Here is a 499,444-nt window from a genome sequence, read left to right on the forward strand (position 1 = left end):
ACATCTTATTAGTAATTAAGTAATGTTTCACTATAGTTGTGTCTTTATACAAAGTCTTCAGCTTGGTAAAAATGTGTTGCTTTATGATAACATCAGAACAATTTTCTCTTAATGTGGCTAAGGATGGATCCATGGGAAAGATGAGCTGAGAAAGACTTTCCTAGTGTATATACACATTTATGTCAGCACATCAGTCACATTACATTGAAACACAGTTGTAATGTGTAAGAGGTATTCATAACAAATGTGGTAAATTAATAGACATTTACAACAAACACTTGTATTAAATATCATCAGAGCTCTTTTTAGAGGAGGACTTGAAAGTAAAGTAAGTAAAGAAAAGCACATCAGTTGTATAAAGTTAACAGTGACAAACTGTAAAAAAAAAAAAAAAAAAAAACGTACCTCTTCTTACACGCTTTGCATGAACTCGGACATAAAAAAACGGTCGGTGCAACTTTCATTCAATTACTTTTCTTTGTATACTTTTGGCCACGTAGAAACTTGTATCTATAACACTGCTGAAGTGAATATCCACTTGCAGGACTGAATGAGTAACTATCCATTTATCTCCCCAAAAGTTCTCCAAACTGCGCAGGACAACAGAGATAAAAAGGTTCCTCTCTTCTTAAAGAATGCTGTCAGTAGTTTTGTTGACACTCAAGCATCCAGGAAAAGAACCAAAATCACAATGCTATCCTTTCAGTTTAATTAAAAAAAAAACAATTTAAATCTATTTCAGAGACATAGTTTAACATACAAAAAAGTGCTAATTAGCAATCTACAAAGTTCAAAGAAAGCCAGGTAGAGTCGTCCTGCCTCGTGACTTGGTGGATCTTCTCTGATATCTGTTTTCACGACCCTGATTCCTTCAAACCACGAAAACAAACCACACTGGCAAAAAGTCACGAGGCAACTTTGAAAATCTCTCTTTGTACCAACGGATAATCCCAGAACTGGTGCGAATGAGCATTCCTCTACTGGTTTCCTCTGAGCCTGTGAAGGTATGGCAGTTGTACAGCAGGTAACCCAAAATAAGCGCTCACCTGGATGTTGTCGGTTGGCGTTGTTTGGAGGGGAGGACAGGTGGGAACTACAGTGATTTTCCTAAACAAACAGACAAAGCAGAGCACCTGCAATTCAAATACACGCTGGCATGTAAAGGAACCTCGGTCCAGTCTCCAAACCATCCATTTGCCTGTATTTGTTTATGAAGAAGGGACTTCTAAATGTTCTGTGTAGGTCAGTGCGGTCTCTAAATCTCATGAACAATGGTGGAAACAAAGTGACTTTGTTCATCAACGAGTGACTCAGTGGATTTGGTTTCACGGGCAGCACATGCCGTCAATTCCCCTTTCAAACATTTACAGTAAACAAGAGCTCGCTCAACTAGTTTCATTTTTACCAAAGCTCTCATTGTAGAAGAAAGTGTCCCTCGTGTGGACAGAGGAGCAACATGCAGCACCGAGGGGCTGGAGAGAAGTGGAAGTACTTTGGTTTGTGTGGGTTTGTGCTTTGTAATAACAAGGAGAAGTACTTAAAGCACAACCGTGCTGGTTCACACATTCATTCATGAATGGATTTATTTCCTAAACTTACCGGATTAGCCTGGTGGATATCTGTATTTCTCCAATCAATGTAATAAGGAGTTACATTTCTCTTTAAGGGAAACTTTTTTGCCCCCTCCAGTAAGGTTAGTGGGAGAAGAGGAGGGTCAGGTGTCATAATGAAAATGTCTCACCTGTCCAATTCGATGAGGACCATTAAATCCTCAAATGAGCTATTGTAAATATATTCATGCTCAAAGTTAACATGTTTTACAAAGTAATCAAATCCTAGAGGACTACAACTTAATTATTATAAAAGTAAGTGTGTAGCTGTCATTCTTAGTCAAATAAGACTCATCTAGTTTTGTGGACAAGATCAATTAGTTGATTTAATACATAGATTTCTCCACTAAGACACCCATAAAAGCAACACCATGGATCGTGTGTTCACCAGAGATGTGCTTGTAAGTCTCTTGTACCTTAGAGTTCCTTTTACAGTGTTGGACAAAAGTGTTGAAGTGCAGAGTTGGTCAGATTGACTGTTTTGGCCATTTGTAGCTTAATGCGTTTTTATTATCCATATTAAGTATTGTCACGGTTTGGGTCTGCTCTATGTCTTATTTTGTAGTTTTCATGTCTCTTGTGTTCCTGGGTGACTTCACTTCCTGCCTTGTCCTGTTTTCCCTTGTGATTGTCTGCCGTGCCTGATCGTTTCCACCTGTGTCCAATCACCTGCACCTCCCTTGTGTATTTAAGCCCTGTGAGTCTCTTGTCTTGTGTGGCGTCATTACATGTCGACCCGTCCATGTGTAAGTCAAGTCTGTGTTTTCAAGTCCAGGTCCTTGTTTGTGTTTCTTGGTTTTTGTTTTCGCCTCCTTCCTGTTTTTTTGGTTGGAGTGATTTTGAGTTAGAGTTCTTTGACTATTAAAGTCCTTTTATTTTGTTCATTAACCCTGCGTCTGAGTCCTCCCTCCTTTCCCTCGCATTCCACCTCGTGACAAGTATTAAGTATGATATTAGCCTCTCCCCTGTTTGGTGACCTGTGTGTTGTGCTGCGCCTGCAGGGAGGTGGATGCCGCACCCTCCTTTGTGGACCCCTGAACTCCCACAGACCAACCAGGTGGCGCCCCACAGCTCATTCGCTGTAACCCTGTTTTGTACACAGCTTGTGCCCCACTTTCATGTCACTTTCCTCCTCCTGTAGTAAACATCTGTGCACCCTGATCTACAAACCAGCTGGGAGCACACCTTGTGTTCCTGGGCCTTTTTCTTAGTCCTTTCTTTTCTAACTCTTTGTCAAACGCAGACACTCCAAAAACAAAAATGCCGCCTTTATTTATTTTGTGTATATTTTTATTCCATGTCCTGTTACTCTGCTGTTATTAAACTATAGTCATGCACTTGTGTTTTTATGTGAAATTCACTCTACGTATGGAAGATAATGATGTCCATAACACACCTAAAGTTATGTTAGCTGCCTCTGGATCCTTTGTGACCTTTCACTATATAATGGACCAAAATAATAGAGCACTGTTTAGCTTGTGAAGGACCAGGAGACGCATGACGCGGGGAGAGCGGGTAGATGGAGAATATAGGTACTTTATTCATCCTCAATCAACAACAGCCTTAACCCACCACACAAATGGAACATAATTCCCCAGTTTAGTTCACATATGGTGCGTCCAAACAACAACAAAAAAACCTGATTCATCACCCAACTGCAGGTTCCTAGCAGGCTGGCCAGTCAACAGGTGCACCTGTTTGCTGGGATAGTTGCCGCCCTTCCTCCTCTGTAGGTTAGATTTGCCTGCATCCAACAACGCCCCTGTTCCAGCTGCCGAGTGGACCAGTCCAAGCACCCAATGAACCTGTCGGCTGGAACGCCATCATCCCCACACGCCGCCACAGCTCTCTATGGAAGCACTTTTTGTTGTGGGGGTGTCACGGTTTGGGTCCTCTTCCTGTCTTATTTTGTAGTTTTCTTGTCTCTCGTGTATCTGGGTGAACTTCACTTCCTGCCTTGTCTTGTGATTGCCTGATTGTTTCCACCTATGTCAAATCACCTGCACCTCCCTAGTGTATTTAAGCCCTGTGTGCCTGTTGTCCCATTGTCTACGTCAGTCATCATTGGTGCACGTTCTTCGGTTTTGTTGGTAAATAAAGAGCACCTTCTGGAAATCCTGCTTTTTGAGTCCTGCCTTCCGCCTACACCAGCACCCAGCCTGACAGGGGGTTTAAACATATTTCATCCCATATTTGGGGAGCTTGGGCCTCCCTGGTACAAAATCGATCAAATGTTTGCCCCCCCAATTGATTTTGTTGGTAGCCTCAGGGCAGCAGTATGCTAAAATGCTTATGCTTATAAAAGTATAATAAAAGACTGAAACATTTTTCAGGTTCTCTCTTGTAAATATAATTATACTTAAAGGGAATTAAGTCAAACAAGCAATGTGAGCATTTAGAAAGAGTTCATTTTGACAACATTAACCAGAAATGGACTAAACAATGACAATTAGGAAAAGTCAAACCAAGAAATGAAAAGACCAGCACTTGATGTACCAAATCCACATTGATAACATGCACATTGGATGGCATATGAGTTAGACCTCCCTACAATAACCTGAATGTCTTCAGAGACAAAGTGCTTTAAATACTGAAGTCATTAGGATTTATATCAATAGAAATGTTCCAGCTGGGAGCATAGAACGCATTGTGGGGGGTTCTCCACTGGGGTAGGGTGATTTACTATAATCTTCATCCTCATTCTGAGCCACAGACTCACTGTCATCAGACATTAATTCTCCTAAAGGAACCCATATTCAAAATGAATGATCGACACGCATTGTTCTTGACCCCTGATCTCCTGACTTTCTGGTATCTGATTCCTTCATCAGCATAAACATTCACTATGGGCACCGGCCTACCTGCACAGTGCTGCCCTCTGGCTTTTATCCCTCGTAAAGATGTTCAAACGACATAAGACGTTTAAAAGAGAAAGTCTTTTATGTTTCTCAGCCTCTGAATCTCCACACACATAATGTATGTTTTACACACAAGACGCATCAGGGCTACTCCAATATCTGCGTCTAGCTGAGGGAACACCAGTTACACGTCCAGACGTCTCTGCTGGGACGTCACACACTTCCCAACAGCTGTAAAACAGGAAGTGATCCCATTGTTAAACTGGTGGAACGTGCTCTGGTCCTTTCATGTGCTGGTTAAGCTTGTTGACACGTGGAAGAGGAGCGGAGCGGATGCTGGTGAAGCCACTTCTCCATAAACACTTTGGAAGTGTTGGAATCCAGGTTCACAGGTTCCAGCAGTTGGGTGTTGCTTCAAGGCCCTTCCATGTCTTCATTAGAGCCGTGTTCATGGTTTTCATGGACAGGATACGGTTTATTACTTAGACTACCAGTCCAGGTAGTCTAAGTAAGTACATAATTCAGATCATGCTAGATCATATATATATTTTTTTTTTAAACACCTTCTCTCACTTCATCCGCACACCTGCTTCCATCCTGAATAAATTCCTAGTCGGCCCGCACTGCATGATGGGATATGCTGGGCCGCATAAGATAGCTCTGATGGAGCCGACGGGACAAAAAAAGTTGCAGCCGAAGTGACGTGTGTGTATGGAGGACCAACGTGCTCTAAAGGATGCAGCTGATGAATTGTCCCACACCCACAGCTATAAATATATATAATATTTAAGCCTGTATATTATGTCAATAGTAGTGAACGCACAATACAAAAGGTGGTTTTATACATTTAATACAACACAATTTTACACAACATAGTGGACTCCTACCTTCGGCGCGGGCAGAAACCTGTATATACCATCTTGCTGTAAATGTATTTTTAAATAAAAAGGAATAGAAAATACTTCTTGTATGGTCTCAGGCCAACCAGTCTTTCACACTTTCCTTTGGCTATTGGGTATTGTATGGTATTTTCGGAGGCTTTAATTTTGGACTGGTACATCAGAATGTCTTGTTATCTCCAAGTGTCACCCTGGGGATGTGTACTACCTGAAATGGAATTACTGTGTAACTCTTTACAGCCGCAGAGCCACCTACTGGTAACAGAAAGCCACATATTCTAGTTATTTAGCTCTTTCATTGAACATGGCCAATATAAAAAGTGAAATGGTGCCAGCACCTCAATAGCACCCCATGTTGGGATCATGTGCTCAATGGGGGTTCTCAAGATGATGGGCAGTTTTGGGTTCAGGGTCCATTTTGGTCTCTGACCATAGCACCTTCTTCCACATGTTTGCAGTGTCTCCCACATGACTGGTGTTAAACGCCAAACCATTTCTTATGCAGCTCATCCAGAGTTACATTGGCCCCTTGATTGCTGCTCTTAAGGACATCACAATTGACGATGTTCATGATAGACTAAATGAACTTAAATCGTGCCAAAGAAGAAGAACAAATTGAACAGTGGTTTCAACTCGAGACACTTAATCTAAAGTGCTCCATATTTCACAATTCTCATTATATCCTTACCCTCTGTACATCCATATTACAATCCAAGACTGGTGGAAACACAAACACCACTGACTTGCGAACGCCGCAGGCGTCCTCGACCGCATTTCTAACAATCTGGCCAGTGTCCCAACGTGCAAGGACCCGTCCAATCTTAATTTTAACTTTATTTTCACAAGCGGTCAGAAGTTGGGCGGGTGTGGGACAGTGAGAGGGACCTCACTCTTCTTCACAGTCACAGGCTTGTAGCGCCTGATGGGCTGAGCAGTGTGGACCTAGTGAAACAAAGGGGGGGGGGGGGTTACTTACTGTCGGGAGGAGCATGAACCGTCAACGTTATAATCAATCACCAGCACTAAGAGGACTGAACTGACTAAGAGGACTAAGGACTGACCCGTTTCTGCCGCATCCTTGTGATCTCCTCCTTCTCCTTCTCCTCCCACTCTTGTCTCTGCGCCTCCTCCATTTTAATCCTTAGCGCCTCCTTCTCCTTGAGCCGCTGGGCAAACTCCTGACGCTCTAAAGCCCGACGCTCTGTCGAGAGCTCAAAGGGCTGCACCACTGTGGAAGAGATGATCCCTTAGTGACCAACAGGTGGAGGGGAAGCTCCAGCAGTACAGCAGGTGGATGCTTGGGCGTGGTGGCAGAGAGCTGCATACTCACCCAGTGGGGTGCGCGCCTCCTTCTTGGGCTGGAAAGGCTCTTTGTGGGTGACAGTGTTGGGCCTGGCTTTGAACACTGCCTCCTCTCCTTTCCCCTGCAGAAAGGACACAGCCATGGATCAACTTCAGCCTCGTTGGTTATTGACTCCAAACAGCGCCCCCTACGCGCGCCTCTCCTACCATCTGCTCCAGACGAGTGGCCCTCACTATTTATACACAGTATAAATAAGCCCTTACTTCCTCGACCTTCTCCAAACGAATCCTCTTTGGGGCAAAAGCTGGGGACTCTGGCACCGTGAGATCCCAGACCTTCTTCTCAGGGAGCCCCTGTAGACAGGAAGGGATCCCTTATGAGTACATTCATGGTGAAGAAGAACCGGTGTAAATGGGATTTAAACTCACCACCACCCCTTCCAGGATCCTTTTAGGCAGCGGCCGGGCTTTGAAGGTGCGAACCTTCTCCAGCTTGTCACCCTCCCTATAGAGAGAAACCCATCATGTGCTGCATTCCACACAACTTTAAAACACTTTTGAATGACTTTTTTTTACCGTAAGTAAGCCAAACTCTTTTTGATGGACCCCAACAACCAGGACCAATCTAGGTCTGTTTACAGCTTATGGGGAGGCGGGGGATGATCAGTGGATACTTGTAAATGTGGAAAAACTTCTACAATTATTGGGGTGCGCCCCATAGCCCCCCCCCCTAATGAAAAGTAGGGGAAACACTGGAAGTGACTGTGTGCTATTGTGTGGACATAGCTGTGTTCTCTACTACATTCAAGTTCCTTGTTATGTCCTCTTGTAAAAAAAAAAACTGGGTCAAAACTCCCCAAATTCCTGAGCTTAACTTCCTGTGGAAGCTTTCCGCCCCATTGCAACCTTATGCAAGTCTTCCACTTCCACCCTGCAGTTAAGAGGAGCAATGAGAAGGACTTCACCTGCGTGCTTTTGCAGGAGGTTGGACAGCCGCGCTCCTCTTTGGCCGTGCACCAGTCCAAGCAGGAGATCCAGCACCCCAGGATGGGACTATGTTTGGAGGAGGCAATGTGGATGTACTAGGACCTGAAAAATTAAGGTCACGTCATGAATCTAGTCACTGAGAAACAACATTATGGACTCCACTTTAAATAGTCTTTGTTTACACACAGGTTGCTTTCAGGCCCCAGACCTGTCAGAGGGTGCACGCTCCCAAAAAAAAATACCAGCACCCAGACACTTGTAGAGGCCAATATCACAAATCTGCCTCAGAGGGCTTTAGACCCTCTCTGCACAAGACATCCTCGGTCACCTGATGGAGTGACAACAATAAGAAGCAGTGCGCCATCCGTAATTAGCAATGATGAAAAACAACCAACCAGAGTCCTCTTCAGTCATGACAGTCATCTGCTGCTCCAGCCTGTTGCTCTGCACAGAAGATACAGTCACTGGTCAGATTCTTTGATCGATCAGGGGACATCTACTTTATATCAGTGGTTCTCAACTGGTCGGGCTCCGGGACCCACCATCACCCCTTAATGACAAGCCGCACCCCAAATCGATCGGTCAACGGGGGGGGGGGGGGGTGCTAGCGGTTTTCTTTGCGGCGCCAGTCTTATCTTTTCCCGTTCTAATTGCCGCGCTTGACTGAAAACATGGACGGACCCGGTTGAAAAGACGTTGAAATGAGGTCTAAGACGTTCAGACCTCATTTCAACCCGATTTCAACCATATTTCAACGTTGAAATAACGTCTTGTGCTCACTGGAATGAGGCTGCAGGATTAATCTGAGCCTGGCTTTTAGCCTGGTCTGGAGCAGGCTAGCTTCAAACAATAAATCGCCATGGTTACTTGGCCGGGTTTAATTCAACCTGCTTTCGTGCAACCAAATCGGAGCTAAATTCCTCCAGGATAACCTGGATAGCCCGACTTAATCCCTTATCCGGGTTTCATGCAATACCCCTCTCAGCACTTTGCCCTGAGGCTGAAGGGACCCATCATGAACTAAACAGAGGTTCGCTGGGATGGTTAAAGCGGAGACTTACCAAACCACACGTCTTCGCCTTCATCATTCTCCAGACTTTCGAAGTCGACGACATGAGATGGGGCATCGAATTCGTATCTCACATCTTCTCCGCCAGCAGCACATCGTGATAACGTTGACATGGCCGAGGGGAAACGAACGAAAGCTACCGTTGAACTTTGCTAATGCATTTATCAAACTTCTGTCAGCTATTGCGAATTCCCATATTAGTAGTACTGCTACAGTCATGTGTCTGTATGAATTTGGACCTGTATGAAGTTGGACCTTGAACACAGTTAAAACAATAAATCGATTCATTCAAACAGACTTACCGAAACCATCCATTCTTAGAGGAAAACAACTAAAAAATGCAGCGAGCCGTTCTATTTGAACATTAACGTCATGATCACAAGCTCGCTGCCCATTGGCTCATTGTTACGACCCCCGGTCTTGTCTGTGAGTGTGTGTGTGTGTGTGTCAGTGTGTGTGTGTGTGTGTCAACCATTCTCAGGTGGAGGTAATTGTCTTCATTACTCATCAGAGACGCCGCCCTCCCGTTATCTCCTACAGCTGGTTCTTGTTTTCCCATCCTCCAATCGCATCGTCCCATCAGCTGTATTTATGTGTTCCTGGTTGTTCAGTCGAGGTCTCTCTGGCAGTGTGTGAGGTTGTGTTCTGGTGAGATTGGTAAACTCGGTGGTATTGGAGTTTTGTTAGAGAGCATTAAACAGATTCTCTTGTTGGCTGTACATGGTGAATTGTTATTGAAAGTGTTAATCATTTGTATTTCTTTTGTCCTTCCCAGGGAGAACGGAAAGCATTTGGGAGTGTTAGGAAAGACTCCCTGGGCATACAGTACATCACCTGTAGGGAAATCTCCTGTTAAACACACCAGGTTAGAGCTGAGCGATCCACCCCCTGTACTTTTGGTTAGGGCGCCTTGCTCGAGCAACAGTTTAGATAAGTATTTTGTGTAGGACGTTAGGACAGGTCAGGTTCCACTAAGTTCATCAAGTGTTTCACCCTCACGTTGCTGTCAATAACTGAATCTTATGGCACACTTAGTACTCCAAATAAACATGTAATGCAGATGATTTGAAACAGTTCTTGCAGTTGGACTGACAAAGTTAATACATTTTTTGTGGTTTAAACCGTGGCTGTGACTGCGAGTCAGTTGACCGAAAAAGTACTTAACCCACTGTTCTTTTAAAAACGTTCATTCTCTGTCACTGCCCTGGTTGTTGAACAATTCTTTTATAAAGACAATGTGTTATTAGACACATCAATGACTTTGTTAATATATTTGTGCAATATTTGAAACAGTGTAAATAAAATGATTACGTGCAGGGGATCTCTGGTGACTTTTTATATTTAATATACAGTAAATGTCTTTCTGGGGCATTTGTATTTCTTTCAGATGTTTATTTATGTATACATTTAATATTTAAAGCCATTGCAGCAATTACAACGCAGTTAGCGGTAACTCGTACTGTGATTGTTTTACAAAAATTGTTGGTTGTTTTTTATAAAACCTCTTGAATTACTTTTCTTCACAGTACACAACTTTATTCTGTGCTTTCTACATATTTATTGTGTTTAAATACAGGCTTGTTACTGTGATTTTCTACAGCAAATTAAGTTACTCTGTTCATAATACGCTTTTAATCACTGTTTTTATACAGTATACGCACAACTTGTTGTGGGAAGGGTGAACTACTATAATCTTTGGGTGAATACACAGTATATTTCTGTGAAATAGTTATACACACCAAAATCCTTAGAGTTAATTTTAAAGTGTTGGGCAAAAGTGTTGAAGTGCAGAGTTGAAATCACACTGTAAACTCTTACAGAGTCAATTGTAGCAAAGAGCTGGAGTCATTATCCAGAGTCAAGATCAGATTCATTTGCAACACTTCGTTAAATTACCTTTTTGATAGGATTGAAATGTAACTGTACAGTGTCACACTTGGTAGCAGGTTTAACTCTTCGTGCTGTGGTGCACCGATGGAGAGGGTGAGCTGGCAACCATTAAGGTTGTTGGTTTGAACCCTGGCTGCTCCCTGAGCAGTGCTCCTATGCCCAAATTGCTCCCTGGGCTAAAATGTAAACACCATGTGTTAAAAATGCAATGTAATTAACTTTAGTTAAATGACGTTGTATTTAACAATGAGCAAATTTATTTTGACACTTATTCAGAGTTAAATTGTTAACACTTCATTGAGTGTTGATTGGGATTGGGACAATATAAACACCAGCTCAGAGTTCAAATTGAATCTCAGAGTCAATTTAACTCTCTGAAATTTGCTGTGTAAGTAAGTAGTCATGGAATAAAAAATATTTTACCTTAGTGTCTAAAACAACTAGCAGCTTATGAGGAGAAAGTCTTGAACAAAAGTTTCCAAAGCTTATGAAAAAGGAGACTTATTTTTTACTGTCAAAATATGACACAAAATGACGTCATACTTATTTAGAATTCCTCACACAGTAAAATAATTTCCGTCTCACCCCCAACCAGACAACTACTAAGCTCACTTTAGGATCTAAAGTGTGTTCTTACACCTTGTGACCTCATAGTATGGGGTTAAAATTCGTGGCGCAGGTGTCCACCTGTCCTCACGACAGTTCCTCTGAACTTCTACAGACAGACAACAACAGCTGTCCTCACCGGCGTGAGGGCTTGAACCCTCCTCCTCCACAGGCAAGCCCACGTGACCGTCACTCCAACTCCTCATCCTATTGGCCCCTCCCACTGCACCTGCTCGACTCATCCGCCAATCACGTGCTTCCGTCGGTGTGATGCAAGATGGCGGCTTCCAGCGCTCCGTACGAGACACCGTCGCGCAGAGAGGCCGAATATCTCCGTCTACCGGTCGGTTGAACTTCCGAGGGCCGAAACAGGAGAAGTCGAGCGGGGTCGGGTATAGAAGCGGTGTGCCGATGGTTTGTTCCGGCGAGAGCTCGGTCTCCGTGGCGGTCTGAAGGGCTTCTCTTATCCGAGGATGGCAACCGAGAACAGGATACATTTCTGGAGGAGAAACGCAAAGGTTCCCGGAAGGTGGGTTGTTGTTTCCTTTTCCATGATTAAACGAACCGGGACTAACGTTACATTCCTTCAGGGCAGATTCACATGGATGCTTTAATTGAATGTTGAATATAATTACTGATGCGATGTGTTAGCCGGAATCCACGGCGCATCGAATAAAACCGCAGCTGTCTTTAAGGTCCAAGCTGTCCCTGTCAGGGAGGACGGGTCCTCTTCTTTAAGGACTTCTCGGCCGCCCACATACACACACGGACTGTCTGGAGCCTCCGCTGGGAGAGCCCACCTGCTACTGGTGTCCCTTCTTTGATATCGCTCAGTTGCTTCTGTTTGATTCATAATGTGAAAAAGTTAATAAAAATGCTTCCTCATCTAAGCTAATGCTCAGTCTTTGTGTGACGGGGGTCTGCTACCATTTATACAAGATATCATGACAACATGTCAACCATCTCTTTAATTCAGGTCAGATCACTGGTCCTAGCAAACAGCTGCTTGTTAGAGCGAACCCAATAAACATCATGGTGAGGAGGTACCGAGGACCTGCAGGTACCTCCTCACCCTGCACCCCCGTTAGAAAGGACATCACACTCCATAGAGCTATTCAAACGTACAGGCTTATTTATTTGCTGTATGTGTGTGTGTGTTGGGGTGGGGGGGGTATTGTGCAGTGTGTTTGGGTAATCATAAAAGAGTGTCACTTACAAACACACACTTTTAGCTGTGGTGGAACAGCAGGTTTGGACAGGAAAGCAGGCTGCTACAGCGCTTCCACTAGGTTTACATACTTTGTGTGTGTGTGTGTGTGTGGGGGGGGGGTGTTTCAGCCTGCCTGCCTGCCCTTGAACCTCTCCTGATAAAAACCGGTCTGAGACCAGTAAACAAGAGGCCGTGTCCCTGTGAGATGATCAGCAGGCCCAGTTCTCAGCCACCAGGCGTCAGTTTGTTCATGCAATCAGCCACAAACGGCTGAACGCAGGTTCCCCAGGTTTGACAGTGCATATACCAACATAAGATCACACAAAGCTGTTTAACTTATCTCTGATTTGTGCTGATACCCAGACGTCCATTGGAGTAACCTAATGCAAGTAGTATAAGTAAGTAGAAGTTTGACGGTAGATTACTTAGCAGTTTAAAATAATTTCAATAAAAAAGCTTAAATCTTAAATCAGGGGTGGAGCCTGCTGCCTTTGTATAAAGTGAAAGATCTAAGCAAAGGCATGTATTGGTCCTGTGGCTCTTGACTGAGTCTACTTTGGGTTGCCACAAAGTTGAGGAAGAGGATTTTCACATTCAATTGTTTTTATTTTGTAAAGGAAAACTAACATGCCTCAGAGGGCTTTACAATGTGTACACATGCAACATCGGCACAGGAAAACCACCATAGCGAGAACGTCAGAGTAAGATTCCTTCTGGGATGGGCACCATAGATGTGCAGAATGAACAGTGTAAAAGATGTCAAATGAGTTCATATATCAGAGCAATTCCATCCAGAGAAATCGGATGAGGCCCTCAATTTAACCTGTGTATTGTATGAGTTTAACCTCAGGAAGTTGCTTGATCAATAGATGCAATTGAGTGTTGTTTGCAGACAAATACAAGCTCGTGCAGTGTTGTTTAATAAAACTACGGTATTTGAATACAGTGCGTCAGGAAAGTATTCAGAGCCTCACTTTTCCCACTTTTACAGCCTTATTCCAAAATTGATTTAAATTATTTTTTTTCTGTCAAGTTTCTACATACAACACTCCCTAATGACAGAGGGAAGATAAGTTGATCAAAAGAATTTGATCAGTATTCCCAGCCTTTGCTCAACAAGTTGCTGAAGCACCTTTGGCAGTAGTTACAGCCTCAAGACGCTACAAGCTTAGAACACTTTCTATTTCTGGGCAGTTTCTTCATTCTCCTTCTTCAAACCTCTCAGGTTCCATCAGGTTGGATGGGGAGCGTCAGTGACATTCTTACATTCTCACATCTCTCCAGAGATGTTTAATCGGGTCCCAGTCAGGGCTCTGGCCGGGCCACTCTGGGACATTCACAGTTACTTGTGGTTCTTAGAGTCTGTAGTGCCTTCCAGTAAGTCACTTCGGGCGCCTCAGGGGTTTCAATATGCTGTTCATTTTATTCCAGTATGTCATTCAAATTTCTGGATTGATAACTCCCACGTATAATAACCAAAAATAAACTGTCACTAAACTGATAAATAAACCAACAAATAAACAAGCTAAATCGAAAAACCATATGCCTGGTGGCGTCCACGTATTTCCAACATTAATTCCAAAAACAACTTCCAAACTCTCTCAAGGATCCTTCCTCTGACCCACTAATTGGCACAGGTGTGCAATTTTAACTCTTTTTCAAGGTGTGTGTGTGTGTGTGTGTGTGCTCTATGAACCAAGAGGAGAGCATGTGCGTTTGTTAACTTTCCTTTAAACAGTAACTGATGGGTAGCTTTGCAGCCTGAAGAAGCACTGCGAGGCTACATGTGTTTGGTAAAGAGGTGACACTTGTCATCTCCTACAGTGTACAACCAGTATATGGAGCGCAGCATCCTCCTCTCGACCCACGGTTGCGACGCACGTAAGTGCTAAACCCAACCAGACTGCATGGCGTCATGTTACCCACACGGATGCATTTTATTTGTCGCCCATTTCCAACCTTGTTTTGCACCACTTAATTCCCTGCTTAAAGTACTTGAACATGTGTTGAATGCATGAACCAGTTTGCTGTTCACCTGTTTTTGCGAGATATTTTTATTTTTATTTGTTCCTTTTGAGTGACATCATCTCCTCAGTTTCTGCATACATATCGCACCAGCTGTGCTGGAAATGGACCATTTTCCATCTGTCTGTCTCTTTTTCTTTGTTTGATCTCTCAATCTGTCCCGCTGCAGGTATCCCAAAGACACAAAGCCCAAGTTCAACAATCTCAAGTCTAAAAAGGCGTCCAGCTTCCACGAGTTTGCCCGCAGCACCAATGATGCTTGGGACATTGACGAAGAGGAGGATGAGAACTTCCTTGGGACCCCATCCCAAACTTCCTCCCTCCCATCAGGCCTCCCCTCTTCGTCAATTCAGAACCAGGTAGCTACAGAATGTGCTGTTTATCCCTGAGCCACCATGGGCATGGAGTGTGTGACATGACCGGAGACCTTCTCGTGTTTATCTGCAGAATCCAGTCGGGGACTCGGAAACCGGAGTGTCCCACATTCCAAGGACCAGGGACCAAGACCTCCACCATGTGTGGGAGGAGGACGTCAACGGCAGGGTTGTCAGGTCTACGAGTGACATCCACCTCAACACGTCCACTGGTACGTAGAGCATCTCGGGGAATAGTATCTCCTTCCGCTCTCGAAATAGAAAAAACACCTGGTCTTACTCAGGTGACATTTAAATAGCCGACGCCCCCTGACGTCATTATTACATCATCACAAATAAATCAACAGAAAAGGCAGTTTCATTATGCACAATACAAATGTAGTGGAATGGCTTCTACACAACCGTTTGTCAAGTCTCTCTCCATCATTAGATTTTTTTGTGCGTCACTCCACAGTTCGCTCCACACTCCAGAAGCAGCCGTCCCTCCCAGTGCGCCCCATCATCCCACTAGTGGCCCGCATGTCAGACCAGAACGCGTCGGGCGCCCCGCCCATGACGGTGAGGGAGAAGAACCGGCTGGACAAATTCAAGCAGCTACTGGCTAGTCCCAACACGGACCTAGGTAGGAGAGCAACACCTCACAGGACCAGAGGGAATCTCTGCTGTCATTGGTCTATGTGCATATCTTACTTTGTGCTCTTCTAGAGGAACTCCGGAAGCACAGCTGGTCGGGCATCCCAAGAGAAGTCCGGCCCATCACATGGAGGCTTCTCTCTGTGAGTTGTGCCACCTTCCTGTATTTTGTGTTTTGTTAATTGTTGTTAATTTTTGGAATATTAAAAGTCCTATCTCCTTTGTTCTCTGCTATCTGAAACGTGGAGGTGGTCCCTGTAACTGTGTGTCCTGTGCTCTCTCTGTGACAGGGCTACCTGCCGGCCAACAAGGAGCGCAGGGAGCTGGTGCTAAGAAGGAAGCGAGAAGAATACTTTGGCTTCATAGAGCAGTATTACCATTCTAGAACAGACGAGCACTATAAAGACACATACAGACAGGTAAAACCGCAGCTCAAGTCAAAGCCATCTTCAATGTGGATTGCACTTCATTGACCCCAAAGGGCTTCTGCTGCCAAAACAGCTGCGCCATTGGCTGTGGCAGGGACGTAGTTCAAGGTTGGACGAGCTGCAGGCTTTCCGTCTCCGAGTTCAGAACACAACTCCCATGCTCTTTTTTTTTCCTATATCGCAAACCGTGAAACTGGCATGCCCCCGTATGAGTGGCAAGGATGTGCTGTATGAGGGCGAGTTGTTCCCCCGGATGAATTAAGGGATTCATTGTATTTACCATTGACTGATTGGATGTCCACATTCATAAAGCGTGAAAAAGTTCTGCTTTGATTATATTGAGTAACATCTCAATCATGTCTCTCCCTGTCAGATCCACATCGACATTCCAAGAACCAACCCTCTGATTCCCTTGTTCCAGCAGCCCGTAGTACAAGAGGTGAGAGCGTACTTCTTCAGAATCATGAGTGATTCATGAAGCGAGATCAAAGGTTGAGCCAGCTGGCTCCCTCTATTGCCATGGCAACCCATGCTGCATGGGCACCATTAACTTTAAACAACAAAGAGAAGTAAAGCCGGATCCATGAATGATAGGGGTTTAAAATTGTCTTCTATAGTGACCATACTAACAACATAAATGGCTGTGATTTCTTCACGCTTATTCTTTGAGGCTCTGAGAGGTCTTAGAGTGTTAAATCTGCTGAGTGGACACACAATGTGTCATCTGTGCAAAGATGAAAGCTCCAAGTTCATTTCCTTTAGGGCTTCCTGCTCCGTGTTGTGTGGTTTTCGAGCCTTGATTTTAGGTGTTAAGTTGGTGTTAGGTGTTAAGTCTAGTCACAAGCGCAAACTAAACAGACACTCAATGAACTCTGCTTAAACTTAAAGAGCCCCCCCCCTATATAAAGGTAGAGGAAACGCTGCAGTTTGATGCTATCTGCTGTAGATAAGTCATGAATCTGTACTGTGACTGTGCCACTCAATGAGGAAGGAGCATCTCATAAAAAGGAACCTGGCTTGTTCCTCTAATGTGGTGATAGCGTGTGGTTTTGCAAAGACTTGTGTTCACACTGAGAGAAACTGTAACTGGGTTTAATCACAGCAGGCCAGCATCATTCTTAATCATGTTCAGCTCCATCAACTTCCAGTCAGGTCATTCTAATATTCTGACATCATCAAGTTCTGTTTAATGCATCAGAAGATGATACTGATATACTGGACCTGAGAGTTGAGAATGTGCTGTTTGCTTTTTAATCTCATAACACATCTGCTGTAAATGGTCGATGGATCTACTTGTATTTCTCTTTTCTTGTTTTCCAATCACTCAAATCTCCTTGACACTACATGTCATCATCCACTGATGATGTAAGACCATCAGAACTCTGACTAATGGTTTCTATTTCCCCACTCATACACAGAAGAAAGAGCCTCCAAGGCCTGGCAGAGCCAGGGATCAGAGGCCACAGTAACCGTTTGGTGGTTGTCTTCCTGTCCCCAGGTGTTTGAGCGCATCCTCTTTATCTGGGCCATCCGTCATCCAGCCAGCGGTTATGTCCAGGGAATCAATGATCTGGTTACGCCCTTCTTTGTTGTCTTCCTCTCAGAGTTTGTCAGTAAGTGGTGAAAATATCCTGCATAGAGCCCCTTTATATACCGAAGAGGCCCATGTGAGACTTTGTGTCGGGTTTCCCTCTTTTTTTTGTCAGTTTCATGTACCTGTACAATGTTGTTACTAGTGCTGATGCCGCATTGCATCCAAGATCCAAAACCTCCCACCAATCTGAATACGAGTCATCTGTCAAAGGCTTTCATTCGGTGTTGTTTGTTGTACCAACAGAAGATGTGGAGAACTTTGAGGTGGCAGCGCTGCCTCTGGACACGCAGAGAAACATTGAGGCGGACAGCTTCTGGTGCATGAGCAAGCTTCTGGATGGAATCCAGGTCCGTTCACACACACACACACACACACTGTTTAATGCTGAGCCTGTTTACTGAACAAGCTATACTTTTAGGACAACTACACATTTGCACAGCCTGGAATCCAGAACAAAGTGAAAGCTTTGGAGGAGCTGGTCAGCAGGATAGATGGTAAGTGGACTCTCACAGTGAAGTATCGCACAGTTGACTCCAGATGTTAGCTATTAGTCACATCTTTAACATCTCTGTCTGTGTCGTCTCCCTCCCCCCAGAGGACATTCACAATCATTTTAAGAGGTATGATGTGGAGTACCTGCAGTTTGCTTTCCGCTGGATGAACAACCTGCTGATGAGGGAGCTGCCGCTGCGTTGCACTATTCGTCTCTGGGACACCTACCAGGTAGAGAGGAGAAAGTGTGAATTCCCATTCAAATGTAAACCAGTATAACAATGGCACAAAAGGCAGTAGATGAGATCACTCAATTCCACAGTGTGTCATAATGTCCGACTCTTGTTCTCTTTCTGCAGGCTGAAGCGGAGGGTTTCTCCCACTTCCATCTGTACGTCTGTTCTGCTTTCCTCATTGAGTGGCGCAAAGAAATCCTCTCCATGGTTGACTTTCAGGTACCAGTCTGTCCCCCTTCCAGTCCTTCATTCTGACTGAAATAACAAGACTTACTGTAAAGACAAGCTTATGGAAGCAAAGAAATATTGATCTTGAAGGTAGTTGTATTGAAGAAGACTTGAAACGAGATCGGACCATAAACTCATGTTTACAATATGAGCTTCTCATCTTCTATACAAGCAGAGGATTGAAGGAATTGTTTTTAACTTGTGCATTCCAAAATAGTGTTGTTGTAAATGTGGATTTCTGTTTCCCTTCAGGGCCTTCTCATGCTCCTGCAGAACCTTCCCACAATCCACTGGGGCAATGAGGAAGTGGGTCTCCTCCTGGCTGAAGCTTATAGACTGAAATACATGTTTGCAGATGCGCCCAGCCACTACAAGAGATAGGCTGGGGGCCGCCTCCCAGTCCCCCCCCCCCCTGAGACCAGACTGTGACTCGAGGGATGCCCAGTACTTGAGACACTCCAGACCTCCATGTGTGTTCTGTGAGGTAACCTGGACGTGAACGTGGCTTCCTGGAGCCCCAACAGTGCTCCATGAACATACGTTTATTGATAGTGGATGGATGCACTGTGTCATGGGACCGTTACCCTGGTAACGTTTACTGGCGAGGTCATGCAATGTCCATCACCTCTCATGTGAAACGGACACTCAGAAGAACATGCTTGGTTTTAGTGAAAGACTCTTTCCGTGGATTCCCTTATCTTGTTTTAAACATATGTTTTGGTATTTGCCTTAAAAGTACTATACCTAAACAAGGCAAATACTTTATTAAGACACTGTCTAAGGTTGACATCTTATGTGCACAGGACAATGAAAAGGTCATAATTTGTCAGTTTAATTGGTAGCCATTACAAATATTCTCAATTGTATTCAACCTAAGCGTAGCAAATATTAGGTACTGTGGTTATTTCAAGTTGGGTTTGGTTTTACAAATGGAGCGACTGATTGGGTACCAGTTGGCCTTTATTATCACAAATCAGCATTTTGAACCACTATTAGGCCCTGGTGTAGTACATAGTACATCAGCAGGGGTACATTACAGTTGTGTTGCCTCTGAATGGTCAAACAGTGCTAGAGACCCTCTGGTTAATGTAGCTTTAAATTCCTTTCTCAATTGTTTTTGGAACCGACTGAGATAATTCTAACTTTTACTATATTTTTGCTGGAATACAATTTTAGTTCTAGATCGTGGCACACAAAGTCACTGACACAGATCAGTAATGGTCTGGTCTCTGCAGAGTGATGTAAATGATCCTCTATTAGATACCTGTGGTTATTGTAAAAACGGCATGGATAGAGGTAGTCAACAATGTTTGAGATCCTCAGTGGAGGAAAATCATCGTAATTGTTCTTTTAAAGGAGGAGAGGCCCTGTTGATGCTCGATAAAGGACATTTAGACACCCCATCCCACCTGAGACAGTCCTGTGGACAAAGCGCAGCTCACAATGTATGACCATGCCTTTGTGATGAGCATTTGTCATGTTCTGTTGTCTTTCAGAGTGTACAGTAATATGGATAAATACTTGGGTAACTTTAATGCTAATGTTTTATATTTGTCAAAGTTTCAGGTTAGGCTGCACTTCTGTGACCGTTCTGGGATGGGGGAGAAAGAGAGATATTTTTGCTTCTATCTACCTTCATTACCAGTGATAATTATAACAAAACGTATGTTGAGAGATATGACAATCATCTTTTTTTTATTTATAATCTGGATTTCCTATGCACTAGATTCCTGGAGATTTTAATCATTTAATTGCTGGAAAACCTAACACTGTTGTACTTATTTATGGTTTATTCATTGCCAGTTTTTGCTTTTAAAAACGCTATATTGTTGTGTTCATCGACTTTGTTTTACCCTTCTAAAACACGTTGAATGTTTTTGTGAGTGATGTTGTTGAATGTATGCCTTTTGCCTTAAAATAGTACTTGTTTTCATTCAGGTGGGTCACACTGATTGTTCACTCCATGCTGGTTTTATCTACAGTCGTAATGTCCTCACAATGTGATGTAACAAATAAAACCTTTGTTTCAGCGCCGCTTCAATATTAATATGCCCAAACCGTATTGCACAGATTATATTGTCACCTTCCTAAAATAATGGCCTATGAAATTATTTTAATTTTTTACATTATTTTTCAGAAAACAAAACAAAAAGTTGATTGTATGTTATTTAATAATGTCACTGAAAAAGTGTATGACAATAGATGACTACTGATCGAGGTGGCCACCATCATGAGGAGAGGATTTAGGCAAAAAAACGTAACCAACTTAATATGAAAACAAATTGGCAGCTAATTCCATACAACGTCAGCTCGAAAGGTGCGGGACAGGTGACGCGACGGAAGTAACGTTTCTCCAGCGCAAAAGGTGTTTTAAGTAAAGCAGTCGACGCGACGGAAGTGACGTCGATTCAGAGAAGTAACGTGACATAAACTTCGGTTTCACTTTTGCAGACATGTCAGTGTGGTTTACGGCCACGAAACCTGAAGATAACGCGACAAACCGTATAAATCCAACCAGTTGCCAAGAACCGCGTCGAGCCGCAGCACCCCGAGAGTCGGCCGCGGATGTTCAGGAGGACGAAAGCGCGTTTATGAGCTGCTAGTGCAGCCTGCAACAAGCTAACGTTAGCCAGCAGCGAGCTAGCCTGTGGTCACGCAGTACGGTGAGTAACCTCAGCACTTTTCTCCTAACCTATCTCTGGCTATTATTCATCCGAGTTTCTGTGTGCTTGTTTTCATTTCATTTGAATGTACGCTTAATTATCCCTGTCGTTAGCCACACATTAGTCGGTTAACTTCAGCCCCTGTTTGCCTCTAATGACTCAAACTTCTGCTGTCTCCTGCAAAGCAGCACAGGAGCTCGGTGAAGGACGATGGATGGCGTCAGCTGGAGCACCTCAAGGGCCCAGGAGTCGTTCAGCCGCTCCAAGACGGCAGCAGACACACTGTCGAGGCTCGCCAGCTTCATTGCCCGGGCCGAACCAAAACCGCACACACGGAACCAGAGGCAGCAGCCACCTCACCTGGCCACATATGATTGTCAAGAATGTGGTAAGGGCGTCTCTACTGCAACAGATTTGTTGCATCAACAAGGACTGAAAAACGCATTACCTAAGCCTCACCGTTGTCCGTCCTGTGGGCAGGAGTTCTCCCTGAAGTCGTCCTTACAACTACACAAGTGCAATCAGGACGCTTGCCAGTGTGAACGGTGTCCTGGAGAGTCCCAGCTGAGTTCTACGGGCCCCTGGTGCACAACCTCGCATCCCAGCAGTCGAAGGGGCGAAGCGCCTCACTGCCAGCCTCGCCTCCTGGACGGTAGCCCTTACGGGTGCGCCCCCTGTGGGAGAGGCTTCAGCCAGAAGCAGGCTCTGCTGCACCATCAGCAAGCTGGTTGTAGTGAATCTCTGTCAGATATACTTAATGCAAATGCCCTTCCAGATGACTGTTCACCTGTTTCTGAGGGAGACTCGGCCCACTCGGATCCCTCGGACATGGCAGGGCCTGGCTGCAGAGCTGTCAGTGTGTGCCAATTCTGTTCCACAACGTTCCGCACTGAGTCTGGGCTGCAACGCCACAATCTGACCTACCATGCCCAAAAGGGGCTAAAGACCAAGGGGGGATGTTCTGGCAGAGAGGAACGGAATACCAAGGTGAAGGGAGATGTGATTAAAATGCATAAATCCAAAACCAAGCTTCTGGACTGCCGCTCTTGCGACATGGTTTTCAGGAGCACTGCTAAGCTGTACATGCACAGAAAAGAAAAGCACAGCCGTGAAAAAAACATAATAGAACCACGGCCGGTCATAATAAAGCGCAGGAAAGTAGGCACATATCCATGTCAGATCTGCAGCAAGGTCTTCCTGCATCATTTGTCACTTAGGGCCCATTACAGGCAGCACACAGCCTCAAGCTTCTCCACAATCAAAAGTCAGCCTTTAGGACAAACCAAAGACTCAGAGTTATCAGAAAATGCATCAAATAATGTAAAATCCAGCATAGCAGTAGGCAAGCCTGTGAAGGCCGGTCCACGGAGGCCCAGGAAAGGAACCAAAGTAGAGAACAAACTTGCTGACCGAAGGGGACGCAGAGAAGTGCCTGATGAGGATGAAGAACGGGAGAGAGAGTTCCCTTGCCCCTCCTGTGCCGAGGTTTTCTCTGTGCAATCGCGGCTCCAGGAGCACGTGGAGCTCCACCAGTCGTCCGTGAAGCAGCGACAGTGCAGCGTGTGCACGAGTGAGATGGACGCCTGTAAATGGCCCAGCTCCAAGAGGCAGAGGCTGTACCACTGCGTGCCTTGCCACCAGGGTTTCTCAGCGCTTGACTCTTTCCTAGAACACTGTCAGGAGCACCTGCGACTCCGAGTGGAGGAGGACAGCATCACAGAGGGCTACGCCTGAGATCCAGTTTGAATGTTATCGGATTGCCTTTTTGCCTTGAGGGGTTAGAGGGCACAGTGGTGAAATCTTTGATATTCTCGTTGAGCTTACTGTGCTGTCTGATGTTTTCCATGCCAACACATCAGGGGTTCAATAGACTGACTTGCTAAAGGACTATACTTGGCTTTTTGCATGTTTTGTTTAGGGTTTTCACTGTGAAACACATCCATCACTGTCATTGATAATCCAAATCATAAAGTAGTACTTTTTAGAACGTTAAATTTGCTCCACGTCTCAGTCAGCCACTGGTTTCTTGTACGGTATGTCAATCCTTAGTGGTTCCAGTGGAGGCCTTTGTTGTGAAATAAAACAAAACAAGAAGCGAATGTGTTGGCATTGCTTAAAGGACTATGCGTAAGAAGTACCAGTGACCACTACACGTTGTAATAAATAGAAAACTCATCATACAATATACTTAATAATGTCTTTAACAAAGCAACAGGTGCACTGTGTTGGATGCCTTCTTCTGGTGCTGGTTGATGGTTGCACATTGAAACCGTTGGCAACATTAAAAGTATTCTAAAAAACATGCAAAACCCCTACTACAGTTTTTTAATAGAAATGGATCATTGACTCTACACCACTTGTTTGTACACATCAGGACCTAGTTTCTTTGACCCATTGCATAGCTAGGATGTCTCTACGCTGCGTTTAATGAACAGGGCCATCCTTTAGTCATGGTACTCTCCAGTCACAGATGTCGCTTGTCAGAGTCCATTTTACACCCGATATCTGTGCTGCTTTTGCTAAGTAAGCTCATGTGTTTTGCCGTTTGAGTGCTGTGTCTGTGCTCCAACAGGTGGTTATTGGTTATCGTCATAGAAAAGGCTGTTGTGGATAATTGCATCCAGTACAAGGCCTCTCTTTTAAGCTGCCGTGTAGCGGGCCGTGAAGCTATGCAAGCAGATGCTGCTGGCCACTCTTCAGCTCACCTCTGATGCTTTGGTGGATGAGCAACGAACAACCTGGGGAGGTTGATTTTCTTCAGGATTTTCAGTCACTATTTAAAAAGTTGTACTGTGAAGATGTATTCGACGATTTAAGTTTGATGCTTCCTATTTTCCTTTTTTTGAGGACTTTGTTACTCAACAAATAAAACAATTTTAACCCGTCTTGTCTGGATTCTTTACACTGGTGTTCATTCCACAACATCAAGTATTTAATATAAAGGTATTTGCATCAATATTGAATCAGAGAGAATCCCCCAAAAACAATTGCACAGGCTACTTATTTCAAAACGTATTTCAGTATTACGTTTTTAAAACGCTGTCCCTGCTTGCCTCATATCTACTGAAGAACATTTTTAAACTTTTAGACAATGCTTGTCTTGATAATATACCGTAATTACGAATTCCTTGATGTCATCTCTTCTCGGTCCCCGTTAATGCCCCGTAGTACGTGAGTTGTGTCCGCTGAAGGTCAGAGGCAGACCAGTAGTGCCTCCTCGCGGCCTTGCGGCGGCGCTGTGATGAAATAGAACAATAAATCTCCACTTTGGACAGCTTCCGGTGAACTTCCGTTCCCCCACTGCACGTTTCCCTCCCGTTGTATAGAGAAGCGGTAAACGTCTCCGTGTCGTTTTAAAGTATTTTGAAGACAAAATGAGCAAAGCGCACCCCCCCGAGTTGAAGAAGTAAGTTGTGCAGACACTTTAAACCAACACGGACTTTGTATTCAGAATGCGCTTTGTCTGCTAGAAAACGCCGATACATTGTTAGCATGAGAAGCTAGGTAACATTAGCTAACGTTGTGTCTGTAATGGTAGCTATGTGACTACGATGTGTAAGCCTGATTAACGAAAGTCAATGCCCTGTGTTTTATTTAGGTTCATGGACAAGAAGCTTTCACGTAAGTAACTTGAAGTTGTTCAGTCCATTACACGTATAAACTGAGCCCACTTCAAATGGACTGATCTTCCTAGTGTTAGATCAATCGTGAAGAAAGCACCATTCATTCGTGAGATGAACTCGAAGCCTAGCATCAAACTGCATATTAAACAAAGAACGTAAATAAGTCTGCTTCCAGTCTTAATGCCTGTGGGATTCTTTCAAATCCACAACATTTTCATAAAAGCAAATTGTGTCCAATTGAGGGAAATAATGTCTTTTACTACAAATGTTATTCTACAGACTTGAGGAGACCTGCTTAAACCACATCGTAAATATGTATTTACATAGAACAGTATCATAGTTATATCAGTCACACTAATTGTTCTAGTAATAGTTTAAACGGGATCAGTTGAACCTTGTTTGGAAAGCAGACAGAGGGGGAAAGTGGCTCAATCAGTGTTTCCTTTCAGTGAAGCTGAATGGAGGCAGACACGTGCAGGGCATCCTGCGCGGGTTCGACCCCTTCATGAACCTGGTGGTGGACGAGTCTCTGGAGATGGGCCCAGGAGGACAGCAGAACACCATCGGCATGGTGGTCAGTACTGTTTTTTTTGTTTATCCTCCCGACTGGGCGAGAGATTTACAGCCGGTCTCGGGGAGAACAATGATTTATCTGTCATCTAGATGGTGCAAAAGGTGTAATTAGGTCAGACTCGCCAAGTTACAATAAACTTTGCTTAAGACTATGTGCACGCAGTTAGCAACCAGCCCCAGGAGGGTTATAATCCCAGTATTTCAGTTCCTTCAGGTGAGATGGAAGGCTGAAACACCTACGATGTGACAGCTTGTGTGGCGAAAGGTGTTCTAAACCTGCAGGAAGTCTAAAGTGCCGTGTATTTGCTCTGGTCTTCTCTCTTAAAGGTGATTCGAGGAAACAGCATCATCATGTTGGAGGCCTTGGAGAGAGTATGAGGAGAGTCATCCACACCTTTTCACTTTGTTTTGTAACCAGCCCATCCGATCATAGACCGTTCTGTTTGGATATATTTTGAAATGCGTTATCCTGTGAATAAATGCCTTTTTCTTTGTGCTTTTGATTGCCTGTGTTCAATGTATTAACATGAGTGTGTATGTAGTACATGGCTTTTTATCTGTAAAATCGGGCAGATTAGCGACTACATGAACATGTTGATTATATCTTACATCAATTCCTCATTTTATGCAACGTCAACATGGGTAAAGTTGACTTTTAAATGTGTGATATGTTGTGCAACTGCAGTAAGAAAATATTATTTATTTAGTTTACTTCTGTTATGTAATACAGTTCCATCAGGTTAAATTAGGCAATAGTTGATATTACAAACCAACACACAGCTCCATAGAATTTTTTGAGGCATAAATGTCATTGTGACTACATACCTTAATCAGTTCTTTTCATTGGCTGGTTAGTAACCCGTTCTTTGTTTAATTTCTAAGCAGCCAATCACATGGCGGCAACTCAGTGCATTTAGGCATGTAGACATTGTCAAGACAATCTCCTGCAGTTCAAACCGAGCATCAGTATGGGGAAGAAAGGTGATTTGAGTGACTTTGAACGTGGCTTGATTGTTGGTGCCAGAAGGGCTGGTCTGAGTATTTCAGAAACTGCTAATCTACTGGGATTTTCACACACAACCATCTCTAGGGTTTACAGAGAATGGTCCGAAAAAGAAAAAACATCCAGTGAGCGGCAGTTCTGTGGGCGGAAATGCCTTGTTGATGCCAGAGGTCAGAGGAGAATGGCCAGACTGGTTCGAGCTGATAGAAGGGCAACAGTGACTCAAATAACCACCCGTTACAACCAAGGTGGGCATAAGAGCATCTCTGAACGCACAGTACGTCGAACTTTGAGGCAGATGGGCTACAGCAGCAGAAGACCACACCGGGTGCCACTCCTTTCAGCTAAGAACAGGAAACTGAGGCTACAATTTGCACAAGCTCATCGAAATTGGACAATAGAAGATTGGAAAAACGTTGCCTGGTCTGATGAGTCTCGATTTCTGCTGCGACATTCGGATGGTAGGGTCAGAATTTGGCGTCTACAACATGAAAGCATGGATCCATCCTGCTTTGTATCAACGGTTCAGGCTGGTGGTGGTGGTGTCATGGTGTGGGGAATATTTTCTTGGCACTCTTTGGGCCCCTTGGTACCAATTGAGCATCGTTGCAACGCCACAGCCTACCTGAGTATTGTTGCTGACCATGTCCATCCCTTTATGACCACAATGTACCCAACTTCTGATGGCTACTTTCAGCAGGATAATGCGCCATGTCATAAAGCTGGAATCATCTCAGACTGGTTTCTTGAACATGACAATGAGTTCGCTGTACTCAAATGGCCTCCACAATCACCAGATCTCAATCCAATAGAGCATCTTTGGGATGTGGTGGAACGGGAGATTCGCATCATGGATGTGCAGCCGACAAATCTGCAGCAACTGTGTGATGCCATCATGTCAATATGGACCAAACTCCCTGAGGAATGCTTCCAGCACCTTGTTGAATCTATGCCACGAAGAATTGAGGCAGTTCTGAAGGCAAAAGGGGGTCCAACCCGTTACTAGCATGGGGTACCTAATAAAGTGGCCGGTGAGTGTATATGTGTGTGGGTATATATACATGTGTGAATGTGTATATATACACCTAAAGGATTATTAGGAACACCATACTAATACTGTGTTTGACCCCCATTCGTGCTTCATGCTTTGCTGCATACCTCGGTTGTAACGAGAGGTTATTTCAGTCAAAGTTGCTCTTCTATCAGAATAGCAACTTTGACTGATTCAAGCTATCAGCTTGAATCAGTCGGCCCATTCTCCTCTGACCTCTAGCATTAACAAGGCATTTTCGCCCACAGGACTGCCGCATACTGGATGTTTTTCCCTTTTCACACCATTCTTTGTAAACCCTAGAAATGGTTGTGCGTGAAAATCCCAGTAACTGAGCAGATTGTGAAATACTCAGACCGGCCTGTCTGGCACCAACAAAATTGTTTAAATCACCTTTCTTTCCCATTCTGACATTCAGTTTGGAGTTCAGGACATTGTTTTGACCACGACCACACCCCTAAATGCATTGAAGCAACTTCCATGTGATTGGTTGATTAGATAATTGCATTAATGAGAAATTGAACAGGTGTTCCTAATAATCCTTTAGGTGAGTGTGTATGTATATATATATATATATATATACACTCACACACACCCAAAGTGGTAAACCTTGGGGAAACACGTGATAATCGGTATGGTAGGCCCCGTCCAGTGGAATGCACAAACATCAGCATAAACACAATGTAAAATGTACCTGAACCTCATCTGTGTCTACATTAATAGTGATTAACCTCATAGTATTCTATGTATATAATATAGTGATCAATGAGGCTACAGTTAGATCGCTGACGTCATTAGTGAATAACAATATCTATGATAGAGTGATCATTGACGCTGTAGCTGAACACTGTCACGGTCCATAAAAAGGACTGAAATGTTGAAGAAGCGTCCCATCACCATATTTACTCTGCATCCAGGAACTGTAGTGCTCTCACTGAGAAACCTCTTGTGTGTCCACAGCATTTGGTGAGACAGACGTCTGTCAGCGTGTCATTAACAATGGACCGTTGGGCCCCTTTTAAATACATCAAACACAACACAAATTGCCTGAAGGGAAGTTGCTTTTCCCATGAGTAACAGGAAGTGCTCAGTCCTCAGCTTGTCCTCACTGGAGACGCTTCTCAGCCTTCCCTATCATGGAAGACACCTCCCTCTGTAAAACCCCAGAAAAACACACACACACAACAAGTTGGATCACAGAGGAATGTGTCCGGTTTCTGCTCAAAGATGTGCTCGGAGTATCTGTCTTATTCGTACAGTTACAAGAGAAGAAAGGATGTGTGAAGTTTGGAATGGAGTTTGAACCAGTTCTTCAACTTCTATTCAAACAAGTGTCTTTTGTGCAACTAAATGAGAGTAGCCTGTATGCAAGTTAGCACATTGTCACATTGTTATTCTTTTGCAAGGTTACAGATCTATTGGGACATTTGTACAGAACTGTCTTTAACTTTCCAACATCTACTGATTCACAATCCTCAGCAAGGGTAATAAAAAAATGCCTTTACATGCACACCATTCAGAATCTGCTTTCCACCCCCCACTGACCTATTACCAAGGTGAAAAGTCCCCCTGACCTCTTTGCACCTTGCAGGTTTCGAATAAACAGACATCACAGTCACTCGGTTCACTGTTGTGAAATGCTGTGCCAGTTGCCAACAGACCGTCAGACGGTCAGACTGGATGTGCCGTTTTCTGTTCATTAAATTATGATGCAAACATCGAGACAGTTGTTTGACAGACGTTACATTTCTAAGATTGAGTGCCCGCAATCAAATAATATTAAGTTATGGTTGATAGATGCCAATGTTTTGCGGCAGATCCTCCTGGGAACAGACTTAGTAGCAGCATCACAGCTCCCTAAGGTTCATGTTCCATTCTGCAACAGCAGGAGGGGTGTTGTCAAGAGCTTTGACATCTGCACCACGAAGAAGATTACATTACATGTCATTTAACTGACGCTTTATCCAAAGTATCCATTTTAACCCACTTTGTCTGGGGAGCAATGGGTGTCTTGCTCAGGGACACTTCGACATGGCACATGGAGCAGCTGGGATCCAAACCACCAACCTTGCGGTTCCAAGCACACCACAATACTCTATGTGCCACCATCGCCTCCCCCATCCACTTGCAATTAACTATGGACCGGCCAGCATGGTATAGAAGTGCATCTCTTACAGGAGGGATCACATGTGAACGATCTGTCGGTTGCGACAGCCGAGTCGCAACCGACCAATCAGTCGATGAATAATGAGCAGCCTTACGAGGATGCGCCCCCCTCTCCCGGATTTTAGCCACAGCTAAAGTGTCTTTGGTATTATGCAAATTATGGGCTATTAAACGCACATTCACTTAGTGAGGGGGACGAAACCTTGCCCAATCCCTGAGGCGCGCTGCGGCTAACTCAGTGTGGGTTTAGTTTGGTCCCATTGTCCAATCATTGAGTGTTTGGGGGCTCTCAGGCGGACATCTGGAGCCCATTGTCAAAGTCAAAGTAAGTCAAAGTAGCTTTATTTGTCAATTGCTGCATGTCAGACATACAAGTAATCGAAAAAAAACGTTTCCCACACTCCCACGGTGAAACATATAAAGTGCACAGGCACAACAACAGATAAGATAAGACAAGACATTTTTATACAAAAAGATATAGCAGCAATTGATAAAAAGTGCAGAGTCCCAAGTGATTTAAGGGGATGTAGGGGGGGATTTCAGCCCCGGGTCAGACTGACGGATATGGGGGGGAGTGAGGGGAGAGAATTTAGCTGTCTGACAGCTTGGTGTATGAAGCTGCCTCTGAGTCTGGTGGTACGGCAGCGGAGGCTCCTATACCTTCTACCAGAGGGTAGGAGGCTGAACAGACTGTGTGCGGGGTGGGTGGGTGGTGTCACTCGCAATCGAGGTAGCTTTCCGGATGAGGCGGGTGGTGTATGTGTCTTTCAGGGAAGGGAGTGGGTCGCCAATGGTCTTACCAGCTGTGTTCACTATGCGTTGCAGTGCTTTCATGCTGTGTTCAGTACAGCTACTGCCCCACACAGTGATGCAGCTGGTCAGGATGCTTTCAATGGTGCCCCGGTAGAAAGTGTTCAGGATTGGTGTGGGAGCTTTCACTCGCTTGAGTTTGCGGAGGAAGTAAAGGCGCCGCTGGGCTTTCTTCGCCAGTGATGCAGAGTTGGTGGCCCACGTGAACCCTTTACTGTTTTTCCAGTCCAGTTCAGCATTGGATGCTGACTTAGCCCAAGGAAATTATGTTATCATGTTAAAACAATGGTTTTAGATGGGAAAAAAACATGAAATCTGATATTTATTTATCTAATCATCAAATATAATATTTTGTCATTGAAGCAATCTAATTCAATGAGGAAAGAGCCTGAAAGACTTCAAATCGGAGAGTTTACTGAACTGTAAACATGTGGTGGCAAAAGGCTGTCCCATTCATATTTACACCATTTAAAACATCGCAGACTCTGACCACGTGACGTCAGTTCATTCCCCGACGTTGGGGTTTAGGGGGAAATTTGGGGCACTCAAATTGGACGAAATGCGACATCGTGGATGTCAACTTCCGTTAACCCTTCAAAATAAAAAAAGAACTGACGAAGGAACAGTAGACGGCGCTGTTTTTGAACGACGCACTTCCTTTTCATATCGACTTTTATTTCGAAAGGCATATGTCGTCATCACCGACGTGTTTCTCTACGTCTGCTTTCGTAGCAGCCCCTATGTGGAAAGTCGCAATGTCGGAGGAGGTTGGGAAGGCGCTACAGTCGGTAGTGGATCGGGTGAACCAGGCGGCGGCACGGCGGCCCAAGGTAACTTCCCCCCGGCAGGCTGCGCCGCGGAGCACCGCCCCCGTGAGGTGGTGCTGCGGCAGCACGACTCGTTATGTAAGGCTGCCAAACACCTCCAGCACCATAACACCGTTCGTGGTTGTTGGTGGCGGTGTGTCACGCGTGAGGGGAGGATGTGACTTCACGCGCGTCGCACACACATGCATGCCCGTAAACACGAGCAGGCTGGTGGAAGCAGAAGTTCTCGTGAAGGCTCCTCCATTAGAGCTGCATCAAGGTTGGTATCTAGGTCAAAGCATGAAGGAGAGTGCGCGGCGGCCCCTGCGCGTCTCTGCGTGGGTAACAGAGATAAAGCAATGATCCGAATGACTGCATCTTCCAAGCACGGAACGTGAGCGTGTGCTGTCCCCCCACAGACCCTGCCCGCCGTGCCGCCGCGCCTCGTCGCTGTCAGCAAGACCAAACCCCCGGAGATGGTGGTGGAGGCCTACAGACAAGGACAGCGCCACTTCGGGGAGAACTACGTGAGTGTGGCACAAACACACTGGTCCCTCAGGACAAACAGAGGGGTCAGAGGTCAGGGATTGACATTTACATGTTTGGTTTCCCAGAGTGAGTTTAATTTGATTAAAGTTGACTACTATTTGTTACAAATGTACTTGATGAACTAGATTTACAATTTACAACAAACTCATTTTGTATGAAAACATGTGCAAGTGATTCAGACAAAGACATAAAGAGTCGCTCATTGAATATGTGCAGAAGCACTGTTGTCTTCGTCCATTTAGTCGCAATGCTTTGGACATGGTGTCATGGTATTGTTTCTACTGTCAAGCTGCTTGACCTTTAACCTCAGCAGGTCTCCCTTTCCACCTGAGTCTATGTTGCTTAGTAACGAGCATCCGGTGGCCGAGAGGCCTGAGAACCCTGCAGTGAGTTTTATTATTTTAGAAAACGGAGCCGGCAGGTCTGCATGAAGTGGATTCAGCCTGCAAGCTAAACTGACACAGCTATGCTAAGCGCACTCAAGTCGGCCCGTAGTCTGTTTACATGAACCACCGTTTGTGGATGATGCGCTCGTGACACATTAATAACTGTCCTTCACCCCTCAACCACGCATACTATCTTAAACGCAAAACCACCAAGCCAAATTGCACCGTCCAAAGTGGCTGATGCCAAGCCCTGGTCCAGGTTGACCTCGTCCTTTGTGTCCGCTGCAGGTCAACGAGCTGGTGGACAAAGCTTCGGATCCTCTGGTAGGTTGTCACATTTCTTAAAGCACAATCGACCCCCCCCCCCAAGCAGTCTGTGACCAATCAATACCTCGTTCATTTGTCCCTCTAAAAGATTCTAGGATCGTGTCCAGAAATCAAGTGGCACTTCATAGGCCATCTACAGAAGAAAAATGTCAACAAACTTTTGGGTGAGTGGCGGCCTGATTCCCTGCTCGCGCCGCATGTCCAACCAACACTGAGTCTGGTCTCCGTGTTCCACAGGCGTGCCCAACCTGTCCCTCGTGGAGACGGTCGACTCGGCGTCCCTGGCTGACAAGGTCAACAGCTCGTGGCAGCGAGTCCGCGGGGGCGGCGCCCAGAGGTTAAAGGTCATGGTGCAGCTCAACACCAGCGGAGAACAGAGTGCGTGTGGACTCCCGTTGGGTGAGGAGGGGGGGGGGCCCAGGCGATTGCTCACAGGGGCCATGTGTGGTGTGTTGCAGGTAAACATGGCCTCCCGCCAGAGGAAACGGTGGACACGGTGAAGCACATCGTGTCCAAGTGCTCCGCGCTGCACTTTTTAGGACTCATGACCATCGGACGCTACGGCTACGACCTCAGCCTGGGCCCCAACCCCGACTTCCAGGTACGAGGACCTACATCCATCTGGCATGGGAGCAATGCTACAGAGGCTTAGACAGCGGTTTGCTGTCAAATCTGTGAAACATTTTTGTGGCAATTTTCTGAAGCTGACATTTTGTCCCAGAAGGACATCAGAGAAGACAACCACAAATAAAACATGTTAAATTGCCAAATGAAGATGATCGGCTGCACAACTCGTTTACTCAACCCTTCCTGATATTAACATTTAAATTTAACCGGATATGTGCTCTGTTAACTGACAGTGAAAAAACGTCACTAAAAATGAATCGCACAAACTGTTTAACTCAATCTAAACAATATGGATTTATAACAAGAACAAAAGCTCTGAAATATTTGGATCCGTACTCGATGACTTGCCGATATTTCTATTGGTCAGAAAAGAGGACTAAACGTCCGTTTGAGATCATTAAGGAAGCGTGTTGGTTTTCTGATGTGGACTGGTGCTCCTCAGATGCTGCTGGCTCGCAGGCAGGAGGTGTGCGACGGCCTCAAGCTGCCTCTGGAGGACGTGGAGCTCAGCATGGGCATGTCTACAGACTTTGAACACGCGGTGAGGACACGCCTCGTCACACAGATATGGAGGACGGGAGGGAGCTTCTGTCATCAGTGTTTTCATGTGCTCTACAGATTAGATGAACCATCTCAGACACCTGGGAGTTGGGTTAAGAAGAAGTTTGAGTTAAAGTGGGAGGGAATATCTCAATGTACACAGATTAATATTATTAGCCATTAACCAAAAGGCTCCCTTCCTCTGGAGGCACTGAGAGGTGAGGAAAAGAATAGAGGAGGCGTAACATGCCACCATGCGGATGCTTGTTGGCCTGTATGACACCTGATAGCAGTGTGATGTGTGTCAGTCAGAACCTGGTGCTCCATCAGCATGCACATTGTGTGAACTGCCGTCTTTCCGTGTGTTGAAGATCGAGGTGGGCTCCACCAACGTGCGGGTGGGCAGCGTCATATTCGGCAACAGGGAGTATCCCAACAGCGCTGGCAACACTCCCAACCCCAGCCCGGCCCCCAGCCCCGAGAAAAGCAGCAAGAAGGTGTCCGAAGACGCCGCCAAAAAGATGCAGCACCTCACTGTCTGAACCCCAAGAAGAGCCCCCCCCCCCCCCCCCCGAAGTAGCCTAAAGAAACAACATGCAAACTGAAGCAGATCATCCCCACTGAGCTGTGAGAGCTACGATAAAAATGTTAAAGGCCTAAAAAAACTGCCCTTCTTGCTCTTTTAAGCATTAACAAGTGGCGTCCGGTACAGCCGTAGTTTGACCTTTTTTAAAAGTAGTGTCACTAACCTCTAGTGCTCCCACTTGCTCCCCATGGAACTGGTATCCTACGAGCCTACGGCCCGAGGCGAGGTACCGCCGCTGGAAACGCGCTGGAGGTCATTTCACGAGGTGGTTGGTTTGCTGGCGTGAGATTTTCTACCTTTCCAGCTCCGATGAGCTTGTTGTGTGCAGCGTTCCACAGATCAGGAATTCCTGAAGACTTATTGAATAAACCCGTTGTCCCTTTATAATGACATAGTATCGTGCGTTTGATATTGTTTCTTACGTCGTGTGAGATCTCTATTCTTGATATTAACGCGAGTAAGCGGGAGGGGGGGGAATCTATGCAAAGTGGATATGTTAGTTTATACACTGCAGCTAGTGTTGCGTGGCAGATTTCTTCCAAAATGTTCCGATGTTGGTGTGTTATCTGTCTCGTGTCCGTGGGTTCAGAAGGAGGCGCTTCAGCATCGTTGGGTTCTGGCTCTTGAGGGGAAGCCAAAGCCGAGCAATAAATGGTTTGGTGAAAGTTTCTGCCACTGGCTGCGTATTTCTTGCAATAGATGAAAGTGACAGAGTCTTTGTCCTAAATGTCTTTATTAACAAGGAGACCTCTGAACCACAATGCAAACAAGAGACGTTGAGGGATAATTTAACAACTTCAAAAAACTCACTGACTCCGTACATTCCCTTCCAATGACTCATGAATCGGCATCCAAATGCAACCCAAAAAAGCTCACAGTTAACTTGTGTACGTAAGCTCTGCAATAAGAGTGCCCAAAAAATACCTGGATAAAACATTCAATCTGCAAAAGGCATTAGAAAACAGTCCATACGCTGTTATTTACAACATAGTTATTAAGAGGCATATCAACCGTACAGAAAACCCAATATACAGGATGGATGCACACTTCATTTAGAACCAACCCTCCATTGTGAGGACAATGACTTCATGTCAACAGCGTCTCCTTTGAGCATTCATGACTGATGTGTGGACCATGAGGTATTGTTACGATTGCATGCGCTCGGTCTTGAATTAAATCTTCTTTTAGAGTGAGCTGGTTCTGTTATCTGCTGAAGCCGACTGTCAGGAACAAGATCCAGTGGTCCAATAAGTTCAGTGGTGTCAAACCGCTTGTTGAGGAAATGATGAATGGAGGTTAATCCAGGTTTAATGCCACACTGAGGACTATTTATGTTATGCATGCTCCTTACCAGGTGCTATCATATCTATGTGTAAGGAATCTCCTATGAAACAGATCAGATCTATTAGTGTGCCTGGAGTTAAGATGATTTGATGAATTAGGATTTCCAGAATCATTCTATAACTATGGGCTCTACCGGGTATTCCGAACAGATGTTTATGCATTTTGTCATATGGCAGAAGCCCCCAGCCCCCCTCAGGTCGCTTCTTTGGGTGTGATCTGGTCAGCTTGGAGCCAAAGGCCATGATGTCTTCATAGCGGCCACTGGATAAATGTGTATATCCTGTTGCTGAGTTGTGCCTCTCAGTGTCTGTATATTGTTTCTAATCTTCTGTAAATAGGGAAAATAAAAATGGCCTGGTCATAAACTATGTGCACCATGATCAATGAGAAAAAGTTCCCTTCATAAACGCATGTATCACTACGTGTAACTGCACCACTTACATTCACACCGTTTGAACAGGTAAACCACCCCCGATCACCAAGTGTCTGGTTCTACTGGACCAGCGAGTAAACATGTCCCGTAAACAACAACAGAAAAGGGATTAGGAATGTGCTACTGTGTAGTGTCCTAACAAAAGCCTAAACATTTAGGAGGAAAGTCACCACCCTGCAGTGCTGGTACCATGAAGGTGCAGATACCAGGTGCGTCTCATCCAGTCCTGCAAGTCTGTCATGTGGACACACTCAGACAAGCTTCACACCAGCTTCTTGGCCTCGAAGAAGCTTTTGAGGTGCTTCATCTGCCAAACGCCAGTGGCCAGGAGGATCAGCGTCTGAGCTATGGACCACCAGAGCACACGCTGGTTGGTGCTCTCGCTCGTCATGCGGAACCGCTCCTCACGATACTGCAGAGGACACCAATAAAGTCACAAGAGGTCGTCAGACAGCAGAAGTCTCCAACCACACAGAACCTTAAAACTATCTTAGAATGAGGAAGAATTCACTTGAAAGTCAGTTTACACTTTTCTCCTTTAGAAACAACCAAACCACAGACTGCCATCAATAACCCTCTCAGAGGAACATCCGGTGTGGAGGCACTGTAATGGTGGCCACATCATTTAATGAACCAGGAGAATTAAACATTCCTTTTCACTCAGTTGAACTGTGGATTCAAGCTTTAAACTTGGATTCACGAAACAAACAATCTTTTTCAATCTGGATTCTGTCATTTTAAAAGGAGGTTTTGCTAAACTGTGGTTAGAACTAAATCTTAAACCTTCAATCCCTCCTTGGTGGCTTTGTACTGACCCTCTGGTAGTTCTGCTCCTTCTGGATCTGCTCCACTTGGTCCAGAAGCTGTCGCACTCGCAGCTGCAGCTCTGTGAGTTTGTCCTTTGCGGCAATTTCAGGGTAGTTGTTGGTGTGTTCTCCGACCTGAATATCCAGATGTACTCTCTGCAACATTGGGGAACGTGCAGTTGGCGTGGAGATCATGAAAATGAAAAGATTATTACACAATCTGGACTAATGAATGCTTTTCAGGAAACCCAAAGGGCACTCTTTTATTGGTCAATTAAACCCAATGACCTCATAAAATAGCTCTGCCTTTCACACTCAGCAGATTTGATCTAATTGAAAACATCTGGATCATAATGAAAAATGCTACTTACTATCTTACTACTACATGAAAGCAGTGACTACATTCATACCAGTTTTCCTCCAGCAAACAGAGCCATCTTGGAGGAGTTGGAGTGTAAACAGATCTGATGTTCTCCAGGCGTGTGGGAGGTGAAGGTGAACCGTCCATCTGACCCATACTGACGAGAGAGGATAATCTGGGAGGGTCGGGAAAAGGATGTTTTTTAGATTGGATTGAAACGTAATTGCATAGGTTTCATAATAGCAGCTCTGCTTTCCTTACCTTTGTCTCTGGATCTTTGATCTCCACATGCATTCCAAGGCCAGGTGTGGCTGGGAGGAAGGAACTGGTCTGCTTGTCCCATAGCTGAGTCCTGTACTTTCCTGTCACACATATGCAATCAGATGTTACAGAAATGCTTCAAATGGGGATAACTCTGCAAAACTATAAAAGAGAAGAATAGATTTGCGGTATCGCACATAATGAAGCAACATAACTTGCAGTGGAAGAAAATATGGCAATCGGAAATCTCATCTCATTTTGCTGTGCGTGCTACCTTAATCGTATGCGATATTTAGATACATTGCAGGTTTTACTTAGTAAAACCGTATTTATATTTAAATGAATGCGCCTCCAGGCTGAGGAGTCTGCCCGTGCTGCTCTACATGAAGGAGCTAGGTGTGATTCACTGCAGAGGTTTAGCAGTAGAAGCCACAAAAGCACGTCAGTGAACTGGCCGGTTCTTTAAACTGACGGGTGTTTTTTTGCCGCTAGCATCGACATCTTTGCTGCAAACAGCTGTTAGCTTCTGCTAGTTAGCCCCATCACGCTGACGACCGAACAGCAGCTTACCGATAACCATAGTCTCATCCGGAATCTCTTCAATGAAGCACTTCTTCTCCGTCTCTCCTATGTGGAAGTAGAGAGCGTGACATGGATGCATCCACGCCAGTATGAGAAACACTCGAGCAGCAGAAGCAGAGAGCATCGTCTAACCGCGCGCACATCAGCGAAAGAAGCTGTGACGCTGCATCTGTCTGACGTCATCAACCACTGCGGAACAAGGAAGGGGATTTCCTGAGAGGTGGGTCAGTTTACCCTGAGTGTGGTCTGCCAGGCAGTACTCGCTTCACAACTGTAAAACGAAGGGACTAGCGTGTATTTTTGTAAAGATCATTTGAACAAACGATCATTTAGAACATTTAGTTTTATTCAGTGTCAAGATATGGTCACATTTTTAGATCATCACTAGAAAGGAAGAGATGAAACGCAACAAAAAGTAATACGACCATTCCATGGTCGGATATGCGTGCTTTTTAATTTTTAACGCCAAATGCTACAACATTAATTAAACCATTGGTTTAGACAGTTGGGATTAAACCGAAAGTGGAACGGAAGTGTTACCTGAAAGACTTGACTGAGGGAAATCAGTTTACGTATTCCTGAGCTAACAACAGTCGCCTCGGTCTTGACAGATTCGCTCAAACCACCTTAAAGACCCGTATTGTATCAGGATAACGTTACGAAACAGGTCACAATGACTTTCGGAAGACACTGTGTTCGTTGACGTAGGTTGTGGTTTGTGTCAGTCTACAAGTACCTTGGATAACCCAACTACTGGTTGCTAAATTATCCTAGCTAGCTAAAAGCTACGTAGCTATCGATCTAGTAGCGGCCAGCCATCTGACGTTGACGTTGAGTTGGTGGTGGCTGAGTAGAAACGCTCAGTAACAGGCCGCTGGCTCGCCTGTTATTTCGGACGACAGAACTGGAGAAGAAGAGAAGGTAAGAGGACTTTCCGACTGCAATGTAGCTGTCACGTATGTTAGCAGCGTGACGTCACGACGATTGGTGCGCTGAAGAAAACAACATCGTTGTAAGCTCATCTGTAAAAAGATAACACCCGGGATGAACGGCATGCTCAACAGTAACAACCCGAGCTGCGTGTAACGGCGTGGGATTGTGCCTCTGTTCACTCGGTAACTTACGAAATGACCGCGCAAGCGCTTTGCCTCATAGTAATGGGAATGACGTCATGTTTTCCTCCCGTCCACCGGGACGAGTGTGTAGCTTATGCGGCACATAGAAGAGCATTGACACCCCACGAGCGAGTCTTTAGACCCCGTCAGCAGAACACGGAATCCTAAGAGGTTCTTCTGATCTTCAAAATGCATCACATCCTCTGAAGCAATTACGATTGTATGAGTGAGCATTACATCACAGCCTCGTATAAATAAATACATTTAATAATATTTGTATTGGTTGAAAAACAACCTGCATTCAAACTTTATCAGAGCAAAGCTTTAGAAGATCAAAAGCAGGTGGTGCTACACAGTCCCCCAGTTGGCTCATTGGTGTGATGGATATTCTGTTATCTATTGGTTAAGTTGCAGCGAGTCAGTGTCAAAGAAACATTTTGGATCAGGGTGAGTGAGAAAACTGGTTTACTTCGGGCGTGTTGTTAGAAACTTCCAAACATGTGTAGCGATACTTTTCATGTGCACAAGCATGACGATGTCTGTGAGAAATGATTTCCACTTGTTTAATTTGTCTACAAGCTATTGTAGGGCTGCTACAACTGAGTATTAATCGCTGCAGTGGATATATGATGCATTTTGATGTTTGTTGTTATGTAGGGTTAGGGTTTTGAGTCATGATGCTGATGATGTCTCTGTTGGTCTGCAGGGATGGTGCAGCCCCAACCTGATGGGCCGATGCAGTGGGAGATGTCAGGGGAAGAGAGCGGCGGGACTCTCAGGGTCCCTCCGGAACTGGCATCTAATGAAGTGGTCACCAGGTTGCTGGGTGACAACCAGCAGCTTAGAGGTAGGATGCATTCCCATAATCAATTTAATGTAATCACAATTAACAGAAATAAAGGAAATACTGTAAAGCTCTCTGAGACACATTTGTTATTTTGAGCTATACAAAAATGAATTTGTTATTATTAGGTGTGACATCCCTCTGTAGGACGGATTAATCCCCTATCTGTTCTTTTGCCTTCATCCTTGTGTCCTCCAGAGGCCTTGCGGCGGAGCAACGTAGCCTTACGTCAGCGCTGTGAGGAGATGGAGGGATGGCAGCAGAGGACAAGAGATGAAAGGGAGTTTCTGAGCTGTCGTTTCCAGGAGGCCAGGGCCCTGGTGGAGAGGCTGGCTCAAGAGAACCACTCCCTGCAGAGCCTGGTGAACGGGCCGACCTCTGACCTCTCCTCTAACCACTGCTGCAGCTCCAGCCAGACTGAAGACCTGCAGGACCCCCCAGCGAGGAGCAGAGCACTGGAGGGACCACAGGTTGGATTCACATTCACATTCCATCTGTTGCCTGACATTCACAAACTGTCGGGTGATTTTATAATCTTCTGCTAGTATGTGTATGCAGAGTCCCCTTATTTCTGTACACATTTACATTAGCTAGATGCTCATATTCCATAAAGGAATTCATTGATGATTAACCATGCTTTTCATGTGTAATGTTTCATGTCTCTTTTCTTCACACCGCAAAGGTGTTTTTGTTGTTGTTTGGGATTCATGGCGTCTCACTGGCTGCAGTTGAGAGGGAAAGAGTAAAGGGGAAAGCCATGCGTATCCCTTCTTCCTTTTAAACGTTTGCTGTTGTTAATGGGACCCCTTGTTTCAGACTCTACATCTGCGGGAGAAGACCAGGGTTGAAGAGACGGACCGGCACACACAGACCACACCACCTCGCAGCCTGGTAAGACTAGTTGTGTTTTCCCTTTTGACACCTAACTGGTATGTCCGTGTGTCTAGGGGCACGCAAGTGTGCGTAGCTCCTTGAGTAGTGCCCTTCACCTCACTATCAGAGATACATACATATGTATATGTACATATATACATACAGAAATCCCTTTATATAGAGCACAGCAGCATCACACCACTCCAACACACCATTTTATCCCTGCTTCAAATTCCTCTCTGTCTCCTTTTGTAAGTTTCCCGTTGTCTTCTCCCACATCTCTGTGTATTTCTACCTCTGTCTCGGTCTCAGTCGGCCGGTCCAGGGTGGACGGGGTCTGTCTCTGTCAAATGTCCTGCATCCATGGTTCTTTTATTCATCCCGACAGCCTGTGGAAGGTGCAAATGACTTCCTCCAGGTGCTGAAGAGCCACAAAGAAAAACTGGAGGAAGGCATGAGAGAGCTGAGGAGGAAAAACGAAGAGATGGAGAGGGAAAGAGATGAGGCAGCGAAGGAGAGAGATCGAATGCTGCGCTGCATTGACCAGCTCCGGGCCAAACTGACACAGGTAACGCCCTGATGCAAGAGTGCATTAGTTCTACCTGAAGAAGCAGTGCGCTATTCCAGGATAGACGTAATGAGATGAGACAATACAATCACAGTGCATTAACCCTGATGTCTCCATGTACAGTAGAGGTGACGTCACAACAATCCGCTGCCTTATCTGATCTGGGATCTCATTGACTTGTATGAATGTTTTGTCAGACAAGCAGCGCTACCGAGGAGGTTGCTCAGCATCGCTCTGAGGCGCAGCACTCCTCCGACTGGTGAGACACATTCCCCTCCTGCTGCCAAACACTTGAGTGCATTGTTTGACACTAACAGCGCTGAATGGGCTTTCTGTGTTTAACTGGTGGTCAGTGAGCTTTTGGGCTAAATCCTGTTAGAATATATAACGCTACTGTATACTATGAGGGGCCGTTTAGGACTTAACTACTGAGACACTCTCACACACACTACTGAGACACTCTCACACACACTACTGAGACACTCTCACACACACTACTGAGACACTCTCACACACACTATTGAGACACTCTCAAACACACTACTGAGACACTCTCATACACACTATTGAGACACTCTCACACACACTACTGAGACACTCTCATACACACTATTGAGACACTCTCACACACACTACTGAGACACTCTCATACACACTACTGAGACACTCAGACAGCATCTCACTATACAACATGAGAGCATCTCACTATACAATGTGAGAGAATCTCAGTATACAATGTGAGAGAATCTCAGTATACAGTGTGAGAGCATCTCAGTATACAGTGTGAGAGAATCTCAGTTACACCGGAAGGCATCTCAGTTACACCGGAAGGCGGAAGCAAAGAGCGCTGATTTTGAACAGCGCAATGCGCCAATCATACGCCCTTCCTTCATATGCCTTGAAGTCCGAGCTTGCCCGTCCAAGTTTATAAATACTACCATAATCAAGGGACGGAATGTCATTCTAGGACGTTTTCAGGCGAGAAATTAGGTGTTTAAGCAACATTTCTGCGGTCGGTTTGTTAACATTCAGCCATCGTAAAAAATTCCATGGAGGATGTCGGAGACTTGAGGCGTAGTTAACGGGACCATCTGATGCCCCCAGCACCGGGCGGTCAGCCTCATCTCACGCCGCAGACAGCAGCCTGTTCTCGGCCAGACTTCTGTGAAATTGACTACTTGTATTAGGGGGATGTTGGACCGTCCTGATTTACAATGCCCTGACGCGTATTTGTCCTCCTTTTTTTGGAGTTGCGCTGGGAAAACTGTCGCCCCCCCCCCCCCCCCCCCCCTCTCTGGCCGTAACGTCCGCGCCACCCCCGCTAACCTGAAACGACTTTGACACCCCTGATTTAGAGCCTCACGAAATATTGTCCTTTTTTATGGTGTTATGGATATGGTCACCCTACATTGTATCTACTTTTCCGTAGCGGAGACACGAGTGGATCATACAATAGAAATATTCATTAATTAATATTTGGATTTTAATGTATTATTTAATCGATTATTATCCTTCGCTTTGAAGCTGATGCCCTGCTGCCGGTTTCCATGACGGTCTCCCCACAAGACCTTTAATAAAGACACGATTAGTTTTATTCCACAATGATAGACAGTACAATAAGCCCGCACACTATGGATACAGTATAGTTTACGTATAGTTTATTAGGGTTATGAATTTAAACTCTGCTCGCAAAATAGCCATTAAACAAACACCAGTCTCAGATTAGAGGTTATGAACACTCATCCTAGTATCACTATCGTATATATAACCGCTACGGAAAAGTGGATCGAAGCGGAGCATTTCACGGAAGTCTGGCCGAGAACAGGCTGCTGTCTGCGGCGTGAGATGAGGCTGACCGCCCAGTGCTGGGGGCATCAGATGGTCCCGTTAACTACGCCTCACGTCTCCGACATCCTCCATGGAATTTTTTACGATGGCTGAATGCTAACAAACCGACCGCAGAAATGTTGCTTAAACACCTAATTTCTCGCCTGAAAACGTCCTAGAATGACATTCCGTCCCTTGATTATGGTAGTATTTATAAACTTGGACGGGCAAGCTCGGACTTCAAGGCATATGAAGGAAGGGCGTATGATTGGCGCATTGCGCTGTTCAAAATCAGCGCTCTTTGCTTCCGCCTTCCGGTGTAACTGAGATTCTCTCACACTGTATACTGAGATGCTCTCACACTGTTATACTGAGATTCTCTCACACTGTATACTGAGATTCTCTCACACTGTATACTGAGATGCTCTCACACTGTATACTGAGATTCTCTCACATTGTATAGTGAGATGCTCTCATTTTGTATAGTGAGATGCTTTCTGAGTGTCTCAATAGTGTGTATGAGAGTGTCTCAATAGTGTGTATGAGAGTGTCTCAATAGTGTGTATGAGAGTGTCTCAATAGTGTGTGTGAGAGTGTCTCAGTAGTGTGTGTGAGAGTGTCTCAGTAGTTAAGTCCTAAACGGCCCCTCATAGTATACCTGCAGAAAAGAAAGAATGGCATAAGGAAACATGCTGTTTTTATTCTTGCATTTCTTAATGAATCTGAGACGTCTTCCTCCTCCTCCTTCTCCCTCTCTCTTTGTTCCTTTCTCCAGCTCTAGCCTGGCTAAACTCACAGAGCAGCTTCAGGCCACACAGGGCAGGTGAGCCCACAGCTCTGTGTGGCTTTCTTTTTCTCTCTCTGTGTGGATGTTACCTGTTCTATGTTTATTCCTCATTGCTTTACTGTTTCTGCAATTTGTCGTATTATATATTACTAATGAACCATGATGTCTCTGTGTAAAGTAGAGGTAATTACTCATTTATTAGTAATTACCTCTACTAACAATTAATTATCTGTAGTCTGTGCTTATTAAATAAAATACTTTGAAAAGAAAATGCATCCAAACCAATGTTCATCAAATCCGTGCTTTGAAGTGAGACACAAGGATTAATATTACAATTTAGATATTAGAAGAATCCCTTGTTCAGTCCCACTTTGTCAGATCACTGCTATATTGTGTGGTTATGGATCTGTTGTGTCCACAGGTATCATGAGTTGGAGGAGAAGCTTGATTACCTGCAGAAGAGCTCGGCTCAGCGGGACAAAACTGAAGCTCTGCTCAAACAGAAGGACAAGGACTGCGCCCAGGTATGAGCTGTGACCCGTTCTTACTCCTCATTACACAAGGTTTAGCCAGCTACGATAAAATACCACCTGCAACCCCAATAACTCCCAGCTTTTGCTATTTTTACAGCTGGCCAAGGACTGCGAGGCTCTGAAAGCTCAAGCAACGTCCCTATTAGGAGAGCTGAACGAGAGGCAGAGCTGCCTGGATATGAGCGAGCATGAACGTAAAGTGTCAGAGGAAAAGTAAGCTGTCATGTCAGCATAAGTGAATACATGAGGCCTCTGTGAGTGTGCTGACATGTTTTGCCCTTTTCTCTGTCTAAGGCTATGCAGTAAGATGAAGGCCCTGCAGGTGGCTGAGCAGGAGCTGGAGCAGCAGAGGAAGCAGCATCATGTGGCCATGGACAAGCTGCTGCTGCAGACACAGAGCCTGGAGCAGGCCCTGAAGACAGAGAGGCACGTGGTCACGGAGGAGAGGTGGGTCCAACACACACCATTCGGTTCTTTTTCTCAGGCCCTCGTGGTATTTGTAACAATGTGACAGTTGTGATGTTGAATGCTTCACTGTGCTAATTATTACTTTGGGTTCAAGATCAGGTATTTGATAACAATACTGTATGTTTTTATTTTTTTCCTGTCAGGAAAAAGCTGAGCCAGTTGCAACACGCCTACACGTGTCTCTTTAGAGACTATGATAATAAAGTGAAGAGTGAGGTAACAGCCCATCCAAACATCTATTAACTCTGATTAGCAATGCCATTTTCCATCTGCATTCATGTGGTAGCACTTGCTTTAGTTCCAGGGAGAAGATCTGTGCAGCCGACTAGAGGAAGCGGAGCGAGCGCTGGCCCTGAAGCAGGACCTGATTGATAAACTGAAGGAGGAGGTGGAGCAACAGAAAGGCTCCTTGGAGACTGTTCCAGTCCTCACTGCACAGGTACAGTCACACAGCCGCTGAGCACATCTGCACACAAAGCCCGTCTTTCATTGAGCCTTCACTTCGTGGTAAGAGATTGGTCCATCTTGTTTCTCAAAATATGTCTTCTCTCACTGTAGTGAAAGGAAACCTGAGAGTGTGTCTATCTCCCTTACATCCCTTTGCACTCCGTACTTCATCTCCTCTGAGGCAGTTAAGAGCTTTCAATGTGGAGATGTATGTTAAAAGCTCGTCTCTTTACTTTCTCTCACATATACAGTATGTATGGGCAGCCAATGCATTCAAAGACCTTGTCCACATTGTGCAAACCAGGGGAATATTCAGCCATTTTTAGTTTGAAAAATATCAACCTGAATATCATGGCCGTCCCTTTTAGCCTGTCCAATAAGCCCACATTTTAACAAGCTTGTATAGCTCAGGTACACTAAAATGAAACTAAATAGCTATGTCTCCCGCCCTGTCTCACTGTCCCCTGGTTTGCTCAGGCTGAGATCTACAAGGCAGATTTCCTGGCCGAGCGAGAAGCCAGAGAGAAGCTGAACCAGAAGAAGGAGGACCTGCAGGATCAGCTGACTCAGGCCTTGGCTGAGATTGACAAACTCAAACTGGAAGCCACATCACGGTAAAAAAAAACTACAGCAAAGAACAGCCCAGTGCAAGCCCTTTAGCATTGTGATAACTCTGTGTGTCCTGCATGTGGATCACAGCTCAGTCTCTCGTGCCATCATTTCTGATCCATAGTCCTCGCTTGACTTTAGCTTTGCTGCCACTTTGATGGAAGGCAGGGCTGTTGACACGTCATCCAGATTGTAGCTCAACTGTGTATCAACAAACATTGACATTTCTGAACATGATGAACATTGGTCCCTTTCTGTTTCAGTGTTCGTATGGAGCAAATGAAGCTGAGACACCTGGAAGACTTCCCAACACGGGCCCCACACATTCCCCCTCCACAAGGTACATTACAAACAAGACATCCCAAATGTAGATAGATGCAAAGTAAGTATTTCATGGAGGCTTAAAACACGTCAAAAAGTTTATATTTTTAACATATTTTGATAATAGATTTATTTAGTTCAAAATCATTATAACCAAGACGCTACTCTCACTTCTACAATAGGGCCTTTATTAAGGCCCTTAATGAAAGTGTTTATTAAGATATGGAAGTAAATCTGTGTCATCGGGGGTTGAAATAAAAAGGTGATTGAATTTCTAGCACTGAATATTTCTGCATTGAAATAATGTATCTGAATGTTTTTCAACATTAAAATACTGCAAACAATTCAACCTAAAAAAATCACTGTTAAAATATTCCGCCGCAAAAGAAATCATGGTTACAATATTCAACCCAAAAAATTCAGCCATGAGAACACCAACATCCGTGACACTAAGGAAGAGCAATCGATTCAAGATCAGGAGCGTGCGTCAAGCAAAAGGAGCGAGCACCCAATACACCTTGGGCTTCGGATTGTAGCCATGTCCAATAATAACATGGCTTTAACTCTTCTTTATGCCATCAGTGTGGTTTGTGTCTAAGATTCCATAATAGACAGCTGACATTTGTACATTAACAGACTGTATTGGACATGAACTAAGTAGTAAGGGGACAAGGAATCATAAGTTAGTCAGGCCTGATCTCTCTTATTGGGTTAATTATTTACCTTGTATAATTTTGTAGGCCTGTACTAAAGCTGCACCTGTGCTCATTAGCAGTCACCGACTAAAATGCATTTCCATGGAAATATGTCACCCTGTGGTCAAATACAGGAACTGCATGTTCCAATTCGCCCAGTGTTTCCCTCAAAATGAACAAAAGCCCCAAAACCTGCATTATGGCTCCAACAGTACTAATACTTCTAAACTCCACTATTGTGCAGCTTACCTATGAAACCCATGGCTACTCAAGAACGTGGCTGTTTCCAGGCATCTGTAGAAAAAAAAAGGGAAATGGAATTTCTGAAGGTGTTCATTTCTGATACATGGTTTTAACACGCTTTCTTTTCCAATGCAGCTTTCAACACGGTGCCCCCTGCCCCCTCCTTCCGAAACCCTGGGTTGGTAGCAGGGGGGGCAGCCGGAGCTGAGGAGCTGCCCGATTTATGTTGTCCTAAGTGCCACTACCAGGCTCCAGATATGGACACGCTGCAAATACATGTCATGGACTGTATACAGTAATTTGAGCACAGTTCATTTACAACATATATATACATATATCTATAGAGGTAAATGTGTATAGGTAACACAGTATATTGACGTTCCTTGTGTCTTCTCTTGTCATCCTGGAAAAACATGTTGGTGGTTGCACCTTATCTCTCTGCCTTGTCACCTAATAACCTTGTAATCTAGATACATACTGTGGATGCTACCATTTAACAAATCAAATATGTCTGAATTTAGACAACAATCATCACCAACAACAACTATATGAACCGGTGAATGCAAAGATTGACTAGATAATCAGCATGGTATGTTCCCATAGAGAATCCTGCAGGGATTCAACATTTGATGTAGCTTTTCCACTTCTGTCACTGCCCTTTTCTCTTCTTTTGTATTTCTCTTTACCCCCTTGCCCCTTAGCTGGCACACTGATGCACATCTGTATATGTTTATGATCCCTGATGCATCGTCCCTCCTTAAATGAGGAGGTATCTAGATACTGTGGAGTGTTGGACTGAATCATCCACATTATTCACTTTGATCATCAAGCTGGGAAATAAGTGAGAAGGAGAAACACATGATAATGTGAAGAACCTGGTGAGCTTAAATAGTATTGAATGTTCAAAGATGTTTTGGTCATATATGTTGCTGTCTACATTGCCTAAAAACATGTATTATGTGTTTGAGATGGATTTTGTCTTATTGTAAAAAAGCAGCCGTTCTCCGTATTCTACGGCTGTGTAGACCTCTGCTTTAGATCTGATGCTAGACCCGACCTTCAACCCGACATGGCTCATTTTGTGCCCCTTATTCTGTATTATCCATAACTGTCAAGCACATTGAGGGTCTTTCACTTGTGAGTGAATATTATCAGCAATTACAGATCATTTGGTTCAAAAATTCTTGTTTTCAAACTGTCGAAGATTTACAAAATAAAGTCAAAAGAAATCAGATGTTTATTTGTGCTTCTGTAAAATGTGTTTAAGAGCGTCCGTGTAGGTCCACAAAAAGCAGGCTTTTGGTTTTTGAGACCACTCAAAATCTGCAGTCCAATGAAGGGTTGGGACCCGAGAGAAACCCTTTAACTGCCTGCTCTACAATTTGTTAGAGTGCATTTTGATCACCATATCTTATTGAAAAATGTGTTTACCTCAACTTAACTCTCTAACTTGGCCTAACTATTGGAAAAATAAACCTCTACATGTCACTCTTCCCCTGAGAAGTGTTCCTTCTTAACTTGCATGTTCACGGGAAGTTAGCAAGACAACTTTCTCTCGAGACATGTGGACCATATTTGTTGACAATTTCAAGGGGAAGCAAATTTATGTTATATTACAGCACATGAGATTTTACCGAACAGAATTATCTTACACAATACATAAAAATGTTTTTTAACGTTAATATCTTATTGTATGATAAAAGTAGTAATTCTAAGAGAATATAATTGGGAAGAGTTTATAACATTATGCTACTATAACTTCATTAATGTAGCATTTCATTGGACTCATTTGACTGTTTTGTAAATTTGATGTATTTCGGTACTATAAATAAATCATTTTCCATTGCTTTTTTCCCCTATTGGAGACATTAAAGGATTAGACGACTCGTGTCACATGTGGGGTTCACAGCAGTGCTGCATCAAGTTGAGAGGCGACACACCGAAAGGGACCGGAAGTAGCTCAACAAATAAATCTACCTTCAAAGTAAGACCTGTCCCCCCCATATTTGATGCCAACTGTGCCGTCTCTGAGGCTTTAAATTGCATATTTTAGTACATTTTTACTAATTCTAGTAATGTAACTCCAAAGGCGTTTTGTATAAAGTTTATACGTTGATCTTAAATAGACATGCACTATATGAATCTACACAGCGACGGGTCTGACAGGAAGTTGCATTGGTCCGGTATGAGTTAACCCGGGTCTCTTGTCAGAGCCCGCGCGCAGCCGGACACGCGCTCCACTCTTTATTAGTCGGTGTCCGCGACAGGCGCCCTGTGTTTTGAAGTGGTCCCCAGCAGGCATGTCTGGCTCAACTACCCCCCCTCCGTCGGCGGAGGTCGTAGGAGCCGATGGGTGTTTCCCCCCCGGATACAAGCCTTTCAAACCCGAGGAACACGGCCTGGAGCGCGGGTTCCGTCTCACGGCGTTTTCGGACCTGAAAGGATGAGGCTGCAAGGTCCCGCAGGAGGCTCTGCTCAAACTCCTGGCGGGACTGGAGGTGGACCGGGCCGACGGGACAGGGAAGGCCGGAGACCAAGCGTTAGAGTTCGGCCCTCGACTCGGTACGAAATACATTTCAGCTTTCACACCAGAAACTCTGCATCTAACGTCAGCTAGCTTAACTGTTGCTAACAGCGTTAGCTCGTGTTCGGTCATATGACGGATGGGCAGCTATGGAAGATTCGTTTAAAGATAGTTTGTTTTAAAAGGCCTTAATCGATTGAATCTGTTAACATTTAACCTAAATACAGTCGCACGTTATCGATGAGCTGCATCGAGTCCAATGCAAATCCGTTAATCGATAACTGACGTTAGCTAACCAACGTTAGCCGAGAGGAGACAAGATCCGAGAGTTGTCAAATTACCAAAGGTATGATTCAGCACAAATGAGCTGATTCGTTGAGTGCAAAGTTCATGCTTCAGGTCACACATTTCCCCCAGTAAAAGTGTCACAATCTGGAGGGGAGGGGCTGCTATTCAGTTCAGTGAAGCTTTATAGCAGTAAAGCTTTCTATGTAGTTACAGAGTAACCACAAACAGAAAGCCCTGCATTCACATGCTATTTCATATATCAGCCATGTAGAAAGCGCTGCCTCTAGTAAACACACACACACTTCACTTGCTACTAATAGTGATTGTATGTAACTTTCTTTGCCTCCAGGCGTGGGGATGGACTGCTGTGTGATTCCACTGAGGCATGGGGGGCTCTCCCTGGTCCAGACCACAGACTTCTTCTACCCTCTGGTGGAGGATCCCTACATGATGGCGAGTGTCTGGAACCTTTCTTCTTGAAATTCAGGTCAAGTCCATCCTGTGGGGCTATCTTTGTGACACTTGGCATGTTTTGATTTGTTTTTGCTGTCTCGTGTTCTGTCTCAGGGTAGGATAGCGTGTGCTAACGTCCTCAGTGATCTCTACGCCATGGGCATCACAGAGTGTGACAACATGCTGATGCTCCTGAGTGTCAGCCAGAAGATGAATGACAAGGTAGTGTAATGCTTTTTTTCATTGATCTTGCGTGTCATTGATTTAGTTTGTATACAATGAGTGCATTATATGTTTGAAGTAGGTGTCCTATCATTTTTCACGGCTGTCTGCATGTAGGACCGGGAGCGGGTGATGCCGCTGATGATTCAAGGGTTCCGTGATGCAGCAGAGGAGGGGGGGACTTCTGTGACAGGTGGCCAGACAGTGATCAACCCCTGGATCATCGTAGGAGGAGTAGCATCCGTGGTCTGCCAGCCGAACGAGTTCATCATGTGAGTCAACGGTTCATCTTCGGTAATGCATGACATGGAAAGGGTTTCATTCTTTGATACCTTATTCAGTGATGAGGCCTTTCAAATCCCCTTATATATTTGTGTGAGTGTGTGTGAGGGTGAGTGTGTGAGAGACACACACAGAGACACGACTTTGGGTTCAAAAAGTACAACGCTTTACATTTACCACCAAGGAACCAAATGGCTTCACTTTCGTTTCATTATAGAACCCCCCCTCCCACCCTGCATTTCCTTTTATGTTTATTATCCCTGTCTAATGAAAACAACATGTTAAAGAGCATGAAGGAGCGCTTTGAAGGACTGCACCTATTCATTGATCAGGGCTCACATGTAACATGCTCCATCCTGTCTCTCAGGCCCGATGGGGCTGTACCTGGGGATGTCTTGGTTCTAACCAAACCTCTGGGGACGCAGGTGGCTGTGAATGCTCACCAGTGGCTGGATCAGGTCAGCTCACATCAACAGGGTTGTGTGCTAGGTTGTTTATACTTGTAGTTATGTTTTTGTTATATTGTCCTCACCCTCCTGTCTCCTCAGACTGAAAGGTGGAACAAGATCAAGCTAGTCGTCACAAAAGAGGAAGTCAAAGAGGCCTATCAGGAAGCCATGTTTTCTATGTCAACGCTCAACCGCACAGGTAGACCACACCTGTGCTGCTCTGCAGTGTCACAGTGACTCCTCCCACTGGAGATCGAGAAATGCTTTAATGGCTGTGTGCTTCTGCTCCACTTATCAAAGTTTACTCTCAGCCTTGCCTGTTTTAATTAAGTTGCGAGTGGTTTGGGTCAGCGTCAACATTTTCCAGCCTTGGGGCTGGACCAAATTCTACAACTCGGTTTTTCACTGTACAGCTGCTCCTGGGTGGACCATAATGAGACCTGACCCAACGCGTCAGAGCAATCCTTCAAAGTAATACCATGCCAGGTGACTAGAGCAACCTGAGAGAAGCCCGAATGTCCACCTGGTGGCAGTAATGCAGCACTAAGCTGCTTGGACAAGGATCCACAAACATGACTCGGCATGTGTGGGCCTGGTTGTTGGTCCACTTGAAGGTGGAATCTTTCTGTGACATTTTGTTGTGGGGGATCAATTTGCTGAAGTGAATTTGTGTCTCCAGCTGCAGGCCTAATGCACAAGTTCCAGGCCCATGCTGCGACAGACGTGACCGGTTTCGGGTTGCTGGGACACGCAAACAACCTGGCAGCACAGCAGCGAGACGAGGTGGCCTTCGTTATCCACAACCTGCCAATCATAGCCAAGATGGCTGCCATCAGTAAAGCCTGTGGGAACCGGTTCAACCTGTTGCAGGGCACGTCAGCGGAGACTTCTGGTATGAAAAGTGACCTCCACACACAGTGGATGTTGTTTCTTACAGTAGAGCATAACCCCCCCCCCCCCCCCCCCCCCCCCGCAGGCGGGCTGCTGGTGTGTCTTCCCAGAGAGCAGGCGGCCAAGTTCTGCTCTGAGATGAAGAGCCAGAGCTCAGCAGCTGGAGGTCAGGGGGCGGCGGGTGGAGCGTGGATAATCGGCATCGTAGAGAAAGGGGACCGCCACGCTCGCATCATTGACAAGCCCCGCATCATCGAGGTTCCTCCGCGAGGAAGCCAGACAGCCAATCAGGAAAACAACTCGGCCAGCCCTAGCCCCAACCTCTCGTAGTGTGTGTGTGTGTGTGTGTCTCAGTGTGTGTGTGTGTGTGTGTCATTCTCATCCTGTCAAAACACTGAAAGCACACCGACTACATTCCCTGCCATCTTTTCCGGCAGGAGTGCAGCTCCATCTTAGCTGGGCCGACCTGTCACCAGTTTTCTATACATCAGCTTTTACTAGACCAACCTTTTCTTTTGTTAAGAGTACATTCCGTTCTTGCCAGTCAATAATGAATAATTGGGTGTAAATGTTCTGGTATGTCATCATTGAACTGGGCTGCTTTGCGGTAGCGACGTGGAACAGAGGTGTTTTTCTTCAAGTGGATGATGATGATGATGACGATGGTTGTTCATGTCCGTGAATGTAACACATAGAACTGGCACCTGGCTACGCCCACACGGCCCAGAGGATGGCCTGAGCAGCTTCCTTTGGGCTAGCTGGGTGTTTCAGGATGCCTGTCTGTGTCAGCTGATTGGCTGACCAGCACCAAGCCCCTCCCACCCTTTTTATGAAGCTCTGCCTCTAAACCCCAGCCAATGGGGGCGGTGGAGTGGATGTTTGCCTTTTGGATTGGGGTCGGGCTCAGGCTGCTGGAGGTCTGAAGCTCTGTGTTGGTATATTTCCTGTCTTTCACAATCAATAAAACCCTCATCAACTCAGACACATATATGTGTGTGGACTCCTATATTTCATGTTTGGGCGCTGTGGAAAGTGAAACGGTTGTATCCTTCCACATGGAGTTTACACTGATAACTGCAGTGTAACTGGAGGGAAAAGAACCGCAGAAGGATGATTTTAAAATGAAAACCTTGTCAGTGCGGTTCATAGCCGCAAGTAAATAAGACTTTACAAATAAGGAGGCATTAAACAGACAAAGTGGGATCAGGAGTTAAAATGATTTTGTATTGAGATCTGACACAGTCCAGGCAGTTAGCAAAAGATCAACAGGCAGCGTGCGATTCTTACTCCAACCAGCAGAGAGCAGCGCACTGTGGAACTGAGCGTAGAAGAAGAAATGCGGAAGTGCGGCGTGTGTAAACAATCGAGTCGTCGAGTCACGACACGAACGCGCTCCTCCATCTAAAGGTTTGACCGTTCACGTTTTAAAGGTTTGCGGTACGTGTGAACAAGGTGTCGACGTAGCCGGTGAGACGTGACGAGGTGTCCGCCATGCCGTATCTGGGCAGCGAGGATACGGTGAGGGAGCTGAGGAGAGCTCTGTCGAACCCTAACATCCAGTCCGACCCGCTGCGCTACCGGAACTCCATCCTCAAGGTGATCAGGTACGGTGTCTGCTGTAGAGCGGTGGTCCCCCCATTCTTCTGCCGAGCCCCCCCTTTGTCCACATGCCTGGCTGATGGACCGACGTGTGCGCGTGATGCTGAGAGGATGAACCTGCGGGAGACAAGGACAACCGGTCGGTCCTCCAGGTCCCTCCTCCTGCCCACCGGGGTGTCATTGGTGATGGAGAGCCAGCCGTCCATTTCTAGTTCCTCCAATGCACCCTGCACTAAGGACAGTCCCACCATTCTCCGCTCTACTTTAGATTTTGAGTATTAATTAGTGAGTTTTTACACACCAAAAAGTTCAGCTGAGATGTGTTGCTGTAGCTCTCTGCTGTGGAGAAGTGAGGCCTAACAGAGCCAATACAATGTCCTGTAGTCTACCTTGGTGACACCTCATTTGTCCCTTTCACTCCTTTTAATTATTATTTATATTATAGTATCTGATGCCCTGATGCCGGCTTTCACATTCTAATGAACCCCCCCCCCCCCCCCCCCCCCCCCCACAGGGCCATGTCCCAGGGTGTGGATGTATCAGGCCTGTTCAGTGAGATGGTGAAAGCCTGTGCCACAGTGGACATAGTCCAGAAGAAGCTGGTCTATGTCTTCCTGTGTTCCTATGCCTCTTTGAACCCTGAGTTGTCTCTGCTGGTCATCAACACGTTGATGAAAGACTGTCAGGACCCAAACCCCATGGTGCGCAGCCTGGCCCTGAGGAACATGATCAACCTCAGGTGAAGCGCGACGTGCGGCGACATCAGCACAAGCCCTTACCCTGTGACCAATGGTTGGGGGTCTGACTGTGTCTGCGTGTTTCCTAGGTTACCCAGTCTGGTGGAGTACGTACAGCAGCCTCTGACAGCAGGACTGAGGGACAGAGCCGCTTGTGTACGGCGGGTGGCTGTTCTCGGCTGGGCGAAGCTGCATAATCTCCAGCCCCGCTCTGAGATAGGTAGGATGGGTGGAGTGACGCTGAGATCCAAAAGAGCCCGGTGGCAGGACGCTGTGTCTCCTGGTATCAAGTGGACAAGTTTGTCTCATTATCAGGAATCAGGAATCAGGAAACGTTTATTGCCATAATATGTTGGACATACATTGTCTTGGCGGTTGGTGCATGACAGAAGACAGTATAATAATGACGACATAGTGCAGCAGTAAGATAAAAGTATAATAAAATATATGCTATGGGTAAGTACGCTAAAGCTAATGCTATGGGTTAGTAAGTTAGAGGAGATAAGATACAATTATAAATAAAGATAAAGTGCACCAGCTTAACAAAGTGATGAGTGACAAGTGAAAGTGACAAAGTGAATGGATGAACATGGGAGTCAGTCAGGGGGGGCCCTGGGCTCTGTTGATGAGCCCGACTGCCGAAGGGAAGAAACTGTTCATGTGGCGGGAGGTCTTAGTCCTGATGGACCTCAACCTCCTCCCGGATGGGAGGGGCACAAACAAAAATATCAAGCTTATAATCTTACTGTGTTGACTGTATCGTAGGAATTAATTAATGCTAACAACTATTTTATTGCGCAAATAAAATATACATTATCATTTCGATAGTCCTTTGGTCACTGGACATTTTTATTTTGAATCTCCTCCAGACGATGGAGTTGATAGAAAGTTATTTTAAACTTTTTTTTAACTGAGATTGTCCAAAGAAAATCTGGTACAAACTGTGAGATATACTCTGCACAGTATATCCCAGTATCACAGTATATCCCAGTACTGGACCACTTCACTTAAACTGGGACATGCTACTCAACATATAAGAATGATAAATAGATTCATTATGCAGCTCCCTGATCAATGAGACATGTCTCTTCTTGTACCTACACATTTATAATTTCTTATTTGTTATAATGTTATAATCTCGGAGGGTAAATTGTTTTTCTATAACGACAAATTTAGCTTTAGCTTTAGTTTTATATTTGATTTGATTACATTGATATTATTAATCGTTATTAATCACAACATTTTTAAATAGCATATACAGATAGGGGAGGTGTGCCCCTCCACTGCTAACGGCAGATGCCACTAGAATTTATATGGGTGTATTTCCCCTCATGATCTACTTTCAGATATTATGAAATGGAAAGGTATGTTTTGAATAAACCTAATATGTTCCATCATGTCTAGAGTCTTCAGTGGCAGAATGCAACACTTGCCAGGTGGGGGATCTAGGGCAATGGACCGGCACCGGTCTGTGGGCCATTTGGTACCACGCCTCATAGAAAGAATAAATAATTTAACTTTAATTTAAAACAAATGACTGGATTTTCTCCCAATTACATTAACCAACATACTTGTCCCTCATGACACATTTCCCAAGCGCCCTTTTTCACGGTGACAATTGTCATTCCTCGCTCCGTGCCGACCTTATGGTGTTAGGAAGTAGTACCTCCCATTGGGCGCCTATGAGGAGATGTGGAGTTGTGTTTGTACATTCAACTGTCCATGTTGCATGAAGTACATACTTGAATTTCTGTTGCCGGTCTAATTGCATTGTGGTTCAATTTGGTGCCCGGAAGAAAAACCTTTAGATTAAGAAAGAAATGATATCTCTGGTTTTGTTACTAATATGGTTGCAGTGTCCATCGCTACATGTTATGTTCTTGCTCTTTGGGTACCTTCCTTAGATGGTGCAGTGGTGAACGAGCTGTACGGCCTGCTGAGGGACCCGGACCCGGTCGTGATGGTGAACTGCCTTCGAGCGCTGGACGAGATCCTGAAAGAGGAGGGAGGAGTGGCTATCAATAAGCCAATCACCCATCACCTGCTTAACAGGTGAGAAGATTGGAGAACCATGTCAAGTCAAAGGGGCTGAAATATGGGAGTCATGTTACAGTCATGTACATTTGTGATCATGTTTTGTTGTATGACATGGTGATGTTTATGTGGCGGATGGAGACCGCTAAAGCCCCTTTCTTCAGTCATGCCTCAGCAGTTCCAGTCTAGTAACTTCTACGTAGTTTAGTTTTATTCCCCTGAGTAATCTGAGCTATGAGACAGCCTGCTCTGAGTAAATATGGTGGTATAACTTCTCACTCCGCAGATATTTAATAAATGTTAAACTCATGTGAGCAGGAACTAGTGCTCAAAGACACTTGTCTACATCGTTATTTGTCCTCCTAGGTTGGAGGAGTTGGATGTTTGGGGTCAGTGCGAGGTGTTAAGGGTCCTCCAGCGGTACCGTCCCCAGGCAGAGAACGAGCTGTTTGACATCCTGTCCCTGCTGGACGCCTCTCTGGTCAGCCCCCACCCCTCGGTCATGGCGGCTACCCTCAGCCTCTTCCTCGTCCTTTGCCCCGACCTGCCTGCCGTGAGCATTGCGGCGCTGGAGCGAGTTTGTGGACCCCTGCTGGCGGCCTGCGGCAGTGTGTCCAGGGAGACGAGGTTCGCTGCTCTGTGCCACATCCAGGTACGTGCTAATAGACAGATATAATAGATAATTAACAGATAATATAATAGATAATATAATAGATAATACTAGAGTCCTTTCCAGAGTAACAAACAGGAAGCGTAATGCATGACACTATCTGAGTTGTTCATGGGACATGAGGCAAAGCCTTGGCGACAATCCGGTCACACACATGCAATTATTGCACCAACATTAATAGCGATAATCAAAATGATTGCAATTTTCAGACCATTTTCTGCCATTTACACAATGATGATATGACAATATAATAGCATAATAATCCAAGTAGTCTTGTAAAACGAACATAACGTTTTATTCGTCAGAATATTCATACATTAGAATTGAAATGTGAAAAATATATCCTAAATAAATAAAACAAATAAATAATAAGTGCATGGAGCGGGCCGAAGCATCGGGCTTGGTGCGATCCACCGGGGCGTGTAGACCCCTTCGCCCGGCGGCAGGGCCACGCGCTCCGCGGCTGCAGGGAGAGGCGGAGCAGGCGGTGCGGGGACGTCGCCCCGCGCATGGCCCAAAGAGGTGGACGAGCAGTCCGGAGGGACCGACAGTAGTTCAGCGTGAGACCGGGCGATGGTTGTTGTTTCAGGGGAGACTTTATCTTAGTTGTATTGCCTGTTTCCGTTGCCACAAAGTCGACGCACCGGCGCGTGCACGTGGCTCTCTTCCCTCATTCGGCTTGAAGCCCAAATGTTCCAACACCGGAGCTGAAGAGTGCGGCTTCGGAACATTTTGACTTATTTATCATAATTGTCTGCAGATGTTCCAAAAAAATAACCGCTCATAACACGGCCTTCCTTTCACCTGTTGGTGTCCACTCTGCGCGTGTCTAAGCCCCGCCTCTGACAATGACAGCAGGCAATAGGGCAGCGCGAAAATGTCCAAAATGTTGGTGATGTTCAGTTATATGTATAATGAATATCGCACCACCAAAAATAATTTTGGCACCGCTCAGTATCGTTACAAGCGACAATAATACTGCACTTACATCCTCACACACTCTTAGTACAATGGCTCCCAGGCAGCTGGCAACCACTGGATTATCCCATTGGATACAGGTGCAAAACACTATTTTCATGGAGTCGTTGTCTTTCTTTCTCCAGCTGCTGTTACGTTCTCTCCCCGGCCTGATGGGGGCGCACTACAAGCGTTTCTTCTGCGGTTACGCTGAGCCGGCCTACATCAAGCAAAGGAAGATGCAGGTGATGCCAGTTCGTTTATTTTTCCATTAGATATAAATGCTAAGGAAAGGAGCTTCAATGCTTCCCTACTTGGCTCATTTAGCATAGGAACCACTGGACCTTCCTTTATGAAAGGAAAGGAGATCATTCTGTCCCACAATTCCTTGCGGCGGTAATATTTAGATTTCCTCGCTGCAGACTGACGGCACTAACACTACGTGGCCTAGTGAAGTGGAGTCAGATTCCCTTGTCTTTTCCTAACTACCTTTCCTTGATGCTGACCTTTTCCACAGAGGTCAAGGAATAGTGGTTAGGAATAGACGTTAGGGGGTCATTTTTTGGACTATTTGAATCCAGCCAAAAGCTTGAAAGAGGGACGCTAGATTTTGGCAGAGGGCACCTCACAGATGACTCGACTGTCCTATATCCCCTTCTCTGATTCTTCGGACTCAAAGTGCTGCAACACCACTGTGTCTTTATTGATCTTTTGATGAGTGCAGCTAACACTGTTGTGTTGCAGGTGCTGGTGGAGCTGGTTAATGACGACAACGTGGCCATGTTGCTGGATGAGCTGAAAGGATACTGCACTGATGTCAACACAGACACGGCGCAGGCTGCGATCTCAGCTATAGGTGACAGTCAAAATCAGTTTGCACACTTTTGTCTTTTTAACCATATGAACATTTCCAACCAGCCACTTCTTTTTCACATCCTCTTTTTTCCAGCTCACAATTTCAATTCATTTTATTATTAAAGCCCCAAATCACAAATTTACCTCAGAGGGCTCAACAATCTGTACACATGCGACATCCTCTGGACTGAAACCCTCATCGGCAACCCAGCCTGTGCTCTCCTATCGTCTTGTTTCCACACTAAGAGGACGACAGACAGATGTCTGTTGTGTGCGTTGGTTGCAGGTCGGATCGGACGGAGCTACAGCGACAAGTGTCTGGAGATCCTGACTGGACTGCTGGGGCTCAAACAGGAGCACATCACTTCTGGTAGATACATGCTGCTCTGTGGAATGGGCCGGTGACCTCGGACTCGGGTGCCTGTTAACGTTTTTCCTCTCTCTCCTCAGCGGTGGTGCAGACGATGCGTGACCTGGTGTGGGTTTGTCCTCAGTGCAGCGACACAGTGTGTTCGGCTCTAGAGGGCTGCGAGGAGACGCTGCAGGACAGCCAGGTCAGACAGGAGCTGCTGCCACCCCCTTTTTTAATCATTCTCTGTAACAGGAACACAGATCTTTGGCTTTTATTTGTGCTTGTCTGACTGGTTTGAAGAGTTTAGGCTCAGTAAATAAAAGGGTATCGCACATCATGTTCAAGTTCAATTCTAATTAGAGACAACACCACCCAGTCCATCACTCCTAGAAGTTACTGTAATCATTGTCATTCACCAAAGTTTAAGTTTCCACTTAAACTGGGCAGCTGTGACGTCGCTGGTTTGATCCCCACCCCCTCATGTCAGGGTGTGCTAGCTGTTCCCACTTGGGAACTCCACCATGCTGCTCGTTTAAGTTTCCACTTAAACTTTGTAGCATAACATAATCAATCATTGTCATTCACCAAATTATTTCCCATTCCTTTTCTTTTTTGTCAAAGATAGGCCTGTTACACTGTTTATTTGTGTTATTAACAGTCCCCACTGGTATTCTATTGCTTTGATGGGCTTTGGGTCACAGGCACGTTAGAACCCTTTGTCACTAGGTAAATTCACGCCTGTCAACATTTCAATTGTCATCGGATAAGAGGCTCTTACACTGCTCAAGTATGTGACAAAGTACTGTGTAGGAAGAGAAAACAAAGCCTGCGCCAACATGCCTGGATGACTCACTGACTGATGGGGACACATCTTCAATAGGACCAGTACAGATAAACAAAGTAACATTGACATATGTTCCCTACCGCTTGTTTTTACCACTTTTACCACTAACAAGCTACATCCAGTTGGAATGAGTGGAATTACAACTTCTGGGTTCGTCAAGTATTGCAACACACAGGAGACCTTTCCCCGTAGACTTACATTTTGACTAACACCAAGCTCCGATTGTGTCTCCATGTGACCACACACAAGAACTCCACTGGATTCCTTCAAGTGTCAGCAGACATCTGATCAACCAGAGTAATACTTTGAAAATAAATGCTGTGTTCTTTCTAATCATCCTCGTTTAGGGCAGGCAAGCCTTGCTGTGGCTGCTGGCCGTGTATGGGGAGCGGGTCTCCAGCGCCCCCTACACGTTGGAGGGGTTCATTGATGGAGTGAGGAGCGAGGCCTCTCTGGGAGTCAAGATGGAGCTGCTGACGACCGCCATGAGGCTGTTTGTGTGCCGGCCCGCTGAGACACAGGACATGCTGGGAAGACTGCTGCACTACTGCATTGGTCTTATAGCTAATATTCTCCTTTAACTGCTGTACGAGTGGGGGGGTAGAATTACATTACAGCGCATTATGGATAGGGCATGGTTGCATTGGGTGACAGGTGACACTAGCTGTTCCCACTTGGGAACTCCACCATGCTGCTCGTTTTGGATTACGCTAGGAGTTCGGATGGTCGTCACTACAAAGAAGGGACAGCCAGAGCTTCCCACTTTAACTTCTTACCGGGGTCCCGACCATCAGGCACACCTTCGACGGCTCGTTTGGGGGTTCAGACCTGCTTCCTGTTTGATTAGAGCTAGTTTGGGATAAGTTGTGATGGTTACGGTCAGGGCAAGGGCCTGGAAGGCCTTATGTCAATCAGTGTGCTCACAAATATAGAAGTGTGTATTTGGTGGGTGTGTGTGTGGTGTAAAAGAGGTGACATTGTCCCACTTTGTGTTTTTCAGAGGAGGAGACGGACATGTGTGTGCGCGACCAGGCACTTCTCTACTACCGCCTGTTGCATTGTGGTATGGAAGAGACACGCAAGGTCCTTGGGGGTCGGAGGTCGGAACTGTCTCTGGGCGTTTTGATTGGCCGCCCCGCGGAGCCCATCAGCCAGTGGGCATACAGCTTTAACACTCTGGAGCCTCTGAAGCAGGGAGGTGTGGAGACAGAGCCAACCAGCAGAGGAAGCCCTCAACATGTGACCTTTGACCTTAACAATGACCTCTCGGACACACTGAATGGTTCTCAAATTGAGGAAGTTCATTCAGGTGAGTGAAGACGTTCAGATCTTTCTCCTGAGCATCTTAGAAGGGCAGCTGTGACGTCGCTGGTTTGATCCCCACCCCCTCATGTCAGGGTGTCCTCGGGCAAGAACCTTAAGCCCAAGTTACAACGGATAGACTGGGACGTGAATGTAGATCAGTTCACAGTCCTGATGGGTACGGCCCTAAACCATTCAGGGTTTTATGACCCAGCAGCTGGAAGGTGTAAAATTATCACAATATTTATTGTTTGCAAACAAGAAACAGGATTGACACACACATGCGTTATGAGTCAGGGCTGCTCAAAGGTCTCCTTTTTCCAGCGTCGGCATATACTTGAGATGTGGTATCAGAAACTAGAAGGTTCTGCCAGCGTAGAATTCAATTCATTTTATTTTGTATAGCCCAAAATCGCAAATTACAAATTTGCCTCAGAGGGCTTTACAGTCTGTACACATGGGGAAAAAGGGAAGAAACCTTAGGGAGAACGTCAGAGGAGGGATCCCTCTATCAGGATGGATAGAATGAACTATGTAAAAGATGTATAATACATTCAATTCATATGACACAAATTATTCAAATAATTGCAATTAGCAGGCCAAGTGTATGGCAGGACCACTGCAGAGGCAACCATCATCAGATAGAATCTTCATTCGGTATAACCACCATCCGATAGAAGCTCCATTAGGTAGAACCATCATTAGATAGAAGCTCCATTAGGTAGAACCATCATCAGATAGAACCATCATCAGATGGAACCACAATCCACAGAAGCTTCTGTGGGGAGGGAGAGCACAAAGATGTTGGTTTATGATGTCAGTAATATGAATCATATTTAAAGTAATGATGATGATGATGATGGCAGCAGCAGTATTCAGGACCAGGGTCCAGACAGAACTATGATCTACGAACCCCTGCTAGGCAAGAAAACACGAAAAAACTCCTGTGTCCTAAGAAGTCCTCCAGCAGCTTAACTAAGGGCTGGTCCAGGCTAACCTGAGCCAGCCCTAACTATAAGCAATATCAAAGAGGAACGTTTTAAGCTTTATCTTAAATGAACTGACCGAGTCTGCCCCCCCGGACTGAAAGTGGAAGCTGGTTCCACAAAAGATAACTGAAGGCTCTAGGAACCACAAGTAGCCCAGCATCTACGGAGCGCAGATGCCTTGTAGGGCAATACGGTGTAACAAGCTCTTTAAGATAAGACGGTGACCTCACCAGCAAGTGCTTTGTAGGTGAGATATTCTTGATTTAACAGGAAGCCAGTGCAGAGAAGTTAATACAGGAGTTATATGATCCCATTTCTTAGGTCTTGTTAATACAAGTGCTGCAGCCTTCTGAATCAACTGGAGAGGTTTAAGCGATTTACAAGAGCAGCCTGATAACAAAGAATTACAGTAATCCAGTCTAGAAGTAACAAATGCATGAACTAGTTTTTCTGAATCACTTTGAGACAGACACAGATCTGATTGTTCAGGACCGCCATGTTCTTTATTCTGAGACACGTGTGATCCTCATGAGACACTGAGTGGCCTTCTGGACATCTGACCATCATATCATGAGATATGAGTGGTCTGCTAGACTCACTGCAGAACGTTGATTGGTTAAAAGAGTGTCGGCACGCAAGGGGAAAGACAACACACGAAGCGCCATTTTTAAACTACAACACCGTCGCAACAATGTCGCCACGCAGCATTACTTTAACAGCCACATATCGAGAAGCAAGAACAGGATCGGCTGTATGTCCTCCATTGTTGTTTACGGTTAGCTTTCAGTTTTCGCGCGATTGAATGACGTCAATCTACTTTCCGTTCAATACCGCGCCTATCAAGTGACGTTACCACTACTTTCTGGAATACACCACGCCTATCAAGTAAGGGTACTGTTGGCGGTGGAAACGCTCGCCAAATCACGGTTAACGGACCCGACCCGTACCATACAGCTCGGTGGAAACGCGCCATTAGTCCCCCCTTCTGTTACTTGTTCTTCTGAGTTTGTATCTCTATGTGGAAATGCACTTATTGTACGTCGCTTTGGATAAAAGCGTCAGCTAAATCACATGTAATGTAATGTTCTGATATTTACATGACATTATTGCAGTTTTACAACACTTGTAAACACACTGATACAATAGTCCTTTCTACTGAAGAGTTTCAAAATCTTATTGAGACATAAATCTTCTCCTCCTTGATCTATGGGGTGATTATAGGTGTATTTTGTGACTGCGCTCTGAATCCATAACTCCACCTACATCTCTGGCTTGATTTGTGCTCTTTGACCAGTGGTTGAAGCTGAATTTCAATCGTTCATTCTTGGCCCCAAAACAATGAATTCTGTTTTATTCTGTTTAATTGAAGGTAGCCTCTGTCATCAGTGTGGATGACACTGATGACATGTAGTGCTAACGAGCTTTGAGTGGTCAGAAGACTAGAAAAGAGAAATACAAGTACAGTGCATTTACTATTTTCCTGTATTATTCTTCCAACAAAAGGCCATGACATGGGCCCAGAGAGCTGCCCCCTTAGCACGTAACACGTGGATGTTCTGCTGTGATACCTGGAGCCCCTTTGCTACAGATTGAGTTATACATTTGAGGTAAACAACGTCAGGAGATCGTCTATCCACCTCGCGTCCATGAAATTAGGTTCACTCCCCTTTGTACACGTAGCAAAACACCGCTGGAGAAGGAAGCTGGCCCATGCGCTTCCACCATCACGGATTATGAACACGCTGCTGGGGTGTCTCTCCTACATGCCTTCATGGTGCAGCAAACAGGTCACAAGTAAGAAGGGCTTATTGGAGTTCCTGTTGCCTGTCAATCAGCAATCTGACGTCACCAAGACATTTTCGAAAGAAGAATAGATTAAAAAAAGTAAACGGCAGCAGGGATGTTTGAAAGAGCTGTTGGTTAAATTAGTTTTGTGCCATCCACAGGTACATATTCACAGCAGCACAACAGCAGTTTTACATCTTCATAGATGAGAAAATAATATTTCTTTAAAACAACCACCACATGGTGCTGCCCAGTGACTCAAAGCTGCACCACCAGCTTTAAAAAGGTCATATCTCTGTGGAGATGAAATCCAGCATTCTGATTGGTTGAGAGTGTGTCACAGGGTGTACTTTATTGAGCCATAGTGTACTGTTACCCGCTGTTACGGGTCCATTGACCCGAGCGTTCCATATCACTGCACCCTCAATATAATAGCTTAGATTGTCGTTTCAGCTTTTAGCTCTGTGGCAATCGCCGAAAAAATACCAGAACCCCCTCCAAATGATGGTTTTGAGGCAATGCAAGCTTTCACAAACGGACAATTAAGGTGGACGTCATGAGCGATGTGAGTGAATGAGATGGTGCGACATCTTGCACAGAGACTTGGGGTGGTTTCAGAATGTGGGTCTCCTAACTAATCATCAATGGTGCTAGGCTAACAAACGCGATGTTGTTGTTTGGCTGTTGCTTACCAACAGCCACACGTACAGGACTAATTGTCTCTAAACTACTGAAATGTGATACACACTGTTTAGTGGCTACAACTATTTTGTGCTGAAAGGCAGCTGTATTATAAAAGCAATAAGGTACTTGAGGCTGTACTTTATCATTATGATTAAACTAAAAATATAATTATTAACTTTATTAAAGAAATGAACCCAATATTTTGTGCAATAGATGAATGGGTTGAGATACTTTCTGAAGTCTCTGTAGCTTACGTGTGTCTACTGTGAGACCACAGACAAGCTTAACTATTAACTTGTGTCATTTAGGTCTAAGACAGAGGACTTTTGCCCCATGTCAATGTCCCTTTCTCGGAATGCAGTTTCATTCTCACTCCGTCTACAGTGTTGCTGCTCCCTTGTTCATCTTTTCTTCCCTGTCCTCGTGTGCCTCCTCCAGGGTCGGATGCTTCCTGTGGGTTTTCCTTTTCCTCTCCTGATGTCCTCAGTTTGTCCCTCTCTCCGGCTCTCAGCCCACAGGAGTTTGAGCGTCTGTGGACGCAGCAACTGGATTGGCATGCTGAGAAAGGTGATTAAATGAAAGGGGACCATTTTATGTCCACGTCAACCTCCTCGTTGGACAAGTTTGACGAGAGAAAACGCGCCTTTGGGTTTAAAGTATACTTTAAAACCAGTGTGAGACTGCCACCTGTGATCCTCATTTGATTAACGTTTGAATTTATGTATTTGCGTGCCACTCAACAGTTTCTCTGACTCCTTTTGTTGCGCTAGGGGCTGAGGAGCTGGAGGAGGAGGAGGATTATGTGTGCTTGGAAGAACACATCCGATGCCCTGCCATACCTCACTGCTCACCACAAAGCCTGCAGGCTGCAATGCAGCTGGTTAATATCCAGACCCTGGCCTTCACGTCGGCCCACACCACTCCCTGGAGGGTCTACCTGTACACACACACCCAGCAGGCAGCCCGCAGCACGCTCATAGTGGGCGAGCTGCTGTATGTTGGACAGGAGGATGAGGATGTGGCGGGAGAGGAAGCCGGGCTAAGTGCAGGAGAGTTGGTTAGACCACATGGGCCAGAGGAGGAAGTTAAAGTAACTCTTAAACAGCAACCAAGAGATGACAAAGCTCTGAAGGGGTTTCTCTCCATCCTCACAGCTGTGCTGCACACGCTGTCCTCCGAGAGCAATTCAACACGCACACAAAAACATTGAAAAAGCCACTGAAAATGCTGTGAAATAAAACCCGCTGAAAACCTTCAGCAAAGGCTCAGACTTCAGGGAACCACAGTGAGTTGTAATTCATGTGGGAGTGGTCTTCACAGGTGGAACTATTTAGTGGATCAACTTCAGGTGATAGTTTAGTTTACTGTCCTAAGAAGAGTTGAAATTATAGTGCTGAATCATTGCACAAAACCTAATTCTCACTTTTCTTGTTTGAAGTGAACATAATACTTATCTCCGTAACAGGTTCCCACCACGCCGAGCTAGAAGAGGAATATCATGGTTCACTGTTTTGTATAAACAAATGTGAGCCGCTGTCGGAGGCTCGGGTGTCAGCTCACTGCTCGTTCAAGTGATGAAATTAAAAGAAATACTTTAACTCCTCTTGCATTGTGGTTTTCTGTTTGCTTGAGTCAATACGTCTTTTGTCCAATGTCTCCACTCACTAAATAGCCCCCCTCTCACACACCTGGTGCTTTGTTTACCATGTCAGATGCAGAGCTCGCCACTTTGAAACCTTGGAGTGACATTTAGTCGTGGTGACCGTACGGCCCACGGGGAGCAGGAGGAGGAACCTACGCGGCCCCAAGTCGGCTTGCTTTGAGCGTGATGATAAAACGATGTTTGGCGGCAGGGCGTGACTAAAGAGCCAAATGAGTGACACTGAGCCCCGCAGACCCGGACAGGACGAGGTGCGCTGTCCGTCTCTGTGCCGGCACAGGGACCGCGTGCACACACGTGCTATTTCTCTTATTAGCTTACGATACGGGTGCGTTTTGAGGCTTACTTTTGAAACGACGTTGGATAAATAAAGTGCCTGTTGGAATCGTGCTTAATTTCAACGGAGTTCCTCATGTAAGTATTCTACCAAATTGTCCCTTTTTAATGATTCTCGTATCTACGAACTCCGCAGTCAATACTTAATATAATTTAAATTCTATTAAAGCTGCGTGTCCTTTTAAATCATTGCCGTTCACACGGTGCTGTTGGACTAAAGCTCCACTTTGCTGTGCGCTTTATTGTGTTGTGTCGTCACGAGGCAGTGTGTCGTTAACACAAACATGGACACAGCTGTCCCGTCCATCACGTCCGGCCCGGTAGTCGAACAGCCGCTCTGCGCGCTAACCGTAAACCCAGCCGTGATTTTGGAAGCCTGGAGGAAGGTATTTCGCCTCTGACGCAGGTGTGTGTCCGCTCCGGAGGTTCCGTGTCCCCGGTGAGCAGCCCGACGTGTTCCCGCTCCACAAAGCAGTACGCCGGGAGGAACAGTGGCCAAGGCAGGTTCCGTGGACATGTGGACCGCATTACAGCATGAAATGCACAGTTATTCGGGGCGTTACGGTAAAGGAACCAATCTTTGAACAAGATCCCAAAGCGTACACCCTATCTTCAATGGGTTTTTGTTAAGGGTGACCTCTATACCCATGTTTACTTTCAAGATATATTTCTGTACAGCTTTTGAGAAAACCAAGGCAAAGTCAGTAAAAATGACGTATTAGTGTCCCCTTCAGTGCAGACCACAGATTGTCCGTTGCGGGGGGGCAGGCAGGCCCTATTTCCTCATCGGGTACACCTGTCCCCTCGCGCAGCGGAAATACACGAGGGCAACTTTTTTACTTTTTAATACTCAAACATAATAGTCACGCGACACAACGAATCGATAATGAAATTCGTTGCCAACGCTTTTAATAATCGATTTTAATCGATTTCATCAATTCGTTTTTGCAGCCCTAATACAGTCTATCAGTCCTACATGGCAGCGAGCGCAGTCTCCTGCTGATCAGACTCTTCTGTCGACTGATAGTGCTGTGGAGAGGATGGTTTCCATTGTCCATGATGGTGAGCAGTTTGGTGAGGGTCCTTTTGTCCGCGACTGACAAAGTCAGAAATCAAACTTATTGGGAGATAAAATACAGTCCGGGTGGTAATTCAGTAGTTGATTAGTAATGATTGAAAAGACCTGAAAAAAGTTCTCTCTTTATGGAACCACTGTGACCAATTGCTTAACGAGGAAGACGCTGCAGAATCAGCGGCGGCTTTGCGCATGCGCGCGTGACTGTCAGTCTGGACGTGACGTGTATCTCCTCTGCAAACCTCGATATCACTCCCTCCAGGAAATACACGAGACCACGAATCGTATGGAGCCAAATCCAGGTGAAAAGTTTTGTCCATACGAAAAAAAATGTGAACCTGAAAGTTTAAGTTTAGTTGTTGAACATTGAAAAATACAACACTGTAAAATAAAAATAAGTGGACAAAAAAAACCCTTTCATACCCCCGTGAGGCAAAGGTGCCTCGCAGCTCCAGCCACTTGCATTATATTGCCCTAGTGTGGACCTTGCTGCTTCCGTTGACTAAGTGAGGTGGGATGCCCACCACTGCCTTGTGCACCAGGAACCCGGAAGATGGTGAACCATGCCTGGGCAGGGCGAAACCATAGCAGTCCTGGTGTGCAAATCGGTCGTCTGACCTGAGTATAGTGGTGAAAGACTAATCAAACCATCTAGCTGCTCAGTCCCTCCGAAGACGATGATTAGAGATCTCGGGGCCAAAACAATCACAAGTTATTCTCACACTTTAAATAGGTAAGAATGTGAGTTGCCAAGGTTCCCAGTGTGATTGCCGAGAAGCTGGGGGCAGCCCTGGCAGTTTTCTTAAAGAGAGTAGGGGCCCCGGTATATCATAGCTGCACGGTATAGCCAAGTATAATCCATGGGTTATAATGCAATGTAAGTCGCTTTGGATAAAAGCGTCAGCTAAATGACATGTAGAGTAATTCATTGACCCCAGAAACGACCGGGCTACCCTAACAGCTGTTCGCCGCTCGCTGGCCAACTCGCTCGCAATTGACCTGCGAGTTAGCTTGTTAGCATGTTAGCTTGTTTTGGCTGCTAGTGTTGCCACCAGAGGCTCGACAGACTGCGCAATAAATCATTTTCTGATCTAACATATCTTACGTCGGATTTACCAAAACCAAAACCAGACCAAAACCCTCCAAACAGACACCGCTCATTACTTGAGCACAAGTTGTGTTGGGGCATCTCTGGTTCTCGTTGTTCCTCCTCCAAACCCATTACTGGCATAACAGGTTGGACTGGGGGAGGAGTTTCTCCTTCGCAAATATACATTCTCTGTGATAGCAGCTCACTCGCTCAATTTTTTTTTATTTTAATTTTCCCATGCAACGGCCCGCGACCCACCAGGTGAGAACCACTGACCTATTGGCTTGTGGTCAATCAGTTTTGCCAGCACTGATGTGCTCTCCATTCGGCCTGCTTGACTCACCTTTATGTGGATTTGTCTTGCTCAGTGTTCTTTTTTTCTGCTCTCTGTATTTGTTATGTGCTTCCACTGTAGGTGTGTTTTTTCTGCCTGACTCATCTTGTAGCCTGTTATGGTTGCTCAAGTCTAGGGTGACTGTGGGTTAGTGGGGAGCGCGGTTGTCTTCCAATCAGAGTGTTGGCAGTTTGATCCCAGGCCTGGCTAACCTGCATGTTAATTGTTAGTTCCTCTTTTGAGACCAAAAATGCGTAAAATAATACTTCGTACCTGAAGTATTTCCAGATCTCACTTCTGGCATCTTTTCTTTCAACAAGCCGTGGACTGTCGGCAGCCGCTCCCCTGATGCTGGTAGTCCCGCCCACCCAGCCAATGCGTGCAAGGCAGCCGGACAGGGAGCGGAACACTGAGTGCGCTCTGGTTGCTGCTTTTTTAATAAAGTACCGGTACTACAAATTTCAAAACCGTACAGTTTTCAACGTAAGGGTATCTTTCTAGTACCGGTACACTGGCCAACACTAGCATTAGTGTGTGAACTTGAGAACCAGATGCATTTTGATTGAAACTAATTCAATCAAAATGCATAACTAATTTAACACTAATTTTATTTCCTGTTAAGTTTTGGGCAATTTGTTGCAGCAGCCAAAGGTTTACACTTGAAAAATATATTTTGACAAATGGCTGGATCCCAATATAGTTTAAATAAATAACCATTCATTCCATCTCAGCACTGGCTGTACTATTTATATCCCACAGTACAGTAGCTATAGAATATACCTCGACTAAAACACTAACAAACTGTAGCACTATCAGTTTTGAAACTGCTTATTTGATGAAAATTGTTGAAATGCACTTATTGTAAGTCGCTTTGGATAAAAGCGTCAGCTAAATGACATGTAGAGTAATTCATTGACCCCAGAAACGACCGGGCTACCCTAACAGCTGTTCGCCGCTCGCTGGCCAACTCGCTCGCAATTGACCTGCGAGTTAGCTTGTTAGCATGTTAGCTTGTTTTGGCTGCTAGTGTTGCCACCAGAGGCTCGACAGACTGCGCAATAAATCATTTTCTGATCTAACATATCTTACGTCGGATTTACCAAAACCAAAATCAGACCAAAACCCTCCAAACAGACACCGCTCATCTCTTGAGCACAAGTTGTGTTGGGGCATCTCTGGTTCTCGTTGTTCCTCCTCCAAACCCATTACTGGCATAACAGGTTGGACTGGGGGAGGAGTTTCTCCTTCGCAAATATACATTCTCTGTGATAGCAGCTCACTCGCTCAATTTCTTTTTATTTTAATTTTCCCATGCAACGGCCCGCGACCCACCAGGTGAGAACCACTGACCTATTGGCTTGTGGTCAATCAGTTTTGCCAGCACTGATGTGCTCTCCATTCGGCCTGCTTGACTCACCTTTATGTGGATTTGTCTTGCTCAGTGTTCTTTTTTTCTGCTCTCTGTATTTGTTATGTGCTTCCACTGTAGGTGTGTTTTTTCTGCCTGACTCATCTTGTAGCCTGTTATGGTTGCTCAAGTCTAGGGTGACTGTGGGTTAGTGGGGAGCGCGGTTGTCTTCCAATCAGAGTGTTGGCAGTTTGATCCCAGGCCTGGCTAACCTGCATGTTAATTGTTAGTTCCTCTTTTGAGACCAAAAATGCGTAAAATAATACTTCGTACCTGAAGTATTTCCAGATCTCACTTCTGGCATCTTTTCTTTCAACAAGCCGTGGACTGTCGGCAGCCGCTCCCCTGATGCTGGTAGTCCCGCCCACCCAGCCAATGCGTGCAAGGCAGCCGGACAGGGAGCGGAACACTGAGTGCGCTCTGGTTGCTGCTTTTTTAATAAAGTACCGGTACTACAAATTTCAAAACCGTACAGTTTTCAACGTAAGGGTATCTTTCTAGTACCGGTACACTGGCCAACACTAGCATTAGTGTGTGAACTTGAGAACCAGATGCATTTTGATTGAAACTAATTCAATCAAAATGCATAACTAATTTAACACTAATTTTATTTCCTGTTAAGTTTTGGGCAATTTGTTGCAGCAGCCAAAGGTTTACACTTGAAAAATATATTTTGACAAATGGCTGGATCCCAATATAGTTTAAATAAATAACCATTCATTCCATCTCAGCACTGGCTGTACTATTTATATCCCACAGTACAGTAGCTATAGAATATACCTCGACTAAAACACTAACAAACTGTAGCACTATCAGTTTTGAAACTGCTTATTTGATGAAAATTGTTGAAATGCACTTATTGTAAGTCGCTTTGGATAAAAGCGTCAGCTAAATGACATGTAATGTAAGCAGAGATCTGCCATGAGAACAATTAAACACTGCTTTCCTAATGAAACAAAGTTTAACTCAAGGCTGTATTCTGTTCTGAAGCTTTACCATTATGTGTGTGTGTGTGTGTGTGTGTGTGTGTGTGTGTATATAACAGGAAGATGCTGCGTCATTCAAAGAAGAATGTTTTGGCAGTGGTGATTCTCGTTGGAGTACTTTGCATCCTTAACTTCCTAATTGCTGTAAGTAGACGCAAATACACACACACACACATGCCCACATACACGTGCACACAAACAGAATGCATATGACCATGCCTACATTTATGGCAGTTAGTTGCAGTTGCAGAGTGTGGTGAGGAAGTTTTTCGAGAGGACCCACATCAAGAGGATGATCCCTGCCACAAACTCTCAGTAAAACTGCTCACTCTGGGTCTGAGACGTGCCCTCTGCGACTCAGTGCTGAACGTCCTCTCAAACATACTCCAGTCAGCCAGAGTTAGCAATCGCACCTTCAACACAAGCACTGTGAGCACAGGGCCTCCGAGGGCCACTGTGCGGCCTCCCAGGGAAACACCAGTATCATTGAGTTTGCTGAGGATACCATGTCCATTGGAATGATCAGTGGTGGGGCTGAGGGAGCGTACAGAAGAGAGGTGGAGAAACTTCAAAATAATAATCTCTCCCTGAACAAAGACGAGACTAATCAGATGATTGAGTGAAAGGGTGAAAACCTTTAAATTCCTGGGCACTCTCATCAGCGAGGACCTCAGCTGGTCTCCCAACACACTCCAGATCACCAAGAAGGCCCAGCAGAGGCTGAACTTCAGCATGCAAACCAAACCTCTCACCACATCGATGACTGTGTGGTATGGACCCTCCACTGCAGAACAGGAAGGGCCTCTGTGTGTTAATAACAGCACAGCTCATCTCAGGAGCAGCCTTCCCCTCACTACAGGACATTTCCTCCACCAGGAGAGCCCGAAACCCACCCCAGCACAGACTCTTCCATCTTCCACTCTGCCATCAAGCAGACGACAGGCGTCTGAAGCTCAGGACCAAGAGACAAGACTGTACACATGACTAAATATCTGATCTTGTACTTTACAGTTTATGTTTTTTCTTTTAAAATCACTTGAACACCGGTAACTTAAACATCATCACTAGGCAATAAGACCAACATATTTGTTTATAGGATATGAGTCCATGACCATAATTCCTGTTTTAGTTTGAACCATTTGACGTTAAAAATGTTTAATTGAAATGATTTATCTGAATACATTTTTTAAACCAACTTGCTGTTGTACGATTTATGATAATACGTTCTTGATATACAAAGTTAGGAAAGAACTTTTAAAATAATGGTTGATGTTGCCTTCCATGTAAAACAAAATGATCCCAAGCTCACACATTGAGGCATGCAGCTTCTTAATGAAACCCTGTTGGATCAGTACCTGGTCTCGGCTCATACTCACGTGTCCCTATCGAGCACTTGGAGAGCCATGTTCATCACTTACTCTGTTTGATGCTTCAGTGTATAGAAAACAGTGTTACAACTGTAATGAATTCTAATCGATCGGATTGTATTTGTTTTGCAGGGCCGCTTCATTTCCCACGAAGCGGATCCAGAGGAGTTAACTTTGCGAGCAGAGAGGTTGGTCAGTAAAGAGTCGTGGTTGGAGCAGGGAGATTACCTGCCTCTCAATGTGTCCTACCAGGTGCTTGCTGGAGCACCGCCTGCTCAACAGAGTGAGTCACACACTTTGTCCCCTTTTGGCTGAAATATGAATTTACCTTTGATTATTATTATTACCTTTCATTACCACTAGCTGACAATAAAACGCATGATAAAGTCCTTTGCCATTTGCCCCCTTGTTGTTGAACTCACCATGTAAGTATACACTAGCATTTCAATATTTCCACTATATCACATTTTATTTTTTCATATTAGGTCACTAATGTATCCCCCTGTTCACTAGCACACCCTCTCAACCCAGCGTCTCACTAGGTTGTTTTGGACAGCGGGGGACATACTGCTCTGTTGTTCTGGCTTAGATGAGCCTTGAATCTCTGCCCAGTCGTCCTTCCTAGCTGGTTAGCAACGTGCTAAATCTAGCGGGGTGTCTCTAGCTGGCTGTCACAGTAAGAGGCGGGGTTTGCAGCGTGTGACCAATCACAAACATGGAGATTACAGCAGAGCTGCATATATAAAAGGAAGAACTGTAATATTAGACAAATGTGACAAAGTTAAACAACTGAAAGGGAAACCGTTTGACAACTGCCGGAAGGAAAACTGAAGAGCTCTGAAGTTGATTTGCTACTTATATGTAATAATGATAAAAGTGTAGCCTTATTATTTTCAGCTGCAACCTGAGGTAATAAAGGTTTAAATCCCTCTGGGGAAATGCAATTTAGTCTATTTGTATTATACTATTTGCTTTGTGAGAGTAGGATTGAAGGACTGTTTATTTAAGATAAGTTAGAGAATATAAAGAGTGCCTAACAGATTATTAATGGCCTGACTCACCACTGACCATTTATACTGAAGTGCTCAGTTACAGATTAGTGTGGTTGAATGAGGACTGTTCTCATGTGTTTCAGGGTATCTATCCATTGGATTGTCCTCAGTGAAGAGGAAGAAGGGCAGCTATCTAATCCCCACTTTGAAGTCCCTCTTCTTTCAGTCATCTCCTGAGGAGCGCTCCTCCATGGTGGTGGTAGTGCTGCTAGCAGATTTTGATGTTACCTGGAGAGTGACTACAACAAGGGAGATTAAAACTACATTTGCTTTGGAGCTGGAACAGAGCCAGCTGGTGGTCCTCCATGTCCCTCAGGATCAATACCCTTCTGTTACAGGTGTAGTACTGTTTACACCTTTGGACACAATTTCAGTTTTACTCATTTATTTGTGTAGCCCAACTTCACGAATCACAAATTTGCCTCAGATGGCTTAAAAATCTGTACACGTATGACATCCCCGTCCTAGAACCCTCTCATCAGTACAGGAAAATCTTTAGAGAGAGTACCTCAGTATGGCGGCAAATCAGTGTCAAACTTGGAGAGCGCATATCCGGTTCATGCGCACGCGTGAATCAAACATCCGCGGAACGTGAACCTCGTTGCTCGCGAGGCTGATTTCTGCGCGCTCACTGTTGTTCTTTTTTCAATTCAATTCATTTTATTTTGTATAGCCCAAAATCGCAAATTACAAATTTGCCTCAGAGGGCTTTACAGTCTGGACACATGCAACATCCTCTGTCCCGAAACCCTCACATCGGCACAGGAAAAACTCCCCAAAATATGAAAAAACCCTTCAATGGGGAAAAAAGGGAAGAAACCTTAGGGAGAACGTCAGAGGAGGGATCCCTCTCCTGGGATGGACAGAGTGCAATGGATGTCATGTGTACACAATCAACAATGTAAAAAATGTACAATACATTCAATTTCTCTAACTGAAATGATACAAGTAATTGCAAGTAGCAGAAGAGGTGTACGGCAGGACCACTGCAGGGACAACCACCATCAGATCGAACCACCATCCACAGAGGCTTCTGTGGGGAGGGAGAGCAGAAAGATGTTGGTTTTTGATGACAGTAATATGAATCATATTTAAAGTAATGATGATGGCAGCAGCAGGTGTCAGCAGAGCCATGCCAGGAGTCAGAACCGTGGTCCGCACGAAACTATGATCCACGGAGACCTGCTAGGCGAGAAAGCACAAAAAACTCCCGGAAAGAAGCTTAATTAGTGATGTACATTAATAAAACATGGATGATTGTGGGAGGAGAGAGTGAGAGTGTGAGAGTGAAAGAGGGGCTCGGTATGTCCTAAGAAGTCCCCCGGCAGTCTAAGCCTAAAGCAGCTTAACTAAGGGCTGGTCCAGGCTAACCTGAGCCAGCCCTAACTATAAGCAATATCAAAGAGGAACGTTTTAAGCTTTATCTTAAATGAACTGACCGAGTCTGCCCCCCCGGACTGAAAGTGGAAGCTGGTTCCACAAAAGAGGAGCTTGATAACTGAAGGCTCTGGCCCCCATCCTACTTTTTAAAACTCTAGGAACCACAAGTAGCCCAGCATCTACGGAGCGCAGATGCCTTGTAGGGGAATACGGTGTAACCAGCTCTTTAAGATAAGACGGTGCCTCACCAGCAAGTGCTTTGTAGGTGAGGAGAAGTACCTTAAATTCTATTCTTGATTTAACAGGAAGCCAGTGCAGAGAAGTTAATACAGGAGTTATATGATCCCATTTCTTAGTTCTTGTTAATACACGTGCTGCAGCATTCTGAATCAATTCTGAATCATTTTTGACAGTAAGAGGGCGGAGCCAGTCTCCATGGTATCACTACATCTAATTGGTTACAAACCCCATCTTTGGATTGGCTGAAGTTATGCATTCACAGAACTATAGAAGCCCATTTCCGCACTAAAGAAAGGGGATAGAAGGTCGAAATTATGAAATGCAAACATTGTCAAAACACAAACGAGACCTCTCTGTAACCGTAGATGACAACCAGCTACAACCCTAATTTACCACCATTACCATCACTTTCGGCCGCACATTAGGTCCAATCCGTCCAGCTCGCAGACCGAAGTGAAGTCTGAATATCAACTTTCAAGGCAGATTGATTTTTGAAAGATATTATTATTGCCAATGTTACTGAACTATGAAGGAGCCTACACATATCTTATTATATCTTGAAAGTTAACAAGATATTCACAGATTCAGACACTTTGAAAACACCTTTGAGCGCGAGCAGAAATCAGCCTCGCGCGAGACGTGCTATTGCTCGCAGATGTTTGATTCAGGCGTGCGCATGAACCTGATTTGCGCTCTCGAAGTTTGACTAATTTGCTGCCATACCCCAGGAGGGATCCCTCCATCTGGGGGGACACGCACAATAGATGGCATGTGTACAGAATCAGCTACATACCAGAGTAGTGAGCAGAACAATTACAACTAATAAAAATAACAGGAGCACTGGATCACTGCAGAGTACAAGCGAAACATTTTATGTTAAAAATAACTAAGACAAGCCATCTGATTGACAAGTCGCTACTACATCAGTGAGTTGACAGAGTGTAGGCCCCCCTAACGCATAGCATATATTTCATTATATTTCATTATATTTTTATCCTTGCACTGCGTTTTCTGTTGTCCGTTATTATACTGTCTGCTGTCAGGCACCAACCACCGAGTCAAATTCCATGTATGTCTGATATATTATGGCAATAAACATTTCCTGATTCCTGAAAGGAACATTTGGCTAGCTAGATGCAGTAGTGGACGCCGTATTTTCCTTCCCATGCTTCGCTTTTTAAATCAACAGGGACAGAATCCAGCACGGACAGATACGGACAGAAAGGGACATCAACATGCACTTATATTAAATATTATATTATATTAAACAGAAAACATCAGACACACACGTGTAACTCTGTCAAGCTCGCCGTGTTAGGGAAAGTTAACATTGTATTTATATACATTAATTATTATACTGAATTGTATGAACAAAAAGTCCCTATTATGTTAAACTGTTGGAATAAGTGTTAAATATTGAACTGTAAAGTTATAATACGTGTTTGATACCTTTTTGTTTGCATTGAATCACACTGGGATGTTTGGCTCGTCCTACCAAAAAAAGAACAATGTTAACTGTGGGAATACATTTAGAGTGTAGTAGTCCTCGTAGACTTCTATAGAAACACATACTGATACAAGTCTCTGTGGTTCTCCTGCAGGCCTAAAGAGGAACTACAACGATGCGCCGGAAAGGGTATCCTTCCGCTCCAAGCAGAACCTGGATTACTCATTCCTCATTCACTACAGTGCTAGTCTTGGCAGATACTATCTCCAGCTGGAAGACGACGTCTCCTCTGCAAAATATTTCCTCTCGACCATCAGGAGGCACGTTGAGGAGCACGAGGCGAAGAAGACCACCTGGGCAATGCTGGAATTTTCAGTCCTCGGCTACATTGGAAAACTATACAAATCTGCCCATCTTCCTCTCCTGGCCCGCTTCCTCTTCCTCTTCTACCAGGAGATGCCTTGCGACTGGTTAATGTCTCGCTTCCGAGAGCTGCTCACACAAAAGGAGCAAATTGTTTTCAAACCATCACTGTTCCAACACATTGGGACTTACTCCTCTTTCCAAGGGACATACAACAAGCTAAAGGACAAGGACTTTGAGGAGGGGTTCTACACCAATCCTTTAGCTGAGGTTTATTCTGACATGTCTACCTATAAGAACCACCACCCCCAACTCGCCTGGGAGCCTGGTGAGGGGTTTTTCTGGGGCCGCTCCCCCGAAAATGGATCTTATCTGACCGCAGTGTTCAAAGCCCCCACAGTGGTAACAGGGATATTTGTAGAAACCGGATCAGAGGGCAAAGACGTCCTGGAGTCGGCTGAGGTGGAGATTGGCCGTGACGTGAGGAGCACAAAGAAAGGGGAGAAAAGTTGTGAAGAGTTCTTGTCTGTGGGCACTTTGGAGAATGGGAGGTTTGAGAAGCACGAAGTGGACAAAAAGGATAGTTTTAGCTCCTCTTGTCTGAGGATAAAAGTTTCAGCGGGGCAGAAGGATTGGGTGATTATCAAGAAAATCCGCATCTCAACAAAGCCAAGTTTAATTCCACACCAGCCCTAAAAATGTTTTTTTTCCGGCCAGATGAGTAATTTATTATTTGACCTGCTTGATGATCAATGCAATCTGAACATGTAACTTTTGTGCCTTGTTAAACATTGTCATTGACGTAGCAACAATCAAGTGCCTAATGAAAGCGTGTAAGGCTTCAGTCCATAACATGTTTGGTATGTTGTGTAATAACTTGAGAGTTTCAGTGATAAAAAGTTCCTATCAGCTACAAGCCAGGACCTCCAGGAGCTTGCTGTATTGACAATGTTTACACTGTCTGTGCACATGACTGGTATTGAGTGTGCATAACTCCTGGATACGGTGAGGGAAACTTGATGCTCATGGTAACTTTCCTCCTGATAGGGTTAGGGAGCATTGTGAATCTTGGAAGGATTGCCTAAACCGTGGCCTTGTTGCCCACCTGGATATCGTCAGAAGATGGACGGAGCTGATGAAACCATTTTGGCTTCTGAACAGTGACATGCCCCATGCTAACCAAAAGAAGCAACTGTTGCTATGTCAATGGGATTGCAACATTGACACAATGTTACCACACTGCCAGGTGACAGACATTTCTCATCTTTTTTGGGGGGGCAAATGAGACCCAGGTAACTGATATGGTGCTATAAATAGCCTTAGCTGTGTTTATCGGTCGTGGCATTGTTGAAACCTGCTGTTGCGGCTTTACAATGAGATTGAGTCCTAGTTTGTTCTATTCTTCTAAATAAGCCCTTCAGCGCCAGGGGGCCAAGAGTCCGGCTGCAGAAATCATGTATTTACTTTCCAATCTTCAGGTTTACTAGCGATTACTAACTCTCAGCGTTGTGCTGATGTGTGGTGGTGTTGGGTGGAGCTCAGATGCTCTCAGGTGAGTGCACAGGTGTGGAATATCTCGGTCAACACGAAGCCGTGTCACGCTCGTCGACCCTCCTAGCCATCCTAACTGCTGGAGGTGTCCCTCTCAGTCCAGCCTTGCTCGGTCACGGCCCCAACCATCTCCCTTTGCCCGTCATTGGCACAGCACCAATCCCACGGCTGTCTTCTAGAATTACTGGGAGTAAGAATTCTGGCACCCTCAATCAGGGAAGTGATGCTCCTCATTGAACAGTCCACCCTTGTGCTTTTTTGGAGACTAACTGGGATGCTGTGCACTTAAACACTGTGCTTTCATTTTACTCTACGGTGTAATCAAATAGACACAAGTTTAGGGTACTTGTCTGGGAATAGTTTGTCATTGTGTTTGCATTTTCCTTTGCTTGTGTTGCGATAGATGGGCAGATATAAGTTTTGCTTGTTGTTTTTAATATAAACCTCCGATGACAGGATGGATTGGTTTGGTTACTGTGCCAACCTCTGCGGATTCATCTGTTTTTCCTTTCTCCTGTTTTAGTGGTCCTTAGGAATAAATGAAATAAACACCAACTGGGGCCTAGACAGCTGCCCGGTCCTCTTGACATGAGGAAGAATCCACCCTTAAATGTGTCACAGCCACCGTAGGCCTGCCGCAGTCATCAGTTCACCACTCTGAAAGACCAGGATTTGGTCTGTGGTGTGATCCTAACCATACGGCGTTGAATGGGATGAGAGACCTGGGCTTTGTCCCAAAGGCAGTGGGCGGTGTCAAGGTGCTGGTTAGTCACAATGAACCCATCAATCAGGTCTGCTCTCATGGGCTCATCCCTCTATGCAGACGTGGGGTCTATGGAGTTGACCAATTTTGTTGGTTGTGATTTTCCAGTCAGTCTAACATGTTCATTTGTTCATCAATTTCCTACAAAACATTCATCTCTCCCAAGCAACCTGAGAAAGGTTTGATATGAGACAGCTCCCACTGTCCATCTGGTCTATCAGGTGATTGGCCTCTTGGCTCCTTGTGTTTAGTTTCCTCAGTCCTAACTTTTAGGATTGACGGCCCCTGATGACCACCAGGAGCCAGCCAATGAAATGAAACCCTGTGGTGAGTCATTGGTACAGCAAATAATCTAAAATTGTATTACACACAATAAAGTCCAGGCCATGATGCTTGAATGCTATTCACATTTATGTCATTAGAGTTGTTGTCATGGTTGTTGGAGAAGCTCGTCATCGGTGAATGTACAAATGTACGGTGCAGAGATTACACTTTGTTCTAGAAGGTGTTGTAGTTTCCTTTTCCCAATAAATAAATAAAAGCTCACAAAATGCCAATGGGAGAAAATAAGTGTATCTCATTCAAAATGGACAGAAACAAAACTAAGCCAATGTCTTGGTCATTCAGCAGCATCTGTCTACTAATTTACCAATTTCACAGCAAAAGATTTTCAAATATAGGCTCTACAGACTGTTTGGCCATCGAGGGACAACATAAGATTGCAACCATAAAAGGGGTAGAATCCCCACTTAGAGGAGCGATCAGATGGGTGGATACAGGCAGTGTTCAAAGGGTAAAAACGCACCTCTAACAAAAAGATATTCATGCTTTTTACCGTATTTATCAACAATTGTATAGCCTTTTGGATTTCATTCACTGAGAATGGAGTTCAGTGGTGTGGATGCTCCTCTCGTTGTGTCTGGGTGGAGGGCGACGCTGCGTTCAGTGACAGAGCAGCACCGTCTGACTGTTCATCCCCATCATTCGGACAGGAAAGCTACAGACAAGAACACAAGCCTTTATTGTGGCAGTAGCACAATTAAATACTGATAAGTAAATGGAAATGAGTGGTAAATACAGCTGGTGTAGAACTAGAAATACGAGCACAATTAAAGACCAAATGAAACTGACCTGACTGGTGTGCTCGCCAACATCCTGTAGGCCTGTGGTGTTTTTGCAAACAGAGTGCTGTGGGTCAAAGGCCAAGGACTTCGACCCGCGGAGGCCGTCTGCAGAGCGGCCTGCAGGTAGATCCCAGGTCCCCTTAAAGTCCGGCCATGCAGTTCCCCTCTTCAGCATGTCCCCCACAGACACACACAGGGGACCAGTCAAAAGAGATTCACAGTAGAACACATTTTCCTTTAAAAGTAGGTCTGATATGTTCGAACCTTCTTCACGCCTGGGAGCAGATGACCTCTATTATCAGCAATGAAGGTGGTGGCGCCCCCCCTTGCACAGGGTCTCTACACACACATTTTCACATGCTACTCTTTGCTACGGAGCAAAATAGTTCATCAGCAAAGTACCTGTATGGTGTTTACCTGTTTGCAGTGCTCTGGTTCACACCAGTTCGGGAGCCTCTGTGGCTTGAAGGCACTGTCATACTGGGAATGGAAAAACTACATAAATCACCAGAATTAGTTTATTTGTATAATTCCAAAGACACAAAGGTTACCTGGTTTGCTGAGTACATGGACATGGCTGCAGCCGTCTATCTGCATCTGTGTTTGTTGACCCGTTGCATAGCAACGTCATTGTCCTGGCCCCTCCATTCCTAACTTGTGGTCGAAAGACAATTGAGTTAACTGCAAACAGAGAAAACCCATGCTCAAATAAAAGGGACCTTTTCTTCTCTGGAGCCAGCAGGCCAAACGTTTTGATCATTTGTAAAAGGAAGTGGAACCTGAAAGTTTCAGTTATGGTCTTGAACATTGAAAATTACAGCATTGTATTAAAAATGAAAATGAATTTGGGAGGAATATAATATTCATTCAGTTCTTGAATGGTTTTGAATAAAATATGTATTTCAATCTCTACATTTTTGAGGTCTTGTCAGATTTTATACTTTCTCTCAGACCTTTGGCCCTGATCAGCTTAACAAAGAAGGCTGAAAACCTTCCTCAACCGTGTTGCCTTCAGGAATCGTAGGCACTGTGGGAATTATGAACCAACACACTTAATTCACCATATTCACTTGTTTAGTGGTATCAACCTCCAACTGCTTTCATATTTATATAGATTTAAGCTTTTTCTCTGGGATATTTTAAAAAGGTTTTTCCTAAAACCACTGTCCCCAGCTGTATTGGTGTGGTTGATCAATCATTGCAGGGAAAGCTCTTGTGCTTTGTGCTACCTCCGATTTGCAGTTAAAGCGGCGTCGTTGTGGTGCACCGCTGGAGCGCTGAAGGGTTACGTCCCACCAGTGGCTCACCTGCTGAAGCGGGACCCTCCCACTGTTTTTCTGTGTTGTGATTTAATCATTTGTTTCCTGTGTGTGTGTGTGTGTGTGTGTGTGTGTGCGCGTGTGCGTGTTGTTGTTGAACAGGAGCTGCTGGTGCCACTGGAGTGACTGGCATATCCCGGTGGTGGCGGTTCCATTTTTCTATAGTGCACCTTGGTTTTGGGATGTGGTTTGTTTGTTTCCACGTGTGGTGTAACATTATGTTCCTTCCCCCGGTGAGTTTGTTTGTGGAATCACGTCGTGCCTGTGTTGTCCGGACCTGTGTCCTGTGGTTGACCATAGATTGGGGGCCCCCCGATGATAATTCAGGGGGTGAAATTCCCTGGGTGGCGTTGTTGGTGTATAATAGCAAAACAAACAGATTACCCCCTTAGCGTTGCCACATATGAATCACGTGAATATGGTGGCTAGAAAGTGTTGAGTCTCACAGTGCCTTAGTTTCCTGATGGCAATTTTCTTTTTCAAATGATCAGAACTTTTGGCCAGGATTTGACACTATATATAAAGGCCATCACAGTGTAATCAGGGTAAATGTGATTTGTGGCTTTGGTGATGATAGAGGAAATGAATTACATATAAATAGGATACTAATATTGTATTTCAAATGAAGATGTCTCTCTGTCACCAGATACAACCCTTCCAAACATTCCTTTCTCCTATTAAATGACATCCCAGTACCACTAAACTAGAATCTCATCTACATTTCGAGGGACACCTTTTTTTCTCCAGGATGGGAAAGACATTTTAAGAGACAGTACCATGCAGGTGAGTCGAAGACGCTAAAGAAGGACAGCAACAGGACAGGTAACATGAAACAAATGAATCTCTCTCTATATATAGTATATAGTCAATATGTCTGAATGCCATACAAACTACACATGTTCTTTTCTTTAGACTACAGCATTTGACCGACATTATATCTTCATCTTTGCCCTTTGACCTCTTCGATCCAACAGTTACATTTAGGATCATGACAAATAAACTAAAATGAATGAATCAAACGCTAATTATTAAACTAAGATTTATTTATTGTTTAAAGAACATATGTTAACTCTTCCATGACATAAAAAGAGATTATGTATACAACTATGGTTTCAAATTAACCATCACCATCAAAGTAAATAAAGATAAGAATTGAATGCATCTGTCTCAGTAACCATTAAATCTTTGGTTTTAATACACGTACACTGCCACCTTTTGGTAGAGATGTAAACACATTTATTCTGCGTCTCATTAAACAGCAACAATTTCTAGCAATTGTTGGGATTCCCGATCCCTCCGAGTTGGTTGATGAAAAGAATCCTACACGTCAATTAGCTCCTCTATCATCACCGAAGTCAAAGGTCCCATTAATCTTGAGGACACTGTGATGTCCTTGATAAAGCAGCAACCAGGAGTCCCATGGTAACTCTGGAGGTGGACAGAATCTATGCACAGGAAGTAACCGTGTACTCCATAAATCTGGCCTTATTAGAAGAGTAGCAGGAGAAAAGCTGCTATTGAAAGAACCATAAGAAATCCTGTTTTCCACATGCCACGTGAAAGACACAGCAAACATGTGGAAGAAGGTACGCTGGTCATATGAGACCAAAACTGAACTTTTTGGCCTGAATGCCAAACGCTGTGTGATTGACACCCAACACTGAGAACAACATGCCAACAGGGAACATGGTGGTCTCAGCATAATTTCAAATTCTATATTTGCCCTTTTTACAAGTAGAAGAAAGAGATAAATATAACGAGTGCTGACAATATCTTCTTGTAACACGAATCAGGAATTTGAATCCATAAATTGTGGCAATTTATTGAGAGCACTGTCCAGCAGTACACTAACATCTGGGTAAAGCACATTCTATCTCTGCAGCTTGGTCCTGAGCGCTTTGTTGGTGCAAAAGTGTGACACTCTTGTTAGTGAGTCCACCTCTTGTTGGTACATGCATTCAGCCTCGCTGTAACTGGGGATACTCTTCCTTGAAATAGGAATTTAATGTTTTTCTCTTGGAAATAAAATCTCTCTGTACAATTGAGAAGCTTCCCTAAAACCTGGCTTTGAGGTGGAACTAACATGGGCTCAATCAGTGATAACTTAAGGCTTCGTTTTTTCAAAATAGTAACAAATCTGACGGCAATAAAACGTAAAAAAGTAATATTCTTTGGAACACAGTCCAACATTAGATCTTCTCATCCTTTCACCTCTTCGGCTTAAAACATTCAATTCGGGGTTTAAGTGTGACAAATAAGTATGTAGGTCAATTATTCTTAATGTTTAATATAAAGAAACGAAAAGTCTCTTCATTAAAGGTATGTTTTGTTTTTAAATTAAATAAATAAAACAAGATGTGTACAACAATGGTGGCGAATCAACCCTAAAATCACATGAAACTACATTTGAGTAAGCTCCTCTATCATCACCTAAGCTCCTCTATGAGCTTACTCAAATGTACAACTAAACTAAACAGGCTTCAGCAGACTACTGTTGGCGGGAAATAGATTTTCTGTAACAGTGTTATGCTCGTGTGTCCAACATGCTTAAGAGCAGGTAGTCTGTTGCAATAGTTCCCAACCCAATTTTAGCCTGATGGTGGTATCTGCCCACAGCTCCACAGGTCACATTAAGTGACATGTTGGAAATGAATTAATCTCTTTATTGTTCTTGTCTAGAGAGAAAAAATATTATATAAATATATAAAATATTCTAGAGTCTTAATGCCACATAAGTCATTTTCCTTAGATCACACATTTGACCAACATTATTTCTTATCATCTGGGCCCTTTCACCTCTTGGGCCTAACCGTTCCAATGGAAACAAACCAGAATTGATGATCCAGATTTCTCTAGTCAAACCCTGAATATAACTGTCATTATTTATTGCTTAATAAACAACACATGTTCCCTCTTTCATGATATAAATATAACAACAAAAATTTACAACAAAGGTTGCAAATGAACCCTAAAAATCACATGAAATAAACCTAGCTCAGGGGTGTCAAACTCATTTCAGGTTCGGGCCAGATACAGTTCGACCGAACGCGGGCCACTGACGATCGGAGCGAAAGGCTGACGGAGGCGGGGGCGAACTGTACGGCCGTACGCACTGCGGTGGCGGACCGCACTGGACGTGCAGCCAGACACCTGCGGCGGAGTTCGACATAAGTGACCTAGATAAATCTATGGTTTAAAGAGCAGGGAGTGTAGTCAACTACTGCTGCTAACACATCCCGTCGGACCCGGATTATTTATATCCGTTAATGAACTTTTCTCCTCATGTTAACCTGGTAACCGCTGTCATTGCAGACAGTTGCGTGGATTTTACTGTGAAAATCTACGTGCTTCCGGTTTAGCGGCTACGCTTCGTATATTCGTTTTATGGAAAAACACACAAAAGGGATAAACGGAGTGAAAATTGTCAGTTGGTCTCCTTTTTTGGTTCTAAACGAAAAACGCGAAAACGGCCGCCGACTTCCGTTTTACCGTTTTGGATTAGAAACGAAAAACGAGAAACGAGTGTTTTGGTTTTCTGGTTTTTACGGTAAAAGGGACGATCAAAAGGTACACGGACCGGACTTGCGTTCCCGCGAGAATAGACTCGTGAGTCCCGACTCGCAGGTTCGGGAGAACGGAGAAGCAACATTTCCGCAATTGGAACAGCAGCTGATTTGATGACGTCACCACGTCAGGTGGCTAATACGTTATAATTTAGTTTTTGACTTAAATATTTTACTATTAACAAGCTTTTGTCTCATTTTCATTTAAAATTAGAAATGGTATAAATAATATTGAGCACCATATATATATTAGTATTATTATATTTTATATATATATAATCAGTCATAAAATAATTAGCTTTACCATTTTAGGAGGAGGAGGTTGGAAACAGTAACAAAAAATAAACTATTATACTAAAATATTTGAATGCACACACGTTTGTCTTGTTACTCAAACATCAAGAGGCTGATAATCAGTGTAGTGGTCCTCGTACAGCAAGCTGCTGACCACACATCAAAGATCTTACAGAGAACTATACAATAATTCATAGTATATAGTACAGTTAAACCTCATGTATAACCGCTACGGAGACGTGAAGACCAGCGGAGCATTTCACAGAAGACTCGCCGAAAACAGGATGCTCTGTGCGGGCTCAGATGAGCTGACCGCCCGGTGCTGGAGGGTCTGACGGTCCGATAACTACACCTCACATCTCCATCCACGGAGCAGACTGTTACGAAGGCTGAATGTTGACAAACATTTGCTTTAACCACAAACGTTGCTTTAACAACTAACTTCAGTCATAAAATTACAGTACGTTACTTAAATAAAGTAGTATTTAAAAACTTCGACATAAAGTTGTGTTTATTTCCCTCTGTCGCTGTTGCCTGTTGCTGAGGTGAAATGCATTCTGGGATATTTGGCTCTCACAAGAACAGACGAGCCTGCTCCGATGCATGCCCGGTAAAATGGGCGGGGCGAGTCACTTCCGGGTATTATGACCGCTCTCGGCCAGAATTGGAGCAGTACTCGGGCTGCGACTGATGACGTTTCACGAGTCCACGAGAACAAAAGTCCACACAAGAACGCATATTGAGAAAGGGCCCTGTTGTTGAAACACTGACGGAAGTACAACTGTTTATCTTCCGGTTAAGTAATTGCCTGAGAAGTGTGGTTAAACGCTAGCTACACGTTACCCAGACGCTGGACAAAATGTCTGGTCGACTTTGTATTTTCTAAATAAGAAACAAACACCCAGTCCGTCGTAGCGGTGCCTGCTTATCCAGCGAGTCGAAGTGAAGCTGCTCCATATCTCCTGCTTACCAAGCTAACTCCAATGCTAATGCTAACACTAGCTGCCCGTTGAGCGACACTGTTGGACGTGCTGCTGATGCTACACGAGCCATGGAGGGTCCGTCCTCTGTCCGGCCCGCCTCCCGGGCCTGGCTGAGAGACTCCGGCGGGGATGCAGAGTCAGACCGGGACATAAAAACACACTTTCGCGTCTGTCGCTTCATTATGGAGACCGGTGGGTGGCGAACGGATTGTCCTCTGTCACACAAAAGGGACAGTTCTGCATAATTACAATAGACGAGATAGTAGGGAGCTATTGTTGACGTTTGACATAAATGAGAATTAAGTATCGGCGTATTATGGTTTAGTAATTTCAAATGTGGATTATGAGTATTTCTAAAAAAGTATTGTTGGATGTGGCTATAGAGATACTTTATCAATTGAATACAACTACTTGCTACACTATTAAGTCCTCCCTACTGTATGTGTATGTGTTTTTGGATGGAAGATAGTGATAATTCACGTATGTTAGAAATGGATCCTCAAAGCCATATTCCCACTGGCCTGCTGCTCTGATCTGAAGATGGTGACACTTTGGTGTAGAAATGGGCGCCCTTTCAACGAGTTGCTGCTGCCTGTCCTCCCCCTGCTCAGGAGTGAAGCTGGGGATGCGCTCGGTACCCGTGGCCACGGCCTGCGTGTTGTACCACCGCTTCTTTCAGCGCGTCAGTGTGCATGCCTACGAACCCTACCTGGTGGCCATGAGCTGTGTGTACCTGGCTGGCAAAGTGGAGGAACAGCACACCAGGACCCGTGACATCATCAACGTAAGCCACAGGTAAGATGCCCAATGTCCTACACTAGATCACAATAGATCACACTCCTGGGAGCTAATACACTGCTAACTGTCTCACTGTCTGCTGTGGCGCTGCTGATCCACTGGTGTCCGTGTCCATGTGTGGGCCAGATGCTTGGCCCTAACTAGCTTCTGTAGTCTGGGAATGTTAGGACAAGTGTCTCTGTGAATGGGTTAATCATGACATGACATGACGTGTTAAATAACTTTAATGTTTGAAGACTAGAAAAGAGAAATACAAGTTAAATATGTTAACCAATAAAACTTTACCCACTTCAGATTCCTCTGATCCTCTAATATATGGAAAATTACGTAAGAGCTAAAGATTAAGTCTTTAAATCACATTATTGATTGTCATTATATAGAATGTACTAATGACACTGATGTGTGTGTGTGTGGAATACTTTGATTTTATTAAAATAGTCAACAGGACAAGGGGAACCATAGAAATACATTCTACTTCTGTGGTAGGAACTCAATATGTGAGTGGTCAGTTTGATACGTCTAAAAATATCCATCGTAATTCTCCAAAGGCCTAGACATATTTAAATCAACTCTTATGTCCATCAGTTCAGTCTGAATGTATTCCTTACGACAAAGATAGCAGCAAATAGAAGCGTAGCCAGTAGATTTTTGGCATGTTGATGCAATTTGGCAGCAATATTATTTTGAACGGGAGTTAAATTGGGAGAACAATCTCAACCCGTTTGCTCTGGGGATTTTCTAACCTATTATAACAGTTTTTTAAACATATTACACAGTTCTAATCATCAGCATATGTTCGATCGCTCATGCTAAGTTGAAGTTCGGTCCACTTACTGACCTGTTTTGGAGCTGGATGTCAGCAGGAACATGACCTTGCTTTGATGTCATTTTCAGTGGTATATTTCTTTGGTTTAGGAATGTTGGGTGGACACATTGAGGCATATAAATATGTTTCATTGAACTCTAGTTAACTTTGTGTCAATCAATGTGATTAACTGGTCAATGGTGTGACTCACCTAATTCCTAAATGAACATTAAAAAAAAAACTGCGGTTCTTCTTTTTTCCTTAGTACATTAGACAATGTTTATGTACAGCTGGTCAGTATCTTCATCAGATGTGTTTTTAGTTTGACTGTTAAGGTCAAATGTGTCCCCCATTCCTGCCTCGCAGGTATTTCAACAGTGGCAGTGCTCCTCTAGAGTGTGACAAGGAGTTCTGGGACTTGAGGGACAGCGTGGTGCAGTGTGAGCTCCTCATCCTCCGCCAGCTCAACTTCCAAGTCTCCTTTGAACACCCCCACAAGGTAGGTAGGTGTATGTGTGTGTTGAAATTTGTATCTTTTTCTTTTTTACCTGATCTTCTAAAAATACTGCTGCCCTGTGATTGGCTAAACCCCATTATTTGTGCATAATGCAGTAATGTTTCTTTCACCAGTATTTACTCCACTACTTGTTGTCCGTGAAGTCACTGGTGAACCGCCACGGTTGGTCTCGAACCCCTGTAGCCGAGACATCCTGGGCCTTGCTTAGAGACTGTTACCATGGCGTCATGTGCATCCGCCACATACCACAGCACATTGCCATAGCAACGTTGCACCTGGCTCTAAACAGCTACGGAGTGGAGCTGCCTGTTGGGGAGAAGGAGTGGTGGAAGGTGTGTTTTCCCTGTTATGTCTTTATAATTAGTGTTTGTGTGCCTTAGAGGCTGTTTTTATTAAGATTTTAACATGTGGCATGTTAACCGGTGTGTGTGTGTGTAGGTCATGATAGCTTTAGCTGGGAGATGTGTTTGCGCTAGGTTCCTCTGTAAAAAAACTACCCTAAACCTGAAAGCGAGTTTTTCTCTTACTAAACTAGGACAGGCTTCATTGCCTTCTTAACTCTTTGTAAAGCACATCTAATTCAGAGTGCTTTAAAGAGAAGAAACCTCTCCACGGACACTGTTCCAACATCCACCAGCTGTGGTTTGGAGAGAAAAAAAGCCTCCCAGAGTTTGGATGTGACAACATTCTACCACTGTTCTTTCTACAGTTTCTGCATCAGAGGCAGACTATAAATCAGCCCAATGAAATTGCGAGAGTTCACCCACAAAGTCCCTGATGGACTCAAAGATACTTTACTTACGTTGCAAGAGACACCAATGACGTTTTTTTCGACATGACGCTGTCATGGCCCAGTCTCTGTCAGGGTAGACCAATAACATCCTCCCACTAAATGTTTTTTTAATGGGTCTGACATATCGTTAATATTTATAATATAAGCTTCCCAATATGTAGCAACCAGGCGGTATAATGGATTTGTTCTTGTTTGTTATGTAATAGACAGAAACAAAAAACGGTCAAACCAAAAAAATAAAGCTGCGTGGAGGCTTCATTGAAGTAGCTGGGTTTGTTTACAGGATTGGTTTTGGAACAAAGATGATGGAGCATGTTAAAATAACTCCATTGATCATGGAAGTTGTCTAAGTGCAAACAGACCCTGCACACATAACACGGGTGGCTGTACCTCATTAAAGAATCATCCTCAGCCAAATATCCAAACAGAACATGCTGCGGACATGGCTTGTATCAAGTGAGAATATTGTGGAAAACGAGAGTGCATTTAAAATTTCAACAGTGTCATGCAGTAGTGGGTCTGTAAGGTGTGTGACGTACACTAGCGGTAGCTGTAGCCTTGCACAGCTGTGTCCTGCTTTTGGGGCGATGGCAACAGCAAACCTACAGCTTTAACCAAACTGGCGCCATCACCTGACCTTCCAGCTCCATGTTCAAAGCTCAAGTGCCTCTTCTAATTGTTCATGTAATTAAAGGCTGGTGGCCAATGAGTGGTTTGATCATATAATTCACTAAATGAATTAGGATTTGTTCTGGTTTTCTGTCTAAGCGTGCATGGATCGTTAATTCCTGCTGTTTGTTGCCGAGGTGTGGAACTGAAGCTTGTGTTTTTGTTTTTGTAGGTGCTGTGTGTGGGCGTGACCAAAGCACACATCGACGCCGTAGTGTCCGACCTCCTTCAACTCTACGACATGGAGGCCAGGTGTATCTGAGAGACACGCCAACGCTGGGGACTCCTGAGAGTCGCTGCGCGTGTGTGAGAGAGGAATACTGGATGCTCCAGTTGGTCTGTGAGAACACCCACCGCTCTGCAGCATACACTTGTGCTCTGGAGTTTATCATCAGCACCAGAAATAAATGAGCAAAGTGTCTTCCATAGTCTGCATTGAACATTTGAGCCACGTTACAGAGCCTGAATGTTTGTATTATTTTGAGAATTGTAACATACAACTAACTTTGAATCTGATATGAACCATTGATGTGCAACAGTGTTTGTTTAAATGATGAGAGCAAATTAAAAGTAACGTATTTGGTTCCTTTTTACCTTCAAACATGTGTACGTTTTCAGTATATCCATAAAGCGCAGCCACTCGCAGAGACTTCATAAACGAGTGGAAATGTTGTGTTTAATTTGATGCACCAGACCAAGCAGAAGAAAATATGTGGGCAGAGATTCTACTGGATGAATTTTACTAAAGACTACAGTTAAAAGAGCATTGTTTTTATTTGGCCATTTGAGCAAAATGAACTCTGTTGGAAATATGTTATTTTATGTTTTCTTCTTGTCAATAAATGCCATAAAACTACTGAAAGCAACACTGAATTGATACAAGCGCAGTCTGTGAATAAAATTCTGATGTATCTTATTCCTCACTGTCAGTGCGACATGTTCTTTCATCCCTCAAAAGTTAATCCAATTACAGTTAAATATATTTAAAACATCCTGAACAGCAGTAGTTGTGTCGTCATTGTGTTGTGTCGCCCCCATAGGGGTAGAACCTCCATCAGGTAGAACCACCATCAGATAGAACCTCCATAAGGTAGAACCACCATCAGGTAGAGCCTCCATCAGGTAGAATCACCATCAGGTAGAATCACCATCAGGTAGAGCCTCCATCAGGTAAAGCCACCATCAGATATAACCTCCATCAGGTAGAGCCACCATCAGATTTAACCACCATCAGGTAGAGCCACCAAGCACAAAGACTCCAGGACAGAGGTAAAGTTCTTAATGTATGTCAACAGTAATATCGGAGTGCTAATCTAATTTCTTGTGGATTGACAATAGATAGAACCAAGTATATTTCACATTTAAGCTTGATGATTTCCTGAGCGAAATTTGTTACCTAGCTTCTTAAGGCAAATAGCACTGATTATTTTGAGTAAAGATTACCATCAAAGACTGCGTATATTTCATATTAAAGATTTCTTTCAATTTAAATGTACTTGAATATTTTGGATTTTAAAAAAAATCTTTCTAGTAAGTAAAGTTGACTTAACATTTCTTTCATTTGATCTCATTCCATTTGTGTAGGCAGCCGCTATTATAAAGCGTGCTATTAGACATCCACCAAGCACTTCTACGGAGTACCAAATGCCTTATGCATAGACTCAAGAAAGCGAGTTTATCTCTTAGTATTGTGGGACGCACAGTGATTTAGATGAAATGATGGATCGGTCCAAGCTCTACCAAGACCTTTGAAGATGCACCGTTTCTTTTCAGCAACATTAAAACAAATCTTGCTCGTTAGAGACAAGCCCCTGAAAGGTTGGTATGTAATCTCAAGCATTTTCAAGTTATAATTGATTGCGAGCTTAAAAGGACAGTTTACCACAAAATTAAAAGAAAATCTTTTTCAGCTTATCTACATGTTTTGCTATTCATCAATTTGGTCTGAGCAGCAGAATCTTGAAGATATCTGTATTTTTTGTGTATAATTGGATGTTGTGGAGTAAGTTGTCAAGGCACAAGGAAACAGGTTTTACTGCAAAAAGGTAGCTTTATTTTCCCAAATGTTCTTCAAATTCAAAACCTTTAGCAAAAAATCAATTAACAGAGTGTATAGCCCCAATAAAAGTGGTCAGCAAACCATAACTATTACAACTTCGACTAAAACCAACCGCAGCATACAGGGGACACAACGTAACACATACCCGCCCTACTTCCCCCATGCTGTCAGAGCTGTTCTTATGGTCCTTAGCTCAGGCCTCTTGCATAAGGCCGACTCCATCTTCAGCGCCATCTTCTGTCCAACCAGGAAGGGAACTCAACAACCAGGTCACCACACTGGAACTGGACGGCATTCAACCTGTGGTACTCAAAGCGCCAAAAATAACATTTGAGAAACTCCGCAAACTCAACTAAATTTGCGTAATTAATGAAATTTGTAATGTATTTCATTCACTCCGATCATCAGGACCTACATGTTGAGATTAGGGCTAACTTCTTGTCTGTCCTTTCTCTCTGTAGATTTGGGTTGTGTTACTCCTTTTTACATTCATCTTGGAAAGAGATGTTATTTGCAGGCTCTCTGCCAAGGAAAAAGGAATAGTTGTGGGTTATTTTAAGGTGTGTATGTGAACTAGATGCACGCAGTATTTGTTTGACTTTGACACTGCAAAGGCACATCTCCTATTCTTAGAAGATTCCGCTTCCTTCCAGATCGGGGGTTTGAAAGGAGAAAGCTACATTTACTGTGTATATTTGTGGAAATGATGAAACAGATTAGTACCTAGGCACAAAGTGAGTTTTTTCTTTAAATGTCCCTGTGGAACAGTTAAAGATGAGAGGAGGATGTCAAACCAGCTACAAAGCCTTTCATCAAGCTATGCGCACGTGTGTAAACCGACTGTGGTCCATCTCCCTGCAGTGTAGAGGATATCTATTAATAAGTTCATCTCATTCATCTATAAATACATGCCTCTTCTTTTTCCTCACACCGGCTTACTGCATAACAAGCTATGACAGTAGCCAGTTGGGTAAAGAATGCATGGACGGGATGGCGTGTGAACGTACATGCTTCGTTGTTCTTCAACATCAGGGTGGGCTGCTTCAGCGGGCCTCTGCTTTACAGAGAGAGAGCAGAGGAGGAAAGGTCCACTGCAATGGGTCTCTTCTACCACACCCATGACCCCCCCACACTATAGTAAATTAACTTTTGTTCACTCATCAACCAAATTTTCTTTGAGTTGTATTTGTGGATACTCTGGTGGCACTAGTGACTCATCACCTAATAACTCACATCCAAATGATGAATTTATCTATTTGTCTTCAAACATTTAACTACACATTGAATGGTTGAAACAGCAGATGGAAAAGCTTTCATTAAGTGGATACATTTTGAATTGCAAATGTGGTCAGAATCAAGGATTCAGTAACAAACAATTACATTACGACGCAGTCTACATGCTCAAGTTCTGTGTGTCTTTACACTACTTCATCACATTACACACTGAAATTATTTGACATTTTTATGAAATCAGTTCAATATAGACATTCGATCAACAATTAATCAACAATGCCAATGATTATGGCTCCCAAAATGTGTGAGCAGCAAAAGCAGTGTGTCACGGCGCGTGGTGTTAGACGCAAACACAAAACACAGACCATCTGTGTGAAAAACATAGGTGAAAAGTGGTGACTCAGCAGAGCAGGACGGACAGAGGGAGGATGATCCAGAGCTGCAGGAGAAGAGAAAGCAGGTCAATAGTTGTGACAAACTCCATACATACAGTTTCAGTAAACATCCCAGTATGATTTATGAAAGGTTATCAAACATGCATTATTACTTCTTAATGCAGTTAAATAATTAACATGAATATATACAGTGAGGAAAATAAGTATTTGAACACCCTGCTATTTTGCAAGTTCTCCCACTTAGAAATCATGGAGGGGTCTGAAATTGTCATCGTAGGTGCATGTCCACTGTGAGACATAATCTAAAAAAAAATCCAGAAATCACAATATATTATTTTGTAACTATTTATTTGTATGATACAGCTGAAAATAAGTATTTGAACACCTGAGAAAATCAATGTTAATATTTGGTACAGTAGCCTTTGTTTGCAATTACAGATGTCAAACGCTTCCTGTAGTTTGGCTCGGCCACGCCAGAACCTTGATATGCTTCTTACAGAGACACTCCTTGGTTGTGCTCCTCCTGTGTGCTTCGGGTGATTGTCAAGTTGGAAGACCCAGCCTCGACTCATCTTCCATGCAATGTATTTATTTTTCTTTTAACTGGCCACCAGAAAACAACACCAGATGTCAATGTGGAGTGGGGGGGGGGGGAGGGGGCTAGCGGTCGATGACGGGAGGGGTGCTAGCGTCGTCGACGGTGGGGTGCTCACCGACCGCTGGAGGTTGGCCCTGGCCTGGGCCCAGATGCGCCGACATTGGCGGATGAAGGTCTGTACGGCTGGGCAGGAGATCTTCTTCTCCAAGGCTGGGAACAGGGGTGGTTGGTACCCATAGGCGCACTGGAATGGGGAGAGGCCGGTGGACGAGCTGACCAGTGTATTGTGGGTGTACTCCACCCACATTAGTTGTTTGGACCAGGTCGACGGGTGGCTGGAGACCATGCACCGGAGGGACGTCTCCATCTCCTGGTTCTTCCGCTCCGTCTGGCCATTGGACTGGGTGTGGAACCCTGAGGACAGGCTGGCCGTGGCCCCGATGAGGGTGCAGAACTCCTTCCAAAAGACAGAGGTGAACTGTGGTCCCCGGTCCGAGACCACGTCCACGGGGAGACCATGGAGTCTAAACACGTCGCGAAGGATCACCTCCGCAGTTTTTTTGGCCGACGGCAACTTAGGCAAGGAAATAAAATGCGCCATCTTGCTGAACCGGTCCACCACCGTGAGGATGGCGGTGTGCCCTTAGGATGGTGGTAGGCCGGGGGTACGTGGGACCACGGGCGATGAGGGACGGGAAGCGGGTGCAGGAGTCCAGCCGGAGCCTGGTTGGAGGACTTGTTCTGGTTACAGACGGGGCAGGCTTTCACAAACTCCTGGACGTCCTTGTCCAGGGACTCCCACCAGAACCGGCGCCGGAGAAATTCTCTGGTTCGCTGGATCCCTGGGTGGCAGGTGAGATGGGTACTGTGGCCCCACTGGAGCACCTCAGACCGGAGTTGCCTCGGGACAAAGAGTCGGTTGGGTGGACAGGCGCTGGGACCTGGCTGCTCCTCCAGAGCTGCCTGGACCCTCTCCTCGACTCCCAAGGTGATGGCAGCAGCCAGGCGAGCCGGGGGAAGGATGGTGTCCACCTCTGTAGCACCCTCCTCCTCCCCCTTCAGAAATAGGCGAGACAGGGCGTCGGGCTTGGTGTTGCGGCTACCTGGTCGATAGGAGAGGGTGAAATTGAAACGGGTGAGGAAGAGTGACCAGCGGGCCTGCCTGGAGTTCAGTCTTCTGGCCGTCCTGATGTATTCCAGGTTCTTATGGTCGGTCCACACCAGGAACGGCTGTTTGGCCCCCTCCAGCCAGTGCCGCCACTCCTCCAGAGCAGCCTTCACTGCCAGGAGCTCTCGGTTGCCGATGTCGTAGTTTCTCTCCGCGGGATTCAGACACAGAGAGAAGAAGGCGCAGGGGTGGAGTTTCTGGTCGTCGGCGGCCCGCTGCGATAGGACGACCCCTACGCCAACATCCGAGGCGTCCACCTCCACCCGTAGGACGTCGTTGACCATGGACTGGAAGACGGCAGGGGCGTTGGTGAGGCCAAAGGGCATGACCAGATACTGGTGGGCGTATTGAAAGCCGTCTTCCACTCGTCCCCTTCTCGCATGCGGACCAGGTGATAAGCGTTTCGAAGGTCCAGTTTGGTGAAAACGGTGGCCCCCCCAGGAGTTCAAACGCTGAGGAGATGAGGGGGAGCCGGTATCGGTTCATTACCGTGATGTCATTGAGGCCCCGATAGTCTATGCAGGGTCTCAACATTTTGTCCTTCTTTTGGACGAAAAAGAACCCAGCCCCAGCCGAGGGACGGATGATGCCGGCGGACAGAGAGTCGTTGATGTAATCCTCCATTGCCTTTCTCTCTGGGGCCGAGATGGAGTAGAGGCGGCCCCGGGGAGGGCTAGTACCAGGGAGGAGGTCAATGGCACAGTCATACGGCCGGTGCGGAGGCAGGGAGGTAGCCTTTGACTTGCTGAAGACCTCCTTGAAATCGTTGTACTCAGCCGGGACGCCCGCCAGGTCCGGGGCTGAAGTGGGGCAGGATGGGGGCTGGGGGACGAGGGCTTGTTTCAGGCAGACTTGATGACAGGCTGTGCGCCACCCCAGGATGGACCCTGTCGCCCAGTCGATGTGCGGGTTATGGCGGCGAAGCCAGGGAAATCCAGGTGGAGCGGGATCCGAGTTGAGTCCAGGATGTGAAAAGAAATCGCCTCGTGGTGGTTCCCGGAGAGCAGCATCTGGACAGGGACAGTCTGGTGGGTGACTGTGGTGGCGGGCGTGGTTTCAGCTCGGCTGCAGGGGGGAGATGGGGGGAGTGGCTCGGGGAACGGTGCCAGGTGGAAACAATGACAATCAGCTGGGGATAATTGTGTGTGCTCTCCCCTATTTGAGCAGTGAGGCTGGGGCGAGCGAGAGGAAGGAGATCGAGCGAGCGGGAAGCCGGCGTGTTGTACCGAGCAAAATTAAAACAATAAAAAGCATTGGAACCCACCATCCTGGTGTCGAGTGCCGTTTGTCCGGAGCCGCGCAGTCACACACGTTACAGTGACCATTCCGAGGGCATGACCGTCCAGGGCATTGGCGGGCACGGGCTGAGGCAGAGGCACTCTCTCAATCTCCAACTGCCGGGCTAACTCGCTGTTGATAATGGATACGTCGGCCCCTGAGTCAATGAACACCACCAGGGTGTGGGAACCCCCCGGCAGCAGCAGGCGGCAGTGGCAGATTGGTCTCTTGATGGGGGACAGTTTGGAGGGAGGGCTCACCGGTGCGTCCCTAGTCACTGGTGAGCCTTGGCTTTTCCCGGGTACTTGAAGACAAAGTGTCCCTCTCCCCCACAGTACATGCACAGATTCAGTCTGCGCCGGCGCTGGCGCTCCACGGTTGAGTTGCATGGGTTCCGGGTCCTCCACCAGGGGTCCAGATCGAAGGGATGAAGCCTGGTGTGGCGGACTGCTGCGGCGGGGTTGGAGGCGTCCAGTCCCTCCCTGTCGCCTCTCCTCCTGCCGGGCAAGGATGCGTCGGTCGACTCGCCGTGTTAGCTCTATGAGCTCATCCAGGGAGGTGGGTAGGTCGAAGGACACCAGCTCGTCCTTTCCCTAGTCCTCCAGGCTTCGCAGGTAGGCGTCGCACTGAGCCTCAGTGTTCCACCTGCTCTGGCGGGCTCGGGTGCGAAAATCTATGGCGTAATCTGCGACCGCACGGTCTCCCTGGTGGAGGTTCAGGAGACCGCCGGCGGAATCTGGGCCTAGAGCTGGCGGACCTCGGCGGCGAAGGACTGGAATGACCTGCAGGCGGGGGTCTGGCGTTCCCATTCCGCCGTTCCCCACAGACGGGACCTCCCAGTGAGGTGATTAATGGCGAAGGCCACCCGGGCCTCCTCGGAGGCGAAGGTGTGGGGCTGCAGGGCGAAGAGGATGGAGCAGATAGTCAGGAAGGGAGAGCAGCTCTCTGGGTCTCCGCCGTAGCGCTCTGGAGCTCCTATCGGGGAGGAAATGCCGGGAGACAGCTGGTGCGATCGCTGGGCCGGTCGGGGATCCGGAGCACAGGAGCAGAAGCGCCGGGCAGTCCAAGGAGCAGGCAACAGAAACCCGAGGCGCTCAGGCAGGACTCGTGGTCGGGGACAGAAGGCTGAAGTGCTCACCGGGGCGGAGACAGACGAACGGGTCGGGGACAGGCAGGGTCGAAACTGGGAGATCAGTCCAAGGTAGAGCGCTGGAGAGACTTGCATGACGCGAAGAACAATCTGGCAATGACAGGCTGGGTGTGCAGTGCTTATGTAGCGGGGCTGATTGTGAATGCGAAGCAGGTGTGGAAGGCAGGAGAGTGACTGATTGTGGTTGCGGGGCAGGTGTGGAAGATCGAGCTGGCAGGTGAGTGTGACAATAACACAAGAACAAGCTGTAACTTATTTATTTGCTCTGTGATTTAAGGGCTGTTTAAAGACTATTTGCTCTTGGAGATAAAAGACTTTTTGTTTGTATCAATTAGCTCATCTTCACAGTTCACATATTTTTGACGTTTAAATAGGCAGAGGCAGAGCAAATTGCATACAAATTCCTGACTTGGTGGGTCTGTCATACCCTCTACATTGGGTCAGCACAAATGTAACGATGGTGACAAGGATTCCTTTAGGAGGACAATCTTCTACCCCATTGTGGACACCATACTTAGAGAGTTAGACAGGCGCTTCTCCAAAGACAATTATGAAATAATGAGATGAATACAAGCTTTGGACCCCAAAAGCAGATGTTTCCTTCAAGAGGAAGCAGTCTTTCGCCTGGGAGAAATTTATGAAAGTGACTCTGAAGATCTCAGTCATGAATTCCACCAGACAAGGAGGCTTTTGCAAAGGAAACAGCAAAGTGGAATGCCGAACTTGTCCTGTATTGTTGAACTTGCAGTGTTCCTTGAACCTCATAAGGATGTTTTTCACGAGCTTTTTCGTCTGTGCAAGATAGCCATAGCACTCCCGGTAAGCAGTGCCGCATGTGAGCGCAGCTTCTCAGCTCTTAAACTCATCAAGACCCATTTACGCAATGACAGATGACAGACTGAGCAACCTGGGTGTTCTCAGCATTGAGGCTAGAAGAGCAAAGTCACTTGACATGGACAAATTTATTAAACTTTTTGCTACCAATCACCAAAACAGGCAAATTCATCTGATAAGATGGATGAACCCAGAATTTGTCTAATGGTCTTGTTTTTGTGTTGTTAAGGTTTGCTTGGTTTATGTTACAACTGTTTATGTACAATTTTCACAAGTTACATTATGAAGAACCCTTAAGTTATATTTAGTCTGGTGGCCTTGCATTGGACTTTACGTCTTGTCTTGTGGTCTTGGCCCTATGTGAAAGCATTTTGTAGCAGCAGAATGAGCAAAAGCAAGAACTAGCTACCTCTATTGCACTTTGTTACTATTATTAGAATCCTATATTGTTCATGAGAGTTTAAAGGTTTACATAACATTACTTCATAGTATATACTTTGTTTGGAGTTAAGATTTGTTTGGTTTTTGTTACAATTGTTTATATGAAGCTTAGGCGAAAATTCAGTCAGGAAGACTGGACAGGCGTTGCCATTCCCGGTAGGCTTCCTCTCTCCATGGGGGCACACGGCCAGCTGATTAGGGGCGGGGTCAGGTAGTACCAGCCAACCAGATGTGGGTGATGTTACCGTAAACCAATTGCATCAGTGCTGGCAAACGTTAAAAGACTGTTCTCTCTCTCTGCTGTCAGTTGTCATTTCAGCGCGCACCAGACGTGAACAGGTGTCATTGCAACCCAAAACCAGATGCGATAGGTTGGCTCTGACATTCGCGGAAGAGCATCTATTATCCCTCAGCCGCACGTCCTTGCGCAACTGTGCATGTGACCGGTTGACGTTTAAATCGAATCTCATGGGAGACATGAGACAAACTGGCACAGAACAATTCGTCGGCAAGGGCTAAATACACAGGAGAACGAGACACAGGTGTAAACAATAAGGGTGGGGCTTGTAATCACGGGGGCGGCGGCACACAGGTAGGCGGTGTCTGAAACGAGAGGGAAGGGTGATTGACAGAAGACACACAGAAAATCACTTTGTGGCCAAAATCCCCAGTCTGGGTGTTACAGTGAGTGGGTAAGGCTCACAGCTGGCAGAGAGCGAGTCGATCCCTCCCTGCCAACCGCAACGAATTGAAACAACCCATTATGTTTTTATGTAACGTCATTTAGCATAAGATTTAATCCAAGGGACAAGAAGTGCATTCATCAGAGGGTACAGAACAAGAAGCAAGAGAGTACAGATAAATCAAGTAGCCAAACTATAAGTGCGTTATTAAGAGCCAGGGCATAAACAGCTGTGCTGTTAAGGACTTAATGGTAGCTCGCGCTGAGGGAGCGTAAAGCACACGCTCCCGGTAACGCTTCTAGCCGAGGCATCGCTCCCATAGATCGTGGTAACGCTCCTTTAACTTGAGGCACCGGTCCTTTTAGCTCCCCCGACCGAGGGACCGGTACCTGAACTCATGGCACCGCTTGAGCTACCTCTCTTGACCTAGTAAACACACGAGGCAGTTGCCACGACGCGCCGCGGTAGTTGCCACAGAGCCACAGGCACCGCAACCTGCAACAGGAAGTGCCTCAACGAGTTGCCACTGCCACGAGTTGCGCTAGCTCCTACTGCGGGAGAGCGCTACACCCCGGACCGTCTCTCCAGCTACTGCGGAACATCGAGGACGGAAATCACCTTCATCTCCAACGCCTGGGAGACGCGCAGCGTTCCGTCCAGCAAGCCGCCCCTTGATGGGCTAACACTCTGCAAGTCGACCCTCCGCATCCACGCAGATTGAAGCAGCTCGGCATTCACAGGCACCCGCATTCCCTGATCGTCCACCGGGTAAGCACGCAGATACTGAACTGTTAACGTATTGTGGTAATCCCGTATTTAAAAGATGTAACCACTCGTGATAATAATAGTTATCCTTTTATTTGGTGGAACGTGACAAGACATCTTCATAGCGGGTAAAACTCTTCCACGCTGAATATAACAATGATCTAATATGCCCAATGACCGTGAAGGTCAACTAACCATCTTGTGGTTCGGAGTGGTACTGCAGGAGAATTACAACATGCATATCAGGATACCACATCCCTCCCCCCTTAAGAGAAAAACTACTCCATTAAGTAAACATCACGTATTCCCCCCAACTAATTCCAATCGTACTGTATGGGTGACATTGTACTCAAACCTGTTAACACAAACATTCTGGCAACTCTCACATTACCCCCTTTTTCCTCTTATTATTTACATTTCTTTTCTTTTTTCCTTCTCTTTTTTTTATATATATTTTTTTTAAATGTACACATATATAGTTGAACAGAATTAGAAACAACTAGGAAGGTGGGTAGACTATGTAATGGCAAAATATAATGATGCCATAATGTTTTATTAGATTAATGTCTAAAACCCAGAGGTGTGGACTCGAGTCATGTGACTTGGACTCGAGTCAGACTCGAGTCATGAATTTGATGACTTGAGACTCGACTCGACGAAACGTACAAAGACTTGCAACTCGACTTGGACTTGAACACCGATGACTCGTGACTTGACTTGGACTCGAGCCTTTTGACTCGAGAAGACTTGCTACTTCCCATGAAAACTGGGGATAACATTTTCACACCACCGCACCGCTCTGTTTATCTGCATCTGTCAAAAAAACGTCCGCCACCTGTATGCAGAGAGCGCGCGCTGCCTGCACGACATCCAATCACTGCAGTCCATTTGACCGTATCAACGAGACAGCTCGTTCATGGTTACAAAAAAAGAACCCGGATTCAGACTCCGATGGAAGTCCTCGCCAACATTATGTCAACGTCCGTTTTAAAGTAGTGTAATGAGCAGAGTTAAAGTTATTAGTTAATCAGTTATGCAGATGTTGCATGTGTTCACGTTATGCTCCGTTACCAGCTGTAGTTACGCGAGACAACCCGAGTTTTGGGGGGCCGTGTATGCGGAAGTGTTCGTTCGGCGTGGTGACGGCCAACAGTGACCGAAGTTGAGTTGTTTTATATAAATAATTGCAGCGGAGTTGCAAGCCAGTCATCGCCTCCTTATTTACGCTGCAGCATTGGGGTGAGCGTTACAGTACTATAACACAGTCACAGTCGATCCACCATTACCCTTCCCTTCGTAGTCTAGGTCTGTGAGGCAGCGCACCATCACCCAGGGTTCCCCGTCCCCACTATAATAAAAGGACTCGAAATGACTCGAAACTAAAATGGTACGACTTGTGACTCGACGTGAGACTTGTTGGCTTTGACTTGTGACTCGACTTGGGACTTGCTTCGTCTTTGACTCGACTTGACTCGGGACTCGAGGGCAATGACTTGAGACTTGCTTGTGACTTGCCTAACAGTGACTTGTTCCCACCTCTGCTAAAACCAATCGTGACTTTAATTCTGAGGAAGTTTCCAACACACCAGCTGTGTGGGAACTATCTAAACAGAAGAATCTCAGAGCACCTCTCCTCTTTGATCCCATTTGTCTTTGCATAACACCGCTGCGTGGAGGAAGGAGAAGGTGTGAACTTCTTTGGCTATTGTCCTAGATCTAATCAAACATCTGTTGTAAGCATCTTGAGTTTCCCTTCAAGTCTGGGACCTCCTTGCCTGTCTCAAACTCTTTAGCATAACAAAACCAAGGTGTTAACCCTGTCGATGTATAAATATAGCCATGTTCCTCTCAAACATTAAGAAGAAGCTTGCCACTGCCTGTCCATGTATAGCTGTCGCAGGCCTCTTCTTCCTTGCAAGAAATAAACGGAAAATGCAACTTTGATTCACAAGAGACTTTTCAACTGATTCCCGATTGCACAACAACTACCACCCTTCCAGTGAGTCCCAGAGCGCATTCTTGCTCTTGCTTGAGAGAACTCACTACTATTTCACAAAGTCCTTCAGGTAAGCAGGAGACTGTTTTGTGCGTTTAGAGCGGCGCAGCACAGGTAGTGGAACTACTTCTGCATCTGGCTGTTCAACGGCTGAAGGGTCTGCTTGGGCTGTATCAGGAGCAGCCGTTTTCTCTCGAACGGAAGTAGTGATGGCAGAGTCTGCCGGCAGGGCCTCCAAAACTGGATCTGGAACCTGAAGACTGGTAGGTTCCACAGTCACCTCGGGAATGGGCGTGTCACTGCTCACTGTTGTATGCCAGTTTCTGATTTGGTCAACATGGCGTCTCATGACTCGTCCATCTCCGGTCTGTACTGTAAAGGATACAGGTCCAGTGGTCTCTTCAACGACCGCAGGTATCCAACGGGGCCCACGACTGTAGTTTCTGATGTACACATCATCACCAGGAGAAAAACTCCTCCACTTACTGTGTGTGTCATTTTGTTCTTTCTGTTTGAGTTGTTTCTTACGAATCTTTGACTTCACATCAGGCAGCAGAAGATCCAGCGTGGAGCGCAATCTCCGGGACATATGCATTTCAGCTGGTGACAATCCAGTCGTTGTTTGCGGTGTGATTCGATAATTGAACAAGAATCTAGCCATTCTTGTTTCCAAGGTGTGTCCTGTGATTTTCTTTATTCCTTGTTTGAATGTCTGTACAGCTCTCTCCGCTAGGCCATTTGACGCCGGATGGAATGGTGCAGATGTGATGTGCTGTATGCCATTCTGTTATAGGAATGCTTTAAACTCTTGGCTTGTGAAGCAAGTTCCGTTATCCGATACTAAGGTCTGGGGAAGGCCATGTATGCTAAAGCACTGTCTGAGCTTTTCGATGGTAACTTGACTTGTTGCTGTAGTTGCTGGATACACGTCAATCCATTTGGAATGTGCATCTACAATGACAAGGAACATTTTCCCTAGGAAAGGGCCGGCATAATCAATATGCAGTCTGCTCCAGGGTGTCTCAGGCCACTCCCAAGGGTGTAGCGGTGCTCTTGCTGGAGGATTTCTGTTTTCCTGACACGTATGGCAGGACTGTACTTCCTTCTCAATTTCGGAATCCATCCCTGGCCACCAAACGTACGAACGTGCTAAGCCCTTCATTCTAGATATACCTGGGTGTGTCTGGTGTAACTGTTGTAAAATGGCTTTCCTACCCCTCTGTGGAATGACCACTCCCGCCCCCCAGAGCACACACCCATCCTTCACACTCAGCTCCAGTCTTCTCTGACTGTAGGGTTTGTACCTTGCATCCACCTCTCTTGGCCATCCTTTCAGACACCAGGCTAGCACTTGGGAGAGCGTTTCGTCCCTAGCCTTCCACTGTCCAACCTGTGCTGTCGTGATCGGTGGACCATCCATGACCTCCAACATCAGGACCTGGTCTGTGTCGTCCTCTTCCCCTGTTTGCGGCAGCGGCAACCTGCTCAGTGCGTCTGCATTTGCATGTTCCTTCCCAGGTTTGTATATGATTTTGTACTCCTAAGCCCTCAGGAGTGTTGCCCACCTCTGCACTCGTGGTGACCCCATCTGTGACACCAGCTTCTTTTCGTGAAAAAGTGATATCAGTGGTTTGTGGTCAGTGCTGGTAGTCAATGTCCGTCCGTAGATATATTTGTGAAACCTCTTGATCCCAAAAATGATAGCTAACCCCTCCTTGTCGAGCTGTGAGTAGCGCTTCTCTGCTGGTGTCAGCGTGCGTGACATGAAGCCTATAGGCTTTTCACTACTGTCTTCCATGACATGGGACAGTACGGCGCCTACACCGTATGGCGATGCGTCACACGCCAGCACCAAGTCTTTGTCCGCTGAATAGTGACATAGGACTTTAGCCGACTTCAGCAACCGTTTTGAGTTATGAAAAGCTTCATCCTGCTCGTTGTTCCAGGTCCAAGGAACATCTTTCCTCAGCAGCTTGTGTAACGGGGCTAACCGTGTAGCAAGGCTAGGGAGGAACTTATTATAATAGTTCAACAGACCTAGATATGCCTTTAGCTCAGTCACTGTGGTTGGCGGTGGAGCTTCCTCTATGGCTCTCACCTTACTCTGTACGGGATGCAAGCCTTCAGCATTGACTTCATGACCAAGGTATTCCACCTCATTCTGTAGAAACGCACACTTGCTTCTGTGAAGTCGCAGGCCAGCGTCTTTCAGTCGCCTAAGTACCTCATCCAACGTACTCAGATGTTCGGCTTCATCTCTCCCAGTCAGAATAATGTCGTCCAAGTACACAGCTACTCTTGGAAGGCCTTGTAACAGGTTTTCCATTGTTCTCTGGAAAATGGCGGGTGCTGATGAAACTCCGAACGGGAGCCTATTGTAGGTGAACAGGCCTCGGTGTGTGTTTATTGTCAAGTATTTCTTTGAGGTATCATCCATTACAATCTGTTGATATGCGTGGCTTAAATCAAGCTTGGAGAACTGTTTCTAGGGCTGCAACAACGAATCGATGAAATCGATTAAAATCGATTATTAAAAGCGTTGGCAACAAATTTCATTATCGATTCGTTGTGTCGCGCGACTATTACGTTTGAGTATTAAAAAAAAGTTGCGCGCGCCGCGCAGAGCTGAGAAAAAAAAAGTTGGGCGCTCGCGCAGCAGAACAGGGAAGAAAAAAAGCTCCGCCCAGCAGCGCTGAGGTAGAGGAAATACCATCGGAGAGAGCCGTAATACTGTAACATGCGGAGGCAGAGAAACCAATGCGACCTAAATCCTCCCAGGTATGGGGATATTTCACACTGAAATGGGGGGGGGTTCTTTGCAGCGCCAGTCTCATTTTTTTCCGTTCTAATTGCCGCGCTTGACTTCAAGGTGTAACCTTTATTATTGTTCGGTCTGAAACGGCGCGCCCAGCGACGTATGGTGCAGCAATATTGTTGTCCGGGTGGAAATCGGGAGAAAGGTCGGTCCGGGAGATTTTCGGGAGGGGCTTTGAAATTCGGGAGTCTTGACATGTCTGATTGTAAGATATGCAAAAGCGACATGGCCTGGCACGGGAGCACCACGGCCATGATTCAGCACCTTAAACGGAAACATGTTGGAAAAATCTAATCTAAATATTTTTTGTGCCTAATATATTTAATTCGGCAGCTGTAAAGTATACATGCGATGTGTGTATGTTTTTTGTGTTAGTCCATTTAATTGCTTACTTGTTGTTCTACTACATACATACTACAACATACTTGGGATGTTCAAGGAGCAATCTGTTTGTGCACTTTCTAAATGTTTTGCACTGTCAGTTCTATTTTTCAATAAAGGGTTGGAAATTAATGTTTTTAAATTTTTCATTTTTTTATCCGATTTATCGATTAATCGAACAAATAATCGACAGATGAATCGATTATTAAAATAATCGTTAGTTGCAGCCCTAACTGTTTCCCTCCTGACAGAGTATTAAACAGATCTTCGAGCCGGGGAATAGGGTATTGCTCTAGTGAGGAGGCTCTGTTAACTGTTAATTTGTAATCTCCACATATTCTGACCGAACCATTTGGCTTCAAGACAGGAACTATGGGTGCAGCCCACTCAGCGTATTTAACGGGAGCTATGATGTCCTCCTTCAGCAGCCTGTCGATCTCCTCTTCTACCTTTGCTCTCATGGCGTAAGGAACTGAGCGGGGCCGATAGAATTTAGGATGTGCTTCAGCAGACACTCTAATGGTTGCTTTCATGCCTTTCAACATGCCTAACTCCTGCTTGAAAACATCCTCATTCCTCATGAGTACGTCCTGTAGACTCTGTACCTCTGTTCTCACATTTTTTATTTCTTCCCACTTCAGCTTTAAAGCCTCTAGCCATCCTCTTCCCAACAAGCTAGGTCCTGTACCTTTAACCACCACTAGGGGCAATGTCTTTACCTGCCGCTCATAGTTTACTTCAACTTCGGCTACCCCCACTACTTTGATTTTCTCCCCTGTGTATGACTTAAGTAGAAGTTTAGTTTGTTTTATTTGAGGACGTTGCTTCTCGATCCACATCTCATTGAACTTCATCTCATTGATTATGCTGACACTACAGCCTGTATAAATTTCAAAGGCTTCTTATTCACTTCCATAGTCACTTCAAAAGGTTTTATTCTCTGAATTGATGTCTCTGTTTTCATTCAGGCTAATGTGAATGCTTCCTCTTCAGATCTGCCACCATCCTGCCTTTCACAGTCTACATTATGTGATCGATGTGGACGTGAACGCCGCTCATCTCCATATGCTTTCTTTTCAATAGGTTGTGCGCCTCCTTTATTTTTATTTCGGCAAGCCTTAGCTATGTGCCCTATTTTCCCACAACAGTGACACTTTGCCTCCTTAAATTTGCACTCAGCTGCGCTGTGTTGTTTCCCATGACATCGGTAGCATTCTTTATCTCTCTTTCTCCATTCTCCCTCCTTTTTCGATGTTCCCTCCGTCTTCATGCTGTTGCATGCTAACGGTGCCTTGTGCAGGTCTTGAACATTTTTACTAGCAGCTTCTGCAGCTACTGCAATTTTGAATGCCTTTTCAAATGTCAAGACCGTTTCGGATAGCAATCGTTTTTGAATCCTGTCATCATTTATGCCACACACAAGCCGGTCTCTTAACATCTGTTCCAATGTAGTACCGTAGTTACAATCATGTGCTAAACGTCTCAACTCCGCTACGTATGCACTGACAGTCTCCGTGGATTGGCGGGAGCGCGAGTCAAATTGATATCTCTGCACAATTTCGCTCGGTTTGGGGTTGAAGTGCTCTTTCATTAACGTTTTTAACTCACTGTATGTTTTCGAGCTGGGCTTATCTGGACTCACCAGGTTCCTTATGAGCTTGTACGTGGCTGGTCCCACCACGCTGATGAGGATCGCTCTCTGCTTGTCTCCGTCATCAATTCCGTTAGCTTAAAAAAACTGCTCAAGTATCTCACAATACTCTTCCCATGTCTGCTCTTTCACGTCAAAGGCAGAAAGGGTGCCTATCACCGTAGACATCCTTGCGTTTTTTTCTATGAAACCTCCGGTCCACCGTTCGGTTCACCGTCAGCCCGCGGAATCCATCCAGTAGCATCCGTCTTCAAACCGGCACTCCTTCAATCATCCATTATCCTCGTCGCCAATATGTGGTAATCCCGTATTTAAAAGTAACCACTCGTGATAATAATAGTTATCCTTTTATTTGGTGGAACGTGACTGTGGTGGCGGGCGTGGTTTCAGCCCGGCTGCAGGTGGGAGATAGGGGGAGTGGCTCGGGGAACGGTGCCAGGTGGAAACAATGACAACCAGCTGGGGATAATTGTGTGTGTGTGTGCTCTCCCCTATTTGAGCAGTGAGGCTGGGGCGAGCGAGAGAGAGGAGATCGAGCGAGCGGGAAGCCGGCGTGTCTTACCGAGCCGAATTAAAATAATAAAAAGCATTGGAACCCACCATCCTGGTGTCGAGTGCCGTTTGTCCGGAGCCGCGCAGTCACACGCGTTACAGTGGCGCCCAACTCGGCAAGATGACGAACGAGGGACAGCAGGCGATGCCGGCCCAAACTGTGCTGACACTGGGCCAGATGATTGGAGAGCTGGCGGCGATCCAGCGGGACCAAGCCGAGGCTAACCGGCAGTTCCTGGGGGCGCTCCAGGCCCAGGTGGGGAGGCAGGCCCAGGCGCTGGAGCTATTGGCGGCGCGGTCGGGACCCGCGCTACCACCACCGAGCCCGGCGGCAATGGCGAGCCTGACCCTCCACCGCATGACGGCGGAGTACGACGCCCAGTCCTTCTTGGAGGCCTTCGAGGTGACGGCCGAGGCGTGCGGCTGGCCGGCGGAAGAGTGGCCGGTCAGGCTGGTGCCCCTCCTGACCGGGGAGGCGCAGACGGCGGCCATGGGGCTCCCCCCGGCCTCCCGGAGAGACTACGCGGCCGTACGGAAGGCCGTGGTGGACAGGCTGGGGCTGCTGCCCGAGGACCACCGGCGGCGATTCCGGGGGGCCAGGCTGGGGCCGAAGGACAGGCCGTTCGCCTACGGGCAGCGGCTCCGGGACGCCGCCGCCAGGTGGCTCCGGCCGACGGGGGTGGAAACGGCGGCAGAGGTCCTGGAAGCGGTGACGCTGGAGCAGTTCGTGGAGGGGCTCCCGGCCCGGACGGCGGCGTGGGTCCGGTACCACCGGCCACCGACGCTGGAGGCGGCCACCACCCTGGCCGAGGACCACATGGCGGTGCACCGCAGCGGGCAGGGCGGCCGGGAGGGCGCGCCGCCGGCGACGCAACCAGCAGCAGCGCCAACCGGAGGGAGCCCGCAGCGGACCGCGGGGCGGCCCACACCGGCCCCACGTCGGGCGCCGACAGCCGTACACGGGGACCCCCCGACCGCAGCAAACTCTGGCACCCTTCCTGACCCACCGGGAGATTCTCAGACGCCAGGGCAGGAGTGCTGGAAGTGCGGGCGGCCCGGCCACCTGCGGAGGGAGTGCCCGCTGATGGAGGTGGGGCAGGTGATCCGGGTCGCCGGCGCTCCATCACCCTCCCCCGGCCCGGGAGAGACGTACTGCGTTCCGGTAAGAATCCAGGGGGGTACACGCCAGGCGATGGTGGATTCGGGCTGTTCGCAGTCCATGATACACCAGAGCCTGGTTCGGCCAGGGGCATTGGTAGAAGCATCGCGGGTGAAAATTAGGTGTGTGCACGGGGACATTCACGAGTATCCCATAGTGTCCGTCGAACTTAGGTTCAAGGGAAAAAATATAGAATAAAGGTCGCGGTTAGCTCCCACCTGACGCACCCAGTAATTTTGGGAACGGATTGGGAGGGATTTAACACGCTAATGGGAGAGGCTGCGGGGGTGCGTTCACGGCCGACAGGGACATGCGGTATTTGTGCTGTGCTCAGCGGTGACGCGAGGTCGTCCGACGCCGCCGGGGGAGAGGGGGAACCGGCGGTGCCTCCGCTGGAGACGCCGGCGGTTCCCGAGTTCCGCTCCATGGAAGATTTTCCACTCGAGCAGTCTCGTGACGATACTCTACGCTCAGCCTACGACCAAGTGATAAGAATTGATGGTCATTTGGTGCGCCCTGACGCAGCACAGTCGTACCCGCACTTCTCATTGATTAGGGACAGACTGTATAGAGTGAGTCGTGACACTCGAACGGGGCAGGAAAACACCCAGTTGCTGGTGCCGAAAAGCCGCCGGGAAATGATTTTCCAGGCGGCTCACTATAATCCGATGGCGGGTCACATGGGATACGGGAAAACACTAGACCGGATAATGGCCCGATTTTATTGGCCAGGCATCCGGGCGGATGCGCGCCGCTGGTGTGCGTCCTGCCCGGAGTGTCAATTGGTTAATTCACCAGCCATACCGCGTGCCCCGCTGCGGCCGCTACCGTTGGTGGAGGTCCCGTTCGAGCGCATCGGCATGGACCTCATCGGGCCATTTCACCGGAGCGCACGCGGATACCGCTTGGTGTTAGTCCTCATGGATTACGCAACCCGGTATCCGGAGGCAGTGCCATTGCGCAATATCTCTGCAAAGAGCGTCGCGCAGGCTCCGCGCGACGCTGTCTGTTAGTTGACCGTGAAGGTCAACTAACCATCTTGTGGTTCGGAGTGGTACTGCAGGTGAATCACAACATGCATATCAGGATACCACAGTATGGACACGCTCCGCGATGCGAAGCTATTTCCCGGTTAGCACTGTCCGGCTGTCCTCATGTTATGCTAGCGCAGCGTCGCGAGACGACGCTCTGTGGTGTTTGAAGTAAGCGCTCCACGGCGGAGCACGCAGCGCTGGCGTCTACCGTTGTTTGCGTGTAATGTATACCCTGAGATGTAATGTATACCCTGAGAGAGGGCATGAGCTAGACTCTTACTGAGCTGGGTAGCGATCTCGGCGTGAACTACGGGAGTAATAGGTCGGCAACCAGTACCGTGAAGCTTCTAAGGTACTCAGGCCGGGTCCACCATATTGACTACAAGTAATCAATCACTTACAAGACCAGTATAGCAGAATAACGGCTACAACTGGACATGATTTTCTAGTCAAATAGGCTTAGATATAGCTAATGTATAGCATAAATAAATACAGGACCTTGTGTGACCTCCGAGAGACTATTCATCATCTTTTTACTGAGTGCAAGAGACTTGCGAGTTTCTTCTCTCTTTTAACATTGTTTTTTAATCTTTTTAATGTGGTTTTTACAGAGAAGATTTTTATCATGGCAGCTGCCTACAAGAGTACAAATAATAATAAAAAGTGCAAATTTTAAAGTGCAAATAACCATACATAAGTACAAACTGCACAGTAGAATTTACTTTACCATCTCTATAAAAGAGACCATTCTGCTATCCGATAGAACTATATTACAAACATTTTCACTACCATCAGTTGTCAAAGGCCCGACAGAGGCACATGCCTGCATTTCCTAGCTGCAAAATCAGGTCATCATATGACAGTTTCTGAGCCACGTCTCCATTGATGCTGATGACAACCAGACCACTTAAACGTTCCCTAATCATATCACGTTCAGTCGAAGGGTTTTTCCAAAGTTAACCTTACCAAGAGCCATTTCCCACTCATCATTTCATTACGATGTGAAAGTGTCAGATTGTTTGAACATAATTGATAACAAACGCAAAAAAAGCGTCCTGAAGTGCAAAGCAAACTAGGCTAATAGGCTAACGTTACCTGACTATATCTCTGATGGCTAAAAGAAATAGCAGGCCCAATTTAAGCATAATCAGAAATACCATTAGCTAGCAACCTAAGGAATGATTGCTATTATCATTTTTTGGCACCGCTCAAACACAGGCTCCCTTTTTCCTTTAGGGGTGAAATGGTTCCAAAGAAAAGGGCTGGGGACAACCATAGTTCTGGAGACAGCCTCTGGTTTAAAGCAGCGAACAGTGATCCCTGAAACATTGTCGTCTGAGGTAGTGTCTCCTGCAGACATATGTGCTCCACTGTTTAATGCTACACTTTGGTCCTTCATCCCGCCGGATAGCCTCAATCCATTTTCATTGAACATCTCCATCAGTGTGGCACAGTGGTGTGGTGCTTAGCACTGTTGCCTCACAGCGAGTAGGTCCTGGGTTTGACTCCAGCAGCCTATCTGTGGAGACTCTGCATGTTCTCTTAGTGCCATGTGTTTACCTGCTGTTGCCCTAATCAGACAGGAGGAAGCTTACCATGACGATTGTGGATTTCCGGTAACAAATACAGAAGTTGCGTGAAAGACCTACAGGGCGAGAGTTGGACTTTGTCTTGCTCTTGGGCGGCTGGGGACAATTGTGACAAATCTCCAACGGTCTGATGAAACACAAGTGGTATTGAAAAGTTTAATAGACATTAACAAGCTTATTTTTCTTATCAAGAAATTTTCAATATTTATACGATTAAAAGGTGGTGGGATTTGAACTTTAAGAGGATTTTTAATTGATTGAGAATTAAAAATATATATATTTAGAATATTAATTGATATAATTCAAGCATAAGAGGTAGAACACTGACTAATCACGACTGGAACCCCTTGAATATTGAGCTTTGATAGCTCAATGGTTTTAATAACTGATTTGATGGCGCTGAAATGTGGCACAGAAGAATGTATGAACATACATGAATGCACGTGAACATGAAGAAGTTCAATAAAGATGTGAAGCATTCCCACTATTGTTCTGAACAGAAGAGCACCAAGTGATAAAACTCCAGAGGTGAAGCGTGGCTGCAGTGCGGTGGCTCTGCTGTCGTCATCACGCTGTCAAGTCGGTGGGGGTGACGTATCCGGCATCCCTCCCCCTCCATAATTTCCTCTCTCGGATGCTGCGACCGAGCTCCTGTGAGTGCGGGCTCTCAGTGGCTGAACCCCTCCTCCTCCTCCGAAGATGTTGCATGAGCTTCTCCTCTCAGCGCGGCGTCTTTTTCCGTTTTTTCTTTTCTTTTTCTCCCAGTGCCCTTAACAGTTAACCTAATTCTGTCACATTAGCAGCTAGCCGATCGTCTAGCGTACGGACTACCCCGCCCCCCTCCCATCCCCTCCTGCAACGGAGGTGTTTAAAACCTCAAGCCGGCGCATCCTCTCTCCGTGTTTCTCTGTGTCTGTCAGCCCTCCGCCGGGGGACCGAGCGGAGCATCCAGCAGCACCGTCGTCGTCTTTCATCCCCGCACCTCTCCGAACGCCAGGCGACCGGAACTGCCGCAGCCCGGTCCTGCCCCCCCCCCCCCCCCCTCCCACCCTCCCGCTCCCCGCACAGCCACTCTCATCCGGCTCGGGACGTTCTCCGCTCCACGCACACGCAGATTAAAGGGGATTCTGCCTCCCCGCTCGTGCGCGGATGTCCTTGAGCTCGGCCTGCACGGTGAGTCCGTGCGTGCCCGCGTGCGTCACTGTCCTCTACCCGTGATTCTGTACGTGAAGATACGTTGTGATGCGTCCGTAGCATGTAGCATGAACCCGTGGAAACAGGGCCGAATGTGGCATGTCTCAACACAGGCCTCACTCAGCTGTCATCAGCGGGGACCACCGTCATTCTGCTGGCATGCATTATGAGGGAGAATGTGTGGATGCGTGTGCGCGCGTGTGTGGAGCTACGGACATCCACCCATCCCTGCATCTATCGGCGCGTGTCCGTGCCAGTGGATGGAGGGCGCCGGGCTGCGCTATTGGGGTTCATTCGTGTTGTTTGTCTCGGTTACGGCCGTCGCACCTGCAGCGCTGAGCAGAGGAGGGGGGGGGGGGGGGGGGGTAGCGATCCGCGGCCGGGGGACCCGCTCAGGGTCGGTTGGAGTTGGGCTGGGCCGGTAACCTTGCGGAGGGACACAGAGTAGGCGTGTGGCGCACCATAGGTTCGCTCTCATTCTCTTAGATTTTTTTTAGCAGGCCTCCTGTAGTTCCTCAGCTATAATCAGGACCTCCTCCTGTTGCCATGTTATGAGGATGAGCAGAGGGATGATGCTCCTCGTGCACGCCTGAAGGTGACCAGGAAAGGTCGTTTAGTGCTGAAGCACTATGGGCCATTCCTGCACCTTTAGTGCATGGTATTGTGTGTGTGCGTGTTGTCCCATGTGGAGCCGACATGGGACACTCTGAGTGTGAGCTGTTGCATGTGTGTGAAACAGACACTCAGAGTGGGACTTTCTTTCCTCCTCATGTTCTGTTCCAAGTCCAATTAGCTTCCCCTCCCTCCAAGCTGTCGGCTTGTATGTGCTCCACTGTAAATGCAGATATCCGGCTCCTGTTGGCTGGGCTAAGTGTGTGGCCGGCGCCGATCGGCCCAGATGAAAGTGCCCCCGCCAGAGGTGACCTTTCACATTGGTGTGCCACGGACACAATAAAGTTGACACACATCAAGTATGTGCATATAGAGCTCTGAGAAGAACGCACACTTACTTGTACAGTTACATACTCTCAAGTGTGCAGCCTGGGTCGCCCCCTCCAGCTCAGACAGTCCCGTGCAAGCCTTACAACCACATCCTGTGAGGACTATCTGTCTCTTGCCTCACTGTGTACTCTTCTCAACGTCCCTGCCTCAGCGATAGAGTGGAAATACCCGACGGCCCGGGGCGGCTGCTTTCTCCTGAAATATAAAAATCACTGAAATAGTTGCCCCCCCCCCCCGAGGGGGGTAGTGCAGAGAAGCTGGCTAGCATTCAGGAGAAATGGGCAGGATGCTCAGGATTGTGGTGACCTTTGTCTGACTCTTTTCAAGTTCAAATTCATTTTCAGCAAGTAGCCGCCCCCCCTCCCCCCCCCCCACCTCTTTCATGTATGTGTATGAAACGTGTATGTGTGTGCGCGTACACGTGCATTATAGCAGTGATAATGGAAGTGATGTCTCGGGCTGCTGGTGTCTTTTTGTGTACTTTTCTAATGCTTGTATCTAAACTATAACCAATTGTGTAGCAAAATTTATTTTTGCAATGTACATAATGCGCTGCACACACACGTGCACTGTGCACATCACAGCTCTGAGACCAACAGAGAGACGCAGTCAGAGTTAGTTGCAGTAGTTGGGACACTAAACAGAAGAGGTTTTTGTTTCTTGTTTCTTTCTTGCATGAGCGTTATAAAATCAGACAGAATCAGTGAGTAAGAGGTCGCGTTCAGAAGAAAATGCACGACTGGCTGAGTAAATAAATGATTGCAGTAGCAGGAAGCAGATAGAAGGGGTAGCAACAGAATGAGCAGATCGTAAAATAATAACAAGCATTGACACAAACCAAGGAAGGCATGCAAAAAAAAAATCAACACACTTTAAACCTGTTCTGATAAAGTGAACGGAGAGATACTGAGATGAAGATCAGAAAAGATGGAGCGAGAGGAATCTTCAAAGGAAGAGCCTGGTGACTCAGTCCTAAACTAACACTTTCCGTCAGGATGGAGGCAAAGCAGGGCACAGAGGAAGAGAGAGGGAGGGAGGAGATGCAAGAGACGGGAGAGTGGAGGGAGGAGAAGAAGGAATTACTGAGACAGTCCCTTCTTTTTTTAATGCAAAATACGGCCGTGCATTTGGGCTATGTTGTGCCATGTGTGATGCTGAGGATATTTGGTTACACTCACGGCTAATTGCTCATGTGGGGGGAAGTTGCCATTCTCCCGGAAAGCCAACGGGCCGAGATGTATTTGAATTAAATCAGAGTCAAAGTTGGGTTTTAATGTTAACACAGTGGATTCAACCAGAGCAGTTCTCACTATATACTTTCTCTTCTTTATCTTTCTTGGAAAAAAAAAGCTCTTCCGTAACAGTTAATAAAATCCTCTGCACCAAGTTGATGAGTCAGCTGGAGTCTATATAGTACACACCATAGAGACAGACATTCACTCTCACATTCACACACCTACAGGCTATTTAAGAGTCACCAATTAACCAAATCTGTGTGGAATGAAGCATGAGAGACCAAGGCCAGAACATGCAAACTCCACACAAAAAGCCACTGGGTGGGTTTCAAACCAGGACCTTCTCACTGTGCTGTTCACTAGTGCTAATACCACCGTGACACCCTAAGAAAAAAGTGACTACCGTTTAATTATTGAAATGTTGAGTAGGAACCTACGGGCACCACAGACCGACAGGATGGGGAGGTGAAGGACAGACCACGTTTTATGGGGTTTCTTGTCTCAGATACAGTTGATATTACGTTAAAAAAGTACCTAATTTTTTTACTTCTTAGCAGATTAAAACAAAAGCATTTCATTGGCTGAAATTGTCCTGTGGGCAGTGTTTAGTCAGGAGTTGGAGTGACTATTGTTACTCATTGTCAACCGAATGTGTGAATATGTCACTGTTTGCTAGCATGTTGGCCCTTGTGTGTCAGTATTGTGTTTACAGCGTGTTGTTCTGTCCACCAGGTGGCAAAGCAAATCAATGTATGCCGCTTTAAACATGGCACGAATAAAGCCACAGGTGTTTGTGAATACACCAAGGACAGGTGCAGTGAATGTCTATGAATCCAGCGGCTTGTGTGTGTGTCCCATCCATATCTCCAGAACCGTCCAGTCTACTTAGCAGGTGTATTGCGGGGGACATAAAGACGTGCAGTGTTTTTGGTACACATTCAGCATCACTGCGTTTGAAATGGACCAGCGGTAGTGTTTCTGTGCAGCAGATGGGAGGGGCTTGAGGGCTCTTTGGAATGAGTCAGCTGACCTTTACAGGTCGTGGCTCATTGGAGTTCACTTTTGCTGCTGGATGCTGACTCTACTAAGATTACATCTAAGCTCTTCTTTAGGCAAGCATGACCTGTAATATAATAATAATAACGCATCATGTGTGTCCCTCATGAATGTTTACTTACTGTGTGTCTTTATTTGATTGATGACTGATCATTTTCACATCGGCCCCCAGTCTCAGCTTAATAATGGTTTCTACTTCTCTCTCTTAGGCCCTGCTGGTGCAGCAATAGCTACCTCTGAACTGGATCCACTTCATCAGAAGCCTTTGCCTTGCTTGCCCCTCTCTCCATCCGTCCATCGCCCCTCTGGCCCTTTCTGTAAGTCTGTCGGGCCCGTCCGTCCATCTGTCCATGGACTGGCCGTGACCCCCGAGGGAGGGGTCGCAGAGGAGTCCCAGGAAAAGAAAGCTGGATTCATTCAGACCTGACGCTTCTGAAGAGCCCCTGCTTGCTGTCCTTGATCCCCCTCACCCACGTTTCCTCCTCCTCTTCCTCCAGGTATGGAGATATAAAAGAGCAGTGGGAGGCTAGGCCGAAATAAAGAGGTTAACTAAGAATAATCAACCAGTTCCCCTTCATTGCCCTTAAATGAAATTAAAAAAAGCTTTAATTGTGGCTATGATTACACATTTTTAAATAAGACTGAATCAAGATTCTCAACCCTCCAGCACCTAAACGAACAGGGAACTGAGTTAAGGAGAGACTACAAGGCGAGAGGAGCAACAAAACAGAAGAAATACAACTTACTGACATGTCAACAACTGCCACTATGGGTGAAATGGCAAACAGCGCGGTGGAGTTTTATCCCAAAGGGACGCGAGCTGTGGGCGGAGGAGGAAGGGCTGACGGCAGCCATGCAGGGGGGGAATTCGGGGTCACAGTGACGGAGCTCACGGAGCTAATGGAGCTCCGGGGGACCGATGCCCTGCAGAAGATCCAGGAGAGCTACGGGGACACAGAGGGGCTTTGCCAGAGACTACAGTCCAGCACCACTGATGGTGAGTAGGCACGGTTGGAAGAGTGGTCAAACTGTAAAAACAGCAGATTGTTGATGGATGAGTAATGGAGGAGTAGATGGCTAGCTGAATGAATGGATAACAGCACATTCATGAAAAGAAAGATGGCCCAAGGTTGGATAAGGTGATACCTTCCAGCAGGGCCGGCGCTAGCCATTTCGGTGCCCTGAGCACAAGTGCTTGGTGGTGCCCCCCCCAACCAACCAACCAACCACCACCACCACCAAAGGAATAGCAACCATTCAGAATTTCTTAGTTAGGTTCTAGTAATAATGTGCACATTTCTTCAGTAAATAATATACATTATAATAAACAAATAATAATAATAAAGTGCAAATTTTAAAGTGCAAATAACCATACATAAGTACAAACTGCACAGTAGAACTTTACCATCTCTATAAAAGAGACCATTCTGGTATCCGAACTATATTACAAACATTTTCACTACCATCAGTTGTCAAAGCCCCTACAGAGGCACACGCCTGCATTTCCTAGCTGCAAATCAGGTCATCATATTTCTGAGCCACGTCTCCATTGATGCTGATGACAGCCAGACCACTTAAACGTTCCCTAATCACATCACGTTCAGTCGAAGGGTTTTTCCAAAGTTAACCTTACCAAGAGCCGTTTCCCACTCATCATTTCATTACATTGGGAAAGTGTCACTTGTAGCTAGGCTACTTTTTCACGACACAATAAGATTGTTTGAACATAATTGATAACAAGTGCAAAAAAAGCGCCCTGAAGTGCAAAGCAAACTAGGCTAATGGTCTAACGTTACCTGACTATATCTCTGATGGCTAAAATAAATAGCAGGCCCAATTGAAGCATAATCAAAAATACCATCAGCTAGCAACCTAAGGAATGATTGCTAGTCTTATTGCTAACGGTAACAGAAACGATAACGGTAACATAAATGATAACAAAAACGTAAATGATAACATAAAAAACAAATGATAACAAAAACAGTAACGGTCGAGTACCGAATACGGCCCACCGGCGATCCGTGCGGACATTATGAGCGCGAGTATATGTGGCCAGCAACGGTCCTCACCAGAAAAAGTTCGGGGACCCCTGATTTAAAACATTGTCTTACCTGAGAGCGACGCGCGAGCATCATCCCGCTGTCTCTTCTTTCTTCTTTTTTCCGCCCACGACTCTTGATGCCTTTTTGAAGCCATTTCAAAGCTGTCTGCCACATTTGAGATTTGAGGCATAATCGAACAAACCACTGGGAGGTGGGGGGAGGGGGGGCCGCACAGGAGATTCCCCTTTTTCTCGACTAATTTGGTCTAGGCCTATTACTTTTGTATTGCTTTTGCATATTAACATGCTTTAGACATATTTTATTTGTTATTTATACTAGTACCCTACTGTGATGATTTTTCACGTCCCAGATTTTTTGATGCCCCCCCAGGCACTTGATGCCCTACGCGCAGCGCGTGATGCGTGGGCGGAGCGCCGGCGCTGCCTTCCAGACTGTAATCCTGGCTCCAGGATGAATTGGTTGGCATCTTCTCTGCAGCCAGGAGACTACTTGGTTGGGCAGGGAACCGGCCCAGGCTCCCAGAGGCAGACCACCAGTAAGCGGCTGTAGCGACTCAAACTGAGCCAGGTCCCACCCATCAGGGTCGCAGCAGGCCTTTTGTTGCTGCCATTTTGTGTAGCTACAGCTTCTAACTGAAGGTCTGTCTCCATGGTGCCTAACTGACCCATAGGCACAATGATCACATGTTTGAGGCTGACCGGAATGAAAATGTTGTCCTTTTGTCCTTTGTGGTGTCTTTTCACCATGTCCCTTCCAGGGCTTTGTTATTACGTTTAATTTGATCAATATTGGTTGGATGGTCTACTCACCAATAACGAATAATAGTTGGAGCAGGAATGATTGGTCTGTTAACCAATGGACTGAAAATGAACAAGCAACCATTTAAATAATCTTCATCTGCTTCTTTTTTTCACAATTTGTAGACCATTATAAAAATTCCCAAATATGTTGATCTGCAATGAAAATAATAATATAATAATAATAATAATAATCTGTTAATAATGTAAGATTTGACTTCTGAGGGTACAATTGGGATTTGTGTGTTTATTGTGTGTGTGTGCATGGATGTGCAAACCTACATGTTCTAACAAGGGTGTGTCACCACACTACACCCACTCCTTCAACTAGTTTGTTGCCTAGCAACACAACAGCAGAGAAAAGTTTCCTGGGGAAGTCAACAAGAGAGGGAAAGATGACTGAGGACTGTGAGATGGTGAGGAACAGAGAGGGTGACTAGAGGAAGAAGAGAGAGTGTGTGAGTGTGTGTGTGTGTGTGTCGGCGACACAGATGGAGAAAAGTGAGAGAGTTGGTGGGTGTTAAGTTACAGTATGTCTGTGTTGAGTGTTGCTAATTTGATACTGCAATCTGGTCAGGAGTCCGTGCAGCAGGTCCCAACAAACACAGCATACACATGCACACAGAGGGGCGTGTCTGCAGACACTCAGTGACGCTCCGTACTCTTGGACAGGTTTCGTTTTCACTGCTCTGACTCCCCAGATGACACATGGGCACGATCCAGACGATGTGCACCCACGATGAAGGAGGAAGTTCCCCACAGTGTGGAATCGAACGTCCTTACTCAAAACCGATCATTCAGAAATGCCATATCATACAAACGATTTATAACATAAAGTAAGGAGTTACTTCAGAAGTGTGGAGGGAGAGTGGGGGGCCCAGGTGCTCCAGATGTGACTGATAGATTAATGAAAGATGCTTGACCGCTGTGCTGCCCTTGCTGCCCGGCCTGCATCTTCCAGAATTCAGTGTACAGAGACCCGTGACAACGCACATGCTGTGACATTGTCTTTTCTTTTACAATGATGAATGTCAAAGTCATACGCCTGGAAAAAGGCTCCTCTGACACCTGGAAACCAACTCAGGCGAACCGTAGTTACCTGGTTGGTTGGAGGGGGGTTACAAACCTACTATCAACCCGAGCCAGTAGGCCACTCCATGTTTTGTTTGTCCCAAAACGTGTGTGGTGTAATTATGAAGCTTCCGTAGTGATTCAAACCATCGTGTTTCCCCAAATCCAAGTCGTTTTTTTGCTTAAAAAGTAGCGTTGCCTTACGACTCAAAATGTGATAAAACTTCTGATTCTCTTTCCTCCGACTCCTTCTATATACATGTCTCTCTCAGTCGTTTATATCTCACTCAAGCTGTGGTTGTTATCAGAATACACATATCTGATGTGATGTGATGAACAACGCACGCAAGGGCAGACTGGGGGGGAAAAGTGGCCCAGGAGTTACTGTCAGACCGCTCCACTCAATACATCGCACGTATCGACCAGTCAGGGGCCTATTTACCCATAAAATACGCTAAACTTTATTTCAGACGATTATTCGATGATCATCATGAGTAAAGAAGAAACCGTGAGTGTGAATACAGATCGCGAGGAGGAGTATTAATGTCCGTCAGTGATTATTGAGATGTGTCAGGTAGGGGGTGCTGGAGCAGGTTGCAGGTTGAAGGCAGGCGGAAGGAGGCAGGCCTCAAGCGCAGGAGTTACCAGATATCCAAAAGGTGCTCTTTATTCACCAATCTCAAAAACAAAGGACGTGCACCAACAACAACTGACATAAGACAATGACGCGATGAGGGACAACAGGCACACAGGGCTTAAATACACAAGGGAGGTGCAGGTGATTGGACACAGGTGGGAACACTCAGGCAATCACAGGACAGGACAGGAAGTGAAGCTCACCCAGAGACACGAGAGACAAGAAAACTACAAAATAAGACAGGAAGAGGACCAACAACCGTGACAAGATGTCTTCTGTGAAGAATGAAATAGAGTCGGTCGGGTGATGTCAGAGGGAGGGACAGGTGGTGATGGAGGTGGGCCGGTATTGGACCAGCCCAACACCTCGTCGGCCTACCGGGGGTCCCCCGCTATCCTCTCTGGCCAGATCGTCCCTGAACGCAGGTGATTGGTTGGTGTGTTTTCTGGGCTACCGTGAAGCTGTGCATGTTAAAATAGAAGCACTTCTTAAATATGTAACGGTTGTAAGTCCAAGGTACAGACGGGATGGCGTCTGGGTCCGACACGGACTGCGGCCCGACTATTAGTGACCCATGGCTTTTGGTGCTGTGAGCTTTTTGATGTAAAACCATACAATTCTAAGACAAAACTGAATAGTTCCGTTTTTATTTATCTCAGGCTTCTTTGGACTTTACTTCCTGTTTACTCTGTAACATTATAATGTGTTGATCGAAAGACCGAAGGATTGGTTTATCAGAACTCCTCATCAGGCATTAGTAAACAGCCAGTTGACTGGTAGATGATTCGCTGTTATCAGCCACATTATGTCCTGCCAGACGTGAACACTGTTACAGCCCCCTTCTTCTCCCCCTCCTCCCCCGTAATGTCCTGAGTTTCTCCATGCAGGTTTTACGCAGCATAAAAAACCTGCTGCAATGGCAGAAAAAACCCTCAATTTAGAAGAGCAAACCTCACCAATGTTTGTCAAGCCGTGACAGCAACGACACAGTCAGCAGCACGGAGCTAATGCACAACATATGTGAACACATATTAGAATGATATATATATATATATGTGTATTATGTAAATCGTGTACAGTAACAGGGTGACCCACCCCCCGTCCAACACAAACTCAGAGCCTGAATATGACAGGCAGGGTTTTCAAATGGTACCCAAGGAACCGTTATCTCTGAATGGGTTTAGGTTTTGTCTGGCCAGATCACTGAAGGACACAGTGGCTGTGTGGAACTTCTGATCTCAACTACAGATGCTGCCTCCGCTTAATACATTACATTAGATCACACAGGAGAGACAGGAAGAGAACATCAACAGAACATTGTGCGTGTATACATTAAAGCACTGCTATGCTAAGCTAGCTGCTAGGCTACTTCCATCTCAACATCCAATGTTATCCAGCGCGCTTCAACACTTCTGCGTCCCTAAAAGACAGTGGTGATCCAAGATGATCTACATATAGTGGTCCTGCCGTACACTTGTTCTGTTACTTGCAATTACTTGTATCATTTCTGTTAGAGAAATTGAATGTATTGTACATCTTTTACATTGTTGATTGTGTACACATGACATCCATTGCAGTCCGTCCATCCCGGGAGAGGGATCCCTCCTCTGACTTTCTCCCTAAGGTTTCTTCCCTTTTATTCCCCATTGAAGGTTTTTTTATATTTTGGGGAGTTTTTCCTGTGCCAATGTGAGGGCTTCGGGACAGAGGATGTTGCATGTGTTGCATGTGTCCCTCCCACTGTTTTTCTGTGTTGTGATTTAATCATTCGTTTCCTGTGTGTGTGTGTGTGCGCGTGTGTGTGCGTGCGTCCGTGCGTGTGTGTGTATGCGTGCGTGCGTGTGTGTGTGTGTGAAGGGGGAAGCTAGGACTGCTTGCCGCATTGTCAAGGACACATCAAGGAGAGATTGAGAGAGGGAGAAAAAGAGAGGAGGAGAGCCAACAAGAGAGGCTGTGAAAGAGGATGAGAAGGAAGGGAGGAACAAGGGGATGGTGAGAAATGGAGGGACAGAGGGAGGGACTAATGACAGGAGAATACAGCTCACTACCATTACTCAGCATTCTCTCTTAACCTTAACCCTGTTGAGCATCATGTTGCTACACATTTCTTCAGCATTTCTGGAAGCAACTCCTGACTCCCTGCAGCAAGCAAACCAGGCAAACACACACAGAGATAAGTTACAGTATACAAATACGTCCCCCCTGTCCCCAACAGCCAATCCTAAAATAGATAGATAAAAAGAAAGCTGTGTGCTCAGCTCCAAACATAGCACACTGGAGGAATGACATCACCTGTTGCTGGGCAGAAACCTGTTAGAGACAAGCAGCCTGGACCTGATTTCCTGGTCACCATGGAAACTGAATTACACAGTGGTGAGGTTGAAGGGAAGAGGATAGTGAAGATGAGGATGAGAGAGTTTGGAGGGAATTAAGTGTCAATGTGTCTACTATTGTAGAGAAGGACTGTTTGTATGGAAATTGATCTACAGGTCTCTGAAATTAGAGAAACTGTCTGTAGATAGCTTTGCTTTAAGAGAAATTTCTATATATGTATGTTGATTTTTACAGAAATAAATTTCTCAGGCGTCTGTAATTCCCTCCTCTTTTTTCTTCCTGCCTTTCTGTCTCTGTCCCATCGTCCTCCACCTCTCAGGCCTCAGCGGGGATCCGGCAGACATGGAGCGTCGGTACCAAACGTTCGGCCAAAACTTCATCCCGCCAAAGAAGGCCAAGACCTTCCTGGAACTTGTGTGGGAGGCCTTACAGGATGTCACTCTCATCATCTTGGAGGCCGCAGCCATCATCTCCCTCGGCCTCTCTTTCTACCAGCCTCCCGGAAAGGAAAGCGAAGGTGAGGTTAAGGGCAGAGGTGCTTGTGAGCATGTTCTGGGAGGGTGTGGAGAGAAACTGACATTGAAAAGTAACAAAGACGATGAGCCATCACTGAAAAATACAGTATAAGATACTGAAAAATATCTTCAATGTTCTGATCATCTTTATTAGTGTCATGGCTAGAATATGGAGGAAGGAATGCAAAGTACCAGAGGTGGGACAAAGTCATTGTTATGCAAGTCACAAGTAAGTCTCAAGTTGTTGCCCTCGAGTCCCGAGTCAAGTCGAGTCAAAGATGAGGCAAGTCCCAAGTCGAGTCCAAAGTCTTACCATTTTAGTTTTGAGTCATTTCAAGTCCTCTTATTATAGTGGGGACGGGGAACCCTGGGTGATGGTGCGCTGCCTCACAGACCTAGACTACGAAGGGAAGGGAAGGGTAATGGTGGATCGACTGTGACTGTGTTATAGTACTTTAAAACGGACGTTGACATAATGTTGGCGAGGATTTCCATCGGAGTCTGAATCCGGGTTCAAAAATCCCGATTTTTGTAAGCATGAACGAGCTGTCTCGTTGATACGGTAAAATGGACTGCAGTGATTGGATGACGTGCAGGCAGCGCGCGCTCTCTGCATACAGGTGGCGCACATTTTTTTGACAGATGCAGATAAACAGAGCGGCGCGGCCGTGTGAAAATGTTTTCCCCCAGTTTTCATGGGAAGTAGCAAGTCTTCTCGGGTCAAAAGGCTCGAGTCCAAGTGAAGTCACGAGTCATCGATGTTAAAGTCCAAGTCGAGTTGCAAGTCTTTGTACGTTTTGTTGAGTCGAGTCTGAAGTCATCTAATTCATGACTCGAGTCTGACTCGAGTCCAAGTCACATGACTCGAGTCCACACCTCTGCAAAGTACCATTGTGTCTGGTGGGTACTCACCGTTTGTTATTAAGCTTTTTTTAAATATTTGAATGGCAGTAAATAATATAATGACTAGTCAGATGCATGCTTTGGTTAACATCCACCATATTCTTTGTCAGAATCAGCTTTATTGGCCATGTATTCGTATGCTTTCAAGGACTTGGACTCTGCTTTTTCCTTTGCTCTCATCGTTCATACACCACACGGCAGAGTGCAGTACCAAGGAGGCTATCCGTAGCGCTATCTTGTCTTAGCTCATACTTAAAAGCCTTTTTAATGTTTTGATATCAGTCAGGTTTTACTTTCCCATATATTTACTTTAAAAAATGTCTCAATACAACCAACCCACTGGTGCTCCTCTCCATTCCCCCGTGGCCAGCGTGTGGCGATGTGTCAGGGGCCGCAGAAGATGAAGGCGAGGGTGACACTGGATGGATCGAGGGCGCGGCCATCCTACTGTCCGTCGTGTGTGTCGTCCTGGTGACGGCATTCAACGACTGGTCCAAAGAGAAGCAGTTCCGGGGCCTACAGAGTCGGATTGAACAAGAACAGAAGTTCACTGTGGTGCGCAAAGGAAATGTCATCCAGATTCCCGTGGCTGACATGGTGGTGGGGGACATGGCGCAGGTCAAATACGGTAGGTAAACCGTCTTATTCAATAAAAAAACAAATACAAATATCAGTTTCTTTTGAATTGAATGACTGAATTGAATGTTGAATTGAATAATTAATTGTACACCCTAGATTAAATCTAAAGAAATGAGGCTAAAAGTAGGAAAATTGATCGAAACTTCAATTAAAAAATACTCATTGGAGCACTGTTAAATAAGACAGGGTTCGCCCTGGAGGACAAAATAATATATTTCTCCTTTTTCAACAGGTTACTAATGTTTTCCTACAGTTAAACCAAATATGATATGGCAATTTGTACTAATTGCCTTTGGTCAGAGTTAAGTAAAGTGTTTCCCCCTGCTACCAGCCTGTATGCTAAGCTATGCTAATAGATACAAGAAAGGACATAAAGGGCCAGGTGAACCGGACAGTGACCAGTGGTGGTCTGTGTTCAGGGGACTTGCTGCCGGCTGACGGAGTCTTGGTCCAAGGGAATGATCTGAAGATAGATGAGAGCTCTCTCACAGGAGAGTCTGACCACGTGGCCAAATGTGTGGAGAAGGACCCCATGCTGCTCTCAGGTTGGTTTTCACAGTTTGGATTTAAGGAATACAAAAAAACAGACACTGGGCCCTTTTTATTAAAAAGTCAAAAGTTGACCAAGTGTATCTGGTAAAATATTCTTGTGACTTATGAGAAAACAAAACCCAAAGGAAATACATATAGTACACAGCAAATTTCAGAGTTATATTGACTCTGTGAGATTCAATTTGAACTCTAAGCTGGTGTTTATATTGTCCCAATCTTGCCAGTGTTAAATCATCACTCAACAAAGTGTTAACAATTTAACTAAGTGTCAAAATAAATGTGCTCATTGTTAAATACAACGTCATTTAGCTGATGCTTTTATCAAAAGCTACTTATATTGCATTTTTAACACGTGGTGTTTTAGCCCAGGGTGCAATTCAGGGTTAGGTGTACTGCTCAGGGACACTTTGACATAGAACATGGGTAAGCCAGGGTTCAAACCAACAACCCTGTGGTTTCTGGTGCACCCTCACCAATCCATGCACCATATTACATGGAGTTAAGCCTGCTACCAAGAAGTGTGACACTGTACAGTTACATTTCAATCCTATCAAAGAGGTTATTTAACTAAGTGTTGCAAATGAATCTGATCTTGACATTGGATAATGACTCCAGCTCTTTGCTACAATTGACTCTGTAAGAGTTTACAGTGGGATTTCAACTCTGCACTTCAACAATTTTGCCCAACACTGTAAAATTAACTCTAAGGATTTTGCTGTGTAAGCATATTTGTGTTTCATATTGAATTCATTTGAAAAAATCCTCATAACTTCAGACAAAAGCATTATTTGGCATGTAAGGAACTTGCAGGGCCTCCAATGGGCCGCTGGCCTAAATGATGGTGGATCGATCGTGTTGAGCTAAGCCAGAGGGGCAAGATCAGCTCCAGCACTGTTTCAAATGGTGCGCATGAGCAAAACCCTCACAGCCTCCACCAGTGGGGTTGGCACTTAGCAAACACCACCGATTTCTTAATTGAATGTTAAGCTGTCATCTGTTTGGACTTCAAGGTACCCATGTGATGGAGGGCTCCGGCAGGATGCTGGTCACAGCTGTAGGTGTCAACTCGCAGACGGGCATCATCTTCACCCTGCTGGGTGCTGGAGAAATCGAGGAAGAAGGGAAGGACAAGAAAGGTATTTGAAAGAGATAAGCCAGTACTCAGAGACACAGGGAAGAGTCCTCAGGGCTCTAATGAACAAAGAACATTCTTGTTGTTGATGCTGCAACTTTTGCGTAGTTTTATCTACTCAGATATCGAGATGAACTGACCGTAGTAAGATATCAGACACACAAATGGTTTTGTTCTTGAAATATGAATACTAGAGGAAGTAGACCCATGCTTACCAAACCTAGGAGAGGAGACATTATTTTAAGTGTCTGCCATCTTGATACCAAACACAAACTTGGTTAGCTGTCAGCTTACATGTACTCACACACATGGATGGATTACTGAACGAGCCACCAGGCACAGGCGCAGCGGCCCCTGAATCCATAGGATCCAACAATGAATGATTGTTAGTGGTTCTTGTCAGAAATTCACTAAACTCCAAAGCGACACATGAAATCCACAGAGGCACGCTAAGAAAGGCGTGAAGGACGTCCTGGAGACACCAAACCACCACAAACACACGCAAAGCAACGACAAACAGTTTACAGAGAAGTGGGCTTTTACTGTGTCAGCATCCATCCCTGAGTGTGTGTGCAATGAGCCTAAAGGACTTCTGATAAAAGCTTCAACAGGAAACACACCAGTTTAACCTCATTGATAATTTAGCCCACATCCTCTCCATCACTCTGGCTGTCATGCCTCCTATCTCTGCTTTCACTTGTCTCTCTTTCTTTCACTTGGTGAAGATAAGAAAGAGAAAGGGGGAGCAGTGGCAGGGACACTGCTCCCTCTTTCTCTTTCCTGTCCTGCCGTTGCTCTCTCCTGTTGTTCCTCCCTGAATCTAAGAGAGAGAGAGAGAGAGGCTGCAGATTGAATCAATTATTGAGGGAGCAGGGAGCACGGGGGAGCCACTGAGGTTCAGGGAAGAGCGTTGGTTGGTCAATGAACGGAGCATTAGTCTGTGCTCACGTGTGTTTGAAGGGCCCTGCAGCTGAAGAAAACAACAGACACCACGTATACTTTCAGGAGCACTTAAGGATAATATCATTACCAGTGCACTCACCCATGTCTTTACTGCAGTTCCCACTGATGCATCAGAATGTGTGTAATATTGTTGGCATCCTACAGAGGCAAACATATGTAAAGCATCCTACAACGCAGAACTGAACAACACATCAGCTGATGAAGTTATTTTTCCTTTTAATATTTTGATAGTATATATACGTGTACAGCTTGCTTTCCATGTTCTGGCCTCATGCAGCAGCCCTCGTGGGTTAGATCATTCTGTTATTGAAGCTGCATAATTCACCAGACTTCATAGACGCCTGAACTAATTATTTTGTTTGCTATGTGGCTGTATACTGTTCTCTCTCTCTCTCATGTGAGGTTGAGGTTTCATTTGTTTTATTCTAAATTGACAGTTGTGCCTCCAAACACATTCATTGCTTGAGTTTTTTTTCCTCTTTGCTCTTTTTCGTTGTCCCTTTTTTGCCAAATCCTCTCACGTGTCCCAAAACCTTCCATCCTCACACATTCCCCAAACAGAGGGCAGCACTCAGGTGCTCGTCGCTACAGATGCCAGTTTCAGCACAGTCACCAATGGTATGTGAGCACCAAGTTGTCTGCCCGCCCCGCTCCTTTCCTCAGCCAATGAATGCACCCAGTGCCGTGCCAGTGGCCTGCGATGGACATATGTGTCTCTCAGTGTCCTGACCCAGTGTATGATGATGTGCGAACCTGCATTGTTCTTTCCTTTAGTATTATTCTGATGTGGTTTTCTGTCCTGAAATCAGAAATAGGAACAGTTCTTTCAGCCTATGTGTATGCACTATGTAGCCATGTGTCTAAAGAAGCCTCCCCTTCCCTAAGGAAAACAACCTGACGGAGCTGTGGAGAACAATCAGAACAAAGGTAAAGGCACTTGACGCATGCATGTGTGTGTCTGTGTGTGTGTGTGTGTGTGTGTGTACATCTTGGATTGGATGTTGGATGAGCGTCATCTGCAGGTACGGTGCTAAGAAGAGACAGATGTGGTTTCTTTATGTGTTTCAGCCAAGAAGCAGGATGGGGGTGTTGCCATGGAGATGCAACCCCTGAAAAGTGCAGAGGGGGGGGAGGTAGAGGACCGAGAGAAGAAGAAGACCAGTGTACCAAAGAAAGAGAAGAGCGTGTTACAGGGCAAGCTCACCAAACTAGCGGTTCAGATTGGCAAAGCAGGTAAATAACCACCACTCATCTTTTAATGAAGCCACTGCTCTAAAATGAACATGTGAAGTGAATTCTTCTCCGCAGGGCTAACAGTAAGGCGGAAAGATTCCTTCTTTAAAGGATGTTTTCTGCTTAACACCAGACATGTAAAAAGATCATTTTGTCAAGTTACATTACACTCATTTAGCTGAGGCTTTTATCCAAAGCGACTTACATTGCGTTACATTTTGCCTGGGGTGCAATTAGGGGTTAGGTGACACTTCGACATGGCACATTCGAACCACCAGCAGCTCCCAGCACATCACAGTACTCCATGCGCCACCGTTATATACACATACACTGGTGGAATGTGAAGGCAGAGGTAGAGGAGTGAAGTGAGTGATGAAGCACTTCATTATTCAGGCCTGATCCAAATGTGGACATCATGGTCTCCTCCTTTCAGATTACTTTGATCAATTAGTGATTCAGTTGACTCTGCGGTCTCCTTTGAATAAAGTCTGATCCTTTGAATATCTCCAACAGGTTTGGTGATGTCAGCCATCACTGTCATCATTCTGGTGCTGTTCTTCGTCATAAACACGTTTGTCGTTGAAGGTCTGTGTGTCCAAAAGTCTTACAGTCTTGATACTTAGCACCCAGCTGAGGATCCATTATAGCATGGCGTGTGTTGCAGGTCACACGTGGCTAGCAGAGTGCACTCCGGTCTACGTGCAGTATTTTGTCAAGTTCTTCATCATCGGCGTCACTGTGCTGGTAGTGGCAGTCCCAGAAGGGTTACCTCTCGCTGTCACCATCTCTCTGGCTTACTCGGTCAAGGTAGAGCCTCTCACCCAGTTCACAGAATATGCTTTTTGTGTTTTTTCTTTTTGATTTAAGTACAGCAGTTTCAAGTGAAAATATAGAGGAACAAATGGATACATGTTGAGAGAGAACAAACATTCAACAGTCTTATGTAACTACACTGAAGCACAAACACAATCATCATCACTATACCTTTAAGTCAGTATGTGTTGTTATTTTCAATTTAGCTGAAGCCGTCTTGTATCTTGATCTAATATTTAATCCAATACGACTCAATTCAGGGTTCAATGTTGGACTGTGTAATTACCAGAATCAGACGATATGATATGTGTCATATGAAACATATTGCTTTGTATTCTTGTAGTGCATAACAATATTTGTAGAAGGTTATAGGATAGAGAACACATAGATACTTTTTTATGCAGTGTAATCTCTATTTGCAAACATCACCAACAAAGCAGTACCACCACACACAATCTTTGTGTAAACTAAAATGAGTACTTTTTAGGTTTTTGAGAGTCATAATATTGTGACACTGAATTATGTTTCCCGCCCTGCGTATGTGTGGCCTGTGCTGTGACCTCTGAGCAAGGCGCTCCATTTAGCCCGTTTTGGGATTGGATTGATACGTCTCTCATGTCCATTCAATGACCCTGATAGCTTAGCGTAGTACACCAAGCTTTTTGGGGGGGTCTTGAGTAAAGACTATTACAGTGATGTAATCTGGTGGGAGAGTTAAAATGGGTCATGTGATTGCTGCCATGTTTTAAGATGGTAGAATGCACACTTTATTATTGGTTTGCTATCATTTCATGTCATGGTAGTTTAGCTGTGTTTTGTGACTGGTTTTGGGAGGTCAGAGACGTGCATGCTACCTCTCAGGCCACACCTTTCAAGTGTATGTGGACATATTTGAAAAAAGCTCACGCACATCCAATCAGTTTGGTCTACCGTATTATGATATTATTCTGAAGCTGACCAATGATTGAGCTGCATACATCATGTCGGTCCAACTAAACAGTGTGGAGATAGAAATTAACTCTTTAGGACTGTGGCTGAGAGTCCGATGCAGTTTAAATATAATTTTCCCCCTCTGAGTCAAAGGCTTAAAACTAGAAAGTAATATGTGAAGCTAATTTCAGCAAAGCAACTGTATGTAGTAGCGTATAAATCTTCTTTAAAAATCAGCTTCACGCAAGTCGTCAATCCTTTGTCATTGTGTTATAAATGTAATTTATAACCGTGCCTCCCTCTCTCCTTTACCCCCCAATCTCCTTCTCTCCACTGGTGTCCTTCTGCCCCCCCCCCGCTGTCTGTCACTGTCTCATTGGTAGAAAATGATGAAGGACAACAACCTTGTACGCCACCTGGATGCCTGCGAGACCATGGGCAATGCCACGGCCATCTGCTCCGACAAGACGGGCACGCTGACCACCAACCGCATGACGGTGGTGCAGACTCACATAGGTGAGCACGGCTTCATCTAGCTGCCTGTTCCAATTCCATCCACATTGAATAAATGATACTTGACATAAATCCTGCGTCCTTAGATGAATCCAAAGTCATGTGGTTAGACTTTTACTAACTTTCAGTGGCTCCGTGTTTGGTGACATTGTCAGCTTCTAAAAACACAGGCGCTGAAAGATCCAGAAATGACTTTATTTAAACAAAAAGCGTTAAGATTGAAAGAAACCGTCACTACTCTCATTGAGTCACACAAGTGATCTGATGGATTTCGTGTCCTTGCTTCATCCTTCAGAGAAGAACTTCAATGGTCTTTTGTGGTCAACATACTAACTTCTGAAGAGGAGCTATCTAGAGGAGGATAATGTTGTACCCATTAGGTGCTGAACACTAATAACTGATTGTCAGTTCAACAATATCTTTTTCTGTCACAATTAGTTTGTATTTAATACAACCATTTATTACCTGAGTATATATAGTTGCCCTGATATGTACTTCACTGGTTCTGTTCATAATTCATGTTTAAATAATAACTATTACCCAAAGAAACGTTTCTTTATTAACACAGTTTTTTAAATCATCATTTTCAAAGTCCGTTCCTCACTGGCTCAGAATACACTCACTGACATGGATCACAGTGGGGAGGGTGGGGGGCGGCGTGACAAATGGAGGAAAGTGGATGAAAAGTGACAAAGATGATAGAGCCAGTTATTAATGACGTTATTGATAACATGCATCACTGAAAGTGGGTTTTATTTTGTTTTTGACTGAGATTCTCCAAAGGAAATGCAGCACAAGCATGGACTCCATAGACTAAAAAGTCCCTGCACAGCGAATCCCTGCTGAGTGCTGAGTGCTGGACCGCCAGCTACTGAACATTACAGATTATTAATATATAGATTATTGATTAGAATATGCTGCTCCCTGATATAAGAACTGTGTACATGCTGGTAGCTGTTCAGAAAAACCGAAAACAATGTATTTTGCCTGGCTGGCAAATAGCTTTGGATTTAAATTTGACTTGATTAAATTCACTTGTTTCTTATTTAATCAAGTTTAAATTGAGATATACTATTTTTTTATGTACATTTTCCTTGTAAAGGGAATACTGCTAATTAATTTGATTTTAATCGTTGCCCAGCACTAAATCATGTTAATTATTACTATTAATATGTATCAGAAACCCTTTCATTTTATTCCACCAAGTGTAAGCTAAGGATGGCCCAGAGGTCATCATCATTATTTCTTTTAGACTTATCAAAGCTTAATCCTTAATCCTCAAAGGGCTTTATGCCACTATGAACAGTCTCAGCATTACGCCACGTGACTCATGGTCACCAATGATCTGCATGTTCTACAAGTGTCCCCTGTACCTCCTCCTTGGCCAAAAGTCCGTCGTGCTGCATCCAACAGAACTAACTTCTTATTGTTGGATTCTTTTCAGGTCACACACACACATGTACAGAGCTCATAATTGATGTGTATTAACGTTTGATTGTTGTTGCCCAGGTGATGTGCATCACCGCATGGTCCCGGACCCTGGACAGATAAACCCGCGGACACTGGATCTATTAGTCAATGCTATCGCTATCAACAGCGCCTACACCTCCAAGATCTTAGTGAGACACGCACACACAGAGATAACACTCTTCTGACTCAATCTCTTCAGATTGAACTCTCTCTCATCCATCTCTCGTGTCCTTCTCTGTCTCTCTCCTCATCTTGGCTCAAATGTACTACTCAGCCGCCTGATGTAGAGGGGGGTCTGGCCAAGCAGGTGGGCAACAAGACAGAGTGTGGCCTGCTGGGGTTTGTATTAGACCTGCAGCGGGACTACGCCCCCGTCAGAGAGCAGATCCCTGAGGAGAGACTGTACAAGGTAGGGAACCACCACATCCACCTCCAAAACACGAATGTGGAGATCACCAAACAAATACAAAAATCCACACACAAATTCACACAAAGCAGAAATATAATAATAATAATAATAAGGGGGCACAATAAGCAATAACCCAACCATTAATGGAGTCTCATAACTGAGGTTCCCTGAATAGGTCAATACTTCGGAGCACAGACTATACCATGTATGAATGTATATATAAATGGTATATACATGAATGTATATATACGTGGTATGTATGATGTATATATATGTGGTGCATGATGTATATTTACATAGTATATATATGAATGTTTATATACGTGGTATGTATGATGTATATATACGTGGTATGCATGATGTATATATACGTGGTATGTATGATGTATATACGTGATTTGCATGATGTATATACATGTGGTATGTATGAATGTATATATATACATTAATATGTATAAATGTATATATACATGGTATAGCCCATCTCAGCCCTGTCGAATCTCCCTTTGTTACAAGCCGCATCGTGAGGGGTAGTGACCAGTTAAATCCACATCATTTAAATACTGACATGGTGGTTAAGCATAAGCAACAGAACTGTTTGTATATTACTTATTAGCAATAACACAACAGCACAGTGTGTAAATTGTGTAAATCGTTAACATCTGCCTCTCTAAACAGATCATGAAATGCAATAAAGCAAGAAATAAAGGTAGCAAGATTAGTGAATTAAAATGAAACAGAAAGAATGTTTCTCAACATCTGGGCGTAAAAATGATGCTGCATTCATCTGACGTGTACAATTTACTTTCGAAACAACAAGAGGAGGAATCATTAAAGGCGTCAGGATGTATCCTGTGGGCATCATGAATTAGGAGGAAACAATCTCAGAGGGGGAGAATACCCACCAAGGCAGGAAGTAAAGTTTACCTCCCGACACACGTCAGGAAAATACAAAATAAACACACCCACACTGTGGAAAGCAGGGTCGTGGTTTGATGCCCTCCGTTAGCGTCCATGCCCATGTGTCCGTGGTCCAGACACTTGCTCCCCAAAAGGCTCCATGCCTGTGACTGTGTGAATGATGTGGAGGTCCCTGTGGGTGGGTGTCTCTGTGTATGGTAGCTCCTCCCGTCAGAATGAATGGGTGAATGATGGCATGAAGTGTTCAGAAAAGCTTAAAAGTTAATTTTTTACAATTAAACAATTAGACAAACTAGTGCAGCCTGATGCTTGCAGATAATTGCAAGTGTGCAGATCATCACTCAGAAGTGTGTTTGCATCTGTCTCTACTCTGACCTTTCTGACCAGCGTCTCTCCCTCCCTCTGTCAGGTGTACACATTCAACTCTGTGCGTAAATCCATGTGCACGGTGATCAAGCTGCCTGACGGCTCATTCCGCCTCTACAGCAAAGGAGCCTCTGAGATCCTGCTGAAGAAGTGAGGTTTACAGGTGGATGGGAGGGGGGGGGTGGTTGGTCTGTGGCAAACATGCAATTTCATGAAAGGAAGAAAACCAAAATAGTTCACAAGGGACCGGGTTTGAAATGTTGGACAAAAAGACAAAAGATATTCTATTAATGAATATTTATTCTTTCTCCCCAGGTGTTCTTTCATCCTAGATGCCAATGGAGAAGCACGTACATTCCGTCCACGTGACAGAGATGACATGGTCAAACAGGTGAGGCTGAAACACTCCTGATGTTAAGAACACATAGATACTGTTGTTAACTGATATCTGAGTAAAGGTGAAAGTAAAGGAAAAGTCCCTCTTTCCTCAAACTTGCTTAAAGTCAAAGTTTAAGGTCACTGTCTGTAATGGTAACATGGATTTTAGGTCGACCAATCAGCTCCTTCCCATATAAAAGCATAATTTAAGACGCCTTCATCATATATTATTAAGGTTAATAAACAGGTCAGTTCTACTGCAGTTAATAAACATGTTCTGTTTCATTAAACAACTTTAGAGAACAATGAATATATACATACTCGCCTTTTCTTATTATGAACTTACGATGGAGGAAGTATTTAGATCATGAAAAAATACTCATGCCACTCACAGTGAAAAACCTCCGTTAAAGTAAAAGTTAAAGTAAAAGTCCTGCATGGGTTCGTATTTAGAGATTAAAGTACTCACAAAAAAGTGAAAAGCTCTTCATATTCCTTCTGTGGACATATTTCCTGTGACATATAGTGGGGTGGAAGTAGGAAGTGTCTCCCAGGCATTAAAGATCATTAATCACAACTTAATTATCTGTGGGATATATTCAGGGTGAAAGGCCAGTTAGATAACTGGAAGTGTGTACATGCCCCTAGTGTTAGGGTCAAAGGTTAGATTTAGGTTTGATTGTATTCAAACCTGTAACTAGGTGATTGAGCCAATGGCATGTGAGGGGTTGAGAACCATCTGCATTGCCTACCGAGACCTGCCGTGTAACCCGGAGCCGGATTGGGAAAACGAAGCAGACATCTTGAACGAACTGACCTGCCTCTCTGTGGTGGGGATAGAAGACCCTGTGCGGCCAGAGGTAGGCTGCTAACCGCTACTGTGATTAAAAGCTGGATTCATCCCCCTTTGGGCAGATTATGTGTTCTGTTTTGTGTGTGCGGGTATCTGTCTGTCTGTTGAGTGACAGTCGACTGTTCTTTGCTTGGGAGGGGAGGGCGGGACACAGATTTGTCCTTTGATGATGGAACCTTTGTCGTTGTCCTTCCAAAGGTGCCCGATGCCATCCGTAAGTGTCAGCGTGCGGGCATCACGGTACGGATGGTGACTGGTGACAACATCAACACAGCGAGGGCCATTGCTGTTAAATGTGGCATTATCCACCCTGGAGATGACTTTATCTGTCTGGAGGGCAAAGATTTCAACCGGAGAATCAGGAACGAGAAAGGAGAGGTGAGCGGGTGTTTTAAACAGTTCCTTTTGAATTCACTAGTTCTCTATTGCCGTACTGAGTAAGAATGAACTAAAAATGGATGTTGACTAATGACGTGTGTTTCATTACTACGTTGATACACTGCTTTCATCTAAGCTCTGGTCTGACGGATTCATCTTTATATATATGTGATGTCTGTATACAGTATATGTATATAATTAGTCTATTCAACAATCTATTGCTTTTGTTGAAGATTAATCTAACTTAACTTTTTTTTATCACTAAAAACCCAGGACAGACTCATATGTAAAAAGAACCTACTTGGAAATGAATCTTTGAGAGTGAATATGTGCTTGTGGGAAAATATGTCAGCTAATAGGTCTTCTATTATATTATTCTTTGTCACATCCTCCCTGAAAGATTGAACAGGAACGTATCGACAAAATATGGCCCAAACTTCGCGTGTTGGCTCGATCCTCACCAACCGACAAACACACCCTGGTCAAAGGTCAGTCTCCAGTTTATGAACCCCCCCCACACACACACACACACACACACACACAGAGGATAACGTATCATTCCCCTCTGTTTGTGTGCAGGAATCATCGACAGCACCGTCCTGGAACAAAGACAGGTCGTGGCAGTAACAGGAGATGGAACCAATGACGGTCCAGCTTTGAAGAAGGCTGATGTGGGCTTCGCCATGGTAACCTGATGCATCATTCAACGTTAATTGGTGTTAAAACCCTTCTGTAGCTACAACATTTGGGAACAAATTGCTACTACATGTAATAAGTATATTCAAGATATGATGTGGATGTTTCTAAGTGCTGTTGCATGACAAAGAGGAGAAGAAGCGTCCGTTTAAAAGTGCATTATATTTAGAATCATTCACAGCTTTACCTTGCCGCAGGACGCTTTGACAAAAACATCACTCCATTTTAACAACATGTCGTACCTCGCAGCACAAAGAAGTTTCTGGTCCGTGGCTGCAATATAGCGGCTACTCAAACTGATAGCAATGATTTTCGGTCTCTACAATATGTCCACAGCAGAACATTGATTTACGTATTATGTTTTTGAGTAAAACCTCTTACTTAACATGTCAACCAAAATGTATTCATCCGGAGATGTACACAGCTTTCTAAGCACTGGCACTGAAGTCGGGACGATATTAAGGCGGTAGCACTTTGGATGTTGGAGTGGAGTGGGGGATGGGGCTGGCGGGGCTGGCGGTGGCGATTTTCTTTGCAGCGCCAATCTCATCTTTCTCCGTTCCAATTGCCGCGCTTGACTTCAAGGTGTAACCTTTATTATTGTTCGGTCTGAAACGGCGCGCCCAGTGAAGGATGGTGTAGCAATGGTGTTCGGGAGAAATTCGGGGGAAAGGTCGGTCCGGGAGATTTTCGGGAGGGGCTTTGAAATTCGGGAGTCTCCCGTAAAAATCGGGAGGGTTCACATGTATGGACTTAGCCTCCTCCTCACTCTGTCTCCATCTGTGCCAGGGCATCGCGGGAACAGATGTGGCTAAAGAAGCATCTGACATCATCCTGACTGATGACAACTTCAGCAGCATTGTCAAGGCGGTGATGTGGGGACGAAATGTCTACGATAGCATCTCCAAGTTCCTGCAGTTCCAGCTCACGGTCAACGTAGTGGCTGTCATAGTGGCCTTCACAGGCGCCTGCATCACTCAGGTACACACATTCACACACACTGACACACATGCATTTCCCCCACATACAGTAGAACACACGCAAAGCTGTCACTTCAGTAAATGTCACTCGTGTCTCATACAAAAAAAATGCTGAAATGCTTCTTATGCATTTTTTACACTTATATAAGCACAGATGTCCTGACACACATGGTAACATTGGAATATGATTGATTTGAAATAAATATCAACTTATATATGTATTGTTATTTGTATGTAAAATAATGTTATTTGTAATATATTAATATGGAACGAACAACATTTCCCCTTTTATCTCAATCATTTTTCACCTCTAAGTAATCGTCCACATAACAATATGATTGTAATAATCCAACAAAACAACAACATTTTGACACACTGATATTTAAACTGCAATAACTAAATACAGACACAAATGGACTGTACTAGCATAGCGCTTTTCTAGTCTTTAACGCTGCATGTCATCATTCACACACTGATGACAGCAGCTATGATACACAGTGACACCTGTCCATCAGTAACCTGCATGCACACACAGAAGTCCCAGCTACAGGACACATGGACGCGTGGGTTAGCAGAACCTGGGATTGAACCACCACTCCTCTGATTGGAGGGCACCAGTCCTCTCCTCTCACTAATATGACACTAGACGAGATATTTAAAGCTTACATAAATTTTGAATGTAATGTAAATTTGAATGTAAAAGAAAGATCCAGTCGTGAATATAATGTGAAAGTGCTTGGGTTATTCACAGTTTTGGGGTTTTTGGGGCTACGATTGTGTTAAGGCTTCTTGATCAAAACAGGTGAAAGAATGATATCCTCTTTAACCAACAATAGAAATTTATTTCACAACTCATATTTACAACACAGTTTATTTGGTCTCCTTTTAGTCATGTTGGGTCTTTCTAATTCAATTTTGTAAAACATTCTCTCGATTTTTTGTAACCAGTGTAGCATTCAATCATGGTGGGATTAGCACACAAGCAAACTAGCCAACTGCTAGCTGGCTCGCTTATTCCACACTGGTAATAAAAAAAAAGCCTAAAAAGTATTTGATAGCAATGTGCAATGGCAAGACTGCAGTTAAATGTTACTAATGTACTCTCTGCGCTTCCTAACGTTAACACTCACCACAAAGAGTGAGTGCCGTCAGTTTAGCTTTTAACTTTTAAAGTTATCCCGCTATAACCACACATGTATGAATGGAAGTACACGCGGTGATGTGGGCAGGACCTTGTTCATTCCTATAAAAGTTGCTCAGTGGCGTATGAAACAAGCAAAGTGGGACTTCTGAGTATGGAACTACACACCGAAGGGCCCACTCTGCCCTCACATCCGATCATCCTGCTGCGTTCTTTTGAGCGGTCATGTCTACTCCTATTCTGTTCCTTTGGATTTAACATAGTTCATAAAAGAAGTGGGAAGCCATGTGAACATGGTTTGTGACGCAGCTCTCTGGTTGCAAATCCCTCTGTAGGACTCTCCTCTGAAGGCAGTGCAGATGCTGTGGGTGAATCTCATCATGGACACGTTTGCTTCTCTGGCTCTGGCCACTGAGCCGCCCACTGAGGACCTGTTGCTAAGGAAACCTTATGGTCGGAACAACCCGCTCATCTCACTGACCATGATGAAGAACATCCTGGGCCATGGAGTGTACCAGCTGATCATCATCTTCACCCTGTTGTTCATAGGTACACACACATAGAGACAACCAGGCCTGCGTTTCCTCTACTGTTTTAGCTGGCTTTGATCAGGAGACGTCTCGTGGCATTCGGATGAGTAGGTTTATATTCCAGCATGATTTATTCAAAAAGATATAAAGCAAGAAGAGACAGACGAACACACAGCCCCCGTGTTCATTTGGCCTGTAGGAGATCGAACTACAGCTGATGAATGCTGTTTTATCTCGAATCCTTCCTCCTCCTTTGTAACCCCTGCAGGCGAGCGCATCTTCAACATCGACAGTGGTCGCCACGCACCGCTGCACTCCCCTCCCTCCGAGCACTACACCATCATCTTCAACACCTTCGTCCTCATGCAACTTTTCAACGAGATCAACGCGCGCAAGATCCACGGAGAGAGAAATGTCTTTGACGGCATATTTGCCAACCCGATCTTCTGCAGTATTGTTGTGGGAACCTTTATTGTGCAGGTAGGGTTGACCTTTGATCTAATCTTCTACGGAGAGGGCATCTTGATCTTTGGTATGTTGTATTTATGTTGTTTAGAATCCATAGCCCATAAAATAAATGTTTGATTAAGTGTTTTTTCCAAACATGTAGAGAGTTTCAGAATGACAAATCTTATTAGACACAACGGACACTTGATGGGATACAGCTGAAAATCCATGCATTTTATTTAGATAATTTAATTGAACCGTTAAGGGTACCAGGCCTTTATATGAAGACATTTCTCATTTCTAATTCTCTCTGTATTATGCTGTTAATACAGACTCAACTCAATAGTGTGTAAGTAAGCTGACTGGTCAAGTCAAGCTTGTTCTTCTTCTACAGATGGGTGCAGAGTTTTGGTGATTGTCCATACCATCTAAGTCACCTCTTGCTCTCTAAAAGTAAAGCCTGAATATGAGTATTGAAAGTAGGGTTAGGTCATACAACATGGCATTTCAACACAAAATCATCCACAATAACAATGAGTCATTCACAAGATTTATTTTTTGATTGATCTCGTTTTTGTGCTGCAGATCGTGATCGTGCAGTGGGGAGGGAAGCCCTTCAGTTGTGCCCCTCTCAACATGGAACAGTGGCTCTGGTGTCTGTTCGTAGGAGTTGGCGAGCTCCTCTGGGGACAGGTAAGCAGCTGTGCTGAGCCGCTGTGGGCCTGGCCCCCATCAGGCTTTCACTGAGGCCAGGCTTGAGCCAAGGTAACGCTACCCGACGGTCGCATCTCTGACTGTTGACACTAAACAACTTAGCGTCAGGATTTGGTTTTCCCTCGACGTGATTGGCTTCACAGATGTTCCACCAGGAGGAAGCCGTGATGAGTATGTCCGCGTTTAGTCACAGAGCACACGAGGAGTGATACGGACAAAGTCCTAGTTCATGCCCCACAATTTCCAACACTCTCACTCTGCGGTTAGGAATTGACTTTTAGCACTTGAGGTCACAGGAGGTCTTCTAGACACGACCTATTGAGACATGTGATCATGTAATGACCTGTTTTGACACCTGTTCTTTTTTAAAATCATGCAGTGTGAGTGACATCTAACTCCTAAGGTGTAAATATGATGCACTGGAGAGCCTCTCGGAGTCTCGAAGCAAAGGTTTATTTTTTTATTTTCATTGCACAACCGGGTTAGACACATCATGCAGATTGTCGTCCCATTTGGCAACATAACCAATCCCCAAAAGTATTTCCAATAGAGAGGAGTCACAACCTGAGGAACGCTGCTCTCATCAGCTGATACTTGTGCAGCAGGGTTTGGCTGGGTTTAGTCTCTTTACATGTCGTAGCTCTTCTCAGGCTCCTCTTCTCACCAACATCACTGATGCTCAGTGGAAAGTACCAATGGTGGTCTGGCCCACCTGCTGTAAACAAGAACTGTTGTCTGGTATTTAGCCCTCTTAAGTTTCCTTCAGAAGTGCAGTGTACTGCCGGCCATTGGTCAGTCGTTCTCTGAGCTCCTCACTATAACGGCATGCCAGCATCTTCTGGTCAAATAACAACCCAACACACCTGGCTTCCAGGTAATCGCCACGGTGCCTACAGAGCGGCTGCCGTGCCTGAAGGAGGCGGGGCTGGGCCTGGAGCCCGGGGAAGAGGAAGGGGAGGAGATGGCGGAGGATGAGGAGGAGATTGACTGTGCTGAGAGAGAGCTGCGCCGTGGACAGATCCTCTGGTTCAGAGGACTCAACCGCATCCAGACCCAGGTACTGTGATCCGCCTTCCAAAACCAACTCAACCAAACCTCTTTCACAGGACAGGCTTCCAGAACCAGAAGCTTCCCTGGGTCATTACATACCAGTAGATTCACCTGAATTACAGATAAATAATGAAAACCTAATACGCACTTATGGAATATGTAGAAATCTCAATGGGAATACCTGATGTTTGCGTTTTTTAAGCTGCTCAAATGAAGGATGAGTATCTTTGCAAAGTCCATGAAGAGATAAACTGCATTGTTGACTCTTCTTTTAGTTCAAACACTGTCTTAAGTCTTCTTGCTCTTCAAAAGTCTGCATCTCATCTTGTCTGTGAAGTTCTTCTGACTTGTGCCTCAGATAATGATTCCAGTTCTTTCTCTCCTACACAGCTAGGTTGTCTGTCCTGTGGGTGAATGGCTTTATCTACCTTGGAAGTGGTATTTTAGAGGCTCGTGCACATCATGAGAGAGGATAAATGCTGTGATTGTGTGTGTGAGTGTGTGCACATTGTTTAGCTACTGCTGAGCAGACAGGCTGTTGACTCGCTTGACTCTTTTTTGCATTGATTGATCCTTTGTGTTACACTGCTTTGTGAGAAAGTACATTTAGCCCGCAAAACAGCGTCAACTTCACAACAAGCTGCTACCAACCTCCTCAGAAGTGTCTCCTTGGTGTAGATTGACATGAGGAGGGTCGGAGTGTGCACATAAAGAATATGCATGCAAACCCACACACAGTTTTTCTCTGTGATGCTTGTCAATGATTATCAGAGTGAGAAGAAAGTCTGATCCAAATGTTTCTCTTTGTTTATCCTGTGTTCATGACTTACGGAGTGGAGACATTTCTAAATTCTGTGAAACAGACGGGATTCTTTTAATCAGTGAAAACAGGTGACACACGAGAAGCTGAAGGTCACAACTTCTCCTTGTGCTAATGCTCTAATCAGTGGACAATGTGAACTTAGTAATCCTCATGGGAAGGACCAGCCAAAACTCGTTTCCACCTATTTTAACAGAGGAAGAGAGTAACTTCAGAAATAAACTCTTTTTAGGAATTGATATACTATATAAACTATTTTTGTCCTTAAAGACGGCGTTGGTAATAGATATTGTTGTTACAGGCGTCTAGTTAGACAGGCTTCCGATTCTGTTGGGATGTAATAAGAATTTCAACATCAGAAATTCTGAAATGTTTCTGAAGATCATTACCATCGCTGCCCTTAAGACAGAGGAAAGAAAACCATTAAGATCAGACTTAGAAGAGTTTCTTTTCCCAGCGCTTCTGTAGACAGTCAAACAACACGGATACTCAGTCGCCGTTAAAGGGAATTCGAATGCTGTTTCTAACATTTGGGCTCAGACAGAACACATTTTTAATGGGCCACAACAGGCTCACGTGCACGCGCACACTCTCCTGCCCTCACTGAGTGCTGCTGTTTTGTCTCTGTCCTGCAGATGGAGGTAGTGAGCACGTTCAAGCGAAGCGGTTCGTTTCAGGGAGCGGTGAGGCGGCGCTCCTCCGTGCTCAGTCAGCTCCACGACGTAAACACTATCTCTACCCCCTCTCACGTAGCTCTCTCCGCGGCTACAGCCAATACCAGCCCAGCCCCTGGGAGTGAGTCCGCCGAACGCATGTGCACACACAGACACGCATACCTGCGTGCACACCTGCAGCCACGTTCTCTCTCTCACACGCACGCATTCGTACACACAGATACACACTGCTGCACGGCACGTGGACTGCAGTATTATTACTATCTATGGTTGTGTGCCCCCCCCCCTCCCTCCGCTCGCTGCTCGTGTGTGCAATGTCTCCTCCTTCTCTCGAACAGCACCCAGTCCCGACCGGCTGTGTGGTTCTGGTCTGATCCGGTCAGGTCCGAACCCAGTCTCGGTCCCAGTCCTGTGCGTACCCTGTTGAGTGCTGGTGGGTGCAGGAGGCGGCTTGCTGCTCTCTCAGTCTGAGACGGACATGAAGCCCTGTCCTACAAGGCCAGGACCGGCCTAAAGCTCAGAGCAGATGGCTGCTCCTCCTGCACCGAGTGTGTGTGACCGTGTGGCCCAGCGGGCTGTAAACCTGCTTCATGTGGAGTAGTGGATGTAGTGTCCTGTAACAACTCTGTGGCTGCTACTGTAGGAAACGCTACGATTTGATTCCACTCTACTATTTACCAAAAGGCTTTCGTGTGGGAGGGTAAACCTTCGAGTATAAAAGCCCTGTTTCCAAGACTACAGTCAAGAAAGGGTTCACTGCTGATTTCTTTCTCCTTCTTCTGCTCCTCTCACTTGTGTCCGGTGCTGCTTTTGTGATCAACTGGTTGTTTCTGTAACAGTATTTACAGCTCCAACGCCACAAGTCCCCCCTCCCCCTCCCCCCCCCAACGTCTCCAGGTTTTTCCTATTTGTGCAATCTGTTTTTTTCCTCCCTCTCTCTCTCTCCATCACAGCTGTTTTTTCTTCTATATTTACAAGATAATACAGGTTCCCTGTTTGCAGACCTATTCTGTGAAATGGATTCTTATTGTTCTTCATAAGTAGTTTTTTTATTGTAGAGGTATTTAGATTCGACCAGATCTAAATACGGCCTCTTGTGTAGCACACCGATAAGATTTCTTTAATTGGTTTCTCTTAATTTTTTTTAACTTTGTTTCTTCCTTTATCCTTCCCTCATGCCCTTTATCATCCTTCCTTCCCTAACTAGAGTAGCGTCTACCTCTCATGTTTCCTTTTGATTTCTTTGTATGTCAGTTCTGCGCGTGTCTCGTTTGCAAGTGTATTTAAGCGTGCGCATCTGCTGACACATCTGAGAGCCGCAGTTTGACTTGTGTGTACGTCAGTGTGTGAGCGTGTGCTTATGCGTGCCTGTGTGTGGTTGTGCTGTCCCTTCATTTGATTGTCTTCATCAGTCCTCTCAGTTGCTTCTCCTTTCCTTCTTTGCTCCCTTTTGTCAACCTTCCCTCCTTCCATCCCAAGCTGCCCTCCTCCCCACGCCGCTCCACCGCCTGTTGGCACCGAGAGGCGTGCTGACGCCTCACTGTTGTATGTCTCCGCCACAGACACTAGATGTTACTTTCTAAAAGTGACATATTTAATGAATACTGGCTGCCTGACAGAACACACAGCTAGTGTGATAACGGCGTGGCGTGTGCAGTCAAGGTCAGCTCACAGTCCCCTTCGTTAGCTTGTTGCGTCCACATGTGTTCGCCAACAGAAGTGTGACACTTAGTGGATTTGGTTTGATAAAACCAAATGGATTGACAAGAAGGGAAATGCTGCTTCTCTGAATCACTTCCTGTTGTGCAGATGCTAAATATATGTCAACAATGGCAAAGCTAACATGCATTAGCGGGTTCAATGTTTACCATGTGCGCCATCTTGGTTAGCATGCTAAAGGTTGCTAATCATCACTAAGCAGGAGGTGTGGCCGGGGCTGATGGGAATGCTAGTAGTCATCTAGGTGTTTGGCCATTAAAGAAGCTAACATTGTGACCTGGAAAAGGAGCTGGATGAGAAGTTGGACGCTGTAAAAATGTGCACATTAATATCTGGACCATATTCCATAGAAACCTATTCAATAACTTTTCAGTTTGTTCCACTTGGCAAAAACCCCTCGAGAGGCAGTGACACTGATCCTTCGTAAGCATGAACTCACACGTTGTTTGTTCTGAATCAACCTCACATTCACAGTCCTGAGCCTTTTTCACATCCTGACCCATTTCCCAACAGACCTTAAATCATGAGAGGAGGCAGTTTGCACTTAGATGAACACTCCTGAGCATTTTTAATGTTGTTTGCAATTAAATAATCTTGAAAATATGAGAAAAGAAAAAAGAAAAAATAATAAACAATTTTTTTTAAATAACTAAAACTAAAATGCATTTAGGAGGAGTAAACTCTTTTCTCATGTAAAGAAAGTGTATGCTAGTGTTTCACTTTAGATTCAATATTATAAGCGTATACGAGTATCAGAACAATAAAGACGTTCACGCTTCTTTGTGTGGCTCAAAGGTGAACTGCAAATAGACTGTGGAAGAATTCTTCTCTTTATTTGCCAATCCAATCCAATTAAAATCTTCTGTGACCCACCTGAGGACCATGACCCACAGTTTGGAATTAACTGCTTTAAGGGGTCCTTCAAATTTAAAATGACAATTTGTACTTCAGTCACAGCTTACAAACTCACAAAGACACACTGCAAAAACTTTCCAATGTGTTATCAAGACAGGCTGACCTCCCCCTGCTTCGGGGTCATTAGTTTACTCCATTACCCAGAGGTCTTTGCACAGCAGGCACAGCCCTCCGTTTTGGCACATAGCGTGCTGCAGTATGATGTGCGTGAGTTCTGACGTAGACACAGTCACCTACGTGGCTTTGACAGACAAATATATCATCACTGGGTGAGAGAGGAGTCCAGGGATATGGAATGGAGATATTACAAGGATATTAGATGTTTCATGCTTTCATCCACCTGAGCTGTGCTGGGCCTTGGTGACCCATCTATCTTTAGAACCGATCTCGGGATCTGGTGTGTTTTCATTTCAGACGGAACTAGTTGCATCCGTCTGCAATACACATGTATACGTTATGAAACAAGAAACCCTGAGCAAACAAGATGTTTAGACCAATTCTCAAATCCACCCTCAGCTCCTCAATCCTTTGCTAAACTACTTTTATTAAAAAAGATTTTGGCCTCAGTCGTTCAGTCGAATAAAAACGAGAATGTGCATAGAATTGAGGAAGTTGTTGCTGAGGGGCTGCTGTGGATTAGAGCAGAGTCAATACATCACATCAGAGTCCAGCCTCTTGGTGGGAAACGGGAGCCATTAAGCAGCCATCTTCCTCACAGCTTCTCCCGTCTTTATGTTCTCTTCTCATGAGCAGCCTCTCTACCTTCCTCCTGGTACTTTAATCATCATGGTTTTTCCATCAAGCACTGCTGAAAGAGCCAACAGGGAGAGAGGGGGAGAGAAAGAGACACATAAGTGACACAGCAATGCCCTGACCTCCAGACCGCTGTGGTCACGCTGGGGACGTTATATACTCGAAAGTTTACTCTGTCCTCGGGACACAAATGAAAACAAACATTCTGACACCTTCTCAGTCTGCATGAGGAGTTTTTCTACCGTCTGACAGGCTCTTTGGAAAAACAGATAAGCACTGAACCTACTGCTCTTTGACGGCTCTCTGTCTGTCAGTCTATCATATATGGCAGAGTCATATATAGAGATCGCCATTTGCCTTTCATAATCACAGTTGGGACTCCAACTGGTGACTCAAAGCTTCCTCACTGTTGATCTGGCCTCTGATCCGGTCCCTATATAGGGCTCTGCCTGCCACTGTTACTTGCATTGAACTTTCTTTGTTTGTGTCGAGCTCATGCTGCTTCTTTTCCTCTGCTTGGGCTCGGTGGAAGGTTGCATGGAGCAAAGTGCAATAGCAACGGATGTCTTTCTGCATGCATACACCATACACTGCGTGATGCACCTCCAAGTACGCTCATAGCCCCCACTCTTATGAGTGTATGTGTGTGTGAGTGTGTGAGACAGAAAGAGAGAATAAGAGTGATTCAGCGTGACCCAGCTGCCTCTTTCTTGCCACAGTGCTGATGGCCGAGCTGCACGTGAACCGATCATCTTCTGTTTCTAGAAATCCGACCTATGCCGCCGTTCCGTTTTGTAACACTTGTTTGTTTTGCTTTTTCGATCCTGCAGCAGCTTCACCATCAGCATCAGCATTATTTAGATCACTGGTCTCCTCTGTCGCTCACTGCTGCATGGCTGCAGTGCATTTTGCATGTGTGTGTGTGCGTGTCACTGTGAGGCGGTCAATGTGTTTGAGTGAGTACAGTTTCCTGCCATTACTTTTTTACTGATCATTAAACACACTTACCATTCCTGCTTCTTCTCCATCTGTGCCTAACAACCCCCCTCAAATGTGTGTGTGCATGCATGTTTCCCAGTGTGCTGAGGTATGGGTGTTTTCTCCACACACCACCCACACACACACACAAGGGTGTGTATGTTGTATTGGTGTACACTAAATGCTCTTGTGTGTTTGCTGTGTGAGAACTGACATTAGTCAACTCATTTACATTATTTTTGGTCTGTTGGGGACAGACAGGATCAGGTGGGCACTTGATATCTTTGAGTGGAAGATAAGTGAGGACTAATCCACGGTCACTCTTGGAAGAGGCATTCCTAAAAATTAATAAGAAATCAGTTCCACGCTGAGGTTATAGATACACACAGATGGTTGGAAACCCTTTTCCTAAGGTTCCATTTATGTATTTTTCTTTTGAGCTTTAATCACATGACAAGCTGGAGGACACTCCTTCACTTTCTTTGTATTTCAGATCTCTGCCTCTTTGGCATTTACATTAGCCAGATGTTAGCCGATTAGCTTAGCTAAAGCATAGAGGCTGGCCGTAGCTAGCCCAGCTCTGTCCAATGACAACAAAATGCACCAGGCACTGAGGTGTTGTGTTTCAGGAACTGGCAGAAGCACAGTGGCCATGTGTCGCCAGAGGCTGATGCAGACTATCCAGTTCAGACGTAGTACCCTAGTCCCCCAAAGCTCACTTATTAACATCTGGAGTTGTCGACATGGAGACCTAGCAAAGAAACAGATGTGGACATAAGCGCCTCAATTTGTATGCTTTTTGAATCTTCATAATTGTCTTTTCATGATCTTTGAGAGGTTGGATTTGGTTAGACAACAACAATCTTTATCCTAAGCTAAGCTAACTCGCTAGTGGATGTGCTTTCATAGTCACCACGCACACAATCTGCTAATCTAACTCTCCGGAGTAAAAAAAAGGCCAAATCTTACCAAAATGTTGAAATAGTTTAGAACACTGCTTTGATTTGGTGGAATCCACTCTTATAGAGAATACCAAAACCATTAGGTTAGCATATAGAAGGTATTATCTTCATCAACTTTAGCTGTAGCCACCTGGTCCTGAGTCTCCGCCTGTCTGTCTGTCTATCTGTCTGTCACTGTCTGTCTGCTGGAGGACACAGGTCTGTCTCTGGGCTTCCCTTGTCTCTCTTCTCCCCCATTTGCATGTCTAACTTCTATCTTTCTTGTGGTCTCTCCTTTGCTGTTCCTTAACTTCGGCAGATGCGGGTGGTGAAAGCATTCCGTAGTTCCCTGTACGAGGGCCGGGAGAAACCGGAATCCCGCAACTCCATCCACAACTTCATGGCCCACCCGGAGTTCCTCATCAACGACCTCATCCACAACATCCCGCTGATCGACGACACTGACGTGGACGACGAATCAGAGCTCAGCAGATACCAGCACCTGCACCCGGCCCTCCGCAAGCCTCCGCCCCCTCCTACCCAGCCCCCGGCCCGCTCCCACCCCACCCGGCCCTACCGCCAGTACAGCCTCCCGGTGACCCCGTGCAACCGAAACAACAACAACAACAGCAGCAGCAGCGGCGTCTGTTCAACAGTCACCCACGGCGACAAAAGCAGCCCCGACGCAGCAGCCCCCGGCAACCGGAGCCCACGTCAGCCCCACTGCCACCAACACCACCACACCCATCATGGCAGGGACAGGCCGGTGAAACTCGACGCCCCTCACCTAGCCCACCGCTGCTGCGTGGAGACCTCCTTATGACTGAGCTGAACGGAGGGGGGAGGGAGAACGGGGGGCAGCGCAGGACTCACCATTGACATTTTCATCCAATCGTCCTTTCAGCACACTAACAGGAGGGAGCGAAGGACAGGGGGGTGCTGGAGGGAGTGGACAATGACTGGAGATTTCAGCTCGCAACTCCCTGAGAACATTACGACTGTCCCTCCTCACGTCCTCTCAGTCTGACCCCCTGACAACTACAGCCCCCCGACGCCCTCCACCCTCCCATCTGTCGCCCCCTCACCGGAGAACCCAACCACCCTGCCCCCCTGACCGCACGCACATGTGTCCCACACATGCACAGGTCTGCTCTCGCCACCTTGTCCTGCGTGGCGGTGGGTTTGGGGGGGAGAGGACGGACATTCCAAAAAAACACATCGCCCCTCGCCTCACGTCGAGGTCAGAGGCGGAGCCGCTCTGTTTCTCTTGGTATGCATCATCGCCCCCTACCTACCTGTCACCCCCCCTCACCTCCTCCACTCTCGATCACTGGTGGACGAGTGAAACGCTTTGTCAAAGCTTTAACTACACTTCAACTCCATGCTTTCATTCATTCATTTCTTAACACAATGGTTTGCATTCATATTCACATCGGTTTGTTTATTGATTTTCTAGTTCTGAGGAACTTAAAGTCATTCCTGTCTCTCTTTTAGTGTGTGTTTGTGTATTGTCTTGTCACTTCTGAAAAAAACTAAAACAAAATAATATCAAAAATAGAACTTGCAAAGAAGATATTGTTCATTTAAACGTAATAGTAAATAGTTTGGCTGCGAAAGTTGGGAAATACGTATATATATATGAAATATGTATACATATATATGTATAGTTTGTATGTTTGGGAGGCCAACACACAGAACTCGTCACGTTCATCTCTCATAAGTCGCATAAGTCCAAGTGAGCTGTCCCTGTAGTAACCCCCTCTGCTATGAGATGATCCCGTGTGTGAGACGTTTGTGCAGACCACACTACGCCTCCTGCTGATGAACTGAGGAGTCTGTGTTTGGTCATCTTCTTCCACTTCACTTCTGTTAGCGCTGCATTGCTTTCTCTCTTGCTGTTCCTCAGGCCATTGTGTCGTTTGTCTTGTCTTGTCTCGTCTGGACTTTTACTAGTGTGTGTGTGTGTGTGTGTGTGTGGCAGCTTTATTCTTTGGAAGCATTAACCCTTTAAATGGCATCAAACACACAATGGTGTGACAGGTGGTGGCCCTTTAAGACTCTCACATCAGACCTGCCCTGCTTTGGTGCCCTTGTGCCGTCTCCATCACGGACCAGTGCCCTGGTGGACAAAGAGATGGTTTCAGTTTGATCCAGTCCTTTTTTTACAGAGGTCTTCATCTAGCTGTGTGAGGGAGGTGGGGGTCACTGTTGGATGTTTTGACTCAAGCTGTCATACCCATGTTGTATGTTATTATTCAGCTTTGGTCCCGAAGCCTCTACTAAACCAATGAGAGCACATGCGTGATGTCCATGTGTCAAACATCATTGTGATGAAATAATTAGTTGTTTAAAACACTTTTAAGGGACACTCAGACAATACACATAGTTACTTTCATGCTGGGAGCCATGTGAGGAGTGATACTATTGTCATTTCTGCACCTGTGAAGCTGTATATCTCATTAGGTGAATCGGTTCCTTACACCATATCCGCAGGCCTTAGCATTAGATTAGAACAATTAGCCTGGGTAGCTGTGAAAATGTATGGAATTGAATTTCCAAAAATCCAATATCTCTGGGTTGTCTGGAGACATAGACACAGGTGCTACTATGTTAGATAACAGTAGAAGGATGTTGTTACTTTCAGACTTCTTAACGTAAAACAGGGCACAACATGCTGCATGAGCCCTCTGCAGAAAGAAATCCCATTTGGAACATTGCCTCAACATTCCATGGAACATACATTCCAAACAGCCGCATCACATTCCAGACCTGCCGTGCCAGTCATCTCCTGCATCCCATGTTGCACTAGGTGTGGGTGAACCGCTGACTCCATGTTTCCTCGGACCATGACTCACTCCCCCCCCCCCCCTCCCCCCCCCGGTTAACCCAGTTGACCTCTGAGTCATCAGCCCATCCCCCCACCACAGAAAGGCAATGGCAGACAATATGCAAAGTGACGGCTATGTGGACGGTGATGACGACACGCACACGCGGTGAGAGGGCGGAGCGTCCTGATGGAGGATGCTCTCTGGGAGCCCCGTCTCCTTGACTGCCCATCAGCATCATCTTCTCCACCACCATTTGGGCGTGGGCCCGAGGTGACATCGTATTAGTCTGTCTGTTTTAAAGCATGCATTTGGTATCATTAATGTCACTCTTTATGTGTTGGTAAATGGTTTAGGATACTGTGTGCTATGACCTCTCCACATCTGCTCTCTTCTCCCCCTTCGAACACACACACACACACACAACCTACTCTACTTTAGCCCCTCTTAGCACAGCTCGATCAATGCTTTCTGACACACACACACACACACAGGGAAACAACAGTCTTATCTAGTGGTGTAAATTTGACTGTCCAGTTCCAGCCATCTTTGTCCATCCGTCCGGCCACGTTACATCACGTTAGGCGGCAAAACACAATGTGAAAAATAATATATTATATTTATCAAAATTATAAATTGTACAATTGCTCCACTTCTGTACAGATCGCCCAAATGTGCATCTTTGATTTACAGGTACTATGTTCCTGTTACACTTGATTTTCTTTGTTTATTTTGGGGAATTTTCTGCTTTCTGCTTTCTGTAAAGTGGGGGACAACAAATGGAGGCTCTTGTATATTATGATTATTTTAGAAAAAGACAGTTAATCATTCACCCGAGCATATTCTGAGGGCTGAGTTTTCTGTCCGTTGAACAGCCCCTGAAGTGTGCAGAGGTGGAGAGATGCTTCTCGTCTCTTAAGACCAGAGACACCACTCTGTAAATAGGGAACAGGAAATACAGATGTTCCTCAGTATGATCTAAAGGGCCGGATGATGCAGAGCTAGAGACTGCAGAAGTGCAATGCATCCATGCATTGTTAGGCTGCTCTTTTAGATCTACAAGTATATACTGCCATGTTACGATTGGAGGGAATTGTTTTGCATTATTCATTATACATACTGTTGTAAATATTGTGTGGGATGGTCCCCCTTCTTGCACAACGCGGTGCTGTTCTGCAGACAGAAAATGCAGCCTTAACTGTGCTGAAATGAAAAAAGACCAAAAAAAAGACAACAAAACATAAAGACTATTGACATATTAAAGAGTTACCTGCCTGTTATTTAAGCGAATAAATATCTATATATGAGAAAGAACACACCTGTATACTGTAGACTAAATCTGTATGGGAATCTAAGAGAATTTAAATGGAAATTAAGTCCAACACCTTTTGTCTGTATGAAAGAAAAAATACATCAAAGTATTCTACAATAATAACTTTGACAAAGTCTTTGTGGTCTTGTGTTGTTTGTTCCCAACGATTTAAGACTGTCCGTATGTTTTAAACTTCCAGCCCCCCAGGCAGAGTCCCATTTAGAGCAGTTTCTTAGTCACTGAAAGGGTTAAGAGCACATAGATTGTAATGAATTCATGTAGTCTCGTCCTTCAGGAGCAATATACCCAACAACTTGGCTATCTTTATCTTGAATATCTTCTTCAAAGGTAAGTGCAATTAAAGGGAGAGGCCACCAAACTGGAAGTGATTTGAGGGTCACAAGGATAAATGATTCAAAAGCAAAAACTGATCATATCATGAAGGGTGTTCATGTCTTCAAGGTGAGCATTTAAACAGTGACCAGATACGTGTTCTAATAATCATAAACTAAGAATGATTCTTTCATGACCCTTTAAACAAAGAGATGACCTGCGCCGTCTTTAACTCTGCTTTATATCTATCTATATATATATATATATATCTATATATATATCTATATATAGATATATATATAGATATATATATATATCTATATATAGATATGTAAAGCAGAGTAACTGACTTGTACTGTTCTTGCCTTAACTCGTGATGAGGTGCTATTCATGGTTGTGCGCTCCAGATAGTTAAATGACGCACACGAGTCTGACCAAAGTCCACAGAAGGATAAGGGCGGTGATCGAGACATTTGGAAACACACAAACCTTCCTGAGAATGACTTGTTACTGGAAATCAGCACGCGTGGGATGTGTCTTTGACTTAGAAGGTCAAATGAAAGGAGGCCTCTGAGTGGAACCAATAACTCTGGATGTTCGGGCGGTCTAAAGAAAGACGCCTGTGTTTACAGGCAGCGAGGCCCCACTCGTTTCACCATTCATGCATCACAGACAGATTTGATTTAAAGGTTGTAGATTATTTTTAAAGCACTGGAAGACCTCCAGCACCATGGAAAAACAGGAGGACAATGATCAAACCCCCCAGCAGGTCCACCTGCTAGAAGCAAAATGAAGACCAGAGCGAGTCTCAAATCTGATTGAGGCGCTGTAGCTTGAGACGTTTATGCTCAAACATAATGTGGCTGAACAAAACACTCAGCAAACTGTACAGCGATGTGAGATCTCATGACCGCTGTCCCACCAATAATTTAAAAAATGCATCTTGTCTAATATAAAAAATAGTTAGAGATGACAAACCAAAAACACAAAGAAACCAGGAAGGTGGCAAATACTTTTTCACATGACCCTTTATGATCCAAACCATTTGTTCTCGATTGAGCCAGAGCTCCTCAGACTCCTTTGGATTTTTTTAAGAACAAAGGCCTTTTACTTTTGAACAAAGTGCATCAGGAAATCAGTTTTGGAAAAAGAACTACTTTAAATTCCTTTAGAAAAAACGTTTGATGTAAATCATTTTCTGTGGTCGGTTCTTGTTTCGCCCCTTCGTCTTTGTATCTGGTTCTAACAAGTGAACCAACTCTGTGTACACAACGTTTAGAATCCTTTTACAGCTTTCAGCCCGTGTTCTTGGCTGGCTGACGTTCATCAGGGGGATGGACACACCGTGCGCTTGTTTGACTGCAGGTGGATGTCATCATCTCCTGTATAATATTTGAAGTGAGTTTGTCCAGTCCTTGATTTCACGTGTGCCTTCACAACTAATATGGTTTCCTTTATACAGATATTACCGCAATACTTTATACTGATGCCAGATGTGTAAGTTGATGTATACTCACTGCCCACTTTACTAGGTACACCTGTTCCATTGTTTGTCAACACAAATTACTAATCAGCCAATCACATGGCAGGAACTCAATGCTTTTATGCATGTAGACGTGGTGAAGACAACTTGCTGAAGTTCAAAGTGAGCATCACAACGAGGAAGGAAGGAGATGTGCTGAACGGGAGATTCATCATAAATGTCAGACAGACAAATCTGCGTGATGCTGCCACGTCAATGTGGACCAACATCTGTGAGTTTCGTTGTTGAAAGTACACCACAAATAATTAAGGCCAATCTAAAGCCAACCTTTTACTTGCAAGGTGCATCTAATAAAGTAACATAACGATGGCGGCACATGGAGTAGAGGGTGTGCTGGGAACCGGTGGTTTGAATCCTGGCTGCCCCATGCGTCATGTCAAAGTGTACCTGAGCAAGACACCTAACTGCTCCCTGGGCAAAATGTAGAAAACCATGCATTAAAAACACAATGTAAGTTGCTTTGGATAAAAGCATAAGTTAAATGACATGTAATGTAACATAACGCTGTTCCATGAAGACAGATAATTAAAATAAGTCAAAATCAGGAATCATAATTCTTGACAGGCTGTACATAAATGCCCTTAAAATGTTCGAATGGTTGAAAGTACATTGCAATTTGTTACAACTCCTTGACTTAATAGAAAGAATCTCAAGTCTATGACGATGAATCCAACCCGCCGGATGACAGCTATTGTGAGAATTACAGAACGACATAAATTGCATTTTTGTAAAAGTAGCTGCTATTCCTAAAAGTCCACTGGGGTTTGCACTCTGAGTGAGCGCATGCAGACCAGGGGGACCAGGTCAATCACCAGCGCAGTGCCACTGCGTAATATTAGGATTTATTAATGGAGATTCCACTTAAGGAGCCACAGAGCGGTTGTGCTGGCTGATTATAATAGTTTGCTGGGACATTAAAACAGAACCACCAGTATCTAATTCACCAGCGCATTTCCACTTGGACACGTTCCAATAGAAGCAATGGAAATGGTCCATCATAAAATCTGATTTTAAAGCATTAAAACATGTATATGCTATGGTTTGAAGTTAATGGGCTAAGAATGGGCAGGATGAGTACTCCCTGTGGTCCCCGCATGCTGCATGCTTTGTACTTCCATCAAATGAGGTTGTGGTCATTTGTTTTGAAAACCTTTACCAGACTTGACCCAAATGTTCAGGAAAAGTAAGACCATTATCGGCAGAGAGCTTGCTGTTTAGAAAGAGAAAAAGAGATGCATTAATATCAACAGCACAGAACAAGACACAGTAGATATTGGTTACTCAAACTTAATGAAAATATGATTTATTTGTCCAACATCATTTGCCTCAAACAATATGTATTCAAGTTATATACACAAAGTTACAAAGATGGCTGTTTCACCACTTAAATCAGATAATTTGGGATGTATTTGCTGTACACATTCCAGTGAGTCAATATATACAAGACATAATGAAACTATTAAATCGGATAGCATCACATCAGGAGTAATTGAGCAGCTGTAGTCAAGCCCCCCAAAATGCTCAATTTGCTACGCTGACAAAAGCTACAGACGTTGAGAATGAAATATGATCACGCATACCATTTGTTACCAATACTACCTTTTAAAAAAATACCAGGCAACGTTGGCAGCAGCTTGTCCAGCCTCTTCACCTTCCCCCAGCAGAATCCACTTTAGCATAAAGAAAAATAGGTGGCGCTAAATAAAAACATTCAATGGTACAATGGTGCCGCTTCACAAAGAGATTATTCCTTAGCAAATGAAACATTTGCAGTCCTTTTTTTTAGCATTTCCAATTTGATACCAGATCTCTCTTTGTGGAGCTTCACCCATATTATAACATCTTGGTATTCATTATACTTCAAGTTAGATTTACAACAAACAAAACGTAAGTAAAAGAAATCGACAAAAGTACACAAAATCTACTAACTGGGAAGAAGATCTGTATCAAAACAGAAGTACTGAGGTTGTTGATGACCGCCTCAGGCCTGTAAAAAAAAATTAAAGAAGTCTGTTCTTGTCTGATCCTTACCATGGAGTCAAGGAGGTAAAGGTGTTCAGAAAGCCACTCATCCCGCATGGTGCATCAACCATTACCTAGAAGAAACTGTCAACAAGGTTTAGCAGTAACGTGTACTTAAATCATCATTACACTAAAACACATGCACATTCAGCAGTTCTGAGGTAATCTTAACTAGTTCAACAGTGTTGATCCACCCTCAAGACGTTGGGTAAAGTTCAGCCGCAATATCTGAAAACAGAAAAGTACTTGACCCTACATTTTGAGCGATGTGCTTGCACTCTCTGCACATTTGGTGCAGAACTCCACTGAGACGTGGTTCTTGTCCACGTGCAGACACACGCCACATGCTGTCTCTTTCTCCTCCACTTTTACACGCTTTCTGGGCATGGCGTAGTCGTGGTCGTTTGCGTTGGGTGCCTGGAAAAGCGAGGAAGATAATTTCATCCCATTCACACCGCTCAGTCTGGACAAGAGCTGGGCTAACATGCTCTCATTGGCCAGCACAGCCCTCAGGTACCTGGTCTCATCTTCCAACTCTTCCACTCGCTTTGTCAGTTGAGAATTTTCATGCCGGAGCACGTTGTTTTCTGATGACAGGACGCCCACTTTATTCTCCAAACTGTTGACGTATTCTTTCTTCCTGAGGCGATTTAATCTAGCAGCAACGGCGTTTTTGTTGATCATGTGGCTTGAGTGGCTTTGCCTCTTCTTGATCCTTGAGTCGGACGACGTTCTATCTGGAGATGATGCTGTTGAAGCCTCAATCTCGGAATCTTGGTCTTTGGCACTGAAGCCAAGATTGGCCAACTCAATATCAAAAAGCGAGGAGGCGGTATCTCTTTCAAGTGTCCATTTAAAGTCTTCAATTCCAAACAGGTCATCTAGTTCTAATCCAGCGTTGTCAACATCTTCAGATGGGAAACTGTCAGATGGACTGGAGAAATTTTTGACAGTTTCCACCACTTCAACTTCCAGGGGCTGAACCGCTGTGTGGTTCACAGTGCGTCTCCTCCTTGTTATCATTGTGGTTCGGCAGTCAAACTGCAAGGAAGCTGTCCGGAATACCCTGTGAGATTCCTCACCTGTGGAGACAACAATAATATACCCTCAGTGTGTAATCCAGCAGCAAACCAAATTCATCTGGGAAATGTATTATTTTGACACTAATTTCAGTCACTGAAGCGCTGTTAATTAGTATTTTATTCATTTCATAGCAGGCTAAAAGCAAGCGACAGGTTCAACAGCTTAGTGTGAACGGGATGGTGAAGCTATACTTGCTACTTAATGGACGTCCCATTATTGTAAACGTGTATTTCGTTAATTCGGCTCTGATTAAGTGTGGTAACCCCTTTAGCCTGTGGCCCAGTGTTCCTATAGAAGACGAATAGCGAGGCTGCGCGTGTCTAAACGTTTCACCAACGTAACGTTGGGCGACTTGTAGCCGAGGCCTGCTAGCATTGTTACCCGAGGTTAGCACAGGTCGGCGTTCAACAAGAATGCTCTAAAATAGACCGTGCCGTAAATAACGTACCTATTTGTGCATGACTATCACAATATGTAGCTTACTAGGTCAGTAAACAACCTAACGAATACCTATTGCCATTTTAGGAGTCCTGACATTAGCGTCCTAGCTACCGCTAGGCCTCATTAGTCCCAACGCCAAGTTAGTTGACAGGATGCTCCCATGTTCTTCTACATTAAAAACAACCCCAACACACATTGGACATTGTTATTTCATTCGATTATTTAAAGTTAACATCTTATGCTAGTTGAACGGAAGGTGTTCGCTATCATTTCGGTTAAGCTAAAGCCATGCGCCGTGAACTGACGCTAGGGTACCGAGTGACGCAGCATGTTTTCGCGGGCCTTCTTCTATAAACAACTTACCGTTCCGTTAAAGAAGCTTTGACACAAACAAAATGGTAAACGACTGCAACACAACCCTCTGACGAAACGGCACTGGTAACAGAATGCGCGCCCAGACGCCACCAGCTGAAAAACAGGAGAATGGCGCGTGCCGCGGCTCGAAAAGCAGCTCTGCGAAGAGACTTCCGGTAAAGTTTTCAAAATAAAATTCTTGTAGGCTACTATGTCGCAGTCATATGATCAGTTTTACGAACACTTGTCAGAGAAAAACAAATCAAAGCTTCATAAAAGTTTTCATTACATGGCTGTTGTGTTAAGTCACTTTGCCCCACATTAGACATACTTTCCAAACACGCCATGAATCTTACAGTAAAAAAAACATCACACTCACACTGCTTTGATTAGAAAGTTTTTATTAACTGCAAGTGCACAAAAGAAAATGTATTACACAAAATCACCCTGTGCTTAAAACAATATTTTTCTGGTGGATTTTCAACTGAAATGCATTTTTCCTTTTTATCAGGGCCAGTATACGGACTACTTTTCAGTAACAATGTGATAGAAACAGTTGCTATTCTTCATGGTATGAAAGCTGAAAAGCAACAATTGATCACATTTAAGATGCTGAGCCTGTGACTGTTCAGCTGGTGAATGACAACTAATCAATTTACTTTCCATATTTCTTACCTCAACCTAGTACTAACATTGACCTATTTTAAGTATTTTGTCTCTTCTCTGCAAGTTGCAAAATAACCTAGAAAATAAGTTTATTGCTGTGTTGACAGCTACAGGAGTTGATTTCACAGCTTCATTATGAATCAAAAAAGTTGCAGTCCAGCTTTCAGTTTATTGATGTCACTGGGGTTCCAAAGAAGGCCATCAGCTGTTCTCCCTGCTGCAGAGGATCCTGGGGCATTGTGCATTGTGTTGCTCTCCAACTCCACTGGCTGGTCGAAGACGGTCATTGTGGAGTAGTTTTCCAGCATGAGGCGCGAAGGGTCATCCGACTGTCCGGGGACTTTGCCGAGAGGATAGTTCTTCCACAGCACCTTATCGTTGCACACCTGCCACGGAGAGCCTCTGAGCAATTTGGCCTTTTCAGCATGAACATCGGCCCATTTGTTCTCATGGGAGGACTCTCTTCTCTCTGCTTCAGCCGCAGAGCGCCACTGCGAATGCTGCAGCTTCTCATGCAAGCTCTCCAGCGTGTACACAGGCTGCTTCTTCTGCAGAGGAGTGTCGGGCTCAGAGTCTGCACTCCGTGTGTAGATGGAGCAGAGCTGGAGCAGCCTGTGTCTGGTTTCCAGAGGGAGAGGATGCTCCATATCGTCCAGGATCAGCTGCAGCAAGTGAGGGGTGCTGACACAGGGAGCATCCAGGCATGCAGAGAGCAGCTGCTGCCACCTCAGCTGGATGCGGTTTACAAAGACTCTGTCCTTCATTCTAGCCCTCTTCCGTCCCTCTGATTCATAGTGGTATTCAAATTTGTTGCTGTTGCAGACAATAATTTCAGAAATCCATGCCGAGATGTAGAAAGCCCGGTGAGCATTCTGCTCTTCAGATAGCAGCTTCAGCTCAACAAACAGCTTCTCCAGGAGGAGGTGAATAAAGAGGGGTGCGTTGAGTACCTTCAGGAGCGGAAGCCAAAAGCGGAGGAAAACTTGAGGAAGTCTGGGTTCAGTGGCACCGCCGGCGCCAGAGGGGTCGCAGCCCAACGTTTCCAGTTGTTCTGCAGTCGGAACTAGAAATCCGTCTTCCAGCAACACGTCAATCAGCCAATTACTTGACTGCAAAGCAAACTGCTTGATCTCGCCGAGTAACCAGCTCATGTCTGCAAAGGGGGCCGGCCACAAGTTCTTCTCTTTGTCCTCAGGATGTCCACCGAAGGCCTGGTACTGCTCCTTTTCAAACGATATCAGAAGCTCCCGGGCATTCGTGTAGGCTTCCATCTCCTCCTGCCTTGCGAGGAGCTCGTCCTCCTGGCATTTCAGGTCTGCCTCTTCATTCTCTCCATCCGACTCAGACTCCCAGTCCTCGTTGGGCACCCCTCCCAACTGCCTGGACCAGTATGCCTGCTGGAGCCACTCCAAGACCACCGTGCATCCCTTTCGACACCACTCCAGGGTTGGGAGCTTCCTGTGCGTCACGGCGTGCCTCAGGTCCACCACCCACTCGGGGATGTTCAGGTGCCCAGCCAGCCGCCTCAGGGGACGGGCTGTTTTCCCCTGTTGTCGCTGCGTGATCAAATTGACGAACCTCACCAGGCCCGCCCCGTAAAGCAGGACGAGATCGTCTCCGTCCAGCTTCCCCGACCTGTCCAGCACCTGGCACCTCACCAGGTCCGCTGTGCAGTCCACCGCCACTGGGGTGCTGTTGGCGTACCGGCCCCTCCACGCAGACACCCTCTGCAGGGCGAACCTCTGCAGGGCGCAGTCCTTGGAGTAGAGGTACTCCAGGACCTGGTCCCACTCGGCTTTGTTGGCCCACGCCACCACATGGCGTTTTTTCTCGGAGCTCTTCTTCTTTTTCATTTCGCGGTGGGAGAGGCCCGCGCTCGACTCACGTGATCACCGGATCAACACACCGCACGGCCACGCCGAAAAATGTCTCGATTTAACGTGGAACGCGTAGCTTTGTATCTTCAGTCTTCAGGGAAAACGGTTGTGTAACTTCCCGGAAATTACGTGTTTGCACCTGCTTCTTCTTCTTTGGTGAATTTACAAGCTTAATGTTTCGCTACTGACACCTTGTGGAGGGATTCACCTCCTAATCAGTCCTGTTGTCCATACACAGAACTTCTTCTTCTTCTTCTTTAGGGTTTATCGGCAGCTTGCATCCTTTTATGTTGCACTACCGCCATCTTCCGGATTTATTTCTCTGTTACATCATATTCTTTTCACCAGACCTGTTCTTAATAAAAAAATTAAAATAGTTTCTCTACATTGTTCATTCTCCCCACTCTCTAGTATTTCCTTCACTCCTGTCCCTTTTATTCCAGTCTTTCCTAACTCTTCCATCATCAAAGTAGCTTTATTTGTCAATTCCTGCATGTCAGGCATACAGGTAATCGAGAAAACGTTTCCCACACTCTCACGGTGAAACATATAAAGTGCACAGGCACAACAACAGATAACAGATAAGACAGATTTATTTATTTGTATAAAAAATGTCTTTTTTCCTATGTATTTCATACTGTTTACAATTCATTAACACGTACTCTATTGTTTCTGCAACCGGACAAAAACCACAAAAACCCGTTGGGTGCTTCCTTATAATATGAAGTGTGCTGTTCAAATTACTATGACCTATCCTTAATCTGCTCATAACAATTTATTCTCTTCTATTTCCTCCCCTTTTCTTCACAACCCCAATTTTATTTTGAATAGTGTACAAATGTCTTCCTTTATTTTCCCTATCCCACTGCTGTTGCCAATTTCTAATGGTTTCTTTCCATATTACACTCTTTCCCTCAGATTTTGACAGCTTAATATTTGCTTCAATATACTCTTTTTTAACAGCTTGTTTGGCTAACTTGTCGACTCTCTCATTTCCCACAATACCAATATGAGCAGGAATCCAAGCCATTTGAATTTCGTAACTTTTTCCTTTTATTCTAGTATAGATTGTCAATATAGCATACAATAAATCCTGATGACTCTTAGACACCCCAGTCATGAGACTGTATAGAGCTGACATTGAATCACTGCCAATTAAAGCTTTTTTTATTTTGTTTTCCTCAATCCATTCTAGTGCCATCAATATAGCATATAACTCAACTGCATAAACACTCAGATCATTTGTGGTTCGTCTACTTATCTCACCTCTTTGATTCAAAATGTAAACTGCAGATCCGGTCTTTCCTGTTCCTGGATCCTTTGATCCATCTGTATAGATCTGAACATATTCTTTATATTTAACCTCTATATGTCTATAACATTCCGCTACCAAATCAATATTCTTTCTTTTTTTACTTGATTTAATTTAAAATCAACCGTCATTGTTTCTAACTTCCATACCGGTGTATCAGGCCATATTACAGTTGAGCAGAATTCCTCTTCATATACTCCCAATTCTCTAGCTGCTTGATCCCCTATCCACCCAAAACTGAACTTTTGTGCTCTCTCCCTTTCACAATTATCTTGTAATATTCTTTTAGTTGGATGACTATCTCCATGTCTTTTAAGATTAACCCAATAATTTACCATCAATTGTTTTCGTCTTATGCTCAACGGCATTTCTCCGGCTTCCACCTGTAGAGCACACACTGGCGATGTCTTAACTGCTCCTAAACATAATCTCAATGCTTTTGCCTGTATTACATCAAGCCTCCTAAGTAAAGTTTTGGTCGCTGATCCATACACCATACTTCCATAATCCATTCTTGGTCTTATTAACCTCACATATATGTATTTCAATGAGTTATAATCTGCTCCCCATTCTGTTCCTGTTAAACATCTCATATTTATTACTTTCTTTCACTTATCTTCTACATTTTTAATATGCTCTTTCCATGTTAACCTTGTGTCAAATTGTACTCCTAAAAAACGGAATGTTTTACCTCTCTCTAAATTACTTCCATATAGTTTAACATTTATATTTTCCTTGATTTTCTTCCTTGTAAAAAACTTCACTTTAGTTTTCTCTACAGAAAATGTAACACCCCACTTTGTTCCCCACTTTTCAACCTGTTGGCCATACCACAGTAAAAACAGAAGTGTTAATTTAACTCCTAAAGAGTTGAATTTGACTCAGTTTCAGATAACATTTGGTCCCACTCGAAATCAGTGTAGAATTTACTCTATGGTCAGTGTCAAGTTTTTAGAGTTAATTCTACTCGATATTGTGTAAAAAAATAACAATGAAATGTGTTAAAGTATTTAACACTATAGTTTAATCATACGGTTAAGAGTAATATAATTACAAAGCAGAGTTAATTTATCTACAATTTTACTTAAAAAAAGACACTTTAAGTGTAATAATTTCTCTACAGTGTTTAATATATTAATCATATGCAGTGTTACTGAACTACAATTCAAATAAAAACGAGCACAAAAAACACTAGATCATAGAACTTACAATTTATTGTAAAATAAATAAATAAAGCATTTCAATGTAATTGAGTTTACATTGCAAACACATTGCCTTGTCTCTGACAGAAATGTGTACCATCATTAACATCACAAAATGTTTACCATACATTACTTGTATTGACGGTACTTTGAGGATATGAAAGATCATTTTCTACAGAATCAACTGAACTGCTTCCATGGCATTTATTAAGATGCTTTCTTAAACCTGAAAAACCACCAAAACAACGTGAGCATCCTTCTTGACCACACTTCAGAAAAAGAGTCCTGCCTGTAGATAGCCCATGAATTACCTTAAAGTGCTTAACAAGGTTGCTTGGACTTCCATGGTCACTTTTGCAAAGAAGAAACACTTCATAGTTTTACCTAACGCAGCATTCTTGCCCTCAACTCTGCAACTCTAGGAGTCTCCTTTGTGTTACGCCCCAGTCTAGGGGTGCCTAGGACGCAACATGAACAGGCCCCATCTTCCCCGTCTCCCAAGCAGCCACAAACAAATAACCTTTAAATTATAAACTTATTTATTTTCACAAACATAATTAAGGTGAAATAATAGTTTCCATAAGGTAATTAATATCTGGTGGCACAAAACGGCCTATCCCGTATGAAGAACTAAACCAAAAATAAGTAATCTTGTCTAGAAAGAAAATACTGCATGATGAAGAAAATACAAACCAAGAAAAAGAACAAAAAGGAACAACACAGGGCACATGGCCGTACACAAATGACCATGGTCATAACATTTGTTTCCCCCATGTTGATGTTGTAGATGGTTGTTTGCACAAGTGAAAAAGCTGCTAAGGGAATAACTGTATGAGGTACCAAAGACGTAATGGGCTTTAAAGAGTTCGTCAAAAGCTCTAATTGAACCTGTTGCCTTGCATGGAAGGGCATGCTTGTCAACCACAATGTAGTAGGAGTGAATGGTGCTCTGTGTGGATCCCTGGGCAAGAAGGTAGGACTGACTGCTTATGGTGATGTTGTCTTGATGCTGCTGCACACTGCTTCCAACCTACAACAAAACATATTCAACAGAATTGTTTTGGTGACTAACTTCTGACAATAGATCAGATCACCTCCAACTGTGCATAAGATTGCGGTGATGGAAGACATATTTTAGGATTAGTTCACTTTGAAAACATTTTTTGCTGATAATTTACTCACCCCCATGTCATCCAAGATGTTCATGTCTTTCTTTCTTCAGTCAAAAAGAAATTAAGGTTTTTGAGGAAAACATTCCAGGATTTTTCTCGATATAATGCACATCCATGGTGACCAACGGTTTGACGGTTCAAATGTCTCTCAATGTAGCTTCAAAAACTCAACAATCCCCGCAGAGAAATAAAGGTCTTAAAGAGAAATGATCTGTTTTCAAAATAAAAATAATATACTTTTTAACCATAATTGCACGTCTTGTAAAACCTCAAGATCTGCCACACATTACATCATGATGTTGGAAAGGTCATGCAAAGACATTAAGAAAGTAGGCGGTAAAAACTAATTTAAACACCCTTTACCCCAAAAATACATATATTTATGAATTAATAATAAACAAAGATATCGGATGATTTTGAAAGTTTTTCGCGCTTCCCTACCCCTTTAAATGGGCTTATGTCTATGTTCCGCTTGACCTCCGACGTCATGGAGTAATGTGTGGCGCATCTTGAGATTCTACAACTTGTGCAATTGTGGAATTTCATTTTGGAAACGACCGATCGTTTTGCTAGATAAGACCCTTATTTCTCTGCTGGGATGATATCAAGACTCTGAAGCTACATTGAGACAGAATTTGAACCGTCATTTAAAACCCTCAAACCGTTGGTCACCATGGAAGTGCATTATATGGAGAAAAATCCTGGAATATTTTCCATAAAAACCTTTATTTATTTTCGACCGAAGAAAGAAAGACATGGACCTCTTGGATGACATGGGGGGTAAGTAAATAATCAGCAAAAAAAATAAAGTATTTGTGAACTAACCCTTTAAGCATACCTTTTGAAATCTAATGAGCTGATCTACAGCTTGATATGCTGAAAGCTTTCCCGGCCTCTTTCTTCCTTGGGCAGATGGTGGAAGCAAATGTAGCAGCAGCAAGATGGCAGACATCTCATTGTCCCAGCCTACAAATAAGTAAATAAAAAGCTGGTTAACATTACGCGTAGCATTCAAAATGACAACTTGCACCATTACGAAAATGTACACTACACACCTACATAACCCACAATACCAAGTAAAATTCCTGTAGTGGCTATTTGTCCATAAACGTAAACAAAACAAATAATAACAAACTTCTCAAATGGCCACTTGAGGCTACGTCATGGTTAGGCTTTACGCAGGTTCAGAGGTACCAAAGCAAAGTGATGTCCATAACAAGATTGAGTTTGAGGAGGTTTATTCACACACATAAGCAAGCTCACAGACATTCCTGCTGCCTCTCTCACGCTGGTAAAAAACCATATGCCCTCCTAGCCTGAAGTACCTCCCACCTTGACCTACTTATGCAAATGAACATAACACCATGTGACCAATAAACGACAATACAAGTAAAGCATAAATACAAAATAAACCAAATTAACCTTAACAAGAAAATAAACGAATAAATGAAGCTATAAATTAACTTAAGCCCAAAAATAAACAAAAATAAAATCTATCACAAAGGAGCTATTTTCTAATTGTAGCTTAAGCATTAAACTGAAATCTTCACATCTTTGGATTCTCCACACCTGAAAGAAACAAATAGATGGAAGACAGAGATAGGAGAAAGAATGAGTTGTATAGTCAATTATTTGCCTCCAAGAGAAGACAGAGCTTGGTTATTGGTCTGTCCAGGATGCTGTTCTTCGTTTGGACCTTCACCGAGCGAACCAGTCCTCTGGAGTCAGCTGTGGTGCTTAGAACTCTGCCCATCATCCATGAGCCTCTTGGAGCTGTGGCATCAGCGATTACAACAATATCTCCTGGAATAAAGTTTCTCTTTTGCTTCATCCACTTTTGCCTTTCTTGCATTACAAGCAAATACTCTGCTGTCCACCTTTTCCAGAAAAGCTCCGCAACGTACTGCACTTGCCTCCATCTCCTCTTAATGTACAGATCAGATTTCTCGAACAGACCTAATGGCAGAATAGGCTTGCCTTTTAACAGGAGAATGTGATTTGGAGTAAGCGCTTCTAAATCATTGGGATCTTCTGAAGCCTTAGTTATTGGCCGGTCATTGAGTATCGCTTCCACCTCGCAAAACAGCGTTTGCAGGCCTTCCTCGTCCAGCAGTTGATGTCCAACAACAGAGGTAAGTACACTGCGCACAGAGCGAATCAAACGTTCCCAAACGCCACCTTGGTGAGATGCAGCTGGGGTGTTAAAACTCCACGTCATTCCTTCCTGCACAAAAGTCCTTTCAATTTTAGAATGATTTAAAGCGGCCAATGCCTGCCTCAGTTCCTTCTTCGCACCAACAAAATTTGTGCCGTTATCTGACCTTATACTTGTCACAGGTCCTCTTCTGCAGATAAATCTTCGCACAGCATTGATGCTGGAGTCTGTGTCGAGGGAGTGCGCCACCTCAAGGTGTACTGCGCGGCTACTCATACAAGTAAATATCACTCCATATCGCTTCAGCACAGTTCTACCTCTCCTCACCTCCAATGGTCCAAAATAGTCCACTCCCGCATTTGTAAAGGGTGCGTTATCAGGCACAACTCGTTCCTCCGGTAAGTCGGACATCTTCTGTTCTCCAAGCTTTCCTCTGTACCTTCTGCACACTGTACATTGTGAGAGAATCTTCCTGGCCGCAGAGTTGGCATTTATGATCCAATACTTCTGTCTCAATCTGTGCAGCATGTGATTGCGTCCAGCATGTCCAAGTTGGCAATGGATGTAACGCAATATGAGCTGGGAAACGTGCAAATCCTTTGACAGAATCACAGGATGCTTTACCTCCCACGGCAGTGCAGATTTAAACAGACGTCCACCAACTCTGAGGATGCCATCTTCGATGAAGGGGTCGAGGCGATACAGAGGACTGTCTTTAAAAACAGTCTTTGGGTCACGTTTTAGTGAGGAAATTTCAGTACTGAATCTTTGGTTTTGCGCAAACTGAATTATTGCCTTTTCGGCTTCCTCCAAGCGCTCTGGTGTCAAGCTGGATTTTCCAAGTGCGGCTTTGAATTTTTTAATCTCCTTTTCCACATTCTCATTCTGGTTGACCACATATTCTTTCCTCTTTCAGCTCCATCAGCCAGGCCACTGATGTTTTAAGCTTTCTCCAGGATGAAAAATAGTGAATGAGCTGACTGAGGGGATTGTCACTGTGTATTGTAACAACATTCACCTTGAGTTCCCTTTTCACCTCCGCATCATCAGATGGAATGGAAGAGGAGTCCAAGTCAAGCTTTGGCCACCTGGTGGGGGGCAAGAGCAAAAAGTCCGGTCCTTTTAGCCATTTTCCTTTCCCAAACTCCTGAGCTCTTAGTCCTCGATAAGCTTCATCTGCAGGATTGTCTTTGGTGTTTACATACCTCCACTGATCTTTGTCTGTGGATTCTCTTATGGTGCTGACACGATTGGCAACATATGTGTGAAAGCGCTTTGTTTCATTGAAGATGTACTTGAGAACAGTAGTGCTATCAGTCCAAAAGAATGACCTTTGCAATGACAACTGTAGCTCTTTCAACAGCATTGTGTTCACTCGAACAGCAAGCACAGCTGCAGCAAGCTCAAGGCGTGGAATGGTTAGTTGCTTTAGAGGAGCGACACGAGCCTTGCCTGTGATAAATGAAACATGCACATTGTCAGTGCTCTCCAATCTCAAGTATGAAACAGTGCCATATCCTGTTTGACTGGCATCTGAAAAATGATGCAGTTCTGCTTTCACTTGTGTTCCAAAGGTTTTGGGTTTAATACACCGTTCCACCTTAAATCCACTCATATGCTGAAGTTCAGAGAGCCACTCAGACCAATGTTCGGAGACGTCATGGGGAACTGGCTCATCCCACTTGAAGTTCATTCTGCACAGCTCCTGTAACAGTAACTTGGCAGGTATTATAAAAAGGAGACAGAAAACCCAGCGGGTCGTAAAGAGAGCTCACCACAGAAAGGATGCCCCTCCTAGTGTGTGGACGTTCCTGCACTGCAGTCCTGAAGCTGAACGTATCTCCTTGAACACACCATTGCATCCCCAGAGCTCTTTCCACAGGGAGTTGATCTCTGTCCAAATCCATGTTCCCCAAACCCACTGCTCTGATGTCACTAGGAATAAGTGCAAACACATTTGAGTTATTTGTGACCCACTTTTGGAGATGGAAGCCGCCCTTTTTACAGAGAGATGTTAATCCATGTATGAGCTCCACTGCATATTCCTCTGTCACAGTAGACTTAAGACAGTCATCCACGTAGAAATTTGTCTTGACTGTACGGAGGACATCGGGTGAGTATTGCAGTGCATTATCCTCAGCAGTTCTCCTCAGTGCATAGTTTGAGCAGCTTGGTGAGGATACAGCTCCAAACAAATGCACGCACATCCTGTATTCCTCTGGCTCCGCTGTAGCGTCTCCATTGGGCCACCATAGAAAGCGCAAGAAGTTAACGTGCTTATATGGAACCCGGACATGATGGAACATGGCGTTGATATCAGCCATAACAGCGATGGGCTCTTCTCTAAACCGAAGGAGGACACCAATTAGCGTGTTAGTAAAGTCTGGGCCCTGCAGGAGCTGACTGTTCAATGATGTACCCTTATAAGTACAGCCGCAATCAAACACAACACGCAACTTTCCTTTGGTTGGATGATGTACACCATGGTGGGGAATGTACCACACCTTTCCTTGTTCCAGAGTGGGCTCATTTGTGGGAACCTTTTCTGCATATCCTTGTTTTAACATGTCGTTAAGGAAATCAACGTATTGAGCCTTGAATGAAATATCTCTATTAAATCTCCTCTTCAGGCCTTGGAGTCTTTGTAGTGCGATGCAGCGATTATTTGGCAAAACAGGATTGTCAACTCTGAAAGGTAAGTCAATGTAATAATGTTCATTGTTAAGCACTGTCGTACTCTCCACAATTTTCATGAATTTAATGTCTTCTCTTGACATCTCAAGTTGTTCATCACTTGTTCTTTCAATAAAGTCATGATTATACTGTTGCATCAACATACTTTCCAAGTGTTCCACAGATATGTGATTAGCAGTTACAACAATGCATCCTGATTTGACACCAGTACCTTCAGAGTCTCCAGCACGAAGAGGCCCGTTTATGACCCAGCCAACTCTGGTCCTCACTGCATACGGTCCACCGCATTGACTGTTTATCAGTTCCCATGGCTCCAAAACTTTAGAGGAGTCGGTTCCAATGAGCAAGTCTACATCTGCATCTACTTCATGTAGCCTAATGCTACTCAAAGACGCCCATTTGGCAACATCATCCTGACATGGCACATTGACTTTAGATACAGGCATTTTTGTTTGTGTCAGAACAGATGGTAGCTCAATAAAATCATCGGTGTCGAATCCAGACACCTCCAGACCGGTAACGATAGTAGTGTTAATGGTTTTAGTCTGCCCCATTGTCCTCAACACTACATTACAGTTTTTTCCTGATACTCTCAGCCTTTCAGCCAAACTTGTAGTACAGAAGGTACCAGAGATCCCAGGATCCAGGAAAGCATAAGTATGCACAACTTTATTACTTTTCTGACTTTTCACCTGCACAGCCACAATGGAAAAGACAGCAGTATCCTCATCACCAGCCCCAATATGACCACACGTCTGCTGCTTCCCGGATACAGTGCTTACAGTTTCTTTGGAGGTTATCCTTGTAGTATCCTTCTCCACATGCAGGACAGATGGGTGTTTCCTGTGACACACTTCACAATCCAAACGACTCCTACAGTGTTTGCTCGTGTGTCCATGTTTCAAGCACCCAAAACAAACGCCCTTCTCCTTTAGAAACTGAATCTTGTCCTGTTGTGTCTTTCTTCTAAACTGAAGGCATTTTTCCAGAGTGTGATTGGTAAGATAGCAGAACATACATTTGAGCTGGTTACTGTGAGCTGTCAAGTTTTCCATTTCTTTATGTCCATCCTTTGGTGCATTAATGCTGGTGGCAAATGTACCACTTTTCCTTTTCTGCTTAACTTGCATGGATAGCTTTGTATAGCTGGCTGGAGAAACATCATTAATATTTCCAAACAGAGGATCTGAAACAATTTTGACTTGTTTTTCAATGAAATTCACAAAATCAACAAACACTGCTCTGTTTCCAGTTTGTTCCAGTATGTCACATGCCACATTTCTCCACTTTTCCCTCAGCTTGTATGGGAGTTTCATTAGGATCGTCCTGAGGTTAGCTGGCATGTCCAACTCCTTCATATACTTTATATGATGTACTATATTGGAGCAACCTCGAAGGAACAAAGCAAATGACTGCAAAGCATTAACATCCTCAGGTTTTATTGAGGGCCAGTTGTTGATTTTGTCCATGTAAGCAGAAGAGATCTTATGTTCACTGCCAAAATGTTCAATCAAAAGCGCTTTTGCTCTTTGATAACCTGGTTCAGAGGGCATATGTTGACAACTTCTTACAATGTCTCTTGGTTGCCCCCTAGTATACTGTTCTAGAAAGTACAGACAATCACTGAAATTTTGAGTTTTATCCTCAATGCAATTTTCAAAGGCTCTGAGAAAAGATTTGAAATACAGGGGATCACCATCAAATACAGTTATATTTCTCATAGGCAGGGCAGAGGCTGTGTTTTGTTGGACCAACAGCGTAGTTATTTCATTTTGACGCTGCATGATGTTCAAAATGTCCAGAGAATTGATGGATTGATTATCATCACAAACATCTTGCAAACCCAGTGATTGTGTACCTTGCCTTTGAAACACAGGAATGACATTAGGTATGGGTAGTTGTTTTACAACATGTTTGGGTTGAACACCAACAGGGACAGAATTTAACAAGCGACTGGAGGTAGGTTCAGAGCTTTTATTGGTGGGCACATAGCGTTCAGCATTCGGATTTAGTTCATATGTCCCTTGAGTTTCTGACCTTTTCAAGTAAGAATTCATACCATCTGATGTTTGAGATGCACATCTTGACACGTTACCGCCACACTTTGAGCTTACTTCCAGAACCTCCAATTTTGCATTTGTCACCTTTAATTCTGCCTCCAGAGCAAGTTGTTCCTTTTCTCTCCTTAAATGTTCCTGTTTCTTACGTAAGTCCTCTTGTTCAAGTCGTATTTGTTCCTCCTGATCCTCCAAATATGCCTTTGTTTCAGAGCAGCCATGCGTTCCTGTAACGCTGCTCTTTCTGCTTGCGCTAATATTTTTGCCGATGCACTGGATGAAGTCTTTGAAAGCTTAGAACCAGCCTTTGAACACATTGCAGAACCTTTATTGGATACACTGTCCTCAGGCCCAATATCAGTTGGATTATCAGGTGGTTTAATCGGAAGTTCATATGAATGGCCTGTGTTTGATAACCAACCTTTGACGTCATCAATAAAGCTTGAAAAACACTTTTCCTTTTGTTCAAAATATTTATCTTGTTTCTCCTTCTCATCCTGAGGTATGTCCAGTGACACAAATGACAAATGATGTTGTTTTGCCTCATCAACACATATTATCATTTGATCCAAAAGAGACTTGAATGCATCAACTTATCCATCTGATTCATGCACGATTTGGCTCGTCTGCATTGCATCGATCTCTTTTCCTGACACGTTTGCATAAAAAACATCATTCCTTTAGCAGTAAAACTTGTGCGTCTTCTTGTAGGAAGCGCCGTGTCGCTCGTGGCTTTAGATGCAACGTCAGACATTTTACTCTTTATTGATGTCGGTCATGTACACACACAGAGTTGTTTGCAAAGACTGAATAAAGCACATACCTTGTGGAACTTTGTTTGTTGCGGTGGTTGCCTTTGTACACGGAGTTGAATGCACGCAGTAGCTGTTGTTGTTGCGCGCGGCCGTGGGCATCACCTGTGAAGGCTTTGGGCCTTTGCGAATTCAAATTGCAGCAAATAATGTCCTCCACTCCGTAGTGCAGCTCCAGCGCTCCAGTAGTGTCACCGTTATCCAGTACGGTGTCCAAGGAAACTTTACACTGTCGGATGGGTCGTATTATTCGATGTTTGCACTGTATCCAGCCCACGCCTCCGTCACTCCTAGGCCCTTTCCTTTGTTTGTCTCCTGCATCCAGGTGAGTAATCCACTTTCCAAACGGTAATCCAGCAAACGACAAGTCCAGTATCCACGTAAACCAACGATATATCCAGGGCGGGTTTTTTACTTAATGTAGTGGCTATTTGTCCATAAACTTAAACAAAACAAATAATAACAAACTTCTCAAATGGCCACTTGAGGCTACGTCATGGTTAGGCTTTACGCAGGTTCAGAGGTACCAAAGCAAAGTGATGTCCATAACAAGATTGAGTTTGAGGAGGTTTATTCACACACATAAGCAAGCTCACAGACATTCCTGCTGCCTCTCTCACGCTGGTAAAAAACCATATGCCCTCCTAGCCTGAAGTACCTCCCACCTTGACCTACTTATGCAAATGAACATAACACCATGTGACCAATAAACGACAATACAAGTAAAGCATAAATACAAAATAAACCAAATTAACCTTAACAAGAAAATAAACGAATAAATGAAGCTATAAATTAACTTAAGCCCAAAAATAAACAAAAATAAAAATATAGCTCCAACAATTCCATTCATACCATTTTCAACTTCAGCTGCTGACTCAGCATTGCGCATCAAATCCAAGAGTTCCATAGTGGGTACGAGTCCATGGCTTTCTTTTATTACTTTTGCTTTAAAAGTGGTTGGCCACTTCTCCAATAATTTGTTGGCCGTGGCCTCACCAAACAGAAATCTGAAATCTTGTTCTATCTGTAATGTAACACACAACGACAAAAGTGATTAGTGAAATCTAATGCTACATTGGATATTTTGGTGATGCTATCAATTAAGATGTCATACCAGTCCCTGTCCAGAAACCGTGGAAAAACAGAAGACATCTGATGATTTGGCTTCATCGTTGACCATTGCTTGCCGGTATATGAAGGTCATTTTCATCTTCCCACGGACAGTCTTTTCATCAGCAGAGTGTCTTAAAACAGAAATAGCTGCTTCCACATCCTCATCAGATGGCTCTCTGTCAAAAGGTACAGGGCTGACGACCACGACCTGGCCCACCAACTTAAGACAAAATAAAATGTTAAAAACGTCACAGGTCACCAATGTAATCACATGTCACTGATCCGTAAACATACCTTTAGATTTGCTGATTAAGGCACCTCTTTCCTCCGCTGTTTTTCTTCGTATGAAATGAATGGATGAATTCCCTTTTCACAAGAGTCAAAGTTCATATTTAAGTTTGCCTCATGTATTCACTAAATGATGAAAGACAAGTATATGCAGCCAATATTTTATGTAACTGAAAATATAAAGCACAACAGAATTCTGTTGAATGACAACAGAATAAACTTTAAATGATTATTGACCAGATATCAGATAACATAATAGGTTAAAGCTGGATTATTGTGTGATGTATACACCTTTAACCTAATGTGCCCACCTTTCAAGAAAGCATTGAATGTCAGCTCAGACACCTTGACATATTTCTGCTCTTCCTTGAATTGAACACGCAACAGCATTGTGTATCTGTTAAAGAATATATTGTAACGATCAGAGCGGCAGATTGAGTTAGGCTGTGCTGGTAGGCGCATTGCATGATGGGACAATCTTTAGATGCATTTAAATCTCTATCTGTTGTGTTAATGTTCTAGTGTTTAAGTTTATATGTGTTTTTCTAGGTTCTGTTGTGCTCAAATGTTACTGTTAGTTTAATGTGTAGGAGTGTGGGCACCATGACCCAACTTAGTATGGCTGTGGGTGAAGTTCTTTGTTCAACGCCTTATTAAAGCGTCCATTTCCTGGGGTCTTGCAGTGTAAGAAACATAGGAAGGGCAGTTAAAGTAATTCAAGTCTCCTGTCTCATTCACTGGCCAAGCTCGCCTCAATATACACAGTATATATATATTCAAAATCATAGTTTAGGGCTGGTTCAACTAACGTTAGAGTTATCTTACACATCCATTTAAATGTTATACTGCAATTACAAAGAGTGCCTGTATTAGACACATTTATGCTGGTTGAATATAACTATAACGTTAACTGCAGCAAATTAGTTAAAGTTAGTTAAAGTTAACAGGCATGGTGTCCATTAGCAACTGGGCCAAAGTTAGCTAGCTCATTATTTTAGTTTGAACAGTAACCCGTTAAAATTGTTAACCCATGTTAAACAAACGTCATGCAATCAGTGATCTAAGTGATCTAATCGTTTTATAAGACCAACATTAACTATCAGAAGCATGCTATTGCTAACATTAACTGTTACCAGCATATAAAAAAATGTAACTTAGATTAACGTTGCCGTCGAAGCTAATAATAAGTTAGCTATTAACTGTATTAAATCCTTTATTGTTATAGTGACCGAGTTAACGTTATTTTACACACAAATCATTCTGACCAACTTAATTTGTGAAAATATTAGGCTACAACATAACGTTACATAAAGAAACACACACAGTTAACGTTACCGATACGGATTGATATATATGACCTCAACTTATCAGCACATCTCTAAAAGATGTAAAGTTACAGGTTTGCTGTGGAAAACACAGAATATTACTTACCTAGCAATATCAGTAGCTTTGCATTGCTCTTTTCGCGATCTCCATCCACCGAAATGCGTGCCGTTTGATGACGAGCAGCAAAATGGAGGTTATTCTTTTTTTGTGGCGGGTATTTATCACTGCTGTAGAGTTAAAATTGTCATTGTGTTTCTGCAGATTTTACACTCACTTTTAACTCCACTGATAGAGCAGCTTTTGTGAGGATCTGGTTAGCCGCTTGCTGTGGTATTTTGTCTCTCCACTTCCCCTTGCAGGCACACCTGCAGTCTATTACAATCAACCCCTCTATAAGGATCTGGCCCGCGCAACACACCGGCGCCAGAGTATTCCGTCAATGCTCCCATTGAGCTTGGACAGCTCCAGCTTGCAACGGCCTCCAGACAATAAAATCGTACTTTTATCACAACCTGCTCCTCCGTCTCTGCTTTGGGGTCCAAACACCATCAAAATCCCTAACAGCTTTACTCCCAAAAATGTTAAAAATATTCTATCTGGGTTAAAATAACTTTACTCTGAAATATTAACACACCATTTTTTACTGTGTATTAAGTTAGGATGTTTTTGTAAGTATTTGTTCCATTTATATGGCCTAAACAAAGTTATGAATAACTTTATCCAACTGATGGAAAGATGACTGGTGCATTGTTACTCTACTCCTCGTGTCACAAGGACTAAACAACCGTCTGTTATTCAAATTTTAGCCATTAGAAAAATGTGATGCCAAGGTTTTTGGCAAAAGAGGATATTATTGAAGACTTGGACCAGTGAGAAAACCAGAACTTCTATGTAAGTAAATCTGTGTCAATCGGGTTTTGAATTTCTAGCACTTAATATTTACGCATTGAAATTATGTAGCTGAATGTTTTTCAACGTTAAAATACTGCAAATAATTCAACCACAACATCTGAGACCTCAAGGAAGAGGAAGCGATTCTATATTTATAATCAGGAGCGTGCGTCAAGCAAAAGGAGAGCGCACCCAATACAACTTGGGCTTGTCGGCAGCATGGTGACCAGATTGTAGCCATGTCCAATAATAACTGGGCTTTAACACTTCTTTATGCCATCACGTATGAAGAAATATATAAAAGAACATTTAATGTTCACCATGAACCAAAACGTTTTTTTGCCACTGACGATTTACAATTGTATTACAAGTATGCAAATCAGCAGAGCACACCACAACCTTGGTTGGCTGATGGTGTAGTGCAGCTGCCCTTCAACATAATGTTATTTTGGGCGACACGGTTCGAATTCAGGTTGTGGCGAACTTTTAATAAATGGTCTTTTATGCATTTCTTCATACGTTGCAGTGACGTAGAGCTCACTTATACAATCATAATCGCTGCAATGGATATGGGATGCATTTTGAACATTTTAAGCAATATGTTTGCAAATGTGTGACAACACAAGTGACGGAGGCAGACAACATCTGCCGCTATCGGGGCAAAACAAACACGCACGCGTAGCCAAACCAGTAGGCACGTAACACCGGCAAAGAACTCCCAAAAAGCAACCGAAGCCTCGTTTAGAGCTGCACATTTCCTGATAAAGAAGAAGGCCTTTTCAGACGGATGTGGCAATATGAGTGAACACTCCAGGAAAATAACAATCTCCAACAACACCACTTGGGATAGGCCAAGACCATTCTTGTTAAGGCACATAGAGCTGTTCACCAAAATCAGGGGTCAGAGACCATAAGATAATTATAAAAATAGTTTTATTTTGGTTTAAATTTTTTTTTTAAATGGCAATATGTTCTTTTATAAGGAGTTGAGGAATATAAAGAAAATAATAAACAAACAATTCAAATCAATAAAGAAGATGCAAACAAATTCAAACAAAACAAAAAGGAGAAGACCCACATGCAATATGTCCAACAGTTCACGCAATATAGAGAGCCACATTTGTACCAGTATTCAGAACGGTTTCAGCCGGTGTCTCTTTTCTTGTATTGCTGGACCTCAGTGCTGCATTTGACACCATCGATCACCGTATCCTGCTGCAGAGATTGGAACACTTGATTGGCATCAAAGGAACTGCACTCAGCTGGTTTAAATCTTATTTATCGGATCGATCCCAGTTTGTGTTTGCGAACGGTGAATCATTGAGGACCACCAATGTTGGTCACAGAGTCCCACAAGGCTCTGTGCTTGGACCGATTCTATTTACCCTCTACATGCTTCCTTTGGGCGACGTTATCAGAAAACACCGCATAAACTTCCATTGTTATTGTCATGGTTTGGGTCTGCTCTATGTCTTATTTTGTAGTTTTCATGTCTCGTGTTCCTGGGTGACTTCACTTCCTGTCTTCCCTTGTGATTGTCTGCCGTGCCTGATCGTTTCCACCTGTGTCCAATCACCTGCACCTCCCTTGTGTATTTAAGCCCTGTGAGTCTCTTTGTCTTGTGTGGCGTCATTACATGTCGACCGTGTCATGTCATGTCATGTCAGTCTCTCGTATTTTCAGGTCCTTGTTTTGTTTTCTCCTCCTTCCTCCCCTTTTTGTGATTTTGAGTTTATGACTATTAAAGTCCTTTTGTATTTTCATTAACTCTGAGTCCTCCCTCCTTGCCCTCGCATTCCACCTCGTGACAGTTATGCAGACGATACTCAACTGTATCTATCGATCAAGCCAGAAGACACCAACCAGCTTGTTAGACTTCAGGATTGTCTTGGAGACATCAAAACTTGGATGACCTGCAACTTCCTGATGTTAAACACGGAAAAAACGGAGGTTATCATGATAGGCCCAGAGCGCCTTCGAAGTCAGCTGTCACGTGATACAGTCTCTATGGATGGAATTGCTCTGATATCCAAAAGCACCGTCAGAAATCTTGGAGTTCCCTTCAACTCTCATATAAAGAAGACTTCAAACTGCCTTTTTTATCTACGTAATATATCGAAAATCAGGAACTTCCTGTCTCAAAGTGAAAAACTAGTTCATGCATTTGTTACTTCTAGACTGGATTACTGTAATTCTTTGTTATCAGGCTGCTCTTGTAAATCGCTTAAACCTCTCCAACTGATTCAGAATGCTGCTGCACGTGTATTAACAAGAACTAAGAAATGGGATCATATAACTCCTGTATTAACTTCTCTGCACTGGCTTCCTGTTAAATCAAGAATAGAATTTAAGGTGCTTCTCCTCACCTACAAGGCACTTGCTGGTGAGGCACCGTCTTATCTTAAAGAGCTTGTTACACCGTATTGCCCTACAAGGCATCTGCGCTGCTTGTGGTTCCTAGAGTTTTAAAAAGTAGGATGGGGGCCAGAGCCTTCAGTTATCAAGCTCCTCTTTTGTGGAACCAGCTTCCACTTTCAGTCCAGGGGGCAGACTCGGTCAGTTCATTTAAGATAAAGCTTAAAACGTTCCTCTTTGATATTGCTTATAGTTAAGGCTGGCTCAGGTTAGCCTGGACCAGCCCTTAGTTAAGCTGCTCTAGGCTTAGACTGCCGGGGGTACGGTGGCCGAGAAGGTTCAGACAAAATACAAAAGCCGCAACACGGAAGTAGCTAAGTAAATGCCCACGGGAGCGAGCGTATTTTAGCGTGTCTTAAGTTCCTAAATGTGTATATGGTTCTGATTACTTACTGTTACTTAGGCCAGGGTTGGGGTACCGCTCCTTCCAGGGTAATGTGTGTAGTTTATGGGGAACAGAGGAAGTGGGAATTGCGGGGAGTTGTGGGAAGTTGTTGTTCTTACTGGTGTGTAAAAAACCGTGGTGTTTTTGGGATGGCGTGGCTGTGGCCGACAACAGTCAACAATAAACCGGCTCTTTATTGGCACAGAACGTTACAGTATTTTGGAGGAACGCGCGTATATATGACTAACGGAGCTGGAGGATGCCAGGAGTGTTTAACATGATTCCTTGCGGCTACAGTTAGAATTTAACCAACGTTAGTTTGTTAGTTAAATAGCCGCAAGGAATCATGTTTCACTTACTTCTTAAACGATCTGGCATCCTCCAGCTCCGTTCGTCAAATATACGCTTGCTCCCGTGGACAGTTACTTAGCTACTTCCGTTTTCGCTTTCGTGTTGTGTTGTGGCTTTTGTATTTGTCTGAACCTTCTCGGCCACCGTACGGGGGACTTCTTAGGACACACCGAGCCACTCTCTCCTTCCACAATCATCCATGTTTTATTAATGTACATCACTAATTAAGCTTCTTTCCGGGAGATTTTTGTGCTTTCTCGCCTAGCAGGTGTTAGGATATTCCTTATCCACCCGAGTTGGTTGATAGAAGAATCCACTACAGGAAATTAGTTAAAAAGTTTAACATTTATTTAGAAGAGAAAAAGTTGTACATGAGCAATTCTCCGCAGATATATCTGGAGACAATGAAATACGCATCGCAAGCAAATCCCTTCCAAAGTCCGCCTGCCTTCTGACACTGACCTGTTTTAATCCCTCTGGTGCCCTTGAACGTTGGTTCAACCCAGTTCATCCTTCTGTAACAAATGCCTTCCCCGAACAATGAGTGTCTGGTACTCTCTCTTGCAGCCTTCGGCCTTGCCCTGAAAATGGGTTCAGACTGGCTCTCCCTTCGGTCGCAGGTGTTTTATCTCAGATAATATTTTAACTTCATTTTTCTTGTGTTCCCTCTTCCACCATTCACATTGTCTGCCTTATAAGGACCGATCCGGTCACGCCATCTGTCCTACAAGCGGACATCTATTCTACAAGCTAAAAAGTAAATACAAGAAGACACACACAGAACCCCACATCCCACACAGGGCTCCGTGGATCATAGTTTTGTGCGGACCCCGGTGCTGACTCTTGGCATGGCTCTGCTGACACCTGCTGCTGCCATCATCATTACTTTAAATATGATTCATATTACTGACATCATAAACCAACATCTTTCTGCTCTCCCTCCCCATAGAAGCCTCTTGGTGGATTTTATCGAATACATATCCCCAGAATCATGGTTGTGTTTTGTTGTACACTAAATGCATTTTATTTATAGTTAATTTATGAACCTGGTTGTCAATTCATTTTTTATATCCTACAACCCTTTCAAAACACCAATGAGGTTCTCTCAAGTTCATTAGCAGCCTTTTTGATTGGATTGTCTCTTTTTGGACAACGGGAAAGAGATGAATGGCGCAGCAGATGTTTTGATGTTCAGATGTTGTAGACTGGATCTGAGAAGTATTGATGAGTATACATATACATTATATTTGAAATATTACAGAACTTTCAGTTTAATGTTACCCAGTCTTCATGCATCTTTCTTTGGACTGCCATGCATTTCCACATAGTTCTGTCAGGTTTTCTAGCATATTGCCCAAGTAGGATTACTCTCAAACAAAAAAACTTCACTTTGCAAGGGTTCATCGGTGTTCTTTTTTTCTAAAGCTTGATAAAATATATTTGGTTGGTTGAGCGCTGCGACAGGAGCCAGAGATGCTCTCGAGTCCGAGTCGAGTCGCACTCCTCATCTCTTATCATCGTCCCTTTTACCATAAAAAAAAAAAACATACCAACTTTTTACTCTTCCTTTACTCTTAACTTAGTGTTTTTTCCCATAAAATGAAAATACGAAGCGCAGCGGTTACCAGGGTAACAAGAGGAAAAAAGTTCATTAACGGATATAAATAAATAATCCTGGTCCGACGGGATGTGTTAGCAGCAGTAGGTGACTACACTCGCTGCTCTTGTCCACGTATTGTTTTGCTGCAGTGAGCAGAGCAGAGACAGTTTAAGGAGATCGCAGAGTAAACGGTCCGCCGCTGGAGTGCATAAGTCCCGACGTCAGCAAACCGTCGGTCGGCACCGACCGGCACCCCAAGGCCAAATCGAGTGCCACGGGCAGGCCGGGAGTATGGCAGAAAGTTTACGCAGCGTCTCGTTCCCTTCAGGGAACGAAGGTTACATACGTAACCGAGAGACGTTCCCTATCAGGAAATTCGAGCTGCGTAAAGAGGCTGTGGGAACACTTATACCCACTCACCATACGAGCAGGTGACCGTGGTGTGAAGTTTTTAAAAAACGCACACTCGACGAGAGCACCTGTGCTCTAGGCAGGGGGTCAGTCCCTGACAGGAGGGCTTCTGCAGCCGCCATACCCCGATAGAACGGGCCCGGACAGCCGAGATGTGGGCTGACCGGCCGATTCATAAGCAAGTGTCATGGCACTAACCATTCACTTGCTGCGGCTCTGTTATACGCCTGGTCCGCCGTCAGGAACGGAGGACAGGGTGCCACAAAGGAAGAGAGATGCCCCAGCCAGACGGGAAGACCTGTGGAAAACATAGCAGGACCTCCAGTACTGAACCGACTGGGAAGTTAACTGGGTCAGCAGGTGGTCTCCACGACCTCAGTCGAGAGGGCGGGCCCCCTCAAAGGCCACGCCCATAGCTTCCAAAGCTCCGGGCGGGGGTGAGCCTATGGACCCCGACGCCTGAGACCGCAGGTCCGACCTGATGGGGATCTCCACCGGGGAGCCTGCGAGAAGCGATATTAGGTCCTCTTAACGAGCGGAGCTTCCCCACGGACCACTGATGTGTTGTCTGTCCGGACAAGCACATGCTGGTCCGTCAGGGCGGGGCGGAATTGTTTCAGTGTTTCCTGAAAACCCGCCAGCATCTCCAGCTGGTTTATGTGCCAGGACTGGATACAATGCTGCCACAGCCCCGAGGCTGAGTGACCACTCATGATCGCACCCCAGCCCGTGAGGGTGACCCGACGACAGATCGCCCCTAAAACGGGCCCTTGGGTTAGAAACCCAGGGGGCCTCCATATGACCAAGGCCCTCAGGCAGTGCCGAGTGACTTTGATCAGGCGGTGCTGGTTCCCCCTTGGGGAGAATCCCTTAGTCTTGAGCCACCACTGCAACGGTCTTCGAACTGTTTCACAGTGAGTGGCTGGCCTAGCCTGCTGAACAGCAGAGAGAATCGAAACTACCCAAGCGGGAGACAGGTGTGCCCGCATCATGGTCGAATCCCAAATTACGCCCAGGAAAGTGGTCCTACGTGCTGGGGACAGCGCGCTTTTCCTGGTGTTGAGTCTCAGCCCCAGACGGTTGATATGAGTGAGCACAACATCACGGTGTTGGGCCGCCAGGCGCTCTGAAGGCGCTAAAATCGTCCAAGTAGTTCAAAATACGGATGCCCTGGAGACGCAATGGCGCCAGAGCTGCATCCACGCATTTTGTGAACGTACGGGGCGAGAGGGCTAGGCCAAAAGGAAGGACCTTGTATTGGTAAGCTTTATCCCCAAAAGCGAACCTCAGGAACTTCTCGTGTCGAGGGAGGATGGGAATATGAAATTAAGCGTCCTGGAAATCTACCGTGACAAACCAGTCCTCGGACCTGATTTGTGCCGCGACCTGTTTGAGAGTGAGCATCTTGAAGCTCAACTTCGCAACAGCGCGGTTCAAACGGCGGAGATCCAGAATCGGACGCAAACCATCCTTCTTTGGAACAATGAAGTGCCGGCTATGATAGCCTGACTCTCTGTCTGGGGGGAGAACTCGTTCTACGGCTCCCTTCCGCAGCAGGGTCTGTGGGGGTCTACCACCGTGGGTAGTACGCCCCGAAATTGAGGCGGCTGCCACCTAAACTGATGCATAGCCTAAATCGATTGTGTGCAGGACCCGTTGGGGAGGGCTCGCCCAAAAAGTTTCTCAGGGGCTCCGGCCCTTTGGGGCCGGTCTCTGGAAGTCCCCGGTCTACAGACACCGCGCCCTGCAACAGCGTACTGGCTGGGAAGCGCTGATGTAGTAGAGCCGGAATCCTCCTTAGGAGGGGGCTCACGCTCACTGGACCCGGTCGTGCCCCGAAGCGGTGGCGGGGAAGGGGGCACCCTACCACCCTCGAGCGGCCCCGCGGACGTGGCGTCGTCGGGGAACGAAAGAATCGACCGCCTCCGCCTGCCACCTCTCGGCGCGGAGTTTATCCGCCACAGCCCCAATGGCACCTCCAAAGAGGGTAATGGGGGAGAGAGGGGCACCCAGGAGGAAGGACTTGTCCTTCTCCTGCAATCTGGAGTGGCTCAGCCAAAGGTGCCGCCTCCTTTGTGGCTCTTAACGCGAGGTCAGCCGTGTGCCTCAGCTGACGCACTGCCTCCGGCGTTAGTTCCGTCCCCTCGGCCACGTCGGCCAGCAGCTCTGCCTGGATAAGCGCCATCGTATGGGGTTAGGGTTAGGTTTTGTGGTAAACGCGGCTCTCTTCGGAAAGCCGCGAGGGGTACTGGCACTAAGGGGGCTTATAGTTTAAAAGAAAATGGTTTATTAAAACCTTAAAAGTGTAGAGCGTAGGCAAGAGGTAAAAAGGGCAACAGCACAGTTGAATGGGAAGAGGCAGAGCAAGAGGAAAAATAAAACATCAAAAGTTAAGAAATTAAAATATAAGGACTAAACTGAAATAAAACCATAAAAACCTGAGTGCAAGGGGAGGGCAGGGGGAACCTTAGTGTCCATAAAAGTTGTGAGGGGGACCTGCTAAAATTGGAATGAGTGAGAAAGACCGATTAAAACACAGGTGTTCCCTGACTAAGAAAAAGTGTAAAATTCATAAAAGCCAACCGCATGCAGCACACCACGTCTAGGAAAATATATATATATATATATATATATATATATGCCATCCCCTAAAGGAGGGGAAAAGAAAACATGCAGGTGGAGGGAACACCAGGTAAAATAAGTGCCATAAAATGTGTTAAAATTAGGGCTGTCAAATGATTAAAAATTTTAATCAAATTAATCACACCTGAATCCTAACCATTTTTTCTTTCTGAAATGCATGACACAGATACATAATTATCATTATTTTTTACATAAATGTTATTGATATTTGATTTTTTAATTCATTCCACAAAATAATCAAAGCAATGTTATTTGATAAGTTAGACTGATTTCCCTGCATGGCTCTAGAAGGGTCTCGAGCCTCTGCAGTTTATCCCACTCTGCTGTGAGTTTGTGCTCCTGATGGTCTAGGGCTGCGATGACCAGACATGTCAACCCTCCCGATGTTTCAAAGCCCCTCCCGAAAATCTCCCGGACGGACCTTTCTCCCGATTTCCACCCGAACAACAATATTGCTGCACCACCCGTCACTGGCCGCGCCGTTTCAAACCGAACAATAATAAACGTTACACCTTGAAGTCGAGCGCGGCGATTAGAACGACTGGCGCTGCAAAGAAATCCGCTAGCACCCCCCATTTCAGTGTGAAATATTCCCATACCTGGGAGGATTTAGATCGCATTGGCTTCTCTTCCTCCGCATGTTTCAGAACAGTATTACGGGTCTCTCCAATGGTCTTTCCTCTACCTCGGCGCTGCTCTTTATTTTTTTTTTTAGCAAAGCTCTGCTGGGCGGAGTTTTTTTCTTCTCTGTTCCGCTGCGCGAGAACCGGGTGTCACGGTTTGGTCTCTCTTCCTGTTTTAGTTTGAAGTTTCATGTTCCTTGTGGTCCTGGTTAACTTCACTTCCTGTCTTGTCCTGTGATTACCTGATTGATTCCACCTGTGTCCAATCACCTGCACCTCCCTTGTGTATTTAAGCCCCGTGTGCCTGTTGTCCCTTGTCGCGTCATTGTCCGTGTTACTCTCCGTTGGTGCACGTTGTCCTGGTTTTGGAATAAAGAGCACAGTTTTCTGGAAGAACCTGCGTTTGAGTCCTGCTTCCGCCTGCACCGGCAATCCCCCTGTGACAGAATGACGCGACCATGGAAGGACTCAGCAGGGTTCGATTGGGTACACCCAATATTGGGAGCCCGAGTCACCTTTGTGGGCTTCCGCAGGAATCCAAGGGTGGTTCGGCGCGGCGCTTGCCCCCCTGCCACTCACGAGCCCCAGTTCCCGGACCTTGGGACCCGACTGCGGCGGCGCCGTCCAAAACGTCCGTCTCCGCCCGTCCCAGTTCCAAGACACCCGTCCCAGCCCGAGTGGGCCCCCAGACGCCAGTCTCCGCCCGTCCCCCACGGCCCCTGATCGTGCCCCCTCCCTCCCATCCCTTGGTCCTCTCCCCCCCACCCCTGGGGGCCGTCTGGGATCCGGCCCTTGAGGGGGGGGGGGGGGGTGGAGTCAGGGGTTCCGGCCCTTGTGGGGGCAGGGGCTGGGCCGCCGCCGCTGCAGAGCCCGGCGCCCTCCGAGACCCTGAGGCCCGGTCGCCAACCCGGCAGACCCCCCGAGACCCTGAGGTCCGGCCGGAGAGACCCGACACCGTGCCGTCGACTCTTGAAGTCCCCTGGGCGGCCGGGGGTTGTCGGGTTGCCCGCCCTCCCTCCCTTGTCTGTTTTTCTGGGTTCCACCCTCCTTTAGCAAACGACTTGCTGAACCTGACTGCCTGACATATGCCTGCAGGTGGCAGTAATGTGTTGTATAGGATGAAGTGCATTCCCTAGAGGAAGAGGCACTTTCCTGACCTGAATAATTTGTCACACTGCGAATGCGTCAAAAAAATTGACGTAATTAACAACAAACAGCTAAATTAACACCGTTAACACGCTATTTTTGACAGCCCTAGTTAAAATATGTCAATCGACTCCATTAAAAATAAAAAAATTAAATTAAAGTAAGATAATTACTAAAATATTGGAAAAAAATGAAAGTGAAAATAAGAGGGGGGGGGGGGAAGGTCAAAAGGAATTACAATAAAATCAAGGGAGAAAATAAAAATGTTAAAAACAGACTGGGTCAATATTTCTCATTAAGTCCATAAGGGTCGATGGTACCCAGTCTGTGGATCCACCTTCTCTCTGTTGCTCGCCACTGTGCTGTGCTCCACTGCCTGTTGCCCTGGAGGCCCACACTATGGAGGTTGTGTGAGCCATGGAGTTTAAAATGCTCATAGAGGACGCTGGTACCTTTCCCACTCTTAATAATGTTAAGGTGTTGTTTGATGCGGAGATGGAGTTCGTTCTTGGTCTCCCCCACATACAGTTTGTGGCAAGTCCCGCACCTGATGGCATAGATTACATTGGAGTCAATAGGTTGCAGAACCTGCCCGATGTTAAAACCAATCTTTGATTGTGGGTTAAAAATGTGGGGGAGATAAACGAACCAAATCTCCCATTCTCAAAGCGCTTCCTTCTTGGTATCTTTTTTGTTAAGGTTAGTGTGGACCAGGATGTCTGAGGTTTTTGTTGCGGCGAAAGGCAGAGATCACTCGAGTGTCCCCCCAGGGCGGCACAGTGTTCCCTCGTCCCCTGAAAGTTCTGCTTAATTGTTTTTAAAAAGTTGTGTGTGCAACTGTTGTATGTTAAAATCAAGGGGACGAGAGACTGGGTTGCTGGTCGTGGGTTGCCACTGCCACTCCTGAAGGATTCGGCGACCTCCGCCTTGATCGTCCTGAGGAAGCGCTTCGAGTATCCCCTGAGTCTCAACGCGCCAAAGAGGGTTTTGGTTGCCTCCTCTACATGGATTTTGAGGGTGCAGATCCTGTGAAACCGGATCAACTGGGACTTGATGAGACAGCTGGACTTATGGAGAAGGGCGTGGCGGTCAGTGTCCTTGAAGTAAACCTTTGTGGCCAAGGTTTTGGTCTGGTCGTAGGATGCCTGGAAGAAGACCACCGTATCGAGGAACTCGACTGAAAGATGTTGGAGGTTATGTTTGAGTTTTATTTTGGGGTGATGTTTATTTAAGATGTCCAAAAATGTGTGAAAGTGCTCTTCAGTGTGATCCCAGACACCGAAGATGTCATCCAAGTACCGGAAATAGGAGGGGTTTGTACTGTAGTTTATTGAAGGCTGCCCTCTCCCAATGGGCCAGGTAAATATCAGCATACGCAGGTGAATACTTCTGGCCCATCGCACAACCGCACAGCTGGAGGTAGAATTGGTTATTGAAAGTGAAGTCGTTCCGAGTCAGGGTGATGTGTAAAAGTTGTAGGATTTCTTTATCTGGTCTGGCCGGGTTGGGATGTTGATTGAAAATTTCTTGAATGGCAATGAGGCCTAACAGGGTTTCTATATTGGTGTAAAGTGAGTCTGTCGATGGAGAAAAGAAAACTATGACCGGGTACTCTAACATTGTTGATTTTATGGACAAATTGGTAAGTATCTTTGAGATAACTGGGGTGTAATTTTGAGAGGGGATTAATGTAGTGATCGATATATTCTGTGATATTGTAGGACTCGGGACCGCAGTCGCTGACGATGGGACGGCCGACCGGAACAACAAAAGGGACCGTCCAGGCCGCAGGAGGCTTATGAATCTTGCGGAGGAGGTAGAAGAGGCGGGTCCTGGGTTCATCCGGGCCGTCCAAGTATTGTTTTTGTTTGGAATTGATGTAATGGTTGCTGTGGAGACTGTGTTATGTCCCTGGCTAATTGTAGTGGGTGGGTGAGTGGAACATTGTGTGTTTTTTTAACTGTCTTTCTGCTTCTAATATGTAGTTGTCCTGGAAAATTATCTGGCCCCCTTTATCTGCCGGTTTAATGGCTATGTGCTTGCTATTACCCAATGTGTTAAGAATGTGTTTGTCTTGTTGGCTAATGTTAGGCTGCGTGTGTGCGAGGGGGTGCCATCTTGTCAGTATTGCTACATTTTTCTGGACGAGTTGGTGGATTTCTGTTGAGGTGGTTCCCAGGTGGACGGACCAGGGTACAGGCTCCTCCCTCGGGGCTCCCCAGAAGTGGTCTATGAGCTTAAGCCTCCTGTGGAATGTGTGAAGGTCCCCTCTGAGCTCCGGCCGGGTAGGGGGATGAAGGTGAGTCCTTTTTCCAGGATCTCCAGCTGTGCAGGTGTGAAGGAGAGAGCAGAACAGAGGTGAGAAATTAATAATGGGGATGTAGATGGTGGCGTTGGGAAAGGTGATTTGGGCTGTTCTCCAGTGTTGGGCTAAGGTTTTGAATATGGTCACCGGTGTTTGAAGTTTGAGGCAATTGACTAGGCCTACAGAAAGAATGACCTGAGTGGGGTGTGAGTCTAGACAGAATGGTGTTAATGTGTGAAAAGCATGCGCCCGGGTAACGGTCTACTTGAATGTCAGAAATAAATGGTGTTACTACACGGGAGAGTTGGGGAGTGTGGGGCATCCGTGTGTGAAGGGGGGGGTCGTAGGTGAAGGCGCGGGGGAAAGGGGAGGACGACCCGTGGGCCGAGTGAGTAGGCGCTCAAGTGTTCTCTGGGGGAGGGGGTGTATCATGACCTTCACTTGTCTCTCAGGGTTGCGCCTGGGAGGGGGTGGTCGTCCTACTGGGGTCCCCCGCGTCCTTGGGGGAAGTACAGAGGTCTCCATCAGGGGAAGGGGGGAGAGGGGGAAATACTGAAGGGAAGGAAAGGCACGGGGAAACAGGGTGAGGTGGGTGGGTAATCTGAGGAGGGGAATCCATAGGGCGATGTGGGGAGGATTGTGGTGGAAAGGGGTTGAGTGGGTTAGGTAGTGGGGGATACTCCGAAGAGGAGAGAAAAGGCGAGGAAGCCCCCTCCTCCGCCGTGCGGTTCGAGGTGGTAGTCTCCCGCAGTTGGTTGATGGAAGAGGTGGTGAGCTTCCTACCGTATCTCTATCTCCCCCACTGGATTGCCTTGTCAAAGGCGATTTGGCTGAAGGGGGGGGATGTTCTCTAGTCCCTCAGCGATAACAGACTGGTAGTGTGTGTGAAGAATTTGCATGTTCTTGGCCATCCAGGTGTCTGTTTTCCTTTATTTTAAGTCGAGTTATTTCGTTGGGTGAAGAGGGCTTGATGAAGGAGGAGAGGCGAATAACCTGCCTCATCATGCCCTGTGGGAATGTGTGGGTGTTGCGTGTAGTGTCGAGAATTTCTGTGTGATGAATAGCCTGAATTCTCTTAAAATATGTTTTGGCCAATAAAAAGGTGTCTGTGGGGAGACTATATGAAGATGTGGTGTGTGTAGGCCTCCTTGGGAGGGGGAGGAGGGACAGTAGTGTGTGTAGGCAGAGTATGTCTATGTAACGGCAAGCCCATAAGGGGGAGGGGACGTCGGATGTTATGTGTGTGTGAGTTCGGTCGGGCTTGAAGTAAGGGATAGTGACAGGAAAATGCAAAACAAAGCAAATAAAACCAAACAAGGGGGGGGACTTAGACTACAGGAAAAGCAGGGAAGGCAACCAGACCTAGTTTTTATTAAAACTAGTACGTCGAATAAAAAGGGTGGGGGGGTATTAAAACTAGCCCGGGAAACACAACAAAAGACAATACACAACACAATGGGCAGAAAAAGGATAAAAAAGGCAAACTGTGGATTTCTTAAAAACCAGTATAAACAACCCCAGAATACAGGAGTGCCGTGGGAGATAAAACAAGGAAACTCACAGGTCTTTTATGGCATTGGTCCATTTTCAACAGTTAAAAACATTCTAAAAAAAAGGCATGAAAGCAGGAGGGGGAGGCCCTGCAGGGGAAATCAGCTTATCCCCCTCAAGTATTAAGAATGTTTAAAAAGACAGTCACAACCGTTTCTTAGGGTATCTAAAAAACATCCAGAGTGGCAGGGTACAGGTGAGTCTCTGGTGTGCACACCTTGTAGAAAATTGTTTGTGAGGACTCACCTTTCCGACGTTAAAAACCAGGAGGTTCCAGGGTTAAAAAGAATTTTGAAATCCATTCTTTGTTGGTATAAAAAGGGTAAAATCCCGACGTTTCGCCGTATAGGCTTCTTCAGGAGAGTGTGGGGCCCACCTCGGCCGTAGTGAACTATAAGGAAATGTTAGTGGGTAGGACCTCTCTGTGGATTGGGATTGGTCATGTAATCATTAGCTTGATTAAAAACACCTGTAGTAATATGGGGTTTTAAAAAAACCTGAGGCAGAAAAAACAGGTAGGTAGGCATTGTGTATTGTAAAATAAAAGTGACAATCAAAACAAACTAATTAAAAGAAGAAAAATAAATCTAAATCGATAAAACATAATGTATAAAAAGGTAATAAAACTATGTTTACAAGGAACTCTATGAATAGGGAAATATAGAACCAGCCTGCCAAAGGGGTTCAAACGGTTAAGATTAGGGCCAAAGGTCCGACTGGTTATGTTTAGGTTAAAAGTCAGGGAGTCGGCAGGTGTAAAAAGTAAAAAAAAAGACTACAAAAATGGCGGCAGAGGTCAGGGTTAGGTGCAGGGGAAAATAAGGCTGACTGCTGGTAGCAGTCAGAAGTGCACGGGCTCACAAAATGGAGACTTGCTAGCCGGAGTGAGCTAGCCGGAATTTGCTCAGGAGCTGTAGGAGTCTACCTATTGTAGATGTGAAGGTGAGTGCAAATGATCAGAAAGGATGTCAGATTTGGTTAAGGCCAGATGGATATATGGTTTGTAATTTCTTAATCCACTGTCCCTCTCTGTACATTCTCTGACCCTCTGACCACCAGGACCCCGACTCCACTACCATGATCTGGAGATTTTTTGCCGCGTGGAGATGGAAGTGTTGATACAGGTAAGTAGTTTTTTTCTGTTTTTGAATGTGATAGAGATGTTGTTCAAGTCTAAGGCAGACTGTTTTTGGTTTGTCTATTGTAGAGTCTGCTGCAGGTCCTACATTCAATACAGTCTACTACATTGGTGCAGTCAGGTCTGGTCACATGCCAGATGGGGGCACTCAGGTGAGTATATACATTAACTAAATACTTCATAGTGATGAAACATATGAAGTATTTGTTATTGTTAGTATGTAGTTTGCCTAAGGAAGCATTCACCAGGATGTCTTGAAGGTTTTTGTTCCTTCTGGTGGCTGAGATGATTTTAAAACCAGAAAGCGATGGTACTTGGTCGTGTAACTGTCTGAAGTTCTGTTTGATTCTGATGTTGAGGGCCTGAGACGTCGGAGAAAAGGTGGAGATGAAGGGGACCACAGGGAGATGTGGATTATCCCTCTCCGATCTCATCCCAGGACGATAGTTATCCCTAACATCCACCTTAATTTCCCGGAGGAACGAGCTGGTGTAGCCCCGGCGTCTGAGAGCCGAGAAGAGGGTCCTGGTCGCCACTTCCACCACCCTCGTGCAGATCCTACGGTAGCGGATCAGTTGTGATTTCACTATGCCGCGGTAAGTGTGTCGAGGGTGAAAGCTGGTTTTGTGGAGGAGTGCATGTGTGTGGGTTTAAAATACACTCTGGTACCCAGAGCGCTGTGTCCCCCCTCCTTGGGAATCAAAAAGACTTCAGTGTCTAAGAAATCTATCCTCTCCCGCTGTAGATTGGATTTCACCCGTGTTACGTCCCCCAGCTCTGGTGCTTGTTGCTACATGCTTTTGTGTGCGCACATGTGTGCGTGTTAATTTGCAGATGAGCCACACCTGAGCGGAGCTTGTGACAGGGCTACAAAAGGCTTCCTGGACCATTTGTACGAGAGATCCTCGAGAGTCGCAGTTGGACCGTGCTTAAGATTGCCATTCAGCCGCCAACCCGGCGGTGGAGAACCATCCGAACCTGTTTATTTGTTTTGGGATATCAGGAAATTCCTAAAGATATGCTATATATTTAAATAAAATACCCCTAGATGAATTTGATGCGAGCTGGTGGTGTCCGACCGCCCGTAACAACCCGGATGGAAGAGTGATGGTGATTCAGGACCGAAAGAAAATCGCTGAACTCTGCTTGGGAGTGCGTCCAAATACCAAAAATGTCATCCAGGTAGCGTACGTACAAGATGGGTAATTTGGTGCATTTAGGAAAGAGTGTTCTCCCAGTCCGCCATATAAATGTTGGCATAGGCTGGGGCAAATTTCTTTCCCATCGCCGTACCGTGTATCTGGAGATAAAATTGGTCGTTGAACTCAAAATCGTTCTACTCCAGGCCGAGTTCTAGCAGTTTGAGAAGGGCCTCATCTGGTCTGGCGGGGTCAGGGTGACGCTGGAACGCTCAGTGGACTGCTTTTAGCCCCAAGCGGGTTACTATGTTGGTATAAAGTGAGTCCACGTCCAAGGAAAACAGCATTCCACCATGAGGCACCGAAAGCTGTTGGAGTCGGTGCACAAAGTCATATGGGTCTTTAATATAGCTCTCATGCTTTTGCGACAGGGGGTTCAAATAGAAGTCAATATACTCTGTGGGAGTGAGTCGTACAGAATTGCAATCAGAGACAATAGGTCTCCCAGGAGGAATCTGATGTGGGACCGACCACGTACCAGGATCCTTATGGATTTTCGGAAGTAAATAAAATTTGCGTGGACGTGGTGGGTCCTCTCCAGACAAGTAGTACTTTTGTTTGGCTGTAATGAGGTTTTTCCTATACAGGTCCAAAACAATCTCCCGGATGGTGATCTGAGTCTCCATCTGTATGGAACCGGGGAGCGGTAAGTAATGTTGAGTGTTACTAAGTTGTCTGTGTGCTTCAATGAGATATTGATTTCTATCCATGATGACAATTTTTGACCCCTTGTCTGCTGGTTTGATGACTATATTTCGATTGGATTTGAGAGTCATAAGTGCTTTTCTTTCCCCCTGGGTGTTGTTGTATTTCCAACATCCCAGCAGAGTCTATGGAGAGCTTGATTATCCAATCTAATGTAATTCCTGATAGGCTCCGTGACGGTTTGCCATTCCAGTTCCCAGATGGAAGGGTGGATGAATGGTTCTCTGAAAAAGTGGGTGTGGTCCAGGATTTTGAGTTTCCGATGGTAACTATACGTGTCCCTGTATAACACCTGCCGTTCAACCACAGATGGAGTGGGAATAAAGAAGAGGCCCTTCTCCAGCAGGCTTTCATCCTGGGTTAAAGAAAAGGTAAGAGTGCCTAGGTCCCCCCATCACTAGTTTAATTGTGACATCCAAGAGTGAAACACGAGTTTGGCTGTCAAAGGGGTCCAATGGATATGATCCTTATTAACCTGAAACAAATCTTCTTGTATCCCCACCAGGGTTCGAGTGAGTGGTTTCAGCAGGTGGTTAAAGGCCACCACCAGAGTCTGCTGTCTGGGAGTAAGGCCCGGAGAGCACTGAATCAGCGGGATAAAGACCTCTGCCATCGGGAATGCCTTCTTGGCTCGTGCCAAGAGGTTCTGCAGTTGCTTTTTCATGTAAGTGGGTGTGTTATTGTCCAGGCAATTAACTAAACCTACTGAGAAAACCACTTTTTGTGTCGTATGGCAGGGTTGCAATTTATCCAAAATGCTGTTCAGATGTAAGATTTTTGCTCCAGGGAAACTGTCAATTTGAACGTGAGGGAAATGGTGGGGGGGCATTCTGGATAGATTGGAGTCACCTATGACAAGGACTGGTTCTATCACCCTCAGGTTCCAGTCTGATTTATGCCCCGGGGTATGACGAGTTGGTTTTGGAAGTGTGGAGGCCCCACTAGTGGGACCTCCCTCCTCCTGGACTAGATAGTCCTCCTCTTCCTCCTCCAGCAACCGGGGCTGCAGAATCTGGGCCCCCCCGTTGGACTGTGGGGTCCCGCCCCCCTCAGGAACAGGTAAGTGATCAGGGTTGGTAAGACTTGAAAAAGGTTCTTGGGGAGTGAGGGCCTCCAGTAGGAGACCCTCCCCCCCCGGGATAGAATCATCTTCTGCCTGTTGCTCCTCCAGTGGTTGGAACTCAAGAGGGTCGGCTGCCACGTTGGAATTGGGGCTCCCACTCCCCAGACAGGTAGGTAAGTGGACCCCTTGTTGTAGTGTCTCCTGATTTTCTGAAACCCTAGATAAGTTTAGTTCAAAGTTGGGTCTCAGGCCCAGTAGGTTAATGTTAGCTGGTGTTAGCGGAGTTACAGCTGAATCAACTGGGCCGTTCTCCCTCAGAGCTGGAGGCAGGAAATGAGACGGCTGTTCCACTGCGGCCGTGCGTCTGGAGATGGGCCCCAGTTGAAACCTGTGTCTGGGGACCGGGGTGTCCTGGGACCGACAGACCAGCGTGGAGGTAGGTGTCTTAAGTTTAGGGCTCAGAATGAAATGGTTATGTTTAGGTTTGTGCTTCTGGAGGGGGTAGTGGTGAAGACCCGTACTCAGGTTAACCCTAGGGACCAAGCTAGAGGCCAGAGTGGGATCTCCCCCCTCTATGAGAGGATGTGGTCTGTGGGGTCATGGGGGCCACAGGGCTCCGGAGGTCTCCCCAAAGGATGGCGATGGGTGGAGGTCGCGATCTCGGGGTGTCTGAGGTCTCTACTGGGGTTCAGAGGGTCCCAGCCGTGTCGCCTGCTGTTATACGACGTCCCTCCACCAGGGGGGGCCCACTAGTGTTGAGAGGGTGGAAATGGAGGAACCAGTGAGGCGTCGTCTGTAACGGTTCTTGCCATAGCCTAATGCCTTATTCCGTGCCCCCTCATCAAAAGGGGGGAGATTCACCAGAGTGTGTGCGATCACCGCATCATAATGGTTTTTGAGAATGAAGAGGTTTTTCATCCATTCTTCAGTATTAAGTTTAACTCTGTTGGTAGTCAGTATTGGGAGAGGGTTTTATGAAGGAGGTAAGTTTTGTGACCTGTTTCCTCATTCCCATTGGGAATTCATCAGTGAGATGCGTATGATTGATAATTTCCGCATGATGAATGGCCTGTAACAGTTTGAAATACTGCTTTTCCTATCTGTGAGGGCTGTCTGATGTACTTGCACCGATTAGGTCTCTAGAAGAGTTCTGCACGGTCACTCCCTCCCCTCTTCCTCTCACAGGAAACACTCTTGGATATCCAAAGAAAACCTACTGGTAATTTGATTACTCACCCCAAAGGGTGAGTGAATACATTTTGGAATAGAAATGGAGTTAGGTACTCAGTATACTAAAAGACAGCTGAAAAATCCGGCTGTTATGGTCTAATTATTCATCCTAGCTGCAATTTCATATCCCATAGGTGCCCAACAGACACCTCCACAAGACGGTGGTCCGGAGCTGGCCCCCTGGTGGGCAAACGCTCCAGATAGCACTGGTGCCAGAAATGCACTGTGCGAAAAGGGTCACCGCAAACGTGTGAGTATTGGAACCCTCCTGATATAGGAGATACTCAAGAAACTGGTTTTAAAACCAAAAAACACACGTAGGATTAGTTTTAGTGGAAAACCATCCTCCAACTATGGAGGCACTCTGTGTAGACAAACGTGGAACAAAAGAGCAAGCCCAAAACGGGATATATGGCCCTTTTGTACACTAAAAACACACTTAAGAGAAGGCTGCCAGGCGATAAGGCAAGAGCTCCTACACCAAAGAAGAAGAGTTTGTTTGGCCAGAGATCTTCTGCACTAAAAGAGGATGAATAAATAATTGTTCCCCACTTGGAGAACAAAAAAAATATAAATAAGATGAACTAAGTACGTAACTCTATTCCCATAAAACCCAGTAGGACTAAAAGGTAGTTTGTAGAAAAATTAAAAAGAAGAACACTAGGAGAGTGTATAGTGGAGCTCCTGACGTTTCGGCAGTACTGCCTTCTTCAGAGGAGATTGACAGAATGAAGGAGGTCTTATGCTTCTCCAGGCTAGACAGGAAAGGGGAGTTCCCGGTGGGCGGGATTTCCTGTCATCAGTGGCCAAACGGGATCAGCTGTTGATCACTAAGTGGCACTGGACTCAATCGGGTACCCAATTGATGTAATCAATTACCATTAAAAAAGTATATAGAAATATTCAAGAGATACACCAAAGGTCCTACAACAGGTAAGTAGACATAGACAGGACATAAACAAAGTGAAGAAACAGTTAAATAGTTCCCCAAACTGTATCATGTGAATCAAAACTGGGTCTCTGGAAAAAACAGTTAAAGGAGGCCCCAGAATGATTGTATTCCATTCACTGAGTGTGTTTATATCCGCTCCAAAGAGGTCCAAAGACCGGGTGTCAAAAATTGTGGCTCTGGCCGGTTAGGTGCAGGGGAAAATAAGGCTGACTGCTGGTAGCAGTCAGAAGTGCACGGGCTCACAAAATGGAGACTTGCTAGCCGGAGTGAGCTAGCCGGAATTTGCTCAGGAGCTGTAGGAGTCTACCTATTGTAGATGTGAAGGTGAGTGCAAATTATCAGAAAGGATGTCAGATTTGGTTTAGACCAGATGGATATATGGTTTGTAATTTCTTAATCCACTGTCCCTATCTGTACATCCTCTGACCCTCTGACCATCAGGACCCCGACTCCACTACCATGATCCGGAGATTTTTTGCCCCGTGGAGATGGAAGTGTTGATACAGGTAAGTAGTTTTTTTCTGTTTTTGAATGTGATAGAGATGTTGTTTAAGTCTTGCGAGCAGACTGTTTTTGATTTGTCCAATTTAATAATACTTACCTTATCGGGTGCAAGGGGGAACACATTGGACAAACCGCTCAGCCATTTCTATCTAAGTGGAAAACTTCACACGCACTAGATGAAAGTACAGAGATGAATGGTACTGCCCTTCGGCGTCCCCGCTATGACGTACCAGCTCGCCATTGGTTAATTTTCACACGTGCTTCATGATGCGGTCACGCAGGGGCGTTCCCACAGCGTCTTGACGCAGCTCGAGTTCCCTGATAGGGAACTGTGGATTAGGATGGAGAAACAAAAACGTAAGAACAAGGGGGGTGCGGAGAAATTGCGGGCCAAAACAAAAATCTAGAGGTTGATGCCTCAACATGTTCAAAAATAACCGACATGTTTAGTGCTGTAGCTTCAGTTTCCAAAACTACTACAGAACCTGACGACATGTTGCAGAAACAGCAGGTGAACATAGCACATGGAGGAGGAGAGGTGACTAGCCATGCCTTTGAAGGATCGATGGAAGGAGAGAGAGACAGAGAGAGAGACCGGTGAATTGGATTGGAGCTGCGAAACTAGCTGTTAGGAGAGTTTTTGACGAATACATTTGATTAACGAATAGGGTTGGGTATCGTTTGAATTTGAGCGATTCCGATTCCTGGTTTCGATTCCGGTTCCCAGCGATTCTCGATTCTTTTAAGAGGCAGGGTCAAAAAAGTTTAAGTTTAAGATATTTTAAATGAGCTAGCTAACCAAGAGTCTTTCTGAAGGAAATAGTCTGACCTTCTCCATCAATGTTAATTCTATGAACTTTTTATTAACTTTACTATGAATTTCTAACAGGGCTGTTTTCAACTACAATATAAATATCAAACTATGAATTTGAATATTGTATAAACATTATAAATTATGAATTTATTTTTGAAACCTCACAAAAACAAATTTACACGTGAGTGTATGATACTGCAGGTACTTAAACGTTACCTTGCTCCCACTGATGGACGAACCCTTGGAATTAGAGGAAGAGGCAGCGGAGGACGGGCGGCGCAGCGCGTCAAACACGGCGCAACTCTCCCAACCTCAAATCAGGGACACTTTCGCTGACGGGGGGCTGCTGGCGGTCGACGCGGGGAGTGCTAGCACAATCTTTTTTTTTTCTTTGCAGCGCCAGCCTCACTGCTCATTTTAACAGAGGACAGCTCCGCTCTGGCCACCCGGCACCCGCGCGCGCACTGGTCTGATGCGTCACAAATTCACAACAACCGGGAGTTTTTTGCCGAGTTTTCGGTTTGTTTCGAGAAGTGCAACCACACTTTGGACCGCCGACGCACGCTATACATGTTCGATCGCGCTGTTACGCCAACACTTCCTCGTTGGTGTTCAGCGGTTTCTATTTCCGGTCGGCGCCGGCGGACTGGGAATTGAAACTAGGAATCGAATTTTAAACTTTTGAACGATACCGGGTAAATCGCAAAGCTAATTCCGATTCCAATTGATTCTCGATACCCAACCCTAATAACGAACAGCTTTAAGAAACGGAAACCAGTCTTGGGGACGAGTCGGGAGATGGCGGCGGCATCCGCAGGAGGCGGCCGGGGAATTGCGGATTGGTAGAAAATGCGGCATTTAAATCGAGAAGGAGCAACTTCTTTGGAGGTGGTTCGACTGCTCCGTGAATGGATCAGACATAGGCAGTTGGGCAATGGAGTGTTGTCAGGGGAGTGAAGAAGAGAATGGGGTGGGGGAGATAGAGGGGCAGAGAAGTAAAAATCAACGTGATCCTGTGAAAACTAACAAACGAACAAGACCTAACAATAAACGAGAGCTCGGAAAGTGAGAGAGAAGGAGACGAACGAGGGCAACGAGAAAGACCTGGTGAATGTATGGTCATAGTAAGGTTCCATGAAAAAGCTCAAGAGAATATAAAGAAAATCAGTCCATTTGTGCTGACAATAGCTCTGTCAAACAAATTGGGAGAGATAAGCTATGCAAAGGTCCTAAATGATGGCAACCTACTGGTGAGGTGTGCTAATGAGGAACAACTTGAGAAATCACTCAATCTAAAAGAAATAGGAAAAATGAAGGTGTTGAACACAGGGAGGGTGGGAGCACAAAATGGAGGAAGGAGTTATCACAGGGGTGCCAGTGAGTGTTGGTATGGAGGAGCTAAAGAAGAACGGAGGAAAAGTAGTGAATGCTCAAAGAATGAAAATGACAAGAGATGGAGTTAAAATGGACAGCGAGTCAGTACTTATTGAGTTTGTAGAAAGGAATGTGCCAAAGAAGGTATTCGTTGGTTTTCTGAGTTACACAGTGAGAGAATTTGTGCCAAAGCCACTGAGGTGCTTTAATTGCCAGAGGTTCGGGCACATAGCCAATAACTGCAAAGAGAAGAGGAGATGCTCTTGATGTGGTGGCGACCACGAGTATGGGAAGTGTGAAACAGGGACACTACCAAAATATTGTAACTACGGAGGAGCCCACAGTGTGGCGTATGGAGGGTGTGAAGTGATGAGACGAGAAAATGAAATCCAAAAAGTAAGGGTGGAAAGAAAGATCACTTATGCAGAAGTGGTAAGAGTAGCAAAAGTAAGGAATGAAGTTACCAGGAGTCGAGGAATAAAGGGTGATGAAGAGAAACAAAAAGTAAATGACAGGATATATGTGGATAAAAAGGATTTAGTACCATTCATTGCAGGAGTGATTAACAGCACAGCAGAAGTAAAATCAAAAAATGATAAAATCCAGCTGATTGTAAAAGCAGCAGTGAACCACTTAGGATTAGTGGGGCTGACATGGGAAGAAGTGAGGGAGAACCTCACTAATCAGTCAAGCCAGGAAGCACCATGGGTTGGTTAGCATTATATAATGGTTATACTATTACAATGGAATGCCAGATGTCTTCTTGCCAATGGCCAAGAATTCAAGCATTACATTAAAGAAATAAATGTAAAGCCGGATGTAGTGTGTGTACAGGAGACGTGGTTGAAACCTGCTTTAGATTTTGTTATACATGGATATTCAGTGATAAGGAAAGACAGAGAACAAGGGATAGGAGGAGGGTGTGCTCCATTTATCAAACAGGATATTCCATATAGGGTACTGAAAAAGGGAGACAGTCAAGAGTGTATAGTGGTGGAAGTGTGGGAAAGAGCAGAGAAGGTGGTTATCATCAATTACTACAACCCATGCAAACGGTTGGAGCTGGACACACTACAAGAAATACAAGGACAAGGGGGAAATAAAGTAGTATGGTGTGCAGATTTCAATGCTCACAGTACAATGTGGAGGGGCGTGCAAACAGATTCAAATGGCAGGGTAATTGAAGATTTGATTGATGAGAGGAATTTGATTTGTATGAATGATGGTAGAGGAACAAGGATAAACGTAAATACAGAGAAAGAGTCCGCATTAGATATCACACTAGTATCTAATGCATTGGCTGGAGTAAGTAAACGGGACGTTTTGACAACAACAACAGCAGGCAGTGATCATTATCCAGTATCATGTTTGATAGGAGAACCAGTGGAAGTCAGAACAGGGGGCGGAACCCCAAGATGGATCTTTCAAAAAGCAGACTGGGGTGAGTTTCAACAGCTAAGTGAGAGAACAATATCTAAGATCAGCATTGCTGGAGATATACACTCACCGGCCACTTTATTAGGTACACCTGTCCAACTGCTCGTTAACACTTAATTTCTAAGCAGCCAATCACATGGCGGCAACTCAGTGCATTTAGGCATGTAGACATTGTCAAGACAATCTCCTGCAGTTCAAACCGAGCATCAGTATGGGGAAGAAAGGTGATTTGAGTGACTTTGAACGTGGCATGATTGTTGGTGCCAGAAGGGCTGGTCTGAGTATTTCAGAAACTGCTAATCTACTGGGATTTTCACGCACAACCATCTCTAGGGTTTACAGAGAATGGTCCGAAAAAGAAAAAACATCCAGTGAGCGGCAGTTCTGTGGGCGGAAATGCCTTGTTGATGCCAGAGGTCAGAGGAGAATGGCCAGACTGGTTCGAGCTGATAGAAGGGCAACAGTGACTCAAATAACCACCCGTTACAACCAAGGTGGGCATAAGAGCATCTCTGAACGCACAGTACGTCGAACTTTGAGGCAGATGGGCTACAGCAGCAGAAGACCACACCGGGTGCCACTCCTTTCAGCTAAGAACAGGAAACTGAGGCTACAATTTGCACAAGCTCATCGAAATTGGACAATAGAAGATTGGAAAAACGTTGCCTGGTCTGATGAGTCTCGATTTCTGCTGCGACATTCGGATGGTAGGGTCAGAATTTGGCGTCTACAACATGAAAGCATGGATCCATCCTGCCTTGTATCAACGGTTCAGGCTGGTGGTGGTGGTGTCATGGTGTGGGGAATATTTTCTTGGCACTCTTTGGGCCCCTTGGTACCAATTGAGCATCGTTGCAACGCCACAGCCTACCTGAGTATTGTTGCTGACCATGTCCATCCCTTTATGACCACAATGTACCCAACTTCTGATGGCTACTTTCAGCAGGATAAAGCGCCATGTCATAAAGCTGGAATCATCTCAGACTGGTTTCTTGAACATGACAATGAGTTCGCTGTACTCAAATGGCCTCCACAATCACCAGATCTCAATCCAATAGAGCATCTTTGGGATGTGGTGGAACGGGAGATTCGCATCATGGATGTGCAGCCGACAAATCTGCGGCAACTGTGTGATGCCATCATGTCAATATGGACCAAACTCCCTGAGGAATGCTTCCAGCACCTTGCTGAATCTATGCCACGAAGAATTGAGGCAGTTCTGAAGGCAAAAGGGGGTCCAACCTGTTACTAGCATGGGGTACCTAATAAAGTGGCCGGTGAGTGTAGATTACATAAATAAGGAGTTAACTGCAGCAATAATCATGGCAGCCGAAGGATCCATACCCAGGAGGAAAAATAGGTTAAATAGGAAGCTTGTTCCTTGGTGGACAGAGGAGTGTTGCCAGGCTGTTAAAAATAGAAACAAAGCATTCAAACAAGTCAGACGCTCCCATAACATGCAGCATTTGATACAATATAAGAAAGCACAAGACATAGTGAGATGAACAGTAAGACAAGCTAAGAGAGACAGTTGGAGGAGTTTTTGCAATAAAATGGGAAGAACTACTCCTGTGGGAGATGTATGGGGAATGATAAAGAGGATGGCAGGAGATAGATTTCTGGTATTTCTGGTAAGGAAACAGTGATCTCTAATAGGGAAAAAGCAGAGATAATGGTGAAAGCATTTTTGAAAATTCATGGGTGAAATAAACTGTCTGAAGAAGAAAGGAGGAGGAGGAGGGCACGAAAAATGAGGCAGCACCCTGACCCTTGTCTCCAGGGAACGATCAGGTATGCTACGTCATGCTAAGGCACTTAGGAAAAGGGGCACTCTTGAAGCTGCTGTGTCTTTATACCAGGGTATGGGAGGAAGGAAAGTTACCGAGCACTTGGAAGGAGATAATGGAAAGGATGATAAAAGAAAGACTATCATATATGCTTGAAAAGAAAGGAGTGCTGGCTGGTTTTCAGAGTGGTTTTAGGAAGGGAAGGAACCAGTGATAAGGCTGGAGACGGAAATAAGAAAGGCCCAGGCAAATAAAGAGGCAGTCATTGCAGTGTTTTTACATTTTAACATAGAAAAAGCTTATGACAGGTTGTGGAAGGACGGTCTGCTAATTAAGATGCACCAAATGGGAATTGGTGGGAGAATATATAACTGGATAAAAGATTTTTTGTTTGAAAGGAAAATTCAAGTACGGATTGGATCAGACTTGTCAAACCCCCCTACTCTTCATCATTATGATAAATGACGTGTTCACAAAGGTACCAGTAGATATCGGTAGATCTCTGTTTGCTGATGATGGGGCATTATGGAAAAGTGGAAGGAACATGGAGCATGCAGTCAGAAAGGTACAAGAAGCAATTGATGAGGTGGTAGAGTGGGGGTGTGAGTGGGGGTTGAGGTTCTCAGTAGAGAAAACAAACATTTCTTGTCTTTTTCACAAGGAAAATAATCAAGGATAGCATGAAGCTAACAATGTATGGGAAAGATTTAGTAAGGGTTGGCACATTTAAATTTCTGGGTGTTCTTTTTGATGCACGGTTGACATGGGCAGACCATATCAGGAGAGTCGAGGAAAAATGTAAAAAAATAATTAATGTGATGAGATGTGTGACTGGGAGGGAATGGGGAGCCAGTTATTTGTCATTAAAAACGATGTATGTGGCTTTGATTAGATCAGTGTTGGATTACGGCAGTATAGCATACGGGTCAGCAGCCAAGTCTCTAATCTGTAAATTAGATGTGGTTCAGGCACAAGCATTAAGAGTATGTAGTGGAGCTTTGAAGACATCTCCAATTCCTGCATTGCAGTTAGAAATGGGAGAAATGCCGCTGGATTTACGAAGAAAGCAATTAATGGCAAACTACTGGGCAAACTTACAGGGGCACGATGATTCTCATCCAGCAAAAGGAGTGCTGCAGGTGGTCTGGGAGAGTGGGGGGAGCCAGAAAGGGTACTTTGGTCGGGTGGGCAATGACATTGCTAGGGAACTGAAAGTGTATGTTTTGAGTTTAAGCCCCTCTGTGGTTTTCCCGATGGTGGCCCCGTGGACACTTGCGTGGCCGGATATAGACTGGCATTTATTAGATGTCAAAAGAAAGGGAAAAAATAAGGTTGATTTGGTAGCTGCATTTGAGTGCCATGTAAGGGAAGTATATAGGGATTACACACAGGTATATACGAATGGTGCTAAGAGTGACAGGGTTTGGGGTGGCAGTACCAGATAAAAGAATAGGAATTAACAGGAGAACATCTGATAATCTAGGGGTCTACACAGTGGAGATGGTGGCAGTGCTGGTTGCTCTATGATGGGTGGAAAAGGCAAGACTGGAAAAGGTATTGATTTGCTCAGACGCATCTTCAGTGCTAGCAAGTATAAGGTCCTTTCAGTCGACCAGTCGACAGGACATACTGTTCGAAGTCAGTCAGTCAGTCACAAGAATAACCAGTCAGGGAGGTCAGGTCAAATTCCTGTGGGTTCCAGCACATGTTGGGGTGAGCGGGAATGAGAGGGCAGATGAGCTGGCAAAAAGGGCTTTAAAGAAAGGGGACATAGAGATGAAGGTTAGTATTAGCAAGGCAGAGGTCAAGAGTATTAACTGGGGAAATATCAATAAAATGTGGCAAGATAGGTGGGATAGAGAAGGGAAAGGGAGACATTACAATCACATTCAAAAGAGCATCAAAGTTAATAGGGACGGAGGTGGGAATAGGAGAGAACAAACTGTTCTGACACGGCTGGGTCATTGTGCACTAAATAAAACACTAAAAATGAGAGACCAGACAGGGTTGTGTGACGGGTGTGGAGAAGGAGTCAGTAGAGCACGTAGTGTTGAGGTGTAGGGAGTATGAGACACAAAGAGAAGCGGTCGGCGGCCGGGCTTGCACAACCTCACATGCTCCGCTCTGGCCACCCAGCACTCGCGCACACACTGGTCTGATGAGTCACAACTTCACAACAACCGCAAGTTTTTCATTGACTTAGCAGGCTGTGATTGAAAATCGGGACTGGAGCTGTCCTGGCCGCCGGGACAAATCAAAATTGCCCATAATTCGGGATGTCCCGGGTAATACGGGACGGTTGGCAACCCTACAGAAACAGCAGGTGAACATAGCACATGGAGGAGGAGAGGTGACTAGCCATAGCAATAGCGATGCTTGCGGCTCGCAGGCAGCAGAAGAGAAGGTGCAGCAGGTGTCTGAGTCTGACAGTGAAGTCAAGGAGGGACAGAGTGAGCAGGAGAGTGTCATTGAAACGGTAAGCCAGCAGATAGCTACATGAACAGGGAGGCATTGTTAATCAGGGCGGGTGCATGAGGATAGTGTGTGTGGGCCTGGCTGGGCCACAACCAAGATGATGACGATTTAACAGTTACCTAAATTAATGAATATTATAATAAGGCAACAAACATAATCGTTGTCGGTTGTTGCTATTATAAAGTCTGAGTGTCAGGCTGTCATTTGTCAAATTGTCACTGCAATGGCCACTCGGTTAGCTAAAGTCAAATAATACAGCATAAGCTATTTTGCACTGTTTTTGTAGCTAGCAGAGTTGAGAGTTCACTTATTCAATTGCAACTTGGGATATTTTAATGTAACCATTTAAAACTCATAACGTCGACGGCTCTTCTCTAGAAAAAAACTTGAATGATGCCATTTGATTATTTTAATTATTACTCGCCCACAACGAGTTACACGTTAGAAGAGGTAGCTAACGTATGTTATTTGGGGGTTAAAAACCCGCTTTGCATTTTAAAAGCTGTATATTCAACTAACTAGATATTTTCTAATGTTTCATCTGAATTTCCAATATCATCAATATGCAATATTACAGCAAGTGAATACTCTAAATTGTATATGTATATTATCACGATGTTTTGTGTGAGTAATTTGTTTGTATAGGTTTTTTATGGGAAGTATCTCAACAATTAGAGGTACATTTAGTTTGGTGTCATATTAAAGAGGGGTTTGTGCTCTTTAAAGGGATAGTTCACCCAAAAATGAAAATTGTCTCATCATTTACTCACCCCCAGGTTGTTTCAAACCTGTATGAATTTCTTTATTCTGCTAAACAAAAATATATATTTTGAAGAATGTCGGTAATCAGACAGTTGATGGACCCCATTGACTTCCATAATATTTTTTTTTCCTACTATGGAAGTCAATGGGGTCCATCAACTGTCTGATTACAGACATTACCGTCCATGGCACTTACAGTAGTTCTCAGCTTTAAATGGGTTTTTGAGAACGGAACAGTAGATATGCATATCTACAGGGACAGCAAGGATAGTGTACTGGTTGGTGGTTGTGTCCGACCGATTGTGGTGGACCAGTCTGAGCATAAATGCCAGGGCCCTTTTTTTGTCCCAGTCCAGCCCTGGTGATAGCTTTCCGTTATCAAGCAAACATCTAACATAGATTTCTTGTCCGTGCCCGGTAACATTTCTCAGAAATGTATTTGGAATACCGTTCACTAGCGTGTTATTTAGGGCCGGGACTCGATTAAAAATATTAATGTAATTAATTAGAGGCTTTGTAATTAATTAATCGCATTTTAATTGCATAAATATTTGACCTGAGAACAGTGAGAAGTAATTTTTTTCACATGGATTTTTATTTTTGTTCAACCACGTGGACTTAGTTACCCTGGTCCTTAAACCAGTCATCCGGTGCAGTGTGGGTTGGGTGTGGGTCCTTGTACTCGGGTCGCGCTAACGTCCACGCTAGCTGCTAATTGTTTTGCGTTGAGGTGATACTTGAGGCTCGATGTGAATTCCTTGTTGCACAGCTTGCACACAACCATGCTCTTAAACACACGGATGGAAGCGTCGATATTATAATAAAATTTCCCATTCACGGGGCCAACCGACACGGTCTCGTCAGCTTCTTCGTTCATGTTCACTGTGGTTTGTTGTTGAAGTCATGAACGCTAGTTGGTGCTCCAGTATAATCGGTCCTCCGAAACTCATCCAGTGAGAAACGTTCCGCGGTGCAAAAAATAAGTGTAAAAATGCGTAAATAATGTTTAATGTGTTATTTTTTGTGTAATTAATTAATCTTAATTCACATTGTAATTAATTAATCGTAATTAACGGGCTAAAGTCCCGGCCCTAATTTTAAATTAAACAAACTGTGAATCATCGTGAGTTCTGGTGTCTCTAGTGGAATCAAAGCTGACCTTCCTGATCCACATTTGGGATTTGATTCTCTCTCCTCAAGGTGCCCTGTGTCAAACGTGTTTATTTCTTCCGGGATTTATTTTCCACTCAGCTGAGGAGGACCCTCAGACTGGTTTAGCTCCATAGGGGAGTCGGTATGGATCCTCTCAATTCACACGCGGTGTCACGGTTTGGCTCTGGTTCATGTCTTATTTTGTAGTTTTCATGTCTGTTGTGTCCCTGGGTAACTTCACTTCCTGCCTTGTCCTGTGATTGCCTGATTGTTTCCACCTGTGTCCAATCACCTGCACCTCCCTAGTGTATTTAAGCCCTGAGTGCCTGTTGTCCCTTGTCATTGTCCTTGTCATTGTCCATGTCTACCTGTCGTTGGTGCACGTTACTTTGGCTTCTGTTTGTTTTTGTGGTGAAATAAATAGCACCTTCTGGAAGACCTGCGTTTGAGTCCTGCCTGCCTGCCTCCTTCAATCTGCATCAGCACACATGTCGAAAAAAAGTGAAATAAGTATCACAGCATAAAAGTACTGAAATCAACTAGGGCTTTATTAGAAATGCCATTATATGACTTTACTTGACCTGCAATTCTATTATAACGGTATGGAACGGTTGTGGATTCCAGCCTGAGAATCTATGAGAATTGAGGTTGGATTCAAAAGCATCAACAGGTGTGTGGTGGAACAGTGCAGGGAGATAGCAGGAAGGCTGAAGTGTGGAGGATCCTCAGTTCAAACCTGCTTTCTCAGAAGGAGGGTCTGGTTGCAGTCAGGCCTTCAAACTGTAAACTTTGAAACAGTTTTGAGGTTTAATAAACAATCCCAAGGTCTAATATGAGAAACGGACACAATGAGGCATGTGCTTGAATAGCACAAGGGAACAACTGAAGGGCTGCAGGCTCCAACCTGCTGTCCGAGGTTGTGGGTTCATGCCCCTTCATGCAGACATCACTTCTGCTTTGAAAGAGTTTTGAGGTTTGAGTAGCAGTCTCAAGGTTAAATACGAGAAACAAAAATTTAATTTGTGCATGGTGAGGTAGTGCAGCACAAGAGCTGAGGAGCTACTGTCCTTACCCTGTAGGTTGTGGGTTCAAGCCCAGTATTGGGTTTGAGCCTTTGGCTTTACTTCAGGTTTGAGTAGCAATCTCAAGGTTAAATATAACAAACAAAGGGTTGGTTAGTGTGTGGTGAAGTAGCACAGCAGAAGAGCTGCTGCCACAAGCATGTACTGCATTTGAAGGTTGTGGGTTCAGGCCCAGATGTGGAAATAGCATTTAAAAGAGTTTTAAAGTTTAACTCACATGCTCAAGGTTAAATAGGAGAATCAAAGTTGCCAAAATGTGACCAGGACTGGTGGTGTAGGGGTGAGTGCAGGGGCCAAAAGCCTCTGTAAGCACCAGCGGGTTCAAATCCCACTGCTGCCAAGTCTTGAGCGCACTACCGCGGAGGTAGTTGTGGAGGCATTGTCCCCACTGGTTGTTTCAGAGAAGTGGACCCTGGGGGTTATGCAGAAACACAAGGCGCGTTTACTTGAGTTATTCAATTCATTTTATTTTGTATGAAAAAAGGCAGTCCTTGAAGTCTTCTTTATATGAGAGTTGAAGGACATATCCTGGTCGAAGAGAACTCCAAGATTTCTGACGGTGCTGTTAGATACCAGAGCAATTCCATCCATAGCAATTCCATCCATAAAGACTGTATCACGTGACAGCTGACTTCGAAGGCGCTCTGGGCCTATCATGATAACATCCGTTTTTTCCGAGTTTAACATCAGGAAGTTGCAGGTCATCCAAGTTTTGATGTCTCCAAGACAATCCTGAAGTCTAACAAGTTGGTTGGTTTCTTCTGGCTTGTTGAGTATCGTCTGCATAACAATGGAAGTTTATGCGGCGTTTTCTGATAACGTCGCCCAAAGGAAGCATGTACAGGGTAAATAGAATCGGTCCAAGCACAGAACCTTGTGGGACTCCGTGACCAACATTGGTGGTCCTCGATGATTCACTGTTCAAACACAAACTGGGATCGATCCGATAAATAAGATTTAAACCAGCTGAGTGCAGTTCCTTTGATGCCAATCAAGTCTTTGCAGCAGGATACGGTGATCGATGGTGTCAAATGCAGCACTGAGGTCCAGCAATACAAGAAAAGCTACAAGTCCTTGGTCCGATGCAAGTAGAAGATCAATTTGTAATTTTCACCAGTGCCGTTTCTGTGCTATGATGCACTCGAAATCCTGACTGGAAATCCTCGAACAAAGCATTGTTTTGGAGAAAGTCACATAATTGATTCGTGACAGATTTCTCCAGGATCTTAGCGAGGAAGGGAATATTAGAGATGGGTCTGTAGTTAGCCAACACCTCTGGAGCTAGAGTAGGTTTCTTAAGAAGAGGTTTAATTACAGCTACCTTGAAGGACTGTGGTACATGTCCTGTCAACAAAGACAGATTCATAATATCCAGTAGGGATGTGCTAATTAACGGAAAAACTTCCTTAAGCAGCTTAGTTGGAATCGGATCCAGGAGACAAGTGGAAGAGTTGGATTTCAAAATTGTAGAAGTCAGTTGATCAAGGTTGATGGAAGAGAAACCATTCAAGTAAGTATCAGGGCCCACGGCTGCGTCCAAAGTTCCTACATCCGAGGACGGGTCGGCTCCGGTTGGGGCTAGTAGACCATCAATTTTCTCTTTGATAGTCAGATTCTTATTATTGAAGAATTTCATGAAGTCGTTACTACTGAGGTCCACAGGAATACACGGCTTGACAGCGCTGTGACTCTCTGTCAGTCTGGCTACAGTGCTGAAGAGAAACCTGGAGTTGTTTTTATTTTTCTCGATTAATGATGAGTAATAAGATGCTCTTGCGTTACGGAGAGGCTTCTTATATGTTTTAACGCTGTCTTGCCAAGTTAGCCTAGATCCTTCTGATTTGGTGGAACGCCATAACCGCTCAAGTTTCCGCACTGTTTGCTTTAAGTTCCGGGTTTGAGAGTTATACCAAGGGGCAAACTTCCTTCTTGTTGCCATTCTTCTTTTGAGGGGAGCAATACCGTCCAGTGCCATTCTCAAAGAGCCACGATGGTCGATTTGTGACGGACTGAAGTTTTCACAGGAGTCTTCTGATATCTTGAGATAAGACAATGAACTTAGAGCAGAGGGAATGGCTTCTTTAAATGAGGCTACAGCGGTATCCGATAAACATCGACTGTAGAAATCCTTGGCAGGAGGAGGAGATTCTGGCAGTAGAAATTCAAAGGTTATCAGACAATGGTCCGACAGGAGAGGGTTCTGTGGAAAGATTGTTAAGTGTTCTATCACAATACCATACACAAGAACCAAGTCGAGGGTGTGGTTAAAACAATGAGTTGGTTTATTTACACTCTGACAGAAACCAATTGATTCCAGCAAAGAGAGAAATGAAGTACCAAGGCTGTCGTTATCGACATCCACATGAATGTTAAAGTCACCCACTATAATTACCTTGTCCGTTTTAAGGACCAAACTCGTTAAGAATTGTGAAAATTCACATAAAAATTCAGAATAAGGACCTGGGGCCCTGTACACTATTACAAAGAGAACCGGCTGGATTATTTTCCAGGTTGGTTGTGAAAGACTGAAAGTCAGACTTTCAAATGAGTTATAATCCAGTTTAGGTTTAAGGTTTATTAAAAGGCAGGAGTCATAAATAGCTGCCACTCCACCCCCTGGCCTGTGCCTCGGGGGATATGACTATTAACATGACTTGGAGGAGTCGCTTCGTTCAAGCTAAAGTACTCCCCATCCGAAAGCCATGTTTAAGTAAGACAGAAAATATCAACATGGTTGTCAGATATTAGTTCATTTACTAAAACAGCTTTAGAGCACAGAGATCTAATATTCAAAAGTCCCCCTTTAATTCTCCTAGTTTGTTGCACTGTTGTATTATTAAATATAACTCCTCTGTTGTTTACCTTTAACTTAAATAACGGTGTCCGTGGGGCAGAAACAGTTTCTATAGAGTTAATTACGCTGAGTGACTGCTCGGAAGGAAGCGCAGAGAAGTGTGTAAGACTGCGACTCTGGGTCAGGTTCTTAGAAATGAGTTGAGCTCCATCCAAAGTTGGATGGATGCCGTCCCTCCTAATCAGACCAGGCACTCCCCAAAACGTTTTCCATTGATCAACGAAGCCCACATTATTTACTGGGCACCACCTCGACATCCAGCGGCGGAATGACGACATGCGGCTAAACATGTCGTCACTGATCAAGTTTGGGAGGGGGCCAGAGAAAACTACGGTGTCCGACATTGTTTTAGCGTATGTACACACCGATTCCACGTTAACTTTCGTGACTTCCGAGTGGCGTAACCCGGGAGTCATTATGATGGCATTGTCAAGAATGATGAAGAATCTTTTGAATGATGATGAATTGACTAAATTTGATGTTAATTGCTATTTAAGCTTTTATCACTTATTAGCCATGCTACATAGCCTATAGGGTTCCACCTTTTTGACGGGAGAGAAGGCCGGATGAGTCAGTAAAGATGAGCAGATGTGTCTCATTCAGTGGTCACACTGACATGAAACTTATTACAACCTCTGAGGGCATTTTTCAAGACAATCACATGTTTGTCTACTTCAGGGCATCCTGTGGACAACCTTAAACTGACATTCTGGCACAGGGTGTAGATTTGTTTACCCTTTTTAGTGCATACACCCTCCAATTCTCTGTTACATTCAAATTCAACTCACTTGTGCCTTTACCAATGCAGCAAGGATGAATAGCATGGTTGATCCTCCAAGATACACCAATCCGTCTCTGGGGCAATATCCCATTATGATTTTTTATAAATGTCAGTTACCCAAAACTAAAGGATGTAGGAAGAGCCACCATGTCCCTTGAGGGTTGAACCCAGATAAGGTTTAAAGTACAGAAATTTGGGGCATTTGGCATTAGTGACAGGGACGTGTAGGTTGCTCCAGTCATGTCATGGAAAAAAAAATATTGTGAAAAAAGTCAATATGTAGGGTCAAAAGATTTTTTTTAAATAAAAAAATATATGTAAGGTCAACATATATATATATATAATATATATTATTAAGGCAGGGACTCGATTAAAAATATTAATTAACCTGGGAGGTTCAGCTAGCTAGTTAGCTTCGTGCTAACGCAATATATTCCTCGCATGACGTCACTGTGTTAAACACCGCTACTGAGCTGCGACGCACACAGGGCTTTAGTGAGGACACACAACCAGGACGTGGATGAAAACACGCACATTTTATCCTAAATAATTCATTGTGTGAAGTTTTGTGGGGCTTTTGAGTCTTTCCTCAAATCACTGACCCCAACAAACTAGGTTCATAGATGCATGTCAATATATACATATACATATGTTCTAATAAATTTTATTAGGGCCGGGACTCGATCAAAAATATTAATCTAATTAATTAGAGGCTTTGACCTGAGAACAGTGAGAAGTAATTTTTTTCACATGGATTTTTATTTTTGTTCAACCAATTCCAGCAGACAAGTGTAGCAATAGCATATTTAGAAATATAGTACTTTCAGAAATTCAGGTAGCCTATAGGTAAGTAGACCTTCTGTAAACTAGGTTTTTTTAAGTAGACCAATACTTTCAAGTACATTCAGAACATTGGTTATTTTTTCAGACGTGGACTTAGTTACCCTGGTCCTTAAACCAGTCATCTGGTGCAGTGTGGGTTGGGTGTGGGTCCTTGTACTCGGGTCGCGCTAACGTCCACGCTAGCTGCTAATTGTTTTGCGTTGAGGTGATACTTGAGGCTCGATGTGAATTCCTTGTTGCACAGCTTGCACACAACCATGCTCTTATTGACGCTTCCATCCGTGTGTTTATTATAATAAAATTTCCCATTCACGGAGCCAACCGACACTGTCTCGTCAGCTTCTTCGTTCATGTTCACTGTGGTTTGTTGTCTGAAGTCATGAACGCTAGTTGGTGTCCCAGTATAATCGGTCCTCCGAAACTCATCCAGTGAGAAACGTTCCGCGGTGCAAAAAATAAGTGTAAAAATGCGTAAATAATGTTTAATGTGTTATTTTTTGTGTAATTAATTAATCATAATTAACGCGCTAAAGTCCCGGCCCTAGTGTTATTGCTTCTGTTAAACATGTTGGCTTTTCAATTAATTCTTTTGTCTTTATTACCCTTTTTATCTTCTAGTATTCAAAAGTAAATTATTATTCATTTTAAGTAACTATTTAGCATGAGAACATTTAATAAATCTGTACAGAAATCTGACAGGATTCATTAAAAAAACACACACAAAAGTTACAAATACTTTTACTAAACTATTGGTTTAGGAGTATCCAAAGTGCATATAGTGTGTATTGCAGTGCGTGGTATCTTTCTGTTCTAAAAGTGCCACAATTAAATAAATAAATACACAATCCAATAATTACTTAAATGTGTCATTAATTAAAATTAGAATTAATTACATAAATGTGTAATTTTTCATAGAAGAGAAACACACATTTCAGGACTGACTTCTGTCATCAGGATAGACATGTCCTGTGATTTTTAGCCTCCTGTTTAATATTCTCAGCTGTCTGGATGTGCCCCCGCCCCTGCTGTAAAGGGTATAATCAGAGGTGGAAAGAGTAACAAAATTTTGTACTCAAGTAAAAGTACTGTTACTTAAGTAAAATTTTACTGAAGTACAAGTAGAGTTACCAGTCTAAAAATGTACTCAAGTAAAAGTAAAAAGTAGCTCATTAAAAATCTACTCAGAGTAAAACTTACTGAGTTACTTTTTTAACAGCTGGGTGGGGAGCGGGATTCTAGTGGACAAGGGAAAATAAATCTCAATCTAGTTGTTTTTAATTGAAGGAAGACCTTTACAAATTAAAGTGTAATAGCAAAAATAATAAAATTAAAATAAAAGAGAGATGATTTTAATGCAGATCATCCAATAAAACATTTAAACATGGCATGAACTGTGGATTCAGTAAAGCAGGGGTGTCAAACTCATTTCAGGTTCGGGCCAGATACTGCCGACTTGGACCGAACGCGGGCCACTGACAATCGGCGCGAACGGCTGACGGGGGGGCGCTGGCGTGACGTCGGGACGTATGCACTCCAGTGGCGGACCATTTACTCTGCGATCTCCTTAAACTGTCTCTGCTCTGCTCACGGAAGCAAAACAATACGTGGACAATAAATATCAGAGCCAAGAGCAGCGAGTGTAGCCAACTACTGCTGCTAACACATCCCGTTAGACCAGATTTATTTATTCATATCCGTTAATGTACTTTTCTCCTCTTGTTACCCTGGTAACCGCTGTCATTACAGACGGTGGCGTCGATTCTTACTGTGAAAATCTACGTACTTCCGGTTTAGCGGCTACGCTTCGTATTTTCATTTGATTTCTGATGGGTTTGCATCGGTTTTGTCCGTCTCCATCATTCTTGTTTAGCGCGTTCGTTCTCCCACTCATCACTCAATCAGTGCACTGACGTTAGTTTCCTGGGCGCGATTTTTTTTCCTTGCATTTTTTTTATTCAGTAACGGATATGATTTAAAATGTAGTGAAGTACAATACTTCAAACAAAAAATACTTAAGTAAAATTACAGATTAAAAAAAACTACTCAATTACAGTAACGCGAGTAAATGTAATTCGTTACTTTCCACCTCTGCCGCTATTACAGATCCCACTAATACTACTATTACTAGTATACTACAACTATTGCTATAACAACTACTCCTGTACTATCTATGTTTCTGCTACTGCAATGCTTCCATGACTACTACTGCCTATTCTTTTCATACTACAGTTATTTCAACTGCTACTTTGACGGGTACGGCTATTTCGCAGGATGTATTGCTTAACGCCAGCAGAATACATTTAAAACATCACTCCAGCAGCCTTTGTGTATTCTGACGATGTCATTGTATAAAAATCGGCGCCGCTAGCGCAACCCCCCCCGTCAGCAACACCGCTAGCACCCCCCCCCCCCCCCCCCTTGACCGGACGATTTGGGTCGCGGCTTGTCATTAATCTTCTTAAGGGGTGATGGGTGGGTCCCGGAGCCAGACAAGTTGAGAACCACTGAATTAAATGTTATAAATATTTAATGGTAGAAAGGACAATTTATAGAAATATAAACACAATCAGAAAAAGACTAAATAACTAAGACATTATGAACAGAATCTTCTGGAACAATAAACAGTGAAACATTTATTTAGACATTTAAACTAGGTTTCCACTCATGGAAATGTGAACTTGTAGTGGAGGGTCTACAAGGTGGTCCTCCACTGTCTTCCACAGATCCTCCTGAATAAGGACCATGCAGCCGTTGTCTAGAAGCATATTTAGGGTGCCTGGCTCGCCATCTACATCCATCACCCCGAGCACACCCACCGTGTCATCTAGGTGGAGCTCCTGTCGAGAGAAACACAATAATAAATAAATAACCTAAACATTGATCGTATTCCTTGCCCTTTTTGATTAATCCAAATAAACTCCATAGGCATTGCCTATTAATTTCAATAAATTTGCTGCATTGACAGGATTTGTTTTTACATTTACAACATCACTCCAGCAGGCTTTGTGTACTTTGAAGATGTGATTGTATAACAATTAGGGCTGTCAAAAATAGCGCGTTAATAACGTTAATTAGTTGTTTGTTGTTATTTACGTCAATTTTTTTAACACATTTCACGCATTCGCAGTGTGACAAATTATTCAGGTCAGGAAAGTACCTCTTCCTCTAGGGAATGCACTTCATCCTATACAACACATTACTGCCACCTGTAGGCATATGTCAGGCTGTCAGGTTCAGCAAGTCGTTTGCGCCAGTCCACGCTGAATGTTTGCAGGCCATTAACAAAATCAACCTCTGATCATTTGACCAACACAATAGCAAAATGCTCCAACACGTTGGAATTCGAATGGTCAAGCGCGTGAGCAGAAATAAAGAGGCCGTCATTGCCATACTTGCCAATTCAAAAGGACCGGGGGGGTGCGGGCGATCGACGGCCATGCAGGTAAATCAGTCTAACTTATCAAATAACATTGATTTGATTATTTTCTGGAATGATTTAAACCAAGTCAAATATCAATAACATGTATTTATGTAAAAAAAAATGATAATAATAATGATAATTATGTATCTGTGTCGAAAGAAAGAAAAAATGGTTAGGATTAAGGTGTAATTGCAAATCCTGATTAATCCACTGAAAATTCTGATTAATTTGATTAAAATTCATTTGACAGCCAAAATGTGTCTAAAAATGACTTTTTGGATAATTTAAAGTATGTATAATAGATATAACAGCAACAACCAAGAAGGCCTACCTCAACCGTTGAAAATGTTGTGATTTGTAGAGTGAATCCATAGTTGGAGGTGGAGGCTTTCAGATGGGAGACTTTAATATGTGTCCCAATCTGAAGCTTCACCATAACTGCCACTTCTCTCCAGAAGCACAACGGCACCCGGGTTTCCCCCTGTGAAGTAAAATTGGATTTCAATTATGTTTCCCTGTCTGTCTCTATGTCCCTCTCTGTGTCTCCCTTTCTCCATATTGCTTACCTGCTGCAGTGTAAGGTTGAGCAGTGGAAATACCTCCCTTTACTTGGCTATTTTCTTTATTGTGGACAGCTGGACAAGATGGATTTGTGGGTTAATTCACATTTCATATCATTCACACATTTCTACATTTTTTCCCCTTTTTTACACAGCTCTAATAATAATAGCAAACTTCAATCACTTCCCCCTACACGGTCAGAAATCCCTTGGCATCCCTGCAGGTGCTGAGGGGGGTCAGGGTAGAGAGGGGATGGATGAGGGCCTCCGCCTGCTGCAATTCTTCTTTTAAAGGTTATTGGAGCACTTCTGAAGAACATAGTGTCCTTATTGACAATAAGAGTGTAGGGAGGAGAGTGCCCTCTCAAGGAATGACCCTTTACTACATAATTCCCACCCTCTTTAAATTTTACCCCAAACTCTTCATACGAAGCCATTTTTGCCACAGACGACCCATCTGAAACTGCGGCCAGAATAATTTTTTTTGTCGTAACTGGCCTTTCACCAGTGGAATTGAAGTCCCAGGCCACCACCTTGCTCGGCTCCACCACCCCCACAACACACAAGTGGATCGGTGGGGGTCCACAGCAGGGCTGTAATCTATTTAAAATACATTTTAAAAAGTATTATTTAGTTCACAATTAAATGAACAGTGTGGTAATCATAGAAGGCGAACCCTGTAACAGAAGAGCTGGCTGCAGCAACTCTGTGAAGACGTCTGAACCAGTCTATTTAATGATACATTTAGGACCAGCATTGTTTCTAATATAAATAAGTAAAGTATCACCCGTAGTAGACTGGTTTATATCCTTTTTATTTGAGTGAATTCTGCATTTTTAGCCTTAAAAGTTCCTTAAATTGCTGTCTAAAGTGTGTTTTGTATTGTGTCTTCCAGGTGTCCTGCTGTCCAGCATCTCTCCTCTATCACATTGGCTATCTATCTCTCCTGTACCTTGTATCCACTCTGTCTACACGTTGGCTCTCTGTCTCTCCTCTCACATCTACTTCTCTGTCTTTTGCATTTGGCATCTCACACTTTGTATCCCCCTCTATCTGTCAGGACCGGATTAAAATGCGGACTCAGATGCATAGGGTTGGCGTCTTTATTCGCTTCGTGAACAAAAAACATAAACGGCTAAGAGCTATAAGCGTTTCTGCCGAAAATGAATAAACTAAAAATCTCTCTTGAACGAGGAAAACCAGGGTTCGAAATGAGGGGGTCTGGGGGTGTCCCGGACCCCCTATAAGAATTTATTTTTAGATTTTGGGTGGTCCCCGACAAATATTTTTAACATTAAAAATGATTGTGAAAAGGTCTTTAGTGACGTTTTATATTCATAACAATAATTGATTTATTTCCTAGCGCGATTGGGCAGCAATCAGGGAAGCTAATAGCATCACAGATTGTTGTTGTGGTCTATGGCGCAGACACGTAGGTTATTGTTGAACGCGGCAAAAACGGAGCCTCACAAAGAGTGAAATCCCTAATGCAAATGCTGTAAGTGCTTCGATTATGTTTATATCTCCATAATTAGGGCCTGAGCCGACTGAAAGTCGGGCGAAAGCCCTATTGTTCTGCAAAGAATTCTTCTTATTATTTCACCACTTCAATCGCACTTTTGGGGCCTTTGCCATGTTCAAAAACTCTTGAATTTTTGCATGCGCTTCAGAAGTGCGAAAAATTTATATATTCTTGGGGTTGCGCAATTTGGGGATGAAAAAAAGTGCTCTCTAGCGCCCCCTAAAGTGCTGCCTCTGGGGACATTTTTGTCCACTTTTACGGATTGACTTGAAATTTTGCACACAGGTGCTCTTGGATGTGCTCTACAAAAGTCAATCATGGTATGCAAATGCGCCTACCGTTTTATGTCCGCCATTTTGAATTTTGTGAAAAACACGTTTTTGCGAACTCCTCCCAGACGCTTGGTCCGATTTTGACGAAATCTTCACCAAAATGATCATTGGCTCAATGCCATCAAAAGTTATTAAAAGCTTGTTGATATCTCATTGCGTTTTTAATTGATGGACTAATGAATTTGTAGGGGGTGTGGCCTAAAAAGGAAAGACCAATAACTTTAAAAGTAAAAGGCCTGTCGCCACCAAATCTTTAGGACATGTTCAGATTGGGTCTAGAACTTGCCCTGAGAATTTTAAAAAAATCGAACATTAGGGGGCGCTATAGTGATTTACTGTATTTTGGCCTTTTTTTTGCAATTTCCACCGTATTTTGGTTTTACAAACGAACGAACTCCTCCGAGAGTTTAAATCCGATCGATTTCAAAATCGGGCAAGTTGATCCTGACCCCCTTGGGGTCAAAAGTTATTAAAATCAAGAGTTTTCATAAAACTACCTGGCCGTGAGCTTGCGTGCAGTTTGGACGATTTTTGACGATTTTCCTCAAAAATGTAAAATGGTATAACTCCAAGGAACATTGATATTTCTGGCTAGAAATTTTAATTCATGATGCTTGTGTAGGCCTATAAGTATTGCCATGAAAAGATTTTCGAAAAAGTATAGCGCCACCTATTGGCCTAGCTCAATGCGAAATTTCTACAGTCAGATGTCCATTTCCTAGCCCTTTAGTCTGATCCACTTCAAATCTGGGAATATAAACCATAATACTGTGATGATTGGTCACCGTGAATATTGTGAGTTTTGGACAAACTTTGTTGCCGTGACGACACCATCCTCGCATGAAAGTTCAAGCACATCTTCTGAGCCTTGGCAAACTCCAAAACTCTTGGAAAGCTCATTGAGTGTCCTAGGTGATGACCTTTACAGACCTGATGTAGAGTTTTGGATCAAAAGCTAAAAAATCCCTCCATTGCTCCCCCTGGAAGTTTTCGACGAAGCGGCGCCGGCACCATGTTTGACCTACAATTGTGGTGATTTTTTTAACAATTGTATTAAAGGGAGACTTCAAATAAAGTCTCTGGGGACTATGTTTTAAAACAAACAGGAAGTCAGTTATAGTTTTTTTAGTGTGAACATTCCCCACAGTTTTGCAAGAGGGTCACCAATCCTATTTGAGGGACGTTTCGAATTTAAAAGTGTATCAGAGCAGATAGCTCATCTGCATAGTACTTGGCCCCCTGCGCTGGAGATGTGGGTTTGATTCCCAGCACAGCAGGTCTTTTTTTTCACCTCTATTTCGGTTTTGCACTTTGTACATCGCCACAACTTATTTAATAAAACTCTTGATGTGACTTTTAAACTTTTTGCAGCTCGGCAATAGCCTCGTCTTGGTGGATTCCGTTCATATATTCATCATTCATCCACGTCTGCCGAATCCATGGATAGCTGCCAACGGTAGTGCTACAGCGACTCCTATATCCACCATGCTGCGGTACCTGCCGGACCAACTTCTGGAACTCAACACTCAACTTGTCCCATCAAACATCTCTGCTCTTAAGCACCTGGGCATTCTTCGCCGACCCCGCTACGTCCATAGAGGGTCTCGTCGGCGTCTTGTTTTCTCCGAGAGCACTACCGAGAGCTCTATTCCAAGCATGTGGACAGTTGCTAGCACCGGCGCACATCAACGACGTCATCGGAGCACCTGTGGTTCAGGTCTCAAAAACTATAACCAACTACACCCAGGCCCCCTGCTGGAGGAGCTGCGCACTGCGCGCCCTGAGAAACGCAGAGTTGACTCTACCGTGCTACGCTCTCTGGTAAAGTGGACTCCATCTTCAATGACTAAAATGGAACTGTTAAACTGTCAATCACTTACCAATAAGGCATCCTTTATCCACAACCATATATTTGATCAGAAGCTTGATTTTATGTACCTCACTGAAACCTGGCACAAATCAGAAGTGTACTCTGCACTTAATGAAGCGTGTCCCCCTGGCTACACATATCTGGAAAAAGCTAGGGGCAATGGACGTGGAGGGGGATTGGCAGTTATTCATCGCTGTGATTTCCACCTATCTTCTGTGACCCTGCCAAAGCTGTCATCATTTGAATGCCTGGCTTTCATGTGTGAAAAACCCACCCCAATTACAACCATCCTCATATACCGGCCCCCTAAACCTCACCCATGTTTTATTTCAGAATTAACTGAGCTACTCTTGTCAGTATGCACCACATCAACCAATGTGGAAATTCTTGGAGATTTTAACATCCATGTTGATTCTCCTACAAGTCTATATACTACAGAACTACTTCAACTCTTTGATACACTCAATCTCAGACAACTCGTCACAGTCCCTACCCATACAAAAGGGCATACATTAGACCTCATCATAACAAACTTCCCTGTTGACAACGTTCAAGTACATGATCTTGGCATATCTGATCACAATGCCATATCATTTGACTTCTCATCCCTGACCTCGCTCAATAAGCCTAAACAGAAAATTTGCTTTCGCAAAACAAAAGACATTAACCCTGAACATCTGTCCTATGACCTACAAAACTTGGCCACATCTGCCCATCACTCTGCTACTGACAAGCTTGTCGACCATTACAATACTGGACTGCGAGAGATACTTGACGACCATGCTCCCCTCAAAACACGTACTGTAACATTTACACGCTCTGCTCCGTGGTGCGCTGCGTAGACAGAAGGCGGCTGGGAGGGTCCTTGAGAGGCGCTATGTTGCCTCTGGGCTGACTGTCCATAAAACTGCTTATAGAGATCACCAAAGATCATATTCCAACCTGCTTAGTCTGGCACGGTCACAATACTATTCCAACATCATTAACAATAATCCCGGAAACGCAAAACAGATTTTTAAAACAATAAACTATCTTCTCAGTCCACCTCCCCTGAGGCAACAAAACTGTACCGACGACAAGTGCAACAAATTCCTTGACTCATTCACCACAAAAATAACTACCATCCGCTCTAACCTAATACCTGGCAATGTCATTCCATCCATCCCCCCAACCTCAGTACCAGTGTTCTCTCACTTCATTCCCCCTACAAACAGACAGGTTGAGACTCTCATACATAGTATGAGACCCTCAACCTGCTCATTAGATCCTTTCCCCACTGACCTAATCAAATCAAATATGACTTTCTTAAGCGCGCTCATCACCACCATCATAAACTCTTCCCTGCAATCTGGCCATCTCCCAATCTCTCTTAAAACTGCACTTATCAACCCTCGGCTTAAAAAACCCTCCCTCGACTCCGATATTCTATCAAACTATCGGCCCATCTCTAACCTTCCATTTCTCTCCAAAGTCATCGAAAAAGTAATTGTCACCCAAATCCACAACCACCTTCATTCACACAGTCTCTATGAAAAATTTCAGTCCGGTTTCCGCTCCGGCCATAGTACAGAGACAGCCCTGGTCAGGGTCACAAACGATCTGCTTGTGGCTGCTGACCAGGGCTCATCATCTCTCCTCCTGCTCCTGGACCTCTCAGCCGCCTTTGACACTGTTGACCATGCCATCCTACTTCATCGTCTTCAACACTTCATCGGCATTTCACACACAGCACTTCAGTGGTTCCGGTCCTACCTGACTGATAGAGTTGCGTACGTGGCCCTCGGGGGAGCCAGGTCGAGGCCCCACACTGTTACATGTGGGGTACCTCAGGGTTCGGTTCTCGGCCCTACTCTTTTTTCTATCTATATGCTCCCCTTGGGCCACATCATCAGCAGGCATGGAGTTGCTTTCCACTGCTATGCTGATGATACGCAGCTTTACGTCAGGTTGGACCCCACATCCTCTGCATCATCTCTCTCCACGCTAACTGCCTGCCTGGAGGAGACAAGGGCATGGATGACTGACAACTTTCTCCAGTTAAACAACTCCAAAACCGAAGGTCTCCTCATTGGGACCCCACACCAACTCCGATCTTCCCCCTTGACTGTTTATTCATTCGCTGGCCATGACATCCCACTGACATCCTCTATAACAAACCTGGGGGTTCGATTTGACCCACACCTATCATTTAACACCCACATCCAACATATCTGTAAGACCGCATTCTTTCATCTCCGCAATATTTCAAAACTCCGTCCCTCACTCTCCCTCCCTAATGCAGAGAGGCTGGTTCATGCCTTTGTCTCCTCCAGGCTTGACTACTGTAATTCGCTCCTCATCGGGCTCCCTGGCAGGAGCCTGCAGAGACTGCAGTATATTCAGAACTGTGCTGCCAGGGTCCTGATGAGGGTGCGAAAATCTGAGCACATCACACCCATCCTCCATAAACTTCACTGGCTTCCTGTCAGGTTCAGGATTGACTACAAGATCTGTCTCCTGACCTATCAATGTGTTCACGGCAGCGCACCATTGTACCTTAAAGAACTACTCACTACACATAACCCAACCCGTCATCTCCACTCCTCCGACACCCACAAACTCCAGGTACCCATGTCTAAACTCTGCACCATGGGAGACAGGGCCTTCCAGGTGACTGCGCCCCGACTGTGGAATGCCCTCCCCGACCACCTGAGGGCGCCACAGTCTTTAGAAGTTTTTAAAAACAAATTAAAGACCTATTTATTTTTTATTGCTTTCTCTTAGTATAACTGCTTTTAGCTACTTCTGAATGTGAATATGTACTTTTAATTTTCAATGTCTTTTAATGTTTCTGCTCGTGTAATGCACTTTGAGATGTGTCCTCACATGTAAAGCGCAATATAAATAAAACGTATTATTATTATTATTATGAGACCACAGACTGAGGTTTGAATACCAGCCCTGAGAGTGATTTGTTTTGTCTATTTAGTCTCTTTTTGACCCGCGTGTCCGGCTGAGCGCTGCCCCCCCAACGTGCAAGAAGAGGCGAAGGCCCGTTCATCGCTGCTTGCAGCTTTAATAATTGCTTATTGTAGTAAAAATATTTGGAGTTGGTGTTCCTATATCAAAATTTGCATTAACTAACTTAGATACCCAGTGTAACGTAATGATTAGAAGAGTGTTTAGAAGAGAGTTTTTCAACGTTTCTTATAGCTGTACGTGTATGAAGCCAAACAACCTGCCAGCTAACAGCAGCACATTCACAAACATATTGCTGAAAATCTACAAAACGCATCACAAATCCATTGCAGTGTTCACGATTGCATAAGTGAGCACTACATCACAACCACGTATGGAAACATGTATTCAAGAAAATATATTTAAAAAAAGATCGGAAGAATCGGGATTCGAACCCCGTGGGTCAAAACATCCTAAGGCCAACGAGCACATTGCTCTACGCAGTGAACTATGCATATTTGCAGGTTCTCTTGGGCGGTACGGGTGTGTTAACGGCCGTTATCTACCGGACCGAATAGCAACTCTGGTGTCTTATTGAGATGCCAGGAAAGGTCTTTATAGACACCATTATTATTCAATCTAGTTGTTTTACAAATTATACCATTAACATAAGGGATGAGAAACGCCAGTTGTAATTGATCAAACCCTTTGAAGGTGCATGGTGCTGCCATAATGAGTACACCTGGTGAATTTAGGTAACTTCCTTGCTCAAGGAAAGAATGACCTGTTATCCACTTTGTCATGTCAGGGATTTATATAAGGTGCTGTAACTTTGTTGCTCCATAATTAGAGGGTTACCTGTTTGATTATAGCCAATCCACTCCTCCAGACACCACTACACTACTGGGACTAGCCTAAACCATGAAAAACATCCCAAGACCATTATCCCTCCTTCAAAATATGTCAATATAATATTGCCTGCAGTACAAAGTGTAGCAAGGTAGTCTTCAGTATTTTTTATAGTTACATTTTAGGGGACCCCCCAAGAGTCCTAAGTCATTTCAAACCCTGAGGAAAACAAAGGGGCTTCGAAAGCACGCCAAACTAAATCTAAGAAAACCCAAACAAAAACTCACTTACACAGAGGAAAACCAAAAAAAGGGCTAATCATTCCAAGACAAGGCAAGGCATAAATAAATCCTGTGGCTGTGGCGAGGCTTAGGTGAACATGAGGTGGTACACTCAGGCACAAGACAAAGGGAGACGCAGACTATAAGACACATGAGGGTAATGGGGAACAGGTGGACACAATCAGGGATCAGGGGAGACGATTCGACTGGTGACATGAGGAAGGGCAAGTGACCTGAAACGAGAGGAAGGTTACTACTTTCAAAATAAAACGGAAATGACAAGACCAAAACATGCAGACAAAACCCCAACTTGACCTCACCCTGTGACACTATCCCACTCTGATGTTGGTAATCTTTGGCAAATGAATGGAACAAACTCGAGCCCTTTTTCTGAACTGAATTGTGGACTAAGCTATGGTTACAAGGACCTGTCTGTTGGCTTGACTTGGGTTACTGGTACCTGATCTATCTGATTTGAATAATCTGAGAGGCTCTCTTCTCTCACCCTCACCTCTTACCTCTCCTGTCTACAACTCATACACTTATCTATATAAAACACTTGCTGTTTTTACAACTTGGACTAAGCATTTATGCTATTTCTGAGACCAACACAGTTGATTCAGAAACTGTAAAAGACAACACATAACATACATATTTTGTTGTAACACTAAATTTCCATATATATATATATACATATATATTTATTTAGTGTGAAATTATTGTTACTGTCTGATTACCGACATTCTTCAAAATATATATTTTTGTTTAGCAGAATAAAGAAATTCATACAGGTTTGACACACGGAGAGGGAGGGGTGGAGCCTGCTAAGAGATGATTGGGCCAGCCTAGTGTCAGTATGGAAAAAGAACCAATGGGCCGCTGTCCCTGCTTTATGGGCCGGTCGAAAGCAAAAAAAAATAAAATGTATAGGCCTATTGACCGGCCCCCAAGTTTGCCCAGTATGGCAGATTACAAGTCCAGCCAGGTTCTGAGCTCAGGGGTCAGATGCTGTCCAAATGAAATGCTGAAAGACACATACACCACCCGCCTCATCCGGAAAGCTACCTCGATTGCGAGTGACACCACCCACCCCGCACGTCTGTTCAGCCTCCTACCCTCTGGAAGAAGGTATAGGAGCCTCCGCTGCCGTACCACCAGACTCAGAGGCAGCTTCATACACAAAGCTGTCAGACAGCTAAATTCTCTCCCCTCACTCCCCCCAGCCATATCTGTCACGGGGCTGAAATTCCCCCCACAACCCTGTTAAATCACTCGGGACTCTTGCACTTTTTATCACTGCTGCTATATCTACAGTATTTGTATAAAAATGTCTTATCTGTTGTTGTGCCTGTGCACTTTATATGTTTCACCGTGGGAGTGTGGGAAACGTTTTTTCGATTACTTGTATGTCTGACATGCAGCAATTGACAAATAAAGCTACTTTGACCTCTAAGACTCTTTGGGATGTCAACACAGCACATTTCAAACATGGAAGAAGAGCTTGACCTGCTTGAACTTAACTGAACTCAGATACCAGAGAGACGTTGAAGTAATTGGACCACAGGTTGTTAGACAAATTTGTATGTAATGACTTCTCACATATAAAACTGTCACACCGGTTGCTGGTGCTGGCTGCAGGGAGGACTCAAGCGCAGAGTTTTATAGACCAAGTGCTCTTTATTTAACGCAAAACCGAGACGTGCTCCAACAACGGGTAACATGGACAATGACGCGACAAAGGACAACAGGCACACAGGGCTTAAATACACAAGGGAGGTGCAGGTGATTGGACACAGGTGGAATCAATCATGCAATCACAGGACAAGGCGGGAAGTGAAGTTAACCCAGGACCACAAGAGACATGAAACTTCAAACTAAAACAGGAAGCGAGGCCAAACCGTGACAGAACACCCCCCTTAAGGACCAAATTCCAGACGGTCCTAAAGGAGGGTGGAACCTAGAAAAACAGACAAGGAAGGGAGGGAGGGCGGGGAACCCCCTCCGCCCGGGATGGCGGCCGGACCTCAGGGTCTCGGGGGGCCGGCCGCTACGGCGACCGGGCTTCAGGGTCTCGTGAGGTCTGCCGGGTCGGTGGCCGGGCGTCGTGGCGTGGGGCGCCGAGCGGTGCGGCTCCGGCGTCGTCGTGGCGTGGGGCGCCGAGCGGTGCGGCTCCGGCGTCGGCGTGGCGTGGGGCGCCGAGCGGTGCGGCTCCGGCGTCGTCGTGGCGGGGATCACCGGGCTGAGCCCTGACCCCAATCCCCCTCCAAGGACCGGATTCCAGACGGTCCCCAGAGGGTGGGAAGGGGGGGGTCAAGATTGAACGTCGAGGGGCCGGGACGGGCGGAGACTGAAGTCTGGGGGCCGGGACGGGCGGAGGCGAGACTCTGGGGGCCGGGACTGGGGGGTTCGTGGTCTCCTCCCCCCCCCCCCGGGCTCCCTTTCCTCGGGTTGAGGATGTCTCGTAGCTCGAGGCACATCTCTCTGTAGCCTCTGGGCCCGAGAACAAGGTCCGTCTCGCGCTGCCAAAATGGACTTCCCACGTCCAAATAGTCGGGGCCCCGAACGCTCCAAAACTCCGCTGAGTCCTCCTTTGGTCGCGTCATTCTGTCACACCGGTTGCTGGTGCTGGCTGCAGGGAGGACTCAAGCGCAGAGTTTTATAGACCAAGTGCTCTTTATTTAACGCAAAACTGAGACGTGCTCCAACAACGGGTAACATGGACAATGACGCGACAAAGGACAACAGGCACACAGGGCTTAAATACCAGAGGTGGGAACAAGTCACTGTTATGCAAGTCACAAGCAAGTCTCAAGTCATTGCCCTCGAGTCCCAAGTCAAGTCGAGTCAAAGACGAAGCAAGTCCCAAGTCGAGTCACAAGTCAAAGCCAACAAGTCTCAAGTCGAGTCACAAGTCGTACCATTTTATTTTCGAGTCAATTCAAGTCATTTTATTATAGTGGGGACGGGGAACCCTGGGTGATGGTGCGCTGCCTCACAGACCTAGACTACGAAGGGAAGGGTAATGGTGGATCGACTGTGACTGTGTTATAGTACTGTAACGCTCACCCCAATGCTGCAGCGTAAATAAGGAGGCGATGACTGGCTTGCAACTCCGCTGCATTTATTTATATAAAACAACTCAACTTCGGTCACTGTTGGCCGTCACCACGCCGAACGAACACTTCCGCATACACGGCCCCCCAAAACTCGGGTTGTCTTGCGTAACTACAGCTGGTAACGGAGCATAACGTGAACACATGCAACATCTGCATAACTGATTAACTAATAACTTTAACTCAGCTCATTACACTACTTTAAAACGGACGTTGACATAAAGTTGGCGAGGATTTCCATCGGAGTCTGAATCCGGGTTCAAAAATCCCGATTTTTGTAACCATGAACGAGCTGTCTCGTTGATGCGGTCAAATGGACTGCAGTGAGTGGATGTCGTGCAGGCAGCGCGCGCTCTCTACATACAGGTGGCGCACATTTTTTTGACAGATGCAGATAAACCGAGCGGCGCGGCCGTGTGAAAATGTTTTCCCCCAGTTTTCATGGGAAGTAGCAAGTCTTCTCGAGTCAAAAGGCTCGAGTCCAAGTCAAGTCACGAGTCATCGGTGTTCAAGTCCAAGTCGAGTTGCAAGTCTCAAGTCATCAAATTCATGACTCGAGTCCAAGTCACATGACTCGAGTCCACACCTCTGTTAAATACACAAGGGAGGTGCAGGTGATTGGACACAGGTGGAATCAATCATGCAATCCCAGGACAAGGCGGGAAGTGAAGTTAACCCAGGACCACAAGAGACATGAAACGTCAAACTAAAACAGGAAGCGAGGCCAAACCGTGACAAAAACCTTACTACTTCCTATTTTTGTGTATGTTATTAATACTTGTATTTGTTCATACAGACCAGGGGGGTATTGCACAAAAGTAGGATAAAGAAACCCACAAAAAAAGGAATATGGCAGCTGTAACTAAATCAAGAGAAAAAGCAGACAATCACGGACCGACTGAATGTGGAAGGATTTCAAAATATCTCCTTACTAGGACTCCGTTTTAATTGCTTTAATATGATTGTTTCCAAACTGAGCAGAGGGAATTAAACCTCCTCTAGAAATGTATCCAAAAAAGTAAGTTTTACAACCATATACACAAATCTCTATGCCGTGTCTAATTCTAAATATCTTTCTACAATTAATGTTCATACAGAACAAAAATGACTGGACAACAAAGATCCTGGCAACAAGTCAAGATAAAATATAAAACCATTTTGCAGGCTGGTAAGTGCCTTAACAGAGGATGTTGCATGTGTACGGACTGTGGAAATCCTCTTTGGTGTAACACATTCTTCTGTGGCCAGGGAAGGTAATGAAGATGTGTGCCAAGGACTTCAGGGCCAAAGCACACACTTCGGACGATACGGCAAATAGTGCATTTATTTACAGTTTTGGCATCTCCCACGGCATATAAAACATGCCGCTTGGAGAAAAGCGCAGAGCCACACAGACCATCTGTGGGATGGTGAGAGCAGGCTTCAGACCCAGCAGTCTGCACAAATAACAGATTCCATCTCCACAAAATCTATACCTCTCATGCAGGTCAGGGGCGGTTCTGCATTGAATGGCACCCAGGGCGAGACCCCCTTTGAGCGCCCCCCCCCCCCCCCCCCAAAAAAAGTTCACAAAATTCTGCAGTTATATTTTTTTATTATAACATAAGTGAGAGAAAATTACATTAGAAAAACACACAATCCAGTTATTGTTGCAATTACAACAGGAAACACACATTTTACACATTAGCACAAAATATGTCGTCTAGGCATACTCACACACCACACACACACAAACTCACCTGAAGGCTCATGCTGGGGAGAAGTACAGGCAAAGAGGTCTTCATCTTCAATATCAGATATTTGTAGAGACATACTGTATGTGTAGCTGAGGAGATAGATGGTAGCTCATCCTGAAGGACCATTCCAGCCTGGGGTCAAAACAGGGTTAAATAAACATGCCCTTACGCTAAATGTCTTTCATTACATGCTATATTAATCTAACTTTTATGGAGGAAGCTCCTCGTTTACAGCCCTGAATTCTATGCATGGCACACTTTTAGTTCTGACTGTTTAACTATACTTTGTCACAAAATATAGTTGTAGCAAATAGCAAATGTCTGTCTTTGAAACTACTTAGATTTGAAAATTCCGTTGGTTAATGATAGGGCCGAACGTTAAAGCAAATGATGGAAATAAATAATAACTGAACTTGTAAGTTTTGTTCCAAAGCACATATTATGGTGAAATTACAAACCTTGTGTTTGTTGAGTTAAAAACGAATTATTGTTGTATAAGCATTAAGCAACATAGCAAAAAGGCTAACAGACGAAAGAGTTACCCCACCAATTAATTTTAGCCCTTCATTCATGACACATGTATACCGTAATCATACAGAGAGTGTCAGGTATTGCCCCACCGGAATAGACCCAAACGCAGATCAGTTAATCACCATGTACTTTATTTCTTTTCTTTCGTGAAAAAAGGCACCGGACTAAGAGGTGACTGGGTGGTGACGGCGGTCCCGGATTCCAGATGTGGGGAAAACAAGGTGGCGGGATCCCCGGGGAGGTGCGTAGGCCAAACGGCCCGTTCAGGTGCCTGGGTTGGAAAAGGGAAGACAGGACACTGGTTAGTAAGAACAGCGGCCTCTGACTTTTTGCTGTCGTGGACCAGAGTTGTCGGTCTGACTCACAAAACAAGACTAACAATCCGGCGGGGAAGAGGCTTCGGGGCCGCTCCTAAATACCTCCCCTGATTGGAAGGCAGCACCAGGTGGGTGATTGTAGATGAGACGCAGCTGGGCCCTGCTTTCACCTCCGTGCTGACGTCCGGCCCCCTCGAGTGCTGGTTGGTGCCAACACACCAACGCCTCCTGAGGGTGGCGACCTGACAGAGAGAGAACATAGTTGCATACCTTCATCTTTTGCTTGTTTCTCCTCCTCTTCTTTTCTTTCTATAGTGGGAACCTGATGGCTTTAACCTTTTTCTGTCCATCTCTGTTTTTATTTGCCGCTGACTCAACAAGCAACAGATTTCCCATCCCCCCAACACTGTCAGTCACGACCAGAAGGCAAGACTAAACCAATCAGGGCCGGCGCTAGCCATTTGGGTGCCCTAAGAGACGTTGAAACAACTTTCACCGTTAAACCATTTTGCAACGTCTTTTCAACGTCGGGCCATAGACGTCTATACAACGGATAAATTGCTCGCTAGAAAAATACAAGTTACACAGTCAGTTGTCATGTCAACAGCTCATAACAAGGACAACACAATTTGATTAATTTGTATTTATTCATATCAATATAACACTAAACACTTTTCCCATACAAAACAGAATACAAAAAATATATATATTTTGTTAAAATAAACTATGAAATATTAAGTGCAGCAACAACATGAACCGGTTAGTTTAGAATTTTGTGTTTGTAAACCATTTTTCTAAATCATTGGCACTTCATTTTCAGATTCTGTAACAAGATCTGGCTCTGAGTCACTTGAATCGGGATCGTATACCAGAAATCAGCTCCGTCTCCCCCATCGTCACTCAATGATTCAGAATGCGCAGAACACCCCACAGTTGCAGATGCCTCTAGTCAACATGTTAATTCAATTCAATTCATTTTATTTTGTTCAACCCAAAATGAAAAATAAGCCTGAGGGAGCTTTACAGTCTGTAAACATGCAGCATCCTGTCCCAAAACCATCACATCGGCACACGTAAAACTCCTTTCAACTGGACAAAACCTAAGGGATAATAATATATTATAAATAATATAACAGCAGCAGATGAGAACCCTTATTTATAGTTTTTATTTACTTATTACATTACAAACAATTTATGGCATTTCTGGAGTAACATTTCCAGGTATATTATACAGTACCATACTTTACAATGTTGTTTTAAGCATGTAGTAACTTACAATGTTTTGGCTAGCTTGTATACAGGCCACAACTTGTTGAATTCAGCTGCGATCTGTGTTTAGGCCGCGTTGCTTTAAAAACGTGTATTTTCTACATTAAATGGGAGTGGCAATAATATGATATGGGTACAGCAACAACCTAACGCATTAGCAACACGAAACACACGGAAAACACTCTATGATGTTTACTTTTGGTCCAGTTCATGTTAAACGCTAGAATGCTCCAAGCTAGCGTGCTAACTAGCAAACTATCTGCGCTAACGCTAACTAGCTTACCAAAATAACAGGCTTTCCCGTATCGAGTGGGCAGCACAAGTAAAATAACTGGTTATAGTTCCAGGTGTGCTTCATTCAAACACTCACGTACTTACAGAGTATTGGGGCCGGTAGCCGTGGTTGTATCAGCCCGTTCACGTCGCTCTGGTCCCGGACACACTTACCCTCGCGCTGCACCCGATGGAAGCTCTAGAAGAACTTGCGCATGCGCGTTACAGATGTGATCAGAGTTACGTGTTTTCAACTAATGTTTGAAACGGCCCGCATTATTTTGTCCTTAAAGCATATTGTTACGCCCCACCTCCTCACCCGAGCCGGGGTGGAAGCGTAACAGACACATACTCTGTATTTCCATATTCATGACGTTTTAAGAAAATCACGTCTTTGCGTAGAATTTCGCCGTCCAGTTCATTCATTATTATGATAATCTTAATGATATTATCGTTTCTCTTTCAACCCTACGTTACAACATGACACGTAATCGAGAAATGTACCCCTTTCTAGCACGTTGAGGTTTCTCGCACTTTTTCGCCGGATGAAAAGACGTTGAAATGAGGTCTTAGACGTTCAGACCTCATTTCAACCCGATTTCAACCATATTTCAACCTTGAAATAACGTCTTGTGTTCACTGGGAAAGCTTGGGTTTGTAAACAGGGAGACACTGTTGCACAACCGTGACTGCACCGCGAATGCGAGAGGACCCAGAGCAGCGAAAATGTACCTCCAGCAACAAAGAGTACGAGGTAAAGATGTCAAACCCCCTGCCAGGATGGGGCGCCGTTTGTAAAATGTTGCATGTTCTAAAATCGTGCGCAGTTTTCGTACATTTAGCGTTATCATATGAATAAAAAAAGCAGGACAATATTCACATGTCACTTTTTCAAACATTTAGAGACAAAATCATGTAAATACATGCAACAACTTTTCCAAGTACAATGTTTGGCAGTAACACAAAGTTGTTAAATAATAATAATTGTAAGGATATATTTTTCCTTCTACATTCAGTCCCGCGATTGTCTGCTTTTTCTCTTTTAGTTACAGCTGCCATATTCCTTTTTTTTGCGAATGATATGCTTCACCTCCTCATTTATTTGATCAGTTGCTGATCGGCGGGTGAGAAATATGCTGCGCGCGGCGTCTTCTCCATTTCCGCATCAGTAAATCTGTGATCGATATCGTGATCTAGGCCGTTTCTCAATACCTAAGACGGCGAGAACGGACTCGCGTTCCCGCGAGAATAGACTCGGGAGACAGACTCGGGAGTCCTGACTCGCAGGTTCGGGAGAACGGAGAACGGTCATTTCCGCAGTTGGAACAGCAGCTGACTTGATGACGTCACCACGTCAGCTGGTCTTGCTAATACGTTTTTATTTTAGTTTTTGACTTAAACATTTTACTATTCAGTCAGAAAATTACATTACGTTACTTAAAAAAAGTAGTATTTATAAACTTCGACATAAAGTTGTGTTTATTTTCCTCTGTCGTTGTTGCCTGTTTCTGAGGTGAAATGCATTCTGGGATATATGTCTCTCACAAGAACAGACGAGCCTGCTTCGATGCATGCCCGGTAAAATGGGCGGGGCGAGCCACATCCGGGTATTATGACCGTTCTCGGCCAGATGCGGACTTGAGAATTGGAACAGTACTCGGGCTGCGACTGATGACGTTTCACGAGTCCACGAGAACAAAAGTCCACACAAGAACGCATATTGAGAAACGGCCCTACTTTAGAAAGCCGTGGACGTGCACTTATCCCAGATACGTGCTCCTGGATCGACTTAGCGCCTCCTTCTCAGCGCGACTCCAACGTGCAACCGATTATTAAGCCGCGATGAGCAGGTCACACTAAGTCAAGCGGAGCTTTATCACTTAGCCCGGGTTTCTTTATTCTGCTTTTGTGCAATACCCCCCAGGTTGTGGCGAACTTTTAATAAAAATATGTTCTTTTATGTATTTCTTCATACGCGGCAGTGATGTAGTGCTCACTTATACACACGTTGCTCTAAAAAACAATATCTAGGTGGAAGACATAAGACTGTAACATTACAAGTGTTAAATAAGAGTGTTAAACTAACACAACAACACAACAGTGTGCATGCATGTGCGCCTCCGTGTGTGTGTGTGTGTGTGTGTGTGTGTATAAAAACATTAGAAGGGTTAAAAACACACTGAGGATGACGTGTAGAAACAAGCAAACATCCAATCAGAGGAGACGATACAGACATTTTGGAAACAGACTTTTTTATTGAACCCGACTTATTAAAACATACAAAATATTCCTGCATTCAACAAATAAAGAAACTAAACAGGACGTTCTCACTTCCAATGCAATCAAACCAAATACTGAATTTAAATAAGGTCTTCATGTTTTCCTCATAATCATTCAATAATCATTGTATTATGTGTACACGTTTGTATACACACGCCGTTTGCTTCTGCAGGACTGTGAGCTTCTTTTTGTTGTTCCACAATATTAGCTCTCAGCTTTTGTTTGTGCTCAAATTGAAAGTGAAAAAAAAACAGAACTTCAGAAAAGAAATCTCTTGGCCCCGGACAGAGAATGAGAGAACACTATAATAAATTAAAATAAAAACACAACCTGCATTGAGGAAAAAGTAAACACAACATGTCAAGGTTTGGCTTCTGATTATTTAACATCATTATCCTTCCTTCCCAGAAATGTGGACTAAAAAGAAATGTGCATGAACTCTTTATAAAGCATTTGAATTGTATAGAGAAATCATTTAATAAATGATTAAATCATTTATTCATTTAATCATCAATGTACATTTTTCAGTGCCTCAACTCTTGCTGTTGAGTTCCTCCCTCGCTCCCTGAACACGTTTGGTTAGATATCCATGAGATGTTCCATAGCAGCTGATTAAAATACTACACTGGAGGTTATATAAAGGTAAGCGCCAGCAGTTGTGTGTTTTTCTGCTGTTGATTCTGATTCTGAACCAAACATCTAGTGCTAGTGGTGTATTTAGCATGTTTGAATCCACGAGTTGGAGAGTCATCCGTTTGTGACGAAGGCCTTTCTGAGGGTGTCCTCAGACTCAGATGACCAAAAGCCCCAAAGGTGTATCATTAAACTAGCACATGAGCCTTTGGAAGACAAGGTGGCCGAGGACGTACAGGCACAGAGACAGGAACTTGTAAGTGGCAGCACTGAAGGCTTTGTGTCCGATGTCCCTCAGCAGGACCTCCACTGGGTAATGGTCACTAACCTCCAGTGCCTGAGGGAAAGCATTGGTTTGTTGGGGACATTTTCCAATGGTTTGTAAAAGAAAAGTTACATCACCTGTTCCTCTGTGAGTCGGTATTGCAGCTGGAAATTAAACGGTTTTGCTGAAGAGGGCACAATCGCCCGGGCAAATCTTTCTCCATGCACCACGATCCTGTGGTATCACCCAGACAGGAATCATGTTAAGGGATGCTTCATCAAGCAGGATCCTATCATTGACAAGCCCTCTTCGTCCTGGCATCTACGACTGAGGACAGCATGGACGCCACAGGGACGAGCGGTATTGTCCTACACATGGCTCACCTGTCGTAGGTGCAGGACGTGGTTGATCGCACAGTGGTGTCGGCCTTCTCTGGAATCAGCCAGTAGAGCTCCCTCTGTGTGAGCAGGCGCACGTTCTTCCTGTTCTTCTTAGCCAGGTAGCCGCAGTCAGCGTTGAAGTCCCCGAGCAGCATCACATTCTGCTCACACACAAAGACGCACAGCCCTGATCGCGAGGCTTCAAAATCTCAGTGGTGTTATGGAAAAGAGAAGGTGTCTCATGAGCTTCCACCTCAGTTTGCCACATGGCCTTCACGTGTTCCAACACATCGTAGAGTGCGTCCAGCTCCTTGGTGGTGTTGGTCGGAGTGGTGTGCTGAGGTATGAGGACAAACTCCCGTATGTCTGAGAACATGGAGAGGGAGTGGTGGGGGGGAGTTTCTGTGACTGTACATCACAATGCTTCTCATTATCACAGAGGAGGCCCGTCTGAACTCACCTGTGCTGGGGGCTTTGAAGCGGACCACAAAGGGCTCTCTGGCGAAAGCGTCAACATCTCCTGGCAGATCGTCTGGGTACTGATACTGACCGCTGAGAGTCACTGTGTCGGTCCTGTTCACATGGTTCACATTAAGCATCCCTGCCTCTACTCAACATGTCAACGTTTGACTGAGTTGGACCCACCTGTAAACAAACACATACTGCTCCTGGTACGAGGCGGTCCGGCCCAGTCTCTCACTGGACACTGACGCGTAGTCGTGTTCAGGGTCATAGCTGAATGAGGCAAAAAAAGGTGATGAGTGTGTGTGTGTGTGTGTGTGTGTGTGTGTGTGTGTGTGTGTGTGTTCTAAGGCACCTGTTCAGGCGGCTCAGGAGCTCTGGTACAGCTTTCCCTTGACTGTCTCTCACTTCCTGAAGCAAACACACGTCACAGCGAGCGATGATCTAGAACAAGGATCACAGCAATGGGGGGGGGGGGGGGGGGGTTGTTTGTGTCACACAGGACTGAATGTGGCATTATGGGTATGAGGAAACTGTCACTGCGTGTGGAATCCATGGCCGTCAGCCTCCTCACCATAAATTAACTTGACTTTTACATTTTAAATCCATTTTAAGAATCCAATAGAAATATGTTTTCCTCTTTAGTAGCACTATTGTGTTAATAGAATATTGCCAACAATTATTATTATTCTACAAATTTCAACCAAAAAATACTCTTACCCGAACAAGAGTGTGCATGACATTGGTCTTCTTGGACTTGGAGTCCCCAAAGTGATGGAGGTTGAAGGCACAGATTCTAAAATCTGTGTCGCCTTGAACATCACACACGCTCACGAGGAAGGTGAGGAGGAGGAGGAGGAAAGAGGCCCTCATGGCACAGAGCTGCAGACAGTACGTGTGTGTGTGTGTGAACAATGTGGATACGTCACAATGAATAAAAAACAACAAACAAGCAACATGTTTTACATAGATACACAGATAGCTGCTCCTATCTCCTATATACATGACTGTGACTCATCATAACAACCAAAGGTCAAAGGGTGGCAGAGGCTCTTGTTCTGCTCACTGTGAGTTATTCAGGGTCAGGGGGAAGCACCAGCGATAATGGTAAACATGGGGGGGGGGGCAAAGTGTTCCACTGTGGACTTCACAGTACTACACAGTAATACACAGTATTACATGGTACTACACAGTGTTACACAGTACTACACAGTGTTACACAGTACTAAACAGTACTACACAGTACTACACTGTATTACACAGTATACATAGCACAAAAGAGGAACATGAGTTAGTTAGTAGTAGCCTGTGTGTCTGTCTCTCTCTCTCTCTGCGTCACACACCCAAACACACAGGAATCTTTCAAACACAGACATCTCAGGTTACAGTTCACATTCCCAGAAAAGATGTGTCGCTCTTCTGAAGACCAAATGCCAACAAACAGCCACTTACCAGCTTCTTTGCTTCTCTCTTGCAGCCTTCTCTGGTAAAAAGGGGGACGCTGTACTTCCTGTGGGAGGGATTTATGTGCCTGCAGAGCAGGAAGAGCTTTTCCTTCGTTAATATGTCAAGAGATCATTTTTAAATTTTAAACCCGGGGCTGGACTCCGTTAGTAGGCTTTATACACGGGTCAGTGGAGTTTAGGTATCAGTGTTTATGAAACTACACCAGACAGTCACCAGTAAAGCTACTGGGACTTTGGGAGGCGGAGCCTCGCTAAACACAGCCTCTTACTCAGAGGTTTCCTCTTATTGCAGGAAGCACGAAATCAGACAAGATGCGTGGTCACATGATCAGTATGTAACTGGTTTCATAACGGTGGAGCGCTGATAATAATAAGTGCTTTCACATGTGACAAACATCACATGGTGGTTGTTGCTGGAGAGCGTCTGTCACTGGGCCCCAGGTCCTTATTCAGAATTTCTATCTGAATTTTCACAGTTCTTAACGAAAACGAATAACGACAGCCTTGGTACTTAATTTCTCTCATTGTTTGATTCAATTGGTTTCTTTCAGAGTGTAAACAAACCAACTCATTGTTTTAACCACACCCTCGACTTACGGTCCTTGTGTATGGTATTGTGATTTGAACATTTAACAATCTTTCCACAGAACCCTCTCCTGTCGGACCATTGTTTGATAACCTTTGAATTTCTACTACCGGTCTCTCGTTCTCCTGCCAAGGGTTTCTACAGTCGATGTTAATCGGATACCGCTGTAGCCTCATTTAAATCTTGTCGATGCTGCCACAGGCTCTTTGAGAATGGCGCTGGACGGTATTGCTCCCCTCAAAAGAAGAATGGCAACAAGAAGGAAGTTCGCTCCTTGGTATAACAATCCCAGAACTTAAAGCAAACTGCGGAAACTTGAACGGTTATGGTGTTCCACCAAATCAGAAGGATCTAGGCTATTTTGGCAAGACAGCGTTAAAACATATAAGAAGGCTCTCCGTAACGCAAGAGCATCTTCTTACTCATTAATCGAGAAAAATAAAAACACCAGGTTTCTTTTCAGCACTGTAGCCAGAATGACAGAGTCACAGCGCTGTCGAGCCGTGTATTCCCCCAACCAGAGCCGACCCGTCCTCAGATGTAGGAACCTTGGATGCAGCAGTGGGCCCTGATACCTACTTGGAAGACTTCTCTTCAATGTTGATGAACTGACTTCTACAATTTCTAAGTAACTCTTCTACCTGCCTCTTGGATCCGATTCAGAATAAACTGCTTAAAGAAGTTTTTCTGTTAATTAGCACTTTACTGGATATAATGAATCTGTCTTTGTTGACAGAACATGTACCGCAGTCCTTCAAGGTAGCTGTAATTAAACCTCTTCTCCAGAAGTGTTGGCTAACCACAGACCGATCTCTAATCTTCCCTTCCTCGCAAAGAACCTTGAGAATTCTGTCGCAAATCATTTATCAATTATGTGACTTTCTATAAAACAATATGGGCGTTCAGGGGACGGAGGAGGTCCGCAGGAGAAGTGTTTTGTAACTCTAATGTTGACAGTTTAGAGTAAAAGGGCTGATAGGACACAATGACTGAAGTACTTCCCATGCATTGTTGAGCCATTTCATTTTTTATGCCTCAGTAATGGATAAACGTGACTAAATATTCCTCCAAAGTGCCTTGAGTTAAGCCACCAAGAGCGTAGAACCCCAAATAGAACCTGTACTGTGGTACTTTTGGAGGGGACTGTGTCTACATGACTTCATGGCCCCTCAGGTCTGTGGGGGTCTTTGCCAGGTGCTTTGAGTGACATTGCCTTATGAAATGGTTTCTATAAGGAGCATGGATACAGTTTGGATGAGTGAGTCCGTGCAACAATTGTATCATATATACACAGGGTTCTAGGAAACTAGCTTAAGGGGGGACTACGCTTCTCTGGAAGGACAATGGACCTATCAGACGCAAGATGTGCATGGGATGTACATCAGGCTTAGATGGCTCATGGATTGGTACTTTAAAAGGTACAGGTCTCTGCTCTCTTCACTCCAAAAGGTTTCACCCACAGGGGGAAGTGATTGATGTTATGCGATTGCTGGGCGCTGCTGAGACAGGAATACAATCCACACAATTCAACAGTACAAATATTTCTTACACACAGCATGTTCATGTCATTCCAGTGTTCATTGTACTTTGCATCGAACACTTTCTCTTCATGGCCTTGTCCAACCTGATACTTAATTTAGATCCCTCTTAAGTTTTAGATTTTATTTACATGTCCTACTTTTTATAGAGCATTGTTTCCAATTGGGTAAAAAGATAAATTTAAAATTGAGAATACAAATTGTACAAAGGAGTTCACTCCCTGGGGGTACTGAACCCATCACAAAGCGGGGGTCGATGGTTTCATGGGTGAAAAATAATTTTGTTCACGTAGGACACATGTTATACCAGCCATTGGAAAAACCTCAAATACAGACCCGAGTAAGACTTTAATGACTAGCTAAGCTATTATCTAAAACAACATCTAGCTCCCTTTCCAGGATTATTATTTGGCAGCCCTGTTGAGGAAACCTGGAGCGAGATGAAATGGTTCATATGCATCTGCCCGCTGAGTGCATTTAGAAACCCAGTAAAATGAAAGCCATCAGTTTTGGAATCCAATCCACTTTTATTGGTAGTCTGGGTCACAGGAAAGCTGCAGGCGCACTATTTGGCGTGCAGGGCCTTCCAGCGGGTCAGGGGGCCTCTGCTGGGGATGTACTTCACCCCACAGCCATCTGAGATCAGACGCTTCTCAGCCATCATTTCGTCAAATTCGGTGGCATTAAACTTTGTGAAGCCGTATTTCTTGGAAATATGGATCTAAAAGAAAAAGGATAAAAGTCAGATCAGATCAACAATGACTCACCACAGGCTTATGAAAGGCCCTTTACATGGCCACTACGGTGCATCTGTCTCAGCGGTCCCTTAAAGCACTCAGCACCTCCCAGCTGAGGACATACACAACCACCGAATTACTGTCTGCAGCCATTGCACACCAGAACCGCACAGCAGCAGGACCAGTCGGCTTAATAAGCTGCAGAGCTGAGCCCTGACTCCTCTGGGGAGGCAAGCAGCTCAGCTTCTCAACACAAGTCACAGAACTCTGAGGTTTCAGTGCAGTTTACCTTCTGGCGTCCGGGGAACTTGAACTTTGCTCTGCGCAGAGCCTCCACCACATGCTCCTTGTTCTGGGCCTTGGTGCGTACAGACATGATCACCTGGCCAATGTTGACACGGGCCACAGTGCCAAGGGGTTTACCAAAAGCACCACGCATTCCAGTCTGGAGCCTGAGGACCAGAGGGAATAAAGAAATGTGACAACTTCTAGGGACTGTCTCCTTAATATAGCTTCACCTTCTGGTGTGAGCCAGTAAAAAGTTTCCTTGGTTAGTAACTTTCAGTAACCAAAGCCACCACTCACCTATCAGCTCCAGCACAGGACAACATTTTGTTGATGCGGATCACGTGGAAGGGATGGAGACGCATGCGGATGTGGAAGCCATCCTTACCGCAGGTCTTCACCATGTACTTGTTGGCACAGATGCGAGCAGCCTCCAGAGCTATTGGGGAGGGGGAGGGACCATTAAGACTTTTCTAAAAGGATGATCATATTCTGTATGGACATCAGCATGTTTTAAATCGTATTCTTGGCAATTTCCTCTGCTTATTTAAAAGTGATTATTTTCCATCAGCCACAACTAGGCAGTTTTTCCAAACCAATCCCACAAGCTTCCTGCTAATGAAATAGTCTTTAGCTTCATGCAGGCAAAAATGCCTGATAATTTGAACACAAACATTGTAAATCTATAATTTACAGACTACTGACAGACAAAAAGGTACTTTTGCATTCATGGAAACACGTTTTATATAAAGAAATCTGTATACACAAAACATTAAAGCCCAAACTAACATCCTGCAGAAGGAAATATTAGATTTGTTTTTCACAGAGTTGAATTTCTGTTTACTCACCAGGGGAACGGGAGGACTGAGCTTTATTCATGAGGTTAAACACCTTTTGACACTTTAAATGATTATGTAGCTGCTATGACTGACAGGGATCAAACCCGACTGACTACTTCTCTCTTGGGAAAGGTGGACTGTCTATGGCTGCAACTAAATGATGCGTTCAATGATAAATTACCACTTTTGAAAGTGTAATATGGCAATGACCATATTAGTAGAGTTTAAGTTGCATCTACAACCTGCATAGGATACCACGTGATGTCATTCAAAATAGGCATGTAGAATATAAACACCTCAATGACTGCTTTTCTGTCCCATTTACTTGAAGGGTTTCTCATGGGGCATCGACTCCTCACCTTCAGAAGACAGCTGCTCGTACTCATCAGACACCATGTGGCCACACAGTGGGAACTCATCTACCTTTGCCTTCTTCCTGCCCAAGTCGAAGATCCTGATTTTAGGATCTAAACACAACGAAACAAGGCATGAAATGATGCAATCAACAAATTGTATGAAATACATTTCATCCGAGCTATCTCAGTGCGGCTCACCACATGTAAGTGGGAAGCAGTGGATTCTCAACTATTACCCAGGTATGGACAATGATTACATTTTGTCTCAGCGGTCCCTTAAAGCACTCAGCACTTCCCAGCTGAGAACATACACAACCACTGAGTTACTGTCTGCAGCCATTGCACACCAGAAACACACTGGAGCACAACTGGTCGGCTTAATAAGCTGCAGTATTTCAAATTACAGATTTCAGGAGGAAAATCTAATCAACCTTCAAACCAAGGCAGGTCCAATTTCAAACAAAATGTCGGACTGACAAATTCAGTAACTATTACTAAAACAAGCTTTTTCATTGACGTCATATTTGCACAACAGTACAGAAAGGGCTTACCAGGCACACCCCTGCAGAAGCGGGACTTTGGGTACGGCTTGTTCTTGCAGTAACGGTAGCTGTGGAGACAATGTTACATGCATTATTAAACTTTACTGGCATCTTTGTTTAAATGTTGAAATGAGCCTGCCCTAGAACCCGATAATACAGTATTCGCCTATCCAGTAAATACCTAAAAAAGCACACTGCGAGATTCAGACATTACTCAACATTAGCTAGGGCCGATTTAACACAACTACTAGTTAGGGTTCTAATGTTGTCCAGGAGCGCTAATACAAAGAAAGATACACTGGACACTTGCAGAGACATTTATGTAAAGAACAATTGACATTGGGCACTGAGTAAGGAAATACACATTGACAATGTATCATCGTGTTTCAGATGGTAAAGAACGTTAACAGCCGGCAGTTATCCAACCGATGGTGAACATTTAAAGTGCATAAAGTTTGAAAAACGTACTAGTGGATGTGTTTGCACGTTAAATCCTAAAGAACCGCGATCATTAAAGACTAGTTTAAAGCGGAAAGGGATTATTTACAGGTTCATCATTAACGTCAACATTTAATATTTTATATCGCAATTCTACAAGCGTACTGGAAAATAAACCCCAAACTATGTATTGAACTGCTTTGTGATGTTAAGATCAGATAGGTACATTTAAGTGGCTATGTGAGCCATGTGTGCTAACGCTAGCCAATGGCTACTTACATTAGCTCAAGTATTTCATTAAGCTACGTTTAGCTTCTTAACCGAAGATTCAACTTGGCATAACAGCAAAACAGACAGCGTAGAAAATGCACTCGCACTTAATTCCCACAACGGCCTGGTGTTTGGTGGAGCCGCGTGTCGCATGTTAGCACGGTGCACATGGCGCTAGCCGGAGCGGCTGCCATTTTACTCGCGTCGGACGAAACCGGCTGGGTTCTAAAACAATGGAGGGCAGAACTTACCAGCGGGCTGGTCGGCGGCCCATGGTTACGATCTGTTTGCGGACGAAACCAGGGAATATTTGGTTAAATGGAGGACGGTATTTATGAAGGAGAAGTTGAAATTCGGCTTTAGACGGGAGAGCAGAAAAAAACGCAGTCACCACGTACTCACCTAATGGAGGAAAGGAAGTAGACGCGACTTCCGTTTCTTTATAAGGACAAGCGCGGACTGTGGTAAAAGGGTTATATTTATTCACGTATCAGTTTCTATTCCAGCAGGGACTCGGTGATATAAAAGCATTTTTAACACTCCTATTAAAAAAATATAGTTGCAAAATGTAATCAATACAAATTTAATGTTTTCAGCTGCATGCTGGGAAGTGTATTTTTATCTGACCACAACGGCCGTGGTTGCCGTCTCGCCCCATTAACCGGAAACTTGAGCTTTGCAGTCCAAAATCCGGCTCCCGATGACATCAGGACTGCAGAGAGCCTCTACATCTTCCGTCGAAAACTCAAGACACACCTTTTTAGACTCTACCTTGACTAAAACACTAACAAACCGTAGCACTAACAAATGGTAGCACTTAAATTGTACTTATAATGGCACTTTTCTATAACATGTTTTGAAACTTGTACTTTCTTGTTACTTGTTCTTCTGAGTTTGTATCTCTATGTGGAAATGCACTTATTGTACGTCGCTTTGGATAAAAGCGTAAGCTAAATGACATGTAATGTAATGTAATGATCTTACCTACCTGCTGTGTCCCCTTAAGGTCAAAACATTAAAACCAATTAAATAGGCTGGTGTGAACACTCACACTTTTCAGCTTCTCAAAGACAGTATAAAACATGGAACTTGGTTCATTTATCAAATAAAATGTTCAGGTGCTTTGAGGGACCTGAAGCCCTCTATAAAATGGCCTTAAGATGTCACTATTGCACCATATATAGTTACAGTCCCTACCTTTTTGTGGCCTACTTTCTTATTTCTAAAAAAACGAACAATTAGCTCATGTCTATTTTATCTGTAATGCCGAACAAACGTTGCTCTCTCCTTGGAATGTGAGGAGTTGTGACCTTGTTCAGGCGTGCTCTCACACATAACTCAGCATGGCGACTTTGTGAAACATCACGAGGCCCCGTGAGGAGTATGAGGCTTGTGAACGTCTGTCTCATTAGTCTCAATGTCATGCTGGGCTTGAAATACGATGCTGTTCTCACTAACCTTCACATCTGGAAATGGACCTCTGGGATTAAATGCATTTAATCTACATGTCTACAAACGAATACATGATAGCTTTGTGTAAACAGTCTTTTCATCCCAGCTGTGATTAGGAAGTGGCACTACAGTGGCACTCCTTAGTGAGTGACAGAAGGGATATCTCAGTCGGGATAAGCCTCAGAACAGTGACTGTGTGAAGGTCATCTATCAGCTGTGCTCCTCCTCCTCGTCTCCCTCAGTCCTTCCCATCTGAGCGGATCTCCTCCAGACTTCTCTGTGTCTGAGCTAAACCTCACGAGGGGCCAGGATGACAGTGTGACAATGGAAAGAGAGCAAGGACCAAAAATGGTCCTGCAGCATGTGCCTGTTTCTGGTAACCAATGATGTGCACACACACACACACACACACACACACACACACACACACACACACACACACACACACAGACTTCAGGGCACATACGGACATTAACATTACACATTGCAACAGAAATAGCTTGCTTGTTTTTCCAACAAGAGCTAAAATCAGTATTTAGATCCAGGACTGCCCTGGAAAGGACTGAGCTTCCTTCACTATCACACAAACAAGGTAGTGATACATCATGGGTTTGGACATCTTAGAAAATTAACTTATCTGCATTTTTCCTAACGTGAATTGAGAGCATCAGTGTTGCTGTAAGCTAAATACCAAGCAAATCAGGGCGATGTTAGCATAGCACAGATTTGGAACTGAACATTGTAAACGCAGAAAGTATTCAAGTATATAACCGTGTAAGTAATAATGTGCACATTTCTTCAGTAAATAATATACATAAGTACAAATAATAATAATAAAGTGCAAATTTTAAAGTGCAAATAACCATACATAAGTACAAACATTCTGCTATCCGATAGAACTATATTACATATTATAACATTTTTTACTCTTGGCTTTTCGAAGCCATTTCAAAGCTGTCTGCCACATTTGAGATTTGAGGCATAATCGAACAAACCACTGGGAGGTGGGGGGAGGGGGGGCCGCACAGGAGGTTCCCCTTTTTCTCCACTAATTTGGTCTAGGCCTATTACTTGTGTATTGCTTTTGCATATTAAGATGCTTTAGACATATTTTATTTATTATTTATACTAGTAGCCTACTGTGATGATTTTTCACGTCCCAGATTTTTTGATGCCCCCCCAGGCACTTGGTGCCCTACGCGCAGTGCGTGATGTGCGTGTGCGGAGCACCCGCTGCCTAGCACAACATCTTTAAATGGCTCAACACAGAAACACGTAGGTTTTTTGTGAGTGTAAAGGCTTTTGTTGTCAACGTTTTCAATGATCTAGTATCATCTCCAGCAGCTTTGATCCAGCTGTTGAGAACCAGCACACTAATGAGCAAAAAAAAAGGTACAAAACAATGGGCCTAAGAACCGCTCAAACGTGAGTGATTCAGGAGAACTTCCCATTCACAGCTGTTCTTTGTAGTCATGTGACAGTCTGCTGTTACCCAAAGTCTTTCACTCATGGGTTGTCAACGGGTCTTCTAAGCAGGCTGACACAAACAAGCATTCGCACTCACATCCATGGACCATTTACAGGAAATCAAACCCCAGGGCAAGTCTTTTGACTGTGGGAGGCAGCCGGAGAAGCCGGAGCGGACCCACGGGGACAACATGCAGACTCCACACAGAAAGGCTGTGTTTTGGGGGCGTTGATTATGATAATATGCTCAATGGGTATTCCCATATGGTCATTTTCACAGTCGGTTGTGGCTCGCTGGTACGAGCCAACAGAACCACTTAAGTTCAGAATACCAAAAAGGTTCCTGCATGAGGTCAGATGATTTGTTGTTTAACAGGAGTTTTGTGTTAGATGATGTCTTGGCAGGCCTTTGAAAGTGCAGAAAATGTGATGTGAATGAATTTTTCACCAAAACTTTTCTTTTGAAAGATCACTAAACAACCATGATGGTTTAAACCAGTGGTCCCTACTAAGGCCCGCGAGGGGCATTATGATTTTTTTTTCAGTCTGGCCACGCAAATCCTAGACTAGCCCCTGTGAAAAAGAACGGAATAATAGAGAAAAGGTTGATTCAGAATGCAGGGTATTTAACCTGCAGTGGTCAAACGATTATTTCTTTGTTCAATGCTCTCGTCGGTCAAAAGGCGGTGGCGGTTATTATTTATTTCATTTTTTTCTGTAAAGATCCCAGAGAAGATTATTTGGTTATTATTTATATCTGGCCCTCACAGGAACTAGTTTGGGGACCCCTGGTTTAAACAATAACTTCAGTTTGGTTTAACCTCAATGTAGAAATAGAACAAATCACCAACGCTGAGTGGCTCATACCGCCACAACCGCACCCTGTGACAAATACACACTGACCAGTGTGACTGGTGGGGGTGTGGTGCTTCACACCCCGTGTGTTACTCTGCAAAAGCAAGTGGGTTTGAGAGGTGTGTGTTATCTCCCTGAGTGTGTGTTTGATGAAGTTACAGGGAGATGACCTCCTTTTATCCACTAAGCAAAGGGCAGAGGATACAACAATAGCCTGTGTATTTATTATATAAATTGGAAGGAGTATGGACACATTTCATGTGTTTGTTGTAACATTTCTGTACGCGTTTGTCTCCACATACAGAAATGAAAGCAATATTATTATTTTCACCCCCAGCAAAGTCTTCACTGTTTGGAATTGAATAGAAACTGGCCAGGTTTTTGTATCTGTTGAATGAAAGGATGGATGGGTTGGTGAGTGGGTGAGTGGGGGGATGAATAGAAGGATGGATGGGTTGGTGAGGGGGTGAGTGAGGGGGATGAATGAAAGGATGGATGGGTTGGTGAGTGGGGGGATGAATGGAAGGATGGATTGGTGAGGGGGTGAGTGGGGGATGAATGAAAGGATGGATGGGTTGGTGAGTGGGGGGATGAATGAAAGGATGGATGGGTTGGTGAGTGGGGGGTGAATAGAAGGATGGATTGGTTAGTGAGTGGGGTGATGAATGGAAGGATGGATGGGTTAGTGAGTGGGGGGATGAATGGAAGGATGGATGGGTTAGTGAGTGCGGGGTGAATGGAAGGATGGATGGGTTGGTGAGTGGGTGAGTGGGGTGATAAATGAAAGGATGGATGGGTGAGTGGGTGAGTGGGGAGATGAATGAAATGATGGATGGGTTGGTGAGTGGTGGGATGAATGGAAGAATGGCTGGGTTGGTGAGTGGAGGGATGAATGAAAGGATGGATGGGTTGGTGAGTGGGTGGCTGGAGGGAGGAATGGGAGGATGAATGGATGGAGGGAAGGGGGCAGGGATGGATGGACAGATGGATGTGTGGATGAATGGCTGGGTAGGTGGGCCACTGTCTTTTTTAATTGAACAGTTTGTTATTGGCTGAAAAAAGCAAATATGTAAAAGGACAGATACCAGATCTAGACCACGGCTCTACATTTGTCTATTCGAACAATTACAAATCTGTTTTTACTGACTTCGGTCACAGATGTGTCCCCCATCTATAGGTTGCTGTTGTGTACCAGATGTATTTGTTCTTTTCTAAAGTCCTGGAATAATTGGCTATTGCTAACAAACCCTAAGTCGAGTGGTAAGTTCTGTTTGTAGCAGAGTTCTGTTTGTAGTAAGTGTCAAATCCTTATTGTTGTGACCCGAAGGTTAAATGTCAGGAATTAGATTTATTCTTATTATCAAATAATTGCATGAAAAACTAAAACAAAAACAATGAATGTTACTGCTAAAAAGTGGTGTTTGTGGATCTCAAGCCTGATGTATCTTCTCCATACACTGTCCTGTTACAACAAATGCTCAATAGAACACCAAACATGGAGCGTTCTGCAGGAATGAGTCCAAAACCGGGAACTGAGTCAGTATGTTTGCATTTCCCGTTCCCTCCTTAATAATTGTTTTGAAACTATTTGCTGTTAAATGCCTTTGATACGGCTTAATGAGAGCTTTTGAGATGCAATTATTGATCATAATGCATTGCTCATTTTGGAAAATGATCTTTCCAAACAAAACATGTAAGTATCATAAACCTTAGTGTACACAGAACGTGCAAAGGAAAGATTCCATTGGCTCGGCAGGCGGATGCAAACGTCCTGGTTGGCCTTTAAAAATCCATCATCCCTGCTTCACTGTATTTCCCCCTTTTGGAATAATACTTGTTAAAATAATAAAAGGGCTGTTTGAGGAACTATATATCAGTGAGGTGATATTATAATATTTGTTTCTTCAGCAGAAATCACAGGGTGGACACGCAAGTTTTGTTTCTGTTTTGGTCTTTTAGTGGGATTTGTTGACAATAGGATAAATAGAGAACAACGCTGAGCTTATCAATGCAGCCAGTCCCATCTGAACTCAACCACAGCAGGTGGATGTAAAGCAGGAGAAGCACCGAATGCCACGGACGGATGTGGAGGCTGAAGGGTGGCACGCGGCTCTCTCTGTGGCAGCTGCGGCGAGTCTGAAATTGTGCAACAAGTGTATATTTCTGCTGAGTTGGCATTTGAGGAATTGAAAATAAGCTGTTGCTGTGGAGACCACAGCCACGGGAAACATAAGAAAGTGAGTTTGGCTTATTCCTTCTCTATGTGATCTTCATATGAGCCATTATCATGGGTCCACCAGGTTCACAGCAGACAGAACCAGGAAGAGACTTGTGGTAAACACACCTCCCTTGATGTGCCTTCTCATAGATTTATCAGTGTTCAGAGTAAACAAGCTGGTCTTAGAATCCAACATCTGTTGAGACGTGTCCAGCCCCAACTCCCCATTTCTATTCAGGTGCATTCATGAGTTGCCAAAGCAAATAGAGAAAAGGGGCAACAAAAGAACAACAAAGACAATGATTCACTTATACAGTAAAAATATATCTATGCATATATTAAATATAATTAAGTATTGCATCTTAAATCCTATAATGGTGCAGTAGGTCCTGTCTCCACAGGTCTGTGCGTCAGGCTCAGCTGCCTCAGTCATGAGATCATATGATGTCATGCAGCTCACGCAGGAGTGGGTGTGTGTGTGAGTGTGTGTGTGGGTAAGACAGTAATCCAACAGACACCGATTGACTCAATATAATTAGCTGCACATTTTTGTCTCAAGGGAAACATATATATTCAAATACGTGGTTAATGTTTTGAATTGATTCCAAATCTGTTATGTTTGAGAAAAACATAATGTTTTGGCTTAAGATTAGTACCTTGTGTTTTTATTTCACATGGACATGAAAAAAACATGTCCATGATGAAAGACCCTTGTTTATATGACCATTAAGCCTGACCATCTCACAACATTTCAAATGTTTCCTGTTACATGATATCAGTGCAGCTCGCTCATGTGTGAGGCTCAACTCCAACGTCATGCTGATACTCACAGTCAGGTTGTACTTAACACAAAGTACAGGTGGTGGGACTGGCGTTGGTCTTCCAGTCATTTGGTTACAAACCAAAATAGAGGACACATTATGATTACCTGATAAAGAAAGACGTTAATGTCCTCCAAGTTATTATGAGTGAAAGAATGTCTGAATGTTTGTGTTTTACACCATAATGCACAAAACCACAAGTAACACGTCATCTTGAATTCACTTTTCTTAGTAAGTGCGCCGAGCAGCATGGACATCATCGTCCGGAGACATGCTGCTAGCGTAGCCGACGGAGGACTGGAGAGAGGACGGAGCACCACAGGAGACAACCAGGATTAGAGGAGGAAGGGTGAGGGGGGGGTGAGGTGCTGAGCCAAGACGGATCGCTGGGGTCAACTAGTCCACCGTAAAAAACACTTTCCCTTTTTATCTGCCCTGAAACACACACACACACACACATTCTTTTCTACGCGTCTTGCTGTAACACACGCTCACAGTGGTGAAGGGTGACATCACCATTTGTTTCCTTTAACATCTGCTTCCAGTGAATTCAGTCCAGATGAACCTAACATGCATAAGCAGTCGAATGGAGAGAAACACACACACACAGCTATTCACAGGTTACCAATAAGTGAGCGAGGAGTTATGATGTCATGATGACAGCCTCTGATACATTCCAGTCTGATCTCTATCACATCATCATGACCCCACTAACTGTCAGATTGATGTACACATGGAAGCTGGAAGATGTAGCGCAAGAAAAAAGATTCCTGGGAGGAAGCGGGGGGGGGGGGGGGGATCAGCCATTCATAGCTGCTCTTTCTCCACATTCCTCCTCCCTTATATGGACAAAACTACTGGAGCCCATCGCTCCATCTCTGCAGCACACAAATGTAGAAGCCACCAAACTACAGACATCTTTTCCAGCCCCATGACCCAAATTTAGAACACGTTCTCCTGGCCAGGAATCTACTCAACTTCTGCAAAAGAGCGGCTGGCACCGGTCTCACCCTGAGCTCAAGATGGATCTACTGGTATCTGGAGTGCCTGTCGGGTCTGTGTTTGTTTGCTCTGCACTGGGTGTGTTTGGACGGGTTCAGGAGGGTACAGGGCCCGGCTCAGTGGAATCCAGCAGCGCTGGCTCAGTGGAAAGAGCTAGAGCCACACAAGAAAAAGAAGGAGGGTGGAAACACAGCAGGGGGGTGGAGGTGGGGAGCGGTGTGTGTGTGTGTGCAGTGCAACTGAAAGAGACAGAAACCCAGTCAGCAAAGACAGATGAAGGGAGCGAGCTGACCTTAAAAGGCGGTGTTTGTGAGGGCTTGAATGTAGTCATGTATGTGCGCTCCTGGGTTGGTTAATGCTTCTGACCGCTGTTAACAGAAGGGTGGAGCGGACTCAGATGCTTTGTAGAGACCCCTCTGTGTCATTGTGTGATTGGCTGTGTGTATTTCTGTGCAACATAGCAGCCTTAGATTCCTGTGTTGTGATTCATCCAGCTCAGTCGGGTCTCCTTTTAAAGTCTGTGAGTGGGTTGTATTGATGCTTAACCCCTCCGTCTGATTTCCACATCCACACAGGCACGCACACTTACCACGTTTACGGTAACTTTGTGTGTTGATTACATGCCCACAGACACACTCTCGTCCTGCCTCAGACCTCGTGTACAGATTACCCAACAGGAAGTGCACATCTGGGAAATGGTCCAGATTTTTCTCTCTTTATCTCGATGCGTCAGCTCCGTTCTCCTCCTGTTCTTCTTCTTATGGAACTGGATGAGTGTTTCATCACGAAGGGACTGAGACAATCACAAGTTGGATTTATCTTGACAACAAACCTCAAACTATAAATCCGTTATAATAAGATAAGGCTATAGCTAAATGCTATTTTAATTTCATTTTCATTTCATGTAAAATGTAGGCAGTAATTCTTCTTCTTCCTCTTGTGGTGACTCATGCAGACAGTGTAACAGTCATCCCGACTGTCTGGGAGGTTAGGGTTTCCCTGGCTCTTGGTCATTTCCTACAGGCGTGTCCGGTCCTCTTCCTCCCCAGTTTCCATTCTCCCTGGCTGGATTGGAATTGTCAAAAAATGACCTCCTAACGCCTATTCCTAACCACTATTCCATGACCTCCATGGAGAAAGTCACCTAGGTCAAGGAAAGATGTTTAGAAGAATTTGTGAAAAGTTAGGAGTAGAAAACTGCAGTTTATAGGGACTCCACTTCATCCCCACGTCTCCTGGCACCAACACACCTGTTCCCACTTCTTGCACAGTGTTGCAGATGTCGCCCTAAGAGACGTCCGACTTCTTGGCTTTTGGTCTTCAATGTGCCCAAAAGGACATTTTGAGCACTGTAACTTAGATCATTTTAAAATGTGTATGTCTATGAATTTGGTGGGGGGGGGTGGGTTTCGGCGTTAGCTGGACGGCGTGCTGCACGGCATGCTGCACGGCGCCATGGAGTTCAGCGGGCTGACGCGGAAACACGGCGTGAAGATCGCGCTGAGTGTTTCGTACACGGTGGAGGACTGCAGCCTGGCCATGGGGGAGCTAGTGGGTCACCGCAGCGTGAAGTCCGCAGCGCGGAAGAACAACGCGGTGGTCATGTTCCTCGACAGCGTGGAGATAGCGGACGCGGTGGTGGTCAGCGGAATCCCGGTGCACTCGTGCCCGTCCTACCTCTCTCCACGCAGGCGGTGAGAGTCACGGTGGCCAACGTGCCCCCGTTCATCAAGGACGAGGCTCTGGTTGGAGAGCTGTCGAGACACCCTGGGTGGTGGTGTCTCCTGTGAGGAAGGTCTCTTCGGGGTGCAAGTCCCCGCTACTAAGACACGTGGTGTCACATGGACACCAACTCCTCATGGTCCTAAACAACAGGGCCCTGGAGCTGTCTACGGTGGCCCTGAAGTGCAAAGCAACATTACAAAGAATGAAACACTTTTACAAAGCTCGAGACAAATTAACATTTTGGAGAAAAAAAATAACGTTTTAGAAAATACATTTACATTTTAGAAAACAAATTTACATTTTAGAAAACAAATTAACAAGACGCTAAACACTTTTACCAATCCCGAAAGAAATTTACAAATGACAGATTCTTCACGGAAAGGGAAAGTACCACATCCCGGAAGTGACGGAAGTGTTGAGCGTGGTGTTTTTGAATTGTCGTTGGTTGTGGAGTTTATGCCGTTAAAGACGTTCATGGTGACCGTCCGAACATGGACTGCGGCCGAGGGATGTTTTGCCTGTTTTGTGGCAAACACATGAACAGCTTAACGCGGTTTTGCTTTACGTGTGGTCGGTGTTTGGTGTTTTTAAAGGACGCGAACCAGACGGAAACACCAAACATACTGCATCATTGCGTTCAATATTTTAACGAGGGCCACTCGTATGCTGTAATCGTGGACATGATGTCAAGTTTACACGGTGTAAACAGATTGGGACATTCCTTTTCATGAGAAACATTTTTTACATTTTTATTCTACATTTTCATACAGCAGCCATATGCATGAGGGCCTTTTGGGATCGAGTCAGATGGGGGGAGATGACAGAACTGTTTGTTGGATTACTTGCAAGTGGGCTTTAAAGTTGTGTTTATGGGTCGTATGTAGGGCCTGGTGTCTGTGTTTGGGAATGTGTAGAATTTGTCAGTAGCAGCATATACGGTTAAATTCAGCTTTGGAGTGTGTGAATGACAACGGGAGGCAGTAAGTGAGTGCAGGGGGAACATTCTCAACTCAGTTGAAATTTACCACTTTAGCACCATAACTTGGTGTCAGGGAGAAGCTTTGTTAAGAGGAACTGCTGTCTCTACCATGTCTTCAGCCCAGTACATCCCTCTCAGTACAGTAAGACAGACTCACTATTCGCCACCAGCTTTTCTATCACTCTGTCTCAAAGAAATCTCTTTCTTTAAAGTCAAATGAAGATCACTTAGACTCAAATATCGATGCAGACCCATAAACAACTGAGCCTGAAGTAAGCTTTTTAAACATATATGCAAGTGATAGATATGCTTCTGTATACATTTTTTATTGAAGAATAATAACACTCCCAATCAGATAGGCCTTCTTGTCTTTTGACCCATCCAACAATATATTTCCTGCTTCATCTTTTATGGATCACATACGATTTCCGGATTATTTACCAATCACAGCACATTTATTGTATCTACATCAACGATTGATAGCTGTAAAAGAAACCCAAGCAGAAACTTTAAAAAATGTACCATAATTTGTAGATATCCCATGTAATTATTCCAAAAGGAGGGACTGTTAAATCTGTGGATGGGTCCAATACGCAGCGGTCTCTTCGCCAGGACACCGCCGTTCGTCCTTTGTGTGAAAAGACAAGTCAATGCAAACGTTCGTCATGTACCTTGAGTACTTCAGAAATGGCACATTTTTGTGTTTCTCCGTTTGTACTCAGAAGACAACCGATTCCTAAACAAAATAGATTTTTCTGTGAAGAGGGAAGTTTAATATGTAAAGATGTTCCGAGTGGAAAGCTAACACGCTAACACTTGGTTGATTCTGGAGGACAGTTATTTCCTTTAGCTTTTACCTTTCCGTCAAGACCAAATGGTGCATGGTGTAAATTCTTTCCAATTCCTTTTATTTTGTGCCCAAAATCACAAAAGACAAATTTACCTCAGAGGGCTTTACAGCCTGCACACACGCAACACACCCCCTGTCCTGAAACCCTCCAATCAGCACAAGAAGAAACCCCAGGGAGAACGGCTGGAGGGGATCCGTCTCCCTGGATGGACAGAATGCAATGGATGTCGTGTGTAAAATGAACACGGTAAAAGATTCTCTGGTTGATATGGATCCCAGTGTTGTGGTGTGTATGGAACGGAACATGTCATAAGGTAACCTTTATTATCTGTCTGCCCCTCAATTACATAAAACATGTTTGTGTGTGTGTGAGAGAGAGAGAGTATTTACCCCAACTGGAAGTGTAGCTTCAACAAGTTGCATAGGGATGATGTCACTGACCGACTGGACGAACCACAGAGGCAAACATCTGTCTCTCATTAATACGCGCTGATTCACAAACAAGCTCATAGATAGAACTTACTTCATCCCCTGTCTATATCACTCACTACAAAGTTAAGGAAACTAAAGAAACATTGCAGAAACAAATCTCATTTTAGGCAATGTTCTTATTCACTGTCTTGCAAAGAGCTAGATGAGAAGATCAATGCTGTCACATGACGGTTTAGTGAATGAATGATCCTTCACATCCAGTGCACATAGTGGTCTTCTATTCAGTCAGGCCAATTCACATTAAACATGATCATGGGTGTACCCCGTGGCAGTGGCAGACTGGGTGGAGGTTCTTCTACTCAAAAAAGGGGACCAGAGAGTGTGCAAATTACAGGGGCATCACACTGCTCAGCCTACTCCAAGGTGCAGGAAATAGTAGAACCACGGATTGAAGACGAACAAAGTGGATTTCTGATTCCTAGTGAACAAGGGACCAGCTATTTACTCTTAGGATTATGGAGGGGCCTGGGAGCATGCCCATCTAGTCTACATGGGATCTATGGACTTAGAGAAGCCGTATGATAGTGATACTGATACTGTGGGTGGTGCTGAGGGAGTATGGGGGGAGGGGCTCCTTCATGAGGCCATCCAATCCCTGTATGCCGAAAATGAGGGCTCTGTTCAGGGTCTGGTCGGTAAGTTTGAGTCTTTTGCGGTGGAGGCTGGCCTCCAACTCTCACTGGAGAGGTTCACAGCCGAGTGTGAAGGGGTTGGGATGAGGATTAGCACCTCTAAATCTGAGGTCATGGTTCTCAGCAGGACAACGATGGATTGCCTACTCTCGGTTCAAGTACCTCGGGGTCTAGTTTGTGAGTGAAGGGAAGATGGAGTGTCAGTTTGATCGGAGCAGCGGGGGCGGTATTGCACTTGCTGTACCGCACCGTTGTGACAGAAACAGAAAGTACCCTCACCTATGGTCATGAAGGATGGGTCATGACCAAAAGAACCAGGTCACGGGTTCAAGCGACCAAAATGGGTTTCCTCAGGAAGGTGGCTGGCGTCTCCCTCAGAGATAGGGGAGGAGCTCAGAGTAGAGCCCCTGCTCCTTCACATGGAAAGGAGACAGTTGAGGTGGTTTGGGCATCTGTGAGGATGCTCCCTGGGCGCCTGCCTAGGGAGGTGTTCCAGGCAGGGTCATCTGGGAAGAGGCCCTGGGGAAGACCCAGGACTAGCTGGAGAGATTATATATCCACACTGGCCTGGGAACGCCTTGGAATTTCCCAGCTGGTTCACCTGGTTTGGGAGAGGGTGCCCCCCGCAGCCCGAGCCCAGATGAACGGTGGAAATTGAGATGAGATGAGATGCGTGTACCTCATTGATGGCAAAAAACATCAAAAAGTCTGAATGGGATCCGATATCGTCGTCCCTGTCAACTTTAATGATTTACTCTGGCAGCACAACTCAATTTGTTGTTAGGGCAAAAAGTCTCAACTCAGCTGTAACGGGGCAGGTACGGACCCACATGCAGTACGACACACAGCACTAGTAGTTCCAATCAGTGGGGTAGACAAGTGCATGTGATTGGCTAACGAGGTCAATGTGATTGGCAGGTGTGAAGAATAAACTGATTAGGAGGGGTGAAGGGTTCATATGACTATCTTCTATGGGCCTGATGAAATTGATCAGTATATTGTTACGCTGAAGCTGCAGGTCGACGAGAAATTTCCTCGTATAAGAAACCATCCGTGGATCCAGTCATTATTCTTCAAAACGTTTCACGTGAAAAGAGAAGTTAGTCTGTGAAACATCGACCCAGTCCAGTCCTCTCAGGAGCTTCAGATACTCCAGTTACCGAGCAGTTACTTTATGAGATCAGTATTAACCCAGAAAATCATTCATTTAGGTCAAAAAGAAGAAGAGTAAGGAGAGGTTTCAAATTAAAGCTAGGGTTAGGGTCATGGCAGCACTGTGTTTCATCAAGTTTACATGAGCCTTGTAGTCATGGTTGCCACAGGAATGGTGTTATCTTCTATCTGGTTTGTTTGATCTGTGCAAAAGTGGGCTTTTATTGCTGGACTATGTCATGACTAGCGCTCGTCTCGGCTGGGATGCCTGACGTGTTTATTTGAATTACTTAAACTTAATCCTAGAACTAGTCTGGTAAAAGAGAAAAAAGGCCGTGTGTTCAAACATCTGTCTGCCAGCACCTCTAAAACTGTCAACAAGTCTCACCCACCTCTCTGAAACAAAGTGCAGGTTGTTTGTTATGAGTCTCTATTGCTTTAGGGTTTCTTAAAAAGCCACAGTTACATTAAAAATAAAATGAAAAATTGGTGTCTTCTTTAAACTGTCAGCCTTCCTTTTTCCCACCCAGTCTCCCTTTAATCTCCCCAAACACTTCACCTTCCCTGCAGCCCCCCCCCCCCCCTCTCCGTCCTGCTGAACTGTAAGCACACAGCACACAGCGAGGCCAACATTCTTCTTTCCTGAGCCAATGCTCAGCTGGAGAGCACTCAAACACACACACACACACACACACACACACGCACACACACACACGCACACACACACACGCACACACACACACACACACACACACACAGAGATATCTATCGGTCTCTCTCACACACACACGCACACACACACACACACAGACACAGACAGATATCTTTCAGGCTCTCTCTCACACACACACACACACACGCGTACACACACGCACTTTAGTAGGTTAGTTTAGTAGGGCAAAGAGGAATTCAGCTCCCCATAGGCCTATTAGAGTCCATCACTAGTTGGAAACAATGACAGGACAGAGAGGACACAGAGAGGTGTTAGGACATTCTTATCTCTCTCACACGCACACCAGCACACCTGCACACCCTGTGTGAGATAGAAAGAAGATGGTACATATGGTTTTCTGCACGGGCAGGTCACATCATACTTCTGAAATTACAAAGGCGCGGTCATGACGTCACCAATGTTTTCTCTAAAAGAAAAAGGGCACCGAGCAGAAAAGAGAAGAGAGAGAGAGAGTCACACCCCATCACGTCTTTTGTTCTACCCGTTTACCAATTAAGGCTCTCGCGCTGGAGGACAGGCAGAGAGAAAGAGAGACAGAGGACCATCTCTTTCCGCCCCACCCTCTGCTTTACGCCACCAGCACCAACAGCCCGCCCCCCCACACCGGGGCTGCGCGTGGGAAGGGAGGACCAGGACCACGGTGCAGCAGCGCGCACACACACCGGGCGCAAAGAGACGGCAGGTTGCTGCTGCGCGCACTGACTTAACGGACCTCAGAGGGACCACACAGGAGACACAGAGAGGACACAGAGGGGACACAGAGGACCACACAGGAGAGGGCACCACAGAGCGACCGCAGGCTGCAGGACCGTGTAAGTAGTCCCGCTGCTCGTGGACCCGTGGTTGGGAGTGAGTGTGTCTCTCATTCGTTACGTGCTTATACACAGTCCTACTGACGCGGCGTCGCGTTATAACGTCTCTTCAACGGCCCCGCGGTGGGTAAAGACGCCAGCTCGTCCCTCTTCATCCTTCGCAGGGACCGGGGCATCGCTCCCGTGTCTCAATTAGGCACCAAATAAGGTAACACGCTGACTGCGCTCGAGCTCTTTACCGGAGGGGGGGGGGGGGGGGGGGGGGCGATGTCCGAGTGCGCGAGCGGTGGCGGCTCGCGCCCCCCGCTGGTGGGCCCGTCCCTCAGGTTTGAACGTCAGGATGTCCCTGCGGGTCTTCACTTGGACAATAACGAGCGAGGACAACACGTAGAGACCCTCACATTCATACATCTGACTTGCATTGTCTCTTAATCTGTGGAGAATGAGCTGATACTATTTTAGGTTAATACAGAACTTCAATCATCCAAAAGGAGTTTACAATATTATCCTCCAGAAGAACAACATTTATTCAGCATAGGGTTAAAAGCCACTTGAAGAAATGTGGCCTTTATGATGTGTCTTCTTACCTTTACTTTTTCCTTTTATATGGTCCCTGTCCACAGCGGGTTTGTTTTTATGTTTGGAATGACGCAAAACAGTTGCACACATATTTATTCTACAGATTCAGAATCTAATCAGGGAAATATTATTAAGATTATTTCATTTTTTATTACTGGCATTATTCAAACTCTCTCAATTGAAAAACGTTAAGAAGTCTGGCACCACACTCGTCATTATCTGTCCCTCATGTTACTCTTTGTTCATGTAGCGTTGTCTCCAACGTCCTCTAGCCTGTTTGGTCCCAACCTCCCTCTACATCCTTTTGTCTTAAACGCTGCCTTTGAATGTTCGCTCACTCTTAAAGTTTGGGGGACATTTTGATGACTTATTGTAAAGCTTCTTGGCTTTATAATAAGGAGGTGATTAGAGCTTGAAGAGAAAAGGAAGTGGCAAAGAGCGTGTGAGAGACCCACCCTGTCCTTGTTTGACACTTCTCGGCCTACTTTCACCTGACAAGTGGCCACCAAAAGACACCCCCCCCCACCCCGACACACACACACACAGTATGTTCATGCAGAAGCTGTAATCTGTCCACCTGAATTTTCTCACCACTTGTGGTTGGTGCCACAGCGTTCATGTAACTTCCTCTGCTCTGCTCCGTCTGGGGTTGATCTTGTGGGGAGAGATGATAAGAACCTACTGGCATTCGGGACTGGTGCCGTACTAGTAGTAGTGTCCTTGAAGGCTCGTATTGTACCGCTGGTTTTATTGCAGATTGGTACTAGTAGCATTATTTTACTAGCATCAGGAGCACTGCGGGATTGGTTCTGTACTTATAGGAGAATCATTAAAGGTTGGTTCTGTACGGGTTCTCTACTGAACCTAAACTGGTATATGTAGTATTATAAATAATCACTAGAGGGAGCCAAATGACAACCCAGCGAGGTCAGTTTGCTGTTCAGATCACAGACATTTCAGTGTGTCTCAGTTCTTTCTGTCCGCGCCCCCTGATTTGTCCTTGCTTTTTTTATTTGGCAAATTCTGTTGAAGCAATACACTGCAAGCGATTACCCTGTTTTCTCACTCTTACTACCAGGCAATGTTTTTTTGCGTGTTATGAAACTCATGTATGAATCAAACCCACTGATGACTGATTAAACATTTCAATGAATCCATTCACTTACATCTAATGTCTTTGTCTTAAATTCCTCACCTTATCTTTCCAATACATTCTGCAGCTGCCCTGCTTTCCTGCTCTGCCATAATTACCATCCACTGTGGTCATAACTTTTCCATTCTAATTTGGGGCGGAAGCCTGTAAACTGGTGCAAGTTAACATAATGAATGTGCCTACAGGGACCAGAACCGAGTTACTCCAAACCGTTTAGACTAGGTAGAACCACCATCAGATAGAGCCACCATCAAGTAGAACCACCATCAGATAGGACCACCTTCGGATGGAATCACCATCAGATAGAGCGACCATCACATGGAACCTCCATCAGGTAGAACCACCATCAGATGGAACCTCCATCAGATAGAACCACCATCAGATGGAACCTCCATCAGATTGAACTACAATCAGGTACAACCACCAGCAGATAGAACCACCATCAAGTAGAACCACCATCAGATAGAACCACAATCCATGGAAACCTGTGAGGAGAGAAAGCACAAAAACTCTGGGAGCAAGTGCAGAGAAAGTAATACAGGAGTAACATGATCCCTTTCCTAGTTCCTAGTTCTTGTTAATACATGTGCTGCAGCATTTTGATTCAACTGGACAGACTTAAAAGACTTATACAAGCATCCTGATTTAAGAAGTGTTCTTATCTGAGAGTTAAAGGACACCTCCTGACCGAAGAGAACTCCAAGAGTCTTCACGGTGCTGCTGGATACCAGAGCAATTCCATTCAGATAAACTGTATCATGTGACAGCTGACTTCTAAGGTGCTCTGGACCTATCAAGATAACTTTTGTTTAGCATCAGAAAGTTGCTGGTCATCCAAGTTTAGATCCTTAAGAGATTCTTGAAATCGAGCTGGCCGGTCTCGTCTGGCTTGATCTGTAGATACAATTGAGGGTTGAAGGGGATTCTCCAGATTCTCCCTCTACCAGACACACACACAAACAAAAAGACACGCATACACACGAAGGAGGGTAAGCACTCTTGGTGTCTTCAGGCCACACTGTGCCTGAAGTCTGTGCTTCTGTCTTTACAACGGCTGCTGTTCTGTGAATACCAGCAAGACTTTCGTTTTTTTGTCTTCTCCTGTTAAAGGAGCACTCCAGCTCACAAAATTGAGGGACTTGTGGTTAACACATTGGATGAACAATAGTCGAAGGTGAAGCAGCAGAGGTTGGGATATCCTGAATTCAATTTAAGTTCAAAAAGACTAGATCCTAAAACTTACATAATCAAACAGCGAGCAGTTTCCATTCTTTCCAATGTCAACAAGTACACCAATGCCAACCATGTGTTGTCCCAAGGCCCTTTAGCTCAATGTAACCCCCATGGCGTGCATTCAGACACTCAAAGCTAATTGTGGTGCCATTAGAATGGTTTCAACATGATCCCAGCGCATCAGGAATCGCCTGCTTAAAAATGCAGAGACGAAAGGAGAACAAGGAGAAAGTGAAGACCAACAACAGAAAGAACTGGAGCTCCTGATGACCTCTGAGACTAACAGCCAGGACGATCAGGTGGCCCCCCTCTCTCCCCATGCCTATAACCTCAACATCAACTTCATGTGTCATATTGGCTGGGCATTATTTTTCCTGGAACTTTATGTTCAATGACAACAGAACACGTCCATCCCCACTTTGTCTCCATTTGTACCGTCACGCTGGCTCTTATAACCCCCCTCTGTCATCCACCCCCCCATCCTCAAAAACAATCAGAATGTGTCTACTAAAGAGGACTTAAAACAAGCTTTTGATAAAGGTGAATCCACATGCCGCATGATACTAGTGCGACCCCATGTGGCGGTTTGGTCAGCAGTCTACAGTGGAGACAACCAGAGGTGGAGTCTAGACGCTGGTGAGCACTGTCTCTTCTGTAGACACGAGGCTGCACACACTGTGACACGACTCGAGCACAGGGATGAAGGCCGGCGCATAGGCTGCATACTCTGAGATAAGCACGCTGTCCATGATGTGCACAGGAAAGGGAAGACACAAACAAACATATCTGTGCGACCTTATTGGGAAGTTGGTGGTACTCATATCCCTCGGGATCTTTTAAATATTTATTCCTCTGCTGCTGGGGACGCATCAACACGAGCGCATGTACTCACAGGGACCCTGAACATGGGGCCTTGATCTTTGTCCATGTGCTACGCTTCCACATTGTTTCTACCGAATCAGGAAACAACCCCCCCACGTCCAACAGTGTTATGGATAAAAGATGGTGTAGGAGGAAGGACAGGACTGTCCCCAAGTAATCCAGAACACATCAGGCAAAACAAGGGTTACTGGGGGCACAGACAACACTGCATTAACCTTCAGGTTTAATAAAATAAAAAAAAAGAGGCAAACATTTTCGGGTTTTTATAAAGAAAATGACCAAATGTTGCTTGCTGGTTAGGACCTGACACCTGAAGGACCTTTGCTGCGTCAGTTTGTATTTCAAATAGCCGTAAAGTTTGCTCTATCAGAGAATTGAGCATTACAAAGCGGGAGGGCGGGACCCGGAGCAGCGTCTCATTTTGTGAAGCTGGCTCCTCGTACGAGCGCGTCACGTGCGCACCAGGACTCCCTTTTTCTGCCTCCTTTTCTCTGCAGAATCGCTATCCGCCGGCTATAAGTGAGTCCCACTCAGTCCACTCCACTCTTGTCTTCCCTCCCAGGCGCAGTGAGGGAGAGAAGCAGAGAAGGAGGGGGCGGCCACGCAGACTCGAGCAGACTCCACCCAGAGAGGACGCCAGCGAACCAAGACGCAGCTGAGAGAATAAAAATGAGCGCTTCACACCCCCGGCTCCACCAGAGCGCCGCGCCCGCTCCCAACGCTCTCTGCACGGACAAGGACGCAGAAATGCCCGCCACGGAGAAGGACCTGGCCGAGGACGCGCCATGGAAGAAGATCCAGCAGAACACCTTCACCCGCTGGTGCAACGAGCACCTAAAATGTGTCAACAAGAGGCTCGGCAACTTGCAGACGGACCTCAGCGACGGGCTGCGGCTCATCGGGCTCCTGGAGGTCCTGTCCCAGAAGAAGATGTTCCGAAAGTATAACCAGAGGCCCACCTTTCGCCAGATGCAGCTGGAGAACGTGTCGGTGGCTCTGGAGTTCCTGGACAAGGAGAACATCAAGCTGGTGTCCATAGGTGAGTCTACGCGTGGCGTTTCGGTCCCCAGGTGCTCCCTCTCTGAGGAAATCAAGTCCAGCGGTGCTAAGCAACAGGCGAGTGTAGAATAGGAGGTGTTCAGGGTCTGCTCTCCAGGCGGTTCCCTAGTCCGGGGTGTAGTGCTTTTGTCTCTGGCTGTCCACTCTGAGCTGGGTCGTTTAGGGAGGAGGGGGTCTGACGTGCGGGGGGGGGGGGCAAACTTTATGGGCCGCGTGTAGTGTAGGCCTGGTTGGATAGTAGAGCTCAACCTGCGCGCCCGCACACACACACACACACACACAGTGCTTGTATCGTGCAGTGGCTTGTGGCTGGGCTCTAACTAGCCTTTAAGATGATGTGAGTTTGCATCCAGTAGAGATGTTCCACTAACGTTTTCTACCTTTGCCAGATGTCACACTCTACTAGCACTGTTCTTGTGGCACATGTACACAGCTCACTCTTTAACTTCCATCATTGATTCCAGCAGCACCGATGATTTTGTCTTCCCAAGCTGAAGCTGGAGTAAATAGCGAGCAGTTGTACATGTACTGATCGGGCCGAAATCCGTACTGTGGTTGCTAATGTAGTGTAAATGGGCTGATGAATAATATAACCTAATATCATATTGGTGCATATTTGCTGTGCCCAATTCAGTCATTTAGAGGGCACAGGAGGCCATTTTAATATTGGTATCAGACCAAGTTATAGGGAACCACCCGATCAGATGTTTTCCCCCTGTCAGACTGATGCAAAAGGAAAGAAACGTTTGTGGCTGCGTCATGTAAATCAGACACAAGTCCCTGTCATCCCCTCCTGGGGAAGTGATTGCTCACTTCATGGTTTCCACCGCACATGTTGCTGCTTCCCGGTGCCATGGCTTGAGAGCAGGTGAAGTGCTCACCTCATGTCGAGCCCCCCAACCTTCATCGTAGCGGACAGGGAAAGGTGGAGCTGCTGATGCGGGGCATTGTACTAAAGCGAGCCACCATGTCTGTTCCTCTCTGCCTCACCCTCCGCTCACTGCTCCTGTTGACTCATTTAATCTGAAGATGAGAGAGCAGCCTCCTCTCCCTTTACTTCCTCCTTTCATTGCCGAAAGTGGGCACACCCAGTCAGCAACTCTCACCACAAGTTACAAAACGGCCATCGCCGCTCAGCATAGATGCGCGGGGTCCCTCCCTCGTTCTGCGCTCAAAGCTCTGTTTCCTTCCACCAGTTTTGATGTCCACACCTCTTTCATTTCTCCTTTACTTGATACGCAACAGTGGCCAGCTCACACTGCCCTAAAGACTTCCTTTAGACGCCAGTCCTTCTCTGCATCCAGAAGGCCGCAGTGGTGGAGTGTGGAAACCAACTAGGGGTCAAAGCGCAATCCTAAACACTGGATTAGTCATGTCAATGAAATGTCAACAAACCTCCCTTAAAACAATTAAAAAAAAATTCAATTTCATTGTACATATTTAAAAAACAAACCAGTAAATGCTTTTGTACTTGGCAAGTCTTTCAAACAAAGTCATTATTATTATTATATTATGTTAATCAGTGAGGCTGTGGAGAGAGCCACGCTAGATTTAATGCTAAGCTAATGTGCAGAAACGAGATTGTTATCATTATCTTGATTAACGTGTTTGCCAAAGTGACTAACTATAGTTTTATCAGTTAGTTTTTTTTCAATGAATTACTTTTTACTATGTCCTTTTCACCATACTGTATGTGGTTTGCTCCTAAGCTGTATATAAGAATGCCTAGTAGTCACTGTGATGTCACTCATTAGTTTTGAAGCCTCAGGTGGCAGTCGCCATCTTGTTTTTTTTTTTTTTTGCAACCAGAAGAGATAAAAGAGTGTGGAGATCCATACAACTGAACCCTGACATGTTTAGGTGACTAAAACTCAAATCAAAATGAACCTTCATGAACTGAAAAAAATACAATCAGTCATTTGTTATAATCGAAAAACACGGACGCCGTAGAAGCCACCTGTCAATCACAAGAAAGCCCCGCCCTAAATCAATTGAGTTGATGACTTAGTTTGCTACCTTAATCCCCCGTTTACACATTTTACACGGGTACAAAATCACTAGACGAGTAGTGATTTTCTCCTAGACGTGTAAACCAGTCCCCTGATGGATGTTAGAAAGAATGCAGCTTTCAAGCATTATAGCACAGTTAATCTCGTGGATCGCCATCTACTGTAGTGATGAGACGCACAATGTCAAATGGCCTGAGGCTCTCCAGTATGTCTCATAAAGTAACTACGTGTGTCTGTTGAACGGCGGTTATTGGGCCAACTCATAACTTTGTCCCTGCCAGCGGAGACATGCAGGTTGAAACAGTCCCCTTGTGGCAACAACCAGGCTGTCTCAATCTGTCCATTACTGAAAGAATGAGATCAACAAGAAGTCTTCCTCGGGGGTGAATCTGAGCTGCTGTAACTGCAACTTGATACAGATGAGAGCGTTCTGAAAACACCTAAGCAATGAAATGCATTCTGGACGTATCCATTCCAGTACGGCGTGGAGTCATCTGATTCGCTTCTACTTCAAAACGCAGCTAATGACCACATGCTAGCTACTAATGTTAAACTGAATACATAAGCGAGCTGTTTTTGCTTTTTAGTGCACACCTACCCAGCTTTACAGGAACAATTTTGTTCCTTAATATCATCGCCTTCTGTCCTGATCTCCAGCTGACCTGGTGGTTCTCATTTACCCTGTGATGTGTGGCTTTAGCTTCTGTCATTTGAATAGGTTTTCACATCATGGATAAATCCAACCCATCCTAAAGACTGACTCTGAATGCAATTGGATGACATGTGATCAGGGCGAGCAGTGAGTGACTGTGCTCCATGGAAACTACCTCTGACTGCTTGACAGAACGGCAGGAGGGGGCTGGGCTTAGCCAGAGGTCCATTACAGCAAGAATGCTAAAGCAACCCCAAAACTCCATTAGCTGAAGACTACCTGTGCATACCCACCAGGGGAATGCAGTCTGATGTCATGCAATGGCACGTTTCAAATGTGGTGGGCGAAGACCACGCAGGAATGTGTGCCCAGAGATAACTGAGGGTCAAAATGGATCACTTCCTGAAAGCCCTTTATCATTAGCATAACTTCCTGTCTGCATAGGCGACAGGGGACCGGTCCAGTGGACACAGAGGATCAGCGGTCTCATTCGGCCCAGGGTTATTCAGGCTACTGCATTCCATCAGTTGGAAGTATGCCGCATGTTCACACTGAACAAGCAAACACAAAGCCACATATTCTATAACTCAAATATTGCAATTGTAAATTTCCATTTTTGGTATAAACGACAATGCCACAGCACATCCTGTAATTCGAAAGCCTTATTTGTAGATGGAATCAAACGGTGCTGTGAGGGTTTGTTGTAAGTGCTTTGTGTTCCACGCTTCACCTCCAGACGCACACGTTGTCAGTGTCAGGGCTTTGCTCCTCTGGTTCATCACAGGTCCCTCAGGGCATTTTAGGAAAGCTGCCTGGTATTTGTTAACCCCCCTAGTTCATTTTTTGGTATGCCTTGTCCTCTCCCTCAGCGTGTTCCTCTACGTGCAGCTTGTGTTTTCCCTTTTCCTTTCTGTGACTATCCCTTCAACATGTTCCTCATTTCTGGTCCATCCTCAGAGGGGGCTGTTGTTAGTGCGGGCTTTTGAAAATGTCCCACACAGCACTTTTCCTTACTTTACTTTTCTCCTTTTCTTTACTTTTCTTTTCTTTCTGCCCCCCCCCCCCCTCTCCCTCTCCATTTCCCTCCCTCCCACAGTCTGTAACCGGAGCCTTGGGAATGGGAGGGCTGCCAGGATCCAGTTTGCTTCTGCCCTTTTAAGGCTAAAAAAACCAGGAGGAACTTTTTCCAGCGGCGGGAGGGAGGAGGACTGGAAGGAGTAGAAAGGAAGAGGAGGAAGTGTAGTGCCGGTGGAGGGAGGAAGTGAGGAGAGAGAGAGCTCTGGGTCAATCATATTCAGCTTTTGGATGTTTGAGGCTACATATGTCTGCTTCTTTATGGGTGTGTAGTTTGGAAATAATACGCCTTAAATCACGCACACATGTGTGGAAGATACCAGCTGAGTGGAATATGTGACATGGCCTTGGAGACGAGACAAAGGTTTGGTCACTGTGGCCAAGCCCTCTTTTCCAGGCTTGACGGAATGAATGTCTGGCCAGAATACACAATGTTATTGCACATGTTTCAGTGATAAAGAAGAATTGGCTACATGAAGATGAATTCAAATATGTGCACTAAAGCTAATTCCTGGTGGTATTCAGTCACACAGGCACGCCATGTGTGGGTGGATCGATCATACAAAAGGGGACAGTCCTCGCGCCGTGTTTGCTCCTTTTGCAACATCTCCTGACTAATGTGCACCAGATGTGGCGTTGCTGGGGCTCCTCTCGCAGCTCTCTCCTCCCTCGCCCTCCCTGGGGTGCTAGGATCAGGTCAGCCTGTGGGTCAGGGGTTGCAATGATGTCATAGTGATGCCGCATGAGGGGGGGCAGCAACGAGCTTAATAGATGAGTCATGGGAGTTTTGGGGGCAGCTGGAGCATGAACCACTCCTTACGGTAGCCTGGGTTAACTCTCCCCCCTTTATCTGGGGCGGGGGGGGGTGAGTCGGCAGAGGGGGAGTGTGATCCGCGGCGGTCTGTGTCCGTATATGGGCCTCACCAGGCTCTGTGCTGTGGTCTGACGGGAATGCTGGCAGATTCCTCGGATGTTTAGTGGCCTTGATGGGAAGTGATGTGACGCCGGCGCTGTGCTCGCTGGTCGTCGCCTGCTGCTGTCACAGCGCTTCAGGCTTCTTTGTGACCCAAATTTTTGTTTTTGTTGTGCTGCAGTGTCGAGGTGGCTGACACACAACACGCCTCTGCTCAGGCTGCCTTGAATTCCTTCTGCGAGTGCTGACCTGTGGTACATTTTTGTCTTGTCTTCCCTCTGTCTGACACTTTCTCTCCTTGCGATCCAGCTCTGCTCAAAGCCCCGTGTTGTGTTGCAAGACTTGGGACCCTGCGACGGGCCGGTTGGTAGCGCTGCACGGAGGCCAAAGAACCCTCAGCGGCTTTTAGCTATGTCATAACTGCCTTTTGTTTTCTAGACCCCCATTCATCCCGACCCTGGCCGCACTCTCTCTGCTGCTCTGGGACAAACGGCTCTCAGATCTTCCCACTGCAGGCATGAAACATCCAGCCCCCCCAACTGCTGCCCCATGGCACGGAAGAGAAAAACAAGCACTCCCAAGTGGAGCTTTTATTGTTTGAGTAGAGCTGCTGCTATCAAGTCTAGATGGCAATAACCAGGCAAATGACATTGACCTCCATAGATGTTTTATGTCGTTTTTCATCTCCATTGTTTACAATCTCTGATCCTCATCGAGGGTGGAAATCACAAGCCTGCTGAACACAGCTACAGTGGGATCACACATTCCCACAAAGAGCACTTAAACTCCTCAGATTCCCCTCGAAGTCCGGCGTACTCCTTCAGCGCCTCCTTTAGTCTAGTCTTCACAAGGAGCACGACTGTCCTTCATTCACATCAGATCCACCCTTCCTCAAGGATGGACCTGCATAACCAAGGCTGCTCTTGTGCAATGTGCGACTGTTTCTCCCCCCCCCCCCCCTTGGCTGGGCTAGATTTCCTCCCCCTCTGTTTGAAAACAGATAAATGCCTTTGCTGGGGCAGCACCCAATCACGTTGGCCCATGTGTTCTTTCATTCTGTTGCAACTAAAAGTCTTTGAGTCATCGGCAAGCATTAAGGTAATATTACCAGTTGTTTTTATGGGCCAACAACATGACCGCACATCTGCCCCCTTCTCTCTACCTCTGGAGTCTAGACTCTAAAGCTATCGTAGATGGGAACCTGAAGCTGATCCTGGGTCTGATCTGGACCTTGATTCTGCACTACTCCATCTCCATGCCCATGTGGGATGAGGATGAGGAGACGGATGATGGCAAACAGAAGACACCCAAGCAGAGGCTGCTGGGTTGGATCCAGAACAAACTGCCCGAGCTTCCCATCACAAACTTCCACAGGGACTGGCAGACGGGCCGGGCCCTGGGGGCCCTGGTGGACAGCTGTGCTCCAGGTGAGTGTGTGTGTGGCACAGTCTGTGTTTCACCATGCGAGTGGAGGAAAGGGTCTAATGACCACAAGCCAGGTACCAGATGCTACTCAACACCGTTTTTAGGAATGTTAGTCAAATCAACGTTGAGGTAAAACTTACGTGTTTATTAATCTTCTACAGAATCTGTTCATTCTTTCCGTTGAGGGTAACACTTTCTCCCAGAATCAAGACTGTAGTTGTGAGAATCATTGTATATTCTGAAAATACCGCTAACTCTATCCGTTCCCTGAATAAAGCATTGAGGGCAGAAAATCTAAAAATAAATCTACTGATAAAATTGTCTGTGTAAACGGATTGATTCGTTAACGCTGAAAATACAATTGATGGAGCGACCTGTCCTTGTAATCACTACGGTGCCGCCTCTCCATCCTGCAGGTCTGTGTCCTGACTGGGATCAGTGGGACCAAACCAAGCCAGTGGACAACGCCCGCGAGGCCATGCAGCAGGCAGACGACTGGCTGGGCATCCCACAGGTGAGAGGCGTGCTGCGTTCTGGTGACAGTCCCCCAGGGTTTCGTTGGCACGGCGTAGCGAGCTGGCAGTTGGCTCTGTGGTTTCCGCTTTCAGCTGACAGGGCCGTCCCCGGCTGTCTCTGTGGGCTGTGGGACGTCTGTCTGAGTGGGAACTGCTGCGTCGCGTGACAGACTGCAGTGCTGTCTGAGACACGGAACTGTTTTGTGGTTTTAGGCGTAAAATCACAACATTGCTCATTTGCTTTTGTGGCTGGTTCAGTCTCCATGGAAACTAATCGAGCACGGTGTGTGGGTGCACCGCTTCCCTCCCACCAGTAAACAAGTCACGTGAACATTGTCGTTGCCCGTCCCGGTAGGTGATCACCCCCGAAGAGATCGTGGACCCCAATGTGGACGAACACTCCGTGATGACCTACCTGTCCCAGTTCCCCAAAGCGAAGCTGAAGCCCGGCGCACCGCTCCGACCCAAACTCAACCCCAAGAAGGCCCGCGCCTACGGGCCAGGTACGCGCACACACACGCTGTATTTGTCTCCAACTCGCTGGGGGTCAACCAGGGTCACACTTTTGTTTTGTCCAAACGCTCCTCTGTGAAGGTGTTGAACCCATCGGAAACGTTGTGATGAAGAAGGCTTTGTTCACCGTGGAGACCATCAGCGCCGGGCTGGGGGAGGTGCTGGTCTACGTGGAGGACCCCGCGGGACACAGAGAGGAGGTGAGACACCTACGCGGGCCTTTGTAGGTCAGAAAGGAATCCATTACGCAGCCTTCGAAGATGGGAAATGTTCCCCACTGTCCATATTTATATTCAGAAATGTATTCTCTGACTGACAAACTGCTACTGCAGTCCTGAGATACTTAAAGTAGGCACTTTGTAGGTCATCATGTCCTAACATGCTGTAAATACTTTGAACTATGTGTTCCAGGCTAAAGTGACCGCCAACAATGATAAGAACCGCACCTACTCCGTCTACTACATCCCTAAAGTCACCGGCATGCACAAGGTGAGCTTCATGTCTCCTGTTGGATGACTGGGGGTTCTAGTGGGCCAGGAGGCTGGTAGTCTGTGATGGAAAGTACCTTTAGTTACGTAGTTGTAGTCTCCTTCCTACTCCACCAGTTTCACATTCAAACAGAGGTGTCAAAAGTATTCATATTCATTACTCAAGTAGAAGTCCAGATACTTTCACTTCTACAAAAGTATTTTCAAAACCTTGTCAACTCAAGCTTTTTACTTAAGTAAAATTATAAAAATACTAGTTTTAAAACTACTTAAAGTAAAAAAGTTAAAGTATTGAAAGGGGAAAAAAATGTCCATTAAGAACAAACGGTCCGTCAGTCCGTTACAACATGATGGGAAGGTGCCTTCAGATCAAGTGACCTGCCGGTGGATGGAAACAACAGAGGGACGCACGTATCGACACGCATGCTGTATGACTTAAACAAAGAAACATGTTCCAGTGACTGCTAAATGACACGAGTGAGGACACACACGTTGTTCCCATTAATTAGACTGCAGTGTCTCCCCATGGTTTACTACTTCATAGGGGGGCGCGCGCGCATAATGATGGGGAGCGGTCGGTTATCGAACAAATACAGAATCCCTTTGTTCATTTCTAAAGCCTCACATTAAGACATACCTCACTTTATTGAAGACGCTGCGCTATTTGCAGGTCGCTGTGTTGTCCCAGATTATCAATAAAGTTAGAAAAAACACGAAGACTCTAACGTTACATGGACTTTGCATGAGGAGGAGGAGGCGTCGGGTTCATGTCGCTAAATACCAACTGAGATCACCTTGTACCGTGACCACAGATCTGCCGTCCTGAAAAAGATCCTTCACCACTTTACGCACCCAGCGTCACTTTGATTTGCGTCATCTGATAAACCAATAAGGTGTCTGGATGGTAAATGTTTACACTTCTCATCCAACCACAATCAAGTTCCAGCAATCCCGACGGCGCGATTATCTGGATAGTTCTTTTGGGTGTTTTTGAACGGTGACAAGCCGGAAAACAATCCGAAATGAAATAGGAGTAACGAGGAGATTTTTTTAAAAATGTAATAAGTAGAAAGTACAGATATTTGCGCGAAATGTAAGAAGTAGAAGTAAAAAGTTGTCTGAAAAATAAATACTAAAGTATAGAGACCCAAAATGTTTACTAAAGTACAGTAACAAAGTATTTGTACTTTGTTACTAGAAAACTCTGCATTCAAATATGGTACTTTTTTAATTTTTCATTTATCTCAGAACTGGAGTGACTAATTTTGCCTTTTAGTTTTTATCGTAGTGTAAGAAACTTATTGGGTGCATTGTCCAAAAGCTGGAATACAGGCAGTAGACGTTGTACAAATCAGGGCCAGTATGGTTCTTTCCAAAAGAACTATTTACAGGGACTAATAAAATTGTATTCATCATTTTTGACCTAACAGACCTGCCTTTTTCGGTCTTGTTTAAAGATTAAAACAAATGTATTCATAGGTTCTAGGACAGTGATTCTTAACCTTGTTGGAGGTACTGACCCCCACCAGTTTCATATGCGCATTCACCGAACCCTTAATTGCAGTTAGGAAGTTGACTCCTACCACGTTCCATTATACATGTGAATCCATATTGTACATATTCATCCGACCACTTTCTTTTTTTGCTCGACATAGTATGAAGGGATTAAAATATTAAAGAAATCACACGACGTACCATCACAACAGTCACAATTCGACCACTGAGCGCGCCAAATTCCCTGCAGCACAGATAGGCCAAGCAATGTTGCGTGATCGCCTGCACCCAATGATGGCCAAGCGGAGTGTGTCATCACGAATCGTATGAGTCGGGTGTGTGTCTTGACTGACTCACTGAACCCCTGGGGTTCGATCGAACCCAGGTTAAGAACCACTGTTCTAGGACCAACTAACAAAGATGTATGATGGATCTCGTTGGGCATCAAGCAGTCTTCGGGGCTGACGGGGAAACCTGCTCAAAAGAATCAATCTGACTCTAGTGCTTCATTAATACGCTGTCAAATGTACAGTTCCAAGTGCAGACCATTCACTGCTACCCCTAGGGGTCAAAGCTCAAACAGGGATTGTAGTATCGCATGTACATGGAATTCACTCAGACTAGAATAGATCGCCCCCCTCTGTCCCAGCGATTAGTCAGTATCTGCCTGATACCTGACCAGCAACACGAGCACTGTATTGTCCGTGTGGCTTGCAGACGTTGAGCTCCTCCTCTGTTCTGCTCTCTAGGTGACGGTGCTGTTCGCAGGGCAGCACATCTCTAAGAGCCCCTTCGAGGTGGAGATCGGAAAGTCCCAGGGAGACTCCAGCAAGGCCACGGCCCAGGGACCTGGCCTGGAGCCCTCTGGAAACATTGCCAACAAGTCCACGTACTTTGACGTCTACACAGCAGGTAAGTGAGGTCCAGGTGCTCTGCCTTGGTGCCTCTGACTTGGTGTCCACGTTGACTCTCCTCCTGCTCCTGTGTCTCAGGGGCCGGTGTTGGCGAGGTGGAGGTGATGATCATCGACCCTGCTGGCAAGAACAACACAGTCACCTGTAGCATTGAGGACAAGGGCAACAGCAGCTACCGCTGCACCTACAAGCCCACCCAGGAAGGCCAGCACACCATCTACGTGACCTTCGCCGGCGGTCAGATCAGCAAGAGTCCCTTCACGGTCACCGTGGGAGAGGGTACGGGTCCTAGTAGAGCGCCATGGGCACCTGACCATGTTTTCTGCAACATTACTTCAAAGTGTAATATATCCATGAAGGAATATATAGATAGTTGTGTCTAATGCTTTCCTGTCTTTTCCTGCTGCTGTACGGGATGTCGTGTGCTCTTCCTTCTCCTTGATAGCGGCTCGGTGGTATCTCTCCTCTCTCTGGGATGGCCTCTTCCTTATGCTGTCATTTCCTGCTTCCTGGGATCTTTTTTGGGTACCCACTGTGTGCGTGTGTGATTGCATGACCGGGTGGAGCTGTGTGGTGTGTGTGGATATGTGCCTGCTGTACATGTGTAGTGTGTTTCTTCTGTTTGTGAAGCTCTAAACTCAACACACGTGATGGAAGATTCACTCCAGTTGTCTTTTGTGTGGAAGTGTGCATCCTTCATAAAAAGTGCCTTCCTTAGGACATTGGTGGTGGTGCATTTAGAAGATATATATAATGTGGAACAGAAGTTTGTCTGCGCTGTCCTTTAGACAATAGAGATAAAGATAAGTACAGAGTTTCTAGAGATAAAGAGAAGTACAGAGTTTCTAGAGATAAAGATAAGTACACGTGCTGCTCAGCCTGTCCGTGGCTAAAACCACTTATTTTCGCACTATTTGTGTGTGTGTGTGTGTGTGTGTGTGTGTGTGTGTGTGTGTGTGTGTGTGTGTGTGTGTGTGTGTGTGTAGAGCTATTCATGACTAAAACGTTGATTGCACAACACACAGTGGACATGGTGGAACATCTGGTTTCTCCTGAGTTTCCTTCGCTTCCTGCAGCGCATCATGCTGTGACTCAGCACCGCCACTTAAATGCACTTTAATCGGGAGATGTGCCGGAAACCACTTCCTGTGTGAGGATAAGAAGCTCTGCAGGATAAGATAGATGGGGGGGGGGATGGTAGGAAAGTGAGACAGGACCCCACTCCCACATCAGGATAGCTGCCTCTCTGTGCCTCACCCTTTCATCGTGTGTTTCTCTGGGCAGCATGCAACCCCAGCCTCTGCAGAGCGAAGGGCCGCGGCCTGCAGCCCAAGGGCCTGAGGGTGAAGGAGACGGCCGACTTCCAGGTGTACACCAAGGGAGCCGGCACCGGGGAGCTCAAAGTCACCATCAAGGGGCCCAGTGAGTTCTTTACATTTTTGTTCAGGAGTTTACTGGAGACTAAAGCACACCTGTAGGAAGAGTGATATCACATCAAAGATCCCATAACCACGCGTCCTTTTTAAATAAGTGTTTGCTACGTTAAACTATAAACTCAAGCTGCTTGTTCCTCCATCACTGAGAGAAAAGCACTCGGCGAGATCGCGACTCGTTGCTGTCCTGCCTCCCAGATGGTGGAAGGAGCTCTCTGACATCAGGACCGCAGAGAGCCTCTACATCTTCAAACTCAAGACACACCTTTTTAGACTCTACCTCGACTAAAACACTAACAAATTGTAGCACTAACAAATCGAAGCATTTAAATTGTACTTAAAATGGCACTTTTCGATAACATGTTTTGAAACTGCTTATTTGATGAAAAATTTCAGCCGATGCTCACTAACCTCCCCATTAGCTATTACTGTTATCAATGGACAATGTTATTCAAGGGGCGGGGGCGCTTATGTCTGCCCAACATTTTGCTGGGTGAGTCCCCTACTTCATTCTGGAAATGAAAACATTTTAATTTGACGTTTTGCTTGGAACGATGGTTCTATTGTGGGGGGGGGGGGCTTCTTGGCTCTTGAAATGATTAGTTGAGAAGAATCTTCTATAAATGGTTTCCTGGTTGTTTGCAGAGGGACTCGAAGAGCCTTGTAAAAGGAAAGATCTCGGCGATGACGCGTACGGCTTTGAGTATTACCCCACCACACCTGGAACATACTCAATTACCATCACCTGGGGAGGACAGCACATCCCCCGCAGGTAGGACCACCCTCTCATAGAACCCCCATCTCACTACAGGCACTCGTCACTGATGCCTCTCTGCTCCCTTCAGTCCCATCGAGGTCAAGATCGGCGCCGAGGCAGACCCACAGAAGGTGAGGGCCTGGGGTCCTGGCCTGGAGTGCGGCATTGTTGGCAAATCTGCTGACTTTGTGGTGGAGGCTGTTGGAGACAACGTTGGGACACTGGGTGAGTGACGGCGTCCTGACTGCTCGTGTCATAGGTTCTACCCTCGGTAGCGCGCCCCCGCAGCTCTTCTAAGCGCGCTGTGTTTGGGTTCTGCCTGGTCAGGTTTCTCTGTGGAAGGTCCGTCTCAGGCCAAGATCGAATGCGACGACAAGGGCGATGGATCCTGTGATGTGCGCTACTGGCCCACAGAGGCCGGCGAGTACGCCGTTCATGTGCTCTGCAACAACGAAGACATCCAACACTCTCCCTTCATGGCCGAGATAGTCAACCCACCGGCCAAAGTCTTCTACCCCGACAAGGTAGTCTACTGTAGTATTATTGAGATTGCTTATAGCACTTTGTAGTTTGCTTTCGTGAAGGATTTGTAATATTACATTAAATGTTATTTAGCTCACTCTTTTATCCAAAGCGACTTACAGTGCATTACATTTTTGCCTGGGGAGTAACTGGGGGTTAGGTGTCTTGCTCAGGGACACTTCGACATGGGGCAGCCGGGATTCGCACCACCGACCTTGCGGCCCCAGCGCACTGCACTACTCCATGCGCCACCATCGCCTAAAATCTAGATTGTTGTTGTTCTGGGTCTTTACCCTCATGGTTTAGTCACTGTGCATAAGAGTAATCTGAATAAATAATGATGTAATATGGTTCTAACATAAGGAACCATTCACCTTTTTTAAATAAAATACAAGTCAAGAAATACATAAACTCACTGGCAAATGATCTAATATTAAATAAATTACACTGGAGGCTCTTGGTTTCGGCCCTTGACATGTAGACCTGTTCCGTTTGCTCCAGGTTAAGGCGTTCGGTCCAGGCCTCCAGAGCAGCGGTTTGGCTGTTGGAAAGCCCACTGAGTTCACAGTCGATGCCAAGCAAGGAGGGAAAGCTCCTCTGAAGGTTGCAGCTCAGGTGTGTGTTCCACCCTGTGCACAGAATCATTCTCCAGCCCCTCTGTCTTCATGTCTTCACCACATTGATTCCACTCGTCTTCTGTTAACGTTCCTCACAGGACGGGGAAGGTTCTTCTGTGGATGTACAGGTTAAGGACAACGGCAACGGCACATATGCCTGTACCTACACCCCTCGGAAGCCAGTGAAACACACTGCCATGGTCTCCTGGGGAGGAGTCAACATCCCGGACAGCCCATTCAGGGTGAGTACCCAAGCGCCCTGCAGGGGGGGTGCACAGACGCCTTCATCTCACGGAAGCTTCTTGAGCTGTTGTGTTCTTTGTTCACAGATGAATATCGGAGCAGGCTGTCATCCAAACAAGGTCAAGGTCTCGGGACCAGGGGTGGCAAAGACCGGCCTGAAGGCCTTCGAGCCCACGTACTTCACTGTTGACTGTACAGAGGCTGGGCAAGGTAGAGCACCGCGCCTCACCCAGTGCCAGCAGTGTTTGCAGCCACTCAGTGTATCAAATACCGGCTCTGTGTTTTATCTGCTTCCTCGGCCCCCTAGTGACCAGAGCTTGACATTTCTTATACGGCGTTTACTTTAGTACTGCTAACTTATTAATTCAACTCCTTAAGACAATGGAGACAACAATGCTGCTCTGACTGGCTGTTAAGCATCAGAAATCATCAGTGTGTCATGATGAATTCTGTCTCCTGCCCTCAGGGGACATCAGTATAGGAATCAAGTGTGCCCCTGGAGTGGTGGGACCCGCGGAGGCAGACATCGACTTTGACATCATTCGGAACGACAACGACACGTTCACTGTCAAGTACACTCCTCCTGGAGCCGGCAGCTACACAATCATGGTCCTGTTTGCTGACCAGGTCCGACTCATTCATTTTCTATTGGCCAGAATCACACTTCTGCCTCAGGGCTTTACACTGTGTACACATAAACATCGACTATCACATTGGCACAAGAACAAACCAAATGAAAAATACCTTCAATGGGGAGAAAAAGGGAAGAAACCTTAGTGAGACTGGATGGATGCAATGTCACGTGTACAGAACAAACATAAAACATAAAAGATGAACAATACGTTCAGTTCTTACAACAGATTTAAATAATCTGTAGTAAGCCAGGTGTACAGCAGGACCACTGAGACTATGACCAGTCAGAAGCACCATCCACAGAAACCTGTGAGGGGAGAAAACCGTAAGCAGCATCTATGGAGCGCAGTAGAATACGTGTTATGAGCTCCTTAAGATGAGGCCTTGTAGGTGCACAGAAGTGCCTTCAATTCTATTCTTGATTTAACATTGAGCCAGTGGAGAGAAGTTAATACAGAAGTTGTATGATCCCTTTTCTTGTTAATACACGTGCTGCAGCATCTTGAATCAACTGGAGAGATTTAAGACACTTAAGAACAGCCTGAATTACAATCCAGTCTAGAAGTAACAAATGCATGAATTCATTTTTCTGCATCACAATGTCCTTCTAGGACCATCCTCCTTTCTAGAGGAGCAATAGAGTCCAGCACCACTCTCAAGGAGCCTGGAACAGTATAAACAAGATCATCAATCTGACGCTGGTGGGACTGACGTTTTCACAGGAGTCCTCTGATATCTTGAGATACAGATCACCTCTTACTATCCGATAAACATCCACTGTAGAAAGCGGATTCTGGTAGTAGGAGTTCAAAGGTTGTTAGACACTAGATGACAAGAGAGGGTTCTGTGGAAGGAGTGTTAAATGTTCTATCCCCATACAGCAGAACCAAGTCGAGGGTGTGATTAAAACCATGAGAAGGGTTCTGTACATTCCGACAGAAGCAAATTGAACAATGAAAGCAGTACCAAGGCTGTTTTCAACATCCACACAAATCTCAAATCATCCACAATGATTACTTTGGGGACTAAACTCTAAAAATGCAGATAGGAATCCAGAATAAGGACCTGGAGCCTCGTGCAGAGAGAACCCGCTTTGTTTTCCATGTTGGGTGCAGGAGAAAAAAAACAGGCTTTCAAATTAGTTCTAATCCAGTTTAGGTATATGGATTATTAAAAGTCTGTCTCTGAATGAGAGCATAGTGTATCGTGTTGGTTAACATGTGCGAACACGCGTGTTCTTTGTGGATTAGGCCATTCCAATGACACCCATCAGGATCAAGGTGGATCCTTCTCATGATGCCAGCAAAGTTAAGGCAGAGGGACCAGGACTCAGCCGCAGTGGTGAGGACATCCGTCATGACATTTCATCTTTGGATATTTGTGATCACAGCTCAAACTATTTTGTATTCAGATCTAAATGCAAAAAAAACTTGATGGAAATGTGAGTGACTAAAATGATAAAATCATTCACGTCGCAAACTTTCTCCCCGTTGTGATTCGCCCTCGTTCTCTTCCAGGTGTTGAACTGAACAAGCCCACTCATTTCACTGTGAGCACCAAGGCAGCAGGGAAGGCAAACCTGGACTGCACCTTCAGCGGCCCCACCAAAGGCGAGGCAGTGAAGGACTTTGAAATCATCAACAACCACGACAACACGCACACGGTGAAATACACGCCGGTGCAGCAGGTGAGTGGGGAGGAGCCCACCGATATAAGAGTGTTTGGATTTGTAGAAGAGATAACCGCTAAGAGAAACCAGTCTAAACCTGTGAGCCATCTCCTTGAGCTGGTATATCAGGAGAGATCTGCTAGATGTTGACCAGCTAGCATTAGTTGTGTCCTGCTTTAGCTTGGCGGCTAACTAAAGCGACCGCCTGCCTGAGACTAGTTGCCTGTTGAACAGCAGCTTGTTTATGGATTATGCCCCCCCCCCCCTCGTATCAGTGTGACCACATCTACACCACCCTCCCCTTTTTGCCCCAGGGCCCTCTGGGAGTTGCTGTGACCTACGGGGGAGATAACATTCCCAAGAGCCCCTTCAGCGTTGCCGTGGCACCCACGCTGGACCTCAGCAAGATCAACGTCAGCGGCCTGGGAGACAGTGCGTACTTCCTGTCCTGCATCATCACAGCCATTCTCGCCATTTCCTGTCTGCCAAAATGTTATGTTATGTTAGAGAAATGTAACATTATCGGTTTCCATCTTGCCGATCCAATGATGTCTAGAATGGTCTTTGTCCAGCTGGATCGAGAATGTTAACCGCGGTCTCTGCGCTGTGTCTCGTTGTAGAGATGACTGTAGGCAAAGACCAGGAAGTGACCGTCAAATCCAAGGGGGCTGGCGGTCAGGGAAAGGTTGCCGCCAAGGTGACCTCCCCTTCAGGGAAGCCAGTGGCCAGCAAGGTGTGGCCTCATTCTAACTGCTTTTTGACCAAATATGGTCCTCTCAGATTCGCTTCATAGAGGTGTCTGGTTGCAGGTTGAGCCAGGGCTGAGCCCCGAGACTAGTCAGGTGAAGTTCATCCCCCGAGAGGCGGGGCCATACCAGGTGGAACTGTCCTACGATGGAGTGGCCATCCCTGGATCCCCTTTCAATCCAACAGCTTACCCTGTCTCCGATCCCTCCAAGGTCAGCCGCAAGACTGACAGACGCCAGTGTCCATAGAACCTGCTGTGAGTCAGAGTTGTTCATCACGCATATCCCTGCTGCTCAGGTCCGCTGCTCCGGCCCGGGCCTGGAACGCGCCAAGGTCGGGGAGAAGGGGGAGTTCATCGTGGACTGCACGAACGCCGGCCCGGCTGAGCTGACCATTGAGATCATCTCTGACAGCGGAACAGAGGCTGAGGTGCACATCCAGGACAACGGAGACGGGACCTACACCATCACCTACATCCCTCTCTACCCTGGCTCCTACACTCTCACCATCCGCTACGGAGGCCAGGATGTGCCCAACTTCCCCGCGCGGCTCACCGTGGAGCCCGCAGTCGACGCCAGCGGAGTGCGTGTATTCGGCCCGGGAGTGGAGGGCAAAGGTAAAACCTTCTCTAGAAGATCAAAATAGTTTATTGTTCAGTTTTTAATCCTGTTCTTTCATCGCTCTATGGCCACTTGGGCTCAATGAAATACACTTTCTTTTTTGTGCAGTACAATTCCATTTTTTTCAGTCCAAGTGGGCTGCTGCACCACAGCAACTCCTCCAGAGTGATTTACAGATTCAAATTGGAACAAAAAGAACAAAAGTAGAGCACGCAGTCATTTGTTGTCCACATGGACAGTATCTAAAAGGCTTCAGGTCTCCACCAGTTCATGAACATTTCATTGGTCTGTTTTCAGGTATTTTCCGGGAGGCCACCACAGACTTCACCGTGGATGCTCGTGCCCTCACACAGACCGGAGGGGACCACATCAAAACCCTCATCAGCAACCCGTCTGGCAGCCGCACAGACGCCCTGATCGCCGACCTCGGAGATGGAACCTACAATGTGGAGTACACTCCCTACGAGGAGGGTGAGTTTGAACAGAATGCGCCATGCCCCCTGTTTGTTTTTGGATTCCCTAACGCTGACCTCGTTTGGTGTGAACGCCTCAGGCCCGCACAGCGTGGAGGTCTGCTACGACGGTTCTCCAGTGCCCAAGAGTCCGTTCCGCGTCGCAGTCACTGAAGGCTGTGATCCAGCTCGCGTCCGCGTGCACGGCCCTGGCCTGAAAGGGGGCATTACCAATAAGCCCAACAAGTTCACAGTGGAAACCCGGTACGTAGAAGCAGTCCCCCTTTTCAACCGCTGGAATTTACCCCAGGAACCAGGGTGCAAGTTGAAACCCGCCCCAGAAGATGCCTTAAGATGTCTCTTCTGGTCTTTAGACTGCTATGGAAATGCAACTGAAGGAGCCTTTTAGTTCCCGGTTAAGTAGCTTGTGACTAAAAGGACCAGGGACCCCTGAGAAAGGACATGGTGGAACATGCCAACGTCACTGAAGTTTGTTTGTTTCTTTAACCTTTATCGTGTTCCTCTGCAGAGGAGCAGGGACTGGTGGTCTTGGTCTGGCAATGGAGGGTCCATCAGAAGCCAAAATGTCCTGCACTGATAACAAGGATGGCAGCTGCAGTGTGGAGTACATCCCATACGAGACCGGGAAGTACAACCTGAACATCACCTATGGAGGACAGCCCATCAAAGGTACGAAACAAGCTGGAAGAGCTAATCAGAAGTTTCTATCTAACTGTCCTGGTGTCTATCGCCTCAAAGCATCTTGCTGTGAGGGATCGGGTTGCATTCATAGGATGGGTTGCATTCTCTGCCTAGTCTGATTTCTTTAGTTTTAATTTGAGGGTTTGTCAGTGTCAGGATGTCTCCGCTGCCTAACCGGCTGGACACGTTGGATTGTCCGCAGGTAGTCCATTCTCTGTGCCAGTCAGTGACACAGTGGACAGCACCAAGGTGAAGTGCCAGGGTCCAGGCCTGGGGAACAATGTCAGAGCCAACATTCCACAGGCATTCACTGTGGATGCCTCTAAAGCAGGAGTCGCCCCGCTGCAGGTCCGTGTCCAAGGACCCAAAGGTAAGTGTTCTTCCTATGGGTCTCTTTTGACCACCCAAGTAGGACAGCTTTTAACTCCTCCTGTGTGTTTAGGTGTGGTGGAGCCGGTTGAAGTGGTGGACAACGGTGATCAGACTCACACAGTGAAATATGTTCCCACCAGAGAGGGACCTTATTCTATTAATGTGCTGTATGCTGATGAGGAGATCCCACGCAGGTATCACCCACAGCCCGCAGGCAGGCACCATGTCAGCGCCCCTTCAACTTTGTGCTCATGCAGCGTCTCGTCCGTCCCTCTGACAGCCCCTACAAGGTGAAGGTGCTCCCCACCCACGACGCCAGTAAGGTCCGAGCCAGCGGACCCGGCCTCAATACCACCGGGGTGCCCGCCTCCCTGCCTGTTGAGTTTACCATTGACGCCAAAGATGCCGGCGAGGGATTGCTGGCGGTGCAGATCACTGTGAGTCCCAGCATGTGAAAAGAATCCTGAACATAAAGATAATTTACTGCGATAAGACTTTGGTCACTTTCTCTGTTGCAGGACCCAGAGGGGAAGCCGAAGAAGGTCAACATCCGTGACAACCATGACGGGACCTATCTGGTGTCCTATGTGCCGGACATGACCGGCAGATACACCATCCTCATTAAGTACGGAGGAGATGAGATTCCATACTCTCCTTACCGTATCCGGGCCCTGCCCACCGGGGACGCCAGCAAGTGCACCGTCACAGGTGTGTACAGGAGGAAAAATGAGCTCATACATTCAGCATTTGGGATCATTGTTGGTGAACTTTAGGACTGTTAAATACACTCGGACTTCTCACAGGCAGGTCACATGTTCCCACTCATCCAAATGTGGCAGGAGGACCAAGTTTACTGTAAGAACAGCTCAGTGGATGGTTCCCTTTTTGTAAACTGAAACACATGAGTTGGTGGTTGTATGTCAAAGTAATCAACACAAGCGCCCAAAAGCATCCCCTGCTTTATGGGCTAAATGAACATCGTGCTGTATTGACGATGTGCAAATAGAGACTGAGACCATACTCCCTGCTGTACACCCCCCCCCCCCCCCCCCCCCCCCACACACACACACCCTTTCTGCTTCACACTCTACTGTCACTGTTTTCATCCAAGTGTTTGGAGCACAGTTATTGCCTCCCACCACCCCCACCCCCACCTGACTGTCTATTTTTTTTTTTTGTCACTTTTGTTTTCGCCCGCTCCCCTGCTTCTCACCGTTCCTCTTGTCAGTCTCAATCGGCGGTCACGGTTTAGGTAAGCCTCCTGAACAACGTAATGCAGAGGACTTGCACCACCTGCTGTCTACTTCCTGTCCGCATGGAGGATGGTGGCCCCAGCCTTCTACATGATGTGCCATGCTCTCCCCTTCCACTTTTCTCACTCTCTCCCAGTGCCTCATCTCACTTCTACTTCCTCTGACATAATTGCTTGTCTTCATCTTTTTTTCATTGGACAGACTAATGGACTAACCGCAGTGGCATCTTTCACTTGTACATGGGGAACGTATGATAATAACCTGCCAGTCATTGGTAACCATTGGATGGGAATAACAAGACTAGATGTCATGTGACTTTGTGCTGTCTCATGGATGTGGAATGTGCATGCTGTACGTAGTGTGAGAAGGAAGGTGCGTCTGCCTGTGTTTCACCTCTGACCCTTCTTCAGGAGCTGGTGTCGGCCCGACTATCCAGATTGGCGAGCAGACAGTAATCACTGTGGACGCCAAGGCTGCTGGGAAAGGCAAGGTAACGTGCAGCGTGTGCACGCCCGAGGGGGCGGAGCTTGACGTGGACGTGGTGGAAAATGAGGACGGAACATTTGACATCTTCTACACGGCGCCGCAGCCCGGCGAGTACGTGATCTGCGTCCGCTTCGGAGGGGAGCACATCCCCAACAGCCCCTTCCAAGTCACGGTGAGTGCCGTGCATCTGGACTCAGCTGAGCCCAGTGGGCCACGAGGCCCGGAACAAGAACAGTGTGAAATATAAGCATAAAACTACTCATAGGTGCACTTAGAAACTCCCTCTGCTGGAGTAATAAGGAGAGGAACCTCATCCAGCCACCACCTCTAAACACCTTTACGCTCTACAAGGAAAGCCTTGTTTGTGACAGACGGAGCAGCCTCCACCTTCTCGCCCGTGTTCAGGCATAGATGCTGCGTGGCATCCTTGATGCCGTTGCCATCCAGAGTCCTGGTTCACTCAATGCTGTTTTATTTCCCTCAAATCTCTTTGCATCGTTTTGACCCTTTCCCTCCCCAACACCACCCACCTCAGGCGCTGGAAGGAGCTCCATCAGACCAGCTCATGCAGCAGAGCCAAATGCCCCAGTACTACACTCAACAGCCCTGGGTACCTAAAGCCTCTGCCTCAGCCTCTCATCCAGCTCAGTTTCTGTCTCCCTTTGTCTCCTCCATGTCATCACACATGGTCTCCTTTCATCTGCCTGCATCGGTGTCTGCTGTCTCTTTGGAGGGGTTTTTCCCTTTGAGGGGACTTTTCCCCATCTCATGGATTCCTTAAACACATGGACAGTGCAACAGACCTGCACAATAGAAAACCAAAAAATGTAATTTCCCTTTTCAAAGAGGATTTCTCCTTCGTATTCAGGAATGAAAGAATTAGCCTGATTCTTTGTGCAGCCCGTCTGTTGAGCAGTGCTCCATATCAACTTGCTGAGGAAACCAAAGCCATTTTGAGAGCCATCAATGTGGGCCTGCCAGCCGCTCCACATTCTCAAAATAGCCAACTGCTTGGTTTCTCATCTTCTCTTGCAGTTCTGTGTCGATGTCATCCTGACTATAATCATCGTTGTCCATCATTTCATCTCATGATTGTCTCATCCCATTCTGTGTGTTGGTGAAAGGAGACCTGTACCCCCCCCCCCATCCTGCGTTGTGCTGATTGCATCTGCAACCTCTGTTACTGTAAACACAACCTCTCCATGGACCGCACATCTGACCTGCCCTCTTGTCTCCTAGGCAACGGACAGACCAATGGGAATGAACGGCCTGGATGTGGCAGGGCTGAGGCCGTTTGACCTCGTCATCCCATTCACCATCCAGAAGGGGGAGATCACGGGTGAGTGCACTATAGTGAACACGCCCTCTTCAGCGGCGCGTCCCGCGTCTCACGGCGCCGTCTCTCTGTCCTCTGGTGTAGGCGAGGTCCGGATGCCATCGGGCAAGGTGGCAAAGCCTGACATCACAGACAACAAGGATGGCACTGTGACTGTCAAGTACGCGCCCACTGAGGCCGGCCTTCATGAGATGGACATCAAATACGACGGAATCCACATACCTGGTACGACTCAAACTCCTCCTGCTGCTCCAGAAATGAATAACGCTGAACGCGCATGAGAAACCCGTCCCCTCTGGCATCCACAGGAAGTCCCTTACAGTTCTATGTGGACTACATGAACAGTGGGAATGTCAGCGCCTACGGCCCTGGCCTCATCCATGGGACCGTCAACCAGCCAGCAGTCTTCACTGTCAACACCAAAGATGCTGGGGAGGGTTAGTACTGAAGCAGCTGTGCCAAATAAATCATTAGCCAGACATTTAATGGATTTCCATGATATGCATTGGACATCACAGGAAATATTGAAAGAAAATATGGAAACATATCTATAATTCATGATCTAAATGTTTTATGTTTGAAAAGTAAAAATAGCCACTGCAAAGACCGTAATCCCACTCATTACCGTCTGTCCTTGTAGGGGGTCTGTCTCTGGCCATCGAGGGTCCATCCAAGGCAGACATCAGCTGCGTGGACAACCAGGATGGGACCTGCACCGTGTCCTACTTGCCGGTTCTGCCCGGCGACTACAGCATTCTGGTTAAATACAACGACAAGCACATCCCCGGCTCCCCCTTCTGTGCCAGGATCACAGGTAATAGGCCTCCTGTGATCCTCCAGCCACTGGAAATATAAAGTTTTTCACTAGATGTCTAAGATGTGTTTGTCACAGTGAGCATGATAGCCAAGTATAGATATATAATGTCTTATGCAAAGCTGAGGTCACACGCGTGTTAATGCTGCTGGAGAAGGTTTGTTTTCTACTGAGCGGACCTGTCTCTGCTGTGTCCTCAGGGGATGACTCCATGAGGATGTCCCATCTGAAGGTGGGCTCCGCCGCAGACATCCCGCTGGACATCGGGGAGTTTGACCTCAGCCAGCTGACGGCCTCCCTGACCACGCCCTCTGGCCGCGAGGAGCCCTGCCTGCTGAAGATGCTGCGTGACGGACATGTCGGTGAGTGCGCCGTCTGGTAGGAGACGAGTCATCCATCTTTGTCCTCGTCTCAACCCGCCGCCGGCTGTTTTTATGCATCTGTCCGTCGTAGGCATCGCGTTTGTTCCCAAGGAGATCGGAGAGCACTTTGTTAACATCAAGAAGAACGGTCGCCATATTCCCAGCAGCCCAATCTCAGTCATGATCAACCAATCGGAAATCGGCGACGCCAGCCGCGTGCGTGTGAGTGGGCCGGGTCTGAACGAGGCCCGGACCTTTGAGCCCGCTGAGTTCATCATCGACACTCGTGAAGCAGGTACACACTATATGGAAGAAACCTGTGCATTTCTTTTTCAGCCATCCAGATACTTGACTCTCTGATGTCTCCTCCACAAATACAGGCTACGGCGGCCTGAGCCTGTCCATCGAGGGGCCCAGTAAAGTGGACATCAACACTGAGGACCAGGAGGATGGCACCTGTAAGGTCACCTACTGCCCCACTGAACCAGGAAATTACATCATCAACATCAAGTTCGCTGACCAACATGTGCCAGGTGGTTATTTGAAGACAGACTGACCTTGTCGTGCCGGAGTGGTTATGAATTTCCAGTTAGGGTCCTTATGAGCAGGTGTCCCCTTGCATGGCAGCGCCTGTCATCAGTGTGTCGGTGTTCGAATGGCATGTTAGTGGTTAGAAGACCAGAGCTGAGAACTAGACTGTCCATTTACCACTTAGCAAAGCATTGTTTTACTAAACTGACCTTAACCCTTGTCGTTGTGTGTGTGGGGTTTACAGGGAGTGCCTTCTCAGTGAAGGTAACCGGGGAGGGCAGGATGAAGGAGAGCATCACCAGGAAGAGGAGAGCAGCATCAGTCGCCAACGTTGGCAGCCAGTGTGACCTGAGCCTCAAGATCCCAGGTACACGTGGAAGAAAACTCCCGTTATACGAACCCTCATTATACCAACATACAAACTCATTATACGATGGGGGAAAGACTAGCAAGAAGGAAAAGGGGCGTGGCTCCAATGGATTGACACATTAAGGTCTTAAGTATGTCTAAAGTTGAAGATGGGATATTGGTTCCATCACGCAACAGACGAAGCGTCCTTTAATACCCAGCGACACATTTCTTTAACGTTCAATTGTCACATCCAAGCTGAAAGGTACAAAGTCTCCCTGCTCGTGTGTTTACAATGACCCAAACACCCGATTGGCCGTCTGCAGAGATCAGCATAGCGGACATGACGGCCCAGGTGACCAGCCCCTCCGGCCAGGTTCACAAGGCTGAAATCATGGAGGGAGAGAACAACACCTACTGCATTCGCTTCGTCCCCACCGAGACCGGCGTGCACACAGTGTGTGTGAAATACAACGGCGTGCACGTGCCTGGCAGCCCGTTCCAGTTCACAGTGGGCCCCCTGGGGGAGGGCGGCGCTCACAAGGTCCGTGCCGGAGGGCCCGGCCTGGAGAGAGCAGAGGCCGGAGTGCCAGGTTGGTGTGGGCGCCGGAACCATTCGTGCACGTGCGTTCTTCTTCACTGCCTACCTGACTCGGTGTTGCTTGTGTGTTGTGTGTAGCGGAGTTCAGTATCTGGACGCGGGAGGCCGGCGCCGGAGGTCTCAGTATTGCTGTGGAGGGGCCGAGCAAGGCCGAAATTGCCTTCGAGGACCGCAAAGATGGGTCCAGTGGAGTGTCCTACATCGTTCAGGAGCCCGGTGAGAGAGGTCTTGTGGATGGAAAGATGAGGACAATAAATCAGATTTTGTCCCATGAGGCCGTATCGCTGGGACTGTTTGAGCCTCTGACCTGACGCCTGTTTCCTGTAGGAGACTACGAGGTGTCGATCCGCTTCAATGACGAGCACATCCCCGACAGCCCCTTCGTCGTCCCCGTGGCCTCGCCGTCCGATGACGCCCGGCGCCTCACTGTTGCCAGTCTTCAGGTGAGGCTCTGAGACACACACACACGCCAGGCCACGGCACACTGCCTCCAATGCAGCAGCAATAGGGGTTTCTGGCGTGACAGGTCCTAATAGTTTAAAACGAGTGGATATTTTGTCAGGCATAAGAGCTGCTGCTGCATTTTTAGGCAGTGCAAGGGCTTCTGGGATACTAGAGGACTGTGTGTTTCTCGTGCCTCATTCTAAAGGCTGCCAACAGCCTCCCACCTGTAGAAGTAACAGTAGGCGCTAAAGGGTTAAAGAGGTCTGACACGGGCTACTTTTCCTCTCTGCTCACTGACACATGGAAACACTGTGACAAAGAAACTAAATAGACGGAATGAAAACCATTTCACATTTTTATTCCATCTATTTTTTTCTGCATGTTTAGTCAAAATGAAACGAAGGAAGCATTGGCTGTGTTATAATGAACTTGTGTAAATCTTCCACGAATGGCCTTCTCTCACTGGGGAATGGGCTTCCACACATTGGCATGTATCTTTACCTGCATGCAGACACTTGGACATGCTCAGTCACACTTCTGACTTGTAACTGCTTCCTGTGCCTTACACAGCCCTCCTCTTTAGCCTTGTTAGCAGCCTGCAGGTAAGATGTGCATGTGTTGTCTGGATATGCTACTGAGGTGATAAATGCTTTTACGTGGACAGTATCCAGGAACCGATCTGATTGGAGGGGAGTGATTTGGTGATGCGGAGTTGAGTGTGTGAGTATGTGTTGTCGAGCAGGAGTCGGGCTTGAAGGTGAACCAGCCGGCGTCGTTTGCCGTCAGCCTGAACGGAGCCAAAGGGGTTATCGACGCAAAGGTCCACAGCCCGTCTGGAGCTCTGGAGGAGTGCTGCGTCACTGAGATAGACCAAGGTAACCATGGAGATGCATTCCAGAGTCATCCGCAACGCTCAGCAAAGGCTCCTTTACCTACTCTTTCCCTTCCTCCCTGCTGTCTAGATAAGTATGCAGTTCGGTTCATCCCCAGAGAGAACGGGCTCTATCTGATTGATGTGAAGTTCAATGGAAGTCACATCCCTGGAAGTCCGTTTAAGATCAGAGTGGGGGAAACGGGCCAGGCTGGAGACCCTGGGATGGTGACGGCCTACGGGGCGGGACTGGAGGGAGGCACCACAGGTAACTCACTGCCCCTCTCAGAGCTGTCTGGTCCCCAATCCTGTTCGACCTACTGGACCGGTCCTCATTTTCTCCCCCCAGGAACTGCGTGTGAGTTTGTGGTAAACACGAGCAAAGCGGGTCCTGGTGCTTTAGCAGTGACCATCGATGGGCCCTCCAAGGTTAAGATGGATTGTGTGGAGTGCTCCGAGGGCTACAGGGTCACATACACCCCAATGGCGCCTGGCAACTACTTGATTTCCATCAAATATGGCGGCCCCTACCACATCGGCGGAAGCCCCTTCAAAGCAAAGATCACTGGTGAAGGATCATTTCACTAGGCAACCAGGATACAAATGTGTGTGACTCCCCCTGAGATTAACTTCCACTCTCGCTTCCATCTCCCAGGTTCCAAGCTGGTGTCCAGCCACAGTATGCATGAGACGTCTTCTGTGATGGTCGACCCTGTGACCCGAGCCATCAGCTGTTCTCAGCAGGGAGCTCCCACTAAGTCCGATGCCAGTAAGGTGACAGCCAAGGGGCAGGGCCTGAGCAAGGCCTTAGTCGGCCAGAAGAACAGCTTCAGTGTCGACTGCAGCAAAGCAGGTGTGTTCTTCTCAGCTTTCAGTGTATTCGTAAATTACAAGGTACTTGCATGTGGATAGTTCAGTTTAGAGCTGCAACTAACTATTATTTTAATAATCGATTCATCTGTCGATTATTTGTTCGATTAATCGATGAATCGGATAAAAAAATAAACATTCATTTCCAACCCTTTATTGAAAAATAGAACTGACAGTGCAAAACATATTTAGAAAGTGCACAAACAGATTGCTCCTTGAACAGCCCTAAGTAAGCAAATAAAATGGACTAACACAAAACATACACACATCGCATGATGTATACTTTACAGCCGCCAAATTAAATATATTAGGCACAAAATCATGAATAATCGCCGTGGTGCTCCCGTGCCAGGCCATGTCGCTTTTGCATATCTTACAATCAGACATGTCAACCCTCCCGAATTTCAAAGCCCCTCCCGAAAATATCCCGGACCGACCTTTATCCAGATTTCCACCCGGACAACAATATTGCTGCACCATCTGTCACTGGGTGCGCTGTTTCAGACCGAACAATAATAAAGGTTACACCATGAAGTCAAGCGTGGCGATTAGAACGTAAAACTGCAAAGAAAACCGCAGCCCCGATTTCAGTGTGAAATACCTGGGAGGATTTAGGTCGCATTGGTTTCTCTGCCTCCGCATGTTTCAGAACAGTATTACGGGTCTCTCCGATGGTCTTTCCTCTACCTCAGCGTTGTTCTTTATTTTTCTTAGCAAAGCTCTGCTGAGCGGAGCTTTTTTTCTTCTCAGCTCTGCGTGGCGCGCGCAACTTTCTTTTAATACTCAAACATAATAGTCGCGCGACACAACGAATCGATAATGAAATTCGTTGCCAACGCTTTTAATAATCGATTTGAATCGATTTCATCGATTCGTTGTTGCAGCCCTAGTTCAGTTACCAAAGTCTACCACGATGCATTATTGATAGAAACAGCCAAGATTCAAATTCTATCACGCTGGCAGCTAATGGCAGAACTTGGTCTGCAGCTTTGGTTTTAATTAGGCTTTTGGCAGCTTTTTTAATTCAACAATTTGTCTTTAATAATGAAGCATTTTGAATCGTGTACCTGATTAATTCCTTTGGCTGGCTTCGTCTCCACGGTAACGCCGGCTGAGGCTCGTGGGTTTAGTGATGGTACACAAACCTGACTCTCTTACAGTTGAGATGGGAGCAAAGCTGACAACTGGGAGTATTGTGGCTGACTTTAATTTGATCAGGATAATAAAAGTATTGTGTATAAATGAATCTGCAGATGCTGTTCAAAGTGAGACAACCTTTCTAAAGACAATAAAAACCATGAGGCCGAAGGGTCCAGTAGAATGTGAGATGAGCTGTGGACAGATGCACACGCATGATCTCCTCCTGGAGTGGATGAGTTGAAACTGGCGGCCATACTGATCTGCTCTGTCTCCATGCACAGGTCGTAACATGCTCCTGGTCGGCGTGGACGGTCCCAAGGTCCCCTGTGAGGAGATCCTAGTGAAACATTTGGGCAACCGCTTGTACAACGTCAGCTACCAGCTCAAAGAGAAGGGAGAGTACGTCCTGGTAGTCAAGTGGGGGGACGAGCACATCCCTGGCAGCCCGTACCACATTAATGTCTAATAACCCACCACACCTTCCTAAACCACTGTTTCACTGAAAGTCTAACCCACCATTGTTTACGACTTCGCCTCCCGCCTGTTTTACAAATTTAGGTTTTCTTTTACTATCGTAAAACAAAGTAGAAAACAATGTCTTGCATAAGTGTTCACCCTCAGCCTGATTTCTTCACCCTCAAGGTAATATTTTAGCCCTGAATCTCCCACAGATCTTTCGGGTCCATCGCTGCGTTCCTCGTCTTGTTCTTCTGCCTAAGCGCTTCCTTCAGTAAATTTCAGGTGGAAAAGATGCACCTTGTTGTTGTTTTTCCAGTCCTTAGAGGTGTCTGAACTGGTGTACAGTGATTGGATAGCATTCGAATGAAGGCTACTGTTTACACTGGAGGAGCTTCTCAAACATTCATAAAGGATGGATTCAGTTTTTTATGAACTATTGAGTGTACCGAAGTTAGACTGCACACTTTGTCAGGTCTTCAGTTGTCCCACGTGGTTTTCATGACGCTCTTTAACTAACCCGGCTGCTGGACCCCCTGCTAGCGTGCTCCAGTTTAATGCGCTTGTGTACTTAAAGCAGTCTTATGGATTTGAATAGGGAGTTTCACAGTAGCTTACTGGTGGTTTGTCACACCTGCTCCATGAACACTGCTGCTGTATTAATGGCACACAACATGTGATCCGCTTGTTCATTAGGTTGTAAAACTTCAGCTATGGGAAAGTGCCCTGTTCATAAAGGCCTTAACTGGGTTCTAAAAAGGGAAGTTTCTAGTGTTGGACTGATGAAGATGAGTATCATCACGTCCTGAAAGAAACCCAATCCACAAGAGAACAGCTGTTGCTTTGTTTTAACCCCCCTCCCCCTTGTCCGTCTAGCTCTTTGTGCAGGCTCTTTTGGAACAAAATAAATATAAATAAACTTGTCCCAATAAAAAAAAAAAGGCTTTAAAGTGTTTAAGACAGTATTTTGATACACAATAAAGTTGTCTAAGTATTTTTTGGCTATTTTTGTGTCTTTGTCCTGTTCATATTGAGAAACTCAAGCGTGACAAATACAAACCAGGTAAAGATTTGTTCAATCAAATGTGTATTTATCCAACTGCTACGAGCCCAGAGGTCCCACTGAGGAGACGATGCGTGGACTCCAGTGCACCACATGTTTGCTGTGAGAAGGAAAACTTGTCCTCCTCCGACCTGCCTCGTGGGCCTCCTCCAGGGCCTGCTACAGTAGAGCCCACCATAAAGATCTTTGTGGTTAGGAAACGGAGCTATGTTTTGCTGACATGGTAGTTCTGTAAAGGTACTGAGCCCACAAAAGCACCAGGGCATTGCTGATTTCACAGCAATCCTTTTGGCAGCTGTAGGACAAGGAGATTTGGGATGCAGCAAAGGACTTCAGGTGGACCCAAACACCTTTAACATGGAGTCTTTTCTTTAGAGGACTGTACCAGGTCAACAACAGCATATCAGGATTGTCTCAAGATTACCAGGGTTTGAAATGACTTGACTCTTGGGGGAGGGGGGGTTCCCTAAAATGTAACTATAAAAAATACTGAAGACCACCTTGCTACACTATATACTGCAGGCAAAATTATATTGATATATTTTGAAGGTGGGATAATGGTCTTGGGATGTTTTCATGGTTTGGGCTAGTCCCAGTATTGTAGTGGTGTCTGGAGGAGTGGATTGGCTATAATCAAACAGGTAAGTAACCCTGTAATTCTGGAGCAACGAAGTTACAGCACCTTTGTATAAATCCCTGACATGACAAAGTGGAAAACAGGTCATTCTTTCCTTGAAGTTAACAAAGTTACCTAAATCCACCAGGTGTACTCATTATGGCACCACCATGCACCTTCAAAAGGGTTTGATCAAATACAACTGGCGTTTCTCATCCCTTATGTTAATTGAATTTGTAAAACTAACCGCTGGATTGAATAATGTCTATAAAGACTGTTCCTGGCATCTAAATATGGCACCAAAATCAGCTGCTATTCGGTCCGGTAGATAACGGCCGTTAAGATACCGCACAGGAAAACCTGTAAATATCCATAGCTCACTACGTAGAGCAGTGGGCTTGTTGGCTTTAGGATGCTTTGACCCATGGGGTTCGAATCCCGATCGTTCCGATCTTTTCTTAAATATATTTTCTTGACTACATGTTTTCATACGTGGTTGTGATGTAGTACTCACTTATACAATCATGAACGCTGCAATGCATTTGTGATGCGTTTTGTAGATTTTTAGCAATATGTTTGTGAATGTGCTGCTGTTAGCTGGCAGGTTGTTTGGCTTCATACACGTACAGCTATAAGAAACGTTGACAAACGCACTCTTCTCATCATTACGTTACACTGAGTATAAGTTAGTTAATGCAACTTTTGATATAGGAACGCCAAATCCAAATATTTTACTAGAATAAGCAATTATTATGGAGATATAAACATAATCGAAGCACTTACAGCATTTTCATTAGGGATTTCGCTTTTTGCGGCGATCAACAATAACCTACGTGTCTGCGCCATAGACCACAACAACAATCTGTGATGCTATTAGCTGCCCTGATTGCTGCCCAATCGTGGTAGGAAATAAATAAATTATTTTTATAAATATAAAACGTCACTAAAGACCTTTTCACAATCATTTTTAAAATATTTGTCGGGGACCCCTCAAAATCTAAAAAACAATTCTTATAGGGGGTCCCTAATGACTTATAGGGGGTCCGGGACCCACCCAGACCCCCCTCATTTCGAACCCTGAGATTACCATACATGAAAGCAGCAGGGCAACCAGTGACCTCCATACACTGGACTGCCTTCCTTTTCCCCAAAGAGGGAAGTGTAAGAAGTTACTTTGCAGTCATTTTCAATAATGGTACAATTTGACTGGATGTACATTCCTCTTCATTGTCATCCGAGGGTTTGTATGTAATAAACCTCTGAGAGGAGAGCGAACGCAGAACATACTCACTATGAGTACACAGCAGTTATGCCGTTTTCAGTTTCTACTCAAAACTAATCAGGAATCAGGAAACGTTTATTACCATTATGTTAGACATACATGGAATTTGACTTGGCGGTTGGTGCATGACTGAAGACAGTACAATAACGACAACGTAGTGCAACAATAACAAAAGTATAATAAAATATATGCTATGGGTTAGTACGCTTATTACTAACAAGTCACCTGGTGATACTTTAACTCACAAATGAAATTATTCTAAGGTAAACAGCCGTTACTGAGTATATATACTGTATATATATATAGTGTATATACAGTATAATATGCGTGTATCTATATGTATATTCTGTTTACATATCGTGTGTGTGTGTATATACAGTACCACAGGACCCCCACCATGTGTGACTTGGTATGATGTTGTTTTTATGAAATGCTGAGTTACTTTCACACCAGATGCAATGGGACGGACAGCTTCCAGAATATCTGCCCAGAAGTCATAAGTTGTTGTTTTTTGTAATGTAAGAGGTTGTGTTGTGTTCTTTTTGACCATCGGTGGCTTTCTTCTTGGAACTCTCCCATGGATGCCGTGTCTGCCCCTTCACTTTCTAATTGTTGAGTCATGACCTCTGACCTCCCCTCTCATTTGTTCTTCTATTATTTATGTCATTGCAGGAATCGGAATGGCACCACTGAGGGAAAAGCCTGTCTATTTTAATAGAGATATGGCGGATTTTAAAATGGTCCTACGCATACATGCCAACCCTCCCGATTTCTCCGGGAGACTTCCGAATTTCAAAGCCCCTCCCCCAAATCTCCCGGACCGACCTTTCGGTCCCTTCTCCCGATTTCCACCCGGACAACAATATTGCTACACCATCCGTCACTGGGCGCGCCGTTTCAGACCGAACAATAATACAGGTTACACCTTGAAGTCAGGCGCGGCTATTAGAACGAAAAAAGATGAGACTGGCGCTGCAAAGAAAACCAAGGTTGGCAAGTATGGTCCTACGTCACAGGCGACGTCCTCAACGTGAGCTCTACAGAAGAAGCGTCGTTGAACTACGTCACGTGATGCCACTGAACAACAGAGGCAGCTTAACGGGACGCGGACCTGGAGCGGGTGGAGTACCGGGAGAAGGTGTGTCCTGATCTGGGCAGCAGGTCCTCCCCCCGCGGCCCCGTCCTGCTTCCACACGCCGCCTCAAGACACGACTCAATGGTAAACGACCCGAACTCACTTCACAACAACCATTCCCGCCTTGGTGAGTGCTGGCGTGTGTTGCTCGCGCGACATATTAACACATCGACTAAATACATACAAACGCGACGTTTTATTTACGCTCTCTCAACTACGCAGCACATACAGCAATCAAAATGGTGTAACATAGTTGGAGTTTAGGCTCCAACTCTATTTCCTGGACTTTTAAAATGTTGAAAACTAACTTAAACTGGTTTGCGCTCCGATCGTTAGTCTGTGACGGTTTGCAGCAGGATGACGTCACTGGTCCCCGCTCCATTGTGTGGGTACGTCTGTCTGTCTGATCGTTCTTTCTATCCATCCGCAGATGTCTTTGAGTGAAAAAAGTAATACTGAGATCAGCACGCTGCTGACTGAATATGGCATCAAACATGGGCCCGTAGTGGGTAAGAAAAGCTTTTAGAACCAACCATTAGCGCTGTGATGGGCACCTCCTGAAGCTCATCGTTGGGTTTTTACATTCCATATAGACTTATAGACTTATAGAAATATGTTTCAACCAGCTCAGTCTGTCAAAACTAACGTTAGTCTTTGTTATACGGTAATGTATTACACAATTTTACTGTTATTACTCTACAATTGTGCTAGATGTTGTTTTGTTATGTTGAATGTATGTTAGATTTCACAGAATAAACAAAATGATGTACATATACACACATACATATACTGTATATACACACGTGTATACATACCTGTGTGTCTGTCAGGTTTTTGAAAATGAAAACACATTAAATAAATCAGTCTACAATCAACTGAAACAAACATCCTCTTCCAGTTTCACCAAAGAAATTAATTCAACATTTTTTCATTTTAACATTTTACACTCCTTAATTTTATCCTGCACAATTTTTCAGATGTGTTTGTGTGATTGTAGACTCAACTCGAAAGCTGTATGAGAAGAAGCTTGAAGTGGCCATGGAGAAGGCTCCAGCGGTACCCTCGCCTGATAAGACCTTCTACAGGGAGGAAGGTGGGGGGCTCCGTAGTCTGCTGCTTCATGTGTGGCTCTGTAAATGTTCACGTAGTTGAATAAGTTCTAAAGTGACCATGTGTACTTTCTCTAACACAGATGGGAAATGAATCAACGGTATTTGTGGGGCAGCACGGTGGTGTCACAGCAATAAGGTCGTGGCTCCTACCTCCCCCAGTCAGACAGAATAGCTTAATTAACCACCTGTAGATTTGAGAATAGTTGTGTGTCCAGGTTCTCTTACCCAATGTTAGCTGGGATGTACCCCAGCCCCCCACGACCCTCTGAGGATAGGTGGTGGAGAAGATGCGTAAAAAATGCTGCAAGAAAAGCAGAGTGTTGATTTGTTTCTCTGTCGTTGAACATCTGACGCTGATATTACAGGCCAGTAAATGTAAGCTGCCACCTTCAACGGTGCGAGGTATCCTCGTCAAATCTGCCATATTGTGTTCACTCTTTATTTCTAAATGTTCCAATGTGTGTTGTTTTTCTTTGCAGCAGAGGAAATAACCTACATCACATACCACACTCCGGTGAGTCCTTGTTGTGTTTCCTGTTTTCCTCTGTGTCAAATTCCTCTGCTGCGTCACCTAAATGATCTTCCAAACTCTGCTACTTTCATTCCCACAGGTTAGACAAGAGTCCGACATGTGAGTACACCATCAACACACACATAGACAAGATATATACATAATGCATTTTGTGTACATTTTGATATACTGGCTATTTCAATGACTGTGCTGTTTGGTGCTGGGGAATGGACAGACACAGAGGTGCACACTCACGTGACTGAGCACATAAACTCATACGTATGGGAATTCAACACTGATTATCCTGTGTGTCAATCACAAGTGTGTCGTTGAGGCGGTTGCTATGACGCTTGCCGCCCCTTCTGAAGGTAACAGTCAGCTGTCATGCTCAGGAGAAAGTCTGTACTCTCCTGAGAACCCAAATATATAATATGCATAGTATGGGTTGTGTTTTATTTGTAAAGATAAGTGATGTTATTTCTGTCTGCTACCTCTGAAAGTACATTTTGCAGAGTAAAATGTCTTTTGGATTTCTGATATTTAACTAGAAAATGCATTTCCTGCTGAAAATGCGTTGGAATGCAGAAAGCTAAAATTAATTTCAAAAAGTTGCTTAAAGTACAGAAATGAAACAAGCTGAAATTATTATAAACATTGCTGAAAGAATGGAAAAAGCTGAAATACATTTAAAAATGGCTGAAAATACAGAAATGAGAAAATCTCAAATGAACTTGAAACAATTGCAAAAAAACTGAAATGGGAGAAGCGTCTATGAATTTGAAAACACAGAAATAATAAAAGCTGAAATTATTTCTAAACATAGCTGAAATACATTTAAAAATATCTGAAAATACAGAAATGAGAAAAGCTGAAATGAACTTGAAACAATTGCAAAAAAAACTAAATGGGAGAAGCTTCTATGAATTTTTAAAACACAGAAATAATAAAAGCTGAAATTAATTTAAACATTGCTGAAATAGAAATAGGAAAAGCTGAGAATTAAAAAATACATTTTGTAGTAATTTAAGGTTTAGTACTATAGTTGTAATTGTGGTACTAGTGGTACTAGCAGGAGTAGAAGTAGTAAGTACTAGTTTCACTAGTATTTGAAAGCAATTGTGGTGTACCTATTGTTGAGGTACAGATAATCATTGAGGCTTTTATTTTGAAACTAGAAGTACTAGAAATATTAGTAGTGGTTGTAGTACTATTTGAAAGAGCAATACGTATTTAACAAAACAGCTTTATCCTAAGCTTCATGGCTAAATTACAGATAATCATTGCAGCTTTTATTTTGAAATGATGGTATTGGGTGAGTGGGTGGGGGGGTTGAGAGACAGTATATATTATTTAATAGGCCTCATCAAACATTACAGTAAGAATTCCCTCCATGGGGGTTGAAATACTAGTAGTACTAGTAAAAGTCATTTAGTAACTAGTAAAAGTCATTTAGTAATAATACCAGTTGAAATACTAGAAGTACTACTAAAAGTACTTACATTTAAAAATTGCTGAAAATACAGAAATGAGAAAAGCTGAAATGAACTTGAAAGAATTGAAAAAAAAGAAATGGGAGAAGCTTCTATGAATTTGAAATCACAGAAATAATAAAAGCTGAAATTAATTTAAACGTTACTGAAAGAATAGAAATAGGAAAAGCTGAGAATTAAAAAAACTACATTTTTTGTAGTAATATAAGGTTTAGTACTATAGTTGTAATTGTGGTACTAGTGGTACTAGCAGCAGTAGAAGAAGTAAGTACTAGTTTCACTAGTATTTGAAAGCAATTGTGGTGTACCTATTGTTGAGGTACAGATAATCATTGAGGCTTTTATTTTGAAATAATGGTACTAGTGGTACTAGCAGCAGTAGAAGAAGTAAGTACTAGTTTCACTAGTATTTGAAAGCAATTGTGCTGTACCTATTGTAGAGGTACAGATAATCATTGAGGCTTTTATTTTGAAATAATGGAATTGGGTGGGGGGGGTTTGGGAGACAGAATGTTTGTTATTTAAAGCAAATGGACTTGGTAAAATAGAGTTGTACAGCGCTCTTCTAGTCTTCTGACCACTCAAAGCACCTTAACACTACATAACATCATTCACCCATTCACACACCAATGACAGGACCTACCATACACAGTGGCGCCTGCCCAACCAGTAACTAACATTCACACACACTGTAGTCACAGCTAGAGGAACAATCCTGGGATTAAGCGTCTTGCCCAAGGACACATTGACATGCAGGTTAGCCGGGCCTGGGATCAGACCGCCAACCCTCTGATTGGAGGACGGCCGCCCGCGCTCCCCACTCACCCACAGTCGCCCTAAGCTAATAAAACTAAAGTTATTAATTGATGGGCCTCATCAAACATTACAGTAAGAATTCCCTCCATTGGGGTTGAAATACTAGTAGTACAAGTAGTAGTAAAAGTCATTTTAGTAATAATACCAGTTGAAATACTAGAAGTACTAGAAATATTAGTAGTGGTTGTAGTACTATTTGAAAGAGCAATACGTATTCAACAAAACAGCTTTATCCTAAGCTTCATGGCTAAATTACAGATAATCATTGCAGCTTTTATTTTGAAATGATGGTATTGGGGGAGTGGGTGGGGGGGGGTTGAGAGACAGAATATATTAGAAGGCCTCATCAAACATTACAGTAAGAACTCCCTCCATGGGGGTTTGAAATGATGAGAGAAGGTGGAGAGAAGGAGGTCATGTCAGGCTGCACTAATCAGCTAATTAGGATCAGCTGTGAGTCACAGAAAGAGCCCCAGCTCGTTGTCGCGGCAACGGAGCAGCTGCACTTAGCTCACAGACAGTTACTGAGAACCCACACCTCAAACAAATGCTTCCTGGAGCAAAACTATTTGGAGTAGCCAAAAAATAATGACATTTTGAGAGACACAAGACTCTACCGAACGTTTGAGTGTAGTTTTTATGTCTCTATGTGTTTTAAAACTGCTCTACCAGCAGTTTACAAAACATGGACCCTCTCTTGTCTTCCGACTTTGTCTGCACTCTAGCGCACACTGTAAATTCGAAAAGGACCCCAAAACTAGTCAAACATAATTAGTGATTATGAAAAAACTATAATAGATATCAACAAGCTGTTTTTTTAATGAAATTGTTAAGACTTGTGTCAACATTTTAAAGTTTAAATGGTGTCTCTAGCTGAAAGATTGGAAAAGCTGAAAAAGTTGAAAGTTAAACAAGTTTTGAGAGGATTTGAAAATTTAATCCATTGGAAACCATGTTAAAAAGTTTGATGTTTTTAATTTATATTAATTCAATTATAAGAGCTAAAAAGCTGAAAAGTCATAGCACACCTCTCCTGAAGGAGCTGAACATTTTAATATTTGAATGGTCTTAATAGCTGAAAGTGTGAAGGAGTTGAAAGGTGCGGCGGAAGAAATAGAATAACTAGAAAATGCATTTCCTGCTGAAAATGCGTTGGAATGCAAAAAGCTGAAGTTAATTTCAAAAAGTTGCTTAAAGTACAGAAATGAAACAAGCTGAAATTATTCTAAATATTGCTGAAAGAATAGAAAAAGCTGAAATACATTTTAAAATGGCTGAAAATACAGAAATGAGTAAAGCTGAAATGAACTTGAAACAATTGCAAAAAAACTGAAATGGGAGAAGCTTCTATGAATTTGAAATCACAGAAATAATAAAAGCTGGAATTAATTTCAAAAAGTTGCTTAAAATGCAACAAGCTGAAATTATTTTAAACATTGCTGAAAGAATAGAAAAAGCTGAAATACATGAATGAGAAAAGCTGAAATGAACTTGAAAGAATATCAAAAAAACAGAAATGGGAGAAGCTTCTATGAATTTGATATCACAGAAATAATAAAAGCTGAAATTATTCTAAACATTGCTGAAATAAAAAAGGCTGAAATACATTTAAAAATTGCTAAAAATACAGAAATGAGAAAAGCTGAAACGAACTTGAAAGAATTGGAAAAAACAGAAATGGGGGAAGCTTCTATGAATTTGACAAAATACAGAACTAATAAAAGCTTAAATTACTTCTAAACATTGCTGAATCTTTTTCATTCAAACTTAATGAACTTGTACACCGCTTTGCTAGTCTTCTGACAACTCAAAGAGCTTTAATACTAGATGACATCTCTCACTCATTAATACACTGATGACACAACCTACCATACACAGTGGCACCTGCCCATGTGCACAGAATAAACAAGACAGGAGAAGATCCTGGCAACAAGTCAAAATAAAATATAAAAACATTTTGCATGGTTGGTGAGTGCCTCAAAAGTTTGCAAATAGTGTAGAAATTACTGAAAGCTTCGTGGCGGTCCCATCAGAAACGCCCCTGGATACTTCCGGATAAGTTAACCGTCATGTCTTGATGACGTCATAAAGATGCGCGGTTTTGTGAAATAAACATGGACGCATACAGCGCCAATGACTAATACAAGTACTACGTGTTTCACTTGGACAATTAAATGTTAGTGGACACACACAAATACTACAGCCCCCATCTCGATTACAATTGTTCACTCCTCAGTGCGCAGTTTCGCCCACCAGCGAACCCCCTCCTCCCCCCTAACCCCGGCTGGTCCACCGTAACTTTTGACGTGCTTATTAACTGACGGACCTTCTTGCGGTCCGATGAAGGTTATTAATAGTATATTAAGTTGACGCTCTGTTGTGTAAAATAAAGACCAAACGATCTCCTGTCATTCGCGTAAGAAAACAAACTCACGTATCTGCAGCTCAATCCCCGAAGGAACAACGTCACGCCACTCCCCGTAACTTTTGACGTGCTTATTAACCTACGGACCTTCTTGCGGTCCGCGAAAAGGTTATTAATAGTATCACTCGCGTAAGAAAATAAACTCACGTGCCTGCAGCTTAATGACAACACCGAAGGAACAACGTCACACCCACGGTTTATGTCTCCAGCGGGGAGTAGCCTTGTTAGCAGTATAGCTAGCTAGCAATCTAGTACTTATGGCTCTCACATGTCTCAAATATCTTACGGTCCAGCCTCCACATTACTTACTGTCTGCTCATCCCGGGTCTCCGTCCCAACTCACGACACGCACGTCCATACGTACCGTTATCTAACCACGGTTAAACCTGCACGTCCATACGTACAGTTATCTAACCACGGTTAAACCTGCACGTCCATACGTACCGTTATCTAACCACGGTTAAACCTGCACGTCCCTGAGCTACGTCTTTATGGCCATAGATCAACAGCTGGTCGCTAATTAGCTCACGGCGAAGAGAGTGAAGAGATTTAGACAAAATCCACACCTCAAACAAATGCTTCCTGGAGCAAAACTATATGGGGTAGCCAAAAAATAATGACATTTTGAGAGACCCAAGACCCTATCAAACGCATGAGTGTAGTTTTTATGTCTCTGTGTGTTTTAAAACTGCTCAAACAGCCGTTTACAAAAAGTGTACCGGCTGTGTTTATTTTTTTTAAATGTCGCCAGATTTGTATGGAAGCTTATGGGGCTCGGGGCAGACTTTGTCTCACAATCGGGCTCCTCACGCAAAAAGTAAATGACTCTGAGATTTCAAACTTATACGAGTCCAACCAGCACAAGCACGGCTAATGTTTTCTTTTTAAATGAAGGCTGAAAAGTGAATATTGTGGCCGTAAAGATAAAAGTGCCTCTTTTTTTTTTACTGAATCCTGACAAGGCGCTCACTCTAAATCGCGGGACCATCCGGAAAACTCCACTCTAAATTCGAAAGAAACCCCAAAACTACTGAAACATAATTAGTGGTTATGAAAAAAGTATAATAGATATCAACAAGCTGTTTTTTTAATAAAATTGTTAAGACTTGTGTCAACATTTTAAAGTTTAAATGGTGTCTCTAGCTGAAAGATTGGAAAAGCTGAAAAAGTTGAAAGTTGAAGAAGTTTTGAAAGGATTTGAAAATTTAATCCATTAGGAAACCATGTTAAAAAGGTTGAAGATATTAATTTATATTAATTCAATTATAAGAGCTAAAAAGCTGAAAAGTCATAGCACCCCTCCCCTGAATGAGCTGAACATTTTAATATTTGAATGGTCTTAATAGCTGAAAGCGTGAAGGAGTTGAAAGGTGCGGCGGAAGAAATAGAATAATAATATGGCGGAATAAAGAAAAGAAGAACAATACTTGGAATGCTTGAAGCATTCCAACTAATAACTAGAAAATGCATTTCCTGCTGAAAATGCGTTGGAATGCAAAAAGCTGAAGTTAATTTCAAAAAGTTGCTTAAAGTACAGAAATGAAACAAGCTGAAATTATTCTAAATATTGCTGAAAGAATAGAAAAAGCTGAAATACATTTTAAAATGGCTGAAAATACAGAAATGAGTAAAGCTGAAATGAACTTGAAACAATTGCAAAAAAACTGAAATGGGAGAAGCTTCTATGAATTTGAAATCACAGAAATAATAAAAGCTGGAATTAATTTCAAAAAGTTGCTTAAAATGCAACAAGCTGAAATTATTCTAAACATTGCTGAAAGAATAGAAAAAGCTGAAATACATAAATGAGAAAAGCTGAAATGAACTTGAAATCACAGAAATAATAAAAGCTGAAATTATTCTAAACATTGCTGAAATAAAAAAGGCTGAAATACATTTAAAAATTGCTGAAAATACAGAAATGAGAAAAGCTGAAACGAACTTGAAAGAATTGGAAAAAACAGAAATGGGGGAAGCTTTTATGAATTTGACAAAATACAGAACTAATAAAAGCTTAAATTACTTCTAAACATTGCTGAATCTTTTTCATTCAAACTTAATGAACTTGTACACCGCGTTGCTAGTCTTCTGACAACTCAAAGCGCTTTAATACTAGATGACATCTCTCACCCATTAATACATTGATGACACAACCTACCATACACAGTGGCACCTGCCCATGTGCACAGAATAAACAAGACAGGAGAAGATCCTGGCAACAAGTCAAAATAAAATATAAAAACATTTTGCATGGTTGGTGAGTGCCTCAAAAGTTTGCAAATAGTGTAGAAATTACTGAAAGCTTCGTGGCGGTCCCATCAAAAACGCCCCTGGATACTTCCGGATAAGTTAACCGTCATGTCTTGATGATGTCATAAAGATGCGCGGTTTTGTGAAATAAACATGGACGCATACAGCGCCAATGACTAATACAAGTACTACGTGTTTCACTTGGACAATTAAATGTTAGTGGACACACACAAATACTACAGCCCCCATCTCGATTACAATTGTTCACTCCTCAGTGCGCAGTTTCGCCCACCAGCGAACCCCCTCCTCCCCCCTAACCCCGGCTGGTCCACCGTAACTTTTGACGTGCTTATTAACTGACGGACCTTCTTGCGGTCCGATGAAGGTTATTAATAGTATATTAAGTTGACGCTCTGTTGCGTAAAATAAAGACCAAACGATCTCCTGTCATTCGCGTAAGAAAACAAACTCACGTATCTGCAGCTCAATCCCCGAAGGAACAACGTCACGCCACTCCCCGTAACTTTTGACGTGCTTATTAACCTACGGACCTTCTTGCGGTCCGCGAAAAGGTTATTAATAGTATCACTCGCGTAAAAAAATAAACTCACGTGCCTGCAGCTTAATGACAACACCGAAGGAACAACGTCACAACCACGGTTTAAGTCTCCAGCGGGGAGTAGCCTCGTTAGCAGTTTAGCTAGCTAGCAATCTAGTACTTATGGCTCTCACATGTCTCAAATATCTTACGGTCCAGCCTCCACATTACTTACGGTCTGCTCATCCCGGGTCTCCGTCCCAACTCACGACACGCACGTCCACACGTACCGTTATCTAACCACGGTTAAACCTGCACGTCCCTGAGCTGCGTCTTTATGGCCATCGATCAACAGCTGATCGCTAATTAGCTCGCAGTGAAGAGAGTGAAGAGATTTAGACAAAATCCACACCTCAAACAAATGCTTCCTGGAGCAAAACTATTTGGAGTAGCCAAAAAATAATGACATTTTGAGAGACACAAGACTCTACCGAACGTTTGAGTGTAGTTTTTATGTCTCTATGTGTTTTAAAACTGCTCAAACAGCCGTTTACAAAAAGTGTACCGGCTGTGTTTTTTTTTTTTAAATGTCGGCAGATTTGTATGGAAGCTTATGGGGCTCGGGGCAGACTTTGTCTCACAACCAGGCTCCTCACGCAAAAAGTAAATAACTCTGACATTCCAAACTTATACGAGTCCAACCAGCACAAGCACGGCTAATGTTTTCTTTTTAAATGAAGGCTGAAAAGTGAATATTGTGGCCGTAAAGAGAAAAGTGCCTCTTTTTTTTTTACTGAATCCTGACACGGCGCTCACTCTAAATCGCGGGACAATCCGGAAAACTCCACTCTAAATTCGAAAGAAACCCCAAAACTAATGAAACATAATTAGTGATTATGAAAAAACTATAATAGATATCAACGAGCTGTTTTTTTAATAAAATTGTTAAGACTTGTGTCAACATTTTAAAGTTTAAATGGTGTCTCTAGCTGAAAGATTGGAAAAGCTGAAAAAGTTGAAAGTTGAAGAAGTTTTGAAAGGATTTGAAAATTTAATCCATTAGGAAACCATGTTAAAAAGGTTGAAGATATTAATTTATATTAATTCAATTATAAGAGCTAAAAAGCTGAAAAGTCATAGCACCCCTCCCCTGAATGAGCTGAACATTTTAATATTTGAATGGTCTTAATAGCTGAAAGTGTGAAGGAGTTGAAAGGTGCGGCGGAAGAAATAGAAGAATAATATGAAGAAGATGAATAAGGCGGAATAAAGATTAGAAGAACAATACTTGGAATGCTTGAAGCATTCCAACTAAAAATAAGGCGGAATAAAGAAAAGAAGAACAATACTTGGAATGCTTGAAGCATTCCAACTAAAAAGGCGGAATAAAGAAAAGAAGAACAATACTTGGAATGCTTGAAGCATTCCAACTAATAAGAGACACAGTCAGCGCTAGTGTTACACCTTTGCAGTTGGTGCTTTGTGTTTACCAGTGTTACTATACAGTAGTCAGATTGGTACCTGCTAAGATAATTACCCTCCATCCCGATGAAAACACCATGGTACCAGCACGAATGTGCAGAACACTAATGGCTAACATCAGCATGCTGTTAAAACCGGTTAGCGTGTCATTGTCTCAGTAAAACAAGTGAGCAACCTAACCTTTGCTCCTTAGTGCAGCCGTGGCTGATGGGAAACATAAATGTGTGTGTACCCAGAGGTATACAACAGCATGAGTACCTTCATGTTGTTCAGTGCTTGAGTAAATGCAGTCCGGTCCTTGATTGAAATGTGTGTGTAAAGTTGTCCTCTTCCCTTCAGGCTCAAACGAAGAGGCAACACTGAGCCAGATGAGGACCAGGAATCGGACCAAGAAACAGAGTGAGTGTGTATTATTAACTAGTGGTGTGTTGTCGCGAGATTGTTTGTCCGCTGGAGTAAATATCATCTCAACTCCGTGCTTCAGGTCCCCTGTCCAGGTCGCCAGCAGACCAGCCAATCACAGCGCAGCGCCTGCCGGCGGCGCGTGGAAGCTGATCCGCCTGCTGCTGCTGTTAGCCGCGTTAGCGGCCGCTCTCTACTATGCCTTCTGCCGAGTGCTGGACAAAGAGGATCCCTCCAACATTCAATGATCTGATTGGTTGTCAGGATGTCCGGGTTTCTTCTCCATCAGCAGACAACAAACACGTCGACCACATTGCATCAACCTTTACATGCTCTCTATTTCTTACGTCACTGTGTCAGTGAAATGAACCAAAGCCAGTGCCCCTCCGACCAAGAGGAAGATTAGCTTTAATGTGCATTAATATCGTGTCGTGTAAGTTTTGCTCCTCTGTTTAGCCGTGCTTTGTCGCACTTCCAAGAACTACACAATGTCTGACAACTAAACAAAGCATTTTTACAAATCTATTGAGCCTCTTTGTCTCAAAAAGCTGTTAAAAGCCCCTCAGTGAGACTCACTGTCCCAGCATGATGTGTTCATACCAACAACGTACACTGTAGTTTATTCTGACCACCAGATGGGATTTACTGCACTGCTTTTTTAGACTATATATGTGTTTGAGCCTGTAAAGATGTCCATTTCGTGTAGGAAACATTGGGTTGTTGAAAGTTGTTTCATTTTCATAAGGTTTATTGACAGTAAGTAAAACTAGAAAATGCATTTCCTGCAGAACGTGCGTTGGAATGCAGAAAGCTGAAATTAATTTCAAAAAGTTGCTTAAAGTATAGAAATGAAACAAGCTGAAATTATTCTAAACATTGCTGAAAGAATGGAAAAAGCTGAAATACATTTAAAAATGGCTGAAAATACAGAAATGAGAAAAGCTGAAATGAACTTAAAAGAATTGCAAAAAAATAGAAATGGGAGAAGCTTCTATGAATTTGAAAACACAGAAGTAATAAAAGCTGAGAATTAAAAAAATACATTTTTTGTAGTAATATAAGGTTTAGTACTATAGCTGTAATTGTGGTACTAGTGGTACTAGCAGCAGTAGAAGAAGTAAGTACTAGTTTCACTAGTATTTGAAAGCAATTGTGGTGTACCTATTGTTGAGGTACAGATAATCATTGAGGCTTTTATTTTGAAATAATGGAATTGGGTGGGGGGGGTTTGGGAGACAGAATGTTTGTTATTCAAAGCAAATGGACTTGGTAAAATAGATTTGTACAGCGCTCTTCTAGTCTTCTGACCACCCAAAGCACCTTAACACTACATAACATTCACCCATTCACACACCATTGACAGAACCTACCATACACAGTGGCACCTGCCCAACCAGTAACTAACATTCACACGCACTGTAGTCATAGCTAGAGGAACAATGCTGGGATTAAGCGTCTTGCCCAAGGACACATTGACATGCAGGTTAGCCGGGCATGGGATCAGACCGCCAACCCTCTGATTGGAGGACGGCCGCGCTCCCCACTCACCCACAGTCGCCCTAAGCTAAGAAAACTAAAAAGTTATTAATTGATGGGCCTCAAACATTACAGTAAGAATTCCCTCCATTGGGGTTGAAATACTAGTAGTGCTAGTAATATTATTAGTAGTAAAAGTCATTTTAGTAATAATACCAGTTGAAATACTAGAAGTACTACTAGAAGTACTAGAAATATTAGTAGTGGTTGTAGTACTATTTGAAAGAGCAATACGTATTCAACAAAACAGCTTTATCCTAAGCTTCATGGCTAAATTACAGATAATCATTGCAGCTTTTATTTTGAAATGGCGGTATTGAGTGAGTGGGTGGAGGGGTTGAGAGACAGAATATATTAATTAATAGGCTTCATCAAACATTACAGTAATAATTCCCTCCATGGGGGTTGAAATACTAGTAGTACTAGTAATATTAGCAGTAGTAAAAGTCATTTTAGTAATAATACCAGTTGAAATACTAGATGTACTACTAGAAGTACTAGAAATATTAGTAGTGGTTGTAATACTATTTGAAAGCGCAATAAGTATTCAACGAGACAGCTGAATCCTAAGCTTCATGTTTAAATAACATAATCATTGCAGCTTTTATTTTGAAATGATGGTATTGGGTCAGTGGGTGGAGGGGTTGAGAGACAGAATATATTAATAGGCCTCATCAAACATTACAGTAAGAATTCCCTCCATGTGGGTTGTTTTGAAATGAAGAGAGAAGGTGGAGAGAAGGAGGTCATGTCAGGCTGCACTAATCAGCTAATAAGGATCAGCTGTGAGTCACAGAAAGAGCCCCAACTCGTTGGCGTGACGACGGAGCAGCTGCACTTAGCTCACAGACAGTTACTGAGAACCCACACGTCAAACAAATGCTTCCTGGAGCAAAACTATTTGGAGTAGCCAAAAAATAATGACATTTTGAGAGACACAAGACTACCGAACGCTTGAGTGTAGTTTTTATGTCTCTATGTGTTTTAAAACTTCTCTACCAACAGTTTACAAAACATGGACCCTCTCTTGTCTTCTGACTTTGTCCGCACTCTAGCACGCACTGTAAATTCGAAAAGGACCCCAAAACTAGTGAAACATAATTAGTGATTATGAAAAAAAGTATAATAGATATCGACAAGCAGTTTTTTTATGACATTGTTAAGACTTGTGTCAACATTTTAAAGTTTAAATGGTGTCTCTAGCTGAAAGATTGGAAAAGCTGAAAAAGTTGAAAGTTGAACAAGTTTGGAGAGGATTTGAAAATTTAATCCATTGGAAACCATGTTAAAAAGGTTGATGCTAAAAATCTGAAAAGTCATAGCACACCTCTCCTGAAGGAGCTGAACATTTTAATATTTGAATGGTCTTAATAGCTGAAAGTGTGAAGGAGTTGAAACGTGCAGCGGAAGAAATAGAAGAAGAAGAATAAGTTGATTAAAGATTAGAAGAACAATACTTGGAATGCTTGAAGCATTCCAACTAATAAAGAATGCTGTCAGCCTCTACTTGAAATTTCTTTGCTTTGTGGAGTTTTTAATATTTCATTTGTTCTATGCAGATGTTTGAGTTGGTCCTATACAGTCTGTGTTGTCATGATTCTTCTGTTGGATGTGTTAAAAACACAAGTGGACTACGTATTTTATGCAATAGACAATATAAGGTTAAAGTCTCTTCTCAGCCACCTCCACAGAACTGTGTGGTGTGATGTAACTATTTCAGATCTCCGACTAAAGAGCCTTTCGTCAAACCCACGGACTTTGGGACAAAGGAGCCAGAAGTGTAAAAATACCACTCCAGGTTTCAGGAGTCTACCCTTTCAACCAATCTAACAGTTTAACTGAATCAATAAAATCACTCTTGTATTTGAGAGAAAGCACAGCGATGGAGGAGAGGAGGGAAGAGGAGGCTGCGTGGATGCACTGGCTGAGCTCTACCTTCTGTCTAGGGTCAAGTAGACTTGGAGAGCTGTGATCCTGGATGGAGACTGTGGGAGATGTTCAGGTTTTGTTCCTTGCCTGGATCCACAAAAGCCTCCTGCCACGAATGTGGATCCGTCTCCACGTGGTCCAAAACCTGGTCTAAAGACCACCAGTGTCATTGTGGTCGATGGGCAGGATGGGAAACTCTGCTACTGAAATCGCAGGTGACTCGAATAACCTGTGAAGAAAAATAAGAACAATTTGACCAGAACAGAGAAGAGCCTTAGTGTGTGTGTGTGTGTCCTGTAAGGCCCTTTACTTGATTGCTTCTCCATCAAACCCCAGCGCCGTGATGAAGATGTTGATGAGGACCGTGAAGAAGACGAACACGGTGGCCACGTTGTTCAACATGTTCAGCTTGGCGTGTTTCCTCACATCGTTGAGGTCGTACTTCACTGCTGACACAAAATCACAACAACTAAAGCTAAGTAAGCTTGAAGAGGATGATGAAAAGTAGTTCATGTCTGTAGAAAATAAATGTCAATATAACAAATAGAGAGAATATTCAAATCACCAAAGAGTGGAGTTTATTGTTTGATCTGATCACTAAATATAGAACTGCAAGTCGACACAGAAAACAGCACAATACTAACGGGAATCAAGAGTTAAAAGATCCGTCTGAAATGTTGGAAATACAAGTCCGTTTGCATGACGACTGGCTTTGTTCTGTCTGGAAGCTTCCTGAAGCTTCTTACCAACATGTACGCAAAACATGTAGTGACCTGCAAGAACTGCTGCCTGGGTTTGCTGTTTTAGGACTGCACTTGAAAAAGTCCATCTTTACAACCACTGTAAGAAACAACGTGTAAGTCTTAAGATGTCATGGTAGTTTTAGCTAGTTTGGTTTAGTTCTGGGGTGATCAGAGAAAGAGGTGATCACTCTAAATACATGCGTTGAAGCACAGAAGAGCCACAACAGGTCCAACTGCCATCCATGGCTCCACCTGTCCACATGACAAACGCACCGTTTGGTCTACTTTGTAGACAAAATCAAAGCAACAATGTCACCAATGTCATCTTTTGCATCGAGGACTCAGACCAGGCTGAAGCTGGTCGGACGTCTTCTTGGCTGCATTGATTCTTTGCATCTCCCAATCTTACAGATTCTCAGGTCAAAGGAATGATATAATGAACGAATAAGACGCAGGAGGAAGGATTTAAAGGCACGCTAAAACGGTGGGTGACTTGCCAATAAAGACGAGCAACAGCCCCACTACGACCTGTAGCGTGATGGACAGAGACAGCAGCGTGATGAGGGGGATGTAGAAGCGGTAGTTTGACCCCACGTAGAGAACGGTCTTCAGCTGGGACGAGTTGGCCATCAGCAGGGCGATGTCCAGCATGCTCTGAGCGGCACTCTTCTTGGTGGCGTAGTGATTCAAGTTGATGGGCCGATGCACCTGTCCATGGGGGGCTGTCAGTGCCTGAGGGTTCAAAGCACGTTGGTGTGAGCTGCTGCCTTAGAAACACTTTGACGTAGAAGGATCTGACCAACAAGTGCATGTGTCACCGCGGTTTGTTCCACAGAGAGGTGTTTTGTGTTTTGCTCTCTGAGAGAGAGAGAGAGAGAGAGAGAGAGAGAGAGCTGAACACAGCAGAGGCGTGCCAGTGAGAGTGCAGTGAGGAATTTGAGGTGGTTTCCCAGGGATGTGCCCACTCTTGTGGGTAAACAAGATCTCACACCTTAGTGCAACCTTCTCTGAGTCACAAAGACTTTATTCTTCTCAAAGCACCGCTGGCAGAAGAAACTCTGACAATATGTTGTACATTCTATCAGTAATTCAGTTATCCAGTTGACTCTCCTTGACCTGCATGTATATTTGTTGTATCTTAAAAATCAAGCCCTGTTGATGGTAGAATAGAACGGAGCAGAATAAAAAAGAACCAAAGAACAGAAATACATTCGAGTAGAACATTTAAAAAAAATCCTCTATGCTATTTGGAAAAAAACAAATATCATAGAGCAGTAGTAAGAGAGGCCTTGTTCTTCTGTCTCTCTTACCTCGATGTCACCCACTTTATTCAGCGCCATGTCGTCTCCAGTCAGTGTGTACGCTGTGTCCATCCTTTGTCTCTATCGAGACGAGAGCTGTTCTACGACGGGGAACAAGTCAGACAACTTCTCCAGTCAGAGGCTACATTAGTGAGATCCCTCCCACTGTCTCTCCAAGTACACTTTAACTTCTCACATAACTTCAAAATAGGAAAGGTGAAAATTACTTTATATTACTATATTATAAGTTCCGATTTTTAGAGTTTCACCTACTCCACAGACTATAAAAGCTCTTAATTTGGTCTCCTCAATGTGAGATAAATACACTTGAAATCTTTACTGTTGTTTGACTCAAAGTTTCAATAGAAGCAACAATACAGTGCACACACGCTTCTTTCATAGATTTGTTTGTGGACATTTTAAGTTTTAAATACTGAAAGAATTATTCATAATTTCCGAATTGAATTAAGCTGAATCATCTTCATAACCATTGATTATTATTATTAGTAGTAGTATTAGTTTTATTTATATCTATATTTGTTTTATGTGTTATCAGTAGGCGGCAGTAATGCGACCAAACGCTGTTTGACAACTCTACAGAAGCAAAGAGCAAACGAAGAAGAACACGATTAAACTTCACAGAGGAAGAAATGGCGGGTTCTTCAAAAGAAGAGCAACTCGTTCGACACGTTTATGCTGGATTACAGGTAGAAGAAGCTTTAGCAATGAGTTGTTTGGTTAATGCTCTTTATTTTCCTCCGCATTGTACCGCCGTGATGCGTTCACGCTTCCTACGAAAGCGGGAAACCACAGATCTCCTAAAGCTGATATCTGCCAGCGGGACTGTTTACCGGAAGCTGTTTTAAACATCGGTCTGACATGAATAACGATGCTTATTGGTCACGTTCAACACGTGCTGGATAGTATGCAATAATGATACATAACTAACGTGCTAATATAGATAGTCTGTTTGGTGCTTATGATCTGCTCTGTAATTAATAATCATATACTACAATGAGTAGGCTAGTTCATATAATATATCCTGTATCCCAGACACTGAGCAGTCTGCATGACTGATTCATTGAACGAGGTCAGGTTCAGGGATGAAGCCCCTGCTGAATGGCGTCATTAATGTCCCTTGTTTGCTCTGGGTTGAGGCTGCGTCCTGTCCCCTGGTGGAAGGTCTGTACCTGCAGGAAGCCAGCAGCATGCTGCAGCTGCTGTGCGCTCCCTCTCAGCACCGCACCGACATCCTGAAATGGATCTGCAGCAGGTAGGAGACCGTCCCCCCCTGTTCTCACCTAGCCAAAGATGTCAAAGCCAATCCCTGCCTCCTCCTGTCACTTTACAGTATCAACCCAAACTTTGGCCACTCCAAGACGATGGTGGTGAGATCCAGCAGCCCAGATGTTCTGACCAAAGGTAACGACTCGTTTTCAAAGGCTCACCTTTCTGCTCCGTACATGTTGGCCGCTCTTGTCTATTGATGGACTCTGGCTCTGGTTCTGGTATAAACAGAAATAGCGGCGCTTGGGCAGGAGCTGATGCTGTGCAGGGCCGATGACCTGGACCTCATCAGGGTGAGAGGACGCATCCACCTAGTGGAACTGATTTACATACGTGTGCATGGAAGAAGCAGTGGCATTTCAAGATGTCCTTTTTCAAGCCAGAAATAGATCAAATCCTTAATGGCTATGGATACGTGTAATAAACATAAAGGAATATATGCATCTTATGTAGTGGTTAATGGTTTGTAGCTCTGTATGCTTTGATGTGTGACCACATAGTTTTACCTTGTTCCATGTTTGCTGATGTTCGGTTTGACTAATCCTCTGCAAGTGCACATTTAATATGTCATGTCTTTCTAATGGCACGGTACGTAACATGGATGCTACATACTTGTGTTGCCACTGTGTTATTCAGACTTTCTCCCCGAAAATAAATTCTGACCGGCATGTGTAAATGAGACCATCCGCTCCATTTTTCCATCATGCACAAATAGTTTCCTGGAGGGGAGTTTTTAATGGAGGGGGTGTATTGGCTGTCCCATGTTTCTAGACATGTTTGTCTGATGATTAAATCAAACTATTGATCCAGGGCGAAGCGGGTTCCCACAGGCAGCTCCGGTTCCTGGAGCAGCTTTTAACTTTAGTACCCGGCTGTGAGAAGTCTGCTGGAGACGGACTGGATACTGAGGTGCTGCTGAACGAGCTCTTCACGGCTGAGAATCTGCCTCACCTCTCACGGATGCTCAGACCCGCCCTGGACCCCTGGCCTGCAGACATCAAGTATGTATGCTGCTAAGGCTCTCTGCTGCAGGATGTCATTCTGTCTCTTTATGGTTCTGATGAAATTATCAGTCTTCTTGTGCCCTATTTTTAGGTTTGGTGGATCGCCGTCGTTTCTTGTGTTCCTGCTGCATCAGTGCAGATTTGAAATGTATCATTTGTCCTTGTGTTGTTATTCTAACCCTCACAGGGCTTTATTTGAGGGCGCCAAGTCCTCCCTGAAGCCGAATGGGAAGGTGGCCTCTGACGTGATCGCCCTGCTACAGCTGACTCGGTCGACCCTGGAGCAGCTGCAGTCACAGGTACGAGGCCTCCTCCACCCTCCAGAACTCCATCTCAGCGCTCCCACAGGAATCCGGTCTGTGTTCATGCTGCCTGCCGGTGAATCAGGGTGTCCTCGCTACATTAACCACGTGGGGATGTGAACCTTTGCCACAGACTGAAGTGGTTTAATAGATGGCATAATGTGTTCCCCTCAGTGCGAGTTCCTGGGTGGCGAGGCTCAGTGCGCCGGCGTCTTCTCTCCCAGCTCGCTCCGAGTGGCGGCCTGCGACCTGCAGCTGCTCATGGCCACTTTCAGTCACGCCTTTGAAAGCCACCTTAGGGCGTATTGCAGCAGAGAGCCGCCCTGCTTCAGCGCCAAGGCCGACGTCTTCCAGAGGACACACCAGCTAGTGCTGGCCTTCATCAAGGTACTCCTACCTAGAACCACACCAACTTCATCTGAAGCACACCTCCCCCACTCAAACGGAGCACATTAAAACGTTCAAATGCTGTTTGTATTAAAACCAAGCAAACAACAGCAGAGGATTCTGAAAAAATGAATAATGCAGGTCAGACATTATGGGTTTCTCTCTTGTTCTACTTAGAAGTCTGGCAGCAGAAAATGAACAAGTTGCAGTTGGTGACCTACTTGTTCTGATAGGCTGCTGATGACATCATTGCTGTAATCTAGTGTGTTCAATATGTAACACCCAACAACAAAAGGGTTCATGCAGGATCTGAACTGAAGTCTGAGTCCCGTCTCGTGACTTATGATCCGACCAGTTAGGCCACATTGCCAAGAACAACCTGTCATTTTGTAATTTGAAAATGTTTTCTCACCATTTGACATAAGAACATTGGTCTGAATCCTCCAGTTTGTTGCAGCCAGCAGTTCAACAACACTTTGTTCCTCACTTGGTTCCAATGATTTGATTGGTTTGTGTTTCTCAGGAGCTGGAAATGCTGCAGAAAGTATCGGAGGCTTCTGCATCCCTGACGGAGGAAGTGAACCATCTCCAAACGCAGCCGAGCTACCGGCGCCGAGGGGAGAGGCTCACGCTACGTGAGGCAACGTCCTCTCACAGTCGGGGCCAGAGGCTTTGGGACTTTGACACCGTTTGTCAAATGGTTCCACACAGTCAAAGGATTTGAACTGAAGCTGTCAATATTTGGCTGATGTGTAGAAAGTTTTAGTTTTTATTTAATAGATTAAAAAAAAACTTCTCTTTAGCAATTCTAGCCATCCCCGTTGTCAGTCTCAGGGGTAATTGGACAAATTGTGGAAGTTGTGCACATTGTGGTGTCTGTGTCTGTAGGAACAGGATTAATAGAATTATTAATAATCACAAAGATAATTTACTAAATAAATAAAAACTGTGAACTTGTGTTCCTCACATTGTTAAACCTCTGTCTGATTATTAATCTATATGAGTGGTGGCTCAGGTGTATTGTTAGTGAATTATAAAAGAAAGAAGGAAAGACTCAAAACAAAGACGATCTTAGACACCGCAGCTGGAACTCTGCTGTCAAGGCCCCTTTGAGGACACTAAGCACCAACCGCCTCTCTCTCTACGTTTTTACAACGCAAGTCCTCATGTCTACCGCTGTGTCTGTGTTAGGGTTGGTGATGCCCACCACGGCCCCCCAGGGGTTGCGACCCACAGTTTGGAAATCAGTGGCTATAAACGCAACTTGGAACCTAAATTCTGCTCTTTGAATAGATACAAGGTCCAAGTAACGGGACAGGTCTAACAGAATGTTACGTAGCAGATACCATGGTTGTTTTGCAGCGTTTACTCTGCTCTGCTTTTTTTTACCATGGAAACAATTCTAAGATCATCCACTTCATGTGTTATGTGGTCTTGCCTTTTGGTGTTGCTGAGCTTGCTAGTACATTCCTTCTTTTTAAGAACCGTAGTTATCGACTTGACGCCTGTAGTCCGCATGCCGAGGGCTCCATGGATCAGCTACAGTAGGCCAACTCAACATTTGGAATCCACTGCAGACCCTTTGTCTTCTTCATTTGTCATAGAATGAAGAGGGAACAGTCCACACGTCTTGAGTCTGTGAAATGGGGAAGACTGTAAAATGGCTTTAATTCCCTAACTGTTAATGTGTTGGGTTTGTTTATATCCATCCAAGTTTATGCCAGATGGCGCCAGGATGGCCATCTATTTATTTTCTTAATGGTACACAAGCACGTCATTAATGCTTCTTCTTTCTGTTTTTCAGCGGAACAGTTGGAAGAACTCAGAAAGCGGATTGGAGACGTACTTCCCCTGATTCCTTCCTGATGGCTCACCAGACCTAGCGAATCAATCAGGGTGTGTCTGGTGAATCGAGCAAAGCATATAAAGAAGGATGGTTCTAATAAGACTCTATTGTTTTTGCTAAATGGATTCGTAACCATAAACCACTCTTAAGTAGCAGACACTGCTGTTTAGGTTTTGTCTCTTTGGGAAATGTGATCCCATTCCACTGATGGCCAACATTGTGCCCGCTCGCTTTCTTTGTGACCAACTTGAATTACAGTGCAGAAAGGTTTCATCATTTAACATTTAACTCCTAAATGTAATTAATTGACCATTGCTATTCTTAATGTAAATGTATGTATTGTTTTACTGAATAAATTGAATATTTTAATCCTCAATTGTAGTTTTTAATAGGTTGGCTAAATGGGAAGTTGCCTTATTTTTTTATCTTTCATTTTGTCATCTTTTAAGTCAGTGTCCAGAGAGAAGGCTAAACTCTAAACTGACTCATGCTTTGCACATGTGTAAATCTCTGCTGCTGTGCATCAGAAATATCTCATGGATGGAAGAAACAAATAGACTATATGCATATCAGTTTGTTGGCATGAATTGTTGAAGCGATGAAGTCTGACATCGAGGAAAAAAGCATTGATCAATTGAAGTAACTGTGAGCCACATTTTCACATCTATTAGTGCGCGTCCCACCCGACTAACGCTGCTTTTTGGAGCTGGAGGACTGGCGCCAACATTCTTCAACATATTTCTGTTGACAGCAAAACAAACGGCGTTGAGTTACGTGTAAGGTTCCCTTTTTGATCCCTGAAGTTGTGCTTGCGGGATCTGCGGTGTGAACTTTATTTTTATAATTTCAAGATAAAATACAAAAACATTTTGCAGGCTGGTAAGTGCTTAACAGTTTGCAAATGATGTAGAAATATCCAGACTCGATCCCTTATCCTGGTTTTATGCAATAGCTCCTGGGTTGCTGGCATCGCTACGGTTACAGAGAGGCGTCGTGTTTTAACAATGTTTTGCTTGAACCGGGAAGTCAGAGTCTGTGAATATCATCAACTTTACAGAGCTGTCTCCATCCAAACGCTGCCTGTGCACCATCAGCCTCCTGGGTGGAAGTAGTCGTAGCATCGGCACTTTCATGTCTCCATGTCTGTGTGTTGGGGTTGAACGCAACCAAACCGCTAATTAGGAGCAGGCCTTTAAAAGCACCTGCCGTCAGGGCTTCAATCACCTTCTTGTGTTGTGCTGTACACGTATGTTTGGTTGCATGTTGTGTTGGTTTCTAATGGTGTCTTAAAATCTGTATACTGACACAGACCACCTTCTTGTGTTGTGCTGTACAGGGAATCTGCTGCTGTTTTGCTCCATGATATTTGGTAATCTTTCATCTACTTTGTCATTTCATTTTACTGTTTGTGGTTTTTCTTGCTGTGTTAAGTCAACTTAAGTTTGTTTGTTTTCTTATAATTATTGGTGTTTACTGTGGTTTTATTGTATCTTTAATAAAACCTTCCTAATTACCAACCGGTCTCTGCTTAGTCCACAGTAGCTTGAGTAGTTGAACTTTTATGTCTGCTGACGCTTCTTGGTAAATTCTTCAAGTCACAAAATCCTGTTGCAGTCCAGACACTCGTTGATTACACGCCCCTCTCAGTTGATGCCCCACCCCCTACGCCACATCAGGGTCAAAAGGCAATGTAAAAAAAAATAAGATCCAAATGAAAAAAAAAAAAGAGCTGAAACCAGAAAACACGCAATTTGAATCTAAAAATATACAATCTGCAACGAAAAATCCAAGTGAAGATCAAAAAAAACAATTCATTCAAAATGATAGAACAGAGTCAAAACTATATTCAACCCAAAAATACTTTTTGTCCACTTATTTTAATTTGGAATACATTGTAGTTTTCAATGTTCAAGACCAAAACTTCACATTTGTTTTTCAGATGATTTAGACGTTTGACCTGGATTTGGCTCCATAAATGCAACTTTGGTAAAAAAAATTGAGCAGCAAGAGTTTTTGTTCAGAGACCAAATGTCACAAATGGCCGGGGTGGTGTGGCAAGGAGCAGGACTCAAAAATCCAAAAAGCTGAGGGGAAGAAAAACAAACAATTAAAGGTAGACCTTTGCAAATGACATTCAGGCAGGACAAGAGACAAGGGACACACATGGCTTAAATACACAAGGGAGGTGCAGGTGATTGGACACAGGTGGAAACAAAGGCCCTTTCTCGATATGCGTTCTTGTGTGGACTTTTGTTCTCGTGGACTCGTGAAACGTCATCAGTCGCAGCCCGAGTACTGTTCCGAATCTAAAGTCCGCATTTGGCCGAGAACGGTCATACTACCCGGATGTGACTCGCCCCGCCCATTTTACCGGGCATGCATCGGAGCAGGCTCGTCTGTTCTTGTGAGAGCCAAATATCCCAGAATGCATTTCACCTCAGCAACAGGCAACAACGACAGAGGAAAATAAACACAGCTTTATGTCGAAGTTTATAAATACTACTATATTTAAGTAACGTAATGTAATTTTATGACTGAAGTTAGTTGTTAAAGCAACTTTTGTTGTTAAAGCAAATGTTTGTCAACATTCAGCCTTCGTAACAGTCTGCTCCGTGGATGTGAGGTGTAGTTAACGGACCGTCAGACCCTCCAGCACCGGGCGGTCAGCTCATCTCAGCCCGCACAGAGCAGCCTGTTTCCGGCGAGTCTTCTGTGAAATGCTCCACCGGTTTTCACGTCTCCGTAGCGGTTATACATGAGATTTAACGGTACTATAACGAGTCTTCATAAGTTTTAATGTGGTGTCAGAGACTGATGTTGTTCACCGGTTACGTCTGTTGTTCACCGGTTACGTCTGAGGACAGAGTTTAGATTCATAATTTTATGTTTAAATGTAACTTTAACGTATTGTCTGTATCCGCAGAGTGCAGCTTGTTTATTGTCCATCATTGTGCATTAAAACTAACGATGTTTTAATTAAAGGAGACCGTCATCGAGACTGTAAACCGGCAGCAGAACTTCAGCTTCAAAGAAACTCTGAATTATAATAATAAATAAAAAAATTCCACATATGAATTATTGTATAGTTCTCTGTAAGATCTTTGATGTGTGGTCAGCAGCTTGCTGTACGAGGACCACTACACTGATTATCAGCCTCTTGATGTTTGAGTAACAAGACAAACGGTAGGTGTGTGTGCATTAAAATATTTTAGTATAATAGTTTATTTTTTGTTACTGTATTTTGTTACTGTATCCAACCTCCTCCTCCTAAAATGATAATTATTTTATGATTATATATATATATATATATATGGTGCTCAATATTATATATACCATTTCTAATTTGAAATGAAAATGAAACAAAATCTTGTTAATAGTAAAATATTCAAGTCAAAAATAAATTAAAAACGTATTAGCAAGACCAGCTGACGTGGTGACGTCATCAAGTCAGCTGCTGTTCCAATTGCGGAAATGACCGTTCTCCGTTCTCCCGAACCTGCGAGTCAGGACTCCCGAGTCCGTCTCCAGAGTCTATTCTCGCGGGAACGCAAGTCCGTTCTCGCCGTCTTAGGTATTGAGAAAGTGCCAAAGGGGATGACAGGACAAGTTAGGAAGTGAATCTAACCCAGGGACACAAGAGGCATGAAACTACAAAATAAGACTAGACACGACCCCAAACCGTGACACCAAAGGTTTTTTTAGAGAGAAAGTTTTTGTTTTGCAACCAAAAATTCTAGTTTCATAACCAAAACTAACAAGGATTTAATGAAGGATCAGGGGCGGGAATTTCAAACCCAAGACCAGCCCACTTTTCCATGGTACAGGAAATGGGATATCCTGTAGTTTTTTAAAAAAAATTAATACCATGGTTCAACAATGTAAAGGTTAAATAATAATCCACTTAAACTGAGAAGTTAAGAAAAAATATTCCACTATTCGACAAAGTTAGGTTGATAAATGAACAAAAGCAGAAATAACTAAATAGAGCATTTGAAATGTATCCCACGCTTCAACAAAGAGGCATATTGAACTAAGGTTTACAGTTCAACTCACAGTACAGTATACAGTTACACTGGGAACAGCACCAACAGCATCAGTAACCGCCTCAGCAAATTTATAAAACACTTTTAATCTTTATGGTTTTTTATGGTAAAAAAACAAGTTTCCATCCAGCAGGAATAAACGTCTTTATGGTTCAATGCCTTCGACTCCCAGTGACAAACGCATGCTTTGGCCGACACTTACGGGCCCATGAGAAAGGGCCCATGTCTGCTGTCTACGACCAGCCAACTCGAGAACAATGGCTGCCTACAAGTATTTATACTGATCAATAAAGGTGTGAAAGTCTGTGACCACACCCCCTGGGAGTGGTGACCCCGATCGTTCCTGGGGCAGGTTCCAGGTACACTTGGCTGGTCCCGGCTATTTGGCCTGGTCCACCAACCTTCAGTCTGCTTCTTGAGTCCTTGAACCAAACACTGTCGAGGTTTCCCCAGGTGCCTAACCGACCATGACCTTCAGGCAGAGGAACTGGGCCATGGATCCCTCTCCAGCAGAACTGTGGCAACTAAGAGGGGAGCGAGGCTCTGGTTTCTAGTTCCCACTATCCCACTGCAGTCTGAGTGTGCTTTAGCATTCTGAGTTGGCCCGATGGCTTTGTTATAAATGTAACTTTAACTTGGCATCACTGGTAACCTGCGTCAGGTCCAACTACACCCTGGAACTGGTCACTTATTGGACGATAAAGTAGGTCCTATTGTACCTTATTGCTTAAATTAGAAACATTTTCCTCACTTGGGCGACTGGTTGCTCACAGATTAACCCTTCTGCAGTGACATGTGTAACTTACTATCCGATAGCCCAATTTAGTTCTAAGATACGCTTATCCCCCTGACATCAAACTAACGAATTGAAACAGTCCTAAACAAGCTTCTAACATTAACATTTCAGGAATCAGGAACATTTATTGCCAAAATATGTCAGACAGAATTTCACTTGGTGGTTGGTGCATAACATCAGACAGTAAGACAATGGACAACAAGAAAAATGGCATGTTCAATTTACAAATGTACAATTAAACTCTACAGTATAAAATAGGCTATGGGCGAGGGGGGGTATAGAATAAAAAAATCTAAATTAAAATAAATAAAGGATAAAGCTGATCAAGACTTCATGACTACAAAGGTCTGGGTCGTTAAGTCCTTTGATCCTGGGCTTCTTGGGAACAGGGATGATGGTGGTAGGAGTGTCCCAGCGCAGCACGAGGGACATGGTGTCCAGCGTGTTCTCCTCTCTGGTCGGGCATTTAATAAACGGTTTGTACTTAAGACGTTCGTGGCTGAGGTTTCCTTTGTTAAAAGTCCCAGAGGACAATAACCAAGCAGTCCGGGTTGATCCGCTCCACACGCCGTATCTAGTCGAATTTAAAATACCAGTTCTAAACAACCCGCCCGATCGTTCCTGGGGCAGGTTCCAGGTACACTTGGCTGGTTCCGGCTATTTTGCAAGCGCTGGGCTCCTGGTCCCCCTCAGAGCCTATCGCCAGGTTTCAGTCTGCTTCTTGAGTCCTTGAACCAAACACTGTCGAGGTTTCCCCAGGTGCCTAAACGACCATGACCTTCAGGCAGAGGAACTGGGCCATGGCTCCCTCTCCAACCAGCACCAGCAGAACTGTGGCAACTAATAGGGCAGCGAGGCTCTGGTTTCTAGTACCCACTATCCCACTGCAGTCTGTGAGTGTGCTCTAGCATTGTGAGTGGGCCTGATGGCTTTGGCACCGCGCTGGAGGAGGTCCCCGCTCCGCCTCAACCATCCGGCCCTTCCCCACATGGTCCGCTGCTCTCAGGCCTCTGCTGGGATGTAAACACGTTGGAACGTTGTCCCACAGCACACTCATTTCAAACAACATGGAAGAAGAGCTTGGCCTGCGGCCACTTAACTGAACTCCTTCAGACACCACAGAGATGTTGGAGTTATGGGATCACGGGTTGTTAAACATACTTGTATGAATTGACATATACAAATATTACCAACTTCCTATTGCTGTGTATGCTATGAATACTTGTATTTGTTAATTCAGACCCAAGTGGGTTGGATATCGTCAGTGTTGTGCCTGAACGCGTTCATTGAACGATAGTTCATGAACTCGTTCATATTTTGGGCGAACGTGAACTGAACGTACTGTATTAATGCCCGATGAACGTTACTGTGAATTCGTTCATTCTGGTGTCTGTGAACGGCACGTTCTTTCAGGTTAACATCGTTCAATGGGGTGCCAGATTTCTATAGAAAACACACCGTAAACGCGCCTTAGTAGTAGCGGAAAAAACACCCAATCCGGCAACACCAGCCACCAGTGTCGCACCGCCGCATGCGTCATCAAAAAAAGAGAAATGCACGGAGGCGACAGCTGCATGTAGCAAAGAGGCGGCGTATAATAATTTAAATGAGTTTTAGGAAGTTTCTGACAAGGTCAGTGAGGATGGGAGGAATCTGACCTTTCTTTGCAAACATTTGCACCTTAATGATAACTGTCGTGTTTTTATTCCTTATTTAAAAAAGACCATTCAAGCAGCATGTGTTTGAGAATGTACTGTAGGGGTGAACGCTGCAGCTGCTGCTAGTGTGGAGTGAATGGACATTAAAACATGAACATTAAAGCAGCAATGGGGAAATGCTATCCCCTCAATGCTAATGTAAACCCTGGTTGGATAAGGATTCAAAATTGGATATGAAGATTAAATCTGATGCATAGCTTCAGTGTTTAAACTGATAAAATATTTGCTGTCTGTGGTTCTGGGCTATGGCAATAATTTTGAAAAATAATAGCTTGCAGCAACATATGGAAAAAAAGAACTGAACTAGTTGGAACTGTGAACTTAGTTCAAATATTTAAGTTTGAACTATGAACTGAACTAGTTCATTTTAAAATTTGTGAACTGAACTTTGAACTAGTTCATGTAGAAAGTGAACTTTCCCAACACTAGATATCGTGGTGTGCACTCGGGCTGGGCAGTGTATCGGTTGAAAAGGTTCACACAACCGTCATACTAGTGTATAGTTGAGACGACGACACTCTTCAGCAGACAGATTAATATCTTGTTCACTGCTCACCGACGGGGCTCAGCAGTCGGAGCTACTTGTTTTCTACTACTACATTACTTTGGCCATCCTCGTTTAATGAAACTTTGAGGCCGTTACAACAATATCCAGCAGGCTACAACCTCATGAACCTTTAAAAGTTCGACACCGACACTTTGAGCTAAGAACTTTGTCCAAACTTGGGTTGAGGGTTCTTGAGTGATGCTTACGTACGAATTCAAGTGTATTAATGCAAAATACGGTTCCCTGTTTCCCAGATTACGTGGAGAGTAATGGAGCAGATTTAATGTGGCGCAGCCTATTTGAGACAAACATTTGCAAATGGAGCCAACGTACCTGGTGGTTCTTTGGATGATTTCTTCCTGAAATACAAAAGCAAGCAAGGTTTCAGCTTAACCACGATCGACAATGCTATGAAGGCACTGACGGGAAACAAAGTCATATCAGACAATCAGATTAGGGTTGCAAAAGAAAGTACTAACCTTTGAACCTGAGGACAACTAGTATTCCTATTAGTAATATCATTAGTAATATTACTACAAAGATAATGTAATGGTGTCTTGAAGCCGCAGCACAAATAGCATCGCTGGTCGGGCTTCCTTCTTTGACCTGTACTTTGGTTTCTGAGCAACTGTCAGAGAAGAGAAATGAAAAACAGCTTTAGTGCTTTTGGTGTAAAACAACTTTTAAGATGCCTTCATTATGTTAGAGGTATAAAATAGGTACGTGCCCACGTTAAAAACAAAACATGACAAGGACCTCTATGAAAAAAGATGTACTGAAAGTGACCAAATGAAGTGGTCTCTCTTGAATCCCCTGATGGGAGTGGGAGGGGTCCATTTCAGAGGAAACTTCTGCCATTTAACTCAACTACATGTGAATAAACTTCTATGCAGAGTGATCATTTAGCGCCACGGGCAGGAAAAGGAACACTTTTTACAGACATTCTCCAACAAACAAGGTCTTACGTGGTCCAAAGTGTACAATTCAGCCCCTCCAGTGAAAAACTGCCTGGGGGACAAGGTTCACACACTGTGTCAGTTCTTCTGGTCCCTTGGAGAAACAGACAAAGCTGAGATGAATGACTCAGGAACACATCACCCAACCATCAGCACCATGTATCAGAGTCTGTGTCTTCATCGAGGGAGTGATCATGCACACTAGTACCCTCGTTCTGATGACATTCAGGGGGGCAACTGAGAGGCTCAATAAATTCTGCTTTAAGTGAGTATAGAGACCAGGACAAGACCAGACTGGAGGACATGTGACATGTGTTCTGGACATGGACGAGTCACAGACATGCCTGAGCTGTGGCCTGGATGCTGTGAGCTCCATATGTACAAAGAGATCAATGAGCCGTGGACGAGTCCTGTGAGTTTTTCTCACCACGCTCTTTAATCATGTGACCAGCTCCACAGCCTGAATGTCTGCGTGACAAACTACATCCTTTATCATCCACCAAGGCCTCACAGAAGTACCCAGTGATGACGTCACAGATGGTGTCACTTTTTGATGTGCAGCCCTGTTGGACAAAGAGACCACGACCTGAAAGCCAAACATATTATATTATAGTAACATTTATACATGACATGAGTGGACTGCAGCAAATAAACAGAATGATATGAGACGGAAGAAAAGGTTGCATTTAAAAGCATAATGTTTTGTAATTACATCATTCATTTTTCCACCTAAAGAGAATGTTTGTGGACAAGATACATTTACTGTAATGTTCATAATGACCATATATGTCTTTTATTGTGAATTGGCTCTATCACTTATAATAAACTCTACAGATATACGGTGTGGTGCATTTAAGGCTCCATATAAAGCACATACTTGCTACCTCACAGAGACTAAGGCTCTCTCTTCAGCCAACATGGCATCAACCTCGCAGCACATTGTCAGATTCATTTTAAATCAAATAGCATCCATTACCAGTTTAATTTTGCCCAGTATAATACTAGGAGGGGGTCCCTAATGAAAGGTGGCTCATCTGAATGTGGACATACCTTGGTCACAGGAGCTGCAGGGGAAACATTTAGTCAAGCCGTTGGGTTGGTTCATAAATGTCCCGTTCACACAGGGGACACATCGCGTGCCTGACTGAGGAGTGCAGTCTCTTCTAACCACTGAACCTGAGGAAAGAGGATCTTATGACTATAAAGTGCCTTTGGTGTCCTCATCAGAATCACTTGGCCCTCGTGAAAATGGAGCAGAATAATGAAGCGAACATTTACACACATATCAGTACATGGATGAGTTTCTGGAAACATGTTTCCTTCGTTTAATACCATTGCCTTTTTTTGGATGTCCCACATTCTGCTCTGTTAATGTAGTAAGTGGTCAAATGATACAAAATCCCCAAAAACAAATGTGACTTTGATGTCCACGAGACATTTGATAAAATGAGTCTTTATGACCAGAGTCTATATATAGTAACCTACTTTCATAATTAATAATGAACATTTTGTGTCCCTGAGATTGCACTCCACCTGTAATACCAGCGCACCTCTTTCATTGGATGTCCCACATTCTGCTGAACTACCTACAGTGTGTGTAATAGGTGGGCAAATTATGCTTCAATGTTAACAAGTTATTTGATAAAAGTATCCAGGAATATTCTATTTTCATAATTATCATTTTGCATTTCCACCCTGTCACTGTGGAGTTTTTTCCTTTTTATCCTCTTCAGTGGCTATTTGTACAGTAAGTATTTAAACCCATATTATGTGTGGCGCTGGATCTTGTCAAGCTTAACATGTCCACTCTGTCATAGAGAGAAAATTATTAGAAAAACATTTCAGAAATGGGTTTGTTTAAAAAAAAGTGCACAGTAACAGGGGGGGGTGACACCCCCCTAAAATGAGTCTAATTATTGTTGGCGGTTTTGGACACGCGCTCGCAGCAGCGGGGCAGAGCACCAGTAACGCCCCGCCTGTCCCAGAATGTCCCAGCCTTTAACTACTACACCTCCCCCCCCTGAAAAGTGGGATCTTCACCTTCGTGGCACATCGGACAACACTGGCCGTCTCTTAGCTCGTACTCCTTGGACAGACAACACTTCCCTGGAGCCATGAGGACGGAGACACAGAGGACTGCTGCCCCTGAGGAGGAACAGTTAGTTAGTTCAACTCACACTAACTTCACCTCAGAACCTTCTTTTGCTGTGAGACACTTACAGAAGACACGCCGAGCCGAACGCATTCTACATCAGATTTGTTTCAACAGAGTTAATACAAGCGTTTAAGTTCCGCTAAAATGTCGCCATTTTTGTTATTTCTTTTTCCCTGTCCTCCGTAATGGCGGCTGGGTTTTCTGGATCGTTGGAATGTTAAAAAGCTTGGAGGCTTCTGCCCTTCAAATAACACTTATCTTTACCCGGAGTGAGGCGGACAAAGAGCTACATCCTCCATTTAAGAACAGCGGGATATCGGCGTCAAAATACCCAAACAATCGCAAAACATAAATCCCTGGTTTGTTTCTTTCCCGACTTTTGAAAAAGAAAGTAGAAGCGCTGTAGCGAGACCGGAAGTACACACATTTCACAGTAAAAGTCACCTGCTGCTGCCATCATCATTACTTTAAATATGATTCATATTACTGCCATCATAAACCAACATCTTTCTGCTCTCCCTCCCCACAGAAGCCTCTGTGGATGGTGGTTCTATCTGATGGTGGTTGTCCCTGCAGTGGTCCTGCCGTACACTTGTTCTGCTACTTGCTATTACTTGTATCATCCCTGTTAGAGGAATTGAATGTATTGTACATTTTTTACATTGTTGATTGTGTACACATGACATCCATTGCAGTCTGTCCATCCCGGGAGAGGGATCCCTCCTCTGACGTTCTCCCTAAGGTTTCTTCCCTTTTTTCCCCATTGAAGGGTTTTTTCATATTTTGGGGAGTTTTTCCTGTGCCGATGTGAGGGTTTCGGGACAGAGGATGTTGCATGTATACAGACTGTAAAGCCCTCTGAGGCTAATTTGTAATTTGCGGTTTTGGGATTTACAAAATAAAATGAATTGAATTGAATAAGACAAAGGGGTTTCAGGTTACTGCAGCATATTCACACCTGGATGTGAAGAGGATGAACCAGGAGGAGAAACTTTGACTAAGAAGCCAATGACACTCAAATGCAACAAAAGACAAACCTGGGAGTTTAAGAACTGCAGCCGCTTTGACTTGGTCAGAGAATTTTCTATTTCGCGAAATACATCACTGTATTCCACTTTGTAAATTGTATTCCTTATCACTTTTAGTTATTAAATACATTTTTATTTTAAAATTCAAGTCATGTGACTCTTTTGATTCATCGTAGTGTGATCTCCCTCGAGGGGCCTCCAGAACCGTAACAATGTAAGCAACAATACTCATTAATCAGTGCACTATTTGATGCAATGACTCACTGCTGTTGCCATGACATGTGAGGTCTGCTCTGAGGTCACTTTACCGTCGAGGTGCCTTTAAGAGTCGAAGGTAACCAGTGGTTATGTACAAATGAGCAGTTTTTGGAGTAGTCCATTGTTAACACACAATAACCTTCTTACACCATCTCAGGTGAACCGTAAAAGGGTTCAAAAAGGCTTGCGCGTGTTGCAAAGCAATTCACTGGCAGAACACTAGATGCAGTAATGTTTTTTTGTGTGTGGAAATCGCTGGTTTGTTTAACGGATTTTTTTGCCCTATTCACTTGTCCCGTATTTTGCTCCACAACTTTGTGCCCCCTTCACCCGGAAAACCAACTTTTGGGGAGATCTCCCTCCATGAATTGGAGGTCATTCGCGCGTCCTTATAGTCCGCCAATGACGGGTTGTATCAGTGGTCATATTTTTAAAGCTCTTCAATTTGATCCCCTCCACAAGCTAGCGTCTCCTACACATCATGAAATCTAACCCACTTCTGCCTGGATTAACGAATAAAAGTATTATTAGCACACAGCAATATGAAGTTGTAGAATATTTTATGTGAGATGTTACAGTCATTACATACAAATGTGTTTAACAACCCGTGATCCCATAGCTTTAACGTCTCTCTGGTATCGGAAAGAGTTCAGTTAAGTGGCAGCAGGTCAAGCTCTTTTTCCATGTTTGAAATGTGCTGTGTTGACATCCCAAAGAGTCCCAGAGGTCCTCTTCACTTGGACAGCATCTGACCCTTGAGCTCAGCACGATACCCACAGTCAGAAGCCCTTGCTGGCCAGCCACTGCTTCAACTCACTGTCGACATGACCTTTGACCTTCAATGTCATTGTGACCTCGTTGACCTGCGTGGATGGCTCCTTCCCCATCACCTCCTTCAGATGTTGTTTCACGTCCTTCTCCAGAGCCCAGATGTCCCCCTCCACTTTCCGTACGAGCGTTGTCCTGCGGCTGCCGTGGGTCATGTCGGTGTACACCGGGATGTTGTGCATGCGGGAGCGGCGGACCATGTAGGGCAGAGGCGGCGGGGTGTCTGCCGGAGAAGTCCAGCCGGACGGGGAAGGACCGGCGTGTGGAGGCGGAGCGGGGACCCGGGAGGGCGGGATCAGCCGCTCCACGAACTTGTATTCCTCCGTGGATTCTAACGGGACACTCGTTCGGTCTTCTGGGGCAGCGTAACTGACAAACCTGAGGCCAACAGCCGAGGCAGGAGGTCCCGGTGCTCGGATATAGAGCCTGAGAGCTGCGTGGAGGACAGCAGTATGCGCGGTGCGGAGAGCCGCCATCTTGTATGCCAGGCTGCCTCTTCTTCTTCTGCTTCCGGGTTACGGGTCTGCCGCCCGTTGCTGCCTCTCACAGGTCGGGATTATATGACAGCTGGGTGTCGTTCTGACGTCAATGTGCAGAAGATTTAAAACCAAAGTATTTAAGTAAGTATTTCTGAATACTTGTGTTTAAAAATATGACTTTTGAGTATTTTTTCATTTGTATTTGATAGGGCCGATAAAAATTATAATGTAATTTGTAACAAAATACTTATTGTGGAATCATGTAGTTGTATTTGAAATACTCAAAATACTTTCTACTGAGCAACAAACTGGACGAACTTCAGCTGCTGGTGAGCAGAGACAGAGACCTTTCTACATCCTCCGTTTTGTGCTTCACGGTGCCTCTGTGGACCGGACTCCGCGCTCCAGCTGGCGGGCTTCCAGCTGCTCAAAGCGGACCGCGACACAGAGCACGCCGGTAAGACGGAGGGTGGAGTCATCTGCTTCTACTCCAACATGTGCAATGACGTAACAGTGATCCTACAACACCGTTCCCTCTCAGGGAACTCGAGCTGCGTAAAAACGCGTGCTTTATGACCGCGTCATGAAGCACGTGTGAAATTTAACCAATTGCGAGCTGGTACGTCCTAGGCGGGGGACGCAAATGGACGCAAACGGATCTCGCGGAGGATTCCGGGACGGCTGAGGCCTTTTCCCGGCCTTTCACTGTGGGATCCAGGCGTTCGTTTCCGAGATTGTTTTCTGCTCAATGTTTTTCCTCCACAGAAGCGGCCTTATCGGGTAATGAAGGACACAGAGAGCCTGACATGAACCAAGCACACCAACGATCAACAAGCAGAAAGAGAGTCCATTCCAGATCCACCTCATGCAGGATCAGGAGCCATATATTGCCACATATGCTACACACAGAGAGTAATTTGTCTTAATGGTTTGTGTGATGTAAAAAAAAAAGTAAAATTAGATTAAAAACATACAAGATAAGATGTAAGAAGTTGAGCCAATTGACTGCAGGGGATTGCACTGCTGATGACTCAGATTTACAGATGCCTGACTCCTCCGAGGCGTAGCTGGCGAACCAGGGAGGTGAGTACAATAAGGTCACCTAGCTGGAACCAGTGAAGAACCCAAGTGGAAGCCATTAGGGTCACTTTTAGAGGGGATTAATAACGCCCGGGGGGTTAGTAGGGTCTGTAGGATGGAGCTCAGTGGTGGATCTGCAACGCAGGGATTGGTGTGCAATGGTGCCACCTAGACCACCAGTCAACTTACAAGTTTTTTTGGTTTGGTTACATTAATGGTAATAGAATACAGATATAGACATATACACACATATATGTATTTAAGCTAAGCGCAATTCCTAAATGAGAAAGATAAATAGTGAAGAAACTGTAAACAATATATATATATATATATATATATATATATATATATATATATATATATATATTGTGACGTCACGGGAGGCCACACCGCTCTCTGCGGAAGAGTTCAAGGAGTGCTCGGACACCGATTAACAGAAAATAATGTTTTATTGTTGTTCAGGGGGTTCTAACAGAAATGAATGTTCTCCGGGATAAACTTAAGTAGACCCTCTCCTTGAGGTAAACTAAAACACCGGTTCCCTCCGGCAGGGAAACACCCTTCTTCTCTCTTACTGTTTTGTCGTGGTCTGGTCCGTTCTTCAGCGCCCAGTCTGCTGCTCCTTTCTTCCAGCTTTCCCCCCTTCTACTCCCTCTCTCTGCCTCTTAAAAACCCTTCAGTTCATTATGTGTTGATCTGTCTCAGGTGTGCGTGACTGGAGGGGTGGGGTTCCCGGGTCCACCAGCAGTTGGGGCCATAGCTGTCCCAGGACCCAGCCATCTTCTGGGGATGTAGCGTCCCTCCAGGACCCAGCCTCTCGTGACGCCACACATCCCTCCCCTCGAGACCGACGTCCTCGTCGGGGCAAAGGAGGTGTAGAAGGCGTCCCGTCTGGAGAGGGCATCCGCATTGCTGTGGCTCTTGCCTGCTCTGTGGACGACAGAAAAGTTAAATGCTTGTAGGCTTAAAAACCACCGGGTAACTCGACTGTTGGTTTCCCTGTTCCTGGCCATCCACTGCAGAGGGGCATGATCCGACACCACCGTAAAGCGTCTGCCCAGGAGGTAGAATCGCAGTGATTCCAGGGCCCAGGTAATCGCAAGGCATTCCTTCTCCACCGTGGAGTAGTTCTTTTCTCTTGGAAGCAGTTTTCGGCTTATGTAGAGGATGGGATGTTCCTCCCCATCATGTGTCTGTGCGAGTACTGCTCCCAGCCCCACCTCGGAGGCATCTGCCTGGACAATGAATTCTTTCTTGAAGTCAGGCGCCACCAGGACTGGACCGGAACACAGCGCTTGCTTCAGGTTGACGAAGGCCGCCTCCGCCGCCGGGTTCCACCTCACCATTCGTGAGTGTCGTTTGGTTGTCAGCTCTGTTAACGGTGCAGCGATGGTAGCAAAACCCGTGATAAAACGTCGATAGTAGCCAGCTAGGCCTAAAAACGATCTCACCGGTTTCTTGGTGATGGGCTGGGGCCAGTTTTGTATAGCCCGCAACTTTGCTTCCTGAGGCTTGACCAACCCCCTCCCAATGGTGTACCCCAGGTAGTTTGTCTCACTGAAGGCCAGCCTGCACTTCTGGGGGTTTGCTGTGAGGCCTGCATCCCTTAGTGAATCAACCACCGCTTGCACTCGGGGTAGGTGGCTGGCCCAATCCGGACTGTGGATGACCACGTCATCCAAGTATGCCGCTGCGTACCTCTTGTGGGGAGCCAGGACTCGATCCATTAGCCGTTGGAATGTGGCGGGCGCTCCGTGGAGACCAAATGGGAGCCGGGTATACTGGTAGAGCCCCTCCGGTGTGGCGAAGGCAGTCTTCTCCTTGGACGCCGGTGTCAGGGGCACCTGCCAGTAGCCTTTTGTGAGATCAAGAGTGGTTAAAAACCGGGCATGCCCTAAAGAGTCTATCAAATCATCAACCCGCGGCATTGGGTAGGCATCAAATTCCGACACTTCGTTCAACTTCCGAAAGTCATTGCAAAACCGTATCGACCCGTCTGGTTTGGGAACCAGTACAATGGGGCTTGCCCAGGCACTTTGAGACTCTTCGCTTACCCCGAGCTCCAGCATCTTCCTTACCTCCTCCTGGATGGCCACCTTACGAGCCTCCGGCACACGGTACGGGCGTTGGTTTACCTTTTTGCCCGGCACGGTGCGGATCTCATGTTGTGTTACTTCCGTGTGCCCGGGGTGGGAGGAGAACACCTCTCGGTTACGATCCACCAGTTCCAGTGCCATCTGCCGCTGGTGGGGGGACAGGTTTGGACCCAGCTGCACCTCTTTCCGCGCCGGGTCCGTGGGTTCCGTGGTGGGTAGACCGTTGAATAGCGCCTCCCTGGCGTGCCACTTCTTTAAGAGGTTGACATGGTAAATTTGTTCAGGTTTTCTTTTATCCGGTTGCCTTACCTTATAATTTACCTCTCCCACCCGCTCAATGACCTCATATGGTCCTTGCCAGGTTGCCAGGAATTTACACTCGACGGTAGGTACCAGGACCAGCACTCTGTCCCCGGGCTTGAACTCTCTGGGTTGAGCAGACCTGTTGTAGGTGGCCTGCTGTTGCCGTTGAGCGGTCTCCATGTGCTCCCGCATCATGGGATAGATGGCTTTCATTCTCTCCTTCATGGCCCCGACATGCTCAATTAGTGTTCGCTGTTGGCATGGTTGCTCCTCCCAGGCCTCCTTGGCAATGTCCAGCAGTCCTCTGGGTCTGTAGGAAAGCAAGAGCTCAAAGGGTGAAAACCCAGTAGATGCCTGCGGAACCTCTCTCACCGCAAACAGTAGGTATGGTAGCAGATGATCCCAGTTGCGCCCATCTTCCCCCACTGCTTTTCGCAGCATGGATTTAAGTGTTTTGTTAAAACGTTCGACTAATCCATCGGTCTGAGGATGGTAGACTGAGGTTCTCAGTTGCTTAATCTTCAGTAAAGCGCAAAATTCTTTCATTACCCTGGACATAAATGGTGTGCCTTGGTCCGTCACTATCTCTTTGGGGATCCCCAGACTAGTCGGACACCGTAGTTTTCTCTGGCCCCCTCCCAAACTTGATCAGTGACGACATGTATAGCCGCATGTCGTCATTCCGCCGCTGGTCGTCGAGGTGGTGCCCAGTAAATAATGTGGGCTTCGTTGATCACTGGAAAACGTTTTGGGGAGTGCCTGGTCTGATTAGGAGGGACGGCATCCATCCAACTTTGGATGGAGCTCAACTCATTTCTAAGAACCTGACCCAGTTTCTTAATGGACTTAATCCATGACCCAGAGTTCAGACCAGGAAGCAGAGTCGCAGTCTTACACACTTCTCTGCGCTTCATTCCGAGCAGTCACTCAGCGTAATTAACTCTATAGAAACTGTTTCTGCCCCACGGACACCGTTATTTAAGTTAAAGGTAAACAACCGAGGAGTTATATTTAATAACTTAATAAAAGTTAAATGTAACAATACAACTGTGCAACAAACTAGGAGAATTAAAGGGGGTCTTTTGAATATTAGATCTCTGTGCTCTAAAGCTGTTTTAGTAAATGAACTAATATCTGACAACCATGTTGATATTTTCTGTCTTACTGAAACATGGCTATCGGATGGGGAGTACTTTAGCTTAAATGAAGCGACTTCTCCAAGTCATGTTAATACTCATATCCCCCGAGGCACAGGCCGAGGGGGTGGAGTGGCAGCTATTTATGACTCCTGCCTTTTAATAAACCTTAAACCTAAACTGGATTATAACTCATTTGAAAGTCTGACTTTCAGTCTTTCACAACCAACCTGGAAAATAATCCAGCCGGTTCTCTTTGTAATAGTGTACAGGGCCCCAGGTCCTTATTCTGAATTTTTATGTGAATTTTCACAGTTCTTAACGAGTTTGGTCCTTAAAACGGACAAGGTAATTATAGTGGGTGACTTTAACATTCATGTGGATGTCGATAACGACAGCCTTGGTACTTCATTTCTCTCTTTGCTGGAATCAATTGGTTTCTGTCAGACTGTAAACAAACCAACTCATTGTTTTAACCACACCCTCGACTTGGTTCTTGTGTATGGTATTGTGATAGAACACTTAACAATCTTTCCACAGAACCCTCTCCTGTCCGACCATTGTCTGATAACCTTTGAATTTCTACTGCCGGAATCTCCTCCTCCTGCCAAGGGTTTCTACAGTCGATGTTTATCGGACACCGCTGTAGCCTCATTTAAAGAAACCATTCCCTCTGCTCTAAGTTCAGTGTCCTGTCTCAAGATATCAGAAGACTCCTGTGAAAGCTTCAGTCCGTCACAAATCGACCATCTTGTCGATACTGCCACAGGCTCTTTGAGAATGGCACTGGACGGTATTGCTCCCCTCAAAAGAAGAATGGCAACAAGAAGGAAGTTCGCCCCTTGGTATAACTCTCAAACCCGGAACCTAAAGCAAACTGTGCGGAAACTTGAGCGGTTATGGCGTTCCACCAAATCAGAAGGATCTAGGCTAACTTGGCAAGACAGCGTTAAAACATATAAGAAGGCTCTCCGTAACGCAAGAGCATCCTATTACTCATCATTAATCGAGAAAAATAAAAACAACTCCAGGTTTCTCTTCAGCACTGTAGCCAGACTGACAGAGAGTCACAGCGCTGTCGAGCCGTGTATTCCTGTGGACCTCAGTAGTAACGACTTTATGAACTTCTTCAATAATAAGATTCTGACTATCAAAGAGAAAATTGATGGTCTACTACCCCCAACCGGAGCCAACCCGTCCGCGGATGTAGGATCCTTGGATGCAGCCGTGGGCCCTGATACCTACTTGGATGGTTTCTCTTCCATCAACCTTGATCAACTGACTTCTACAATTTTGAAATCCAACTCTTCCACTTGTCTCCTGGATCCGATTCCAACTAAGCTGCTTAAGGAAGTTTTTCCGTTAATTAGCATATCCCTACTGGATATTATGAATCTGTCTTTGTTGACAGGACATGTACCACAGTCCTTCAAGGTAGCTGTAATTAAACCTCTTCTGAAGAAACCTACCCTAGCTCCAGAGGTGTTGGCTAACTACAGACCCATCTCTAATCTTCCCTTCCTCGCTAAGATCCTGGAGAAATCTGTCGCGAATCAATTATGTGACTTTCTACAAAACAATGCTTTGTTCGAGGATTTCCAGTCAGGATTTCGAATGCATCACAGCACAGAAACGGCACTGGTGAAAATTACAAATGATCTTCTACTTGCATCGGACCAAGGACTTGTATCTTTTCTTGTATTGCTGGACCTCAGTGCTGCATTTGACACCATCGATCACCGTATCCTGCTGCAGAGACTGGAACACTTGATTGGCATCAAAGGAACTGCACTCAGCTGGTTTAAATCTTATTTATCGGATCGATCCCAGTTTGTGTTTGTGAACGGTGAATCATCGAGGACCACAATTGTTGGTCACGGAGTCCCACAAGGTTCTGTGCTTGGACCGATTCTATTTACCCTGTACATGCTTCCTTTGGGCGACGTTATCAGAAAACACCGCATAAACTTCCATTGTTATGCAGACGATAGTCAACTGTATCTATCGATCAAGTCAGAAGACACCAACCAACTTGTTAGACTTCAGGACTGTCTTGGAGACATCAAAACTTGGATGACCTGCAACTTCCTGATGTTAAACTCGGAAAAAACGGAAGTTATCATGATAGGCCCAGAGCGCCTTCGAAGTCAGCTGTCACGTGATACAGTCTCTATGGATGGAATTGCTCTGGTATCCAACAGCACCGTCAGAAATCTTGGAGTTCTCTTCGACCAGGATATGTCCTTCAACTCTCATATAAAGAAGACTTCAAGGACTGCCTTTTTTCATCTACGGAATATATCGAAAATCAGGAACTTCCTGTCTCAAAGTGATGCAGAAAAACTAGTTCATGCATTTGTTACTTCTAGACTGGATTACTGTAATTCTTTGTTATCAGGCTGCTCTTGTAAATCGCTTAAACCTCTCCAACTGATTCAGAATGCTGCAGCACGTGTATTAACAAGAACTAAGAAATGGGATCATATAACTCCTGTATTAACTTCTCTGCACTGGCTTCCTGTTAAATCAAGAATAGAATTTAAGGTACTTCTCCTCACCTACAAGGCACTTGCTGGTGAGGCACCGTCTTATCTTAAAGAGCTTGTTACACCGTATTGCCCTACAAGGCATCTACGCTCCATAGATGCTGGGCTACTTGTGGTTCCTAGAGTTTTAAAAAGTAGGATGGGGGCCAGAGCCTTCAGTTATCAAGCTCCTCTTTTGTGGAACCAGCTTCCACTTTCAGTCCGGGGGGCAGACTCGGTCAGTTCATTTAAGATAAAGCTTAAAACGTTCCTCTTTGATATTGCTTATAGTTAGGGCTGGCTCAGGTTAGCCTGGACCAGCCCTTAGTTAAGCTGCTCTAGGCTTAGACTGCCGGGGGACTTCTTAGGACACACCGAGCCCCTCTTTCACTCTCACACTCTCACTCTCTCCTCCCACAATCATCCATGTTTTGTTTTATTAATGTACATCACTAATTAAGCTTCTTTCCGGGAGTTTTTTGTGCTTTCTCGCCTAGCAGGTCTCCGTGGATCATAGTTTCGTGCGGACCCCGGTTCTGACTGCTGGCTCATGGCTCTGCTGACACCTGCTGCTGCCATCATCATTACTTTAAATATGACTCATATTACTGTCATCAAAAACTAACATCTTTCTGCTCTCCCTCCCCACAGAAGCCTCTGTGGATGGTGGTTCGATCTGATGGAGGTTGTCCCTGCAGTGGTCCTGCCGTACACCTCTTCTGCTACTTGCAATTACTTGTATCATTTCAGTTAGAGAAATTGAATGTATTGTACATCTTTTACATTGTTGATTCTGTACACATGACATCCATTGCAGTCTGTCCATCCCGGGAGAGGGATCCCTCCTCTGACGTTCTCCCTAAGGTTTCTTCCCTTTTTTCCCCATTGAAGGGTTTTTTCATATTTTGGGGAGTTTTTCCTGTGCCGATGTGAGGGTTTCGGGACAGAGGATGTTGCATGTGTACAGACTGTAAAGCCCTCTGAGGCAAATTTGTAATTTGCGATTTTGGGCTATACAAAATAAAATGAATTGAATTGAATTGAATGTTCTCCGGGATAAACTTAAGTAGACCCTCTCCTTGAGGTAAACTAAAACACCGGTTCCCTCCGGCAGGGAAACACCCTTCTTCTCTCTTACTGTTTTGTCGTGGTCTGGTCCGTTCTTCAGCGCCCAGTCTGCTGCTCCTTTCTTCCAGCTTTCCCCCCTTCTACTCCCTCTCTCTGCCTCTTAAAAACCCTTCAGTTCATTATGTGTTGATCTGTCTCAGGTGTGCGTGACTGGAGGGGTGGGGTTCCCGGGTCCACCAGCAGATGGGGCCATAGCTGTCCCAGGACCCAGCCATCTTCTGGGGATGTAGCGTCCCTCCAGGACCCAGCCTCTTGTGACGCCACAATATATATATATCTTAAATGGATAAAAGAACTTTGTTGTTTTTGTTTTATCATATGAGGAACATGTTCCAGTGGATCCTGAATTGGACTCCTCGCCACCCGCTGTGATCTCCCTCGGTACCACCAACCTCTCACCACACCAAGGATGAAGAAGAAGAACCAACAACTACAGCCCCATCAATGAACATTACGAAATGCTTGGATGATCTGAACGGGAGACGACAGGAGTCTGACAAGCAAAGAAACCAGGACTCGTTTGGTGCGTCTGAAGAACTTTTACTCCTTTGGACGTTGACATGAAATTAAACGTCAAGGAAGCAGAACTTTTGGAGAATAACCAAAGTCTTGTCAGCACAAATGATTCCGAGCTGACAAAGTAAGAGCCCTGACGAGAGCAGAGAAGAGGAGCTGTACCAGGGACGAAGAAACATTGATGCCCAAAGACTTTTGAAACACACCAGTTGAGAACATTGTGCGTGACCACCATGGCAACGTGGACATTGGAACTCCCCCGCTCTCCCCCTCTGCAGCCGAGCCGCAACCACGCCCGCCACCACATACCCCCACCGCCCGACTTAGGCCGGGGAGCCGTCCGGCCTAGCTTACTCCCCCCCCCCCTTCCTCAAGAGGGCGAGAGAGGAAGTCCGCCACGACCATCTGCGTCCCCGGCCTATGGACCACCTTGAAGTTAAAAGGCTGCATGGCCAGATACCACCGAGTGATCCGGGCGTTAGTATCCTTCATGCGGTGGAGCCATTGGAGCGGGGCGTGGTCCGAACAGAGGGTGAATGGGCGCCCCAGGAGGTAGTAGCGCAGGGAGCCCACCGGATGGCCAGGCACTCCTTCTCCACCGTGCTGTACCTGGCCTCCCTCTCTGACAGCTTCCGGCTGATGAAAACCACGGGCCAGTCGACCCCCCCCACCTCCTGGGACAAAACGGCCCCCAGCCCGATGCGTCTGTCTGCAGGGTAAAAGGGAGAGAAAAGTTAGGTGTGTGGAGGAGCGGCTCCCCACAGAGAGTCTGTTTCACAGTCTCAAACGCCCGCTGGCACTGCTCCGACCACTGGACCGGATCTGACGCACCTTTCCGGGTCAGGTCGGTCAAGGGGCTGGTGAGGACCGCAAAGCCGGCGATGAACCGTCTATAGTAGCCCGCCAGCCCCAAAAACCGCCTCACCTCTTTTTTTGTCTTGGGGCGCGGGCAGGCCGCAATAGCTTCTGTCTTGTCCACTTGAGGGCGCACCTGCCCACCCCCCAAGTGGTACCCCAAATACCGTACCTCCCTCCGTCCAACTGCACACTTCCCCGGGTTGGCGGTGAGCCCGGCCCGCCTCAGCGACCCCAGCACCGCGTCCACCCGCCGCACATGCTCCTCCCAGGTGGTGCTGTGGATGATTACATCGTCCAGGTACGCGGCCGCATATGCGGCGTGCAGACGCAGCACCCGGTCCATGAGGCGCTGGAACGTGGCCGGGGCACCGAACAAGCCAAAGGGAAGCATGGTGAATTAGTACAAACCATACGGAGTGGAGAAAGCCGTTTTCTCTCTGGACTCTGACGACAGGGGAATCTGCCAGTAGCCCTTAGTAAAATCCAGGGTCGTAAAGAAACGTGCAGTACCCAGCCGGTCCAGGAGTTCGTTGACCCGGGGCATTGGGTAGGCATCGAATGACACCCGCACCAGTCAATGTGAGATCATTAGGTGAGTCCAGGATCTCTGAAACATCTCTCAGTCTTGTTGTTGGTAAGTATTCCTCCTTCCATCTTTCATCAATTATTGATACCTGAGAGCCTGTGTCCCATAGAGCTTGAACTTGGTGGCTATTGAGGTGACATTCAACAAGGCACTGCCTACCAACTAGTGAATTGACTTTGTGGGAGGGGCCAACTCCAGTTGATTGAGGTGGATCATGTGCATTTTTCCAGTTAAAGAATAGCTTTTCACTATTGCTTGACATGTGGGTGGAATACAGAGTCTCTTTACATGATGGACATTGTGTCAGTCTGTCAGGGGAGGCAGCAGAGCCACCATTTTCACATTCCTGGGACTTCTCCATACTTATGGTAAGCACCCGTCCCTCAGTGGTCACCATTCCCCGTTTAAAGGAGCCTTCTCGGGTTGTCTGACTCCCCTGGCTTTACATCTGGCTTGAAAATGTTCTCCACTCCCACATCGGTAGCAGTGCACACAGTGTTCATTCACTCCCGTCTGCTGGCAGCCAAAACATATCCGTGGAGGACGGGAAAAGCGGTTGGTAGGATAACTTGGTCCATACTGAGGCTGACTGTAACTATTGTAAAGTCGCTGAGGGGACGCAGATGACTGGGGGGCTATTCCTGAACTAGCTGGAGGTCGAGCATCGGGCTGTGGCTGAAACCGAGGCTGCTGTAGACTCTCTTCAATCTGGGCTATTTCTGCACTGAGGCCTTTCAAAGCTACACCTGTCCGAAGCGCCTGTATTTCTGTTAGCAGGTCAGGAGAGAGCTTAGTCGTTGCTTCCTTCACTGAGCATTTAGCAGTTGGGACATCGTCTGTCTGCACTACACTTGCACTTGTAGCTGACTGTGGGGTGCTGAACTTCTTTTTCTTTTTCCTTTCTGTCTCAGTAGCACAAGCAATGTTTAACCTCTATAGCAAAAGCTCATCTGCGGTTTCGGTATCTTGTAGAAGGGGCTGCATGTCTATCCTAATGCTGTCATTCTGGAGTCCAGTAAGTACTGTGTGCAAACACATGCGCTGAACTAAGGTTGGGTCATACTTTAGTCCGGACTCTGATTCTTGGGAAGCAAACAGTACTTTCTGCTTCAGGTCTAAAACTCGCATGAGAAAAGTCTGGGGGCTTTCTTTGCCGTTTTGTGCTTCAGCAGCCAACTGTTTGTACAGTTCTGTGGCACTCTTTTCTTGAAAGTGCGAGCGTAGGATGCGCCTAAGTGTGGGGAGCGTCAAGTGGGGTTTTCCTTCTAAATAGCTAAGTAACTGTGAGCCGGGGGAAAAAGCCCTAATCACAGCATCTACTATCTCCATTTCAGGATAACTTCGGTTAAGTCCATTTTCAATCTGGTGAGCAAGACTGGAAAGTGTCAATTTCTCCTTCTGACCTGGTTCGCCAATTTGGCCTGAGATTTTGAAATCTTTGCGCCAAGATGGACTCGGCTGCACACTGCCATGTGGACTGATGGTTGATTGGGGCTTGTACGAGTCTCAGGGACAGGAGAGTTAGCATCGAGCTGCTCCACTTGTGTATTGTTACGCTGTTAACACAGTTTCCTCAGCCTGTGCTGTTCCAGAACTTGTGTCAGTGGTCAGATCTGTGATCTTATCTTTTAGACGTAACAGTTCAGACATAGCGTCATCTTCAAGTTCTGACACCTCTTCTCTGTCGAGGTATTTCATTATGTGCGTCAAAACCGACAAGCGTGATTTCCTTTCAACCGTTGCTCTCTGTCACCCGAAATGTGAAGAAAATCACATATTGCCAGCAAATCATCTTTTGTCAGTGTTTGTAATTTTATCGCTACCTCGTCCTGTAGTTCTTCCAACGCCTTCATATTCACAGATCAGTAGAAACGCTTACTGTGCAGGAGTCGACTACCAAGTGGATGTTCGTTGATGTCCTCGATGATCTCGGCTGGCCTCGGTGACATGCACTCACTCCACAGCTTCTAGCTCTCCTTAAACAGCAACACTTTCCACACTGCACAGACTATAAGGTGAAGACAAAACCAATCGATCCCCGCTCAGCTGATCAGGCCACACAACAGATAAAATACCATAGACCCAACATAAGTAGATTAACAGGGTTTAAATAACAACAACATAACTGTTAATTTGTACACACATAAAGTCCACAACCAATGACAATTCAAAAACACCGCGCTCAACACTTCCGTCACTTCCGGTATTTGGTACATTCCCTTTCCGTGAAGAATCTGTCCTTTGTAAATTTGTTTCGGGATTGGTAAAAGTGTTTAGCGTCTTGTTAATGTGTTTTATAAAATGGTAATTTGTTTTCTAAAATGGTAATTTGTTTTCTAAAATGGTAATTTGTTTTCCAAAATGTTAATTTGTCTCGAGCTTTGTAAAAGTGTTTCATTCTTTGTAATGTTGCTTTGCACTTCAGGGCCACCGTAGGTGTAGGCTTTGGAAAGTGATATTTCAGGTTCATAACTTGTCTGCTTGAGCTTACTTTCCAGGCAAGTCGCAGCCGAGTTGCAGCAGAAGTGACTTTCGCCGCGGACGAATGTGTCCTTTAAAGCCTAGTTTATGCTTCTGCGTTTTCAGAGAAACGCAAGAACACGCACAGAGCCCCTTGCTTCCTTTTCACCACCTCCTTGCGTGTTTGCGTGTGTTAACCAATTTTTCTAGACTTGCGTCAGAAGCTACACGAGATCACGCAGCCCGCAAGGCTGTGATTGGTCTGCTAACTACATCCTTTCCAGAGGCTCACATTTCCGGTTTCATAGCATAATTCCGCCATTATTAAAACTAAGATTTTAAGAGAATGAATCAGTTTGAAGAGTTTTTGTTCCAAGAAATAATAGTAACCACTTATGACCACTGATAAAACCCGTCATTGGCGGACTATAAGGACGCGCGGATGGCCTCCAACTCATGGAGGGAGATCTCCGCAAACATCAGTTTGCTGGTCGAGGGGTGCACAAAGTTATGGAGGAAAATACGGGACAAATATGTCCACAAAAAAAGGCGATGAAAAGCAGCAGTGGCGATGCACGGGGCAAAAAAGTCTCTGATAAATAAATAAACAAACCAACAACTTACACACACAAAGACGTCACTCTCTAGGTCGTCTTCAACAAAAAACAAAGTGAAGTTTAAAAATGAAGTTAATGAGTGACATTAGAATTTTAGTGTCCTAAAATAGCTGGATTTGGGCTTGGCTTTCGCCACCCTGCGCTGCGCTCCTGTTTGTGTGCTTTTTTGTTGTTGTTGCTTTTAACGTTTTAACTTGACGTGTCGGATTCTACTTATTAACCAACTCGGGGGGATTGAAAATCCCAACAATAGGTAGGAGTGAAGTTGTTACGCAGACACACAAAGACTTTCAAGCAGTTATTGTAGTTGAGGTTTTTGGTTTATTGCAGTTGAGTTGTATAAACAGATGGAAATACCGATGATTTTGCTCTGTGGTCTGGTGAGAACTGTGTGTGCTCCCCCTACCTGTGCCCTCACATCCTGTTACTTATGCCCCTTATATACACACATTGTTTTGTATTGAATCATACTTGGATGTTTGCTGAAACTGATTGGCTGGCCCTACCAACAAAGAAATCCACCAGCCACCACTGAGACACACACATAAGTACACTAAAAACTTTTTTTTGCTTATCGATACATTAATTAATTTTTCCCCATTTTTATTTCTGCATTTTTTTATTTTAGCATTTATTCATAATTTTATTTATTTATTCCATCGTGTAATTTAGCATTTAAATGTTTTGTATTTATTTATACGTTTCTTTATTTATTTACATTAAATGATGTCAATAAAGTTTAAAAAACGTACATAATAATGATATTCCTTTACTTTTTCTATCAGGCTGGTTTTGTAACCTCCCCGCTATTACAATGTTACATCCTGATGTAGCTTTAATGACCCAGTGACCTCTGCTAGTGCCATATTTTAGTGGTTTCAATAGAGTTGATTAAAGGAGATTCTTTGAAGTGGGTTATGATGGCTATCATTCCAAACCAATTGTCCCCACTTGATGCATTAAACTACAGCCTCAGCAGAGAAATAGACACTCATTGTTTATTAATCAACCAGCAGGTGACGCATGATGATGCAGCGGAACCACGTTGAATCCATAACTCACTGGATGTGTCTTTGACTGGTCCTGCATGGGTATTCCGCAAAGAATAACATTTAAACATTTAAAACATAGTATTAGAAATCATGGACAAAATCTTTTAGGCATTTAATGAATTCGTTAAGGGAAAGAAAAGACGCCCTCTAACGCGGGAATATGATGAATATGACAGTAATATTTTAAAGAAGTGAGGTAAACAGACCACCAGGACAGGAGACAAATTGTCATAAACTTCACTAAGGCGGGGCGGTCGGTCTGAACCACCTTACACCGTCCATTGAACCACCTTTTTCCTCACACGGCCCGTCAGGAAGAGGCACAGGTGACATGTGCACTGCGGTAACCATAGTGAGCCATACAAGCAGCCAAATGAGTCAAAAACCGCAATTTGCTCTCCAGCGACCAAAGCTGACGAGGTTTGATTTTCAGAATAAAAGTCGCAAATCGTATCACGTAGGGCAAATCACCATACATTGTTATCATGTGTTTTATTTTGTAATATGCACCCGGAAATAGTGATGTCAAGCACACCGATTTGACTACATCGCTTGAAAACCGCTATCGTTGAGTTAACGGAAGAAACTTCACAGAGCTCGACAAGTTGCCCCTCGGTAGTACCGGACAGAACGTCACACCGGACCCATGTAACGGTCGGCTTTTACCTGCCGACGTGAGCGGGGACACAGCGGACGTCAGTTCGGGCCGTTGGGTCAGTTGGGAGTATCGGTAACGTTACACGTTGAGCGTACGATGCATATGCTCGCGTCAAACGGATCCATAATGGACCTGGGTTCGGCGTCGGTGAAGATTAAAGCACACTACTGCGGGTGAGTGGGTCACGTGACGGTAAGGACACAGTAACGGCAGTCGGTTACCGTTAACGATGCCCAGAGAAACACCTGTGGAGTCGCACCTGAGCTCAAGCTAGTTCAGCCCGTCACAGTGACGGTGCACTCCTCACGCCCCATCGTCCACCTGGCCGAGCAACGAGCTCACCTGGGCTCACCCGGCACGGGCCATGTCAAGTAGCGCCAGGGGACGAACACTTCCTAAAGATGCAAGTTGACTTTTGCTGCTGCCATTCTGGGCCCCAAGAGTAAATGTACTCTAAAATGTGCTTTTCTAAATCTTTTTTTCATTTGAATCAAACGTGGAATATGATCTATTCCCCCCTGAGGATCAACACATGTACTGAGTGATGAGTTCTGGCTCCATGGTGTAGTCCACATATACCTCGTTGTACACTGCTATCTAACAATTCACACACCACGTTCAACAGTGAACTTGTTAATTTATTCTCTAGTCAAGTTAGCATGTTTAAAGGAGCTCATAATAACCCACTTTGACTCTTCTACATTTTATAAATAGCTAATAGACTTTAAACACAACAGCAGGAGGTCAATGCTGAAGTTACTCAAAAGCTGCATTCTTTGTAGTGACTCTTCTGGTTCTATAGAAGTCTATGAGAAAATGGCTCTACATCTTTCTGGATCCATCCACTCAGTAAACATTGTAAACATGAGTTTATGGTGACAATCTCTATTTTCAAGTCTTTTTCGATGCATCGCGGTACTCATTGAGGATGTATGGTCTGGTGTGAATGGTGAATGATGACATGTAGTGTTAAAGAACTGTGAGTGGTCAGAAGAAAAGCCCAAGTACTTATCCATGAATCACCTCGATGAGCACTGTGCAGTGAGAGGCTGGTGGTCCCATGGACGGACTAGACCGGTACTCTTCATGAACGGTGGTTTCTGTTATGGTATTCTATGGTATGTCTTGTTGTTGTTGACCTGCTGCTGCTTCTCAGCTTTTAGTTCACTGAATTTACTCAGAACTCTGAATTGGGTCAAAAGTGCTTTTCAGGCCTCATGTGTATTTTTAGAGGGGAGTTAGTGTGTGTGTGTGTGTGTGTGCGCACGGGCTGAGAGGGCGCCGCATTAAATTCACACTAATCCACTCTGTTTTATTTAATTGTGAAGGACGCGGACGTTCCTGAGCACACAGCCAGTGTGAAAGGAAGCTGGCAATGTCATTATGAAGGTGTTTTACCTGGTTGTTATGTAACATTGGAGGTGGAGCTCACTATCAGTCTCTGCAGTTTATTGTTGCCTTGGAATGTTGTCTCACAAAGAAACATGGGGTCTATTTATACTTTGTACTGTTGTGTAGAAATCTTTATTTAGGTGCTTGCATGTTGTCATCAGTCTATGAACGTTGTAATTAAATGAATATTCAATGGACCAGGTAGGGAGATTTGCCTCATGAAAAGGTTGATATAGTGCCACATTAAGTAGCCTGTATTTATGTCTGTATGCAGTCAACAACTGTCATTTCAAATATATTAAGTTAAATTGATATCTCACTAACTTGAACTAAAGTGAACTAGAGCAATTAATAATTGTACACAATCTAATAATATATAAACAATCTTAATCGTAAAATAATGCCTCCATGACTGCCCAGGGCCAGGCGGGTTCCACAGAACCGGTCCTGTGAAACCCTTCTGCTGAGTCCATTTTATATGGTCGTGTTGTTCTGTTCTAGGTGTCCCAGAGACAGAAGGACTCAAATTCAGATTTCGTTTTACACATAAAAGCGTACCAAAATAGAACGAAACGGAATGGGAACAAAGACTAACAACCCGACGAGACAAGGGACACAGATGGTTTAAATACACCAAGGAGGTGCAGGTGATAAGACACAGGACACAGGAAGAAACAATCAGGGACAAGGCAGACAATCACACAGGGGAAGAAGTCCTCGTTACTATAGTGGATAGTGTCTCTGCTTGTCACGCAGAAGACCAGGGTTCGATTCCCTGACGGGGAGATTCTTCATCAGACAGTTGGGGGAAGAATGGCACATTGAGTAGTGTGATGCGCTGGGAGCGTTTGGAAACCGGGCTGCTCCATGTCCCATGTCGAAGTGTCCCTGAGCAAGACACCTAACCCCTAAATGCTCCCCAGGCCAAATGTAAACCATGGGTTAAAGAAAATGCACCAGGGCAGGAAGTGAACTTCACCCATCGACAGCTGAAAAGGCTGTGCATGTTAAATTAGTCAATTACCTCCATTCAGTTTAGACTAAAATAAGGTAAAGTGTGAAAACTGGAATGTGTTGTACTGGACACCAATAACTACTCATACCATAGCTCCACACAGGGACTGCTGTACACCGTTTGTGCTCCAGGTAACAGAACATTTTGGATGATTGGGAACAAAGATCTCTTAGTGTGCTGAGCAATCTTCAGTTTCGAGAGCCAACAGTTCAAAGGTCAGCCATGGTGTTGCCTTGAGTCACACAGATTATATTTTTCTTCCTGTAGAGTCGTAAGAATTATCAATGTCTTCAAGGAGGACAGAAGAAACACAACATCTTAGTGCAGTTTTTATTAAATATCGAGAAATACAAGCTAGGTACCTGATAAAATACCATGGTAAATATGTTATATCATTAACCATATTTATACAGGTGTGTGTGTGTGTGTGTGTGTACGTGAGAGACATTGTTTCAAATGGACTAGTTTGTGTGTGAAGCAATGCCTGCTGGGAAGCAAGCTGTCTTGGCTGCACCTTGTCAGAGTCCAACTAACCCTTGCCATAAACAGCCACCCACACACACACACACACACACACTCTGGTTAGACACACTCACGTGGGCTCAGTCCTTCAGTTGGTGATATGTGATGACCGTACTAGACACACACATATCTGGCTCTATGTTTGCATTCAAAACCCGGATTTTCTGCAGCGCCCGCAACATCTTGTTCAGCCAGCATTAGAGCAGTGAGGGTTGCTGTTGAAGGTGAACACTCACGCCCTTATTTAAAGATCGTTATTCCACTGAGTACCACTGAGTATGTAACATATTATGGCAATAAACGTTTCCTGATTCCTGATGTGCTGGAGAATCAGAATGGCAGTGAGTGTCACAGGGCTCTGTAAGTCCAGTAACATTACAAGATAATAAACTGAACATGGTTCCTTTTCTACTTTTGTGTTGTGGAGTTGTAAACTAACTTTATACTTTGTTTTGTGTTAAGGAGCCAAGTGAAAGCGGCAGGATAAAAGAAAATCTTTGTTACTACAAGTTAATAAACCTGCTTGCTGACATTTATTTTGCTGCTGTTGTTTATTTCTCTGCCTTAGGATACAGCATTACTTTTACTTCAAAGAACAGGGCTTAATCAAAAATCGAAAATGTTCCTCTGATCTGGAAATATCTTGCTCCGAAGGTGAAGCATTAAATTACATAAAATGATAAGATAACTATCTCTTTCTGCATTTTATACGGGTTTTGAGTCATATAGCTTTTACAATGCAGGTTACTTGGCCACAGAAGCGGTGAAGAAAAAGCTTTTTGGGCAAAAAGGAAATCCCCCTGTATGCCCGACCGTCTCATATGGGAGTCCTCCAAGGACCTGGCCCGCGTAGATTTGTAAGGATGCAGCTGCTGGATTGGGACACAGCTAATGTCATTTCTGATAATTTAGCATGTTTATTTAGCTGGTGGTACGCAGGAAAAAAATAGAGTAAATATTATCTGATTCTATTCAGGTTGCTGTAAAGATGTGCTCAACAGTCTGATGCCATCCTTCCTATTTCCTAGTGGACATTACTAGCAGCAGGCTGGATCAGCCTTAGTTTTGCTCCTCCACTGACTCTCTTCCGTCTCCTCCTGAGTCAGGCCCAAAGCTTTCCATGGCGTTGATGGTTTCAAGATCTGCTTCACATGATGAGTGTATCTTTGTCACATCTGCATGTGCTGCAGTTTAGTATTTTAATTTGGACACTTTGTGTTTCATTTTATGCAACCTAAACGTCCCAGTGAAAGTTCCGTATGATATTTATATTTCATTTATATTTGTTTCTGTGTCAGCTGGCGACCAATCCAAGGTGTACCCTGACTCTCGCCCAAAGTCAGCTGGGATTGACTCCAGCCCTCCATGATCCTGATATTTTAATGCTTTAACGAATATGAAACGCTGTGATGATGTTCAGATATATTTTTATTAGGGCTGTCAAATGATTAAAAATTTTAATCAAATTAATCAGAATTTTCAGTGGATTAATCATGATTAATCAAACCTGAATCCTAACCATTTTTTCTTTCTGAAATGCATACTAAAGATAAATAACAGGACACAGATACATAATTATCATTATTATCATCATTATTATTTTTTACATAAATACATGTTATTGATATTTGATTTTTTAATTCATTTCAGAAAATAATCAAAGCAATGTTATTTGACAAGTCACAGACTGATTTCCCTGCATGGCTCTAGAAGGGTCTCGAGCCTCTGCAGTTTATCCCACTCTGCTGTGAGTTTGTGCTCCTGATGGTTCAGGGCTGCGATGACCAGACATGACCAGACATGTCAACCCTCCCGATGTTTCAAAGCCCCTCCCGACAATCTCCCGGACCGACCTTTCTCCCGATTTCTACCCGAACAACAATATTGCTGCACCACCCGTCACTGGGCGCGCCGTTTCAGACCGAACAATAATAAAGGTTACACCTTGAAGTCGAGCGCGGCGATTAGAACGACTGGCGCTGCAAAGAAATCCGCTACCACCCCCATTTCAGTGTGAAATATCCCCATACCCGGGAGGATTTAGATCGCATTGGCTTCCCTTCCTCCGCATGTTTCAGAACAGTATTACGGGTCTCTCCGATGGTCCTCTACCTCAGCGCTGCTCTTAGCCAAGCTCTGCTGGGCGGAGCTTTTTTTCTCTGTTCTGCTGCGCGAGAACGGGGAGGGGGGGGGGGGGGTGCGGGTCTCTGGCGCAAACGACTTGCTGAACCTGACGTCCTGACATATGCCTGCAGGTGGCAGTAATGTGTTGTATAGGATGAAGTGCATTCCCTAGAGGAAGAGGCACTTTACTGACCTGAATAATTTGTCACACTGCGCATGCGTGAAATGCGTCAAAAAAATTGACGTAATTAACAACAAACAGCTGATTAACGCCGTTAACGCGCTATTTTTGACAGCCCTAATTTTTATTGTTGTTTTTGTCTATACACAAACACAATCAGTTGTTTGGAGGGTATGTGTTCAGGGTCTCAACCATTATCCACTGTCATATTTAGCTCAAGAATAGACTGCTGTTTGTTAATCATCTCAGTAGTTCCGCTTATGACGATAAACACCTGCATACTTTGTCCAGAATGAGCAGGTTTACATGTGTGCAAGCTGCCAATATCTTCACTCTGTCCAAGTACTGTGAGTGTTTAGACGATAAGTGTACTTTGAATTCAATAGTTTCCTTATTTCCTCTTAAACCCAAAAAGTGACTCAGTCTTGACATTTTCTGTGTGTGCATCCAGGGACATGCTGATCGCAGACTTGGCAGCCACGGTAACCTTCGTGGAGTTGCGCGAGGAGGTGAGAACGATGTGCAGCGTTGCCAAGCAGCAGCCTGTCACACTCAAGTGGATCGATGACGAAGGTGGGTGTACCTCACGGCAGGGGTCCAGTGAAAATGGGTGGTGTTGGTTGGTAGCTTTCATCTTTGGGACGTGTGTGTGTGTGTGTGTGTGTGTGTGTGTGTGTATAGGGGACCCTTGTACCATCTCGTCTCAAATGGAGCTGGAGGAGGCATTTCGTATTTACAGCCGGACCAAGAGGTCTGGTCTCCAGCTGCACGGTGAGTTATCTCCTCCTGGTAACTACACGATTACATTGTTATTAAAACAACTTCACTTTAGGACACTTGAAACACAGCAGACAACTTTATTCTTTACCATTTTCCATTTATTAATGGTTTTCCTATATTAATCAATGATTACAAATTCAGGGTCTTGATAAAGCAATAAGCTTCGAGAGTCTGTACTTCGTCCAATAATGTAACAGTTCGAGGGTGTAGTTAGGCAACCCTTGAACTGTTACCTTATTGAAGATAAAGTAGTGCCTCAAGTACCACGGTTACCAGCGACATTATAAATAGTAGAGTAAATATATAGTAAATAGTCCCCTACGTGCATGTACACAACATTGGGTCCCTCACCATCTCATTCACTCACATCGCTCATGACGTGCACCTTAATTGTCCGGTTGCGAAAGCTCGCATTGCCTCAAAACCATCATTTGGGGGATTTCCGCCGATCGCCACCGAGCTAAAAGCTAAAACGTCAACTAACGGTCACAAAAATCTAACGTGTTACGTTGAGTGCGCAGTGATATGGAACGCTGGGGTCACTATACATTATCGCTGAATAATGCACCCCCCGTGACTCACTCTCAACCAATCAGAATGCTGGATCTATAATCATCTGTAATGCATAGGGTTGAGGGTTATGAATTACACATATTGTTCTCACACCTCCTTCTTTCCTCTGCAGTTTTCCCCAGTATCCCGGAGCGACCCGGCCTGCCCTGCCCTGGAGAAGACAGTGAGTAAACCCTCTCTGCTGTAACCCCAATGGCGGTGTTAGATCAGGCTAAGCAGCCATGTACCAGCACCTTGGCTGTAGTGAAGTACAGTGAAGGTGGGTGAGGCCCGCTAGAAGGTTCACGCCCTTAGAAACAGAGACAAGAAAGAGTTGTGAGATCTCACAATTTACAAAACAAGAATGGTAAATCTATCAATAGTATTGCATTCCATTCTCCCTCCTTATGCCAAGCACTGTCTGGAAGGACAACAGTGTGGTACTCTTCAGACCATTTGCAGTGCTGGGTAGATGTTGACATAGATGTAGCCTAGCAGCTAGCTTAGCCGTGCAGCTAGCTTGTAAAGTGTTCTGTTCTCCACTCATTCATTCATTCATCTCACATTGCATAGATTAATATGTTAATTTAGTCAGCTCTACAAATAAAATACAAATACTTACTAAAAACAGTGGACTTGGTGGAGAATGAAAACAAAGTGCGAGTTCTGTTCCTATTTATACCAAAGTGAAGGCTGTTCCTTTTAAAAACATTCACAAAACAATACCTGTTTTATTGTTTCGGTTTATATGAGACAACTTTGAGGGATGTTATTACATGCATGCAATGTAATATTATTTGTTTAAGATGTAATAAAATAAACCTCATTGAAATGGCTGGAACAGATCTTTGGACATGAGGTGGGCTTAGAGTTGTGCAGCGACAATACATTGCAGTTTCTTTGAAGGCAAGATGGAGATGGGCCACAGGGTCCTCAGAGTAGCAGGCTGGTAGTTTGGAGAGCTTCCAGCATGTTTTCCTGACAACCCTTACAGGTCTGCTAACCAGATGGAAAGATGCCCAGCAGGGTAAACAGGTCTGCCTGTGCTGGCTAGCCATGTGGCAGCCAGACCGACCGCGGTGGCCTGAACCTGGAAGCACTGGGGCTAGCGGGCTAAATACACTTCTGAGTTAAGTTAAAAGTTTGCATGAGTGTTCAACCAGAGAACTGAGGGCTAAAAACTGCTAAAAGCGACAGACAACCAATTTTCTTTCTCTCAACATGTCCCAGTCTGAATAGCCTGATTCTGTAATGACCGATCTGGCCCAGGTTTGGCAGCCATTAATGGGCCAGAACCTGTTTCACTGCTGGTTGCCAATAAATCCAGCTGCCAAGTCATAGAGTAGGCCCAATTCTATAATGCCAGATTCGGGCCCATGTTCGGCAGCCATCAACAGGCCAGAACTGGTTTCAGAGCTGCTGGCCGATTAACCCGGCTGCCATCTAAGGCTTCTCTTTGAGAAAGTTAAAATAAATGCACCAAATGAAAATTGGTCAAATTTTGACAAATTCTTAATTTAAATAAATGAATGACATGAGTATGATAATTCACTTTTACAAAAAGTCCTGAAATAATAAAGAGGTCGAGCTGAGAATAGGCAAAGCTCCCCTAAAAGCATTTGAAGTGTGTGTGTGAGTGAAAAGTGAACAGATCCCCCTCTGTGTGGGGGGGGGGGGGGGGGGGGAAGTGACCGATGGATGCTGGGAGCTTTTCAAATCCTGGATGATGCGCTCAGCGCAGGCGGCCCTGCCTTGCACCGGATTCTCCGGCAGAGCCCCCCTGGCCCCCCTCCCCCCAAGCTCCGCCCATCCACACACAGCCCCAGCGCCTCCCCCCCGCCACTGCACTTTCCCAGCATCCCCCTCTCTTTCCCTCAGCTGTGTGGCACCACTGTCTCTCCGGGGAGGAGCCTCCGGTGCTGCTGCATCACACAAGGCAGCGAGGGGACACAGTGTGAGAGAGAGGGAGCGTTGTACTATGCACATATCTGCTCTTAATACCTTAGCTAGGCACTGCATTGTCTCCTTCGCTCTTCTATTTTTGTCTCCGCCTGCCACGCCGAAAAAAAGCCAGGGAGAGGACCTGATGAAGGACAACAAGAAGACGGGAGGAGCAGTATTGAGAAAAGCGGGGCGGCTCCATCAGCTGTGAGGAGCGGTACAGAGAGGGGAATTAATTAAATAAAGGCTACGGAGGAGAGAGAAGGAAGGAGGGATCATCAGAGGGAGGAAGAGGAGGGGGTGTAGCAGTGTGTCTCCTTGCTGGCTTACCACACACACATTCACACACACAAACACGCACACTTAGCTCGGATAATGTGCTGAAAAAGGTGGAGAGAAAGGAAGAAGGCAAACCGGTGAGCTATCTACCTCTTCATCCATCCTTCCATCAATCCATCCTTCCATCTTTACATTCTCCCATCTTTTCATCAATATGTGTGTGTTTGAACGCCAAACCCAGAGACAATGGATTGGGACGATTGTGTCCTGGCCTGCACTCATGTTTATGTGTCAGGGACAGACCCGTAGCTCTTTCATGAGCACAATGTGTGAATAATTGACGTCGTGTCCATGTATTGTGTGCATGCATCCTGCTAGCTGAGCTAGCATGGCTAGTTGCTTCCCTCTGTATCAGAGCCCTGGTAGGCTGTCTGTCCCCTCAGGTGCTGCACCTGCTAACACCGGAGACAGACTGGTGTGCCGATCTGTGTGTACAGCTCGCCTTGTGATTTGAGAACAATATCAGACGTGTTGTATTGAGTGACATCGTCCTCTCATTTAATGGCTGTCATGCAGCGTGAACACTGCTACACTGTGTGTATTGTAACCCTGTATCCTAAATTGACTAATTGTCCAGTTGCTATAGAAGCTAATCAGTTCTGACTTCAATGTTTTTCTGTGGGGGACACTTTCATTTTATGGAAGGTTTGTACTATAACAGCGGTTTTAATCATTGATAACTGAGGAGAATTGTTGGACAGGATTTTACTCCATCCAAAAACTCCAAAATGCATCTGTGTCAGTCAGGTTCTATGTGTGTGGGCAGGGTTCCAGAAGACTTACCTGCTAGCCTTGCTCATGCTACAGAGAGATTTCAAGAGCAAAGTGTACAAATAAGTAAACTTAGTGTTGTTTCCTCTTCCCATCAAGAGAGAGAAACGACTTGTCTTGCACAGTTGTGTTTTGATGTCATTCTTACGCTCAGCAACAATGCATGTTCTATAGGGACAAAGGCTGCATCCGAATAGTCCTTTTTGCTTAGGAAAGTTCCTCAGTGAGTGAATAGACCCACAAGTAGTGTGTGGCTGCCATGACAGGAGCTGTTTGAGTTCTCTAAAGCCAAGGAAAGGATCTTCAATACTTCCCTACTTAGCTCCTTTAGCACTGGACCGAGGACTACAGTGAATGCTGGTTCCGGAGGGACAGGTGGTACTGTGTGTGGTAGCTGCTCTCATCAATGTGTGAATGGTTGAATGAAGTGTTAAAGTGCTTTGAGTGGTCTAAAGACTATAAAAGCGCAGAAAAGTACAGTCCATTTACTATTTACCTTTCTTTACGAAAGCAAAGGAGATCATTCTATCCCACAATTCCTTGCGGCGGCAATATTTAAATTTCCCCGCTGCGGACTGACGTCACTAACATGCGTTGTATCAGACGGAGGAGGGAAGTCTTTTCCTTTCTCCTAACCATCTTTTACTTACCAGGTAGAGGAACGCTGCATCAATTTGAACCCGTCTTTTTTAATAACTCTTCCACCTTTATAGAAGAGGAATACTAAATAGCAATGGTTGGTAGCAGTTTCCCCTTTGTATGAGAACTAAGGTGACCATACAACTATTAAACATGCTCCTGGTGTAAGGAAGAGCTGCCCACAAGCTGCTTTTCAGTCCACCAAGTCATGGCGATCTCTCACTCTGGTTTTTGGTTGTTTTACTTGGAACCAATCAGTAACTAACGGTGTTTCAGTAACGTTTCCAGTCGACAGAGAAACTGCGCTAGCTAGGAGCAGTTAGCTTAGTGTTTTTTAAGTGGACTTTAGAAAAGTTTTCTTTTCTTCTCCCATCAACCTGCTGGCTGCATTTATTTCCCCCACGTACGTGTGTGTGTGTGAGGCTAATTGTGCCTAACTGTAGGAAACATAGAGTGATATGAAGAGATGCTAGAACTCTTCCTTTAGTGACTGTCAAAGGGCTCAGCCCCCTTCTTGCTGTAAGGTTTTTATTTGCTTTCAGCCCCTCTATCCTTGGTTTGCTGTTTGCAGTGCTTGCGGGTCAGAACATAGTATTTAATCTCAGAGCATATGTGGCTTGGGGGCATTGGGGCTGTGGGCAACCTGAGTCGTTGTGCATTGATTTCCAACTATTTATGAGCCCATGTGGGGCTGTGGCTGTGTTTGTGACTGGTTTCGAGATACCTTCCTGTGTGTACGTTTTGCTGACTGGGCACTGACCTATTAATAGTCCTGGATGGATAATGCTGGGTCAAACAGCTCAGTCTGCAGTGCAGTCCATGATGATACATCCCCTCCGATTTCCTCTTGTTACCTGATGTGTATCACTGCATATTAGCAGTCGCAGCTCTCGCCTTTCTTCGGTGGGGTCCCTTGGGACTGCATTCTGGAGCGGCCCGGAAGTTGTTAGTCTGGTTAACTGGAGACCACCAGACTCAATGGACAGCTGCCTACAGTGTCTGGCACAGCAAACCCGTCCTGATTTGCGTGCCAGCGAGAGTCACTAAAGTAGAGATGGAGCAGCTTGTGTGTTCTCTTCCTTCAGGTATTCTCTGGCCACACTGCTGTAAGTACTTGCCCAATACCATGACACGACACAAACATGTACACACGAGTGGCCGGGGGTCTTCCAACTTGCCGTCACTGATCACATCTGACTAATTGTACCTAGTGTTGGGGCCGCTTGCTTGTCTTACTGCTGTTAATTCAAGAAACCAAGGCACAGATGTGGAAGGAATCTGCGTTTACAATCAAACATCAGCGTACTCATTGCTTCCGTTAAGTCGTAGCTCAACCCAGAGATATAATCTCATTGCTTCTGGCATTTATGGTTTCCTTTATTCCACAGCACAGCAAAATATAATCCCAGTGTTCAGGATACCAGTCCCAATCTTCTTATCTAAAACTTCCAGGACCATTTTTCATGTGAGGGTTGGCGGAAGTGAAGCATTTTACCAATGTTGTGTAACAGATCGTTGTGATGATGTGTTCAGGCTCTGTTCAGGGAAAAGGAGTACTGGGGAATGTTTTCACCTTATTATGATTTGTTCAATTTGAATCTCAATCCAATTTGTCCAGCCCAAAGTCAGAATGGCTTTACAATCTAATGTCCTGTGTCCAAGGACCCTCACATAAGAGCAGAAAATCTATTGTTCAATTCGAATCTCAAACTTGAATAAGCCCATTAAATAGATAACTATAACAAAGTAAAAGGATAACATTTCAACAAATCTGACTTTTTTACTGAGTTCTGTTGCTCTTACATTGTGCCCCGATCAACTCAACAGTATTCATCATAACCCAAGTTATGGCAACCCAAGCTGTGCAGAGGACCTTTTTAAAAGACACGCCAGGTGATCTGAAGTCGGACAATGCTCCCTTTTTCTATTGAATCAGAGAAGCAGAGAGGCCTCGAAGAAGTGCCACTTTTGATAAAGAATCGTCCTCCCGTCATGGTACCTGCCCCCATCGACTCTCTGTCTGTTCAAGCAAACAGATGGCTTTCTGATGCCCTATCGGGGGGCAGTTACAGCTTTCTTGTCTGTTAAATGCTCATGTCTGTTAAAACTCCACAGCACACGTTGGAATGCTGTTGTGGCCTTTCTTGTCCTTTAGATGCAACATGCAATGACACTTTGCTCGCTGATGACGGTCCAGTGAAGTCTAGTGACACAGTGACCAGTTTAAGTCAGAATAAGTACAGCTGATGTTTATGTTAAAGATGTGATCACTAGTGGAGGAGGGGTGGCCATGGGATGAAACACCTCACCACACAGGGGCGTTAAAAACAGCAATACGTTTGGGTACCTCTGGGGGATAGAATAGAAGTATCTACTTTTGGGGTCATTATGTTCTATAGAGAGGTCTACCTGTTAACGCTTCTGTCGTCCCTGATAGAGGGTTCCCTCCTCTCTTGGGCTTCTTCCTTTTTTTAAAGGTTGAATTAAATTGAAACTGAATGTTTACCATAACTTTAAATAATGAAGGTCTGCCATCGTGCCCCTTTAGTCCTCCCCATCCAAAGGGAACAGGGACCTAAACTTGGTGGACATCATTACATGTCTGATGTAATCTTTAGGCATTGGTTGGCTGAGTGTTGTGTGTAAATAATCAACCTGTAAATAGCAAATGGTTTGACGTAAACATGAAGGTCTTGAGGAGTTGTAACATGTAGTCCTACAGAGGGCAGCCTAAAAGCCACAGGTTATGGATTTAATTCTTAGGTTAGGCTGCACTGCGAGCGTTGATCACATGGCACTGTGTGTGGTTGAATGCCAGTGGTACGAGTACAGGAGCACAGTATCAGCTCGATACCCAGCATTGGTATCGCTGCCTCCCTGTGCTTGTTCTCACTGTCCTGTCCTGCTAGTCCGTTGTCCTTGAGCTGAAGGCTGTGTGTATATTTAAAGCGTGGATGTTTCAACTGGAAGTGTCTCTATGAGCACTGTACTCAAAATGTTCTGTAGGCTTCCAAAAGCTATGCCAATTTCCTAATTCTTGGATTTTGTGCTCCCCTTGTAGGGACAGTTTGCTTGGGGCCTCTGAACAGCTGTGTTGTGCTGCAGGGCCCGAGCCATTCGAGATGAGACTATTAGCTGGACCGACTGACTTAATGCCTGTGTTTTATGTGATGGTTGTGCCCAAAAAGCCATACAGCTCCCCTGACAGCATGTCAGCGTATTACAACTTGGCTCACATCAATATTAGGGGTCAAAACATCTGTGTAACATCAGGTTCCACCACCAGCGGCATTGGGTGGTGGACTAACCACTTATAATCTCTCAGCCCATTTATGTCCCAGTTGTACCCAAAACCAGGCCAGTGGGGAGAGACGCGAGGTCCACTGTTCACGTAATGTCATCTCAATGTCCCACTGGGGATTTGTGTCACATGCCCTCCACCTCACTGTCTCACTACCTGTTTCCACTGACAACTATGAAAGCAGAGGAAGATTGACTGCGCTAAAGAGTAAAGCTCTGAATACGCAACATTTCAAAGTGCAAGATGGTTCCTGTTAAAGCTTGATTTATTGAATGGATATGTAATTCAGTTGCCTGTCTTTTTTATCTGTGTATGGACTACATATGGGAATGAGACGGCTGCCGAGTGAGCCCTGCAGGGAGAATGAAAGAAAGTCATCTTTGTGTGTGTGTGTGTGTGTGTGTGTGTGTATGCAGGTCCTTCACGCATCACAAGTCCTAACTGTCAAAGCGTGGGAGCCACTGATGGCTTACTGTAGTCTGGGACACGCCGTGCCCGACCAAGGGACAAAAGAGAGACAAGGTTATTAGACCGTATCCAACAACCAGTGGAGTATTTATCCTTGCAGGCGTCTGTCCAATGAGATTCCTCATGACAGGGCGGGAGTTTATGGCAGATCAAGAGCCATTAAGTGTCGAGCATCTTTACCACTTCAGGTGTCATTCAAGTGATGTGACATGTAATGTAATGTAATGATGTGGTGTTTGATGGAGGACTGGAGAACATCCTCATACTCAGTGTCTAGTTTAGGTTTGTCGTGACCTAATCCCCGCTGTTAGGTGTGGCGTGTCACACAGGGGGCGTGGCCAGTAGTGATGCTCACTCATAACGCTGGCATTCTGGTGAAGTCAGGGCTGAAATGATGACATGAGGGTTATCTCATTAACCTGCGCTTACTCTCTCGTTCAGTTCTATGGAAAACATGTAGACGTGAAGACGTGAAGTACAACAAATCCTCTCTCGACAGCTATAAAAATGATTTCAGAACCGTTTGCATTTAGCTACTTTGAGTTGCTGGGAAGTTTAACCAACTAAGGATATTCAGTGAGGTGAATTATTGGTTTCTCCTAAAATGTTTTTATTTAAACATTTTTAAAGGGATTTTTCATCCTGTGAAATGAAATCAACATCTCGCCCTACCGGATGATTAGAAAGCTTATCTTCTGATATTCACATACAGAACTGACTTATTTAGATCCCAATACGTCGTCACCACCGAGTGGGATTTCAATCCAAACAGGAAGTGACGTTAACCTGACCCGGATATTTATGGTTGTGCGTGCGCTAGGTAATTAGTGTCAGGCCCAGGAGGAAAATAGGAAGCAGGCGCAGGGTTCTTTGGTATGTAAGGGGGTCTTTATTTATGCAGCCGTGGTCCTCCAGACAGAGTCTAAGGCGGGCTATGAAATTATCCTAGGTCACGCTTCTTCCAATAAAATAAACCAGGAAGAAGTGTGGCTATAATATTATCAGAAACAAAAATCAAAAAGGCTTTTAAATTTATCAAAATAACAAACGCACTGACGCATTGACTGAGGCAACGTCTCAAAAACAAAATCACTCCTTACGGACGAAAACAAAGAACTATGAAAGATTAACTTTGCATCTAAAGCTAGGTTATAAAACTTTAGCGAAATCAAAACAACTTGCATGGAGGTGAAGGCACTGGGCCGACCGAAGATCCTGGAAAATAACAAAAGGAACCTGTGGCGTGGCTGTACAAGGTGGATCTCATGGGTAACGACGAACACACTGGCACAGGACTATGGAATGCCGTTTTAGTCAAAATTAAATAAATGAACAAATACACGGTAATGCATAATGACACTGCATTTCATAATAAATAAATGAATAAAAACACGGTAATGCATAATGACACTGCATTTCATAATAAATAAATGAATAAAAACACGGTAATGCATAATGGCACCGTAATGCATAATGACCCAGTATTTCATTTCACGTTCTTATATGCAAATCAGGGGGCGTGGCTATCTATCACATTCAGAACAGACAACGGAGACGTGTGCAAAAAGGGCTGGCTAAGGCAGTGTTTCTCAACTGGTGGGCCGTTTGTCTAGAGCTGCCGAAGTCGGAACCGCAAGCCCTAGTACTTCCAGAAAACCCTCAATATGTGTCAAAATAGTATCTGCAGATAACCCATGTTGATCGATTTGATCCGCTAATGCTAGCATGCTATCTCGGAGCCCACCGATGTCTTCCATTATGTCAACACTCTCACGTCCCTTAGCCCAGTAGTTCTCAACTTGTCTGGCTCCGGGACCCACCTTTACCCCTTAATGACAAGCGGCGACCCAATTCGATCGGGGGGGGGGGGGGGGGGGGTGCTTCCGCGTTCGCTAGCGGTGTCGACGGCACACGGCTCTGTCGTCTGTTCTGAATGTGATAGCCACGCCCCCTGATTTGCATATAAGAACGTGAAATGAAATACTGGGTCATTATGCATTACGGTGCCATTATGCATTACCGTGTTTTTATTCATTTATTTATTATGAAATGCAGTGTCATTATGCATTACCGTGTTTTTATTCATTTATTTATTATGAAATGCAGTGTCATTATGCATTACCGTGTTTTTATTCATTTATTTATTATGAAATGCAGTGTCATTATGCATTACCGTGTATTTGTTCATTTATTTAATTTTGACTAAAACGGCATTCCATACAGGACAAAGGGAGACTCAGGCCCTTTCTCAATACCTAAGACGGCGAGAACGGACTCGCGTTCCCGCGAGAATAGACTCGGGAAACAGACGCGGGAGTCCTGACTCGCGGGTTCGGGAGAACGGAGAACGGTCATTTCCGCAATTGGAACAGCAGCTGACTTGATGACGTCACCACGTCAGCTAGTCTTGGTTTTAATTTAGTTTAAATATTTTACTATTAACAAGCTTTTGTCTCATTTTCAAAATTAGAAATGGTATATATAATATTGAGCACCATATATATAATCAGTCATAAAATAATTAGCTTTATCATTTTAGGAGGAGGAGGTTGGATACAGTAACAAAAATATTAAAATATTTGAATGCACACACACATACCGTTTGTCTTGTTACTCAAACATCAAGAGGCTAATAATCAGTGTAGTGGTCCTCGTACAGCAAGCTGCTGACCACACATCAAAGATCTTACAGAACTATACAATAATTAATATGTGGAATTTTTTTATTCATTATTATTATACTTCAGAGCTTCAGAGTTTCTTTGAAGCTGAAGTTCTGCTGCCGATTTAGAGTCTCGATGACGGTCTCCTCATGTCCTTTAATTAAAACATCGTTAGTTTTAATGCACAATGATGGACAATAAACAAGCTGCACTCTGCGGATACAGATAATACGTTAAAGTTACATTTAAACTAGGGCTGTCAAAAATAGCGCGTTAACGGCGTTAATTAGCTGTTTGTTGTTAATTACGTCAATTTTTTTGACGCATTTCACGCATGCGCAGTGTGACAAATTATTCAGGTCCGGAAAGAACCTCTTCTTCTAGGGAATGCACTTCATCCTATACAACACATTACTGCCACCTGCAGGCATATGTCAGGCCGTCAGGTTCAGCAAGTCGTTTGCGCCAGAGACCCGCCCCCCCCTCCTCCCCCCTCCCCCCCTCCCTCCCCGGTTCTCGCGCAGCGGAACAGAGAAGAAAAAAAGCTCCGCCCAGCAGAGCAAGAGCAGCGCTGAGATAGAGGAAAGACCATCGGAGAGACCCGTAATATTGTTCTGAAACATGCGGAGGAAGAGAAGCCAATGCGACCTAAATCCTCCCAGGTATGGGGATATTTCACACTGAAATGGGGGCTGCTAGCGGATTTCTTTGCAGCGCCAGTCGTTCTAATCGCCGCGCTCGACTTCAAGGTGTAACCTTTATTATTGTTCGGTCTGAAACGGCGCGCCCAGTGACGGGTGGTGCAGCAATATTGTTGTTCGGGTGGAAATCGGGAGAAAGGTCGGTCCGGGAGATTTTCGGGAGGGGCTTTGAAACATCGGGAGGGTTGACATGTCTGGTCATGTCTAGTCATCGCAGGAGCACAAACTCACAGCAGAGTGGGATAAACTGCAGAGGCTCGAGACCCTTCTAGAGCCATGCAGGGAAATCAGTCTGTAACTTATCAAATAACATTGATTTGATTATTTTCTGGAATGAATTAAACCAAGTCAAATATCAAAAACATGTATTTATGTAAAAAATAATAATTATGATAATAATAATGATAATTATGTATCTGTGTCCTGTTATTTATCTTTAGTATGCATTTCAGAAAGAAAAAATGGTTAGGATTCAGGTGTGATTAATCATGATTAATCCACTGAAAATTCTGATTAATTTGATTAAAATTTTTAATCATTTGACACCCCTAATTTAAACATAAAGTTATGAATCTAAACTCTGTCCTCAAACAGACGTAACCGGTGAACAACATCAGACACCACATTAAAACTTATGAAGACTCGTTATAGTACAGTTAAATCTCATGTATAACCGCTACGGAGGCGTGAAAACCGGTGGAGCATTTTACAGAAGACTCGCCGAAAACAGGCTGCTCTGTGCGGGCTGAGATGAGCTGACCGCCCGGTGCTGGAGGGTCTGACGGTCTGTTAACTACACACTGTTTAACAACAAAAGTTTCTTTAACAACTAACTTCAGTCATAAAATTACTTTACGTTACTTAAATAAAGTAGTATTTAAAAACTTTAAAACATAATGATGTGTTAATTTTCCTCTGTCGTTGTTGCGTGTTGCTGAGGTGAAATGCATTCTGGGATATTTGGCTCTCACAAGAACAGACGAGCCTGCTCCGGTAAAATGGGCGGAGCGAGTCACATCCGGGTATTATGATCGTTCTCGGCCAGATGCGGACTTTAGAATTGGAACAGTACTCGGGCTGCGACTGATGACGTTTCACGAGTCCACGGTAACAAAAGTCCACACAAGAACCCATATTGAGAAAGGGCCGCAGACTATTAATACACATGGAGGGGAATGGGGAACAGGGAGACACAATCAGGAATCAGGGAAGACAATCAGACTGGTGACACATGAGGAAGGGTAAGTGACCTGAAACGAGAGGAGTTATTATTTCAAAATAAAACCGTAATGACAAGACAAAAATGCCCAACAGAGTAAAACAACAGACAATTTCACCGCGGTGTGACAATTAGCTAGTTATTTCAACTCGTTGTCCGAGGGTCATCGTAGGGAATTTGGCGGAAATACTGGCGGCCAACGTAGTCGTCGTGTTTTGATGTGTTGTCATCAGCAACATGTCAGCAGAAGGCGATACCTCTCTGAGCTGAGCACAGTCAGATGTCAGATGTCGCTTGTTGTTTCCACTAATGAGAGCAGGACACACCATTGAGAATCAACACACCTCTCAACTCAGACGCATCTCCAGCTCTATGAATAGCAGCAGTGGTTTTTGTAACGTGACAGGCCTCCCTGCAGCACTACAGCACACCCACACCCACTCACTTGCATTGATCCCAAAGTGGAAGCCGGGAGTGTTTGATGTGCAGATACCAGGTGTACTGTGCTATCAACAATTAGATGCAGTGTCTGGGGAAGTACACATACAGATCACATGTGATCGAGCTAGCGGTCGATGGTCCCCTTGTTGGTGGATGGTTCAGCGAGGCATAGCAGAGTGCTGTCCACCTGTAATGCACTGTGGTTTCTACACTGACCAGGATGATGCTTTGTGGATGACAGAGTTTGTCTCCAGAGACAGCTCTGGGTTTCTGTAAAGACTGTATGTCAGATTAAAAGCTGTGTTTTTGATCACGGAAACACAAAAAATACTCAGTCCAACGATTGTTGGTGAATGCACGTATAATATTGAACAATCCACAAATACAAATTATGTAAATATTAGTTTCTGAGGGGGGAGCATGGGCCGCGTGAGAATCAGTGAAAAACACAAAACAAAAAGCACATAAGGAGTGTGGAGGCTACCAGTCTCACAAACCAATCATCATCAGTCATATAACAGATATAGCATAGTTTGACACAATTAGACAGTGGCTACTACAGTGTTTAACCGACACTTTGACACTGTACAGGAATATTTATGCAGCATTTATAGGAGCGTGGTAGTCCATGATCTCACACACAATAACTTAACCGACAAAATAAGGTTATAAAACACAGTCTAAGCAAAAGTCGCCCCAAACTAGACCATGAGCGGTAAAAGGTTTGATCGTGCAGTTGATCATCAGAAATACTTTCAATTAATGAACACATAGAGAGCGGCTACATATGGTTTGAGACTCCTGCTGTCGGTGGCATGTCCCCCTCAAGAGGTGTTTCATGTGTGATGTCCTTCCACATTTTATTGATTTTGAACTGGAAGTACGTGGATTTTCACAGTAAAAATCGACGCAATGGAACGTTTGTATGCTAGAAATCCGTCTGCGGTGCCAGCGGTTACCATGGTAACATGAGGAGAAAAGTTGATTATTGGATATAAATATATAATCCTGGTCCGACGGGATGGGTCCGGCTGACGGGGGCGGGGGGGGCGAACTGTACGGCCGTACGCACTCACTCCGGTGGCGGGCCGCACTGGACGTGCAGCCGGACACCGGCGGCGGGCCGCGAGTTCGACATATGTGGCCTAGATCAATCTATGGTTTAAATACACGTATTCTGCCACATACTGGTGGAGATGTGAACACGTTTACTCTGCGTCTCATTGAACTAACTGATCTCTCTGCGGTCACTGAAGCAACACAATGCGTGGAACATACACATCAGAGCCAAGAGCAGCCAGTGTAGTCAACTACTGCTGCTGACACAGAGATTACCTCTGTAATCGATGCAGGGGCGGAGGGTCCCGTCCTTCTTGGAGACGAAGAAGAATCCCGCTCCCACCGGTGAAGAAGAGGGACAAATGATTCCTGCAGCAACAGAGTCCGTGATGTATCTCTCCATGGATTCGCGCTCAGGCCGGGTGAGATTATATAGCCGGCTTGTGGGAAGTGGAGCGCCCGGGAGCAAGTCAATGGCGCAATTATAGGGGCGATGAGGAGGAAGTGAGAATGCCCGCTCCTTGCTAAATGCCTCTGCTAGGTCCTGGTACTCCTCGGGCACCGCGGGAGGCTGAGGGCGGTGTCTGGCTTGCTTGAGGGAGGAACCTGATGGGGAACTGCAGACCGGAGGCAACGAGAGTGACACGTAGAGCTCCAGCCTGTGATCCTACCCCCTGCCCAATCAATCTGGGTATTATGCTCCTTGAGCCAGGGAAGGCCCAAGACCAGCGGTGTTTGAGGGGAGGGGAAAACATAGAACTGGATCCTCTAACTGTGATTCCCAGACACGAGTAGGGAGATGGGTTGAGTCCGGTGTGTTATCTCAGCCAATGAACTTCCGTCTAACGCGCTCACCAGCTGAGGCCGTTCTAATGCTTCCAGAGTGATGTCTTGACTTATAACAAAAGTGGTGTCCAAAAAGTTCTGTTCGGCCCCTGAGTCAATAAGTGCGGACAGGTGCACAGGTCCAGACGAAAGGTACAGGGTGACAGGAAACAATGATTGGGGCTTTGAATGAGGAACTTCCCCTGAATCGCTCGCCAGCACCCCCACTCTTACCGGCGAGCTCTCTCTTTTGGCCGACCAGGACAGACGGTCAGGCGGTGTCCCAACTGCCCACAGTAGAGACAGCTTCCGGAGCGAAAACGCCTCTCCCTCTCCTCAGGAGAGAGGTGGGTCCGTCCTAGCTGCATCGGCTTCTCTGGCTCCATGGGGGAAGGTGCTGAGGTGGCAGAGAGGTGGCGTACAGGGCTGCACTGTTGAAAAGGGCTCGTAAACTGAAGGGTATAGGTGGAAGTCAGCTGCCGAGCAGGGGTCGTGGGCCTGTAGTTCCTCTCCCGAGCGCTCCCGAATATGGTTATCAATGTTGATGGAGAGTGTGAGTAGCTCCTCTAGTGACTCAGGCACCTCCCGGACAGCAAGCTCATCCTTCAACAGATCCGAAAGACTGTTGTGATAAATCCCCTTAAGCGCCTCCTCGCCCCAACCTGACTCAGTGGCCAGGATTTGGAAATCGACAGCATACTCTGCGGCGTTGGTCGTCCCCTGGCGAAGACTGAGCAGACGCTGGACCACATCCCTGGCGTAAACCGGGTGGTTGAACACCTTCTTGAACTGCTCTATGAAGGACGGGTAGGTGACTCTGTCTGCACTGCGCCTGCTGAGCCACGCTTCAGCCCACACCAGCGCCTTGCCACGCAGTAACCCCACGGTATATGCTACCCTAGCATTGTCACACACAAGAAAAAGTGCGGGGTTGCTGGTTAAAAACCAATTCACACTGTAGCAGGAAACGTCTGCACTCCCCGGACGCCCCATCAAAAGGTACGGGTGAGGGGACGAAAGATTCACGGATGCTGGATAAGTCCTCAGGAACCGGTTCAGGAGGAGGTGGACGTTGGAGCGTCAGGTTCTGCATTATGCCTCCGATCTCTGCTATCTCCACCGACTTCTTGTAGTCCGAGAGGGGGCAGGGTTCTGGTGTGGAAGCCCCGAGGTCCGACACCACAATCAAAAGGCTCGTACCGCCGTGTACTCCGTGGTGCTACGTGGCTCTGCAGGACCCAAAAAACAAAAACATGGGAAACTATATGGATAAATATATGGCAAAAAACAACAGATATGCAGATCGGGTTCCTAACATAACCCTGACCATAACTGTCATTATTTATTGCTTAATAAAAAACACATGTTCCCTCTTTCATGATATAAATATAACACAATGAATAAGGTGAAGATGAATCAACAATGGTTGCAAAATAACCCTAAAAATCACATGAAATAAACAGCAACAAATACACCTGTAATAACCTAGATCAGGGGTGTCAAACTCATTTCAGGTCCGGGCCAGATACTGCCCAGTTCGACCGAACGCGGGCCACTGGCGATCGGAGCGAACGGCTGACGGAGGAGGGGGGGTGAACTGTACGGCCCTTACGCACTCCGGTGGCGGACCGTACTGGACGTGCAGCCAGACACCGGCGGCGGAGTTCGACATATGTGACCTAGATAAATCTATGGTATAAATACAGGTATTCTGCCACATACTGTTGAGATGCGAACACGTTCACTTTGCGTCTCACTGAAGCAACACAATCTGTGGACAATAAATATCAGAACCAAGAGCAACGACTGCTGCTAACACATCCCGTCGGACCCGGATTATTTATTTATATCCGTTAATCAACTTTTCTCCTCATGTTACCCTGGTAACCGCTGTCATTGCAGACGTTTGCGTGGATTTTTACTGTGAAAATCCACGTACTTCCGGTTTAGTGGCTACGCTTCGTATTTTCGTTTTATGGGAAAAACCACAAAAGGGATAAACGGAGTGAAAAGTTGTCAGTTGGTCTCCTTTTTTGGTTCCAAACGATAAACGAGAAAACGGCCGCCGACTTCCTTTCTACCGTTTTGGAATAGAAACGAAAAACGAGAAACGAGTGTTTGGGTTTTCTGGTTTTTACGGTAAAAGGGACGATCTAAAGGTACACGGACCAAAGTTGTCAGTCCGTTTTTTTTGGTTCTAAACGAAGAACGAGAAAACAACTGCCAACTTCCGTTATCTCGTTATTGATTAAAAACAAAAAAGGAGAAAACGGCAGCCAACTTCCGTTTTCCCGTTTTGGATCTGAAATGAAAAACGAGAAACGATCATAAGGTACACGGACCACAATGACGCCTATAGCAGTGTACAGCTAATTCACCAACGCCTACATTAACACCTGAAAACATTACACCATAATTTTCATCAATAGTTTTACCGGATAGTTAGATAAAAGCTGGTGAAGGTCACATTCAACCGGACTGTCGGACAGTTGGTGATTTTTTTTGCTGATTTACACAAGTATCAGAAGGTAGAACTTGAATTATGGACCAGTATTTCATTTACCAAATTCTTAACGCCTTTACACTGGTGCTGACGTATGCCAGAGGATGCATCCTAGTATTTTAGTGACCCATATGATGGATTTTAGTTTGCACCATAGACTACGTTGTGTTGGCATGAATGTATTCATGGTTCTGATTGGGGGAATCCTTTCTGGCTGGGATGTTCAATGAGTTTCCTTCTTTCAGCGTTCTCAGGACAAAATGTCATCGCTCTACACAAGGTCTCCACTCTCAACAGGCAGATTTAACATGGAACGTGCGTGACACAAGGACATAAACCCTTTCAATGCTAATCGCCTGTGACCTTTGCTTTAGTGAAAAAAGGTCCTACTGAAATATCCCATCTATTCATAGTGAGTTATTTCCATCACTGTATCCTCCATCTGGGTACCGGTGAGGTTATTAGAATGAAAATGATACTTTGATGAACATTCAGACCAGGAGGTCTGCCCCCTGGACGCCTCCCTTGGGAAGTGTTCCAGGCATGTCCAGCTGGGAAGAAGCCCTGGGGAAGACCCAGCACCAGGTGGAGAGATTATATCTCTGCACTGGCCTGGGTACGCCTTGGGATCCCTTAGTCAGAGCTGGTAGATGTGGCCCGGGAAAGGGAAGTTTGGGGTCCCCTGCTGGAGCTGTGTCCCCCGCAACCCAACCCCAGATAAGCGGTTGAAGATGGATGGATGGATCTCTGTTCCTCCCTGTGAGCTTTCCCCTCTGATGTACAATCCAACAAGGTGGACAAAGGGTCAGTGAATCCTTGTGTCCACTACTGTGCCCCAATGTCCCGGGGACGATTTAGAAGACATTTACCTACAAGGAATATGAAGGTCGGTTTTGTTCAGCTGACCCACATGAAAAAGGTCATGGGATATAGTATAGTGCTTTGAAAATATATAGCAAGTAGCTACATTCAAGCCATCCAAGTAGTAGAAAAACAATAATAAGATTGTAAAATCTACCCAGTCAATGTTTCCACAGAAGTGAATGGCTTTTCAAACTCAAACAACCCAATCGAGCTGACTGATAAATAATCCACACTATATCCAGCATGTGAAGTTGTTATAAGTTGTTGTTGCAGCACATTCAATTAGAGCGATATCCACTCTTCCTTCAGCTGTGGGCCCCCAAGCAGCTCCTGGTAGACCCTTACACACCGCTGACATGACAAATGAACAATACAAAAACAATTAAAACTGTGTTTAAGACTTTTATTGTGAAAGGTAGACCAGAAGGAGCGGCCTGGAATGCACTCAAAAAGAAAAGCAATAATACAGTTTGCCATCAATAAATAAGAATAGGAACTCAAAGCATTCGGCACACTGATTGGTCAAAGCCTTCAGTGTGAAAGCCCATAAATATTGTCATTCCAAATAATATGTTTAAGGCCTTTTTTTACCGTACAATATTCTGTGCTAAAGTAGGCCTACTCTACAGTTTAAAAAGATCTATTGATGCTGCCTGTGTAAATGTACTGTTTGATAATAGAGCTTGCGTCCAGTTAGCACCCAGAGGACGGGTTGGACGGTCGCTGCACGAAGGAATGCCACACTGCATTCTGGGACCTTCCTGCACAAATAAGACTCCCGGGCCTTTTCAGGAATGCTGTGGCTGCACTTTACTGGCAGAACCGAATGCAAACTCCCACTACTTCAGATATTTGTTACCGCGGTACACGGTGTGCTATTGATTGGCTGGGTTTGAAGTGTAGTGTGAGGGCAGTTATCAGAGGATAAAGTACATGGAACCATTTATCTACAGTGCGGTACTTATTGAGATTTCAGAAAGGAATATTGGCGCTAACATTAGAGCCTGCCCTGATTCTTCTTTTGTGGGGAAAACGACTGTGTCAACTAAGTCAACAGGCTCCCTGGAGTGGTGCTTTCCCCTCTGCCTATTTTTACTAACTGGGTTGGAACTAAACCTTTAAGTAACACAGCGGTTGTCTCATCCCACTTGAATTTGGGTCATATCAACCTTCAGACGAAGAACGGTTGAACTACAGAGCTGACGTTTGAACATCTCTTTTACCCACTTTGATCAATCCCCTTCCCCCAAATGCAAAGTGATTACATATTGGACCTTTTAGATGGAGCCTTTGGTTGTGGTTGGCTTGAGGGAGTTAATTTGTATCTGTTTATTTATGAGGGCTTTTCGTTCCCTGCCACATGGTGGTCTCTCAGGGAAGAGCTTATGGGATTACACTGGGTTGAATGTTTTATGCGGAATTGGAAGAGAGATGCTTCTCCCCTCGCAGCCAGGGCAAGGAGTCGGAGAGGAAACAGGGCCCACTGGCTGCGAGGAAGAAGAGCACAGGGACGTGGTCAGGCCAACGCATTCATCTTCAGACACATGACAATTTGAATTTACACCCGAGCAAAGCACATTTCCACTCACTAACTTTAAAATGGTCATAAGCAAGAGAATAATGATCTTGCAGTTAGCCCAGCATTTCTATAGCACTCGTCAAAATGATAGCAGAAATGTTCTGAGAGTGTGATTGTGCTGTGCTCATTCCCTCAGAAACAGTGAGACTAAACTTTGCAACACCATCGTGCATTTTTAAATAAGTAAGTAAATGCACCAACAGTCGTCCACATGGCTTACAGAACATTACAGACGGGCAAGCAGCAGTACGATGGAGCGTGAAAGTGAACTGAAATACACCCTCATGCATGGCAATGAGAATACTCTTCCACACTATGGCTATAAAACATATCTCTGCCCCCCTCCCACACTGTCTGCACACATTTAACCCCAAGGTCACACCTGATCAGTAGAAGTGATACCTGCACAGGGCGTTGCTCTGGTCCGATAAAAGGGAGCATTAGTAAGAAACAATGAGATCATTATTAACACTGCTGTGTATTCATCCCGCTGAGAACATGCGATGGGATGCAACATCCCAGATTATCTGTGCTATCACGACCAGATTATCATCCGACTGCACATCTGCGCTGAGCAGAGCTCACTACCTTGAATTAGACTTTGGAGTTTGTATTACTTTTGGATGCTATGCCAGAGCGGTGATGTGATCTTGCTATCTGGTTGTCTGTCGACCCGTTGCGACTCTGCAGCAGGGTTTCAGCTCAGTGTAAACCCTGCGCGTCATTGTCAGAGCCAGCAAGAGTACAAATAATGAGATGATCAGCATAGTGTTGTTTTTAGGGGGAGGACACAGGGCTTTCACCTAGGAACCACCATCTTGGTCCGGTGTGCTCATTGAACTGTGGGAGGGTTTTCATTTTGATTGGAGCAATGCGGTCGAGACAGTGAGTTTTAACAATCCAGATTGTGTTTGAATGGAGATACAATGTCAGGCTGAAAAATTAAAAACTTGAAAAAAACAAGCGATGGGGTGAGGTTTGTCTACTAAAAAGGGTGACAGGTCGAGGACCTGACCGTTGAAACGCGTCCTTTATCTCACTGTAAGGGACTGATGCGATCTAGTCTCCAGGTATGGAGCATCAAGCACAAGATACAGTACTATTAGTAACACTCAGAATACTGGAGATACTAGATTTAGGTCATGGACATTTTGTAATGAGATGGTTGCACCTCCGTGGTCTTTAAACACATTGCATTGAGAACCACCTCATTGCCCTCTGCTGCTGATCTCGTTGTGTTCTGTCTGGATTTGGAGGGGTTGTCACATTCAGCTATTGAACCTCTGCGACAAAAAGCATTAGCCAGGAGCACATCTGTCCACGGGGCTAATCCGCAACGAGGCCGGTCCGTTGCATAATGCTCCCACTGGGCATCGGTGCTGCTGGAGCAGAGAGGGAGGCCGGCCGAGTGGACCTAGTTCATCTTCTCTGTCTGTGGCGGAGCGGCAGCAACCTGCTGGTTTCTCCCCTTAATGTCACTTCCCTTTGCGCTATGTTTAGTCCCCACATCTGTGCTTTAGTGTGCATTCTGGGTATCCCCTTGTTGTTCTTTGTTGAAGCAATAAAACTCTCATTTTGACATCACGCACGAGTTTACAATGCCTGTCCAGTTAAGACACGGGCTGAAAGCTGAGATCTAGTCAGCTCGTTAGGATTTAGCCAGAAATGAATATACTCTCTGCTGTGTGTGTGTGTGTGTGTGTGTGTGTGTGTGGTTTTGTTGTGGCTCAGTAGACTGAGTGTGCTGCTTATAGAACCATTGTTGCATTTAAGCTGCACAGTAAACAGCTGAGATCCAGTTGAGCTTTCTGTAAAGTATGTATATATATATATATAACTCCCAACCAAGAGTTTGATTTTGGTGAAAAATGGTCTTGCATGTAGCTGGTGTTCAAATTTCGGATGTTGATAAGACGACCTGTGTCATGTCACAATGACGCAGCATCTCGTTATGGAAACTCCAACGAGGTTCCACGGAAACAAGCACGGCAACGACAGTGACGGATGGTGTAGCAATATTGTTGTCCGGGTAGAAATCGGGAGAAATTCGGGAGAAAGGTCGGTCCGGGAGATTTTCGGGAGGGGCTTTGAAATTCTGGAGTCTCCTGGAAAAATCGGGAGGGTTGACATGTATGTAAGAAGATGCGGAGACATGAGTGAAAAATCAATAGCTCAACTTGAGTGTGAGGTTTGACTTTGGTAAAGGTTGAAATGCTCATTACCGCAGTATGTCTGTATCAATATGATCTGTCTTGACAGTGCTGGAGAATGTGTAGTGGGGGAAGCTGTGAGACAAGTGGGACAAACTGCACTGAAATGAGTCCCTAAATAAACTTCTTACAGCATTAGTGGCATAGCTAACTAGTTAGCATCCAGCTACGTTTGAGATCCGTTGTGACAGACTAGTGGTGGTGACTTCGCCTTCCGTTAGAGGCGTGAAATCTCTGAAACAGATGTGGCCTCGTGCTCCCAAATGTTAGCAGGCTCTATTTCACCTCTAGTACTTGGTCCTTAGTTTGTAACAGGGTTTATTTATATTCTATCAGCAAGCCCAAACTTTGTCTGTCACTCTGCATTTTGAGATTGAATACAGTAAGAAAGGAATCTAGCGTTTCACAGACCAGCTCTACTTCTTCATGCTCCCACGCAGGACAGACTCTGGAGGGGCGCATTCACTAGATGTCTTCTACCCTTAACACTGAAACCTCTTCACTCTGTCTGGATAATGTTCTGGATCGACACCTCTAAAGTCAAAGATGTTGGGTATGATTAAAGTACCTTAAGTGAGTGCCAGTAACCCCACTAGGTAAAGGGCATTCTTTTCAATGCAACCATTCCGTGTTTCTGAAGCACTCGTCAGTGTTGATCCAGTGAGAGTGGCTCCTGCCAGTGCTGATAACGGGGAAATGTCTTCAAGGTTGCTTTTGATAAAGCCACGAGTCCGCCCCAGTAAAAAGCCTTCACCCTCACTCCTAAGGAATGCAGAAAATATTTGCTCAACCTCCTCCATGTTGCAACATCGGCAGGCAGGGAACCACATACGTGTTTGTGTGTGTGTGTGTGTGTGTTAGGCTGGGAGTGCCTGTCCTGAAATAGTTTTTTCATACTGGAATTCATGGGCTTCATTAATGCCGTCTCCTACGCCGTGATCTTTTGTTTGGACCTTTCTGCTGGTTTCAGTGTTGTGTTTATTTTCTCTTTTAAACATGCAAATAACCTAGATCAGGAATCAGGAATCCGGAATCAGGAAACGTTTATTGCCATAGTATGTTGTACATACATGGAAATTGTCTTGGCGGAAGGTGCATGAAGACAGTACAATAAAGACAACATAGTGCAAATGAGATAAAAATAGAATAAAATAAAAGTATAACAAAATATAAAATATAAGCTTTGGGTTAGTACGCTAAAAACTAGAGCTATGGGTTAGTAAGTTAGAGGAGATAAGATAGAATTAGGAATAAAAATAAGGATAAAGTGCACCAACTAAACAAAGTGACGGGTGACAGGTGAAAGTGACACAGTGATGATGAGCGTGGGAGTCAGAGTCAGTCAGGGGGGGGCCCGGGCTCTGTTGATGAGCCCGACTGCCGAAGGGAAGAAACTGTTCGTGTGGCGGGACGTCTTAGTCCTGATGGACCTCAGCCTCCTGCCGGATGGAAGGGGCACAAACAGTTCATGTCCAGGGTGGGAGGGGTCGGCTGCAATCTTTCTGGCCCGCTTCAGAGTCCTGGCAGCGAACAAGTCCTGAAGAGACGGAAGATTGCAGCCAATCACCCTCTCCGCAGAGTGGATGACACACTGCAGCCTGCCCTTGTCCTTGGCTGTGGCTGCAGCGTACCACACGGTGATGGAGGAGCAGAGGATGGACTCGATGATGGCTGTGTAGAAGTGCACCATCATCGTCTTTGGCAGGTTGAATTTCTTCAGCTGCCTCAGGAAGAACATCCTCTGCTGGGCCTTTTTGGTGATGGAGCAGATGTTCAGCTCCCACTTGAGGTCCTGGGTGATGATTGCGCCCAGGAAACGGAAGGAGTCCACAGTGGTGACGGGGGAGTCACCCAAGGTGAGGGGGGAAGGTGGGGCTGCGTTCTTCCTGAAGTCCACGACCATCTCCACTGTCTTCAGGGCGTTAAGCTCCAGGTTGTTCTCACTGCACCACGTCACCAGGTGGTCAGACTCCCACCTGTAGGCGGATTCGTCCCCACCAGAGATTAGTCCAATGAGGGTGGTGTCATCCGCAAACTTCAGGAGCTTGACAGGACAATTTCTGTAAAAATGTACATTCTATGAGTATGGATGGGGAGGTGATGGGCCAGTAAGGTGGAGGTGATGGGACAGTGAGGGGGAGGTGAAGGGACAGTAAGGTGGAGGTGATGGGACAGTGAGGGGGAGGTGATGGGACAGTGAGGGGGAGGTGATGGGACAGTAAGGTGGAGGTGATGGGACAGTGAGGGGGATGTGATGGGACAGTGACTGGGAGGTGATGGGACATTAAGGGGGAGGTGATGGGGCAGTAAGGTGGAGGTGATGGGACAGTGAGGGGGAGGTGATGGGACAGTAAGGTGGAGGTGACGGGACAGTAAGGTGGAGGTGATGGGACAGTAAGGTGGAGGTGACAGGACAGTGAGGTGGAGGTGATGGGACAGTGAGGTGGAGGTGATGGGACAGTGAGCTGGTGGTGATGGGACAGTGAGGGGGAGATGATGGGACAGTGAGGGGGAGGTGATGGGACAGTGAGGTGGAGGTGATGGGACAGTGAGGGGGATGTGATGGGACAGTGAGGGGGATGTGATGGGACAGTGACTGGGAGGTGATGGGACATTAAGGGGGAGGTGATGGGACAGTAAGGTGGAGGTGATGGGACAGTGACTGGGAGATGATGGGACAGTAAGGGGGAGGTGATGGGACAGTGAGTATTTTTGGGGGGAGTTTTTCCTGTACTGATGACCGTGTTCTGGGATCGAGGATGTCATGTGTGCCCGAGTTTAAAGCCGTCAGAGGCAAATCAGTGATTGAAATTGAAAGTTAGACCCATTGATATAAAATCAGTGCTTAGAAGAAAGGATTATTTTAATTTTAGGATGTGTTTGACGTGGTACAATCAAATTAGGGATGTCAGCTAACTGGTACTGTACGCATCTTTAGCTGCTTAATTAGGAGATGGTATCCTACTACAACGAACTGGAAGTTAGAATCTGTCTGTTTCCAAATGTGTTCCTTTTGTCCGCGCTGCGTTGCGTCCTCTTACAAGCTGACATGTTTTTGTCACGTTTTAATAGAAAGTGACTTCCAAAAACGCTCGTCAAAGCAAACTACGAAGAGGGCTGCATCTCTGTGTGCTGCATGAATACAAAGAGCCTATTATCTTTGGGTCTCTGCTGTGGATGCTAGACCCCAGTGTTGGTGTGGTGCTTTTGGTCTTTGCTTTTCCTCGGTCTCAGTCTTGAGTATAGTTTCTTGGTCTTGGACTTGGTCTCAAGCCCTTAAAGCCGTGGTCTTGAATACATTGTTGTTCTATGGGGCAACACAGCGCGCTCCATCGGGTCTCTGGAGGTACTGGAGTACACAGTGTGGTGATTGCATCCACAGACAGGTCTCTGGGAAAGTGCACATGACGTCCAGGATGGGCTCCGAAGGCACAGCACAGCCACTAAAAATAGTCCTAGAGGTTTAAATTTAGGTTGAGACGTGTGGAGTGCAGAAGACACGGCTCCGGGATGCGGCTGCCATCTTGTGGGTAAAACGAGGCAACTGATGCACGCAGCGCAACGCATTTTCCTGAGAAAAACGTTGATCCCCGTCAACAAAGTGAGGATTATTTCATGCACACGCACGCAGAGAATTAGTGCACGCTTGCTGCACTGGTGTGAATGGGCAGTGTGACAAGAAGATGAAGAGGAGCAGCCTGAAGGGAAATGGAAGCGAATAAAACGGGAGTGGAGAGAGAGAGCCACACAGAGGCTCGGGCAAAGCTGCTCTACTAGAAGAGGAGGAGGAAGCCGAAAGGAGAGACGTGCCATCGGCTGTGAAGGAGAGGGAGCTCTAACACCCGGCAGGAGGGATGCTGCTCACGCTGCTCTTCTACCTCCGAGTCAAAGGTAGGGACATCTAGGATCAGGGTCACCTGAGGGCTGCTGCTTGCCGGCATTAGCATTCACACTGTGATGCAATGAGGCTGATGGAACGCTGTGTCCCTTCTGTGCGTGCCTCGTATGGAGCAGGAAGTAGAACGGAGCCTGTGCAGTGTGGCTCCTGGCTGTGTCTCTGGACCGGGGATTAATGTCCCCGTTACAGGCCTTCTCTTTATGTCCATTTGAGGACAGTGTGGCTTTTAGTCTAAAGCAGAACAACAATTAGGAATTCAGTTATAGGATCCATGCTGTAGCAGATAGACCGACCGATATCTACGACTACTGGTTATTTCACTGTGAGAGAATGGTCATCTTTGTATAATTATTCTGTACCAAACAAATATATATTCTTAAGTCTGCACACTATGATGGGCAAGCCACGACATCTCTGGACAGTGTTTTCCTTTTTTACATATTTTCCTTTCATGAAATGCTAGATGAGTTATTACACGTGCAGTCTGTAAATTACATCAATTACTGAAATATGGAATAACAGAAAAACAAGAAATGGGGTCAGTTTGATATATTTCTTTAGAACTGTCAACTGGTTCCATCTGCCATCAAACCTGACTTAAATATACATTCATGTTACAGAAGCAGCAAGATGCTGATGACTGATGATCAGCTTTACAAAACATAAAATGTGAAAATGCCACAAAATCTTTTAGTATTCTTCTTTTTCCTGTTTCTCTGTTTACCAAACTATGAGTCCTCCTCAAAGTGAAGCTCTAAACACTATGTAGAACCCAGAAATCCACTCTTAAACCAAACACTCACTGAATGTCATCTTTATTTTTGTAGGTGTAGAAATACTGGAACCATCCATGTCTGTGTTTCTTAACTGCATTATCTAATCCTTAGTTCTGGTTCTGACCGTGAGGTAAAAAGTATTTCACTGGTAGTCAGGCAGCATTTGATGCTGGCTGTGGGTTTAGGGGGCGCTTGGTTTGAATGGCAGCAGAGTTTGTAGTGCAGCGTGATGCATTTTTAACAACAGCATCCCAGTCAGTCCCTGTGCATTTACACACCACCAAACAAAGAACATTAACGAGATGCCTTATGGGACAGGAGAGATCACAGCAAAGGAGCCTGCACAGCATAAATGCACGGGACCTGCCACATATTTACACATCTGGATAAAACGTCACACCCAGACTGTTCTAAAAGACCTCCTGGTTACAGAGGTATCATCGTTTAGGAAGCGAAATAATATCTCTTTGTCGTATTATTCATGCCAGATCTTTTCTCTCCAGGAGCGACTTTACATCTTGCTTTTGAATGTTGGGAAGTGTCTATTGGGAAAGATGATCCTGATGTCTGAGAAACCAATGTCTCCATGTGATGCCAGTGGTTTGACATGGATGGGATGGGGGGGAATAGCTGAGCACACTTTGCAAAGCACCTTGACTTGACTCCTCAATGCGAATCAAATTTCCGGGACCCCGACTTTGAAATTGAGTGTCCTTTGTGGTTTAGTGCACTAAAGTTCTCTCCTTCTTTATCTGGAGCGCGCTGATTAAAAGGACAGCAGAATACATGCTTTAATTAGAAGTCGGACTAAGAGAGTTAATCATGGCACTGCAGAGCATCCTTCATCCCCGAGGTGTGACACAGTCTAAAAATGCTTCAGGGCTGCTTCTTCCGACGTGTACAGGAAATAACTTGGCACCTTAGAACCCTCATTGAGGAATGGGATCAGCCACACGCTGCCGAGTGCCTCTGATTCCTCAAGAACTTGTTTTTTTTCTGTATGTCTGTGAGAGACGGGGGGCTTGTGTGCTGCTACTTTCCTGCGAGTGAGAGGAACAATGTCTGGAAGTGAGTCCAGCCCTTTCAGATGTCAGATGTGGCAGTACCACCCTGCCCTCCCACAGGGGAAGCGGGCCCCCCACTGTTGTTCACACCGACGACATGGCGGGACTGTGTGCTTTGGCCTTTGCATCCAGAGGTAAAGTGCTGTGTTCTTCATGTCCTCTCTAGCCTGCTTCCTTCTGACTCACTGAGGCACCTTGGTAGCAAAGTGGGCCGATGCCTTGGTGGTTCCCCGGAGGGACGGTCGGTAATGGGCCAGCTAATGGGACGCTGGCTTCACTCTCATGCTGGGAGCATGTGTGACTATATTTAAATTGTTGTGAAGGAGTAATCCATCAGTTGTAACCATGTGTTGACAATGTGATTATTATGGGTTACACAGGCAACAACTGACTGGGAACTTCCATCTTTGGTGTATTCATCTCAGTTTGAGCGTAACATGATGTGTAGGTTCACCTTCAATCACACAATACATGTCTTCCCCCTTCGACTCCATGGCTCACCCACTAACGCTGGCACGGGGTAGGCACTCTGATCAGAGCAGAGATGCTCACGAGTCGCACTCGAGTCCGAGTCTCAAACTCAAGTCCCCATCTCTGGATCAGAGGGAAGTCACAGGAGACCCTGGAGGGCGTCTCTGTGTCTCTTCTGCGCTCTGCTCTTTACTGTCCTGACTCAGACATATTAGAATCAGTAAGACCAAGGCACAGCTGTTGAGTGTACACTGTACATCAACATTTGCCAGTACCCTTAAAGTGATACTGATACCAATGCTGCCTCACTGCACGGCACTCAGTTACCTGCAGCAATGACCTCATCTCCAGGACAGTAGTCAAGTTTGGGGTTAGACAAAGAAGAGCCTTTTAAACAAGATGTGAGTTGTCTGATAAAACTCATCTGGAACATTGATTCACACCATTGCTCCGGTATGTTCCACCTGATGGTCGAACCATTTTTGGGATTTGTTGCTAGGGTGGACTTCTACTTTGAGAAAACATCCTCCCAGCCAGCTAACAATAGCTGCTATATGATGGGCTGTGGCTACCATAGCAACAGAGGCAAAAGGATGAGTGAATGAACCCATCCATTCCCATCATCGTAGGTACGAACTAGACTGGAAACCAGTCCAGACGGAGGAGGCACGGGAGAGATGCTAGTGAATAATTAGTGAGAGTCTGGAAGGCAATGCATGTTGTGGCTGAGCCAAACACGTCACGTCACGCTCTGAGGAGTCCTTTGTGGCCACACGTTCAAAAGGGTACATAATGGGTTGGTTTGTATGGCATCGGGTTTATCAGTCAATGCTTGAAGCTGAGTGATGTGCTCATCGCCCTTAATGAGTCACCCCTTCATCAATATGTCTTCCTCCGAGCAGAGAGTCAGCAGAAGGAGTTTGACCAACGTAGCCCTTTGCAGGCAGCCGCATAGAGGAGCATTTCAGGAGCTAAACCTAAATAAAAATGATCCCTTATTGGTTTCCACAATTATTACAAAACTGTCTGCCATTACCTTCCGACTTCTCCTCCCTTTCTTCTGCGAGGTCTCGATCACTGCAAAAGGGAACCTTTGTTATTTATTTAGCCGGTTGTTGTGAATAGTGGATGTATCATTCTTAGAAATAGGGCCTGTTTTTATTTAATGCTATTATGCAACGTCTTTACTTTTTCATTTATGTTGATGTCTAGCAGCTGCATAGTTTCATTGTACAGTTTTAAATTCAATTCAAAAGTAATATTTAACAGCAGTATCCCACAGTAGATACTGTCAAATTTTTGGTAAATCCCAACTTAAAAATGAATTTTTACTTGATCAAATTAAATATAAAACATATTATCCAGTGCCAGGGCATTACCTTATTATAAGCAGCACCTTCCGAGCAACAGCCAGTTGCAGTGGCAGAGAGAGGGTCAAATGAGAGAGGTGTGTGAGAGAGTGTGTGTGTGTGTGTGTGTGTGTGTGTGTGTGTGTGTGTGCCGCTGGACCTGACCCTTTCCCCCCATCGTTCTCTTCTCCCCATCAAGCCCATTATTCAGTCGCCATGCTGCTACTCCTCAACCGTTTCCTCTCTCTCCTAGAATCCATCTACTGCCGAGGGGCCAGAAGATGGAGGAAGCTCTACCGAGTCAACGGACACCTCTTCCAGGCCAAGCGCTTTAACAGGGTGAGTGTCCTCCTGCTTGGTCCAAGTGGGATGCCTAAATGTCCCTGCAATCCGCTCCACTGGGGACTACAGGAGGGATGAGCCACTGGCTGCTCTGTGAGACACAGCATGTTTTCAAAGGATGTTTGGTGTGTTTGAACAGTTCTAAAGGCTTATTAAGATGTTTATATGGGTTTGTGTTGCCTGTTTAAATCATATCTGAAAATGCACAGAAACTATGTGTAGGGGCCAGGTATTTGGCGCCACCTGGTACGCCCTTTTTTCCTTTGATTGATTAATTGAGTCACGTGGTATTTTTTGGTGTTCAACAGGGATAAAGGGGCGTCTTCAATATTTGGTTTGGAAAGGGAAAGAGAGGGGGTGAGAGACGGAGTTTATATTTTGTTGACCGCAAAGATATTACTGTAAACACCGATGATCATATGAACAGTAAAATAAAAAACTACACTGAACAGTTACGGCATCCGGGTGTCACTCAATCACAGCGCGTCCGCGGATTTTCTCCTCTACTCAGCCCCTCGGCGACACTAAGCAAGTTACGTTGCCTACACTATGCATGAGCATTTATCAGTTTTCATTTCCTCAGTGCCAGTTGATAGGTATATCTTCTACCTTACTGAGAGCATCCATCACCAAGAGGAACGAAGGTGGCGTGGTCACCACTCCCAAGGGGTGTGGCCACCGAATTTCACACCTTTACTGATCGGTATAAATACATGTAGGTAGCCATTGTTCTCGAGTTCGCTGGTTGTAAACAACAGACATGGTCTAGGGATGGTCGTGAGACGGTCCTGTGGCCTGTTGGTGGCAGAGACCAGCGGAGATGTTCTTTTTAGCACAACACCCTTTCATTTTTTAAATACTTTTGATTTTAACTGTTCATTCTAAGATGTCTCCCGTCCGTCTGGTGTTTCTTCATTATTTGGACCCAACATTATTCTACGGGAAAAAAGGATAAAAACCGATACGCACTCTGCTCTGGGTCTTCTCCCCCTCGGTCCTCGATCCGCCGGATCACGTCAATCCACGCCTGGACCCCTTGTCCGGGGAAGTTCTAGCCACTGGCCGGGCGGAGAATTTGCTCCCTCGGTCTTTGTTTCTGACGCTGAGTCGGGGCGTCGACGGGCTTCAGTGTCTCCGCAGGCTGAGGTCCAGGCGCTGGGTATGTTAGGATCTGGGTCACAGCAAATAATATGATAGGTATTTCTGCTACCTAACCGAGAGGTGAGAACAAACCACAGACAAGTCGTATATTTTGCTTTGCAAAGGGGAAGCCCAGCCACACAGCGTATGTAGTGTCGACTTCCGACGAACTTCCCTTTTCAGCTGCCTTTTATCCGCATCCTTCACACATACACAACAACAGTGTGGAACATGGGGGCGGGGGCTTCCTCTGTGTTCTAGAGGGATGCAGAGTTCATATGTAGTGATATCTTGTCCTGTGTTGGGGGTGCAGAGTTCACATTGGGGTGCAGAGTTCACATGCATGCGCTATGTGTACAACATCTTGTGTTACACTCAGCTGGTGCTGTACCACTCCCCAGCTGCACATGATAAATTTGTATAAGATGTTCCAAAAGCATAATGATCACCCACCGTGCGCTATCACAGTTCATTTAAGGTTTCTTCTTTTCTGAGGATTAAGAAAACCTGCATTGATCTGGTCCATACGTGTCTGTTTGTAATTGATTCTGCCTTGATAAGAAGATGTCATTCCCATTCCTAATCCCACCCACAAAGCTGCTTGAGCTACCAATAAGCAACACCTGGATTAAGGCTTGTTTTTATCAGCATGAGGTGTGGGAATACACTTGTGCTACCTATAGAGGCCCTGAGATGTGAATATCAAATGATAATTAAGTGGGATATCACATCAGAATTGGAGTACAGGTGTAGCATTGCACATAACCACACAGGGTTAGCTTTTCCTAAAACAGGACGTCCACTTTAAGGTGTTGTGTAATGCTGGAAGATTCTTTGTGTATAAATAGGCCTTAGGTTCCTAATAGGATACTAGCTTCAGCAAGATCATTTAATGTTGGGGGTTAATGAGAAGGTGTGTACAACACCACTAACTTGAGTCAGTTCCTGTCCCTAAGGAGACCTCACCATGACCCCGACCCACCTCCACTGTCAGTAATGCAGCTCTTAGGATAAACCAGCTCCCATGGGTGCTACAGTCCTAATGTCTAGACATGATCTGTGGAGTCCTGCATTCTCCATGAACGGTGTACAGTATCATTACCCCCTGCAATGGCTTTCCAAGCACCAGTCAGTCCCTGTTTGTGATCATGTTCTCAGGAAATTTTGCTCAGGATGTATGGAGTTATATATATACAGTATATATATATATATATATATATATATTTATATAATGAATTAATCAATGAATTGTATGTGTGCAGCCGTACTGCTTTACTGCGCTGTCTGAGCCAGAGCACCACATTCACTGTACTTTGGTTCATGTGTATCCATGGTATTTCCTCTATTGTGTTGTCTTTGTGTATGTGTAATAGTTTACATGAAACTGCTCATCTGCCGTCTTGACAAGACGGAAGAGATATTTTATTTCAATTAGAATGTCCTGGCGCAATAAAGGATGAATTAATATGAAATTTCAGTTATCTTGACGTTTTAGTTGTTTTTTATTTAATTTGTCCTAATTGTTGTTCTGCAGGATGAAGCTTGATTTGAGCTAATTGGAGACTTGATTCATCTGTTTCCAGTCGGATTTTGTTGTGATGAACTTGTTCATATAAACCGTTGTGCTTTGAGCTGCCTAATCATTTGTTAAGGGGACCGTTTTTCATATTTCTTCAAATAAAAATCATTCCATAATGATAGAATGTGACTTTTTCAGGGCAGATTTCCATTTATAAGATGCTGACTTAGTGCTGTTAACCAGTTGGCTGTCACACTGCGGTTTCACTGACTCTTGTTGCTATGCCAGATTCCAGGCCTCTGGTTGGTTCAGTGCTCAGCATAGAAATACGCCGAGGAGAAGTAGGTCATGTTTCTCCTCCCTCCTCTCACTCAATCCCTCTCCATCCTCCCCCTCGCCTTGTGGATCCCTTTTATTACAGATGAAAGAGTCTCTTTAGCTCCTGTTCCACATCATGTAGCAGAATACAGTCGCACACACTGGCTGTTTGCCTCCACAGGCGGGTGAGGGGGGGGCACCAGCCTCCACAGGCACAGGACATAATGTCCTGTTGACTGCTGAGAGCTGAGCAGAAATGTGTGTTCTCAGAATGAATCTCACGCCGCCCATCGGGTGTCATCAATACACCGTTTGATGTTATTATTTTCTCATTGTGTCACTGTCCCCTCTTAACCTAAATGTGAAATCCATAAATATCATTTGAAAACCATGTGCATTAAGTAAAGTTGAGACATCCAACATCCACTGATAGCAGTCGCTGACATACCAACACACTGTGGTTGCATGTGCATGTGTTTTATTGTTTATGAGGTAAATTAGGTTTACAGTGGCGTGGAAGAAGAATATGTTGCATTTTGGAAATAATATAAATGATATAAAAGCGGTTCAGGTTCATTGTTCTGGGATTTGTTGTCAATATGGGACGATCCTCCTAAGTTTCAGTAGTTTTTATTAACCAGTAGTATTAGCATGGACAGGAAGTGATTGTGGCCAGATGTTGCTACTACGTTGTCTGTTGTCCATTGCCGTACTGTCTGCCGCCATGCACCAACCGCCAAGTCAAATTCCATGTATGTCTGACATATTATGGCAACAAACGACTCCTGATTCCCGAGCTGTTGATGATGACGTGCGCTGTGGGATTGTGACACTGTTATACTGGTTTCATGATGACTGCTGGAGCCTTGTCTCTCTGTGGGCTCGACCTGGTGGATTATCCGGCTGTATTCTGCACGCCATCGCTCAGTGTGTCCTGAATCCGATATCACGTCATCATTTCCCAGCATGCAAGGCTTCCAGGCATTCATATGATGATTTGTAAGGCTGCGTGCTGGACTGGCAATCGATAAAAGCTTATCTCATCTGCTCACTTATGTATTCCAGAGCTGCAGGCAGGCTCCACAGTAACGCATCGAACATCATCTGCACAGACCTGTAGTTATTGTGATCCCACAGCAGAGCATTCTGGGATTACATGAACATCTCCTTCAGCAGTGAGCACATGTCCAGCTAAGTCAAGGCCATCACTGACGGGCCAATGCTACTCAGGTCCAGCTAATGCATCCATTTAATGATTCTTGATCGATTGAAAGCTTTCTTTGAATTGTCCCTTGATTTGTTTCTGTGGAGAATCGTTTCAACATGTTCCTCTGTGGTCCTTACTGCATTAATTGGTATTAAAAGACAAGTGGTATGCAGCCGTTATTAGAGGACGCTGTCTCCTCGTTTTGGTGGTTTGAGGTGCACAAACATTGCTCGTGGACATTTGGATGTAAAGGTTTATTCCAGTCTCTCTGTGCTGCTCACGTCAAACGATGGGTTGCAGGGGATCATTATTTTGCTGAATTGCTATTCCCGAGGTACAGGTCTGCTAGCCTCCATGTTGGTGTGTCCTTGGGTCCACTTGGACACTAACCCCAAATAGCTCCCGGTGCTTTGACTACGGTGTGAATGTTAGTTCAGTGATGGGCAGGTGGCTCTGTGTAATGGAGCTGCTGTCATCAGAGTGTGAATGATGACAGCGTGAGAAAGACTAGACGAGAGATACACAAGTACAGTCCATTTAACTGTTGTTTTGCATGGAAAGGAAACTATCCTACGTATGCAAATATATATATATAAACACCGCCAAGCTGTTATCAGGGTTTGTGTCAGAAAACCATGGTAAACTCATTGCACCCTGGTCTTCTGTTGTTATTCTGATTACTGAAAGAACTGGTAAGAAGAGTGAGGGAGAGTTTGAGAGAGGGATGGGAAGGGGGACCTGGGTGAAGTTTGAAGGGTGGAAAGACACTTCCTGTCACGGTGGTCCCTGATGATGATGATAGAGGCTCTCCTTGGCACATACGGTCTCTACAGTGGTGCTGTGTGCTTGTCTCCTGTTTGAACTCCTCCTGTCTCTTGTCCTTGGCTTGAAGTACCAAACTCTTCATCATGTTTCCCGATATCTGTTTACCCAGAAGAGGAGTGAATATTGTTCAGAACCGAAATAAAAACAATTCAAGAAAGCAAGTAAAAGGACATTGTAATATGTGACCCAGTCTCCTTTCTGTTTGTCCATCACACTTGTACATTGGTAAGTTAATTAACCCTTGACGATGAATCTGTGTCCTGTGTGTTTTGCAGAAAGCCTACTGTGGCCACTGTGCTGAGAGGATATGGGGGCTGGGCGGGCAGGGCTACAAGTGTATCAACTGCAAACTGCTGGTCCATAAGCACTGTCACAGACTCATCCCTCAGACCTGCCAAAGGCTTATGGTGAGTGTGTCCTCTTCCGACGTCTCCACCACAGCCTCTCAGCAAATCCCTCTCCAGCAGAGCTTCATACGCTTATATGCTGCCACGCTTTTAGGGGATCACATCCAACGTAGTAATAGTGTCCCTCATTGCAACTACCGCAAGTTGTTTAATCCAAGTTGGAACAGGAAGTTGTTCTGGAAACTCTAGCACAGAGTTTCAGGGTTTCTCAGGTGTTTGTCATAGTTTGATAACAAAAAGATTCTCTGAAGATCAAACTCGTAGTGGAAGGTCTTTACGGGTAAAGACAGAACTTTTTAAATGTCAGTGCGTTTGAAAGCGTTAATCAGGGAAAAAGATCTAACTCTGCGTAAAGACAGATTAAATTAAAAATAGTACGAAAATATCCATATTCCACTGTGCATTGATCACTGCACTTTTAGCTTGAAGGTTTTTTTTGGACAGAAAGTAGCTGTTTAAGATGTCCCTCGAGGTGTGGTATGGGGATGCACAGTCCTACCAATGAAACATCAAGGAGATCGATGCATTCAAGCGCTCCCTTTGCTTTCATCACTGTCAGATAAGGGACTTGATAAGAGGAAGTGATTGAATGCCACATTGTCACTAGAGCGTCTCTCCAAATGCAGCCTGATTCCTCCCGCTCGCTTCCAGGACTTCAGCCCAACAGTGGAGACTTCTGCCGGTATTTGGGGGAATGTGTCTGGGATACTTAGGAGGTCTTTTGAATTTGTTTGTTCAGGATCCAGTCATGCCATCACAGGAGCCCCCTTCAGATGCCAGGAGTGAGGAAGTTGACCTTCCACCAGAGGACACAGACGGAAGTAAGAACTTCTCTTTTCTACCAGGTCAAGGTGCATCAGTATAAAATACTCCCGTCTCTCTGTCTGTGCGTTCTGAGCCTCAAGCGTTTTAATAACACTTGGACAATGTAGAAGCACCTGGGACTAGTTCCCACACCTGCCATGGCTCATCTCAACGACCTCATCCATTCCTCACATCCAGGGGGCAGTCTTAAGAGCAGCATACACATGAGTAAACTGACTGTAGAACTGTATTGGATGAGACGTTAGATTTCTCTGTATGCTCCTTTCCATAATGTTGTCGGTCAATTTGAGACCCGGCCTTAAGTAGTTAGTTTCCCTGAATACAGAGCACTGTATGTGAGTGTTGTGCCTGAACGCGTTCATTGAACGATAGTTCATGAACTCGTTCATATTTTGGGCGAACGTGAACTGAACGTACTGTATTAATGCCCGATGAACGTTACTGTGAACTCGTTCATTCTGGTGTCTATGCTTTCAGGTTAACATCGTTCAATAGGGTGCCAGATTTCTATAGAAAACACACCGTAAACGCGCCTTAATAAGTAGCGGAAAAAACACCCAATCTGGCAACACCAGCCACCAGTGTCGCACCGCTGCATGCGTCATCAAAAAAAAAGAAATGCATGGAGGCGACAACTGCATGTAGCAAAGAGGCGTATAATAATTTAAATGAGTTTTATGAAGTTACTGACAAGGTCAGTGAGGATGGGAGGAATCTGACCTTTCTTTGCAAACATTTGCACTTTAATGATTACTGTCATGTTTTTCTTTTAATAATTCTTTATTTTAAAAGACCACTCAAGCAGCATGTGTTTGAGAATGTACTGTAGGGGTGGAGTGAATGGACAGCAACATTAAAGCAACAAAGGGGAAATGATGTCCCCTCAATGCTAATGTAAACCCTGGTTGGATAAGGATTCAAAATTGGATATGAAGATTAAATCTGATGCATAGCTTCAGTGTTAAAACTGATCAAATAATTGCTATCTGTGGTTCTATATGGGTTTTGGCAATAATTTTGAAAAATAATAGCTTGCAGCAACATATGGAAAAAAAGAACTGAACTAGTTGGAACTGTGAACTTAGTTCAAATATTTTGAAGTTTAAACTATGAACTGAACTAGTTCATTTAAAAATTTGTGAACTGAACTTTGAACTAGTTCATGTAGAAAGTGAACTTTCCCAACACTGGTGACCTCTGACTTGGGCTTTCAGTGGGGAAACCCTTACGGCAGCTCCAAGTACACTCTCAAACCATCCACAGCTGCCATCACCCCAAAAGGCTGTAAATGGATCAATGCGGGTACCAATGAAGGCCCCATTTGAGGATTCACAGGATGTTAAACCCAGACTTTGATCAGAAGATTCTCTTTAGACCCGGTAGCTTCACCTGTCACTCACCATCAGCAATAGTAGACCACATTGCTGCTCTCTGATTGGGCCCCACAGAAAACAGTGGGGAGGGGGCAGAGAAGGGGGGTGGCTGAGGATTGACCTAGTTTGGTGGGTAGCTGGACTTCATTCTGTATACTCTACTTCCCCCTACTGGCCAGAGAAGGAAGCGCATGTTAAACCCGTCACTGCAGATGTGCTTATGTCACATTGTAAATGTCCATTTCTGTGTCTGCAGTACCTTTTCTACCACACAACTTTACAGTGGAAACGACACAGGATGCAGATACACAGGTGAGAATTCACTGACGTTTGACAGAAGTTTGCTTCTGTTAAAGAATCATCATGTGAAAATGATCACTCCTCTGCCTAAAACTTGAACACGTTCATCAGTAATCCTCTGCCCCCTGTAGGACATCAAAGCGGTGGTGGACGGCATTGATGGCATCAAGCTGTCCCAGGGCCTGTCTCTCGGGCTGGGGGACTTTGAACTGATCCGAGTGATTGGGCGCGGCAGCTACGCCAAAGTGTTGCTGGTCCGGCTGAAGAAGAACAAGCAGGTGTACGCCATGAAGGTCGTGAAAAAGGAGCTGGTCCACGATGACGAGGTGAGACGTCCAGGATTGTTTATTGAAGTCCTGGTTTCCTGACATTGGATGTGGACTTGAGACAGACACAAGAGATGCTTAAGGCTCACTGTGTGCGTGTGATCATGTGACATGAGAGACAAAGCCTAATGCCAACGCCCCTCTATTATTCACTGCATAAAGGCTCAGCTCCTTTTACTGCAATATTTCCACATTCACTGTTCACTCAAACTGTGAACAATACATTATAGTCCTATTTCTGCAAGTGAGATCGTTATTGTTTCCTTTTTAAAATAGGGATGTCAATCACGTGTCTGTGGGTCAGAGCTGAGGTGAGGACTTGGTTGGCATGCCTGAGAAGGACATGCAGCAGGTGGAGACAGTGGCCTCCTGCTGGTTGCTTACTCTGCCACAGTGGGTTCATCTCCTGGAACAGCTGCTGCTAGTTGGATGGGCAGTGAATGTCACAGCCACTAAGTTCACATCTCTGGTGTCAAGCGCTTTGTTTTGTATGAAGCCACTGGGTGGCGCTGTTGGTCAACATACCAGATATTAGTCACCCCACCACAGAACCAGCACCACGGAGCAGAACACAAGTCACGTCCAAGGCATCATGCCTCCACTGCCCCCTGTCACATTAGAGCATGGTGGGTCTCTTTTCCACACATTTTGTAGTCCTCATTTTGGGATTTGACGTTGATGTTTTGGCGCCTGTAATTTAGTAGCTTCTTTCCTTCAGGAGTCTACTGCCTGACACCAGTGAAATGATTCTGCATCATTATGAATCCATCCAGTAATAATGAGCACTCTCTATTGATGTTAAAAATGCACCATATGCAATTGGAGCACAGGATGGGGGAACTCACAACTATTGTAGATTACCACAGGAATATAATGAAAGGAAATGGACTCGTTCGTTTCCGACTTGCGTGATCCAAGTGATGCCAACACTTCTGTAGCGTTAAAAAGTCCAAAAGCAAATAATTTGCTGTTGGAAGAAAATAGATTTAATTACTGCAAGAATTCAGAACAAAGATTTAATTAACTAAACACCTGGCTATGCTCAATTCAATTACAAAGTAAGTAACCCAAACCTAAATCATTCACGCCTGGTGGGGTCATTTCCTGTAAAAAAATATTATATTTACATAAACACAAAAAACAAACTCCTACTAAACTCCTCCTTTATTTACACACAGGGATGATCTGACAACACATCTCACAACTTCAGATAGCCCACAAGAGGTGCATTTGTCGCCTGTTGAGTAAGCTCATCGCTGTAAACACTGACCATTTAATCCAGAGGTTTGTGTTGAATAAAGGGTTAACAAGCTTCATACAGCTTAGAATTCTGCTAACAACACCCCTGTTCTCTTCAGTGTGATGTTGTGTTGATGAATGTTTCGTTTCTGGTACTGGGACAGGTTGCACATGCACTGCATTCCGTGACTGGTGGTACTGAGTGTCCATTGTCAGCCTTTCACAGACTGGGAGGGGAGGTGGACTCCAAAAGGAGTGAGAGGAGTACAGGAGTGTTTTAGTCTGCAATATTGCCTGTTCCTGATATCTTGTAGCCTCTCAAACGATAACTTTTGTTCAGACTTCAGGTTGTGTTTCAGGAGTCTGTATAGAGGCTTGATTAGTGATCAGAGGCAGGTGGGGGAACAGGTGAAGCCTGAGTAGGGAGGAGGCTGCGACAAACTGCGCTATTGTTTGAATGTGGACGGTTAGTTATGCTGTCTCTTGAAGGCTTGTTGCTCAAGGGTTGCCTCAGTTGTGTTGGGTTCTAAGCTGCACCCTTGTAGCCTTCGTAGACCTGGGCTGGTCCTCCAACAACCGCATAGGCTGAACTGAACAGTCTCTGACATCGGACGGTCTGGCCTACGGGGGGACTTCCTGCCTGCATCATCAGCTTTACCTCCACTGCTGCCGTTGCCTAGCAACCTCCTGAGCTTGACAGTAAAAGCCTTATAAGCCCAAAAAATGTTAAAGAAGGTTAGGAAGAAAAGCTTCTCCTCCTCCACATGATATATTTCAGGCTGAGAGAAGAACTTGTTTGTGTTATTTTAAATTCAAATAAGAATAATAATAGTAATAAATAAGTTAGGCTATGTACTTTTGAGCTAAAGGTTATAATGCAATCTCAAGGCAGAGGAGATTCCATCAGTCAATAAAAACCACAACAACAAACGCATTTCTTAACTTGTATGCAAGGACTTTTTTTCTTGCATAGGATACGAGCTATTTTAACTGTAACTATTACAGTATATGTCCAAGCTACAGAAGCTGGGTATGCTGGGCCACACACAACAGATCCGATGTGTCCTCCAAATCGGCTCTTGGAGGGCTGCGTCCCTCGACCGCATTCAGAGGAGCAGCGGAAGTGACGTATGCGGTTGATGAATGCGTCCTTAAGGATGCAGCCTAGCGACTTTGAGACACAGCTACAGACACATATTATATACTAGCATAGAATACTACTACTAGAATAGCACTAGCATACAATATATGCTCTTGCCACGTAGCATAGCACAACTTGAATTAGCAGAAAGACAATAAACAGAAAAGCAGACTTGTATGTAACCATGGACCAGGAATGTGGGAAACTTATCGACTTGTTGGAATCCACACGGATGAAGTCATTAAAGAGGTCTTTCCACATGACAACACATTTCATCAAATGAACAGTTCAATCACAAGGAGCCAACTGATACTGACCCATAAAGATCAATATTATTCCAGTGATATTTACCCATAAATATTTAAAGGATATTATTTTGAAGGATATTTTGTGAAAAACAAGGAGCGGCTCATCTAACTAAGTTATTCAATATTTCTGTAGTACATATGTTGGGTATTGCACTTTGTGGACGGTCTCTGCTCGGGCGCTGATTGAGACCGGTGTTAGCTCAGTGGACAGCCCATGTCAAATTAAGTTCACAGAGTTATTAATCCGGGAATTCCCAATCATTCAATCTCTTTGCAACTTGACCGAACCCTGCAGCTCTTCCCCTCTGCTGATGGGGACAGCTGCTTCTGGACATGGACTATTGACAGATGGATTATTAATCAATAGAAAGAGAAATGTTCACATTTGTAAATGTCAACCTGCCTGTTATCAGGGCCGTGGAGGGTAACTAACTAGAGTAAACACTAGTGCAGTGGCAAATAGCTTTACAAACTAATACTGCTGTTAAAAACACTATTTTTACTGTGTAAGTGTTTGGGTAAATGAAAGTGCACAATACTACTTTTCAATGAATTATTACATTTTGACCATAACACCGCAATTAATCTCAGAAAATCATGCAATTAATTGTGATTAAAATTGTAATCGTTGCAGAAGAGAATCATCCTGAATGTGTTTCTAGAGACAGAATGCACTTAGTGTGGAACCCAGAGAACGTCTATTGAATGTTAACACATTCTCCCTCCCTCCCCCACTCCTCCAGGACATCGACTGGGTGCAGACAGAAAAGCACGTGTTTGAGCAGGCTTCCTCCAACCCCTTCTTAGTAGGCCTGCACTCCTCGTTCCAGACCGAAAGTCGGTAAGACCACGCCGAGGCATCTCCTGAGGGCCGCTGCATTCATTCACCCTCCGTCTGAACTAAACGTAGAACGTAGGGAAGTCATTTGAACTTTTTATTCCAATACTTGCCCCTCTCTCAAAAGCTGGGCTCTATTATTGAGACTAGTAGCAGTTTGTCTTGTCTGAGAGCTATAAAAGGCTAAGCCCATTGTGACTGAACCCGAGTAGCTCCAGCTACCCCGACCCCCCTGTTCATGTGGCACATGTAGACCAGCACAGGTGAGAAGGACTACTGATGCAGTAGCTAAGGAGCCCCAACCATGCCTTGCACATGCTCAGTAGCAGTCTGGAAGGATGGAGGATGAGGTGAGTGAGGTGGTGCTGTGGTTCCTGTGTTGGACTAAGACCCGCTTCACACTACTACCCCTTCCTGCTTTTCAGGCTGTATGAGGGCCCTTTCCAATACTGGTATCAGTAGTGGAACAGCTCCACACCACACAGTTGTAGTTCATTCCTCCCAACTGGTCATAGGAATAAACTGCTGCATATCAGACCACAGTAACCCCACTAGCTCATGCTACTGGCAGGTACGATGTAGCATTCAAAAGGGACTGTTATATACTCTATATGTGATACATCTATTTGTTCTTAGCATTCTTTCTCATCCCTCTGTGGTTTGCAGGTTGTTTCTGGTGATTGAATATGTGAACGGGGGGGACTTGATGTTTCATATGCAACGACAAAGGAAGCTCCCTGAAGAGCATGCAAGGTAACCATAGGCACTACTAACGTCACTCACACTCGAATGCTTAACTCACTCAGAGATCCAACGGGTCCAGGTAGCACACGTGTACAGTGATATTATCATAAAAACCAAAGCAGGACCAAGTCACTGAAAGTGCTCGCTAAACAGAGGAAGTTAGATACGTGGCTTACTTTGGTTAAACATTGCTGTCAGCTAACCCGACCTAATGGATGGTTTGTTACACAGAAGCTGTCACTTGGAAGAGGGCAGGTACCATCTCTCTTCTCCTTTGGGAGAAGAGAGATGGTACCTGACGGAAGCGATGCTTCTGCTGTCTGAACCACACTGCTAGATGCCACTGATTGGTCCGTGCTCGGACTCACAAACACATTACCTAACGTCTCACAACATGGGTGTTTATGTAACACCCATGTACCCACCATCCTCCTGACATGAAAATGCATCCTGCATGCAGGGTATATAGACGAGTAGCTAAACAGGAACTACTCCTCTACAGTAGTGTTTTTTGTGCTGTGTAGGACAGCAGGACTGAGGAAGATGCTTTTCTGTGCAGCTAGTTCACACACATGTGAAATGTTCCCACCATACTTTCTCAGGACTCCCCACACACCTGAGCTCCACGGGATGCTATAGCAGCTCCTCATGCAAGCGGCAACTTAACACATTTTTTCCCAACTCTATTCCAACTCTAATGAGCACCCATAATTCATTGTGCCGCTGTGCTTGCATGGCATATCAACTGCGGCTCTGATAAATGCTGGATCAAAGGCTGGGGGATTCAGAGAGGCGCCGTTGGGCCCCCTGCTCTGGAGAAAGTGGCTGTACATATTCAAAGCAGCATGTTAATCACTCATAATGATTGTACATATTCATGAGCAGCGCATCTCCCCCACACCGCGGGGGAGGCGGGCCGGTGGGCGAGGGATGGGGCTGCTGATTGGACGTCGCGCCTATCCGTCTGATGCCAGCGGGGAAACAGCCCAGTACAATGGAGGCTGTCACAGTGAGAAACGTGGGGGAGCAATGTGTCAAACATGGCTTTCATGCTTGTGGATCTACAGCAGGCAGACGGAGAGGCTCTGGAGACAGAATGCACACCTACACACGGAGAGGGAATGCCACCGACTGACCGACACACATCCCATCCATCCAATTATGGTCGAAGCCAGAGGCTTTTAAGACTAATGTGTTCTATAAATATATGTACTTATGAAACCTCTTTGTACTTCAATCAGCAACAGCCGATTGGTCTGAAGCGGGGGTTCTCAACTGGTCTGGCTGCAGGACTCCCCATCACTCTTTAATGACAAGCCGCAATCTCAGACTTAAAAGCCAGTACGGAATAGTGCAGCGTGCCAACAAGAAAAATCGACTTGAATGATGAACAAAAATGACCAAAAGCTGAGGGAAATATTGCCTTTTACACTAAAAAGCAAACTAAGTGCATCTTAAGGAAGCAACATACAGTACATGTCAGTTCCGTAAGTAGGGGTTGGAAGGTGAGCACCCCAGGGTGGGAGTGCCTTGGTGTGACTTTCCCCTCCTCCACAGAGTCATGCGTGTCTGCGTTGTTGGCTGGGGACCTGGCTGTCTGGACTACGCTTTGTATTCTGCCCTCATCTGGAATACATTTGGTGTCATTTTAAAACTAAGACTAAGTTTCTGCAGTCTGCATTAGGGTCAGTGCCTTGCAGCAGCTCCACCAATCAGGATCCAGGCAGTATGTAAACACACACGTTGTGGATTAGCCTGCCTGTTTGAAAAGGATTCATTAGCCGTGTGGGGCTAATTCATGGAGATTTGTAGACAGGTTCGACATAACGTTAGCTAAGTGAACTGTGTTTAAAGCAGAACTTCTTAGAAGTCACCTCCATAATTATGATGGTGCATTGTCATCACATCATAGACTTAATGAAAAGCGCTGTCTGGAGTGCTTAAAGAGGGGGGGGGATCCCCCAGCCCTTTGTCCTTCTCAACACGTCTCCAGCATGGAACGTGAGCGGGGAGCCGAGCCGAGCTGTTGGAGACAGAGAACAAGTCAGTCCTCAATGGGATGAAAACTCATGCTGACGTAGGTTGTGTTGTCCACGGGTGAAGAACAAGTCATTTTCAGTTGTAACAGCTTCTCCACACCTTTGAAACCTTGTGCTTATGTCTGCGGCCTATTTAATGCCCATCGAGTGCACCCACCCTACCTGGCTGTGTGGTTTTCTGGTGTGGATCTGTGGTGGCCCCCGTGGACCAGTGGACGTGCTCATCATTCCCTACATGTCTCTCTTCTCCTCCACAGGTTTTATGCTGCTGAAATCTGTATCGCTCTGAACTTCCTGCATGAAAAGGGCATCATTTACCGAGACCTGAAGCTGGACAATGTTCTCTTGGACCACGAGGGACACATCAAGCTCACAGACTACGGCATGTGCAAGGTACAAGCGCATTGATCGGTTCCTTCCATGTGTGTGCTCACTGGTCCAGGGGTTATCAATAATGCAGCCTTGTTGACTGGAGGTCTGATTCTTCCACATCATTTGTCTTTGGAATCACTGCAACCATGTCTTCTCCCTCCAGGAAGGGATTAGACCAGGTGACACCACTAGCACCTTCTGTGGAACGCCCAACTACATCGCGCCCGAGATCCTCAGAGGAGAGGACTACGGTGAGTTGGAAGTGTTGGTGTCCCTAAAAACCTAAAAATTGGACTCAGACCAAAGGAGTTGAGTTCCTGCCACACACACATGTATACTGTACGTATGGAGGGGTGACCTGCGCTATTGTTGTGTGCGGCCCCAGGCTTCAGTGTGGACTGGTGGGCTCTGGGCGTGCTGATGTTTGAGATGATGGCTGGGAGATCCCCCTTCGACATTATCACCGACAACCCCGACATGAACACAGAGGAGTACCTCTTTCAAGGTGAGGCAACTTACTGCAAGAGGAGTTTCTGTGTCTTAACTCACACCTCGGTTCCTACCTTAACTAAAAAAACAGTCTCACGTTTTGTGCTTCAACCTAAGCTACCCAAGGGAGGCAATTAGGACCGGCCAATCAGAAGCAGTGGGGGTGGGGTATGACCACAGTTGGAATAAAGATTCAGGAAGAAGGACTTCGAGCTGGGAAACCTTATGTTTTAGTTTGAGGCAATAACAACAAGAATATGCATTTCAAAAAGCTCTATATAAGTTCTCAAAGACAAGGGGTTCTTCTTTAGAGAACTATCCTTTTTAGATGGATTGGGAAATTTTCAATTCATCAAAACCTGGTCATTGGAAATTAGAAATATAATAGTTATTAAGAGTTATTCAAGGAATGAAGTCTTCAGAGACGGCTCTCTGTCCCATTGATTTTGTTACGTAACTTTACGACCAGGAGTTCCCCTAAAAATCATCATTATTTAACCTGACAATAATTTATTGTCAGCTACAAAAAATTATTTTTAAATCAACAATGTTCGTAAATGTGTGTTTCTTATGACAAGGAAAGAGTTTTAGAAAAGACAAGCAGCAACTTCAATTGATTTAATTTTGCATATCCCATCAGAGGGCTTTACAGTGTGTACACATGCGACATCCTCTGTCCTGAAACCCTCACATGGACACAGGAGGAACCAACCAACAAATGAAAAAGCCCTTTCACAGGGATGAAAAAAGGAAGAAATTGTAGTGAGAGACCGGGAGGATCCTTCTCCTGGGATGGATGTTATGTGTACAGAAAGAAGGACGTAAAAGGTGAACAATACATTCCATTGATATGACAGGTAACGTGTCACAACACGCCTCCCCCCTCCGTTGGAAGCGTAGAGCATCGGCATCTGACTAGTTGAGAGTTGAGACAAGGCACGTTGTTAAATTTCAATGGGAGGTTTTCATTGACTGCAGTTGTCAGGATAGTATAAATATTACATATTGTTAGAGTGGGGAAAGATGATTCCATGTCATGAAATAACAATCAGCCTTTAGACGGTTCTGGTATCATTAAAATGGAAGCATCTCACAAACGTCTGTGAAATGTTCATTTGTTTGAGTTTTCCGTGGACTCTCTATCCACATTTGTTTTGTTGAAGTCTGAGTAAAACCCATTGTTAAACAGACAGTAGTGGGACGGCGGAAGCTACAGAACCTGCTGTACTTGTATTTTTCTAATTCAAAGGTCCTTCCTTATAATATTGTCACTGTGCATCGGGTTAGCTCCCAGTCCCTAAGGCTGGGACACGCTGTATTCTCCAGGCTGCAATGGGAACGTGAATGCTGAGATTTTTTTTAGAGGAAACTCTCTAATATGTATCCCATATGCATTTGTGTTCCTCGGGCCATATGGTGGCCTCTCATAGTTCCCCCCGTTACCTCCTCCTTCTCACCCAGCCACCCACACACTCCTCTTTAACAGAAATTCCTCCATACTACAGCAGCCTCGTGTGACGCACTACGTCTCTGCTGTGACTGTCGGGAGCATAGCGCGGCACCGCGACTAGCATCTGCCACCAGAAGCATCCTCCTAGCGCCCTCACTGGTAGAGCAGCAGGCTCCTCCAAGAATTCCTGCCAACGGAAACCAACCTTCTCTCCATCGAAGGCCACCCAGCCATATGGCGCCGGGCTGGACCCAGACCCGGCTCGGGTATCGGCGCTGCGCCTGCCAGACTGACACAGACGGACGGACGGGACGAGGAGCTATTTATTTTAGAAACAAATGCAATAACCAAAATATATATTTATTAAATGGCTCATTCTTTGTGTTGGAGGCCGTAGTTTGAAAGTGTTGGACATCGGAGCCTTTATTTGCGCTCACTGTGGCCTCTGCTCCATGCATCAGCGTTCGCTAACCAGCGAGCCTCCCTGCATCTAGAGACTCAATAGAAGACGGTTCAGGTGGACGCTCCATAACCACATTCTTTAGTCTCCTCTTGTATCCTCTCAGGTCTTAACTACGAAAAACACTGACGGTTTTCTGGCCTTAAATTTGAAAAAATCTTTAAACGTAAGCTTTTATTTTTTTGTCAATATCTTCCAAGAAAATAAGTCCGCCTGTGGAATCAATCATGTATTCTGATGTTTTGTCTTCTCTTACTGGGGGGGCTTCACCGCAGTGATCACTAACCCTGAGCTGTGGTCACCACATGCGAGGGAGCACTCCATCCTTTTATTTCTATTGTGGGGGAAAGGCAGTTTTTGTTCATCATTTGTATGACATTGTTGAGCTGTGGGAGTCTCAAGGCTGCGGGTGAAGCCATCACAATGAGAATAAAACAGTCCTCAGCACCTCCTCCCTTCCTCTGACTCCCACTCAGCAGACACAGGCAGGTTGTACGGTGAATCACCCTCCTCCCTACTCACACTTTTCATTCTCTCACTCTCTCTGTTGCTGTCCTTCTTCTCTTTCTGCCAACAGTTATTCTTGAGAAGCCCATTCGCATCCCAAGGTCTCTGTCGGTCAAAGCTGCCAGCGTGCTCAAGGGCTTTCTAAACAAGGTGAGACCACTCCCATCAGTGTGTGTGTGTGTGTGTGTGTGTGTGTGTGTGTGTACGTACACACACCGCTGCTCAGACAAATACCTTGTTTGATCACGGTGGCCGAGAGCTTTGGCCATGTTACATGCAGCTCGGCCTCTCGGGTTGGATAAGGAGTGTATGCTTTGGTTCCTGGGACGAGTCTCACATGAACTCTGGACATGTAGCCAATAAGAAGACATTGTCAGACGCATTGCACCTTGGTAGGAGTGCAGAAACAACTAACCGTCTGCCCTTCAGCCCGATAGAAGCTCCCAAATATGTTGGTAATGACCGCGTACACAACATTTCAGTGGTCAAGCTGTAAAGCACTTTGGATAATTGTCTTCTTTGTCTTGTTGTTACGAGAGCGCGTCAGTGGGCCGCTGTGTTGCACCGGCTGACGTGTTCCTCCACGAACACTCTGTTATGTATTCTGTATTTTGACTCAATCCCACCTACAACGACCTGCTGCCACAAATACTCATTAGAGCATCAAGTGTGGAGTGATCCGCATCATTTGCGTAGTAACCTACAGTCCATCACTGAGCACTTTTCCAAAATGTAACTATAAAGCCTGGAAAGTACTAGAAAGACAGTCAACAAATACAAATTAAATAAATAAAATCAGTTCTCATTTTAATCACACAAGTTCATACCGTAGTGAAACGAATGAAAGAACACTCCAAATTCTGAAATTGTCTCAGCAGCTAGTGTGATCCGTAGTAAATGAGCTACAGATAAAAAGCCCTTTGGTTCATCTGTGTTAGTAGAAGTGAAGAGCATTCCCATCATTCTGCGTGCACATATGCTTGTGGCTTCATGTGCCATTAGATCTCAACTATAATAAACTGGATATAATCATGTCCACGTGCAGTAGAATCCACCTCACAGTAAGCTTTGCTTTGGTCTAAATCTACATTCTGTTAGTGTTCCTGACCAGCTGTCTTTGTCTCTACAGGATCCCAAGGAGCGCCTGGGATGCCAGGTCCAGACGGGCTTCATAGATATCAAGGCACACACATTTTTCCGCAACATAGACTGGGACCAGGTAAGAGCAGAGAAGAATCCTATCATGATCCACTTAAACGGTTGTTTTTTGCATTTGATTTTGGTGTACACAGAGGTTTCCATGCTGAGTCATTTTATCGCATGTAGCTTAAGTCAGGGGCTCAAGGAACTATTACAATTGGACGGAGCGCTTCCATTTAAAAATGCACAGCAAGCCTCATGGCCCTCATTCAACAAACCAGCCAATCACGTGGCGTTCTCCAAAAAGATAAGAGCGGCCAATGAATGCAGAACCATCAGAGGGCCGACCCTTGGATGTTTCTTCTTCAGTTTTAAATCAGTATGTCGTGTATGTTCAGAGACGTCGAGTAAATCTAAAGACCAAGAATAAATGTTTGAGCAAACGTAGCTACTAGCATCCCAAAAGAAGGCACCATGATGATGAGGATGGTAACAGAGAGGAGAATAGAACTAATAGTGGTTCAGAAGATGAGAGGAATGTAAAGTAAAGGCTATATCACTCTGTATGAACTGAATGTGAAGCTCAGTCAAATCACAATGACTTGAAATAAGAAACAAACATTCGATTCATATTCACTACTTAGAGATGGTGATACAACTGCTAGGCCTCTTTAATATGTGTGGGAGTAAATCGTCTTTTGATCAAGCAACAGAGTTTTTTGTTGTGAATAAATGTGAGCTGTACCCAGCATGCAGTTCGGTGGGGTGATACATTTAAATTCGTTGTACAAATTATTAATGTGTCATAAACTGTTGTGTCGTGGTGTTTGAACCCGTTAACGAGGGTTGTGGGTTATTCATCGTTAGTTACGTTACGTTAAGTTATAACCATGACCCAATCTCAACACGCGTAAGACAAGTAGCTCTGAAGTCTGCGTGTTCTTGTTTGAGGTGTAAGAACACATCCTGCTGCCTGCTGAAGAGCGACGTCAGTTGTTACGGTGTAACAGTGGTATTACGGCACGTGAAATATCCTACCGGCATGCCAGTGAAAACAGTATAGAGCACAGCCGCAGCTCACACTTCAGAAAGAAGCCACATTGAATCCAAACAGTTTTGAAATTTGTATTAAGTTTTATTTATGTATACGTACTGTGAGAAATGGGCAAATTACTGTTCTAGTATTCCACCAACGTCGTGACGTTCGCTGACAGAACATAATGAATGAAAAGTACTGAGGTCCATGAAAAGAAGCAAGGGAGCAAGCTGACGACCTCGAATTAACGCGAGCTTTGCCTCCATCTCTGAATGATGAGTTAGTCTGTTGTAAAACAGTCTGCTAAACTCTCTCTCTCTCTCACACACATAAAGTCAGTGCAAAATAAGGTGCAGTCCACTGTATGTAGACATTACTCATGAAACTCAAATGAAAAAAGTTGTTTGGTCTTTATAGGTTTTCTCAAATAAATACATATGATTATTATTTTTTCAGTCCTTTTCCTGAGAACAATGGCAACTCCTGAAGAAGTCAGCTTTGATGCTGCAATAGGATGGGCACTTCAATGAGAGAAGAGGAAAGAACCTTCTCTTCACAGGCTTCCGGGTGCATGTTGCTTCCTGACAGCCAGCTGCTGACAGCTCATCTGGCTAACGTAACAACAGAGAGAGCAAACAATGCACGCCCCCAATCACTGCCAATCAGCTGTGAGGAAAGAATTTCCCTTTATCACACTCGATAGCACTGATCTACTGTATACACCAAGAAGAAAGAAAGCATCCTTTATAATCCCATGGGGAAATGATTCTCTGCATTTAACCCCCCACACAGGGAAGGCAGCGTGCATGGCGCCCGGGGAGCAGTTAGAGGTCACCTGTCTTGCTCAGGGACACTTCAGCACAGAGCAGCCGGGGTTCGAACTGCCAATAACACCATTCATGTTGTGTTTCCTCACCGCGGTGCTGTGTCCTCCAGCCTAATACGGCTTATTTTATCAGGTGCTCTATGTCCCTCATCCCAGTAACTGTCCCTGCAGGGTCTGTCCCTGTAGTTTGAAAAACAAGCATGGAAAGCGGGAATAGTTGTTAGCATGAGCGCATCGAGCTCTTTTACCTGGAATTTCTCCTCTCGAAGACATTTTACTGAGTTGCTGTTGGTTCTTATAAGAGTGGTGCTAGTGCAAGCACTCACCATTGTCAAGTTGTTAAAACGACTCCAGTGGGGACACCCTTGCACTGGTGTGTGTGTGTGTGTGTGTGTGTGTGTGAGAGTGAGAGAGAGAGAGTGAGAACCTGTCGGACCTTGACTTGTGCATGTAGTGGTCAGCGTGGTGGCGCAGTAGTAACCAGTGCTGAGGTCACTGTGATTCAACAGTCGTGCTGTGAGTGGTATCAACGAGCCTCTACTCAAACAAATCCAATTAACAAACTGACTGGATTTTCTCTTTTTATGAAACTACATTCACAATGGGCCCAGGTCTGTACAATATTACCAAAAGGGTTACAATGAAACTGTTTTTACATCTAATCAATGTTGATAGTGTGCATTGCCTTGAGGCCCCCCCGAGCAGAAGAGCCTACTCAGCATTTTTGTGTGTACATATCAAGATGGCAACCCCCATTGCGCAGTCTCGACAAAGTGGCAACCCAGAGTATTTTAATACAATTTGCCATTGTTGGCGATGATAGGAAACTGTTCCTGATCACTTGATGGCTCAGACTTTTTTAGCATATTGTGGCATGAAAAGTTCAAGAATTCAGAAGGGGCTTTGAAATTCTCCCAGCTACTGTTTCTGTGAAAGTAAATCCATTCATATAAGATATGTTGAAATAGCTATACTGTTGACATGTTTTATTAGCAGCTGTGATGCTATTTGTTGTATTTTAATCTTCTAAAAAGTAATACACAATAGAGCCTTCATTAGTCTTCAAAATGCTTGTTTCCTGCTCACAACGACTATGAAAGCACCAATAATTCACTCCTTTATCGGACATGAAGGTGAATGCTAATTGGGACCACTTCTTCACCATCATTGTTGCTGCTTTCCTCGTGGGACAATTAGCCAGGGTGGAAGGTAGTGCACGGCCATCAAAGTGGGGGAAAACAGTTTTTCTGAATGAGTTAATGAGTGCTGCCACAGAGCCTGTGAAGTACACACCCAAGGCCAACTGGGGAAAGATATCAAAGCAGAGAGGAACCCTGAGCCCTGTCTCCAGACCTGACAGGCCTGGCACTCGGCTTTTGTTGTTACCACGTATTAATATTCATCAGACGGTTCCTGAGGGAGCGCCAGCTTTTCTCTCTGAAGAGATGACACGCTTGAATATCATTTACCTGCCGTCCTCTTTTATGCCCCCGCCAAATCCAGTTCTTCACTGCCAGGGAAGTGTCGAGTAGATGAGCGCTGAGAAGACACGTATCATTTGGAAGTTGGTACGACTGGGTTTCACTGTTGTTCTTTTCATCAACACTGAGATCATACTCAGGCAGCCAGACATCTGTGCCCTGCAGTGCATCTTTGTCCAACCAATAGACAGTCAACTTTAGCTCTTATTATAACACCAGAAACCCATAAATTGGCAGGGTACAATTGGTATTTTTAGTCCAGCCAGCTCATGATTTTTAAATAGGCCAGATGAAAATGAGTCCTTTTGAACAGAAGCATTCTTTTGTGCAGACTTTGCATTAACGCTTTGCTTGGATTCATTTCTCGCCACTCCTTCAGTTACCTGCTATGAGGTCAGTTTTAGGGCGGATGACACCACTACAGAGAAGGATGCTCCATTCTTCACTGTGATTGGTTTGATTCAACGAACTCATAATTCCTGTAGGCTTGACATGTAGCACCAAGGTGGGAGGAGAGGGATGTGAAAAGATGCAAGACGCAATTGACAATGAGTAAGATGCAGACAAACGGAGATCAGGGGGATGGAGACAGGATTTGTGGGGGTGAAACTGACAGATGAGTGGAGAAAAACAAGTTAGCAAAGAGAGGGATGGAGAGGTTCACTAATATGACGGAGGTACCAAGTGTTGTGTTGTGTTGTTTGTTGAACACTAATGAAGCACAGAATCTGCTGCAAAGAACTAAACACACACAGCAAACAAGTGGGTATTACATAGCATCCTCACCAGTGTTCACACCAAAACAACTAAATGGCTTGATTCTCTGATGTCTATGGTTAAAGTTTGGTTTCAGTTTAAACCAGAAGGAGTCTGATGAAGATCGGATGGAGTCCTTTGAGTCAGTGTTAATCAATCTGAGGTCAGAAGGAAGTGGTCCACCGAGACCATTAGCTGCTACGAGCACAACAAGTGGCATCGTGGGCAATATAGATTATTTTCAGTTCAAATTATACATTGCATCATAAACTAAATCAATGTCTAACTAAGTAGGCAGGTTATTCAGAAGCTGGTGACAGTAAAGAGCCTCCAAAAGTTAACTTATCTGCACAAAAACCCCTTCCTGTTCAAGACATTTCACATGGAGCAGCTCGAGGGGGAATAATTGCTCACCTGGCAGGCTTTTAACTTCTGTTAATACAATGATTTCCATTTTGACAAACAATGTATTACCATAGACCACCCCTGTAAAAGAAACGTCTGCAAAAGAGTTATAAGTGTTGAATCTTCTCGAAAAGCTTCTTATTCCTGAATTACATCACCATGCTTCATCCCGTTACTCTTCGGCGATGATGGGATTTACATCCTGCACATATTCAGAGGGCCTCATGCCCACTGAATACTATTCTTGGCGTTGTCATGTCACTGAGTAGGCGCCATCCCAGTATCCTTGTCATGGGTACAATTAGGAAGAGGATTTGGGGGTCTTTCACCCAAGAGACTTCTGTTCTGTTCTCTTATGTTATTGATTAAACTAATTCTAAGTTACAAAACCAAAAGTATTTTTTACTTTACTTATGTTCTTAGAGCAATGAACTAACCAAAAACAGCACAGCAGCGTCTGACTTCTCAGAAAATTGTCCTGTGTGCACAATTTCCCAGGATGAGGGCCCGATGTAAAACCATGGAAACAAACCAGACAGACTGCCTGGCCCTCTCTGTTCTGTTGTCTCCTCTCCCTTCGTCAGTCCCGCCTTCTTTTCCTCTGAGAAATGCACGAGGTGCTCATTCTTTACATATGGATAAGTGGCTGATGTTCATATGTCACATGTTTCAACACAGGCGCAGTGATTGTTTAATCAGTTCAAATGTGCCACTTTCGTTTCAACCCGTTTCCCTATTTTCTACTTTTTAATGAGCCAAAACCAAGCCAGAAACAACTACGAGAAGGAATATGGACATCAATGGAGCTCTACATTTACATGATCACATTACATGTCATTTAGCTGACGCTTTTATCCAAACAACTTCTATGCCAGGGTTTGACTCAAACACAGTCCTATTAGTAACCCAGTGTGCTTTTGGATGGAAGGTGTGCATGGGGCTGGATAAAAACTGATACCTGTCCCAACTGGTATGGTCTGTTCTTAAGGGAGTCAATTATATTAGCATGCCCTGCTAGCTAGCTTCCATCTATTGTAGTCGCTTCGCAGTGCCCATGGCCTATAGTTTGGATCCAAGGCAGCAGGGTGCATCCTACCAGCCGATACCTGTCCACCTCACACCATCTCATCCTGCAGCTACAGAGAGCCTCTGGGCTTAGAATGGAGATAAATGGCTAACAATATATCCAAAGTACAATTAGCATTTATTTTGACATGTACTGCTAGAATGGAAAGTATGACTGGTAACATTAACTAACGTTGTTGGTTTTTGTTGACAGTAAGCAAAATAAAGAGAGTCACTTCTTTCAGAGAAAGTAATCCACGTAGCAGACACAATGCTAGGTCATTGCGGCACAGCAAGCAGTGACTTTTACTGTCCTCTAATTGATATGAAGAAGACGTAGGTGGGCTGTAAAGCAGCAGCAGTCCTCTGGACCTTTGGTTAGTCTTTGGTGCTTTCAAATGTCGGCTGAATAGGTTTGACACCTCTTGGAGTTCAACCCCTTAAATTCTTACTTAGCCATGTTTCTGTTTGGTGGTATTTTGGTCACAGCAGCAAATGTGTAGTTGTCTAACACAGGAACTCAAATATAGTTGCAGAAGGTTCTGATTTGAGTACTCAATGTGCAACGGGCTATGTTCTCCTACATGGTCTGCACTCTGCAGTATTGATTTAGAACTGTTGTTACACATAATAAGGTTCGGATGTGTTTGTTCTCCCTCAGCTGGAGAAGAAAGAGATGACGCCGCCCTTCAAACCTCAAATCACTGATGACTACGGCCTCGAAAACTTCGACACGCAATTTACTAATGAGCCAGTGCAGCTAACGCCGGATGATGCGTAAGTACTGACTCGTGAGCGCACGTTGAGTCAATCACTATGTTATTGAACACTATGAATTGTGTTTGAAGAAGTGGCCCAGTCCTTTGTGTCCTCGTGTCAGGTTTTATTTCACCTTATTTGACTCACTGCATGACAACAACTTAGAAAGCAATGAATCAAGTCCCAAGTCAGGCAGGTTTTTTGTCTCATAGATATTGAGATTGCAGCTAAATCTAAAAAACATTAGAAATATACACCTTTACGGCACTTTAAATCACCTTTGACTTATAATTCCTATGATTCTGCAGCTATTTTATTCATGAAATCGTGTCAAAGTCTCAAGTCTCTGAGCGAGTCTTTCCTTCCCTTTTGAGTGTAAATTGAAAATCATTGTTGCTAGGACACAGTTCCTCATGTGCCTTTAAAAGATTCTAAAACATGAAGTTAAGTTTGTATTCCACTCAGAAAGTTGAATCCCAGTTTGCGGTGTCCAAATGTGGTGATAGACAGGCAGAGCTCACAGCAGGAGGCACGATTATAACTCAAGTGCTGAGGTCACAGGTGGGCGGAGCAATTGACAGCGTTAAAGCCATTTTAGTCTGACAGCAGCTGGACTGATGAACTGATCAGATTCACTGTGACATCACAAAACAGATTGGCCATGACTCAATACATCTTTGGCCAATTCTGACAGTTTCACACAGTTGTCTGATAGGATGAAATGGGGACATCTTGGACACGACTGGTAGGGCATACAAATGTAGTTCTAGTTTCTTTTGTCCTGTTTCGATATTCAGCGTACGAATGTGTTTCCTAATTAGTCAACCTCATCCAGTCTTTGACTCTAAGCTGTGTAGTTGTGTCTTCTTTAAAGGTATTGTTACAATGTTACAATTTAAGTACAGCTCTAGTGAATGAAAATGGGACATTTTACTTTTTTTTAAGAAATCAGATGAGACCGAGTGAGACAGTCTGTGGGACTGTCTGAGGGACAGTCTATGCTCGGCTGCAGGTGTTTACCATGTACGGCTCCAGAAGGTCTTGTAAATAAATGATTCCTTGTCTGCAGCATCGATGGAAGAGATGTCATAACGGATCTTTGTGATCTCTGGGAACTCTCTCCCTCTAATGCTGCACCAAAAGCCAAGCAAATTATTCGCCGCAGCGTAAACACACGTTATGAAGCTGAGACTAAACGCCTGTAAGTTAGTTGGTGTCTAACCGAGAAACGCAACACAAGAGGGGTCGGTTTTTTAAGTAGGAGGTTCAACAAACTCGGAGTGAAAGCCTAAACTCTGAGTTGACTTACCCTGAGATGGGAAACCGTTAGTTCAATCAATTCGGAGTAGGCTGACTTGAGTTGAGCGTGTGCACCACCACAGTATAAAGGCAGCATGAATGGAGCCATGATACTACGCTGGCCACTGGTAACCAATAAAGGGAGTGGAGTAGTGTGGGAGAATTTAAGAAGATTGAAGACCAGTCGAGCTGCTGCGAGACCTGAAAGGAGAGAGTTACAATAGTGAATATATATAAAACATACATACTCATCTGAAACACTTATACGTACATATGAGAAACACACGCGCATACATACATACTGCTGTGTCATATACACATACATCTCACTAGTGTGTATACATTACTCTCACTAGTATCTGGAAGGCATCTCAGTTACACCGGAAGGCGGAAGCGAAGAGGACAGGTTTTGAACAGAGAAAAGCACCAATCTTATCTTGGTTTTCCAAAGCTACTAGCCACTCAGCTTTTCATTAGTCCCAACGTGTAGTTGGGAAATGGAGTTGAATTTGATATAAGTTGACTAAGGTTTGCTACAATTTACTTGAATGACCATCGTAAACATCCAAATTCCACCCAAAGACTACATAGAATAGAATGTGTATGTACGGCCACCAAATCTGCAGCTCTTATACGTGTGTAAAGCTCCTTTTGTATGAAAACATGAAGACACAACAAATAGCTCCTACTCAGCAATCACATTCCATTCCAGCAGCTGTTAAACTCCTCGCTCCATTATGATTATTGGCATCAGGATGATATCAACTAGCAGGGGGACCCTCGCAGTCTGCACTCACAGCACAAGTACATAACGCACTAAGCAACAAGGGCTCCCGGTGTTAATTGGAACCTTATTAAATGGCCATCATGCTCTGCACCCACGACAGATGTCTCAGGGTAGCTACCATGGATCAGCTTGAAGACACTCAACTTCAAACCAGCCTTGGAGTGGGTGAGCCTCGGAGCTCATTAAAGAGACGACTGACGCTCAGCCAGGCTCATTTGTGACAGCGTTTGACGAGGGCAGGCCGTGACAGGGTCTTAGGGAGGCAGTTGTGGGATAGGTTGGGATGGTGCAGTTTGGGGAGGAGGGCGATGAGGGGGAGATCAGGGTGGGGAGCGCGCTGCAGGTTCAGCAGCGGTGATATCAGCGTGGCATCAAACATGTCGACACATCAAAAGGTGACGTGTGCCCCCTCCCTGCGTCTCGCACTTTATCTTCACACCCTTTTCTCTTCCCTCTGTTACCAAGGAGAGGGGCTGATGTCGCCCACTCCTGCTCTGGGAGGGGGTGATGCAAAAAGGCTCCAGTCTCCCACTCGTGATGGGCTTGGCATGAGAAGAAAGAGAAGTGGGATCCGTGTAGGGAGGGAGAAGGGTAAACCCTCCATGTTTTAGATTTACATTGCAACATTAAAAGCTAGATCCACTGGGGGCCCCGGTTTGGGAGTGGGGGGGGAGGGGGGGGGGTGGTGGAGTCAGGCTATGGTGTTCCTATGCCAGCTCCTATCCATAGCCAGTACCCATGGAAGCGTACTTTGTTCCTTGTGGTTTTTCTAAATATAATTTTTCTATCGCTAGTGTTCAATATTTTATTGTAGCATTTCAAACATACATGGGAGGTATCTGTAACCTGTTTGACGCTGATGGAGGCCCCCGAAGTGAGACCCCCCCCCACCCTGGTACACCAGGGGGACGGCCAGTGAACACACCTATTGTTTTAACTTCAAAGCCGCCTTCCTGGTGTCTGAAGGCCCCTTACTTACTCACTCACTCATTCACTCACAGATGAGTGACAGCCTGTTGGGTGTTGCCAAGGAGGTATGTGTTGTCAGAAGGGTCGGGCTGGAGCAGGTTGAAGTGAGGACTCAAGCGCAGAGTTTTTCCCCAAAAAAGTGCTCTTTATTCTCAAATTAATCCATGACGTGCTCCAACGACGGCTGACGTAAGACAATGACGCGACAAAGGACAACTGGCACACAGGGCTTAAATACACAAGGGAGGTGCAGGTGATTGGACACAGGTGGAAGCAATCAGGCAATCACAGGACAGGAAGTGAAGTTACCCAGAGACACGAGAAAGCTACAAAATAAGACAAGCAGACCCAAACCGTGACAGAACCCCCCCCTCAAGGACCGAATTCCAGACGGTCCTAAAGGAGGGTGGAACCCAGAAAAACAGACAAGGGAGGGAGGGCGGGGAACCCGACAACCCCCGGCCGCCCAGGGGACTCCAAGGGTCGGCGGCACGGTGTCGGGTCCCTCCGGCCGGGATGACCGCCGGACCTCAGGGTCTCGGGGGGCCTGCCGGGTCGGCGACCGGGCAGGGTCTCGGGGGGCGCCGAGCAGTGCGGCTGCGGCCTCGTCGTGGCGGGGGGCGCCGAGCAGTGCGGCTGCGGCGTCGTCGTGGCGGGGGGCGCCGAGCAGTGCGGCTCCGGCGTCGTCGTCGTCGTGGCGGGGGGCGCCGAGCAGTGCGGCTCCGGCGTCGTCGTGGCGGGGGGCGCCGAGCAGTGCGGCTGCGGCGTCGTCGTGGCGGGGGGCGCCGAGCAGTGCGGCTCCGGCGTCGTCGTGGCGGGGGGCGCCGAGCTGTGCGGCGCCGAGCTGTGCGGCGCCGAGCTGTGCGGCTCCGGCGTCGTCGTTGCGGGGGGCGCCGAGCTGTGCGGCTCCGGCTGCATGGCGTGGGGCTCCGGGCCAACCCCTGACCCCACCCCCCCTTCAAGGACCGACTTCCAGGCGGTCCCAAGAGGGTGGGAGGGAGGGGGCGTGGTTCTCGGGGCAGGAACGGGCGGGGGCGGGGTTCTCGGGGCAGGAACGGGCGGGGGCGGGGTTCTCGGGGCCGGAACGGGCGATGACGGGCGTTTCGGGGCCGGAACGGGCGTCTCGGGGCCGGAACGGGCGCTGACGGGCGTCTCGGGGCCGGAACGGGCGCTGACGGGCGTCTCGGGGCCGGAACGGGCGCTGACGGGCGTCTCGGGGCCGGAACGGGCGCTGACGGGCGTCTCGGCGCAGGAACGGGCGCTGACGGGCGTCTCGGCGCAGGAACGGGCGCTGACGGGCGTCTCGGGGCCGGAACGGGCTGGGACGGGCATCTTTGGGCCGGGTCAGGAGCCGGGGCTGGAGGGGTTCGTATCCTCCTCCTCCCCGGGCCCTTCTTCCTCGGATTGAGGATGTCCCTTAGCTCAAGGCACGCCTTCCGATAGCCCCTGGGACCAAAGATGAAATCTGTTTTCCGCTGGAAAAACGGGCTTCTTACATCCAGGTATTCCGGGCCCAAGTTGCACCAGGAGTCTGCTGAGTCCTTAGGTGGTCGCGTCATTCTGTCAGAAGGGTCGGGCTGGAGCAGGTTGAAGTGAGGACTCAAGCGCAGAGTTTTTCCCAAAAAAAGTGCTCTTTATTCTCAAATTAATCCATGACGTGCTCCAACGACGGCTGACGTAAGACAATGACGCGACAAAGGACAACTGGCACACAGGGCTTAAATACACAAGGGAGGTGCAGGTGATTGGACACAGGTGGAAGCAATCAGGCAATCACAGGACAGGAAGTGAAGTTACCCAGAGACACGAGACACAAGAAAGCTACAAAATAAGACAAGCAGACCCAAACCGTGACATGTGTATTCTAACCAGGGTTCGAAATGACTTAGGACTCTTGGGGGGTCCCCTAAAATGTAACTATAAAAATGACTGAAGACTACCTTGCTATACTATATACTGCAGGCAAAATTATATTGACATATTTTGAAGGTGGGATAATGGTCTTGGGATGTTTTTCATGGTTTGGGCTAGTCCCAGTATTGTAGTGGTGTCTGCAGGAGTGGATTGGCTATAATCAAACAGGTAACCCTCTAATTCCGGAGCAACAAAGTTACAGCACCTTATATAAATCTGACATGACAAAGTGGATAACAGGTCATTCTTTCATTGAGCAAGGAAGTTAACTAAGTTACCTAAATCCACCAGGTGTTGTCATTATGGCAGCACCATGCACCGTCAAAGGGTTTGATCAAATACAACTGGCGTTTCTCATCCCTTATGTTAATGGAATTTGTAAAACAACTAGCCGCTGGATTGAATAATAATGATGTCTATAAAGACTGTTCCTGGCATCTAAATAAGGCACCAAAATCAGAGCTGCTATTCGGTCCGGTAGATAACGGCCGTTAAGACACCTGTACCGCACAGTAAACCTATAAATATCCATAGCTCACTGCTCTACGCAGTGAGCTATGGATACGGCTTGGTGGCTTTAGGATGTTTTGACCCACGGGGTTTGAAACCCGATCTTTTTTAAAATATATTTTCTTGAATTCATGTTTTCATACGTGGTTGTGTAGATTTTGAGCAATATGTTTGTGAATGTGCTGCTGTTAGCTGGCAGGTTGTTTGGCTTCATACACGTACAGCTATAAGAAACGTTGACAAACGCACTCTTCTAATCATTACGTTACACTGGGTATCTAAGTTAGTTAATGCAACTTTTGATATAGGAACACCAACTCCAAATATTTTACTAGAATAAGCAATTATTATGGAGATATAAACATAATTGAAGCCCTTACAGCATTTTCATTAGGGATTTCACTCTTTGTGAGGCTTCGTTTTTGCCACGTTCAACAATAACGTACGTGTCTGTGCCATAGACCACAACAACTATCTGTGATGCTATTAGCTGCCCTGATTGCTGCCCAATCGCGCTAGGAAATACATTAATTATTGTTATACATATAAAACGTCACTAAAGACCTTTTCACAATCATTTTTAATGTTAAAAATATTTGTCAGGGACCCCCCAAAATCTAAAAATAAATTCTTATAGGGGGTCCCTAATGACTTATAGGGGGTCCGGGACCCCCCAGACCTCCCTCATTTCGAACCCTGATTCTAACCCATCCACTGTGAGCCCATTAGTTACCTGTGATTATGTCTGTTCCTTCCTGTGCTGATCAGTCCACACCGTGTTCTTTCTGTCCTCCTTGACACGTTCAGCAGTGAGACTAACTGAGACCCATTAACCCATCGGATGGTTTCCAGGGTGGGGACAGCCTTACCAACCCAAAGAGCCTCTTATTTTAGGTTTTTATCCTAAAAGAAGACCAACTAGTGTCTTTGGTGACAATGTTGGTTTATGTGTTATTCAAGTTGGATGTGTATCTGCGTGGCACGATGGAGCCGTGTGTGAAAGTGGCTTCTGGCAGGGCTCGCTATCTAACCCCGTTTGTTTGATCGACCCTTAACCCTTAAAACCTCTGTCTTATTGGCTGAATTGGTTCAACTTGCTGATTTAAGTGGCCCACGTTGGGCCCCACCACCACAGGAGGCAAACAGAAATGAATATTAATAAATAGTTTGAATCCAGATTGGTAGAGCTACGGTGCCCCTGGTAGTTCACGTGGTCCTCGCTTTGAGCGCACAGCAGTCAGACAGTCTGTCTCTAAAAGGCACCATACAAAAGGTTCATGGAAGATTTCTTTCTTAAATTATGAGGACTGCTTCTGCATCTTTCCCTCTTGAACTTCCTGCACCTTTTTCTTTCTAAATGGTAGTCAAAGGCTAAAGTTGACCCTTTTACCCATCCCACTCTGGAACACTGATCAAAGCACAATGATTGTGGGTTTAGGAGATGTAGGAATCTCTTTTGAGACGGGTGCTTTGTTCAGAACTTGATGAAATTGTGCTGTGCCCATGTGACTAAACAACACCTCTAATTCTTCCCTCTCCTCAGGGACGTCATCAAGAAAATAGACCAGTCCGAGTTTGAGGGATTTGAATACATCAACCCTCTGCTGCTATCCACAGAAGAGTCTGTATGAAGGGGAGACCAGCTTCCTCCTTCGCCCACCTTGTGTCTGTCCGAGCTGCCGTCTCAGCCAATAACACTCGCAAGCCAACTCTGAAAGGCGAGGAGGAGGACAACAGGAAGGAGGACCTCACCCTCTGGACCTTGTCAATGAGGCAGAGCGAAATGGGGAACGGGAAAGGTTCCTTCCTGCACCGTTCCGATTGTTTGTTCGCGTCTTTTCTTGGCATCCACGAAAAAACAAAGACTTCAAAAACATTCCCCGACGTTCCACTGTCTTCCCCTGACCTGCTGTTTTTGTCCCTGGGCTTCATACCACTGTCTTCTATGAATGTCCCTCCTCAAAACGAAGCTTTTTATTCCGTGCCTGCCGTCATGAACCCGTCTCACATTCATGGAGAAATTGGACAGTCCTGCTGAAGGACTTGAAATGTTAACTGCACTTTTTTCCTTTTCTTCTTATTTTTTTAATCTATCTTTGGGGAGGGGGCAGTTGAAGGGGCGACGCCTCACACAGAACAAGAATGTACAATGACTCAAAATGAAGTTATTATTGTGCATTATAATGTAGGTAGTGAATCCAGAATTGACGATGCCTTTTTATTGATGCGAGTGGCACATTTTCATCTTAAACACAACATTTGTTTTTACTACTAACAAAGGGGGGGGGTGAAAACTTTTTATTTAAGAAGTGCCTCAAAGATCGTATTGATTACCATGGCTCTGATTGCACTCTTCTTTTCTCAAATGTTTCCTAACTCATTCTGCATCAGTCAGTCCAGTATTCGGTGCAGAGCGGTTTATCTGAAGTCAGCCGGTGCAGAAGCTCGGTGTGTAGATGGTTGCTGCCATATGACCAGATGGCCGCCGTCCGTACAGTCCGTATCGGTGAAGGTGTCCACGGGCCTGTCCCAGTCCGCCAGCTTCAGAAGCACATTAAAGCAGGACGTCAGCTGAAAAACAAAGGCTCCACAGTGTGTGCAGGCGTGCTGGCCGAGCTCAGATCGCTCTACACCAGCTGCCACTGCGTGACCATCTGCAGCCAGTTGGATACGTCATGTGACCGGTGGGGTGTGCTGTCTTGTGGAAATGTGTCTTTTTGGGCTCGTTGTGTGTTTCCATCCTCGCACCAAGGCTGGCTTTATGTGGTGCAACTCCAGCTCAGTGCCACTGGGACATGTCTTTTTGCACTAAAAAAAAATCTTGTTAAACCTCATCAATAAAATTCCAATGTATTTTTAATAGTTTTATTTGTAGAAGGATAAAAGAAGGTCTTTAGCGATGCGCTGAACCACAGAGACACGGTGACTAATCTGCACTGGGGACTGATGGACACCAGGACAAAGACACACAGAAACCAGAGCACAGATACACACTTCATGTTCTCACTATCTGCCATCAGGGCAACACAAAGCTTCTCATCTTAATTTAATGCTTCCACTTAATTTAAAACTTGTGATAGGACTCAATTCAACATTTTAGACATTTTTACTTTATAATACTGAAAACAATTGGGAGCTTATGGATTAACAATTGTAAATAACAACCCTAGTTCTGTCACCTCGCAGATATCACTAATGCATTCATGCAATGAAATATAGATTAGAACTGGATGACCCTTAAAAATCGACTATATCTAAAAAGAGATTTCTTGGAGAAGTATTTTAGATAACACACAGCCACACGTGTACTCAAAGACAGAAAGACAGGCGCTCATTTTTACAACTCACCCCCATTTCCACCGTTCCAACGTCTCCTAGCAACAAGTCACATGACACATTAACAGACTGAATCACCCAAAAGAGATGTTCTATTTCTCCATCGAGCTGTCAGACCCTTTTACAAACAAACATGAACACAGCAAGCAGATATTACACGATAAATAACACTTCTAAATAAACGAGACAACTCAAACAATGACAGCAATTTGATAGAAGCGAAGCCCACATTGGCATCTCGTACCAAGGATCAGCTGTTGAAGCCCAGTAGGTTCGACCCCATCCATGTGGAGGGGGTACTCGTGCCATATCAGCCACGATTCTACTCGTATTCCTCAACCAAGAACTTACAACTGCTCATTTCAGGGAGAGAATTCCACTTAAACGGATTGGAGATGTATACATGGGTGACATGGAAGTGGAATTGTGTCTATATAGAGTATAAAATCAAGGTAACACAACTTCTGCACAATACGCAACATTCCCAGGACATTCTCACCTCAATTAGGTGAAAAACAATAGATAAAAAAATGAATTAATTTCACTTTTTGAAATTCATTAAGACTAAAACTAAGTATTGAGGAATCACTTTAGACAGAGTGTATTTTAACTATGTTGTTTGATTGTATTTTACACATAACTACACCCATGTGATCCTTCTGGCGGTGGAACATGTTGAACTCTTCCTGCTGACCTTGTGCACTTTGTTCTCATCTCTCCAGCATTTAATGGCTGTTTGAAGTGCCAACAATGTCCCCACATTTAGCAGGAGGTTTTCAAACCACGGCCGTTTAGGGACACAGTGGTGTCCTCTGCAGGGTAGATGTTGAGATGGAAGTTGAGATGGAATCTTAGCCTAGCAGTGCGTAAAGTCCTCCTTCTGTTTGACATGTGGAGGGATTCCTCTGCACATTCTTCTGTTTGTTTTACTTCTAATCCAAAAGGCTCTCTCCATCTTAAACTTCCATGTCGCTCTCTGGTTCTGACTGATTGCAGGACGCGGCGGGTTCATAGAGCAGCCACAATAATGTCATAGATTAATGCGTTACTTTTGTTTTTAGAGCTGTCAAAGTTAACACAAGCACATTCACATTACGCTCCCCGACTTTCCCTTTTGACAAAGACACACAATATTAGTAAGTTACTAATTTGTGTATTGGAATCACAAACAGCATTATTGAATTTTTCAATTCAAAGCTTTAACCCAAAGCCATGGTGTCATTACAATCACTTAATTTATTGTCCACCAGATGGCAGAGTGAAGCGAATAAAGTCCCATGAGTGAACCAATGGGATGGAAGCCTCAATGCTTCATGAAGCTTCATCTCTAACAAACAGCTGCCCAGTGTAAAGCCAGCTCGACATGTGATGGTCAAATAAAGAGTCCTTACCATTTCATTTCATTTAACTGCAACTGACGGATCAGATCTACGAGCACGGAGCAGAGCTAGTGGCCTCGTAGGGAGCTCTGAGCTCCTCATCCGAGGAGAAGACGTAGGGAGCTCTGTGCTCCTCCTCCAAGGAGAAGACGTAGGGAGCTCTGTGCTCCTCATCCGAGGAGAAGACGTAGGGAGCTCTGCTCCTCATCCGAGGAGAAGACGTAGGGAGCTCTGGATTTGCTCTGTGCTCCTCATCCGAGGAGAAGACGTAGGGAGCTCTGTGCTCCTCATCCGAGGAGAAGACGTAGGGAGCTCTGCTCCTCATCCGAGGAGAAGACGTAGGGAGCTCTGGATTTGCTCTGTGCTCCTCATCCGAGGAGAAGACGTAGGGAGCTCTGTGCTCCTCATCCGAGGAGAAGACGTAGGGAGCTCTGTGCTCCTCATCCGAGGAGAAGACGTAGGGAGCTCTGTGCTCCTCCTCCAAGGAGAAGACGTAGGGAGCTCTGTGCTCCTCATCCGAGGAGAAGACGTAGGGAGCTCTGCTCCTCATCCGAGGAGAAGACGTAGGGAGCTCTGTGCTCCTCATCCGAGGAGAAGACGTAGGGAGCTCTGTGCTCCTCATCCGAGGAGAAGACATAGGGAGCTCTGTGCTCCTCCTCCTCGGAGAAGAGGAGCTGATGGAATCCGACCTGTGCTAGCTCGATAACCACATAACGTGATTCATTATCAAATGGCCTCAATTAGCTGTAGGCCATTTGAGGGAGGAAAGAGACGATAGATAATGAAACCGCTCCAAAGTCACCACACACACACACTCACACTTCAGCATTCAAGGAGGCTTCCTCCCCCCCAGACTGCATCTTATGAACCATGATTTGTTGCACAATCTATTTGCACATTGCTTGTTTCTTGAGGGACCAATGGATGAACTGGAAGTCCTTGAAACCACTTCACAGAGCAGTGAAGGCCACTCCAACATCTAAAATGAAGAGAAGTCAGTTCATGATTTTTGTTGGGAAATTAAGCTTTTTGGATTCGCTTCATTTTGCTTCACCACATACTTGTAAATATGTGTAATTATTAAAAATGATACTGGTTTTCCGTGAAAAAGAGTCTTTCGTTATTTGCAAAAGGTGGCAAAATACTGCATTTTGTGTGTGTGTGTGTATATGTAAGTATGTGTGTGTGTGTGTGTGTGTGTGTAAGCGCAGTCCATGTGTCCCTCCTCATCTTCTGCTCTCCTCTTCATCCTGGAGACGAGATGCAGTGAACCATTTCCTGTTGACTAGAAATAAACATGAAAACATCTTCAGTGGATTGTTTTTGTGCTTTTTACTACTGACTCAGAGAATCTACCTGGTTTTATTCAGTCTATCAAAGTTTTAACATGGAAGTGAGATGAGAGGCTCAATGGCAGTTAGGACTGTAATAAACATTCAGCCGTGTTTATTGCGGAGCAGAAACATGACACACAATCAGATGTTTGACCTCTTTAATGAACATGCAGCCAAATCCAGCCCCAATGCTTGGACCATTGGATTTGGGCTTTAATTCTTAAATAGAATAAAATATCTATCTTCACAAAAACAGTTTTATATTTGAGGTCTTATATATTTCAGTTAAAGATTTGCAAATTCTTTAAGTGAAATATTTAAGAACTCAAATATAAACATGAATCAACATGTTCACTGATTTAGTGTCCTGAACCTGAACTTTTCTTGATTAAACCCGACCTTTAAACAGAGGCGTGTTCTTAGAAGGTTTAATCTCACTTTATGGTTCCTTAATGCATACATTTATATATTTTTAAGCATTTTCTTTGGGATATTTTCAAATGTTTTTTGGAACCGTCAAGCTGTGTTGACTTGGCCTCAGGACCTTTGATATTAACCCATAAGAACACGGATCCAAATGATGGGAGCCATAAATCGGACTAAATCGAACACATCTCTGACATTAATTGTAATATACATAATACAATGTATATATATATATATATTTAAACATTATAATATAACATTGAGGTCATATAACCAGAGGTCCCAATATGCTCCTGGAGGATGTGTGGTCTCCAGTGGGCTCACCAGGTCACGTCCACGTTGACCTCTGACAGACACTGGGCCAGGTGGCCGTCACAGTCCATTTGGGTGAACCTGGAGGCGGGAACAGGGAGATCACCTGTTGGTACTGGTGGGGGTCCACGTTCAGGAAGGTCACTGTATTGTCTATTTAGATGTTCACACAAACATCTATCAGTGTAAACAAACATAGTGAGCGGAAGTATGTTATGTATGTTAGTAAGTATTAAGTATGTTCAGTGTATCCTCTACATTCCTCCCCTACTTTGCATTTAAGACAACCAGCGTCTATGGGGAGAAATGTCTCCTTCTCTCTGCTGTGTGTGTGTGTGTGTGTGTCAGGTTGAAGCACAGACGGACAGCAGAGTACCATATAACAAAGGTCTGATTAAGTCACCTTTAAAGTTCTTCATCACAAATTGTGAACAAGTCTCCATCACTGTGTGTCTGTGTGCGTGATGTTATGGTGTTTATGTGTGTGTGTGTGTGTGTGTGTGTGTGTGTGTGTGTGTGTGTGTGTGTGTGTGTGTGTGTGTGTGTGTGTGTGTGTGTGTGTGTGTGTGTGTCACACAATGCAGCATGTTTGTGTAAATGTGACTTGATTCAAGGGATAAAACCTCCTTTGTGGGAGATGCGTGTCTTACCCGTCAGGGAACACCACCAGGCACATGGGGCAGCTCTGCAGCCACCCCCCTCCTGCATCTCCTGCGACATGTGTGTGCATCTCCTCCCCCCCCTGCAGAGATCCTCGGCTGGTTGCCTGCTTTGTGAGAAGCCGTCTGCTGACCAGTCCAGTGTCTTCCTCTTGCTGTCCTCCTGTCCTCCTCTCGTGTCCCCCTGCACTGGAGGGCCCGGGGGATGAGCTGTGGAAGGAGGGCCGGGGGCTTTGGGGGAGGGCTTGAAGCGGGGGTGCCGCCTCCCCGTCGCGGCAGGGCCTGTTAGGAGACGCTGGCGGTGTGGCGGGCCAGTCGGGTCCAGGTTTGCTGTGTTCTGGGAGCTCCTTCTGGGAGGAGAAGAGACTCCGTGGAGATGATTGAGGGAGAGGAGCCACGTTTTCGCTGAGCTCACACCACCACAGCTGTTCATCAGGCTTTATTGGGGGGGCATTCTGAATATAATCACATCACATAATCAATGATGCATTACAAAACTTATTTTGAAGTTTAAAATTATTATTATAACACAGGTGCAGGACTCAATGCTGTTTACATGCACATAGAGGACTATTTGTCTCTAGACTGATGAAATGTGATGCACAACGTTTAATGGCTACAACTATTTTGTGCTGAAAGGCCGCTAATTCCTCATTATTTATAATGTCACTGGTAACAGTGTTATAAAAGCAATAAGGTACTTGAGGCACTACTTTATCTTCAATAAGGTAACAGTTCGTAACATCATTACCGAACTGTCACACTATTGGACCATAAAGTACAGCCTCTCGTAGCTTATTGCTTTAATAACGCAGGGGGAGGAGAGGCTTTGCTCCTGCAGGAGGGGGAGGAGGAGGGGCTATTCCTTGAGCCTGTGACGTTGTCCACAGAGGTCGAGGACTAGTGGGTAGGAACAGACGTTAGGAGGTCATTTTGTGTGTGTATGTGTTACGCTGTACACTGGACTGGGGGGAACACACCGCTGTGGAAGGATGTGGGAGATCAGGTACCGGGTCCCACTGCAGATCCCCAGGGTCGAGCAGAGCAGACTTCAGCGTCAGCGCCCACAGGTTGTCCTCCACAGGGAGACACTCGCGGCGCCACCACACTGACCTGTGGAGCAGATGTGACTCTTTATTGAGAGCCTTTTAAGAGTTTCACCATGTTTAAAACTAGATGGAACCCTCACAAGGGCAGAGAGGGATAGAATGCTTTTTTCTAAATTATTTGGTATCCATTTTTAATCTGGCAATGAAATGATTTATGAATCGGCACTTTGATATGTTGCACGTGTCTACCTGTGTAAAGAACAAAGTAAGAGGAAGGGAAATGCAAATCTACACAGGACCTTCAAATTGCAAAAGCAAAAATGGGTTCACATTTTTAGAAGAGATTTCTTTTTCAGAATCAACTGCTGGACGTTGTGTATTTTACAAATGCATGAGACCACTTCTTCTGCTGTAGCTCTTTGGTCGTGTCTGTTTAACAATTCTCCCCTTTAGTTATAAAGATCGGATTTCATGAGCCTGGACCTTGTGGGTCTCGTTGGACCCCGCATACCTTCTCAAAGGGAGGAGAAACATCTACTTAATCTCCTCGTGCACGGCTGTAATGTTTCACCATCACTCGTATTACGGCGGGCTGCTTCCTTAGATCATTTTTATAAACCGAGATCTGACGTTGAAGCTCGTAGATGTTAAAGACTGGTGTGCGTGTCATATGTCACAATCGTTTGCGCACACACCTCCCGGTCTCCTCTGTCGGCCCACGGGACAACGGCGCGTGCGGACTCCTCTTCACCAGCTGTTCATCTCCGACGGAACATTTGTTGCGTTTAAGTTTAGACTTTAAATGTTTTTGAGACATTTCGTTCCGTTACTTCATCACAACACATTTAAAACCCCGCGCTACAGTAAGAAGCAGAACTTCCTTTTTCTCTTCTTCTTCTTCTTCTTCTTCTTATTCTCTTCTTCTTCTCTGGCTGAATGGCGGCTCGCTGAATGGCGACAGCTTGAAGGTCAGTACCGCCCTCTGTTGAGCGGGAGGGCACATTGTGACGTCATTTCAGCCCCCTCACTACGTCACGTAGTCACATTGTGGACTTCTTTAACTCCCCACAGGTCCTCCGTGCAGATGTGATCAAAATCCATCACCGCGCAATGCATGCCAATTAGATTTATGTCACACTCGCTTTGAACTACCCACAATGCACCGTGGCAAACCCCCGTTGCCAGGTCAAAGAGTTAATTGGATTAGATATGACAAGCACCATGCAGGAAATTTCATTTTTCTGGTTAATTATAATACTGACCGCTAGATTTGTTGTGCAATGAAGATCTAATCTAGAAAATAACTTGTTTGGTTTGTAATCATTTTATTTATTCAACACATATCTAAAGGACCAATTAAGTCACAGAGACATAAAAACACCCAAGGATAGCATTCAATGCATGTATATAAGCACATTGCCACATGTAACATGGCTAACTATGGCTGGATTCAAATAGTCCAAAAAATGACCCCCTAACGTCTATTCCTAACCATTATTCCTTGACCTCAGCGTCAAGGAAAGGTGGTTAGGAGAATGCATGAGGAGTTAGGAAAAGACAATGCGGTGTTTAGGGAATCTGACTCCACTTCACTAAGCCACGTAGTGTTAGTGCCGTCAGTCTGCAGCGGGGAAATCTAAATATTACCGCCGCAAGGGATTGTGGGACGGAATGATCTCCTTTCCTTTCATAAAGGAAGGTCCAGCGGTTCCTATGCTAAAGGAGCCAAGTAGGGAAGCATTGAAGCTCCTTTCCTTAGCATTAGAGAATTCAGACCGCTCTTATCATGGCGGCCACTTACACTGCTTCAAGGTCATTTCTATCAGTGAGGAACCTTCCTAAGAACTGAACATGTCACGGTGACATCACCTTTTGATTTGTGCACGTTTTGAAACCTTGCATTCATCAATTTTTCTATAACCATCTCAGAATGTAAGAAACCATTTTGGGAATGTGGAGGAGTGAGATGAAGCCTTATATGTCTGTTCTGGAGTGGTCAGTAGGACAGGGGCCCGGACTTTTCCTTCAGAATGCCCCTAATCAGCTCTTGTGGGCAGTTTCAATCCTTCCCATCATTAACCCTGAACATGGAGCATTGCTGATCTCGCCCTGGGCTGAATCCAGTGTCTTATGATGCTATTTTCAGCTCATGCATTGTATCCACATCAAGACTTGATGCACCATCCTCTGAGTTCTCCCTGACATGTCACGTTCCCTTATAATTTAGTCTTCATATTGTCATGCAGGTGATTGCCACTGAGTGCTGCAGAAAGTACCTACTTACCACACGTGCCTTTGTCTGAAAGCGCGGTGCTCCCTACAACAGCCGGTGCAGGGACTTTTACCCACAATGCTTTTGCTCATTTAACCTTGGACCAGGTGTTCCCTGTAGCTCCACTCATCTGCTAATATTTTAACAGGTTGTTCTCTTTTTTTACCTTTTTCTCATGGCCTCATAAGACAAAATTGCACGCCATACAGAATTTCAACAGAGAAGCCCCCACACAACTAAGATCACCACGGCTCCCAATCCCACCCAACGACACAAGGCTGTGAGGAACTGTTCATTGCTGCTCGCAGCTTTAATGGTATTCATATGTTCATCACACTCATAAAGGACATGGATGTGACACAGATTTTACTCATGATTCCCTGCATTTGTCCTATGTTTGTAACTGTATATATTCCTTGTTTATCTCTCCTTTGTAGTCCTTCTGTGCTATTTTAAAAGACAGAATAGAATCTATGTGTTCATGAATTGTCGTTTTGAGGGTTGTTATGTCTGCTGTGCATAATGATGCATCTTACTGTGGCTGTAATGCACAAACCTGCTACTGCACGATTTCAGCCAAAAAACAAAAAAACAAAAATCTTTCTAAATCCATGGAGAGTCAGGGTTCAACCCGCACCCGGAAAACAGAGCTTTAGTGGAACAAATACACACCTGCTTTACTTTGTTTATGACCATTAGACGGTTTCAATTTCATGAAAATGAGAATTAAGGTAAACTCAAAAAAACAGTAGGATGTGGTTTAAAGCCACTTAAAAATTAACTAGTAAATTAACTTTATTAAATATACAAAGAAATGTGTATTTAAATCTGCCACATGATTTTTTACTGTAAAATAAAGAAGCAAAGCTCAATAGTAACTAAATAACTAAAATGTTCATGAAGCCTAAAAGACGCCCTGTGCTCGTAATGCAAATAGTCTGAACAGAATGTTCAATTTCAACCAACAATATCAAGTGTTTGTTTTTCCCCTTTTCAAATGTATGTAATTTTTCATTAACATTGTGCACGAGTGTGTCAAGTGTATTGCTGCCAAAGCTGGTAAATCATATCAATTTCCTCTATTCTTTGTTGGGGATTATTGCTAGAATTGCCTTTACCACACTGTATTGTTTCTCTAGTAATTGTACTGGCAGTTTTAAATGTGCTTGGATTGTTGGATGTGATAAACAGACCAGAATCCTCTGTTGAGGAAAAGCGCTTTTCTAGTCTTCTGACCACTCAAAGCGCTTTAACACTACATGACATCATTCACCCATTCACACCCATTCATAAACTGATGACAGGACCTACCATACACACACTGTAGTCATAGCTAGAGGAGCAATGCTGGGGTGTCTTGCCGAAGGACACATTGACATGCAGGTTAGCCGGGCCTGGGATTAGACCGCCAACCCTCTGATTGGAGGATGGCCGCGCTCCCCACTCACCCACAGTCGCCCTATATAAAGTTGGAATGTTACGAACAAGTCATCAGTTAAAAGGCCTGAAACAAAAGCAGATGAAACAACAGCCTGGTAGTAACAGGAAGTTGATCCCAGTTGTTGTCGTTTGGGTAGAGATGTTGCACTGCACCAATCAGTCCCCTCAAGCCAGGGTCATTGATGAAGAGGGTAACCATCAACTCTCAGTGGTGAGATATTAAGTCACACATACTCACTGTAGATGTTTACATTGGGCAAGAATTCTAACTGCAATGATAATACTTTGTTCCCTTCTGCAAGGACACCAGAAAGTGGAAAGTTGAAGTCATAATAACGGTGGGATTTTCTGAGCTTTTTAAGCTTTTGGCCAAAAGAGAGGGACCAACGGAGAGTGGCTACACTTATGCAATGGAAAGAAGACAAGGGAAAGCTGGACTTAACAGAAGGAAAGGCAAAGAAAGGAAAGAAGAGAGCTTTATTTAAAAGAAAACAGCACTGAGGGAAAACCTGCCACTTTGAAATAAGGTGAGAGCATTTCCTTTCTGGACATTATGCCACATGAGATGAGTATTCCAGAAGGACCGCTGCTGGACTGCTGACATTGGCCAATCATTTTCTTCTACCTCGACCACAGAGGGGAGGAAACACAGAACCAGAGCAGTGGGCCAGGCCTGTGGCGCATAGTGCTTCTCTGAGAAGAAGCAACCCGGCGCCTGGAAAGAATCACCCGTGATGTCACCCGGCTCACGTGATGCTTTATTGTGCTCTGCTGCCATGGCGACGGCAAAGATCAGGAGTGAGTGAGGGAGCAGCAGCTTTAACTGTTGAAGTTAAAGAATCCCACTATTGGGAGGTTACACAGCCAGTCAGCGTCTCCATGGAGTAATGCAAGCATGAATGCAAAGCCTGTAGGCCTCCCTGCCTGTTGGAACCACGTCCTGTAGTCAATAGATTAAAGAGACGCTGTGTTGAGGATGTCTCTTACCCATAACAACTCACGTATTAACTATCTTGGTCCCTTGTGGCAGAAGGACGTCCCTCCATTGACCCCTGTCCTACACAACCTCGTAAATGCAATTAATGTGGACTAGTTTGACCTCTGCTATCGGTCAGGTTGTGTTTCGTCTTCAGGTCACCAGTGATGCAATCTACCTCCACCCAAAGAGTGTGGCCTGGACATCCACCTTATTGCTTTTGTTTTTTCTGTGTTATGTTATATATATTATATGTGACTTTGTTGAACCACAAGATGTTGCACAGCCTGTCTATCGTCCCTTGTGGAAAGCCCGTTCTCACTTTCAACTTGTCAACTTGGTCACTGTTCTTTGTCACCTGAAACCTGGTCACTTTTTAGCATCACCTTGAGTTCACAGGCTTTCAGCTGACTCAAATTTCAACCCACCCACACCATCATTAGACTGACAGAGCACATTACAACAGTGCACTCTACCCTGAAATCCCTTCCCCCCTTCCTGAAAAAGTGTGGAATAAAAAACAAAAGAAAAGTATTAGGGCTGTCAACATAAACGCATTAATCTATGCGACTAATGTGGCTGAATTAATGCGACAAAATATTTTAACATAGTTAACATACGTTTCCGGGGAAACGAAGCGCCGCGGCATACAGAGGAGAACTGTGCAGAGGAGTTACTCAAACAGAAGGGAGGGGGTGGCATACGGACCATTTAAAGCACTGCTATGATAAGCTAGCTGCTAGGCTACTTCCATCTCAACATCCAACGTAGTGAAGAAATAGTAAAGTAAGTAAAGAAATTAATATGGAATAAAAAGAATGTAGAAACCATGTGTCCGGAGCAGTCACCATATGGTATTACTAGGTCCGGTCCTCACTAATGTGAACCCAAAGGAACCTGAAGCTGTCGCCTCTCTCCATTACCATCCCGTTGAGGCAGGTGGGGACGTGACTGCGTCCATAATCAGATCCTCAGATTAGCAGCGATGGATGTACGTGTCCTGCCAACAAGACATCAGGGCTCTGATGTCCTCCCTGCAAGCCTGTCTCACCCACCTGTGTGTGGCCACGAGCAGAGGTGGAAAGAGTAACACAATTTTGTACTCAAGTAAAAGTACTGTTACTTAAGTAAAATATTACTGAAGTACAACTAAAGTTATCAGTCTAAAAATTTACTCAAGTGAAAGTAAAAGGTAGCTCAATAAAAATGTACTCGGAGTAAAAGTTACTGAGTTACTTTTTTAACAGCTGGGTGGGGTGCGGGATTCTAGTGTAGTTGTGGTGGACCGTTTACTCTGCGATCTCCTTAAACTGTCTCTGCTCTGCTCACTGAAGCAAAACAATACGTGGACAATAAATATCAGAGCCAAGAGCAGCGAGTGTTGTCACCTACTGCTGCTAACACATCCTGTCAGACCAGGATTATTTATTTATATCCGTTAATGAACTTTTCTCCTCTTGTTACCCTGGTAACCGCTGTCATTACAGACGGTTGCGTCGATTCTTACTGTGAAAATCTACGTACTTCCGGTTTAGCGGCTACGCTTCGTATTTTCATTCGATATCAGCTGGGTTTGCATCTGTTTTGTCCGTCTCCATCATTCTTGTTTAGCGCGTTCGTTCTCCCGCTCACTCAATCAGTGCAGTGACGTTAGTTTCCTGGGCGTGATTTTTTTTCCTTCGCATTTTTTTTACTCGGTAATGGATATGATTTAAAATGTAGCGAAGTACAATACTTCAAACAAAAAATACTTAAGTAACGGTAAAATTTTCAGATTTCAAAAAATACTTTAAAAAGTGGAAGTACACAAAAAAACTACTCAATTACAGTAACGCGAGTATGTAATTCGTTACTTTCCACCTCTGGCCGAGGGACAACAGAGAGTGAAGGAGAGGCCTGAACATGCAGCCCAAGGGGCCTCTCCTACTGTACCAATATCACAATCCCTTTTTTTTTACATTTTCAAACCAATTTGAAACCCTATTTGCAGTGACAGGATACCCTTATTCAATAAGAATCACTTTTTAATTACTTTCATTTCAAAGCAACTGAATCAAATGTTTGGTGTTTTTTGCATGTGTAATGCTAACAATCTTTTGTCATCTTTTGATGGGGACTAATCCAAGACCCACTGGTCCAATGGAACAATCAGCATGGGTTATGGTCCCTTATACTTACCACCAATAGGGTTTCTAGTTTTATTCATTTTCCAAAAAAATAGCGCACAAGTTGCCATCCTTTTGAATAGTGACAGCGACGTAGCGCCAAATGTTTTCAATAGAATAACATGACTGTAACTGTATGTATGCTATATGTGCACAATATTTATTACTGAGAAAAAAGTATGGGCTACGATATCTGTAAAAACAGGAATCCTAGATATGACATTACCCGTATGAATGTAATCCCCACATTGTTGCATAATTGGTCATTTTAAAACGTTATTGAGTTACATTACAATTGTGCTACGTTTTCAGGAATGTTATGATTGAATGTTGCATTATAAGGAACAACATTCCTTATCATTGCTCAATACTCAGAATTCCCCATCCTATACGCCTTACATTTGGAATCATCCAACATGAAAGCGCCATGGAAAGACCTGATGAATCATATTTGACTCCCTGCTCTTCTTTGTGTACTGTTAGCGACAGGCTCCTGGTCATGGATCCCTTTCTAACAGGAGGCCCCAGAATCTTCACACGTTCACATGCACTGATCACCCCTCACCGCAGCATCTTTCCAGATCCCCCCCAGGTGCCAGCATGTTGCAGTTTCACCAATGTTTGGCTAGGGGATGCCAAAGGAACAGAGAACTGCTTATTGACTGCGGACTTCAGGCATGGCCTCCTGAGGTGGAGTGAAATAGGAATAATATGAATTATCATTGCAGTTGTTTTTCTTGTGCCCTGAAACTAAATCACTTAGCCTTGAACAAAAACATTTCTTGTTAATATTCATCTGATCCACGGTAAGTCAAATTATTAAAATGCTAAAAAAAAAACTATGACAGTCTAATTGACATTAATATACTTAAATATACTATTTGTGTTCCTTTACTGGTGATATGAACACCTCTCTCTCTCTCTCTCTCTCTCCAGCCTCGGACCAAATGATTCACATAAACACTCTTTTCTTTTGCTACATTCAGGGTCATGAGAAAAATAGTAAATAGAATCGTCTTGTGTGGAAGAGCCGCTTACATTAGGGTTAGGGTCTGCAATCACAAACTGCACGTTGATTACAAGTACGGTCAATAACTGGAACTGGGCTCATGTTATCATCAATATTTACATATATAGATATATTAGCCAGATCATTACATTTCAGAAAGAACAGTCTTATGCTTAGGCCATGGCCAATTAACTCCATGACCTCTCTAAGAATACTGAAGAATTATACTAGCCTACCAGAAGTATCCCAAAGACACTCATTCAGCAGAATGGACAGTTATTATTATAGGTAAAATTATTGCTAATGCATTGATGTCTGAATAAATGCAGTAGTCCAGAGTAAAAGAATGTCCTAAATATCTCTGGCACAGGTGCATGAAGTAAATAACAAACACACGTGCTTACTAATGGAGTTATTACTGAAGGAAAGTGGACACTCGGTACGTTTTCCCATCTGACGTGAACGCAGCATTCATTTTCTTCCCTTTCCTCTTCTCTCCACAGGGCAGCGGCGGGGGGCGGCTAGTTCCTGGAAGAGCCGGCCTGCCTGCAGAGTCACTCACATTCCTGGCTGGGATTCAATGACTGAGCCAGACACACAAACACAGAGGGGGGGTGGAGATAGAGAGTGGGGGAGAAAGAGCGAGAGAGGGAGGGAGGGCCGGAGAGAGAGAGGGAGAGGGAGAGAGGGGGAGGCTGGCTCTCAGACGTCTCTCCCTCAGTCACAGTGAACCGCGGGGGCAGACGCATCGCAGCGCAGCGCTCCACCACAGCGGAAAGAGCCTGAAATAAGGACCGTTTTATCCGCACAGCTCCTGTCTGAATTTCGGCCTTCTCGGTTTCGGGGCTCGACGGGCGGAACTTGTGCGGAGTTTGAAGAGGTGTTTCTTCCGATATGGACAGTCGGCGCCCCGCTGCTGGGAGCGTCTGGCCGGTGTTCAGTCAGTAGTCACGGGGATAAAAGTGAAAACTCGCCCTGTGGGACTTTTTACCGGATGTTTGATGAAGCGCTTCTCTGTTCGGATCACTTCTCGGACACCGTGGATTTACCGGGCTCACACACGCAGACAGAATCGCGATTCTCAGGCGCCGACCAGAAGTATTTACGCTTCTAAAGTTGCAGGAACAACATGGAGACCGTAAGCCGACAGAGCTTCCAGCCTCACCCGGGACTGCAACAAACTCTCAAGCAGTTCCACCTCAGCTCCATGAGCTCCCTGGGCGGACCGGCGGCCTTCTCTGCCCGGTGGCAACATGAGCTGCTCTTCAAGAAGGAGGGCAAGGAGCCCGAGCCGGTTCTGCAGCATCTGCCGCCTCCGGTGATGCCGGGCCCGCTGTTCATCCCGTCGGACCGCTCCACGGAGAGGTGCGAGACGGTGCTGGAGGGCGAGACCATCTCCTGCTTCGTGGTCGGCGGGGAGAAGCGGCTGTGCCTGCCGCAGATCCTCAACACGGTGCTGCGGGACTTCTCGCTGCAGCAGATCAACTCGGTGTGCGACGACCTGCATATCTACTGCTCGCGGTGCACGGCGGACCAGCTGGAGATCCTCAAAGTCATGGGGATCCTGCCCTTCTCGGCGCCGTCCTGCGGCCTCATCACCAAGACCGACGCGGAGCGGCTCTGCAACGCCCTGATCTACGGAGGCGCCTACCCGCCGCGCTGCAAGAAGGAGCCGAGCGGAGGCTCGCTGGAGCTAGAGCTAACGGAGAGGAGCTTCAAGGTCTACCACGAGTGTTTCGGCAAGTGCAAGGGCTTGTTCGTGCCGGAGCTGTACAGCAGCCCCAACGCACCGTGCATCCAGTGCATGGACTGCAGACTCATGTACCCGACCCACAAGTTCGTGGTGCACAGTCACAAGGCACAGGAGAACAGGACTTGCCACTGGGGCTTCGACTCGGCCAACTGGAGGGCGTACATCCTCTTGGGCCAGGATTACTCGCTCAAAGAGGAGAAGGCTCGCCTGGAGCAGCTCCTGGACGAGATCAAGGAGAAATTCGACTTCGCCAACAAGTACAAAAGGAAAGCATCGTCCAGGGTGAGTTGGTCCTGCTTCCCAGGGAGCTCTGCTTCCTGTTGGTTTAACTTATTTTTATTAATGGTGGTGTTGTCCATATCAGCTTCTTTTCTGCAGGACACAGAGCTTGTCCTCAAGTTGCATGTAGTGTCCCTCCCTAGATGGGACTTCTAGTATTTTGGGGGGAGCCCCATGAAAAGCTCTCTGCACAACACCAGGAATTGTCCCTTGTGCTGGAGGGGTTTCCTGGAGATTTTTCCACAGGTAAAATGATGAAATAAAATGCATGAATGTGGGGCTCAACCTTATAGTACGGTGTGTGCAATCCTTAAAACCACCTGGATGGTCATCTTTGACACACTGCTACTAATTGGCCTCAATGACAACAAAACACCTCAGGTGGTAATAAAGCCGTTATTTGCTTGTGATGCACCTCTCAGGCTCACTTTTATTGGCCACTACTGTAAATACCATGTCATTACCAACAAATGGTTCAATGGCAAACAGTAAACAGTGTGTCAATTAAACATGAATTTAGCTGTAAAGAAAATTGGCTTCTAAACACACACACACACACACCCTGAGGAATGGTATTTCTTCCTACATTCCTGCTTGATCTTCCACTTCTCGTGCACAAGTGTGTGTGTTCCCATGGGAGGTGATGCAAATCCATGGCATCAGGGATTACTGTTTTATGTGCAGATTTTGAATGTGTGTGTGTGCAGCATCAAATGTCACATCTGTCTATCGGTCATGCGACAGGCTTCCTGTGGGTCAGCTCTTCATTCTGTGGTGATGTAAAAAAGTTGTGTCATGTTGGAATGATCATGTATGGCTCACATGTTTCCTGTGGTTTTAGTGATCAGACACATGACTCAATAAAGGACTCGTAGGAACTGAATCTGGTTCTCCGTGCTTGCTCCAGCTCTGTCAGACTGCATGAGGGGATTATAATCTGTGTTTGTTTGTGTGTGTGTGGGCCAGCCAGGAGTTTGCAGAGAGTTGGTAGTTGGGTGGTAGACTGATAAAAGGACCCCCCCACACACACACCCGTACTCTAGGAAAAAAAGGCCAGTGCAGCCATTTGCATGAGCTGTTACACATGAATGGAGTTGATGGAGCAGAGTTTAGAAGTATTGTAGTGGAAACATAATATGACTTGCAACAAAGGAGAGCTTTCAGCAAACATCCGACCCCCCCATCAAACATCCACCTACTCCATCCATCCTCTCTTACCTACTCTGTGCTCCAGCCCGACTGAAACCAGAGTGGACCTCTGGGCAGCGGACTTGTTTACAGGGAGCTCCCCTCCAGTTCTCCACCGAGGCTTCTCTCAGAAGAATCCGCCAAAGCAAGAGGAATGGCTGAAGTGTCTGAGTCCTGCCATGCATGGTGAATACCCACTCCTGGCACACACTTCCATTCACACTCAAGTGGGCACACCTCAAGCACCCCCACTTCCAGGGGCCTCCTCTACTTTTATAAGGCACCCGAGCGTTAAGCCCAAGGCTCATTTAAGACTCTAACCGGCTTTTGAGTTTGACACCCCCACCCCCAAGAACCTTATTCTAGGAAACGCTAATGAGGGAATACATGCTGGGGGGAGTGAAGCAATATTGCTTAACTTATGGCAATAGAGCTCCCCTTTGTCAGCACATTTGAGTAGAGGCGAGGACCTTTGAGGAGGTTCCTGGAGGGTGTGAGGCAGAGTGGTAGACTGCACCGTGCCGCGCCGTCAGCGGAGTAACCAGGCAGCTCTGTGAATATTTATGAGGGTTTTTCAGAAGTGCTCGCAGCAGTCTCGCAATCAGACAGACACAGGAAGTGATATTGTCACACTTCCCTGCCTGCAGATGCTCTTCGGGGAGCTTCCTTCTGAATCACAGAGCGCTTTTTGCAGCACGCCTGCGTTTTATGGAAGAGGTGCGAGCTAGCAGGAAAAGTTCGCACTTTGTTCTTATCTGAGAGGAAATGAACCGTAGAGCTGAATGCCGATGCAGCAGACTATTGCATTGTTTTACTTTAAATGAGTTTATATGCTGGGTGCGGAACACTTCTCCCATTTGCTCCTCCCAGTCTTTTGGTTCCTGGCTAGTCCCCATGTGAGTGGCACGCACAATCAGTGGCTTTCTGCATCGGGATGTTTAGATAAGGGTTGCGGCTGCAGATTTAGTGTGCTGCTAACTTTATAATTTGCCCTCGAGATGATGTGATTTATTTTCTCAACGATCTGCCCGTGCAACGCAGATAGCAAGAAGAGAGCGGGGGGGAGCCAGCTCCAGCTCGCGTCAAGCCCAGCCCATTTATGTCCAACTCATTGGTGTCGATCCTGTTCAGTTTCACCGGCCCTTTTGGAAAGTCATGGGATTGGACACAGCATGCTGCTTACCGGTGACGGTTCATTCATTAGAGGCATCCTCCCTATAAATACATTCCTAACCTGCCACCCCTTCAAAGAGGTGAGGAGGTTTAACAGGGATACAGAACACTCTGTACTCGGCTTGGATAAAACAAAGGTGCAGAAAACAGGGGGATTCAAATTCCGGCTTAAGCAGGCTGATTGTATAGTTCAACCCGCAGTGAAAGCTGAAACTGAAGCCGACTAGTGTTCTGTTGCACGGAGCTGTTCAGCTCCTAAAAATCAAAAAAGACACCTTTTTGCCAATTGTGGGATTTGAATATTTGTCTCTAAAGCATTATACTCCAATATGTGTCCACCATTCTCTGATGCGGAGGAGCAAAAACTTCCACCTTTACTTACCTAACCCACCACTCCCACCCCCGAAATGCCCAATGCTGCTTGGGATATCTGGCCTCCAGCTGAAGGGGCCGCTTGTTTCAGGGAGGGGGAGCAGTGGTGGTTGGGGCCCAGAGGAAGTGAACTCCCCAAGGTCCTGTTTCATATGCAAGGCGCAGTGTTGGCTAAGCCTGCTGACAGCCAGCCATGTCCACGCGGTGGACAGGACAACAGCTGGTAGCTGTGCATGTCAATGGTTGTTGGGGAATATTTCCATTCCTTTCTTCATGGGAGTTTGACAAAAGGTGACGGCTGAAAAATTCCGCTGCAGTTTTGTCCTGGTTGTGGGTGTTTGAGTTTTCAAGAGATTCAATGCTGGATTTTCTGCTTTCTGCCTGACAAATAGTATAATTTATAATTATATAATATCAAAAAGAGAAAGCCACTAATTAAAGTAGGCTTACATAGAGTCCTGCTGCTCTGACAGGATGTCAGTCCACACTGAAGGCTTCGTCCTCACAGCATACCTTTCTCTATGCTTACGCTGAGCGTCCACACTGCACCGACGTTTTCAGGCACCAGAAACGGATCCCAAGGACGGATCAGCTTTGCGTGGACATTGTTTGGAGACAATCATGCCCATGGCATAGTTCATCTTAGCAGTTTTAAAGTGTCCTATTTATCCCACAGCAGGGCTACTAGTAATTCATTTTAACATTGATAACCAATTTCAAGCCATCATTATCATTTAGCAATCGTTGTTCTTCCATAAATTTTCCGCAACTAAATTACCTGCAGCATGTATATCATCTTCTTTCTGTTTACACCCTAACGCGTATGCCCAGTCTACGTTAATGGTTATGTAATATACTTTCGTAAAGGTACCCGTGTGGATGCAGATTATCTCGAAAACGATGCTGGAACGCCCGTTTGGACAAAGATGGATACACTGAGTAGTGAGGATGTAGGGTCAGATGGCAAATTGACAAGTGTTTTCACTTGGAGTGGGATTGAAAGCTCTGTCACTTTCAGAGCTCAATTAAAGCAGGCTGACCGGCTTAGCAGACAGGGGCGATCACTGGAGGAAAACAGAAAAACATTGGCTCTAAGCCTCATGCTAAGTTTAAGTTCTGTTTGTGTTCTGGAGCTTGAGTTCACAACTTTCCACATCATTACAAAGCCGCTTTTTTCTTTCCCTACCCAGGAAAGTGCTAGAAGTCTTTGCTCCGAGCGTCTCAACAACAACTAGTGTGGAGAGGTGAAAGGTCTCAGCGATGAGTCGGATGTGCTATTAAACGCCAACATCGGCCTGCAGCCATATACAGGAGAACATTATAGCACGCATGAACAGCTCTCCTCAGGAACAGGCTTAGAAATAGGTTCATTCCTCTACTGGATGTCTTCCTTTAAGAAAACAACAATATACAAAACTAATGTTCCCGAAAATAAATGAAGCATAAATTATTAACAGATGCCTCCTATTTATACTATAAATGTTCCAGGTTTTTAGAAAAACGTCTTGCTTGTGTTTAGACAATATTTTGTATCTATCCCCCATCTGACCTCCTGATTCTATTATTAAAGGTGCAAACTCATACATGCTGATAAAATCAGCTTGTTTATTAAAGTCTATCGTGACAAATAGCAGTCTCATTCAATAAGAGACAGTGACTGAGGAGAGTTCATGTCTGCCTGCCCACCCCCCTGCTGCCTCTTATTCCTGGCCCACCTGCTTCTCCATCCACCAGCAGCGCCTTCATGCCGAGTGTCCGGCCCAGTACTTCATGACGAGGGTCCACTGGGCTAACCCCAGTCTGCACAACCTGTCCATTCAAAAGAGGGAAAGTCAAGCACGCCAACCTCAGAGAAAATGAGTTTGAGGAGCTGAGGGAATGCGTAGAAATGAAGTATATGTCCTCCCACTCAGTGAAACCCCCTCTCAGAAGACTCTTAGCCTTCTGAAGAAGCAGGCGCTATCAGTGGCTATCTTTAAGTCTCCGGAGTGTCTCGGAGTCCCTGAGCGTGTCTAACTGGAGCTATTGTGAGCCAGGCACGGAAGAGGGAACCAATAGACCTCCTCCAGGTGTAGCATGAAGAGAAGCTCCTACAATCCGCTGTTAGACCTGACCGGTGGCTTGTGAACGGCATTGTGGCAAGTTTAGTTTAGGCATTAAATATTGATGGTAGGGTTATCGTAGGCGGCGAGGTCCTGCATGTTTATTTCATGAGAGGGCCTTTGAAATATTCATCCTAACACATGGCACTGTAAGCCCGGTTATTGTCTCAACTACACATCCCCAACCTTTCTGACTCCTTACCTGGCCTGAGGCTGCTTAACGGGGATGCAGCAGGGCTCAGATGGAAGGCCAGCTTAACACCGAATTAGCATTTTAATGTGTGCCAAGTGGCAGAAAGCTTCAAGCTGCACGCAGACTAGTGAGAGTCAAACTGCCAAGTTTACCAGAGAGCCATGTGCCGGGGGAGAAGGTTGAAGCATGCAAAGTGTTTCCACGATCTTGTTAAGTGCAGTTTAAAGAGCCAACGCGTTCTGTCAGGGCACCATCCAGACACTACATCGATATCATCAAAATGCCACTGAGTCCGTGGTGAGGAGGTAAACCTAAGGTGCAACTTCTTCTCACCTGCAAACCCTTGTTGAGTTCAGATTGAACGGGGCTCATGAATTTCACACAGGATAAACATCTACGTGTTTTTTTCTTGTAATGCCTTTTGGAAGGGTTCAGCCTCTGACCGGGGAGGGAGGGGGGGGGGGGTTCTCTGGAAGCATCACATCTGATATCCATGTAGGACACGCTTTGCTTGAGAAAGGTGTTCTATTGCTTTGCTGTGTTTTTTCCTCATTAAAGGAACACGTGGGTGTTGGTGATGAGCAGCCGGATTGGTTGGTTGTGGATGTCAAACAGGAAAACACAGCTGGGGCAGCTTTCATTTCGAGATGGTGTGTTTTTATTCACTTTGTGCTGCGTCAGCTCAGCAGCGTCCTTTGTACATGACAGCAGTGTTGGCCTCTGGAGTCGCACCACCCCCCCACTCAGGTTCTCCCTGTGCAACCATGTGTTTGGAGGAGAGCCCGCACCACGCGACCTTTCCCTCCCCAAATAAAGAGGTGACCCGCCTCACCCCTCGCCGCGCGTCAAGCGCAGTTGGCCAATCAGGTGCTGATGAGCAACTCCCACAGGACAGATGGCTGCCTGATGAGAGGAGCTAGACTTTCTCACACACACGCGTTTCAGTGTGTGTTCAGTTTTTGTTAAGGGGTTTTGTACGGTGGCCCTGAAGTGCAAAGCAACATTACAAAGAATGAAACACTTTTACAAAGCTCGAGACAAATTAACATTTTGGAAAACAAATTAACATTTTAGAAAACACATTTACATTGTTGAAAATACATTTACATTGTTGAAAACTAATTAAGATTTTATAAAACACATTTACATTTTAGAAAACAAATTTACATCTTAGAAAACACATATACATTTTAGAAAACACATTTACATTTTAGAAAACAAGACGCTAAACACTTTTACCAATCCCGAAACAAATTTACAAAAGGACAGATTCCTCACGGAAAGGGAATGTACCAAATACCGGAAGTGACGGAAGTGTTGAGCGCAGTGTTTTCATTGGTTGTGGAGTTTATGGCGACAAAGACGTTCATTGGAGGGACGTTTTGCCCGTTTTGTGGCAAACACATGAACAGCTTAACGCGGTTTTGCGTTACGTGTGGTCGGTGTTTGGAGTTTTTAAAGGACGCGGACCAGACGGAAACACCAGACATACTGCATCATTGCGTTCAATATTTTAACGAGGGTCACTCATACGCTGTAACCGTGGACATGATGTCAAGTCTACACGGTGTAAACATCAGCTTGAGGACTCTTAAAAGTAAACTGAACGAAGCCGGGTTGTACCGCAGAAAGGATTATTCCTCGCCAAACGCTGTTGTAAATGTGTTTTCAACAATGTAAATGTGTTTTCTAAAATGTTAATTTGTTTTCCAAAATGTTAGTTTGTCTCGAGCTTTGTAAAAGTGTTTCATTCTTTGTAATGTTGCTTTGCACTTCAGGGCCACCGTAGTTTTGGGTTTTCCACTAAGTACAGAAATATGCGCGAGACATGGGAACATTTGAATAGTAGTGGCATCCTCTTCTTCATTGTGTGTGTGTCTGCGCATGAGGCTGGTTGGGTTTACCAGTGTGTGTGTGTGTTCGTGCTTGCTCTGTGCCTGGATCAGCTGTAGGAGCAGATTAGCATGAGCTCACTGCCTACTCATTTCCATCCCCATCTGCCTGTCTCCCACGGTGATGCTTCCCCTCACCCCAACCCCCCCCCCCCCACACACACACACACACACACACACACACTGCATTAGGACAGACATCCACACAGCACCCAGATTCTACCCCCGCAACGCCTGCTTAGTCTTATAATGAATACAGAAGCAGTCTGAATCACAGACTGATGACGGCACAGGGCCTAGAATATCCCCGTCAGTGTGATGTCAGAAGCCAGCGGTCCGGCTCATGCTGTTGGGACAACAGCGGACGGCCAGACGTTCTCCCCTGAACCGTGTCTACGGTAGAGACAGGGAACGCAGATATTGGGAGATATTCAAGATTTCTGATTGAACTGGCACAATTGCAAAGTGAACTCAGCAGGTTGGCCAGATCTCAGTGGCCGGGTCACTGATGCTGGTGAGAGATTTCAAAGAGTATCTGCAGCAACGCTTCATTTCTATTCAATTTAAACACAGAATGACAAACGTTACCTTTAATACACCTTTTGTTATTCATCCTAAAATTCCAACGTTGGCCTTATCTCTGCTTTGACTGTGTCCCACCACAACGTCCCACTCACTGTGTGAGTCCACACTACTGAAGTTTCTTTAAACACTTAAAATAGTCCCCCTCCTTTTGAAATAATGCTGAGTCACCTCCCACATGAGCATGGGGCGGCCGGTCCAAAGACAGACACTGAGAAGTCTGAAGGGGCTTGAGGTGTGTTTTCTGTCCTTGTAAAGGCAGGCCGGGTCCTGGGCGACCTCTTTGTTGTGTTTTTTGTTGTTGTTTTTTGCATTGACTTGGCATGGGGGGATGTGTGTGTGTGTGTGTGTGTGTGTGTGTTGAGGGGGCGCTCCCAGGAGCTCCTCTGAGGTATTATTGTAAGAGTACGGAGTAGGGGGGGTTGGTCTGTGCTGGTTAGCCATTGTCACCTCCTTTGTGCTGAGTATCAGCTGTGGATCTGTGATTGTGGGACGGATAGAGGTGATAACCCCCCATCCCCTCCACTGTTGGACGATCAGTGCTCCCGAAGCTGCTGAGTCATGGAGCAGTGCTCATTGTTGGCCGCCACCTCCTCTGTCCTCTCTCTTGCGTCCGTTTGATCATCTTTCCTGAAAAGCGTTGCGGGTGCACGCAAACAAAGACTGAAATTGTCCACTCCTTGCCTCAGATTGCCGTCCCATCCCAACACATGTGTGCATGCAGATGTGGACAGAGAGCGTCCGACTACGGCCACATTTACCACCCAGCACTAATCTATGTTTACCTGCCAGGTTCCAATTACCACAATACCTCACAATCCTAACTTGGCGGGTTGCTTCCAATAATGGTTCAAACTTTATGAAGCAAACGCGATGTATAGTTCAAACCTTTTAAAATGTGTCAGCTTGGGTCCAAAGTAAATAAAGTCATTGGGTCACAAAAGCAGAATATATCTTTTGAAGTAAAATATGTTGGAGCATCTCTAGCTTGTGCACTTTTTTATAGGGCTTTTAACCCTTCACATTTGATTGGACCGTTAAAAAGTGGGTGGGCTCAGAATACATACACCCATCCCACGTTTAACATTGTTATTCTTATTTAAGGGCAAAATATGGTCAGACACTAGGAGGGTTAAGGCTTTTCATATAGGAATTCTGCCTCACTGCCCACGAGGGGGCTTCTCATACCCACTGTTAGTAGAATCTTAAGGATTAAGAACAGGAACTGTGGTTCCTTTGCAGACATTATTTGAGTTCAACAGCAATAGATGCTTCAGATTTTTTGGATTTGACGATGACGTATGGACGTCTTTTCTTAGAAAAGGCTTCTCTTTCTGGAAGAACAAACACCTCTCCTCTTTACTTTTTGTCTGCTCTGACTCATAGTTGGTGTCTACCTCTTTCAGGCCCTGGGGGTTAATCTTAAACTGGATTCATCCGGGAGTGGACCAAGTTGGCCAATTGTTCCAGCAGAGAAACACTGTCCTGGCCTTTTTAAACCCTCACAACAGTTTTTATAAGACGCACTGTGTGTGTGTCCTATGAGCAGAGTAACACAGAGGTATGGAGGGCAGGATCACCGATTGAGGTGAAAGGAGCAGTTTAGGGGGGGTTCAGTTGATGGGACAGGAGAGTAGGGTTGAACCCAGCTGGGGCAAAGCAGAACCTGCTGGATCTCATTCAAGCTGCAGAAACAATGTGTGTGAGCTGCAGCCTGTCAGGGAGGTGAGGGGGCAGGCCTCAGGACACGCTGCTCACTCCTTGGGACAAAGTGTTGCAGAAACAGGCTTATGGTCCAGGCCCAAACCATTCATCCCCTTGTCTCTTGGATTCATTAAATAAAACATCCCTCCGCCTGGCACGGTTCTCAGGTTCATGAAGCCTTCTCCAGGCCCAGACTTGTGCTTTAACACCCCCCCCTCTTAAACTCAAACCATTGATCCCACGCCCCTCCCCCACCCCAACCACACAATTCATTTCTTTGCAGAACCAGAGAAGACCTAAATCAATGGCTGCACACACACACACACACACACACACACACACACACACACACACACACACACACACACACACACACACACACACACACACACACACACACACCACTGACAAATACACTGTGACACCCCCCCCAACACACACGGACAGCTTTGCAGGCATCATCCCTGTCTACACACACTCGCATACCATCATTACACTCCCACAGAGCAGACAATAGCCCTGTTGAAGTCCTCTGCTCATAATGAATGTAATTGTAGATCTCTAAAGTAATGTGTGGTGTGTGTAACCACCTCTGACCCACAGCGAGCACAAAGACAGCATTCTCACTGCCTTCCTTCAGAGGAACACTGCCAAGGCTATCTTGAGCAGTAGGACATGTGTTTGTATAAAGCTTGCTGCCATTTATATATGTGCTGTGTGTGCGTGTGTGTGTGTGCGCGTGTGTGACAGCACTTGCGGCTTCCTGAGCTGTCACACCTTTCTCACTAGCGCTTTTGCATCGATGATGCCTGTCTGCCACATTCTGGGGCCAAAGCTGCCTCCAGTTTCCATCTATCTACCCTTGGCTATCTTTACCAATATTGACTGATTATCTATGTCTACTATTAATACACACGTGGTGGCTTTTACTGACAGGGTTACTTCTGGTGACATTGCTTAATACTGGCTGCCCGTCTTTCTGTGGTGGCATTTTGTGTCTTCAAGGCAGTGTTTGGCAAAGCAATGAAAACAAACAATAACATAAAATGCTAAGTTTAGCAGACATATTTCTGCACATTGTATTGACATTGGTTTTTATTGTCTTCAGCTTCAATGGGAAGTGATTGAAACATTCCCCACTTTGGCCTCTTCAATGACTTTTTGGGAACTGAGTTAAAAAATGGGCAAAGTAGGCTAGCGATGTGTATATATATATATATTTATATATTCCCAAAGCACAGGCGATTAGAGTCTTTAGAATGCGGCAAACATGTGAGACCTGTTTATGAAGATCATAATGTAGTTGAGGTGAAGAATCGTGCCACGTTTTCTCGTGCTGCACGACCACTTTCCTCCCTTGAAGTGGTTTCACGTCTCAGATAGAAACAAATGTGGGCAAAGCTGTAACATGGGATTGATGCATTTGTAATATTAAAGCCTGCTCGCTGTGTCACGGTTACTGGTACCGGAGTACAGGAGAGCCCAAACGCACGACTCGGACACGATGGATAAGACGGGGGGGTTTTAATCAAAGTTCAGGCAGGGTCCAAAACCGGGAGATCGGTCGGGAGGCAAACAAGTCCAGAGGGGCAGGCAGTAATCCGCAGACGAGGACAGGCAGGGTCAGAACCAGGATGGCAAACAGACAAATCCGAAACGGGGCAGGCAGGTAAATCGGGGTCGAGGAACAGACAGGGTCAGGATCAATGTAAAAAGGATAACTAGGGAAACACTGGAGAACTTAGGGAAACACACAAGACAATCTGGCAGTGAGCAACAGAATGTGAAGGGCTTAAATAGTGAGTGACTGACGAGGGGAGGCACCACAGGTGAGGGTGAGAACCAGGTGCAGGAAATCAGGTGACGAGGTGGGAGGATCTGAAATGACAGGATAGTTAGTGAACATGCAGTGGAGATGAAAAATAGACTATGATGTGAACATTCAGTGAAGATGAAAAATAAACTAAGATGTGGACGTATGTGTGACACGCTGTTTGTTCTGAGATGAAGTGATGAAGAGATTATTTGTCTCGCTCCCCCATGTTTCCCTTCAGCTGGTTACTTCTCCTGTGTCATCCCCACTCCTATATCCTTCCAGACTCCCACCTTCAGCTGTGTCCACTGTCCACTGTACATTGTGGAATATACGTTGTACAAGCTACAGATACCATATCTAGAAAAGTATATATTTATCTTAAGAGCCCAATAAGGATAGAGGTGAGTTAGTCCTTTTAGGAAAAGTTGGTCATTATCAGATTCTCTACAGACTGGTTTTGGTAAGTAGGAGGACACAGGATTACGGGTGGTAGGACAAGTGGTCATTCATTCTCACAGGTCGTAGTGAAGGAGAGGACAGATGGATGGACGGATGCCTCAGACATCTCTCCGCCTCCTCCCCAGCAGCAGTAATGAAATGATAGATCCCGATGTGGATGGGAGCAGAAGTGGAGGGATGACCTCACAGCCACATAATCGCCGCAGAGGGACAAGCCAGTGGGTAATGCGTCCATTAGTCTTTCCTCTGCCAGAGGCCTAACCAACATGGCTGGGCGACGACGACAGGAAATGACACAAGTCCTCTGTCCACTCGGCCCACTGCTTGGACTCACATTGAATCCTCATTTGCGCTGCTTTTTATTGCATTTTGTCAAAGATCACCTGTTGGGTGAAATGATATACAATAATAATATAATTCAAATAACTAACTTAAATAACAGAAGCCATTTTGTTCGAAATGAAAACCCAGAACACATGAGTGTGTGTGTGTGTGTATATATATTTATACGCACAGACACACAACTGAACAAGCATTGTCACATGTTCACCTGCTGCACTGCGACCCCTCCCACTTCCCCTTGGTTGGGTTGAACTTGTACCACAGAGCCGCAGCAGGCAGCGACTTAGACTTCTGGTTTCCACAGAACACAGCGGCTTCCTGCTCGGCCCCGCCCTGCTGTCGCAGACGTCCTCAGAATCTCTGTCGCAATGCTCCCACTCGGCTGCATTTCATCTGTCATGCAGTGATTTAACGTGGAAAACCAACCAGGCAGCGACTAGAGTGTTCGGGAGGACGACCCCTGTGTCTCAGGATGCACAGGCCTCTGTTCACTGAGTGGTGGCCACACAGCTAAACGAGTCACATGTCACAGACTACTTGGCCTAGACAACTTGGCTACTTGGCCTAGGGAACATGAGCAGACAGGTTCTAGAAAAAAGAAAAGGCCCATGGCTTGTTCATAACACACTCTCTAAAGGAAGCTTCTGCCTACAATATCAGCATTCCCAAACCAGACCGTCAAACCCAACTTCGGACCCTCCCCCCTCACCACTGGAAAGTATGTGATTTGGCTCCAGAGTGATGCCTCTCAGTGGAACAAAATGTCCGGCTCCATAGTGGAAAGCACCAGTGTGTGCTGGCCAGTCGGCTCGATTCTGTAGCTGCACTGCACTCCAACCAAAGGGCCTCTTTGTGCTCTGTCCTCAAAAAGTACCCCACCAGAAAGACACACAGGGGCAGTTGGATCTGCATCCTGACATGCAGGGCCCAAGTGAAGAGCCACCATGATTGGAGGTAGAAATAAGAGAGAAACGGAGGAAGGAAGTCCGCCCCTGCCTCCTCCTGTTCCTCGGAAATGGCTGTTCAATCATCAAGGATTTGGTCCATAGCTCGCGTCAAAACAGAGACAAGGCTTTTTCAAGTGAGATTCCTCTGTCACATGAGGTAACTGTTCTCCAGCAACATGGATAGTACTCTGGGAAGAAATAAAACAGAGTCGAGACAATCAGCGCCTCTGACAGCCATAAACCGATAGCCAGACGCAATCTACAAGCTGCTACGTCTCCATTAGCCTGCTTCGGCTGGCCTTTATTTGCTCTGCGTGTTTCCATACAGTAGTGCGTATGAACTTTGAGCCAGGTCTTCCATTTTCTACCCTTGATAAGTAAGACCAGCCCCTGCAGGGACTTTACAGCATGGATACACGCCTCAGAACCATACGCGCACACACAGTGGGGGGGCCAGCACAGGGCGCGCCGCACAAAGTCCCATTGAGCGTGTTAATTAGGCTAACCTGAAGTTCACTGACCGGTGGCTCATTACAGGAATAGCACTGCTGTCCTGGAGAGGATGGCTTGAAATGCTTGTGTGTGTGTGTGTGTGTGTGTGTGGTTGGTTGGTCGATGCTACAGGGCACAGCCAGCACCAGCTACCACGGAAATGTCTATTTCAGTCCGTTAGACAGGCAGACACTGCTGTGGCGTAGAGAGAGAGAGGGGAAGAGCGCTAATGGATTTACTTTAGTGTGTGTTTCAAGGTGCCAGACAGCGCTCTCTCTCTCTATCAAAGTGGGCTATGCCAGGGCTGGAGCATTAAGCCAAGACAGGCCTGTGTGAGAAAAAAGGAACTGCTCTCCCTCTTGGAGAGCGCCTGCATTAAGGGAGAGAGGCATCAGACTGGTGTGTGTGTGTGTGTGTGTGTGTGTGTGTGTGTGTGTGTGTGTGAGAGAGAGAGATAGTCCAATGCGAGCGCTCTGGCCTCGTATTAACCCAAATGCTGCAGCTGTGATTGGAGCAGTAATGTGGTTGCTAAGCAAATGCAGTTTTCTTGGACTAAATCGGAATGGCAAGACTGCTTCCTGGCGGGCCGGCTGGTGGGCCGGGCCTTGGTGCTGCCATGACGCACACACACACGCACATGGTGCAGTTCTTTCACTGCAGACACATCTCAGAAAGCCTTATTTGATGACCTGCATTTAAAACAACAACACAATGGCCATTATATTCCTCAGACCTCTTGAAGTCATTAAGAGAGTTTACTTTTTCATCTATTTGTCCCGTTTGCAAGTCCCGTTTTGAGTGATGGTGGGCTGCAGTGAAAGGTTTCTTATGAATCAACAAAAGCAGCCGCTGTGTGTGTCTGCAGAGTATGAGTTACTACTGGAGACACATTAGTAACAACATACTTTATATATTCCCAGACGCTAGCCTTAAAGGAATAGTTCTCACTATGCTGGTGCGTAGTGATTGGGGCGCGTGGTGCCGCGATGAGGAGTCTAGTCCGCGTCACTCGCCGGTTGCCCATCAGCACGCCAGCTGCCGGCTCGTGTTTCCGGTAAGGCGAGACGGTAGATGGGGGTCAACTGTCTGTCAGAGAGCGAGATGGATGGGCCACGGCAAGGAAAGTTGTTCACTTCTACAAGTTGGTTTTTAAATGAAGCTTAGGTGAACATTCAGTCAGGAAGACTGAACAGGCTTTGCCATTCCCGGGTGACGTCCTCTCTCCCTGGGGGCGCACCGCCAGCTGATTAGGGGCGGGGTCGGGTAATACCAGACGTGGGTGACGTAATCGTAAACCAATTGCATCAGTGCTGGCGCATGTTTATAGACTGTTCTCCCTTTGCTGTCAGTTGTCATTTCAGCGCGCACCAAAGGCGTCCCACCACCACCCCTGACACCTACAGCAGAACCTGGCACATCAGGAAATTGGAGCAACTTATTCGCTACCACCACCACCAGTGTCTGGACTCCCAAAGGGGGGGATATATCTCGGCTCAGCATCCCAGCCCCTGTTCTATCCTACAGCAGGATGGAGTCCAAGCCCCAAACTCGTTGCAATAGCAATATTTATGCATGTTATAATAAAGCAGTGTTCAAACTTCAAGTCTCTCCGGATTGAATTAAAGCAGCAGTATGTTCTGTTAGCGGTCAGCATGGCACATATCTGTGAGACTTCCTAATGACGGGGCCAGCAAAGAGCCCGTGCACGATTCAAGAGGTGGTAACGTGAAGGGCCCCGGGGTGCACGTGAGGATCCCCTTTCAAACAGAGTAGTAGTACTATATATGTGTATGGGGTTGTGCGTGAGAGCAGGATGTCCTCTGCTTTTAGCCTCCCGCTGGAGTGTCATGTTTCCTCACTGACTGCTGAGCTCAGGCAGACGGGGAAACACCCCAAAACACCGGCCTTTGGGGGTAACAGGTTGTTTCCATATCAATGAAGTCATTTGCACACCATTAGCTTATTCAGATGAGACACAACGGAGACATCCAAGGAAACACAAATCAGTGCTGGGGGAGGTGGCACAACGGTTGGTGTGTAATGTATGACAGCTGATATGCAAATTCTGAGGCACGTGAATGGTAGAGCTCTTTGCACAACACTGTCGGTAGAGAGGTTGATTCAAAAATCCACCTCAGCGGAAAATCTAATAGGAAGTGCACCACAGTATTCTGCTGTTTACAAGAAGAGTTTTTATAATCAAAATCAATGAGTGATTCAGGTATGGCTGTTTTTCTGTTTTTAATGGAAAATATGTTAGCTTAAAATATATAAATGAGTTTATAACAAAGGTCCACAAAGGTGGCAGAGTTTCAAAATCCTTGTTTGCTGTCTTACTTTAAATCAGAGGAAGAGCTTAATTAAGCTTTTAGTTTAGTTTAGAATAGTTTAGTGAATATTGTTACCAACCCAAAACTAGGGCCGGGTTGTCGTTGATTCCATACATCTTTTCTTGGGTTCTTAAGGTAAATTAGAAGGTCCCCTCTTGTCTCTAGCCGGCTCCATACATGGTGACGGCTAGCAGCCATTCAATGGTATGTGCTATGAAACAGTTGAGGTGTAATACCCAGTCTGATCCTATTTGACTCTGGTCCTGACTGTTCGTCTGCCCCTTAAAGCACAGCTTCCCTTCCTGCTGTACGCTCTCTGGAGAGTGTAAGCGAGGACGGCCTCGTGTGGGCCTGACCTGATTCCAGCCAAGCATCGCGTGCCGGACCAAAGCGTCTCTCTGTGCTCTCCCTCTTTCCCATCCATCCATCCATCCTCTCTCTCTCTCTCACCCATTCTTCTCTTGCACTCGTTTTTTTCTCTCCTTTTCCCCCCACGTTACACTGTGCCTCATCGCCCATGCTGCACAGTTCACTTCAACACACACGCACACGCGCGCACACACACACACATGCCTACCTCAGTGGAGCTGAACAGAACAAATTCACAGCGGCTTATTTGCAGACAGTTGCACAGTCTTCCTCCATGCTGCTCAACGAGACAGGGGTGTAAATATACATATCTGGATCAACAGTTAGAGATAAATGGGGGGAAATGATTTTAGATGATTGCCACAGTATTAGAAACGGCTGTCCCAGCAGGTGGATGCTGCCTGCTGCATCCTCTCTGAGGGGGGCTGAGGGTTTTAAACCTGCCACCCCGAAGCTGGACGTGTGCCGGCGTTTCGTGTCTCACTGGACAGGTGGTGGGACAGCGTGAGTGCGTGCTGCCCTGCAGGGATTTTTTTGTGCACGGAAGCATGCAGGCACACACGCACACACCACACACACAATCATGAAAAACAACGCAGTAGTTTACCATGACACTTGGTATCATACTAAATAAATATTCACTATATTGCTTACAAGTTGATTTGAACCAGATAAAAACATCTGCATTGTCCTCCAACAGTGACTGTACCAAACTGCCACTATAATGGGCCTCATTATGAGTTCTTTTGGGCAAACCTTACCCCTCCCCACCCCCAAGCCACCCCTGTGTCTTTCTGAAGCAGTGTTGTCGGGAGGGATGATCCAAGGCCTGTCACCCCCAATTACCCAGATGTAGGCCTCTGCCTCAATTCCTACCCCTAATCCCCCCTTTCTCTCTCTCTTTCCTCTCCATTTGTCCGGTCGGGTCACAAAAAGATAGCTGGGCGAACAACGCCATTGTCTGAGCGTCTTATGTAAGGGTTATTAAGGCATATACAGTATGCGTGCTATATAATCCTTCAGGTTTTTTGGTCTTTCCCTCATTTTTATTATCGCTTCAGTTTGGACCTGTCTTTATTTGCCAGAGGAGCGGTGAGACAGAGGTCCTACAGCAAACTGATGTCCTTTTTTTTGAAGGCCCAACATGCGTATGTCGGACCAACTTGTATGCGCTGACCTACTTCACGGAGCACGGCGTAAATTTAGTGCGTTACACCTCCATGTGTTCTTTTAAGCGGCCCATGCCGGTCACCGGGGAGAGAGGACAGGCTGCCACCACTGCTGCGTCTTTAAAAACTCTCTCCAAGCTGATTTTCAGCTTACCAGCGCTGCAAACTAGGTAATCGCCCCGAAGCACGAAAGGGCTTATATACCAACGGCAAAGTACGCACAATTAATTTCCAGCGCCACCTCGCCCTGGTCGATACTCTAATCGGATTTTTGTTCTCACTGTTATGTGAGTGGGGGCTGTTGTTTAATACTCCCTCTTGTTTGGATGCACGGCACTTGCGCTTCTAGTTGGTGGAGGTGGGAGTGTGTGCGGGACTGATCATTTCGAGCCTTCTCAGCTTTTACCAAGGAACAGGTGGCACGAATATGGTGCTACAGTGTGAACCAAAGATACATAAAGGGGAAGGGAGACATGGGCAGGGAGGTGGAGAAGAATTGTAGACCATATTCAGTTTTGTAGCGGTTGCATTCTTTATATATTTTTTCTTTCCAAAAACCAAAGTTCAAATGTTAGAAATGCAACATGGGACATCCACATCCCGTGCATGGGTCACTTCCAGTTGGAGTGGTAATGATGATGGGGGTGGGGGCTTGTTTTGGCTGAGATAGAAAAGAGTTAGTGGGGAGGTAGGCAACTTGTCAACACATTGCCCTTCCATAGCTCAGAAGGGCCACCTCCTGGTCTGAGAAGTCTGGGTGACCCCTAAGGCTGCATTCTTTCCAACAGCAAAAAACGACTACTTCTATGCTCTCAAGCTCTAGTTTCAGTTTTTTTTTATATGTTATGATGTTCATTTAGTAGCGTCTTGTTGTACTCCATTCTGTTGTGTCAAATCCAGTTTGAGAAAAAACTGCAGCCAAAAAATTGAAATCAAGGCTTTAGATCAAACAAACCCAGCACACAAAACAATGGGGCACTCCTTCCACATGTGAATACACCCTTCAACATCCCTCTGCACTCTCTGGTGACATAGGACGATTATTCTTTTCATAAGTTCCACACAGCTAGTTACTCATAGCTAAATGCTACATCTACAAACAGCCTTTTAGCTAACGTCATCATGTCGAGTCTGTAAACGACGATTGGAAGAAGCATCCCAGAAAACATGGTAGCTTTTCATCTTCTTCTACAACCGGCTGCAAGAAACAAGCTTCACATATCTACTTGGTCTAGGGATTGGGATAACAGTGCAATCAGCAAGGGAAGAATCAAAAACTCCTGGAAAAAGTGAGTTTAGTACATTTCTGGCATATACCTTGTGTGTTCTGGTGACAACACCCCTGTCCTCCAATGTTCCATTCTCAGCTCATATGCTTCCCATCAGGCAGAGTGATCTACATGACGTCAGTGTGTGTGTGTGTGTGAGTGTGTGTGTGTGTGTGTGTGTGTGCATGAATGAGGAATGGCAGAGAAACCAGTCCTGCTTTCCAGATGTAAGAGGAAACGAAGGAACAGGGAGAACAGGAGGACAGAGAATGTGACGACACAAACTGTCACGCGGTCACGCGGTCAGTAGTGTTTTCCATGTACTAGGTGGATCCTTTGTAACCTTTACACCACTGCAGTGATTGCAGTAGAGCCTGAAACTACAGTTTCCTCATTTGCTCACTGTGGAGAGGAATCTATTTAGTAAACCGCTAGTTGTTGTTTTCCTTGGACGTACCCATGGCCTTGAATATTCACTCATCCACACCTCTTCTCCTCAGTTGCCACAACAGGTTGCACAAGGGCCTTAATTCTTACTCCCCAGCGCTACCTGAGTGCGCTGTGCTGCTTGGATCCCCAACGTTGTGTTGGCCTGTTATTCAACCTGACCTCTCTCTGACCCGACCCCGGCCTCTCTGACCGTTAAAACTACGGACGTAAAGGAGGCCTGTGACTTCTGGTCATTAAAGGACATTTGGTGCAATTAAGCCTTTAAGTATACCTCCCTTGATTACTTCTCAAGAAAGTGTTTGTAGAGTGAGCGTGCATTTCTAAAGGCCAGACGCAATCGCCGCCCAGCACCTCCCCCTTGCCTTTTTGTTCTATTTTTACAGTGGTCCAGACCATAAAGTTGGTCAGGAGGTGGCTTTGGCTGTTCCGCAGAGAGGTCACAAAGGGCCGTGGACCCTCTGTGACACCTAGAGACGAGCTTTCTGAGGCAAGTCTGGGTCCAATACACTTTTTTTTATCAGTTGGGGTCATTGGGGCTCCTCATAGGGTGTGCAGTTATCTATTATGAAGCAACTACAGGGCTAATTGAGCTACTTTACACTGCAGAACAATTCTTTTCTCCAAACGCAAAGCAGAGCAACTGGTGAACTAGGAAAGTCGAATGGATGGTGATGATCTCTGCACAGCGCAGAGGTCTGGAAGTCATAGGCGACAATCCAACCTCCCGAGGTGACATGACTCGAGTGACTCGTCTTGTTGGTTGGAGCCTTGTTGTTTTAGACGCCAGGTTTATATGGCTCCAGGGTCAACTGGTCCCTGTTTTACAGGGGTTGAAGCTAGTTCACAGGCAGCTCAGGCCCCTCTCATGCCATCTGGTAGCCATAAAGTTATCCCAATAAGCCACACTTTTGTACTGTTATATGCGGTTCTCTGGGGGTGAGTTTGGGCATCAGGCTTCTCTTTTGTCTCTTCCACCTACACTTTAGGTCTGCAGTTTGGTTCTTCTTAAGAACATAATTCAGGAGTTTGTTGGCGGCATCCACTTGATGTTTCAGCTTTTTGCTTTCTTTCCTTTCTTTTTTTGCTCCACCTGGAGCAAGATGTGCTGGAAGTTCAAGCATCTGTGTTAGTGGGTTGTCATTGCGGAGGGCACCTAAGCATCTTGACAAATGTATTAACCTTCCAAAGGGCCTTCTTCATCATTTTTTGATTCTGTGCAGCAGAGTGCTTACTAAAAGCTACATGGAGGGTGGGTGCTCCAGGTCAGTCAGTTGAGGACAGTGAAAATCTTCTCCATGACACTTAAACAACCAGAAACGCTTTTTACACTCTCCTGGGCTTCTGCCCAGTCCGAGTTACATCACTTTAAAAGGCGGTGAGGCCTCAAAGACATGTCAGATAAGAGAGTGAGAAAGGAAACATGTGAGCATTCTCAGCGCCGCCAGAACTCTGAAATAAGACTGCCGGGCCACCGGAAAGGTCAGATAAATAAAATGGTTCCCTACTCCGGCATGTAACCTCAGAAGGATTCCTCACAGAAGAGCACATTTTTCTCGGGTGGCTGAAATTGAAAAGTACTCCAAGCAGAAGACATCTGACTTGTCAGAATTTATAAGGGGCCTGCAGAGGAGCTGACCGCAGTGAGCGCCCACTAAAGAGGCAGGCCCGGGGGAAAGAGGCTTCAAGACAGTACTTTTGTTCCAATTACAGCTAATCCCTTTAGCTGTGGAGAAAGTGGGGACCCCCTGCTAGCTCAATTTGACATCACAGGGAAAGCTATGTGCGGAGGCTAAGCAAATGGGGGAGTGGGGGTGGTTGGGCACTAGCACACCCCCCCTCAAGAGAGAAAAAGTCACAAACTATGTTCTGTTTTTTGTCTTTGTGATTCATCTGCCCCTTTCAGCTGAATGCATGCCACTTTTCAAGCAAAGCTTAAAATATGTTAAGTGGAGAGACATTAGCCAGACCAATCCTGTTATGAGCTTCAGTCCTGGGGAGGGGTTGGGGGGGGGGCAGGCAGGCAATCTTCTTAAGTGATTAATCACCATGTGAAAGTGAAACCTACTGAGGGATTTCAGCTATTTAGGCTATTGTTTTTGACCCACAGTTTGTGTCACACCTAGTGAAAGGCAGGTTCATACACTGTAAAGACGCTCTCACATTGATCACAGAAAAGTGTCCATACATAGAAAGATGTCCAGACTCGAGTGACAACGCTTGAGTCATTCAAACAGTAATTTGCCCTCCACCTTTACAAAATGCTTCAAGAGGCTTTTTGAAAGAAGGGGAAAAGGGGAAAAGATGCTTTTCAAACTTGAGTCAACCTGGCGTCATTAGCACAGGAAGAGTGGCGTCATTATGCAAACTGTCGGGTTGTCGGAGAGGACATTTAGCAGGGCCCGGGTGTGAAAAACCAACCCATTTGGTGAAGCTTCACCCCTAATTACCTCATTAGGTGGTGCAAGGAAGGAGAAGGCACTTTTTTTACAGGCCCACATGTGCTGAGACAGCGATGTCAGCGAGGCTTTGTGGGACAGGGATCCAGATAAAAACGAGGGTCACCACCTCTTCACAGAGACAATGGGGTCACATTGTGTTACCTATGTTAGTTACTATCTGTGGGGGTCGTACCACCTGGGCATGATTCATCTGTGGTGCTTCTTGGCAGTATTCACAGCTGAAGGTGATCTTATCACAAAGATGACAAATGGGATATTAATCATTTACATCTTTATAATAAACTGACAAAGTGCTCAAATCCATGGATGTATGAAGATAACTAGATAGAGCGTTGGAGGCAGAGCCCTGTGGACTCTTTCTGCGTGGAGCATTAAGCGAAAAAAGTTTCACGGCTCACTTAGACTTCTGCGTGTCGTCGCATTAAAAGATGGAAAGTAGCCTTCCCCTCCTCCCCTCACCCAATACCTCGCCACCTTTTATAGGAAGAGGTGGGGCAGCAGGGCATTTTTGTAGCTGCTGCTAGCAAAGCAATTACTGCGCTTTAATGAGGCTGTCTGGAATTTCACAGGCCCCCTCTGCCCCGTCGCTTAAACCAAGTGCAGGACAAATATGAAACCACTACTGTAGAATGAAGAAGGGAAGAAAGATGAACAGATACTCAGTCCATCGCCTTGTACTTTAGCTAACAGGGAGAACTCATGACTTAGTAAACTATGAGATTTAGATTGCTTTACACAAGGACAAGATGCTGTTAAATCTTTCATGTCCTGAATGCCATGTAGGCTTGGGTACCAAAGACCGGTGGCATATTGTAGAGCGTGCACCCGTCAATGTAACATGCATGCTCTTCAATATGTTACATATGTCTAGTTCCTGAGCATACATAAAATATGAAATGATTAATATTCATCATTGAATTCATAGTTTGAAGTTAAACAATATGAAGCCAATTGTTTTGTATGTATTTATATTTACAGTATACCTAAATAGTTCATATATTGTTCAATTTGAAAGAAAGAAATGGCCTATCGGTCCAGGCATCATTTACTGGTATTGTTTTAAAAGTATTGTAAAATGCCTAAACGACAGCTATCCCTGATGCCATGTGGTGTCACATTGGGGCCCCGCACTTAAAGAAGTCAGATGGAGAGAGTGAAGCTAATGATTAGTGCAGTAACTCTTACACATGCTCAAGGAGGATCATTTCAATTTAAGTGAAATCAAGCAATTTCTCAATTAGCTGCAATTCACTTCATGAAGTGAGGCTTTTTAGTTTGCTATGAGTTAATGCTGGCGGTGTGAAGATGATTTGACTAACCCGTCTCTCTCTTCCCTCCTTTGCCATGGCTCGCTGGTGTGTTTCTGCTGCTGTTCCCCATCGACAGGTGAGTGTCATTATACGTTCTCTTTTGGTTCCATGGCTTCAGTGAGAACACATAGGAGATGTAGCAGGGGCCGGCCACTTTCACCTTGATCCCACACGGCACATGGACACAGAAACACGGCTCCCTTTCACACCATGCCTTCCACTGCAGCTGCAATAAAACAAGCAAGGCTTGGTCGATCTCACATGCAAACCTGTGTTCAAACTTGGTAAACCGCCTGCTGGTTGCAGGAAGGAGGAGCCGCAGTGTGGGATGGAAAGGGGGTGGGGAGGGTGCGGTAGTGAAACCCCCAGCTCAGACCGACATGGGTTTAACCAAAATGGTCGCCCACCATTGGCCTCAGTGAGATGGAGTCGGGTGTAACCACATGCTTCGGATATCTTCCACGTAGCAGCGCTGCACGCTGCGACCTACAAATTGTCGAGTGTGAGTGCACTGCCGTGCTTTGCTTTGTTCAATGTCTGCCAGCCTCTTGTCACAGCTCTCACTTTGCATCTCCCAGCTGTAAGCCACAGAGAGCAAGTACTCTGCTACCCACATCTTGGTCTCCATGGAGGCCACCCCCAACCATCCCTGTTATAAACAATAATATCCATCTCTTTCAAAGTCAAAGTCTCTTCTTGATATTGGAAAAGAAATCTAAAGGTCTTTTCCAGAGCTTTTAACTCAATGTCCCCTTTAGCAGGTGGAGTATGATCTGTTACTGAACATCTCCACCTCTGCTGCACCAGTGCAGAACCTCCCGTGAACACCAGCTGCTACCACCAGTTAACTAATTATCCTGCAAACTGCAACATTGTTTGGTTGTTAACAACATAGCATTATCACTAAAAAAAAGTGTGTCCCCTGGATGCATGTAGTGAGCTTACTGCGTCCCGAACACGTTGCCCTTGGTTGGCGTGCCTATGCATCCTACGTTTCCCATAATACAAAGTTGAATACCAAACTTCTTTTATGTGCTCCTTTAAAATGGATGGACTGTTTTCAGTTTATCTAAGTTCAGAAACTCAGATACTAAGAGGAGATATTTGTTCCCTTTGTGCTGCAGTGAGCTTCCACGAGATGTATCTGTGGGAGGAGTGGGCTGAAGACCCCTCCTCCGCACGGCACCACTTCCTTTCTCTGTTGTTAGAGGTAGTACTTCTAATTTTGCAATTAACAAAAGGGGGATGTTCTTCACTGCCGACTACCTCGTCCAAGAACAAAGGCCCAGTCACCCACCTGTGAGGAATAGTATCCCCCATAATAGAATAGTGGGGGGAGGGGGAAGAGGACATCCAGGTCAAGGGCCAAGATGGCTGCGGGTGTGGGGCGTAGCAAGGTCCACATGCTCCTCAGTATGCAAATGTCCTCTGATAGCATGGACGCTGCGCCCTGGGGGCTTCCCGGGGGTTGGGGCACAGGGTTAGAGGTCATGTGCTCCGTCGTAGTCAAAAGAGAAAGATGGGGTTCAGTCTCAGCACCACTGATGGGCTTGTCATCCGTGTGCGTCCAGAGCTAACATGCAGCCAGGCAAATAAACCTAATAGAATACTGAGCTCCGAATATTATTGTGGAAGGTGAGCATAGAAGAGTAGGTCTGGCCCACGCTATCTTTGTCAATACTGGAAGGAGCAAAAAAGTTCTTTGCTACCTAATTTGCTCTGCACGGTGCAAAAATCAATCCATGAAATATTGGTCATGAATTCTGTGCAGTGTGCACCAACAAACAGCCAATCGTAGGATCCGCGCTGTCCATGTTCACACCGTCTGATCAGACGCCATATTCATCACAACAAAAAGGACCTGGCCTAATGTCATATTTGATCCAATCCTATAAAAACCCTGGAACAGGGTTTGGCTTCTACTGTTTCCATTTCATGTCATGGCTGACTCCGACCCAAGTGAAGAGAAACTGTGGAAGAGAGAAACAGATAGCACAGGAAAAGAAACTATGTGTGTGTGTGTGGTGGGCAGCACGCCCTTGCAGGTTTCTCTATCACTCAGCTTCCATTAATTTTTAATTGCTTCCTCCGCCTGGCTCACGGCTCCACTTTTCACTCAGTGAGCAGAACTAGGAGGAAGGACTCCCCAGCAATGAGATGGAGGGATGGGGGATATACAAACAGAGAGGACATGAGAGGACATTGTGAAGAAAACTGCTTCTTTAAGTGTGATTTGGGTCAACCCTCCTTTACCAAGCCCTTTCCACTTTTGTTTCTTCTTCACGCCTCCTTCTGTCCTTCTCTTCTCTTCCCCGAATTTACCCCCGACCCCCCCTGATTCTTTTAACTGCTGTATTGCAGTCGTGCTGTCCTTTATCCTCGCTAGTGAATAAATGAAAAGGTGAGCACGCACCGGCCCTTTGATGGAAAACAGTGTCGTTTCAGCCTACTCGACAGAACCACCATCGCCCCCCCCCCCCCCCCCCCCTCCTTCCTCTAAATGAAACATCAAAGGGACAGCCCTCCACTAGGTGCTCATGCTAGCCCACTCCTGCAGCAAAGCCAAGGTGCAAAGTCACAGAACGTATTTCACACCTGATCCGTCCCCCCCCTGTATCTTTGGAGTTGGGAAGGGGGGGTGATGTGGCTGCTACGGCTTGGAGGAAACAACACATCAGGGTCAAACTGATGATCCCCTCTGCGTTTCTGTGGAATCTGATGGCTGTGTGTTTGTCTCCCTTTATTTGAGTTTTTCTTGTTGTATTAAAAGCAGATACGACCCTTTGCTTCCTCTCAGCTAGGCCATTGAGAATGCTGTTATGCTCCATGTTGATTTAACATGTTTCTTTAAAGCATTAAATTGGATCAATGTCTTTGATTGGTGGATGTGCCTCTGCTCTTTATTACTATCTTCCAAACATGGCATGGAGATAAAGCCGGCTACATTATTAGCCTCTTTGATTATAGCAAGCGTTCATTAACATTTTATTTTTATTTTATACTTATTTTATTAACATTTTTATGTTTCTGGGTAAATTGTTTTTTCCCCTCTAAATCACTTAATAACATGTTTTAAAAAGAAGTGTCACATGAATAAAATTATTTGTAAGTCAGAAGCATCCACGATGCTGCTGTCTTACTTCAGGGTTTGGTGGCTAACTTAAGATTCTGCATCGCTGACATTACTTAGTTTGTTCATCCTTGTGCCCCCACCCCACTTGTTCCTTCCACTTGTTCTCAGTTTGATCATCTAAGCCCGGGGTCTTTAATGCAAATGACTCATTAGAGTCGTGGGGATCCACTGTGCTGATACCCTGTAAAAACGTACTACTTATGACCATTACCACATAGAAGGTACTGATTACTACAGAACGACGTCTACTACCTAAAATAAAATCTGTGGTGATTTTAGCCTTCTGTAGAGAGGCATGAGGAGGGAGGAGGAGAAGGAGGGAGGAGGAGGAGGAATGAGACGACTACCATGCCATCTCATCGTGACCTTCCTCGTAAATAGCTCATACGACCCCCCCGGTGCCCGCTCCGATGGGAGGAAGATGAGAAAGCTGAGACGGATTTAAGCACTGTAACAAGCCCCCATTTTATTTCTGTCAGTCGCGCTTTCCAGAAGATAGCCAGGTATAGCCGACCCTCGTCAACAGTGAGCAGATCCAGACCCAGACCTGATCGATCCTGTTTCGTCTTGAAGTTAAAGGAAGAAAATGGGTTTACCAAAATGACACAAAAAAGGAAGAAGACCGACTTCTCTCCCAGAGGACAGGGAACACAATGAACTTTTCTTTAAGGGCTGATTAAAATATGTGACATTTCTAAGGTCATAAGACCAGGGACATCTTCCAGAGCTCATTTGACTGTTAAATAGAGCAGTGTTGCAATTAACTACTCCATAAATTGCTTTGCCAAATTAAATTGGCACAGTGTGACGTCATGTCTCTCGGGAGACACAACTGATCCCTACACTTGACTCCTTACTGCAACACGGATGTAGGACAAACAGATGTAGGTTTGTGATGGGCTCAAGTCAAGGTTAATTCAGGCACTACTGCTGGCATAATAGCACACCAATATAGGTCTGCCAGTGTTGATTCTGCAGCCAGAACAAAGAGGAGGAAGGTGGTGAAGATGAGCAAGCGATCTGTAGGTTTTCTAGTTGTCTTGCTCTGTCCCTCTGTTCCCTCTCTGTAACTGGGATGCCGTCACTGCCGGCAGAAGCAGATGGCAGGTGGATTGAGAAAAAGGGCAGCGCCCACCAATCCTTGCCCACCGCCGAGACAGCACCCGCCTAGGTGCCACCTGCTCATCTGCTCTGTTTGACCATCTTGCCAGTCCCACAGAACAACACATGGCTTTAACTTTGTAAAGTCCAAAGAGAAACCGGGAGATCTCACACTCTTTTTCTGTTTCCGGGCTGCACTGACACAATTGTGCCTTCTCTTCGGTCAGTCTGTAATGGTGATAATAAAAGTTGCGTGAGACAACCGGGACAAAAACAAGAAGAGTTGTTGTTGCAAAGTAGAAAAGTCCTGCAAACGGTGAAGGTTAACAAACGCATTTCCAGTCTCTGCTACAGTCGGGACGAGCCCCGGGACAGCTGTCTTTGCTCCAGCATGCACTATGCAGCTATAGGAGACTTAAAAGGTGACCTACATCTAGTAGCTAGCTACAGATGTGCCTGTTGTCTCTGAGTCACTCACTGGCTTCCTGCAAGGCTTTGTCGTCCAGACCCTGTAGTGGAAGCTAGCAACACAATATCAGCTTTCTACAAGGGGCATCTTCGGGGGGATAGTTGAAGATTCGCTAAGTGACTAAAGGACTATACGGGCAATGCAGTTTGTCTTAGCCCCTACATTTCAATGATTTTCATTACCTCTGAAGAGGGGCAAACCACAATGCTGACACATTTTGGTGATGGTTTTCCACCGTCCTCACCGAAGTGGCAGCTCAAGCTTTTGGTTCAGATGTTTAGAATTGACGATTGTGCCACATGTTTTTAGAGAAGAGGTTGGTGTGGAGGAATGGGTCAGATGAGTTAAAGTATGTGACTTTGCCAGGGGAGACCAACCATCCATTGCTCACAGTTTCTGTTCACAATGACCACAACGTTCCACTCAAGTAGTTTTAAAAACTTAATCAAGCAAACCCTTACAGTACCTAACTAACCAAACCAAACGTTGACCGTACCAGTAGCAAACCAGCCAATACGTTTGGAATACCTTTGGAAAGTAGAGATTAGACCACCTCAGGAAATGAGAGTGGGTAAGCGTCAGCTTGGTGGCCTGTTTCAACTGAAGATGGGTGAGCTGCCAATCATTCTCCCCCCTCCAAGAAAACAACGGGTATTTCCATACATACTCTAAATCAATAATCATTTTGAGCTCTCACTGTCCCATTGTGCAGGTAAAGTACGCATACTAGTCATGCATATTGAAAACCTCGTTCACAGCATTGGTGAACAGGGCATTACATGACTTTAAGGTCCTCTCAAGTGCTTTCTCCAGTTAGATTTTTACAAGGGGGTGTGGATTACCTCAGTGTGGGCTTTGAATAAGGCTGCTTGTTCCAAAACAGATGTGGTGTGTTGCACAGCGCTCCAGCAGAGAGAATGAGCTCATTGTTTACAGTTGAACCTGGTGCTAATTTCTCTTGAATCGCTAACAGCTGCCTAACTGCACCACCAGCCACCCTTCGTAGCCCCCCCCCCCAGGTCCTGCCAATGCCCTGTGTGTGTGTGTGTGTGTGTGTGTGTTGGCAGACAAAAAGACTAACCTGATGATTGCCCCCCCCCCCTCCACTCAAAACACCATCAGCTCCATCCTAGTGCACTCCCCAAATCTAATCTACGCAGTAAAATCGATAGCAGTCACTGCTCACTGGGGCCAGCGCAGACTCGCCAGTGTTTGGTTTCCTACTTAAGCCCCCCAGCGCTTGGGAGGGATCATGTTGGGGGACACACACGCACACACACACACACACACACACACACTCTAACCCACTTTAAATTCTAACTGCATTTGCCCAAACCCATGTTCAGTGCATGTGGTCACATGTTGGCTGAGAGCGAAGCTACAGATATGGAGGACGTTTGCAGTGGGATCCCAGTGACTGACGTGGCTCTGACATGCTCTTTGATTCCATCACAATCACAAGCACTTGTCTGATCTTAATCGCAACAACAGAGTTCTACACACTCCATGTGTTGGCATCTTTCATGACTAATCCAGTTAAATAACTGAGAGCTATTGGCGTTGCAGGGGAGTGAACATTAAACTAGACAAATGGAGGCATGAATCCAGCTGAGGGATGATAGTTGTACTCTACCTAATTGACTTAAGTGCCCTTATTAGTCTTGGGCCATTAGCACCTCAGCTTCCTTCTAATTCGCAACATCTATTTGGAGTCCGAAGCGCTTATCTGCTGTTGTTTGCACGCCTGCCTGTCACATTTTCCTGCTCCACCCCGGTTCTTTGGCCTTCAAACCGGTACAAGGTCTCACCTTGATGGCATCGGTGAGATGTGTGATAATGTATTTTTTATCAGCTGTAGAGGCGCTGAGGAGTGGTTGGCCCCTTGTTTGTGGCGAGCGGCCGAGCTGAAGGCACTTAGGCCGACGGGGGTGCTTCCTGCCTCCCTCAGCTATTGATACATTTTTTATTTTTCCCTACCCCACTTTTTTTTTTTGTGGCGATATTTACCGTTTTCCTACTTTCTCCTGTCGGGTATGGAACTGTAGTCTTCTGTCCACATGATATGATAAAATAAAGGAATGGGGAAGTGGAGGAATTGGGCATTTCCTCTTTTTTTGCAGCCAAATGGGCTTCATATATCCCATTCTCTTTTTCCCACCTATCCGTCCCTTATTTCATTCGCCTATTTTTATGTCTAGGGGAAGACTAAATAATGAGCCTGAACAAAGACCAAAATAATTGTTAGGTAGATCAGCAGAGAGGAAATAGGGAGACCTCTCTGGGAAGTGCAGCTTGTGGAAAATCTCCAGGTCTGCCAGTTCCAACTAGTACATTCTGAACTCTACACAAACACTTTTATTTCCCTTGTCCTCTAAGAGAAAGACAGATGTTCTGTCTTTTTGCTCTCCAACTTTTCTCTCTGTTCTATTGAGGTGTCCCGGTGGGCAGATTAGCCCCCCAGCTTGAATTCTTGGCGCCATTGCTGCAGCTTCCAGGCCTAATGTCAAACTGAACAAAAGAGGTCATGAACAGTTTGCACAAGACAAAAAAATAACCATAATTAGCGTTTGCGTGACTTCACAATGGTAGCAATGGCCACAGGCATGTCTGCCACCAAATCATCAAAACTGCTTCTATCCGCCACCTGAGGGCCAACCATCAGTGAGTATGCTCTAAAAGCCATGCCCAGTGTTGGTGGATTGAAATGCAGCGAGTCTTTAAGTGCGCCATCTTTTACCAGGTTAGACGAGCGCATTTTGTGAAGTGTCTCATTGTTCCAACAACATGAGCATCAGCGTTTGCATCCACAACAGAAGGCCAGCCACGTCCCTCTGGGAGAGGAGACTATTCACAAACACACAAACGTTAGGAAAAGAGGCGCTGTGCATAGCTGATTAAATGGAGATTACAGCCAGGGTTTATCTGGACTTTGTCAGCATAGAAACCAAGGCTTGTAAATCTTTGATTGGGAGGAATTTTCTTTTTTCTTTTAAGGAAACAGATGCAAGTTCCACAACGCAGTAACAAGACTGTGATACATCTGTCTGGGAATCTTGTCTCCTCGGCCTCAGACGCAATGAGCGCGTCTGAGGGAGGGAGTTGAGTGGAGCGGGAAGAGGAGGAGTTTGGGGAGGAGCCACTTTGTTTACCAAATGCAATTATATAACCACTGTGTCATGCTTACGGAGGATTGAGAGAAGAGGGGTTGGGAGGCGTCTGGACTGAGAACAGAGCTTGGATCAGCAAGGAGGGTGTAGCCTTGTATGTCTAATGCATGTTTGAAAATGGAATGAAAAGCATCAGCTGGAGCTTTGATTGTAACTGATTGGAGCTGCAGGGTCTTTGTGGTGGTTTGGATTGACATGGACAGACAGGACCAAGGGACGCCACTTGAGCCATCAAGGTTAAAGGACATGTAAAGAGGGAGGAAGAGAGAGGGTAACGGACAGCTGACAGAGTCCAGAGACAGCTGATAGAGGGTCTGTGTCTTTTTCTGCCCAGTCTGTCCCTCTGGGTCTTGTCTTGGTGTCACGCTCACTTTTCCTAGAGCTTTGCCCTCCCTCCCCTTTTCCTTTCTCTTCTCTCTCTCTCTCAGCCCTGATATCCCATATGGCCGTGGGGTTGACCAAGGGAAACAGGGCTGATTGTCCAAAAGGACAGCCGGCTGGCCCAATGGCCAGGTGCTGGCTGGTGTGTGTTGACATGGGCTGTGTGTGTGTGTGTGTGTGTATAGATGTGTGTAATGTATGTCATAGTAAAATAATTATTTGTGATAGTCAGCATTCAAATTGCAAGCATCTCTAAAGCCCAGAAAGTTAGTACTCTCTACTGTAAGAGAGTTTTTTAGATTTAATCATGTTATGTTTCCTTCTGAATTTAGTACATCCTAGTGACCAGTAGCTACTTATTCTGTTTGTCGGTTGTTTGGAAATGTGCAGAAATTCATATTCCGAAAGCGTTGTTTCTTCCATTGGGTTCTCAAATTGGTCTTAAATTCAATCACATCTTGCATTAATGAGGTCTTAAAAGTCTCACAGTTGGCTTTAGGAAACCTGCAGCTACAAAGCCTTTGGCAGCTTACAATAATCTGCCATAACTTGATGGTTACACTAGTATTACATCATTGAGAAGGATCCGAAGGCAGAAGCCCTCCAGACTCGGCTTTGCGTGGGTTTCAGTGAGCAGTTTGCGTCTTAGGAAACCACTTGGAAGTTGGGCCTCCCCGCTTCTGTGGCCAGGAAACGCCAAACGCCTGAGATTTGTCATTTGTTCCATTTGGCAGACCCAGTGGAGGGGCCAAGGGCTTACATAACTAAGACAAATATCCGACATTTTAGGGCATTGCATCATAAGAATAGGATCAAATTGGTGGGTTCCTAGGTGCTGGGGAGGGGCAGTGCTGCTATTATATAGCAAAAACAAAAGGGGGGGATAACTTAGTGACAAGTGGAATCAGTTGTTGTTTTCAGATTTGGGGCATTGGTTTAGAAGCATGTTTTTCTGGACTGTCATGTTGCACGTTGAAATGCTCATTGCTTTGAAGAGGCAATCCGCTGAATGACGTCTGTGTTCAAGTCCCCCATCCCGCCCTTGTCCTGCTGGAAGTGCTCTGAAAGAAGGCGTGAGTGCCTTGAGGAGTCCGAGGGCTGGGGGGCGGGGGGGGTTTCGCACACACACCGACTCAATGATGGATTATATTTGGTCTCTGTTTGCTGAGCCTCAGCTCGGCTGCGTTGGTCTGTTATGTCGGTTTCTATGGTGAAAAACACAGGCCATGCCAAACTTGGCGAGTACAAGGAATTAAAAAAATAGAAAAGAAACATGTGCAGGGACAGAGAGGGGGGGGGGGGGGGGGGAGTCGAACAAGGGGAACTTAATTGTAATGATTTGATGATGGTGTGGAAGCACAGAAAGAAAGACACAACAGAATGAAGTATATTTGCAGCATACCGAAACACTGAGGCAAGACAGACCGTTTGGTTAGTCGCAGAAAAGACAGTCCTCTCTGAGACGTGTCCTCTGGGACATGTCCTCTGAAACACAAGCTTAAGGCTCACCGCCCAACTATTGGAATCAGTGTGGGCCTGTATCCTAATGATTCATCTCCTGGAGAGGTGAATCAGAGGAACGATATTTTGATTTTCATATTACCTTCAATTTGACTGTCAGGGGATAGGTGATAAACTGTAATAAGTAAAACTCAGTCACCTTGTGACCCGATGAGGAGTTCCGTTCACTTCACAGCACTAATCCCACATTTCAGCAGGAACACAGGTGTTGCTTATTCATGTCTTTTCCTCTCCATAAATGAAAGATGAGGTGCATTAGCGCCAGCTGATGTGTGATTGACGGTGTGTGTCTGTTTGTGGGCCTGGACATGTGTGAGTGTGTGTGTTTGTGTGTGTGTGAATGAGAGATGAGGTATGTAGCCAGTGTCTGAGCCTGATTGATTGGGTGAATTTTATTAAACAGATTGAAGGTTGAGTGAAAGGTCAGCTGTGAGTGCTTGACTTCTACTCAATTTCCCCGATTGCTGTGTGTGTGTGTGTCAGTGTGTGAGGGACTAAGATGTCGTGTCTGTGTCTCTGCAGGTGTGTAAACGAATGTTTAGACTAGGCTAAATCAAAGCGCTCTGTGTTTTCGTCACTGTATATGCAGCTGCATCAAATCTCTTTATTCATCATTCCACATCTGTGCATGTGTGTGTATGTGTGTGTGTGTGTGTGTGTGTGTGTGTGTGTGTGTGTGGGTGGGTGTGTATGAATCATGCCCAAACCTGCTTGTCTGTTATCAGTCCGTCTATCTAAAGCTTAGTTCGTGGTATGCAGCTCACCTGCAGTGAAAAACCCTCCCACACACACTGTGCCAACAAACACACTTTCTGTGTGTACTGCGTCACGGCACAGTGGAGATATAGCGACTGAGTACCCACATACTGGCACATAAAGGCACAGAAACGTATGCTGGAGCGTGCAAACACACACACACACACACACACACACACACACACACACACACATGGGGGCATTTTGACAGCTTGGGGTCAGTGTGATTGCTGTCGGGGGTTTTGTAGTTTCTCTGGCTGCATGCAGCTCTGTACTGTACGTTACTGTCTGTACTTTGGTCCTAAACCACAGGCACACACACACTTTACAAAACGGAATGAGCATTATGAAGCAACAAGTCACTAGCTTAGAAATAAAAAAACACTAAAGGAACATGGTGCAAGAGTAAAAGAAAAAAACAATTGACAGAACGTTGCGGTTGTGCGTGTGGATGTGTGTGTGTGTGTGTGGGGGGGGGGGGGGTCTTTTCCTTTCTCTAATGTGTCTTAATTAACAAGGATACTTTCAGCGGAGCGATAATAGACTATACACTATACTGGTGATATAAGGTCAAAAGAGACCCTGAGAGCCTGTGTAACGTGTGCTACCAGAGACACACACTCACAGGGATACTCAGAGACACACAGAGACACACAGGGACACACAGGGTTCACAGTGACCCACCAGACGCCGTATGCTGTTGTGGATTTTTTTCAGTCAGAGTGACATCTGTTTGCTCGTGCGTTTGGCTAGATTTTCACTGTGTGTGATTGGGTGCGCGTGAGTGTGTGTGTGACGACATGCGTGGGGAGTGCCGATTGCACACACACTCACACATCAATAGCAATAGTAGAAGGGCAAAGATATTGCAAGTGAGTCACCTTGCCTGTTTGTAGACAGACAGCCATGAGAAGTTTGAGTATGTGTGTGTGTGTGTGTGTGTGTGTGTGTGTGTGCGTGTGGGTTTGTGTGTGTGTATCATGACTCGTGGTTTCAAAACATCCTCGCCCGCCTGTAATGGTCACAGCTCCTCTAACTTACTTAAAGGCCGCGTGTTTGGGTTGGCGCGAGGTTATCTGCTAAGATGTTAATCTGCTTCCAGAGCCATCTGCTGCTCTCGCTGGGCTCTGCTTCTCGGGGATTAAACGGGAGATGTTCCTCGTGCACACACCAAAATCTCCCATTGAGGATCCATTGAGCAAACAGTGGCCATGCACACACACATGAATGAGTTGCACACTTGTTCAGCAATGCAAGAGTGGACAATGTGGGCCAGTGGCACTTTCCCTGCTGCTCAGATTGCCAAAAGTCCCTCCAGCTAAAGGCCCTGATTACCGTTTTATTACGGCATGTCGTTATTCTGATGCTATCAATGGAAATGAATTGGCAGACAATTGATTTACAATAACGCTCTTCTCCTCTACGGGAGCCGGTGCTCATTGTTTGCACTGGTTCTAACTAGGCTCTCAGCTAGCATGGGGTACCCCGATTTAATGTGACAGGGATTAAATATACTGCTGGCTTTCATCTGCCTTAGGTCGGCCACCCGCACGTATGAAAACCAATGTCTCTGTCTGGTGGGCTTTTATCGGGAAAAGCTCATGGTCCATCCATAAAACCATCCACTCAAACCCCAGAAAGGAAAACCTACCCGAAACCCAGAAAATGAAAAGTGTAAGGAGCAGGTCCTCTCCGGTTCTTCACACTTTGCACAAGCACAAAGTAAGCTATCCTAGTAAGACTCAAGTCTTGTATCCGGTCTTTGGTTGCCTAGAACCGGTCCAAACTACCAGCCCAAGACGTCTCTTGCCAAGTGCCAAAGGCTTTTCAAGCACATCGAAGTGGGGTTTGATTGCTGCAGGGAGAAAAGCAAACGCAGGTTGCCTTTGGTGCGATGGTTGGAGGTAAATGACACTCGGACCAAGAGACCACACAGAGGAGGCCACACGTTATTTATAATTATTTTAGGAATTCCAGATCAACTAGAGGAAAAAAAAAATGAATACAGGATATTATAGTCAAAGAAAAAAGTAAAGTAATACTTTAAAGTGTGTAACTCCCTACACAGCAAATTTCAGAGAGTTTAATTGACTGTGAGATTCAATTTGAACTCTAAGCTGGTGTTTATATTGTCCCAATCTTGTCAGTGTTAAAAAAACACTCAACGAAGTGTTAACAATTTAACTCGAAATAAGTGTCAAAATAAATGTGCTCATTGTTAAATACAACGTCATTTAGCTGATGCTTTTATCAAAAGCTACTTATGTTGCATTTTTAACACGTGGTGTTTTAGCCCAAGTAGCAATTCAGGGTTAGGTGTACTGCTCAGGGACACTTTGACATAGAACATGGGTAAGCCAGGGTTCAAACCAACAACCCTGTGGTTTCTGGTGCACCCTCACCAATCCATGCACCATATTACATGGAGTTAAGCCTGCTACCAAGAAGTGTGACACTGTACAGTTACATTTCAATCCTATCAAAGAGGTTATTTAACTAAGTGTTGCAAATGAATCTGATCTTGACACCGGATAATGACTCCAGCTCTTTGCTACAATTGACTCTGTAAGAGTTTGCAGTGTGATTTCAACTCTCTCAACACAAATGGAACAGAAATTAACTCTACAGTGTACAATGAAGTGTCAGCTCATTGTAGCTTTGTCGCTCATTAGCAGATACAACTGTGCAAATTATTATGTTATTTAGTCTGCTTTAAATAGTGCACTTTGAAATCAAACCAGTCTTAAAGGAGACTCTGAAATTCTTCTCTGGCCCATAGAAGTCTAGATAGAAGAACCAGGGATTTTAGAAGTACTCAGACAGAACATAATTTACTTTATTTTTAGCGCATTCTTATTTTACGTTGTGTAACCCAGTAGATGCAAGCCGGATGAGCTAGCATGCTTTTTTTTTTTTGAGTTGTGTGGCTGCACGTAAATGCAGAACATCCTCAGCGCCAAGTGTCTGAAAGCAGTGGAAAACATTCCCATCACCGTGCAACTGGAGTGCTCTCCAAGGACCCGGACCATTAGGCCTCCACTGGCCGAGTAGATGGTACATGCAGCTTTACCGCATGTGTCTCACTGGAGAGTCTCTTCCTCCAGGAAAATCTAAGTGACAGTTTGGAGACTTGGACACCCCCTTTAAACCCCTTGATGGATGCAGCGGTAGTTGGATCTCACAACGCTGTGTGCTAAATATTTGAAGTGTGGAAGCTGTAGCTTCAGTTTGCTGGTTATTGTACTTTGTTGTAATGTAGCTTCCTGCTGCATCATTATAGGAACATGGCTGGTGTCTCTTAAGAGGTTAAGACTCACCACTTTAGCCGTAGGAGGACATGACCTAATGTCTCTTGCTGAAACGCTTCTCCTTTTTTCATTTTGAAACCTCCTGTCTGACGGACTATAATCTACATTTCTTTTTTTTTGTTGGAAGGGTTTAAGTGAGACAATGAACTCATGTTTACAATGTTTCCTGAGCCACTAAATTAGAAGTAAAGTCATTTTCTCAACTTCACTCCTATACAACCAGAGGAGTCTCCTCCTGGGGGTCAGTAGTGAGAATGCAGGTCTACGGTACTTTGGCATGTCTTCCCTTTTGAAACCCGGAGGATACCGCCTGGTCCTTACTGTGCAGAGCTGCCACAGACAGTTGGGATTGGCTGCTGGGACATCAGCATCACCCGGGTGTGCTCTAAAGGTTGAGGTGAAAGGTCAGACTACTACAACATGCCACTGTTGAGCTGCAGATGAAGAATTTTTGTAGGAAGCCATTAAATATAGCAACTTTGGATTGGGTTTAAAACATCAGCCTTTTCATTAAGGATGAGCGTAAGGAGTACACACATACAGTACAAGTTTTACACCGCAGCGGACGTCTGTCTTTCACCCCCCTGGTTCTCCACTCATAACACCACAGCTTTTATTTCAATTGCCCTCATGTGTAGATGTTGTTTCTCCATGTTGGATGATGGACTCAGAGTGGCGCTCTAATTGACCCACGTCTAGTCTCCAAATGCATTATTGCGGCCACGCCTGGCCCACTTAATGGCCAACTACAACAAACAAGGCCATTAATGCATGCAGCTTTATGCGGCGCATAGGGACGCAGTGTGTTCAGTGGTTTGTCTGAAAACCAGGCAGACCCGGGTGGCTGGGGCCTGTCAGACAAGAGCTTGTTCAGGAGCGTGGCAGTGGCTAGTCGTGGTGTCTGGAACAGCTGACAGGCCACCCTAATCCCGCCCACAAAGACAGACAGCCTCTGGCCATGTGAGCCGCGTCCCTCAAAGACTTCTTGTTTTTTGTGCACAGCGAGGCGTCTCTGGGCAGGTTTAAATGTAGCTTTTGAACATCACACACATGGACACGGAATCGAGCCAGAACCAAAGTCCAACCCGTCAATTCAATCACAGACAAATATATGAAAGGCTTCACACCGTCCAAACACGACTCCAACAAGTTAGTAAATATTTTATGCAAATTAGTCCAGATTATGTGCACAGGGTGGTGCTTATTAGGGCTTATTGGCCAAAAATCCATGGCACGGGATCTCACACTGAGTTTTTCCTCTGAACCCTCTAGATTATCTTCCAGGTATTTCATTAAAGGGATTGGTTGGATAGTGGCTAAAGGGTTGAGCTATCATGTCTGACCCCCTCTGGTGTCAATCCCTCCAAATAGTCCCGATCCCACTAAATCCACTGCTTGATCTATACTTGAGGCGAAATGCATCCAGTGCATATGGTGAAGGGGAATCCCATTTTCTTCTTGTGTCACGTTAGCATGCACTAGTTTGAATGGAGTGTCACTACAGTGCCTAGTTTAAAAATACTACCTGTTAAAAATACTACCCTCTAGAATTTCTGCTTGGCCCATTCACAGTATTTACAGTTAACAGGCTATGCTGGGTGATCACACATCAATTTATTCAAGCATTCTGCCTTGTTTACTCTTGATCATTTCCTCCTCTAGGTGCTTGTGTGGATGTGGTTTTGAGAGGGCCCTTAGACTCGCACATTGTCAGATTCACACCTTCCATTATCCTCCAAACCATTATTTAGCATCGGTGTCTCGAATGCCGGGGGCTTGTTTATGAAATCAACCAAACCTGTTACAGCCGCTAAGTCACAGCAGACCAGTCCATCTTCCAAGTGACCACCCCGGCCTTTTTATTTACGCTGCAGCTGTAGGTCAGAAGCTTTAAGTGAACTGAAAGTCATGTGTGGCGAGTCCAGGCTGCATCACATTCTGTGTCACTATAGACCTTGTACTATTTGATTCTGTGCTGTGTTGTCAACACTCTGATGGGCTGCCGCCGTCTCTCATAAACGCAATGTATAGTCTCAAATACAGTCAAACATAACAAAGGTTTGTGTGGGCCTCCCATGAAAACATTTTACAGGTGGGCTATTCACTCATTCCGTTCCCTTTCACCTTTTAGGTCTGCCATACAACATGCAGACGGAAATATATGAATGGAATCAACAGTTCATGTTTCTCTTGTTTACTAGCTACACCAGGTGTCCAAATAGAGGTTGATTCCAGGTCAAGTTCAAGTTCAAACTGCCTCAACACCAACTCATGAAGAGAGAGGCCCCCGAAAGAAAATAGTACCCATTCAACATGCTATACCTGCTAATGAGAGGAGACACCTGTACTGGACTGAGGCATGGCATACATACTGCCAAAACAGTATGACAGCTCTTCTTTATTCACTCACTACATCTTCATGGTGAAACCTTAAGATGCAGCCTTCATTATTCATCATGCAAACTGATAAAACTGTGGCGGTGAACCACAGACCGAGCAGGTGAGATTTGAGGTTAGGACTTTTAATTGGTGGTTTGTCCCGGCTCCAGGGATGAGGCTATAGCAGGCTTGATAACGTCTGTAGGATAACAGGAGATTTGACCCCCGCACAGACTTAAATCCCCCTCACCCCCCCTGCATCCATGCTCCTAATGTCTAGATTAGTGAAGACTTCCTGTTTGTCTTCAAAGGATGTGGGGTGTCCATCTTAGCTCACAAGGCAGGAGAGTTTGTCTGAGGAGGTAATGTACCATTATGGGACGTGGCCTGTTGCTGATGTACAGTAGCACAGTTTGCTGCGCACAGTTTGCAAACATAGACGTATGTGTGCATGTTTGCACAGCGCCCCTCGCCGAGGCTGTCACATGTTAAGTCATGTGCAGCAGTCTGGACCAGTGTATCCGGAATGCCTGCTTGTGTTCCAGTGCCCCCTATGTAATCATTGGAAATCAAAGAGCCAGCATGTGTGTGTATGTGGGCATGTAGGCCCTTCTCCTCCACCACAGTAGGCAGCAGTATCTATGCCCCCCCCCCCCCCTCTGCAGTGTTATTTATGTATTTGCTAAGCCATCCGACTTAACCCTTTCACAAGCCACCTCCACCTCGGGGCACGTTACACGCCAAGCAGAAATACGCCCCATGCCCCGCATTCCCCGATGCTGCACACAACAAACACACACACACCAGACTCACTCTCCCCCCATTACCCATGATTCACATCTGGCCCCCTTTCAAAAAACGGCAAGGGAAGAGACATCAGTAAATTCCTACGCACTGCAGCGTTTTTTTTATTAATCAAAAAAATTATCAAAAAAATTATACAAAATAAGCGATTATTAAAATAATTGTTAGTTACAACCCCATCCAGTACGAATTAAGATATCTTTGGGTTGGATTGGACACACAACTAGAAGTGCCTGAACACACAGGTCAATGGCTATATACATTAGGGTACAAACAGTGATTAGGTGATCTTTATAAATGAACAAATAAAATGATCCTGCTTTTAGATAGCGGCCTAAAGCAGAATGCGGGTGTCCTCACACATGTCTCCTGGTGGTGGAACAGCTGTAATCCGAGCCAGAAGGCAACACGACAGAGAGACGAGATGAAAGGATTTTTACCACACTTTTTTAGTCGAGTGAACACTTTCTTAGTGTTGTTGTCTGTTTGTCTATGAATTTTAATTACATTCCCTTTTGAATTTTTCATTATTTTTTATTTTATGCTGCCTCACAAACATTAGCGTCTTTGGCTAACTCTGGCTCACTTACACTACAACTGTTGTGCATTGTCTTTGCCAAATAAATAGAAAAATAAATCATTATGCATTACAAAGATGACATTGCTCCTACTCAGCGTTCACATTCCATTCCAGCAGGTGTTAAACTCCTTGTTCCATTACAATTATTGGCATCAGGATCATTTCGAACAGCATCAGCATCAGCAGTGGGAACATCGCAGTCTGCACTCAGCCGTATCACAGCACAAGTACACAACGCACTACACACATTTCCCACCACTGATGCCCAAAAACCTTTGTCGTCACTGAATTGTTGTCTTTGCTAGCCCCAAAAACAAGGAATTCTTGTTTATTTCTTTCTTTCTTGGTCTGTTTAATTGAAGAGAATTCTGGCACATCGAGTTGTTGATTTGTTCAATGCATTTACCCAACCCGTGAATGGGATTCTAGTCCCCTGGGCCATATTTTTATGTAGATTTGTGTGTCGTGATGGCATACTTTCTTTTCCATAATCTGAGCTAGTGGAAGGATGTAGATGTTGAACAGGAGAGGCTCCAGAATTAACACTTATTTACAGCTAAGTCTTTTAGCTGCAGGTTTCAATTATTATGCTTTAAAGGGGGAGGTTTGATATTGATAGGAAGGGACATTTTAACACTACGTAAAATGACATGCCGATATTCAATGTGTTGCCTTTTCCCTAATACTTATTCTTATCACCAAAACGTATGTATCCACCTCAGCTGGTAAGTCAAGAAGTTGCATTACAATATGCCTTTGGTATCATTACATAGTTTATCCACCCACATCACACAAAATTAGTGAGACACTTATTTAATGAACTGGCCTGAATTTGGCTGAGTTCTACTGAAAGTTGTTGCACATTACAGACTGAATAAGTAGAGGCTCAATGGAGAATTTGAACGCTAACTAACACACCTATCTGTCTAGCATGATAATGTTAGCATTTTGATCCCTCTAGAAACAGCAAAAGCCAAGGAAGAGATGGAAAAGGAAAAACCATGGAAAAGTCCAGATGTATTTACTTACCCCTCCCACACACACACACACAGACACACACACCCCGCCCCCTCTATGTTAGGCTCCTGAGCTTTCCGTCTCATCCGTTGGCCAATCCCTGGCTCTCTGCGGCTGAAATATCTAGTTTTCAACCATTCCCACGGAAAGAGCTGCCAAAGCAAATTTGGCGAGAGGAAAAAGAGATGCTTCTACCTTCCCAATCTCTTCCCTTTCCCTCCCCTTTTTCCATGCTAGTGCACAGTCAAAGCGGCGCTGCGTGGCCTTCAGGAAGCAGTGGAAAGACTTGCAGCACGAGAGGAATCCTTCGTTGCCTTCAGCTCTGTTGCTTCTATCGCTGGGTTCTACTTGCGTATTACTGCAGTTAATGAGAGTTTGGCGGCTGGTGGAAAATGTTCTAGGTAGGGCAATGTACACATTACCCCAATATTTGATATTTATTCCATCAACAAAGCAGTAAAAACTTGATACAAATAAAAATCTGTGTGATATAATTTTTATTCATGAAATAATAATTGGTATGATATAATATGTACTACTAATATTTGTCTGCTTGAATGCCGATAAAATCCATGCTCTTTACTTCCTCCATAATGTCGTCTGCCTGTCGATACCAGCCATGACAAGAAAGCGCAAACTTGGGGCAAAACCAATGTTGCCCCAGGCTGAGTCCATTTAAGGATGCTAATTGCCTAAATTGTATGTCACATTTTGTTATTTAATCAACAATTGGCTAAAGTGCTTCTTAGACCCGCCTTCTGTGTGCAACTTCAGATTGGCCCTAGCGCAGATACAACAGCATATATTTATATATGCTGTTGTATCTATTTATATATTATAAATGATGGTTTATGTGGAGAGCGTGCATATAGCTACCTGATAGACAGAACATCTGCCATTTGTCCACACATACACACTTGGAGTCCCATTATGGTTCTCCAACAATCTAAACTAGCTTCCACTTACTTTTTGTAATTTCAAACGTGGTTACTTATGTGCTGAGCATGGGAGAAATTACTCTGCGCTGTATCAAAGTGAATATTCAACGAGGTCCTTTCCAGTGTAGTCAGCAAACCTGTTCGGCCGGACGGAGAACCAGAGACGATCTTGAATATATAAGATGATTTTGATGCTTTGCAGGGCAGCGCTGCAACAGTTTGACTGCAACGTGTTTTTGCTGTTTACTTCATTCAAGACAGAGGCCCTATTGTTCTCTGTGACTCCTCAGCCAGGGAGGAGATGGTGGGATGAACCAGTTGCCAACATTTGAGCTCTGTGAGTTTGTGTGTGAGTGTGTGGGGGGGGGGGGTGTAACCCACAAACACACAGACGAGGAATCTCACTCGAGCCGCAGAGCTAGGTTCGTCTGGGCATGGAGAGGAGAAGGGAGCATGGCAAGGTGGTGAGAAGCTAAGCAGCCCACCTCACCTACACGGCTCATAGCAGGTGCTCTCGTAGCAGACATAAAAACTGCTCAGTATGGAGGGGGGCTTGTTTGTTTCCTCCAAGGCCAGCAGCTGATGAATTCAACCTGAGCGTTCCAGGTCAGCCTTTTTTGTGTGCATGAATATGGGAAAGACATGTTGTCCAACACCTGTTTGTTACCAACCATATGTGGAGCCTTTGGAGCTGAGTTCTCCTTTGGCCTCCTTCCTTCACACCAGCACGGGCCCCTCAGAGGAACATGCAGGGAGGCCAAAGTCAGGTCACATGGAGGGTGCGGCTCTGCTAGCCCTCCTGAGTGAATAGAGAGCAAAGACAACCGCGTGTTTGCCTTTTCATCATAGCCAAGTCTTGGTGGGGGGCGGTGTTGGGTTAGGCAACCCGTCAAGCACCATGTCATCACAAGTTGTTTTTCTCAGACAGCTTGCAGTCTTGACACTTAGTCACATTATGTTGTCCAAGCAGAAAGGATTCCTCTGTGAAGGCCCCATTAGGGATCAGTGTCATGTTCTAGAACACACACTGTGTCCTACGCAGCACTGTCCATGTCAATTATCAAAGGGTCTGGATTTTATAAATGCCATTCAATTATTCAAACAATTTCAATCATGCTCTCGTTCTTACCTCAGCAGATGGAGTTTGGTCAGTTGTCATGGAGATTATTCATGCTTCTAGAAGTGACCAAATTGCAGCTACAGCCCGAGCAAACTTCATGAGGCTGATCATAGGCTACAGTTAATAGCTACAGAAAAGGCTTGTAACGTAGAACGTGTAGATCAATTCTAGAAGTAGTACTAGCTGGTATGCCACAACAAAATGCATACAACATTAATGCTGTGCTGACAGGCTTGATTTATGGCGTTTGTTCTTTTGGCAGTAGTTGTGGTTTTGGTTTCTTTTTACATGAGCTGGAAGCTCTTTTAGCCCCCAAACATTTTATTTGTCCTTGCGTTTTGCAGTTTCTGTCGAATATATTTTGCTCTCTTGCTTTGTCTGCAACAGAAATCTCGCTTGTTTGCAGAGGACATCCTGTAATCTATGAGACAGGAAACGCACACAGACGGATAGACGAATACGGCGGGGTGGGGGTTGTGGGACAGACGGCGATAGCAGGGAGTGGCACAAAATGAAACTAGGAGGCGGGTCTAGATGGAAATGACAGATTGTGTCAAGAAACAGATTCCGCCACAAGCGCTGTATCATTCAGATCGGGAGGATTCGGTGGCATTTGGTTTTTGGCGACACTCCTATTTTCAACGCCACAACCCTTGAGTTTAACCTCAGACCAGAGCTCGTCTTGAGATCAAGTTTGCAGAAGGCAGTCATTCCGGAAACCACTGGCTCCCTCACAGGCCCCTTCTGGCATCGGCCCAACAGAGCTCCACAAGAACAACCTTTCCTCCAAATCGGTTGCTTTCTTTCCTGTTTGCTGCTCAAATTAAGTTGAACTGGAAACAGATTCAACACGGATACGTTGGTCTGACGTTGTTTAAGACTGATCAGCTGTACAGAACTCTCCATGAACTCTCCTCTGACTGACTCATCTGGAACCCAGTGGGACGTTGCGGTTTACTTGCTAACAAAAAACCCCTCTTATGATTTATTAAAAAAAAGGTACAATACAATGAAGAACCCCAAATAGCACCGCTGGTTTGGAGATTTTCATGCATTCCGACAGCAATTTTAGGGACGGTATTATTTCATTACTAGTACAGTGCTGGTTCAAGGCGGGCCGATTTCTTAGAGTTGCTACTGTGATATTACGTTAAGAAGGAACTAGGAACTGCAGTAGTATGATACAGTGACCGAATGGGACAAGCTCAAGAAGTCCTATATTTAATATTGTTCAAGCGTACTGTACAGTATTTAGTGTAACTGTGAAAAACATCAGTGCCATGCAGACAGAGGAAGTGTTCTGAAACGGAGGGTTTCAAAAGACACAGACGGCGTTCAACTGAGAAGACTGTTATCACTCCACCCATCCTGCCTCACTCTCTCTCACACACACACGCATGGGGCCCTGCATGGGGTCCCCTTTGGCAGCTGAGACGGGCCTGCCACTCTCACTATTTCCACATATGCTTCCCCATGACTTGGGGCTTTGTGACTTTCTCATACAGGGGCCGCCATGTGTGAAGTAAGGGCCCTCAATGAGCATTTTACAGCGTCAAAAAGGCCAATATCGATACTTGTTGCCGTTGGTTGATTAAAGACACGTAAAGACACTGCAGCTTCTCACAAGAAGCACGGGAACCAGTGATCAATTGATGTCTAGTTGTTAGTAAAAGGTCAAGTCCAGCTGGCAGTGTAATGCATAGATAATAGGAGGCGTAGAGTTGTCAGCGCAAGGTGCAGAGTACACAGACAGTGTAGACTAGGTACGTCCTGAAACACATCGCTGCTAATCAGGGAGCCTTATTTTAGAAGTGTGACATCCTGTCTACGCTGTGTAACCAGCACCATAAAGGGGGTGTGGCTGCACACGCACACGTGTCTTTGAAGTCAGCCCAGGTCTATCATGTGTAGCAACCTGCTTATCAGGACAGCATTGTAAAGTTGAATGACAGAGGCCCAGTGTGTGTGTGTGTGTGTGTGTGTTTGTGTCAGTGTGCATATTACTTCTCACGTTTTCATGTCACACGCCCCACAAATGATAATGCAGACACGGATATGCAGAGGAAGATATCACGCACTGTAATGAGATAACTAGTCTAATTATAGTAAGATTACACCACTTCTACCTTCTCGGCTAGATTACCTGAAACCAACACGAGGTCACGTTAACCAGTGACTCATCATGACTGAGGCCCCTTTTTGTCAAAATGCCCATCTAAGCGCCATGAGCTCAGCTGATAATATTTGACCTCCAATGCTCTCCTTCATCCAACATCTCCGTGTCCGGCTCTCGCCCTAATGGAAAGCCCCAGTGTTGGCAAGCTGTAATCCAGACGTGTGTGTGTGTGTCTGTGTGTGTGAGAACTATAGGCTCTTGCCGCTGAGCCCGATATGTGAGACATATCTCACTAGATAATCCATAAACAACGAGCCACAGTCAGGACTGTGTTCTACTGTAGCGTTATTTTACAAGATTTCTACATGTTTTTTTTAAACTGCTCTGGTGATGATTATAGCACCACTTGGTATGTCCACCCCTTTGGTTCAGGTTAAACATTTGAGCACCTATTTGATGGATCAACTCGCCATGAAATGAACAATTGAAAACGCATGTGATTCTGATCTGACACTTTGAGTCAAATTCAACTCATATCTCCTCACTGGATTGGTGTAACACAGCTACTCTAGCATGACTTTCACAGTGCCCCCCCCCCTCAAGCTGTACACCTGTGAAATACTGTATCCAAACACTCACATGCAGTTTATAGTTTATCTTTTCTTAACAAATAGTTATTTCTTGCATCATGACACCTGTCAAGGTGACCTAATCGAACGTTCTGGATCATGGAAGGCATTGAGCGTTGTACATGGAATGAGGACAGTGGTATTTGTTCGTCTAGCCACGCTACTTTCCTGTGAGAGCAGCTGTGATTACGCATGTGGCATAGCATGACACACTGCCAACGGGATCTACGGCCATTACAAATGGCCACCTGTTGACCCCACGCAGGAGGTGGAAATACCTCTGGTCTGACACTCCAAGGAGGAACACTCTCTGTACTGTGCTACAGAGCAATGGCCAAAAATCATGTAAATAGAGCCACATTTCGTATTATCTATTAAGCTAGTGATTAAAAATAATGTTGTTTGCGTGTCCTTTCAATGCATCACAAAATGTCCCATTTAAATCCTTCTTATCTTAGTGGTGCTCTCTGTTGGCATCATACTTCATTCTTCAGAAACCATAAAGAGATTTTCATTTGTGAAGAGCTTTCTCAACAAAACTTGAGTCTAACATAACTATTATTTAATGCAATAATTTAAAAATCAATCCAAAAATCCCTTTTCATCATTGTGGTGCTGGCTTCCTGGTTGGCCTGCACAAATACGTCATCCTGCAGAACTCTTTTCTGTGTGTGTGTGTGTGTGTGTGTGTGTGTGTGTGTGTGTGTGTGTGTGTGTGTGCCTGTGGCAGCTAGTGACAGCCACAGCTTGGAGAGGCTGAGGTCATCGCTGAGAAGCCTGAGAGACAAACCCCTGCTTGTTTGTGTGCATGGATGTGTCTGTGTGCGATAGACACAACTACTGCCACAGTCACCTCCAGCTTCCTCTCTGGGCTTCACATGGACCTGTATTGGATTGGGTTTGTCAAAAAAAGAAACAGCAGCATGAAAGCACTTCAAGGCATCAGACAAGTCCGACATACACACACACAGCCATTGACCTGGCTGACACTGTCTAGTGCATCTCAGTTCACTGACATTACAGTGAGACAGCCCTTAGCCACTTGTTAAGTTGACACCACGAGTGGGAAAGAAAATCTATTGAGATGTATCTGAATGTTTGAAGTAGTACAGCCATTTATTTGATATTTCTGTAGCTGTTTGTAGTGCTCCTTATGCGTTAATGTCTTTGTTAGAATGAAATAGTGATGATTCCAAAACGTCTCCCTGATTGAAACACAAGGTAAAACTTGTCCTGCTTCTCTTCCAGGCCTCCGATCCCATCCCGATCAAAAAGTCCAAATATGACGACTTCCCATCGCAAGCCGTGCTGGCGGACAAAGAGAAGCAGCACGACTGGCTCCAGTCCCTGTCTGCCTCCAATAAGGTTGGTGTCACTCAGCCCGGGGCCGGGTTTCCCAAAAACTGTGGAGGTAGGGGTCCAGTGGAGGTATGCTTAGAATGTACCGTTAATACCCATAGTGACCTCCCTCCTGTTACATCACAAGACTCAGACCCTTTCAATCAATGGACACGTCTTCATGAGAGGAACTGCAACCTAAAGCACTAAAAAATCCCCTGGAAGGTTCCACTGTCTCATTTAGATGTAGAAAAACAGGCTGGGTCACACCAACAAGGGTTCATTCAGGCTAAGACAGGTTTGGATCACACTTCATACCCACATGAAGTTAAATCTAATCAATATGGAGATGATTTGGTTTCAAACTCTACGGTCCACATAATTGTATCAAAATTGTCATCTGAAATGTCGCATAACATTCGTAATCCTGTTTTTAGATCTGAAGTTCCTCTTAAGTTAACAGTCGTCATGTTATTATAAGAAGAAGTAACATGTTGTTAATTGTCAGTCAGGTATTGAACGGCCATTAGCAGTCCCCCATGTGGAGAGCTATCCAGTCTGTATCATTACTGAACGTTGTATTTTTTGCCTTTTTTTCAGGGGCCCAACTGCATTCAGCCCAGACAGAGGCCCTCAGCTTTCAGACCCTGGTCCCCCCACATCTCCGCTGGGGACAAGGAGGCATCCAGTCACCCTCTGGCCCTGCTGAGAGACAGGTGAGCCCAGCCCTCCACGGCCAATAGAGCCGCTCATAGATCACAAAGCAAGCGATATTCAGCTGGATCCAATGAGCTCGCAGCATGCTCTCTCACTTGTCTGGGTGGGCTGGTGTCAGAGGGGTCAAGTGTGACTATACCACAGCCTCCCACACAACACCATGCACACACACTCATGCTGTGGACACACACTTGGCACGGCACAGGCTGCACCAGTTCATTTGATACGCCCGGTGTGTCATACAGTGGGAGGAAAGAGCTGCTGGCGCTTTATTAGATGTTTCTCCTCCCTGGTTGGCTCAGGTAGCTCAAAACACAGCATACAATGTGGAACTGGCAAAAGGCAGCTGGTCTTAGTGACCTTGATTTATGTTTTCATACATAACCAGAGACATTCACTTTGCTGTCGTTTTAGCTTCTACAACTACAAGAGTCTGGAGAAAGCCGTGGCCCCCAATGTCGCCCTGGCACCACTGGCCCAGGGGAAGGTGGGCCCTATGTCGCCGTCAGTATCCAGCACCTCCCATGCAAGTGGGGGTGAACCCCCAGGCGAGGGCGCCAACTCCAGGCCCCGCAAGAGGAGAGCCTCCGGGGAGCTGCAGGCCCCCTGCCCTCCGTCCTCAGCTGCCAGCAAGCCGCCGGAGCCCCAGGCCGACAGGGACTCCGAGGTGGAGGTGGAGGTAGAGAGCCGCGACGAACGTAAGCAAAGCACCAGCGAGGGGTTTGTGACGGGGGCCGGCCAGACGACCGCTTCCTGACCGCTCTCTTTCTCTGGTCTCTCCCAACAGTCACCTCGTCCCTGTCCTCTCTGTCGTCCCCGTCCTTCACCTCCTCCAGCAGCTCGGCCAAGGACCTGAGCTCGCCGGGGGCCCGGGGGCCCATCTGCAGCGCCACGTCGGTCGAGGCCACCACCCCGCCGGCCGCTCCCGTCTCGGCCCCCGCGCCCCCGTCGGAGCTGGGGCTGGAGTCGGAGCTGGAGAGCCTGAGGCAGGCGCTGGACAGTGGACTGGACTCTAAAGAGTCAAAGGAGAGGTTTCTGCACGAGATCGTTAAGATGAGGGTGAAGCAGGAGGAGAAGTTGGGCTCGGCCCTGCAGGCCAAACGCAGCCTCCAGCAGGTATGTGCTTGTTCCCCCATCTTCTCCCTCGCTAAATGTAAAGAACGGACATGTGTTGAGCTAAGCACAAAGACTGGAGTTTTCTTGATTAACTTAAGACTTTATCCTTATTTCATTTCATCTTTAACTCACTTTAAGACCTGAAACCTTGCATTGACCCCTGACCTCTTCAACACGGCTCTGCCAAGAAAGCTGTGAAGGGATTTGGAATGCATCTTGTTCATACCACATATTGGAGCGAGCAGCCCCCCTGTCATTCACTCTGCGGTGCTATTTATACCCTACATATAGCATGTGACTTCATCGCAGTGGACGCTTTGTGTCACTGTTGTGCGGCCCGAGCTGCCATCTCCACTTTAGACTCCTTCCTGCCTTCTTGAAATGAATTGAGACAGAAGGTTTCAAAGTTGACAGACCAAGGAAATGATTTTAGCTTAGGCATCAAAATGCAGAAGTGGTATTGAAAGTCATTATTACCGTCAGCAAAGCTCAGCATGAGTTGGCAAGTGATAACAATGAGAGCGGATGTTGCTGCAAAGGAAAAGGCCAGACTTCCATTTTTATTTATGGTCTTTGAGCGAGAACAGGAAAACGCAGACCAAGGAACCGACCTACAGGCACAAGCAAAACTCCCCCTGATGGTGTTGAAGGAGTACACGTGTATGTGGAAGGGGTGTGATGGGGATGGGTGTGTGTTGTAGGACCAACAAAGCTCGATAACAGACATGTTTGTACTGCTAAGTCCTCATGAGGAGGCTGTGGATGTGTCACTCACACACACACACTCTTCCAGTGATTCAGAGGAAGGAAGCCTCTCTTCTGCCGGTCCACACGCGGCCCGGACCCCAAGCACGGCTCAGTGCAGACACTGTAACACAATCAGAGCACAACGTGGACATTCACATGGGTGCAGACCACCTGCAAGCTAGTCGTATGAAACCCATGGCGACACTCGGCTTCTTTGCCTCCTAGGAGCTGGAGTTCTTGCGAGTGGCCAAGAAGGAGAAGCTGCGGGAGGCCACCGAGGCCAAGAGAAACCTGAGGAAGGAAATCGAGCGCCTGCGGGCCGAGAGCGAGAAGAAGGTGAAGGAAGCCAACGAGTCGGGGGTCCGCCTGAAGCGGGAGCTGGAGCAGGCCCGCCAGCTCCGAGTATGCGATAAAGGCTGCGAGGCCGGGCGCCTTCGAGCAAAGTACTCGGCACAGGTCAGTGAGCTCCCACTTCCACGCGGGCCGTAAAACCTTATTAAGAGGACGTGAGACTTCAGAGCCTGTTGATTGGTGTGAGACAAGGGAGTTATCAGTGCATTCAAAGTTTACTGTCTCAGACGCTCAAGGTCAGCAGAAAAAAAATATGTTTCCTCCTCCCCAGTCAAAAATAAATGGGTGTAGCCTCAAGTGTACAGGCGGAGGAAACACCCCCCTGTAAGAAAACAGGAAGAGACGGTGACTTCCCGCAGGCACCATGGGAAATGCAGATTAGACAAAACAAGAGGGAGGTCAAGCTCTCAGGCTCACGTGTATGGCGACGCGCTGCCCTCAGGACAGGAGCACCGCGCTGGGCCTTCCAGCATTATCTCAAAAATGAGGTTTCCCAGAGCTGACATTTTGATCAAATTAGCATCAGATCTGCCACTGCAGCATTTGAAGGCCTCCTGAATAATTAGGAGAAAGCCTCTCCTGCTGCTTTTAATATTCACTCCAGCTGGTTCCGTATCAGCATGCTCAAAAGACAAGACAGCTAAGAAGTCTCAAAGGGCTTTTGCTGAAAAGAGGACTTGTTAAGTCAAAGGACAAGAATGTACTGGCAGGGCAGTTCCCCACCTCTCTTCATCCCCGAGAGGGTAAATGCACCAAGTTGCTCTGCCTTCTTAACCAGCAGCTGGTCCCCCTCCCTGCGCAACAGCCCACCTCATGTGATCCTGCAGCTCATTGGGCTAAATTAATTGGAAAAGGGAAACTGCTGCAAATAGATCATATTGGGATCATTTAGAATGCATCCAGTGTCTAGTTTGCAACATTTTAGCCTAAATGTTTGCACCCCCTTTTGTGGTCAAAGCCTAATGCAGCCGCAGCCTCACCTTGGCCCTGCTGCACCTCTTCTTCACCGTAGTTCTGAACGTTGGTGTCTAGAGTAGAGTGATGTGGCAGAGCGTGTTAACATGCGTATGAATGAAACAGTCCATTAGCGCTGCGTGTAAACCGCTCAGTTAAGGACAGGATTCACGGGCTCACGTCACATCTGCTTCCTGCCGTGTGTTTTCCAGATCGAGGACCTCCAGCTGAAGCTGCAGCACGCCGAGGCGGACCGCGAGCAGCTCCGAGCCGACCTGCTGCATGAGCGGGAGGCCAGGGAGCACCTGGAGAGGATGGTCAAGGAGCTACAGCATCAACTCTGGCCCAAATGCAACATTGCCAAGGAGGTAACGCCAGCTGAAAAGTAATTCGGCCAACCTCACCGACTGGCGAATTACCCCCAGCCCCGCCCTGCCGCCCCCGTCCCCGCCCCCAACACCACCTGCCGAGGTCAGACCATAAACACACCCAGCCGCACTGCTGTCTATCACGCTCGCCCTCCACAATGCACCGATGACAAAGAGAAGCAACCAGGACCAGGTCCTCATTCCTGCCCAAAGTCAAGTGAGGAAGGGTCCTGGGACTGCATCGAGGGACTGCAGGTGTTTCTAAATCAAGCACTGACTTGCACCTTCCGATCAAACACCAATTAAAGCAAAGCAACACAACGTGGGCTTGTGTCTGACAAGGAAATGAGGCGAGGCTCTTGGGACGGACGTCTGGGATGGTAGATCCTGGGAGAGGGTCGTATCCCATTGGAGTGATCCAGGAGGGCGGGCTCTCCCTCTCTGCCACCATCCATCGCCATGACGAGGAGGGTGGAGGCCTCTGAGGACAAAATGTAAAGACAAAAAGGACAGTTTCATTATCTCTATGTGCTATTGAGGTTTGAAAAATGTAAAATAAAAATCAGAAGATGAACAGAACAAGCAAACAAACTCCCCACTGTGGTTTTTTCAGGACGCCATCGCAATCCACCGTCGAGGAAGTTCAAGCGACCTGTCTTGTCCTCCCAATGTTATTTTCTTAATCGAGTAGTTCATGGGCTGGTACTTCTCCTTGGTGGGTTAGAAATAGGAAATAAAAACATGCTGGGATCGGGATGATACCGAGTCACACACCTCATGGATATTTGAAGCATTTGGGTCAAAACCCTGATGTGTGTATCTTGAAAAGATCAAAACTCCAGTGAGTGGGCCCAGTTTGCTCAAGTGATGAAAGGCAGCATGTTTTTACTCCAACTCAATCAGACAGCATCCTCCATGCCATGGGGGGGGGGGGGGGGGGGGGGGTAGATGTAACCACAAAATGTTCATTTGAATTAAATTAAGTTGTATGTAAATATCAATGTATGTTGTTGATTTGTTTCCTTTGACTTTACAATAATGAATCGCACTTTGTCATAACGAGATACTGTTATAATGCGTTGTACTCCCACTATTGTCTTCAATCTTACTTTGAAAACATCATCGTATACATGACTGCTACCATATAAACAGCAAACATTTTGTGATTATATGCACCTCCAATAAATACTGTTGTTTTGTTTGCTTAAAGACAAAGTCTTGTAAATAAACAGAAAGGAAAAAAGGCTCTGCCTGTTGCTTCTGATGCAGTCTGCGATTGTTGGAAAGTTTCTCCCGCTATTGTAATATAATTTACAAAAATGTTGTTCGACCAGCAGGTTACAACTCCCAAACTTCATGAACTTCTTCACAGAGTCCTATGTTGAAAGAATAAGAATCTGGGTACAATGCAATCAGAATGTACATTGTGTTGAATGCTACGTTTCCTTTTTGGTTGTTGATGTTGTTTTTAAACTTGGAGATATTTTATTGCTTGTCTGTTATGCTTTTTTTCAATTGAAAACTCATATTGTCTCCATGCATGAGTTTGCCATACATATAGTCGATTATTGGGCATTGAAGTTGTAAATGTAAAGGTTTTATTGTGTTATGCAATTTATAGTAATTTGTCTTATTATGAAGAGGGGATGAAAAAACAACACACAGTGTATTGTTCTAAGAAAAAAAGACTTCACACTTGCAACAAAGACAACAAAAAAAGAAGAAGAAAAATCAATTCAATAATTCATGCTGGAAAACCTCAAGTGCCTGGATGTGGGCGGAAGGTTTCCAGGGGAGGAAAACCTCTCATCAACTTCCTGTTGACAGGTTTCAAATTAAAAGCCTCTCCCTCGCACAGCAGCTCTTTTTATCAGTATTCTTAAAAGAAACCAGTGCAAGCTTTGTGCAGAGAACAGTTGAAAGTTGTTTTCCCGGAATGAATTTTATTTTCTTCATTTGAAATCAAAGATGTGCATGTTGAGTTTTTATAGGAGATCTTGAAGAAGCCACTTGTTTCGGCGAATTGTTACTTTGCGTTGTATATAAAGACTGTCGGGACAAACATGGCCCTTTTCCTACCTGACATCATTGATATGGACACGTGTCTGCGACTTTGGCAGACCTGAAATTGGTACATTTTGTAATTGTTTTTACACTCAAAGGGGTTTATGTGTAGTTTACTTTCTACAAGCGAAGGGAGACAATAACGACACGATCTCCTCACTCGCCCACGCAAAACGTAAAAAAAGCAGTTCAACGGCGTCTCGTTTTCTAAGGAGAACCATTTTGCTAAATAACGGACAGTAAGGCAGCAATAACGGTCCAGACCAATAGATAAAGAACTAGCCAGTGTGACGATTTGAATAACAATTTACAAATGTAAATAATTTTTTCATTTATAAAATTGTATAATATATGTACATTGTGTTTCAAAGAGAAATCTTTTCTTACCATAGCTGTCTTGTTTTTTTTAAATTGTTTTTGTGTTTTAACGGAACAGCAGTGCGTAAGAGAATATTCCCTACATACACATATTAAGCCAATTCTTTTTTTTTACTGTAGTCTTTATATCGAATGACTTTTTTTCACCACTTCATATATATTTTTAACTGTATGTTGAGTATGAGATAGCAGGACGACCATATGAGTCCCACACGACTACGTCACCTTGCAGATTGTTTCCCCTTCATCCTGGTGTATCTTTTTAGCCCTGTGCTGCTGCTAATACTCTATAAACCTTACAATTCTAGAAGTATTTTTATGTAAGAGGTAAATGTATCATTAATGCCCCATATCCAGTATGAACAAAGCCTTCATCTATCATCTTTTTATCCCTCCTTCAGCAACACCCTTCCTCTTCTCTCCCGACACGGACTATATTGTAAAGTAAAGGACTTTATGAGATTATGTTTAAAATAGCTATGCTTATATACAACAGTGACTGAATGTACAGTGTATAGATGCATTACCAGAAATAAAGTTCTTTGTCCAGATTGAATGATCCCCTTTTTTATTTTGCCTGCTTTGGTTTGGTTAACAATCAAACAAACTGTCACTGACCGAATAAACAAGTACAAACTAAGTACGTTCATTTTGAGGGAAAAACGGATTCAAGACCAGACATGTTCATCATTTATCATTACAATCTTCTGGCACATTATTTGGGGAGATTTCAAACATACAGAAGAAGGAAACACATTTAAAGGAACAGGCTTGTGCTTCACATGCCTGAATCACTAATCACAGCATTCATCTGAACACACTGAGACAAACACAAAACTATAGGTCATTTCAGAATATCTGAAAAAACAACCCCTTTCGGCTGAAACCAAGTTCCCCCTCAGGGAACTCGAGCTGCGTAAAGACGCTGTGGGAACGCCCCTGCTTGACCGCGTCATGAAGCACGTGTGAAATCTAACCAATGGCGAGCTGGTACGTCATAGACGGGGACGCCAGACCAGGGCGCTATAAAGGGACCCGAAGGGCAGGACCATCCATCTCTGTGCCTTAATCTAGTGCGGTAGTGAAGTATTTCCACCTAGTAATGGCTGAGCGGTATTGTCGAGTGTGTCCCCCCTTGCACCCGTTTTATTACGGGCAGTGACTCAGACGACACGCCCTTGAGGGGGCTAGCTGTGCAGATTGTGTGTGGCAATCTCGTCTTTCCCGTCGAGCTCTCTTCACTGAGGAGCGGCTCGATGAGGCGTGCTCCCCGCGGCTCCGGTCCAGCTCGTGCCGAGGCAGAGCGCCGGATGTCTTCATGGGGATCACGAATGGATCTCGCGGAGGATTCCGGGACGGCTGAGGCCTTTTCCCAGCCCTTCACCGCGGGATCCAGGCGCTCGTTTCCGGCGTCGGAGGCTGCTCCGCGGCTTCCTCCACCCCGGACGAGACGCCGCTCTCACGTTCTCCCGGCTCCGAGGAGCTGGACGTGGTGACGAGGGGGGGGAGGGGCGGTGTACCTGAGAGACTTATTGGGAGAGTGGCGAGCCCGCCCCAATGTATCTCAATGGGTCCTGCGCACAATCGACGGAGGCTACGCCACCCAGTTCAGGTGGCGGCCCCCTTAATTTTGCGGGGTACTATCCACTTTGGTAGACCCCCAGCAGGCGCGGACATCAGAGCGAGAAGTACAGACCCTGTTGCGGATGGGAGCCTCGGAACGAGTTCTCCCTCCAGACAGAGAGTCGGGCTACTACAGCCACTACTTCACCGTTCCAAAGGAGGATGGGGGTTTGCGTCCGAAAGGGAGAAGAGATACTAGATCTCCACCGTTTGAACCGCGCTGTTGCGGAGTTGAGTTTCAAGATGCTCACTCTCAAACAGATCGCGGCACAGATCAGGTCCGAGGACTGGTTTGTCACGGTAGATCTCCGGGACGCTTATTTTCCATCCTCCCACGACAGGAAGTTCCTGAGGTTCGCTTTTGGGAACAAAGCTTACAAATATTGGGCTCTTCCGTTCGGCCTAGCCCTCTCACCCCGTACGTTACCTAATGCGTGGACGCTGCTCTGGCACCATTGCGTCTCCAGGGCATCCGCATTTTGAACTACATAGACGACTGGTTGATTCTAGCGCCATCCGTGCGGCTGGCGGCCCAACATCGAGGTGTTGTGCTTGCCCACATCAACCGTCTGGGGCTGAGACTCAATGCCAGGAATAGCGTGCTGTCCCCACTGCATAGGACCACCTACATAGGGTTCCCACAGCGTCTTTACGCAGCTCGAGTTCCCTGAGGGGGAACGTCTCTCGGTTACGTATGTAATCTTCGTTCCCTGAAGGGAACGAGATGCTGCGTAAACGTTCTGCCATACTCCCGGCCTGCCCGTGGCACTCGATTTGGCCTTTCAGAGATGAATGGTCCTGCCCTTCGGGTCCCTTTATAGCGCCCTGGTCGGACGTCCCCGCCTATGACGTACCAGCTCGCCATTGGTTAGATTTCACACGCGCTTCATGACACGGTCACGCAGGGTCGGCCACGTAGGGTCGTTCCCACAGCGTCTTTACGCAGCGTCTCGTTCCCTTCGGGGAACGAAGGTTACATACGTAACCGAGAGACGTTGTACAGAGGCCACGTTTCAGCGCACCAGGGCCCCACTAAACATGGCTGTGGCTGCACAGATCTGGTTCTAGAAACCTCCATAATTACTACGGAACCTTAAAGAGGAAAAGATGAGCTGCAAACACTTAACTGGAAAGGAATGCGCTCTAGGTCTCAAGTTAACGCCCACTTGGCCTGACAGCATCCACAAAAACATTCATTAGTGAGTAGACACACAGCTAGGGCTCAATGTTTGTGCATGCACAGTGCACATGTGTAGAGAGAAGCACTGCGGTTGGTTTCATACCTGCTGCTCTCTGAAATGAAATGAAAGATATTCAACTTTAAAACAGATTCCAGTCCTAAATAATGACAAAAGAAGCTGGCACAGACTCTACAATTGTGAAATGTGTAAACTATCAAAAAACGAAAAAGGATGCTAGAAACAGGAAGGTAATTTAAGGGATTAAACATAAACAGGAAAACCCAGGAGACCGCTGGTCCAAGCCAAGGCAGCAGACCTTACTTTGATTTCAGACTTTACCAAGTGCAGTTATTTGAGGTTACACTTAATTAACCCACTTTACACTTGATGGAGTTTTGGTCTGTGAATAGTTGTGTGCATAAACATTGGATGTATTCATGTGACCTGCAGAGACTGAAGGCATTATGGTTGTAAAAAGCTCAGCGCGCCCAAAACTCAACCGCTGAGTCTTGACATTACGCAGATCTCCTGGCTTTTTTGTTCCCTCTAGGGCGCCGCCCAGCCAGTCCCTCTGTGAGCCGCCCACATGGACCGCAACCAAAACCACCGTGGATTCAGCTGGTAGTACATTCTACAAGTACAAGTACATTCCAGTGTTTGTACTAGGAAGCTGACAAAGATCCTCTAATATCCTAGTAATAAACCAAAGTGTGAAACATCAGCAAATCACTTGGATTCTCCCTCTGGAAACCATGAATGCTCAAACAAATATTTCTGCCAATGTATTTTCCCACGAGAACGTAAAACGTTAGCCAGCTGGTTGGCTGGATGAAATGTGAGGAGAGGTAAGCATATATCCGCTGGGGAATGGGAAAGTCGCTACAATCTGACAGCCCACCCGTTTAAAAATTCATTATTTTTAGAACAAACGTGGAGCATAATTCACATACAGTTATTCACATGAATGTTGCAAACTGATTTTATTCATCACAAACCCCCAAAGTATTCATCGTGGACATCATTTCTGAACAAGCCTAACTTAACAAAGGGAATGCAGATTCACGCTGACGTCTGATGAAGCCCTTGTAAAGATGAACAAATGCACTGGCTATTGAAAGGGGACAAATCATTGGCCCAAAAACATGAACAACTAAACAATACCAAGGCTTCGACTCATTTTGTGTGGTGACAGGGATTTTCGCCACATAACTGCGTACAGGAAGTGAGCAAACAGCGGGCTGGATGGAGGCTGCAGTGCAGTGTGGGCCATGACGTCGATGTAAAGCAGCAGCAGTCACAGGAGGGGCAACACCCCCGTCAGCTCATTAGTCCTCAGCTCGTCAGTCTTGCTGCCTCCACGTCTCCCGCTGTGGTGGAATGTACACTCACACAGTGTGAGGATTTTCTTTATTTTAATGGAGTGTTTTGAGATGTTGACGTTTATTACGTGATGTTTTTACATAAATGTACCCGTTCATTGATTTGGAATTTTCATGGTTTCATGGAAAAAACAAGCCGATATTGCTTTGTGCACATGAGACACCATGGTGGTTGTCCCCTTTTTGTTTGGTGAGTTATTTATCCAAATCTCAACATCTGCAGAGCCATGAGGCAGACAGTTTTAAATGTCATGTTTAAACATGACACTCAACACTGCTGACTCAGCAACTACAGAACACAATCACATATGTTTCCAATTTTTTTTGTTTATTACACATCCATCTCTGTCCTTTTGGTTGCACTCTAATGAGCTGTTTGTTTCCTGGCTCACTAACCTATAGACATTACATGTCCTTTAAGAATCAAACGCCCTAGTTTCCCTCAAACATTCTGGTATGTAAGAATGTTTGAAAGCAATACCGAGAACCATGACTGCCCCACGTGTGTCACCTCCATCTGCTCACCCTGATTTACATGAAGCCACAATGAAGAAAATTTTGAGACATTTGTCATGTAGCCGCTTAAGTGGAAAGAACATCTTTCTCGAATTTAAGACCAGACACTTGAAGATAACATATTAGCCCTTGTGTTGTTGTGACTGTATCTTGTTTAAATGCATTTGTTAACTTAATAAAATCATATATATATACTCTAAAAATAAATTATTGAAATGCAAGCTGCAGATAGTGGTCACCACAGTCTAACTGCCTGAACTGTCCCTGACAGGCCACCTTATATCCGAGGTTTCAGCATCCTGCAGTGAGCGCCGCTGAACCCGCTGCGTATCCAACCGGTTCAAAATGACGCTGGTTTGGATTTTGCCACCAGTGAAGTGAAAGCCTCCTCACTCCTTCACCACCCACTTCCTCCTCTAAATGGATGCTTCCCTGCAGCTTAATGGACTCATCTCCCTCCAACACTAACACCCCGAAAGGCCACAGTCAGCTAGTGCAGGTCACTGGCCCCTAGGCAGTTTCAATATTCATGGGAGGTGGGAGGCAGCTTCGAACCATCTCAACTTGACAGAAATGATCAGCATCTCACACACTCTGCCTGTCAATCCAGCACTTCCACACATCCCATAAGCTGCCATCGCAGTCAGCCCGCTAGGATGTCACCTGGAGACGCTCAATGAGTTTCGCCAAGACAAATAAGTCTGAATCCAGAACGATACTTGCTCTAGCCTTCCATCTACAATAGGCATGGACGGACGGACAGACGGAAGGATATTGGCCATCAGAATTCTCTCACAGTCTTTGTTTTGTCTAACAGAGCTTTAACACAGCTCAAATTGACACGAGCAACACTCATGCATCAGCTAATGCTCTGACAAGAATTGAGCCTCCGGGGACATCAGCCAATATTTCTTTTGGTAAACCCAATTAATCACTCTGACGATAAGACTTCCATGTTCATGGCTTTAAGACGATACGATGAAGATCCTGATGTGAGCGGTGGCGGTCCGACCGGCGGTTCGCTGGCGGCAGGACGTACGCACTCCGGTGGCGGACCGCACTGGACGGGCAGATAGTTAAAAGTTGACACAAGTGGTATGTAATACAGACTGGGAGGCGATACACGGAGAGTGCATTGTGGGCTGCTACACAATTACAGTGTGTTGCTAATTTAGTGTCAAAAGTATTACCAAAACGGTGTTCTTTGAATACAGCCTAGATGGATTACTCTGACATGAATGGATCATGTCACAGCCAATAACAACACAAAGCTTGATTTTCAGACCTGGCAATTGACCCTTGGCTAAGCCCCGCCCTTTGCTAATCTGTCAAGCTGTCAAGAAACATTATCTAATTGATGGAAAAAAACGCCATTTCAGAAAAAGGCAGACAGAAGGGTCTAGAATGTCTTTGAAGGAGACATCCATGCCATGAAAACAGCTTCAAAAGTTAAAGATAGGAGCAAAAAATACAAATAATACAAATCAGTCTTGAATAAGCAAAATGTTGTCTCTGATTTCTCTTGAAAGCTTTGATTGTTTCTGTTTAGACAAGCTACTTGGCACTGTTCAAAATATATTTTTTAAACCTGTTATGAACAATACGCAGCAGTCGCCTTCCACAAGTCTGGAATTTGTAAAAAGATGCCACAAATGATCAACCTCTGTAATTAAAAGAGCCAGAGTTGTTTATTGAGCGTAGAGATCCACAAATAGGAAGGGCGCTGCAGAGTAACATGAGAGGTTCTTCTCAGTGTAGCTGTCCTGTGGTACTTATTGGGCCCAAACTGAAAACCGTCCAGAGCTTGTATGGACAACTCAGGACGTGTCTGCAGCAAAGGTGTCCCACGTCCCTGGCTCGTGAATCATTACCACAACTAGTCAGAGCAAGGTGAACAGGAACGTTTGACGAGCTGCACAGCTGGAGCTTTATGGATGGTGGCAGGGGCGTGGCCTCACGGAACATGACACAGTGAATAGGAAGCCCACGGCAGGGGGGCAGCTTTCATCTGGGCCTGTGTGGGCATGATTTCATAAAGACTGTTGGCACCTGGGTTACTCATGCAGCCCTTGCTAAGTCAAATATGGAGCACATTTCCCACTGTGGCAAGTCGGCAGGAACCACAAGTCACGCTCCTTTCTTCTAAAGCAGAGGCAGCGCATGTAGGGTTTCTATCGGTACAGGCCTGCCGCTTTGATCCGAACCCTGTAAACGCGAGCTGGAACAGTAGAAAAAAGCATTCAATAAGGAATGAAAAACAGAAGCTTTAGCCCAGTTTCAACACTTGATTCTTTAACAAAAGCCGGAGCGTTTCGCATTGCCGCCCTGAGGGGAGGAGCTGGCAGAGGCAGGCCCTACCACGGCAACATGGAAGCACAGCACAAGGCCAGGGGAGGGGGGGTGCCACATCGCCTCAAGTGGGTGCCGGGTGGAAGTTGTGACCAACAGTATTTGAGGGACATCCCTGTCCCCATGATGAGACAGAGCTGGTATGGCCTTACAGTACAGCTCCTTTAATGTACTTTGGGTTTGTTTACACGCAGAGGAGACAGCGCAGAGCTGGTGCCGAGAGAGACAGCACGCTAGTGGCGTGGGCGTAAGACACGGGGAGAAAAAGAAAAACAGAAGGGTGGGAGGAAGGGCGACAAGAAGTAGGGCGAGTGAGACCCAACGGTGCTGGCAGCCTTCCTGTTCCTCCCACTCTGTGTCTGCAGTCTCACAGGAGATGGAAGGATGTGAACTGCGCCTTCGTCTCGCCTATAAATTAAGCTGTTGTTGCTGCAACTCCCGCCAACACGGAGCTCCTGTCATTTACATAGCACGTCCCCTGCGGGGGTGGAAAAGAGCTCCAACACTAAGGAGCAAGACTTGGAGGACCTCGCTATGGAAATGGCACCTCACATGGGGCGCAAGCACACAGTACCATGTGAGATGCAGAAACAAGGAAGAGGAGGAGGAAAGGAGCGGTTAGAGTATTTACTTTGAAAAACTTCAATAAGAGAAAAGAGCGAAGTAGAAACAGAAGAAGAAAAAAGCAGAAACAGGCACCATGGTGCCGAGCTGCAGGGGCATTAAAAAATGAATCAAAGGCACGCTGGCTCTCGCACTGAAAGCCCAGCTCACAGCCCTCCTAGTGAGAGTGTGTCAATCACTGGGCCCCCACGAACATGTATGCACACACTAGTGGATATATTCCACTCAAGGGCTCCTTACAGAAACATCGCTCTATGCATCAACAAGAGGACTCAGTGGAATACACACAGACGCACATGAACACACACTGTCTAATCAGCCCTACATTCACATTTTACTCAGTCTGAATTGTTTTCAACAAAAGTATCTTCTGCGTGAATTGATACAGAATTCACACAGTGGTATGAAAACAGACAGAATTCATTTTGAAGTGGGTCAGCAGCTTGTAAAGGGTTGAGTCACTTCTAAAAAATGTCTAAACATGCAGATAATTTGTCCTGTTTTTAAAATTGCTGCCAATTCAATTTCAAGTCATGGATAGCCAACAATAGTCAGGTGCACAACGCTCAGGACTTTGAGACAGGGGAATACAGCTAATAATTGCCGATTCACATAATTGTCTGATTATCTATTAAATGTTCAGGTAATTTTTTATGAAGACATCAGCTGCTGTCTTGGAACCTTCCTTCACGCTTCTTTCTTTTGGCATCCAAAGTTCTGTGCTTTCCAAATGATGTCTGCGAGGTGCGAGTAATTGCGTTGGACGAGACTTTGGTTGAATGCGTGTAAATAGTTCTTATAAATATATGTTACACATCCTGCAAACAATGATTGACAACTGAATTTGTCTCATAAAGATTTAGCTTTCTTGCTGACAATGAAAAACACACAGAAAAACAAGTCGTAGCCCAGATATGTGCTTGACACAGCAGAACCCCAGACATCGAGCACCTTGGTCCCAGTGGCTTACCTGTCCTCAGACTGATAACTGTTCTCCAAGTGGCTCTCTTTCATTGGAATCCCCTCGGTTCAATCTTTCAATCAAGACATACATGTCTGCCCACCTGGTGGATTGCGTGGTAAAATTGAATGCCACAGTTGTAGTGGTTACCTTAAAACTATGCAATTGAAAGTATAGGAGGAGTTGCTGGTGTGAGTGGTAAAGTCATCTGACCAGTCTTTAATGCATTCTTCTGTTGCTCCAAATGGACATCCTGCCTCGTATTTCATGTTGAGATGCTCAGCACACCCATCAACTGTTGAAAGCAGATGTTGCTGGATATGAATCTGTTTAGTTCTCACGCTCCTCAGGCCAAAAGTCAACATATATAATGGAAAGATAGACAATAGATCATTTGCAAAATTCACCATATCTTTTTTCAAACAAAAAAATGTGGTTTCAATCCATATTTGTTTAGTTTAATCTTTCAAAAACGATTTTTTTCACTGCAGTGGAAAAGGTCTAACTCTCCTGAGTGCAGCTGTGATAACAGGGTGTTTAAGCAACAAGCTTACCAGAACATAAAGGACAAATGTATGCTACGGTAAAATGCTACGGTGCTATGGTGAAACAGAGAAAGCATTAAAAAAAATCAAGGGACTGAATAAAGTACAAAGTTCAGGAGGTGCATGATTCAATGTTATGGATTGTTATAGCATTAGCATGATCGTTGCCAACCACCATCATTTTAATAATAATCTCTCCACACATCCAGGCAGCCTTTTCCACTCTGAGACTTTTTTTGGCCAATGCTCCAAAAAAGACATACCCATGATGTGTAATAATTCTGGAACTACATTGTCTATCTGGACATTTTTCTTCTGTCAGGATAAAGGGGAACCCCTGTGAGGGTTCTAGTGTGTCAAAATAATTTATATGTTACTTGTGAAGTAATAAGACACAATAAGACACAAAAAACTTTAGAAGCCCTACTAAGAGACACATGGAGATAAACATGGAGGTAAACATGGAGATTGCAGGCTAAAGCCCCATATAACTGGTAGCAAAGTATGGAACGTTTATTGTTGATAGACGACTGATAACTACTCTAGGAGGCTTTAGGGAAACGGCACGAGTAAAAGTCGGTTCTTTTACCCCTGAAATGGTTGGTGATGTGCATACCATGCATACAATGGCAGCTGCATGTAAAATAATTTTGGTCAAAACATGAATGTTAAAGGTTTTTTATGGTACACGTGCTTGTGATTCTTGATGGTTGAAGTTGGAGTTGTGTTTGACTCGGTTCTGGCTCGGTTCCGAATCATATTTGGTAATGCTGGAGCAGCAAAGGAAGTGAATAATGTGTGAAATGCTAATGTTCACAGTCTTAAAGTGACACTGAACTAGCTGCGTAACCCTGGCACAGATGTAGCCATTGAAGTTCCACACTCATCCGCATGTATTGTACAGGCTCAGCCAAGGCCCGTGGGTGCTTCAGCTCGCTGAATCAATATTTAAGTGTGCTGAGGCGTCGCTCAACCTCCATCCACCTGGAGCGCTGCCAACACGCCGCTTCAGTGCTACCATCAGCCCGCAGTACATGACTTCTGCCCACACACACACACACAGTCAGAAACAAACTATCACAGATATCTCCTTTGTCTTGCCAGGTGGAATTCTACATAGTAATGAGGGAAATGCAGCCTTGTAGGGTTAACATTTGGTTGAAAAGGAAAACATTTGACATAGAGTTTTCCCGGCATGTAAAGTAAGTACTTTCAAAATAATCCAAAGGAATGTCATTTTTCAAGTATACTTAGAATTTACAGGATTTCAGTTGGAATCTAAATCTAAATTATTTGAAATGAAACCTTACGGCTGATTTTGTCCTGTTGCTCATTTGCTTTTACTACAAAAAAACACATTAAACATTTCTGTCAGCACAGTTGTTTTTTGACCGATTACACATAAACTCCAAAATAGGGATGTCTCGTGCACAGTATACATTCTGGAGGCCTAACCCTATCTTAGAATGCCTTAAAAACCTCTGGCCTGGGGACAGCAGATGGAAATTACTCTGGCTCACTGCAAAAAAAATGAATACATGAAAAAATGAAGCAAAATTATGATCTGTATCTTTAATTTCTATTCGTTTCAACCTGTAATCACTGATGATGTTTGCCTTTTTAAATATATCCCAATATTCATTTTGCAGACCCTTCTGTCTGCTTGCCTCTTCAGCAGCAATGAGATGATTAGTGTTATTATTCGTGGTGGCAGTGGGCTTAGCCAAGACGGACAGAGTCAGGGAATGACATGCAGCCAGCAGTTGGGCTAGTTGTGGTTTTAGCTGGGGACTCAAGGAATCAGTGACCATGTGACATGCGCCCTAACCACTCAGCTATCGGCTAGCCCAGTCACACTCATGTTCTCTCTGTGCAGTCCTCGAACTGTACACCCTGGACACACTGAGTGAATGGCTGCATGATTAAAGTGAAAGGAGAATGAGCATTGGCTGCGACAACGGCCCTGGCCTATCACGGAGCATGTCAAGGACAGGGACGGGCCTGTCCTGCCTCTGGGCAGTGCAGGAGAAAAATCTATGAGTGTCTGGAAGCCACAGTCATTGGCTTTTGTTGATCAGAAAGATAATCCTGTCACATTACCGTAGTCAAGTCAGACTGGAGTCACAGACCAGAGGGGATTACGAAATATCATGACCAAGCATTAGTCTTGAATACTATCAGACACCTATCATTAATATGATGCAGATTGATATTGGTGACACAGAGAGTAACAGAAGGTGACTCCACCATGTAAAACTGTCAGTGTTAGGGACGGCTTTGTATGACCCAGCACACAGAAATCCCACACAGGACGCCAACTGGTGACTCAGAATAGTTTTAATGCACAGCTTAAAGATACAGGTCTGGCAACCCGGTGCGAAGTCCAAATGGAGATGTCGGGCTCGTTGAGGTGACACGCAGCGCAGCAGGGAGGAACCAGGTGGGTAGTCGGATCTGTGGCGAGAGAAACAGAGGTCAGAAAATAGCGCTACTGGTGAGGTCGTAGTAGTAGTAGTAGTAGTAGGGAGCCGCCGTTACGACTCAACGAGTGGAACTCAACTCAACGATCTGGCGCCGGAGAGGTGAGCAGCCCAGGTCTAAATACTGTAGGGGCGATTGCTGGATGAGGTGCAGCCTGGAAGGCCACGCCTCTGCAGGTGGAGAGAAGACCGCCACAGGGAAAAGGCAGCTGACCCACAACAGTCAGTGGTTAAGCGTCATGCAGGGGGAGCGCCAGGTGTTGATAAGGAAGAAGTATTAGCGAATAAATGATTGTATTTCTAGTTCTGCTTTGTCAGATTTTTTTCTTGGTTTACTCAATTTACTTAGATGATTGTAGCATATTTGGCCAGCTCTGTTGCTGACCACCAAATTGACTTGATTGATTGAATTCATGTCATATCACTTGGTATAGTATTGTTAATCCACAGAAACCCTTGACACAAATGAGTTAAACGCTTTGTATGCATATGCTGGCCTGGTATCTTGTTTCATGAATAATTATTATAACAGTTTTACGAACGATAAGGTAAGTCCTCTCACAAACAGAAACACTGACTAAAGGATTTTAGTCATAACTGAAGTAAATGTTTTTCTTTAATAATGCTAATTAATGTGATACTATAGAGGTAAGCATGTGGGTCCTAATCCTTAAAGCTTACCTGACCTAAATTTGAGAAGGATGACTCATGTTTTCTTGTGTGTTTGCGCTGATAATCCAAATTTAAGCACATTTTATTTGGTTTGGTCTCCTTCATCTCCTGAGATGACCGATTTTAAACTTAGTTAGTGGGAATCTATAGCATTATGCATTTTTCTAAGTGATTCAATGAGACTTTTTTAAAGAATTAACATAATTTGATATTATATAAACTACATAACATTTTGTTGTTTTGACGTAAGGCCTTCCTTAGTTTGCTGACTTCACAGAATTTCGTTTGATGGGTGCAAAATAAAAATAATAGTGGACCATCTGCTGTACTGAAGTAACAAAGGGATCTGTATCTGCTAATATGGATTATCGAAGATCTACAATTAATGTTCTACCTAGTTAGGCTTCTGAATGGCTAAGGAAGCTCACGCTCTTTTCCGCAGGGTGTTAGTCGGATCCAGTAAGGCTCAGATGATCAAAGGAAACGGTTGAACCATGTGAGTTGGCTACCAAAATGCAGATGCAGAGTAATTTATCTTCACTCTATCATCATGGAGTGTTCTGTCATTGCTATGCTATCGCGTGGATGTGTTTTTGTCTGGTATCTCCATGTTTTATAGGGCTTATAGGGCTCTTAGTGATTTGTTCTTGATCGATTCTCAAAATTCGAAGGATTTTTGTTTATGTGTTATATTGATTCATTTCTTCTTCAGTAACATATACATTTTTACACATCAGAACACTCTTATCGTGATTATTTTTTCATGGATGTGCCCTTTTCAGAGCAGAAGCTAAAAGGAGTCTGACATTTAATTCACTCGAAATAATAAAATAAAAAATAAAATACATGATTATACCTCATGGGTATTTTCTTTTTCTTTGAAAGGAATGGCTTTCTACCAATCATCAGGTAGGAAACACAAACAGCATGGTTCAAGCCCTTGTTCATTCATGATCTTGAAATGTTGTCGGGCTAGTTAGTGTTAGCGTAGCTGCAGGCTTGCAGGATATTGTGTGCACTTGAAAAGTCAGCCAGCTAACTGGTGAGCGATTGGTCAGCGAAGTGTCGGTTTCATCCCTGCTCTTTTTCATTAAAGTCTGTGCCCTTCTCTGTATCCTTTGCTGAGATGCTGCAGAGAGAAGGCCTTTTGGGTGGTGAGACGCAATCACATTGCACATGATTAATGCAGGGGGTTATTTGGTACAAGTGGTGGTAAAGAGGACGCTTCGCCTCGATGCATCCACACACCTACTTTCATAAACTGGGAATCAGCCCCTGTCTTGCATGCTTGACTGGATTGTTCATGACCCATGCAGACCTACTGCTGCAGCTTGATGTCGAGGTTAAAGCAGTTGAACTTGAATGGCACAGTTTAACCTGCTGGTTGACCCCCACCTCTTTCCTTTGATCAGCACCTCTCTTCGCCTGTCAACCTCCCCATCTCTCTCCAATCGTCCGTGGCTTCCCCTCTCTCTTTTTCTTGGCTGCTGTCTCTGTGTCTCGCCCCCTGCCATAGATCTGTTCCAGGCTATCTGCTACCACTGTCATGTTGTAGAGAATTTTAGCCTACAGCGCTGCTAGCCTTTTCCTAAATACAGAAACCAGTTTACTATGTGAGCACAACCGGTACAACACCATAGTAAATTGTGTGTCTGGTGGTGCTGATCCTCCGGATTCTACAATATATTCTTCCATGTATAGTATATAGAGTATAGAGTAGTTGTGCTTGCTTCTTAGACTCAAGTGGGGCTTTTTACCGTTATTGTGTTTCTCCTCAAAATTCCTCACATTGTTGTCTGACCTCTTTTCTGACCTCTCTTTACTCAAACCTCCCCTTGGACTGAATTTAAACGTGTTTCGGCACAGGGTGTAATTAGATAAAGCACTGCAACACATGGAGCCAGACATGTACAGGTGGTACATTTAGAGGATTCGGGGACACAAAGCTGGGACATGCACCCTATCTACAGTGCAGTATCGTTGAACCTAATCCCAGACCGGTCTTCACAGAATTGCAAGATAAAAACCAAGAGAATTGTACCAATGTGTCCCATTCATGATACTCTCCGAGAGTGAAAAACCCAAGAGTTGCAGCTGCGTGGCTGCTCGCCAACACAAAACACTTCCTGTGATTCATGAAATCACTGCCAAGGCACAGCTCTGCCTGTCAAATTTCATAATTCATGATACACTATTTAACATGATAAGGGCCTTAAATCTTCAATAGTTTCAGGTCTGTGCGAGGAGGAACATGTGATGAAGACCATGCTGTGAACTGTGGACCATCCCACAATTAGCCCAGATACATGTTCAATTTAAACAGTTCTGGGACCAATTTTGAAGTTGCCAAATGTTACAACCAGTGGTTCAGTTATTATATAGTTTCAATTTATCTTACATTTGCTGAGGACTTAGCCTCAAACTAATATAAAGAAGCAAATGTTGGAGCATTAATGTCATTGACACCAGTGGTTGTAACACTTCAAAATGGTTGATTTTCATATAAGTTCAGCTAGTGCTATAGGATAATTAAGTGTCCAGAAAAAAAGGATAACATCAAGTTTTATACTTTTCCCATCACCCAGACATAGTCGCATCTCATCGATTAGACATGCTGGTCTCTTATTTATTATCACCGTCCATTTTATGGTTCCAATGCAGTAGGTTCCAATTACATGTAGAGGTACCATGGCGACTGGGTCCGGAAAATACAATACTGTTAATGTCGTTAACATTTTTCGTCATAGATTTCCTCGACAAAATTAACACTATACTGGTTGCACCATTGGAAAAGATGAATCTCTTTTGGGCTGAAAGTAATAGGGACTCACCCACATTGAAGGATCTACAATTACAGCAAAATATGGGCCCCATAGAAAATAAACAAAAAAAACTAAAACCTGGACTTTTATTGTCATGTTGTCGGCAAGGGGAAATTTCAGTCTGATGTTAGCCCTGCAGCATATTATATTTACTCAGTCCCAATTTCCCTCAGTGCTTCTATTTGTCAGTGGATCAGCGGTGGTCGTTTTCTTTGAACCCATTCCAGTGAATAGAGGGAGGAAGTGAATGCATGCTGTAACAGAAACAGAATTAATAATTTCTATCCAATTTTGTCACAAATGCAAATAAAATTTCTTCTCAGTAAATCTACGCAAATTCCAGACATGCCATTATTTGTCAGTTTATTTGTCAGAACTCTATTATGCAGTGGTTCTCAAACTGTGTGTTAGGAAGTGTGGTGGTGTTCGGACCCCAAAGCAAACACGGAGGAGCAGGTAGTGACAAAAGGAAGGTTTATTAGTCGGAAACGTAGTTGGCAGGCTGGAGCGGCCGGGTGCAGGCTGGCTGGAGGTTTCGCGGTGAGGCGAGGAAGACAGCCAAGCGAAAAGGCACAGGGAGATTCACGCTCTCAGGGAGCACAACGGAATACTCTGGCGCCCGCTTGTAGAGCGGGCCAGATCTTTATAGTGAGGTGATTGATGATGGAATGCA

At 45.2% G+C, this 499,444-nt stretch overlaps 26 protein-coding genes, 1 long non-coding RNA gene and 2 other non-coding genes across 54 annotated transcripts; 15 read left to right on the forward strand and 14 right to left on the reverse strand.

Annotated features, from left to right (window-relative positions):
• Positions 1 to 5,307: 5,307 nt before the first annotated feature.
• Positions 5,308 to 9,104, reverse strand: LOC119222771 (targeting protein for Xklp2-like). The gene is made up of 8 exons (XM_037479637.2): positions 8,718 to 9,104; positions 8,052 to 8,100; positions 7,635 to 7,758; positions 7,099 to 7,174; positions 6,934 to 7,023; positions 6,698 to 6,791; positions 6,429 to 6,595; positions 5,308 to 6,309 (listed from the first exon to the last, which is right to left on the reverse strand). The coding sequence occupies exons 1-8, from the start codon at positions 8,781 to 8,783 to the stop codon at positions 6,217 to 6,219; spliced, it is 759 nt and encodes a 252-aa protein (XP_037335534.1). The 5' UTR covers positions 8,784 to 9,104; the 3' UTR covers positions 5,308 to 6,216.
• A 2,077-nt stretch (positions 9,105 to 11,181) lies between these two features.
• Positions 11,182 to 20,471, forward strand: tbc1d22b (TBC1 domain family, member 22B). Of its 2 annotated transcripts, XM_037479634.2 has the most exons (14): positions 11,182 to 11,750; positions 14,256 to 14,312; positions 14,626 to 14,815; positions 14,904 to 15,042; positions 15,285 to 15,452; positions 15,536 to 15,606; positions 15,754 to 15,882; positions 16,265 to 16,330; positions 17,390 to 17,504; positions 17,729 to 17,832; positions 17,904 to 17,979; positions 18,081 to 18,208; positions 18,337 to 18,432; positions 18,694 to 20,471. In XM_037479634.2, the coding sequence occupies exons 1-14, from the start codon at positions 11,695 to 11,697 to the stop codon at positions 18,820 to 18,822; spliced, it is 1,524 nt and encodes a 507-aa protein (XP_037335531.1). In that variant the 5' UTR covers positions 11,182 to 11,694; the 3' UTR covers positions 18,823 to 20,471. The 2 variants fall into 2 exon arrangements, with proteins under 2 accessions (XP_037335531.1, XP_037335533.1); XM_037479636.2 differs by lacking the exon at positions 14,256 to 14,312 and having other exon boundaries at positions 11,183 to 11,750.
• Positions 20,472 to 20,798: 327 nt separating this feature from the next.
• si:ch211-148l7.4 (uncharacterized protein LOC563603 homolog) lies at positions 20,799 to 23,480 on the forward strand. 2 transcript variants are annotated; one of them, XM_037480786.2, is made up of 2 exons: positions 20,799 to 21,104; positions 21,293 to 23,480. In XM_037480786.2, the coding sequence occupies exon 2, from the start codon at positions 21,315 to 21,317 to the stop codon at positions 22,836 to 22,838; it is 1,524 nt and encodes a 507-aa protein (XP_037336683.1). In that variant the 5' UTR covers positions 20,799 to 21,104; positions 21,293 to 21,314; the 3' UTR covers positions 22,839 to 23,480. The 2 variants fall into 2 exon arrangements, with proteins under 2 accessions (XP_037336683.1, XP_062418829.1); XM_062562845.1 differs by lacking the exon at positions 20,799 to 21,104 and having other exon boundaries at positions 21,358 to 21,492; positions 21,585 to 23,480.
• Positions 23,481 to 24,369: 889 nt separating this feature from the next.
• Positions 24,370 to 25,796, forward strand: snrpg (small nuclear ribonucleoprotein polypeptide G). Its single transcript, XM_037479213.2, has 4 exons — positions 24,370 to 24,510; positions 24,703 to 24,725; positions 25,177 to 25,301; positions 25,628 to 25,796. The coding sequence occupies exons 1-4, from the start codon at positions 24,479 to 24,481 to the stop codon at positions 25,676 to 25,678; spliced, it is 231 nt and encodes a 76-aa protein (XP_037335110.1). The 5' UTR covers positions 24,370 to 24,478; the 3' UTR covers positions 25,679 to 25,796.
• A 5,213-nt stretch (positions 25,797 to 31,009) lies between these two features.
• On the forward strand, positions 31,010 to 34,819 carry plpbp (pyridoxal phosphate binding protein). 2 transcript variants are annotated; one of them, XM_037478626.2, is made up of 8 exons: positions 31,010 to 31,160; positions 31,556 to 31,663; positions 32,360 to 32,395; positions 32,487 to 32,562; positions 32,636 to 32,776; positions 32,857 to 32,999; positions 33,468 to 33,566; positions 33,937 to 34,819. In XM_037478626.2, exons 1-8 carry the CDS (start codon positions 31,020 to 31,022, stop codon positions 34,105 to 34,107), a joined length of 915 nt encoding a protein of 304 aa, XP_037334523.2. In that variant the 5' UTR covers positions 31,010 to 31,019; the 3' UTR covers positions 34,108 to 34,819. The 2 variants fall into 2 exon arrangements, with proteins under 2 accessions (XP_037334523.2, XP_037334524.2); XM_037478627.2 differs by lacking the exon at positions 31,010 to 31,160 and adding an exon at positions 31,216 to 31,416.
• Positions 34,820 to 34,879: 60 nt separating this feature from the next.
• On the reverse strand, positions 34,880 to 38,617 carry tmed4 (transmembrane p24 trafficking protein 4). Its single transcript, XM_037478629.2, has 6 exons — positions 38,479 to 38,617; positions 37,927 to 38,127; positions 37,357 to 37,457; positions 37,145 to 37,270; positions 36,744 to 36,890; positions 34,880 to 36,340 (listed from the first exon to the last, which is right to left on the reverse strand). Exons 2-6 carry the CDS (start codon positions 38,060 to 38,062, stop codon positions 36,191 to 36,193), a joined length of 660 nt encoding a protein of 219 aa, XP_037334526.1. The 5' UTR covers positions 38,063 to 38,127; positions 38,479 to 38,617; the 3' UTR covers positions 34,880 to 36,190.
• Positions 38,618 to 38,718: 101 nt separating this feature from the next.
• ikbkg (inhibitor of nuclear factor kappa B kinase regulatory subunit gamma) lies at positions 38,719 to 48,500 on the forward strand. 3 transcript variants are annotated; one of them, XM_037478624.2, is made up of 15 exons: positions 38,719 to 38,859; positions 39,760 to 39,900; positions 40,096 to 40,367; positions 40,714 to 40,788; positions 41,159 to 41,338; positions 41,536 to 41,597; positions 43,941 to 43,988; positions 44,374 to 44,476; positions 44,583 to 44,698; positions 44,780 to 44,932; positions 45,097 to 45,169; positions 45,252 to 45,392; positions 45,878 to 46,014; positions 46,273 to 46,349; positions 47,404 to 48,500. In XM_037478624.2, the coding sequence occupies exons 2-15, from the start codon at positions 39,762 to 39,764 to the stop codon at positions 47,565 to 47,567; spliced, it is 1,740 nt and encodes a 579-aa protein (XP_037334521.1). In that variant the 5' UTR covers positions 38,719 to 38,859; positions 39,760 to 39,761; the 3' UTR covers positions 47,568 to 48,500. The 3 variants fall into 3 exon arrangements, with proteins under 3 accessions (XP_037334521.1, XP_037334522.1, XP_062418835.1); XM_062562851.1 differs by lacking the exon at positions 38,719 to 38,859 and adding an exon at positions 38,956 to 39,053; XM_037478625.2 differs by lacking the exon at positions 43,941 to 43,988.
• A 963-nt stretch (positions 48,501 to 49,463) lies between these two features.
• Positions 49,464 to 53,363, forward strand: sephs3 (selenophosphate synthetase 3). The gene is made up of 8 exons (XM_037456986.2): positions 49,464 to 49,830; positions 50,430 to 50,533; positions 50,648 to 50,755; positions 50,873 to 51,027; positions 51,405 to 51,495; positions 51,586 to 51,685; positions 52,166 to 52,378; positions 52,463 to 53,363. Exons 1-8 carry the CDS (start codon positions 49,569 to 49,571, stop codon positions 52,705 to 52,707), a joined length of 1,278 nt encoding a protein of 425 aa, XP_037312883.2. The 5' UTR covers positions 49,464 to 49,568; the 3' UTR covers positions 52,708 to 53,363.
• Positions 53,364 to 53,707: 344 nt separating this feature from the next.
• ap4b1 (adaptor related protein complex 4 subunit beta 1) lies at positions 53,708 to 66,788 on the forward strand. Its single transcript, XM_037480361.2, has 13 exons — positions 53,708 to 53,981; positions 54,491 to 54,715; positions 54,803 to 54,933; positions 56,618 to 56,765; positions 57,114 to 57,399; positions 58,521 to 58,619; positions 59,119 to 59,230; positions 59,516 to 59,599; positions 59,680 to 59,783; positions 60,773 to 60,980; positions 61,426 to 61,734; positions 65,624 to 65,752; positions 65,956 to 66,788. The coding sequence occupies exons 1-13, from the start codon at positions 53,869 to 53,871 to the stop codon at positions 66,393 to 66,395; spliced, it is 2,388 nt and encodes a 795-aa protein (XP_037336258.1). The 5' UTR covers positions 53,708 to 53,868; the 3' UTR covers positions 66,396 to 66,788.
• Positions 66,789 to 66,958: 170 nt separating this feature from the next.
• LOC119223297 (alpha-1,3-mannosyl-glycoprotein 4-beta-N-acetylglucosaminyltransferase C-like) lies at positions 66,959 to 80,968 on the forward strand. Of its 4 annotated transcripts, none has more exons than XM_037480521.2 (5): positions 66,959 to 67,259; positions 72,134 to 72,218; positions 73,574 to 73,724; positions 74,577 to 74,831; positions 77,715 to 80,967. In XM_037480521.2, coding segments are annotated over exons 1-5 (1,398 nt in total). In that variant the 5' UTR covers positions 66,959 to 67,257; the 3' UTR covers positions 78,620 to 80,967. The 4 variants fall into 4 exon arrangements, with proteins under 4 accessions (XP_037336418.2, XP_037336420.2, XP_062418861.1 ...); XM_037480523.2 differs by lacking the exon at positions 66,959 to 67,259 and adding an exon at positions 67,425 to 67,745 and having other exon boundaries at positions 77,715 to 80,968; XM_062562877.1 differs by lacking the exon at positions 66,959 to 67,259 and adding an exon at positions 67,425 to 67,685 and having other exon boundaries at positions 72,138 to 72,218; positions 77,715 to 80,968.
• Positions 80,969 to 81,028: 60 nt separating this feature from the next.
• On the reverse strand, positions 81,029 to 82,038 carry cfap126 (cilia and flagella associated protein 126). Its single transcript, XM_037480524.2, has 5 exons — positions 81,913 to 82,038; positions 81,779 to 81,841; positions 81,626 to 81,700; positions 81,369 to 81,527; positions 81,029 to 81,234 (listed from the first exon to the last, which is right to left on the reverse strand). The coding sequence occupies exons 1-5, from the start codon at positions 81,934 to 81,936 to the stop codon at positions 81,127 to 81,129; spliced, it is 429 nt and encodes a 142-aa protein (XP_037336421.2). The 5' UTR covers positions 81,937 to 82,038; the 3' UTR covers positions 81,029 to 81,126.
• A 5,194-nt stretch (positions 82,039 to 87,232) lies between these two features.
• On the forward strand, positions 87,233 to 92,018 carry ccnq (cyclin Q). Its single transcript, XM_037480758.2, has 5 exons — positions 87,233 to 87,712; positions 88,132 to 88,315; positions 89,490 to 89,622; positions 89,754 to 89,972; positions 91,275 to 92,018. Exons 1-5 carry the CDS (start codon positions 87,589 to 87,591, stop codon positions 91,362 to 91,364), a joined length of 750 nt encoding a protein of 249 aa, XP_037336655.1. The 5' UTR covers positions 87,233 to 87,588; the 3' UTR covers positions 91,365 to 92,018.
• Positions 92,019 to 113,935: 21,917 nt separating this feature from the next.
• Positions 113,936 to 153,506, forward strand: atp2b3b (ATPase plasma membrane Ca2+ transporting 3b). 3 transcript variants are annotated; one of them, XM_037477895.2, is made up of 26 exons: positions 113,936 to 114,056; positions 117,580 to 118,367; positions 124,592 to 124,789; positions 126,061 to 126,318; positions 126,749 to 126,874; positions 127,892 to 128,017; positions 129,862 to 129,903; positions 130,045 to 130,209; positions 130,723 to 130,794; positions 130,874 to 131,016; positions 132,336 to 132,468; positions 133,975 to 134,084; positions 134,210 to 134,344; positions 135,675 to 135,781; positions 135,947 to 136,022; positions 136,711 to 136,869; positions 137,061 to 137,240; positions 137,641 to 137,728; positions 137,820 to 137,926; positions 138,726 to 138,917; positions 140,393 to 140,606; positions 140,856 to 141,067; positions 141,620 to 141,727; positions 142,623 to 142,805; positions 144,254 to 144,367; positions 149,918 to 153,506. In XM_037477895.2, exons 2-26 carry the CDS (start codon positions 118,121 to 118,123, stop codon positions 150,419 to 150,421), a joined length of 3,999 nt encoding a protein of 1,332 aa, XP_037333792.1. In that variant the 5' UTR covers positions 113,936 to 114,056; positions 117,580 to 118,120; the 3' UTR covers positions 150,422 to 153,506. The 3 variants fall into 3 exon arrangements, with proteins under 3 accessions (XP_037333792.1, XP_062418879.1, XP_037333790.1); XM_062562895.1 differs by having other exon boundaries at positions 144,254 to 144,413; positions 149,918 to 150,082; XM_037477893.2 differs by lacking the exon at positions 144,254 to 144,367.
• Positions 153,507 to 156,888: 3,382 nt separating this feature from the next.
• On the reverse strand, positions 156,889 to 159,682 carry crebzf (CREB/ATF bZIP transcription factor). Its single transcript, XM_037456970.2, has 3 exons — positions 159,521 to 159,682; positions 157,643 to 158,715; positions 156,889 to 157,281 (listed from the first exon to the last, which is right to left on the reverse strand). Exon 2 carries the CDS (start codon positions 158,654 to 158,656, stop codon positions 157,886 to 157,888), a length of 771 nt encoding a protein of 256 aa, XP_037312867.2. The 5' UTR covers positions 158,657 to 158,715; positions 159,521 to 159,682; the 3' UTR covers positions 156,889 to 157,281; positions 157,643 to 157,885.
• Positions 159,683 to 159,892: 210 nt separating this feature from the next.
• las1l (LAS1 like ribosome biogenesis factor) lies at positions 159,893 to 162,228 on the reverse strand. Its single transcript, XM_037480617.2, has one exon. It carries the CDS (start codon positions 162,028 to 162,030, stop codon positions 160,318 to 160,320), a length of 1,713 nt encoding a protein of 570 aa, XP_037336514.1. The 5' UTR covers positions 162,031 to 162,228; the 3' UTR covers positions 159,893 to 160,317.
• Positions 162,229 to 229,957: 67,729 nt separating this feature from the next.
• On the reverse strand, positions 229,958 to 233,491 carry LOC119222637 (uncharacterized). The gene is made up of 3 exons (XR_005120813.2): positions 231,775 to 233,491; positions 230,176 to 230,369; positions 229,958 to 230,081 (listed from the first exon to the last, which is right to left on the reverse strand). It is a non-coding gene; the product is annotated as an uncharacterized LOC119222637 (long non-coding RNA).
• Positions 233,492 to 233,908: 417 nt separating this feature from the next.
• dnase1l1 (deoxyribonuclease I-like 1) lies at positions 233,909 to 239,630 on the reverse strand. 2 transcript variants are annotated; one of them, XM_037479399.2, is made up of 9 exons: positions 237,142 to 239,630; positions 236,410 to 236,571; positions 236,045 to 236,133; positions 235,873 to 235,962; positions 235,688 to 235,800; positions 235,481 to 235,593; positions 235,231 to 235,388; positions 234,985 to 235,081; positions 233,909 to 234,919 (listed from the first exon to the last, which is right to left on the reverse strand). In XM_037479399.2, the coding sequence occupies exons 2-9, from the start codon at positions 236,560 to 236,562 to the stop codon at positions 234,776 to 234,778; spliced, it is 957 nt and encodes a 318-aa protein (XP_037335296.2). In that variant the 5' UTR covers positions 236,563 to 236,571; positions 237,142 to 239,630; the 3' UTR covers positions 233,909 to 234,775. The 2 variants fall into 2 exon arrangements, with proteins under 2 accessions (XP_037335296.2, XP_037335295.2); XM_037479398.2 differs by lacking the exon at positions 237,142 to 239,630 and having other exon boundaries at positions 236,410 to 237,119.
• Positions 239,631 to 239,782: 152 nt separating this feature from the next.
• rpl10 (ribosomal protein L10) lies at positions 239,783 to 243,156 on the reverse strand. Its single transcript, XM_037479416.2, has 6 exons — positions 242,998 to 243,156; positions 242,048 to 242,106; positions 241,500 to 241,607; positions 240,602 to 240,740; positions 240,306 to 240,468; positions 239,783 to 240,000 (listed from the first exon to the last, which is right to left on the reverse strand). The coding sequence occupies exons 1-6, from the start codon at positions 243,018 to 243,020 to the stop codon at positions 239,845 to 239,847; spliced, it is 648 nt and encodes a 215-aa protein (XP_037335313.1). The 5' UTR covers positions 243,021 to 243,156; the 3' UTR covers positions 239,783 to 239,844.
• Positions 240,088 to 240,220, reverse strand: LOC119223875 (small nucleolar RNA SNORA70). The gene has a single exon (XR_005115943.2). It is a non-coding gene; the product is annotated as a small nucleolar RNA SNORA70 (small nucleolar RNA).
• LOC119223876 (small nucleolar RNA SNORA70) lies at positions 241,755 to 241,887 on the reverse strand. The gene has a single exon (XR_005121030.1). It is a non-coding gene; the product is annotated as a small nucleolar RNA SNORA70 (small nucleolar RNA).
• A 14,310-nt stretch (positions 243,157 to 257,466) lies between the features above and the next one.
• Positions 257,467 to 292,114, forward strand: flna (filamin A, alpha (actin binding protein 280)). Of its 2 annotated transcripts, XM_062562907.1 has the most exons (49): positions 257,495 to 257,936; positions 262,346 to 262,822; positions 268,666 to 268,917; positions 269,332 to 269,429; positions 269,786 to 269,933; positions 270,025 to 270,143; positions 270,355 to 270,432; positions 272,675 to 272,837; positions 272,918 to 273,118; positions 274,124 to 274,261; positions 274,918 to 275,044; positions 275,118 to 275,254; positions 275,357 to 275,553; positions 276,053 to 276,166; positions 276,267 to 276,410; positions 276,498 to 276,621; positions 276,878 to 277,038; positions 278,295 to 278,385; positions 278,562 to 278,731; positions 279,028 to 279,145; positions 279,334 to 279,446; positions 279,523 to 279,672; positions 279,758 to 280,076; positions 280,378 to 280,551; positions 280,634 to 280,796; positions 281,062 to 281,222; positions 281,437 to 281,604; positions 281,677 to 281,800; positions 281,887 to 282,043; positions 282,125 to 282,314; positions 282,835 to 282,858; positions 283,270 to 283,517; positions 283,881 to 283,955; positions 284,585 to 284,684; positions 284,766 to 284,906; positions 284,990 to 285,118; positions 285,322 to 285,495; positions 285,696 to 285,857; positions 285,949 to 286,152; positions 286,238 to 286,390; positions 286,633 to 286,755; positions 287,063 to 287,329; positions 287,416 to 287,553; positions 287,665 to 287,780; positions 288,524 to 288,656; positions 288,744 to 288,920; positions 289,002 to 289,220; positions 289,308 to 289,505; positions 290,944 to 292,114. In XM_062562907.1, exons 2-49 carry the CDS (start codon positions 262,453 to 262,455, stop codon positions 291,126 to 291,128), a joined length of 7,635 nt encoding a protein of 2,544 aa, XP_062418891.1. In that variant the 5' UTR covers positions 257,495 to 257,936; positions 262,346 to 262,452; the 3' UTR covers positions 291,129 to 292,114. The 2 variants fall into 2 exon arrangements, with proteins under 2 accessions (XP_062418889.1, XP_062418891.1); XM_062562905.1 differs by lacking the exon at positions 282,835 to 282,858 and having other exon boundaries at positions 257,467 to 257,936; positions 281,437 to 281,800.
• Positions 292,115 to 294,977: 2,863 nt separating this feature from the next.
• emd (emerin) lies at positions 294,978 to 307,281 on the forward strand. 5 transcript variants are annotated; one of them, XM_037479421.2, is made up of 7 exons: positions 294,979 to 295,341; positions 295,645 to 295,723; positions 296,212 to 296,307; positions 296,806 to 296,840; positions 296,938 to 296,957; positions 306,178 to 306,237; positions 306,323 to 307,281. In XM_037479421.2, the coding sequence occupies exons 2-7, from the start codon at positions 295,645 to 295,647 to the stop codon at positions 306,486 to 306,488; spliced, it is 456 nt and encodes a 151-aa protein (XP_037335318.1). In that variant the 5' UTR covers positions 294,979 to 295,341; the 3' UTR covers positions 306,489 to 307,281. The 5 variants fall into 5 exon arrangements, with proteins under 5 accessions (XP_062418899.1, XP_037335318.1, XP_037335317.1 ...); XM_037479420.2 differs by having other exon boundaries at positions 294,979 to 295,298; XM_062562915.1 differs by lacking the exon at positions 295,645 to 295,723 and having other exon boundaries at positions 294,978 to 295,298.
• A 150-nt stretch (positions 307,282 to 307,431) lies between these two features.
• On the reverse strand, positions 307,432 to 311,848 carry si:dkey-93l1.9 (uncharacterized protein LOC562339 homolog). The gene is made up of 4 exons (XM_062562916.1): positions 311,759 to 311,848; positions 310,946 to 311,180; positions 310,016 to 310,154; positions 307,432 to 309,934 (listed from the first exon to the last, which is right to left on the reverse strand). The coding sequence occupies exons 1-4, from the start codon at positions 311,819 to 311,821 to the stop codon at positions 309,856 to 309,858; spliced, it is 516 nt and encodes a 171-aa protein (XP_062418900.1). The 5' UTR covers positions 311,822 to 311,848; the 3' UTR covers positions 307,432 to 309,855.
• Positions 311,849 to 312,334: 486 nt separating this feature from the next.
• Positions 312,335 to 316,951, forward strand: haus7 (HAUS augmin-like complex, subunit 7). 4 transcript variants are annotated; one of them, XM_037479403.2, is made up of 9 exons: positions 312,335 to 312,456; positions 312,907 to 313,022; positions 313,101 to 313,171; positions 313,268 to 313,329; positions 313,847 to 314,037; positions 314,228 to 314,339; positions 314,517 to 314,729; positions 315,253 to 315,364; positions 316,534 to 316,951. In XM_037479403.2, the coding sequence occupies exons 1-9, from the start codon at positions 312,400 to 312,402 to the stop codon at positions 316,593 to 316,595; spliced, it is 996 nt and encodes a 331-aa protein (XP_037335300.2). In that variant the 5' UTR covers positions 312,335 to 312,399; the 3' UTR covers positions 316,596 to 316,951. The 4 variants fall into 4 exon arrangements, with proteins under 4 accessions (XP_037335300.2, XP_062418906.1, XP_037335298.2 ...); XM_037479401.2 differs by lacking the exon at positions 312,335 to 312,456 and adding an exon at positions 312,463 to 312,571 and having other exon boundaries at positions 312,905 to 313,022; XM_062562922.1 differs by having other exon boundaries at positions 315,253 to 316,951.
• A 4,754-nt stretch (positions 316,952 to 321,705) lies between these two features.
• LOC119201623 (tumor necrosis factor receptor superfamily member 14-like) lies at positions 321,706 to 327,187 on the reverse strand. 3 transcript variants are annotated; one of them, XM_062562933.1, is made up of 8 exons: positions 326,856 to 327,187; positions 326,676 to 326,780; positions 325,686 to 325,811; positions 325,063 to 325,221; positions 324,645 to 324,729; positions 324,159 to 324,307; positions 324,013 to 324,038; positions 321,706 to 322,424 (listed from the first exon to the last, which is right to left on the reverse strand). In XM_062562933.1, the coding sequence occupies exons 1-8, from the start codon at positions 326,878 to 326,880 to the stop codon at positions 322,380 to 322,382; spliced, it is 720 nt and encodes a 239-aa protein (XP_062418917.1). In that variant the 5' UTR covers positions 326,881 to 327,187; the 3' UTR covers positions 321,706 to 322,379. The 3 variants fall into 3 exon arrangements, with proteins under 3 accessions (XP_062418917.1, XP_062418915.1, XP_062418913.1); XM_062562931.1 differs by having other exon boundaries at positions 321,706 to 322,427; XM_062562929.1 differs by having other exon boundaries at positions 321,706 to 324,038.
• A 1,432-nt stretch (positions 327,188 to 328,619) lies between these two features.
• Positions 328,620 to 329,423, reverse strand: mrpl49 (mitochondrial ribosomal protein L49). Its single transcript, XM_037479418.2, has one exon. The coding sequence runs from the start codon at positions 329,378 to 329,380 to the stop codon at positions 328,856 to 328,858; it is 525 nt and encodes a 174-aa protein (XP_037335315.1). The 5' UTR covers positions 329,381 to 329,423; the 3' UTR covers positions 328,620 to 328,855.
• A 14,892-nt stretch (positions 329,424 to 344,315) lies between these two features.
• On the forward strand, positions 344,316 to 414,614 carry prkcz (protein kinase C, zeta). Of its 3 annotated transcripts, XM_062562938.1 has the most exons (18): positions 344,316 to 344,571; positions 350,084 to 350,205; positions 350,314 to 350,403; positions 351,098 to 351,148; positions 380,299 to 380,384; positions 385,672 to 385,803; positions 386,543 to 386,624; positions 388,258 to 388,313; positions 388,433 to 388,627; positions 392,059 to 392,156; positions 392,820 to 392,906; positions 395,194 to 395,329; positions 395,472 to 395,559; positions 395,694 to 395,813; positions 398,285 to 398,364; positions 399,344 to 399,433; positions 405,585 to 405,700; positions 412,705 to 414,614. In XM_062562938.1, exons 1-18 carry the CDS (start codon positions 344,495 to 344,497, stop codon positions 412,790 to 412,792), a joined length of 1,794 nt encoding a protein of 597 aa, XP_062418922.1. In that variant the 5' UTR covers positions 344,316 to 344,494; the 3' UTR covers positions 412,793 to 414,614. The 3 variants fall into 3 exon arrangements, with proteins under 3 accessions (XP_062418922.1, XP_062418931.1, XP_062418928.1); XM_062562947.1 differs by lacking the exons at positions 344,316 to 344,571; positions 350,084 to 350,205; positions 350,314 to 350,403; positions 351,098 to 351,148 and adding an exon at positions 352,861 to 353,321; XM_062562944.1 differs by lacking the exons at positions 344,316 to 344,571; positions 350,084 to 350,205; positions 350,314 to 350,403; positions 351,098 to 351,148 and adding an exon at positions 375,950 to 376,378.
• A 135-nt stretch (positions 414,615 to 414,749) lies between these two features.
• On the reverse strand, positions 414,750 to 420,567 carry si:ch73-70k4.1 (Fanconi anemia core complex-associated protein 20). Of its 3 annotated transcripts, none has more exons than XM_037479408.2 (5): positions 420,352 to 420,567; positions 419,588 to 419,720; positions 418,599 to 418,957; positions 417,961 to 418,029; positions 414,750 to 417,161 (listed from the first exon to the last, which is right to left on the reverse strand). In XM_037479408.2, exons 1-5 carry the CDS (start codon positions 420,471 to 420,473, stop codon positions 417,122 to 417,124), a joined length of 723 nt encoding a protein of 240 aa, XP_037335305.1. In that variant the 5' UTR covers positions 420,474 to 420,567; the 3' UTR covers positions 414,750 to 417,121. The 3 variants fall into 3 exon arrangements, 2 of the variants coding, with proteins under 2 accessions (XP_037335305.1, XP_037335304.1); XM_037479407.2 differs by having other exon boundaries at positions 418,599 to 419,062; XR_005120807.2 differs by lacking the exons at positions 414,750 to 417,161; positions 418,599 to 418,957 and having other exon boundaries at positions 417,197 to 418,029.
• A 6,924-nt stretch (positions 420,568 to 427,491) lies between these two features.
• On the forward strand, positions 427,492 to 482,114 carry skia (v-ski avian sarcoma viral oncogene homolog a). The gene is made up of 7 exons (XM_037479383.2): positions 427,492 to 429,553; positions 476,835 to 476,951; positions 477,525 to 477,640; positions 478,056 to 478,339; positions 478,429 to 478,757; positions 479,730 to 479,960; positions 481,022 to 482,114. The coding sequence occupies exons 1-7, from the start codon at positions 428,648 to 428,650 to the stop codon at positions 481,196 to 481,198; spliced, it is 2,160 nt and encodes a 719-aa protein (XP_037335280.1). The 5' UTR covers positions 427,492 to 428,647; the 3' UTR covers positions 481,199 to 482,114.
• The last annotated feature ends 17,330 nt before the right edge of the window (positions 482,115 to 499,444 follow it).

Source organism: Pungitius pungitius, chromosome 1 (genome assembly GCF_949316345.1).
Source record: "Pungitius pungitius chromosome 1, fPunPun2.1, whole genome shotgun sequence".
In the NCBI taxonomy this organism is placed as follows: domain Eukaryota; kingdom Metazoa; phylum Chordata; class Actinopteri; order Perciformes; family Gasterosteidae; genus Pungitius; species Pungitius pungitius.

Excerpts from the sequence above, each read along its gene's own strand:
- LOC119222771 (XM_037479637.2), bottom strand. The coding sequence starts at position 8,783 with ATGCCCCATCTCATGTCGTCGACTTCGAAAGTCTGGAGAATGATGAAG. Across the intron at positions 7,175-7,634 it reads CCTCCTGCAAAAGCACGCAG|GGAGGGTGACAAGCTGGAGA; the intron begins GTGAAGTCCTTC and ends TTCTCTCTATAG. Across the intron at positions 6,310-6,428 it reads CAAGGATGCGGCAGAAACGG|GTCCACACTGCTCAGCCCAT; the intron begins GTCAGTCCTTAG and ends TTGTTTCACTAG.
- tbc1d22b (XM_037479634.2), top strand. The coding sequence starts at position 11,695 with ATGGCAACCGAGAACAGGATACATTTCTGGAGGAGAAACGCAAAGGTT. Across the intron at positions 15,043-15,284 it reads CCACCTCAACACGTCCACTG|TTCGCTCCACACTCCAGAAG; the intron begins GTACGTAGAGCA and ends GTCACTCCACAG. Across the intron at positions 15,883-16,264 it reads ATAAAGACACATACAGACAG|ATCCACATCGACATTCCAAG; the intron begins GTAAAACCGCAG and ends TCTCCCTGTCAG.
- si:ch211-148l7.4 (XM_037480786.2), top strand. The coding sequence starts at position 21,315 with ATGGATGGCGTCAGCTGGAGCACCTCAAGGGCCCAGGAGTCGTTCAGC.
- snrpg (XM_037479213.2), top strand. The coding sequence starts at position 24,479 with ATGAGCAAAGCGCACCCCCCCGAGTTGAAGAA. Across the intron at positions 24,511-24,702 it reads CACCCCCCCGAGTTGAAGAA|GTTCATGGACAAGAAGCTTT; the intron begins GTAAGTTGTGCA and ends TGTTTTATTTAG. Across the intron at positions 25,302-25,627 it reads AGAACACCATCGGCATGGTG|GTGATTCGAGGAAACAGCAT; the intron begins GTCAGTACTGTT and ends TCTCTCTTAAAG.
- plpbp (XM_037478626.2), top strand. The coding sequence starts at position 31,020 with ATGTCGTCATCACCGACGTGTTTCTCTACGTCTGCTTTCGTAGCAGCC. Across the intron at positions 31,664-32,359 it reads GCCACTTCGGGGAGAACTAC|GTCAACGAGCTGGTGGACAA; the intron begins GTGAGTGTGGCA and ends TGTCCGCTGCAG. Across the intron at positions 32,563-32,635 it reads AAATGTCAACAAACTTTTGG|GCGTGCCCAACCTGTCCCTC; the intron begins GTGAGTGGCGGC and ends CGTGTTCCACAG.
- tmed4 (XM_037478629.2), bottom strand. The coding sequence starts at position 38,062 with ATGCTCTCTGCTTCTGCTGCTCGAGTGTTTCTCATACTGGCGTGGATG. Across the intron at positions 37,271-37,356 it reads TCAAAGATCCAGAGACAAAG|ATTATCCTCTCTCGTCAGTA; the intron begins GTAAGGAAAGCA and ends CGACCCTCCCAG. Across the intron at positions 36,341-36,743 it reads AGGAGCAGAACTACCAGAGG|TATCGTGAGGAGCGGTTCCG; the intron begins GTCAGTACAAAG and ends TGTCCTCTGCAG.
- ikbkg (XM_037478624.2), top strand. The coding sequence starts at position 39,762 with ATGGTGCAGCCCCAACCTGATGGGCCGATGCAGTGGGAGATGTCAGGG. Across the intron at positions 40,789-41,158 it reads CCACACCACCTCGCAGCCTG|CCTGTGGAAGGTGCAAATGA; the intron begins GTAAGACTAGTT and ends TCATCCCGACAG. Across the intron at positions 45,170-45,251 it reads ATAATAAAGTGAAGAGTGAG|TTCCAGGGAGAAGATCTGTG; the intron begins GTAACAGCCCAT and ends CACTTGCTTTAG.
- ap4b1 (XM_037480361.2), top strand. The coding sequence starts at position 53,869 with ATGCCGTATCTGGGCAGCGAGGATACGGTGAGGGAGCTGAGGAGAGCT. Across the intron at positions 57,400-58,520 it reads CTGCTCTGTGCCACATCCAG|CTGCTGTTACGTTCTCTCCC; the intron begins GTACGTGCTAAT and ends TTCTTTCTCCAG. Across the intron at positions 61,735-65,623 it reads AATTGAGGAAGTTCATTCAG|GGTCGGATGCTTCCTGTGGG; the intron begins GTGAGTGAAGAC and ends TGCCTCCTCCAG.
- LOC119223297 (XM_037480521.2), top strand. Across the intron at positions 73,725-74,576 it reads AGCACCGCCTGCTCAACAGA|GGTATCTATCCATTGGATTG; the intron begins GTGAGTCACACA and ends CATGTGTTTCAG. Across the intron at positions 74,832-77,714 it reads TCAATACCCTTCTGTTACAG|GCCTAAAGAGGAACTACAAC; the intron begins GTGTAGTACTGT and ends GTTCTCCTGCAG.
- cfap126 (XM_037480524.2), bottom strand. The coding sequence starts at position 81,936 with ATGTCCATGTACTCAGCAAACCAG. Across the intron at positions 81,842-81,912 it reads CCATGTACTCAGCAAACCAG|TATGACAGTGCCTTCAAGCC; the intron begins GTAACCTTTGTG and ends TTCCATTCCCAG. Across the intron at positions 81,528-81,625 it reads TGCTCCCAGGCGTGAAGAAG|AGGGGAACTGCATGGCCGGA; the intron begins GTTCGAACATAT and ends GACATGCTGAAG.
- ccnq (XM_037480758.2), top strand. The coding sequence starts at position 87,589 with ATGGAGGGTCCGTCCTCTGTCCGGCCCGCCTCCCGGGCCTGGCTGAGA. Across the intron at positions 87,713-88,131 it reads TCGCTTCATTATGGAGACCG|GAGTGAAGCTGGGGATGCGC; the intron begins GTGGGTGGCGAA and ends CCCCCTGCTCAG. Across the intron at positions 89,623-89,753 it reads CCTTTGAACACCCCCACAAG|TATTTACTCCACTACTTGTT; the intron begins GTAGGTAGGTGT and ends TTCTTTCACCAG.
- atp2b3b (XM_037477895.2), top strand. The coding sequence starts at position 118,121 with ATGTCAACAACTGCCACTATGGGTGAAATGGCAAACAGCGCGGTGGAG. Across the intron at positions 134,345-135,674 it reads CTGAGGAGAGACTGTACAAG|GTGTACACATTCAACTCTGT; the intron begins GTAGGGAACCAC and ends TCCCTCTGTCAG. Across the intron at positions 135,782-135,946 it reads TCTGAGATCCTGCTGAAGAA|GTGTTCTTTCATCCTAGATG; the intron begins GTGAGGTTTACA and ends CTTTCTCCCCAG.
- crebzf (XM_037456970.2), bottom strand. The coding sequence starts at position 158,656 with ATGATAACAAGGAGGAGACGCACTGTGAACCACACAGCGGTTCAGCCC.
- las1l (XM_037480617.2), bottom strand. The coding sequence starts at position 162,030 with ATGAAAAAGAAGAAGAGCTCCGAGAAAAAACGCCATGTGGTGGCGTGG.
- dnase1l1 (XM_037479398.2), bottom strand. The coding sequence starts at position 236,694 with ATGTATATAGGAGATAGGAGCAGCTATCTGTGTATCTATGTAAAACAT. Across the intron at positions 236,134-236,409 it reads TCATGCACACTCTTGTTCGG|ATCATCGCTCGCTGTGACGT; the intron begins GTAAGAGTATTT and ends TCCTTGTTCTAG. Across the intron at positions 235,389-235,480 it reads AGGCCATGTGGCAAACTGAG|AATGTGATGCTGCTCGGGGA; the intron begins GTGGAAGCTCAT and ends GTGTGTGAGCAG.
- rpl10 (XM_037479416.2), bottom strand. The coding sequence starts at position 243,020 with ATGGGCCGCCGACCAGCCCGCTG. Across the intron at positions 242,107-242,997 it reads GGCCGCCGACCAGCCCGCTG|CTACCGTTACTGCAAGAACA; the intron begins GTAAGTTCTGCC and ends TTGTCTCCACAG. Across the intron at positions 241,608-242,047 it reads CTTCTGCAGGGGTGTGCCTG|ATCCTAAAATCAGGATCTTC; the intron begins GTAAGCCCTTTC and ends CGTTGTGTTTAG.
- flna (XM_062562905.1), top strand. The coding sequence starts at position 262,453 with ATGAGCGCTTCACACCCCCGGCTCCACCAGAGCGCCGCGCCCGCTCCC. Across the intron at positions 278,732-279,027 it reads AATACACGCCGGTGCAGCAG|GGCCCTCTGGGAGTTGCTGT; the intron begins GTGAGTGGGGAG and ends TTTTTGCCCCAG. Across the intron at positions 289,506-290,943 it reads TGTCGACTGCAGCAAAGCAG|GTCGTAACATGCTCCTGGTC; the intron begins GTGTGTTCTTCT and ends CTCCATGCACAG.
- emd (XM_037479420.2), top strand. Across the intron at positions 296,841-296,937 it reads ACATCACATACCACACTCCG|GTTAGACAAGAGTCCGACAT; the intron begins GTGAGTCCTTGT and ends TCATTCCCACAG. Across the intron at positions 306,238-306,322 it reads GAATCGGACCAAGAAACAGA|GTCCCCTGTCCAGGTCGCCA; the intron begins GTGAGTGTGTAT and ends TCCGTGCTTCAG.
- si:dkey-93l1.9 (XM_062562916.1), bottom strand. The coding sequence starts at position 311,821 with ATGGACACAGCGTACACACTGACTGGAGACGACATGGCGCTGAATAAA. Across the intron at positions 310,155-310,945 it reads GCTGTTGCTCGTCTTTATTG|CAGTGAAGTACGACCTCAAC; the intron begins GCAAGTCACCCA and ends ATTTTGTGTCAG. Across the intron at positions 309,935-310,015 it reads TTTGATGGAGAAGCAATCAA|GTTATTCGAGTCACCTGCGA; the intron begins GTAAAGGGCCTT and ends TTTTCTTCACAG.
- haus7 (XM_062562919.1), top strand. The coding sequence starts at position 312,475 with ATGAGTTGTTTGGTTAATGCTCTTTATTTTCCTCCGCATTGTACCGCC. Across the intron at positions 312,572-312,904 it reads GGAAACCACAGATCTCCTAA|AGGCTGCGTCCTGTCCCCTG; the intron begins AGCTGATATCTG and ends TGCTCTGGGTTG. Across the intron at positions 314,038-314,227 it reads CCCTGGCCTGCAGACATCAA|GGCTTTATTTGAGGGCGCCA; the intron begins GTATGTATGCTG and ends TAACCCTCACAG.
- LOC119201623 (XM_062562929.1), bottom strand. The coding sequence starts at position 326,880 with ATGCGTTCGGCTCGGCGTGTCTTCT. Across the intron at positions 325,812-326,675 it reads TTGTCCGATGTGCCACGAAG|GTTCAGTGGTTAGAAGAGAC; the intron begins GTGAAGATCCCA and ends CTCTTTCCTCAG. Across the intron at positions 324,730-325,062 it reads TCACATGATTAAAGAGCGTG|GGACCAGAAGAACTGACACA; the intron begins GTGAGAAAAACT and ends TGTTTCTCCAAG.
- mrpl49 (XM_037479418.2), bottom strand. The coding sequence starts at position 329,380 with ATGGCGGCTCTCCGCACCGCGCATACTGCTGTCCTCCACGCAGCTCTC.
- prkcz (XM_062562938.1), top strand. The coding sequence starts at position 344,495 with ATGCATATGCTCGCGTCAAACGGATCCATAATGGACCTGGGTTCGGCG. Across the intron at positions 386,625-388,257 it reads ACCAGAGGACACAGACGGAA|TACCTTTTCTACCACACAAC; the intron begins GTAAGAACTTCT and ends CTGTGTCTGCAG. Across the intron at positions 388,314-388,432 it reads CACAGGATGCAGATACACAG|GACATCAAAGCGGTGGTGGA; the intron begins GTGAGAATTCAC and ends TGCCCCCTGTAG.
- si:ch73-70k4.1 (XM_037479407.2), bottom strand. The coding sequence starts at position 420,473 with ATGTCTCAAAAACATTTAAAGTCTAAACTTAAACGCAACAAATGTTCC. Across the intron at positions 419,721-420,351 it reads CCGACAGAGGAGACCGGGAG|GTCAGTGTGGTGGCGCCGCG; the intron begins GTGTGTGCGCAA and ends TCTGCTCCACAG. Across the intron at positions 418,030-418,598 it reads CTGGTGGTGTTCCCTGACGG|GTTCACCCAAATGGACTGTG; the intron begins GTAAGACACGCA and ends TCCCGCCTCCAG.
- skia (XM_037479383.2), top strand. The coding sequence starts at position 428,648 with ATGGAGACCGTAAGCCGACAGAGCTTCCAGCCTCACCCGGGACTGCAA. Across the intron at positions 429,554-476,834 it reads AAAGGAAAGCATCGTCCAGG|GCCTCCGATCCCATCCCGAT; the intron begins GTGAGTTGGTCC and ends CTTCTCTTCCAG. Across the intron at positions 478,340-478,428 it reads GGTAGAGAGCCGCGACGAAC|TCACCTCGTCCCTGTCCTCT; the intron begins GTAAGCAAAGCA and ends CTCTCCCAACAG.